General features: G+C 43.3%; 1 protein-coding gene, 1 long non-coding RNA gene and 1 other non-coding gene across 5 annotated transcripts; 1 reads left to right on the top strand and 2 right to left on the bottom strand.

Moving 5' to 3' along the window:
• Nucleotides 1-101,394: 101,394 nt before the first annotated feature.
• On the bottom strand, nucleotides 101,395-101,565 carry LOC137331411 (U1 spliceosomal RNA). Its single transcript, XR_010965468.1, has one exon. It is a non-coding gene; the product is annotated as a U1 spliceosomal RNA (small nuclear RNA).
• Nucleotides 101,566-110,550: 8,985 nt separating this feature from the next.
• pcdh7b (protocadherin 7b) lies at nucleotides 110,551-484,987 on the top strand. 3 transcript variants are annotated; one of them, XM_067988987.1, is made up of 3 exons: nucleotides 110,551-114,992; nucleotides 260,741-260,957; nucleotides 479,777-484,987. In XM_067988987.1, the coding sequence occupies exons 1-3, from the start codon at nucleotides 111,918-111,920 to the stop codon at nucleotides 480,154-480,156; spliced, it is 3,672 nt and encodes a 1,223-aa protein (XP_067845088.1). In that variant the 5' UTR covers nucleotides 110,551-111,917; the 3' UTR covers nucleotides 480,157-484,987. The 3 variants fall into 3 exon arrangements, with proteins under 3 accessions (XP_067845088.1, XP_067845097.1, XP_067845107.1); XM_067988996.1 differs by lacking the exons at nucleotides 260,741-260,957; nucleotides 479,777-484,987 and adding an exon at nucleotides 136,783-137,580; XM_067989006.1 differs by lacking the exons at nucleotides 260,741-260,957; nucleotides 479,777-484,987 and adding an exon at nucleotides 133,905-134,035.
• LOC137335257 (uncharacterized) lies at nucleotides 219,101-228,095 on the bottom strand. The gene is made up of 3 exons (XR_010966381.1): nucleotides 228,021-228,095; nucleotides 224,839-224,916; nucleotides 219,101-219,162 (listed from the first exon to the last, which is right to left on the bottom strand). It is a non-coding gene; the product is annotated as an uncharacterized lncRNA (long non-coding RNA).
• Nucleotides 484,988-576,716: the final 91,729 nt, after the last annotated feature.

The following is a 576,716-nucleotide window of genomic DNA, read 5'->3' as shown; positions in this document are numbered from 1 at the left end:
AAAGGTGTAGGTGCACATTTCAAATGACAGGTACACAGCTTACTTGGAGAAGGGAAAGATGGCCACAAGGATAGCAGGACCGGCACGAGAGAGGGCTCCACACTTCTCCGATGATGCTTTGGAAGCCCTGGTGGAAGGGGTGTACGAAAGGAGGGCCAACATGTACACGCAGGGTGCCCGGAGGCTCTCCAGACTTCAGCACCGCAGGCATTGGCAGGCTGTGGCGCAGGAAGTCAACGTTCGGATCATTGCACCACGTACGTGGGTGCAGTGCAAAAAGAAGTTCAATGATTTGACACGAGTGGTCAAGGTGAGTGAATGCAAGTGTCAAGTGGCACATCCGACCAACTGCACCACTTCTCCACGCATCACACTCCCCGTCACCCACCCTCCAACAAACACTGCCCATCCATAAACGATGCTGCACTCAGTATGCGACATCTCACCCGCACATAGTACCACACTTGCAGGCCACACAACCACCGCTCACAGATCACACAAACTGGAAGCTATTCAACCACGACAGGCACATCACCCACACACCTTACAGGGTACTCACTGACACACTGTCCTCTGTCTTGCAGGAGAAGGTGGCGTATAACAGCTGGCAGCAGGAGGGACCTGAGGGTGGACGGGCACATCGACACGTCCTCACCCACCTAGAGGAGACAGTGCTCCGGATCATTGGGTGGGCCGTCACTGCAGCCGTCACAACATGTCGCGCTGGATGTCCCGTGAAGGGGGTCTCTGCATATCTAATGCTCTTTCTCCTTTTCCACACCTCCATCTTCCCATAATCTTTTTTGACTCACGTGCTGCAGATGCTGTCAGTGCACACGTCTTACTTGCTCCTCTCCCCACTCCACAACTCAACCTGTTTCCCCTTTGTCATTGCAGATTCGCAAGAACACGTGGCGGCACCTTCTGAGGAGGAGGAGGAGGAGGAGGACACTGAAGCCACACCATCTCTCGATCCGACACTTGCTTCCACCAGCTCAGAGACTGACACTGCGCGTCCTTTAGAGGTTAGGTTGGAGGAGGGATCGGCACACGGTGAGACACCGAGCACAAGTGCGCAGGAGCCAGGGCGGAGGGAACGGATACCACAGGTGCCAACTCACCGGAGGGCGAGGTCGCTCACTAGTTCTGCTGCAGAGGAGTCAGATGAAGAGCTCGATGGGCCAGGCTACAGAAGACGGCTATTGGGCGTACACCACCAAATGCTTGAGGCACTGGAAAGCCTGCCAGAAAGCCTGCACGCAATGAGAAGGGGCATGGAGGAGTCCAGCTCCAACTTGGCACAGGGCTTTGTGCACACCTTGGAGCCCATCCTTTCCAACATGGAATGGGTGGTCACCTCCATCAGCACACCTGTGGAACTCACCATGATGCAGCGTCTGATGGCCGCTGTCACAGCTTCCATTACAGCACAAACATCTGCCATCCAAGGTCTGACTGCTGCATTTGCAGCTCAGACTGCTGCCTTGGAAGCTCTGACAGCTGCTAGCGTGGCTCTGGGAACCAATGTGGAACGGGGCTTCCAGGGCGTCACAGCACTCCAGCAATCCGTTCTCCAGCTGATCACCAGGATTGCCGAGGCGCCGCCCTGGGAAAGTGGCAGTGGCGCCATGGCAGTCGGACCTGCTGTCCTTTCTCAGGATGACAGTCTACCTGCTCCCACTCCTGCCACTCCCCCAGTGCCCCTGTTGTTGCCTATTGGCCAGCCAGGCCAGACTGCAGCAGCCCATGCTGAGATGGTGCAGTCTGAAGCCGGGCCCTCCCGGCCCAGAGCTGCTCAAGGTCATCCTCTAAGGCCATCTACACATTCCGCCATTGAAGACCAGCAGCTTCCCACAACCCATGCTCCAGCCACTGGGGAAGCACCTCGTAAGAGCACTAGGATAGGCAAAGGCATATGAACAAAAGGCACTAAGGGAATGCACAAGGGTGAATAGTCTCCTTTTGTTTGCATAATTTCATTTATTTATCCATAAATGAGAGTTTGATTTTGCATTTGGTGGTGGTTTTTATTTATGCAATGAGCTGAGAGGGACACTAATGTATAATCAGATGGAGGGCGATTTGATTGTCTTGTGGGAGCGGAAAGGTGGGGAGTGTAGGACTGTTGGTGAGCTGGGGGATGTCGTTCACATTATTGATAGTGGGCACGGATCAGGCGAGCACGCACAGCCCTTGCAGACAAGGCGTGTGGTTCTTGTTGCACCCTTGCGTCTTCCTCCACTTCATCTTTTGGCTCCACCCCCTCCTCTTCCTCCTCCTCCTCAGCCTCTTTCTCCTCCTCCTCCTCAGCCTCTTCCTCCTCAGCCTCTTCCTCCTCAGCCTCCTCCTCCTCCACTTCTGGCTCAGGGCCTTCTTCAATCATGATGGCGAGGTTGTGCAGCATGCACCATACCACCATGAATCTGCCCACCTGCTCAGGGGAGTACTGCAGGGCTCCTCCAGATCGGTCCAGGCAGCGGAAGCATTGTTTGAGGAGGCCTATGGTGTTCTCCATGATGTTGCGTGTGGCAGCATGGCTCTCATTATAGGCCTGCTGTGCACGTGTGCATGGGTTCCTGATCAGTGTCATGAGCCACAGCGTGAGGGGATAGCTCTTGCCGCCCAGTTGCCAGCCTTTGACTTGCCGAGGCGGGTGAAAGATAGCTGGCACATTGGACTGCCGCATGACAAAGGGGTCGTGACTGCTCCCAGGGTAGCGGGCATCGAACTCCATGTTTCGACGCATGTGGTCACATACCTGCTGCACGTTGAGGGAGTGGAAGCCCTTTCGGTTGACGAAGACGGCTGAGTTGATACGCAGGGCTATATGTGTGCAGTCAATGGCACTCTGCACCATGGGGAGGCCAGCAATGTGGGCGAACCCCCGTGCTCGCTCGTTCTGCTTGTCTCTGTCGAGAGGGAAGGTGATGAACCTGTTCCTCATCTGGTACAGTGTGTCTGTGACCTCCCTTATACAGCAGTGCACTGCATACTGCGAGATGTTGCACATGTCACCAGCAGAGGCCTGAAATGATCCTGAGTCGTAGAAATTCAGTGCCACGGTGACCTTCACAGCCACAGGCAATGCTGTCCTCGCTCTGCTCTGAGGCTGCAGTTGTGGCCGCACCAGTTGACAGATCTCGGTGACGGCTTCCTTGGTGAACGTCAGGCGTCGGATGCAATCCTCCTTGGTCATGTTGAGGTAAGAGAATTGATCCCGGAAGGCCCTCATTGGGTAGGGCCTCCTGCTCAGTGCCCTGCGCCTCCTCGTCCTCCCTCTCCTCACAGCTTGACCTGCTATGAGTGGCCTCTCTGCATGCTCCCAGTCATGCTCAATGCCCAGCGGGAGTCCTAGCAGACCGCCCATGGTTAGCAGGAATGTTGCTCAACCATGGTTGTAACTTTCCGACCCGTAAGGCAGTTCCTCCCAAAGCACTTTCAAATGTAGTCTAGGAACTCTTAATAAGAATAGGGCGGTTCAAAAAACACTTCCTACTCCACCAGCAGCTGGAAGCAATAATCCAGCAACTAACCTACAAAACCTGCATGGTCCCTTTAAATAGCGCTGGTGGGAGGGTCCTTCAGGCACTGTAAGAAACGTTCAGATGGTCGGGGTTAAGACTGTGCGTTGAGTTGAGCATTAAGGTCCAAAATGGTGTCTATCACTTTAAATCAGCGTTGCACACTGATTGCATGCATTTTCTCCCTACTTTACATGCTTCCAGCGTTCGGTATTTGTGCATGTGCTAACTCCTATACCAAGATGGCGTCTGGCGCACGTCACGTTGGAAACGTGGATGCACATCCAAGACGCCATCTTGGACATCAGAGAGGCCGTGTAGCTCTGAAACAATGGAAGCTACATGGCCCTATTTAGCGCCTAAAATGTTTAACATTTGTTTCAAATTCCTTTGTTCCCAATTTAGCAGAGGCATTAACACATTTATTTTAAACAGATTAATACTGCCAGTAAAACAACATACAAAAGAATTTTAGACATGTGTTTTAAGCATTGATTTGGCATTATTTCACAGAGGCATTTCAAGCTTGAAGTTTTCTAATAAAAAAATGATGGGAAAGTATGTGAAAGACAGAGTGAGAAAGAAAGAAGTTTTTGACACAGGCAGGCAGACTTTTGAACTTGTTCCAAACTAGTGGGCGGATCAATCACTGTTCACCACCAGAAGGGACCAGAATTCTACAGCACCCACCCTATTCAAAGTTTAATCTGTCATCCGATTTAAAATCTCAATGGGGCAGTATTTACTGTAGCCGGCGAATGAACGGCACCCGCCATTTGTTAGACTTGCCCTTGCCCATTTAATTTCCATGAGACTTTGCACGGCAAGTTGCTCTAAGTGAGATGCCCTCTACAGAGCATCTGGGACCTGTGTGAACAGGGCAAGCAACTGTGTGTCTCCTTAACCAATCAGATTGAAGCATTGTTAATGAGCTGCGCAGAGTCTGAACCAGGAAGTGTAAGTTAGAACAGTGAATGCAATGTCAAATCAGGTGCAGAGAGTGAAATAAAGAGAGGGAAAGAAAGATTGGATTAAAAGAGAGAGATACAAGAGGCAGAAAGAAAAAGATTTAATTTTTAAAAAAATCTCCGACAACAATTAAAACCTGAAGGAATGAGACTCCACACTTGTAAAAGTTAATTTTCAGTGCCAAAGAGGTTGTTTGGCAGTAATGGAGACTTATCACGGCATTAAAAAGTGTACTTAGACTGAAATGGACAAGCTCTAACTTTCTGTGGTGAGTTTAGTTCGTATCTACCATCCAAGTACAGAAACTTCACGCCGTTCAATGCGTGTGAATGGTGAGTCAGACAGCAAGACGTTGTTTTCGCGAATCTGCCCTCACCTGAAGATGCTGTGCGATTTGTGAAAAAAAAATGGTGAGCATCATTAGCCTCACTGTTATTTTGACAATAAATTCTGGTCCAGTATGTTTTATTGTTATATAAACTCTATACGTTGACAGATAATGGGGTGAATTTTCATCCTCATATGTCATTTTTTTCATGTGTGGAGTCTAGGTGTGCATCTACCATGAGTTTCCATCCATTAAAATTAAAGTTGAGACAAAAATATACCCCAATGCCAATAATTGTACTACTTTGCAGGAATAAACTTCCAAGTCATAGAACTTGTGCTGAAAACATCTATCAAGTTGATCTGATAAAGCTGCGTACTGTAATTCTGGAAACTGCATTTTGCTTATGATAATTACTTTGATGATTGTATTGTTACAGTATGTGGCAGATATAGTCACATAAAGTTGCTTGCTGGCAGTACAAAGTTTGCTTTGTCAAGCCTTTAATGTTTCTAAGATGAGCTAACGGTTAATTTGGAATTCTTAGCAATGCTGCAGTGTCATAGTATAAGCTGTTAGTTGTCATTCTCTAGTTAAGTATTTAGTTGTTTTTTTATGGCTTAGGAGCCAGGAATTACAATTGGCACAGAAATTGCTCGGAGTGGGGAACCAACAGTGCTCGCTACTCCATAGATTTATATTAACGCACTAGCTTATCGCGGTCTTTACTGGGTACAATTCTTCGAATAGAAAGCAGAGGAGAGCCCAGCATTAACTCCAGCAAGGCTAGGACCATAGGAGAAGCGAGAGGATCACTCTCTCTCTCTCCTCAATCAATCAGATTGCAGCATTTTTGACAAGCTGCAAACAGTTTCTACAGTCCACAGTCCACAGCATGTCCACAGACCTCTGAAGGTGGCAGGACAGGTAGATAAGGTGGTTAAGAAGGCATACAGGATACTTTCCTTTATTAGCCGATGGACAGAATATAAGAGCAGGGAGGTTATGCTAGAACTGTACAAAACACTAGTTAAGCCACAGCACGAGTGCTGCGTCCAGTTCTGGCCTCCACATTGAAGGAAAGATATGATTGCATTCGAGAGGGTACAGAGGAGATTTACGAGGATGTTGCCAGGACTGGAGAATTTTAGCTATGAAGCAAGATTGAATAGGCTGGTGTTGTTTTCTTTGGAACAGAGGAGGCTGAGGGGTGATTTAATTAACGTGAATAAAATTATGAGCAGCCTAGATAGAGTGGATAGGAAGGATCTATTTCCCTTAGCAGAGAGGTCATTAACCAGGGGGCATAGATTTAAATTTATTGGTAGAAAGATTAGAGGAAGTTGAGGAGAAATTATTTCACCCAGAGGGTGGTGGGGGTCTGGAACTCACTGCCTGAAAGGGCGGTAGAGGCAGAAACCCTCAACTCATTTAAAAAGTACTTGGATATGCATTTGAAGTGCCGTAACCTACAAGGCTACGGACTAAGAGCTGGAAAGTGGGATTAGGCTGGAGAGCTCTTTTTCAGCTGGCACAAACACGATGGGCTGAATGGCCTCCTTCCGTGCCGTAAATTTCTATGATTCTATGATAAGCTGGAACGTAAAATCCAGGAAGTGAAAGATACAACACTAAAATCACTTGTAAAAACAATTATAGATAGCGAAAAAAATAGGGTAAGAAATAATCGAATTAAATAAAAAAGAGACAGGAGGAAAACATTAAAAAAGAATTCTTTTAAATTTTTTAATTTTTAAAGAATTTTTTTTTAAGGACCAAAACTATTAAAATAAGACTCCACATTTTTAAAAATTAATTTTTAGTTGTTGACAGTCATTAAGGCTTACTGTGCTGCTAAAACTTAGTTTAGACCTGGTATTTTTAAGTGGACCTGTTCTGTGGTGACATTAATTACTTTCCAGCTGGACAAATGAGCAAGTTGGTGTTGGTCCATTGATTCCTGTGATTCCAGCTGGTGATATCTCTTTAATTTGAAGCTGTCATATCGCTGGTGAACCAGGAGGAGTAAGTTCCAGATTTCTGCGTTTGACTGCGCATGTGTGAAAGCCAGAACTTGCTCCTTGATTTCCCCACTAAGGGTGAGCGCTGATGAGCGCACCATTTTTTCAAAGCAATTTCCGGCCCAATAATTCACTAAAAGAAGTCCACTCTAGAGACACCAAGCTGGATGTTTCTAATTTTCATTCAGTTTTGTGGAGGTGAACAAAGGGAAATAGGGTGGTGAGATGTCCTGCCTCAAACCTGCTGCAAACAATTGCCACCTTACTATTCCTCCTAAGAAACCACCAGTCAGCTGCATTGCCTATCATGAGCCAACCAAATGCATCTGAATGGCAGTGGGTGGGTGCAACCATTGTGTCTCTATGATTCCCCTCAGTTACACCTCTAACCTACTCTCTCAGAAGCACTGGCCTCGATATTAACCTCCCCACGAGGTCTCTCAGACTTTGTTTTTTGGCCTTTTTTCACTGTAACATCGCTGAACAGATCACTAGCTATTTCAAGTTAGAACAAAATAGATTACAAATTTGGAAGTCAAAAACGCAGCCTACTTGGGCAAGGCAAGAGCTCAATCGATCTAATGATCTGCATGTGGACAAACTAAATAGTTCTAATTTAGTCCTGGAATCCCTGTGAAATGGTTCTGTTAAGGCTGTTCCACAAGGCATTGATTGAAGCAGTTGTAGTTGCAACTCTAGAAGGTACTACTGTCCTTAGAACCTTCTCCTGATGCCTTGTTGCTGCAGGTATCTCCTGAGCTGCCATACTCTCCAGGTTGCTTTGCATAGCCTGGAAGACTTTCTCACCGTGTTGCATATATCAGTAATGGGCTTTTCCACAGCACAGATATAGTCTCCACTGTCTGCACACAGGATCAATACTGCCGTATCACTGTTCTTTTGAAGACTGGATCCCCAGGCTCCTGAGCAGAGGGCAGTCATACCTCCACCCTCCATGGAATCAAGTTTGCTGTCCCTATTCCACTCCCAGCTCCTCCTACTCACTAGTGCTCGGTGCTTCACCCAGTGTTATTCCCTCTGACTCGCTAATTATATCCTCCTGAGTGGTAGTATCTCAGCTGATGTTCAACTATGTAAAATGCCATGACAGAGTTTGTGATACTTGGGAAGAGTTGTGGACCTTCATGTGCCAAGCTGCTCTTCTGAACTCACGTCACCGTGTTCATGATATTGCCCTAATAAGGTAAACAAAGAAAATTATTTTGAGAAGGGCTAACTCTCTGATGTTATTTTAAAGATATTATAGCTCAATAATATATCTGCTATAAACTTTGAGCATCTGAAGATAGCAATAACCCACTCTACTGTACTGTGTCCCTGCCTTTACTAACCTGATTTTGACTCTCACCTCTTACTTCCTCATCTCCCACTGCCTCTCCTGTGTGTCTCTTGAGGATTTGCAATGTCTTCTCTTAATATTCTGATTGTACCTTCCCCACAGAGCCATTCTTTGGTGCTGCTTGTGGACAACCCTTTCCTTTACAAGGAGAAACCACAAAAGGAAAATAAATCTAATTGGCAACAATACTTGGTTTCACTCAGGTGTCTGTATCCAAACCATGGTGTGCTGCTTTCAATTGCAGGCTAGCTTTAATCATCTCTCCTTTGACATTCATAGCTACCACCTTTGTGTCAGACACTGAAAGAATACACAGCCACAAAGTAGGAAGGGAGTGCATGAGGTGTTCCTGAGGCTTCTTGTAAATATTAAAGTTTGACACTCACCTATTTATTTTCTTTGTAAGGGGGTGATAGTATGAAGGTGAGTCATGCCTATCATTCAAGAGGACGTGCATGGGAACTTGTACCATCACTTACCTTGGCCAACTTTGTCACATCATATTCTAGCACTGTGTGCCAGTACTTGGGGTGCTGGAGGTAGCACTGATTGCCTCTACCACCGCCCTCCATAATACCTCCACTACTCTCTTATGGGGCTTCCTTCCCAGGAGATGGTTTCTCCCTGAATTTATTTCTATTAGCAGCATATCCACATCAGAAAACCTGGGGGCTCTTTCTGCTGCTGACCGCCTGAGGCTGCTCTTCCTTCTCTCATTTTTGCAGTCTTTCATCTCCTGAATTCCTAAAAATGTGTTCACCTGAAGCAGCTGCCACATTTTAAACACCGCAGCATTCCCCCTGCCCAGTGGCGGTTGCCTATTAGGAGTAGCGATACGTCTTTCTACCCACCTTGCAAAGCTTATTAGGTTCTTCCACCTCCTCCTCAAGAAAAAGTGGCAGGTTTCTGGCAGGGTCTTGTTGACGAGCAGAGGTCTTTTCCCACCACTTTTCTGTCGGTTTGAGGGAGATTCAGCCCACCAACTTTTCTTGAGTCTTTGTGCACAAGAGGCTGAAAATAGGGTCCCAAAAGTGATATACAACTATGTTAATACCTGAAATTGTTTAGACTGCTGGCAGTCAGAGGAGGAATTTTGCCTGTGGCAAAATTTGGGTTGGGTAACAAAAATGTTTTTTTTTCAATGCATGACTGGACATGAGCTGTGCATCACAGATATTTTTGTGTATATTTTCCTTCAATTTTTTCATTGTTTGAAGAAACAAAGCCCAGACATATTTATACAAGGAGATTAATGTCCTTTTTTCCTGGCATTCTCTCAGCAGATGCCAACTCAGCTCAGTGGATATCAACACATTCACATTTTTCTTTCACAGCAATATGGGAAAAATTAAATTTTGGGCAATGCTACATCTGTCACTGGCAAAAACACTAGTAAATCAGCTAGCATTATCTATGTGGAAAAAGATCCTATCCAATGTCACTAGCTATTGATGCTGGGCTATACCGAAATGATGAACTGAACGTATTTAATTGAAGCTTAAATGCTAAAGGGAAAAATACAGTTCAGCGTGCATTCTCATGTACCTAATCATGTTGTCACTGTTATAGCAATTGCAGCTCTACTTCAACTGTTTAATGATGAGTTTTCAAGAATCTCAATACTGATGCTTTCAATCGAACTCAGCTGCTCCTTTTATCTAATATTCCCATTATGCTATTTTAATGTCCCCTTGCTTCACCCCTTTCTTGTTAATTTGGACCTTCTGAAATGCAAAGGGTTTCCCTCGTCCTGAATATCCCAATTCTGTCAAAAGCAAAATAGTGCAGATGCTGGAAATCTGAAATAAAAACAGAAAATGCTGGAAATCCTCAGCAAATCAGGCAGCATCTGTGGAAAAAGAAACAGAGTTAACGTTTCAGGTCGATGGCCTTTCATCAGAACTGGAAGAAGTTAAAGATTTAACAATTTTTAAGCAAGTACAGAGCCAGGGAAAGGGGGAGGGGAGGGGAGGAAAGAACAAAAGGGAAGGTCTGTGATAGGATTGAGGGCAGAAGTGATTAAATGATAAAAGGGATGATGGTGCAAGGCAAGGAGGGTGGTAATGGGACAAGTAAAGATACAAAAGATAGTTCTAGAGGAGCTGTAAATGGCAACAGCAGAACCATTACCAGCACCTGCTGTCTGAAAAAATGGGAGCAGTGGTTATGATCTGAAGTTATTGAAATCAATGTTGAGCTTGGAAGGCTGTAAAGTGCCTTGTCCAAAGATGAGGTGCTGTTCCTCGAGCTTCCATTGCACTTCAATGGAACAGTGTAGGAGGACGAGGACAGAGAGGTCAGAGTGGGATGGAGAATTAAAATGGCAAGCGACCTGAAGCTCGGGGTCATGTTTGTGGACTGAATGGAGGTGTTCAGCAAAGCGATCGCCCAATCCCAATATAGAGGAAACCACATTGTGAGCAGCGAATACAGTATATTAAATTGAAAGAAGTACAAGTAAATCGCTGTTTCACCTGGAAGGTATGTTTGGGACCCTGGGCAATGGGAAGGGAGGAGGTGAAAGAGCAGGTGTTGTATCTTCTGCGTTCGCATGGGAAGGGGAACAGGTGTTGGGGGTGATTGAGGACTGGACCAGGGTGTCGCGGAGGGAATGGTCCCTTCAGAATGTTGAAAGGGGAGAGGAGAGGAAAATGTATTTAGAGGTGACATCGCCCTGGAGGTGGTGGAAATGGTAGAGGATGATACATTGAATGTGGAGGCTGGTGAAGTGGAAGATGAAGACCAGGGAGACACTATCGTGGTTCTGGGAGGGAGGGGAAGGGGTTAGGGCAAAAATGCGGGAAATGGGACGGACACGGTCAAGGGCCCTGTCAGCTACAGTGGAGGGGAGTCCTCAGTTGAGGAAAAGGAAGACATATCAGGAGCACTGGTGTGGAAGGTTGTATCATTGGAACTGATGTGATGGAGATAGAGAAACTGGGAGAATGGAATAGAATCCTTACAGGAGGCGTGGTGGGAGGAAGTGTAATCCTGGTAGTTGTGGGAGTCGGTGGGCTTATAGTGGCTATTGGTTGACAACCTATCCCCAGAAATGGAGATAGAGAAGTCGAGGAAAGGAAGGGGAGAGTCGGAGATGGATCATGTGAAGGCGAGGGAGGGGTGGAAATTGGAAGCAAAGTTGATGAAATTATCCTGTTCAGGGCAAGAGCAGGAAACGGCACAGATACAGCTATCAATGTCCCAGAAAAAGAGATGAGGGAGGGGATCTGAGCAGGGCTGGAACAAAGAATGTTCCATGTATCCCACAAAAAGGAAGGCATAGCTAGGACCCATACAGGTTCCTAAAGCGACACCTTTTATTTGGAACCAAAGGAGAAGTTGTTCAATGTAAGAACAAGTTCAGCCAGGTGTTGGAGGGTGGTGGTGGATGGGGATTGGTTTGGCCAAGGAAGAAGTGGAGGGCCCGCAGGCTGTCCTGGTGGGGGGTGGAGGTGTAGAGGGATTGGATGTTCATGGTGAAAAGGAGATGGTTAGGGTCAGGAAACTGGAAACTGTTAAAGTGGTGGAGGGCTTCGGAAGATGTAGGTCGGAAGAGACTGGACAAGGGGAGAAAAAAGAGTCGAGATAGGAAGAAATAAGTTCAGTGGGGCAAGAACAGGCTGAAACGATGGGTCTACCGGGGCAGTCCTGTTTGTGGATCTTGGGAAGGAGGTAGAAGCAGGCTGTGTGGATTTGGGGGACTATGTGGATGGAGGCCATTGGGGGGATGATCTCCAGTTCAGTGACAGTCTGGGAAACTATGGCTTGATTTTCGGCGGTGGGGTCATGGCCCAGGAGGAGGTAGGAGGAAGTATCGATGAGTTGGTGTTCAGCCTCCGCAAAGTAGAGGTCTGTTCGTCAAAAAATAACAACACCGCCCTTGTCAGCAGGTTTAATGACAATGCCAGGTTTGGACCAGAGAGAACGGAGTGCTGCAAGATCAGAGGGAGGTAGGTTAGAGTGAGTGAGGGGACCAGAGAAACTGAGACGGCCGATGTCATGCCAGCTGTTCGTAATGCAAAGATCAAGAGAGGGTAAGAGGCCAAAGGGAGGGGTCTAGGTGGAACAAGAATTCTGAAGACCGGAGAAAGGGTTTGCTGAGCGGGGAGAAGATGTCTGTGTTCTGTGTTTGAATTATACAATCCTAATTAGTTCTTTCCCCCATTGACATTCCTATGGTCCCAGAAGCACAAAAAACATTTTGCCCCACATATTTAATCAGTTGTGTGTGTAGTTAAGTTTAAATGTTCAACCCCCTTCTTGATCTGCTAGCATCTAATTCTTTTAAAACAGGTTAGGAGAAATTTCTTTACACAGAGGATTGTTGGAGCAGGGACTGCTTCACCATAAGGAATGGTTGTGGCAAAGACCATTGTATCTTTTAATGGAAATCTGTGCTGTGAACGTCTAATTGGACAACTTTAACTGCTTCTGATAGGAGCCTCTTCATATATCTGCTGATTTTTGCTGAGATTTGTTAATTTTCTTTTTATGACATGTAACTCGGTGATCATAGTTTAAGTTGAATAATACTTAGTGAGCACTTATTAGTTGCAGTGATCAATAAGTCGAACAATTTTAGCATTTGCTTAATATGGAAACCACAGACCTCCTATCCAACTGTGTGACCACAGTAACAGTTTTTCAAATGTTTAATCGAGCATTAGATACCATCACCGGGGCTAATGTTATGTAAGCAATTCGTCAGTTCAAACTGGAAAGAGCTCCAGACTGTTGCAGTATCACCTCAGATATGACCAAACTCAGCAGTCACCAAATGATGGATCAGTTACACCATTTGCTCAGTGTATTCTGGCAGAGACCAAATTCCTCCTGATTGGCAACAAGCAATAATTTTCTCTCTTTGGAAAAAGAAAGGAGATTGCTTCAGTTGTTCCACATATCGTGAGATCTTACTACTATCAGTTCCTGGTGAGATTTTCATATCAGTACTGATCAACAGAAACATATAATACCTCCAGTCTCAATGGCAGTTAAACTTTGTAGTAAAAGTGCCCTAAAAATGCCTAGAGGTGTCCCAAAAATAGTGTTTACAACAATCCTGCTGAATTCTGGAAAACAGAAAGAATTAATGTTATGAAGCATAGGTACTCTAAGACAGCACTGTGAGGACAAAGGACAAAGGAGCTTTCATTGCTAGCATCTAGTTTCTAACAGTGGCCAGAGATAGATATACTCAGGCTTTTCCAGGTTGAATGGAGGTTGATGTAGTCTGACCAAGATAAGAAGTGCTTAGGATGGCCTAAAAGAGAGTCATGCTTATCTTTTATTGTCTAGTACCATTATTTAAGGCCAGACAAAGTGAAAGGAATTTTTGCAACTAAACCTGGAAGTAACCTAATCCTTATCTAGATTGTTTTACCTCTATTATTTAAAGTTAGACAAAGTAAAACTTTTGAAACTAATGGGCAGATATGACTTTTCTAAGTAATTAAAAATGTGCATCTTATAAGTGCTTGACATATGCTTGTCTAAAATATTGTCACCAAATAAGGAAATCCTTGCAACAAGATTTATCTCACAGACTGGTTAAATGTAATTGAAGGAATTTGCTTTGAGAATCGAAAGTCTGAATGATTGTGGCCCTGAATTTTCATGGGGGTTCTCCTGCTGTAACTTCAGTGAGAAAACAACTGTTTACACCATTTCTCTGGGGGTTCGGCCAATCTCCCACCAAAGATGGTGAGGGATTGGAACAATTACTGCAGAAATTCAGGGTCTGTGGTTTCACCCAAAAGATCAGAGAAAAAGAGAGATCAGAGAGAACAGTCAAGAGAGAATTCAAATGAATAGAAGACTCTTGGTAGAGAGAAGGCTCTTGGCCACAGGAGTTCATAAAGACTTACGCCATGAATTTCATTGATGTTTCTCCTGATCAGCCACTGTAACTTCAGTGGAAGATCAGTGGAAACCCTGTTCACACATCTATCTGGGTTTTTTGCTGATCCTCTGTCGAAGTTATGGCAGCAGATCAGGAGAACCCCTAAGGAAATCCCTAGTGTTTGAGTTTAAGAACTGTACTAAGAGAGAACAAACATTGGAAGAAGGCCAAACTATTATGACAACAGGCAGAGATTCATCATGCTGAGATCCCAGAGGCGGAACCAAGCAGCCTAGAGGGAGGTGAGACCGCCAACTCTACTGCATCGATTCAGAAGGACAAGGTTATATAAGATCCAGGAATGTTTGCTAAAGTTGTGAGTTTATCAGCAATAAACTGAACTAGCTAGACTTTAATATATCTGATAAACTTGCTAGTCAAAGCTGTTAACTTGTCAACTATACATGGGGTATAGTCTAAATTAATTTTGCTGACCTTACGTCAATCTTGGACATTAAGTTTAATATCAACTTTTAATAAGTAGAGCCCAACTGATGCAGAATTACTGTTACACTTGAACTGCCTATTAACTCAGATATTAATTCTGTCAATTAATGATGTCAACCTAAGAACCTTGAGTACTCTCATTATTTGATATTAAGATGTTGCTAATTGTATTAAAGAAATGTTAGTTCATGATTTCATGCTCTGGCTTCCTCTTCGATAATTTTGGCGCACAGAGGTTAACTCATTCACTCAGTTGCTTGTATGTATCCTATAATTTGATGTAAGATGATTCAAGTGAACCAAGTTAAGGTATTTAGTACTTCCCTGCACATGGACAGTGGGTTCCCAAATGGTTCTTTAATGAGGATTTCAGGTGAAGGGATAAGGATTTGTCTGGTGCCCTTTGAGTAATATTCCTCACCAGATTTAATGACTTGCAATCCCAATGTTCATATAGCTTCATATTCATTTGTTCTACCATAACCACCTTGAATTTCGTTGATGTCAGTTATGCCATTGTTGCACAAGAAAGATTTGCTTTGGTGTCATCTGGTAGAGTAGATAGAAGAAGGTACGGCTGAGGTACTGCCACTGCAGTCAATCAGTTGTCCTGTAAAATCTGCCCTCTGATGCCTCATGTAGTGGCAAGTGAAGACACGATCTGGTTTGATCACAGATGACCTGGACACACTGCGAATTGAACCCCTTCCTATTCACATTTGTCAGTGACTGCTCGATTAATGTCTTCAGTGCCACATGCCATTGTGTCACCCTGCATCCTGGGGAATCCAGCCATCCTGCATCGGTTCCCGCTTCTATGCATATGCTGCCAGCGGTGATGCTGAAGTGGATCAATTCAGCTGCTCCATAAAAGAGGGGGCAGGGTAATTTTGACTTTGGGTGATAATGTAAAACAGGCGGCTGAATCAATATCACCCGTTTTACACTATCCCCCAAAGTCAAATTACCCTCAGGGAGTCAGTCACCTGCTGTAAATCTTCATGATGGAGATGGCAGAGGAAACTTGCATTTAATGCAATAGCATTGTAAATATACCCAAATGAGCTAAAACACAAATTTTCTCGATCTTTTCCATGGCCTAAAAGTGTAACGCCGTAAGTGCTTACGATCAGTGAGGAAATTCAGGACCAATAACCAGCAGATTGCTTTACACAGCCTTTATTGTTCTCAAAAAGATCTTTGATTCTATCAACTGGGAGACTTGGCCGAGAAATTCAACTTTCGCCCGAAACATGGTCGAAGTCTGCGGAGCGGCTGCTCTGCCCACCTGTTTGTGCCTCATTAAAATGCTGCCAGTGAACTGTGGGCAGATGCTCTCAGTTAGTCAATTACGGAGGGTGGGAAATTAGCTAGCTGGCATGGTGAGCCGGCCCTCAGGTCAAATCTGGGAGGTGGCAGAGGTGATTCCGGGGCGGGGGCCTTGAATGGGCTGCAACGGGCCGCAGTTTTTTTGTGGGCCCAGGAGGAGGACTCCTGCTTCTCCAGGGCCCTCAGAAAAAAACTGAAAATTTCCAAGGCTGTCCCTTTAAGGACCTCTAGTTAGGCCACTCAATGTCTGGTACAACTGGGCAGAGTGAGCGCGACGCACACTCAGCCCATTTGTATCAGATTTTTGCAATTGTGCTCTTACAATCACCGTCGGACCCCAATTTGCTTACCCCAATTTGCTTATTTAAGCTGCCTTATGCCAGCTTTAGGTGGGTGAGCTGCTTGTCCATTTAAACCCCTATCTGAATATTGCATTGGCCTCGGGCATCAAGGTGCGATGGTGCCCTCCTGATCTCTCGCCCCTTATGCTTACTACTGGCCAATTTGGCAAGTAAAGGATCTGTGAAAGTTTCTATTGTTGTACAATGACACCTATAACTGTAATAATGTAGAAAAACAACTAATTATTGCTTTTGGCACTATTTCAGGTATCTGTTAAAGAATGGCTATGACCCCAGAACACTTCAATACAGTTATGGACAGAGTTATGAAGGCAGCAATGATTGGATCACAGTCTGTGAATCAGATTGATGACACTGTGATCATCAATCTGTACTAATATGGTAATTTTTGCTGAAAATAAATAGCATCTGTCAGAAACCCTCATCCATCTACCCAAAGAAACTGACTAGTTTTCAATTAGAATCAACTGGCCCAAGTCAAAAGGAGTACATTTCCATTGGCAGGCACCATCAGCTAGTTGTTTGCAAGTTGTAAATAATACCATCAGCTACATTAGACTCTCTATCTACCTTGTCAGTAACATCTAGTATAACATCAGCATTACTGCAGAAGTGAACCAAAGAACTGGCCTTGTTGTATCTATCATTCCAGTCTTCAACAGCACCTGTGACGGAGTACAATGGTTAGCTTGTAGGAGCAGCTTTGAATCTTTTGTGTTGCCACTTTACTGAAACTACTACACAGTTCCTAACCTTGGAATCTGGTTAAGGCCCCACTGGAAAGATTATCAGCCTTTGCCAAGAATGTCAATGGTGGCTACTCTGTATCAACTGATAAAAACACATCACAAATGTCACTATTCATCAATCCATAGTAATACATGTTAATCCATATTGGTCAATTAATTTTCATGTTACTTCGGACATCATTTTTCCAAATAACCATGGAGGCAGTGGTTAACCAAATCTTCTTTGCCAGCCGGGACCAATGAGGTGGAAGTCTTGATTAGGATAACAACAGATTTACTGCGCAATAGCTCAAGATCACCAGAGTTTGACAAGACTTATTCCCTATGCCGGTTGATCAATATATCAATATCACACGGAGCAAAAGCAACTGAAGTCATCTTGCTTCCAAGTTCACCATAACCATAGCAGCCATGAGAATTTAATTGATTGAACCTGTTTAGATCTATATTATGTATGTTATTCAGGGTTTTAAGTACCTAAAAATCTGTTTTAATCAAATGCCTTCAAAACCATTGTGGTACTTAACTAACCATGTTGATAATGGTTTCATAATGACTGCATACTTCCAATAAGTAGTTAATAATCACATCCAAATCCTTTTCTTCTTACACCTTTGCTAATGAAGAACCTTGCATTATGTATAAATTTCATGTTGTCTTCTCAAATTTGTACAACCTTAGATTTTCACGTTAAAATCAATTAGCAATTTCTTAACCCATGCATGTAATTTCTGTAGATCTATTGTGACAGACCAGCAGATCTGTCCTGTTTCAGGTCATGAGAATTTCTATGTGATATATTTGTTTATGAATTTGTAGCTGCACCAGTATTGTATCAATTCTAAAATGGCTTCTGTAACCACTTTCTGGGAGAGATTTTCTGCTGTCGTTGTTTATCTGGGAGAAGGTAGGCAATGCATAATCTTGTCTGGTATGTAGGTGTCTGTTTTAAAAGGAGATGACTAGCCTTATTTATAATTTTTGTTCAATAAGTTAAGAGACATAAAATTCACTAAGATGTTAGAAATGATCACTATTGATCCCCACGCTAATTGTACAAACTTATAATCTATTTCATTTGTAATTGTCCCAGGTCCCCCAAGGTAAATTGCAGATATACGGACTACATGCATTTAAAGACACAGAGTGGCCCAGCTTTTACAGCTCTGCCCTTCCAGTTTGCTGACAGATGGAGGCAGAAATTAACTAAGGACATGACCTGCACATTTCCACATCTCTCTCCTTTTCCAGAGAGCAGTCATGGTGGCACAGAATGCATCCACTCATCAGTAGGCAGACATATTCAAACTCTGCTGCCCTTAACCTAACTCGCACCAAGTCCCATTCATCCATCACCCCCATACTCGGTGACCGACATCGGCTCCCGGTCCAGGAACGCCTCGATTTTAATATTCTCATCCTTGTTTTCAAACCCCTCCATAGTCTTGCCACTCTCTATCTCTGCAACTTCCTCCAGCCCTACAACCCTCCGAGATTTCTGCCCCTCTCCAATTCTTGCCTCTTGCACATCCCCAATTTTAATCGCTCCACCATTGGCAGCTGTGCCTTCAGCTGCCTAGGCCCTAAGCTCTGAAATTCCCTCCCTAAACCTCTCCATCTCTCCACCTCTCTCTCCTCCTTTAGGTAGCTCCTTAAAACCTACCTCTTTGACCAAGCTTTTGGTCACCTGTCATAATATCTCCTTATGTGGCTCGGTGTCAAATTTTGTTTGATAACGCTCCTGTAAAGCGCCTTGGGACTTTTTACTACATTAAAGACTCTATATAAGTGGAAGTTGTTGTTGTTGTACATTGCTGTGTTTCTCATCATTTGCCCATTCAATTGCATTAGCCAACTGTTTCACCCTGGCACTCAACATTCTAAGGTCAGCAGAGTGGGTCTGAAAGGTAAAACAAAAGACAGACCTTTGTAATTGTTCTCAGAATGATGTCATGCACAGGGCCCCAGAAGCAGCCTCAAAAATGTTAATAAAAAACATTTTTTAGTCAGCTCACTGGCTGCCTCTTCCTCCTCCTGAGGCAGGCCCCCAACACCTGCTCTAGCAAGTCTCTGGTGACAGGGACGGAATGTAAATTGCCTCAGTGCCAAAAATGTGACCAGAGAATGAGGGGTATCTCTGATGTGACTGGAAGTCTTGCTTTGCCAGAGATTCCCCCCATTTGGAAAACTTAGGCCAATATGACTGCAGTTCCAGCCAATACCATCCAGAGTGTCAATATGTCCATCCAATAAATGTCCTATGGACTTGTTTATGATTAGAATTGTGACTGAAATGTATTGTTAAAGCATCCTTCTCCCTATCATCTATGAACAGTACAAATAACAGAAGCCCCAGACAGAACCTTCTGGAACTCTGCATTTCACTGTTTCCAAGTCAGAAGTTTCTCTATTGATTGTCACCTTTTGCATTCCATTAACAAGCTGGTTTTCAAACTATAGCTAATATGTCATTAATGCTATGAATCTTCATCTTTGCAGGAAATCTCACATATTTTCTTGTACAATCAGATGCTGTAATGAGGGGAGGGGGAAATTTAAAATCTTACTGAATGGGTTGAATGTCCATTTTCATCCATAATTATTTTGTGATCTGGAACATCATCTTAAAACCTAATAGGTTACATCTACTAGACTGCTCTCATTCACTAATTTAGAACTATATGGGGGTAATTTTCAATTGCCACCTGCCCGATTTACACTGGAAAATGGGGTTATCGGCAATTGAAAATTAAAAGAAAAATAAGTTGGCCCCATGTCTGCCTGAGCACAGCCTGATGTGATTTTGATGCAAGTGGACAGACAGGTCTCCCACCCTGAAACTATTGCAATTGGGGTCTTATGCCGGTTGCAGGGCTCCTTTTGCAATTTTCAGCATTAACGGACAGAACATGTACGGCGCAGGCTCCGCAGACTAGTACTAAGTCTTGAGCGGCCTAACCAGCAATCTTGAAATGGGCCGCTGGAGCCTGCTCATATACCGGCCACTAAAAATATTTCTGTGTATTTTTGTGGTGCCAGGAATACCCCCTCCTGATCCCACAAAATTACCATGACCCAGGGCTGACTGCTCAATATGCAGCCTCACAATGCATACCCCCATTTACAATTCTCTTCTGGGTCAGCACCTCTAGGGAGCTTCCAGATTTCCCGTCCCTGGATTGACGAGCTGTCCTTCAGCTCTAATTGAATGCTCAGCAGCTCATCAACTAAATGTCAATGAGGCCCAAACTTGAAAAATGTTCAGGCTACTAGTGTTGAGCAGGTGGTACGATAGCTCTGTCCACTGCTCATCCGATATGAAAATCGGCACCCCCATTTCTCTTTTTGAAAACAAAGGCCAATACTTAAGAATCAAGCAGAGGTCTAGCATTCTGAGTGCCCTTTGTGAGCTCCCTCGGGGTATAGACCTTAAGTGGTCTTGCTTTCCAACAGATGATGTTACAACACATGCACTGTGTTGAACAAGTACTTGGCTCTGTACCCACAGCCATGCAAGTGCTCCATACCCACAGCAATGCACTGAGCATGTTCACAAACAATGTGTATAAGTACACAAATCTCATGGGGTAAATACTGAAGCAAATGTGACGACTGACTCCACATGCACTGATTCACCAAATAAAACTCGGTCATTTTAGAAATATTTTGTGGGCTGTTTTCAGAAAAAAAAGAGCCTTTCTTAAGCAAAAGTATCACAAATTGTACTTGTAGATCTGTATCCAAAAATGAACAGGTAAAGCAAGTAGCAGATCCCTGATTGTAACTACATTCCTTTGAACGTTGGAGTGGAGAAGAGCAGAGCTCACTAAAAGTTCCAGACAATGATACCCTCCTGTATCTGTCTCCCTCTCTCCAATGGCTCATCTGCTGCTAGCAGCTCCTGAACACCGTTATCCTTTAGGTGTTCAGGAGCTGCTAGCAGCAGATGAGCGGCGGGAGAGAGCGAGACCAGAGCGGAGATATAAACAGCGCGGAGAGAGCGAGAGTCCAGTCGGTGAGCGGCGGGAGAGAGCGAGACCAGAGCGGAGATATAAACAGCGCAGAGAGAGCGAGAGTTCAGTCGGTGAGCGGCGGGAGAGAGCGAGACCAGAGCGGGGATATAAACAGCGCGGAGAGAGCGAGACCAGAGCTTAATCTGAGAGCGAGACTCTGAGACCAGCGGCAGTTCGGGGTGACGTCACCAGTCAGAAAGTGACGCGGCACAGGGGAGACAGCTGATTGGTGAGTAGGTTCAGGTGAGTATTTCTACCATTTTACTGTAAGTAAAGTAATAAGAAAGGGAAGATCTGCAGGTTTTATAGCAGATAGTGTTTTTTTTAGTGAACCTAGGTCCCTAGTATAGTTAACAATTTCTAATTTCAACGTAATTTAAAAGGGGTAACTAAGCTAAGGCAAGTCATGGCAGCAGACCTCGCACCCGTGATATGCTCCTCCTGCAAGATGTGGGAAGTCATGGACACTACCAGTGTCCCTGCCGACCATGTGTGCGGGAAGTGTGTCCACCTGCAGCTACTGACCGATCGTATCTCGGAGCTGGAGCTGCGGGTGGACTCACTGTGGAGCATCCGCGATGCAGAGAAACTCGTGGATAGCACGTTTAGCGAGTTGGTCACACCGCAGGTAAAGGGTATACAGGCAGGAAGTGAATGGGTGACCACCAGGAAGAGTAAGAGATGCAGGCAGGTAGTGCAGGGGTCCCCTGTGGCCATCCCCCTCTCAAACAGATATGCCACTTTGGATGCTGTTGGGGGGGATGACTTATCAGGGGAAGGCAGCAGCAGCCAACTTCCTGGCACCACGGGTAGCTCTGCTGCACAGGCTGGGAGGAAAAAGAGTGGCAGAGCTATAGTGATAGGGGACTCAATTGTAAGGGGAATAGACAGGCGTTTCTGCGGCCGCAACCGAGACTCCAGGATGGTGTGTTGCCTCCCTGGTGCAAGGATCAAGGATGTCTCGGAGCGGCTACAGAACATTTTGGAGGGGGAGGGCGAACAGCCAGCTGTCGTGGTGCACATAGGCACCAACGATATAGGTAAAAAAGGGGATGAGGTCCTAAAAGCAGAATATAGGGAGTTAGGAGGTAAATTAAAAAATAGGACCTCAAAGGTAGTAATCTCAGGATTGCTGCCAGTGCCACGTGCTAGTCAGAGTAGAAATAGGAGGATATTTCAAATGAATACGTGGCTAGAGGAATGGTGCAAGGGGGAGGGATTCAAATTCCTGGGACACTGGAAACGGTTCTGGGGGAGGTGGGACCAGTACAAACCGGATGGTCTGCACCTGGGCAGGGCCGGGACCGCTGTCCTAGGAGGAGTGTTTGCTAGTGCTGTTGGGGAGGGTTTAAACTAAAGTGGCAGGGGGTTGGGAACCTGAGCAGGGAGAGAGAGGAAAGCGTAACAGGAAGGGACAGAAGCTATGGAGTAATAGGTAAAGTGTTAAAAAAGGAAAAAGCAGGAACTAAGCGTCACAAAACAGATTTGAAAGTTCTTTATCTGAATGCACGTAGCATTCGTAATAAAATGGACGAGTTAACGGCACAAATAACTACGTATGGGTATGATCTTGTGGCCATTACAGAAACATGGCTGCAGGGTGACAACGACTGGGAATTAAATATGCCAGGGTATTTAACAATCAGGAAGGACAGGCAGGAAGGAAGGGGAGGTGGGGTGGCTATGTTAATAAAGGAAGGAATCACTGTAATACAGAGAAATGATATTGGGACAAAGCATCAAGATAATGAAACAGTTTGGGTGGAGATAAGGAATAATAAGGGAAAAAAAACATTAGTGGGCGTAGTATATAGGCCTCCTAATAGTTGCAACTCTGCTGGAAGAAGTATTAATCAGGAAATAGTCGGGGCGTGTAATAAGGGAACAGCCATAATTATGGGGGATTTTAATTATCATATTAACTGGACAAATCAAATTGGGCAGAGCAGCCTTGAGGACGAGTTCATTGAGTGCATCAGGGATGGATTTCTTGAGCAGTATGTAACTGATCCTACAAGGGGGCAGGCAACCTGGGACCTGGTCCTGTGTAATGAGTCAGGATTAATTAATAATGTCCTAGTTAAGGATCCCCTTGGAACGAGCGACCACAACATGGTTGAATTCCATATCCAATTAGAGGGTGAGAAGGTTGATTCTCAAACAAGCGTACTGAGCTTGAATAAAGGAGACTATGATGGTATGAGAGCGGAATTGATTAAAGTGGACTGGGAAAATAGATTAAAGGGTAAGACGGTACATGAGCAGTGGTGTTCATTTAGGGAGTTATTTTACAACTTTCAAAATAAATATATTCCACTGAGGAAAAAAGGGTGTAAAAGAAATGACAGCCACCCATGGCTAAGTAAAGAAATCAAGGATAGTATCCGACTAAAAACAAGGACATATAAGGTAGCCAAACTTAGTGGGAGGATAGAAGATTGGGAATTCTTCAAAAGACAGCAAAAAGTAACTAAAGGATTGATTAAGAAAGGGAAGTTAGATTATGAAAAGAAATTAGCAAAAAATATAAAAACAGATAGCAAGAGTTTCTATAGTTATATAAAAAGAAAAAGGGTGGCTAAGGCAAACATAGGTCCCTTAGAGGATGAGACCGGGAAATTAATGGTGGGAAACATGGAGATGGCAAAAATGCTGAACAAATATTTTGTTTCAGTCTTTACAGTAGAGGACACTAAGAATATCCCAACACTGGACAAACAGGGGACTCTCGGGGGGGAGGAGCTAAATACGATTAAAATCACTCAGGAGATGGTACTCAGTAAAATAATGGGACTCAAGGCGGATAAATCCCCTGGACCTGATGGCTTCCATCCTAGGGTCTTGAGGGAAGTGACAGTAGGGATTGTGGATGCTTTGGTGATAGTTTTCCAAAATTCCCTGGACTCAGGAGAGGTCCCGGCAGATTGGAAAACTGCTAATGTAACACCGTTATTTCAAAAGGGTAGTAGGCAGAAGGCTGGAAATTATAGGCCAGTTAGCTTAACATCTGTGGTGGGTAAAATTTTGGAGTCTATTATTAAGGAGACAGTAACGGAACATTTAGATAAGCATAATTTAATAGGACAAAGTCAGCATGGCTTTATGAAGGGGAAGTCATGTCTGACAAATTTGCTTGAGTTCTTCGAGGATATAACGTATAGGGTGGATAAAGGGGAACCAGTGGACATAGTGTATTTAGACTTCCAGAAGGCATTCGACAAGGTGCCACATAAAAGATTATTACTTAAGATAAAAAATCACGGGATTGGGGTTAATATTCTGGCATGGGTGGAGGATTGGTTATCGAACAGGAAGCAGAGAGTTGGGATAAATGGTTCATTTTCGGACTGGCAACCAGTAACCAGTGGTGTTCCACAGGGGTCGGTGCTGGGTCCCCAACTCTTTACAATCTATATTAACGATTTGGAGGAGGGGACCGAGTGCAACATATCAAAATTTGCAGATGATACAAAGATGGGAGGGAAAGTAGAGAGTGAGGAGGACATAAAAAACCTGCAAGGGGATATAGACAGGCTGGGTGAGTGGGCGGAGATTTGGCAGATGCAATATAATATTGGAAAATGTGAGGTTATGCACTTTGGCAGGAAAAATCAGAGAGCAAGTTATTTTCTTAATGGCGAGAGACTGGAAAGTACTGCAGTACAAAGGGATCTGGGGGTCCTAGTGCAAGAAAATCAAAAAGTTGGTATGCAGGTGCAGCAGGTGATCAAGAAAGCCAACGGAATGTTGGCTTTTATTGCTAGGGGGATAGAATATAAAAACAAGGAGGTATTGCTGCAGTTATATAAGGTATTGGTGAGACCGCACCTGGAATACTGCATACAGTTTTGGTCTCCATACTTAAGAAAAGACATACTTGCTCTCGAGGCAGTACAAAGAAGGTTCACTCGGTTAATCCCGGGGATGAGGGGGTGGACATATGAGGAGAGGTTGAGTAGATTGGGACTCTACTCATTGGAGTTCAGAAGAATGAGAGGCGATCTTATTGAAACATATAAGATTGTGAAGGGTCTTGATCGGGTGGATGCAGTAAGGATGTTCCCAAAGATGGGTGAAACTAGAACTAGGGGGCATAATCTTAGAATAAGGGGCTGCTCTTTCAAAACTGAGATGAGGAGAAACTTCTTCACTCAGAGGGTGGTAGGTCTGTGGAATTTGCTGCCCCAGGAAGCTGTGGAAGCTACATCATTAGATAAATTTAAAACAGAAATAGACAGTTTCCTAGAAGTAAAGGGAATTAGGGGTTATGGGGAGCGGGCAGGAAATTGGACATGAAGCTGAGTTCGGATCGGTCAATGCCCTGTGGGTGGCGGAGAGGGCCCAGGGGCTGAGTGGCCGGGTCCTGCTCCGACTTCTTGTGTTCTTTAGATTTGTGGTTGGGATCAGATCAGCCATGATCTTATTGAATGGCGGAGCAGGCTCGAGGGGCCGATTGGCCTACTCCTGCTCCAATTTCTTATGTTCTTATGTTCTTATGTTTCACATGGCTTGCTGCTTCTCCTCATCGAAAACCATAAGTGAGCCTCTGTCCATGGCATCTCGCACACGATTTCTGACTTTCAATGGGGCATATTGTAAAACCCCTGTGACTGCTGCAAGGACCTGAAGCACTATTTTAGCTCCCCAAATGTTTAACCAACAAGAATCCTCATTTACCCATGTACATCGTTGTATCCGATCCTTGTTACGGTATTGGGGTTGGGCAGCGATGTCACCGGCCATGGTTGCACTAGCACATTTAAGCTGGAGCACTATAATGCACTAGTCCTTTGAGAAGTACCGGTACCTACATCACTGTGATAGAGCCTCTCTTAGGGTAGTTTGTTCTGTGAGTGGCACACCTCTTATACCATCTGTGCTCCCAGCCACTCTATCATCAAGCTCCCACTGCAGAATTTAATTAGAAACCCACATAGTTCAAACACATAACAATCTGGGACCAGTACCTTCAATTGTGCCCTAATATTCTAATTTATCTAATCCCAGCATTGAGTTATCAGGATACTGTTAATGTTCACTTAAAGAGTGCAAAGGCCATGAGAAATTATGGGCCCGATTTTACCAGGGGTGCGGGTTCCCGGCGGATGGGCAAGCGGGCGCGTTGTGAAATTAGTGGGTTTCCCGCGCGATCGTAGCAGGCAACCCACTAATTGGAGCCACTTACCTGCTCCTCCGGGTTCCCCACTGCTGGTCTGCGCGTCGGGCGGGCTGTGCACGCACAGTAAGATCTGTCAGCTGGAGGCGCTCTATTTAAAGGGGCAGTCCTCCACTGACAGATGCTGCAACAAATAGCAAAAATTACAGCATGGAGCAGCCCAGGGGGAAGGCTGCTCCCAGTTTAATGATGCCTCACCTCAGGTATCAATACATGGGGTGAGGAGGAGGGGGAGGACAGAGATCTTTGACCCGGTGGGCGGGAGGAAGCGGCCCGCCTCCGCCAGCAGGAAGGCCTGGCTCGAGGTGGCAGAGGGGGTCACCAGCGCCACCAACATATCGCCCACCTGCACACAGTGCAGGAGGCGGTCCAATGACCTCAGTAGGTCAGCCACAGTGAGTACACGTAGTCTTTCCCCTACACTCCGTCTGCCACATCACTGCCCCCACCCCACATCTCCTTCGGCACTGCCAACACTACTCTGTCACATCACCCCTCATGCCCACTCAAACCTCATCCTCATTTTACCTGCACCTACTCACCTCGCGAGTACTCACCCGGCCACTACCACGCAACCCAATCCTCATACAATCTCATGGCTCTATACCATACTCACCCTCTCGTGAATCTCTCTCACGGCCAGCCTCACTCAACCTGCCACCACCTGTGCTGCAGCCACAGGGCATGCATCACATATGTGCAGTAGGCAGCGTAAGGCAAACGTGTCGTGAGCATGAAGGGGATGCACAAGGGTGTTTGAGGGTTTGTCATGGTTGTTTCTTATATTGAATTTCAGAACAACTCACATCACACATTATATTGGCACCACTACTGCCATGTCTTCGCCAATCCTGTCCGGTTTGTGCAATAATGCCCGCTTCTGGGTATCACGATGAGGACCCACCACTGATGCCACCCATTGTGTCACTGCAGAGTGGTGTCGGTGTATTTTCAAGGCTCTTCTGCGCAGACGACTGAGAGACATTGGGGATGTCCCCGATTGCACCCTGGAAGGCTGCGGAGGAGAAGTTCGGGAGGGCAGTGGTGACTTTGACAGCGACAGGTAGGAAGATGGTGCACAGGCCAGTCAGGAGCAGCTCGGCATGAAAGAGGCTGCAGATGTCCACGGCTACATGTCGAGTGACTCTGAGCCTCCGTGTGCACTGCTGCTCAGAGAGGTCCAGGAGGCTGAGCCTCGGTCTGTGGAACGTGTGGCGAGGGTAGTGCCCTCTGCGACGCATCTCTCTCTGCGGTTGCCCTCCCTCCTGCTGTGCAGGTGGATGTGTCACAGCACTCTGTTGTGGAGCTCCACGTGTCAGAGGTGGATGGCATGGATGGCGAGGCTGGTAATGCTGTTCGCCCTCCGAGGAGGTCATGACTGCAGCTACGACGGCCCCCATCCGCAATATGTACATCTGAGGGGGTCCGCAAGGTAGGCACATGTCTCCGGACCCCGGGGTGAGTGTGCAGTTTGGTGACTTTGACCGTCAGGAGGAGTGTGGTGGAGGCCAAACTTTGTCCCAAGTGACAGAGTGGCCTCCTGCAATGGGTGAGGGTCTCCCCCCCCACCTGTCAAATGGGCCTTTGCAGCTGCCACAGGCTGACAGCTGCAACACATCCATTCAATCTGGGACTGTTCCCCCCAGTGTGGGAAACAGTCCCATGTTGTTCAAAAATCACACACAGTCCCTTAATCAGGTCAGTTAATGACCTGAAATAGGTAAATAAATATTGTCAAGTGGCATCCTGCTGGCTTTAATTGCCTGCGGGATTCCCACTAACGGGGGCTGCGCGCGCACACCGGCGCGACAGCGGGGAACCCGAAAGTGGGCGGGATCGAGGCGGGATCCGTTCGGGATCCTGGATTTTCCGATTTTCGAGGTCCCCCCCCCCCCCCCGCCGAGAACGCACCCGATAGCGGGTGCTAAAATCGGGCCCTATATAACTAACTAGTTCGAGGGATAGAATTGTAAAGCATAGAACTATGTCACACTTGTATGGAATCTTGGTTAGACCACACCTAGAGTACTGTGCACAGTTCTGGTCTCCATATTATAAAAAGGTTATAGAGGCACTGGAGAAGGTGCATAAAAGATTTACAAAGATGATACCAGAACTGAGAGGTTACACCTATCAGGAAAGATTCAACAGGCTGTGGCTCTTTTCTCTAGAAAAGAGAAGACTGATGGATGACCTGATTGAGGTCTTTAAGATTATAAAAGGATTTGATAGGGTAGGCGTAGAGAAGATGTTTCCACTTATGGGTGAGGCCAAAACTAGGGGCCATAAATATAAGATAGTCACTAATAAATCCAATGGGGAATTCAGGAGAAACTTCTTTACCCAGAGATTGGTTAGAACTCACTACCACAAGGAATAGTTGAGGCAAATAACATAGGTGCATTCAAGGGGAAGCTAAATAAACACATGAGGGAGAAAGGAATAGAGAGTTACATTGATAGGGTTAGATGAACAGTGGTGGGAGGAGGCTTTTGTGGAGCATAAACACTGGCATGGCCCAGTTGGGCCAAATGGACTGTTTCTGTGCTGTATATTCTATGTAATTCTATGTAACATATTCACACAAAGCAGGTGCATTGATGATGGAGGACATTTTGATAATGGCCAGTGTGTGAGGCTCCCTGCTGGCTGCATATAGTCAGGAAAAAAGGACTCATGTTCTCCCAATTTTCTGATTTCACACTTCTGACAGGGAACCTCACCCATCCACAGTGAGCATCAGAAATCTGGGTGCACAGTGTGAATGATTTTCTGACTGTTTAAATTAATGGTTATAAAGTAAGGCATGGCATCTGTCCAAGTTTCTAATATACCCTGTCGACAGGGAAGGTTCCCCGCTGAAAGTTCCAATTACCTTTTAAGGCATGAAATATACATCTCATTCTATTGTGTCACAGACTTGATAAGATGTATACATTTGCAAAATAATTATTTTTTAACATTCATAATGGTTGCTAATTAGCAGCCTGAGAATTAGTTTGCAGTTCTTTTAGGAGATGAAAATCACGAGGCCATGGTGCAACAAGTGTGTGATTAATGGAAAAAGCAGTTCTGAAAATAGCATATGAGGGAGGAGGTTCAGTAAAAATCAAGAAAATGCCTCTGGATATGTGACAACAATCTTGTTGCTTGGCTTCAACAATAAAAAAATTGAGACGTAAAATTTGTTGCAATCATGAACCTGCCGCAAATCATGATTAAAACACGAAATGCAAATGTATTTGTGTAACTACATTTGAATGGTCATTCACTATTGTACAGAGGAGATGCAAAGAACCATAAAATGATGAATATCAATTACTTTCTGTTAAATGAAATTGTGAATCATTGTACTCACAAGATAAATGACATGTTGTTTGAATCTCAGGAAAAGTGTAACAGCAGTCATAGAGATTAAAATGGAAACTAGTTAACAGGGCCAAATTCTTCTCTGAAGAATTTGGGGGTGTCAGGAAGTCCTTACCACAGAGATATGTGCAATTGTTAATATTCTTAGAAACAGACAGATGCATAAATACTTAAATTGGCAATTGACCCTCAGACTGCTGGAACCTCCAGGGAATTCCAGGCTTGCTGAGATGGCCATTTTTGTTTTCGCTTCATATACCATGAGTTAAAAACGCTTCTATTGCAGTAATCGTGTCTCGTGAATCATGTCTGGAGTAATTTTATTAATGTAATATTAAGGATGAATTTCCACAGGGGTTCTCCCAATCGTCCGCTGCAACTTCAGTGGAAAGAATGTGGAAACCCCAGAAAAAGGCGCAAATGCCATCTACATCATTTTTCCAGGGTTTCCACAGCTCTTTCATTGAAGTTACAGAAGACAATTGGAAGAACCTGTATGGAAAATCACCCCCATAAAGTTTTATAAACACTATTTCTGCTTGCCGTCTTTTTCCTCGTCTCACTTTTTATTTTTGTTATTTTAACTTAATTCTTATATTATCTCTAGTATCTTCTATTCTAATATTTTATACCTCTTTCAAGTTTAAATACTTTACTTATTTTTTTCTTCTCCGGTGCCTCTGGGTCGCCAACATTCATTCAACACTGTTTTTTTTTCAAAACCATCTCCTGAAAGAGTTACAATCAGCTCCATTCAAAGCCAACTTTCTAGCCAATCTGGATGCAGAATTTGAAAGATTTACATGACCATTTCAACTTTTGATGTGTTTTTTGGTGACCAAACTGAAAGCACTATCACTCAACAAGTTATCTAGTTACAGCCTGGCAATTCAATTGCACCCTGACAAGATAACTTGTCAGCAGCACTCTAATGGCTAAGAATAATGCTTAAATTATAATAACAGAGTGACTGTCAAACCTACTATTAAAGGCAAGATCAGATTTTATTTTAGCTGATTGAGCAAGAATGTCAGGAAGAACAGTGTACCAAGATTTCATAGAAGCTCTCAGAAAAGATATTCATTGACTATTATTAAAGGACAGTTTCAACAGAGCAGCAAAGGAGCATGTGGGTCACTGGTTCAATGCCACCAGATGAAGCCTGAACACAAAGACACTGGATGTCACAGTGGGTTAGACACTGGTCTGTCGTCTCTGGCACTGGGGATAAAATCCAGCCCACACTAATTGCATGAAGTCTCCTCTGTCATTTGCCTACAAGAATCTTATCTCAAATGAGTTTGGACATTCTGAACACAGCTCCTGGTGATCATGGTTACAATACAAATCTGGTGTGGGAAAATAAGAACATAAGAAATAGGTGCAGCAGTAGGCTATAAGGCCCCTCGAGCCTGCCCTGCACTTCAGTGAGATCATGGCTAATCTTCTACCTCAACTCCACTTTCCTATCTGATCCCCATATCCCTTGATTCCCTTAGAGTCCAAAAATCTATCGATCTCAGTCTTGAATATACTCAATGACTGAGCATCCACAGCCCTCTGGGGTAGAGAAATCCAAATATACACGACCCTTTGAGTGAAGAAATTTTTCCTCATCTCAGTCCTAAATGGCCAAACCCTTATCTTGAGACCATGACCCCCTAATTCTAGACTCTCCAGCCAGGGGAAACAGCCTCTCAGCATCTATCCTGTCAAGCCCTCTAAGAATTTTATATGCTTCAATGAGATCACCTCTCATTCTTCTAAACACCAGAGAACATAGGCCCATTGTACACAATCTCTCCTCATAGGACAACCCTCTCATCCCAGGAATCAATCTAGTGAACCTTGGGTGCACTCCCTCTAAGGCAAGTATATCCTTCTTTACATAAGACTTATAATAGGAGTTAATTATTTTGTGGTGAAACTGTAATTTTGGCTTTGAGTTGTTCCCTAACAAAAATTCTCAAACAAAGTCACAGCTATTAAAATCTCTGAACACATGTACACAGTACTCCAGGTGTCGTCTCATCAGAGCCCTATATAATTTCAGCAAGGCCTCCTTACTCTTATACTCCAAACCCCTTGCAATAAAGGCTAACATACCATTTGTCTTCCTAATTGCTTGCTGTACCTGCATGTTAACTTTCTGTGATTCATGTACAAGGACACCCATATCCCTCTGACTACCAACATTTCTTAGTCTCTCACCTTTTAACTAGAAAATGTCACATTGATTTAGTGGGGAGTGATCTTCTAATATTGGGGTTAAAGCACATTGTTGGTGCAGACTACGTGGATCTTTATTCTACATTTAACTGTGCTGTACCTTATCTGAGAGGGTTGAAATCAATGGAAAGGAAAATTGAGTGGGCAGTATAATGGGCAGCTGATCTGATATCATCCGTTTTACACCATGGCCGAAAATTAAAATTACTTCCTGGGTGTCTGAAATGGAAAAATGTTTCATTGCCATGTAGACATGCCCCACCTTGATGAGGAAAATATTCACCAAAGTAAAAAAGCAGCCAGAACGTTACCTTAGCTGGTTCAGTGCATCATTATTGTTAACAGTTTACGTTGCGTTACTGCTTCGAATACAAACAAAATGTTTGTTTTGTCCATATGGTCACGATAAATGGCTATTACAGTTCTGATTTATTAAGACTTATACCTACATAGCACTGATCAGGTCTCTCAGAAATGTCTCAAAGCATTTCACATATGATTTGAAGTGTAAATGTAGGCCAATAGTCTGCAAATAGTATCAAAAGAAGCTTTGTTTCACGTTGTACAATGTATCATCTAAGGGTTAACTGGGAACCCTTATTAGGGATACTGTGAGATTTTAATAGCTGTGACTTTGTTTGAGAATTTTTGTTAGGAAACAACTCAAAGCCAAAATTACAGTTTCACCACAAAATAATTAACTCCTATTATAAGTCTTATATATATTACAGACTATTTTCTGAGGTTTTCTAACTTGTGGACTTTCATTCTAATAAGCTGGAGTGGTGAATCCTAGAGTCATTACTATTGATTATCTATCCCTACAAAGGACATTTAAAAATTTAGTAGTTTTTTCTGTTTTCTACTTTATTATTGAAAAAATTATTGTTATTTACATTACAGTTATTGACACTTTTGTGGCTTTTATTTAGGTTAATTAAAGATTTGTAATCCTGGCACATTGCCATTTTGTCCGTTATGCAAATAGTCACATACATCCTCTCAACCATACTATGTTGGGGATCAAAGTACTGCCACGACTGCAAGGTCCTTTCTTATTGGCTCTTCTCAGAAGAATAATGGACAATTTGGCCTTAAAATTCCATGGGCTGCAATCCCAGCACTTACCAGTGCCCTCCAGCGCTAACTCCGCCAGAGCATGCAAGCCACAGGACAAGCACCTAATTTACATGGGGCCAGCAGACATCCGCACCACTAGGTGCCCGCCTTGCCTCACAGGCCAGAAACTCCAGCACAAGATGCATATTCCAAGAGGGTGCCAGCTCCCCTTTGTAAAACACTTTGCGTTGCCCCTACCAGTTAAATAAACAAATAAATAAAAAATGACTTTGAATCTTCAGAGTTCCAGGCCATCAACTTGGCTTGGACATTCCCCAAATGGGGCACACTTCCAGCCTTCATGAACACAGTCTTCTCACTCCTGCCCTCCAAAGTTACGCCAGGTTCCTGTGAGGACAAGGACTTCTCACCCTCCTCTTTATCCCCGCTGATATGAGTACCCTTGTAAGGGGTGGACAGATGTTCCACCCTCTACAAGGCCCTGCGTATACTGGCACCGTAAGCTAAGACCTAGCATATCAGGATCCAGGCCTGTTTACTGGCCCTTCTGCCCGAGTTTTGATAAGCGCACTAGAAGTGGGATTTCAGGCCCGATGATTTTGGGCAAAGGTTACCTCTGTTTGCTCTTTGAAGTGAGCTCACTAGCACAAGTGTAAGAACACATTTATGGTTTTGCTAGAAGTAGCTAACAGAGAAAATCATACTTCTTTGGGACACGGAACTCTTAGATATGAATATTGGCTCACAGAACTGAACTTGTTTACATTGGAAAAAAAGATTGAGAGAAAACATGACTAGTTTTTAGTATGCTAACAGCCATAGATAATGTATGTGTAAGCAGGTTATTTAACTTAAACTGTGACTGCAGGACTAGACGACATGAGTTTAAAATTAACAAGCCCCAAGCAAGAATAGGGATTAGAAGATTTTTGTGTGGGAACATCCATCAGAAGCAGCTAATGCTATGCCAATTAACTCCTTTCTAAAGTTAACTTGCTGAATATTCTGGTTAAGAATAGGATTTAAGGTTAGAAGGATAAATTTGGCGAGTTTCTTTGATACCTTTATTACGTGTAACTTAGAATACAAGGTGGAGATATTAGCTTTGCAACCCATGCAGGTCTCTTGAGCAGGTGAGTCTGAACTCTATGTTACTCTGAATATCAGTTTCTATGCTACAATTTTAGTTAGTCTTACTAAAAGGATCAAAGTAACCATTGTACTACGTTAATAACAGACTAACATGTCTCAAACTTTATAGATAAGTATGATGATCAAATATTCTGAAAAATACTATATTCCAGTCCTGCAGGGACCATAGAAATATCTTTTATAGAATGCAAACAACCAGGTTTAAATATATGGATCACAGTGTTAGATTGGTATCTTGGATTTTCACTCAATTATCGTTGGATGTCAGGGAGAAATTCCACACATCTTTATCCTCCAAGAATGTTACCTGTGGCTATTCACCCACCTGAGGTGATAATAAAGTTGTCTTGAGTCCATAATTGTATAAATTTTACAAGGCCCGTTGGAAATAGCAGTTTCAAAGGATCTCTCATTTTACAGTTTGGCCATGAATATCCATGTGCTGCAATTCTAGTGATTGGACCAGGGTCACATCCAGCGGTGCCCTCTAGCACTAATCTCACCAGAGTTTGTGGGTCAGAGGGAGGGCACCAAATTTGCATGCAGCTGGTGGGCTCATGTGGGACAAAGGATGCATCTCCAGATCCACCTGCTCCATGCAACCAGAAAATCCGGTGCTTGGCTGCCTTTGGCAGGGGGGCAGGGAGGGGGGAATTGTTGAAGAAACCCCCAGAACTCATGGAGCTCTCCTTGGTCACTGTTTAAGGGAGCCTCAACCAATTTTTATTTTAAATGTAGTATTTTATTTTTATTTTAAAATGCCCAGCCTTCGGTGGTCCAGGCTACTTCCTGGCCTGAACCATTCCACTCCTCCCCACTTCAAGGTAGAACTTACTGCTGCCCATCTGGAGGCCAGTATGTCTTGTCTCTCTTGGTGTATGAACCTCCAGGGCAACGCTGGATCCTGACTGAGCAATGGAAGCAGGAACTCACAGTGTAGGGAGTCCCCAGCGCCGCTGTGCCCCCGGTGCTGACCACTACCAAGGTTGCCCAGAAAATGCTGGAAACGGCAGGCACCCAGAAGGGTGCCTGCTGTTTTCTGGTGGATTCATCTGGACTTTCATCAAAGTTATGCCAGCAGTCTGACAGAGCCCCCTAGGAAATTTGGGGTCAACCTTGACTCAGTGGTAGCACTCTCACATCTGGGTTAGAAGGTTTTGGGTTCAAGTCCCTCTCCAGAGGCTTGAGCATATAATTTAGGCTGACACTTCAGGGCAGTACTGAGGGAGTGCTGCACTGTTGGTAGTGCTGTGTTTTGGATGAGATGTTAAACCAAAGCTCCTTCTGCCTTCTCAGGTGGAAATAAAAGGTCCCATAACATAAATCGAAGAGCAGGGGAGTTCCCCTGGTGTCCTGGTCAACATTTATCCCTCAAACAACATCACTAAAACAGATTATCTGATCAATTATCTCATTGCTGTTTGTGGGACCTTGCTGCATGCAAATTGTCCTTCCATATTTCCCTACATTACAACAGTGACAACACTTAAAAAGTTCTTCATTGACTATAGGGAGGTTGTGAAAGGTGCTATACAAATGCAAGTTCTTTCTTCATGTACTTATATGGCTCACTTATAAACACATATGGGCAGGATGTAACTCAAATTTGAAAGTAACATTATTTGAACAGTATTCAATATTGTATTTTATAGGAAGTTGCTTCACAGTGATAAATTTATGATAAGTGTTATGTTTGGATTGCTACACATGTAGATGAATCGACTAGTGCAAAATATACTCTTGCTCAACAGGCATATGATTTTTTTTTAAGATATGTAACTGAATCTAAAGTTATAACAAGACATAATTTCTAACTATGACACAAAAGTGAAATAGAAAGAGAAGGAAAAGCTCATCTATAAGCAGAAATATAAAATAAATTTAATGGTACTGAGTGAGTGGCTTTCTTATAGTGAATGCTTCACTCAAAAGCATGCTTAATGGCAACAAATGTATGTTCAGAAGACTTAAATGTATGATTTTAATGGAGGCATAATTTAAAGGCAGCAGAAGCAATGACAAAAAAAAACGGTTGAGACAGAAAGAGAAATCTATCTACAGTTTAAGCCTCCGGTAAAATGTAAAAATAATTATTGATTGCAGCACAACTAGATGAGAATTTTGAAACAAATTGACTATTGTTTCTTTTCAGTTTCTGATGCATGGACCTTTGGAGACCATCTTTCCATCTCAAGCTTTATATTTTTTATAGCCAACTGGTAATGTATTTGCATTAGCTCTAATCTGTAGTTCCTGCCTTGCTGCAGTCAGGAGGATATATATTGTTTAATGTAAGTGGCTGTGCTTATGGCACTCATCTTTTGCTGTTTAACTTATCATCATTTTTACAGTCAACAGCCAATAAAACTACATACAGTCTAGTTATAAAGAGACCGTATTATATCTTAACAGTTATTTCAACCTAGAAATTAATCCTATTTCTTGCTAGAGTCTCAAGACGAAATAACCTTTAACTTGCTGAAATATTTATGTTCTGCAACCCCTGGAAACCTTTAGACAAGACAAGTTTGCAATTGTTCCTATAGAAGCAGAATTTATTTGAAAACAATTCTATGTGATTTGAGCCAGTTTCAGGAGGATACAGTCAATTCCCCATCTATTTTGTTCTTCTATGTCTTCTAGAAATAATTAATAATCAAATAATTTTAAATTGAAGAGGCAAATGATGTTTTGCTTGGAAAGGCATATTCTTTCATTTTTACACTATTGCTATAATCATATTAATTCCAGATTACAATTAACTTAAAAAAGTGTGGAGATAACTTGTCAAAATGTTAATATCTCTCAACACATTAATCAAGCTTAATTTATTGCCTCTAAAATGGAAACTTTTGGAATTTTGCAGATTATCTGATTGGAAACATACTGAATAAGGACTTTGTTGCTTTTAAAAAGAAAGGCGTCTAGCATTAAATACAGATGGCATTCAGCTTTTTATGTTACAATTCCCATTTAAACTCTGGGATCCTAATCACTGCGTTGTGTGGGTGATGTGTGACTCTGTGGTTTGCCTGTGAATAAGTGAGGCATGTTTTTGCCTTTTGCCAGTTTGTTGACATACACTTTGATGGCTTAGTGTGCTGGAAACTCAATGGAAGGATTAGTGCTGACACTGCATAAGCAGAATAATTAGCTTTGCAATTAGCAAACTACCTCCTCTGGGTAAAAGAGCTTCTAAAACTTGCATTCAATAGGCATATAAATAAATGAATGATCATTAGCTTATATCAATTACTACCTTATGAATTTCAAAGCATCCAGTGCACATTTGATTTCTCTAAACTAAGTGGGAGGCTCGGTATCTATATGGGCCTTGTTCCAAATGGATCTGGTTCTTTAATTTAACAAGGGATGGAACCACATTTTTTCTGCTCTTAGAGAAGAAATTTTTGCACAATTTCACACTTGGAATTTACATTATCACAAGAAGGTAATCTTATGAGACTGCAGTCAATGTTGAAATCCTATAAAAGCAGGCAGTGAATCTGGACAGCAAATTATGGTGGACCCTAAGGACCAAAATAGGATACAAATCAGACTTTGGGATACAAGTGATTGTAGACACCAAATCAAGACCAGAATTAATCAATATTATGAATCAGGAACTGGAGCAATCTACAAATGAAGAAATGTAGCATTTAAAATTAATTATTTTGTTTGTAGGCACTAAGCTCTTAGATTTCAAATGGTCAAGTTGTAAAATATTGGTCCTAAGCCCTATAAAATGTTTTTCTGTACTAAGCGGCACAAAGAAATATTTTAGTATTTTTAGCCACCAAAATATTTACTTAAGATGCAGTAGGAAATGATGCAAATTAGGACTTGAATAGGAAATTAGCTGGATTGTAGGACCTGAATAAAATAGAGGTGAGGTGACCCAAGAGGTAGTTAGTAACAGGAGTTAGTACTGGTAAGTCTCTTGGAGGGAATAGTCCGAGTTGCTAACAGGCACTGTGAGGGTAGATTTTAAACTAGTTTTGAAACAAGGAAACTTTGCCCATTATTCCAGGCATATCCTAAAAATTAAATAGTTGCTTTCATCTGGATGATGAAGCAGGACACGTAAGGAACTTGAAGGTAGAGCAAAACTGGGGAATTAGTGACCATAACCTAATTAGGTTCACATTAAAATAAATAAATAACAGATGGAGTAAACGATCGAGCCATTAAACGCAAAACTAACTAATTTCGTAATACCATAAGTGTTTACAATACAGAAGGAGGTCATTTGCCTGCTCTCTGCTAGAGCAATCCCACTCTGCTCTCTTCCTATAGCCGTGTCATCCTCCTCTTCAAATAGTTATCCACTTTTCCCTTAAAAGAAGCAATGGTCTCTAACTCAACCATTCCCTATGGCAAAGCATTCTTTGTTTCAACTATCCTCTACATAAAGAAATTTCTCTGAAACTCTCTCTCCACTCTTTTAGTGACAATTTTAAATTGATCATCTTTTGTCACTGACTCACAAACCAGAGGAAATAGTCTTTCCCTATTATTTCTATCAAAGCCCTTCCTAATTTTCAAAACATCTACTAAATCTCATCTTAGCCTTCTCTGCTTCATTGAAAATAGTCCAAGTATCTCAAGTCTCTCCCCAGTACTATAATTTCTTTTCCCTGGCATCATCCTGGTGAATCTATGTTGTACGCTCTCTAGGACCTTCAGTTATGGAGTGCCCAAAATTGCATAAAGTACTGTAACTCTGGGCTAACCAATGTTTTATATAAATTCATCTGTACTTTTGTACTCTATGCCCCGATTTATTAAAACCCAAAATTCTATTGGCCTTTTTCATGGCTTTATTTCGCACTTGCAGGGAAATATGTGTATGAACATCTAGGTTATCGACACCCTTGAGTGTCTTTACATTAAGTGTATATTGCCATTCCTTGTTTTTTCTCCCAAATGTATTACCTTACAATTATCCACATTAAATTATATCTGCCACCTGTCTGCTCAATCCAGTAATCTCTTCATGTCTTCTTGAAGTCATTTGTGTCATCAGCAAATTTTGAGATTGTGATCTCTATACCCAAGAACAAATCATCTATGTATACCAAGAGCAAAAGTAGACCCAGCACTGATCCCTGCAATACACCATTTCCAACTCTTCTCCAGTCCGAGTAACACCCATTTACCCTAACTGTTTCCTGTTTATCAATCAACTTTCTATTTATGCTGCTACATTTTCTCTTATGTCATACGCATGAGTTTTTCTAACAATTCTCACATGAGACAGGTTATCAAATGCCTTCTGAAAATCCATATAGATTATAGCTACCGCATTCTCTTTATCTATCCAATTGGTCAGTTCTTAAAAAAACTCTATCAAACTTATCAAACATGACTTGACTTTACAAAATCTGTGCTGTCTGTCATTGATTAACCCATACATTTCCAAATGCTAACTAATTTTATCTTCAATTATGGATTCTAAGGGGGTAATTTTATACCCCCACGATAGGGGGGGTTAAAAATCTGGTAACCCGACCCCAACCCGCCACGAACATGCCTGCTTCCGTTTTAATTATGGTGGGTTTCGGGGCATCCAAGTAATCCGCTCTGGAGAGGTGGGTCCGTGATTATAATATGTAAATGAGGCTCCGGTCCTGATATTTTTGCAACCATTCGAATTTAACATTGGCCGGCCGTGTTTCCCATGGCTCGGGAAACCCGAGAGCCAAAGGCAGCTAGATCCAGCAGGTAAGTGCTTTTTATAGCACTGCTTGTGCGCCAGGGAGGAGCAGGAGTGCTCCTCCCAGCCCCTCAAGCAAATCTTCTGCCGCAATCAGTCGACCCCCCACACCCCCAACAAACCTACGATATTTCCCGGTTTCCCCTCCCTCCCGATTGCCGGTCCGACCCACCCTGCCAACCCGCGATGTTTTCCGTTTGCCTGGGACTGTCCCCAATAGACCCAGGCTGTGGCCTTCTACCACTAGCTTTCCCGCCCGGCAGCTGGCCAACCTTCAATCTGGCCGTCTGTCAGGCGGGAAACGGAGTAAAAAAAATGATAATGACGTCCTGCAGTTAAATACATCAGGACCTCCCGCTCCCGGCATTTCCGGATTTCCCCCCACACCACCCCCGCAAACACACTCCCCCGCTTCTTCTCTGACTCCCCGTAAATATCAGGGCCTAAGAATTTACCCACAACTAATTTTAGAGTAACTTGTCCATTATTAACTGGCTTAACCTTTTCTCCCTTCTTGAATAAGGGTGTTACATTGGCAGCTCTCCAGTCCCACGGCACAATTTTCATATTTAAATCGGAATGAAAAATTGCGGCCAGAGCCTCTGCTATGTTCTCTTTGACTTCTTTAAACAGCGTAGGGCATATGCCACCAGCGTCCAGTGACTTATCCACCTTGAATTATGTTGTTTTGGAACTAATTCTATTTCAGCAGTTGCTTCAATTAATTGTTCCATATCCTCCTCCAGTACACCTATGTTCTCATTTCCATCATCATTTGTAAAGAACAATATAAAACATTTATTTAATATCTCTGTCATATCATCTTACTCCACAATTAGATTCCCTCCTTCAGTTCCACCCTTCATTTAACTATTCTTTTACATTTTCTATGCTTATAAAAACCTTTAATATTTCCTTTTATATTATGTTTTTATACATATTTCCTATTAGCCCTTCTAATCTCATTTTTCATCTCTCTGCTACACTTTGTATATTTCATTTTCATATGATGAAAGGGGACCAAGCCAGGATTAATTGATTGGAAACAATGGCAGATCAAATAATGGACTAAAATTGAGAGATGTTTAAATACAAGATCGGTAAGGTATAGATTAAATCCATTCTGATCAGGAGCAAAGGGGTACATCAAAGGCTAGATTTCCACGGATAGAGAAGTTATAGCTAAGGTGAGATTTTAAAAAGTGGTATATGATAAATATATGGAGGATATACAGAAGAAAACTGTCCAAATATTTGGAAATAGCAAAAAGTAAGTGGTGGAAGGCTAAAAGAGAGTCTGGAGAGAAGATTGACAGGTTAAATAATGGAAAATAGCCAGGGCTTTATAAACATACCAGTTGATCTCTCACGGCATTGCACATGGGAACTTAAGACCAAGTGCAACCCTCAACTACAGCAGGATCAAAGGGTGGGGGATAAGTGGCCCACAGTGCACAGACGTAATTCAGACCCCATTTTAAAGCCATACATTCTGTCTGTGTTTTTATACTTCCAGTACAAATTCCTATATCCATATTTCTAATAGAAATTGTCTATTTAAATTGTAATTACACCCTCCTGTTAGTGATGGCACTGCAGTCCCTCCACTGGTGGGAGGATGTAGTTACAGCATGGCAAACTTATATAGCCAGTTTCCATTATAAATGTGCTGCCATGTTTCCTACATTACAACAGTGACAACACTTCAAAAAGTACTTAATTGGCTGTAAAGTGCTTTGGGACGTCCTGAGGTCATGAAGGCGCTAAATAAATGCAAGCTCTTTCTTACAAGAATTTATAATGGAAAAGCTGAAACGATATGCATTCAGGCAGAACATTATTAATATGTTACTGGTTGATCTCCCATGGCCTTCCACATGGTAAATTGGAAAATATGATCACTCTCTCACCTCAATTAGAAGTTCTGTCTCACAGGTGTAAGTGATTAGTATTGGACTTTTTTAATAGACAACAAAACAAAGGGTGAAATAATTATTTAGCTTCAAAATTCAACTTTTTTTTTGAAAACTGAAGTAACAATAAATTAATCGTCTCCATTTCTCTCCCTCTTTCTCTCTGTCCCTAGTTTTTTTCTCCCTCTCACCCTCTCTGATTTCAGTCTCTCTATCTTTATACTTAATACACTTTCTGAAGTTTATCAAACACAAAACAGTGTGTAATTAGTAAATTGTCATTGTTCTCTCTCTTCCTCTTGCTTTCTCTCTCTCCCTCTATCTTTCTGAGGTGAATGTGGAAAAGCCACTACTGGAGACAAATGTTGAAAAATACTGTATTAAAAAAATTAATAGAGACTTAGGTGAAATCCTGCCGAGAAGTGAGATACTTAATAATGGCAGGAGGGGATGTGAGAGGGCAGATCAACGACATTACTCTCAAGTACATTTTATCAGACAGTTCAAAACATACACTAGCAGATCCTTGTCTACCTAGTTGAGACATGGTTCATGCCATGAAGAAACCTGATAAGGTGATAGATTGCACCTTTCAAATTGGCAGGGAATAAATTATTTTTAAAAATCATCACATTACAAATAACAACAAGTGCGAGAAACTCATGATCTTCTTTGGCACTAAGATTAAGACCATCTATTCAGCTGTCTCTGATGCTTCCCTCCCTTCCCCTAGTCCACCAAGCCAAACTTCCCCTACAACTCCCCCGTACTCTAGACCTGAACTTGCATCTTTCTCTAGTTTCACTCCTATCTTCCCTCATGCCCACTCCGAACTCATCGTGTCCATGAGACCTACTCTTGCTCCCATGACCCTACTCCCACCCAACTTCCCTTCATGGCCCCCATGTTAGCTGATATTATTAATGGTTCCCTGTCCTCAGTTACTGTCCCCCTCCCCTTCAAATCTGCCATCATCATCCCCCTCCTCAAAAACTCACGTTTGACCTCTCTGTCCTTGCAAACTACCGCCCCATCTCCAACCTCCCTTTCCTCTGCAAAGTCCTTGAACTTGTTGTCGCCTCCCAAACCTGTGCCCATCTTTCCGCAACTCCAGGTTTGAACCCCTCCAATCAGGTTTCTGTCCCTGCCACAGATACTGAAACAGCACTTACCAAAGTCATAAATGACATCCTATGTGACTGTGACCATGGTAAACTATCCCTCCTCATCATTCTCGACCTGGCTGCAGCCTTTGACACAGTTGACCACACCATCCTCCTCCAACACCTCTCCTCCGACATCCAGCTGGGCGGGACTGCCCTCGACTGGTTCTATTCCTATTTATCCAGTCGTAGCTAGAGACTCACCTGCAATGGCTTCCCTTCCCGCTTACCACACCGTTGACTCTGGAGTCCCCGAAGCACCTATCCTGGCCCTCTCCTATTTCTCATCTACATGCTGTCCCTCGGCAAAATTATCTGAAAACACAACAGGGGTTAAATTGGTTAACCCCCGAAAACAGGCGCTGGGATCGCAGTATGTGATTATCCCCCGCCCAGTCATTGAGATTGCAGGCAGCACGCAACATTCATGCTACCTGGTGATTGCAGTGATTGCTGCGTGCAGCCAGCGCTACCTGCGCTGTTGAGTAACTGCATGCAGCAGCAGGGGGCCTAGTTATCGGCAGTGGCTAGCACCACTTGAAGCCAGCCTACACCTCTTAAAGGCGAGGTGCACGGTGGCTGGAGGAAGTAGTGGAGTTAATTGTGATATGAATCTTTGCTGCAATATAATGAAGCCTGGTGATGATGGGAAATCTGGAATTTTTAACGAGCAACAATGTGGCTGCTCAAAGTTTGTGGGACTCTGAACCGAGTCTGATCGGCGATCAGAAATAGTACAAGTGAAACACTCAAGAAGCTCAACACCATCCAGGACAAAGCAGCCCTCTTGATTGGCACACCATCCACCACCCTAAACACTCACTCCCTTCACCACCGCTCAATGTGGCTGCAGTTTGTACCTTCCACAGGATGCACTGCAGCAACTCGACAAGGCTTCTTCGACAGCACCTCCCAAACCCGCAACCTCTACCACCTAGAAGAACAAGAGCAGCAGGCACATGGGAACAACACCACCTGTACGTTCCCTTCCAAGTCACACACCATCCCGACTTGGAAATATATCGCCGTTCCTTCATCGTCCCTGGGTCAAAATCCTGGAACTCCCTTCCTAAAATCACTGTGGGAGAACCTTCACCACACGGACTGCAGCAGTTCAAGAATGCAGCTCACCACCACCTTCTCAAGGACAATTAGGGATGGGCAATAAATGCTGGCCTCGCCAGCGACGCCCACATCCCATGAATGAATAAAAAAGTCCCCTCCTTTTGTTTAAAAATTAGATTATTTTAAAACATTGAATAAAGGTTGCTCTCAACTACATCCCACATCCTCCAATCTGCACGCCAGACCAGGCTAATCCTCCAATCTGAGTTTGTACCGGGCCAGCAAGACAGCGTGCAACAAGGTTATCTGAAGATACACTAGAGGCCTTGGTGCAAGAGGTGGACAGAAGGAGGGGCATCCTATGTCTGCAAGGGGGGGGCAAGAGGCCCTCCAGATATATGCTCCCAAGGCAATGAGAGGCAGTAGGGGACGAGGTCAATGCCAGGAGCATAGCACCACGAACACGGATGCAGTTCAGTGCTTTGACATGAATGGTCAAGGTGAGTATTTTTTTATTCGTTCATGGGATGTGGGCATCGCTGGCAAGGCCAGCATTTATTGCCCATCCCTAATTGCCCTTGAGAAGGTGGTGGTGAGCTGCATTCTTGAACTGCTGCAGTCCGTGTGGTGAAGGTTCTCCCACAGTGCTGTTAGGAAGGGAGTGCCAGGATTTTGACCCAGCGACAATGAAGGAATGGTGATATATTTCCAAGTCAGGATGGTGTGTGACTTGGAGGGGAACGTGCAGGTGGTGCTTCCCTTGTCCTTCTAGGTGGTAGAGGTCGCGGGTTTGGGAGGTGCTGTCGAAGAAGCTTTGGCGAGTTGCTGCAGTGCATCCTGCAGCCATGGTGCGCCGGTGGTGAAGGGAGTGAACATTTAGGGTGGTGGATGGGGTGCCAATTAAGCAGGCTGCTTTGTCCTGGATGGTGCCGAGCTTCTTGAGTGTTGTTGGAGCTGCACTTATCCAGGCAAGTGTATTCCATCACTATCCTGACTTGTGCCTTGTAGATGGTGGAAAGGCTTTGGGGAGACAGGAGGTGAGTCACTCGCCGCAGAATATCCAGCTTCTGACCTGCTCTTGTAGCCACAGTACTTATGTGGCTGGTCCAGTTATGTTTCTGGTCAATGGTGACCCCATGGGTGTTGATGGTGGGGGATTCGATGATGGTAATGCCATTGAATGACAAGGGGAGGTGGTTAGACACTCTCTTGTTGGAGATGGTCATTGCCTGCGACTTGTCTGGCGCGAATGTTACTTGCCACTTATGAGCCCAAGCCAGGATGTTGTCCAGGTCTTGCTGCATATGGGCACTGGCTGCTTCATTATCTGAGGGGTTGCGAATGGAACTGAACACTGTGCAATCATCACCGAACATCCTTATTTCTGACCTTATGATGGAGGGAAGGCCATTGATGAAGCAGCTGAAGATGGTTGGGCCTAGGACACTGCCCTGAGGAACTCCTGCAGCAATGTCCTGGGGCTGAGATGATTGACCTCCAACAACCACTACCATCTTCCTTTGTGCTAGGTATGACTCCAGCCACTGGAGAGTTTTCCCCCTGATTCCCATTGACTTCAATTTTACTAGGGTTCCTTTGTGCCACACTCGGTCAAATGCTGCTATGGTGTCAAAGGCAGTCACTCTCACCTCACCTCTGGAATTCAGCTCTTTTGTCCATGTTTGGACCAAGGCTGGAGCCGAGTGGTCCTGGTGGAACCATACTGAGCATCGGTGAGCAGGTTATTGGTGATTAAGTGCCGCTTGATAGCACTGTTGACGGCACCTTCCATCACTTTGCTGATGATTGAGAGTAGACTGATGGGGCGGTAATTGGCCGGATTGGATTTGTCCTGCTTTTTGTGGACAGGATATACCTGGGCAATTTTACACATTGTCGGGTAGATGCCAGTGTTGTCGTTGTACTGGAACAGTTTGGCTAGAGGTGCGGCTAGTTCTGGAGCACAAGTCTTCAGCATTACAGCCGGGATGTTGTCGGGGCCCATAGCCTTTGTTGTATCCAGTGCACTCAGCTGTTTCTTGATATCACGTGCATTGAATCAAATTGGCTGAAGACTGGCTTCTGTGATGGTGGGGATATCGGGAGGAGGCTGAGATGGATCATCGACTCGGCACTTCTGGCTTACGATGGTGCAAATGCTTCAGCTTGTCTTTTGCACTCATGTGCTGGACTCCGCCACCAGTGAGGCTGGGGATGTTTACAGAGCCTCTTCCTCCTGTTAGTTGTTTAATTGTCCATCACCATTCACGACTGGATGTGGCAGGACTGCAGGGCTTTGATCTGATCCGTTGGTTGTGGAACCACTTAGCTCTGTCTATAGCATGTTGCTTCATTTTTAATGAGGTCAACTGTCAATTGGTGTCTCCTACCACCTGCACCACTAGCCACGTCCCCTACTCCACACACTACATCCCCCATCACCCACCTACCAACAAACTCTTTCAATCAGTACTCAACTCTTCCAATCAGATGCTTCATCTCACATTACCACAGTTGCAAGCTGCACACCCACAACTCACAGGCCACACCCACTGGCAGCTATTCAGCCGCAACAGCCACATCACCCTAACATCTTGCAGGACACTCACCGAAACACTTCCCACTTTCTTGAAGAAGAATGTGTTGCATAACAGAAGGCAGCAAGAGGCAGTGGCTCCATGGATCATGAACCTGCTCTCCTCTCTCAGGATGACATCAATTCCTGTCCCACCTCTGCCACTCCGCCAGTGCCCTTGCTGTTGCCTGTCAGCTAGCCAGTCCACTCCCTGTAGAGTATTGAAACTTTATTATAGGAACATAGGAAGATAGGAACAGGAGTAGGCCATTTAGCCCCTCGAGCCTGTTCCGCCTTTCAATGAGATCATGGCTGATCTGTGACCTAACTCCATATACCTGCCTTAGCCCCATAATCCTTGATACCTTTGGTTTACAAAAATCTACCAATCTCAGACAAAATTAACAATTGAGCTAACATCAACTGCCATTTGTGGAAGAGAGTTCCAAACTTCTACCACCCTTTGCATGTAGAAGTGTTTCCTAACTTCACTCCTGAAAATCCTGGCTCTAATTTTTAGGTTATGTCCCTTAGTCCTCGTATTCAAGTATAGGAGACCTCCAAAAACAGGTACAATTACATCAGCAGCCAGAAGCAATATTCCAGCAACTAACCTGCAACTCACGCATGATCCCTTTAAATAGCGCTGGTGGGGTGCGGGGGGGGCGGGGTGGTTTCTCCATGCTGTTTAAGACCTGTTCAGCTGTGCGAAGTTAAGACCATGCATTAGCTGGAGCGTGAAGTTCCAATATAGCAGTGGTCCCTTTAAATCAGCGTTGTACGCTGATTTAGGTTAGAATCTCCTTACTTTGGATACTGTCGGCGTTCGTTACGTGCATGTGCACAAACGCCTTTACCAATATAGCGTCCTGTGCATGTCACGCCAGAAATGTGCACGCGCATCTCGGTTGCCATTTTCAGGGCTTAGGAGTCTGAGTAAAGCCTAAACAATGGACGTTACGTGGCCCAATTTAGCCCCCAACATCAGGTTCCACATGTATGGTGACGACACCCAGCTCTACTTAACTACCACCTCTCTCAACCCCCCCACTGCCTCTGATTTGTCATGCCACTTGTCCGACATCCGGTATTGAATGAGCAGAAATTTCCTCCAACTAAATATTGGAAAGACTGAAGCCATTGTCTTCGGTCCCCACCATAAGCTCCATTCCCTAGCCACTTACTCCTTCCCAATCCCTGACCACTGTCTGAGGTTGAACCAGCCCGTTCACAACCTTGGCGTCCTATTGAACACTGAGATGAGCTTCCAATCCCATATCCACTCCATCACCAAGACCACCTACTTCCACCTCCATAACATAGCCCATCTCTGCCCCGCCTCAGCGCACCTGCTGCTGAAACTCATCTATGCCTTTGTTACCTTTAGACTCGATTATTCCAATGCTCTCCTTGCCAGCCTCCCACCTTGCACCCTCCGTAAACTTGAGCTCATGCAAAATTCTTCTGCCCTTATTCCAACTTGGACCAAGTCCTGTTCAACCATCACCCCCGTGCTCGCTGACCTACATTGGCTCCTAGTCCGGCAAAGCCTCAATTTTAAAATTCTCATCCGTGTTTTCAAATCCCTCCTTATCTCTGTAACCTCCTCCAGCCCTACAACCCTTTGAGATCTCAGCATTCTTCCAATTCTGGCCTCTTGCGCAGCCCCGATTTTAGTCACTCCACCATTGGCGACCTTGCCTTCAGTTGCATAAATCCTACCTCTTTGACCAAGCTTTTGGTCACCTGCCCTAATATCTCCTAATAATGGTTCGATGTCAAACTTTGTTTGATAACGCTCCTGTGAAGCGCTTTGGGACGTTTTACTACATGAAAGGTGCTATATAAATGCAAGTTGTTGTTGTTGTTGTCTTATTAAATGTTTGATATCTGTAATATTATCATACTGTACTGAGCCTGTAATGTTGCTGATTGGTTTGTGCTAAGCATGTGATAACATGGACAAATTAGATCCGTTAATTTAAAAAAAACATTGTCAGCTGCTATTATAGTTACCTGTTCACCCCAAGTATTTTAACTATTCTGCTGGGTGTCTGCTCTCTCCTGGACTCAATCCTGGGCCTGGTCTCAGACTCTGTTTCATTACTTCGTAGACCTGGCCGAGTGCTCCAGATCTGACTCCGTTCCTTTCCTCCCACCAAGGCCCTCTCATATGCTCCCATTCTGCTCCACTCATTCTCATTTAGGTCTGTCCATGTACTCCAGCTCTACATCTGCTCCTTCCCTCCCACCGAGGCTTGCATCCAGTGCTCTAGTTCTGCACACTCATGCCTCGCATCAACATTGGAATCAACTCTGCTCCTTCTCCAAAGCTCTTCACAGTTTCAAATCCTGTCCTATCATTCTCCCTATTTCCACGCGTTCCTCCCACCCCTCTCCTGGCTCCAACACCCACTCCCTAAGGACACAGCAGATAAGATTGCAGAATTGGAGTGTGAATTTTAAGAGAGCAGACTCCATGGGAAATATGGCAAGGAGAGATCAAGAGAGAGGAAGGGGAGACAATAATCTATATAATTAAAAATCTTGCATATACATTACATTAAATCTTTTCTCTTCACAGATGCTAACAGACCTGTTGTGTCTTTCCAGCATTTTGTATTTCTATTTCTGATTTGCAGTATTTGCAGTTTTTAATTTTTACTTGAACATTAAATCTGTCTGTAGCAGGAAAAAGAATCAAATATCATGCTCTGCTCAGTGACTTTAATATGCAATCTAACCATACTGATTCTACAGTAACATCTGAGGAGGAGACGCCTCATCATCCACGGCAGGCACGGTGTGTAGTTCTGGGAGTTGCAGCTCCACAAGACAGAGGTGCACCACAAGGACCTGCAGAGGAGCAGAGAGAGGACCAACAGAGGGGCCGAGGTTGCAGGAGGCACCACCCACGTGAGAGGGTGTACAGGCAGAGGCTGAGCTTCCTGGACCTCTCTGAGAAGCAGTGCCTACACAGATTGAAATCGAGTCGCCAGCTGGTCACAGACATCTGCAAGCTCCTTCATGCAGAGCTGCTTCTGGCTGGGCCTGATGACCATGCATTGCCCATCGCACTCAAAGTCACCACTGCCTTCAATTTCTTCGCCTCCAGATCCTTCCAGGGTGCCACCGGTGACATCACCAGGGTCTCTCAGTCATCTGTACATAAATGTATATGACAGGTCACGAATGGCTTATTTGCCAGGGCATCTGACTACGTCAATTTCCCCTGCGATAACATCAACCAGACTGAGAGGGCAGTGGGTTTCAACTCTGGCAGGTTTCTAAAGGGTACAGGCTGCAATTGACTGTACACACATAACAATCCGAGGACCTGCGCATGAGCCAGGACTGTTCATCAACCGAAAGGGATATCACTCCATCAATGCGGACCTAGTTTGTGACCACCGGAAGAGGTTTCTGCAGGTGTGTGCCAAATTCCCTGGCATCTGCCACGATTTCTTCATTTTGTGTGAGTCCAACATCCCGGCCCTCTTCCACGCACAAGACAGATTTAAGGGCTGACTCCTCGGAGATGAGGGATACTCCCTACAGACGTGGCTCATGACACCTGTGAGAAACCCCACCAACGAGGCACAGCAGCAGTACAACAACTGGCACATCACCACCAGGTCTGTCGTTGAACAAGCCATAGGAACACTAAAGATGCACTTCAGGTGCCTGGATCGATCTGGGGGATCCCTTCAGTCCTCACCGGCGAGGGTGAGTAGAATAATAGATGCATGATGCATCCTGCACAACATCACTCAACAGAGAGGGTTACAGGTGGAGGAACTCCAAAGCGCTCATGAAGCATCTGCATCTGCCGGCAACATTGAAGAAGACGATGAGAAGGAGGAGGAGATGGAGGGGGACGAGGAGGAGGAGGACGAATATGGACAACACATTGGCAGATCAGCGGCACACGTGGCCGCTCACGATGCCAGGGAGTCACTCATATCTGATAGATTCTCATGAGGAGATCGGCAAAATGAAGTTAGTGAACTACTCAGACCGCCTGGAACAACCACCACCAGCACCAGCACCCCTCCCCCCCCATTCCGCTTGCACAAAACAGAACTTCAACCACACATACACCCACTGTACACGTGCCCAATGGGTGGCATCAAGTCTTGGCGTTCATGATGAAGCACATGAAAGGGCACTTTCACAAAAGGGACTCAAGAATGGACAAGACGTGGCAGTGGTGGTGACAATTATAACATTTAATGTGCATGTAAGAAAAAACAAATATAAATTAAAAATATGACATTCTGTCAGACACCCTTATGCATCCCTTTGGTGATTACAAAACCTTTGCCTTCCTCTTCCCACCGCTTCTACATGGTGCATCCCCTGTGGCTTCAGCAGAGGTAGTGGCAGGTTGCTCAGGTCCCAGCCCTGACTGCTGAGATGCTCTCGACCTGTGCCCTCTGGATTTTGAGCCCATGAGGACCCTGCCAAAGACTTCTCCACCTGCACCTGTGCAGCGGCAGACACAGCCATCTGGAGAGGAGGTAGCATTGTGGGTCATGGTTGGGGGGGGGGCGGCAACGGGTGAGACATGGGAGCACGTTGAGTGTAGTCCCCACTTTCATGTCCACTTTCACCATCATCCCTCTCTTGGGCCACGGCCACATCACTCCTAACACTCTACTGGACAACAGCTTGGAGCGCATCTGTGACGCGTTCAAGGGCCACAGCTGAAGTATCTGTCTGCTGTTTAAGGGGGCAGAAAAGTTGGCACAGACGTTGTCATGGTATGAATGGACTCACGAATGGCCATGCTTGAAACTCAATGGATGCTGCCATTCTCTCCATCACAGACATTCCCACATTTACCTGCGCCACCATTCCACTAATGCTGGGGGTCGACTCCTCCATCCTCTCCACTATTGTGGGGAGTGTGCGTGACACATTTTCCAGTATCTCGCAAAGGTGCAGCTGTGCCTCTCAATCTCATCGGGGTTCAGCATCTGCGTCCAGCAGAGCAGAGCTTGGAGAGGAGTATGCCCCCTGATGCGGACTCTCCACAGCTGCCCTTGTCATCAGTGTCTGCTCGTGCTCACTTGTGGCTGGTGAATCACCAGGTAATAACTCCAACTATCTGCCTAACAGGACCCACTGAAGTGCCAGTATCTGCTCTGGCACATGGCTAGATATGGAGCTCCTCTGAGGAATCGCCCTCGTCAATGGTGCAAGCCTCCTCATCAATCCTTGAAGGCCCTGGAAGAGAACATAAAGCAATATTAAGAATCATTGCAGAAGTTAGTTTGCAATGAGCGTACTGAGGTGTGCAACAGGTCAATCATTGATAACATCAATTCATGATGTGTGTGAAGGATGTTAAAGTTCTGTCACCAACTGATTGCGGGCTGCCAGTCTCGCCATCCCTGATGGCCAGGCATTCAGCCATGCGGCTGAGCTCATGGCCTTCTCCTCTGCCTCTGTCAGGGGTACTATTTGTGGTAGATCCCCTCCCGTCCTACTCCTCTCTCGTGCATTTTGCGCTCTCTTCTCCGACAGATGTGTGAGTGAGGGTGACGGGGTCACCCGATAGATGCATTGTTTTAGGCGAGGCTGCCCATGGAAGAAATGCATCAGAGGGTGAATATCAGACAGATTCATCACATTGCATCAGGATTGGGGTGAGTGGGAGTGGGGATGTGAGGAAGTGAACAGAAAGTGAAAGTAAGTTGATAATAAGACTTAAGTGCATGTGAGAATTGACGTGATGGAGTAGGTTTGACAAGACAGAGTGAGAGGCGGCCATTATACACCACAGGATGTAGGTGAATCAGTAACTGTATTCACTTCTCCTGGTCTGGTTAGGTCATTAAAGAACTTCCTGCACTGCACCCACGTCCTTGCCACTGTGCTTCTACTACTCAGCTCCTCTGCCACCTCGAGCCATGCCTTCTTGATGGCAGAGGCAGGGCACTTCCTCTTATCACCCGGGTGCAGTGTGTCCCTCCTGCTCCTCACACCGGCCAGTAGCAGCTCAAGCAAAGAGTCCTTACACTGGGGTGCTGGCACTGTCCTTTGATGCTCCATCTCTTCAAATACTTTCTTTCTCCCTCAAAATCCCTGGATGCAATGGCCCTTTAAATACTCCAGTTCCCAGTACGTCATTCAGGTACGCAGTACGCCCACTGCACAACTTGGAGATGTGAAACCCGGAAGTTACATTAAGGCCTTCAATTGAGCTGCGATCGCTCGAGCCAAAGCATGCAAAATTTTTCGCGACTATTCACTGCTTTTGCTGAGTTCCCTCCGCCATGTTGAAATTTACCCCAGAAATTCTGAGGAAGTTGTGTTGGTTAGGATGAAAGGTTTTTTTTGCTTGACTAATGGAGAACTTATGTTTGCATCGGGGTTAGAGGAGAATGCTGATGCAGAGCTTTAATAGAAGGTTCACTAGGTTGATTCTGGGTATGGAAGGGTTTTCTTATGAGGAAAGATCGAGCAGGTTGGGCCTTTACTTGCTGGAGTTTAGAAGAGTGAGAGCAGATCTTATTGCTCACTTCTCACTGGGGAATCCAGAAGTAGGGGGCGTAGTCTCAGAATAAGGGGTTGCCCATTTAAGATGGAGATGAAGAGAAATTTCTTCTCTCAGAGGGTTGTGAACCTTTGGAATTCTTCACCCCAAAGAGCGGTGGAGGCTGAGTCATTGAATATAATCAAGGCTGAGTTCGACAAATTTTTGATCAGCAAGGGAGTCAAAGGATATGGGGAAAAAGCAGGAAAGCGGAGCTGAGGCCAGAATCAGATCAGCCATGATCTCATTGAATGGCAGAGCAGGCTTGAAGGGCCAAATGGCCTACTCCTGCTCCTATCTCTTATGTTCCAATGTTCTAATAGTGAGTTCGATATTACAGCTGGAGTCAGCTAGTCAGCCTGGCCTGAACCATAGTGAATGACCACCTCTTCAAGGTTGATGTAGTCAAGACTTGACAATGGAAAAGTCACTGTGCAGTGCTGCACCAACAATAGCTTCAGCAAGAAATACAAGTCGGCCGTAAGGGAGAGAAAAATATATTTTGTGATCATATAAATAACTGAGAACCAAAGGCTTCAGGGACGGAAAAATAAACAAGCTTAAGCAAAAACTGCAAATCCACTGTGGGAACTGAAGCAAAAAAATAAATATTGTACAAAACAATTTTGGATGAAGGCAAGAACAAATACCTTAATCAAAATTTTTATGTGGTCAGTAGATAGTGTTACAAATATGGGCCAAGAAATTGGATCAGGCCGCGCCTGTTTTACAAGCGTACAACCGGTGCGTAAAGGTCCAATATGGCAGGTGGCGTGTGTGCGCTTACTCCAATCTGGAAGTGCACCCCCCGCCAATTTGGTAAAGACTCCTGCATAGGCGTCCAGGGCACATGCCTGAAACAGACATTAAGCCCTTTGCATATGCAAATAGGGGGCCTAACATTTGTCTGCGGCTCCATTTGCAAAATTTGTTTGTGCATGACTGCAGGATGTTAGTATTCTCAGGCGCTTGGCAACCAAACCAGCGGTCCTTAAAGATAAGTTTTATTTTTATTTATTTACCTTGTTGTAGAGCTAGGAGGAACAGGAGTGCTCCCTCCTGGCTTGAGGCCAATTAATACTGACATCATAGTTTGACATTTATCTTTAGTTTTCAAAATACATCCTGGACTGGAAAAAAAATATGTTGCGTGAACTGCAATTCTTTGATTTTCAAAGTTTTGTTCTGGTGAAATTTTTCAAACCAACAGTGGCACAATGCAACTTTTGCACCAATGTACAAATCTGTTACTTTCTATTGATTTGTATATTTTAAAATGCGCTGACATAATAATTATTAACATTTGGGCAAATTTTGCACCAGTAAAAACTTTTTTTTTGGCCTTCAAAACAATTAATAGATTTCCCACACTTTTAGAGCCTTCATTGCCAATGAAAACACAGGTGACTTGTTGAGAAAATGTTCCTTTGCAGAGTAAGCAGATTACTTGCCATATGATCTTTGACTTGCTTGCAGACTGGGATATGCTGCATTGACACTATGGTAATAAATCAGCAGCCACAACCAACATCCTCATTCACTGCCAAATTTGCAATGCCTGTTAAATGTACAGTCCAGACCATAATTTTGCACCTGAAATTTGAGATAAAATGGTGTCGATTTTGCTATTGATGCTATTATTGTGGCCAGATTTAACAGTAACACTTTTTTTTACCGGTGGTGGAGTAATTATTACCAGTTTAGATTTTCTGCTCTTCATTGGTGACCGCAATTAATGGTTAGCACCAGAGTCATTGAGAGCAAATTAATCTTATAATTGAATGTGGGAAAACTGCCCAATTGTCTAAATTAGTGCTATTCACTGGCACTATTAGTCCAATTTGAAGTTTACCTTAACACAACCAGAACAGTATTAAAAATGGTTTCAGAAGCATATGCCAGTGAAATCATTCAATTAGCCACAATTTTTGAACACAACAGAGGTACTGCAGTCACCAATGTTCATAACTGAAGATTTACTGAGCAATGTCAAAGTTTTTATAGGCTCAGTAAGCAACTGAATGAAAATCCTGAGTTTGAGGAAGTGACAACCCAAGTGGATTGTGGAAGCCAAGTATGACTTGGTGCATCTTGACTTCCAAAAGGCTTTTGATAAAGTTCCACCTATTGGAAGGGCTATTGGATAAAACTCAAAGTTGTGGGGATTCAGGACAACCGCTGGGAATGGATAAGAAAGTGGTCAAAGGATAGGAAACAAGGGCTACTCGTTAGAAGACTAAAACAGCATTAGGCCTTTCATTCACAGCCAAATGCCTGTTTTGGGTTGTGTAGCGCCTGGAATTGAATACAAAACTCAAGATGTGACACTGAGCTTGTACAGGGCACTGATTCATCCCCATCTGGAGCACTATGGTCAGTTCTGATTGCCATATTACAGGAAGAATAATTCAGATGTTGGGTTAGACAAAGCCTGCCTCTTTGTCTATGTGCCAGGAATCAGAATCCTAGGCACTAGAGTTTACATTAACTTCCATTAGCTCAGCATTCCAGAGATTTGCAGTCTCTATGGTACCAGTGGGTGAGAGATCCATAGCCTTCACTCATTTATATCTGTGATGGGCTCAGGACATAACATATGCTAGCTGTCTGATTACATCTAGAGGAAAGGCAAAAGCAATTCCTTATAGTAGGTACAGCACAAGAGGAGGCCATTTGGCCCATTGTGTCTGTGCTGGCTCTTTGAAAGAGCTATCCATTTAGTCCCATTCCCCTGCTCTTTCCCCATAGCCCTGTAAATGTTTTCCCTTCAAGTATCTATCCAATTATCTTTTGAAAGTTACTATTGAATCTGCTGCCACCACCATTTCAGGCAGTGTATTCCAGATAATTACAACTCACTGCGTAAAAAATTGTTTCCTCATGTCGCCTCTGGCTCTTTTGCCGATCATCATAAATCTGTGTCCTCTGGTTACCACCCCTCTGCCACTGGAATCAGTTCCTCCGGCACCATCCACATATCTAAGGAGGATTAGAAGATTATGGCCAGAGCCTCCACAATTTCTACCCTTACTTCCTTCAGTAACCTAGGATGCATTCCATCTGGACCAGGTGACTTTTCTACTTTGAGTACTGCCAATCTTTTAAGTACCTCTTTATCTAATTTTATCCTATTCAATATTGCTACTACCTCATCCTTTACTGCTAAAATGGCAGCATTTTATTCTCTAGTGAAGACAGATGCAAAGTATTCACTTAGCACCTCACCCATGCCCCCTGCCTCCACAAGAAAATCTCCTTTTTTGTCTCTAATCAGTCCCACCATTCCTTTGACTACCCTTTTACTATTTATATGTTTAAAAAAGACTTTTGCGTTCCCTTTTATGTTAGCCACTAATCTATTCTCATACTCTCTCTTTGCCCCTCTTATTCCCTTTTTTAGATCTCCTCTGTACCTTCTGTATACAGCCTGGTTTTCTACTGTATTATGAACCTTACATTCATCATAAGCCTCCTGTTTCTGTTTTATTTTAATCTCTATATCTTTAGTCATCCAGGGAACTCTAGTTTTGGATGTCCTTCCATTCCATCTCGTAGGGATATGTTTACCCTGTACCCGAACCAACTCCTCCTTGACGGTCTCCCATTGTTCAATTACCGTTTTGCCTACCAATGTTTGATTCCAATCCACCCGGGCAAGATCCCTTTTTAACTCACTGAAATTTACCCTCCTCCAGTTAATTTTCACATTTGATTTTTCCTTATCCTTTTCCATAACTATTCTAAACCTAATGATATTATGATCATTCTTCCCCAAATGCTCCCCCACTGAAATATGCTCCACCTGCCCCACTTCATTCCCCAGAACTAAATCCAACACTGTTTCCTTCCCGGTTGGGCTGGGAACACACTGTTCCAGTAAGTTCTCTTGAACACATTTCAGGACTTCCTCCCCCTCTTTGCCCTTTACACTGTTACTGTCCCAGTCTATATTAGGATAATTGAAGTCCCCCATTATCATTACTCTATAGTTCTTGCCTCTTTCTGACAAATATATTCTGTCTTTGACCCCAAAACTACATTATTCCTCTCCAGTACTATGATAGTTTCTTTGATCAATATTGCCACCCCTTCCTTTCTTTCATTCCCTATCTTTCCTGAATACCTTGTAGCCAGGAATATTAAGTATGCAATCCACCCCTTCTTTGAGCCAGGTCTCTGTTATTGCCACTATATCATAGTTCCATGTGGCAACTTGAACCTGCAGCTCACCAGCCTTATTTACCACGCTACGTGCATTTACGCCCATGCACTCCAATCTCATCTTAGACTGACTCGTATTTGCCCCCTGTCTGATCCCTCCTATTTCCTTACTCTAGTGCTACTTGTCCCTCTCAGTCCTCTGTGCACCTTGTTTCTCCTCTCCAATGTTTCATCCAGGTGCCCATCCCCCTGCTAAATTAGTTTAAACCCTCCCCTACAGCATTAGTTAACCTCCCCGCGAGGACATTGGTCCCAGCTCTGTTGAGGTGCAACCTGTCCATCTCGAACAGATCCCTCCTGCCCCAGATCTGGTTCCAATGTGCCAGGAATCTGAAGCCCTCTCTCCTGCACCATTGCTCCAGCCACACATTAACCTGTGTTATCCCATTATTCCTATACTCACTAGCGTGTGGCACTGGGAGTACTCGAGAGATTACTACCTTTGAGGTCCTGCTTTTTAACTTCCTCCCTAGCTCCTGAAACACTGACTACAGGACCTCACCCTTTTCCTTCCTATTTCATTGCTTCCCACATGGAGGCTGTTCCTCTTCCCCTCTCAAAACATTCTGCACACTCTCAGTGATGTCCGTTACCCTGGCACCGGGGAGGCAAGACACCATGCAGGACTCAAGCCAGTGGTTGCAGAAACGCCTGTCTATCCCCCTGACGAATCCCCACAGTTGAATTAAACAATTAGCTCTAATTCCTTGGTCCCACAGCTCCTCACTCTGTACTCACTATGATGTCAGTTTTTTGAGTTTTCCCCTCGGTTTGTTTCCCCTCTGCCGCTCTGGGTCTCCCGATAGGCTCTGCTGCTGCTGCTCTTGCGGTCTGTTTAAATTTGTTGCTGTGGATCTCCCGATAGGCTCTACTGTTGCTTATATGGTTGTAAGACAGGTAGATTTATCTACCAGAAGGTCAGAACTACACAAAGAACATCAATACAACTGTCTTCCCGACCCCAGCCTGTACCAGCCGTGAAGGAGTCTTGAGGGTCTGGGCTAGTTTGGACATTTTCTAGACAAGGCTGCTGCTGCACTTTCCTGAAGGACATGTCTGATGCTACAAAATGGAGTCTTTAACATAAAATGGCTTTGTGAATACAACCTTTCTCGCCAGGGCTCCTAACATTGTGCTGGAAAAGGCCCATTCAACTGATATCTTGGGCTCGATTTTAATAAGGCGGTGGGATGGCAGCAGGGAGGGTTAATGGGCGTGCTGCAAATGGAAATAATAAAAACTTATCGTTCCGCACGCAATTGTGACTTAATTGGTGACCATCAATCTTGTTTCCAGGTTTGCCGTCCGAAAGCCGCGCAGTGGGCAGACTGCACACCCGCATGACAGGCTGTCAGCTGCAATATCTAGATTTAAAGGACCATAACTCCATTGGATTTTGCTGGAGAAAAGAGTAAGAAGACCCAATGGAGCAGCACAGGGGCAAGGCTGCTCCAAGATTCAGCAATGTCTCACTTGAGGTGCTACTGGTCAGGGTGAGGAGGAGGAGGGAACTATTTTACCCGGCCGACAGGAGGAAGTGCCCTGCCTCTGCCACCAAGAAGGCCTGGCTCGAGGTGACAGAGGAGGTCACCAGCAGCAGCAACATCTGCCGCACCTGGGTCCAGTGCAGGAAGCGCTTCAATTACCTGAAGTGTATTCACTTCAGCAAAAGTGAGTTCACTTATTGATTCTCCTACATTCCATGGTGCTCGTCACCCCACCCCCCTCCCAACTCATTCTGCATTGCCAAGACTACTCCATCACATCACTCCTCACACCCACTTAAGGCTCATCCTCAACTTACCTGCACTTCCTCAGCACTTCCTCACCTCCCCATTTGTAACCACTCCCACTCACCCCAATCTGATCCAATGTGATGTCTCTGACTCATACTCACCCTCTGATGCATCTTTCATGGTCAGCCTCACTCAAACCAATGCATTCATCAGCTGACCACTTCACCATCACTCACGCACACGTCTTTACTTTCTCCCCTTCTTGGAGGAGAGAGCACAAAATGCACGTGAGAGGGCGAGGACTGGAGGGGGGCCTCCACAAATAGTGATCCTCATAGACACGGAGGAGGAGGCCTTGGCGATCAGCCGCACCCTCGATTGGCATCCCACAAACATCTGGTGTACAACTTTAACATTCATCACACACATGAATTGATGTTAACAATGATTGGCATGTTCAACATCTCAATATGCTCATCACAACATAACACATCTGTGATGATGTTTAATATTGCCTTCTGTTCTCTTATAGGCCCTTCAACAATCGCAGTGAAGGCAGAGGGCGATTCCTCAGAGGAGCTCCAGGCCTCCGTGGGCGCACCGTCACATTTTAGCGAGCCATCCACCAGCGCAGATACTCACACCTCGGTGGGTCCTAGTAGTCAGTTAGTTGGTTTGGCACCTGGTGAGTCACAACACACAAGTGAGTACGAGCAGACACTGGTGGCAGGGGCAGCTGTGGAGAGTCCACCTAGGTGGGTGCACTCATCTTCAGGCTCTGCTCAGCTGGACATAGATGCTGAACCCCAGGGGCCATCCTTTAAAAGGAGAATGATCAAGGGACAGCAGCACATCTGCGAGGTACTGGATTAGGTGCCACACACACTCTCCACAACAGTTCAGAGGATGGAAGAGTCCAACTCCTGCATTGGTGGAATGGTGGCACAGGTACGTGAGGGAATCTCTGTGATACTGTCACAGGAACGTGAGGAATTGTGTGAGATAGTTTCGCACGTAACTGCTGAAATATCTGAGATAGTGTCACGAGTAAGTGTGGGAATGTTTGTGATGGAGGGAAGGCTAGCCTCAATTGAGCTTCAAGCACGGCTCACAGATGAGTCCATTCAGGCCCTGACAATGGCCATTCGGACTCATGGTGAAAAAATTCTGCCGCCTTAAACAGGCCGACAGAAACTTCACAACTGGGCTTCCAAGGCATCATACATGTCCTCCAAACTGTTCTCCAGCAGGGTGGTAGGAGAGATGTGGCCGTGGTCCAGGCGAGGGATGATGGTGAAAGGGGACATGGATGTGGGGACAGTGCTCAAAGCGCTCCCACGTCTCACCCATTGCCCCCCTCTCAACCAGAACCCACAATGCTGCCTCCTCTCCAGGTGGCCGAGTCTGCCCCTGCATAGGTGCAGGTGGAGCAGTCTTTGGAGGGGCCCTCAGAGATTCCAAAGCCCAGAGGGTGTAGGCCGAAAGCATCTAAGCAGTCCAGCCATGGATATAAGCAACCTGCCACTACCTCTGCTGCAGCCTCAGGTAATAGGAAGAGAAAGGTGAAGTTTTGTCTGACAGACTGTCATGTTTTTCATTTATATTTGTTTTTTGTTGAAGTTACATTAAATGTTATCATTCTCACCACTACTGCCACGTCTTGCCTATTCTTGACTGGCTTTTGTGATAGGGCCCTTTCATGTGCTTCATCTTGATGCCACCCAGTGGGTCACTTTACAGTGGGTGAATGTGTAATTGCAGGACTGTTTTGTGCAAGGGGGCGTTGCTGGTGTTGGCGCTGCTCTTTCCGGGTGGTGTGAGGACTGGACTCTTCTCATTTTCTGATCTTACGAGAACCGTTCACATATGAGTGACTCCCTGGCCTCATGAGCAGCCAGGTGAGCCACTGCTCTGCCCATAGGTTCGTCCTCCTCCTCCTCTTTTTCCTCCTTCTCCTGCTGCTCCCGCTCAACGTTCATTGCAGATGTGAACACTGGATTAGGGCACGTGGCCTCATCAACCGGTACCCCTCTCTGTTGCGCCATGTTATGCGGGACATAACATACTACTATAATGCGACCCACTCTCACTGGTGTGTATTGAAACACTCCCCCTGAATGATCGAGGCACCGAAATCGCATCTTCAGCAACCCTATCGCATGTTCAATTATAGACCTGGTGGCAATGTGGCTGTCGTTGTATCGACGCTGTTGCTTGGTGATGGGCTTCCTCAGGGGAGTCATGAGCCACGTGTGCAGGGGATATCCCTTGTTCCCGAAGAGCCAGTCCTTAAGGGTGTTCGGTGCGTGGAAGAGGAGCGGGATGTTGGATTCCCTCAGAATGAACGAATCATGGCAGCTGCCAGGAATCTTGCACACACGTGAAGAAATCTTTTGCAGCGGTCACAAATGAGCTGAGCACTGATGGAACGTTGATGAACCATCCTGACTCATGTGGAGGGGCTCGGATTGCTATATGCGTGCAATTGATCGCACCCTGTACCCATGGGAAGCCAGCTACAGAGTGGAATCTGGCTGAGGTCGTCCATGGGGTAATTGACGTATTGTGAGGCCCTGCAAAACAAACCGTTGGTGACCTGCCTTATGCACTTGTGAGACTGAGAGACCCCGGCGATGTCCCCGGTGGCATCCTGGAATGATCTGGAGGCGAAGAAGTTGAGGTCTGTGGTCACTTTAACTGCGACGGGTAATAAGATGCCACCAGGCCCAACCAGGAGCAGCTCAGCATGAAGGAGGCTGCAGATGTCTGTGACCATCTGGTGACTCACTCTCAGCCTCCATATGCACTGCTCCTCAGAGAGGTCCAGGAAGCTCAGCCTCGGTCTGTAGACCCTCTGATGAGGGTAGTGCCTCCTGCGACGTCGCTCCCTCTGTTGTTCCCCTCTGTGCTCTCGTGCAGGTCCCTGTGGCGCAGCACTGTGTTTGAAGCTACAAGTGACAGAAGTGCACGCCATGCCTGGCGAGGATGGTGATGTTCCTCGTCCTCAGATGTAGTGGTGAAGGCAGCCATCGTGCCCCCCCCGCATCCTGATGGTATCAGTTTGATGGGGTCCGAAAAGTTGGTAAATATGTGTAAACAGAACAATTCTGAGTGGAAACCAAGAATTTTCAGTCTAAACACAAAGATCTCCCAGCCAAAACTTTGTCTGAGAGAACGGAGTGCCCTGCTGCAATAACTCACCTTTCATCCACATTGGTCAAACAGGGATTTAAATGTCCAAATGGCTGCAGGCTGAAACACGATTCATTCCCCATGGTGTGTTTCACACAGCACGGGTAACATGTTGAGGCAGTGTTGAAATTGCTTGCCTTCATAGCTGATTGCGTTTTTGGATTTTTAAACTAGGTGAAATAGTTCAATTGTTGCTTTAAATATCGTCCTGTCGGCTTTAATTGGCGGCGGGTCCCCAATGCACGTGCACTTTCGTTTTAAAATCATGCCCCTTGTATTAGACACCTAAGCTATAAGGAGAGACTACAGAACATGAGCTTGTTTACACAAAGAGAAGCCTGAGAGGTGATCTTATTGAGATATTCAGAGTATCAACAAGTTGAATCCTTAGAAACCATTTGCCTTGGCCCCTGGAACAACAGTGAGGGAGGTGTGAGATGAAGCTGACAAGAGGGAAGATGAATACTCAGTTCAGATAAAACTGAGGCAGGAAGATGATCAAGGATGAGAACGTCAATAATTTTACGAGGGAGTTGGACAGGCTTTTGGTGAGAAAACCAATTGAGGGACACAGATAGTGCACTCTATATTCTGTGTTTCAGCTGTGGAACTAGCCAAATTGGCTCAATCGCCTTTGCCAGTCCTTATTATTCCTATTTCCAGGAGTAGAGCTTTAGACTTACAACCTTCTACCAAAACATGTTACCAAATGAGCCAAGCTGCCATCTTCATGGGCTATTAACTATCAGAAATTGGCATCCCTGTCATAATTTGCGTAAAATATTTTGTAATTGTTTGGGTTTAGATGGAATTTGATGACAAATTCTATCTATTGTACTTCTGCAAAAATGTATATGTGCACGAGTGCAAGAACTATTTTGTACAAGAAAAAGCACTTTGCTCCAGAGCAACTGTGATTTTATTCAGAAATCAATCAGAAATATCTTAAATGGCCACTACTAAAGTTTTAGGGAATCTTTTTTTTTGCAGTCCAGACTGAGAGTCCCAAATGCTTTGTTGCCTCCCAGGTGCTAGCATAAAGGATATTTAGGAAAGATTGGGAAACAATTATGGAAGGGGAGGAAGAGCAGCCAGTCATTGTGTTCCATATGGGAGCCAACTATATAGGAAAGGAAAGGCCTCAAGGAGATTAGGAAGCAGCTTTAGGAGCAGGATTTCAATGGTGGTAATCTCTGGATTACTTCGCTATTCATGTGCTAGGATAGGAAAATTTAGCAAAAGGGGTGGTGTCAGCTAAAGGGTTTCCATTTTGTGTGGTGTTGCCACCATTTCTGGGGGCAATTAGATCTCTTCCACATGGATGGGCTACATCTGAACTGGAAGAGAGTTAATGTACTGGCAAAACGGAGAAATAATGAACAGTCATTAAACTAGGAAGAGGACAGGGAAATATAAGTAATCAGAGAGAACAAGTAGACAAGGTAGAAAAAGATGAGGTGAATGTACAGATAAAAAAAAAGGATAGCATAGCATTTTTTTAATTCATTCATGGGATGTTGGTGTCGCTGGCAAGGCCAGCATTTATTGCCCATCCCTAATTGCCCTTGAGAAGGTGGTGGTGAGCCGCCTTCTTGAACCGCTGCAGTCCGTGTGGTGAAGGTTCTCCCACAATGCTGTTAGGTAGGGAGTTCCAGGATTTTGACCTAGCGACGATGAAGGAATGGCGATATATTTCCAAGTCTGGATGGTGTGTGACTTGGAGGGGAATGTGCAGGTGGTGTTGTTCCCATGTGCCTGCTGCCCTTGTCCTTCTAGGTGGTAGAGGTCACAGGTTTGAGAGGTGCTGTCGAAGAAGCCTTGGTGAGTTGCTGCAGTGCATGTAGAAGAAATAAAGGAGTAGAGGAAGAAAGTTGAGTCAACCAGTTATAAGACAGGGAAAAGACTGAGATAAAGGAATGAGGGGATAGCTTGGACAAAAAAATCAAAGGGCAAAGGACTCAACAACAATGACAATTTGTATTTATATAGCATTTTTAACGTAGAAAAATGTCCCAAAGCGCTTCACAAAGGCGTAATCAAAAAAAGTGGGCAAAAAACGCCTAAGAAAGAGATATTTGAAGGAGTGACCAAAGGCTTAATCAAACAGGTGTATTTTAAAGAGGGTCCTAAAGAAGGAAAAGGAGGTACAGAGGCAGAAGGCTTTAGGGAGAGCATTCGAGAGCGTGGGGCCAGGGTGGCTGAAGGAACGGCTGCCAATAATGAGGCAAAGGGTGGAGGAGTTGCAAGAGAGACCAGGGTCAAAAGATCCGAGAGTTCGAGGTGGGGGTTCTGGAGGAGGTGACAGAGGTACGGAACAGCGAAGACAGGAAGAGATTTAGACATGCAGATAGGAATTTGAAATTTGCATTAAATAGGAACAAAAAATACACTGTTGCTCAGTATCCCTTACAAATTCTGTTTATCCTCGACTAACTCACTATCCTCTCTTCTCAGGTGTCTTACCTCACAATGGAAATTAAAGGATTATGGAATTAGGGGAAGAGAAGCAAATTGGATTAAGAAATGGTTAGAAGGGAGGAAATAGTGAGTAGGAGTTCAGGGCAGTTTCTTAGAGTTATTGGAAGTGGGTATTGCTAGATCACAGGGTTCTGCTCTGGGACTGCTTCTGTACACTGTGCATATCAATGATTTAGATATAGGGCTAGAGAGAGCGATGTTTAAATTTGCAGACAATACTAGGAGTCATTGTAATATGTTTCTAGGACCCAAAGGAAGCTGCAGGGGGATATTGATAAGATGGTGGAATAGGCAAAGACATAGCAGATGAAATTCAAAGTTAGTGTGAGATGGTACATTTTGGTAAAAAATAAAAGTAACAATTATACTTTGAATGGGGAAAGCTGGGGGATGTAGAAAAGCAGAAGGATTTGGTATTTAAGTTCACAAGACCTCAAGTGGGAAAGGCCATAAAAAAAGCTAATGGAATACTGGATTTTATGCAAGAGATATAGAATATAAAAGTCAAGATCTAATGGTGAATCTATATATAATCTTAGTGAAACCACATTTGGAGTACTGTGTGCATTTTTGGACACTACACTATAGGAAGGATATTAAGACAATAGAGAAAGTACAGTGCAGATTCACTAGGTTACTGTCTAGTACGAGGAAATATAATTACAAAGAAAGGCTTGAAAACTTGCAGTTGTTTTCATTAGAAAAAAGGAGATTATGGGGTGACTTGATAGATGTGTTTAAAATCATGAAGACATGGGGAAGAATGGATAGAAACAGAGGGCGCTAAATTGGGCCGTGTAGCGCCCATTGTTGTGACAGCTGCAGTGACGGCCCACCCAATGATCCGGAGCACTGTCTCCTCTAGGGGGGTGAGGATGTGCAAACATGCCTGTCCAGCCTCAGGTCCCTCCTGCTGCCGGGTGTTATGTGCCACTTTCTCCTGCAAGACAGAGGACAGCGTGTCAGTGAGTGTCCTGCAAGGTGTGTGGGTGATGTGCCTGTCATGGTCAAATAGCTGCCAGTTTGTGTGACTTGTGAGTGGTGATTGTGTGGCCTGCAAGTGTGGTACTATATGTGGGTGAGACGTAGCATGCCGAGTGGAGCATTGCGTATGGATGGGCAGTGTTTGTTGGTGGGTGGGTGAGTGACGGGAGATGTCGTGCATGGAGCAGTGGTGCAGTTGGTAGGATGTGCCACTTGAAACATGTATTCACTCACCTTGACCATTCGTGTCAAATCATTGAACTTCTTCCGACACTGCACCCACATGCGTGGTGCAATGCTCCTAGCGTTGATTTCCTGCGCCACAGACTGCCAATGCCTACGGAGTTGGAGTCTGGAGGGTCTCTGGCCACTCTGTGGTTACATGCTGGCCCTTCTTTCGTCTACGCCTTCCACCAGGGCCTCGAGAGCGTTATCAGAGAAACGTGGAGCCCTCTCTTGTGGCCATCTTTCCCTCCTGCAGGTAAGCTGTGTACCTGCCATTTGATGACGTGCGCTGTGCACGCCCCATTTCCAACTTCCTCATTCTCTGTGTAACCTCTCAGCAGCGCGGGTTGTGTTGGCTGCACGGAGATTTCATGGTAAGTAGCAGGCAGCACAAAGTTCACGTGCTGCCTGCATAGGGTCCGTCGGGGGCGGGGTGGTAGCGTGCGCTACCACTGACCAAAACGGACCCTTATCGAATTTTACCCCCAAATTGTTTCCAATGGTTGAGAGGTCTAGAATGAGGTCACATTGATATAAAATTATTTGAAGAGATTTAGGACAGAAAGCAAGAGAAACTATTTTATACAGAAGGTTGTGGGATTGTGGAATGAATCACAAACCATTTCAACATTCAAAAATAGGTTAAAGGGAATGGGATAAAGGGATATGCATGGAGGATAAACACCAATACAGATTGGTTGGTCCAAACAGCCTATTTCAGTGTTGTAATTTCTATCTAACTCTATGTAAATTCAATCAGGCTAAATTCCTGGAATGGTCATTAAACGTTTGCCCTGAAATTTCTTTTTTAAATATTGTCATGCTAACCACTGAGATACATTTGTAATAACAGCTACCTCAATAAAAGGAAGAACTGTAATTGTTAAGGAATTAAGATATGTAAAGCAATTGTTTACTTGGATTTAATGGCCTGAAGAATAAAGACTACACCCTTATGTGGTCAAACTGGTGTAACGGGTGCGTCTGCATAACAAGCTGGTAGCGTGCAACTGCGAGTTCTAAGTGCATTAATGGTTCATTGAAGCCGACAGATGTGAAATCTCTATCCAGAATGCAGTCTTAATCCAATTTGAGTTTACACCAACTGCAGTATCTCTCAAGTCTAGTGTGAAACAATGGCCCAGATTTTAGACTGGAAGTGGGATGGCAGCGGTTGGGGGGGGAGGGCTGAATGGGCGCGCGGGTAACCCGCCTAATAAAAAAATATACGTTTTCCACACGATTGCAATTCAACTGGTGCCACTTAACGTGGCTTCCGGGTTCGCCGTCCGAAAGCTGCACAGCGGGCAGACTGCGCACCCGCATCACAGGCTGTCAGCTGGAGGAGCCCTATTTAAAGGGGCAGTCCTCCAATGGCTTTTCCTGGAGCAAACACTCACACACCACAAGGGAGCAGCACAGGAGAAAGGCCGCTACCTCTGCTGAAGCCACAGGAGATGCACCACGTAGAAGTAGTCGGAAGAGAAAGGCAAAGGCTTTGTAAGCAAGAAGGGTATGCACAAGGGTGTCTGACAGTTGTTCATGTTTTTCATTTATATTTGATTTTTGTTAAATTCACATTAAATATTATCATTCTCACCATTACTGCCACGTCTTGGCCATTCTTGACTGGCTTCTGTAATAGGGCCCTTTCATGAGGTTCACCATGAACGGCGACACTTGATGCCACCCATTGGGTCACTTTACAGTGGGTGTATGTGTAGTTGCAGGACTGTTTTGTGCAGGGAGGGTTGGCGGGGGGGTGGAGTGCTGGTGTTGGCGCTGCTCTTTCCAGGTGGTGTGAGGACTGGACTCTTCACACTTTCTGATGTTAGGAGAACTGTTCACATATCAGTGACTCCCTGGCCTCACGAGCGGCCAGGTGAGCCACTGCTTTGCCCAATGTTCCTCCTGCTCCTCCTCCTCCTTCTCCTCCACCTCCGTATCCTCCTCCTCAATGTGGTTAGCAGATGTGGATGGGGCCTCCTCAAACGGCACCCCTCTCTGTTGTGCCATGTGTGCAGGGCACAACACACGACTATAATACATCCCACTCTTTCTCATGCGTATTGAAGCGCTCCCCCAGAACGATCAAAGCACTTAAATCGCATCTTGAGCAGCCCTATAACATGCTCAATTGTAGACCTGGTGGCGATGTGGCTGTCGTTATATCGACGCTGTTGTTTGGTGATGGGGTTCCTCAGAGGTGACATGAGCCACGTGTGCACGGGGTATCCCTTGTCCCCGAGGAGCCAGCCCTTAAGGGTGTTTGGTGGGACAGGATGTTGGATTCCTGAGGATGAAGGAATCATGGCAGCTGCCAGGGAACCTGGTGCACACGTGAAGGAATCTTTTGCAGTTGTCACAAATGAGCTGAGTGTTGATGGAGTGATAGCCCTTCCTATTGATGAACAGTCCTGGCTCATGTGGAGGTGCTGGTATTGCTATATGGGTGCAATCGATTGCATCCTGCACCTGTGGGAAGCCAGCCACAGCGTGGAATCCCACTGCCCTCTTCGTCTGGCTGAGGTCATCCATGGGGAAGTTGACGTACTGCAAGGCCCTGCGAAACAAGCTGTCGGTGACCTGCCTTAGGCACTTGTGTGCAGACAATTGAGAAACCCCAGTTATGTCCCCCATGGCACCCTGGAATGATCCTGAGGTGAAGAAGTTGAGGGCAGTAGTGACTTTGACAGCGACGGGTAAGGAGATGCTGCTCGGCCCAGCCAAGAGCCATTCGGCAGGAATGAGGCTTCAGATGTCTACGACCACCTGGCGACTGATTCTGAGCCTCCGTATGCACTGCTCCTCAGAGATGTCCAGGAAACTGCGCCTCAGTCTGTAGACCCTGTGGCGAGGGTAGTGCCTCCTGCGCCGTCGCTCTCTCTGTTGTTGCCCTCTGTGCTCTTGTGCAGGTGCCTGTGGTGCAGCACTGTGTTGTGGAGCTCCAAGTGGCGGAGGTGGACGCCGTGTCTGGTGAGGCTGGTGATGTTGTTTGTCCTCGGAAGTAGTGGTGAATGCAGCCATGACGCCCCCCATCCTGACGGTATGAGTTTGAGGGGGTCTGCAAAGTAGTTAAATATGTGTGAACAAAAAAATTTTGAGTGGAAAGTAAGAATTTTCAGTGAAAACACAAAGATCTCACAGCCAAAACTTTGTCTGAAAGAACTGAGTGCCCTGCTGCAATATCTGTCAAATAAGCATTTGAATGTGCAACTGGCTGCTGGCTGAAACACGTCTGCTGCAACATGGAGTGTTTCCCACAGCACGGAAAACACGCTGAGGATGCTTCAAAATTGCACCCCTGCCTCAATGTGGAGAAAATTAAGTAGTTCAACCACTTACACTATCTAAACAACTGTGTCAAGTATCATCCAGCCGGCTTTAATTGCTGGTCGGACTTCCGCATTCAGGAGACGTGCGCGCACCCCGACGCATCAGTGGGGAACCCGGAAGTCTGCAGGTTGGAGCCGGACTCCGAGCCCGAACGGGATTTCCCTGATTTTCTGAGCCCCCTGGCCCCCAACGCACCCGCAATTTCCCAGGAAAGTTGAGCCCAATATGCTCAATATACCTAATGGTTTAAAAAACTTATTTTTCAATGTTTTAATGATGGAAGAAAGCAGATGCTTCAGCTTGCTCTCTCCTAATTTTAAAATTCTTGGGAACAGAACCTTGTTTGTTGTTAATCTCAGTGCAACCTGTAGTGTTATGACGATGGCAGCATAATTCCCATCTACACCTGTGTCTGAAAATCCACAGATACAGGTCGCTGCATGTGCAGAGTTGGCTTTTCTTTGATTTGAGAGCAGTGTGGAGCAGGCCATATAACTGGAAACTGCCACTTTGCGCCACTCTCTAAACCACACTGGGGGGAGATTGGTAGGTGGAGCATAACTGAACCATTAATGCACTCAGTACTCTCATCTGTACTGTATTCACTTCTTATTTTGGTCATTGCACTGGTTTGACCATGTAACAGAGAATAGCTGCTGTTCACTTCAGATTTTGAGTCAACTATGAAATTATTGAATATCTTAATCATTTAACATTCAAATATGGTGTGCTTATACATATACCTTTTATGACAAGCATTATTCTCAAACGGGCTCCTGGAATTTAAGAAAAAATCTGAACATCTCCTTTAAGAATTCCCTGTAGGCATGCCACTGGCAGCAGACTCTTACGTCAGGGGTTCCTTCACTTTGTTGCCAAAGCTCATTAAATAGAAAGGTTTTCTCTCATGTTCTTCATTGCCTTGGATTGTCCCACATTTATTCAGATTCTGGTGATCAGTAATTATCTTGAGGACTGTATCACTGTTAATAGTTTAATGTCCGCCCCTTCCCATTTTCATCTAGTTTGGAGCATGAGACCAGAATGGCCTCTGTCATCATTTATCATCATTATTTACTCTTGTAAATGTAAATAGCCAGAGTATAAACACTAATAAATATATGCCCCAAATAAGCTTGCTTGCAGACAAATAATTATTTATTATTTGCTTTCTAGCCTCTGGATTTTTTCAAATCTAATTGCAAGTATAACAATTCTAGGGGGAAGCTTGAGTCCAATTGAAAAGGCTGCCTGTTTTTCAACTGCTCGTCTTGGGAATTGTCACTATCTTTAAGTGGTCTGTTAATGGGTTTACATTGGGTTATAGGTTACACTGTTAGTGTCAACATATGCAAAAATAATTACCTCCACATCCTTATTTCAATGAAGCAAGCCTGAGGCAACCTACCATTTTCAGCTGTTACTAAAATATGTAATTTCATTCTTTACCTGACTCTTTTTATCACAAGGATTTTTCTGTCAGCTTATTTTTTGTTTTGAGTTTTGTTAGCTCCATACTAATTTTGTTTGAGTTACTTATATTATTGTGGTTGCAACAATGTTCCAACGATGTAATCCTAAAATCAGAAAACTTAAAAAGTAAATATAATGAATTGCAAGTTGCATTTTACTACATTAAACTTATCATATGAAGAACAATACTTATTTAACACTATCCATTAAAGTATTCTCATCCTTGTTTTCAAATCCCTCCATGGCATCTCCCTTCCCTATCTCTGTAATCTCCTTCAACCCTCTGAGATCTCTGCTCTCCTCCAATTCTTGCCTCTTGTGCATCTCCAATTTTAATTGCTCCACCATTGGTGGCTGAGCCTTCAGCTGCCTAGGCCCTAAGCTCTGGAATTTCCTCCCTAAACCTCTCCACCTCATGTCCTCTCTCTCCTCCTTTAAACCTACCTCTTTAACCTAGCTTTTGGTTGCCTGCCCTAATATCTCCTTATGTGGCTCAGTGTCAAATTTTATTTCATAATCTCTCCTGTGAAGCACCTTGGGATGTTTTACTATATTAAAGGTGCTATATAAATGCAAGTTGTTGTTACTGTTGTTAATAAGTTGTAAGGACTTGCATTTGTGTAGTACCTATCATGTGCCAAAGCACTTCACGGCCAATCAATTATTTTGAATTGAAATCACTGTTATTCCGTAGCAGCAACCAATTAGCACACAGAGGTGAGATACATGACCAATTAATCTGGTTTTGTTCAGGGATAAATGTTGGTCAAGAAACTAGGAATACTCCCGAGCTATTCTTCAAACAGTGACATCGAATGTTTTTTACATCCACCTGAACTGGCAGATGGTGCCTTGGTTTAACATCTCATTTCAAAGGCCGCACCTCCAACAATGCAGTAGTCCCTCAATACTGCACTGAAGTGTCAGCCTAAATCCTGGAGTGGGGCTTGAACCTACAACCTTCTGACTCAAAAGACAAGAGTGCTGTAACTGATCCAAGCTGACGCTTACAATGGGCGGAACTTTCAACTTTGGCATGGACGTTAAACAGGCAACACCGCCCGTTATACACCTCATCCAATTTTCCATTCCATTGAAGTCAATGGGAAGGAAAATTGTGCGAAAGCTGATCCGATAACACCATTTAATGGCCCCACTGAAGTTGAAAGATCTGGCGAATGTGCATCACGTAAGCTTTTATTTTTGCATCAGACTCCCATCCAATCCATTGATTGGATCTTGTTGATATTAATAGTATCAAAAAATATTTTGATTCATTATTTAATACTTCAGAAGGGTGTCCTCAACATTTGCTTCAGGATCAATAAGCTTTAGGATAGCCAATGTTATAACATGCAGGAGAAGATTTTCTTTTGCCTTTTTTCTAGTTTCGCAGCAGTAATGGAGAAGGTAAGGGCTGAATATTGGGCCGGTACCCCTTACGCCAGGATCCCTGCTAATATTTGTGCACATTCTGATTTTCTGGCATCACTTCCACTGGTTGCTGGATGCCGTTGTCCAAAAATGAGCAGACGCATTTAAATGAGGCAATAACAATGGAGCGACATCATGCCGCATGTTTACCATCATTATCAGCTCAGCAATACTGGATGCTAAAAACCCTGGAAAAGAAGTGTTAATAATTTACGTGGGGGCTCTCTTGATCTCCTATCATAACTTCAGCAGAAACCCCGGAGAAATGGCGCAAATGGTCATTTATGCTGTTTCTCCAAGCTTTCTGCTGATCTTCCGGTGGGTGGCCAAAGTTGTTAGGTGAGGTGTAATGCCAGCAATTATTTTAATTGCCAAAACAGGTACGGCAATTGGTGGAGAGAAAATGCATTACTAGGACAGCATTACTGGATTCCTGTGCACTTTATCATAGTTTACAAGTTGTTTTTCTTCCTCAAGCCTGCCTGCATTTAATTTCTATGGCAGCTGCCATTTCCTGCCTCCCTCCCCACCCCCCTAAGTGACAAGCTTCCAAGTGCAGGTGAGAATAACACCTGGTGCCTGTTCAAAAAACTTAAATAAGGTTAGCCCTGGAAACATCGCCAGGGTCAGCAGTGAGTCGGACAGGTGGAAGTCCCACCCATCACACATCCACCAGCAATCATGCCAAAGAGGACAATCTGGGCTGTGATGTTTAATGTTATGTTGCATTAGACATAACCGGAGATAGTATGGGACAGAAATTCCAGGGTAAAGCCTTTTGGGGGCAGATCTTGAGTGGGGTGAAAATTCTGCCTGTCCCATGGAGATACCCCAGATGCCACCCTAAATCGTGAGGTCAAGGACATTTGCAAATTGCAAGCACCGTACCATTTTCTGCGCCAATGGAGCACCTGCCTACTTGCCTCAGCTGAGGGAGAGTGATTTAGGAGCAGGGTCTAATTGCACTTTAAGAGGTCTGGCACTGCCAGCACAAGAAGAGACACATATCTAAAATGGCAGCACTTTCTCTGGGAAAACCAGCCTTTTAAAATTTAAATCATCCCTCCCTGTCCTTTAGCATTGCTGGATTCCAGGGTTGCACAGGCCTCCTTTGCATATTGTGTTTCTAAAACACAAATTAAGGGAAATGCATCAGATAATGTATTTTCCTCATTTGCATGGCCAACTGTTCGTAACTGGATCTTGCCTAAAATTTTGCCCCTATCTGCCCAAAAAATATTCCTTTAACTGCCTCAAAGCTTCAGAATTTTGGCTTTATGTCATGTCTGAGTGGGGGAGACACTTTAAAAAGAGTTATGTATTTGGTGACATTTTTCAAAGTCAATCTGTACTATTAAAATATTGCATCTATAGGAATGTGCAGATGAGATTATGACAAAAATAAAGCATGTCTGTATTGTTTTAGCTTTGTAGAGGTTCCTTTAATGTAGCAATAGTCATAAGGGTTTTTTTTAAATAAACTAACTTCAGTCAGAATCTTGGCCCAAGTTTGATTCAGTACAAATGTTTCAAGTTTTGTCAGTTTTCTGTAAAGTTGGAGGGAGGAGCCAGGCTACTTTCGAACAAACACAGACTGTGTGATGTATTCATTTGTGTGAATGGTAGCCAGTTATTTTCAAGTGTAATCAACAATTTCCTACAGAACCGCAGTGGCTATTTTTCCTTTCCTTCTCTCAATCCAGAGTCCTGGTAATTGTTTTTAGGGGTATTTAAGGAGCCGCAGTTATTCAAATAGGAGAATCAATTTGGAACTTTCAAGAAATAAAGTTCAAATTAACATAGCCACTGCAAACTTAAAATGAGATTTGATTTTGTGATGTGCAACCATTTTTCAAAGACAGGAGAGAGATGCTATGGAGACATAGGATAGCTTCGGTAACCAAAATAATGAATGGAAAGATTGTTCTGTTCGTTATGCTGGGCACATTGCTGAGAGCTTATCGAGGTGTCAAAGCAAATAAAGATGCTTTCAAAGGCATAAAGAATTGAAACTTACCTATGAGATTCATCTAAAATGTGGAGGCCAAAAATAAAATCTAGAGTAAGAAGGGTAGAAAAGACCAAAAAATATAACAATCCATAACCCACAGTCTGAACAGAAAGCAACATACTATAGATGCTGAGAATCTGAAACAAAAACACAAAAAAATGGAGACACTCAGCAGGTCAGGCAACATCTGTTGAGAGAACACAAATCAGTCAACATTTCAGGTATATATCTTTCCTCAGAACTGAAAGATATTACAGATTGAGTTGCTCTGTGGTGGAGGGGGGTTGGGATGAACGATGGACATGCAGCTCAGCTGGGGAGGGTCATGTGGGGGTCCGAATGCTGCTGAGTGGGAGGGGTTGGGCAGATAGTAGAAATGCTGCTCAGTGGAGGACAGGCATACTGCTTTCTGGAGGGTTGGGTGGTGGACGTGATGCGTTGTGGGTGTAGGGGTACTGTCAATGCTGTGCTGATTACAGTGGGAGGGGTGGGGACTGCTTTTCAAGGGGCGGGGTCAGTAAGCAATGTTGCTGGACTATGTCAGGGAGTAGAAATGCTTTTTTTAGGGGGGAGTTAAGATGATGCTCGTGAGGGAGGGGAGAACTGATGATTGCACTGAGAGTGTCCTCCATTCTGGGACCTGGGGATCTGAAAATTCAGTTACACAGCTTTTTCTGTGCATAATAAAGGATCAAAACAAATCGGATAGAATTAAATACTCATGAGCACTTGGTTCATGGGCCAGGTTTGAAACGGCGGCATGACTAATGTGGGGGCAGGGGAAGGGGAGGGATGCTGCAAACAAAGTCAGTTATGCAGGGGCTGTGGGTGCAAATATTCTGACGCTTACCTTCATTAAAAATAAATTGAAATCTTAACACACATTTTGATATTTCCCTTAGCAGGTAGTTACATTAACAAATCCAGCACAGCCAGTTACAGAGCAGGTGAAGCAAAGGCACAAAAAAGAGTCAGGCAAGGTTAAAGCATAGGAGGGAAAAATCCCAATTTTACTTTTAAATTTCATCATGGAGAGAACAGAGGACTCAAGAAAATATAAGAAATTAAAATTATGCGCTTAAAAAGCCACAAACATTAAGCTATAGCTACGAACTAAAATTTCCTGAGGAGTGAACAAAATGGTAGTTGAAGGCTTTGAAATTTTCCAGAGAGGGACTGTGAAGATGTTCAGAGACATAGCAGAGAGCCACCAAGCAGCCAGATTGTGTAATTACAGCATGGCAAGTTTACATAGGAGATTTCCATTATGGACATTGAATTTATAATGGAAAAGGTTGACACAAAAAGATTGACAAAAACATGATAACAGGAAGTCAAGTAATCCAGGCAGGAGGTACATATTAACATAATATTTCATATATATATATAAATATATATATTCTGTTTTTATGTAATGTCATATATTTTGCATTGTGCACATTTATTCTATTTCTAATCATGTCGTAAGGAGCACTAAAAGCAGATGAAACACGTAAGTCTATTTCTGAAACTATGATACATGAGTCTATGCTTAATTATTAAGTTTCATAACTAAAGCACGATACTTGCACATAATTATTTATTTATGTAGCCACAGTATGTGTCTACCTGCAGTATTTATGCACTGTGTTTTATCATTTTTTTTATATGAGCAATGGAAGAGAGATCATTATTTTATTTTTATTTCCCGTCAAGAATCTTGTGGCATTGTTTCTCAGCCACTCAATCCTACAGATCATTGCCACCACTATTTTATTTGAACCTTTTTTATGGTGCATCTAGTCTTTAAAATTTATTTTGAGCTCCTATTTGGAAGTGTCAGCCATCCACCTTTCAATTTTTTAAAGGCATCTACAGAGGAAGGAAACATACCAAACCACACGAGATAGAAAGAGAGAGAAAGTGAGAGGGAAAGATGCACACACAGACATACAGAAAGAGGTAGAGAATGAATTCTGTTGTCAGATTGAGAGGAGAAACTGTAACACACAGACTCTCACACACAAAGTTTAAGAGGCAAACAGAAAGATATAGAAACAATATGCAGAGAAGGCCTGTGAAAAAGAAAGGGACAGACAGAAAGAATGAAGAAGAAATAGAAAGGCAGAAAAGGATATAGAAATAATTAGAGTGGGTAACAAATAGAAAGACAGTTGCAGAGACTTTAGACTGAATTCTCCTCTCATTGGCAGGCTGATGGCGGAGTGGTAACATAACTTGCCCAAGTGAATCTACCGCTCACCCACTGCCATGTCTTGATAGCGCCCTCATTTGACTTGCGGGTTGGCTTTGGAGAAAGGGTTACCACCTGCTGAGAGGGAGGGAAATACAGTTCTGGTGCAGCCTTTCAAAGGATATAGTCAGTTAGAGAACAGCAACACTTTTCTGCAAGAATGGATGAAGCAGCAGCAGCCATAAGGATGTCTGCATCTGGAAGGGCTCCCAGATTCTTGTATGCATCCATGTAGGTCCTTTTGGGAGAAGTCAGGGCCTGAAAATTGTTGGGCACTGAGAGCAGGAAGCTGCACAACAGGTGCTTCAAGCTGTACGAAGGGAGATGGCAGATGTAGTCAGTGCTACCTCCACCATCTCAAGAACTGGCACGTAGTGCAGGATGAGCTTCAGTGATTTCCTGGGAGTAGCTTAGGTGCTGCTGCCAATATATATCATCTACCACTCATACTGCGTTCACTCAGCTTCCTACCCATCAATATCTTTCTCTCTCAACAACTGGATGTCTGGGCAGCTCATTACTGCAAAAGGAAGCATCTCCAAGTAGTCAATTTCCATCTTAACTAACAACCAATCTGTCAACTCACATAGCCTGCTATAAGGGCTTCTGCTACTCTGAAAGTGCACTTCATTTAAAGGGACAAAGCACCTCCATCACTTATCATCATGGCATGCAAATGCTCATATGGATCAAGTATCCATGCCATTCCTATGCCTTGAACATTCTCTTCTTACCTTATAGAAGAGAAGCTGGCCCATAACTATCAAATGAGACATGTAACCTTGGAAGGAGCACCATTTACTCAAAATTCAAAGTCCACAGAAAGAGAAGACCTTAGATATAACAGATAGAAAGACGTAAAGAGTTGTACAACACCAGGTTATAGTCCAACAGCTTTATTTGAAATCACAAGCTTTCGAAGCTTTCCTCCTTTGTCAGGTGACTCGCTGTTGGACTATAACCTGGTGTTGTACAACTCTTTACATTTGTCCACCCCAGTCCATCACCGGCATCGCCACATCATAGATAGAAAGAAAGGAGAGGCTTTGAGAGATGGCAAGGTTGGAGGCAAGTTGGCAACAAGAGGTTTTCAAAAGCTAGGAAATGCTCATCATGGCTAGTCTCAGCTTCATGTGCTTTCTCAAAGTACTGCAATGTCCTTTCAAGCAATTGTTATTTCCTCAAGGGCAAATGTCACTGTGTGCACTGCTAACAAGCTCTTCTGTATTTCACATCTGAGGAGGTGTACAAATATATCAGTCAATCAGATTACCATCCAGGCACGTCCAGGTCCACAACTCCTGCCACTTCATCACCAACTCTGTCACGGCATTTTACTCGTACAAGCATCAGCACAGAGACACCAACTCGGGAGGAAATAGCTAATGAGTTAGAAGAGCTGTCACTGGTTAGAGCACTGAGTACTATTGAGAATGAGGATCTGGGAGTGGAAGAGAGGGAGAATGCTACTCTCCACAGAAGATGGACAATTAAATACCCTCAGCTGAGGAGCCTAGTGATCCAGATCTCAGGGGCCCAGACTTCAAAACAGCAATGATTAGTGAGCATCAATCTCATGTGCAGGCAGTGGAGACAGTATCCACACATATGGTTGTGATGATGGATAAATGGGAGGAGTTTATTACTCACAATTTCAACACATTGCAGGAAGTTTCCCATAACCTGCAGAACAGCCACTCGAGGACAGGTGCTTCCCTGAGACAAGAATCACCACAGCCCTCAAAGGCTCTAGCATCTGGAAGCAGCAATCTTTACCACAGTATTGTATAGAATGCGGAAAACTACAGGAATTCGTGAGACACTTGCACTTGCACCTACATTGCAAGGCTTCACCAGATGTTAATAAGAACATAAGAAATAGGAGCAGACGTAGGCCACGTGGCCCATCAAGCCTGCTCCGCCTTTCAATAAGATCATGGCTGATCTTCTACCTCAACTCCACTCTCCTGGCCTATCCCCATATCCCGTGATTCCCTTATTATTTGGGATGGAAGGTGAGGGAAATGAGTTGATGCGGTTAGTCACACCTCTTTGACCCCATTTACATGACACAGATTGGGCTTCTGTCTGTACCAGTCAAGGTCACCACTGACTTGTACTTCTCGGTGACTGAATTCTTCCAGACAGCAGCAGGTGATCTTTGCCACATTAGTCAGGCAACATCTCAACATTGCATCAAGAAGGTCAATAATGCTTCTGGCTGGCCTTAAAGTGGACTGAAATATTTTTGGAAGGTTTTCAAATCTGTCCCAAAATGGCTGGTAATTCAGAGGAGAGTCCAGCTCTTTTTTTTCCCCTTTTGTCCATGAGCAACTCTATGAAATTAATGAACTTAGTAAGAAGGCGTTTTGTGTCTCTATGAATGTAAAGTAAAATAATTTCAAAGTGTAATGTGGATAAGATAAAAATACAAAATTTCCGAATCTAGAGATCATAGGGCCCGATTTTACCAGGGGTGCGGGTTCTCGGCGGGTGGGTGAAATTAGTGGGTTGCCAGCGCGATTGTAGCAGGCAACACACTAATTGGATTCACTTACATGCTCCAACGGGTTTTCCACTGCTGATCTGCGCGTCGGGCGGGCTGCGCATGCGCAGTAACATCTGTCAGCTGGAGGCGCTCTATTTAAAGGGGCAGTCCTCCACTAACAGATGCTGCAAGAAACAGCAAAAATTACAGCATGGAGCAGCCCAGGGGGAAGGCTGCTCCCAGTTTAATGATGCCTCACCCCAGGTATCATTAGATGGGGTGAGGAGGAGGGGGAGGACAGAGATCTTCCAGCCGGCGGGCAGGAGGAAGCGGCCCGTCTCTGCCACCAAGAAGGCCTGGCTCGAGGTGGCAGAGGAGGTCACCAGCGCCACCAACATATGGCCCACCTGCATACAGTGAAGGAGGCACTCCAATGACCTCAGTAGGTCAGCCACAGTGAGAACACGTAGTCTTTCCCCTACACTCCGTCTGCCACAACACTGCCCCCACCCCACATCTCCTTCGGCACTGCCAACACTACTCTGTCACATCACCCCTCATGCCCACTCAAACCTCATCCTCATCTTACCTGCACCTACTCACCTCGCGAGTACTCACCCGGCCACTACCACGCAACCCAATCCTCATACAATCTCATGGCTCTGTACCATACTCACCCTCTCGTGCATCTCTCTCACGGCCAGCCTCACTCAACCTGCCACCACCTGTGCTGCAGCCACAGGGCATGCATCACATCTGTACAGTAGGCAGCGTAAGGCAAACGTGTCGTGAGCATGAAGGGGATGCACAAGGGTGTTTGAGGGTTTGTCATGGTTGTTACTTATATTGAATTTCAGAACAACTCACATCACACATTATATTGGCACCACTACTGCCATGTCTTCGCCAATCCTGTCCGGTTTGTGCAATAATGCCCGCTCCTGGGTATCCCTATGAGGACCCACCACTGATGCCACCCAGTGTGTCACTGCAGATTGGGTGTAGGTGAATTTGCAGGGCTCTTCTGCGCAGACGACTGAGAGACATCGGGGATGTCCCCGGTTGCAGCCTGGAAGGCTGTGGAGCAGAAGTTCGGGAGGGCAGTGGTGACTTTGACAGCGACAGGTAGGAAGATGGTGCACGGGCCAGCCAGGAGCAGCTCGGCATGAAAGAGGCTGCAGATGTCCACGGCTACATGTCGAGTGACTCTGAGCCTCCGTGTGCACTGCTGCTCAGAGAGGTCCAGGAGGCTGAGCCTCGGTCTGTGGACCCTGTGGCGAGGGTAGTGCCCTCTGCGACGCATCTCTCTCTGCGGTAGCCCTCCCTCCTGCTGTACAGGTGGATGTGTCACAGCACTCTGTTTTGGAGCTCCACGTGTCAGAGGTGGACGGCGTGGATGGCGAGGCTGGTGAGGCTGGTGATGCTGTTCGCCCTCCGAGGAGGTCATGACTGCAGCTACGGCGGCCCCCTTCCGCAAGATGTACATCTGAGGGGGTCCGCAAGGTAGGTACATGTCTCCAGACCCCGGGGTAAGTGTGCAGGTTGGTGACTTCGACCGTCAGGAGGAGGGTGGTGGAGGCCAAATTTTGTCCCAAGTGACAGAGCGGCCTCCTGCAATGGCTGAGGGTCTCCCCCCACCCCACCTGTCAAATGGACCTTTGCAGCTGCCACAGGCTGACAGCTGCAACATGTCCATTTCAACTGGGAGTGTTTCCCCCAGTGTGTGAAACAGTCCCATGTTTATCCAAAATCACACACAGTCCCTTAATCAGGTCAGTTAATGACCTGAACAAGCAAAGTAAATACTCTCAAGTGGCATCCCGCTGGCTTTAATTGCCTGCGGGATTCCCACCAGCGGGGGCTGCGCGCGCACGCCGGCGCGTCATCGGGGAACCCGGAAGTGGGCGGGATCGAGGCGCGATCCGGTCCCGCACCTGGATTTCGGGATTTTCGGGGCCCCCCCACCGAGAACACACCCGGTAGAGGGTGCTAAAATCGGGCCCCATGAAAAAGGTTTTATTTGAAGGTAAATCTCTTCGAAACTGCTATGGAAGAAATGTTCAAATTATGGTGCTAACTATTCAGAAATGAATGCTGAATTATATATTTGGAAATTCTAAAAGATTACATTCCCAGTATAAGGATTAAGAAAATCTTATCAAGGCAAGGCTGAATATCTTTACTCTGATCATTTAGTCCTCCAGCAAACATTTTATTGACGTGATAATGAGAGCTGATGGAGTTGTAAATATAGACAGATGTCTAAATTTATCTGGTACAACACTTAATCAATAATTGGACCAAATGTTCTAATTATATAAGCATAACAATAACTAAAAACTGACATTAACAAAATCGTTGTCTCTCCCAGGGGGTTAAGAGTATCATGGAGTTATTTCAGTGTAAAAAGTAAGCATGGTACAATTCTATCACCTAACACACTCTAAGACAGTTATTGAAAGAATATTTATTATATTAAATACATTTATGGATATATAGAGCTGGATTTTTTGCCACTATTCCACCCAGAATTGAGTGGCATAATGGTGCATAGTGAGAAAATGGAATGGTGAGGCCTACTGCCACCTTCTTGCCCTGACCTAGATTTTCCTCCCCTAGGCCCCGCCAGGACTACCACCGGTTGTCATTCCTGGACCAGCACAAGTAAATTGGCTTTTGTCCCATCTCCCTCCCACCTGGGAAAGTCTGGTGGAAGCAGCAATAATGACCTCAATATCCACAAGTGAAGAGAAATTGCCTAGAAGAGGCCTCTGCTCCCTCCAACTTGGCCAGCAGCACCTACCTTTGTAGGCTTCGGTCTCTGATGAGGCATACCAAGGTTTCAGTTTCTTCCTGTTTCAGGGCTCTTCTGTCCCTTTAAGTCCCGTGTCATCTTTTCTGATGTTACAGTGGTACCCTTGATGCAGTAATACCTAATTTACCTCTTTGGTCCAGGCAGGCACCTTCTTGGTGTTGGCAGGAAACCCACCAGGAGCCCGGCCTCCATGACCAGTGACCCCTGATCCAGGAAAATGGTTTTGGGTCATGTCAGACTCAGGGGGTGGGCATAAGTTCTGCCCTAGAGCTACTCTGCCCCATTGAAGAAAATCCAGCTAATACTGTGCTAACAGAATTAATTAGATTTACCAGCATTTAAGTAAAGTAAAAGCAGACGTCTCCAATAGCTCAGTGAATCAATCCAGCAAGTAGCTGAACTACAGAGATCTGGAACATCCCAGGGTCAATTCCTGGTCTTGCTGGGGTAGCTGATCTCAGCCAGGCAACAGTAAGGGTGCAACAATTTCACTCAACATTATTGGGTGAAGGAGGGGGAGACAAGCTAGGTTTGCAATCAAGTGATATAGTCTAGGGGTCAGTGTTGGGTCCACTTTTGTTCTCAGTATATATGGATGATTAGACTTGGACATGAAGACTACAATCTTGAAACTTTTTGGCAACACAAAAGTAGGAAGCTCTGCAAACAGTAAAGATGACTGTAAAATACTTCAGAAAGACATAATGGAATGGACAAGTATGAAGTGATATATTTTGGGTGCAAAAACACAGAATGGGATTGAACACTCAATGAAAAGATGCTGAAGGGTGTGGATCAACAGAGAGATCAAGGAGTTCAAATATATAATTCCCTGAAAATGTGAGTGCAGGTAGATAAAGCCATAAAAACACCAATAGTATTTTGAATTTTATAAATAGGGATTTCAAGTACAAGAGTAAATAAGCAATGATAAATTTATAGAAAACATTGGTTGGGCCACAAATAGAGTACTGTGTGGAGTTTTGGATGCCCCATTATAAAAAGGACATTAAAGACAAAGATAGCGTACAATGTAGATTCATCAAGGAAATTATAGTTATCAGACTTAAGATACTGAGACTATTTCCATTGGAGCAGAGGAGGCTAGGAGAGATTTATTAGAGGTTTTTAAAATTATGAAGTGTTTTGATAAAATGAATAGGGAAAGATTATTTCCTCTGGTTGAGAAGTAAGTGACAATGGGTCATCGATACAAAATTCTTACTAAGAGAATGAAGAGAGAGGTAAGGAGAAATTTCTTTGTGCATAGAATTTTTGGAGCATGGAATCCTTTGCCACAGGGGATGGTTGAGGAGGTGAGCATTGGAATTTTTAAGGGAAAATTGGATAAATATTTGAAGTAGAGGAAGATTCAGAGCTATGGGAAGAGTGTAAGGCAATGGAATTAATTTTAGATTGCTCATGAAAGAGCTGGCACAGATACATTGGGCTGTAACCTTCTGTGGTAGGAAACTAGAGGGTATTGGAACTTGTGAAAACACAACCCAGCAAGCAATCACATCTTCAAGAGAGAAAATTGGTGAGAATAAAATTGCCCCGAAAATCCAGGGGCTGCAATCTCAGCGGTTATGCCAGAATCATGACTGCCAGTGCTCTCCAGCGCTAACCCTGCCATAGTTTGCGAAGTCAGTGGGAGGACATTAATTTGCATTGGTCCAGCGGGTACATCTCTAGCAGCTGCCTGCCCTATACAGCTAGAGTTACGGTGGGAGTCTGGTGGAACGTCCCTGGGAAGTTTTTTTAATTAACATCTGTTAAATACAAGTTTTCTCATATCTGATTTTATTACTTCAATTTCAAATGTAAGACGAGAATACTGAGAAACCAAAATATCGCATTCTCCACTTGTGCATCAGGTTTAACCATGAATTTTAATGTGTATCAAGAGTCTTTCAGAGACAGAATTTGCATATCTTTCGATAAGCATCAACCTCTCTGTGTCACAAAATAAGACTCTTCAGAAGGTAAGAATAAACACTGGACCAGCTGTGAAGATGGAAGATAGTTGATGAATTTTAAAGGATACATGCGTAAGAGCATTGAATGAATGGGAGATTGATTGCTCGTTGCAATGAGAAGAGGCTAAAATTGTAGCTGAACTGTTATTATGTTACACACTACTCATCTGTTTATGTTACACACCACTCATCTCTTAACAGCCTAAGCGGTTGTATATTTTCTTGTAGTGCTACTTTGATGGCAGATATTACATTCTGTTATTCTACCATTAATCATATTGAAAACTAAATCACTTTAATTATAATTATGGGAGTTGGGTATTGTTGTTTACACTAATGTTAGTAATATCTATAATTGTAGCATATCATAATATTCTATAAATAATGTTGAGTGTGTCAGGCCTATCTGCATACTCCAGGGATTATTGATGATTGACCAACTAGCCTGGTTCCCTAATGGAACCTGGAGGGGAAATCTGTTCTTGAGCTGCAATCATTCCCATGTACCCCCTGCAAGCCATTGCCCTTGCAAGTAGGGTAGCGTTGGCTAGACAAGCCAGCAGGATGCTCAACAATGTTTTGCATTGGTGAACTGCATTAAGCTGCAGCAGTACCTGTGGATAAACTTGGGAGACCTTGACTCTGTTAACATGTTTCTAAACTGTCCGGATTTAAGCCAATGGTGTTGCTACAGAAAGGGAGTACTCCATTTTATAGCTTGCTTTGGAGACTCAGATCACACACCTAGCTGAGCAAAGAAAAGTGTTGAGTAAATTATCTTTGTTTGGTAGTACATATCAGGCTGGTTTTTCAATGCAGTTCACCTTTGGGTAGTGGACTCGAATGGTCGTTTGATACAATTTCCAATTACTTCAGTTGTCGTGATTATCAGAAAGCATTCTTCTTTTAAAAGTTTCTGAGATCCAGATAGCGACATGAAATGGTTCTGCATAAACCAGCTTCCTGTTCCTCCTGTGCCACCACCATCTGCTCCTGCTCATTTGTATCACCCCGTGCACTCTTCTTAAATTCATTCTCCAAATCCCTCTGGGTAGATGTGCTATTGCATTGAAGGGTAGTGTGCTATGAGATGGAAGGCTCCACTGGGTCCCTGGCCCGGCCTCTGAAGGTATACCTACAGAAACATAATCCCGGGCATTTCCTCAGGACTTCTTGCACTCCACCACCAGAAATTGACAGAAATCCCATTCTCGTGCCTAAACAGGGTTTCTGCCGAACGTCCATGAAAATGACTGCGACAGAACATGAGAAGCCCTGAAGAAATTCACCTCCATTGTTTTAAAGTGCAACAGACAGCAATATATGCTTCATGTGTACGATGTTGCTAAACTGAATAAATAAGCTACAAGACTGATATGTACAGACAATAATAACTTACATTTGTATAGCACCTTTAACATAACAAAATATCCCATGGCACTTTGTAATTTGACAGGCCCAAGCATGAATAGGAGGGCAATTAGGGATGTGGGTTGAAAGCATGGTCAAAGGTAAACTTTGAGAAAGCTTTTGAAGGTGGAAAGGGATGTAACAAGGCAGAGGAGTTCAAGGAATGAGTTCCAGAGAGTAGAAGTGTCGCGACTGCTATAATTGATAGAGAGTGTGGAGACAGCTTTGGAGGAGCGGAGGATAAGTGATGGGACATAGGGCTGGAGGATATTGGAGAGATAGGGTGGATTGAGACTGGGGAGGGTTCGGAAGATGAGGATTTTCAAGTCGATGAATTAAGGGATGCAGGCTGGCAAGAATAAGCATGATAAATAAGTGGGACTTTGGCCCTGATTTTAACTCTAGGCGGGTTTTGGATGGGTGGATAGCGAGGTGAGTTGGAAACTTACTGCTGCTCCAAAAATAAGGCTACGGCAACTTTAAATCGGCGGGAAACAGAAGAAAATCACGTGGCCCAGAGTTCGCCCGCATGGAGGAGCATCCTGGCCCCACAAGGAAAGTAAAAAAAAAACTTCCTGGCCTCCTTTGGCCCCGGCTCCTTCTCCTGGCAGGAAAGCCACAGCAGCCTCCTGCTCAGGACATCCAGTTGATATTGCAGTCGGATGCTGATGGCATCATTGGGGCGCGATGGGAGGAGTCGTAAAGTATGAGCTGCTCTGACAAAAAGAGAGAGCAGGAGGAGTAATGGGATAGGTCAAGTTGGGACCTGCAAATGAGATCCATGCCATCACCACAGTGTTTAAAGTGGATTTTCTCCATCCTCAACCTCTTTATAGTGAGTGACCAGCAATTAAACAAGGTTCCAACAACAGTAGAAGGAGAAACCTGCTCTAAGTCCCTTCAAAAATGTTCCCCTTCCTTCCTAGGATGCAGTTGAGATCCTATAATTAGCCTTAGCATCTCCAGAGTAGGGAAGGGAAACCTCACCTGTGGCTCCTGATTGTGGATGTTAGGTAAGAACAAAAATGGTGCTAAGATGTGGAGCCCCATTGGATTAAATGCTGCCTTGATATCAAGGGCAGTCCCTGTCACCTCACCTCTGGAATTCAGTTTGTGTCCATGTTTGGACCAAGGCTGTGATGTGATCTGGAGCCGAGTGGTCCTGGCAGAACCCAAACTGAGCATCGATCAGCAGATTATTGGTAAGTGCCACTTGATAGCACTCCTTCCATCACTTTGCTGATGATTGAGCATAGACTGATAGGGAAGTAATTGGCTAGCTTGGATTTGGAATTACTGAGGAGCCCTAGTAAAACTGACATACCTGGCACAAAGGAAGATGATAGTGGTTGTTGGAGGCCAATCATCTCTGCTCCAGGATAACGCTGCAGGAGTTAATCAGGGCAGCATCCTAGGCCCAAATATCTTATGCTGCTTCATCAATGACCTTCCCTCCATCAGAAATGGGGCTGTTTGCTGATGATTGTACATTGTTCAGCTCCATTCGCAATTCATCAGAAAATAAAGCAGTCCATGCCAGCATGCACCAAGACCTGGACAACATCAAGGAACATAGGAACAGGAGTAAGCCAATCAGCCCCTCGTGGCTGATCTGTATCCTAACTCCATCTACCCGCCTTGGCTCCATATCCTTTAATACCCTTGGTTAGCAATCTATCACTCTCAGATTTTAAATTATTAATTGAGCTAGCATTTACTGCTTTTTGTGGAAGAGAGTTCCACATTTCTACCACCCTTTGCGCAAAGAAGTGTTTCCTAACTTCTCTCCTGAATGATCTTGCTCTGATTTTAAGGTTATATCCCCTTGTCCTAGACTCCCCCACCAGCGGAAAAGGTTTCCCTCTATCTACCCTATCAATTCCTTTCAAAATTCTAAAAACTTCAATCAAATCACCCCTTAACCCTCTATATTCCAGGGAATACAAGCCTAGTTTATGTAATCTCTCTTCATAATCTAACCCTTGGAGCCTTGGTAACATTCTGGTAAATCTGGCCTGCACTCCTTCCAAGGCCAATACATCCTTTGGATGGTTTGATAAGTAACAACTAACATTCGTGCCACACAAGAGTCAGGCAATAACCGTCTCCAACAAAAGAGCCTAACCACCTCCCCTTGACATTCAATGGCATTACCATAGCCAAATCTCCCACTATTAATATCCTGAGGATCACCATTGACCAAAACTCAACTGGACTAGCTGCATTATTGCCGTGGCTACTAGAGCAAGTCAGAGGCCAGGTATTCTGCACCAAGTGGCTCACCTTCTAACTCCCCAAAGCCTCTTCTCCATCTACTAGGCACAAGTCAGAAGTGTAATAGAATACTCTTCACTTGCTTGGATGGGTGTAGTTCCAACAACACTCAAGAAGCTCAACACCATCCAATATAAAGCAGTCCGCTTGATTGGCACTCCGTCCACCACCTTAAACATCCACTCCCTCCAACATCGGCGCACCGTGGCTGCAGTGTGTATTATCTATAGGTTGCTTTGCAGCAACTCACCAAGGCTTCTTCAAAAGCACCTCCCAAACCCGTGACCTCCACCACCTAGAAGGACAGGGGCAGTAAGCACAGTGGTTTAAGAAGAAGGACATTCACCGTCTTCTCAAGGGCAACTGGGGATGGGAAATAAATGCCGGTCTTGCCAGTGACGCCCATATCCTGAGAACGAAATATAAAAATAACTTTGTTGTCTTCAGATACTCCTCTTACTTTCTGGTATGGGTGATTGAGCTGTACTGTAGACATCTCTGTGGGCTGTCATCAGTCAAACTTCATGACTGGATTGCTGGCTCAGCTCCAACAAAATAATTACCAGCTCCGAGAGTTATTAGCCTCTTTCTATTCATAGTCAACAAGATTATTCCCAGTTAGTCACTGATCAGCTTTAGAAATGGAGTTAGCATATCAGAGTTGGCAAGTGCACATGCCTCAAGATAGGACTTGTTTCAGTCTTCTATTAGATTGATTACTATTTGCCTGAAGTTGTGGAGTAGGTTAGAAAGCAAGCCAAGTAAAGCTGCTGTCATTGGAAGTGGGAGATATAATGTTATTCTTGACCATAGTATTCTTACTGTCAGTGTTAATGCTGAAGTAAACAACATATATACATTTTTCCCTTGATTTGCAATCTTGGCATCCCTATTTGCAAAGTGATTTGATTAACAAGGTATTTGTGATATGGAAAGGACACTAAAGAGTTTGCTCTTAAAGGACCAGGGACTAAAACATGATCATATGCTGCAGTTAGACTGCAGCTACTGTTTGAAGGTGGTATCTGCTTTGAAGGTAGTGTAACTGCCAGTACCATTCTTAAATCGGGGAAAATAAAGTACCATTCATGTACATTTTAATACATGTGCAGAACATATCACTCGACATTTTTAATACAGATCACCTGGGAGCATGTGACACTTTCATTTTATAATTTAAATAGATCTTTTGGCACTGGTTATAGTTAGACTGCAGCTAGTCCAAAGCCCAAGCAGAGTGAGACTACCTCCTGGAGATGACCCCAATGTTAAGCCAAAACCTGAACTCCCACATGTTGTACTGCACATTCTGTAATGCTGTAAAGCCAAAATTGCTTCACAACAATGTAAAATGTGCAGTCCAACTGATCTATGAAATATTGATCTTAAACGATGCTTGCTTCATGGGGTTAATTATCACCCACCATTCTTCTTGCTCAGATGCAGTTGCTGCTTCTCAGCCATTTATATGAAAAAAGCCCTAGGTTTGTTTGCAAGTCTAATGTCTAAGTTAGCTGATCTCAGCTGGGCCAGCAGTACGGTACTACAATTTGCCACAGTGCCCCTAGGTCAGGGCAGGGAAAATTAGCCACAAATCCCACTCCTGGTCACTATACAAAAACTCCTACTGGAAGTACAAACTTGTGGACATCAAAGGCAGGATTGTCAATGTTTAATTTCACCCAATTCTGGGCGAGTCGGAGGTAGATTGGAAAATTGGCCATGGAGCCATTCTGCCACTCCCACCACCACACCACTTTCAGGCCTTTCCACCACAAGTGACAGCAGCCACTGAAAACATCCACCCAAATATGGCTGGGTGTATTTAAGTTACATATTAATTATGGTGTGATATTAAATGTTGCATTTTCCAACATAGCAACACAACATGAGGAACTTTGGGACAATCGGGTATAATGCTGCAGCCTGAGATTTTCAAAATTTTGAAGTATCCCTGAGCCGGCCTGAGTAGGCTTCTCAATGCAGAGGGAAATCCCACTGAAAGCCCACAAAAGTCATTAAAATTAGGCTGACCCCCCAGGAAATTGACCAGTGTAGGCGGCAGAGCGATGGGGTAGGCAGAACTCCCATCCCACCAAAGTTGCAATGAGATTCTGTCAGATCAGAAAATCCCACCCCAGGTGAGGACAAGATCAGATGTGGCTGTGAGGGGAGGGAGAAAAAAGATTATCACTAGTATATTTTATAATTCAGTGGCTGGAATTTTTTTTTCAGTAAATTCAAACCTGATTCAAGATTAGAATGAACTTAAATTCTGACTGCTCTTCACAGGGTTATATGTTGCCATACCAAAAGGCCAGGCTTCTTAAAGCAGTGATGGGCCCCAGACTCAACTATTCCAATTCTTTCCTGGTTGGCCTCCATTCTTCCATCCATCGCAATCTTAAACTCATCCAAAACTCTGCTGTCCGTATCCCAACTCGCACCAAATCCCATTCACCCATCACCCCTGTGCTTGCTGACTTACACTGGCTCCCGGTCCAGCAAAGGCTCAATTTTAAAATTCTCATTCACGTTTTCAAATCCATCCATGGCCTCACTCCTCTCTATCTCTGTAACCTCCTCCAGCTCTACAACCATCTTAGAACTCTGCATTCTTCCTCTCGCCTCTTGTGAATCCCCCACTTCCTTCACTCCACCATTGACGGCTGTACCTTCAGCCGTCTAGGCCCTAAGCTCTGGAATTTCCTCCCTAAACCTCTCCGCCTCTCCACCTCTCTCTCCCCTCCTTTAAGACTCTCCTTAAAACCTACCTCTTTGACAAAGCTTTTGGTCTCCTGTCTTAATGTCTCCTTCTTTGGCTTGGTGGCAATTTTTGTTTGATTGAGTTCCTGTGAAGCACCTTGGGACATTTTACTACATTAAAGGCACTATGTAAATGCAAGTTGTTGTCCTTGTTGTTATCCTGAGCTGAGTTTGGAGTAAAAATTCCCACTTTCACAAGCTGGTTTAATGCCAGCTGTGCATAATATGATTTGAATCAGGATGGTATAAATAGTTTCATACAAATCACTGGTTTCTTTCTAGCCTAAGGAAAACCACAATGCATGTGGTAATTTGATATTATCGAGCACGTAAACAAATGAGAATAAATGCTGTGAAATCAACTCAGTGTGAATCAACATGACTTTAACCATATGTAGATAGTGTAAATAAGACCTGTGACCTGAATTTTATTATGGTATTTTTATTTGATTTACTCAAGAGTTAGAAATGCCCAATTAACATATACAAACAATGAATTTCCATTTCATAATTTATTATTAAAAAGCTTTAATAGCAAAAGAAATATCAAGAGACAAATTTTCTGTGGTCACTAATATGAGCAAAAATGTTGGTGTGACTATAAAGTGGGGAAACCTATTTGATACTCTCTCCGACTTTTCGCTCACCTTACCAACTGAAAGAAAATATTCCCCAAATGCCTCCTGCAAGAGATTATAGGGCCAATTTTAACTTGGTCCATCAGGCAGGAATGTGGTGGTGGCAACTCTAATTTCATAATGCTGCACTTACCACCCCGTTTTCCCTCCAACCTCATGCACCGCCATTTTGACAGTACCCTTACAAGGGCTGCCCAGACACCTGCCTGAATCAAGCAGAAGTTTCATTCAATTATGCACATTAGGGTCCTTTGACGTACATAGAACACTGATTGCAATTTTGAGGTACAAATGGGCAGAGTATGCATCGTGCACGCTCTGCCTAATTGTACCAGGGAGTGAGCTGTCTAACCAGAAGTTCTTAAAGAGACCATTGGATGCCGCTCACAAAACAACCAGGAAATATCCATTCTTTTTTGTTGGGGTCAGGAGGACCGTCTCCAGCCCACCTGAGGGCACCCTCCCCCACAAGATCCCTTTCCCCCGATCAAGCTCTGATTGTCGGATGGTTCAGCCGATTTCCCATCCTCCCAGTACCAGTGAGCTGCAGCGGGTGCCCATAGCTGACATAGGAACAATAGACCATTCAATTCCTTGGGCCTGCTCCGCCATTCAATTAGATCATGGCTCCTTTAAGGCGCTCCTTAAAACCTACCTCTTTGACCATGCTTTTAGCCACAGGTCCTAATATCTCCTTCCTTGCTTTTTGTCAATGTGTAGGGCTATGAAGAAAGAGTGGGCAGCGGAACTTTCAATGAGCCCACACAGGCAATGATGGGCCAAATGGCCTCCTTCCACATTGTAAGATTCTATGATTCTATGATCTGGGCTGGTGCTTGCCAATGTTGGAGTGTGATGCAGTTTGTTATCAGATGCTGGGGAAAGGGCATACCTTGTCTGCGTGGTCTTCTTCTCATGGGTACCTATGGCATCGGAAGAACAGTACAAGTTAGAACGCTAGTGGTAAAATACCTCATAAAACAGGACATTCATAATAAGCTATCAGCCCTGAATATCCAGGGGGCCAATATGCCAGTGTAAGTACTGCAGAACGAGAATCCCACTACACTGCTGGCATCTGCTCCCGACTCTGTTGGAGTATCCAAGTTAGAGTGGGGTCACAGCATTTGAATATTTTTGGCAGGCACCCACACCAGTATGGGTGATTCTTGGGCACTCAATGGGGGAGCAGAGGTGCAAAATGCAGCACTGAAAATTCACTTGGGTGGCCAGCCAGTTTTTTTTTTAAAGGTACTATTCAGCCCCCCTCCATAAGGGAGCCAATATCTCGGAATGTTCCAGCAATATTCAAGGATGTCCAGGCTGGGACCCATGCCTGGAGATCCAGGTAGGTCCTACTTGCACACATGAAATGGTCTGAATGAATGGTTCTTTCAGGTGTCCAATTCATTGGATGGAAAGGAGGCAGGAGCAGCAGGAATTCCAGCAGCAGAAACTGCTCTAATGGCCCTGCCTCCTTGTGACTTCAGAGTCTATTTTTGGTGTGGAAAGGAAGTTCTCTCTTCCCCAGACCCCAATGGAAAATCGTTTTGCCTTGTTTTCTGCGTGAAGACCTAGTATTTCCAGATCCTGCCTGATTTATCGTTACATTATTCCTCAAGCCAGGAAATTAAGGGCCAGTGTGTATTATGCTGCTGAGGTACAATGAAATGCTTGTGAATCAGTGAATGAATTAACGAGTGAGTAGAGCAGATAAAATAAGAAGCAAAGGATGGTACTAGCACTGAGCTTGGTGAAGAATATGAAAAGCCTTCGCCTCATTGGGATTCAATGGCCAATGGTTGCAAAGTGCTGTCTGGTCTGCCTTTCATGTGTGGCCTTTTTCAGATGCAAAGAGTACATACATTAAAATTTGGAAGAGCAGAGACAGTGTCACCCAAGTGCCCAGTCTATATGCCACCATGTCCATGAACATGAAACATGGAAGTAACTTGTGCTGGCAGTGTGCCTGATTGTCCTAACTTGCAGGGTTTATCTGCAACATTAGAATCATATCTCTGTGCTAGCAAGGTGAGCCCTGTGACACCATGGAGAGAAGGCATTTCTACTTACCACTACAAAAATCGCCATTTCCATAGTATGTTCTGTGCCAGTGTTTCTATAGTTAATTTATTAGCTTGCTTTCTAGTACCCTGCCATGTCTCTTTCTCTAGATCAATTAGGTATATCTGCTAGATGTAATTAAAAGCAACACCCTTTATTCACCAAAAAAGTGGTTTCATCAAGGCTAGCCCAAAACTATAAGCAGACTGTTAGAAAAAAGTCAATTTCTCAGCAAACCAAAAATCAAAAATATCTAATAATATTCTGGCTTTCAATTCCTTTCATGCTTCTTGCATGACTAGAGGTGCAAAATATAATGCTGTAAGCAAAATTAATACAAATTACTTTAATACCTTTCAAAGCTTGCCAGGGAAGGAAATTTAATTCAGTAGGCTTAATGGCAAATACCAAATAAGCAGACTTTTCCATCAGGCCAGAAGGTAGGTTTTTATAATGAGGACCAAAAACTCAAACATAAGAAAAGATTAAACTAACTTGCATATTTCGTTCTTCAACAAACATCGCTACAACATGCTTAATGTTACCTAAGAGATCCTGTGTTTATGATACTTAAATTTGGGACTTTCTAATCTCTCTTTACTTGATAATAGTCCATCAGGATTTCCCACCTTTAAGTGAACACTTTTTCTCCTGTTTTTGGTTTACACAGAAACATAGAAAATAGGAGCAGAAGTAGGCCATTCGGCCCTTCAGGCCTGCTCCGCCATTCAAAATGATCATGGCTGATCATCTAACTCAGTACCCTGTTCCCGCTTTTTCCGCATATCCCTTGATCCCTTTAGCATTAAGAAATATATCTATCTCCTTCTTGAATACATCCAATGACTTGGCCTCCACTGCCTTCTGTTGTAGAGAATTCTACAGGTTCACCACCCTCTGAGTGAAGAAATTTCTCCTCATCTCGTTTCTAAATGGCATACCCCGTATCCTGAGAATGTAACCCCTGGTTCTGGACTCCCCAGCCATCGGGAACATCCTCCTTGCATCTAGTCTGTCTAGTCCTGTTAGAATTTTATATGTTTCGATGAGATCACCTCTCATTCTTCTAAACTCTAGTTTTTGTGTTGTATCTCTGGTTCAAATAGATTTAATTACTATAAACCACTCAGAATATATAATAAAATAAACAAGCACTGCAAAAGTCCTGCTCCTATCTCTCCTTGCTGTCATACTCAGGTGAAATTGGAAAATGTACAGCTCAGTTTTAATTGTCAGCATCAGCCTTTTAAGAGGTGCTGACTTGCCAGATATGCCACCCTGCAATCCCAGTGCACTCCCTGTGTGTCAGCCAATCTGTGCAGAGAACGTGTCACATTGGTTGCATTTTCTCATGAAATGACACAAGGTCTGCTGTACATGCTTTTTGTGCACCATGTGCATGATGTGTAGCTGGTACTGTGATGGGACTGCACAATAAGCCCCATAATTCTTTTTTCCAACTAAATAAATATTTGACAAGGAACTTATAAAACACAATGATTGCACTTCAAATACAGTGCCAGTCTATCATAAATTCCATTTACACATATTCTGCTTGCAAATCTGCGTGATAGCAGACAATCTTTACTCTCCCTTCTTTCCCAGTACAACTTCAATCACAGCCATTTGCACTTACTCTGCTCAGTGCCAAAACAGCTGTCTATCTTGGAGAAGAACAGAAAGTTCTCCTGGTGGCCTAGCCGACATTCTTCCCTCAATTAATAACACCAATAAACTGGTCATTTATCTTATTTGCTGTGTACAAGACCTTGCTATGTGCAAACTTGCTGTTGTATTTGCCTGTATAATAACAGTAACTATACTTCAAAAACTAATTTAATGGAGATGAAATGCTTTGGAATGACCATTAAATATGATAAGATGCTATATAAATACAAGTTCTTTCCTTTTATGAGGAAGGTTAGAAAACTTAAACTCGTCAGCCTTGAAATGAGACAAGTGAAAGGGGATCTTAAGATACTAAGTTGAATAGAAAAAGTTAACCCTGAGCACTACTTTGTTAAACCATGACTCAGGACAAGATGCCAGAAGTATAAACTGGTAAAAAAGATAATGTAAGAAAGTCCTTCTTTACACAAAGAGAGGTTAATATCTGGAATGAGCTTCTGTGTCGGGTAGTGGAGAAAAAAATTCTGGAGTTATTCAAGAGGCAGTTGAATGCTGTAATGGAGCCATTATAGGTTCCTATGGAAGAATGAGCTAGATAGGCCAAATGGACTCACTCATCTGTACTTATCTTTGTATATCCCATTGATGCCAGCAGCTTCTTGGTTCTTGCCAAGTAATCAATTTTTATGTGTGAGTCTAGGCAGGGAATGTTGATAGGCCATTTTACATCTGGGGCATTACAAATGAGCACAGTCTTGTTCTCACCCAATGTCCATGCTTACGTGCTTTCCAGCAGGGGTCACTAGATATCAATTAGCAGCAGCTAACTGATATCAGCTGGCTCATCACAGATCAGGAATTAAACCTGCACCTTCTAGCCTGTAAGGTTTTGCACTAGGAAATGCCTTTACCCATTTGCCGATCAAAGGACTTTCAATCCTTTCCTTTCACTGTATTTTTTTTCAAGCTATCAAACCAAAATCAGCAAAAAATATGAAAATTGTTTTCTCTCTGTATGTGAAGATTAACTCAAATTTGAGTGTTCTTAATTGACATCTAATAGCACATTATTCAAGAAATGATGGGTAGCCAATTGATTTTGTTTCTTCAAGTAAATAAAACTTTCTCAGTTACAACAAAAAGGGCTTCAAAGCAAATTTGTTACATTCCAGTGCAGATTTCCTTAGACTAATGTTGGAACAATCTTTGAACTGATTTTATTTCCAGTGCAATCTATTGCTTTTTTTATATGTAACCTTTTACATTGCAGCTTTGTTAATTATTCACCATACCTAATTTTAAAAGATTAAACACAAAATGCATGAGAAATATAATCAAACTGTTCAGAAGACACAGTGGTTTAGCTAGCTCTAACTAATAGAGTTTCTACAGTTTAATTATAGCTGTCAAACAACTTGATCAACATAGATTTTGTAGGATAGCAATATCTCCAATCTTTGACATAACTATGTGTTTGCTACAGTAATGTTTCCTTAAATCTTATCTAAACAAGGAAGCTTTTCCATGTAGGTTAAAAAGATAATCTATTTGGATAACAGGTTAAAATCATATGAAATGAAACAAATATTTGAAGCAACTTCTCCAGTGACAGCTGCAACAATATGAACAATTACTTCATTCAAATTTTACCTTTAAAACTATATTTTTCAAAAATCTAGGGTATAATTTATTATGAGTTCCAAAAGGAACATACTATCAGTGGTAAAAATTACATAATAATACAATCAGAAAGAAGATTCTGCTGATAGATTATATAAACACAGATTTAGGTTAAAATCCAATCTAACATTCTTATATTGAAAATGTGTAAGGAAACTATTCCAAAGAACAACCCTATCTGGTTTGTACCTAAAGCTGTTTTTACATTGTACTTTTGAAGTCAGTAGTATGTTCCTGAGTGGGAAACAAAAATTCAATAGAAAATTAACAAATGTACTTCAGCGTAGAAGAAGGGAGACTACCTGAAAGATGTGGTCTCATACTGGTAATATAGTGTATGAGCTGATTATAAAAGCATCTGTTGTGAATCCTTTCAAAAATGACAAATTGTTAAAGTGAAAACAAACTCTCGAGGCTCGTTGTGAAATCATTTAAATCTTAATTATTAAAAAGAAATGATGAAAAAGTCACCTTTTTTTATAATTAAAATTGCACCAGCAGTCAAAAACCAGAAAGTTGTGACCTGTATATATTCAGTTTGCATGCATGAAGCCCTGATCTCCCCAATTTCACAATGATGGAAGTCTTTGGTGAAAAACATGACTCTTCACTTATTCCACGATAATAATAGAGCCAATACTGCACCCCTTGGTGAAGTGTAAAAGTGATAAAAAATTGCTGCAGATTTTCATTGCCTAAACCTCTAGGTGGAGTTGTAGAGTTTATTTCGGACTTCTGTGTCTTTCTTTGCATTATTTCTGTTCATTTTTGCAAATTTACAATATCTTTGTATTGTGTATCCCTGTTTTTCCTTTTGTTCTCATATCTGCATCATTCTGACATTTTCTAAATATTGTTTCACTTTTCTCTCACAGCTTTCAAACATTACAAGTTCCTTTAATCATTCCTAGTTTTAAATGTCTATTATTCCATATACTTTTGCTTTTTCAATCTATCTTTGTCTCCAACTCATTCTACATTTTCTTTCAGTCTGATATTGTGTATCCTTCAATCATTCCAGGAAATATATTTCTCCTCAAAACTATGCATCGTGTTTTGAAAGGCCACTAAAATGTTATCCTTACAGAAATGCTGGAATGAACGTAAAAGTAGTGTATTAGTTATAGGTAAAAAAGCAATGATTATTGTGGTTCTGTTTTAAGAAAGAGATTATATTGGCATTACACTACAACGGTAATGTTACTTTCACACTTTGCTCTGGAATCACATCAAACCGTAACTTTGGATTAACACTACACAAGGTAAATCCCCCTACCACTCCCCGCCCCCCCATTGCTGGGTGGTCCTTGGGCATTCAATGGACGGAGCAATACTTCCGGCTGCTCATTCACATGGATGGGATGTCCGGCTAATTTTGCATTTCATTGGTGGGCTGTCCAGGCATTGGGGTTGTTGATGGGCAGCCTGTCCAATGGTGGGGGTGTGGGGGGATTTCCGCCTGAGATCTGCAGTATTTAAAAGGTGAATACATCTCCTAAAAAGAGCTGTCATGTCAGCCTAAGAAGAGTTTGACCTATTGAATTTTTGTGATTTCACAGTATTTGCTATTTATTCAGTGCCCGGGAGAGGAGTATGTTCTGCTGTTTCTACACTTGCTTGCAGCATTTGCAGAATGTTGAAGGCCTGAGCTCCAAGGTCTAGTGACGTGGCAGTGGAGGTCTTGGTGGAGTATGATGGGAGCAGATGCAGGTCCTCTTCCCCAGAGTTGGCATCAGGATCCCAAACCAGTCACAACAGCAATTCTGGAAGGGGGTTGATGAAGTTGTCAACGCCTGCAGCATCGCCCGAGAACCTAGTGCAGAAACAGGTTTAATGACTTGACCAGGACAGCAAAGTTGAGATGCAGGTCTTCCCGTCTCCACTTATATGTGCCATACCTTTTCACAGCAGTTTTGTGGCACCTCACTCCCCCTGCGCCCCCCCCCCCCCAAAGCACGCTGAACTCTTCTCGCCAAGTACTCTGTGAATGTCTTCTCCACTCACAACAGGTTACAGAAGCAGCTCTCCTTCTCATTGCAAACAAACACTCATCTGCTGCTCATGCCCTCACAACAGTCGCAAACAGCATAGGTACATAAGGCCAACAGTAGGCCATTCAGCCCCTCAAGCCTATTCTGCCATTCAATTAGATCATGGCTGATCTGTATCTCAATGCCAGTTACTCAGCTCTGCTCCATATTCTTTGATACCCTTACCTAAAAACTGGTTACACCTGGTCACAACTGGAAGGTCTTTTCTCAATGCAGCCACTCTCTTGCGCTAGAGCACCTCCCCATCTTCTTCAAACTTGCTGCTTTTTCCTTTCGGCATGCTCTCTAGGTGAAGAAGCCTGAATAGCAGTTTACTACAAAGAAATACTAACTATCTGCAACTCTTTCTGCAGACGAAGATAGCCCACATCAAGAGGAAGAGGGCCAAACAGGGGTGGGGAGGCTGCCTCCATCCGCCCCTTCACTTAGATGGAGTAGAAAGAATTGTAGACCTTGGGGCAAGGAACTGCCAGGAGCATTGGAGATAGCAAGGCTGGTGCAAGCCCATAGCAGAGTATCTGCCTTTATTATCACAGGCTCTCCTTCCTCTCACTATCCTGTACATAGACTGTCTGGTACCTTGGTGCTATCTTGCGCTGATAGTCATCCACTGCTTTGTTAACTGTTACCGCCATAATAAGCCTTGGCCTTCTCCCCTTCTCTAGCTTCTCCCCATCATTCCAAGGATGAAGCAGTAGCCTTGGAGGGAGAGAACCCTCCCAAAGAAGCAACGTCACTCGCTCTATGTCTTCCAAGCACCAGCTCGGAGGTCTGCAGGGATAATGTGAAGTAGTTGGTTCTGATTTCTCTTTTACTGGAAGTGCTTACCTATGAGTTGCTGACTAATAGCCCTGGCTGCTTGTTACGCAGGTCTTGCTGCAGTTTCTCCTGCATCCTCATCTGCCTGGATCTCTTCTTGCTCCGATGATGATGACTCCTCCTCAGCTGCTCCTGGCTTGATGTCTTGCCTCCATTGCAAGGCAAGTTTATGCAGAATGCAGCAGATGCCCATGATATGGAAGATGTGATGGGGTCGGTCTTGAAGGAAACCCCCAGATTTATCCAAGCACCTGAACCACTGTTAAAAACATCAATGTCTTACTCGATTACTGACCTGGTGGTTCCAGGGCTAACACTGTAACACCTCTCAGCTGGAGTTCATAGGTGCTAGACGGGTGTCATCAGCAATGGCACTAATGATTCGGCCTTGTCCCCTAATAACCATCCTTGGACCTGCTGCTATTGATCAAAAAGTGCAGAGATGTTGGACTGATGCAAGATGAATGCATCATGGCTGTTCCCTGTGTACTGTGCACACACCTGAATAATTCATAGACAATGGTCACACGCCAGCTTCACATTGAGAATGGTATCCCTTCCTGTTCATAAAAGATCCTGGCTCATGTGGCCACATGAAAATAGTCAATAACAGCCTGGACTTGTGGGAACCCGGAATTTGCTGCAAATCCAACTTCTTTGTCATGTTGACTGGCGGCCTTCATGGGGAACTTTATGAACTGGGTTGCCTTAGCGAATGGAGAATCCATCCCTTGTTTTATGATGGCATATGCAGCCAACTGGTGCCACGTCTCCTGCTTCAGCCTGGAAGGACCTTGAAGAAACAAAATTGAGGGCAACCACCACCTTGCCTGCCACTGACATAGAGTGTCAAGATGGCACAGAAGGCCACAGCTTCTCCAGCAGGAGGCTGCACAGGTTACCGTCTGCCGGAAGAACCTGCACCTCCTTACACTCTGTTCCTTGGTGAGCTCCTGGAAACTGACTCTGGGTCTGTAGACCCTATGAAGAGGTTAGGGCCATTCGAATGCAATCCCCTTCCTATGTGATGCTCTGATAGCACTTGCTGCTCTTGTTGCTGGTGCTGACACTGCTGCCCCACTTTCTCATCCTCCTCTGCCACAACTGGGTTGCTAGAATCACTCCTATTTCTCCTCACTCACTGTCCCTGAAAGCAAAGAATAAATTCTTCTAAAAGTTTTCAAAAAACCTCTCTTATATTCAGTATTGAAGAGTTGAAAATCCTTACATACTACCCAACTATGAATTTCAGAAGTATTCGCCATTTTTGTCTGCAGGTGTTTGGCCCTTTAGCTCAGACCCCTAATTGCCAATTCTGACCTTTATTGCCAAGGATTACTGAACAGTCCCCTCCTCGGTGCTACTTCCGTTTCAGCCACCAAAAATAGCATTGGGGTCCTATTCATGCCATAGGACCCCGATTTGCATAAGACTATTAGCCTACCCTTGTGCTCAGGTGGCTGTCCAGGCCACCTATACTGAGGACCCCGGGAAAATGGCACCGGCGGCACCGTCGATGGAAAGTCTTTCCCGCAATTTTCGGGGCACTACCATCCCGCCAAGCAGGAGGGCTCAAACTTCACCTCTACAACTTTAATGTTGGCATGAATGGAAGTCACTTTGCAGTGATTTCCAACCTGCAATGTAAATGCACCTTTAGTGATTTGTTATTAAATTTAACTGATTCCTTTAATATGGTGGTATTTGTTTTGTTTAAAATACATAACTAAATCTTGTCATTTTGCCTAAAGTTTACTTTACCCAGACAGTAACAATAAATAATCCTAGCTGAGTTTGCACAGAGTTCTGATGATGTACAAGTAGGCATCTTATTAATACTCAAAGGAGGCCGATTTTAACTCGGGCGGCCAACTGGTGGAGCATGACGACAGCCTACCCATTCCAGCAGCGAAGAGACTGGAGCCATTTTGAGGCCTAGACCTAATTTAAATAGAACTGGTGAGCTGCGGGTGCCAAACTGACGTCACGATGCAGCTCATCAGATTCAGGCCTGCAGCAAGGTTAGTCCGGGGGAGGGGTCACAATTACGGAGGTGAGGAGCCCAGGGCGGCAGCAGCATTCCAGATTATTTTTGTGGGGCCCAGAGGAGCACTCCTGGTCCCACAAAAGTCGTTTAAAGCTTAGCTTTTCAGGGCCTCTTCTTTTTTTTATATTTCAAAAATATACTTTATTCATAAAAATTGTAAAGGTAAACAGAACAATGCAACTTTCACATTACAACTACAGGTCATACATGATAAATACAGTTCATGACACTCCAGGGTGCCTCATTGCACTTGCAATCAGTACAGATTACAGTTACATTACATCAGTTACAGTCATTATACATTCATTACGAGGAGCTTCTTTTGGTTTCCAGTCCCTCGGCGTACGATGGCGAGAGCATCCTAAACTGTGGCCTTTCCCCATCGAGCTTTTGCGGCGGCTGCATCTCAGCACCCAGTCCTGGAAATAAGCCAAGGGAGATCGCGAACGCAGTCCCCCACTACCACAAATTTTGCAGTCGAGTATCCCGCATTTGGGGACATCGCAGGCGTCAGCACACCTGGAGTGCAATGGGCTAGCCTCGTCCTGGGAGATTTTTGTTTTATCACCAGTGACACTGGTCAGAGAGTGCCCAGTACTTGTTCTGATAAGTTCTATCCCAAAATGGCAATTGGGGTGCACTGTACGTTATAGTAACTCGATTTGCATATTAAAAGAGGCCTACCACTTAAAACACGCAGGCACTTCGGCGACCCAGCGGTAGGCACCTGTAAAAGTTGCAGCTGGCCGTTACCGCCCCATTAACGCTGATTTCAGCAAGTTAAAATTGACCACAAGGATCACATTAACATCTGAATCTGGCCCCAAACTCCCAAAATATCACTATATTTTGGGAGTTTGGGGCCAGATTCAGATGTTAATGTGATCCTTGTGTTGCACATTTTGTGCTGCTACCCTGCTGCTATTTTTGTGCACTGATGCCAAAAGGCCAGTGCAGAGCTGAAGATGTGGGGCAGGCAAGATGAATTCAAGAGGTGGTCTCACTTTGTTCCACTTCCTACCACTGGGCTGTGTAATTGCATTTGACCGTGAGGTCACTTTTAAACTTAAGTTTCTTAGAAATGCGATAAATGGTGATATAAGTTGTCGAGTCTCACTCTCTCCACCCCCCACCCCCCCATCCCCCTACCCCGCCACCCCGCCAAAAGTTTCCCTTCAGCAATTGCAACTTGCAGTGACAATGATGCCCATCACACATGCAGGGAAATGTGAAGTATTTTTTAAACTAACCATATCTTTAGGAAAGGAATAATTACTAAAGACATTTTGGGCTCTTTACATTTTTAGACAACCTCCTAGTGCTTTTAAGGCTAGACATTCATATAGTTGAGCCTTAGTTACCTTGTAATGGCCCTGCTCTTGGAATTTAGATTAGAGTTACAGCAGGTATCACTCAAAAGGACAGGCTGAAATAATTAACATCATGGCTATCCGTTAATGGTCATACCCTTTATATTTCTACTTCTCTTTTCCACATCCAACTATCTCTATTACAGTACTAAAATCCAAGTCTGCTTACCAAATCTGTGTACCATTTTACTGATATACTCCTACTAACTTCTGAGTTTGATATCACTTTATAATATTTCAATTATTTTGTTGTTTGCATTGTGGAACTCTGAGTTAGAATAACAGCATACATTTTGTTTAAAGCTTTTCTTACTCCATTTAATTATATAATCATATTTTAAGTACTGACGGTTTATAATTACACAAGAGAAGAAAAGGCGTGTTAGTGTTTACTAGGTTTCATATTTTGAAGAAAACTAGTGGAAACAAATTACAAATAGATGTTGATCTTTGCCTTCTTAAAGTTTTCTTAAAGAACTGCCACATTTTTTTTACATCTTTTATTTTTCACATTGAATAAGCTAATCATTGGTAAAGACCATCATCATGGCACAACAGTCAATTATTTTCTACATTTGCCCCTGTAACTTATCATGATATCGCTCTCAGTGCCTTTCTGGGTAGAATCTTGATGTTCATGCTTCTGTGCATATTCAACTGTTTTCTAATTATGAACAGATCTCCAGGAGTTCATAACTGTGTTGTTTTCAGAATTATAAAATTAAGCAAAAGCTGTGCTTTTACATAAAACTAACGTAACATGAAACAAAAAATTATTGTTTTCAATTACTGAAAAAATGAACACAAAAATCCTCATGCCTGTTAATTGCACTGATATGATTAATGAGAGTATCCAGGTGATAGCTTAAACTGCATTTGTGTAATCAGGTAGCAGGTGTTTCTGACATCATACTAAATCCACAAATACTGAGCTCAGTTGGCATGCTTTTCCAGATAATATACGCACTGATTCTTTTTAGGAATAGCAATTATCAGCTCCACACTTGCCATTGATTGTGAATCAGAGTCTTCAGGTTTCGCTAAGGAGTTGAAAACAAAAGAAGCAGTGTTTCTCTTATTAGCTTAATGCTGCAGTTATAGTCTATCTCTCATTCGTGTGAAGTGTTTTTTGGAACGCACTACACAGTATAACTACAGTATGACTGCGCTGAATTTTCATAAATTTACTGGGGTAGGAGACTAATAAAGGCATATTTATACTGCAAGTTTAGCAAAGCAGAAACCACATTGCACCAACACTACATTTACAGTGCAAATGATGAGTCAAGGTCCAGTCTAACTCCAGGTGGAAGTGGAGTGAGACCTCTTGGAGAAGGGAGCCTCACATCACTTTGAAAAGACCCTGAGCACTTTTTAAAATCTACCTGACTTTAATTTAAATGTTCACCACTCTAAATATTTACATTTTTAACTGGTGGGAGAGAGCTCTGCGCATGGCTGTATCCAGGGCAGGATGATTAGTTCCAGCCAAAAATGTAACATGGTTCTGCTTGTTTGAAGCCCAAACTTCAGCTGCTAGTTTAAGATTGATAACTGATGTGTAAATGCACACTTTGAAGAATTCCAATGCTCTCCTGGCCGGCCTCCCATCTTGCAACCTCTGTAAACTTGACCTCATCCAAAATTCTGCTGCCCATATCCTAACTCACACCAAGTCCTGTTTACCTATCACCCCGTGCTGGCTGACCTACATTGGCTTCAGGTCAGGCTACGCCTTGATTTTAAAATTATCATCCTTGTTTTCAAATCCCTCCAAGGCCACTCCCGTCCTTATCTCTGAAACCTCCTCCAGCCCTACAACCCTCCGAGATCTCTGCGCTCCTTCAATTCTAGCCTCTTGCACATTCCCGATTTTTATTGCTTCGCTATTGGCGGCCGTGCCTTCAGCTGCCTAGGCCCTAAGCTCTGGAATTCCCTCCCTAAACCTCTCCGCCTCTCTACCTTTCCTCATTTAAGACGTTCCTTAAATCTTACCTCTTTGACCAAGCTTTTGGTCGCCTGTCCTAATATCTCCTTATGTGACTCGGTGTCAAATTTTGTTTGATAATGCTCCTGTGAAGCATCTTGGGATGTTTTACCACGTTAACGGTGCTTCATAAATGCAAGTTGTTGTTGTTGTGGTCTCACACTACTTGTATTGTATACTGACTGCATCATTAATGGAAACAGTTCAAAGCCAATTGACAATTAAAGGTTAAAAAACTTTTAGCGGAAGTTGGAGACTGATAAGAATATCTGTCTGCTTGCACCATTCCAAAAATAATACTTGTGTCGTACCAGTATGAATAACATAACTCAGGTATTAATCTATATTTATAAAGACAAGAATCAAACAAAAAATCTTTTTGAAACTTTAGAACATTTTATATATTTTACATTTTTAAGAGACACATCATAGTTGCATGCGAATTCTAATTTGGAGGCAGTTATAAATCAGAATCATGAAATAAAAGCATTAGAACATGCGAACATATGAACAATGATGGACAGGAAAAGACCCTCTGGTCCATCCAGCCTGTCCTATACAATTGTGATACCTTGTGTATCAAAATATATACACTCCCCATCCCACCCAAAACCATGTGATCTCCTGGGAGAGGCGAAAAAACAGATAAAAATGCAGACCAATTTGCTGAAAAAAATATGGGAAATTGCTCTCCGATCCTTTTGGCAATCAAAACTAGTCCAAGAGATCACTCTGGCTCTGATAATTATACGCATTACATTACGTACCTTTTGTAAGAGGTGACCTCCACCCCAGCCAGAAACAGGTCCAGCTCTCGCTTGAAGGAATTCAACGAATCAGCATCCACCGCAGAGGTCTACTATTCTCTGGGAAAAGAAACACCTCCTGACATCTGTAAGGAATCTTACAACACCAGGTTATAGTCCAACAGTTTTTTTTGAAAATCACAAGCTTTCGGAGGCTTCCTCCTTCGTCTGGTGAGTGTGGGATTCCATGAAAGGTACCGCATATATAGTCAGAGAACAATGCCTGGTGATTACAGATAATCATTCCAACTGCCCGTTATCAAGGCAATCAAAGGAGTTGAATAGTGTTCAGACAGAGGGACATTACATACAAGACTACTGAATATACAAACGGTCAGAACCCAAAGACAGAGAGAGAGAGAGAGAGAGAGAGAAACATCCGAAAGGAAGAGAAAGAGAGAGAATGACCAGTTGTATTAAAAACAGATAACTTTTTTTCGCTGGTGGGGTTACATGTAGCGTGACATGAACCCAAGATCCCGGTTGAGGCCGTCCTCATGGGTGCGGAACTTGGCTATCAATTTCTGCTCGACGATTTTGCGGTTTGTGTGTCTCGAAGGCCGCCTTGGAGAACGCTTACCCGAAGATCGGTGGCTGAATGTCCTTGACTGCTGAAGTGTTCCCTGACTGGCCTTATACAACTTAAAATTGTTACCCCTGGTCCTCCCTAACCTATTCAATTGGAAAAAACTGTCAACTTGACACCACTGGGCTGGACTCATATAGATGTTGTTTCTCTCTCTTTGTCAGCTGTAAATTCTTAAGAAGTCTTTTTCCACTGAGTACAAGCTTACAGCAAAAACTGCTTATAATTTTGCATTCATTGGCACAAATTCGGCAGGTTCACTCAAAGAGGCCAAAAAGGATAGCTGGTACGGAGAATGGAAAATTCACACCAGTGCATTAGAGAGTGCTTGTCTGATGCACAGTATCCCGCAGCTAGCCTGTGTTATATCTGATCTGCTGCTGCAGCTGGGAGCAAAGAGCAGGAAAGTGCCTAATTGCACCAGATTACTCAGTAATTTCCTTGATTTACCCCCATTGTCAATTAAAGCTCAATATAAAATGTTAAAAATAAATGGTCATAGCTTTACTGGTTAATACTGTCAACAGTGATAAGAACATAAGAACATAAGAAATAGGAGCAGGAGTAGGCCAAGTGGCCTCTCAAGCCTGCTCCGCCATTCAATAAGATCATGGCTGATCTCCGACCTCAACTCCACTTTCCCACCCGATCCCCATATCCCATGATTCCCTTAAGAGTCCAAAAATCTAAAGATCTCAATCTTGAATACAATCAATGACTGAGCATCCACAGCCCTCTGGGGTAACGAATTCCAAATAGTCACGATCCCCTGAGTGAAGAAATTCCTCCTCATCTCAGTCCTAAATGTCCGTTACCTTATCCTGAGGCTATGTCCCCTAGTTTTAGACTCTCCAGCCCAGGGAAACAGCCTCTCAGCATCTATCCTGTCAAGCCCCCTCAGAATCTTATATGTTTCAATGAAATCACCTCTCATTCTTCTAAACTCCAGACAGTATGGGCCCATTCTACTCAATCTTTCCTCACAGGACAACCCTCTCATCCCAGGAATCAATCTAGTGAACCTTTGATGCACCGCCTCCAAGGCAAGTATATCCTTCCTTAGATAAGGAGACCAACACTGCATATAGTACTCCTGGTGTGGTCTGAGCAAAGCCCTTTCCAATTGCAGCAAGACTTCCTTACTCTTGTACTCCAACCCCGTTGCAATAAAGGCCAACATACCATATGCCTTCCTTTGATCATTTCAAAACTCAGCTGGGCTAATGAAAAACTAACCAAGTAACAACTCTAATCACCCTTTGCCTCAGGCAGATTTCTCCATTAAGCATGGCGATGTAAGATGTTTGGAAGCTGATGTACACATTTATCTGTAATGCAGTTCTAAGTTGTAGCACACCTTGATATTTTTTCTGCTATGTAAATGTTCAATCCTTTTTCTATATCTTCTTCTGTACTTTACTGACTGACATTCCTTACATTCCTCTTATTCTTGTATTGCTCATGAAGAAAAACAAATTAAGCAGATTAGAAAAAAAACAGAACCACGAAACAACACATTGCTAATCTAAAACATTCCTTTCCTATAAATAGTCTTCCTAAAGGTCAACTCCACCCTGTTTATAATTGCAGATAAGATACTTATAATTATGGGTAGGCTGAAATGTCACTTGTCAGGTTTCTATTTGTGCCTAACTGCAATGAAAAAAGCTAGTTGTGTCAGGAAAATGTGCATTTTACCTGGTATTTTAGAGACAAGGACAATTTAATTGCGTATTCCCCCTTAGCTCCTAACCCAAAAATGATATTAATTACTTATTATTTTAGGAAGAGTTAACTACAATCTCGATATTTTTCTGCAAATTTCTCTTCTGATGGCGCTGACTCTTGCTGGGGTACAGTTCCACAGAAGCTGGCAACCATGAGAATTCATCCAAATGGCTTTTGTTCAGGTGTCGGCCTAAATAGTTAGTGTTGATGATTATTCAACAATACAAGGTATCACAGTGGAGTCTGATTCTGTCTTCATCTGATGTTCAGACACACACACAAATACACTTTCAAGTTTGTGATCAGGAGTGGGAATGCTGGCTGATTTTCCCTTGCTAGCCTAGGGGTATTGAAGCCAACTGTGGTGCTCCAACTGCTGAAATCGGCTAATTTAACAAAAGCTGTGGATCAGCATTGGAGACTTCCTGGTAATACCAAGTAAGGTGCATTATTTTTCTGACACAATCAACCTCCTTTGCCCAGAAAATAAACAATTATAAGTGTGGAGTCTCATTCCTTTAGGTTGTGAATTGTTTTAGGAGACTTTAAAAATGTCATTTTTAAAAAAAAATTACTTTTCCTTTCCGTCTCTTTTTTTTCTCCCTTAATCCAATGTTTTCTTTCCCTCTCTTTATTTCTCTTTCTGTACCTGATTTGATATTGAATTCACCCACTCTAATTCACCCTCCTTTTCAGTCCTTCCTCTGTTTATTTCTCAATCCTTTAATCTCATTGGTTAAGGAGATAGACTGTTGGTCCCGTTATTCACCAAGGTCCCAGATGCCCCGTTGCTCTCGCTGCACCGTTCTCAGCTCGCACTTCCAACAAATTTATGGGCATTAAATTTTTAAAAATAAACATGCAATTGTAAATCTAACTAACGGGGCACACCGAAGATGCCCTGTTCCAGCAAAATCTGGTCCAATGTTCTTTCTTCTTGGTCTGTACTGCTCAGTATCACATGGCGATGCATTTACTTACTAAGCCATCAGATAATATCTAAGTTTTTAAAAATTAAATATTTTAATGATTACTTTTTGTTAATAAGTTGATATGTAAATTATTATATTTTTAAAATCTGAAGCATTATATCATATATTACATCTCTTACAGTAGAAATAGTACAAATTAATATTCTGTGCACCAATATTGAAAAGAATGGCACGAAGGTGCATACTAATATCCAAAACCCAAGAAACATTCTATACATCAGAGTGGAAAAATACAATTGCATACAGCAGAAGTAACTATACTATTACTAACTATGGGTATGAATTTTAAAACTGGTGCAAGGACTCAAGCAAGTTGTCAGATATGGGGCAGAAATTAATGTATTATTGCAAATATGTTATTGCCCTTGAAATTAAGAGCCCACTTGTGTACTTACAAAAATTTGCACATGGGCACTAACCACTTTATTTTGCAAGGCATATGCCAGGAACAGGAACCTTGCGCCCAGCTGTGAGGACACGACAATGAAAAAACGGAGCTCACTGTGAGCAGCTAAACTAGAACTTGGTTTCAATTTGCATATATCAGGACCTTACAGGATTTTGATCACATCCGGGATGTGTATGGTGTATGTTGATTTGACTGCATAATAATGTGAGCTTAATTGAGCTTAAACTCAATTATAAATAGAATGGAGTTGTCCACTCTTTATAAAAGACCGCAAAGTTGAAAGTATTATGTATTAGAACTCTGCTTGCTAAAGCTTTGTGTGGAACACTAACAGCTCAAAAAACCATTGGTGTGTATTTCTCAATGTAATTACAATTCTGATTCACTGATAGTGCCGCTTCCACATCCTGCTCAGAACTTTTCATGCATAAGAATGTAAATCGCACCTAAAAGTGTCTTTGATATGTAAATGAGGACGATGATCTTAAATAAATAGTTTCTTAAACCATTAGCAGCATCGGGAGCAACGTTGGTAGATTGCTTCACACAATAATCGACGTGCTTAAAGCTGCCTCTTTTTTCTGTTTTTTTTGACTCCGGCTATCTATCCTAAGCTGCAATTATCATAAGTCATAATTGAGGAGAGGGTAAAATAGGACACGCTGATTCCCAACCGGCTCGTCACCAGGTAGTTTTCTTCTTCCTATTTGTTCCACATTCTGTCCTCTCTCTCTGGTCAGCTCTTCTTGCCATCACCAGTTTTTTTTCTGTCTCTGTCATCACTTTTTCGCTGTCACCAGTCCTGCCCCACGCCTCCCCGCGCAGGCGCTGCTCATTGCTGCCGCAGACTCACTGCGCTCCAGCCGCTCTCGTGTTGCGGTCCGCACAGCTCTTGCAGCTCAGCCCGGGAAAAGAGCAGGGGGCGGGGGAGAGACCAGTCAACTTTCGTCCGGTAAATCCATCCCCTCACAGCCCCTCTCTCTCACTCTCTCTCTTAAAGAAGTCACGGCGGCGACGCGCCACTCACCGCTGCAAATACACCACATTTCCCCCCAAAAATGACGGGAGCTCCAGCTCAGTCAGTTTAACTGAAATCCGAAGGTTTCTCTTGTTAAAAGGTGTTTTTTAAAATATATATATATATATATTCCCAAGACGCTAACCTTGGCACTTGAGGAAAACGGGGAAACGCAACGGGAAGCACGCCCTTTATCAAGCTTACAAAGAAAATTAAACTGCTTATTAAAAAAATGACCATTTAACGATACCAAACTCGCATTCAACCTTGGTCTCACACACACACGAGCTTTTTCTACCCCCACTGCGTCTGAATAACAGACGAATTTTAAAACCACACCTTCCCTCAAAGCTACTGAGTAAAGTAGATATTTTAAAAATCGAACATATATATATACCTTTCTTCACAAATAGTAATTTACTTTCGTAATTTACTGAAAATGTGCTGGTTTAAAATGAAGAATACAATACACGTAACCAAATGCATACAGTAAGAGAATGTGGAAAGATTTAAAAATGTCAGTAACGTGTTTAATAGGAAAATAACGTTGTATTAAAATAAGTGCAACGGCAAAAAAAAGGAAGCGACAAACGTAAAAGGAAGCAAATGAGGGAAGAGATAGATGATGTAGAAAGAGGAATCTCTGCATTTCCTGACCGTGCTTCAGTTCCTTTTCACTCGTGTAGGTGACGCTACCTCAAATGAGTCAGAAAACTCTCACATTCACCCACAATCTGAGCGGGATGGCATACAAAAGAGGGAGGGAGAGAGAAATCGGAACTCTGCTGTTAACCTGAATTCACATCTAACAACGTGCAGATATAAAAGGGGAAGGAGCGGAATTACAGATCTCCAGCCTGAGGGAGAGAAGAGAACATTATTACATTCACTCTTTTATAGACTCCGATCCTCTGAGAAACATCGGCATTGGCGTCGGGCTTGCGCTATAATCCGCAGCTACTTTCTGAATACAGAAGGCTGAATTATACGGAGAAAGACAAACCCAACTTCAACTGCAGGAATAGCAATGAACTACTCAGCAGACCAAGACTAATCGAATAACAAGGAAGGACTTTTTTTTTCCTCTAAGAGAAGGATTCAGCACCACAGAAAGGACTGCGTCAGGGAACTGAGATATACTTCAGGGACTGGAATGAGAAAACTTGCTGTTGTCAAAGTACTGCAGCCTATTCACTCTTTAATTGGGGATTTTTTTGATTCGGCCCGATCCAGAAGCAATGCACTTGCAGACGTCGTTTGTTTAAAGATCCGCATAGTGAAATCAGTTTGCTCTCATTCGGATTCCCGTTTTATCAACTAGGATTTCCCAATCTACGTTCAATCCGGAGGAGTATCTGCATTTAGACGCATCTTGGCAGCTCACCCCCGAGTACCAGTTCTCTGGGTTGAATAGGAATAGGAAAGTCATTAACTGCAACCTTTATTCTGCGGGACTCTGCTCGTCTAATCTCCAACAAAGCGGGGAACCGGATCGCGTTCACAATAATCGTACAACCGCCCTTTCAACTTTCTGACCAGGTTCCAGACCTCTTTCCGCCACTCAGTGGCTGCCTCTTGAGTCAGTCGGGACGGACGGAGAGAAAAAAAAAAGATAGAAGAGTGTGAAGAGAAAGGGAAAGACTGCAATAGCAACATTGGGGCTCTCCGAGTGCTGCGCGCACACACACTTTACAGTAACCAGCACCATGCAGGTAAAGAAACACTAACTGCGGATGCAGGGCAAACTTGGAACAGCGTGACTCCAAAGGCACGTCCAAAGCACTAAAGGATTCAGGTGATCAATTTTACTAAATGCTTCTCTTTTTGTGGTCCTAAAAGCAGCAATCGCTTGACTGAAATACAGTGAGTCAGTTTGAAAAGGATGTTAAAGGGGGGCAAAACTAAAGCGCTGTGTGTGAGTCTGGATGCTGGTTATTTATTTTTTTGCAGATTACTTTATTGAGTGTTGACGGACTGTTCATACCGACAACCTGAACGGACACCGTTGCGATTAACCCGGGCGGAGGGAAGAGAGGGGAGGAAGGGAATCTCGGAGCGATGAGTTTCTGTTTCCCGCTGTTGGTTTTCCTGCGGACCGCAGTCTTTCTGGTGACCGCCAAGCAAGCTCTCAGGTACCGGATCACGGAGGAAGGACCGGCCGACGTCCGGATCGGCAATGTGGCCACGGACCTGGGCATCGCGGCGGGTTCGGGCGAGGTGACTTTCAGCTTGGAGTCGGGCTCCGAGTACTTCAAGATCGACAACATCACCGGGGAGTTGAGCACGACCGGCCGGCGCACCGACCGCGAGAAGCTGCCGCAGTGCCAGATGATCTTCGACGAGAACGAATGCTTCATCGACTTCGAGGTGTCGGTGATCGGGCCGGCTCAGAGCTGGGTCAACCTGTACGACGGCAGGGTCGTCATCCAGGACATCAACGACAACACGCCGACCTTCCCCTCGCCCGTGCTCACCCTGACGGTGGAGGAGAACCGGCCGGTCGGGACCCTCTACCTGCTGCCCACCGCCAACGACAGAGACTTCGGGCGCAACGGCATCGAGCGCTACGAGCTGCTGCAGGAGGAGCACGGAGAGGGCTCGGCGGGCGGCAGGAGGAGGTCGGGGTCCGGGGCTGAGTCTGAGTCCCGGGGAGGGGGAGAGGGAGCGGGAGCGGGCAGGAGCAGCGTCTTCGAGTTGCAAGTAGCCGACACCCCGGACGGGGACAAGCAGCCGCAGCTGATCGTCAAGGGAGCCCTGGACCGGGAGGCGAGGGACTCGTACGAGTTGACGCTGCGGGTGCGGGACGGGGGCCAGCCCCCCCGCTCCTCCTCCGCCCTGCTGCGGGTCCTCATCTCGGACGTCAACGACAACAGCCCCCGCTTCGAGAGGAGCGTCTACGAAGCGGAGCTGGCGGAGAACAGCCTGCCCGGGACCCCCATCCTGCAGCTGCGGGCAGCCGACCTGGACACGGGGGTCAACGGGCAGATCGAGTACGTGTTCGGCGCGGCCACCGAGTCGGTGCGGCGCCTGCTGCGGCTGGACGAGAGCAGCGGCTGGCTGAGCGTCCTGCACCGCATCGACCGGGAGGAGGTGAGCCAGCTCCGCTTCAGCGTGCTGGCCAAGGACAGGGGGCAGCCCCCCAAGGCGGACCGGGCCACCGTGCTCATCGGCATCAGGGACGAGAACGACAACGTGCCCCTGATCGACATCCGCAAGATCGGCCGCATCGTGCTGAGGGACGGGGTGGCGAGCGTGGCCGAGGACGTGCTGGTGGACACCCCCATCGCCCTGGTCCAAGTGTCGGACCGGGACCAAGGGGAGAACGGCGTGGTCACCTGCACCATCGTGGGCGACTTGCCGTTCCAGCTCAAGTCGGCCAGCGAGTCGGAGAGCGACCAGAAGAAGAAATACTTCCTGCACACTTCGGCCCCTCTGGACTACGAGTCGGTGAGGGAGTATTCGGTGGTGGTCGTGGCGGTGGACTCGGGCAGCCCCAGCCTCTCCAGCAACAACTCGCTGCTCGTCAAAGTCGCCGACATCAACGACAACCCACCCGTCTTCTCGCAAGCGGTCTTCCAAGTCGCCTTCCCCGAGAACAACTCGCCCGGAGACCAAGTGGCCACCGTGGTGGCCTCGGACGCAGATGACGGTAAAAACGCTGACATCGCGTACTCGTTGGACCCTTCTGCCGCCGGGGTCTTCTCCATCGACCCAGCCAAGGGAGCCATCGTGGCGAATCTGGTTCTGGACAGGGAGCAAACTGAACGGTACGAATTCAAAGTGGTGGCGAGAGACAAAGGTACCCCCAGCCTCCAGGGCAGTGCCACGGTGGTGGTCCAGGTGAAGGACACGAACGACAACGAGCCCAGGTTCATGCAAGATGTTTTTACTTTTTACGTTAAAGAAAACTTACCATCAAACAGCCCTGTTGGGATGGTCACTGTGATGGATGCTGATGAAGGGAAGAACGCGGAGCTGAGTCTCTTTATTGAAGAAGACAATAACATTTTCTCCATAGACAATGACACGGGCACCATTTACTCCACCATGGCCTTCGACAGGGAGCAGCAGACTACATACTCGTTCAAAGTGAAAGCCATCGATGGCGGAGAGCCCCCTAAATCTTCAACGGCTATGGTATCGCTCTATGTCATGGATGAAAATGACAATGCACCCATTATCACTTTCCCCAGAAATGCATCTTACACTCTGCTACCCCCTTCTAGTGACTTACGAACGGTAGTGGCTACAGTCCAAGCTACAGATAGAGACACTGGGATCAATGCTGACCTCAACTATAGCATTGTGGGAGGAAATCCCTTTAAACTTTTCGAGATTGATTCTGCCAGTGGTGTAATCTCTTTGGTGGGAAAGCTAACCCAGAAGCATTATGGACTACATCGGTTGGTCGTGCAGGTTAATGATAGTGGGCAACCTTCGCAGTATACCACGGCACTGGTTCATGTCTTTGTGAATGAAAGTGTTTCAAATGCTACAATAGTGGAAGCTCAGATAACTAGAAGTCTTCGCACTTCACTGAAGCAAGACATTGCAGGTGATCCAAATTATGAGATGAGCAAGCAACGACTTAGCATTGTGATTGGGGTTGTTGCTGGCGTCATGACAGTGATTTTAATCATCTTGGTTGTGGTTTTGGCAAGATACTGTAGACCTAAAAAATCCAAGAATGGATATGAGGCCGGCAAAAAGGATCCTGAAGACTTTTTCACCCCCCAGCAACACGACAAGTCTAAGAAACCCAAGAAGGACAAAAAGAACAAAAAGTCCAAACAACCTCTGTACAGTAGCATTGTGACTGTGGAAGCATTAAAACCAAATGGACAGAGATATGACAGTGTGAATGAAAAACTTACAGAGAGTCCTGGCATGGGACGCTATCGCTCCATGAATGGTGGACCAGGGAGTCCTGATCTAGCTAGGCATTACAAATCTAGCTCTCCATTGCCAACAGTTCAGCTTCACCCCCAGTCACCTACTGCAGGGAAAAAACATCAGGCAGTGCAAGAACTACCACCAGCCAATACCTTCGTAGGGACAGGAGACAACATCTCAATTGAATCAGACCATTGCTCTGAATACAGCTGTCAGACCAATAACAAGTACAGCAAGCAGGTAAGAAGCAATAATTACCAAAGTAGTGTCTAAATATAGCTCAGAAGGTATAACTCAGCTCGTTGAATGCAGAATATTGTTTGCATTTTTCCCACATACACACATGCTTGTGATGATGTATGTGCATTCAAAATTGACTTTCTGTAAAATTGTAATGTTGAATGTTACAAAATAGATAGAGAAATATGTGGACCCTCTGATGAAATAGTTTTGAATTATTTAAATTTTAAATGGAAATAAATATACTGTATCCACTTATCTAATTTTATTAAAAATTCATATAAATTGCAGAGTCAATGTACACAATCAGCCAGTTAGGAATGTGCAGTTTGAATACTTGAGCTTGTATGATGTCACTGCACTGAAAAGATACTAATGTTTAGTTTCCCCCCTCTTTCTCCTCTTCTATCTCTGAATCAGAAAGAATTACTTTGCAATATCATTTGATCACAGATCCAGTTCACAATGACAACTACATTGAGATACATTCATGTTCAGTTAGTGTTTGTATAATGCGAGATAAGCATATAAAAAGGAAAATCTATTGAGATTTCTTTTAAGTGTTGGTATTTGCAACATCAACATTTTGCCATATGTCATTCATTAGTGGTGAAATTCAGACATTGTAAATGCTGCTGTTGAAAAGAAATCTCCAGAGATTTTCTTTACATATATGCTTGGCTTTATGTCTTTATGTCTTTATCACTCTATAGATCACTAAAACAGCTACTTTTGCTGCTATGGGAGCTACACAGCAGCAGCTCAAACATTATCCTGGGACTGGAGACCATGCACAGTGGTAATCACATGTTAGACCCTGCATTTATTCCTATGCATAAAAATTTAGGGGAAGACGTTTATTTGTTTAAATTACTAAAAATAGCAAAGCTGTTTGTGACCATTGAAAAGAATTCAGCACATCAGGGGCTGACAATTTTCATTTACAGTCAGTTAATTTTCTACAAACTTCAGTAGTGTGGCTTCTTTCATCTAACATTAAATTCCTAAATATACAGTCTTGCAATGTTTTACTTTTGATATAGAAATATTACTGCAACTTTGAAAGTTTTCAAATGGCTGCATTATTACATTTCTTCGCAGCTTTTTGGGAACATTTTAAATCGGAATGACATAATGCTCTATGTGGTTAAAATTCTACACTATTCTAACAGTATCAAAGTTTTGAATACTATTTAAAGTAGAATTCTGATAGTATTCTGAGACTAGTACATTTATGATTCTTATTATCTTTGTCAGAAATTGAATTTTGGGTCACAAATGTACCTGTCACTTGTTGCGAATGTGTGTTGAATGATAAATTGTCCTCCAACTCTCCCTAAAATAATAAGAACAGGCTACAGCAAATTTCTGGGTTTTGTTATATTTTAAGTGTAGATGGAGAACCAGAAATAATATATATATATGTATATCACAGTGGCTACACATATTCTTCAATTAAGTTAGATCACTTATAGACTCTGATGCATTTGGAATTAATTAAATAGAAGACATACTTTATCAAAGTTTCCTGTACACAAACATTAAAGTACAGCTGCAGCAGTAACTTGCATTTTCTATCCATTAATTTAATTTGAGTAAGTACAATAAGAATTCAGCTAGGCCAAAACAACAAGATTTGCATTTTGTCATTTGATATAAATGATAGTTTTTCTCATTGTGCAATGCTGCTGTACATTATATATATTTAATTCTTCATTGTCATGATGCGAAATAAATATGCAGTGCTGTGCTTCAGATGACAGAGAAATTCAGTACCTAAAGAATGAAAATAGCTTCAAGTCAAGAGAGAGAAATTTTAATTACATAAATTACAACTTCAGGCTATTGATATTTATTTGTATTTTGAGTCCTATTGGGTCGTATAAAGCAATTCTTCATTCAGGTAACAAATCTGTGGATCACATTTTTGTTCATATTAGTGAGCATGTATGTATTTTTATGATAATTTCACAATGTAAAAAAAAGCTATACATACTACTTTATAAATTTTCTCAAGAGATGGAATTGAGGTACTTCAGTTAACCAATAATATTTATGTAGAAGCTTAACAATCCCAATCTATTCCAAATATCCACATGTAAAATTCTGAGTTTTCATAATCAAGCAGAAAGAGATCAGTATTTCAAATAAGTTATGAAAATATACAGAGAGCATTGTGAATTATTAATAGAAATTTCATTACAGTGAGATACTTAATGACATTCATATCTTTCTTAGACTAGGTGTGGAGGAAGTTGAAGGTAATTAGACAAATGAGACAATCTTAGGCAGCTGAGCATCTCTGTTGTTTGATACGAATTTCTTTGGATGTAAATCAAATGATACAACAAGTTGCAATTCTGCTATCTCACTGTAGAAAGAGCATCAATAAACCATTTGCTTTATTAATAATATCTTTAGCTTGATAGCCTTGATTCATTTTATGTACCTTTTCAATAGAACCAAAGTTGAATCATAGCTAATTGAGGTCTGAAAGGACTTTCGACTAAGCTGTCAATTATCTACCTATGTTTCACTATCTGTAACAGTGCTTGATAGTGGAAATAGCTGATGTAAAAAGTGATTTTATAGCTGCTGTGACATATTGTTTGTGTGACATGAGTGCACAAAGTGCAGTATAACTAGTTTCAGGGCACTGGTCTCAATGTAAATCAAACTGTGGAAAGCAATGTATGGCCACCTTGAGGAGCTGGTTCGATACTGTTTTTGCCCTCTACCCACTGAATTATAACTGATTCCAGTGCAATTTAAATTTAAGCTCCATACTTCTGGGCTTTGCTACTTCAAACTATGACCCTAAAAATCTGCCCAGCAGTAAATAAATTAAATTCAATATCTGTTAATGTTTTTAATCCACACCTAATTATTTACCTGCACTATCAGGAACTTGCACCTGGGAATTTAAGAATGTAGTATCAGAACGTTGTGAGCATGCAGTATAAATGCCTTGAAATCGTGTTAACACCCAGATTCTGTACATGTCTGGGAGCTGAAGAATGGTGTTTAATAAACTTTCAACTGAACGAGTGTGAGCAGACAGTATAACTCTGTTTTGTTTGTTCACACTGCTCTTTGAGTGCAGATATACTGCAGCTACTGGTCTGAGACTGGTATGTGTGGAATGCAGATTTCAGGCAACTGGACAACGCTATGGATCTCACTGGCGTCAGCAACAAAGTATTCTGTGCATGCGTTCTGGGACCCATGTGCAGAGCTCTGCTTCTTGGGTGATAGATTGCTTTCTCTTATCATTACACATGTCGAAGAGTAAGCAGTCACCTGGGCAACTTTTAAAAAGGTAGTTTTACAATCGTTTGGAGTTATACTGCACCCAATGCAAACTCAAGCCAGTGTGAGACAGCCTTCTGGAGGGAGTTTCACACCTTTCCATTTCAGTGCATTCAGGAGGCAGACCATGACTTAACTCCCAAATTAAACGGCCATTTTAAAACTGATGCATTTCCAGAACTGCATCTAACACACAAAAGTGTCAGTGTAACTGTACCTCGAGCAAAACTGAAGCAAGGTAGCATTTAGGTGCCTTGAGGGCATTAAGAGTCCATTATACAGCATGGGACTGCAGTTACATGCAGGCCAGACTGAGTCTAATTGGCAGATCCTCTACCCTGAAGGACAGTAGTGAACCAGTTGGGTTGTTATGACAATTCAGCAGCTTTCACAGGCATTTATTAATTCAAAAATTATCAGAATTTTTGAATTCACAACTTTTGGGATATTAGTCCAGTACCATAACCACGAGACTGCCGATCCTTTCACCTTCATCATTCTAATTTCAGTGACATCAGTAGAAACAAAATATCAAGCTTGAATTTTGGATTTTTACATTTTTGATAATTTGTATTTCATGAAGAGTCTAGATAATTTGTAAAAGTATTTGCACATATTGATTTTGACTCTAATTTGGTACAATAATTAAAAAATAATTCAAGTAAGGATTGAGTATAGCATAATTTCATTAGCAACATATAAAGAGCACTTATAGCATTATGTGCTTTCTTTTCCTTCATCAAAAAAAGTTATAAAATGAAGCATGTACATTTCTAAAGGTGTATCTAACAAAAAGCATTTCTCTCAGAAAATATATGGCACAATCATTTAATATACAAAAGAAAAGTTCCAGAAGATTAAAATAACTAATTAGTTAGATGTTACTTGGGTGTTTCTTGTATTGGTGCACTAGGATCATCTGATTTAAGAATAAAATTGCATATAATGGAGTCACATAATTTTTCCTTAAAAACAGCACAGTTAGAGTTCTCCTGACGGCTCAGCGGATAATTGCACCCTGTGATGCAAGAGTGAGCAGACAAGACGAGAAAAAACAGAACAACTTTGATCTATGGCCTATTTTAACTTAGTGACTCTCACCTAGATCACAGAAGTGGTAACCCAAGGCTCAAGAGAGATAAAATCCCATCTCATGATAGCTAGCCTTGTTGCAAGTGCACGTTTGTAGATATACTAGGTTCAGCTGTGATGGTCTCCACAGTGAAACAGCCTGCTGACTGCCCAAATGAATAGCCACTTGATTGATGTAGTGAAGTGATTGCATAAATAATTGGTGATGCAATTTGACAGTCTATCACTTCATTACATTGATATTCCTTCCGCCTTTGGTGTCAGTATTATTTTACTTATTTATTTTCTTTCCCTCTTGGTCTCCATTTATGCAGCACTTTTTGTGTTTGTGATTTGCAATTTATGTGTGTCTATTCTTTTTAACTCTCTCCATTTCTGTCCATTTGTTTGTGTTCCTCTCTTGTACCTTCATTCCTTGCTGAAATCACCTCTAGTTTTGTTCCCACTTGCTTCCATTATATATGATATCCAATTGTAGATTTGGGGAAGCTGCGTATAACTTTCCGATTGATTCTAGTCCAACTTAAAATCTTTATGTAGTCCACGTGTTCCTTTTATTTTACCACATTGAGTTGCCACCTCTTTTTAACAAGGCAGCAATTTACACAGTCCATGATATTTAAGAAAAATAAAGAACACTAATTTGACATTCCACACTATTTTAGAATCACTGTAATTATAAATAGACTTTGCATGTAAAGGATAAATTAACGATAGTTCTATTACAGAGCGAGAAGTGCAGTGGAATTTCTTCATTGTATTTGGCAATAAAATAATTAGTGGGATATGTATTTACAAAATATTTAAATTAACAAATTTGACCTTTAGTGTTTCAGTCATCAATAGGTAATCAATTTAAAAGATTTCTTAAAATTTTGTTGGTGCATTTCTTATCTGAAAAATTAAATTCATCAAGGCCATGCTCAAATAATATTATTTATGACATTATCAACCAAATGTTTTTTGGAAAGTGAGTCTTGTAAATTATATTTAATAGATCGTTATAAGGTTCATTTATAGCTTGTCTTCTAATTAATCAGAAACAAAATGTTGTGATCACACCAATTTTAGAGTAGAATGTTCTTCAATGAAGAATAATTTCGTTATTTTATATATTATATGGGAGAAAAGTTATGATTAAAGCCTCTAAAAATAATATATTTTAAATGAAATTATAACGACGTTTAAAATTATTTGAGTATGGTAAGATGATCTGGGAATAATGCTGCCAAAGGTATTACTGGTGATGTCTTCCACAATTAGGGGCAAAGAAACAATGAAAAGATGCTCTTGCAACTCAGTATGAGAGTAAGTAAGAACTTACCAACAGGTGGCGTCATATTGTTATAATTGCTACTAGCACAAAGATCTCCTTTTAACAAACTTGTTTCAAAAAGCTTTCTTTAAAAAAGTCTTTAGTGGCACAGTATCTGCTGATTTAAATAAGCTAACTTTCTTTTCAGGTCTTTTCATTTGGTAGAAACTGACCACAGTTAGAGTTCTGAAAGGAGCACTCCATTCATGCATTTGAGTGGCATGTGCAAGTCTGTCGTTCTGTACTCTACAGAGATGTTAACCGATACTGTAACGATGGCTCTCCACTTTCAGTACTGTCAGTACTGTATTAAAGGATGCAATGTAAAGCATAAACAACTACGTAAAGGTGCTATGCTCTCGGCATTCAATCTGATAACCACAAGTAGATTTTTCTATACTTACAATAATTCTATACTTACAATATTAGTCACTGTTTTTAGTCCCTGGTTCAAGGACTGTAATTAGGGATAGGGGAGTTAGGAATAGGGGAAGGGAGTCTAGCATGGAGGTCACTACCATAATAATATAAAATACTAATTTTTTCTTATTGATGTCTGTAAAAAACGTGGCTATCACAAGAGCAATGTGTTTAGAATGCAATTTGTTTTCCTCATGTAAGTTGCTTTACCTCTGCTGTAAGAAAATAATAATAATTATAGGAAAGCTGTAATCTTGAGGACAAATGTCTTTAAAGGCAATTATCAAGAACTGTCTTAAAAGTATAATTATTTGTATTTCCTTTTAAAAATGTGTCAATTAATATAAGTAGAAAATAACTTTAAATTGTCAAAATACAGCATCCTCTTCTGCATCTATCTCCCTGTATAGAAACGTAGAAAATAGGAGCGAGAGTAGGCCATTTGGCCCTTCGGGCCTGCTCCGTCATTCAAAATGATCATGGCTGATCGTCTAACTCAGTACCCTGTTCCCGCTTTTTCCCTATATCCCTTGATCCCTTTAGCATTAAGAAATATATCTATCTCCTTCTTGAATACATCTAATGGCTTAGCCTCCACTGCCTTCTGTGGCAGAGAATTCCACAGGTTCACCACCCGCTGAGTGAAGAAATTTCTCCTCATCTCGGTTCTAAATGGCATACCCCGTATCCTGAGACACTGACCCCTGGTTCTGGACCCCCCAGCCATCGGGAACATCCTCCCTGCATCTAGTCTGTCTAGTCCTGTTAGAATTTTATATGTTATATGTCTTGGCAGTATCCCTAGTCAGTATTTCTATGCCCAGTTATTCTCTTTTGCTTTTTCGCATGTCTTCCTCACAGTCATGTTCACACACGTGTGGGGCAGATTTTCCTCTTACTGCACTTGGGGTGTAAAGAATTCTCTGAGCACAATATAAGAGGCAGACTGTGTAGGGAAGACTGCAGGTGAATTGAGCCAGTCTGCCTTTCCGTCCTTTTAATTAACTTATACTCAATTGCAATGAGGAAAATCCTATGTTCATAACTCTCTTCATTCATCACTTTCACTCTCCCTCTCCTTCTATGTCTGTCTTTCTCACACACACACACACACACACACACACACACACACAGATAAAAATGAATAGAATAATACTTTACAAGATCATAAATATTAACTATTCTTAGTCAGGGCTCATTACTCTTCTCAGGTTAATATTTACTTAGCACAGGAGTTCCTGATGATTTTTCATAATTTTGAAAGTGATATGGATCTCATGCCTACTCCAAGTCTCCAATATTCTCTTCCCATCTGTATCACATTTCAGAGGTGGTGCTTGCTCCTCGTCCCCAGGATACCTTCTCTGTGTCTCTGAGATTCTTCTAACCTCTCTGTCTTTCGGATTCCCTTCTCCCGTCAGCTCTGACCTTTTTCCTGGCATGTTTCCATCTGCCCTGTCCTACGCCCTCAAAATGTCACTTCCTCTTCCTTTCCCCCTTCCCCTATGGCCAGTGGTACTACTTATTTTCTTCGCTGTTGCAATGCAAAAGGGCAGGTTATGACAGTGGAGCTCTATTGGCATTGGTAGTGTTAATGAATGCACTTTATTCTTTTCATTGGGTCTCAAAATACTGAGACATGCATGTCTCCCTTTGAAAATCAGGTATAGAGGGAATGGCAGAACAGTGGTCCTGGAGAAGAGGTAAAGGTGGGGGGGAGGTGAGAGTTTTAGGTACACTTTGGGTGGACAGGGATGGAGATGGACTTCAAGCATGCCGGTAGGGACTGAAAGGGGTTTTAAATAAAATAATATTAGCTAGGATGAAGAGCGGTCAAATATTTCCAGTTTTAATCAAACAATAGCATAAATTGCCTATTACTCCTTAGGAGCAGCTGATCATTTTTGGAACCTCTACAAAACAAATATTACATTGGAGAGGCTAGTGACCCATGACAAAGATGACTAAATATCAGTAACTTTGTTACAGCCTGTTCTATTCCTTCCCATCTATAAGCCTTTACATTTGTTAGAAGCAAATTAAGCATTTCACTTCAGATTTAACTGAGATAGTTAATAATTTGAGGCTTTGATAGGCATTAGTTCATGTGCTTTGATATTAATGTTGAACTCAAATACCTCAAAGAATAACTGAATTAATTGAAAGGCGATTTTAATTTGAGCAACGCTTGGTATTATTTGCTTAGCTGCAGAGAATGACCTGCTGTGACATTATCAAATAGCAATGAATGGACTGACTTCTACTATGACATCATTGGCTCAGCAAGCATTGCACACTGGCACTAGACCAATTTGCCTTAAGTATGGGTCAGATCATGTTCTTTAATAAATGTACCCAATTTAGTTTTTAAAAGCCATAGCAATGTCCTGTTTAGAATCAATTTGGTGGTGCAGCGGTAAAGCAATTCACAGAACTGTAGTTCCAGAAAAAAAGTCTAAGTTAGACTCAGATATGTAAATTGTAAACAATTTTACAACACCAAGTTATAGTCCAGCAATTTTATTTTAAATTCACAAGCTTTCGGAGGCTTCCTCCTTCGTCAGGTGAACGATTTTCACATCGTTCACCTGACGAAGGAGGAAGCCTCCGAAAGCTTGTGAATTTAAAATAAAATTGCTGGACTATAACTTGGTGTTGTAAAATTGTTTACAATTGTCAACCCCAGTCCATCACCGGCATCTCCACATCAGATATGTAACACACATACTGACTGTTATTGAGGGCTATTGTGGTAAACTATTGTACCGAAGATTTTAGAAGTGACTGAATATGGTTTAAAGCCTGAAGCCCATAGCATCAGGTGTTACTGTACCATTATGAAGGTTGCTGCGTAACTACTGGGGCAATAGTTTATCAATTGCAACACACAAATTATAGTCATGGTTAATTTTGTTGCAAACTCAGGCTAAGGTCATTTGAAAAAGCACCAGAAAAAATATGACCTCCATGTTATATATTCAAAAAGGTTATGGCCTGTGCTTTGTTGTACAGTATAAGTGGGCATTAGCTTCTGTTTTATTGTCCACTTTCATTAAAAAAAACTTGCATCTATTAATTTTGAAGTCAGGAGCAGAGGATATTAAAATTTCCACCAAAACATTGTGCAAGATTTAGTGTCCCAGTTTCCATACTGGAATGAACAGAAATTAACTTGTAATCAGAGGCCAGCAATTAACCTTCAAAAATGACGACTTGGTGAAATGATTAAAAGAAAGAGGCAGAAATGTAACGTAGAAAACTATAACTTAAGATGAATAACGGTGCCTTATCTTGGGGTACGTTATTTCTTTCAGAGAACATTTGCGTTCTATGCTTTTTTTAATAAAGAATCTTTCCAATATTAAAGTTATATATTGGGCTTGGAAGCTAAGATAGCTTCCCTGCCTCCTCCTAAATACAGGTTGTGACTAATTTTACTGGCAGAAGTAGGATTTATATAATTTGGCAGTTGTAGCTGAGCCTTCAGTAATGTTGTAACTTGTGCTCAACAGCACTGTTTTGAGTGCTTGGTAGTCAGGTTAGAAAACACAGAAACTATCCTGCCAAACACTGTGCACATTTATTATTATAGAAACAAGCAACAACCGGAGAAGGCAGGCATTTTGTTCTTAAATAATGCATACTTTGTTTCTTGCACATAACTGAGGCTGATTGTCTTAATTCATCCTTCAATAGCAAGATCCATTAAAATATTAAACTAATGTTTGTAACAAGTCCCCAGTACCATTTAAAACTATTATGCTAAAAAAAGTACATTGTAAATTTTAATACTTGTACTTTCTTATTGCTTACTAAGTGTCATAAGCATTACTAACATCCTTTAACACATATGTAATATTATAAACTGAAATGCAACAAAAATGTTTGCATTAGGAATTTCTATTTGGGAGAAATGTTAAGACAGTAGCCTGAATTATGGCTACACAAGAACCTGCTGTAATTTTTGCAATAATCATAAGTTTGATACTACTGAAATCTATTGGATGGAATTTGACAATATTTTGGATTCCCTTCCCCTCCTGGCATCCCCATGTATGAATGCAGGAATTTCTAGTCTTTTGACTAAAGATTCCTGATGACAGCACATCTTTAACTTATAGTTAGATCTTTTGGTTGCAATTACAAAGACATATTGGTGTAAGGACAATGATCCTTATTTTGATTGTAGGTTCCAAAACAGTTTGTGAGTCACTTTTCTTGAAGCTTTTAATTAGTAGTGTGTGTGGAGAGGAATCAGATTTCTCTCAAGCCACTGTAGTTTGGGAGAAAAATACCTGCAAGATATTTGCAGATGACTCCAGATGTCAAGTTTACTCATAGCTTTAGTAAGTTGACTTTCAAAATTAATTAGTTGGTCCATGCTTTCACACATCATAGGAATGTCAAAAGTTGTTTTGCCTGAAGTAGTCCTGTAAATGTTGACATTTCACAAAGATTGTTCCTCTAGTAACTTAATTTGTGAACATTGCCAAATTTTCCTTCCTGCAATTTTGTCTTCAGTTTGTTGTCTCCCGCTCATTCATGCTCTATTTCTCTCTCCTCCTTTTGCTTCCTTTCTTGTCCTCATTCTCATTTTTTCCTGACCTTTCTTGTTTCGCTCTGTATATCTATTTTTATTGCTTCCCTTCCTTCTCAGTATCAGATTCTCTCCTCTATTCCCTCCCTTTCTTTTGGTGCCATCTCATTATTTCTGTTTGTCCATTCGCTCCATCTACATTTGTTTTCCTTCTGTTGTCTCAATGTTTGTCTTCTCTCTGTCCTCCTTTCTGTTTTTCTGTTTGCCGCATTGGCTCTCTATTTCTTCCCCTTGCCATAAATCTATATATGCTTTCTATTATACATGATTTTACTTCTTAGGTGCTTCATATCTTAAGTGCCAAATTATCAATAACATTGAGGTCCCTGAGCTGATTCAGTCATTGTTGCTCACATTTTTGCACCATTGTCACCCACACTATTTACAAAAGTTCTGCGCTTTTGTGTGCATGGATCAGATGTTCCCTGGCAGCAGGTTATGGTGCTTATTTTGAACAACATGAGGAAATAAAAGAATGCATTACTTTGACACAAAAATGTGAAAATCCTGACCTATTCACATAAAAAAGGCACTGATGTTGGCTTGATACCTCTCCTTTGTAGGAACCTGTAAATTAAGATTAGTAACCAAATCAGCATCAACATGTGCATTGTTTGGTTTCATCAGATATCAATATCATGGTAAACACGGAGTGTAACATTATGCTGAGTCGTGGTGAGCATCAGAGACACACTATCAAGTAACAACACCAGGGTTTGTAATAGGAATATGAAATGAACTGCCCTTGTTGATAATGACTTTCGACCTGTCTCTATATCAGTTTGCGTGCTTGTCATGTTTCAACTGGTTTTCCTGTTTAGTAGGGTGAAAACACATCACATTTCATGTTCTTAAATCTCAGCATGCTTACTGCAGCATTTGTTGTAATAACTGCACACGCCCTCTTTTAGTTCAATCAAGTAAGGGTTAATTATGGCTTCATTTATAGAACACATTTAATGATTGTTGATATGATATATTATATAAATCAAGAATGCTTTGTGACAAAAGATACATGTGACCTGTATATACTATAAAGAAATCCTAAAACAAGTATTAAAAGGTGATATTCTCCCAGATAAGTTTTTGGATTAGAGTTAGTATTAAATGAATGTTGTATCATATTAAAGTCACAGTAAGAAACTGGACAGATTTTTTTTCTAGTAGCATCCACATAAGATCGATTGTGATAAGTGTGGGTCGTCTAAAGATCACTTTTGGGCTGTCATGATGTGTGTTTATCATTTTAGTGTAGTTTAGCTTTAATGAAACTTCATCATAGTTATCGGTGAATTTGTCTTCGGAAAAATCTTATCAGAGATCTACTGAAGATGTCTTCATCAATTTGTACGGTAAGTGTGAAATTGAGATTCATTGCATTGTTTCCTATGCTAACTCATTCTTTCCCAGTTCCTTGAAACAGTGGAGCTCTTTACCTCTCAATCTTCTTTTCTCCCTGCAATCCACAGGCTTTTAAAACCCAAACTTGGTGTCACCTCATCACTACTATTTGATATACTTTGCTTTCTCTCCTGCGCTCTTCATCCTTGGTAATGTCCTGCACCAGGGGCCCCTGCACTTTACTGAAGTTTCCCAGTTATAAAAAACATTTAGAATATAATCCAACAAAGAATAAAAGAATGCATCAGATTATTTTTTGTTCCGTTCAAAGTTTTTACGGTTTTGTAGTTAATTCCATGTTTGCTTGAGAGAAAATTTGTTTGAAAAAGCTACAATTAATATTCTAAAATGAACATTGTACATGAAAAACAAAATCAGTGCAGGCAGCCCAGAATGAGTTAGACAAAATGTGTAAGTGTGCAGAACAATGTCAGATGAAAATGAATACAGGCAAGTTTAAAGTACTGTACATAAGAAGCAAAAATAGATGACAAATATACTAATTGAATGCTGTTTAAATAGCTACAGATGAATTTAAAAGAGACCTAGAAATCTTAGTAGACTGAATACTCAATATGTCCAACCAATGTGGAGCAACAATCATCAAATCCAAGAGAATGTTGAACTACATAACAAAACAGTAAAATGTAAGTTCAAAGAAATTGTAAAGTGGTCTGGTGAGACAACACCTTGAGTATTGTGTCCACTTCTGGTCAACAAGATACAAAAGAGACATTCTACAACTGAGGATGGGTTGAGAATTCTTCCTTATCTATAATTATTTTGTGATGGTGCAATAACTGGGACACACAGAACCAGAAAGAAGATGGAAAAACATATGCAGAGTCATGAATAGGATGTGCAGGATTAGAAAAAGTGCAGAAAATAATACACAGAGACACAGCTAGAAAATAGACTAAAAAAAATAGAGGCAGGATTGTTGTACGAATGTATTGTGACAAGGTATGGTTAAATGTAGACCTTAGCCCATGTTTCTCCTAAAGGTGAGTTCCTGATCATACTTGCACCATTAGGGAGGCACTGAATGCAGGCTAGGTGCTTCCCTATAGGGAGAGAGGCAGAGCTGTCAGAGCTTTCATCAAGGTCCTGAATAGAATGTTTGTCCCTAGATATAACAATAAGAATACAAGAAAAGCATCGATGTAGTCTGTGTTTGAACCGCACAGTGAAGTGAAAAAAATAACAAAAAGTTTATCTTGTTCTGTTTTCATATTATTATGGAAAACTTTTGCTTGATTTTATGAGCTCTGTGCAGTTGTTCTACAGTAGCGCTGAGTCAGGTTCATTCTGTATTAGAGATTGATTTTCAACTTTCTAGCGTTTCATTTAGGTAGGATTTCCATTCCACTGAATGAAGTCACAGTTCTTAATTTAATATTGAATTATTTATCTGTATGAAGTTACAAGTAATGCAAATGTTCTAAATATTTGATTTCAAATGATTTATAGACTCCTTTATATTTTCAATTGAAGTTAATCAAAGTATGTCTAATAGTGTTAAAGTTATTTCCTGTACAGGAGAATTTTGCTGTGCAGTCAACTGCATATATTTTTACATTGAAGTTATATTGGAAGGGTGTCAACCTATAATTTGGAAAGACTAAAATTAGCCCATAGGCGGGGGCTCAGTATTTCAAACTGATTGTAAAATGAACATATAGTGATTATGCCAATGATTTGCAAAATGAAGATGTGTGGAATATGTGATAGTTTTAACACTTATTATTGTATGTGATGTAATTACTGACTAATCACAAGATACCAACAAGGTAATGTGACAAATGCTTATTCATTGGTATGTGTTGGCTAATATACACGTGTTATGGAATTTTGGCACTCCAGTAGAAATACTTCAGGTACTGCTGTGATCTCAGTAACCACTAGGATCAAGTTTGTTGGACAGTATTCCACAGTACAGTCGGCCCAATTATATAATTATTATTCAAAATACAACGCTCCTAAAATAATGCCCCATTATACTACAGATTTTGCAAAAACTGTAATGTAACTATAGAGTGAAGTTGTGGAACTGACGATGCATTGCTTTTTGGCATACATCTGAGACTACCTTGAGAAGATGGTTTCACACTGCTTCAGCTTGCCACTGAAGTATAACGTTCATTGTGGCAGAGCTATCTTTTTAAACGTAATTTTCAAACTTTGGTGTTAGCAACGAGTCAACTATCATACTAGCTCTTTGCTAAGATTAAAGATTTAACTGGTATTAGTATGTCTTTGGATGGGGCTATGCAAATAAGTGGAGCAAAAAATGTGAGCGCTGCTGCTTGCCTGTGGAGTGCTCTACCTGCATGACCTGAGAGCAGTGTGGATCCAGCAGTATAGCTCAATAGTGCCAGCTTAGCAGCAGTCTATGGAGGTACCAGTCTCAAACCTGCACTTGCAGTGATTCAGTGCCATAAATGAAGAAAATAATAGCTGGTGAGAACACAATAATTTTGTTACATAATTACTACTATTTTTAATACCAAAGGAACTCTTAATTTATTGTGACTTAAGAAAATACACCAGAAAAACTCCAATTATTCAGGAAAGGTAAAGTGGCGAAACACAGTTCCAAGGTGGCAAAATATAAAATATGATCATTTTTTGAGGTTGGTGGTCTATCATTGATTTTTATTAGCGCTCTATCTAGTTGATCACAGACTTCCAAATAATCAGTGTTCTATCAAACTGAAAACATATCTATTACTTCAAAAAGTTACCAACTTGTCTCCTTTTTTATATTATGGAATCACGGTCTTCTGAAAATTAACAAAAATATTTTGTATGCATGAAATATTAGGCAGTGGCTTATAATGCAGCACTGCTGACAACTATTACACAATATAACAATAATGTAAATTCACGATTGAAAACTCATCCTACATCTTTTTATTAAAATGTGACAGTCTCCATTTGTCAGGAGTGTCTTTGACGATAAATGTCACCTATGCTTTCATTAAAAAATCTTATCCTGTGATTTGATAATCAGCATAGAGGCCTAGAAATTCATTTAGGCCAGTACGCAGGTGCAATTTAAGTGCAGGGAATGATCCCTGCACCCAAAGACGGAGGCCTCAGGATCGTGAGAAATTGGCCATCGGGCCTCATCTAAATAATCGTGGCAAGTTGACAACACCCATCATGCCTCCATAGACAGCTCGCCTGACTGAATAAGCAAAGTTTGGGCTGCTTGTTTCGTTGGCAGAAGCCCTCCTGCTATGTCTTGGCTCAACATGCAGTTAAAAAGAAATTAAACTCACCTTTTCAGTGGCGGCCACTGGCTAGGCCACATCATGTTTGGAAAACCTGAGTGAAGCAAGTCCAGTACCTGCCCTGCACAGCGCAGCCCAATCCCCCTGAGTGATCCTTAAAACAGGCATTAGGCCGCTCATTAGCATATGCAAGGGCTCTAATGCCTGTTTTAGGTTGCTGCCCCGGATGCCTTAAAAAGTGCCCGACCCAATTTTCAGGTGCCTTGGGCCACATAACGTTGGTCCCCAAAATTGAGCCTTGTGCCCATTTTACACCTGTGAAATGGGCACAAAATGGTCCACTCTGTACCCTAAATGTTTTTTTTCAATTATATGCACTCCTGACAAATGAAAGTTACTACTTGGTTACACTGTCATACGTAAACTTGGGCCAATCACAACATTTGAATTGGGCCAAATGACCAGTAGTTATTTGATAATACACAATATAACTTTTGACCAATCACAATATGTGAACTGGACCATGCAGCCAGTACTTTAATATATGCCGGTTGATAATAATCAATCACAACGTAGAAATGAATTATTTGATGATTACATGATTAAAAGAAAAGAAAGAACTTGCATTTATATAGTGCCTTATCATATCCCCAGGATCTAGCCAATGAATTACTTTTGAAACATAAGCACTGCTTTTTTGTGAAACGTGGCAATCAATTTGTGCACATCAAGTTCCACAAATAGCAAATGAGATAAAAGACCTGTTAACCTGTTTTTAATGATGTTGGTTGAGGGAGTTAATGTGGGATAGGACACCAGGAGAACATGTTGCTCCTCTTTGAATTGTGGCACAGGATGTTATTATGTCCATCTTAACAGGCTGATAGGGCCTTTGTTTAACATCTCATCTGAAAGACAGTACAAATATTCATTTAACCTTACTCAAGGGGCTCGATTTTAGGGTCGGGTTTCCTGCGGGTTTCCAGCGGGGGCCCCCCGAAAATCCCGATATCCAGTCACGTGACCGGATCGCGCCGAGATCCCGGCCACTTCCGGGTGCCGCGCTGACATGCGGGGCTGCGTGCGCAGGCCCCGCTGGTGGGAATCCCGCAGGCAATTAAAGCCAGCGGGGTTCCACTTGAGTGTACTTACCTTGCTTGTTGAGGTCATTAAATGAGCTGAAGCAGCTGTCAAAACAGGAAGTGTGGGATTTTAGCTTCAAGGCAGTGAGTTTCCCACACTGGGGGAAACAGTCCCTCCTCAACCCGGTCGTGTTGCAGCCAGCAGCCTGTGGCAGGTGCCAAGGTGCACTCCACAGCGGGTGGGAGAGCCCTCACCCACGCAGGAGGCCACCGCGTCACATAGGGCAACCCCTGCCCTCCACCACCCCCCGCCAAGCCAGAGGACAGACCGACGTGAAACCGCAGCCCTAGTGCGAGGAACCACCTACCTACCCTGCACAACCCCTCAGACCAACACCTGCCAGATGGGTGGTGCGTTGACATCCTCGGAGGACAAACAGCATGACCAGCCCCAGCAGCCTCGCAGTCCACGCCGTCCGCCTCGGAGACGTGGAGCCCCCCAACACGGTGCTGTGGCACACCCACCTGCACAGCAGGAGGGAGGGCAACCGCAGAGAGAGATGCATCGCAGGAGGCACTACCCTCCGCACAGGGTGTACAGACCGAGGCTCAGCTTCATGGACCTCTCCGAGAAGCAGTGCATACGTCGGCTCAGATTCAATCGCCAGGTAGTCGCCGACATCTGCAGCCTCCTTAATGACGAGCTGCTCCCTGATGGACCAAGCAGCATCTTCTTACCTGTCGCCGTCAAAGTCACCACTGCCCTCAACTTCTTTGCATCCGGATCCTTCCAGGGTGCCACCGGGGATACCACCGGGGTCTGTCAGTCGTCTGCACACAAGTGCATAAGGCAGGTCACCGATGGGTTGTTCCGCAGGGCCTCGCACTACATCAACTTCGCCATGGGGCTGCTCAAGATGCGCTTCAGGTGCCTTGATCGCAGGGACATCACAGCCGTGCCTGATGTCATCCTCACCTGACGCCAACACATCTGCTCTTCCAGCAGGAATCTCTGGATAATGACCAAGAGCTGGGCCCCTGGCGGATGCTTCCCTTTTCCATTGAAGGCAGTGAGACAAATTATAGCTCCCTTATCATCTCCACAGCTGGGATCAGCTAAAGTCAGTTCAAACCTGGGATTGAACCTGGGACCCTCTTGGTCCACAAGGTTCAGCTGTCCTGTGGATATGTTTGTTGGGTTCTTGGCAAAGCCTTGGTAGGCATTTTTATTCCACGTGGCAGTCTTGGATTTTTAATTTAAAAGGAATAGCGACTCGCTGAATTTTGTAGCTATTTAAAACACTCTTCTACCTCCATATCCTATAGCTCTGCCACTATGGAATTGGTGAGAGAATTAAATTGAATTAAAATACCGCTTCGTGACAGATTAAATGCATGCTCACCAATTTTGTCTTAAAACAAACCCTGTTCTATTATGGATTTCTCAGTCCTGCAACATATGACAGCTGTGATGCAAGGATTTCTCTTGCACAACAGGCAGTTTTTGCACACATTTCACTCGATGTTACTGGCCTTCAAGAAGCATGTTGTATTAGCAGTCTACTCTATTACTCATTTAGTTGCTTCTTGCCTCCACTGGGTTAGTACAATGTTGCTGTCTGCATATCAGCCTAAAATGTGCTCAGAAGCTAAAGAGCTGAATAAAAACAGAAGCAGAGGTTTTATTTTTCTAGCCATGGCCATTCTATAATGATTTGAGTAGCAGATATGAGTACTTGGATATATTCATTCTTTATGTGTAAATTTTGCATTAGTTAGAAGAAAGGGTAATTGTGTGCAATGTGAAGTATTTGTACAAGCTGGACTAGGTTGAACAATATTCAATAAAAGCACACCTTAAATTCTAGAGCAATTAAAAAAAAATCATCATAATATTTTACTTTGGCATGTCATTAGTGACTATAGTACTTAGCCACAGAATTTAAAGAAACTTACTATATTACAGAATTCTCACTAACACCCTTTTATAGATAGAGACAAACCAACCTGAATACATTGACAGTATTTTAAAATCGGCTTGTGTCATTTACATTATTAAGTAACACAACTGCATTGCTTTGGTTCAACATATTAAGTGACAAAATGTATGTCATTTATTCATTTCCATATCATCCTGTAAGCTTGATTCAGAATACTGTAAACATATTTCATTTGCTGCTGACATAATTATATTGACTAAGGAAACACTATAGTTTAATTTTGATCTTTAGTTTCTCAGCTATATTGTTCTTACACATGGCTTTAGACATAATACACACATACAGCACACACACGCACGCACGCTGGATTTAGTCAGCATAAAACAATATTACCTTGCAAATTAAGGCATCTAATCAGGTAGCTTTATCATTTGCTATGGTTGCTTAAAGTATTCATGTTCTATTAATCATTTTAGTAACTGAAAAAATATTGATTGCCGATATAATTGTTTTGTCACAGGTCTATTTTGAGTTGCCCCAAATGGACAGCGCTAGATAAGAAAATCCCAATGATATAAAAATTACCTCTTGGATTTGCTTTTGCTGAAATATATTACATCACATTTCTGGATATTGGAGTATCAAAAAACATTTCCTCAGATTTGGCTTCTTTTTTGATCATGGATTTCTTTTCTCTGTATGCATATAAATTTTTGCCTTTAAGTAGATTGTGTGGATTAAGTATTTTACTGTCTGAATGGAACTTGTTCTTAGATAATCTGCAACTACTTACAACTGTCATAATAAAGCAACAGTTTATAACCATATTATCCTGTTATACTCTTTGTGATATTTTCCCCAAAAGTGATTGTAATCCCAAGGATCATATATTGGAGGAGATATGAAATATAATAATAAGGAATGATAAAGATGTAAGAACTGGCACAGGCACGATGGTCCGAATGGCCTCTTTCTGTGCTGTAAGATCCTATGATTCTATGTTTTTATTAACATAAAATGGACAGCAGCTCCACAGCTACTTTTTAATCTTTAAAATTTAAGATTTAAAGATCTTGATCAGGAAAAGGATTTGCGGGTATTTTGGAAATGCATTGAAACCATTATCAGTGTATGGCTGCAGTGTGAAAAATTAAAACAAGGTAGTATAATACATTAGCAGAGAGATAGATTAAAAAAAATATATTCATTTTTGAGATGTGGGCATTGTTGGCAAGGCCAGCATTTAATGCGGTGGTGGTGGGCCTTTTTCGTGAACCGCTGCAGTCCGTGTGTTGAAGGTGCTCCCACGTTGCTGTTAAGTAAGGAGTTCCAGGATTCTATCCAGGATGAAGGAACAGTGGTATATGTCCAAGTCAGGATGGTGTGTGACTTGGAGGGGAACTTTGAAGTGCTGGTGTTCCCACGCACCTGCTGCCCTTGTCCTACTTGGTGATGGAGCTCGCAGGTTTGGGAGGTGCTGCTGAAGAAGCCTTGACGACTGGCTGCATCGCATCCTATAGACAGTACACACTGCAGCCATGGTACGCCAATGGTGGAGAGGATGCATGTTTCGGCTAGTAGATGGACCAATTAGAATAAAAATACATGGTTCTGGTTTTATCCCACTTGGAATACTGTGTACAATACTGTTGAGTCCATAATCTTCCATCTCCCATCCATGGAAGGCAACAACTGCAGACAAAGTGCTTTTCAACAGAGAGAGCTGAAAACTGGTGAATGGCTGTTGGTGGGCCATTTTATAGTCATTTACTCTGAATCCAGTTGACAGCTTATGGTAGCAGAACTGAAAGAGGGAATAGTCTGTTAGGTGGCAGTATGAGAGCAGCAGAATTTAGGGAGTGTAAGAAAAAATTTGTTTACCATATTTAATTTATAAATCTGTGTTTTAACACTTTTAATGTTATTTTGATCACTTAATTTCTTCTGTATTTCCCTATCCTATGTAGCTTTTATTCTTTACCCTTTACTGTTTTTTGTCTATTTTCCTTTAGTCCTTTCCACTCAGCACTTATCTTGATGTTCTCCCCTTATACTTTCTCTCTTGAAGATGGCAAACCAATCTGGGGTTTAATTCGATGAGCAGTGGTGAGCTTATCCAGGTAACAGTTCTTCTTGTGTGAATCAGGCCTATTCAAACCTGATGGCTATCATGACCAAGATTGGCCCTATCCTCATCTGAGGGCCATACACAGGTGCTTCCAGATGATCAAGAATGGGAATCCTGACGACAGTTTCCCCTCCTTATCCGAAGGACACTGAAATACTCATTTATTTACTTCTCATAGTCTTGTCAGAGCTCACTGCATCAGGAGGGAGCTGAAGGACACACTACCAGCAATTGCTTCTCTCTGTGTACTAGCCAAAATATGGCTGAAATTTCAAAAGCTAGAAAACAGCAAACTCTTTTGTAAAACTTAAAATATTTCACATTTGTTGAAGCACATAGGCACAGTACTTCCATTTCAACAACCAATAATCAGGCACTTGACCTGTGCTAATGGATACAAATTGGAGTCTCGGACCGGGCTGACATTCCGAATGCGGAGCCTTGCCTGCTGGGACTGCATATCTGGAAGATGCAGGTGCATTCCCCATAATTTTCCACCCATTGAAGTGAATGGATAGAAAATCATGTGGACACACTTGCAACGTGTCAATATTTGCTCTCGGTCGGCAAGGCTGTGTACTGCAAGCTCTCATTTTGAAAACTATCCCCTCAGCACTAGAGTTATGCAGAGGTCAAGCCATTTAGTTTGGTGAAATAATTTATAAAATCCGTAGTTGGTTTCTTTGCAATTAAATCAATGTCGCTGACCAAACAAAGATACAAACCATTATTGACCATAATATCTCCTGAAGTCAATAAAGTATCAAAAGGTCCACAAATGTTAGAAGCTTGCTGTATATCATGTAATTACCTCAAATGAATGACAAAAAAGAAGGAGGAACACAATTAAAGCAAAATAGTTCCCAGGACAACAAAGAAGCCATCAAGCATTAAAACAAAAAAAAACTTAGTTGGCCTGAATACATGAACATCAAAAACAACCATCTACTCTATGAGGGAATTAGTATGTCATCAGAGTCGGAACAGTCTGGTAAGTTTGAAATACAGTGTCTCTTTTAAAAACAATTTCCCTGAGCAATACAAGTAGTTTGAAAGCATCATTCATAATGCCTACTTTAATCAGCTTGCTAAATTAAGTTTGTTAAGTAATTAATCCACATGAATAACATTTTCTGTCCATATTAATAAGTTGCAATTGAACTATTTAAATTATTCTGTGCCTCTCTGGCATCTGCTGCAGTCCTTCTGCATTTCAAATGCAAGTTGAATTTACATCATTAATGAAACAATATCTTTACTGTCTTCACAGATGAGTCAACTTCATCCAGATGTGCTGCATCTATCCATGAAGCTATAAGCACAGAAGGATATTGAAACAACAGGCAAGGGGAAACCAATATCAGTCTTCGATGTTATATTACCCAGGGTTACTGTATTGAAAATCATTGGAGAGATCCTTCATATGTTGCTCCATAGAGCATTCAGGACTCCACCTTATCCTCTACAGGGCCTTCTTTGGAGCACGCCATAAAAGTTGGGAATTATATCAGCCATTATCCCAGACATGCTGGAGGAGGGTATATGGCTACCATGTCTGTGTGCAGCCTGCTAAAATCCCAGTGCACACTGACTTGGTCACCAGCATAACATTATGCAATGGGGCTACTCACAGGTAAGCTTCTAGTCAGTTTGCTCAACAAATTGGTGCCAAAACACCAACCCTTCTCCAGGCTGCTCTAAGATATTACTTTTCACAGTTCAATGGAATTCTCTGAGAGCTTTCCATTAAGATTCTGGGGCCAACATTAGGTTCGCTGTAGCTGAGTTGGGTCCGATCCAGAGAATCACCCTCTGAGATAGTTTGAGTGCTAGATGCTCTGAAAGCTTGGCAGTCAGTACTTTGCACATCTGTGAACAGAAGAAAGTTGCATGGCTTTAATACACTGATTGTGCTCAGCTATCAAACAATCATAAATTATATTGTTTTCTGGTTGTTTTTTCACTATAGTAAATATTATTCTAGTAGTAGAGTTAGTATAGTTCTGCAAACATTGCACAGGAACTTCCACATTTTGTTACAATATTTTCTATTTATTTACAGTTACTATCTCAGGTTGTAATAAAGACAAGTGGACTGATATGTATATTGGTTTTACAGTTCAAATGGATATTTATTTCACATGTAATGCTTTTCTATTTCTTGAAGTAAAGACATTTATTTTTATATGCATCTCCAGTGTTATCCTTTCCTCAACCATGCAAGTTTGCAATCCCATTTTATGTGTAAAACGGGCCTTCTGCATATTGCTGGTTCATCTTCCTGGGTGTGTAACTGGAGTTTCCAGGAATGTTCAGTCACATGCGCCACTTTTATTCTGTGTGTTCCCCTGTCATTAATATATTCATGTCGACAGTGTTTTGACGTCTTCCAGTTATAACAAATACATTTTTTCCTCCACATAAATACTGCACTTGCGTCATTTCCCTTGTGTGCTTTCAACATGATGCACTAATCAAATATGATGCAAAGGGAGTTTGTTGCACATATTGTAATGCACACCAATGTGTCAAAACTTGGTATTAGCACATGGTGCCTCCACATGCATCAGTAGAGTATGTGCACTTATGTTAAGGGACTTATTCAGTGAGGTATTTAAAAATGAGGCTCTCTCCTAATGGTTCATATGTAGTACACTGTGGTACTGACCAGGCTGATTCCATCCTATGTCATTGTAAGTTAGCTAATCTCAGCCAGATCAGCAGTTTGGATACAAAAGTTGACTTCATTACCTACAGAACTGGGAGGGAATAATCAACCAGGGTCTCCTGATTGATATCCAGTAATCACCGCTGGAAAATGAACGTGTGTGGAAATCAGATGAGGATCAGGGTCAGCTCTGATGCCTTTCACGTAAAGGCCTAAACCTGAAGAATGGCTGCTCGGGCAAGATACCAGAGGATTTCAGCGGCTATGGACGTGTCTGCCAGCATGGATCACTGGCTTTTGGAAAGGAAGAGAAAAAGTGCAGAAAATTACAAGGGCAAAGACTTGAATCTTATTAACTTTAATCTGCTGGGGTAAATTAAACCCCAGTTCAAAGTGTGACTTGTAACACTGATTGAATATGCCAAGTAACTATTTGTAATTTGCAGCTTGACTTAATTGGATCTGCTTCCTCCCATAACTGATTTGTTGCTATTGCTGAAATTTGTGAAATCACATTAGTACTGCCCAAAGGAGCTTAGACAGCCATTTTTCACATGGCGATAAGTCAGTATAAAAACAACAGTTGGGATTTGCACTTTGGACCTGCGAACAAGACAATGATTCACACACTGCCATTTACAGACTGAATTGTTTCTCATTCACTCTATAACCACATAGTGCATTCATCCACAACTTTATGTAAAATAATAAACATCGTACAATTTCTATTATACCTTGGAAAGGTTTCGAACAAACGCATAATAATTTCTCATAATAAAATATTTGCCACTGTTGAACATATTGTTTGAAACAATAACCTTTTGAACAATTTCTTCTGCTTGATTATTAATTCTACTGATTGACCAGGGCTTCAAACCCTGCTTCATATTGTGGCATCCTATAATAGTATTTCAATTTAAAATGCATGAATCAGTATTCTGTTTTTATGGGTTTCCCCATGTTTTAATGTTGAAATGACTTACTTTGTTTCCTTACAATCTAAATATACTCAGTGTTTTAGCCCTAGGCAGAATTACCTTTCAAAACCATGAAATTGTACACCATAAGAAATAACAAGGGTGTTGTTTCCATAAAGAAGCAAATAATAACTGGATGCTTATGAGTGCCTGGGATTTCATGGCTATTAATTTTGAACTTTTGATTGCAATATTGTTTTACAAGCTCAGATGCTGCCAGGGCACTGGTGAGCTGTGACAGAGAGAGCTCCCTTAAGACAAGACACATTTATCACAGTGTGGTTTTTAAACACAGACTGGGAAATGTCAAGGAACCAGGATAATTTCATGCAGCTAGAGCAGCTTCACATATCAGGATTCAATGGCAGTAAAGTCATTACACAAGTACCTTTTCTTGTTATGCAAGACTCAAAAACAGAATTATTACATGTGGAAAAAATACTCACCCTTTTGCACTCTATATACTTTCTGTGCTTTGAAAATGAACTTAATATTCAAAGTACAATAACTCATGTGCCTCACGCTTTATATTTGAACATAGTAACTTATTTTTGAATCGCATTTTCATTCACCTTCACCACTTAGAAAAAACCGTAACCCCAATTTTAACCTAACCCGCCCAGCGGGAACAAGTTGGGTTAGAGTTGGACCCCCGTTTTACATCCTGCCCGATTTTACGCTCCATTGACTTCAGTGGAGGATAAAATCGAATGGGTGTAAAACGAGCATCTGGCTTGAACCCGCCCCGTTCTCACCGGGCAGGTTAGGTTAAAATCGAGGCTAAATTTACTTCTGTGCGACCAACTACCTTTTTTGTCTTTCTTTGTGAAAATCTTGTATACTCACCATTATATTCTGAATTTGTATGGATGTGTATGACAAATATGCTGCTGTCAATTTGGGTAGTGCAGAATGGTACAAATAAATTGGTACATTTTCGGGTTTGTTGCAATTCTAGTTTGATACCTAAGTGTAATACTGAGACAGCTGCTTTGTTGGAGGTGCTATCTTTCGGGAGACATTTTAAATTGTTTGCTAATGTGGACATAAACGTTCTATTATACTATTCGAAGAAGAGCAGAGAGTTCTCCTGGTGGCTTAGCGAACATTCTTCCCTCAACCAACACTACCAAAAAAAAAATTATCTGACCATTAATTTATTGTCTGTGGGACCTTGCTGTGTACAAATTGGTTTACCTACATAACAACAGTGACTGCACTTCAAAAGCAATCCATGCATTTTAAAGCACTTTGAGACATCCTGAGGCTAATATACAGTTTTACAAAAATGTAACTTCTTTATTTAAAAATGTAATGGCAGGAGGCTCTTTATTGATGTGTTTTCATGATAGGAATGCAAATTTTTATAAACCATTAGTCTTTTCCATATTTTTGAAATGTGCTGATTTACTTCAGATTATTTGTGGATCAGCAAGAGAAACAGCAATAGGGAAGAATTCCTCTGGTCACTATGGATTAGCAAGATCACGAATATAGCAACAAGATTTGCTTTGGTTGCAATTTCTAGCAAAATTGTAACCAAAGTAAATGATTTATTTTCGAATGCTTTCCTGATTTTACTAGAAATAGCGAACATAGGAAATCTTCTGGTATGTTCCCAATGGGATAAAAATTCTGATGCGCCCTCCGTACCATGCGGCATGTCCCTGGAGCACATATTTCAAAATTGTGCATTCCCTGTCTGCAAGTTTCCACCCATTAACTTAGAGGCGGAAAATTGCAGACTGTGAATGTGTAATTTTGCGATATGCACTCTCGGTACATGCCAGTGAGTGGTGCATCAGAAATTTTACCCTAACTTCACTAACTCATAGTGAACAGATTTTCGGCCATGGGTCTAATTTTATACTTGCAATTTACACAGTATAAAGTCAAGCACAGTATTAGACTATGCTGTGGCACCTCATGGCCCCAATACTTCTCTTGAACATTGTACCACTTTAAATTCATAAGTTATCATCATTTGTATTTTGTACGAAACTTTATCTGGAACAACTAGGATCTAATATCCTTAAGCATTGCTACAGATTGATTGCTTGCCCACTAGTTGATTACTCATGCATTCCAATCGGTAATGAAACTTGAAAATCTGGAGTCAAAAAGTAAATCAAGAAAATGGCAGGATGATGATTATTGTATGCCAAAGATTATTGTTTGAATTTAAATGCAAATACTCCTTGCAATTTTTGGAAAGCTACAATTCCAGTTTGATTTACGAAACTCCTGGGCTCCTGTCAATTACCTCACCCACTGCAACTTGACAGCAATTTTCATTTCAGAGAACGTTAGAAGCAATATCTTTAAATTTATCATAGCATAGGTGATCTATTAACCATGAAGTCAGATTTCCAAGACTCTGAATGTAAGCTAACTGGGGACGATATTGGGTGCCAGAGATCATCTAAGAGGTGTGTCATCTGATAGAGCATTGCATATTCACTCCAGACAAGTCATTGTGCTGTCTGTGAACGGTGTAACATTCGGAAAGGTTTTGTGTGACTCATGAAATGTTTGAGTGTGACTTTTTGGGATTTGGGGCAACGGTTTGAATATGTTACATGTGTTTTGGGACAGTGAGTCTGGCAATCCTTCATTCTCTTACCCTTTAATAACAATGAGAGAACTCAATTGATTTCTCCTGCAACAGGTCAGCAGTGTGCAGTGACACTGACACTATTCGAGCAAGATATACTTAAAAATTTATTTGCAGGGTAAGAATTTTGGTATGATTGACATATTCCAAAAAAGAATATAATTTTCATGTGTATATTATATTTTTTTCCTGTTAATTATTCTGCATGCAATTATTGAAATGTTGACAATCTGGAATAAAATATATTAATTGAAGCAATAAATTATGACTGATCTTTTGCATCAGTAATACTGCTAGCTTGTATGGAAATGACAATTTTACTTGCACCTTAAATACGCCATTTTGCAGTGTTACAATATTAAAAACACAGACCCTGGAATTATGTGGTGAAATACTAGCAGATGAACATTTAACATAGAATCATAGAATGATACAGCACAGAAGGAAGACATTCGGCTCATCGTGTCTGTGCCGGCTCTTTAAAAGAGCTGTCCAATTAGTCCCATTCCCCCGCTCTTTCCCCATAGCCCTGCAAATTTTTCCCTTTCAAGTATTTATCCAATTCCCTTTTGAAAGTTACTATTGAATCTGCTTCCACCACCCTTTCAAGCAGTGCATTCCAGATCATTACAACTCGCTGCGTAAAAAAAATTCTCTTGTCGCCTCTGGTTCTTTTTGCCAATTACTTTAAATCTGTGTCCTCTGGTTACTGACCCTTCTGCCACAGGAAACAGTTTCTCCTTATTTATTCTATCAAAACCCTTCATGATTTTGAACAGCTATCATTTCTCCCCTTAACCTTCTCTGCTCTAAGGAGAACAACTCCAGTTTCTCCAATCTCTCCACGTAAATGAAGTCTTTCATCCCTGGTATCATTCTACATGTTTGTCTGAAATTCTTCTTTCTGTTATTTTACTGGAGATGCTAATTCTTTTATTTTAAACAGGTTAACACTTCCAATAATGTGACAGTGAGAGAGGAATTTCTGACAAATGGATGAGTGTTGGAATTCAATGGTATAATTTCAAGGCCATAAACTTGGCATGTGATTTTCTTTGCTGACCTTTTTTCAATGAATGCTTAACTATTGGTAGCACCAACAAAAAATAGCTTATCAGGGAATGCTAACCCTTTCTCAAAAAGAGTAATTAAATGTTTGCAGGCTGTTATTGAATGCTAGCAACATATATGATTACTAGGATAAAAATAGCTTGCTTCAAAATTGAGTTGCATTTAGATTACAGCAACAGCTTATAAGAGTGCCCTGCCTAAAATCATCTGTTATTGTACAGAATTGTGTCATTGGAACTCTCTTGGTATCAATCAGCCCTCATTAACTATCTTAACTGCACCAGTTTGATCAAAACAGCTGGGCCATGCCTGAGAAAAGGCATCAAGCGTAGGTTACTATTACCCTTTACCACGGTTCATTAGCATATGTCCCAAAATTAGATTAACAGTATGCAAGACAGGCTGCCGAATATTCAAAATCCATCCATCAAACCACAGGGAAGATGACTGCCACACCAGCTGAAGTGGTGATGCAAGTAGAAAACTGAAACATATCACTTCATCATCTTTATTGTAAATAACAATAATATAAAAATGAGTGCCAGACTTGGTCCCAAAGGTTCCGAATTCAGAGTGTGTTGTATCTGCATGTTCTTGACAATTACGGGTCGAAGCAAAATGGATTTATGACATTTGAATTCCTTTCAGAGTTGGAAAAAAGTTATTAGTGTTAAATGATGTAAGAATCCTGTGTGTTTTATCAAGGGCATGGCATTTACGACTGTAATTAACATCACTTGGAATAATTTTCTCGGTACATACAGTTACAGTGCAATTACAGAAGATTTGGTAGGAGTTAACAGAACTGCAGTTGGCACATATAATTACAATGAATAGTTTGCATGTTCGGAATGATAGATTCTTGTTGATAGCCATGGTCATGCTTTATTGCATTTCTAAAACCAAGCTGTGTTTGCACAGAATGTGGCCAATTACATCCAATTTGCCTTAAAATAATATTACTGTGGGCACCACAACTATGGTTATTCTTAATTTAATGAAAATGAACATCCAGTTGATTTTTCTCCATAAGGACAATTGGAGCAGACCTTGGCCGTTGGCTGATTTTTAACAAAACCTGGCTAAAGTGGAAAGAGAGAGTTTTCCGTTTCCTGTAGGTTTTGATGAATCACTGTCATGTAAATTGGGATCTTAGCTGTGTTAGGCGAGGCCACCTGTTGGTTAACGCTTGCTATAGACACCTACAAAATGAATTGAATACTTAAGTCAGCTAGTATCGTTATAATGAGGCTGAATTTTCTCGGAGCTTCTCACACTCCGTCCCGCCGCATCTCCGCCGACGTTACGACGGCGAAGCGGGAGAAGATCAAAGGAAATTCACCCCCGGTGTTTTTTTTTAAAGATTTACGATCCTGATGTTGCTTTTTGTTTTAAACATTAACAAATTAGCTCCATTGGTTGTTGCTTTGAGTGAAGCCTGAAATATCTTACTGTAATGCTGGCTGTGTTAATCTGTTCTGTGACAACACAGAATACAGGATAATACATTCTAATAATTTATATATCAAATAAAAGGAAATTATGCCGGGGCACTGATCCGATATCATCTGTTTTACTCCCCCACCGAAGTTGAAGGTTCCGCCCACGATATACGGTTCAGGTCACAAGGGGGTGCTATCGTTACAGCCCTATCGTGTAATTAGATATTGGGCACTACGGACACACTCCTGAGTGTAAGACACTGAGACCACTTTGGTGGTGGGGTTTTGGGATGTAGTGGAAATAGGTAATTGATCAGAGATTTGCTTGTGCATTGTGCAGGGTCGGGTGAGGAACTGTCATGATCACTTTTGATTTTGCAATCTGACTGTTTGCTGTTTCAACAAGTAAAATGAAAGGAGGGATCCTGGAATGGTACAAGCAGGTGAATAATAAAGGGTTTCAGGGATAAACAGGAGAGTTGGTTTTAGGCATAGGAAGGGTAAAATTGGACTTGAGTAGTAGTGCAAAATGGGCCAAAGTGAATGGGCAGCCTTCCATTGAAGTCAACGGAAAATAACATTGTGTGGGTGTAAAACGGGCTGCGGATTTTCTAGCGTCAGTTTCACCCCCAATGACTCGTGGAAAAAAACAACAGCATGGACTTGATGGGCGCAATGGTCTATTTCTACTCTAACATTCTATGATTCTGCAACACATGACAAACATTTAATTATGTAGGTAAATGTGGAAAATATGTTTTTAACTGAAAGAAAAAATAGTTTAAAATTTGATCACTTTTGATTTTATGATTTGTGAACTAATCAAAACAAGACCTCATTTTAAACAGATCCTATTTTTCTTTAATTTTAAAATGAATGCAACTACCCCACATAAATATTTAAAATCACCACATTTTAGGTAATGAAAAACAGCAGCCAAACTAGTAGTTATGTTTTAATGATGTCAAGTTTGATGAGGTCGTCAGACATTCCATGATTTTCCAAATGGAGAATCCGAAAAGCGATGGATTTTATTACTGCCAACAAAGTTCACAATTACGTTTTTTATTGCTTTGCTTTGCTGAGTAGAACTGTGTCCAGATTAATTCATTAAAACTAGCAAGAGTTCAAGGAACACTGAGATGTATTGTGATGGTGTCCTAATGTTTCGTACGTTGTTAAACTAGATAAATTATTTCAGCGTGTGATTTTGTTTGCAAACACAGATAAAATTTTGATATTTTTCATAAAGGCAATAATGTCCTTGAATAATCCCGATTTTACCATTCCCTGAGAGTTGTCCTATGTACCGTCATGTATTGAATATGATGATATGGCGTACTAATTGAAATTCATCCATGAGATGTAGGTCTGACCAAGTCATCTGATAATTGGCACAACCTGCTGCTATAGCAATGAGGGTCCAACAAAAGTTTTAAAAAATATTTCTTTTTAATAACTGTTGGCAATACTTTTTCAGCATGAATGAAATATGTGGTAGGTGACCGAGGGATATGGAAAATATTCCAAGATCACCTGGACACTTTGCCATGCATTGGGCCATCATGGATATTCCACACCTCATCCCACTCTCCATAGATTGTCTATATTACCTATGTAAGAACAAACTGTTTCTCTTTCCTGAAAAATTACCAATGTTACATCAGTGAGTTTGTTACATAACTAAGCCAGCTCTTGCTGACAAAGAAGAGTAATATCACAGGTACAACATGGCAATCGATGGCGACCATGCAATATGCACACCTATAGGAAAAAAATGTGCCTGTTGTGGCATAAGAAATCACAACTAACAAGAAATTATCATTTGTAGAAAATAGTCACAATGGGGATAATTTTGGCTTTGTGCGATAGTGTAAAACAGGAGATAGTGAATCGGGAGCCCATTATACATCTCTCCCAATTTTTATTTCAGTTGAAGTCAGTGGAATTTTTGAATTCAGTTTGTAAATGAGAATAATATGTAAAGGTTAGATAAATGCATTTTGAAATCAGAAAGCCTGGCTTTGATTGCAGTCACCTTCTACAGAATGTCAGGGCTCAACTTTAAAACAGAACTTCGGGTGCGTTAGGGGCGGGGTTGGGGGGGGTGCAAAGAAAATCGAGATTTTCTGGAGCGGGCAGGAATCCCAGCTCCAACACACTGAAGAATGCGCACGACCCAGAGTCATCTGGTGTGTGCGCCGTTCCCGAACCTGGAAGTCCCGTCGGCAATTAAAGCTGGCGGGACGATTTTTAAACCAACAATTCAAGTATTAAAGTACTTGAAATGAGCCTGAATGTAATTAATTATGCTGGCAAGCGATTTCAATGCTGCCTCAGCGTGTTTCCCGTGCTGTGTGAAACATGCCATGGTGAAGGAGTCGTGTTTCAGCTGGCAGCCCATTTGGACATTTAAATACCTCTTTGATAGATGGGGATAAAAGGTGAGTTACTGCAGCATGGCACTCAGTTCTCTCAGACAAACGTTTGGCTGGGAGATCTTTGTGTTTAGACTGAAAATTCTTCGTTTCCACTCAGAATTGTTCTGTTTACACATATTTACCAACTTTTCGGACCCCCTCAAACTGACACCATCAGGATGGGGGGCGCGATGGCTGCATTCCCCAGTACATCCAAGGACGAGGAAAATCACCATCCTCACCAGGCACGGCGTGCATTTCCACCACTTGTAGCACCACGACACAGTGCTGCACTACAGGCACCTATGCAAGAGCACAGAGGGGAACAACAGAGGGAGAAATGTTTCAGGAGGCACTACCCTCATTAGAGGGTCTACAGACCAAGGCTCAGCTTCCTGGACCTCTCTGAGGAGCTGTGCATATGGAGACTGAGAGTGAGTCACCAGGTGATCGGAGACATCTGCAGCCTCCTTCCTGCCGAGCTGCTCCCAGCTGGGCCTGGTGCCATCTCATTATCCGTCGCAGTTAAAATCATCACTGCCCTCAACTTCTTCGCCACTGGGTCATTCCAGGGTGCCACCAGTGACATCGCCGGGGTTTCTCATTTGTCTGCACATAAGTGCATAAGGCAGGTCACCAACGGCTTGTTTCGCATGGCCTCGCAATATGTCAACTTCCCCATGGATGACCTCAACCAGACGGAGAGGGCAGTGGGATTCCACTCTGTGGCTGGCTTCCCACGGGTACAGGGTGCAATTGATTGCATGCATATAGCAATCCGAGCACTTCCACACAAGCCAGGACTGTTCAACAACAGAAGGGGGTATCATTCCATCAATGCTCAGCTCATTTGTGACCACCACAAAAGATTTCTTCACGTGTGCGCCAGATTCCCTGGCAGCTGCCACAATTTGTTCATTCTGAGGGAATCCAACATCCCGCTCCTCTTCCACGCATCGAACACCCTTAAGGGCTGGCTGTTCGGGGACAAGGGATACCCCCTGCACACGTGGCTCATGACACCTCTGAGGAACCCCTCAGCGAGCAACAGCGTCGATGCAATGACAGCCACATCGCCACGAGGTCTATAATTGAACATGCGATAGGGTTGCTGAAGATGCGATTTTGGTGCCTCAATTGTTCTAGGGGAGTGCTTCAATACGCACCAGTGAGAGTCGGCCGCATTATAGTAGTGTGTTGTGACCTGCACAACATGGCACAATAGAGAGGGGTACCGGTTGAGGAGGCCCCATCCCCTCATCCACCTTCCACATCTGCTATCCACAGCAGGAACAGGAGGAGGAGGAGGAGGATGAAACCATGGGCAGTGCAGCGACTCACCTGGCCGCTCGTGAGGCCAGGGAGTCACTGATATGTGAACGGTTCTCGTAAGATCAGAAAGTGAGAAGAGTCCAGTCCTCACACCACCTGGAAAGACCAGCACCAACACCAGCACCGCCACACCACCCCCCCCCCCCCCCCAACTCCTGCAACCACATATACACCCACTGTAAAGTGACCCACTGGGTGGCATCAAGTGTTGCCATTCATGGTGAAGCATATGAAAGGGCGCTATCACAAAAGCCAGTCAAGAATGGCCAAGACGTGGCAGTAGTGGTGGGAATAATAGTATTTAATGTGACTTTAACAGAAACCAAATATAAATGAAAAACATGACAGTCTGTCAGACAGCCTTGTGCATACCCTTCGTGATCACAAATCTTTAGCCTTTCCCTTCCTACCGTTTCTACGTGGTGCATCCCCTGTGGCTGCAGCAGAGGTAGTGGCAGGTTCCTCATGTCCATGGTCAGACTGCTTAGATGCTTTTGGCCCATGCCGTCTGGGATTTGGAGCCCGTGAGAGTCCCTCCAAAGACTGCTCCACCTGGACCCGTGCAGGCGCAGACTCGGCCATCTGGAGAGGAGGCAGCATTGCGGGTACTGGTTGAGGGGGGGCAATGGGTGAGACATGGGAGAGCTTTGTGTGGCGTCCCCATTTCCATGTCCCCTATCGCCATCATCCCTCTCCTGGGCCAGGCCCACATCACTCCTACCACCCTGCTGGACAACAGTTTGGTGGACATGTATGATGCCTTGTAAGGCCACTTCTAAACTATCTGTCAGTCTGTTTAAGGCAGCAGAATGCTGTTCACCTTGAGTCCGCATGGCCATTATCAGGGCCTGAATGGACTCATTTGTGAGCTGTGCTTGAAGCTCAATGGAGGCTGCCACTCTCTCCATCGCAGAAATCCCTGCACTTACCTGCGACACTGTCTCAGACATTTCAGCAGTTACGTGCGACACTATCTCAGACAGTTCCTCACGTCCCTGCGTCACTATCTCAGAGATTCCCTCACATCCCTGTGACAGTATCTCAGAGATTCCCTCAGATCCCTGTGACAGTATCTCAGAGATTCCCTCATGTACCTGTGCCACCATTCCACTGATGCAGAAGTTGGACTCCTTCATCCTCTGGGCTATTGTGGAGAGTGTGCATGGCACTTGTTTCAGTATCTCATAAATATGCTATTGTCCCTCGATCATTCTCCTTTTAAAGGATGGCCCAGGGGTTCAGCATCTGCATCCAGCCGAGCAGAGTCTGGAGAGGAGTGCGCCCACCGACGCAGACTCTCCACAGCTGCCCCCGCCACCAGTGTCTGCTCGTGCTCACTTGTGTGTGGTGACTCACCAGGTGCCAACCCAACTAACTGAGTACTAGGACCCACCGATGTGTGAGTATCTGTGCTGGTGGATGGCTCGCTAAGATGTGACGGAGCGCCCTCAGAGACCGGCAGGTCCTCTGAAGAATTGCCCTCTGATGTCACTGTGGTCGTTGAAGGGCCTGTAAGAGAACAGAAGGCAATATTAAGCATCATCACAGATTTGTCATTTTGCATTGAGCATACATGACACATCTGTGATGATGCTTAATATTGCCGTCTGTTGAACATGAGGTGTTCAACATGCCAAGCATTGTTAACATCAGTTCATGTTGTTTGTGATGAATGTTGAAGTTGTGTCACCAGACGTTTGCTGAGTGCCAGTCTTGGCTTCCCTGACGGACAGGCACTCGAGGGTGCGGCTGATCTCCAGGGCTTCCTCCTCCGCGTCTGTGAGGAACACCATTTATTGTGGCCCCCCTCCAGTCCTCATCCTCTCGCGTGCATTTTGGTCTCCCTTCTCCTAGAAGAGCAGTAAATACAGACGTGTGAGTGAGTGATGGTGAAGTGGTCAGCCGATGAATGCATTGCTTTGAGTGAGGCTGACCATGAAAGCGGTGCATCAGAGGGTGAGTATGAGACAGAGACATCACATTGGATCAGGATTGGGGAGAATGGTAGTGGTGAGGTGACAAATGGGGAGGTGAGGAATTGCTGAGGAAGTGCAGGTAAGTTGAGGATGAGCCTTAAGTGGGTGTGAGGAGTGATGTGATGGAGTAGTCATGGCAGTGCAGAATGAGTTGGGGGGTTGCAGGGGGGTTGATGTGCACCACGGAATGCAGGAGAATCAGTCAGTGTACTCACTTTTGCTGACCTAGTTCAGTCATTGAAACGCTTCCTGCACTGGACCCAGGTGCGGGATATTTTGCTGCTGCTGCTGGTGACCTCCTCTGCCACCTCGAGCCAAGCCTTCTTGGTGGCAGAGGCAGGACATTTCCTCTTATCGGCTGCGTAAAACATTTCCCTCCTCCTCCTCACCTCGGCCAGTAGCAGCTGAAGTGAGGCATCGTTGAACCTTGGAGCATCTTTGCCCACTGCGCAGCTTTCGGACGGCAAACCCGGAAACAAGATTAATGGCCACCAATTAAGTTGCGATCGTGTGGGGAAAGGTAAGGTTTTATTCGTCGGGTTTGCCGCGCACCCATTGACCTCCCGGCTGCCATCCCGCCGCCCTTTTAAAATTGAGCCCTCAGTCTTAGCTATGTTTAGATTTCAAATCAGTAACAGACTGTAATTTATCCATCAGTGAATCCCAAAGTACAAGCTTTGTGTCTGTTAAAATCTTGTAAGCATTTGTTCAACAGCTGCCAGAACAACCTTGTTTAACTGCATTGGTTATTTTCAACTGTTTGTACGCCTTTACTTCAAATAATTTCCTTCCGCTCCTCCCCCCTTCCCCCCCCCCGCCTTTTACTTGGTCTCCCCAGATTATGTAACATTGGGCTCGATATTAGGAGGGAGGCGGGTTGGCAGCGGGGGGTCGACTGGGCGTGTGGGTAATGCGCCCAGTGAATTCAGGGTGTTCCACACTTGATCGCAGCCTAATTGAAGGCACTTACCTTGGCTTCCGGGTTTCGCGCTGGAAAGCTGCGCAGCGGGCGGACTGCGCACCCGCATCATAGACTGTCAGCTGGAGGAGCCCTAATTAAAGGGGCAGTCCTGCACTGACTGATGCTGCAGAAAGGAGCCAAAATTACAGCATAGAGCAGCCCAGGGGGAAGGCTGCTCCCAGGTTTAATGATGCCTCACTCCAGGTCCTACTGGATGGGGTGAGGAGGAGGGGGAGGACAGAGATCATCTCCCCGGCGGGCGGGAGGAAGTGGCCTGCCTCTGCCAGCACAAAGGCCTGGCTCGAGGTAGCAGAGGAGGTCACCAGCACCACCAACATATCACGCACCTGCATACAGAGCAGGAGGCGCTTCAATGACATAAGTAGGTCAGCCGAAGTGAGTACACTTAATCATTCCTCTACACTCCGTCTGCCACATCACTGCCCCCACCCCACATCTCCTTCTGCACTGACAACACTACTCTATCACATCACTCCTCACACCCACTCAAAGCTCATCCTCATCTTACCTGCACTTAATCACCTCGCCAGTACTCATCCCGCCACTACCACTCAACCCAATCCTCATACAATCTCATGGCTCTGTCTCATACTCACCCTCTCATGCATCTCTTTCACGGTCAGCCTCACCCAACCTGCCACTACCTGTGCTGCAGCCACAGTACATGCATCACATATGTGTAGTAGGAAGTGTAAGGCAAATATGTCATGAGCGTGAAGGGGATGCACAAGGGTGTTTGAGGGTTTGTCATGGTTTTTACTTATATTTGATTTCTGATCAACTCACATTACATATTATATTGTCACCACTATTGCCACGTCTTTGCAAATCTTGTCTGGTTTGTGCAATAAAGCCCTTTCCAGAGGATCACCATGAAGACCCACAACTGATGCCACCCATTGTGTCACTGCAGAGTGGATGTAGGTGTATTTGCAGGGCTCTTTTGTGCAGACGACTGAGAGACGTCGGCGATGTCCCTGGTGGCACCCTGGAAGGATGCGGAGGAGAAGTTGTTGAGGGCAGTGGTGACATTGACAGCGACAGGTAAGAAGATGGTGCTCTGGCCAGCCGGGAGCAGCTTGGCATGAAGGAGGCTGCAGACGTCCACGACTACATGTCGAGTGACTCTGAGCCTCTGTGTGCACTGCTGCTCAGAGAGGTCCAGGAAGCTGAGCCTCGGTCTGTGGACCCTGTGGCGAGGGTAGTGCCTTCTGCGACGCATCTCTCTCTGCAGTTGCCCTCCCTTCTGCTGTACAGGTGGATGTGTCACAGCACTGTGTTGTGGAGCTCCACGTGTCAGAGGTGGACGGCGTGGCTGGCGAGGCTGGTGATGCTGTTCACCCTCCGAGGAGGTCATGACTGCAGCTGCGGCGGCCCCCATCCGGAAGATGTACGTTTGAGGGGGTCCACAAGGTAGGTAAATGTGTCTGCACATCAGGGTTGAGGTTCCAAGTTGGTGAATTTTCTTGTTAGGAGGAGGGTGGTGGAGCCAAACTTTGTCCAAAGTGACAGAGTGGCCTCCTGCAATGAGTGAGGGTCTCCCCCCTCACCTGTCAAATGGACCTTTGCAGCTGCCACAGGCTGGTGGCTGCAACTCGTCCATTTCAACTGGGAGTGTTTCCCCCAGTAGCAGAAACACGCTCAGTTGAGATGAAAATCCCACCCCTCCTAAAATATCCTACAAATCAGGTCTCCTAACGACCTGAACTATCACATTAATTGCCTTAAGTGGGATCCCGCCGGCTTTAATTGCTGGCGGGAGTCCCGCTTGCGGGGGCTGCGCGGGCATCAAAGCACGTCACTGGGGAGCCCGGACGTGGGCAGGTTGGAGCCGGGCTCCGGACCCGCCCCGGGAATCCCCGATTTTCGGAGCCCCCCCGCCACGAACCCGCCAGCTTGGACTTCCAAAAGTCGAGCCCATTGTGTCTGAAGGTGAGTTGGTTGATAGCTTTCTCCTCGGCTTCTGCCAATGCCTGTCTAATCTGACCATGAGGAATTTTGTGGTATACTGGTTAAGTGATGTCTCCCCCTCTGATTTATACTCCACTGTCCTCTGCTCACCACTTCCAACAGTGGTCAGACTGAGATTAAGAACTAAGCATTCTGACAAGCAAAAAAAAACATATTTCTCCTTTTTTTTGTTAATACTCCCTTGTGCAACTCTTAACACCTCATTTTCATCTTTTAACTGGCAAGAGCTTATCTTAAACTGGAGAGATGTTTAAGGTAGGTATTATGAGAGTGATTTTCCAAATTTGTGCTCTCACAAACATCTATTCTGAATTTCCAGTGCATGTTTAGATCAAAGCCTCATCTACCAGATGCAAATATTAGTAATTTGAGCGGTCATTCTGCCTGGTTTTCCGACCATTTATTTAAATGGTTTGAAAATCATGCAGAACCCAAATTTGTGATATGCAGTTCCAGCAGGGGTGGCTTCCCATTAGAAATGCAAAGTCAGAAAATTAACCCTTATAAGATGAGGTGGTAAGGCACATTGGAGCTCCAATATTTTTAGCCACAGGGTCATGAGATGTGGTTTAAATTCTTCAGAGTACTGAATTCCCAATTTGAGTCAGGTCACTGCATAAGTTCCAAGTGGAGGTCAGGCAGAGAAGAGAGACTATCAGAGGGAATCACTCAGGCCACTTTTGTCAAGATTGGCATATGTGGCAGCCCGCAAACTTGATCAGGGGTGCAGAGAAACAAGAGAAGAATAGAAGCTAACATAAGCTTAGAAATCAAAGAAAAAAGGAGTTAACATTTTCTGCAGTCAAATTTTCCATTAAGCATTTTTCATGCACATGCCTTCTATTTTATATAATGTTTTATATAATGACAAGTGAGGATGTCTTTCTTCTGCAAACGGCAGTTAATGCTAGGTCAATTGTTAATTTTAAATCTGAGATTGATAGATTTTTGTAACCAAAGGTATTAAGCGATATGGGGCTAAGGCGGGTATCTGGGGGATGATTTTGACCCCGAGCCAGGAAGGGGGCGGTTGGGTCAAATTGCGGAAAGGAAACCCAGAAGTACAGGTTCTCGGACGCCGTTACGATTTTGATGTAACGCCGTCTTTCATTTTTTTCTCGGTTTGCCGTCTGACTGGCCGGCCTGATTGACAGGCTGGTCTCAGTCGGACAGGAGAGCAGCCAGGGAGAGGACATGAAAAGGTAAGTCTTTAGGTAAGTCTTTGAATGTATGGATGGGGGGAGGCATGGGGGGCATGGGGACATGGGGGCACCAACGGGCATGGGTGGGCATGGGGGCACTGATGGGCATGGGGGTCATGGGGGAAGGGAAGGGGGTCAGTCACGAGGGGGGGAGTGTCGAGATCGGGGGTCATCGCGGGGGTCTGCGATCGTTATGGGGGTTTGGGGTCATTGTGGGAGTCCGCGATCATTGGGGGGGTGGAGATCGGGGGGAGGGTGTCCGTGACCGTTGTGGGGTGGATCGCAGATTGGGGGGGTCCGCGTTCGTTGGAGTGTCGCTGCAGGTTTTTTTTTATTCGTTCATGGGATGTGGGCGTCGCTGGCGAGGACAGCATTTAGTGGCCATCCATAATTGCCCTTGAGAAGGTGGTGGTGAGCCGCTTTCTTGAACCACTGCAGTCCGTGTGGTGAAGGTTCTCCCAAGTGCTGTTAGGAAGGGAGTTCCAGGATTTTGACCCAGCGATGACGTGAAGGAGAAGGCCTGGGAATCCCGGAACCCAGGGGTTGAAATTGCAAAATCTGTAAAAATGGAGGCCCGCAACCTCCTTGAAAGGTTTTAGTCACAAACTCCCCTCTTGGGAACGAGTTGGTTGCCCACACCTTGTCCCACCCTGTGAAAACCAGAAATGGGCGATTTTCAATGCTGCCCCGCCCCCAACTCACCCGTTTTTCAATGTTACTATCGTGCCCATGGAGTTAGGTCACAGATCAGCCATAATCTCATTGAATGGCGGAACAGGCTCGAGGGGCTAAATGACCTACTCCTGTTCTTATCTTCCTATGTTCCTAATATGAGGCAAGAAAGAATTAATGAAATACTGTACATGCTATGGCACAATTGGACACTGCTCAGCTTGCCTCTGCACTAGCTCCTAATCTTCTGTGCAATTAAGCTTGTTGAAATAGACACATTGGGAAAAGATGGTGTAAAATTCAAAATAATTTTGATGGGATTAATGAGTAGAAATAGGCTTGAAAGTATAATAGTCAAAATGATTACCTTCATTTCTACAATAACCATCGAGAATGTATACAAAAATAATCAACAAACATAAAAGCTGGGATTTTGCACTTTGTCAGTACCCCACGCGCACCTTGGCCGGGTCAGCAATTTTACCTGCCCCAATGGCCGGAAGCTGATCCTGGTCGATTTTCCAAGGTCAGGCTATTTTGCATATTTTAAGCATGGTCCCTGGCCTCTGATGGGAAGCCTATGGGAATGGGTGGAGAATGGTTGTAGCAAACTATGGGCCTTTGGACTGTCCTAAAATGTATTTTTAATTTTTTAAAAAAATGTTGCTCCATGCGATCAATGACTTGGGTGCAAATTATGATAAATACATGGGATGATGTATTTCCATCATTTGCATGTTATTACAATACTCCCACTCAGTGCACTTCAAAAGTAATTTATTGTGTGACAAGCTTTGAGATGTTTCGATTGGTTAAGTTGCTATATAAATGCAAATATTATTTATTTTAGTATAAATCCTTTTGACTTAGTTGCACTGTTCCGCATTGTTTCCACTGTGGCTAATTTTAGCATCATCAGCAAACTTCAAGACCCTGCTTTCAGTACCTTCATCCAAGTCATTTCATCTATATTATAAATAACAGGAGTCACAAGACTGATACTTGGGATTCCGAATTATAACCCCTTTCTGGCTTGAAAAGTTTCCATTTACGATTAACCTCTATTTTCTTTTATCAGCCAGCTGTAACAAAACCTTAGAAGAGCACCTTCTTGCTGTCACTGTGGCGTAACCATCAGGGTGTCTCTTTCCTATTTTCCCTACAGTGGCCTCACAATCACCAGCAATGACACTCAGAGTTTGTATGTCTCTGCTTAAATGCCACTTTCCTGGTGCTTTGAGATTACTATAAATTGCCTTTTAATTCCTTCTTTCTGGCCCAGAGCTGATCCACCTCACCACATAGTCTACAGGTAGCTTCCTGATTTAGCTAGGTGACAAAAAGTTGTTAATGATTTCTCCAAAGGATTACCATCAGTCTTCAATTACATGCAAAATGCTTGCTTTGAAATGTGTTTAAATGATAAAATGAGTAATCCTAAGAGCTAGTTGTTGGAAGACTGACATTTAATTAAATGTAAAGTTGTTTAGAATTTGGAATTTTGTATTATACATCATTAGAGACATTACTGTGTGTATCACTTCACCAATACATTAGGGACTAGACAAGACTGCAAAACTCACAGAATCCATTCTGCGTGGTATAACTGAAATTTAATTTATTTCTAGTTTTTCACAATACATTGTGCGCTTGAGTAACACCATGACATGGCCTAAAGTACAGACTGTATTTTATAACACTTTGTCAAGAATGTTTGCACTGCCTTTAACAGAATGGGTTCTTTTGAAGCAGATTTACTGGTAAGTGACAGGTTTGAAAAATTGACCACGACATTTACTGAGAACATTTTCAGGTTGTGGTCAATGTAAATATTGCAAGAATGCAGTGTAGAAAACATGAAATATTATTGTATTTTAGAACTGACGGTTTTGTCAAAGATTCCTGCTTCAACCTTTGGCTCAAAGCAGCTTGTGGAAATCAAATGCCATATGCGCTGGAAAAAATGTATTGATAGTAGTTGTAATACCTGCTGATTGTATGTTTTCTGATGTCATTGATAAGGGATAATGAATAAAGCTGAGATAGAACTTCAGCCAGAGTAATCATCCTTATCAGTAACACAATCAACCTTAACTTGTTCCTTAAATAGGTATTGGGTGGGGCAATGCGTTAGAACTCTGTTCTGAAGCTCTGTCCTTTCAAGAACTTAGTTCTGAAGCTCTGTCTTTTCACCTCATGACCCTGTTTTGAATTTGACCCAGAAAGAGAGAACGAGGGTATCCTCTCATTGAAGACTGTTAAATGGTTGCAAGTTTAATGTGCTCTGATAGTCTTAATCCAGTTCCCCGTGGATACAACCCTACAAAACAAATCTCCTATAAATCTACCTTAACCATTTCAATTGTAAACAATTTTACAACACCAAGTTATAGTCCAGCAATTTTATTTTAAATTCACAAGCTTTCGGAGGCTTCCTCCTTCCTCAGGTAAATGTTCAGGAGCTCCTCGAAGCCTACGCATTTATACGAGGCGCTTCGAGGAGCTCCTGAACATTTACCTGAGGAAGGAGGAAGCCTCCGAAAGCTTGTGAATTTAAAATAAAATTGCTGGACTATAACTTGGTGTTGTAAAATTGTTTACAATTGTCAACCCCAGTCCATCACCGGCATCTCCACATCATGATTAACCATTTCAGCAATGAAAGGCAAATGGATGTATTATAAGGGGAATGGCAATATCATTGCTGGTGAGATGGAGATGAAGGAGGACTTATTTTTAGACGGTTATAATATTGGGCAGTTTAGGAAAACCCAGCATTATAACTGCCTTGTCCTGTGCTGTGTGATATGTGATCTAGAGGTGCTTAATGTTATTACTACGTGAAAAGTGGAAAATATTCCATTCACCCACCACTGTTATCCATGGCTTTGATGGACAAAAAAATGGCCCTTGGTAAAAAAGTTTAGAATTTTTATCAAGTATTTATTCTGTAGGTATTTCCCCTTCTTGTGCCATCCAGTATTTTATGGATGAATTTCAGAAAGTCTTTACACACAAAATAAATAAATATAAATGGGAAAATATGCCTGGAAGAATTTTTTTTCCTAATTCTGAAGAACAGACATTGAAACACTGGACTAAGTTTTCATCGCATCACTTTGCTATGTTTCAAGATTCTGCTGGAGGCATAGAACTTTCCTGCAAGCGTGACATTCGGCAGTGTTTTTGATCTGTTTGTCATCTGTGTCTTTGGCTAATTATTCTTATATCTGTTGACGTTAGATATCCTATATGGATTTCCATTATTAATCATCATTGCATATTCAGCTATCTGAAGAGACACATTGCAATGCTCATAGCCTTTAGGTACTGTACACAAGTGTTTGCATAGCTTAATCTGACAGGGTGTTAATGCTCAAATATGCCACAGTCATATTTGATGTATGTTTTCTTCTATCACATTTTATGAGATTGTTTGAATTGTTTTTTAAATGGTGCAATCTATATAATTATGGTCGTCCATAGCACTGGCCTGATTGGCCCTAAAATCAAATGGCTGCACTCTATAGGATCCTGATAAAACAATAATTTAAAAGCAATGTAAGTAAATATATATATTTCTGTCAATCTTCTTTGAGAGTTTAAAATGTTTCATTTATTCCTTGAGCATATTGCAAAATGGATACAATGACCTTTTAACCATCTAGCAGAAATTATAAAAATGTGTTTTGCATACCAGTGTAATTACAGATTGAAACACTCTCTATAGTATTGCCTTGTCGAATGTATGTCCACTCAAGTAACTTAATTAAAAACTAAAGTCATGGAATATTACTGTTATTGTGTGCCTAGTAAAACAGTAAATGAATGTATTTGTTTCACCACAAATTAAACAGCTTTTTGAATAATATTCACTTACCTCTTGTTGCTGAAATGTGAATATGTGAAATTGACGGGCAGAAAAAGACCAGCGGGTCCATCAAGCCTGCCACACACCATGATGCCCAGAGCATCATGACTATGCACTTCTTCCCTCCCGCCCACCTCCCACACAGCCCCGCAGCTGTGTAATCTCCCGGGAGAGGTAAAGAAACAGAGAAAAAGCCCAGGGCCAATAAAGGAAAAAAATACTCTGGATAGTTCCTCTCTGACCCCCTCAAGACGATCGAAACCAATCCAGGAGATCACATGGACCATGGACCATCACATGAAATGGCAGAAACACCTGTTGCATTTGCTTTGAAACTCAGTTTCTTGAGTGTTTTAAGCAATTTTCTTTTCCTGTTGGCATTCTAGACCATTTTCTTGATAGTTTTCTGGCATCAACTATTAACATTTACAGTGTTCCTTTTACATCTTGATTATTTTATTTAATTCGTTTTGTAGCTATTTATCCATGCTCCCCATTGTTTAAGTACCTTGGGGCAATTTTTTTTGTGATGAATAAAAGAAAGAAAGAATTTGCATTGATATACCACCTTTCATGATCTCAGAACGTCCCAAAGTGCTTCACAGCCAATGAAGTACTTTGAAGTGTATTCACCTGTTATACAGGGAAATGCAGCAGCACACAACAAAGGCTCGCAAACAGCAATGAGATTAATGACCAGATAATCCTTTTTGTTGGTGTTGGATAAGGGATAAAAATTGGCCAGAATAACTCCCTTGCTCTTGTCCAAATGGTGCCATTGGATCTTTTACATCTACCTGAGAGGATATACAAGGCCTCAATCTAACCTGAAAGTCAGCACCTCCAACAGTGCAGCTCAGGAATGCTCTGTAGTGTCAGTCTGGGTTACGTGCTCAAGTCGCTGAAGTAGATCTTGAACTCACAACCTTCTACCTCAGTTGCAAGAGTGCCACCACTGAGCCAAGTCTGCCACTTAATAAGCAATGCTTGTACATTAGCCTAAAGATGATGCCACTTATCTGAGTTTAACCAACCAAAGTAAAAACAACTAGAGGTCCAGTTTTACACTCTACAAAGAGATTGCAATCTAAATTGAATTCCATTTGGCTATATTTTAGAAACTGAATTTAAACTCTGTTCAGATTAAAAGATTAAAACTGTAATGAATGATGGTCAATTCTTTTTGATTGACAAAAAAACCTACACCATAGGATCACTAATCTATATCGAAAGCCCAGATTTTAACCCCTTGTACCCGACTAGAACAGGGTGTGCAGGGGGTTAAAAGTGGGGCAGTTTGCTACTCATCATCGTCTGACAAACCTCACAGAATGCGCCATTTTAACATTTTGGACAGCATGTGAGGCTCCTGGCCCTGGCAGATGAGGGCCTCACTGAGATGCAAAAGTCATTCAGACCCCAACGCTATTTTAACATTGTGTCGTGAGTTCATTGCCAGGTGTTGGTCTCTCCAGGGAAACCTTTAGGAGCAGGACCAAGAAGGTAAATAAGTTTAAATTTATTGTTTCCTTGTGGGCCAGGAGGGGCAGAAGTGCTCCTTTGGACCCCAGAAGGAAATCTCGGGCCTCTCCTGCCCTGGACTTCTCCCTCACCCACCTGCACTCGCCTGCCAATGTCCCTCTGACCTACTTTTCTGACTGCTGAGGACCGTTCCCTTAGAACCCCGGTGACGTCCCAATTCCTGCTCCCGCCCGTTGGCTTTCACGTCATTCCAGTCGGATTTGGGCGGGAGTTGGACCTGGACTATGGTTACGAGGCCCAGGTGTTAAAATGGCCTGGGCCTTACATCGGCGAGTCACAGCGGGCCTGCCACTCACCCAGCTCCCCCCATGCTGAACTCTTTATCCGAGTTAAGATCGGGGCTTAAATCTGGTTTTGCCCTCCTAATCATTTAACAGAGTGAATATTGACACCACTGTGTCAGCCAGTGAGTTGGAGGCGGGGTGGAACTTGTGGTTTTAATTGACTGAGTCTCTGAACTCATGACCGAAACTACAGCAAACAGAGTCTCCCGAGTACAACAGGATTATTTCTCCAGCAAAATGCAAAGTGGAGGATAGTTATATAATATAAATTATATGCTGAAAATCAATCCCAGGTACTTAAAGCAATGCGGTCTCCAGGCCTGATTGACGGAGGAATTACCCAATCATCCTCATTCTGGCCGGGACTTGTGTTGTCATTATATGCAGCCATCATTTAAAGTTATTTGTGATGGTGTCCCACTTTTAGTTTTACTGTCACAGTAGAACCATCTGCTCAGGTATCATTCAATGTAATAAAGATTTTGAGCAGATCTTTTAACAGTGCAAAGTGACAGAAAGTGTAGGAAGAAAACCAACTGCCAATAGCCCTAATTCTGAAACATCCCCCATTGTTCAGGTAAAACAGTTTTTAATGTATACACGATATACCATATAAGATTTTTTAATTTTAAAAAATATGTGTATATGCAGACGTGTAGGGGCATGACTCTCCATGTATGGGTTGAAATATTTAGCCCTAGCAAGATCACAATTCAAAAAGTTTATGACATGAAGCAAAAAGCCCAATATGTATGGTGAAATGTTAACATTTGACATTGTTATAAAGTGATTACATTTTTAACCTTCAGATTTACTGTCGAGCTGGTTCCTTTTGCCCAAACTACATTTTCCTATTGACTTTATTGGAGATGAACACATAGTGATGTCTGCAGAAAGAAATATAGACATTGTTATTTGACTGAGTGCCTCTGATTGATCTCAGTGGAACCTTGGTTGCTAAAGCACTTCAAAATGTAGAGAAGTGCAAAAAAATGTATTCATCTGAAGTTGAAGCTCCTGAAGCATTTTCATTATCCAGAATTGTGAGCTTTCAGCAGCTACTTTGCAAAATCCTTCAAGCACTGGTTTGACTTTTGGCAGTTGCAACATGATTGAACAAATGGAAACATGGGAGAGAAAGTGTGGTAATGTGGGAAGGAAAGTGAAAATAAAACACAATTTCATGGGCTGGAGGAGTTTAAAAATGTACAAACTTTAAAATTATGTTGAATTTGAATTCTTTCAGTCTCCATGACGAATATCGGGCAGTGGATCACGCAGCTCAAAGTAGGCAGACTGATGAACAGGTTCTGTGCTGGTGTATTGCCAAGGGAGCAAGTAACAACAGCTTATCATGCATATCTGGGCACAAATCTCTGGTTCTTGATAATTTTGAGAATGTTCACACTTAGTACTACTAGATACTGAAAAATGGTGGAAAAGAACCGAAAAAAAAAAGTTATCATCTGAAGTTGAACTCCTAAAGCATTTCCATTATCCAGAATTATGAGCTTTCAGCTGCTATTTTGCAAAATCCTTCAGATGCTGGTTTGATCTTTGGTAACATGATGATCACATCAGGACGCACATTTGAACAATTGGGAAAGTCTTAACTGGATGGCTAACTTTCATTTTTCTGATTACTTCCTGGAGCAGCTTAAAAGAGAGCAGTGGTAGATAACAATATAAGTCACCTTTATTAATGGTGTGAGAGGAAGAGAGAGAGATTGAGAGAGGGAAATCCTTCCCCATTAACCTTTATTCAGACAAGAACATATTGGTTGCTTGCTTTCGTGCACCAAAGCACCTGCAGGGAGTGTAGTTATTTGAATAGATATGAATCCAGTTCTTCCAAATAACCACTTTGTTTTCTCCTATTCTTTTCTATTTGAGTGATTTGTATTGTTTGGAGCTATTGCTTTATTGAGTTAAAGTACTGGTTATTAATTTTTTGTCCTCTTGGTTGACCTCCATAGACTGTGTATAAAACAGACAGAAATCAAATCTACATAAAATATTTTTAAAGTTGTATTTTCATGAATTGCATCCGTGATTCATACTGTGGAGATAGCAAACTTTGTAATATCTATTCCACAAGATCCTTCATACTTAGGGATTTAATCTCTAAAACCTGTTCCAAACAAGGCAAACCAATTGAGACTTGGGCCCCAATATTCACAGAGAGGCAAGGAGGGAGTGGGGGGAGGCTTAGTGGCCGGGAAACCTGGAAATACAGGTTTCCCGAAAGTCCTGACGAATTTAATGGCAGGACCTGATTTAAATTTTTTGAACCAGTCTCCCGGCTGCAGCCAGCTAGATTGAGAGGCTGGCTGACTGTCAGGCAGTTAGGCCTGCGGCACCAGGCCACAGCCGGGAGCGGAAGGAGGGTGCAAGGTGAGTCGGACATCGGTGGGGGTGGGGAGTCGGAAATCGGGGGGGATGTCGGACACTGGAGGGGATCGCAAGACGGACATCAGGGGTGAATCGCGGGGGGGATTGGGGGTCGGACTTCGGGGAATCGGGGGTCGGACATCGGGGTTCGGCTAAGGGATTCTGGTCGTGGGGTATGGGGGGTTTGGGATCCGATCGTAGGGGGCGGTCGGCTAATCGAGGGGGTCGGATCGCAGGTTGATTTACAGGTTTGGCGGGTCGGGGGAAAGCACTCCTGCTCCTCCTGGCCCATAGGCAATGCTGAAAAGGCACTTACCTGTTCTATCCAGCCGATCTCGCCTTCCTTCAGCTGTCGGGTTTGCCAAGGCCCGGAAAACCCGGCCCCCAGGAATTAAACATGCAACAGATGTAAAATTTGAGGCAAGCAGCCTCATTAAAACATTTTAAGGATGGACTCGCCTCCAGAGAGCAGGTTAGTTACCCACCCCCAAAGCGCCTCCACTAAAACCATAAGTGAGCGCGTTGAAGATGGGTTGGGGTTCCTCCCCTCACCTCTCCCCCCCCCTCCGCTACCCATCCTCTGTGGTTAAAATTACCCTCTGGTTGGCTGTTGCTTTGCTGTTTTCAGACATAATTTGTGATATTTTGAGGTAGATATTAATTAAAGTAATACACCAATGATATTGCATGTTCATAAGAACAGAGTTACTAAACAACTTTATATTCTCATGGCATTCTGGGCTTCAGACTGAAGCTCATCTGTTTGGAGTGGATGTGTTTTTTGGGACAACCATGACAGCAAATCTAATTATGAAGACATATAAGATATGAGGGGGCTTGACAGGGTAGATATTGAGAGATTGTTTCCCCCGGCTGGAGAGTCTAGAACTAGGGGGCATAGTCGCAGGATAAGGGGTCGGCCATTCAAGACTGAGATGAGGAGGGCACGCAGAGGGCTCTGAATCTTTGGAATTCTCTACCCCAGAGGGCTGTGGATGCTGACTCATTGGATGTATTCAAGGTTGAGATGGATAGATTTTTGGACTCTATGGGAATCAAGGGATATGGGGATTGGGCGGAAAAGTGGAGTTGAAGTCGAAGATCAGCCATGATCTGATTGAATGGTGGAGCAGGCTCGAGGGGCCGTATGGCCTACACCTGCTCCTATTTCTTATGTTCTTACGATCTTAAATCACCTTGGTGTTCTCTGACGGATCAGTACAATTACAGTGTAAGGTTCCAACAGATTTCACCCACTGAAAGTGTCGGAGACCACACTATAATATTATTGGTTTTATCCATGCTGTGGGAATTACAGTTTGGTCACAGTACATTTGTACTACTTGAGTCTGAACCTATGTATGTATAATGATGCAGACCTTTGGAAAAGAGAACATTCACTACTTAGTTAAGAGCTGTTATTCAAAAATTTCTGAAATTGAAAACATACAATCCAGTTAAATTAAAAATGAAAGCTTTATTTACTGACTTTAGTATTGATTCTGACAGACTGTTACTACTATGAATCCTTTTTGTATGAGACTTGCAAAAACAGTTGCCTTGGAGTTAATAGCATATTACATTCTAAGTGATAGTCTCTGCAGTGGATGTCAGATCACATGGTTAAATAAAGACAGGTGATATTCAAACAATTTGCACACCTCTTTATAGTCTGTTTTTTTCACTGTGCAAAAAATCTCAGTCAGTTAAGTTATTATTTCAACTCGAAAGCTACATTCCTATTTTCACTACTTGTTTACTTGTTGCAGATGTCATCTCGTTCATTTTAAACACTGGCGTAAAATTAGTGCACACAGGAATGAAGTTTCTACATGAACTTTGCTAATCAGAGTTTTAACTAATGAAATAAGTTACTATGAAAGGCAATTGAAGTAAATAGTATAAAATATGTTAAGGTGACAATCAGATATCTTTTCGGCAGTGGTGATTTGGCTAATTCGGAGTGTGGGGGTGGTGTGGCGTTTGGTCGACTTAGCAGGAAGGGGGTCAAGCTGGGATCTGGGGAATGCCGATCTATCTAGTCTGAAGGTCGAGCCAGGAATTGTACAGACCTCCAGGCCGAACCTGAAAGCTGAAGACGGGTGACAGAGGTTCCTGGGAGTGAAAAGGAAGCGGTTCTTCAAACCCCATTGGCCAACCTCAAAATAATTGGGGGGGGGGGAGGTCATGATCCCCCACTGGCTCTGCCACTGCTTTCTGGGTAGTGGGTAGCATTCTTGCCTCTGAGTCAGAAGGTTGTGCGTTCAAGCCCCACTCCAGAGACTTGAACACAAAAGCTAGGGTGATACCCCAGTGAAGTACTGAGGGAGTGCTGCACTGTCGGAGGTGCCGTCTTTCGGATGAGATGTGAAACCGAGGCGCCGTCTGCCCTCTCAGGTGGATGTAAAAGATCCCACGGCACTATTCTGAAGAAGAACAGGGGAGTTCTCCCTGGTGTCTTGACTAATGTTTATCCCTCAACCAACATCACTAAAAAACAGATTATCTGGTCATTATCACATTGCTGTTTGTGGGACGTTGCTGTGTGCAAATTGGATACTGTGTTTCCTACATTACAACAGTGACTACACTTCAAAAGTACTTCATTGGCTGTAAAGCGCTTTGAGATGTCCTAAGGTCATGAAAGGTGCTATATAAATTCAAGTCTTTCTTTCTTCTTTCTTCTGGAAAAGATGGATCTACGAATTAATGGCTTTTTTCAGCTAAATGACCCCTTTATGTTCCTAAAATTTTATGGGTTCATATGGCTCTTTCCTTGGATGGGTTATTTTGCGGATTGGTTTCTCCTGGAGTCGGTCTCTAGCTGGTTGGGTCTCACCCATAACTGAGCACTCCTTGTACTACTAGCACCTCACACAGATGGGCCCCTCATGGCCTGTCCATGGACTGGTCTCTTTGTGAACTGGAATTTCTTCGGTGAGCTGCTTTTCTGCTAACTCAGGGCTTCACCTAATTTCTCTTTCATTTCCTTACTGTTAAATTTGATCTCTCCTCTCCTTTATATCAGTTAATACTACTCTTCTAGTGGATCTTGACTACTTTTTATTCACCTCTTGATTCTTATTGAAAGGTCCTGTATTCCTTACCTCACATTTCCCTCTTTATCTCCTAGTTCAAAACCTGCTCTTCTTTCTTTCCTGCCCTGTTCCACATTTCTCATTAATCTCTCAGCTTGTTGATCACTGATAACCTCAATTAATAGTTCTTTTAATTGGCTGTTGGCTTTGCCCCACAGTGCCAACCACCACCTTAGCTTTAGTTTACTTTTTTAAACAAATGTATACCCTGAATGTTTAAAAGGACAGTTTTCTGTTATCGTACTACATTTTAGCTATTTTGAAAATGCATTTTGACTAATTTTTGTCCCATTTGGTTTGCCTGACACATTTTAATTATAAAAATTTAAGCAGTTGAAAATGGACCCAGAAGCTACTTTTTAAAATCTTACCTTAATTATCTCAATGACCTGATGGCTAATTCTGGTCTACATAAAGATTCAATGCTTGCATTTAGTTTTATTCCTCTGCAAACATGATAAAACATCTGCAAATTATGCATCATTTTAAAAATCCCTTTTGTTAAGTATTTAAATATTAATAAGCACAATGACATGCCTTCACAAATTAGTGCAAGCATATGTTATCTGTACACACATCAAGCCATTGGAAACATTATCCAAGGAGTTTTCGGATAATAATGCAATTTAAGGGGCGAAAAGATTTCCTCAAGGATGTAACACTGCAGCTATACTTTATCTGTTGCTATTGAATAGATCCCAGGAGTAAATTAACAGGTTGTTATCTAGTCTTAAAAGTGCTGATGATGTAAAAAAGAACACTCAGGCAAAGATAGAGCAGTTTGCAGCTGTCACCTGATCCCACAGGCTAGATTACACCTTGAATTCTGCCCTGGTATCTGATTTTTTTTGAATGCTATATATGCTGTTTTATTTTGTATGCCCATATTTAGATGGTTGGCTTATACTAGCTGCATACTTGAGCCCTGAAAATTAAGCTTTATTTTAAATGGGTTAATACCTCTGCTAAAAGAGGGGAATTTCAGACAAATGTATGAAGTGTTCAAATGCTATTACCCAAGATGTAATTTTGGAGCCTTGATATCTTTGATATATAATGACATTTACAAAATGTTATTGTTTCCCTGTGATATAAAAAAAAGTGGTCTTGAGGGGCTTATTGCAAGGATTCAATAATCTGTATATATTATCCAGTGCTTCACATTTTGAAGGCTAAAGGAAGAAAAAAGAACTTACATTCATGACCTCTGGGTGTCCCAAAGTGCTTTACAGCCAATGAAGTACTTTTGAAGTGTAGTCACTGTTGTAAAGTAGGAACACAATGTTTAGGAGTTAGTAATTCTTATTACCACTGTAGTTTTTTAGGAGACAACTTGAATTGGAGTTACAATTCTATGATATGGAATGTTATAATTTTAAACAGGGTTGCAGAAACACAGTGTTGAAAGCAATGACATTGACACAGCATCAAGTGACAGAAAAATGACAAGGATATTTTCTGTACTCTGTTTTCAAGGGATTCACTATCTTGTGAATATCACATTACCATGATATGAATGGATGCTTGGCATTTGAGTGAGTAAGTTAAGCAATAATAAATGAGAAAGCATGTGCACCTTTGGGAGGGGCAGCATTAGCATGGCTTGTTGAAACAATGGATGGGGAGTTAAAATCCTTCACTTACGCCTTTGAGACAAATGTTGTCACTACATCATGTTCTCCACTGAATGAACAATCTATGAGAAAATATGAACCACAGTTTATATTTTTATAAACTGTTTAAACATCTCATTGCAAAGCCGAATAGTTTTCAACAGGAATTTAATTTTCGAATGACAGTTACACTGACAGTGGTCTGTGTCTCTACGCCGATTGGTATTGAGGACACAATTCTAAAATGGGATTCTGAGTTACCAGGAGATTTTACAATGCTGTGATGACCACTTACAGCATCAGTATTGTTTCCACAGTGATCAGATGGGGAATACTACAGACCAGTGAGGGGAATTTTTCAACTTTTAGATATGTAACGTTATGAGGAAAATTTATACAACCTTCTGATAGGATAAACATAGTACAAAGCTCCAATTTTAATATGGCATTATCCAAATAATTGGTCCACCACCAGTGTTAACTTGATTTTCCAGCCACCGATAGCATATTATACAGCGCCTGAAAGGTATCCAGTCTTCCTAGCTCAGAATCCAGCTTTCAGGAATTTCCGGTGGAAATCGAGCAGGGAGCAGTTAAAATGGAGAGGGAGAGTGACCTCCCTTCCCAATCCCACCGTCCGCAATTTTAGGAAACCCGCCCAAAGCCGGCGGGGTACTTGTTTAAATACATTATCGGGACCCAACCGCCATTTTAACATTGGCCTGATTGGGAAAGCAGCTGCAGCTTTATCGGCAGGCTGAAGCTAGCAGAAAGAGGATCAGCAGGAGGTCCTCCCAGATAAGTTTATTTGTTCCCTTTGTGGGGCCAGGAGGAGCAGGGGTGCTCCTGCGGCAGCACTGCTTAGATCTTCTGGGGGTCACTGGCAGGGTCCCATTTACTGGCAGGAATGCCCCTGGAAGCCCACCATGAATACATAATGACCCAGGGAACTGGACCAGAGTCAAGGCAGCAGGCGGAAGTCCTGCTCCAACCTGTGGGGGTAGGAAAAGGAAAATCCAGCCCTTAGTTCTCTCTTATCAAATTCTTTTCTCCATTAGTGGCGGCACTAACTCATTATGATCATCCCTATTAATAGAGCAGAAAGAAAAGCTTGATACAAATGCATTAAGCATTGTATCATAACATCACTCCCTAATTTCCAGACTATACCTTTTTTCATGAAAATTAACAACATTTATTTGACTCTTCAGTCCACAATGTGAATATAAAGGTCAGCCATGATCTATTGATGTCTTGTCTGAGGCTATATTAAACACAGAAACATTACCCATTTAGGAAACTGAAAAATGCCACTATAGCAAAATGAATGACATAAAATCTGTTTGGAAAAATATCATGTAAATCTCCAGAGAAATCATCAGGATCAAAAGCTAAAGGCATCCATATAATAATAAACTTTTTAAATTAAATATTGTTCCTCTGTGATGGGAACTAGGCATAATATTATAACAAGTACTGGGAGCAAGTTTACTGGTGAACAGTGAGGAGGTGGGGACAAGCGTGAGGCCCAAAGAGATTTTTGCTCCCTGGTCCCATTTCAATATCGGCTGGCTGTGGGAGTGGGATTTTGGGTGGCAGGAGGCCACAGCAGTTGTCCTGTGGAATGTCCCCAGCACTCAGATAAGTGGTCGTGGGAGGGGGGGGTTGGAATGGTCTGAAGGGATTGTTGTTGGTGGAGGAGGAGGGAAGCTTGAGGTGGGGGAGGCCTGAGGTTTCTTTGTGTTCTTCCTGGCCCACAAGGAAATTCAAAAAATTACAAAATATTAACCTTTCTGGGCCTGTTTTGGTCATGGATCCACTTCTTGACAGGATTGGCCTGGCATGGAAGCCACACAGGCCAGGGGTTGAGATTACATTCAGAGACCCTGTGTTTTTTAATCAATTACATTTATATTTATAAGTTCTAGGCATAGTTCAATAAAGCCACAACTCATTGCTTAATTTACACCTAATTATGCTTGGACTTAAAGTAAACATTCCTAAAAATGACAAACATGACAGCGTCACAGCCTTTTGTGCCTTAAGTTCACAGCACTTTGGGCATGATTTTAGCTTGGAGCTGCGAACCCAGAGCATCAATGGGTATTCGCTGGGGAACCCTGAAACCAAATGAGTGCATCGCAATCTGCGATCGCAGCTCAATTGTAGGTAAGTATTTGTGCTTCCGGATTTCCCACACGCCAGGCAGCCAGATTGATAGACTGATTGACTGTCGGAGGGAAAGGAGCTGTGAATCAGAGAGGGGGGAGGGAGGGAGAGGGAGATCATGGGACATGGAAGAAATCGAGGGGGGGGAGGTGAGGGGACGAGAACAACATCGGGTGGGCCTTGGAGTTGATCGGGGTGGGGGGGGGGGTGCGGGGGGTCCAGCATCGGTGGGAGGGGGGGGTCTAGCATCGGTGGGAGGGGGGGGTTGGCCAATCGTGGGGTCCTGTCGGCCAGGTGAGGTTGTTGGGCTTGGATGAAGCACTCCTGCTCCTCCGGGCTCACAAGCAGTGCAATAAAGGCACTCACCTCATGGATCTGACCCTTCATGCCTGCTTTCACCTGATGTGAATCGGAAGCGATGGGAAACCCGAACAGATAAGGTTAAATTTGTTTTACATTTGTAATACACAAAAAATTAAGTGCTTCAACTAACGCAATGAGGTACATTGCCCCTTTAAATATCAGCCCGCCGGCTTTAAGCGGGGACGGGACTTCTGGGTTCCTGCTCCAAAGGACCTCATCCAACTATTTTTACTGCCCACCCGGCCCCAAACCACCCATTCTTGGGGGTTAAAATTACCCCCTTTGTGTCACACAATCCTCTCAAACTCTTTTTGAAGAAAGCTGGAGGTTGTGGTACCAATTTAAAACAAGCTACTGAGGGTTTAATCTGCTGCGTACAACTGTGGGGTCCCTGCAAAACAAATTGAAAACAATATGCCTGATAAATAATTTCAAAATTTATATTTTGTTTTTCATTTGCAATAGCTGTTAAATATACACTGTGTATGTCCATTGGTTAAGAAGGACATTATAACATTAAAGCAGGCATTCCAAGTTCTGCCTTTTAGTGACTCCTGCCCGTCAGATAGTACATGCGTGGGAGATTGAAGCAAGTGTTTCAGCTGCATGGCAAATTAGCATATTACTAAAAGAAAGCTTGAATGCCAATCACTCTGCTAATGAATTAGAATGTGCTGAAATTGACCCGTGTTCGGGATGGCATGTTATAGCTGTGAAATGGGTACTCCTGTTTGTTAACCCTTCTGTAATTTCATCAGTTTCTCTCTAATTGTAAGTGAACTGGTCGACAATAGTGTTGATTATTATGGTACTTGGCAGGCTGAACACAGCAGTGTCACATAGCAAGAGACTATCATAAGCAACTAGATTAATTCCAATCCCCAAAGCACAAACTACTTGCTTAGAATAGCTGCTTGTATTTTTTTTGCTGGTCTGCATTGAAACAGACTGCCTCTTGCTTATTGCAGCAAAGCAAAAAGCCCATGCAATCAACCTCACTGTGGCAAAATCAAGAGAAATGGCAGAATAGCTCTTCACGTTAGGGCTTTACTTTATCGGATTTTGAGTGTGGGACATTTATCAATACAAGATGTGCACATTTTGTTATAATAAAAGGGTCATAATAACATAGTTGTAAGAAGAGGTTTCTAATAAAAAGTTTGATTTTAACAGTTTTAACCAGTGGATCTGCCAAACAAAGCATGCAGCTTTGAAGCTCGGGTTTATATTTAAATTGAACTGTATAAAACCAACTAAATGTAATATTATAACCCACCTGGAAAACAATGCTGAAGTGATGTCATTTAAGCATCCAGCTAGTGTACATGAAACATGAAGCCACTTGTCTTAAAACTCTCAAGTCAAGGATTTCTTAGCCTAGAAATTCCACTCCTTTTGGATGTGGCAATCCAGTGCAGTGCAAATGGAAGGGAAATAAATTGGGCAGGGTTTTTGCCTTTGTCTGTCTCCTGCCTGCCTGCCTCCATCCTGAAGTGATTTATAGTGTAGGACTAGCAAGACCTCAGGCTCGTCCGGAAATCCCACCAATTGTGCCTCTTGTATGGCCAGCGGTAACTACGTCTGTATGAAGTAGGCACAGTTGCTGCACCTCATATGTGGGCCCCATAATGCTGTATTCAAATTGCAATTGATCCAAGAGAGACGTTTTACGGTTTGCGAGGATGCAGCAGCAAAAAATAAAATGGTGTCCTTCGGATCCTTAGCCACGCTGATCTTTACGCCCCCCCCCCCCACCCCACCCCATCCCACCATCACAACACTCGATGGGGCCGTTAGGTGCCACTCTGAAATCCCAACAGGTCCATGGGTTAAGTGCCTGCCCCTAATTTTTAACTGACCCTGTACCCACGATTTAGGAACGGGGTTACAGTGAGGCTAGACAGTTGGGTAGAAGTCCCACCTCTCCGTACTTCTGACAACACAATGGCACTGCCAAAATTGCCAGGCTTCTAATTTCAAATTATTTGTTATATTTTACCACTCAGTACTGACCGTTCATAATCTGGGGATACAAATTATTGAGCAGAATAAAGAAAAAAATACATATAGGGAATGGGGAAAAAATAAACAATTAATTGTGGAAATTTTTGCCTTATCCATAGAAATGACATTGCTTCATCACTTTGTTTGAGTGACTTTGTCTTAGATAGTAAAATGTTAGATAATATAAAGTACATTAGATGAATGGTGAAAACAAATCATTAGCCCCAAAATTTCTGGCACAGGGAAAGATTGTTGCGCAGAGGACTGTCATCTGGGTATGAAATTCAGGACAAAATCTGGATCCTCTTTTTGACCCTGTTGAAAATCCCATCAGTTTTGGGGAGGGTCCGTAATACACCTGCCCAAGCATATTATAATAGGATGTAAATGAGGAAAATTTGTCGTATAACTTATTTTCCTCATTTTCACCCTGTGGAATGTTGGAAGCCAAGGACACCTGTAAGTTGCCAGCATTCAGCATTGCCAGGGCCATGTGGGGTGTGGAGGGAGTGAAGCAGAGTGATCCATTTGATTGCCTAAATCAACTGATGAGGAAAGTCACAGTTTCAGTGATTTCTTTGAAGACCATTCTTCAGCCCTGCAGTGCAAATTACACTGGTACCCTCCTAAGTTATGTAAATTAGCCTGACCCTGAGATTTCCACTGAGTCAGGGTCATCCACAGTGGGCGGCCAGAAGTTCCATTCCACCCTTCCCCAACCCCAATCCTCTCCAGGAATTTTAGAGGCATTGGCATCAGAAACAGTGTTTGTAACAATGGACACTCCACCCCCACTCTATCCAGTGGTCAGTCGTGGACTTTCCATTAGCTTGGCAGTAAATGTGTTTCTGTCTAAAAATGAACTATCCTATCAGCAATGCAAAAGAAACATCTGAATATATTAATATCCTCTCAGTGGACTTTTCATGCAGCTGTGACTGGTTCTACGCAAAAGATTACAGTGAAGAGCTGACGCTAATGTGTGACACTTATTTTGTTATAAATTGCTGCTTCCTGGACTCCCTTGGAGGCTGAGCAGATGGTATATGAATGTCTCTCTCCTTGGGGACTTGCAGTTCCTCACCCAGCTTCAGAAATGTTTGTTTTAATTTCTCGAGCTGAACACAGTTCAGCACTGAGACCTTAGCAATTCTGCTTTGGGAAAGTGCCAAGGCATTTTTATGTCGTAATATTGTGGCCTCTGCTTCCAACAAAAAAGAGACTTTGTCTTGCCGGAGGCAACTGGAAGAGTAAATCCATTGCTTGGAAATTGTTGTGATTGGGATGAATCAGACATCAAAGATGTTCTCTGCTCTTCAAAGTGCTGGAGAGAAGCTTCCTTTCCTGCAGTATTCTAATACCAAGCACATGCCCACCAATGCCCATTTTTAGAGATAACTGGGGACAATTTATGGGCAGAGCAGCAACATTTATATAGTGCAGTTATCACAGCAAACCACCCAAGGTGCTTCACAATAGACAGCCAAACCCAAGCAGATGTAGGAGGGGCACTAGGAGAGGTGGTTGAAGGTGCTGTTGATGAGGGAAGACTTTAAAAAGGATTTTGAAAGTGGAGAGAGATGTATCAGGAAAAAGGGTTTAGAGAGAGAGGAATAGGAGGAGGCCAACACGGGGCACATCCTTGGGACACATCAGAGGTGACCATACGAGGATACGAGGAGAATCCATTGCAGGGGATGTGCTGACAGCAATGGGACTGATAGGAATGGAACCATAAGTGGACAATACCATGGAAGTGACTGAGGAGAGGTGATGGAGGATGGTATGATTGACCATGTCAAAGTCCGCAGAGAGGCCAGGGAGGATAAGAATCGATAATCTATCACGATCACACAGAATGCCATTTTTGACTTTTACCAAGATGGTCTCAATTGTAGACTGGTTGAAAAAAATCAAACAAGAAGAAATGGCTCATTGTGTCGGATGTTTGTGAGACATTCCAAAAACCTTAGAGGGGCTAGAGAAGTTAGAGATGGAGATCACAGATTGAACAAGGGTAGGCTTTTTAAGGAGCAGGCTGATTATGACAGTTTTGAAGGTGGGCGATATAATGCCCGAAGAGAGGGAGCAGTTGATGATATCAACCTATGTCCTCAGAAGTAGCAAAGTAACAGTGCTTTTCTTCCAGTTAACCGAAGGAACAGCTGTTTCTATTCTAAAACAAACCAAATCCATATACTGTACTGGACTGTGCCTTCATGGACCTAGATTGTAGAGCATCAAACTTTATTTGGAATAGCAAACATCATTGTGTTGGTTGAAATCTCTTGCAATAGCCATTTGAATGGGGACAGTGGGACTATTCCAATTACTCGTTGCTGGTCAACACAACATGGCTGTACATCTTTGTTAATTGAACTCAAGCTTTGGATAGTTATCGTAGGTTTGGATTGGAGCAAGTGCTCTCAACTGCTATTCCAATTTTTCAAATGCCATTTGTAGCAGATTGCACAATGCCTGCCTTGACTAGCTGATATGGTATGTTGCCCAGAGACCCTGATACTGCAGTGAGGATAAATATTTCCAAATTATTGAAAGATTGTCTCATGATTGAACTTTTGAGTTATGGTCCTATTACCCATGTTGCGTTAGACCTTAAGGTATTACACTGAATGTTGGGTTTGCCAGCTGAAGTTCTGACCGCCTTGTTTGCAGATCAGAGATGTGTTCCAGATCTGTAACACCAAACATTGATCCTTCAACAAGCACAATCAGACATCTGTGGAAGATAGCATTGGCAGAGAAAATTATAGATTCGCTCCATGTTTAATGAAATAAAATTTTTGCAGGCATGCATCTAGGAATTACTAAGTAACACGTACTCATACAAACACCTAAAGCATCCATATCAAATTTCTCTGTTCTTGATTTTAATAGATCCATTAATCTGGATACAATAAACACTTTCATACCTCAATTAAAATATCAGAGAGAGAAATTTGATGCAAATACATTAAGTATCCTTATGGTAAATGACACATGGTAATTTCTAAGATACAGTTTGCTTTTCTATGCCATGGTATCCCTTGAAATGTCTAACTGGTTTCTCAGTGTGGCACTAGTCAGAAGAACTGGTTGGGTCTGGAATTTGGAAGATTTCTATTGCACATTTCTGCATTGTCACCTTCATTTGAGTGGCTTCATAGGAACATAGAAATGTACAGGCTCGAAAAGGACCATTGTGATCCATCTGGCTGGTCCCAAAGTTCAAAACAATGCCGGACTATGGGCAGAATTCTCCCCTTTAAGGTGGAGTAGCAGTAGGGCAGGACTTCTATTTGTCCCTTTATCTTCACCCTGAACTTGACCCATTCCCCGCTGTGAAGAGGGAGCTCACTGGTGCTGAAGGGAACAATGAGATGATGCTGCACAGGACCATCGTTACAGCATCCAAAGACGTGGTGAGGAATGTTAGAAGAGTGGAAGAGCCCCAAAAAGGAAGAAACATTCTGGTTTTGTAAGCCCAGTCAAGATCAAAGCCTACAAGCATGTATATGGGGGCGGTGAAGCCTCAACTAGGTCCCTTTCCTCCATTTACAAAATTCAGGGCCATACCAACGCTGAGACTATTGCTCCCTTTCACCAGGGAGTCCCAGAATGCAGCTGTAATCAGTTTGGCCCAGTGTATTCTGTTTCTACTTTAAATATCTCTCAGCATTTTACTGTTCATCATATAGTTTGGCAGGTAATTTTGGTGGTTTCAGTAACGTGAGGTGTTTCTTTTTGTATTTGTTGAAATTTATAAACAAATTGAAAAAAGAAACAAAAGAAGAAAACATTATAAAGCATGCCTCTAAAGAATGGTTGAAGTCCTGTCTCAATAAGGGTCGACCATTATGCTGTAACTGTAATTAATTTGGAGAGATTTTTTGGGTAGAGGCAGCAATAAGGGCAGCTTCTATCTGATGCAATGAACAGGGAGGCTGAAAATGTGTGGTGGGCTAACTGCACCCTTTACTGAGCCTTGCCAGTAGTTTCTTATCACCACTGCTCACAGATTAAGGAAAATCAAAAACCTGACATAGTTCAAATTTTAATTTTATTGTAGAGTAAAAGATACATTTTCCTCTAGTAATAATATCAATTCCAGCTGCCTGATGATGTAAATATCACACCCATTGTAATTCAGGGTTTCAAGGTTTTCCTTTACACTAAACAGGGGAGTGGAGATGAAGTCAGGTATCATCCTTTTCCTACGTCTCACCATTTCCCCCTCCCTGGATGCTTTTCACTTTCAAAGGCAATAGATCAATAGTCCTGAAATGTGGCAACATCACCATGTCATCATGTCACCCTTTTTGTAATAACCAAATGAATTTTTGTTTACACAATTTTCCTGAAAACAGGAATACTCTTGCATAGTAACTTGACATGGGGACTAAGTTTTGCAGTCTATTTGAACACTGACCTTTTGCCTCTGGGTCCTGGGTTCAAAACAAGCTCAGACTGTCGGGATGAAAACGTCTTCTCATCACCAAGCTGTAAGCATCCTAAGTGAAATTATTTCAGACATTCTGACCCAGCAACTATTAGGCACAGGTCCATGACACAAAACTGCCCATAACTCGTCAATAATTGGCACTAAATAGGCAATTTTACTCAGTAAACCACAAGGATGACTGGTCTGGGAAATAAAAACGTCATATTGCTTTAAAGTGAGATAAAAATATGAGTACAATGTACAGATTTTATAGTGGAAGTATTAAAATAGGAAAACAAACTACATTTGTGTTGGCTGAGACATACATTTTGCAAAAAAGGTCTTAACCTTTAGACTCTGCAATAATTCACACGGATTCCTGTTATAAAAGCCCATTGTGATTATTTTTATATTTCTTGCCACATCTTTTGAATTTGGGTTAGAACCAAGTTCTTGAGTTAAAAAGAAACTTGCTTGACTCAATGCATAACCTTTATCCTTGAATCACACCTTCATAATAACCATAGATTTTGCCAACCAAAGGGGAACGAAGGTCTGCAATTCTCCATTTTCTCCACTGCACTCATTGGGATAAATTTCCACCTTCAGTTCCCGGGCGGCAATCCGGTGGAGTGGATTGGCCACCTGTTATACAACTTGCCGGATCTTTATTTCATGGGATGAAAATCGGGCGGGTTCTACAACGAGCGGGCCATCTACTCCGCCAGATTATTGCCCAGGCATTGAAGGTGAAAACCAATGCCATTATTTCCCCTGAAAAGTTCACTGGATTTTTTAGTCCGATGAGCAGTGTGCTGAGTTCTCAGGCTGGCTTCCATTAAAAGGAGTGCCACAGCTCGAGTCATCACTATCATATTTGTTGGGCCACATGTGGAGTCAGTTTGCTCAGTCACAAGTTGCTGATGTGGAAGATATTTTTCCACTGATTTTGTTTACAGCTGACAGCCTGACACAGTGTGGGTTTACTGTGATTGGAATTGCAAAACTGTCATCTGTGTATGTCTTAATATTTCCATGGGTTGGACACCCCCTCTCTCATTGTCTATCAGACTCCCTACTTTTTTTCTTTGGATCTTCCAGTATGCAGTGTGCTTCAAAATTTCATTCTGTTAGCAAAGTGACAAAAATTATGAGCTTTGCATTTTATCCCACAGACATATTTTTCTCTGACACAACTAGAATGAACTCTCCACCCGCATTCTGCTGCAGTAGATTTTTTTGCAAGGGTGTCCCAAGGGAGGGGTCACAGGCCGTATTAAAGTGGTGCCTAGAGGCCGTGAACATAAAACAATTCATCTCCAGATGCCATTTTTATGGTAATTAATGTCCTGCACAATATACCATGCAATAGTTGCGTATTGGCATTCCATGTATTTTTAAACAGTGACAATCCAAAAACAAAGCTACTTTTCAAAAATTAGTTTTTTTTCCCCCAATAAAGATGACCAACTATTTTACATTATGAGGAGAAAGGTATCTCTGGGCTGATTGAGGCCACACATACAGAATATGCGCAGGCAATAAAATCCATGTAAATTCCCTAATACATTTTTATTCTGTGCTGTGAAGCAGTATGTTGTGCTGACAAACAGAAAATTTAATTCAGCGCATTGGTGCTCCAGTCGATGTGCTTCAAATTTAATTTAAATTTAATTTAGCCATATTAATGACCCAGAGTCTCCCTACCAAAACGTAGAAAGAGCTTTAAGTCTTATAGATGTTTTATTACTATTAGCACAATAGGGCTAATTTTATGGTTGTTGGCAGTTCAGCTGTTGCTCAGTGGTAGCACTCTCGTTTCTGAGTTAGAAGGTTGTGGATTCAACTCCATTTTTAAATCCCTCCAATCATGTTTCCGCCCCGCCACAATTTTTTTTATTATTCATTCATGGGATGTGGGCATCGCTGGCGAGGCCAGCATTTATTGCCCATCCCTAATTGCCCTTGAGAAGGTGGTGGTGAGCCGCCTTCTTGAACCGCTGCAGTCCGTGAGGTGAAGGTTCTCCCACAGTGCTGTTTGGAAGGAAGTTCCAGGATTTTGACCCAGCAACGATGAAGGAACGGCGATATATTTCCATGATGTGGAGATGCCGGTGATGGACTCGGGTGGACAAATGTAAGGAATCTTACAACACCAGGTTATAGTCCAACAGTTTTTTTTAAAATCACAAGCTTTCTCAGATTATCTCCTTCGTCACTCAACTGAAGAAGGAGATAATCTCCGAAAGCTTGTGATTTTAAAATAAAACTGTTGGATTATAACCTGGTGTTGTAAGATTCCTTAGATATATTTCCAAGTCGGGATGGTGTGTGACTTGGAGGGAAATGTGCAGGTGGTGTTGTTCCCATGTACCTGCTGCTCTTGTCCTTCTAGGTGGTAGAGGTCATGGGTTTGGGAGGTGCTGTCGAAGAAGCCTTGGAGAGTTGCTGCAGTGCATCCTGTGGATGGTACCCACTGCAGCCACAGTGCGTCGGTGGTGAAGGGAGTGAATGTTTAGGGTGGTGGATGGGGTGCCAATCAAGCAGGCTGCTTTGTACTGGATGGTGTTGAGCTTCTTGAGTGTTGTTGGAGCTGCACTCATCCAGGCAAGTGGAGAGTATTCCATCACACTCCTGACTTGTGCCCTGTAGATGGTGGAAAGGCTTTGGGGAGTCAGGAGGTGAGTCACTCGCCGCAGAATACCCAGCCTCTGAGCTGCTCCTGTAGCCACAGTATTTATGTGGCTGGTCCAGTTAAGTTTCTGGTCAATTGTGACCCCCAGGATGTTGATGGTGGGGGATTCCGCGATGGTAATGCCCTTGAATGTCAAGGGGAGGTGGTTAGACTCTCTCTTGTTGGAGATGGTCATTGCCTAGCACTTGTCTGGCGCGAATGTTACTTGCCACTTATGAGCCCAAGCCTGGATGCTGTCCAGGTCTTGCTGCATGCGGGCACGGACTGCTTCATTATATGAGGGGTTGCGAATGCAACTGAACACAGTGCAATCATCAGCGAACATCCCCATTTCTGACCTTATAATGGAGGGAAGGTCATTGATGAAGCAGCTGAAGATGGTTGGGCCTAGAACACTGCCCTGAGGAACTCCTGCAGCAATGTCCTGGAGCTGAGATGATTGGCCTCCAACAACCACTACCATCTTCCTTTGTGCTAGGTATGACTCCAGCCACTGGAGAGTTTTCCCCCTGATTCCCATTGACTTCAATTTTACTTGGCTGCTTGGTGCCACAATCGGTCAAATGCTGCCTTGATGTCAACGGCAGTCACTCTCACCTCACCTCTGAAATTCAGCTCTTTTGTCCATGTTTGGACCAAGGCTGTAATGAAATCTGGAGCCGAGTGGTCCTGGCGGAACCCAAACTGAGCATCGGTAAGCAGGTTATTGGCGAGTAAGTGTCGCTTGATAGCACTGTTGACAACACCTTCCATCATTTTGCCGATGATTGAGAATAGGCTGATGGGGCGGTAATTGGCCGGATTGGATTTGTCCTGCTTTTTGTACTGAAACGGCCCTTATCAAAGTCACAAATGACATCCTATGTGACTGTGACTGTGGTAAAATATCCCTCCTCTGCCACGGTTAACCACACCATTCTCCTCCAATGCCTCTCCTCCATTGTCCAGCTGGATGGGAATACGTTCGCCTGGTTCCATTCTTAGCTATCTCGTCGTAGCCAGAGAATCACCTGCAAGGAGTTCTCTTTCCGCTCCCACACCATTACCTCTGGAGTCCCCCAAGGATCTATCCTTGACTCCCTCCTATTTTTCATCTTCATGCTGCCCCTTGACGACATCATCTGAAAACACAACATTAAGTTTCACATATACGCTGATGACAGCCAAATCTGCCTCACCACCACCTCTCTCGACCCTTCTACTGTCTCTCATTTTTCACATTGCTTGTTCGACATCCAGTACTGGATGAGCAAATATTTCTTCCAACTAAATATTGGGAAGACCGAAGTCATTGTCTTTGGTCCCCGCCACAAACTCCGTTACCTAGCCACCGACTGCATCCTTCTCCCTGGCTGCTTTCTGAGGCTGAACCACTCCGTTCACAGCCTTGGCGTCCTATTTGAGCCTGAGATGAGCTTCCGACCACATAACCGCTCTATCACCAAGGCCACCTACTTCCACTTGCGTAACATTGCCCGTCTCCGCCCCTGCCTCAGCTCATCTGCTGCTGAAACCCTCACCCATGCCTTTGTTACCTCTCGACTTGACTATTTCAATGCTCTCTTGGCTGGCCTCCCAACACCCACCCTCCATAAACTTGAGCTCATCCAAAACTTGCTGCTTGTAACCCAACCCGCACCAAGCCCCATTCTCTCATATCCCTGTGCTCACTGACCGACATTGGAACCCGGTCCGGGAACGCCTCGATTTTAAAATTCTCATCCTTGTTTTCAAATCCCTCCATGGCCTCGCCCCTCCCTATCTCTGTAACCTCCTCCAGCCCTACAACCCTCCGAGATCTCTGCTCTCCTCCAATTCTTGCCTCTTGCGCATTCCCGATTTTAATCACTTCACCATTGGCGGCCGTGCCTTCAGCTGCCTAGGCCCTAAGCTTTGGAATTCCCTCCCTAAACCTTTCTGCCTCTCTACCTCTATCTCCTCCTTTAAGACACACCTTAAAACCTACCTCTTTGACCAGGCTTTTGGCCACCTGTCCTAATATCTCCTTATGCAGCTCGGTGTCAAAGTGTTTTCTAACACTCCTGTGAAGCACATTGGGACGTTTTAATACATTAAAGGTGCTATATAAATGAAAGTTGTTGTTGTTCAAGTTCCACTCTAGAGACTTGAGGACAAAATCTAGGTTGACACTGTAGTACAGTACTGAAAGTGCTGTACTGTCTGAGGTACCATCTTTCAGGTGACATATTAAACTGAAGCCCTCGCTGTCCTCTCGGGTGGACGTAAAAGCCCCAATGGCACTATTTCAAAGAAGAGCAGGGCTGTTCTCTCTGGTGTCCTAACCAATATTTATCCATCAATCAACATCACTAAATCATTACCACATTGCTGTTTGTGGGACCTTGTTGTGCATAACATTGGCTGCACCGTCTCCTACATTACAACTGTAACAACATTGCAAAAGTACTTCATTGGCTGTCAAGCACTTTGGGATGTCCTGAGGTCGTGAAAGGTGCTATATAAATGCAAGTTCTTTCTTTGTCCACTGAGAGCACATAATGGAAATTCCCCCTCACTCATTGCAATTGTGGCAATTTATCCCTCCTACTCCTTCTTGATCTCTGCAATGTTCGAGATTTTCGATCTTGCCATCCTCCTCCACTGCTTCTCTTCTATGGTCTACCTCAATGACACTAGCTTTTCTTGTTTCCACTCCTACCTTCCAATGCAGCCAGTGCATCTCCAGAAGTGGTGTTATCTACAAAACCCACTCATCCACCTCCAGAGTTCCCTCAGGATCCATCCTTGGTGTCTTTCATCTTCCTCATCTATATGCTGCCCCTTGGTGACATTGGGGGTGAAATTCCATTTTGGTGGGCACAAAACAGGCAGTAGTGGATCAGCCGCCTGTTATAGTGCCTGCCAGATTTTCTTATAGGTCGACTTCAATGGAAAGGAAAATCGGATATTGGATGGGGTATATAATGTTATTCGTTACTATCCATTTTGCGCCCCGCCAAAGTTGAATTTCATCCCCATGATCTTTAGACATGGGGGTCAACTTACCCATCTATGCTAATAACATCCAGCTCTACCTCTCCACCACATCTCTTGACCCCGAGACCACCTCAGTGCTGTGAATCTACCCAAGGGTAATTGTCAAATTCATTACCTGATCGATACCCTGGCAGAGTGGATTGCCCACCCATTGTAGAATCCATTCAATTTTCACCTTATTGATTTGAATGGAATGAAAACATGGCTGGTTCTACAATGGGTGGACAATTTGCTGCGTCAAGTTATTGCCCAGGTGAAGTTAAAAATTACCTCCCCACCCCACCCCCCGTCTAATAGTAAGTCGCCGATGAGCCAGAATTTCCTACAATTGGACAACAGGAAGACTGGGGATATCGTTGCTACTCCCTGCCAAAATCTCCATGCACATTTATTATCAACTTGATCCACTTCCCTGGCTGCTTTCTCAGGCTGAACCAGGCTGCATGCAATCTTGGCATTTTGTTTGACCCAGAGCTGAGATTCCAGCTCCATATCTTATCTATCACGTGCTTATTCCCACCTTCAGTAGCAATGCCCACCTTTGTCACACCTTATCTCCATTGCCATCTAAATCCTTATCTACACATTGTCACTTCTACACTTAACTTTTCTGATATCTTCCTTGCTACCCTCCATGAACACCAAATTGTTCAAAACTCCACTGCCCACATCTTGTCTCACATTAAGTCCTGATCATCCATTATCCTTTTCCTTGTTGAACTACAGTTGCTCCATGTCCCATAAATCCTCACCTACAAATACATCCACTACCTTCCCCATCCTAGTTCTAAAAAAATTTTAGCCTTGCATTCCCTCCCATGTTCACTGGTTCACTGGCTCTGGCCTGCTATGCATCCTTTCCTCTCCACATGACCTTCCAGAGCATTGCATGGTGCATTTAGAATTGTCCTCTTTTATTGTTTATGTAAAGTATGAAGTTTTGTGCATGAAATATATATTCCGTAAAAAAAAAATTGGGCTGTGTAGAGGACTAATAATGCTGCAGTGTTGGGTGGTTTCTATGAAAGCAGCGCAAATACGGATAGTTTCCTTACCCATCTGTGCTCCCATTATTTGTCAATAGGAGCATATTCACAGATATGGCAAGAAGCCCAGTATTGTCTGAATGAAATAGATGATGCTAAGCCTGAAAACGTGAGCATATCAACACTTCAGAGCATGAAGATAACAAATGAGAAATGTCACAACAATCCAACATTTCATAGAAAAAATCTTGTGTTAAAATGGTGTCAAACTGGAAAGTACTTCAAAGAAATTAAATAGCTGAAGTAAATGCAAAATACATTGATTCTTTTTCAAACTTAATTAAATATTTCTGCACTTTGTATTTTATTGCTGCTTGATTGACAGCTGTCATGGATGAAATGAGATGTAAAAATGATGCCGAGGAACTGGATCCCACATAATAAATGGGTTGCTTTCTTTCCCTTTCTTATTCTCCCTTATATGCATACTCATACACCCACACACAAAATCAGACTCAAGAGTGCTTCAGGAATTGATTTTTTTGTTCAGATTCGCACAGTACCTATTCTGTTAAATTGTCAGCAAATTGCTATTGTAATGCAAGGAGGAAATATACAATTTAACAATATAAGGCATTCATGAAAATGACTCCAAAGAGGTTATGTTCGCAAGAATGTACCCTGTGTCTACAAGTATCACCAAACAAAAGCCATTTTTAGCATCTAGGTACATGCTGCATCACAAAACATTAGTTACTGATACTGTGGTTTATTAGCACCATAAGGGTTATATTATACAGTAGTGCACATTTGAACTCAAAGTGTTGCTCTGAAATAGTTGCTTTTTCTACACATTATTGAAAATGTTACATCATTAAATAAATTTAAAACAGAAATAGACAGTTTCCTAGAAGTAAAGGGAATTAGGGGTTACGGGGAGCGGGCAGGAAATTGGACATGATTTTAGATTTGAGGTTAGGACCATGATCTTATTGAATGGCGGAGCAGGCTCGAGAGGCCAATTGGCCTACTCCTGCTCCTATTTCTCCTATTCTGTTGTACATTCCTGATTTTTATTGCTCCACCATTGATGGCTGTGCCTTCAGCTGTTTAGGCCCAAAGTCTGGAATTCCCTCCCTAAATCTTTCTGCCTCTCAACTTCTCTCTCCTCCTTTAAGACCTATCTCTTTGACCAACCTGTCCTAATACCTCCTTGTGTAGCTTGCTGTCAAATTTTTTTTGATAACACTCCTGTGAAGCGCCTTGGACGTTTTATTACATTAAAGGTGATATATAAATGCAAATTTTTGTTGTTATTGTTGTTGTATATACTGTGGCAGAGGTCAAGGAAGCTTTGAAAGGACGTTAGCAGGTGGGCTGGCATATCAGTAATAATAGCAGCATAGTGGTTATGTTACTGGACTAATAATCCAGAGGCCTGGACTAATAATCCAGAGTCATGAGTTCAAATCCCGCCACGGCAGCTGAGGAATTTAAATTCAATAAAAAATCTGGAATTAAAATACTAGTATCAGCAATGATGGCCATGAAACTACCGGATTGTTGTTACAATCTCTTCTGGTTCACTAATGCCCTTCTTTAGGGAAGGAAACCTGCCGTCCTTACCCGGTCTGGACGAAATGTGACTCCAGACCCACAGCAAGGTGGTTGATTCTTAATTGGCCTACCAAGCAAATGCAGTTGTAAAATCTCGCTAAAAAAAGTCATAATAAGAATAAAACCAGTCGGACCACTAGGCACCGGACACGAAAAGGAGCAAACCAAGCCCAGTCGACCCTGCAAAGTCCTCCTCATTAACATCTGGGGACTTGTGCCAAAATTGGGAGAGCTGTCCCACAGGCAACAGCCTGACATAACCATACTCACAGAATCATACCTTTCAGCCAATGTCCCAGACTCTTCCATCACCATCCCTGGGTATGTCCAGTCCCACCGGCAGGACAGACCGACCAGAGGTGGCGGTACAGTGCTATATAGTCATGAGAGCATGGCCCGGGGAGTCCTCAACATTGACTCTGGACCTCACGGCATTGGGTCAAACATGGGCAAGGAAACCTCCTGCTGATTACCACCTACTGCCCTCCCTCAGCTGATGAATCAGTCCTCCTCCATGTTGAACACCACTTGGAGGAAGCACTGAGGGTAGCAAGGGTACAAAATGTACTCTGGGTGGGGGACTTCAATGTCCATCACCGAAGAGTGGCTCGATAGCACCACTACTGACCGAGCTGGCCGAGTCCTGACGGACATAGCTGCCACATTGGGGCCTGCGGCAGGTGGTGAGCGAACCAACACGAGGGAAAAACTTACTTGACCTCGTCCTCACCAATCCACCTGTCGCAAATGCATCTGTCCATGACAGTATTGGTAGGAGTGACCACCGCACTGTCCTCGTGGAGACGAAGTCCCATCTTTGCACTGAGGACACCATCCAACGTGTTGTGTGGCACTACCACCGTGCTAAATGAGATAGATTCAGAACAGATCTAGCAGCTCAAAACTGGGCGTCACTGAGGCACTGTGGGCCATCAGCCAACCAACAGATCAGATCAAAGCTCTGCAGTCCTGCAACATCCAGTCGTGAATGGTGGTGGTCAATTAAACAACTAACGGGAGGGGGAGGCTCTGTAAACATCCCCATCCTTAATGATGGCAGAGTCCAGCACGTGAGTGCAAAAGACGAGGCTGAAGCATTTGCAACCATCTCCAGCCAGAACTGCCGAGTGGATGATCCATCTCTGCCTCCTCCTGATATCCCCACCATCACAGAAGCCAGTCTTCAGCCAATTCGATTCACCCCACGTGATATCAAGAAACGGCTGAGTGCACTGGATACAGCAAAGGCTATGGGCCCTGACAACATCCCGGCAGTAGTGCTGATGACTTGTGCTCCAGAACTAGCTGCGCCTCTAGCCAAGCTGTTCCAGTACAGCTGCAACACTGGCATCTACCCGACAATGTGGAAAATTGCCCAGCTATGTCCTGTCCACAAAAAGCAGGACAAATCCAATCCAGCCAATTACCGCCCCATCAGTCTACTCTCAATCATCAGCAAAGTGATGGAAGGTGTCGTCGACAGTGCTATCAAGCGGCACTTACTCACCAATAACCTGCTTACCGATGCTCAGTTTGGGTTCCGCCAGGACCACTCAGCTCCAGACCTCATTATAGACTTTCTCCAAACATAGACAAAAGAGCTGAATTCCAGAGGTGAGGTGAGAGTGACTGCCCTTGACATCAAGGCAGCATTTGACCGAGTGTGGCACCAAGGAGCCCTAGTAAAATTGAAGTCAATGGGAATCAGGAGGAAAACTCTCCAGTGGCTGGAGTCATACCTAGCACAAAGGAAGATGGTAATGGTTGTTGGAGGCCAATCATCTCAGCTCCAGGACATTGCTGCAGGAGTTCCTCAAGGCAGTGTCCTAGGCCCAACCATCTTCAGCTGCTTCATCAATGACCTTCCCTCCATCATAAGGTCAGAAATGGGGATGTTCGCTGATGATTGCACAGTGTTCAGTTCCATTCGCAACCCCTCAAATAATGAAGCAGTCCGAGCTCGCATGCAGCAAGACCTGGACAACATCCAGGCTTGGGTTCATAAGTGGCAAGTAACATTCGCGCAAGACAAGTGCCAGGCAATGTCCATCTCCAACAAGAGAGAGTCTAACCGCTTTCCCTTGACATTCAAGGGCATTCCCATCGCCGAATCCCCCACCATCAACATCCTGGGGGTCACAATTGACCAGAAACTTAACTGGACCAGCCATATAAATACTGTGGCTACAAGAGCAGCTCAGAGGCTGGGTATTCTGCGGCGAGTGACTCACCTCCTGACTCCCCAAAGCCTTTCCACCATCTACAAGTCACAAGTCAGGAGTGTGATGGAATACTCTCCACTTGCCTGGATGAGTGCAGCTCCAACAACACTCAAGAAGCTCGACACCATCCAAGACAAAGCAGCCTGCTTGATTGGCACCCCATCCACCACCCTAAACATTCACTCCCTTCACCACTGGAGCACAGTTTCTGCCGTGTGTACCATCCACAGGATGCACTGCAGCAAATCGCCAAGGCTTCTTCGACAGCACCTCCCAAACCTGTGACTTCTACCACCTAGACGGACAAGAGCAGCAGGTACATGGGAACACCACCTGCACGTTCCCCTCCAAGTCATACACCATCCCGACTTGGAAATATATCGTCGTTCCGTTGTCGTCGTTGGGTCAAAATCCTGGAACTCCCTACCTAACAGCACTGTGGGAGAACCTTCACCACACGGACTACAGCGGTTCAAGAAGTTGGCTCACCATCACCTTCTCAAGGGCAATTAGGGATGGGCAATAAATGCTGGCCTCGCCAGTGACGCCCACATCCCATGAACGAATAAAAAAAATACAAGGGAAGAGACACAGACAACACCATAATTTGTTTCACCACTATTGGCTTAGGTCAGAAATAACGATGATGATCAAGAAGTGTTCCGTATTTATGCATAATATATTAAAAACCTTATGTGTGCCCACACATCCTGACCACAAAGCCCTCTTCCTCGTGTGTTTTTGTTACATTTTTATGTTATTTTTCCATTATAAATTCCTATGTCTACAATTTTAAATGAAAATACATAGGTAAGATTGTCACACTGTAATTAAAGTCTTCAGCCACTGAGGGCAGTTTAACACCTTAGTTTAGCATCTCCCAGTTCTTCAGCCTTTCTCTCAGAAAGACTGCTATATTCCAAACATCTCTACTTTGCTTCCTAAATTGTCGTAAGTCTCGTTACTTAATTATAAAAAATAATCAAAATATTATATAAAAAGTAAGTACAGAGTATAAGACTTTAAAATGGGGGCTAAATTACATCTGTGCACTCTGGCCCAATTATCCCAGGATCTCCAATGCAATGTCACCTGAAGACTACACTTGGTCTTGACTCCCCATGTTCAACACCATGGGAGATTGACTAGTACAGTATTTTTTATTTTACTAGGCATTAATATATGACACATGGCTTAATGTGAAAAGTGCATGGATATTAATACAAAATACAAAAAGTGAACCAGCAATGAATTTGGCAATTGTTCATCTCCAGCCAATCCAGATGAACTTTCTTTAATGCAAATATTGTTACATTGACCTTTTGTATATTAATACAGTGCCAAGATGTGTTCAGATTTTTTTTAAAATCACATTTGCAAACCAGTGTTCTTTTGGGGCCCTGCCGTTCTGCCTGGCATGTTAAGAAGTGAAATATTTCAGTGGAGAACTACAGGAAATAATTTATATTTTGTTTAGAGGTAGATTGTTTGTCTAGTCAGGAGGTGAACTAGTCATCGCAAAGCACCCATCCTCTACCCTGCTCTGTAGCCAAATTATTGACATGACTGCTCCTTAAACTTTTGGTGATGCTCAGGATGTTGATAGGTTATTCAGCAATGGTGGTGCTGTTGAAAGTCAGGGCAAGTGCTTTGATCTATTCTGAATGGAGATAGTCTTTGACTGGTATATGCAATGCATGAATGTTACCAGTCACTTGTCAACCCAAACCTGGATGCTGCCAGATGTAGGTTGCCATGAGCTGTTTCATTATTGGAGCAGTTGTGAATAGAGCTGAACACTATCGAATTGTCAGTAAACAGCCCCGTTCCTGACCATATGATGGCGAGACTCTCATTGATGAAGTAGTTGAGGATGATTGGGCCAAGGTTTTTTCCCTAATGAATTTCTGCAGTGATATCCTGGGGCTGTGATGATTGGCCTCCAACATTCACAACCATTTTTGTTTGGGCCAGGTATGACTCCAGCCACATAAGATTTTTCCCCTTGATTCCCATTGATCTCAATGATGTCAAGGGCAGTTACTTTCACTTCTCTTCAGGCATTCTGCTCTTGCATCCAATCTGGATCAAGGCTGTGAAGAGGTCTGGGGTTGAGTGGTTCTGGCAGAATCTGAACTGAGAATCGATAAGCAGATTATTGGTGAGTAGGTATCGCTTGATGGCACTATAAATGACTCCTATCATCACTTTACTGATGGTGGGGAGAAGACGAATAGGCCGGGTTAGATTTATACTGATTCTTGTGCGTATGACGTACCTGGGCAATTTTCCATGCTCTTGGGTTGATGTGGTGTCATAGCTCCACTGGAATAGATTGGCTGCGGTGGTGGAGAGCTAGCTCTGGTGCACAGATGTTAGCACAACAGCAAGGATTTTGCCAGGGCCCATAGCCTTTGCTGTGTCCACTACACTCTGGCACTTCTTAACATCATGTGGTGTGAACCGATTTGGCAGGGCACTGACATCTGTGATGATAGCGACCTCAGAAGGAGGCCGAGTAGAACCATCCACTTGACACCATTAGCTGAAGACACTTGTGAGCACAAACTCAGCCTTGTCTCTCACACTCATATGTTGGTTCCCACCATGGTTGCTGATGGGGATGTTCATGGAGCTTCCTCCTCTTGATTGTTGCCTGGTTTTCCATCACCATGATTGGCTGGATGTGGAAGGACTAGAGAGCTTTGGTATGATCAATTGTTTGTTGGATTACTTAGCTCAGTCTATAACCTACTGCTTTTGGTGTTTTTCACCTGTGTAATAACTTCACCAGGTTTGTACCTCATTCTAAGGTATGACGGATGCTGCTCCTTACACGCCCTTCTACACTCCTGAATTGAACCAGGCTTGGTTTCCATGGCTTGAAGATGATGGAGGAGTGAGGGATATGTCAGGCCATAAGGTTACAGATTGGTAGTGGTAGGATGGAATTCTGCCACAGTTGATGGTCCACAGTACCTCATGGATGTCTGGTTTTGGGCTGCTAGATCTGTCTTTAGTCTGTCACACTTAGCACATTGGTCGTTCCACACTTCTTGATGGAGGATGTCATCACTGTAAAGATGTGACTTTGTCTTCACAAGTACAGTGTGATAGTCACTCCTGCTAAAGTTGTTGCGGACATACGTATCTGTGGCAGGTAGGTTATGAGGACGAGATCAATTAGGCTACCGGCTTATGTCGGTTCCTCACCACCTGACACATGCCAAGTCTGATGGCTTTGTCCTTCAAAGATTTGGCTAGCTAAGCACTACTGAACAACTATGGTGGTGGATATTGAAGTTCTTCACCCAAAGTACATTCTGTACCCTTGCTTGCCTGAGTGTTTCTTCAAAATGGTGTTGAACATGGAGAGTTACTTCTTGATGGTAGCAGGGATGGGAAACTACATTTCTGAGGAAGGGCTGGTGATATCGGGACTATTTCCATTGGAACAGAGAAGATTCAATAGAGGTTTTTAAAATAATGAAATGTTTTGACAGAAGGAATATGAAAAGGCTATTTTCTTTGGTGGGGAGTTATTGATGGGGTATCATTAATTCAAAATTGTCACTGAAAGTTGAAGTAGAAGTTAGGAGAAATTTCTTTACACAGAGAGTTGTTGGAGCTTGGAATGCTTTGCCATAGGGTATAATTGAGTCAGAGACCATTGCACTTTTTATGGGAAAATTGGATAAATATTTGAAGCAGAGGAAAATATAAAGTTATCGGGAATGGACAGGTTAGTGCATAACCTGATAGAGTTTTTTGATGAGGTAACAGAGAAGATAGATGAGGGCAATGTAGTTGATGTGGCGTATATGGACTTTCAAAAGGCATTTGATAAAGTGCTGCATTGTGAACTTATCATTAAGATTGAGGCCCATGGAATAAAGGGGGCAGTAGCAACATGGATACAGAATTGGCTAAGGGACAGGAAACAGAGAGTAGTGGTGAACGGTTGTTTTTCGGACTGGAGGGAGGTGTACAGTGGTGATCCGCAGGGGTTGGTGCGAGGACCACTGCTTTTCTTGATATATATTAATAACTTCGACTTGGGTGTACAGGGCAAAATTTCAAAATTTGCAGATGACACAAAACTTGGAAGGGTAGTAAACAGTGAGGAGGATAGTGATAGACTTCAAGAGGATATAGACAGGCTAGTGGCATGGGCAGACACGTGGCAGATGAAATTTAATGCAGAAAAATGCAAAGTGATACATTTCGGTAGGAAGAACAAGGAGAGGGAATATAAACTGGAGGGCACAACTCTAAAAGGGGTACAGGAATAGAGAGATCTGGGGGTATATGTGTACAGATCATTGAAGGTGGCAGGGCAGGTTGAGAAAGCCATTAAAAAAGCATATGGGATCCTGGGCTTTATAAATAGAGGCATAGAGTACAAAAGTATGGAAGTCATGATGAACTTTTGTAATATACTGGTTCGGCTACAACTGGAGTATTGTGTCCAGTTCTGGGCACTGCACTTTACTAAAGATATGGAGGCCTTAGAGAGGATGCATAAGAGATTTACTAGATTGATTCCAGGGATGAGGGACTTTAGTTACGTGGATAGACTGGAGAAGCTGGGGTTGTTCTCCTTGGAACAGACACAGCTGTGAGGAGATTTGATAGAGGTATTCAAAATCATGAAGGGTCTAGACAGAGCAGGTAGAGAGAAATTGTTCCCATTGGCAGAAGGGTCAAGAACCAGAGGACATAGATTTAAGGTGATTGGCAAATGAACCAAGGTGACCTGAGGAAAAACATTTTTACACAGCGAGTGGTTAAGATCTGGAATGCACTGCCCGAGGGGGTAGTGGAGGCAGATTCAATCATGGCCTTCAAAAGGGAACTGGATAAGAACTCTTTAGGAAAAGATTTGCAGGGCTACGGGGATAGGGCAGAGGAGTGGGACTAACTGGATTGCTCTTGCATAGACCCGGCGCGGACTCAATGGGCCAAATGGCCTCCTTCTGTGCTGTAACCTTTCTATGATTCTTTGATTCTAGTTTTTGATTGCTCTAGCAAAGAGACAGATGCGATGGGCTGAGTGACCTCCATCTAAAGTGTAAATGTTTAAGATTTAATGGTTCTAGCACTTCTTGATCACCATCATTATCTTTTGGCTTAAGCATCTGACATTGAGATAACTGACAGATAATGTGTATAATTGTATAGTATTATGAAACAGCCAGTTGTGTTGGCTTGTCTTACACATCAAAAAGGATGGAATTGTATATCAATAATGTTGTGATGAATGCCACATCTTGAGTGTGCAAGGATTATTTTTTAAAACTATCTTCCGAGACACCAAAGAGGATTTGGTGAACAATTTACTGATACAGTTCTTCAGTATTTTTTATTTTTGTCTCTTAACTTAAGTTTGGAGCAAGAAAAGGCCATCCAGCCCATCAAGTCTCTTTGTCTGAGTCCATCACGGACTCCCCATCTACACCACCTATCGAATCCCTACTTTAGGAAGACATAAATATATAGAAAAAGCAACCTTATATATTCCTCTTCACCATCAACCTGATATATAAAATCAAATTGTATTTGAAGCTAACGAAAATGAGTGAAGAGGCTTTTCAGTTTGCATATTGGAAGCAATTCCTGTGACCTGCTGGAGCGACCCCCCCATTTGTAGATTATTAAAGGTAACTGCAATAAAAGGGGCAGGAGCTTTTATTATGATGTTATGCAGGACATTAAAAAAAATTTGCATTTGTTTGCAAAAGTGGATTTCTTCCTGAACAATATTTTTCCGAGTTGTAGCAGCAAAACACAGGATTTAGCAAAGATTTGAAAAGTACTCAACCTATGCTTGACTTCCCTTTGGGATTACATTAATGTGTAGGCACTCTGTACAATTGTGCTTCTGGGATTTCTAAGGTGAATTCAGCATACATAATTTAAACGAAAACTCAGGGAAAAAAAGCTAACATTTTTCCATTAGGTTATTATAAATTATTTTGAAGATTCCAGAGTGTCTGTTTAGTGTAAACCTTGAAATAAGCTTTTCCCATAAAACATGCTACTCTGTCAGTATTTTAACCTATTGCTTCACAGTAAGACTTTTTTTCAGGATTAATGTTTCCACTGAGGGCTAAGTGCTAACAGTTTTCCTATGTGTGTGCTGAGTAAGGATTTGTGAATTTAATGCTAATTTCTGCAGCTAGGTACTACAACATTTACAAGGTCATCATAATTTGGTAAGCCACAGTTACCCACTTTGCAGCTGTCAGTTTGATTCCAAATCCATGTCTATATGTTTGACAATTTCACTGCGTAACAGACCACATTTACTTCAACGTAAGTGCTTTTTCTCTATTAAATTTTCCCCTCTGATATATTTCCCTTACCTCTCATCTCCTGATGGTGGCAACTCATGCTGAGAGATCAGTTCCATGCACTCTGGAATCCCTGTGGTACCCCATCCAAATGCCGTTCAGCGTGCATGAGCCTGAACAGTGAATGCTAGCAGACTCTTTGATCAATAAGCCCGGGTTGGACTTAATAAAATTGAAGATTCTCATTTTAGAATGAAAACTTGCAAAACTAGAGACTGGCTATAAACTAAAAACTTTGCAATGGGTTAATTTAAATGACCTACTAGAATTTAACTCACCCATACATGAGTCACTCCTTTCATTAAATCTTGGTTCAGTGGTAGCACTCACATCTCTGAGCCAGAAGGTAATGGGTTCAAGCCACAGTCCAAGATTAAACATGTTGTGGGTAATTAAGCTGACGGGACCAAGTTGGCCGCCTGTTTCACACCCCACCTGATTTTTCTCTACAACAGAGAGTAAAATCGGGTAGGGTGTAAAATGGACGGCCAGCCCAATCCTGTCAGTTTCCACCCCTGCGGGTTAGGTTAATATTATCCCCATAGGACCTGAATTTCCATAAGGTTTGTCCCAATCTCCCGCCGTAACCTCAGCTGAAAATGGGTATTGCTGCTGCATCTCCAAAGGTCCCATCGATCTCCCACCAAAGTTATGACAAGGGATCGGGAGAATTCCTGTGGAAAATCAGGACTGTAACCTAGGCTAACACTTCAGTGCAGCATTGAGTGAGTTCTGCACTGTGCAGTTAAAACCTCCAAGTGGGGATGTTTTTGGTCCTCTTGTTACTTGGTGTGCACTGAAGCCTTCCTGTTCCACAGTGGAGCTCTCAGCAAAAAGGGCTTAGGTGAGCCTGCTGTAGCGGAAAACCTGGAGAGGATCAAATTGAGATTTCCTTAGCCTCTTTATTGAGTACTGTCAAAAGCAGACCATGGATGGGGTTACATAGATGCCCAGGGTAATGTTGTGCCCTATTTTATTCTAAAAATATTGGCTTGTTGTTGCTTCAATGGCAGATTAGACCCTGGGCTGCTACTGCATAAACAAAAGAACTGGGACCTGATAGTTGATTTAATTTGTGAGCTGCTCCCTTTCTTTCCTGGTTTTTAATTCTTCTATCTTTGTACCTTTAGTCTGAAGTTAGCAGTAACATACTTAGATGATGCTCAGATAATTTTTTAAAATTGTTGCATTATATATCTGTGCCATATCCTTTATACTTGTTTTGTAAGCCTGATAATAATTAAATTGAAAATTTTAAAAGCTAAACAGTTATTAAAACTGGTTGAAATTACAGAGTCAAGAATTTTCTTTCTACTGTACAGTTGCCTTTCCCGTAAAAGATTATAAATAATGATCATTGTTTTGTAAAAATTATAACAGTAACTACAATTCAAAAGTACTTCATTGGTTGTAAAGCGCCATGGGAAGTCCTGAAGTCGTGAAAGGTGCTATTTAAGTGCAAGTTTGTTCTTTTCTTTTTCATGTATAATTTTCCCCTATTTTGGAGGATATATAAAAACACTCAGGAAGGTAAGACTTATGTGTAAGATTTCAAAGTTTTTTTATTATTTGCTCTCAGGATGAGGGCAATGCTGGCAAAGTTGCATTTTATTGCCCATCCCTACTTGCCCTGAGAAGGCGGTAGTGAGTTTTCTCCTTGAACCACTGCAATCTTTAATGGTGCTCCCATTATGGTGTTAGGTAAGGAATTCATGGATTTTGACCCGAATCCGACGAGGGAATTTTTTTTTTATTCGTTCATGGGATGTGGGTGTCGCTGGCAAGGCCAGCATTTATTGCCCTTTCCTAATTGCCCTTGAGAAGGTGGTGCTGAGCCGCCTTCTTGAACCGCTGCAGTCCGTGTGGTGAAGGTTCTCCCACAGTGCCGTTAGGAAGGGAGTTCCAGGATTTTGACCCAGCGACGATGATGGAACGGGATGGTGCGTGACTTGGAGGGGAATGTGCAGGTGGTGTTGTTCCCATGTACCTGCTGCTCTTGTCCTTCCAGGTGGTAGAGGTCGTGGGTTTGGGTGGTGCTGTCGAAGAAGCCTTGGCGAGTTGCTGCAGTGCATCCTGTGAATGGTACACACTGCAGCCACAGTGCGCCGGTGGTGAAGGGAGTGAATGTTTAGGGTGGTGGATGAGGTGCCAATCAAGCAGGCTGCTTTGTCCTGGATGGTGTCGAGCTTCTTGAGTGTTGTTGGAGCTGCACTCATCCAGGCAAGTGGAGAGTATTCCATCTCACTCCTGACTTGTGCCTTGTAGATGGTGGAAAGGCTTTGGGGAGTCGGAGGTGAGTCACTCACCTCTGACCTGCTCTTGTAGCCACAGTATTTATATGGCTGGTCCAGTTAAGTTTCTGGTCAATGTTGACCCCCAGGATGTTGATAGTGGGGGATTTGGCGATGGTAATGCCATTGAATGTCAAGGGAAGGTGGTTAGACTCTCTCTTGTTGGTGATGGTCATTGCCTGGCACTTGTCTGGCGCGAATGTTACTTGCCACTTATGAGCCCAAGCCTGGATGTTGTCCAGGTCTTGCTGCATGCGGGCTCGGACTGCTTCATTATCTGAGGGGTTGCGAATGGAACTGAACACTGTGCAATCATCAGCGAACATCCCCATTTCTGACCTTATGATGGAGGGAAGGTCATTGATGAAGCAGCTGAAGATGGTTGGGCCTAGGACACTGCCTTGAGGAACTCCTGCAGCAATGTCCTGGGGCTGAGATGATTGGCCTCCAACAACCACTACCATCTTCCTTTGTGCTAGGTTTGACTCCAGCCACTGGAGAGTTTTCCTCCTGATTCCCATTGATTTCAATTTTACTAGGGCTCCTTTGTGCCACACTCGGTCAAATTGCTGTGCATTATATAATCTTTCACTTTTTACTGGGCAAAGCTGAACAAGGGCACAAGATAGTTAAATGCAGCAGGAGTTTGAGTTCAGTTCAGTCTCAATGGAATGTAAACATGGCTTGCATCTGAGGTGTGACTTCAAGTTGAGCCCTGGCTCACAGGATCAGTAAACTCCAGCTTTAAATTAATAAAAGCCCTAAGCTCCTAGAAACTGGTGTTATCTTTCTTCTCCCCCTAGTGTTCTTGAACATGTGTGCATTGTTCCCATAACCAATTTCTTTTACTTTTTTCTGAATAATTTGCTCACCATATTTATTTTGCTGATTCTCAGCTAATTTTATTAATCTTTCATTCCATTATGTTCTTTTGTGTGTTTTTTTAAAATTGTGTTTTAACATAACTTGCTAATGTAGAGTGTTATCAGGATTTGAATCTTCTCTCCAGCTCCCACTAGGCTTCAGTCTTGATCTGATCTTTCTTGGTTGCTGCATGCTGAATCCTTGTTCGCGAAGCTTGAGTTACGCTTGGTCTGTTATCTGCCCAGACACAAGCCCACCCCATCATTGCACCAAACATCATAAAGCATTAAATTATTAAAATGAATTACTAAAAATGTTGAAGGGAGATGACTATGTCAATATTTTTTGAAATTAATATTAGATGTAGTAGAGATCATGGGGCCAATAATGCAATGACTGGATGCTTGCTCCCTGTATTGTCAGGCACAGAAGCTGGAAGCCTACTCCCTGCCTGATGTGACTAGTGCACCCTTATGTGGTTATCCAGTGCATAGTATGCTAGGAGCAGTGCACAAAATGTGCACAAGATGCATTAAGGTTACTTAAATTAGTCGACCTTCCTACGATGCAACTGGAGCACTTGAACAGTTGCTGAGTGCCTGTTTGGAATGGGCACTTTAGGGAAGGCCCATTCTAAAATTATAAACTTTTACATTCCTGAGTGGTCCTCTCTTTGTTAAAGGGCAATGCTTATTTTTAGACCCATCTACAACTTGGCGAAAAACGGAAAATTCTTCAATGGCGGCACCCTCTGGGCAGCTAACAACACTTCACTGGTCACAGGCAACTGACATTCTGGCCCTGACCCACATAGCATTCCCTGTACTCCATGTGCTATATGTCAGGAATACCACCAGAATATATAGGTGAGCTGACCTCACAGTATGGGCTGAAATCAGCTTATTCAGATACAGGTGTAGCCAATGCCTCATGAGCAGCAAACCCAGCACAGCACAGTGGGGTTTGCATTATCAGTGCTTGTGTGTTATTTTTGTTAGTGAGGTGAACGTAAATAGTGAAGTGAATAGCAAATATATTCAGTTTGAACCCTTTCTCCTCTGTAATGTATTTACTTGCCTCACATTTCTTCTTTATTATTTCAGTCTTTTTCTTCTCATTTAATTTTTTTCTTTAATAATTTCTCAAATATTTTCTCTCTCTCCTTCCCCCCGCCGCTTTCCAATAGAAAGAAATAGAGAATTAACTGTGATGGAAGCAATTAAATTGCAAGGGTTAAAACAAAGTCTATGGGCTAGAAATTCAGCTGTGTAGCGCCCATTGTTTTGGCGCTACGTGGCCTCTCAAAGTTCCAAAATGGTGTCCGGAATGCGTGCAGGCTTCCAGTTTGTGCAGGCGCATATAACGAATGCCGGCAGCATGTAAAGTAAGGAGAATATGCGTTAGGTCAGTGTGCAACGCAAATTTAAAGGCATAGATACCATTTTGGCACTTAACGTTGCAGCCAACGCACGGTCTTAACTACGACCAGCTAAACATGTCCTACGTGGCCTGGAGGACCCCCCCAACTGCACTATTTAAAGGGACCATGCAGGATTTACAGGTTAGTTGCTGGGTTATTGCTTCTGGCAGCTGATGCATTTGTACCTGTTTTTGGAGATCTCCTATACTTGAATATTAGGACTAGGGGATATAGCCTAACATTTAGAGCCAGGACTTGCAGGAGTGAAGTTAGGAAACGCTTCTAAGCGCAAAGGGTGGGAGAAGTTTGGAATGCTGTTCCGCAAACGGTAGATGATGCTAGATCAATTGTTAATTTTAAGTTTGACATTGATAGATGTTTGTTAACCAAAGGTATTAAGGGATATGGGGCTAAGGTGGGTATCTGGAGTTAGGTCACAGATCAGCCAGGATCTTACTGTATGGCGTAACAAGCTCAAGGGGCTGAATGCCACTGCCACTTGCTGCCTCCTGTTATGCAGCACCTTCTCCTGCAAGAAAGCGGGATCTGTGTCAGTGAGCATTGTGCAGGATGTTTGGGTGATGTGCCTGTCATGGTTGAATAGCTGCTAGTGTGTGTGACCTGTGACTTGTGGGTGTGCGGCTTGCAACAGTGGTAATGTGTGAGGGTGAGAGGAAGCATCTGATTGGCAGAGTTGAGTACTGATTGAAAGAGTTTGTTGGTATGTGGGTGCTGAGGGGTGTAGTGTGTGGAGCAGTGGATGCGGCTAGTGGTGCAGTTGGTAGGAGATGCCACTTGACAGTTGACCTCACTTGTATAAAACACTGGTTAGGCCACAGCTGGAGTACTGTGTGCAGTTCTGGTCGCCACACTACAGGAAGGATGTGATCGCTTTGGAGAGGGTGCAGAGGAGATTCACCAGGATGTTACCAGGGCTGGAGCGCTTCAGCTATGAAGAGAGACTGGGAAGATTGGGTTTGTTTTCTTGGAGCAGAGGAGGCTGAGGGGGGACATGATTGAGGTGTACAAAATTATGAGGGGCACAGATAGGATGGATACTAAGGAGCTTTTTCCCTTCGTTGAGGGTTCTATAACAAGGGGACATAGATTCAAGGTAAAAGGCGGGAGGTTTAGAGGGGATTTGAGAAAGAACTTTTTCACCCAGAGGGTGGTTGGAGTCTGGAACTCACTGCCTGAAAGGGTTGTGGAGGCAGGAACCCTCACAACATTCAAGAAGCATTTGGATGAGGACTTGAAATGCCATAGCATACAAGGCTACGGACCAAATGCTGGAATATGGGATTAGAGTAGACAGGGCTGATGGCCGGCGCGGACACGATGGGCCGAAGGGCCTCTATCCGTGCTGTATGACTCTATGACTCTATGACTCTATGACCTTGACCACTCGTATCAAAGCACTGACCTTCTTCTTGCTGTGCATCCATGTTCGTGGTGCTATGCGCCTGGCATTGACTTCATCCCCTACTGCCTCCCACTGCCTCGGGAGCATATGTCTGGAGGGCCTCTTGCCCCCCTGCAGATATAGGATGCCCCTCCTTCTGTCCACCTCTTGCACCAAAGCCTCTAGTGCATCATCAGAGAGACTTGGTGCACGCTCTATCATGGGCCTGGTACAAACTCAGATCGGCAGATTGGTTGGTGAGGTCTGGCGTGCAGATAGGAGGATGTGGGATTTAGTAGTGTGCAACCATTATTCAATATTTTAACATAACTCAACAGTTTATAAACATAGAGATGGGACCTGCATCTGCGTTTTACGTCTGTGATGTCTGATCTCCGTTCACACTCCGTGCGAACCCATATCTTATTTTTTGCAAATATGAGGTGCAGGCTGCCTTTAAGAGGTACAGTCTGCCTTTAAGAGGTGTGAGCAACTCACCCGAGATTTGGGCCCCCCCCCCCTTGCTGGTGAGAAGTGGAGAGATCGGAGAAAATGGAGAGACGAACACAGCTAGGGCTCCACGCTGAACATCAATCAGGTAAATTAAGTTGCAGCACCAATCTAACGTGCTGGCTGCGTAGGTACCACCAGGCATGGGCTAATTGCACACCGCGATGCCCATGCCTGGATTCAGGGGTTAACCAATTTAATCCCCTATCTCTGTTAGGGTAGCTGATATGATAAGGAATCCAGGAATATTTATATTGGAGAAAAGAAGGCTTGAGGAGATCTTATTAAAGTTAACAAGATTCTAAGGGATATAAATAAACTGAACCCTTATAAATTGATTGTAATAATCACAAGCTCTGCAACCACAGGCATGGATTCAAGCTTAGGAGATGGAAAGTGAATACCTATTTCACATGGAAGGTAGTGAATATAGGGTGCGGTCTACCCAGGGAGGTAGTGAAGGTGATAATGTGCGTATCTACACTCAAAGGTCCCACTGCTCCTTTATTCCATTTGAGATCTTACCATTTAAGGTATATTTCCCTTCCCTATTCTTGGTTCCAAAATGCATTTCTTCACATTTGTTTCTCTATTCAACTGCATCTGCCACATATCTACTCATTCTGCTAGCTCAGCTATGTCCTCCTGCAGTCTTTAATGATCCTCAAAACAATTTGCCATAACCCCTAATTTGGTGTTATCAGCAAATTTTGGTATTGTTTCCTTAATTCTTAAGTCCAGCACAACATCCTGCCAACACCCCTTCACTGGCTGCTGGCACCTGATAATGCAACCCAGATGTGCCAGTGTGGCAAAGAGGTGAAAGGTGCAATTTATTGTGGTCAAGTGGTGAGGCAATATCATTTTGGGAAGGAAAAACAAGCAAAGGGAGTAAGTACTCACTGGAAAGACACTGAAGGGTGCTGATGAACAGAGAGATCTAGGGGTTCAATTGCATAATTCTCTGAAAGTGTGAATGCAGGTCGACAAAGCTGTAATAAAGGCCAGTAGAAATTTGGGTTGTGTAAAGAGGGGCATAGAGTACAAGAGTAAAAAAAGTAACGATGAATTTATACAAAATGTTAGTTCGGCTACAGTTAGAGTACTATGTGCAGTTTTGGGCACCCCATTATAGAAAGGACATTAAAGCCACAGAGAGTATTCCATGTAAATTCACATGGATTATATCAGGGATGGGAAACTACAGTTATGAGGTGTGACAAGATACTGGGACCATTTATACTGGAGCAGAGAAGCTGAAGAGGAGATTTAATAGAGGTTTTTAAAGTTATGAGGAGCTTTGATAGTGAATAGGAAAAGATTATTTCCTTTAGTTGGGTAGCTAAAATTGTCATTATGAGAGTGAGCACCGAGGTTAGGAGAAATTTCTCTGCAGAGGGTTATTGGTGCATCATACACTTTTGTCACAGGGAATAGTTGAGGCAGAAACTAATGCATCTTTTAAGGGAAAATTGGATACATATTTGAAGCATTAGAACATACAGGAGGTTATAGGGAGAGAGGGTCTTTTCCTAAAAGGGCTGATTTTGTGAATGAAAGCTTTCAATAGAAGCCTCACCTGTTAGGAGCATATATTGGGAAGTTGTGGGTAGGCTGCACATGATTGTTGTCCATTTAAATTAATGGATGGGAAATTGTGCTGTGGGGGCAGCCATGAACTCCTGATATACGCTCCCAATGAGCAAGACACCTCACCAGCATCATAATCCCCTGAAATAAGCTCTGTAATGTTGTCTTTCCCAACCACGCAAATGTTTATTGTATTAACAGTCATTAAACAGACAGCAGGTGGGAAAATTTACAGCCCTTCTGACACACTCATGCCGCAACTCCATCCATCCCACACAATTGGGACCGGATGCAGGGACTCCCAACACCGGGAGTTCCCATATCCTTAGCTCCTCAGAAGCTGGGTGGATCATTATTACTGAATGGTATATGTAGGCCCCAAATGAGGGTCCAGGCCCACATCATAGCATGGAGCTTCGAAGAGGAGACAAATCTTTAAGACACATTTTGGACCCCTACAAGGTGTTACATCAAGTTACTTCAAAACCACAGCCCGGAGACAGGCCATTCGGTCTAACTGGTCTATGCCGGTGTTTATGCTCCACACGAGCCTCCTCCTTCCCTACTTCACTTAACCATATCAGGCTATGTTTCTATTCCTTTCTCCTTCATGTGCTTATCTAGCGTCCCCTTAAATGCATCTATGCTATTTGCCACAACTACTCCTTGGGGTAGCGCATTCCACATTCTTACCACTCTTCGGGTAAAGAAGTTTCTCCTGAATTCCCTACTGGATTTATTAGCGATTATTTTATATTTATGACCTCTAGTTTTGGACTCCCCCACAAATGGAAACATTTTCTCTACGTGTACACTATCAAACCCTATCATCTTAAAGACCTCTATCTGGTCATCCCTCAGTCTTCTCTTTTCTAGAGAGGTGGACTGAGGTGCCACGTCTCTTCATTCCAGGGGGTAAGTGGGGGGACCTGGCAACCTCCCCTCCTGGCAAAGGCAACCACTGCCACAGTTTGCAGCCTCCCTTGGTGGACGGTCACCCCAGATGCACCCCTAACGGACCAGGCGGTTACCATTTAGATGTAAATGAGCGAACCTCCCTGACCTAGAAAGCCTGCCATTGTTGGCAACAGAATTTCCTAGCAGGGACATCCTGGCACTATGTCAGGATACAGCTGCTGTGGATTTTCAGCCTGGTTGTGTATACCATGGTATATACCAAAGGATGGATCAGAGTACTTTCTAAATGGTGAAAAGCTCAAAAACAGTGGAGGTCCAAAGAGACTTAGGGGTCCATGTACATTGATCATTTAAAAAAGGACAGGTACAGAAAATAATCAAAAAGGCGAATGGAATGCAGGCCTTCATACCTAGAGGACTAGAATACAAGGGGGTAGAAGTTATGCTACAGCTATACAAAGCCCTGGTTAGACCATACCTGGAGTACTGTGTTCAGTTCTGGGCACTGCATCTTAGGAAGGATATATTGGCCTTGGAGTGAGTGCGGCGTAGATTTACTAGAATGATACCTGGACTCTAGAGGTTAAATTACGAGGAGAGATTACGTAAACTAAGGTTGTATTCCCTGGAATTTAGAAGATTAAGGGATGATTTGATCAGAATTTTCAAGATGTTAAGGGGAACTGATAGGGTATATGGAGAGAAACTATTTCCGCTGGTTGGGGAGTCTAGGACTAGGGGACATAGCCTAAAAATTAGAGCCAGGACTTCCAGGAGTGAAATTAGGAAACACTTCTATACGCAAAGGGTGGTAGAAGTTTGGAACTCTTCCGCAAATGGTAGCTGATGCTAATTCGAATGTTAATTTTAAATCTGAGATTGATAAATTTTTGCTAACCAAAGGTATTTAGGGATATGGAGCTAAGGTAGGTATATGGAGTTAGGTCACAGGTGAGCCATGATCTCATTGAATGGTGGAACAGGCTCGTGGGGCTAAATGGTCTACTCCTGTTCCTATGTTCCTATGTTTATTTATTTTAGGTGTGGGGGGGGTGTCAGATGGTTAATACACTGCAAGAATAAGGCTCAAGTAGGAGCACTTTATGACATAATTTAATCCCCTCAACCCAACTCAACCAGTGTTTATATACATAAATATAATTTACCCTTGGATCAATATTTGGTGAGCTTTTGGTGAACCAGGGCCTCTACAGCTGACATTTGACCAGTTGTTCCAGCCATAAGGATATTTTGCCAACCATGTCCCTTGACATCATGCCAGCTATGTCACCTGGCACTGTGCCAATGTTTTGCAGGCAGCCTGCCCACCATATCACAAGCATGTGCCAGCCTATCAGGCAGCATGCCAGCACTATGCAGGCTTCCTGTTCTGCCAATCATAAACCATCATTCTGCCAACTGTCCTTGTTTTGTGTGCCTCTTGCCAGTGCCAGTGCCTCCCTAACTGTGGTTCACTGGAAAAATTACTGCAAGAGATTGAAACATCCATTCACCAATGAATGATTACTGTGTAGGATCCAAAGTAGCCAAAAATAAAGAAGCCCTTTGTGAGCTGTGGAGTAGTTTAATTACCTTCTGTTGGAGTTTCAACTGTATCTGAGTTCACTGGAGAAACAACAAGAAAATATATTATTAAAGCAGTGATGTGTATAGTATTTAAATCTATCCATGATGTATTAAAAAACGCATCAAAATCTCAGGGATTCTATTTAAATGTGCTTAAAGCCTATCTGCAGATAGTTTAAGTTGTAATCTTGTATATTTGTAGGTTGCTATTTTGAAGACCCGTTACACAACTGCAATCAGCCAAAAGACTATGTCAGGATTTCAACAATGCTAATGGTTTGCAAACGCTCTTCGGTAACAAAAGTCAACTGCTTAGGTTGGTAATAGCACCCGAACTATGCAGGGGTGAAGTTGATTAGAAAAGCTAGTAGTAAAATGGGAAATCTTGTTTTCATTTGTCGTCCTTCAGTGTTCTGCAACTCTTACATCTTGTCTGTTGATGGAATATTGCAGCTCTCTTTGGCCTCCAGGTTCAGTATAACCCAAAGCAGACAAGGAGCCCTGATGGTCTAAGCCTTCTCTCGGAAAGATGCAAACAAGTTGTTAGCTCTCCGTATGATTATAAACAAAGCAGCATCACAAGAGTTTTTGGCAGTTAAGTCAGACATTCAAAAAAGCAATAAAAGTGGTGGGAGGATGTACCAAATGTAACCAATATGTCAGCCTTTCTGTCACTTTGGAACGCAATACCACTGCCTCTTTTCTACAAGTGATTTTGCTTTATTTGGTCTCTCATATCCCCTGACCTCAATGGGTTGCCAATCGTTTTCATACTTTCAAATATAACAATAAAACAGGAAGCATTATATTATTGAGAAAGAAATGGCCTCTTTAATCATTAAGTGGCGCATAAGTCTAATTTTATTCCAATCCTTAGACATAATTGCAGCACAATGACAGAAGAAATGCATGTAAATCAAATCATATGTATTTATTCATGGCATAAAATGGCAACTTGCACTTCTGAAAAATTGTCTGTTTCACAACAACAAGGCACAAAAGTACTCATTATGACATGCCATCAAAAAACAAAAAGGAATAAGCTTTTATCTGTGCTGCAGCTGATTATAATGTCATTTTCCCCACAAATCTGCATACTTTCCAACCTGATGTCAATGCCATTTTAAATTGGACTTCTGCCACCAAATTATATAAACATGTAAAACTGTAGCATCTTTTCTTCACTGTGCTAAATGTTAAAAATAAGTCTGTCTTTCTTTACATTTCTAACTGTGTTGTGCGGGTTTATTATTTGCACCATTCTTTATGGAAGCTGTCTGGTAAATTATAGCACATGATGCAATTACAATGAAAGGATAAAGATAGGGTCATATGATTGATGTAAAGTTTCTGAGATACGTCAGCGATATTAGTTCAGCGCACTAATACTCAGCCAAAGGACAGAAACGTCAAATAAGTACACTACATTATGCAATTATTGCAAGTCATTACAAGCCAACTGTATGATATCATCGCTCCAAAATGGCAGATTTATTTTTAAAATTGGCACCAACAGCCCAGAAATGATCTGAATAAAATCAGTATTGTCTTAATAATTTAATAAAATATAATTCAAGAGAAGTGCTGTGTGACATTCTGCAAGTTTGTTCAAGCTATGAAATTTGGGACTGCCTAACTTTCTGCAGAATTTTTGTTTCGTAGGAAAATGTAATGAGATGAGCAAAATTGTGAATGAAAGTGCACCTGTGCCCTGAGAGATGAAGAACAAGCAATGTTATGAGCAGAATATTTCCACAAAGTCTTCACAGCAGGAGGGCGTTGGACTGACATTCATCCTCTGCTCCTTGCAGGGCTCTCCTCCTTCGATCAGGACCTGCAGTGTTGTGCATTCCTGGAGCAGGTCCCACTTGATGGAGGAGAGCAAGAGGCACGTGTGAATCCAGTGCTGTGTGTGATGCTTTAAAAATTCCCAGGATCCTGATGGCAGATCAGCTGTTTCTGCTGGCGGGAATTATGAAAAGGTGGAAGCTGTGTGAACCAGATAAGATTGAAAAGTTGGGATGGATTTGGCCTGCAGGCTGCAGGTTGGACATGATTGGCTTAGATCACCTGTCAGAGGAGGTAGTTTGTGAATAAACTGCAAAAATGTGTTCTTTTAAAAACAAAGAATATAATTCCCTTTTTATGGCTCTCCTTGAATCCAAGCACAATATAGTTGCTGTCACAGAGAGGCGTAACATTCAACATTGGCAAAGGATAAAACTGGTGGTATCAGATCGGCCGCCTGTTGTAAATCTCATCCAATTTTTCTTTCCATTGAAGTCAATAGAAAATAAAATCAGGCGGGGTGTATAATGGGTGGCCGATCTGATACCACCAGTGTTATGCCCACGCTGAAGTTGAAAGTTCTACTCAGAATCACTACATGGATGTAATTTTCCTCAGATGCTTTCCGGACTGATGCTGATAACATCCATTTTACAAAATATTAATTTTCTTATAAATAAAACTCAAAGGGATGCACATTTTAACATTTTACATGTCTGCTTCAAAAATGCGTCAGGCAGGCCCCGGGCCTCAATGGGGTGACCGAAATGCACCCCCCGCCCCATCTTCCAGCTGCCCGCCGCCCATTCAGGTGAGAAGCGGATGACTATCAGTTGAAAAACACCCCCATAGTGATCATTGTATTGTCAGATTTCAGCTGCTGAGGTGAATTAATACTACTGATAATTTAACGTTAGAAGTTAATTTCAGGACAGCTAAATTTTCACGTAAGAGGACGATTTGGAGAACGTGCAATGGGGTTTATTGTTGGGTACAAATAACTGCAATACAGAAGGAAAATGCTGAAGGACACGGAAGCCTTGTTTTATCCTAAGGGGAAAGAAGAGAGGGTTCAAGACAAAGTGAAGCCTAAATAGCTAAATAGGGAAATCTAGAGAGAAATTAACCTAAAAATTATATTTCACGTTGTATAAAAGGTTCAATTATCAGGAAAGTAAGAACAAGTAGAAAAAAAAAGCTGAAGATAACTACATCCAGTATTAGGAATGTTAAGATAGTATTAGAAAAAAGAATAGTAGACAATTGCAGGAGTGATGGCAAGGCTGTTTTCAGTTATGTTAGAAGCCAGGTATCAATCAAGAACCCAATCAGTCCTTTGAGGGATTTTGTCAGGCGGATTATGTACGAAGATAAGGATCTGGCTGATAAGCTAAATCAATACATTGCATCAGTTTCACTTCTGAAGATATTGCCACAGTCCCAGTATTACAGGATAGGCGAGCAGCTAAATTGCTTCATTAGAAGTACCTGCAGAAATAGTATTAGCTAAGATTAATGTGTTTACGATTGATAGTGCAGGACCCAAAGTAATTTATCCCAGAGTGCTCAGGGAAATAGTATGTGAACCAACGAGTCATATATTCAAAAGTTCATTGAGGTCCAGGTTGGTTCCCATAATTGGAGAATGGCTCATGTAGTTGTATTATTTAACAAAGGAAAGAAATTTGAGTTTGACAGTTAATAAGAACTGCTGAAGTCATCTTCATCTGTAGACTTAGCTGTTTAGTCCATTTCTCTGGAGGTTCCACCGATCTCCCGCCAAAGTTATGGTGGGAATTGGGACAACCCACGCGGAAATTCAGGACTGGTGTGTCTTTTAGCTGGAATTGTTATAACAGGCTGACAGAGGTTACAGCATCACGTCTGGAGCAAGTAAGAATTACATGTGTCATCATTGTCAGCTAAAGGATAAATGCTTAAGTATTGTGATTGAATTAAATGGACCACTATCTAGCTTTATCAAGAGAAAAAATGTTTCATTTTTGTCACAGGCATAATTATCAAATCTGTAGACAAGGAGTTAGATTAGATGCCAGGAAGCATTTGCTTTTGCAGAGATTCATCACCTTCTGGAATAAAGGGCCGAACATGGAGTCGCTGCAGTCCTTTAAAAAGGAACTTAAATTCCTGAGAGAAGAGGACATTGCCAGTTATAGGGGTAAGCTGCTGTTTAGATGTGTTTTGATGCATGGGCAACTGCAGTCTCCTTGAATTTGTTTGATTGCCTTAGGGAGTCACAGAAGAATGTCCCAATTTCCTAGAATTGCCTGTATTTTTTTTCTTTTTTTTTTGCCTCTCCCAGGAGATAGCCTCGTTAGGGGATGGGTGAACAGTGTTCATGTTGTTGCACAGTTGATTGGATGGGGCACGCTTGATGAGCCTGACTGTCTTTTTGTGCTCTTTTTGTAGACATGCTTTCAGCCGTCTCAGTTCTTAGTTCTGGAATATTCTCCCCAAACCTCTTCATCTCTCTTCCTTTAAGACGCTGCTTAAAACCTACCTCTTTGACCAAGTATATGGCCACCTGTTGTAAAGTCTCCTTGTTTGGCTCGGTGTCAATTTTTGTTTATGCCTGTGTGAAGTGCCTTGGGCTGTTTTACTACATTAAAGGCGCTATATAAATGCAAGTTCTTGTTGTTGTTTGAATGTTGATTTGAATTGTAACAGTCTCAATGAATGTGAGTCCACAGCACAAAATGTCCTCTAAGTTGTCATTAATTGTGTACCAGTACTCATAGATGACAGGGAAAATTATTGTAAGGAATAGAAATATCACACATGTGGAGGACAAAGTTTTGACTCTGTGGGTATGGAACTTTATTTAGGGAATGCAGATGGAATTTTTATCTTGCATTTACCCCATGCTATACCAGACCTAAAAGTGCTTGATCCTAACAATGGATGCAAAAAAAAGGCAAAATATTCCATTTCTTATCTCTCCTTCATCACCTTGATAAGCACATTAGACATTTTTATGCTTTGAGCATACTTTCATCAGTTAATTTACAATATCACAACTGCAAAATATAATCATAACCAAAAGAATTAGATTTTATTCATTGTAAAGCTCCTCCATCAACGAGGGCATAGGTCCCATCATTTTCTTTTTTTCCAGCACATAGGGACCATTTATTGGCTCTGGGCCACCAACATTTATTGCTTAAAGAACAGATCAATCATCTATTGAGGTAATTCATACAGTGAGTCTTTTATGATGACTCATCACTACATGAAGGTGTAACTGATTTGCAATTGATTCCTGTGCCTTAATGCTTCTGCATTACCGAGCAGGTGGATGAACAAGTCTGCTGCAAAGCTACATGGTCGAGAGGTATGCTGCTGGAACCACCACTGCATACTGATGGCAAAGGATGAAAAGTCTAAATTAGATAAAGTATGTAGCCCTGGGGCATCGTTCAGATTCTACTGTGCTATGGCACGCTGCTCATTTCTTATTAACTGTCAAATTAAAGAGCAGATAAATTGATGATTAAAAAAAGTAATATTCCTGCAAACGGCAGGTGGTGATGCAAATGGAGAATTGTTTGAGATTACAAGATTATATCATTTTAGATTTGGTTTTACTTTAGTGGGCTCACACTGTTTTTTTTAAGAGTCAGAGGCCTGAAGTAATGCTTAAATAGCTTTTGCTCTATAGGTACCAGGTATAATCAATCAAAGCTTTAGTGATGAATCCTTGCAACACAGTAACAGTGTAAGGTGTCAGCAAACAACACATGATATAGCTACAGGATGTTTGTGCTTCAGTGTTATTTAAGTAAAATTAAGTGCATTTTATCATATCATTTAACTAACTGTGGGGTACGATAAATAAAAGATGCACAATAGGGGTGTAGTAAACAATGGAAAATAAATGATCGAGTGACACAGAGCAACATAACTCATCATCGTCTCTTGGATTGCAGCAAGAGTGGTTTATTGCTAAAAATCCATCAATCAGACAGCATGTATTCTGTTTACAGTTCAAGTTTTAAAGCTCCCTGCAAAATATTTCAATAATTAAATTAGTTTTAGAAAGATTATAGATGTTCCATGGCCATTTTGGGCACACCTATTGTGATACATCCTTTTGATTGTGTCTTCATCACTCCCCACTCAGAGGTGTAGCTGTCTCTCAGGAGGTATAAAGAATCTCTACTGTTGATGTTGCAACACATGTAGCATTATATTAGACACTGCAAATTAAGACAATTAAAAATTGTAGTGGAGCTGTGCAGATATGTACGGTAACTATTTTCTTGCTCTTACTTTAAAGAAAATGTTTATTAGAGTCATAATTATCGTAATATTGTTTTCATTATTTGACACATTGGGAGTGAATTTCCACGAAGCTTTTCCCGCTCGCCACACAACTTCAGCAGAAGAGCCATGGAACCCCAGAAATGGAGTTTATGCCATTTTTTCTGGCGTTTCCGCAGCTCTTCTAACTTACAGTGGATGAAGAGTACAATCGTCACAGAAATTGACCCCTGTTATATTTACTATACCGACAGTCTATTAATACTAAAAATGTTTGAGGCTATCTCTAGTCTGTCCAAGACTTGAATATTAACAGGTATACCTTATGTGAGGAACTCTGACTTACGCTAAATATATTCCAGTTACAGAAATTCTTATAATATTTCTTCTCTTTGAGACTTTTAATTGTATGTGTATATATATATATATACACATACAATTAAAATATATATATATATATATATATATCTATGGAGCTCCACCTACAGAGGAATTGATGTCCCTTGGACTCCATGAAGGAGTCCTTAAATTGTAGATTTCTCTGAAGAGAGTATTTTTTGATAGACAACAGTTAAAGCGATAAGTACTTTAAAAGTACTTAGCATTCCCCATTGAAGATCTGACATTAGTTTAGTGTAGTAAAGTAAAGTTTAACATTAGCATTAACAAAGCACAGTAGATAAGTTTGAATTATTTTAAAAGCTAATTAAGTTTGCATTTAAGGCTAGGGTCATAATTATTGGACCCATCTACAGGCCATATTGGAATTCATATTTTGTCAATCCTGCACAAAAACTTTGTGTGTGAGATTTACATTCTATGTAGGAATTCCAAAGATATCTGTATGTTTTTGTCAGCCTTGGCTCAGTGGTAGCATTCCTATCAGTCAGAAGGTTATGGATTTATGCCCCACTCCAGAGACTTGAGCACATAATCTTGGCTATCAGTCCAGTGCAGTACAGAGGGAGTGTTGCCCAAGTTGGAGGTGCCGTCTTTTGAATGAGTCAATAAACCTTGGTTCCGTCTGTGCTCTCAGGATAAAAGATCAAATGGCACTTTTCAGGGAAGAGTAGGGGAGTTCTCCTAGTGTCGTGGCCAACATTTATCCCTCAACTAACATTGTTAAAGCAGATCATCTGACCATTGATGTTTGTGGAACCTTGCTGTGCACAAATTGACTGCTGTGTTTCCCTACATTACAAGTGACTACACTTCAAAAGTACTTCATTGACTGTGAAGCTCTTTGCGACATCCTGAGGTTGTGAAAGGCACTATATCAATGCAAGTGCTTTCTTTTTTCTCAGAAATATATAATGACAAAGCAAGGGGGCATATTTTTTCTGCAATTTTACAAGTATAAAGCAGAGAAAATCACTTTATATTCATGCAAATATTTTTGCAAAGAATAGATGAAAATATATCTTAAGAATACTGGCAGATGAAAAAGATCTTGAGATGGCAGGTCAACTTTGTTTTGATTTCATCCCAGCATTGTAGTGTGAGGAAAATTAAATACAGTTGTTTATTGATAGTAATGATAGAAAAGTCAAAAAACTGCCAAAAAAGATTAACTGGTCATGTATCTCATTGCTGTTTGTGAGCAAATTGGCTACCACGTTTGCCTACATTACAACAGCAATAACATTTCAAAGTAATTCATTGGCTGTGAAACACTTTAGAAAATTCTGAGGATGTACAAGGAACTAAGTAAATGCAACTTCTTCCTTTCTTTCGTTAAAACTACTAGAGGTAGAAATTTATCTGGGCTCACCTTCTTCCCTCACGTAAGTGCTAGAGGGGTCTAATGGCCGTTTTAGGTCCCCTCCGAGAAATTGGGCTGAATTTCTCGGAGGGGACCTAAAATGGCCGTTAGATGCCTCATTAGCATATGCAAGGAGCCTAAGACCTGTTTTAGGCAGCTGCCCCGGACGCCTGAAAATCGTCCGAGGCCATTAAGGCGTTGGACATTTATCAGGCATCCGTGGGGGCGCAGGATATAACCCTGTGAAATTGTTTTTTTTTGCACCTGTTTTCCTTCTGGAAAATGGGAGTAACAATGACTAATTTCTACTTCCTAATGTATTAACATAGCTGGAATATTTCATGCATGCAGAAATTAGAGAGGCTGCAGTTGTTAAAATAGGAGGAGTCCATTCCAAAAATTTATTGATAAAATACTGTGCTTGGTCAACTTGTAATGAACCACCACTGTTTTTGTCAGTGTTTAAAATGTTTGATAATGATGTCAAGTTTTGGTATAGGTGGTGTGCTTGACCTTTACCGTAGCAACAATAATAGAAACAATTGAATTTTTATTATTACTTCCCCCTTTCCCAGATCTCCACGACTGTCCTTCACCACTGTCCATGTCTCCCACATATTGGCCTTTACCTCACCTTTTTCCTCAAATCAACAGTAGTATTCTTCACTCCTCAAATTCCAACCATTAGTCTTTAACTCCAAAAGCCTGCCCAGACAATTACTATTACCTTTCACTCTCTCAAGGCCACCAGTATTACAATTCTCTTCCCCTCAAGACCAGCACCTCTACAAGCTCTTCCCCAGACTACCATCACCATTTTCCTTTACTCCCCTTCAATGCCCTTCCACTAGCCTCCATCCCTGCTGGTCCCACTCCCCATCCCAATTACTGCCACTAATCTTCACACTTTACTTTCTCATATTTAGAAAGTTTTCATTATGAATGAATATAATTGACAAGGTTACAGATACAAGTGTAGTCTTTGTCCGCAACTCAATCGCATGACTCATATGAAGTTTTTGAAATCTTTAGCTTTGTTGATCCATTTTCTGATCTAATCTTAACCTCCCCATCATTCTCTATTCTGTGCGGTTTGAAGTCCTTCATTTTTTTTAAAAAAGCGATGAGGTAAAAATAAATTTAAAGGTGACTCTGTGGCACAATTCATTGATGTTCTAATATCACAGTAATTTCCCCAGATCCTACTTCTTTGATCTCAAACATGCTATGAGGGAAGTCACTGAAAGGAGGGCCAGTACACTCCCACAGATAGAGAGGAACATTCAGGGCATGTCCTCCCAGGCTGCTCTTGTATATGTTCTAGCATCTTGTTACAGAACACAATTGGCAGTGTCCTGGAAGTATATAACCTGCCTGCCCACATATGTCTGGAATGTTGCAAGTCACAGAGTGACCTGAAGGAAGTGTGATGGAGAATGTACAAATAACTTAATAGGAAAAAATAGGTTTTCTAGTGGCCCACACTTATTATTAAAAAGGGTGTGCTATTCCTGTTGAGAATGTACCCTGAGTATATGTGTGATTAATGGCACCAAGATATCATGAAATAAAATTTTATTTCACTGCTGTTAACTTCATATATAGAATATTTTATGGTGAATGACTATTTGATCACATAAATCTAACTTCATTATACTGCTACTGGAAGAAAATGGAATTATACCTCTAAAGTCTGGAGGAATATTTCTGCATTGTTGCAGTAAATCTATAAAAGTTATTGTTATCTAATTTGAAAAAAACTGATTACTTGGCATATATTCATTTATTCCTTTCAAGTGTTATTGTTGAATGTGTATATTCTGGTTTTGGATGCAACCTATTTTTTAATGGACTTTATAGTTTATAAAATAAATGAAGTTGTAGAAAGCTGGAGTGCAGTAGCCTTATCTTCATCCAATAGTCTAATTTAACCAGCAAGCACTTTCCTGCAGTGCCATACACATCTAATAGATTTTTTCCCCCCCTGACTATAATGCATATGTCCCATGGTATTTTTCATAGCCTGACATGTGCTAGTAATGGTTCTATTAGCCGCAGTGTATCTGCTGAGCTTGCTGTTTTCAGCAGCCTTGTCGTCATTACTGCTTTTCTGCAGTTTTCTTATTAGCATGCGCCCTTCACTGACTCTGCAGGAGCCATCACATAGAATTAGATGCTTTCCGCTAGACCTGTCCTTACTTTGTCCACTCTGCTCCTTTCACACTAACAAATATTGCTGATATTACAATAAAGTCACTTAGCATATGAATATGATACTTTTATGTTAAGAGACTCTAATGATGAAAAATGTGTAAAATATTCAACTGCAGAGAATTGCTGAGAATGCAGGATCCTGTAGCACTTAACAATAAGGGCCTGCATGTCATACCAGCTACTTAATAGCTATCAGCCTTAGAAAGCCCCTAATTAGGTTAAGTTTTCTTCTGAGGTTAGTAGTTCAACAGTAGATGCTTAATAGCTGATGCAGACATATCACTAAGACTATCTATTATGCAGAACACTAAAATTGAAATGTAACATTATAATCATAACCACAGGATAAAGCAAACAAGTCAATTCAGGCACGTCTAATACCTCCAAATCAATACTAATGAAAACGTTAGGTTCCAGGGCCTGGAATTTCCTGCGGGGACGCAACCCAGAGGTTACATCAGAAAAAACGTCTATTCCAGCGTTCATTCTCCGCATATATTCATTTTATGTCAAATTATGCTCAAATTTTGTGCCAATCTCATTAGCGTGTGCCCAAACATAAAAATAGACACAAATGGATGTAAATCAGTAGAAATTAGTGTTGACAATCAGGGACCCAGGAAAGTGCCGAACTCACATCATATATTCCTTCTTTAAGCTCGGGCAAGGGAGATCCATAAGGAAACCTAATATAACATTTTTCAAAATTACCTGCTGGGCCTCTTATGGCACACAATCTGGCTTCCGGCAGGTCTGGCCTGATGGGGCTCACCCGCTCAGACCTCTGACCCAAATTGCAGTTGGGTGCCGATTACATCATTGAGACCCGATCTGCATATTTAAAGAAGGACCCCACTTCCTTGCTGTGGGTGTTACTCCCACGTATAATAGTTTGCCTGCTCAAAAGAGCAGATTAAGGTCGGGACATGGCAGGAAGGCAGCAGGATCAGAGGGGTCTGTCCACATTTTAACTGCCCCCCCCCCCCCCCCCCCCCGCCCAGTTGCCACCAAGCGAGGGGAGTTAAAATCAGGGACAGCATTTTTAAGAAAATGGGAATTGAAGCCATCAGTGAGAAGCCAAGAAAGAAGCCATTAGTGTTAAAGAGGTTGATTTTGAGTTTTAGGCAGCTCAGCGGCAGAGCTCACCGGTGGGCTTTGACCGATTTTCAGTCCCTAGTGCCATATACATCAGACCGGGGAACTGTGGGGAGCCAAACAGGTGTCCCAATGCAGCTCATCAGATTAAGGCTGGAGTCACCCTGGCTGGCAGAAAGATCATTACAGGGGAGGGGGGTCGCGATTGCAGGGGAGGGGAGGCGGCCCCAGGATAGCAGTTGGCCAGATTGTTTTTGTGGCACCTCCTTCTCCTCCTTGTCCCACAAAAATAATTTGCAACTTGCTTTTGCTGGGCATTTTCTCCACTATCGCCTATGGAACTGATTGGCGATTACACAGTACACACTCCAATTAGTTCTCTCCTAAAATGGAAGTCGGGGTCCTATGTACCTCACTGGACCCCAATTCGCATATTCAAAGGGGCCTATCATTTGAAACAGGCAGGCACTTCTGCCGTCAAGCAGTAGACTCCTTTCAAATTGGCGGCAGGCTGATCATCGAGATTAATGGGTTGGTACGGCTACAGATCCTGATAATGCCAATTTTTGTGTTTGTGTATTACTTGGAAATCCTGAGTGTATGCAAATTTGAGGAGGCATGGCTTGTTCACACCTGGTTTTGGCTGAACATTGATTTTTAAGACAGTTAGGGCATCTACAGATATTCGCGTGGGGAACCCGGAAGCCAAATGAGTGCATCGCAATCTGCGATCGGAACTCAATTGAAGGTGAGTATTTGAGCTTCCAGGTTTCCCACGTGCCAGGCAGCCAGATTGATAGACTGGCTGCCTGTTGAAAGGGAAAGGAGCCGTGAATCAGAGAGGGGCCGGGAGGGAGGGACAGATCGTGGGTCCTGGAACAAATCGGAGTGGGGGAGGTGGGGGGACATGGATAAACATTGGGGTCCATCCAGCATCGACATTGGTGGGGAGGGGGGTTCCAGCATCAGAGTGGGGAGGTGGGTCAGCCGATCGCGGGGGTCCTGTCGGCGAGGTGAGCTTGTTGGTCCTGGATGAAGCACTCCTGCTCCTCCGGGCCCACAAGCTGTGCAATAAAGACACTCACCTCATGGATCCAGCTCTTCCCGCCTGGTTTCACCTGACGTGAATCGGAAGCAATGGGCAACCCGAACAGGTAAGGTTAAATTCATTTAAGTTTTTCAATACACAAAGAATTAAGTACCTCAACTATTTGAATGAGGTACTTTGCCCTTTTAAGTATCGGCCGACCGGCTTTAAGTGCGGGCGGGACTTCCAGGTGTCTATTGTGCACGCAAATCCTAACATGCCTGGGTTAAACCCGGAAGTGGGCGCGTTGGAGTCAGGCGCGGTCCCACTCCAAAAAGCTGTTATTTTAACCTCCCACCCGCCCCCAACCCACCTGCTCTTGGGGGTTTAAATTACCCCCTTAATGTTTCTCTTTTTTCCCTCCATGATCTCTCTGTACCACGCAGCATCCCAACAGAGAGCAGGAAGGTGCCTTGATCTCAGGCTTTTGCCTATGCTATTTTAAATGATGTGTGAGGGTGAATGAGCCTGACTCTTCGCCTAGCTCTATTTCCCTTCATCTGAGGAAACAACTGGCTTCCCCATGATAGTTGGGTTGAGATCAGGAACTTACCGTGTGGTTTACAAGGCGATCCCCTCCTGCCCCAAGGTGCAACATATTGGAACTCCAAAATGTTGTCTCACACAGCATTCTTGTACATTGATACTGATATTAAAATATCAGGAATTGACATGACAGACACAAATACAAAATAAATTTCCTGTACAGTGCAAAAAAAGTATTATTAGCATTTACACTATTACTACATATTAAATGAAACAGTGTATCTATACAGGTAACAGTTCAATGATTAAAAGCTATGATTTGTCACCCCCATTGCTTAGTGATGGGGTACTGATCATAAAAATCAGGAAAGTCCTGACTTGATCCCTGATTTGGACTGACTCAGCTGCCTTATTCTGGGCTGTTAATGAAAAATAAGTCACAAATTAAGTATGGGCAGCACTTTTACAGTGGTTATGTATTTTTGGCTGGTTTCTGGGTAACTGGAGAGATTACTCCAGCATAACATAAATTAGCATTATTACAGGGGATTATCACCTCAGAAATGATGAAGCTAGTATTTATACAAAGGAGGTGGAGGGTTGTCTTTGTACTGGACCTCTTAATCTTTCTCCAATGCAGTGGACTCAAAATGGCTCTTATTCTAATGGCAGTTCTCAGTTGATTTCTGGTTTAAGAACACAACAGCCAAAAATAATCAACACCGCACTCAGTAGGCATTTCTTGCCTAATGGAGACTGGCGTCTGTGAGTAATCTTCCAGTCCATTATCTGTTGCCTTCTCTATCTCTGGGTTGGGGAGAAGGGAATAAAAAAACAAGCATGGTTTCTGCCTCTGCTTGGTATCTTCTGCCCTCTGCATGAATAATGTGCGGGGCTGATTTGGCCTCTCTATTGCTCCATTTTTTGGCAGGAACAGGGCAGTAGCGAGATCGAAATCAATAAGTACCACATAATAGACGTTTTAGCAAAATTAAAGCCCATGGGATTAAAGGGACAGTGTCAGTGTGGATAGAAAAATGGCTAAGGAACAGAAAGCAGAGAGTAGTGGTGAACGGTTGTTTTTCAGACTGGAGGGAAGTATAATTTTTTTCCATTCAAGTATTTATTCAATTCACTTTTGAAAGTTATCTTCTAAATCTGCTTCCACCACTCTTGCAGGCAGTGCATTCCACATTGTTACAACTCGCTGCTTAAAAAAATGTTTCCTCATGACACCTCTGGCTCTTTTGGCGATCACCTTAAATCTGTGTCCTCTGGTTACCAACCCTTCTGCCACTGGAAACAGTTTCTCCTTATTTACTCTATCAAAACCTAATACTGACACGTAGTGTTCCCTTGGGGGTCAGTATTAGGACCACTGCTCTTTTTGATATATATTAACGACATGGACTTGGGTATAGAGGGTATAATTTTAAAGTTTGCAGATGACACGAAACTAGGAAATGTAGTAAACAATGTGGAGCATAGTAACAGACTTAAGGAGGACATAGTCAGACTGGTGAAATGGGCAGACGCATGGCAGATGAAATTTAATGTAGAGAAGTGTGAAGTGATACATTTTGGTAGGAAGAATGAGGAGAGGTAATATAAACTAAATGGTACAATTTTAAAGGGGTCGCAGGAACAGAGAGACCTCTGGGTGTAATCTTTGAAGATGGCAGGACAAGTTAAGAAGGCTGTTAAAAAGCATATGGGATCCTGGGCTTTATTAATAGTGGTGTAGAGTACAAAAACAAGGAAGTAATGCTAAACTGGCTAGGCATCAGCTGGAGTATTGTGATCAATTCTGGGCACCATATTTTAGGAAGATTGTCAAGGCCTTAGAGAGGGTGCAGAAGAGATTTACCAGAATGGTACCAGGGATGAGGGACTTCAGTTATAAGAAGAGATTGGAGAAGCTGGGGTTGTTCTCCTTCGAACAGAGAAGGTTCAGAACAGTTTTAATAGAGTAAATAAGGAGAATCTGTTTCCAGCGGCAGAAGGGTCTGTAACCAGAGGACACAGATTTAAGGTGATCGGCAAAAGAGCCAGAGGCGACATGAGGAAACATTTTTTTAAGCAGCGAGTTGTAACAATGTGGAATACACTGCCTGAAAGAGTGGTGGAAGCAGATTTAATAGTAACTTTCAAAATGGAATTGAATAAAAACTTGAAGGGAAAAAATTTACAGGGGAAAGAGCATAGGAATGGGACTAAATGGATAGCTCTATCAAAGAGCCGGCACAGGCATGATGGGCCGAATGGCCTCCTCCTGTGCTATACCGACGATGATACTTACCACCGTCTTTGCTTCCACTGCGATCCTGGAGCAGCCTGGGAAATAGCCATCCAGCGCTCCCACTGGAAAAAAATGGGATTCTCAATACGGGCATGCAAATAAGGGTCCTATGACATACGTAGAATCAGAGAAAGTATCGGCACAGAAGGAGGCTATTCTGCCCATCATGTCCGTGCCGGCTGAAAAAGAGCTATCCAGCTTAATCCCACTTTCCAGCACTTGGTCCGTAGCCCTGTAGGTTACGGCACTTCAAGTGCACATCCTAATACTTTTTAAATGAGTTGAGGGTTTCTGCCTCTACCATCCTTTCAGGCAGTGAGTTCCAGACCCCCACCACCCTCTGGGTGAAAAAAATTCTCCTCAGCCCACCTCTAATCCTTCTTCCAATCACTTTAAATCTATGTCCCCTGGTCACTGACCCCTTTGCTAAGGGAAATAGGTCCTCCCTATCCACTCTATCTAGTCCCATCATAATTTTATATACCTCAATTAAATCTCCCCTCAGCCTCCTCTGTTCCAAAGAAAACAACACCAGCCTATCCAATCTTTCCTCATAGCTAAAATTCTCCAGCGCGGATAACATCCTCATAAATCTCCTCTGTATCCTGTCTATTGCAATCACATCTTTCCAGTAATGTGGTGACCAGAACTCTCCCCCCCACTCTCAAACTCTATCCTCTCATTCTCCCCCCCCCCAATCTCTGTCCTCTCATTGTCCCCCCCTCAAACTCTGTTCACTCACTGTCCCCCTCCCTCTCACTGTCCCCCTCCCTCTCTCACTGTCCTCTCGCTGTTCCCCCCCCCTCTCACTGTCCCCCTCCCTCCCTCACTCAGTCTTCCCCTCCCTCCCTCACTCTTCCCCTCCCTCCCTCACTCACTCTTCCCCTCCCTCACTCACTCTTACCCTCCCTCACTCACTCTTACCCTCCCTCACTCACTCTTACCCTCCCTCCTTCCTTCACTCACTTTTCCCCTCCTTTCCCTCACTCACTCTTCCACTCCTTCCTTCCCTCACTCACTCTTCTCCTCCCTCTCATACATAGGACCCCAATGCAATTATAAAGTTAAAACCTGCTGCGCCCACGGTAGGCTTGCTCTGCAAAAGTTAGATTTTTAGTCTATTATATGCAAGCTAAATGACTGCACAGAAATATAAAGAAATTATATATTAGTGAACATGCTTAATACATTCATATGACATTCCTCTGCACTAACCCATTTAAAATATACAAATTAATGCTCTGTTAAATTAAAGGACAGAGAAATGTCATATAAATATGTTAATTCTCTTCTCTCCAAGAATGTTATTGGAGTCATTTTTGATGTAAAGAAGTATTTGGAAGCAGATAAATACTGAACATCTATTTTAACATGGGAGAAAACAAGATAATTTCTCATGCTGGAGATAGGAGTCCACACATTGATGATCTAAGTAATGATCTAAGTGATGATCTTAGTTGAGCAATGGACTTGGGACCAAACAGGTTCACATTTGAACATTAGTAGATTTCCCTCAGCCTTTCACTGCTCTCAGGTGGATAAATTGAGTACAGTGTCTCAGTGAAAGAAAATATGGGCTGAAGGGACAATACATTGCTTCAACCGTTGTTGCAATATCTCCTAGCTGTTTGGAAATGGAAACAGGGATCAGCACGGCACCTAGTAGGTCTTTCTTGTTTAACAGAGTCTGACTTCTGTGGATAATCTCACTCTGTCCATGCATTTTTCCACTAAAACACAATTATTTTTATTTTTGACTCTTGTGCTCTTATACCAGCAGTCAACTAAAAACTACTATAAAACACTTTATAAAATACTGGAATATTGTATCCAATTCTGGGCACCGCACTTTAGGAAGGATGTGAAGGCCTTCGAGAGGGTGCAGAAAAGATTTACTAGAATGGTTCTAGGGTTGAGGGACTTCAGTTACGTGGATAGACTGGAGAAGTTGGGGTTGTTCTCCTTAGAGCAGAGAAGGTTAAGAGGAGATTTGATAGAGGTGTTCAAAATCATGAAGGGTTTAGATAAAGTAAATAAAGAGAAACTGTTCCCATTGGCGGAAAGGTCGGTAACTAGAGGACACAGATTTAAGATGATTGGCAAAAGAACCAAAGGCGACATGAGGAAAAGCATTTTTACGTAGCGAGTAGTTATGATCTGGAATGCGCTACCTGAAAGGGTGGTGGAAGCAGATTCAGTTGTGGCTTTCAAAAAGGAATTGGATAAATACTTGAAGGGAAAAAATTTGCAGGGTTACGGGGAAAGAGCCAGTGAATGGGACTAACTGGATTGTTCTTACAAAGAGCTGGCACAGGCTCGATGGGATGAATGGCCTCTTTCTGTGCTGTAACCATTCTATGTTTCTATGATTCTAAGAATAAGAATTATCTTTGGTCCATTGCATTGGAGGACTATCAAGGGGCCCAGCATAAGGATGTCTCCCCTTCTCCTCCCCACTTAGCACAAATACTAGTTTCAGAACTTCCTGCTGCTAGGTAATAATCTGGTAATACCAATTTATGGTGTACTAAAGCAAACTTACTGGTTCCCCAGCACTGCAAAAATCTATGATTTATTTTCCATTGTTTATAATATTCCTGTACTTAGCTTGCATGACTCCACAACTTGCCAACTTGTTCGAAATTTAAGCCCATAGGATTAAAGGAACATTGGCAGCATAGATACAAAATTGGCGAAGGGACAGATAGGAGAGAGTAGTGGTGAACGGTTGTTTTTCACACTGGAGGGAAGTATAGAATGGTGTTCCTTAGGGGTCAGTATGATGACTACTGCTCTTTTTGATATATATTAATGACCTTGGGTATAGGGGGTATAATTTCAAAGTTTGCAGATGACACAAAACTAAGAAATGTAGTAAACAATTTGGAGGATAGTAACAAAGGGACATAGACAGATTCAGTAGTAACTTTCAAAGTGGAATTGGATAAATACTTGAAGAGAAGAAAATTACAGAGCTATGGGGAAAGAGCAAGGAAATGGGACTAATTGGATAGCTTTTTCAAAGAGCTGACACAGGCACAATGGGCCGAATGGCCTCCTCCTATGCTGTACCTCCTATGATACTATGAACTTAAGGGGCAATTTTACCTCCTCCTGCATTCCAAAAATGGAGTGATAGCGGAGTTAAAATCACATCGGGAGACTTACTGCCCCATTCCTTGATTCCCGCCTGCCGCCATCTTAACTGTACAGTTCTTTTAGGCGTCCGGGTTGCCCGCCAGGTGCTGGTGGAGGCTTCATGAATACATGCAAATCATAATCTTATGATGTCAGTAGGACCCTGATGCAATATTCACATGCAAAAACAGAAGTCCTGCAGAGGATTGAGCCCCCCCACCGAGTAAAAATTAGTAGAATTGTTTTCCAAAGGTAATTTAAGCACCTAGATCATAGGTATTTGTTTCCTATTGCATTTTTTGGATTTCCCCTGGAAAGTTTTTTTCTACATTTTTTCTTTTTCCACACTCTCAGTAAGCATGAGTTTCATTCCTGGTGGAACTTTAATTTGGTTGAAAAAAAGAGAAGGAAAAGGAGCAACAGAAGCAACAGCAGCATCAGACTGCCCCACCACAAGGAGCAGCAGTTTGGCCTGTTGGGAGGCAACATGAGAAAGGAGCTACTCGAAGAAGACCTTATCCAGCCATGGGGTGCCATGGGATGGATTTGTCTGAGGAGCAGTCCATGAAGAGGCTACACATCTCCAGACAGACTGTCGCACACCTCTGCAATCTCCTGTAAGAAGACCTTCTTCCTGCTGGCCCATGAGACTATGCTTTGCATGTGGCAGTGAAATTCACCACCATTCTTAACTTCATTGCCTCAGGCTCTTTCCAGGCTAGTCCAGGAGACATTTCTTGCATCCTCAGCTTGCAGTTCATGAATGCATCAGACAATTCACCAATGCTCTCTTTGCCAATGGACACCGGTCAAAAGGAAAGGGCTCTGGGATTTGCTGCAGTAGCTGGCTTCCCTCGTGTACAGGGGGTTATAGACTGTACACATGTAGCCATTAGAGCACTAGAAAACCAGCCAGGAGCATTCATTAACACAAAAGGATTTCATCCCATCACTGTGCAGCTAGTCAGTGATCACCACCACAGAATCACACAGATCCGTGCCAGGTTTCCAGGCAGCTGAGCTGCGCTATTTGACCTCTCCCGACTATTCCATTCATCATGGAATGTTAGAGGATGGCTGCTAGGGGACAAGAGCTACCCCCTCCACACATGGCTTATGACCACCCTTCCATAACTCCAGCACACCTGCAAAGATGAGGTACAACCAGATGCATGTGGCCACCAGGATGTTCATAGAGCATATAATTGGGCTCAGTTTAAGTGCCTGGTTAGGTCTGGGGGCTCACTTCAGTACAACCTGCAGAGTGTCGCACACAATGTGGTAGTGTGCTGCATATTGTACAACTTCACAATCTAAAGAGAATTTCACATGGAGGATGAACAGCAAGAGGACCTCCCCTCATTTAACGAGGAAGGCTCGGACGCAGGTAAGGAACCTTGCAGTCAGAATGCTAGGAATGAATTGATTGTACAGCATTTCTGTTGAGCTGCTCATTCCCCCTCAAATATTCTACAATCCCCCTCTGCATTAATGGTCCTTATCACCTCCTCTACCTGTCTTTCCACTCTACAAAAAAGAACACTGAAACCATTCTAACATTGCTATGAAACTCCACTGCAGACAAAAGTGTAAAATTAGGAAAGGTGAATTTTTTAAAGGCTAAAACAATAATAGCTTTAACATCAGTTGTCACCCACAGAGCCTTTCTTCAATTTTTTTCCCACCTCTACTACTCCTATGAGGTGCTCCCCCAGTAGCTTTACTCAAGTGAGGACCTTTGAAATGCTCGTGGTCAGCAGCCTCTGAGGTGTCTTAGGGCACATGACTGTAGACTGCAACACCTTGGCTGCTGCCAAGGCAGTCTAGCTCAGCTGGCTTTCTGGCACCCTTGCAAACGTTGGTTGAGGGAGTGGCAAAGGAGCAGACATGCTGTCATCCTAAAGGAGAGCAACATGTTAACTCCCATTGTGCAATTGCCACTCCCACAGGGCCACGGCTCATCACACCCACTGATCTACGAGAGAGTCGACTTCAGGAGATCAGAGATGTCTTTAAAGCCCCTTTCCATGTGGTCCAACAGCCCATCCAAGGTGGTGCAGACGAGCTCAGAGTCTGAATGGCAACAGTTTGAGTTCCCAACAAAGCTGCAAAGGCTGGTGATACAGCCTCCTGGTGTGAGGGCCCAGCTGCAGCATCCATAGAGGTAACTACTGCAGAGAATGCCACACAAACTGGTAGTGGACTCCTCCAAACTATCAGACATGGTATAGCAACTCCTCAGCAGGCTTTTCAATACATTATATAATTGCATCTTTGCTAAAAGGAGCTCTCTTTTGATGGCTGGTTCCCTAACTCAGCATCTCTGTCCTCCTCAGCAGAGCCACTATCTGAGTTTGCCCTTTGGCGAGCAGTGTCCTGTTGCCCTCTTTCAGGAAGACAGCATGTCTGCTCCTTTACCACTCACTTAACCAACGTTCGCCAGAAAGCCAGCTGAGCCAGACTGACCTGGCAGCAGCCAAGGTGTTGCAGTCTACAGTCGAGCCATCTCCTGGGCTGTCCTTTCCACTACTCCATGCTCCTGTTCATTCATGCTGGTGCTTCACCAAGCGCAGACTCATTTATTTCGCTCTCTAACCCACCTGTGCTGCTGCTTGGGAGGGATGCATTGCGTGATGATGTTTCTTCTGGAGAATTGTCCTCCTCCGAATCCTCTTCCACTGAGAAGGAAGAAAGGGACAAGAGTTAGCACAGCACTGACAGACTGGACGGTAGCTGATAATAAGTTTCACTATGCAGCAGTAGGTTGTCAAGCTGCTTGAATGTGTGATCCCTTGAGGTCAATGGAAGGGTACAAGTAATAGGCAGACACACTGCCCTTTGTCAACCTTAGCCTCACCATCTCCAGTGCTCTCTGCTCTGGATAGCCCTATGATTTCCAGGACTGCCTGATCCATCTGTGCAAGGGTCTGGATGTTCGCTGGTCCTCCCCCAGTCTTGCTCTCCTATGAGAGATTTTGTGCTGCAGAAAGAGAAGGAGTTAGTGAGTGAGTGGCTGTGTGAAAAAGGGTGTGCATACACTGTGTATGCTGTGAAGGAGTAGAAGCAAGTTGCAAGCAGGATCGGGGCAGAGGGGGGGTTGTTCAATGAAAAGAAAGTGGCTGGACTGTGAAGTGAGAAAGCAGTCATCAGCAGAGATCATTGTTTGACCTTTACTACCAGGTGAGAATGGAATGCTGTTAGTGCCGATTGTGAAGGTAGCAAGCAACAGGTGTGTGTGTGATTGGAATGAGAAAGGGAGGTGGTAGAGTGTCTCCTTGTGATTGGTGGAGAAGGGTGTGGTGCAGGGGAGGGAAGTGTTTGGAGTGCTAGAGGTGGGGGGGAAGTGCTATTGCCAGGTGTAATGCAGAGAAATGGAGATAAGAAGACCTGTACACATCCTTACTGGTCTGGTCAGGTCATTAAAGCGTTTCCTGTATTGAATACAGGTCCTGGGGATGATGATCTGAGAGTTCACGACCTCTGCCACCTCTCTCCAGGCCTGCTGTAAGATCATGTTTTGGCAGCTTTTTTGCATCAGATGGAAACAGGACGTCCCTCCATGCCCAAACCTCCTCAACAAGGACCTCCACAGATGTGTTTAAGAACCTGGAGGCCCTGCTTCCAACTCATCATCAATATGGAGCAACTTCCAGCAAAGCCACAGATAAATTTCACTGATGTGAACGCAGCCTCCCTTTAAGTGATGCACTCACACTTTAAATATCCACTGACGGGAATGGGTGGGCTGCCAGCCAATCAAATGCTAATAAGGCCCACTAGTTAAAATCCTTAAAGGGTCTCACACTGATGGTGTCGAACAGGTATGTTGTCTGCCCCACCCGAAAACCAGTTAAAATCCTCCCACTAATATTAGAGCTGCAGTCCATAGTGTACATTTGATATTAATTCATCAAGAGAATGGTCCAAATACTGGGTGGCATTTCTAAGTGAAATTCTTTAAAAAGTCAGATTTTCTCATTGATGGGAACATATGATTCTGCTGACATGAAAATGGATCCTTTTTATGTTTATTATTGACATTTTGCATTTCAAAAGCAGATTCTTGCTACATGTAGATGATATTCTGAAAACACAGTTTGCTTTTATAATGATCAAAAGCAGTGATGTTGCATTACGAAAGGGTATCAAAGGTACCAGTATTTTTAATGTTGTATTCAATTTTCCTGGAGGTGTGTATCACTACAGAGCCAGTCTTGAGCAACATCAAGCATTAGCTCATTTGTGTTACGGAAACAGAAGGTGTCTCTGTTACTACAGGCCAACCATCAAATAAAATGATGCCCGTATGGTTGCAATGAAGGGCATTGAGTCATTGACAGTAGCAGAAATACTTGTTATTATGGTGCCTTTTTTATGACATTTTGTGCTCATGAGATGAGACAGACTCACAATCGGGAAAAAAGAGATTGTAAGACAAGGCTTTTCAATCTACTTACATTGTTTCCTCGTGTAGTGTTGTTTGTATCTCAGAAACTCTCACATCTTTAAAGAATTTTGCTAATCACATTTTATATTAAGTTCAGTATCACACACTTCATTTGTTACATCAAAATTGTAAGTTTTTCATGATTCTCTGATTAATTGTATCCTTTAAATTCATTATTTTTCCATATCTATCAACCCCATGTTGTTTTTATGCTTCAGGATTTCATTTTCCCCCCTAATTTTCTGTGGTTTCTGCAGTGCGCAAGATTGCCTGTGCAGTAAATAGATTTTCAGTGATTTCTTTTCGAGATTGATGAATGTTTCATCACATTGCATTTTAAAAATACGTTATTGTGTTTTGTGCAAAACTACCTCAAAGATCAGGGATATCTTTCACCTTGCATATCAGTGGATTTGTCATCTTTGAAGAGAAAAAAAATCAAAAATTACTATGCCTTTTTATGTCTGAGAAATTTGTAGAGGTCTTACCACAATGCTGAAAAGCAACATTTAGACCAATTTTTCTGTTATCAGAAAGAAAGTAACAAAATAAATCCACCTTCTAATCACAGCAAATTAGCCTCACATAAAATCACAATAGTTCCACAATTCACATATGCAAAAAAAGACTTGACAAGTCACCTCACTTAATTCGCAGTTCTGCCTCCTTTACTCTCAACACTGAGCAACAGAGCAATTCATTATTTCTCATTCATAGTTTGTGGGATTAGAGAACTGAAGCATGATAATCCTGTGATTGAGACTGTCATGAGATTGCACAGATCAAACATGACCTAGTACTTTATAGGATGAAAGTCAATGGAAATAAAAATCGAGAGAGATGTAAAACAGGCTGCCAACTCGCTATCGCCCCATTTTACACTATTGCACAAAGTCAAGATCTACCGCTGTGACTCAAAACTTATCATTAACGTACTTGTGTATTTGTCCACTCAGAGTGCTAGAGATATGGAGCTTGATTTTAACTCCTGGATGGGAGCGTGGCAAAACGAGCAGCATGCCTGTCCGGGAGCAGTAGCAGTAATTTGAATGGCCAGGGCTCATTAACATGCCGCTAACCAAATTGCCGACTAAAACGGCTGGAAAATTGGTGGGAAGCGGCTGCCCTACTGTTAAAATTGTGTGGCTAGAGGTCACTGCCAGGGGCCCAGGGGAACGGGCCCAGGCGCAAGTTAATTGCTCTGGAAGAGGAATTCCGGGCAGGCAAGGGGAGGAAACCCAGGGCAGGGGAGGCCCAAGGTTTCCTTGAGGACCCGAAGGAGCACTCCTGCTCCTCCCGGCCCACAAGGAACCAAAAAGAAAATTAAAAACTTACCTCTTCTGGCCCTGGCTGCTGTTCCTGGCAGGTTTGGCCTGGCAGGGAAGCCACCACTGCTCCTCTGATCAGGTCTCAGGTTAATAAAGAACATTGGGTCCCGATGACGTAATCAGAGCTTGATCTGCATATTTAAAGAGGACTCTGCCAATTTCGGGCAGGTGTCTTTGTTGTCTGCAATTTAAAATTCAGATTGGGTCAGGCAAGGAGTGGGTAAGTCCCCAGCTCCATTTTAACTGCCCCCTCTTCTGGTTTCCGCCAGGTGAGGAGTTTTAAAATCGACCACCATGGATTTTTAAACTTAATATAGTCTCTGAAAAAATAAATCCAATGAACACAGTGCACTGAAAATCATTAATAGGGTAAGGCAAAAGCAAAATATTGCTGGAAATCTGAAATAAAAACAGAAAATGCCGGAAAGGTGATGTAGCATCTGTGGAGAAAGAAACAGAGTTTACAATTCCAGTCGGTGACCTTTCATCAGAACTGGGGAACCGATGAAAGGTCATCAACCTGAAACATTAACTCTCTCTCTCCCTCCACAGATACTGCCTGATCTGCTGAGTGTTTCCAGCATTTTCTGTTTTTATTAATAGTGGAAGGGCTTGGTTAAATTGGATATCCAGTTCAACATCGACATACAACAAAACCAAATCAATTTCTGCAGGTGAACCCAACTTCGAGCCTTGCTGATGCAAAGGAAACTTTCACAGAAAATTAAAATACCACTGAGATTATCGAACAAAAAGTGATTTATCTTTAAAGCTTTGTTCTTCATTGAGAAAGTGGTTAAGCCTTATCTGTATTGATGCTATGATGGGATTATTATTTATTTCTAATGGATATCTTCCATTTTGTGTTTGCTGTGGAGCAATGTTGGGCTGTGGCTGTGCACAACAGGTGATTTCTAGTATAAATCATTTCCGATTGAGTGGAATATATTCCCATTAAATATGGATAGAGATCTCCCCAAAATTTGGAAATTGCTATTGGCCGTGTTATCGTATGAAAGCATAATGCGCTCATATGAAAATCCTTTTTCTGCCATTTTAATGGAAGCATTAACCTGCTTAAAACTAACACCACCAGAGGGGGAGGAACTTGGTACAAGCACACTCAGCGTTGGAATGATAACATTAATAGTCACTTCAAGTCGCTAATGGCTTTGTGCGTGAATGCACATTGTGATGGGGCACTGAACCAAACACCAGGAAGGTCCCAGGTTTGATATATATATATATATATATTAAAAAAATACTGCAGATGCTGGAAATATAAACAAAAATAGAAAAATGCTGGAAACGCTGAGCAGGTCAGGCAGCATCTGTGGAAAAAGGTTAAAAAAATGTTCATGTTTCAGGGATCTAAACCTTCTTCAGACAAAGAGTTATATACCTGAAACATTAACTTTATTTTCCTTTTTCCAAAGATGCTGCTTGACCTGTTCAGTGTTTCCAGCATTTTTCTGTTTTTGTCCCAAGGTTGATCCCTGGCTCTGTGCCATCAGCTGATTTTAACTGTGTTGGCTGTAGGAGCACTGCAGCCGGCTTCAGCATTCCTGCACTGAGGAGAGGGAAAATCAGACAGAGCTCCCAATTCTGATCACTATCTATCAACCCGAAAAGCAAACGTGTATGAACCTCAATTTAGGATGGGTTTGGATGTGTTTTTGATATCCTTCACAATCGAATGGCCTGCTGACATTCATTGTCTGGGCTGACATGAAGGATCGCTTCTTGCATGAGGTACTCTCACTGTGACTGAGAATCAGTACAATGATATAATGCATCTGACCCTGGGATATCGGGCAAGGTCAGCAGGGGGCTGACGTTCTGCCCCATTTCAAATCTACCTGCAAAAAACCTCCTCCAGAATTTTTAGGCCATTCAGTACAAGTATTGTTTGGTTCACAGCTCGGTTATTGAATTTTGTATTAATTATATCTTAGGAAGTGATAACTTAACTGCTTTTGAAGTGTAAAAGTTGCATTATTACAGGTCTATAATGGTTGGCCAATGTTCTGCCATTCCAGAGAAATAATTTGAGGCCTGACCCTTGCACCCAGGAAAATACCAGTTTCCTAGGCGCAAAGATCAGGAAAAAGGGACAGAGACCCATATGATTGGGTTTCCACCCCTTTTACTTTTCCCAGGATTTCCTCGAATTTTGTGGGAGTCCGGAGCTTAGCCTGTGCCTTCGTTAGGTGCAGGGCAATTTCAATTATTCACGAGGTGCAGGTGGGGTCATTTCCAGTCTCCCATTTCAATTTCCAGATCCAGTGTTGGCTGCCCGCCCCAGCACAGGAGCTCCCAGGAAATATAGTGTTGTGGCCTGCTCCTGTATCCCCACTGACTAAAGAGTCTGTGGGGTACTGGGGCCAAGCCAAAGACTTCAGGTAATGTCTCTTTAGATAATTTTTAGCCCTTTCCCCCCATCGATCGATAGGAGGTCACAATATCTAGCGTCCGACATGCAGCTGCCTGAGGGGCCTGCAGCCGTGCCTCTCTTTCCTGCCTCTTAAGCTGGTGCTCGGCCTTGCAAGGGGGCAGACCTATTCCAGGGACTCCCGAGGACATTTAAATGGCAATTTGGGTATGTTGCTACTGTTCAGTGCCAAGATGAGGGGGAGACAGGAAAATCTATCCTTCTGTGTCATACAAAATATACAAAAATTAGGCTTAGCTGTCAATTTAATTGGTGTCCATTACAATCTGAAAAAAAAGGATTGCTTCCTCTTTTCTCTGTAAGAGCCTAAAATATGTCCCTAGATGTGTACTTTTTATAAATCCATATGATTAAGGTCAGTTGCAAGAGCAAAGGCAAACCTTTTTGCAGGAACAAAGAGTTTCAGAAACAACATAGCAGATTTTTTTTATCATCATTCTAATTCTCTCCTCTAGTTTCTGAGAAATGAAAGTTTTCCATTTTGAGCCTTAAAGCATCTAACGTTCAGCTTATTACAAGATCAGAGAGCAAGACTAATAACTGCAGAAAGCCTAGCTTTAACAGTAGTTTGCTGGAGTTGTGCTGATTGAAGCCTGTTGCATTGTTTCTGATCCAATAAGCTAAGTTCAAACTTATCACTGTCATCACTGAGTTTCTTTAGTATATAATGATGTGTTCAAAGCATAATGATTTGGACTCAAAGTACTGAGTAATGTGAAATCTGCTTATTACAGTATAGTTTTCTATCCAAATCTGCTTTTTCTTATGTTGAAAAACCAGGCTGAGAGGCCTAGGCCCATACTGCTGGCCCAGTACCAAAACTGCAAGTACTAAAAGAGATATGGGCTTGGAATTTCCTCGGAACTGTTCTTGCTGTGGGTGCTGTAACTTCGCTGGAAGTGCGGTGGAAACCCCAATATATACGCATCTTCCAATGAAGTTATGGCGGCGCAGCAGGAACTGCTCTGAGAAAATTCTGGGCCAAGATAAATCAGGAAATAGTGATTAAGGCTGAGTTTACATTACAACAGTAGCATAGTTGTTTTTTGTCTGATTATGCTCCTATGAAGCACCTTGGGATATTTTACTACGTTAAAAGCGCTACATCAATGCAAGTTGTTGTTGTTATTGCTAAGAAGTTGCAATATAAAGGCAGAGTCAGGGCTCAACAAACTCCAGAGTGGAGTGAGATTTTCACTACAATTTTATTGCTTTTCATCAACACTACTCGTAGTGCATGTGCAGTCTCAACTTTGCAGAACATGGGTTTTAAAAGCCTGAAAATTGTAGAAGGAAGGAAAGAATGAGGTAAGTAAGGAGTGCCACAGTTCTGAGGTCCTAGGGAAGGATGAGTTGGAGTTGGAGACCATGCAGTGAATCTGGATTTCAACACAGTGAGGATGTAAGGAGAAGGATGAGAATGGGATAGTGAGGTAAATTTCTAGGCTCCACAAGGAAAGTTTAGGTAGCCCCTACCCCAGACAAGCCCCGTTCTCTGATCGCGAGGCCAGCTCAAAGCCCCACCTGATGACTTACCTGAGTGCTGGGGACTGTTCCTTCAGTCTGCGGTGGCTGTTTTCCACTAGTTTTGGGCGGGAAACTGAGTAGGCATATGCAAATAAGGCCCAGGAGTTAAAATCTCCCGGGCCTCACGCCGCCGAAGTCAAGATGTTTGCCACCCACCTTATCCCCCATCTGCACATCTGCCATCCCGTGTTAAAATCAGGCCTATAATGATTGAGCAATGCACCTCAAGAGGATGGGGGGTTGTGTGCAGTGGGCGCTCATATTCTGAAGGAGTCGATAAATGTAGAGGGTACTCATTAGCAAAAGAGGGGAGAAGGTAGAATGATGAGCGGAGGAGGTTACTGATATGAAGAAAGAACAAATTGGAAGAGAGGACAGAGTCTTGAGAATATCTGCGTTAATGGAAAAAAAGAGTCAGAAGATGGCCAACCACCTGTAGATCAGATAGAACGACTTGAGAAGAAACTAGATAGCCATGAGCATAGTTTTGGGTGGGAGGCAATAACTTGTTTATTGTACATCGTGCCAAATCCTATTAAAAATATAAGAAATGTCCAAGGCTTATAATTTAGAATTCTATTTTCTATTGATAGACATCTATTGTTTAAATAATATTTTGTATTATAATTCAGCCTATTGAATTGAGAGTTGTTGATCTATGATAAGCATTCCCTATTTTTAAAATTTATTCCTTTTCTAAATGTCTTGTTTTTTGTTGATTCCTGGATTCTACCTTGGAAACCATGTAGAAATAAAGGATCAATTTTAAACTAACCCGCCCATCAGGAAACTGACGGGATTGGGTGGACCGCTGGTTGTACACCATTGAAATCAACGGAGAGTAATATTGGGCAGAGTGTAAAACCAGCATTCCACCCGATCCCCTGGGTCTCCGGCCCCGCGAGTTAGGTTAAAATTACCCTGAGTGGATTTATGGACGTGAAATTGATCTTCGGCGGCTGTACAAAACGGGCAATAATGAATTGGCAATCCATTTTACACCCCGTGCGATTTTTTTCCCATCGCCTATGTCTTAATATAAGATTTTACCAGTGTTATTAGCAACCTTACATGATGTCAGAACTAAACCAGGGAATTTCCTTGTCTGCCTTTCTGCTATCACTTTGAGCAAGGTAAGAGATTAGTGGACATGTGGAATAAACATCTAGAAATGGTTGTTGATGTGGGGTCAATTTCTACCTTTAAGAAGGAGCTAGATCGATAGCTGTTGAGAAATGGGATTGGGTGTTATAGAAATATTTAATAACATTGCTTGATTTTTTTTCAGGGGTGTTTGTGCATAAAATGATTGTTACCTGAAGTAAGGGATCAGCAGTTGTTGAAGAAAGGAAGTCCACGGTAGAACATTCATATATGGGCTCTAGAGGAATTGATTTGATCGGCAAACTGGTCTTTCATGCTTATTTTTTTGGTGTCTGAAGGCTCATAAGCAAAAAATCCAAAAATACAGTAAAAAGGCTGATGTTTTCATGAATCCACCAATTTGTGGCTAGAAAATCTGTGTACCTGGCTAGTTTATGAAAACTGCCAACTGTGGTGAAGAAGGTTCACAAAGTCGGACATTTCCCCTGATTTTTTTATGAGCCTTTTGTGGCAGGCATGATTGTTGATTTAAGTAATTGGCTCAAGTAATTTATTGCAACTAATACACATTCAGAAACTATCACCTGCAAATTACTGTCAGCCATGTTATCACATGATAGATTAATGTGCTTGTATCAAATTCCTTCCAATATTTTTACGATGTTTACCCATTTTAAACAGAGTAATGCCTCTGTGACAATAATGGGGATAGTAATTTGATATGAAAATGTTAAATGTGCGTATAACATCACTGAAGATAATTTTACTTACCAGGATCATATTACATAGGAACAAAGGAACAGGAGTAGGCCATTTAGCTCCATGAGCCTGTTTGGCCATTCAATGAGATCATGGCTAATCTGTGACCTAACTCCATATACCTGCCTTGTCCCAATCCCTTATTACCTTTGGTTAACAAAAATCTATCAATCTCAGATTTAAAGTTAACAATTGAGCTAGTATCAACTGCCGTTTGTAAAAGAGAGTTCCAATTTTCTACCTCCCTTTGCACGTTGAAGTGTTTCCTAACTTCACTGCCGAAACTCCTGGCTCTAATTTTTAGGCTATGTCCCCTTGTCCTAGACTCCTCAACTAGTGGAAATAGTTTCTCTCTATCTATCCTATCAGTTCCCCTTAATACCTTGAAGACTTCAATCAAATCACCCCTTAACCGTCTAAATTCCAGGGAATACAACCCTAGTTTGTGTAATCTCTCCTTGTAATTTAACCCTTGGGGTCCAGGTATCATTCTAGTAAATCTATACTGCACTCCCTCCAAGGTCAATATATCATTCCTAACGTGCAGTGCCCAGAACTGAACACAGTACTCCAGGTGTGGTCTAACCAGGGCTTTGTATAGCTGTAGCATAACTTTTACCCCCTTGTATTCCAGTCCTCTAGATATAAAGGCCAGCATTCGATTAGCCATTTTGATTATGTTCTGTACCTGTCCATGACATTTTAATGATCTATGTATTTGGACCCCTAAGTCTCTTTAGACCTCCACTGTTTCGAGCTTTTCACCATTTAGAAAGTACTCTGATCTATTCTTTTTAGTCCAAAGTGGATGACCCCACACTTGCCTATATTGAAATCCATTTGCCACAGTTTTGCCCATTCACTTAATCTATTAATATCTCTGTAATTTTATGCTTTCATCTACACTGCTTACAATGCTGCCTATCTTTGTGTCATCGGCATACTTGGATATATGGATCTCTATCCCCATCATATAATTCGTTAATAAATACAGTGAATAGTTGAGGCCCCAATTCAGATCCTTGTGGGACACCACTAGTCACACCCTGCCAATTTGAGTACCTGCCCATTATCCCTACTCTCTGCCTCCTGCCGTTCAGCCAATTTCCTAACCAGATCAATAATTTGCCCTCAATTCCATGAGCTTCGACTTTAGCTAACAGTCTCTTATGAGGGACTTTGTCGAATGCCTTCTGGAAGTCCATATAAACAACATCCATAGACATTCCCCTGTCCACTACTTTAGTCACCTCTTCAAAAAAATTAATCGAGTTCATCAGGAATGACCTACCCTTTACAAATTCCTGCTGGCTCTCTCTAATCAGCTGAAAATTTTCAAGGTGTTCAGTCACTCTATCCTTAATTATACATTCTAGTAATTTCCCAACGACAGATGTTAGGCTAACTGGTGTATAATTCCCTGGTTTCCCTCTCTCACCTTTCTTAAATGGTGGAGTGTCATGTGCAATTTTCCAATCTGAGATCAAAATATTATGCTGCAAATTTGGTTAAATAAATGCTAAAAAAATAGAATCATCATGAAGACTTGGCTGCTTTAATTTGAGTAGATTAACACTTTTAGGAGGCTAAGCATCATAGTGACTGTTATATTACTGTTGCCTCCATCTGATTCACATGTGAAGTTGAGTATCTCTGCATGCCATTTGCCTGCATATCTTGCTTAGGATCTGAAATTAAAGTATGAGTAAATATCTATATTTAGATCTCTTGCTTTTTCTAGAATTTCCAACTAGAAGTTCATCCAATTTAATAGAAAATTTTTGAATACAAGTACATGACTCACCAATCTTCCCTCCTATTTTCGTGGTGAAATTTATGGATTGCAAACAAGACTTAAAATGAAAGATGCAATATACTTACTTTCCTCTGTAGGCCACATTAAGATGTGCATCTCTGCAATAAAGAGGCAGTTAAGGAGACCTTTCAGACCTCTGCTGATTGTCCTTTTGTGGCAGGGGGTGGAGGGAGGAAGCTTCTGGGAGACATGTCATAGCAACCTAGTGCCAACAATCTTATGCAATTATTGTTCCCGGAGGGAAGATACCGTGGGCTCCATCTAATATTTCCTTGCTCGGTATGGCCCAAAACAGGAACTGTTGGATTGGAGGAATTGAACCGGTGTCGTCCTACTCCATACTCCTAGATCTTGTCATCCAATGCTTGTTGCAACCTTACCACTCATGAACATTCTAAATTACTTTGTGCATTTTAATATCCTGGCATGTCTAATAGAAATACATAGGCTATTAAATTGGTTAACCCCCGAAAACTGGCGGGGGGATCACGGTCCACAATTAACCCGTGCCCAATCGTTGAGATGCAGGCAGCACGTAACATTCATGCTGTCTAGTGATTTCTATGATTGCTGCGTGCAGCCAGCACTACCTGCACTGTTGAGTGGCTGCTCACCAGCAGGGGCCCCAATATCAGGAGTGGCTAGCATCACTTGAAGGCAGCCTGCACCTCTTAAAGGGAAGGTACACTGTGGCTGCAGGAAGCGTTGGAAGTCAATGGTGAAGTGAATCTGTGCTGCAATATAGTGAAGCATGGTGATGATGGGAACTCTCAAATTCTTAATGAGCAATAACTTGGCTGCTCAAAGTTTGTGGGGCTCTTATATTTTCAAAATATAAGATACAGGTCTGAACGGAGTCTGAATGGAGATCAGAAATCGCACACATAAAATACAAATGCAGGTCCCGTTCTTATGTTTACAAACTGTTGAGTTCCTTTAAAACATAGAATTAAGATTGTGCACTACACCTCCCATCACCCACCTACCAGCAAACTCTTACAATCAGATGATTCATCTCACCCTCACACATTAAGCTGGGGTTGTTCTCCTTGGAACAGAGACGGTTGCGAGCAGATTTGATAGAGGTATTCAAAATCATGAAGGGTCTAGACAGAGTAGATAGAGAGAAACTGTTTCCATTGGTGAAATGGTCAAGCACCAGAGGACATAGATTTAAGATGATTGGCAAAAGAACCAAAGGTGACATGAGGAAAAACTTTTTTACACAGCGAGTGGTTAGGATCTGGAATGCACTGCCTGAGGGGGTGGTGGAGGCAGATTCAATCATGGCCTTCAAAAGGGAACTGGATAAGTACTTGAAGGGAAAAATATTGTTGGGCTACGGGGAAAGGGCAGGGGAGTGGGACTACTGGATTGCTCTCGCATAGAGCCGGCGCGGACTCGATGGGCCAAATGGCCTCCTTCCATGCTTTAACCTTTCTATGATTCTATGATTCTATTACCACTGTTGCAAATTGCATACTCCAAATTCACAGGTCACACACACTGGCAGTTATTTAATCATGATAGCCATATCACCCAAACATCTTGCAGGACATTCACCTACACACTTCCCGCTTTCTTGCAGGAGAAGGTGACGCATAACAGAAGGCAGCAAGTGGCAGTGGCTCCATGGAACATGAACCTGCTGTCCTCTCACACAATGACAGCATTCCTGTCCCACCCCTGCCACTCCGCCAGTGCCTTTGATGTTGCCTGTCAGCTGGCCAGCCCACTCCCTGTAGAGTATTGAAACTTTATTATAGGAACATAGGAACATAGGAGCAGGAGTAGGCCATTTAGCCCCTCGAGCCTGTTCCGCCATTCAATGAGATCATAACTGATCTGTGACCTAACTCCATATACCCGCCTTAGCCCCATATCCCTTTATACCTTTGGTTAACAAAAATCTATCAATCTCAGATTTAAATTTAACAATTGAGCTAGCATCAACCACCGTTTGCGGAAGAGAGTTCCAAACTTCTACCACCCTTTACGTGTAGAAGTGTTTCCTAACTTCACTCCTAAAAGTCCTGGCTCTAATTTTTAGGCTATGTCCCCTTGTCCTTGTATTCAAGTATAGGAGACCTCCAAAAACAGGTCCAAACGTATCAGCACCCAGAAGCAATAATCCAGCAACTAACCTGTAACTCCTGTATGATCCCTTTAAATAACACTGGTGGGGGGGGTCCTCCATGCTGTCTATACCTGTTCAGGTGTGCATAGTTAAGACAATATGTTGGCTGAAGCATGGAGTTCCAAAATCGCATCTGTCCCTTTAAGTCAGCTTTGCACACTGACCTACCACATAATCTCCCTCCTTTACATGCTGCTGGCGTTCATTATGTGCGCATGCGCAAACGCCTTTACCAATATGGTAGTCGGACTTGTGCACGTTCATCTCAGACGCCATTTTGGGTCCTGAGGAGTCCACGTAACACCGACACAACGGGAGCTATACAGTCCAAATTAGGTCCCATTGAAGTTGCAACATGGAAACAGGCCATTCAGCCCAACCAGTCCGTGTCGGCATTTACCCTCCATGTGAGCAAATAGTTCTAATCACATTTACCCACTGTGTCCCCATATCCCTTCAACCTCTTTCCTACCATCCACCTATTTAATCTTGAATGTTGACAGTTTCTGCTGAAATGTTTTCAAAATTTGACAAAAAAATCATGTCACGTCACAATAGGCAGCATTTAGAGATTAACAAATTGTAACTATAGCATGAATCAACCCTTCTGCACGTTATTGATTCTTCTTTTCCCCTTATAATTCCTAATGTATCCTAACTAACACCATTAACAGCTCATTTCAGAGATATTCTAACTTATTTGTTCTATATTTCACTTGTAAAAGAGAACACTTCTCATTATTGAATGAACAATACACACGTTATCACTCCTTCCTGTCTTCTCATCTTCATCGGGCTTTAACAGTCTTCAGCTTAGGCCAGTCCTGATGTCAGCATTTGTTCTTGTGATTAAGGAGTGTAGAAAGAACACTGTTATATCTCAGGTCAGGCTATGTGGTAATTTATGTGCTGCTATGAGCATCCCATTGCCATTGCAGCTGTTAATATGCAGGCATCACACACACACAAATGTTCCCACTGAAATGCCATTTTCAAATTTTCAGTAGTGATGATTGAGAACTGTAGCAGACTAACCTTTTAGGTATTAACTCCCTAAGTAGCATTGAAGGATCTTAAAGGCAGACTGTCTTATATTTGGGAAAGCTTTTTTTTCCATTTGTTTACAAACAATAGAATGTAAATCACACTAATAATGATAATAATGTACAGCACTTCTACCTCCCCAAACAAGAAAGCAAAGGGGTTTCCCAAAGACATTTCTTCATGAAGATAGTACATCTTTAAACTTTCAGTCTTGGTAAATTTTTCAGTAATGGTTCTTCAAACATCTGCGAAATGCCACGGGGTTTCCTGCATTCAGGAAATGCCAAAGTGTATCTTCCATGGTAACAACAAACTGTATTAAGGATCTGGCCAGCTGCAGTTCTTTTACAGGCTCTACACAGTGCTCAGCTGTATTCTTTTCTATGATTTCATTATTCTTCAAAATATTTCCAGTAATGTTTATGAAAATTGAAGAGAATTTAAGTGTGCCTTACTGAAGTCACAAAAAAGATTTATCATTACATCATCAAAATAAAATGGACAGCTTAAATTCTAACTTTACTCAAATTAGCAGAGAATTCTAAAGGTTGCGAAGGGCAATACCTATATATTGCTGGTGTTTCTTAGTCCATTCTCGTTCCTATATTTCATGCCTTCAAATTGCTGGTCAGTGGCAACCTGGAAGAAAAATAAATGTGTAGACCCCCTGTTCTGTGATAACATGAAACTCTTCTCCAGTGGCATGAATTAATAGGGTATTTATATCGCCACATACACATCTACAGAGGAAGTAACGAACAGCACTATGCTTCCATGCCCTGCCTCCTGCGTCAAAGCATTGGTGCTGACAGATTTAAATGGTCACCGACAGTACTGCTTGTTACAGAGTCCCCATGAACCCTCGGCCATCAATGCATTTTCCAGTTGGCATATATATTCCAGTTTACTGTTATTCCAGATGGAATTAAAAATTATAACAATGAAACTGTGATTCAGAATAGCATGCGATTCCAACAGCTTAAGGTTCTAACTTCTTGACTGTTTTTGTTAAGCACAGATTGTATGGCTTTTTTTTAACCTTTTGTTTTCCTTACTTTGTGTATTCTTTTCTGAAGGTGTTTTAATTCTTCTGCTAAATATTGTTTTTTTTCTTGCCAATTGTCATCCTTCCCCTCCTGTCGTGAAGACGTTCTCTCCTCACCAAAGTGTGTTTCATGGGCACTGATAACCCTCTGGTACCTTGCCCAAGTGGCCATTACTCAAGTTTGGGTCTTGACAATGATTGTCAGCAGACATTTGACAGCGGGGGCATCACAGTTGATCGCAGTGCTATCCTCATGATGTCCACATATGACATTTTCCAGCAAGTCATCACAATTGGAAATCCTACCTGATTTTCCCCTCCCTAACCCAGAGGCACTGTGGTCATTTGTAATGAAGCTACTGCTGCCTGGCTAAGATCAGCTAACTCAGCAGAGACCAGAGATCGAACATGGAACTTTCCTAGTTTGTATGGCTCAGCAACTCATTAGATCTACTCTCTGAGCCATTGGGAAAACTCATGATCAATATCTTGAATATTCAAAATAGCTCAGGAGCATTTTTAAATCTGCATGGTGGATTTTGACTTCCAGTCGGCGGAACTTGCAAGCCGGTCATCTGAAAGCTGAGACAGAATCCCGGTTCCTTCTGAGGGCTGAACTTCATTAACATACATGTGGCGAGCTGCATGCCTCGAACAGGCATTGCGATGCAGCTCGACCACTCTGGCCACAAAATATCGGGCGGCCTGGAGGTCAACCTGGCCAGGAAAAAGGTAGATCTGGGGAGAGGGTTGTGATCGCGCGGGTGGGGAGTGGGAGCCCGGGGCAGCTGCACCCCTGTAGACAATTAAAATGCCATTGGTTCTCATGTACGTCATCAGACCTCAGGCAGAAAGAGTTAAAATCGACCCTTACATTTCACCAAAACACTCAAACCCCCATTGAGAGCTTTTTAATTTAATTGAAAAATAGATTGGCTTATAGTTGATTCTAAGAAAGTATTACAATGAAAACGAGAAGGATGGAATCAAGTTAACGGACATTTCAACGCAACCTTTAGGAATCATTTTTATGCGGACTTAGCAATAAGTGTTAGAAAAGGACAATTTTACTTTATGATAATATGTCATATTACCTTTGTTAGCTAACATCTTTGAAACAAGTCCCAAATTAAGTAAATCTTCAGCTGGGTTTTATAGTCTTTTGATCCACTTAAGCAAATTCCTGCCAAGGAAATATTTTCTGTTGCACTACAGAAATTGAAAATCTAAGGACATGTTCTATCTCTACTTATTGTACTCAGTCCCATTAACTGAATAATTGTATCTGTTAAAGTGAATTTTTTTTGCGCAAATGACATATTTTGCAATGTTTATAGCCTAAATTAGTCAATCACTTGTTGCATGATTTATATTAATTCAATAATCTACCAAATTACAAGTTAAAGATAATAATGTTATGGAAGGCTTTGTATTTTGGTCAATTTCTCATTAGAGTTACATACGTGCAAAGAACTGCAATGATAGATTCTAGCTAGTATTTCTCTTTGAATCTCTTCTAAGTGCATACTCCTGGTAGGTGTTATGTACAGGAGGTTATTCATTTAATATGAGTTGCCTGTAGTGCAATTTGAAAGTCATCACAAGTTTACAAATATCCATACTAAATAAAAATTCCAATATTTTCCGTTTTTGAAGCTGTAAATTTTTCATAACTGATTAACAGCCACCATTGTCCGAGATCCTTGAGGAGTGACAACAGCAAGTGCATATTACAAACCTTTGAGATATAAGCACGTGGACAATGTAGAGCACAACAAAAAGGTGGAAGGGGTACTGTCCAGTTAACTTTGCCGTGAGATTGCAGTATTCAGGATTAAAGAAACGAAGAGAGGAATGGTTAACAGGGGATTCTAGACATGACAGTTTGTTAAACTTAAAACAAAGGAAAAAGGGTGAATAAAACTTAACATTGTATTGAAGATGTGTTTCAGGGAAAAAAAGTGAACAATTTAATATGAATAGCTTCCCAGTTTGTTTTAAAAATCAGATTAGAAACATATAGAAGAAAAACAAATTTTTGTTCCTAAAGCAAATCAAGATTAAGTACAGAGCACATATGATGTAAAGGAATGAGTCTTATGAATGGATGTTGAGAAATTCCAAAATTTGTAAAAAGCTAAGTTTTTAATTTCTTTGAAATCCGTTTTCTTGTTATTATGTTAGTATTTTAAAGTTATTAATGATTTTGTTTCATAGAAGTATTCTTGCTTTACACAAAGTTTTTCTTAATATCTGATCACTTGTAATTAACCACTGCCTGTTTCCAGCAGAGAAAATTGAAAAGTTGAACTCAGTCAATTGGGAATTGGATATATATTTGAAAAGGCAAAATTTGCTGGGCTATGGGGAAAGAGCAGGGGAGTGGGACTAAGTGGATACCTCTTTCAAAGAGTTGGCACAGATACGATGGGACAAATAGTCTCCTTCTGTGCTGTTTGATTCTATGATTCTATGAATTGTTAATAAGTGAGTGAAGAAAGATGGTTGTAGGCACACCAAAAAGCTTGATGAATTAATCATGCTTCACTTTTAATAAGGAAAGCATTTTGACAGATGAGCGGTTCTAAGCTGATACTTAGAGCAGTGCTGTTTGGACAGGTCCTTCAATAACCAGATAACACGCTGATGAATGTTCGCATGGGTTCTCCCGTGTGTCCGCTGTAACTATGGCGGAAGAGCCGTGGAAAGCCCAGCAAAATGGCTTAAGCGGCATTTACGCCGTTTTTCAGGGGTCTCCACAGCTCTTCCATCAAAGTTGCAGTGAAGGAGTGACAGCACCCCCTGGCAATTCAGCCCCCCTCTCCACCTGTTTAAGTCCTAGATAATGATAAATAGTTAACTCTGTTCTTGATTTTCACATCGTTTGTAATAATGCAATAGTTTTTATTTCTTAGAAATTTCTAAAGCCTTGATAGTATCCTTGAGCTAGGGAATAGCTCAGTATCTCACTTTTCATTAGATCGTGGACAGATGAGAAGAAGAACTAAAAATAAGGGCAAGCAAAGGATTGGTAAATGAATTAAAAGTGAAAAGACATTTGGGTTCTCACGGAAGAAAGAACTGGATAATTGATTCCAGTGAACGAGTATTACAATAGTACAAGCGGGAATTTGTTTTGTAAGTAAATGAAGAGCATTCTGGGGTAGAAAGAACTTACATAGGAAAGTGTGGGCTAGAAATTGGGCCGTGTAGCACCCGTTGTTTCGGCACGAGGTGGCCTCCCAAAGTTGCAAAATGGCATCCGGAATGCCTGCGCACCCATCTAGCGTTACCTGCGCTGGACACCATCTTGGTAAAGGGTTTCGCACAGCACAGATAACAAACACCGGCGACATGTAAAATATGAAGAATATGCATTATATCAATGTGCAACACTGATTTAAAGTGATAGAAACCATTTTGGCACTTAACACTCCAATCAACGCATTGTCTTAACTAGAAACACCTGAAGACGTCTTAGAGTGCCCGGAAGACCCCCCCCCTCCCCCCCACCAGCGCTATTTAAAGGGATCATGCAGGTGATGCAGGTTAGTTGCTCGATTATTGCTTCTGGCTGCTGGTAGAATAGGACGTGTTGTTTGAAGCTTCCTATACTTACAGAAGTTGCTATAGTATATTTGAGGTACTGCCTTCCGGTTGGTGTAATTTACAACAGTGTTTGGACAAGATTCCTGGCAACGATGGGTGGTCTGCTAGGGTTCCCGCTGGGCATAGAACACGACTGGGAGCATGCAGAGAGTCCAAACAGAGCAGGTCAAGCTGTGAGGAAAGGGAGGAGGAAGGAGGCGCAGGGCACTGAGCAGGAGGCCATATCCCATGGGGGCCTTCAGGGAACACCACTCTTACCTCCAGATGAGTGCGGATCAGTGCATCCGACGACTAAGGTTCATCAAAGAGGTTGTGACAATGATCTATCACCTGCTGCAGCCACAACTACAGCCTCAGAGCAGGGCCAGAACATCATTGCCTGTGGCTGTCAAGATAACCGTGGCGCTGAAATTCTACAGCTCTGGATCCTTTCAGGCCTCTGCTGGTGAGCTGTGCAACATCTCTCAGTGTGCAGTGCATTGCTGCAAAGGGAGGTCACGGAGGCACTGTACGAGATGCGCAATAGGTTCATCATGTTCCCTCTTGATAGAGAGAAGCAGAACGGGCAAGCACGAGGGTTTGTTTTTGTTCATGGGATGTGGGCGTCGCTGGCGAAGCTGGCATTTATTGCCCATCCCTAATTGCCCTTGAGAAGGTGGTGGTGAGCCGCCTTCTTGAACCGCTGCAGTCCGTGTAGTTAAGGTTCTCCCACAGTGCTGTTAGGAAGGGAGTACCAGGATTTTGACCCAGCGACGATGAAGGAACGGCGATATATTTCCAAGTCGGGATGGCGTGTGACTTGGAGGGGAACGTGCAGATAGTGTTGTTCCCATGTGCCAGCTGCTCTTGTCCTTCTAGGTGGTAGAGGTCGCGGGTTTTGGAAGTGCTGTCGAAGAAGCCTTGGCGAGTTGCTGCATCCTGTGGATGGTACACACTGCAGCCACAGTGCGCTGGTGGTGAAGGGAGTGAATGTTTAGGGTGTTGGATGGGGTGCCAATCAAGCGGGCTGCTTTGTCCTGGATGGTGTCGAGCTTCTTGAGTGTTGTTGGAGCTGCACTCATCCAGGCAAGTGGAGAATATTCCATCACACTCCTGACTTGTCCCTTGTAGATGGTGGAAAGGCTTTGGGGAGTCAGGAGGTGAGTGCATTGCAGGCTTCCCCATGCTGCAGGGTGCCGTTGACTGCATGTATATTGCATTGCCTGCTCCACATGTCAACTCAGCCATCTTCATGAACAGAAAGGGGTTCCACTCCCTCAATGTGCAGCTGGTGTCCGACAACATGCAACGCATCATGCAGGACAATGCCCGCTACCCTGGCAGCAGTCATGATTCTTTCATCCTGTGGCAGTCCTCTGTTACACCTATATTTCTATCAGCACAGCAAGTCAAATGCTGGCTACTGGGTGACAAGGGTTATCCCCTCATGTAATGGCTCATGACCCTGGTCAGGAACACACGCAGGCCGGGCCTACAAGAAGAGCCATGCTGCCACACGCAACGTTATTGACGCCATAGGTGTCCTAAAGCAAAGCTTCCACTGCCTGGACTGTTCTGTTGGAGCCCTGCAGTACTCAGCTGAGCAGGCATCAAGAATCATCATGGTTTGCTACTTGCTGCACAGTCTCACCATAATGAGGGAACAGCCCTTACCACCGATTATCCGGCAAAACCCTAAGCCAGAGAAAGAGGAGGAAGAGGCTGAGGATGAGGGGGAGGAGATGGAGGGGGAAGTTGAGGAAGACACAAGGGGGCAACAAGGAACACTGCCCTGTCTGCCAGGGCTCTGCATGCTCACTTGATCCATGAGCAATATCAATTACGTGAACGACATCTCCCAGGTCACCAACAGTCCTACACTCCCCAATCGTCATCTTCCACATGACCATCAAATCGGCCTCCATGTGATTGCACGTTGCTTTCTCCCTCAGTTCATGCAGAAATAAAAACCCCACCAAATGCAAATTCAAATTTACATTTATAAGTTAACACATGAAATGATGCAAACAAAATGAGACTATTCACCCTTGGTCATTCTCTCAGTGCCTGTTGTTTGTGTCCCTTTACCTTCCCTAGTGCTCCTATGAGGTTCTTCCCCATTGGCTGGACCATGGATGGCGGGAGGTTGCTGACCTTCAACGGAAGAGCGTGTAGATGGGCTTGGAGGACAACCTCAAGCAGCTCTGGGCCAAGAGGTCTCGGCTTCAGAGTGCACCATCTCGGCCTGGGCTGCAGCAGTCTGGCCTGGCTGGCTGACAGGCAACAGCAAGGGCACTGGCAGAGTGGCAGGGGTGGGGGCAGGAATGCTGTCCTCTGGACAGAGGACAGCAAATTCGACTGCCATGGTGCCACTGCCACTCACATGGGGCGGTGCCTCAGCACTCCTGGTGATCAGCTGGAGAATGGATTACTGGAGTGCTGTGACGTCCTGGATACCCCTTTCTGCAGTGGTCCCCAGAGCCATGATAGCAGCAGTCTGAGCTTCATCCAAAGCTTGCAGACCTTTGATCACACCAGTTTGTGCTGCAATGGCAGCTGTTTGTGCTGCAATTGAAGCCGCAACATCGGCCATCAGACGCTGCCTCATGCTGAGTTCCTCAGGTGTACTGATGGTGGTGACCAATTAGTCCATGTGGGTAAGGATGGGCTCCAAGCTCTGCGCAAAGCCCCGTGCCAAGTTCGAGGTGGACTCCTCCATGCCCCTTGACATTGTGCACAGGCTGTCTGGCAGGCTTTCCAGTCTCCAAGCATTTGGGTGTGTACGCCCATCAGCCGTCTTCTGTAGCCTGGCCCATCGAAGTCCTCATCTGATACCTCGGCAGCAGAACCATTGTGTGACCTCGCCCTCCGGCGATCTGGCATCTGTGGTATCTGTTCCCCCCGCCCCGGCTCCTGCGCACTTGTGCTCGGTGTCTCACCACATGCAGATCCCTCCTCTACCCTAGCCTCTAAAGGACGCGCAGTGTCAGTCTCTGAGCTGGTGGATGCGAGTGTAAGATCAAATGATGGCGCGGCTGCAGTGTCAGTGTCCTCCTCCTCCTCCTCCTCCTCCTCTTCCTTGGACGGTGCCGGCTTCAGTTCTTGGGTATCTGCAATGACAAAGGGAAACAGTTTGATTTGTGGAGCAGGGAGAGGAGCAAGTAAGACGTGCGTGCTGACACCATCTGCAGCATGTGAGTCAGAAAAGATTGTGGGATGAGGGACATGTGGGAAACGAGAAGGAGCATTTGGTATGTAGAGATCCCCTTCGTCGGGACCTCCAATGCCGCCAGTGGTCACGGCTGCAGCGACGGCCCGTTCAATTATCCAAAGCACTATTTCCTGCAGGGGGTTGAGGACATGTAAGCGTGCCTGTCCTCCCTCAGGTCTCTCCTGCTGCCGACTGTTATGCGCTACCTTCTCCTGCAAGACAGAAGGAAGTGTGTCAGTGAGTATGCTGCAAGGTATCTGGGAGATGTGCTTGTCATAGTCGAATAGCTGTCAGTGTGTGTGACCTGTGAGTGGCGGTTGTGTGGCCTGCAAGTGTGGTACTATGAGGGTAAGATACAGCATCCGAAGTGCAGCGTTGAGTATGGGTGGGCAGCGTTTGTTGGTGGGTGGGTGATATGGGGAGGGCGTGCGAGGAGCTGTGGTGCAGTTGATAGGATGTGCCATTTGACACTTGTATTCACTCACCTTAACCACTCCTGTCAAATCATGGGACTGTTTTCGGCACTTCACTCACATGCGCAGTGCAGTGCTCCTGGCATTCATCTCCTGGGCCACTCCCTCCCACTGCCTGTGCAGCTGGTGCCTGGAAGGTCTCCTACTACCCTGCCGGTACAGGAAGGTCCTCCTTTCATCCACTCCCTCCACCAGGGCCTCCAGTGTGTCGTCCGAAACCCTTGGTACGTGCTCTCTTGACGGTCCAGCAATCCTGGCTGCCATCCTGCACTGCTCTCATTGACTGTGGACCTCCCCTTTAAGAGATGCAGGCTGCCTTTAAAAAGTGCTGGCCATGCCCCATTTCAAGCCTCCTGCTTGTGCATGCAGCCTCTCAACAGTGCGGGTAGCGCTGGCTGCACAAACATATCATGAAGCTCGTGCTGCCTGCATCGGATGTACCGGGTGTGGGTTAATCGTGCCCGGATTTGGGGGTTATCAAATTTAACCTCCACTGTGCGCAAAACTAGGTGAAGAGCTAAGTTGTTGATACAAATCATAAGGGCAAAAATTTGGATTAATTTAAATTAGATTTGGAGAGGGTCAAGGTAGTCTGTTGAAGAAGGTCAATGACCAAATTTTTATTACTGATCATTAAATTATTGGGCGGAATTTTCAACTTCAGCGGTGGGAAACTGGTGGGAATGAAGCCGCAGCCTGTTATACAACCCACACGATTTTCCTTTCCATTGAAGTCAAGAAAGTTGAAATAGGGATAACAATATTCAAAGAGATGCATTTGAATGTCTTTATTCTAACAAAGGAACACTGGGTAAAGTTGCAGAGTTCATAGCAAGCTGTAAAATCAGCAGGCCCTTTAAAGGATCTGCGGTGTGCAGGTCCACTGAGGCCTCCTTCCCAACAGGTTTCATTGGATGTGCTGAGGACTCAGCGTCTAGCATGCCCACAGGCTTTAAAATGGTGTGGCACTCTCCCCCGCCCCTTTTTACATATGTTAATGAATCTCCCATATTCTTCAGACAGAACCTTCAGATGTTCTCTCCAGGCCTAACCAAAAGACTCACTGGAGCCCAAAACCAGTGGGAACCTGGCAGAACTGATTTCCACTGGTTTTCCTGGCCCCTACTGCCCTGCCAGGACTATCAAATGATCCAGAAAGTTCCAGCAACACCACTGCTTGTGCCATATGAAACTTCACTTGAATCTGTCTGTTACCGACAACCAAGCGTCCGGCCCGATTGGCCATAATTCACTGGTGGGTACATATACAGCCAGACAGTCAGACCATATACAGGAAGTTTATTTCAATTTCAACCAACTGTGCTGCGTGCAAAATAAGTCAAATTACCAAATATGTGCTTGACTTTTTAGTTTATAATGGGCAAGAACTTGTGCAGATCGGTGTGGCAACGATCACTGCAGCTGCTGCAAATTAAATTAACGAAAGGACTTACTACGTGCTCTGTGGCGTCGACTTGTTTGATTTTGAACTTTAAAAAAGTTGTGCGCAATCAATTCAGCATCTGAGCAGCATAAGTTGAAGCGCATGGAACAGTCTGTGAGAATAGAAGACATGCCCACAAAATCTGTCAGGAAGAGAAGTCACGTCCACAAGCAGGCAAGCAGACTTCATTGTAAATAAAAATGTTAAATTTTTAAAATAAAATGCTAAAGAAATAATTGAATTAAATTAAAGAGACAGAAGGGAAAAGTAAAAAAATTTTTTAATTTTTTTAACTTTTTTTTAATGACCAAAAGCTATTAAAATAAGGAGTAATATGAGACTCCATATTTTTAAAATTTAATTTTTAGTTGTTTGGCAGTCATAAAGAGTTATTGTGCTTTTAAAACTTAGTTTAGACCTGGTATTTTTAAGCATAAATTTTGGTGGCGTAATTAGTTACTTTCCAGCTGGGCGGATGAGCAAATTTGCGATTTTTCAGTGATTTCAATGATTGTAGGATGTGGGATGCCCCTTTAATTCACAGCTGTTAAATTGCCGGTGAACCCATAGGAGCACGTTTATTATTTCCACGTGTTAGTGTGCATGTGGGAACGTGGGCTCCTTCAATTCGCCATAAAAAATGGAGAGCACTGTTGAACTCTCCGTTATTTTGGGAACAAGTTCTGCCCCAATACTATTTATAATTGACAACTTTGTCCAAGTCTTGTTGGCAGTGAATTTGCTCAAACTCATGACAGCAGTGCTGACATACTCGAAAGGCAATAGGAATGTCAGTTTTGTCAGCATTTTTCTTGGAAAATATTTAGATTGGACTGATTCCAAACTTATGCAGATGAACTGTTGTTATGTCAAAAGTTCTCTATTTACTGATATAGTTATAAAACACTTTACTGTTCCTTATGATGTTTTTTGAGTATTTTTCTCATACTCACTTTAGATTTCTTAATCCCACTCTTAACCTATTTTTTATTTTCTCAAATTATCCTTTAATTTTGTAATTATTATTATAAGTTTCTTCTTCAATTTTAAATGGATTCTAACCTCTTTATTTATTCATAGCATTATAAAACTACTGGTACTTTCCTTTTTTAATGAAATGTAATTATTCTGTACTTTTTCAATCTTTTTTTAAAAACATCCCACTGTTGCCCTACAGTCCTGTTCACCAGTTTCTCCTTCCACCTCATCTCAGCTAGCTCAATCCTCACTGTGCTAATATCTGCCCTAATTCAATCTGGTGGTCTAATTTTTGCACTGACTTTTTCCCTTCCTAGTTCAATCTAAAACCTTTTCATATTGTGGTCGCTACACCCAAAGTGTTTGTCCACATTTAGCTCATCTATTTATTTACTCATGACCAGATCTAGCACCACCTCTTCCCTTGTAGGCCTACTAACATACTGCTTGAGGAAGGAGTCGTGTACACCTTTAAGAATTCCATTCCCTTTTCTCCATTTACTTTCTCTCTGTCCTAATTGATAAGTGGATAATTAAAATCTTCAAGAACAATAATCTTGTTATTCCTACTCATCTCTCAAATCTCACTGCAGATTTCCTCTTCCATTTCTTTCCCACAATTCAAAGGTCTGTAATTCACCCCAATTAATGTGACAAGCCCTCTTTTTTAGGGGTCTATCCTTTCCTTCCTTGGATAGTTGCCTATCTTTTCATGTCCACTGCCAGCTCCCTATCTTTTATCAGTGTAACTACCCTGTTGCTGCAAAACTGCTCTCCCTCTCTCATGTGTTGGATTGTCTCCAGCTCCTTAAGTTCTGAGATTTTAAATCTGAGCAATGTGAGTTGATGACAGATTCCATAGATGTCTTTTAATTAATGTTATAATATTACTTTAAGGTTAGATTTAGCTTACAAGGGGTTAACTCCTAGGGACGTGCAGCATTTTTGATTAAAACAGTAGGAGAAAACTTGGTGATCTGAAGTGTTTATGAGTTGTCCAAAGTCACTCACCTGACGAAGGAGATAATCTCCGAAAGCTTGTGATTTTAAAATAAAATTGTTGGACTATAACCTGGTGGTGTAAGATTCCTTACAAAGTAATACAGGACAGCCATAAGACTGTTAACTTTCACACGTTACTGTAGCTTTGAGACAATGTGGTTATTAGGTAGAATTCTAACCATTTCTTGCCATTGTGATAGGATGTTTTCATTTAATGTGCCTGGCAGGGAGGCTTAGCTAAATAGATACGGGGTAATTTTAACCTAACCCTCCCGGCAGGAAACTGATGGAATTGGATTGGCCGCCTGTTTTATACCTTTCCCGATTTTACTTTCCATTGACTAAAACGGCGGCTGATCCATCCTGTCAGCTTCCTGCTGGGTGGTTTAGGTTAAAATTACCCCGACAGATGCTGTGAGCTTTTACATTTGGTGGAGGACATTTCTTTCAGAGTGACGGTTCGGCATGCCAATCTTTTGCACACAGAGTTGAGGGGGTTCAGAGCATTCTCCCTCTTTTGTTCTCTCTCTCTGGACAGAAACTCCAAGCTGGACATACAAACAAGTGCAGCCTATAACAGATGAAGACATGGCCAGTTGGCTTAGGAACATTTAGCTTGAAATTGAATTTTTGCTGAGAAGATTTATTACTTTTACGAGTCGATCTCCCATGGCATTGCACATGGAGATTCAAGACCAAGTGCAGTATTCAGATCAAGCAGGGTTAGAGGGCAGGGGGTAAACAAATTAGTCCATGCAAAGAAAGGGGTGAAGGAGGCAGATTGGAGAACAGAGGAGGTGGGCAGGGGAGGAGGGAGGAGGGGAGAGCAGGGGACAAAAGGAGGGCAAGAAAGGAGGAGGAAGGGCATAGGGAGAAGAGGGTGTGGAGAGAACAGGGGAGAGACCGATAGGGGATGAGTATCAGGAGAAGAGGGAAAGGAAAAGGGAGGGAAGAGTAGTCGAGAGGAAGAGAGAAAGAGATAGAGAGGAAAGGGGAGAGATGAGGAGGAGGATGGGCAAAAGTGGACTGGCTGCTGAATTTAAGAGGAAATTTAGGGAAGATCCTCCCTTAGGGTGCACTGATGAATAATGGAAGAGGATCAACCTGAGGTCCACACAAAGATCTAGATGCAGGCACACCACATCGACTATGCTTCAGATTAAAAGATGTGTGGAACAGGCCTGTTGGTTTCTCACCAGTTAGGTAAAGTTAGAGATTACTCTGTCAACTGGGCCTGCCAGTTGCTCATGCATATTCTCAGATTGCATAGTTGAATGCACATGTCACACTGTCTCATGCAACAGATGAATGAACTCCCCCAGCATGATTTGGAAATGAAGGAGAGGTGAAGAAAGACCTGTACATTCACTTAGGCAGCCCTCTGGCTAACATTGCAAAATCCACATGGTATTGTGCAAAATGGAGCATAAGATGATAGATGGTGATTTTCAACTTCCACCCGAAACAGGTACAAAGCCAGTGGAACAGTAATGTTGCCGCCCAAAGCCGACATCAGGTTAGGGCCTCATTTGAATGTAGCCAGCGAGTTCTGGGATCTAAACATGCACTCCACTGCAGCTCATCAATTATATGAGGGCAGGAAATCAGCACTTCTGCTCCTCCTGGCCTCACAAAACTTCCCTGCCCTAAAATCTCTGGATCTTTTTGGAATGGGCAGCAGAGATCCCTTTAAGGACCGCTGGTTAAGCCTCTCAATGCCTGGTACAAATGGATGGAGTGTGCGCGAAGCAGACTCCATCCGTTTGTATCTGAAAATTTCAATCTGGGTCCTACACCAATGTAGGATCGCAATGTGCCTACTTGAAATGGGTGGGCAGGCTGCTCGCCCACTTACAGACCCATCTGAAAATTGCTTCAAGCGGGCTTTGGGCATCCATGGAGCGGGCAAGGTGCCCAACCCACTCTCCCCGATTTTCAATTGCCAGACACGTGTGTTTCTGGTATGGCAGTTGGAAGTTGCCCCCATGTAATCTGACTGCTTGACAGCACAATCACTTGTCTTGACCCTGGACTTTATGTATGTTTGCAATCAGCTGTCCTTATCCTGACATATGTTGATATCTGCTGTATGTGTTGGAAATTCATTGTTTTCAAAAATTATGATGGGTTCTTGCATTGACTCAATAGTACATATAGTGAACTATGAAAGCATGAGACAGTCTACATAATGATATTTTGAGCACTGCATGGACTTTGATATGTCCACAGTAACACTACTGCCAAAGACACAAACAAGTGCTTAAATTGTTTAATTGAGATACAATGGGCCAGATTTTGCTGACAAAATAACAGTCAGGCCAATGGCACTCATGGTTATTTATGTGTAAATGGTACAGCAACTTCAGGCGAGGAGCAGATGCGCAGTTAAATGCGAATATCCAAAAGTTGCTGTCCGAGTTGCACCACTCCACCATTAGCTTCACGAAAGTGGCATCTCGCTGTCTGCCTCACCATTGAATGGTGTGAAGTTTTTTTAATAAGTGTCTCTTTGGACCACTGATCACCCTTTTAACTTGTCTCTGCATTTTGTTTCATTCATTCCAATGAATCTCTTCCTCTTTCTCCCTGCATGATCTTCTATGTAGTTTAAAGCATCAGAGAGATCTGTTACTGCAGTGCTGATTATGCACAGATGGCATAAGTAATGTGTTGTACTACAACCGTTCACCACTACTCTCTGCTTTCTGTCTTGTATCTTTTTAGGCACAACATGATACTAATGGGCCGGATTTTGCTGTGAGCAACGAACAAATGGCGCCACCCATTTGTTAGACTTGCACTTGCCCATAGACTTTCTATAAGCTTTTTGCACGGCAAGTTACTGTCAATGGGACAGCGATTCAGCACAGCGCCCTCTACAGGGCATCTGTGACCTGTGTGAACAGGGCAAGCTAGTGTACGTCTCCTTAACCGATCTGATTGAAGAATCGTTAATCACAGCATAGAGTCAGAACCAGGAAGTGTAAGTTAGAATAGTGAATTCAATGTCAGATCATGTACAGAAAGTGAAATAAAGAGAGAGAGTAAGAAAGATTGAATTAAGAGACACAGATAAAAGAGACAGAAAGAAAAAGTAAAAAAAAATGTATTTTTAATATCCAACAATAATAAAAAGCTGAAGGAATGAGACACCATATTTGTAAAAGTTAACTTTCGGTGCCAGATAGGTTGTTTGGCAGTAATTAAGACTTACCACATAATTAAAATGGTACTTAGACTTAAAATAACTTGACTTAACTTTCTTTGGCGAGCTTAGTCTGTATCTACGACGTCAGTACAGGAACTTCACACCTTTCGATACATTTGAACGGGGAGTCAGACAGCGAAAATGCCATTTTCGCACAGCTTTTGGAAGAGCGGGGCATCTCGGCCAGCAACTTCCGGATTTGCGCGTTTAACTGCGCAAGTGCGGTCACCGGAAAGTTGCTTTCCGATTTGCACATAAATAGCGGTGAGCGCTGTTAGCCTCAACGTTATTTTTACAGCAAAATCCGGCCCATTGTATTTAGGGAGTCAGAGTAACACATAGACTGCTATACAGTATTATTAAATTACTCATTTTTTTCTTCATAACTCAGTTATTGAAGTATGTGTGGCAACTTAATCATGCTGTGCTTTAGGCTCTAGACTCATTTCATCCAGCAAAAAAGTAGAATTAATTGCTTGGTTGTGTTTAAAACGTGTGTGCATGTTCGTGGAGGGCAAGTATTCAATTTGTCGTACATGCAAGAATAAAAATTGCCACAGTGGAAGGAAAGCATCAAATATAATTCTTACCTGTAACCAATGCTTAATACTTTGCATGGAAGTGACAATACTGCAGTTGCTACGGGAACAATTTAAAGTTTGACATCAGTATTGTTCGTGATGTTGTAGAAAAATATTGTATCAACAGATAATTTATGTCAACATAATCTAATCTCACTGATATGTTTGGTTATCATAATTAGAAAAAGGGCATTAACAGAGATTATAATAAAATAGTTAAACATGTATTTGCAAAAATTAATTTCCTAAAGACCCAGAAACAAATACAAATAAACAAATACATGCAACTTGTAAGTCTGAAGAAGTCTGTGGACCAGATAGATCCATCCTAGCAATGACAACAGCAGACCACATGGGGGTTGTTTAAAGGGAAATATGCAATAAAATTAAAACACATTGGGGTAAAAATTGATTATCACTGCGTGCATCTTCTGGATGAAAAACGGGGGCGAAAATGATCAATTTCACAGGGCCAAAGTTGGCCTCAGACAATTTTCAGATGTCCGGAGCAATCTCCAAAAACAAGCACTGGGCTCTTTGCCCATGCTAATGAGGGGCATAATGCCTGTTCTAGGGCCCCTCAGGGAAACTGGGCTGCCCTGAACGGAGCCGGCATCAAGCCTCACCACTCAAGTTTTGCTGGCGTGGATGCAGCCTGGCAAGCGGCGGCCATTAAATAGATAATTTAAAAATTTGAATGTGGATCCATGAGAAGCAGGAGTGCTCCTCCCGGCACCACAGCACTCCTGCTAGTCGTTGCCAGTCGTGATAGGCCTCCCTGATGCTGTCCTCCCCCCTCCCCCATAAAACCCATAATTAGAATAACAGAGAGTAAAATTTACATCTAGAGCATAATTTTGTAATAGTATGCAAGAGAAAATCAATAATTCAGATTCATGACTATACATCAGTTTTTCCATTTTTCTAGTCATGAACAGGGTCTGTGGAGAATATGACTATGCATCTTTCATGGATATCATAGAACTTTGGCCATTAACCATAACAACCAATTCTTAATCAAAGTCATTACAAACAATCAACATGAAATAGTACAATGGCCCCACTGGAAACGTTCCAATCTGTTTTGCCATGTAGGTAAATTTGACTCTTCATATTGTAATCCTTCTATGCTCCTTTGAACAGTGAAAACGTAGGAGAAAATGTTGCCGCCCTATGCAATATTTTCACATTCTCACTCATTCTTGCCACAAATCTTATCCTAACATCAAAAGGTTGCACACGACAATGTAAACTACCCATCCCAGCTAGAAAATAATAATATTTTAGATAGAAATGCATTACAAGTTGCATTTCGATTAATGCATATTTGAAATATAAGCAACATGTATTCATTTGAGTGACAAAGCAGCTTTAAGACAGAGTGAAATTACTTTTGAATTTATATGCAAAATAAATGCATTTTCATGTGAATGTTATGATATTAGCTCTTCAGACTGGAGTAACTGCATAATGATGCAAAATACTTCTGTTCTTATCTGTCATTCTTACTCTTAGAGATTCAATATTATTTTTTTGTGATACTGAAATCATTTTTGTTACTGACATAGGCAAAACTATTTTTAATTAAAGAAACATTATTTGCTGATGAAGGGTTAATGATAAGGAGCTATTACTATTCCATGTCATGATGTATCAGTAACAAGATAATCAATGCTATGAGGCCAAGTGCTTTAATGTAATTCCACTGATGACATTGAGGGATGTGATGCTAAAAATAAAATATGGTTGTGTTTTCTGTGCTTTATTAGAACATTATCTTCCTAAACAGAAGGTGTGTTGAACCTTTTATATAAATTATTCTGATGTCACCTTGGTTATCATAGTTTAAAGATGCGCAGTGCATGGTACCAGTTAACCTTTTCAATGTGTACATATAATCTCACTACAGAATACAAGGATTCGAGATTACTACAGACATACAAAGGACTGAACTTTTACCACCACTGTAATAGTGTTCACCATAGTTAAAGAAAAACAGTTTGTCAAGGGTTCACAAATATCATACTTGTGTCAGCCGTGGCTCAGTGGTAGCATATGCATCTTAGTCAGAAGGTTGGGGATTCACGTCCCACTCCAGAAACTTCAGTACAAAATCTAGGTTGACACTCCATTGTAGTACTAAGGGAACGCTGCACTGTTGGAGGTGCCGACTTTCGGATGAGATATTAAACTGAGGCCCCGTCTGCCCTCTGTGGTGGACTTAAATGATCCCGTAGCACTATTTCGAAGAAGAGTAGGGGTGTTCTCCCCGGTGACCTGGCCAACATTAATCCCTCCACCAACATCACTAAGAATACATTATCTGGTCATTATCACATTGCTGTTCGTGTGACCTTGGTGTGTGCAAATTAGCTGCCACGTTCCCTACATTACAGCAGTGACTATACTTCAAAAGTTCTTCATTGGCTATAAAGCGCTTTGGGACACCCTGAAGTTGTGAAAGGCGCTATATAAATGCAAGTCTTCCTTTCTCTTTTACTTTATTTGGTGGGGGTGAAATTGGTCTTGGGCAGTAGCATAAAATGGGTGATAGCGAATCGGCTGTCCATTTTACAGCCTGCTCAATTTTCTTTACCATTGACTTCAAGACCAATTTTACCCCCAGTGAATCCCAATTTCACCTTGGGGGTACTACATTAAGGGAGATGCTTTCCTACGGGACAGAAAATTGATCATTGTCTTGCAATCCTTAGCATCAAGTTATTCTAAAACACGTATTGGAGAAATAACTGTTAAGCACGCTTAGCTACGCTATACAGCATAAATGGAATCACTTTATAAGACCATTAAGGCTAGAAGTTACTAATTGTGAGAATAGCAGACAGATGCTTAACATGTTTATATGACATTCCTCTGTTGTCACTATTTCAACAGAGGCCTTAATCAGTTTTTAAAAATAAAGTAGAGGCTGAAGTTGATTGTTGGGCAAAGCAAAGGGTGGTCTACTCTCTATCCAATTATGTGTTCCCGAACCTGGGAGTGCTTGATGTTGATGTTGGATGCCCAGTGAGAAAGTTTTCCATTTCTCAAGACCAATTTCTTTCATTCTAAATGGCACAAAATTCATGAAAAAATTAAAACAGGTTGATGAAAATGAAGGGATAAAAAGACAGATTCGGAAGGAAAGGAAGAAAGATGCAAAGAATAAAAAAAAGGATTTGAGGATAAAAGGATGAAAAATTTAAATTATGAAAAATCCTGGAACTTTTACCAAATTGTATTAAAAAGCCACAGCTGATAGACAACAGGATAGACATGCAATGGTGCAGTAGGGTATATTGTATATAAATATTATAATTATATTCATTATAGTGTCCAAAATCTGCTTTAAGCAAGGCAGCTCATTGTAAGTGATTAATTTCCATTAAAGTGCAGCAGCAGTATGTTTTAATTTCGAATTCATAGAAAATAAATCATAATTGAGTCATTTGGATAACCTTGGCTTACTACGTCATCAGTGTAATAACAAGATAAAAGGAAGGTTCACTTATAATTCAGTTGTGTATGAATATTGAAGAAAGAAAAAAAATTGCAAGGCTACAGGGTTAGGGCAGGGGAGTGGGACTAGCTGGATTGCTCTTACATAGAGCTGGCATGGCTCGATGGACCGAATGGCCTCCTTCCATGCTGTAACCTTTCTATAATTCTATGATTCTATAATTCTATAAATTTCGGTGAAGATAATCACTCATTGAAATATAGCCTGTAACCCAAAAATCCGCAATGAAGAGGCAAGCGTGATCTTTCTGTAATCACTGTGTGTTCTTTGTGTTGCCCAAAACATGTGCATGTCTAAAGATCCATTCTGTGATGCTCATAAATGTGACTTATTGTCTGGCAAAGCTTCTTTATACAAGGATGTACCACTATGTACCAGCAAGTAACTCTTTCTGCAATACAGTTATTGGAAAACCAAGAAATGCAACCACTTTGTCCTCCAATTTCAAAGTACAGTGAATGTAAAAGAGAACAGGATGCCCATTCCTTTATTTAATTCTGGAACGAATTCATGTAACGGGGATCACTTGAATTAAAAATGTCATCCTGTTGTTTCTATACCTTCTTCAAAAGCTTAACATCTTAAATGTTTTTATCATTTTGCCCTGGAATAGACAAACCACATAGATATGCACATAGATTGTGTTACCAAACAAGGTTATTGTTACCCCTTGATCTAGATGGATTTTAAGGTTTCATAATATCTGCAGTAAATTTGCTTCCAATTTGCCAATGCGTTTGCTATTCATTAGTAATAATGTACTTGTCAGCAATCTGTGAAGATGTTAATTTAAAGCATTTTATGAACATTCAGTTCTTTAGGAAGGGGAAAATTGCAATTTTATGAGTTAGCCTCAAATGGGTCATTTATTAATGTGAGACACACATTTGATTCACACGACTGAGCATGATGGCACTGACAGAAATAGAAGGCATTGTCTTCAGTGAGAAACCTTTTGTTCAGAGCAGTAGCCACCTGATTGTTTAGATGGGAGGATAAATCATTCTTTCTACTTTGCTTCTGCTTGCTTTTAGTATATTTAGCAAATTAGATGCAGCAATGGGCGGAATGCATTCCATTGCAATAGTCAGAGAGACAGCAGTTTATATAGGTAGCGCTGTATTAAGCAAAACTATGCAGCAAGCATTTGCAATACAGGTGGCACTGTTGGTACAATTGTAAAACAGACATATGTGACACAGATGGCACAACTGAGAATTTTAGAACAGATGGGAAATTTGGCATGGTTGACATGCCTGGGAAAATTTCCACAGTCGGTATAGTTGGCACTAGAAGGATCAGATGGTACACGTGACACCATAGGGTCACAAAAGTATGCAGTCTCCTCCAAAAGACTGTTGCAATAATTGTAGTGAGCTTTGATGTATTCTTATCTTGTGTAGTGCTATGGCCTGCTTCAATAGATTATCACTATCCTCATTGATACAGTCTTCTCAAAATAAAAATAGTTTTACACATTACATACGTTTACACATGGGTGGTGAATTTCCGCAAGGATGCTCCCGCTCTTTCACCATAACTTTGATGGACGAGCCGAGGAACTCCTGGAAAAATGGTTTAAATGCTGTTTATGCCTTTTTTCCGAGGTTACTGTGGTTCTTCCACAAATGTTGCGGCGGAAGAATGGGAGAATCCCCACGGAAATTCACCCCCATAATTTCTATCAGATTGCAACCTATGACCATCTAATCTGGTCAGGAATCTAAGAAAAAATAAATCTAGCTACTTTGATTGGTTATCTACTGGTTCAATCAACTTTACTGATTTATAATGTTATCTGTATCGATTTATGATGTAAGATGATTGCATTTGACTGTACATCGGCACAGTAAGTAACAATATATTCACCAAAAGTACTGACAATTTGCACACTAGAAGGTCCATGCATGGCAGGTTTAGATCAATTTGTGAAATGAGACCAAAATGGACCATTGATCCAAATCCTAGTAGATTTGCTGCTTAGAAATCTAGGTTAAGGGCTAAGGTCCATTATTCAGTACACCAGCAAAGTTGAGAAAAGGTGGTGAGCCAAATCCTAAAATAGTGACTAGGGATGCTAAATTTGTAGAAGAAACGAAAAACAGAAGGAGAAAAGGAACTACACAGCTCATGATTAAAATACTATTATCATATGCCGTCTTGTCACATGACATTTATAGCTGAAATATCTGTAAGTTTTGTAATTTACTCTGAAATAACCGAAATTAGCGATCTACACAAATGCATATTTAAACCATATTAAAATATTTTATTCATTCTTCGATAAGAAGCACCACTGCACGTCATCAAACATTGCACTGATTTTTACTTTTATTGGTGGTGAGGAATATCCGACAGGCAGCTTTCCACCACTGCCCATTTACCGCCACTGCGGAAAGTTAAAATCAGTGTCATCTGAATCGAGAAGGTGGGGAGAAATAATTGAGAATTAAATGATGGGACTGGCTAGTAATGCACCAGAAAATATCATAGCTACAAAATGTACTGTTGTGATGTTGTCTTCAAAATATACAATAATTGAAGAGAAATTGCTAGAATATGAATGTAGCAGCATGCAAACAAAATAATCAAAATCAATTCTTGTGCCAGATTATGAATAGCTATACCCTGGCAATGTCTCTAGTGACTGAGGAATTTTTATATATGTTATAGATACAAATAGTGAAATTCACTGCTAGACTATAACAATTGATTGCTCATTCAAAGCTTCAGCAGGCTTCCTTTTTTTTCTCTATATTTCATAGGACAACATAGATTTGCATTGCAGATTTGATGACGTAAAAACAGCTGTGACACTTCTAATCATGTTTCTTCTAGCCTTTCCGTCGAGTGACTTTCTCTGTGGTGAGTCAGCCCCAGGATCCACATCAGGGGTCCCTACAGAGCTGTTATGACAGCGGCTTGGAGGAATCGGAAACGCCTAGCAGCAAGAGTTCATCAGGACCAAGACTAGGCTCACTCCCACTTCCGGAAGATAACTATGAAAGGACCACACCTGATGGCAGCGTTGGTGAGGCAGAGCATATGGAAAATGGTAAGGTCATACAAACCAATCACTTTTTCTCTAAACCACTAATTGCATTGATATTAATGCTTGAGCCTAGTTTTTACAGATAATAAGATGAGCACTTAATGCAGAATTCAAAGTACAGACACCATAACAAAATATTTAAGCTGTATGCATTTGTATTTCTTCATGAATAAAATAGAACTATTGCTTTAACATCTACTCAACAATTGCAAGACTGTAAACTTCATTCAAAATTCCACAATATTAGATTGTGGTGGCGCATTTATTCAAAGTGTTCTTTATCAAAAGACTTTTTATTATTTCCTCCTGAAAATTTATTATTGCAGAATCGTCTACATAGACATCATATATAGCTGTTGAACTGGAAACAATTTTATTTTAGGTTTATTTTTTCTCTCTCAACTTTTTCCCATCAATTTTCTCTCCTATTTCTCTCTGAAGGCATTGACTCTTTGGTGCAAAATGGTTCCAAGGACAATGGTTACTCTCTGCTCCCTTGCTCATGTGGTCATTATTTATGCGTGACTCTGGACAGTAAGAGGTGACTATCGGGCAGCTGACCGATAGAGTGTACCGGTCGACCGCCTAATCCTGCCGGCTGGAGGCCCCCTCTATGTTGAGGGCTGAGCCTCATGCCACCAGCAAGCTGTGGGAGCCCCACTGTAGCTTGCTAGCTCTGGGCTGGTGCAATATTGGGCAGCCCAGAGGCTGACCTGGCAGATAGGAGAATAGGTCGGGGGGTGGGGGCGTGGGGGAGAGGACGAATCCAGAGGGCGAGCCCAGGGCAGCAGAGGCCCACATTACTCTTGTGGAACCCAGAGGAGCACTCCTGCTCCTCCTGGCCCCACAAAAATAATTTAAATTTATCTCTTTGGAGCTTCTTCTGTTGTACTGCCTGGTAATACTGGGTGGAGCGTGAACGGCGCACGCTCCCTCTCAGTTGTCCATCAAAATAGCATTCGGGGCCCTATGTACGTCTTATGACCCTGATTTGCATATTAAAAGGGCCTACCTCCTGAAACAAGTGGGCGCTTCAGTTGCACAGTGGAAGGCCCCTTTGAGGAAGGCAGTAGCTTGAGTGCCATTATAAACAGGGTGATAAGTCATTTTCGGTTTGCTACCGCCCTGTTTACACTAGGCAGCCCAAGGTAAAAACTACCCCTGAATGTCGGCAGGTTATTTGGCCATGGTAGCTATCAAGGCTGAGCACAAATTCGTTCTCACCCGATGTATGCACAAGTGTACTTACAGCCAGGTTACCTTGATAGTCTTTACCTATTGTTTTAACTGCCCCTTCGATTGTGGTACTACCTTTTAACTTTCTCCTTTGTTTTTATTGTTCTGCGAATTGTGACATAAGCTGAGTTGTTAAATAAATATTTAAAGATTATTCACAGCAGAGGAAAATAATTCTCACATTAACAATTGACCTGCATTGGGGAACTACCTGAATATACTTTAGCTAGATTACCCAATGATTTCTGGGAAATGCATAGGATATGCTGCATTAACATTGGAAGTCCTTCCATCTGGCCTTCACAAGAAGCACTGCTGGTGAGATGAAGTTCAAGTCACTGTTTGATCAACAGGATATTTTTTACTGTGTGAGAGAACTGATCTGAGTAATCATTTGTGCCCTCGTTTAAAGATAAATTGACTTGAAAGAAAGTTAAATCAGTCAGTATGTCAGGAGACTGGCATCTATGCTGTGTATCAACAAGGCAGGTTGCATCTGTCAGCAATTGCTGAAACTCTGTGGTCAGAGCTTGCATTAAGATGAGCATTAGGATTAATTGTGTGAAATAAAAATGAATAATTCTGCTACTGTTGTTGTCTTGCACTCAGATACATATTTCATTATTATGGAAATACCAGATACTTTATTTTATTATGTACAAGCCAATTACTTTGTAGAGGGAAAATATCCTTCCCCTAAAAAGTAATTTTCCTTCATTTGCAGGTCTGCTCTACAAGCTGCGTATTATTCTTTTGGGGAAAAGGGTTATTTTCTAAACATAGAAAGCTGACACAGTCAATGCTATTTAAAATCCACTTCTACCTCTTTACCCCAGTGGCCTCTGCAGCAGATGTTCCAGTCACCTTAGCCTGGAACTTATGCTACGATAGTATAGAGACACTTAACTCATTTGTATCAAATTCCTTTGCCTGTTATTTTAAATTAAGGAGTTAACCCATTTAAGGGGTGAATGAAATGGGTTAACATCTCTTCGAGTGGACATAGGATTTTAATCTAAAAGTGTTAAGTGCTTGCATTGTAATATCACAAAGCATAATTTCCATGCTATTATTTTCTTTGCCATATCGTATTTTAGCTTTTGCCTAATGTTTTACTGGACTATTTTATATTATTTTATCAAATAAGCTGGCTGACACTTCAATTTGCTAGCCGTGACTGCAGTCAGTTTTGTTCGGTCTCAATCAGCCCAGTAAATGAAATACATTGCAATAGCGGAGAATTGCACCTCAGGGTAAAAAATAAACCGTGACTCTTAAAATTTAAATCTCATTTCCATCAAATAATACATAGAGGAAAAAGGACTGGGTTCATTGAGTGTATTCCATTGACCTTCACAATTTACTAATGACTAATTTAAGAAGGGTCTATAGAATTCTGAAACATTAAATTTTATATATTTGTTAATCTTTCAGTTCCTGCTAACTGTGCAGGCTGCATCAACTTTGCATATGTTTGTTGCAAATTTCCCAAGCTAGTTTACAGAATAACATTTCTCCCTATCAGCAAAACTAAGAACAAGATATTACTTGGAGTCTAGATATCTGAGTCCAAAGAAACATTGCTCTTTATATAGATGACGTTATATGACCGAGTACAGAATTTCATCTATTTTTGGGAGGCAAACAAAGTTGCTAAAATGACGGTGTTACCTTACAGCCTGTCACCTTGTGTATGCAAACAGCAGAATTGGAAGTGCTGAGACCTGCGTTTAAAGCACATAAGCTAAACTTTGTAATCATGTAAGTGACATTGCCTTTTGAGCCAGGCAACTAAGGTTGAAAATGAGACTTGATCTTACCACTTGCATATCTGCCTAAAACTGTTTGGTCCTTCTTGCTCCTGATCATCAGCAAAATTTCATTTTGGGCCATTTTGCTGCAGAATTTGTGTTGATTCAATGCAGTTTTGACATTGTACCAATACAGAATCTGTAGTAAATGTGTTGCGAGAAGTGATTTAATAGAGGTACTGCATGACTTCCTTGAGAAGCTTGTCTCATGACAATTCACCTTCACAACCAATGAAAAACAAAAACTCCCAGACAGTTTCTTTGACAACTTTTAAGTTTATAATGCCAGCAAAGATATAATATTGTAAAAATGCGTAAGCGCATGCAGAGTTCCTCTTTGTTTCAACGGACAACAGTGCAAACAGGGGAACTATTACTCGGTGCTACCGACTGTTCTCAAAGCACATAATGATATCAAACTGGTTCCTGCAATTTAACTGCAATATCAGTTGACTCCATGAAGAGAATAACATTATCTCCTCTGTAGCTCATGAGAGAACTAAATACGTAACTGATTACACTATAGAAGATAGTTATACGCTTCCTTCACCTGTACTGTAAGAAGCCGGTTACATCGAGTCTATAGCACAGAAAAAGGCCATTTGGCCCAACTGGTCTATGGTGTTTATGCTGCACACGACCCTCCTCCCTCTCTACCTCATCTAACACTATCAGGAAACCCTTTTATTCCTTTCTCCTACATGTGCTTATCTAGCTTCCCTTTAAAAGCATCTTTGCTATTTGTCTCAACTACTCCTTGTGGTAGCTCGTTCCACATTCTTTCCATTCTTTGGGTGAAGAAGTTTCTTCTGAATTCCGTATTGGATTTATTAATGACTATCTTATATTTATAACCTTTAGTTTTGGACTCCCCCACAAGTGGAAACATTTTCTCTACATCTAGCCTATCAAACCTTCCATTATCTTAAAGACCCCGATCAGGTCACCCCTCAGCCTTCTCTTTTCTAGAGAAAAAAGCCCCAGCCTGTTCAGCCTTTCCTGATGTGTATATCCTCTCAGTTCTGGTATCATCTTTGTGAATCTTTTTTGCACCTTCTCCAATGCCTCTGTATTCTTTTTTTATAATATGGGGACCAGAACTGTGCACAGGTAAGAGGTAGTATTATAGAATGATAATTCTTTCCTTACCAATCAAAAAGAGCTAAAATCAAAATCTATCTTCAAACATTAAGGTACCAAACAGAAAGTCTGTATTGAAGGTTTGAGTTTCTTGATAAAAGCAAGTGAGTGTTTAGGGCCAAATTATGCAAAATAATTTTTTAGAGGCAGTTATAATCTGGATAATCTAACAAAACAATTCTGGCTTTTGAAAGAAGAGCTGGAAGTTATAATGGAGATAATGCATCATACTCAACACATTGTGGGGGTAATTTTGACTTTGAATCATGGAATCATAGAATCATAGAACGGTTAGAGCACAGAAGGAGGCCATTCAGCCCATCGAGCCTGTGCCAGCTCTTTGTAAGAGCAATCCAGTCAGTCCCATTCTCCCGCTCTTTCACCTTAGCCCTGCAAATTTTTTACCCTTCAAGTATTTATCCCAATTCCTTTTTGAAAGCCACAATTGAATCTGCTTCCACCATCCTTTAAGGCAGCGCATACCAGATCACAGCTACTCGCTGTGTAAAAAAGCTTTTCCTCATGTCGCCTTTGGTTCTTTCGCCAATCACCTTAAATCTGTGTCCTCTGGTTCTCGATCCTTCTGCCAAATTACTTTGGCTAAATCTTTCATGATTTTGAACACTTCTATCAAATCTCCTCTTATCCTTCTCTGTTTTAAGGAGACCAACCCTAGCTTCTCCAGCCTATCCACGTAAGTGAAGTCCCTCATCCCTGGAACCATTCTAGTAAGTCTTTTCTGCACCCTCTCCAAGGCCTTCACATCCTTCCTAAAGTGCAGTACCCAGAGTTGGACACAATACTCCAGTTGTGGCTGAACCAGTGTTTTATAAACGTTCAACATAACTTCCTTGCTTTTGAACTCTATGCCTCTATTTATAAAACCCGGGATCCCGTGTTCTTTTTTATTGGCTTTCTCAACCTGTCCTGCCACCTTCAAAGATTTGTGCACATATACCCCCAGGTCTCTCTGTTCCTGCACCCCCTTTAGAATCGTACCATTTAGTTTATATTGCCTCTCCTCATTTTTCCTGCCAAAATGTATCACCTTGCACTTCTCTGCATTCAATTTCATCTGCCATGTGTCCGCCCATTCCACCAGCCTGTCTATGTCCTCTTGAAGTCTATCACTATCCTCCTCACTGTTTACTACACTTCCAAGTTTTGTGTCATCTGCAAATTTTGAAATTGTGCCCTTTACACCCAAGTCCAAGACATTAATGTATATCGAAAAAAGCAGTGGTCCTGGTACTGACCCCTGGGGAACACCACTGTATACCTTCCTCCAGTCCGAAAAACAACCGTTCACCACTACTCTCTGTTTCCTGTCACTTAGCCAATTTTGTATCCAGGCTGCCTCTGCCCCTTTTATTCCATGGGCTTCAATTTTGCTGACAAGTCTATTATGTGGCACTTTATTGAACGCCTTTTGAAAGTCCATATACACAACATCAGCCGCATTGCCCTCATCAACCCTCTCTGTTACCTCATCAAAAAACTCAATCAATTTAGTTAAACACGATTTGCCTTTAACAAATCCGTGCTGGCTTTCCTTTATTAATGCACACTCGTCCAAGTGACTGTTAATTTTGTCCAGAATTATTGGGCTCGATTTTAGGGTCGGGTTACCTGCGGGTTTCCAGCGGGGGGGCCCCGAAAATCCCGATCTCCGATCACGTGACCGGATTCGGACGAAATCCCGGCCACTTCCGGGTACCGCGCTGACGTGCGGGGCTGCGCGCGCAAGCCCCGCTGGTGGGAATCCCGCAGGCAATTAAAGCCAGCGGGGTTCCACTTGAGAGCACTTAACTTGCTCGTTGTGGTCAGTTAATGAGCTGAAGCAGCTGTCAAAAGAGGAAGTGTGGGATTTTACGTTCAAAGCAGTCAGTTTCCCACACTGGGGGAAACAGGACCCTTCAAACCAGGCGTGTTGCAGCCAGCAGCCTGTGGCAGGTGCCAAGGTGCGCTCCACGGGGGAGCGCCCTCACCCACGCAGGAGGCCACCGCGTCACATAGGGCAACCCCTGCCCCCCACCACCCCCCGGCCAAGCCAGAGGACAGACCGACACGAAACCGCAGCCCCAGTCCGAGGACCCACACACCTACCCTGCACAACCCCTCAGACCAACACCTGCCAGTTGGGTGGTGTGTGGACACCCTCGGAGGACGAACAGCATGACCACCACCAGCAGCCTCGCAGTCCACGCCGTCCGCCGCAGAGACGTGGATCCCCCCAACACGGTGTGGTTGCACGCCCACCTGCACAGCAGGAGGGAGGGCTACCGCAGAGAGAGACGCGTCGCAGAGGGCACTACCCTCGCCACAGGGTCCACAGACCGAGGCGCAGCTCCCCGGACCTCTCCCAGCAGCAGTGCACAGGGAGGCGCAGATTCGCTCGGCATGTAGTCGTGGAGATCTGCAGCCTCTTTCATGCCGAGCTGCTCCTGGCTGGCCCCAGTACCAACTGCTTACCTGTCGCTGGCAAAGTCACCACTGTCCTCCACACCTTCTCCTCCGCATCCTTCCAGGGTGCAGCCGGCAACACCGCCGATGTCTCTCAGTTGTCTGCGCAGACGAGCCCTGCAAATACACCTGCACCTACTCTGCAGTAACACGATGGGTGGCATCAGTGGTGGGTCCTCATAGTGATACCCAGGAACGGGCATTATTGGACACAATGGACAGGATTCGCGGAGACATGGCAGTGGTGGTGTCAATATAATGTGTGCTGTTTGTGGCTCTGAAATTCAATATGGGTAACACCCATGACAAACCCTCAGACACCCTTGTGCACCCCCTTCATGCTGACGAGACGTTTGCCTTTCCCTGCCTACTGCACATATGTGATGCATGCCCTGTGGCTGCAGCACAGGTGGTGGCAGGTTGAGTGAGGCTGGCCGTGAGGGAGATGCACGAGAGGGTGAGTATGGGATGGAGCCATGAGATTGTATGAGGATTGGGTCGCGTGTTAGTGGCAGGATGAGTACTGGCGAGGTGAGTAGGTGGAGGTAAGATGAGGATGGTGTGTGAGTGGGCATGAAGGGTGATGTGACAGAATAGTGTTGGCGGTGCTGAAGGAGATTTGGGGTGGGGGCAGTGTTGTGGCAGACGGAGTGTAGGGGAAAGACTTCGTGTTCTCACTGTGGCTGACCTACTGCGGTCATTGCAGCGCCTCCTGCACTGTATGCAGGTGGGCGATATGTTGGTGGTGCAGGTGACCCCCTCTGCCACCTCGAGCCAGGCCTTCTTGGTGGCAGAGGCAGGCCGCTTCCTCCCGCCCGCCGGGGGGAAGATCTGTGTCCTCCCCCTCCTCCTCACCCCATCTGATGATATCTGGGGTGAGGCATCATTAAACTGGGAGCAGCCTTCCCCCTGGGCTGCTCCATGCTGCAATTTGTCCCATTGGTTGCAGCATCTGTCAGTGGAGGACTGCCCCTTTAACTCGAGAGCCTCCAGCTGACAGATCGTACTGCGCATGCGCAGCCCGCCCGACGCGCAGGCCAGCGCCGTGGACCCCGGAGGAGCAGGTAATTGGATCCTATTAGTGGATTGCCTGCTACGATCGCGTGGGCAACCCACTAATTTCGCCGTTCGCGTTTTCGACGCTCCCGGAGGACCACCCGCTGGGAACCCGCAGGCCTGCTAAATTCGAGCCCATTGTTTCTAAAAGCTTCCCCAACACCGAGGTTAAACTGACTCTCCTGTAGTTGCCGGGTTTATCCTTACACCCTTTTTTGAACAAGGGTGTACCATTTGCAATTCTCCAGTCCTCTGGCACCACCCCCATATCTAAGGAGGATTGGAAGATTATGGCCAGCACCTCTGCAATTTCCACCCTTACTTCCCGCAGCAACCTAGGATGCATCCCATCCAGACCGGGTGACTTATCTACTTTAAGTACAGCCAGCCTTTCTAGTACTTCCTCTATCAATTTTTAGCCCATCCAGTATCTCAACTACCTTCTCTTTTACTGTGACTTTGGCAGCATCTTTTTCCTTGGTAAAGACAGATGCATAGTACTGATTTAATACCTCAGCTATGGCTTCTACTTCCATGCATAGATCTCCTTTTTGGTCCCTAAATCAGCCCCACCCCTCCTTTTATTTCCCGTTTACTATTAAATGCCTATAGAAGATTTTTGGATTCCCACTTATGTTAGCCGCCAGTCTATTCTCATACTCCCTCTTTGCTCTTATTTCCTTTTTCACTTCTCAGTACTTTCTATATTCAGCCAGGTCTCAACTTGTATTATCAACCTGGCATCTGTCATACACCCCCTTTTTCCGCTTCATCTTACTCTCTATCTCTGTTGTCATCCAGGGAGCTCTGGCTTTAGTTTCCCTACCTTTCCCCCTCGTGGGAATGTGTACCTAGACTGTACCCGAACCATCTCCTCTTTAAAGGCCGCTCACTGTTCGATTACAGTTTTGCCTGCCAGTATTTGATTGCAATTTACCCGGGCCAGATCCGTTCTCAACCCACTGAAATTGGCTCTCCTTCAATTAAGTATTTTTACTCTAGATTACCCCTTGTCCTTTCCATTAATTATTTCTAAACCTTATGATATTATGATCACTGTTCCCTAAATGTTCCCCTACTGACACTTGCTCCACTTGACCCACCTCATTCCCCAGAACCAGATCCAGCAATGTCTCTTTCCTCATTGGGTCGGAAACATACTGATTAAGAAAGTTCTCCTGAACACACTTCAGAAATTCCTCCCCCTCTTTGCCCTTTACACTATTACTATCCCAGTCTATATTAGGATAGTTGAAGTCCCCCATTATCACTGCTCTATAGTTCTCACACCTATCTGTAATTTCCCTGCAAATTTGCTCCTCTATATCCTTCCCACTAGTTGGTGGCCTATAGAATACACCCAGTAGTGTAATGGCACCTCTATTGTTTCTTAACTCTAACCAAATAGATTCTGTCCTTAACCCCTCCAGGACATCCTCACTCTCCAGCACTGCAATTTTCTCCTTAATCAATGCTGCCACCCCACCTCCTTTTTTTCCTTCCCTCTCTTTCCTGAACACCTTATATCCAAGAATATTTAGTACCCAACCCTCCCCTTTTTTGAGCCAGGTCTCCATTTTCGCCATATTCCCATGTGGCTATTTGCACCTGCAGCTAATCAACCTTGTTTACTATGCTTCGTACGTTTACACACATGCACTCTAAACCTATCTTAGAGCTTCTCGTATTCTCTCTTTGTTTGGTCCCACTTAATACAGTACTATTTCTTCCTCTAGTGCTTTATGTCTCTCCTAATCCTTTATGCACCTTGTTTCTTCTTTCTAATACTATAACCTGGTACCCCAAACCCCTGCCAAATTAATTTAGACCCTCCCCCACAGCACCAGTGAACCTCCCCACGAGGTCATTAGTCCCAGCTCTGTTGAGGTGCAACTCGTCCATCTTGAACAGGTCCCTCCTGCCCCGGAACTGGTCCCAATGCCCCAAGAATCTGAAGCCCTCCCTCTTGCACCATATCTCTAGCCATGCATTAACCAGCCTTATCTTCCTATTTCTATGCTCACTAGCGTTTGGCACTGGGAGTAATCCAGAGATTACTACCTTTGAGGTCCTGCTTTTTAACTTCCTCCCTAGCTCCTCAAACTCTGACCACAGGATCTCGTCCCTTTTCTTTCCTATGTTGGTGGTACCCACATGGACCAGGACATCTGGCTATTCCCCTTCCCCCCGCAGAATGTTCTGCACCCTCTCCGTGATGTCCTTTACCCTGGCGCCAGGGAGACAACACGCCATGTGGGACTCATGTTGGCAGTCTCAGAAACGCCTGTCTGTCCCCCGACTATCGAATCCCAATGACTACTGCATTTCTGCACTTCACTGTGCCCCCCCCCCCCACACCGTGCAGTCCTTTGCCCCGTGGTGCCATGCTCAGGACTCTACTCCTTCGAGGTGTCGTCACCCTTATTGGTTTTCAATGCTGAGAGTGCCACTCACCCAGAAGATTCCTGCACCATCTGCCTCTTCCTACCCTTCCAGGTGTCCCCCCACTTGCTACCCTGAACTCTCTGTGACTGTGGGGTGACCACCTCCTGGAACATACGATCCAGGAAACCTTCAGCCTCCCTTATGCTCTGCAGTGACTCCAGCCTCCCCTCAAGCTCAGAAACCCTCAGCTTGAGCTCGAGCAACTGGAGGCATTTCCTGTACCTGTCGCTCTCCAGGACACATGAAGCATCCTGAAGTTCCCACATGGCGTTGGAATTGCAGGAAATGGGTCAATGCAAATAAAAAAAATCAGAAGAAATGTAAAACAGGCTGCCAAATAGTTACCACCAATTTTACACTGTCACACAAAGTCAAAATTACCCCTTGAATGGCATATGTCATGGGGTTGGAGGGGAGGCACTTTCCACTACAAATAAGGATGGGTTCCAATGGATACTCTGTGTTGTGTTTAGGCATTTGTTTTATTACCTTCCCTTTATCTCAATAAAGCACAGGAGTCAGCTGAGTGTGGTTATAAACATCAACTTTTATTCACCACCAAAGCGATTTCATCCAGTCAATCAAAATATGAAGCTAACTTGCATCTTTCCTTCTTTCCCAAACATCTCTACAATAGTACTTATTGTGATCAAAGAGCTCCTGCATATATACTGTGCCTAAAGTCAGGACTTTTTAATCCCGATCTCCCTTCCTTGCTTGAATGATAGTACAGTCTTTCCAGGAATCCTTCCTTTAAGTTGCCCCTTTTCCTGCTGTTCTTGTATTCATATCCACAGGTACACTGAAATAAAAGGGTTCAATCCCCTAAAGTCCTCACAACATATTACAAAACAAACAAGCTGTAAAAAATTTTAGATACAAAATTTCACTTGTCATACCTAGTCACTGAGTCAAAGCTACTGACAGCTCCTCGTTGTTTGCTCCAGATAGTGGAGAATAAGAGAAAGGCAGCTATTTGAGCTTTAACCTGGCAAGAATATAGCGAGAAATAAAGAAAATCAGATCCAGCTAAGCACACTGCATAAATTACCATATAAGAAGCAAATTGGATTGGCTACTTTATACAGCTAGCGAAAGGAAATGGTTAATTTGCAGGATAATTGGTATAAATACCATAGGTATTATCCAAAGATTCTACCACTCCTCCATGGAGGTTTATTGCTGATTTCTGTAGAAAGAAAAGTCTACGTAATATTGTGGAAAAATCAATATGCTGGATAATGGAGGATTAGAAGAGAACAACAAAGCAAATATATTTTACTTTCAAGATCTTCACTATCCTTTTAGCAATAACCTAAAAGAGGTTGAAAAAAAGGAACACACGGGCTATCAGCTATCTAAGATGATGCTCTACAAAAATACAAGGAAAGTAACAGTGAACCGTGTCCTTAAAACAAGGCTGGGTCACAAACCATATGGTACAGAACACTGGCAATAACAACTGGTCTGTTGGAGACTCAATATTATATGCAAAATGAAACATTTGTAATCAGCATCATAAACAGTAAATTAAAAGTACAATAGCATAATACAATCTGCATAAAACCAATCACTAACGATATTGTTAAAACAAGATTGCTATTGCTTCATAATATCTTGGTACCACAACCACAAATTGCTTTATTTAAGTATAATTAATTTGGGCAGTGCAAATTGCATTCTTTCAAATAAGTCCAATGAGCAATTTGTCTCTTCAGTTGTTTATTTGTTGATGATATTTAATTAAGTACTAATTTGGATAAACCACATCACATTAATAATAAAAAAAGTTCTCTTAATCACCCGAGCATAACACTACATCATTCAAATATCATCACCAATTCATTGTTCACAAAATAAGGAAATAAATTCTACATCAGCAAGCTGTTAAAGCATTTTGTTAAATTTTGACCTTGCTTGAACCCATTCTACAATTATTATATCACAGTAGATGTAAACATAAGTTATGCTTTTGTATCCCAAAAAAGCAAGCTGAAATCTACAGATAATTGATGAGCAAATTTGCTTCAATTCATTTCAGGTTTGAACGGAACCAAACTCTCCAGTCCTCCTTAGGTTTTCAAACACACTACCTGGTTCATCCCCATTACAAATGTTCTTACAACTGAAACTTATTAACTTGATAGCACAATGATAGTCTCTGCTTTTAGTTTCCTGTTGGGGCCTATTGCAATGTTTTGCCAAAACAATATTCTGAGAAACTAGACTGTTTATTTTCTTTAATAGATTATTTTGCCCGAAGCAGCAAATATAAGAACATGTTTTGTACAAATGACAAGTTTTTAGTTCCTGCAGTACCTCATTTTGATGTTTTCTATCAAGCTACAAAATAATAGCTTTGCCAGCTGCCATTGGCAAACTAGTTTCTCCTGTTTCTAAGATCAGGTTAAAAATTGAGTTCCCATATTTAGCAGACCAAATTTAAAGTGATTGCAAGTGAATAGGTTTTTAACCCCTCACCATGATACTTGTATTTTCAGGAAAGTGAGGAGTGGTGAGCAACTCATACAAGTCATTCGAATGGCAAAAATAATGTTAACAGTTTAGATTGGAAATTTGATTGGTGTGGCTGACACTAAACATTAGCATATAGAACCAATCATTCTTTACCACTATTCTACCCATCATACACAGGTAAGGCAATTCATCCAGATGGGAAGTTACAGAGACATATGTCTTTTTAAAAGACTTTTACAGTCACACATTACTTCCCCTTCATGCACCATATAATAGCATGCCTGCATCTTCATTTCTTTTTGTTCCATCATTAGCAGTAATGCTTTTCATAGTACAGTTATGCGTATGACAAAAAAAACATTTTCATTCAGTACAGAAAATATGTAGTAGCCCATAGGTTTCTCATTTTATTGTTTAATAGAGTTTTGTAAGTTTTCATTCATACCTTTGATATTTTTCTGACATTATTGTATGTTTAGTTTTAAAATGTATCTAAATGTTTGGAAGACCATCCCTGTAACCATTAGTCATGACTCTGATGCCACAATGGACTAAGTTTTGCCAATAGTTCCAAGAGATGATTAAGGCCCCATTTCAAACAACAAGCCTTAAAGAAACGGCCAGTGTCACCATTTTGAAACCACAGTTTTAGACTTGAACTTGAAAAGTCAGTACATTTTTGGGACCAAACAATTAGAGATTTCATGAAATGTAATATAAGGCAAAAGCATGTAAGGCAAAGTATTGTGTGAAATGTTCTCTTGCAGGTTTCCTTTCAGGGTTTAGATATCTGCAATCTGCTCCCAGTCCTTAGCTGTGATGGAAGAAGGTAAAGTTTCCTCTTTCTCCCAAGCTACCCAGTAAACCCATGCTCTGTCCTCACTCAACTCCCTTTGCACTAAATGTTGTATGGTCCATTGGAAATTGTACATATGTTATTGGACGGACAAGGGTTGTTGAGGCAGTGGTCCTTTCTCATTCCATGCCATCTGAAATTCTTGCATTAACCTTGAAGGGTCCAGGCAGAGTGGATAGAGAGAAACTGTTCCCATTGGCAGAAGGGTCATGAACCAGAGGGCATAGATTTAAGCTGATTGGCAAAAGAACCAAAAGTGATATGAGGAAATTTTTTTTTTTACACAGCGAGTGGTTAGGATCTGGAATGCACTGCCTGAGGGCGTGGAGGAGGCAGATTCAATGATGGCCTTCAAAAGAGAACTGGATAAGTGTTTGAAACAAAAAAATGTGCAGGGCTACGGGGATAGGGCGGGGCAGTGGGACTAACTGGATTGCTCATGCAGAGAACCGGCACGGACTCGATGGGTCGAATGGCCTCCTTCCGTGCTGTAAACTTCTATGATTCTAACCAAGAACCTTGAGAATGTGCTGGAGAGGATTGCCTAAAATAATTTCTGAATTATTGGGTGAACATCACATCGTAAAGGAGACGGTGACAATACACAATATTTTAGATCCTCCAACTCCAAATACAAACACATAGCAACCAGTTACTTTATAGGGCAAGCATACTACACTCTCATAGTATAAAAGATATATTGTTCGTCACCTAAAAAGATAAGAAGGTTCAGTCCTATGCTAAATGTATAATTTCAAGAAAACAAGAACGAACCTTCCAAATTGATCACCCTTTTCAAAGTAAAAAAGGGGATGAGCCAAGGATTATAAAATTTATGATAATGTAATTGTGTACCTTATTTTTATATCATTATCAGAGATTGCTGTAGGTTGTTTTGCTTCTCTGTGGCTGCATGTTGGAATTGATATTGGGTTTAATCTAATTTCAGTGATTTTTATTGTCGTGAAATGTCTGTCGTAGCTGCTCACTTCAAGGGATTGCACAGCTAAAACCTATTGAGATCATTATTTAATGAAGATACACAATAAGGAAGAGGCAGGGAAACAAGCCATAGAAAAGGTCTGTAGTAGTAAAAAAGCATTGTTCAGAACAAGGGTGAGGAACTACTATATGTAATGCCCCTCACATTTTAGCATACCTATGATATGTTTTAGATGACAGATTCAAGCTAAGCTCAATCAAGGTTGCTGCTGCTACATCAGCCTTACAGTCACAGCTTACAGACAACATCAAGAAGCAATTTTGCTGCTCAAATTCAGTAAAGCGGCTTGATAGGTCAGACTATCTTTGAAATCCAAAACTCTAGCTTGGGACTTAAATTTAGTACTACATAAGCTGATATCACTTCCGTTTGACCCTAGGGCATGAAGCTCCTTATCTAAAAATCTAGCTTGTTCCCTTAGTATCTGCTAGAAGGAGAAGGGTGAGCATTCTGTATTCTTTGACCAATTCTACCTGATGTGGAATGGGGACAGGACAGTCCTTCCCCTGCATTCAAAATTTTTGATGGTTGTAATTTTTGCATTTATCTGACTCTTTGTAGAGGGGTCGAAGTCCATCCTAGTGTCGTCTTAAATAAAAACAGAAAATGCTGGAAATACTCAGCAGGTCAGGCAGCATCTGTAGAGAAAGAAACAGAGTTAATGGGCCCGATGTTAGCAGGGCTGCGGGTTCTCGGCGGGGGGGCTATCGGGCGCGTGGGTAACGCGCCAGGTGAAATTAGTCAGTTTCCCGCACGATCGTAGCAGACAATTGATTAATTGGATGCACTTACCTGCTCCTCCGGGTTCCCCACTGCTGATCTGCGCGTCGGGCGGGCTGCGCATGCGCAGTAAGATCTGTCAGCTGGAGGAGCTCTATTTAAAGGGGCAGTCCTCCACTGACGGATGCTGCAACAAATAGCAAAAATTACAGCATGGGCCAGCCCAGGGGGAAGGCTGCTCCCAGTTTAATGATGCCTCACTCCAGGTATCAATACATGGGGTGAGGAGGAGGGGGAGGACAGAGATCTTCCTCCCGGCGGGCGGGAGGAAGCGGCCTGCCTCTGCCACCGGGAAGGCCTGGCTCGAGGTGGCAGGGGAGGTCACCAGCGCCACCAACATATCGCCCACCTGCATACAGTGCAGGAGGCGCTCCAATGACCTCAGTAGGTCGGCCACAGTGAGTACACGTAGTCTTTCCCCTACACTCCGTCTGCCACATCACTGCCCCCACGCCACATCTCCTTCGGCACTGCCAACACTACTCTGTCACATCACCCCTCATACCCACTCAACCCTCATCCTCATCTTACCTGCACCTACTCACCTCGCCAGTACTCATTCCGCCACTACCACTCAACCCAATCCTCATACAATCTCATGGCTCTGTCTCATACTCACCCTCTCATGCATCTCTTTCACGGCCAGCCTCACTCAACCTGCCACTACCTGTGCTGCAGACACAGGGCATGCATCACATATGTGCAGTAGGCAGCGTAAGGCAAACGTATCGTGAGCGTGAAGGGGATGCACAAGGGTGTTTGAGGGTTTGTCATGGGTGTTACTTATATTGAATTTCCGAACAACTCACATTACATATTATATTGGCACCACTACTGCCATGTCTTCGCGAATCCTGTCTGGTTCGTGCAATAATGCCCGCTCCTGAGGATTACTATGAGGACCCACAACTGATGCCACCCATTGTGTCACTGCAGAGTGGGTGTAGGTGTATTTGCAGGGCTCTTTTGTGCAGACGACTGAGAGACGTCGGCGATGTCCCCGGTTGCACCCTGGAAGAATGCGGAGGAGAAGTTGTTGAGGGCAGTGGTGACTTTGACAGCGACAGGTAAGAAGATGGTGCTCGGGCCAGCCGGGAGCAGCTCGGCATGAAGGAAGCTGCAGATGTCCACGACTACATGTCGAGTGACTCTGAGCCTCCGTGTGCACTGCTGCTCAGAGAGGTCCAGGAGGCTGAGCCTCGGTCTCTGGACCCTGTGGTGAGGGTAGTGCCCTCTGCGACGCATCTTTCTCTGCGGTAGCCTTCCCTCCTGCTGTACAGGTGGATGTGTCACAGCACTCTGTTGTGGAGCTCCACATGTCAGAGGTGGACGGTGTGGATGGCGAGGCTGGTGAGGCTGGTGATGCTGTTTGCCCTCCGAGGAGGTCATGACTGCAGCTACGGCGGCCCCCATCCTCAAGATGTATATCTGAGGGGGTCCGCAAGGTAGGTACATGTCTCCGGACCCCGGGGTAAGTGTGCAGGTTGGTGACTTTGACTGTCAGGAGGAGGGTGGTGGAGGCCAAACTTTGTCCCAAGTGACGGAGTGGCCTCCTGCAATGAGTGAGGGTCTCCCCCCACACCTGTCAAATGGACCTTTGCAGCTGCCACAGGCTGACAGCTGCAACACGTCCATTTGACCTGGGAGTGTTTCTCCCAGTGTGGGAAACAGTCCCACTTTGTTCTAAAATCCCACATAATCCCTTAATCAGGTCAGTTAATGACCTGAAATACCTAAATAAATACTGTCAAGTGGCATCCACCTGGCTTTAATTGCCTGTGGGATTCCCACCAGCGGGGGCTGCGCGCGCATGCAGGCGCGTCAGCGGGGAACCCGGAAGTGCGCGGGTTCGGGGCGGGCTCCGGTCCCGTGCCGGGATTCTCCGATTTTCGGAGCCCCCCCCCCGCCAGGAACGCACCCGATAGCGGGTGCTAAAATAGAGCCCAATGTTTCAGGTCAATGACCCTTCGTCAGAACTAGTGTCTTCTTAGCTATTTGTGACTTTTAGTACCAGCACTTTGGTTAGTCAAGACTACGGTTAACAAAGAACACCTACTAACAAAACTTCTACCATTCTTTACTGCCAGTTGTTAGTTTGTAAGATGATTTCCCCTATGAGGAGCTGTTCCAACAGAGCAATGTGTACTAAGGCCCCGATTTTAACTCCGGGCTGGTTTTGGGAAAGTGAGTGGTGGAGTGAGTGCAAATCTCAGCTGTTGCTGAAAATTTGAGACCTGAGACGTCAGAAGAACGCCAAATCAGGCAGCTTGACTACAAGTTGCATTTTGATTCCTGTCATCTGCTACTGTCCAGTCTCTCAGTGACATCCTAAATCTTGTCCCTTTTCTCTTCCCTCGTGGTTCTTCACAAAAGCCACAACCTGCAGAAAAAAGATACCTCAGAGGAGGGGAATCCTTCTGAAAAGGCTCTATCAAGTGCATAAGCGCTCCCAAGCACCAGCACAGAAATTTGCACCCAGGCTGAGTTAGAGTGCGAGTTAGAGGGGTCTGCACTTGGTGAAGCATTTCATAGTAATGAACAGCGGCAGGTACTGGTTGCAGGGACAGCCCAGGATACAGCATGGCTTCTGCACTCTGCAGTTTATCTTGCAGAATGTGGCCACCTCCAGGGACTCTGCTACCCATCCCTCACAACAGGAGTGTATGTTCACAACCTTTTAAGCTTTGGTGAAAGCTCAACCATCTGCCATGCATACTCTGCATTCCACCTTGGAGAAATTACTGAAGCACATGGATTGGGGCTGTCAATGAGTCACTTATCTTCTGCAGTCTGCTCTCCTGCCCAGGCAGCAGCTGGGCTCACAGAGGCTGGGAGTTGCTGGCCATAAGCAGCTCATCTTTATGACATTTGGGACTTTGGTCTATAGCCTCTTTTCATTAGACCGCATGGTCAGAATTTTATTGATATAGTCAGTGTTACTGGCTGAATGGTTTCAGTGTTCTTTAATGCCGAATCAAGGGAGTGGTGAAGGGGGTAACAAGGACTGTAAGTGCAGAGGGGCTTCTCATTACCTTTCAGATAAGGGGATTGAGCAGGTCACCAGAAGTGCTGCTCTATGAACTGCTCCCTGGCCTCTCTAGCTACAGTGCATTGTGCTGGCCCTCTTCCTTGTGGTTCTCCCTTGCCTTCATTCATTTCTTCCTCATCTGATGATACCTCTTCAGGTTGCTGTACCTCCTCCAACTCCAGTCCTCTCTGCATTGCCAGGTTGTGCAGAATGCAGCAAACTACAGTGATGTAGCCCACTTTATCTGAGCCATAATGTAGGGAGGCCCCAGAGTGACCAAGGAACTGGAATCTTTGCTTCAGTATGCCAATAGCATGCTCTGTGATGTTCCTAGTGGCCCCATGGCTCTGATTGCACCAGAGCTGTCCAAGCATGCTGGGATTGCAGAGGGGTGTCATCGGCCATGTCTGTAGGCCATGTCTTGTTCCCTAGCAGCCATCCTCTGACATTCATGGATGGATGGAAAAGCGGGCGGATGGATGAGTATCGCAAGATGAAGGCGTTGCAGCAGTTGCCAGCGAAACTGGTACACCCTTGCATTATCCTTTTGCTGTGATCACACACCAATTGTGCATTGATGGAGTAGAAGCCCTTCCTGGTCACAAAAGCTCCAGGCTCTTCTTCTGGTGCCCTAATAGCTACATGGATGCAGTTTATTATGCCTGGACACAGGGGAAGCCAGCCACTGCAGCAAATACCAGAGATCTCTCATTCTGGCTTTTTGAGTCCATTCGATTGCTCTGGCAAGGAGGGCATTGGTGACCTGCTTGACACAGATGTGCATTGCCGACTGGGAGATGCGGGTGATGTCCCCTATAACAGCCTGGAAGGAACTTGAGGTGAAAATATTAAGGTTGATGGTGACTTGGACAGCCACTGGAAATGTATGGCCTCCTGGTCCAGCAGGCAGCAGATTCTTTTGCAGGATGCTGCATAGCTCAGCATTAGGCTGCTTGATGAAGCATGGCTCCTGATGCAGTGTGCCTCAGAGACATCCAGGAAAGTGATTCTTGGCCTTTAGACTCTGTTGGCTGAGTAAGCCCGTCTACGGATCCAACTCCTAACCTGCAATTTTCTAACAGGCCCACCTGCTGCTTGTCTTGATTGTTGAGTCTGCTGTTTCTGCTGCTGCTCCTCTTCCTCCAACTGCTCCTCCATCTAAAGCAATTAAGCAAAATTGGCTCCCATGAAAAGCTGTCAGAGCTTAATCAGGGTGAGTAAGGCAGGAAATAATCAGAAAGAAGCAATCTGCAAGCTCAAAAATGTCTAGGAAATCCACTATGTGGAGATGCCGGTGATGGACTGGGGTTGACAATTGTAATCAATTTTACAACACCAAGTTATAGTCCAACAATTTTATTTGAAATTCACAAGCTTTCGGAGGCTTCCTCCTTCCTCAGGTGAATGTTGTGGAAATGAAATTCTCGAACCCTTCGCATTTATAAATCACAGAACAATACCTGGTGATTACAGATAGTCTTTCCAACTGCCCGTTGCCACGGCAATCACAGTGTGCAGACAGAGAGGTGTTACCTAAAAGGCCACCGAATATACAAACCACCAAAAAAAAAACAGAGAGGCAGAAACATAGAAAAGACAGCAAATGACCCGTTATATTAAAAACAGATAACATTTGTTCGCTGGTGGGGTTACGTGTAACGTGACATGAACCCAAGATCCTGGTTAAGGCCGTCCTCATGGGTGCGGAACTTGGCTATCAATTTCTGCTCGACGATTTTGCGTTGTCGTGTGTCTCGAAGGCCGCCTTGGAGAACGCTTACCCGAAGGTCGGTGGCTGAATGTCCTTGACTGCTGAAGTGTTCCCCGACTGGGAGGGAACCCTCCTGTCTGGCGATTGTTGCGCGGTGTCCGTTCATCCGTTGTCGCAGCGTCTGCATGGTCTCGCCAATGTACCATGCTCTGAGGCATCCTTTCCTGCAAAGTATGAGGTAGACAACGTTGGCCGAGTCACAGGAGTATGAACCATGCACCTGGTGGGTGGTGTCCTCTCGTGTGATGGTGGTATCTGTGTCGATGATCTGGCATGTCTTGCAGAGGTTACCGTGGCAGGGTTGTGTGGTGTCGTGGACGCTGTTCTCTTGAAAGCTGGGTAATTTGCTGCGAACGATGGTCTGTTTGAGGTTGGGTGGCTGTTTAAAGGCGAGTAGTGGAGGTGTGGGGATGGCCATAGCGAGGTGTTCGTCGTCATTGATGACATGTTGAAGGCTGCGGAGAACATGGCGTAGTTTCTCCGCTCCGGGGAAGTACTGGACGACGAAGTGTACTCTGTTGGTTGCGTCCCGTGTTAGTCTTCTGAGGAGGTCTATGCGATTTTTCGTTGTGGCCCGTCGGAACTGTCGATCGACGAGTCGAGCGTCATATCCCGTTCTTACTAGGGCATCTTTCAGCGTCTGTAGGTGTCCATCGTGTTCCTCCTCGTCTGAGCAGACCCCGTGTATTCGCAGGGCCTGTCCATAGGGGATGGCCTCTTTGACATGGTTAGGGTGGAAGCTGGAAAAGTGGAGCATCGTGAGGTTGTCCGTGGGCTTGCGGTAGAGTGAGGTGCTGAGGTGCCCGTCTTTGATGGAGATTCGTGTGTCCAAGAAAGAAACTGATTCTGAGGAGTAGTCTATGGTGAGCTTGATGGTGGGATGGAACTTGTTGATGTTATCGTGTAGTCTCTTTAGTGATTCCTCGCTGTGGGTCCATAGAAAGAAAATGTCGTCGATGTATCTGGTGTATAGTGTTGGTTGGAGGTCCTGTGCAGTGAAGAAGTCCTGCTCGAACTTGTGCATGAAAATGTTGGCGTATTGGGGTGCGAATTTGGTCCCCATGGCTGTTCCGTGTGTTTGGGTAAAGAACTGGTTATCGAAGGTGAAGACATTGTGATCCAGGATGAAGCGGATGAGTTGTAGGATGGCGTCTGGAGATTGGCTGTTGTTGGTGTTGAGTATTGATGCTGTCGCAGCGATGCCGTCATCGTGGGGGATACTGGTGTAGAGTGCCGAGACGTCCATCGTGGTGAGAAGTGTTCCTGGTTCAACTGGTTCGTGGGTACTGAGTTTTTGTAGGAAGTCTGTAGTGTCGCGACAGAAGCTGGGGTTTCCCTGTACGATGGGTTTCAGGATGCCCTCGATGTATCCAGAGAGGTTCTCACACAGGGTTCCGTTGCCTGATACGATAGGACGTCCGGGTGTGTAGGAAATCCACTAAACACTATAATACACACATCCCTATGATCTGAGTGCCTGCATCTGAATGCCCCTTTAAATCCAGGTTCCAGTCATGTTAATTAGTTACAAAGCCAATCCTGCAAGGTTTTACTTAGCGGGTTGGTTGCTGGGTGGGATTTCTGACCCACCCGGTTAAAATCAAGTCAGATTCTTAATAACTTCATAGGACTCCGATTTGCTTTTAGTAATGAAGCACCCGTCTTTCCAGTGGGTGTGTTTGCCACCAGAGTAAGCTCCTGAGTTAAACTGGCAGTCGCTGGGTTTCTGGCAGGAACGGGGCAGTAAATCAATTTTTTTTTCCTATTTTAACCACTCACCCGTACCGTTCCCACTGGGTAGGTTGGGTTATCATTAGGGCCTAAGTATCCAAAATTACAATATAAAATATGCACAAATAGGAAAACTAGTCCTAGTTCTGCATCGCTGAACTTTATCTTCCTCCAGTCAAAGCAACCAAAAAGAAGGTGGCCGTCTAGATGAGTGCCCTTATATGGCACAGGAAGAGAAAGCCTTGTGATTCTAGTTGAAAAGTCTCCTACAAATAGGCTACCTTGTTGGATCATTTGTCGTATCCAAGATAGATGGTGAAATGTGATGGATATCTTAAGTTGAAGAATGAAGATTTTTAAAGGTTAGTAATCAACCTCTTGTTCCAGTGCTAGGAAAGTTTAATTGCATTTTTGGCTTTGTCTGGTACTTCTTGTGAGACAAATTTAGCTAGTCTTGCAGTATGATGTAGCTGGAGTGAAATTATAAGTAACTAAATCATTATTCAGATGAGTTTTGTCATAGCTTCCTAGGCTAGACCATGCAGCACAGTGACTAGGTTGAAAGTTTTGAGCGCTCTGTATGTCACATTTAATAATCATAGCTATTCTGGTGCATGGGGATGATATCTGTTATAATAGGGCAGTGTTGTCATCTTCTGTTATTTCATCTTATATTGGTGAGCCATTGACAGGTAAATTGATATTTAAATCTTGCATATAATAATTCATTTTAATAATTGTTATTTTAAACCAGTGCTTAATCAATTGTGCAACATAGTTATATTTGTCATCACTAATTTATTAGTTTCTATAATACAATTCCATAGTGAGGGCAGTGCTAATAGACTTGAAAATGGTCGGGTGATTGGCTTAAAAGGTACTGCAGCTTATTGTTTTACATAGTGACTTGACATGTGCACTTAAAATAAAATGGAAACATGCCAAAACCAAAATATTTGATTTAAAACAAATATGTACAAAATTTAAACCCCAAACACTAGATTTGTCAAAAGGGATATAGTCGTGATCTATAAGTGTTTCAATTAAATTAAAATAGGAGAATCAAATATCTTGAACATAAAATCCAGAAAAAGTAAAGAAAATAATCCTTATGTATTAATCATATTTGCAAGATAATTTGTTGGCAAACATTCCAAATGTAGTAAATAGATTTGATTTACTGTATTTGAATAAATGCATGCATACATGAATGGTAGTTGTAATGCCAAATATTTTTAGGCATGTATTGTATTAAATATGCAGCACACATATTACAAAAGCAGAAATGTTAACTCATTTGCATCAATAGCAGTGTGATCTCATATTGAGATCAAAAAGTCAACTGTGAAATGTAAGACAAAATAGTTCATATAAAAGGCCATTGAACAGATTGAAAGAAGATCGTGTTCATTTCGAGCAAGTTAGCTATGACAAAGCTCAACCTAAGAAGCCACGTCCATAACATTTTGTGAGTGTGACTCTTAAAAAAGCCTGTTTCCTGATAAGAATAGATAACAACCATAAGAAATGAAAAAAACCTGACTGTTAATAAGAGATTGTAGGGTTGATTTCTATTCCAGGCATTGAAGCAGTAGGACCAGAGAATAGCGAGCTTAGTGCTCGCCGACATAGTTCTCAGACCCTTGTCCACTTCAACATGTGGAGATGCCGGTGATGGACTGGGGTTGACAATTGTAAACAATTTTACAACACCAAGTTATAGTCCAGCAATTTTATTTTAAATTCACAAGCCTCCGAAAGCTTGTGAATTTAAAATAAAATTGCTGGACTATAACTTGGTGTTGTAAAATTGTTTACACTTCAACATACAGGGGACCAGAGAAGAAGAGCTGCTGGGCAGGGCTTCCTATTCTCATGTAGATCATTGCACATGTTGAGGGTGCTCAACTGTAATTTAGCATGGATGAAGCTGTTACCTCTCTGTCCCAACCATGCCCCTCCAAATGGCAAAAGATATGCTAAAAAGTGGGCAGGGCCTGCTGGCAGTGCTGAAGATGGGACTCTGGGTTTTCTGGGAAGACATGTTTGTCATCTGCCTTTGCCTTCAAATAGCCCCACGTCCCTGCAGTTTGTATAGAGCCTGTAGCCATCAGCGTTGGAAGTATGGGGTTCCGCTCCAGCACACTTGAACTGGAATTTCAAGGCTTTACTATCTATACTTAATCTCGGCAATACTACTAGGAAATGGAAAAAGTTATGTGATCTTACAAAATTTGGCTACTTTCTTTTCTCACTGGATGATATCTTGAATAATGTTCCAAACTTAATTTCCTTATAAAGGTAACAGCAAAAATAAATTCCACCTACTAGTGATGCTGAACCTTGAAAACATTGTTATATTTTGGAACACTAATTTGTTGAAATTTTTTTGTGCATTGTTTTTAACACAGTTAACGCATTTGCGTCAAATTCCTGCATATGCTATTTTAACAACGTTGTTAAGGTACTTTACAAGGACTCTCACAGACAACAGACTAAAGATTTTTATCCTTAAGTCTGGGCTGTATCGGACTAAGCCCCAGAGCTGTAAATGCGAATCTACTGCTCCATTCCACCTCCCCAGTGTTCTATAATTTGCAGAAGACTTGTTGTGGAGCAACCCAGTGGAAAATCAAACAGTGATCTTGCCACCCTCCCTCTGGTTAATGTTTTAGTCCTCACTTTTCTAGCTTGGGCCAATTTGGAAACTCATACGGACAATCACAGATATTAACCATGCCACTGTGCCATCAGACTGCTATAAAGAACATTTTTTAAAAAGCTGTTACACTCTATCTTGGCACAAGCATTTGGCACGCCTTAAGGAAATTCATTGTGCATACTTAGAGCTGGACAAAGTGAGAAAGTGCCTTTTTATGTTAGAGCATATCATGCTGTTAAAGTCAAATCTCTTTTTAAAAAATAAAATAGATTTTTTTTGGGGTGAAATTAAATTCCTTAAAGAGTAATTTCTGTACAAAAGGATCACCTAAATTGCCAGGTATGAAAGAAAATCCTCAATGATTGATGACAAAAATGTGGGTCATTTTTGTTTTCTTCAATGTCACTGAAGTTAGTGATGTGAGTTGTGGCTGACCTTAGTTAAAGTACAATATCTCTTCATTGTCACAGAATTGTTTTCCAGTCTCAAAAAAAGGAGTTAAGGAAAGGACAAGTGGATCCTCCAAAATATTTTCTTTCCAGAAGACCCAGTATTAAAGTTTTAATTGCCAAGTGCAATTTCCAGAATGTGTGATTGCTGTTCCTTGTCCCTGGCACCCTGCCAATTATAAAACTTGAACTTAATGACAAAGATCAGTGGTGTGAATACAAAAATTAACCAAAAGGGGTTACCAAGAAAAGTTTTTTCCCTAGAAGAATAGCTGTAAGCTCATATAACAGTTTACTTTTATGTAATCTAAATGGACAATGGCAATTGTTCTCAATACAGTATTCGCTTATATTATGTGAGATCAAATGATGAGATTTTTGTCCCAAAGGTTTGCTTTTGTGCACAAAGCTTTTGAATCACAATTGAATAGATGGTTATATATGCTCAAGACAAAATAAGGTTTATTCTCTCTCTAAAAAATTGTTGAAACTTTCTTCAGTAAAAAAAACAATCTCCTGTCCTTTTAGATATTGCCAGTTTCTCATCTGCTGATAAAATAAACTCCTCCTAGGGAAATGTAAGTAAGCAGCCCTGAGAAGCCAAAAATCTTATCTCCAATTATATTCTACAGCATAGCAATACATTTTGTAGAGACTATTGAACAATTCTAGAGAATGTGGAAGACGAAGAGTTCTAGTAGGAAAAGAGATTGGCAGGACAAATAACAATGCACTTTATTGGCTTGTCCAGCCTTAGATGTTACAGCATGCTTGGGATAAGCAAATCGGTTATTTTGTTTTCTATAGAGTTTAATGACAAATCTGTTAAGTGTATGGATTTTTATTCTGGATATTTCTCTCAGGTTCAGTATCTGAGACCACTCTTTTACTCCCTTTGATCCGATGTGCCTTTATTTGCCTAAAAGATAATTTGTAGTGAGTCCGGGGATCAAATATAAAATCCTCTTCCTTGTTTTTCAGCTTAGGTTATAGCATCTACCTTCATATGATCTTCTTCAACTTTAGAAGGCAGTAGAGTAAACATTCCACTAGACTATAACTTCAACTATAAATTGCTGAACGTATTTATAAACAGAAAATGGATAAAGGGACAGAAGCAATGGCACAGTATCGATTTACAGTAGTTACAGACTTAACTATCCTCTTCAGAGGATAGAAAATAACAAACAGACTTATCCACAGTGCAAAACAGCAAAGTCAGCTGGACTAGACACAGTGGATCAAATATCCATGATCTCACTGGTGAGCTGGGAGCCTGAATCCCATGGAGTTCCTGGAGTTAGGCCATTCGCATAAAACAGGCAGACACCCATGCCAGTATTGGTGCATTTTGGGCACTCTCTGGAAGGGGGAGAGAAATGCAGTGTTTGCTATCTGCATATAGACAAAACCAGCAGAACCAGTTTAAAACACCTGGTGACATTTGAAATTGGGTCCCTTTTATAAGACAGTTGATTTCACCCAGGCAACTCTTTATCTTCTGGGGTGTTTCAGGCCATGACCCTAGCCTGGAACACTCCTGTGGACTTACTTATGCTACTGCCCTTAACTGCATGCTAGTATCTTGTCAGCATCTAGTTCATTCAGGGTAGAAGAGGTTAGAGTTGCTGGAATTCTTGCCATGCTGCCAAGTCTGCGTCCTTTTCAAACACCAGGCTTCCAGGGAGTGGATGAAATGACTACCCGCCTCAGGTCCCAAAGTCTCACAGCCTGGTCTTTGGAGCAGAGACCCGTGATACTATGCTCCACCCCAGCATGTCCTCTCTTCCCGCGACTACTCCACAGGTACGCTGCAGGCACTGAGAAAATTCAAGGCAAAAATCCCTGAATATCAACCTTTTGTTGCTGACCATTCATGGAGTGTCTCTCTGGCCCATATATCTCTCTCTGATTGTTTCAGAGGGACTACCAAATTTTTAAAAATTACTGCAGCAAAGGAAATTGAAATATGTGCTTGTTAAGCTCAAAAAGAACTGCCAATCAAATGTATGTATAAACAAAATCCACAAGATGTTTATATTTTAATGAATAGCCCAGTCCCTCTCTCCGATACCTGACCAAATAAATAATCTATTCTAGGGCTATAGTGCATCATCATCATCATCAACAACAACAACAACTTGCATTTATATAGCATCTTTAATGTAGTAAAATGTCCCAAGGCACTTCACAGGAGCGTTATGAAACAAAATTTGACACCGAGCCACATAAGGAGACATTAGGACAGGTGATCAAAGGATTAGTCAAAGAGGTAGGTTTTAAGGAGCATCTTAAAGGAGGGGAGAGAGGTAGAGAGGTGGAGAGGTTTAGGGAGGGAATTCCAGAGCTTAGGGCCTAGGCAGCTGAAGGCACAGCCGCCAGTGGTGAAGCGATTAAAATCAGGGATTTTCGAAACAAGCTGGGTCATTTTCTGGCGTGAGCCTTTTTTTTAAACACTGTATGTACAGTAACAGGAAAAAAAAAGCAACCAGTGCCATGACGCATCACAGAAAAAATGCTTCCTTTTTTGTCACACAGCCCCATTCTATTGTGTTTATTGTTCTCCCCCTGAAGTCTCAGCAGATTTATTTTTTTCTTATTCAACAGCATTTCATGGACCTTCAAATGTAGCACAAAATGCATCTGCTTTTGGGTCTTCAATATCAGGTGAATAACTTTCCTTGTAATCAACAATTCAGAAAGGAACATCTTTGAGAATCAGCCAGTATTTAGGATTTGTCTAAAAGAAATTAGCATTGTCATTCTATTTTATGGACTCATAGACATTGACCCAATAGGGAACTCTAGTAGAGATGTTCATTAATCTACCACCAGCATAGCTTAGATCAGGCAATAGTCAGTATAATGTAAAAGTATATAAAGACCTTGTTTATAGGAGCCCAAGGTATGTGCTTTAAAGTACACTCGGGCATTAGTAGAAAGCCAAATGAGATATTAACTTTTTAAACAATCCACGGGAGTCACTGGTGCTTTTCATTTTCTTTTTATTTGCGATTCATAATTGAGAATTGAACTGAATACATCTTGAGTGAAAGGAACTGCTTGGGAATAAACACTGTAGATCTGTTGCCATGTAAATAGTCATCAGTTTTTTTCTTTCTGTTTAAATTTACCAATTGGCAGAGAAAATTGTATTGTATATTTTGAAATGCATTTTCTAATGAAATAATAAATAAATGAGCATTGTTTATTTCTTCAATGTTTCAAGCACAATTATACTTATCTAGCTAGAGATATTTGTAGCAGATGTAGATGTTGACGAAGTCAATTCTGTGATTTGCACTGCAGGATCAGTTCTCTCCTTAGTTTCAGGCTTGGCTATTTGCAGTCACTGAGGCTCTGTTCAGAAGGCCACATAATAGACAGCAAGCTCTTTTACAGAGGTTTCCTCTCATGGTCCATTTATTTAGTCTATTGTTCTGTGTTACTGAACAATTTAAAGCATGAAATTAACGTTTCTAACTGAAAGACATTAAGTGAGACCCAAGGCTGTGATTAGCTCAAGCTATACTTTAATGCATTCATTGATTATTCTTTCTAAAGTCTCCTTGTTGCTTTTGTGTTCAAGGTGAACAAAGGGCAACTTAATTCCACAGAATGGGGGTGTGCCTTTGTACAATGAAAGAGAGATGTGTATTAAACTACATGGTCAGAATCATCTTGATATGTTAGTATTTCTCAAGAGAATCAATTGTTTTGTCTATATTCTTTTTGAAACATAAAGTTCTTGGGATGGCCATAAGCAATTTCCTTGGATGTGTGCGTATTTAAGAAAAAAAAACTTTTGTACAGGAGTAAATGAAAGTTAATGAATTTAGATAATGACATAATTAGTAAACCATATTAACTCAAACTAATTATACTTGAGATTACCATGAATGTTATAATGACTCTGAAACATTAAGAATATGACATTTAATGTTTATACAATTAGGCAGCAGTTCAGTGTCCACAGAAACACTTTTGCAACTTAGAACAACAGAACAAAAGAAGTTTATAGCACAGAAGGAGTCCATTCGACCCATCATGTCTGTGCCGATTCTTTGCTAATCTCACTGCCTTGATTTTTTGACAATAGCCTGGCATCTCTTGAAATGTGTCAGGAAACTCCATTTGTTTTGCTTTTTTCAGAAAGTACAGTTTAATTTGCAGAACGAGTCATTGGTCAAAAAATAATATTTTCATCAGTGGCATTATTGCCATCTTGATTTGATGAGCACAATTATATTATTGTAGCTTACAGGTGAAACGGATTTATTTGCAGTACTTTTACAGTTATTAAGTTAACCAGCTATGTTAAAGTCTCTTTATATGTTAAGCTGCATAGTTAATTTAAATTTCCAAAGCATCCATAACAAACTCATCCAAGCATTACTTATTCTCCTGATGCTAACTGACAGGAGAATGTAAATGAAACTCATTTTTGCAAAACTAGTCTTGCACAATCTTCCATGAAAGTCAAAACAAATTAAAATTTGCAGAAGAAAGTGAAAACCAACAAAAAAAGGCAAAAATAGTGTTGATTTCAAAGTGGATTTTTCTGCCAGCTTTTTGCCCTCCGCCTCTCCTGATGATGTCAACTCCTTGGTGGGGGTTGGACATGTGGTTTCATTCACCTTTCAGTAGCGTGTTGAACTGGCTGTTCTTCACGTGTAGCAGGCTGTGCATCCAACGGAGCATCAAAGCTGAGCCTGATCCTTTTCTTGCCTCACATCTGCACACGTACCATTCCAGCAGGAATCCCTGATAGCAACTAGGAAAGAGAATCCTGGCTGACTTTTCCCTCTCTAGCCCTGAGACACCGAGGCCAATTATAGCACCACTATTGCTCCACTATTTGAGATCAGCTAACTCAGTACAGGCCAGGAATCAAACTCGGGGATCATATGGTCCTTACAACTCAGCTACATGCTGCCTTTCCAAACTAAGCTATTGAGGATCAAAGAAGACAAATTCCAACGCTAAGAATTTTCCTGCAAAGATAAATTTAATGTTCCCAAATTTCAAGCTTGAACAACAATGACATAAGATATCCATGAGAGTTTGACCAATATCAATAGAATGACCAAAAGTCCACAAAATACATTCAATGTTTAAGGGATCTGTCAAGATTAAAAGTGAAATTGAAAAGAAACGCCTTATTTTGTTTCCTTTGCTATTTTTAGTTTAAAAAAAAGTAGACAGAAGTAAAAAGTGGAGCAATGTCAATAGAAAATGCTAACCGACTATTTGCTTGTGTATAGCATTCCTTTGAATGATTCCTACCCATCCAAAATTGGATTAATGAACATGAGTTAAAAGGTCAGCAAATCGGTCCATTTTTGCTTATGAGGCCATGTTAAGGTCATCAATGAGGAAGTCATGCTCTGTTCCTCAGTCGCACAATCAAATCAAGAAACAAATATTTTACACCAAGCCAGACTTTGCATTAATAAGATTAATAAAGGGAAATATTTTAAAGTATCAGTGGAAGAGTGAAGAAACAAATAGCTCATGGACTTTTGTCAAACAGCAATTGGAACAAGAGAAGGAAAGGCAACCTGGGTGCATGGAAGTTATAGGAGGAACACAGCTCATAAGAACATAAGAACTTAAGAAATAGGAGCAGGAGTAGGCCATATGGTCCCTCGAGCCTGCTGCGCCATTCAATCAGATCATGACTGATCTTCAACCTCAACTCCACTTTCCTGCCCGATCCCTATATCCTTTGATTCCCCTTGAGTCCAAAAATCTATCCCTTTCAGCCTTGAATGTACTCAATGACTCAGCATCCACAGCCCTCTGGGGTAGAGAATTCCAAAGATTCACAACCCTCTGTGTGAAGAAATTCCTCCTCATCTCAGTCTTAAATGGCTGACCCCTCATCCTGCGACTATGCCCTCTAGTTCTAGACTCGACAGCCAGGGGAAACAACCACTCGGCATCTACCCTGTCAAGCCCCCTCATAATCTTATATATTTCAATGAGTATAGGCCCATTCTACTCAATATCTCCTTATCGGACAACCCTCTCGTCCCAGGAATTAATCTAGTGAACTTTTGTGGCACCGTCTCTAACGCAAGTATATCCTTCCTTAGATAAGGAGACCAAATCTGTTCGCAGTACTCCAGGTGAGGTCTCACAAAAGCTCTGTACAATTGTAGTAAGACTTCCTTACTCTTGTACTCCAACCCCCTTGCAATAAAAGCCAACATGCCATTTGCTTTCCTAATTGCCTGCTGTACCTGCATGCTAACTTTTTGTGTTTCTTGTACCAGGACACCCAAGTCTCTCTGGACACCAACATTTAATAGTTTCTCACCATTTAAAAAAATATTCTGTTTCTCGATTCTTCCTACCAAAGCGAATAACCTCACATTTCCCCACATTATACTCCATCTGCCACCTCCTTGTCCACTCACTTAACCTGTATATATCCCTTTGCAGACTCTTTGTGTCCTCCCCACTGCTTACTTTCCCACCTAGCTTTGTATCGTCAGTAAACTTGGACACATTACATTCGGGCCCTTCATCCAAGTCATTAATATGGATTGTAAATAGCTGAGGCCCAAGCATCGATCCTTGTGGTACCCCTCTAGTTACAGCCTGCCAACCTGAAAATGACCCGTTTATCCCTACTCTCTTTTCTGTCCATTAACCAATCCTCCATCCATACTTATATCTTACCCCCAACTCCATGAGCCGAAAGCCTTTTGAAAATCCAAATATACTACATCCACTTGTTCCTCTTTATCTACCCTGCTAGTTACATCCTCAAAAACTCTAATAAATTTGTCAAACACAATTTCCCTTTCATAAAACCATGTTGACTCTGCCTAATCATATTATGATGTTCCAAGTGCCCTGTTACCACTTCTTCAATAATGGATTCCAACATTTTCCCAATGACTGATGTCAGGCTAACTGGCCTGTAGTTCCCTGTTTTTTCTCTCTCTCCTTTCTTTAATAGCGGGGTTACATTTGCTACCTTCCAATCCACTGGGACGGTTCTACAATCTAGGGAATTTTGGAAGATCACAACCAACGCATCCACTATCTCTGTAGCCACCTCTTTGAGAACCCTCAGATATAGGCCATCAGGGCCAGGGGATTTAGCGGCTTTTAGTCCCATTAGTTTCTCAAGTACTTTTTAACTAACTTATGGAAACTTACGGTACTTAACGGTAACTAGCTTACTAAATTACTAATGGGATCATGTTGTGTACATGCCCTACCAGTAAATGCTCCCTTATTTGAAAGAGTACAAAAGACTTTCGATCTGTATCTGCGACTATCCCTGCACTAGGGATCTTCTGTGATGCAGTCACTGTGAATTCATTGGCCTTCAGAGGCAGCACCTACTATCATTGCAAACGTCTGTGTGGTTTTGGAACCTTCCCCTCATGTTGCCTATAGCCATTCTTCACAGACTTACTAACCTAAACAGTTGGTCCACCGCAACAGTCAGCTACCTGAACGTGGCGAAGGAGCAGAGCATGAGGCAACTTGGGCTCAGCAAGGAAATTGTGATTGAAGTGTGTCACGACGACCTACAAGGACAGTGAAGGTCACCACTGCCTTCAACTTTAATGCTATAGTGCCCTTCCAGGCATTTACAGAGGACATTATAGGAGCCAGCCAGTTCATTTGTTTGTCTTTTGAACAACTGATACTTTTTTAACATACAATGAAAAAAGTAAAGACTGTAAGATCAGATGAAAGTGAACAAACTTTATTTAATTGTGCAATGGCTATAGTGTATGTTTGTAATGTGTTTTGATAGTTCACGTGCCTCTTGTGTCAGCCTTGGCTCAGTTGGTAGCACTCTCACCTCTGAATCAGAGGTTGTGGGTTCAAGCCCCAGTCCAGAGGCTTGAGCACATAATCTTGGCTGACAGTTCAGTACTGTACAGAGGGAGTGCTGCACTGTCAGAGGTGCTGTCTTTCAAATGAGATGCTAAACCAATCCCTCTCAGGTGGACGAAAATGATCCTCATGGCACTATTTGAAGATCAGAGGAGTTCTGTCAGTGTCCTGGCCAATATTTATCCCTCAAACAACGTCACTAAAACAGATTATCTGATCATTTATCTCATTGCAGAATTTGACTGCCGCGTTTTCTACATTACAATCGTGACTATAAATCAAAAGTACTTCTTTGGCTGCAAAGCACCTTGGGATATCTAGAGGTTGTGAAAGGCACTATATAAATGCAAGTTTTCTTTCTCGGGCATTGTCAACTTCTCCATTTTTGTTGTGTATCTGCCCTACTAGTAAATGCTCCCCTATTTGAAAGAGTACGAAAGACCTTCGATCTGTATCTGTGACTATCCCTGCATCAGTACAAGGAATCTTCTGTGGTGCAGTCACCATGGATTCATTGGCCTTCAGAAGCAGCACCAACTGTCATTGCAAACATCTATCTGGTTTTGGGACCTTCCCCTCATGTTGCCCACAGCCATTCTTCAAGCAAGTTGAAGCTGGTCATGATTATATTTTGGAGTTTGGATTCTAAAGCCTCTAAACAGCAGTGGCAATATTCATGAGATATGCTCTTGCTCTGCCTATCTTGCATACCTGAGGTCTCTAGTGTAGATTTCACTGGTGAGTTTCTATCCCAAAAGACTCAGAGAGACTACGTAGAAAGCTGGGCCTTCATGCACTGGTTGACTCCTCTTCAACCCCCACAACTGTTACCCCTTCACATGTGCATTTTGACTCACCCTATGCTTATTCCTCAGCAGCACCAGCCATTTCTCCCTTAGAGTGTGCTGCAAATGGGGATTGTGATGGTTCAGAGCTCTGGTGACTGATATTCAGATTCAGGTGGAATGTGACCGCAATTTCCTTGCTCTGTGAAGAGAGCAGATGGCATATTATCAGTAAGTAATGCCATGCTTGTTGCCTCCTTTTGTATATTTGAGGGTTATTTCCCACCTCCAAAAATCTGCTCATGTTATTCCATAATTCCACAGTCCAATGCTGGATTAGCAAACTTTCAACACCTGTTAAGTAGCTTGTTAACCATTCAATAGAATTAAAGGATAATTATTACAATTATGTCACAATTGTGGCTTCAAATATTTAATTACCAATAATGAAATCGCATACTATTTTTCAAAACAGCTTGTTTCCCGCAATTTCATTGTAAAGTATGAAGGAAAGTGGGCATTTTTGCCTGTTTTTTGAGCAACAGAGGTTAAACTGACAGACCTATAGTTGCTGGGTTTATCCTTACACCCTTTTTTGAACAAGGGTGTAACATTTGCAATTCTCCAGTCCTCTGGCACCACCCCCGCATCTAAGGATGTTTGGAAGATTATGGCCAGTACCTCCGCAATTTCCACCCTTACTTCCCTCACCCTAGGATGCATCCCCTTCGGACCAGATGACTTATCTATTTCAAGTACAGCTAGCCTTTCTTGTATCTCTTCTTTATCAATTTTTAGCCCATCCGGTATCTCAACTATATCTTCCTTTACTGAGACTCTGGCAACATCTTCTTCTTTGGTAAAGACAGATGCAAAGTACTCATTTGGTACCTCAGCCATGCCCTCTGCCTCCATGAGTTGATTTACTTTATGGTCCCTAATCGGCCCCAACCCTTCTCTTACTACCCGTTTACTGTTTACATGCTGTAGAAGACTTTTGAATTCCTTTTTATATTAGCCGCCAGCCTATTCTCATACTCTCTCTTTGCCCCTCTTATTTCCTTTTTCACTTCCCCTCTGAACTTCCTATATTCAGCCTGGTTCTCACTTGTGTTATCAACCTGACATCTGTCATATGCCCCTTTTTTCTGCTTTATCTTACTCTCTATCTTTTTTGTCATCCAGGGAGCTCTAGCTTTAGTTGCCCTACCTTTCTCCCTCGTGGGAATGTGCCTAGACTGTACCCAAACCATCTCCCCTTTAAAGGCCGCCCACTGTTCATTTACAGTTTTGCCTGCCAATCTTTGATTCCAATTTACCCAGGCCAGATCTGTTCTCATCCCACTGAAATTGGCCCTCCCCCAATTGAGTAGTTTTACTTTAGAGTTGTCCGTGTCCTTTTCCATAGCTATTCCAATCCTTATGATACTATGATCACTGCTCCCTAAATGCTCCCCCACTGACACTTGCTCCACTTGGCGCGCCTCATTCCCTACAACCAAATCCAGCAATGCCTCCTTCCTCGTTGGGCCAGAAACGTACTGGTCAAGAAAGTTCTCCTGAACACATTTCAAAAATCCCTCCCCCCTCTTTGCCCTTTATATTATTATTATTATTATTATTATTATCCCAGTCTATATTAGGATGGTTGAAGTTCCCTGTTATTACTACTGTATAGCCTTTGCACCTCTCTGTAATTTCCCTGCAAATTTGCACCTCTATACTCTTCCCACTAGTTGGTGGCATATAGAATATAACCAGCAGTGTAAAGGTGCCTCTATTTTTTCTGAACTCTAACCAAATAGATTCTGTCCTTGATCCCTCCAGGACATCTTCTCTCTCTCTCAAGCACTGCAATATTTTCCTCAATCAATACTGCCACCTCACCTCCTTTCTTTCCTTCGCTATCTTTCTTGAACATCTTGTATCCAGGAATATTTAGCACCCAATCCTGCCCTTTTTTGAGCCAGGCCTCTGTTATCGCCACGACATCGTATTCCCATGTGGCTATTTAAGCCTGCAATTCACCAACCTTGTTTACTACGCTTCGTGCATTTACACACATGCACTGTAAACCAGTCTTTGACTTTCTTGTACTCTCTCTTAGTTTGCTCCCACCTAATACCATATTATTTCTTGCTCTCCCGATCCTTTGTTTCTCCTTTCCAATGCTACATCCTGGTGCCCAAACCCTCTGCCAAATTAGTTTAAACCCCCCCCCCCCACACCCGCCATAGCACTAGCGAACCTCCCCACGAGGACATTGGTCCCAGCTCTGTTGAGGTGCAACCCGTCCGCCTGTGCAAGTACCACCTCCCCCAGATCTGATCCCACATTCACTCTCTTCACCACCAGCGCACTGTGGCTGCAGTGTGTACCATCCACAGGATGCACTGCAGCAACTCGCCAAGGTTTCTTTGACAGCACTTCCCAAACCCGCGACCTCTACCACCTAGAAGGACAAGAGCAGCTGGCACATGGGAACAACACCACCTGCACATTCACCTCCAAGTCACACACCATCCCGACTTGGAAATATATCGCCGTTCCTTTATCGTCGCTGAGTCAAAATCCTGGAACTCCCTTCCTAACAGCACTGTGGGAGAACCTTCACCACACGGACTGCAGCGGTTCAAGAAGGCGGCTCACCACCACCTTCTCAAGGGCAATTAGGGATGGGCAATAAATGCCGGCCTCGCCAGCAATGCCCACATCCTATGAATGAATAAAAAAACAAATGCCCCAGGAATCTACAACCCTCCCTCCTGCACCATCTCTCCAGCCATGCATTCATCTGCTCTATCCTACTATTTCTATAGTCACTAGCACATGGAACTGGGAGTAATCTCAAGATTACTACCTTTGAGGTCCTGCTTCTTAATCTCTTTCCTAACTCCTTAAAATCTGCCTGTAGGACCTCATCCCTCTTTCTACCTATGTCGTTGGTACTGATATGGACCATGAGCTCTGGCTGTTCACCCTCCCCCTCCAGAATGTTCTGCAGCCGCTCAGTGACATCCTTGACCCAGGCATCAGGGAGGCAACGTACCATCCTGGAATCATGTCTGTGGCCGCAGAAATGCCTATCTGCTCCCCTAAATATAGAATCCCCTAACACTACTGCTCTCCTGACCCTTCCCCGCCCCCCCCGTACAGCTGAGCCACCCCTGGTGCTATGGTCATGGCTCTGGCTGCACTCTGAAGAGGAATTCCGTCCCTCACCAGTATTCAGAACTGAGATACCCTCAGGGAACTCCTGCACTGCTGCCTGGTCCTCCTTGCCTGCCTGGTGGTCACCCAGTCCCTCTTTGCCTGCACTCTCTTAAGTTGTGGGATGACCACCTCCTGAAACATGCTATCCACATTGCTCTCAGCCTCAAGGATGCACTGCAGTGATGCCAGCTTCTTCCGAAATCCGGAGCTCAACCTCCACCAGCTGATGACACTTGCTGCACATTTGGTTGTCCAAGACACGGGAAGCGTCCTGGAGCTCCCACATGGCACACGATGTGCATTCAACGGGACTGAGGTTCCCTGCCATGCTTCTATTTATTAGATTACTAACTCACTTAACAGAAATAAACTAAAGACTTAAAATACTCTTATTAATTCACTTACTGTTTAGTTACATATTTACACATTTATGGTCTGTTGGAGATGTAACATGAACACCAAAACTGGTGGTTAATTAACAGAGAATGAAAAAAATGCAAAGACCATGATAATTAAAATTCATCTTGAATTATATTGTACTTAAGATTGAACCACTTTATGCAAACAATGCAGAATGAATTAATGCAGACTAGAGGAACAGCACAGGGGTGAATTTCTATGCCTTTATATCATTTTTTCAGGGCTTTCTTGGCTCTTGCACTGAGGTAAAATTGGACAAGCAGGAGAACTCCTGTGGAAATTCACCCCTCCATGTATTCTGCAAGAATCTATGAACAATATGTACATAAAAGGTTATTGTACTGAAAAGTGCAGTGCTACATAAAAAACCGTGGCCTATATTCAGATAATTAAACATTATTTTTCAGAATGGATATGATGAAGACTATAACCTAGAAGTTGATGTTGGTGAGGTCAGTGGGTGAATGCCATAACACATTCATATAACATTCTCCTGTCCACTATTTTAATTATGTGGAGAGTGTGACATGACACCAGATCAAAATTGATTCCATTTAGTTTTTAGCAGTGTGGAATTACTGAGGTGAATACAATATAGCAGGCTGGTTCTTTTTCTGCAGGAGCTGTGCCTCTGAAGCTATTTTGAAATTAAATCTTTGCAAATGATTGAGAAAATTTAATTTAAGTAGTATCAAGATGTGTAGAATCGAAGAACATATTATTACAATAATGATTTATTGCATAAGAGTGCACCTTCTTCCATTCCAACTGAGTATTAATTGCTCTTTAGAGTATCTTTCTGTCAAAACTGGCTTCACGCATAGATTCTGAAGTAGTGCGTATCGTCTGAACAGTCGAGATATGTAAGTGTTTCATGATTCTAAAGACCACAGCATACAAATTGTGCAATTTTTGACTTTTGGTTATCATAAGTAATATTTAAATTCCTGGAGAATAACCATCAATCTCTCCAGTGATTTTTGTTATGCTGCTGCAAACCTAATCATTCTTAGCATTTCTACTCCCAGGTGAATACTCTGCACTGGGCAGATCTTGATTCTTGATTCCAACGTCATAAAATAGGAGCAGCTCACTCACATTATTTGAAAATAACAACAATAAAAGCAATAGAATTTTAAATTGCAGGTTATTTAAAAAAAAGCCACTGGTTAAACTCCTACTCCCCTATGCAGGTCAGTATTAGAATGTAATGGGATGGTTTTTCCACTCAGTAGCTGAAGGCAGGTTTTCTACTGTGGGCACTAAGAGAACCATTGGGCCCTAGTGGTATCTCACAATCGCCAAAGCCGGAGTATTAGAAATCTGCCAGCAGCTCTGTTTTTAGTGTTTTCACTAAATGAAAAATTCTGAATCCACTGATGATGGTGCTGTTCTTATTCATCACCAACAATAAAGTCCAGCCAGCAATATGTACGGGTGGATTAAATCTAGGAAAACAAGATTTATCTTCCTTATCTTGACCGAAAGGTACAATTAATTTCATATTAAATCCAGCAAAGCCAGAAATATGATGTTGAGAATAATAATCTTTCTATTTGCTCTACAATGATTGACACCCACAGGGAAGAACTCTGCAAAAGGACTTCATTTTCACAGCTTTTGTTGACTTGTCCTACTCATTCACAAATTAAAAGCAATGATCGCATCTACATTACATCTAAATTTTGTACCTTATTTTTACCTTTTTGTCATAAGAAGCTGAGCTGAAGATAGGCAACAACCTTTAAATTTAAAATAATAAAAAAAAATCATCGGCAAATGAAGCTATAGGTCCATTTGTCAATAGACACTTGTTGATGTGGGAGTCCCAAAGGTAGTTAAACGGGATGATTGCAGGCACTTATGTTACCAAAGGATGCGAAGAAGGGAACAATCAAAATCCTCTCCTGATTGGACACTAATCAGATTGATAAGGCTCAGAGCAACTCACCACTTCCATCTCCTTTGGATCACTGCCTAAAACTTGTCATTCAAAGATTGAACCTAATAACTGACAAACATCCTACCAGATGTTGTACAAGTTTAGGTTACCAGGGTGAAGGACATAATAAGTAGGAGTTCTGAATTCAAAATAGAAACTTATGCCTGTATAATCATATGTGTGACATTGCTACAGTAGTGATCATCTGAATAGCACAAATATTTTTTTTAAAGTGCAATCAAGTCTTATTCTGAGGATAATATATGTCTAAGCTCAGCATTAAATGATTCAATGGCCTCCATTTTAGCACCCACTATCGGGTGCGTTCCTGGCGGGGGGCTCCGAAAATCGGGGAATCCCGGAGCGGGTCAGCAGCCCGGCTCCAACCCGCCCACTTCCGGGTTCCCCACAGACGCGCCGACGTGCACACGCAGCCCCCGCATGTGGGACTCCCGCAGGCAATTAAAGCCAGCGGGGTGCCACTTGAGACTATTTACATTGCTATTTCTGGTCATTAACAGACCTGATTAAGGGAATATGTCTGGAGGGGTGGGATTTTAGAAACAACTGGGACTGTTTCCCATACTGGGGGAAACACTCCCAGTTGAAATGGACATGTTGCAGCTATCAGCCTGTGGCAGCTGCAAAGGTCCATTCGACAGGTGGTGGGGGGAGACCCTCACTCATTGCAGGAGGCCACTCTGTCACTTGGGACAAAGTTTGGCCTCCCCAACCCTCCTCCTGACAATCAAATTCACCAACTTGCACACTTACCCCGGGGTCCAGAGACATGTACCTACCTTGCGGACCCCCTCAGATGTACATCTTCTGGATGGGGGCCGCCGTAGCTGCAGTCATGAGCTCCTCGGAGGGCGAACAGCATCAACAGCCTCGCCATCCACCTCTGACACATGGAGCTCCACAACACAATGCTGTGACACATCCACCTGCACAGCAGGAGGGAGGGCAACCGCAGAAAGAGATGCGTCGCAGGGGGCACTACCCTCGCCACAGGGTCCACAGACCGAGGCTCAGCTTCCTGGACCTCTCTGAGCAGCAGTGCACATGGAGGCTCAGAGTCACTCGACATGTAGTCGTGGACATCTGCAGCTTCCTTCATGCCGAGCTGCTCCCGGCTGGCCCGAGCACCATCTTCTTACCTGTCTCTGTCAACGTCACCACTGCCCTCAACAACTTCTCCTCCGCATTCTTCCAGGGTGCAACCGGGGACATCGCCGACGTCTCTCAGTCGTCTGCACAAAAGAGCCCTGCAAATACACCTACACCCACTCTGCAGTGACACAATGGGTGGCATCAGTTGTGGGTCTTCATAGTGATCCTCAGGAAAGGGCATTATTGCACAAACCAGACAAGATTCGCAAAGACGTGGCAGTAGTGGTACCAATATAATATGTGATGTGAGTTGGTCAGAAATTAAATAGCAGTAAAAACCATGACAAACCCTCAAACACCCTTGTTCATCCCCTTCATGCTCACAACGTGTTTGCCTTACTCTTCCTACTGCACATATGTGATGCATGCCTTGTGGCTGCAGCACAGGTAGTGGCAGGTTGGGTGAGGCTGACCGTCAAAGAGATGCATGAGAGGGTGAGTATGAGAAAGAGCCATGAGATTGTATGAGGATTGGGTTGAGTGGTAGTGGCGGGATGAGTACTGGCGAGGTGAGTAAGTGCAGGTAAGATGAGGATGAGCTTTGAGTGGGAATGAGGGATGATGTGACAGAGTAGTGTTGGCAGTGCAGAAGGAGATGTGGGGTTGGGGCGGTGATGTGGCAGACGGAGTGTAGGGGAATGAGTAAGTGTACTCACTTTGGCTGACCTACTTAGGTCATTGCAGCGCCTCCTGCACTGTATGCATGTGGGCGATATGTTGGTGGTGCAGGTGACCCCCTATGCCACCTCGAGCCAGGCCTTCCCGGTGCCAGAGGCAGGCCGCTTCCTCCTGCCCGCCGGGAGGATGATCTCTGTCCTCCCCCTCCTCTTCACCCCATCTAATGATACCTGGAGTGAGGCATCATTAAACTGGGAGCAGCCTTCCCCCTGGGCTGCTCCATGCTGTAATTTTTCCTTTTTCTTGCAGCATCTGTCAGTGGTGGACTGCCCCTTTAAATAGAGCTCCTCCAGCTGACAGAGCTTACTGCACATGTGCAGTCCGCCCGACGCGCAGATCAGCAGTGGGGAACCCGGAAGACCAGGTAAGTGGATCCAATTAGGCTGTGATCGGGCGGGCAGTGGGGGGACTGATTTCGCCGGGCGCGCCCCCCCGCCGCGAACCCACAGCCCTGGTAACATCGAGCCCAATGTGTTAGTACTAGTTCCCTTCTGGAAATTGTACATGCATATTACATCATAAGTGTAATGTAGCTGTCCATGTTAACAGTATCACTTTTACTAACTTTCCACAACAGAATGACAACGTGTGATCCTTATCCAAATTTGCTTCATGTTTTTATTATAATAAATACAAAAAAAAATTCTAGCTGTCAACAATCTATGTGGTTGAATTTCCTCTGGGAGGGTCTCCCGGATGTCCACCATAATTTTGGTGGAAGATGGCAGAATCCCTGGAGAAGTGGCATGTACAGCATTTATTTATATTTCTCTGGGGTTTCTGTGGAATGGAAGTTACAGCGGTCAGTCAGGAGAGCCCCTGCAAAAGTTAGTGACATGTACCTTTTGAACCTTCAAATGTTCTCATCTTGGTGCAGTGCAATTTAAAATTGTATTATTTTACACTTATCCTGATTCTTTAGGCAAATGTGGTTAAGCTCATGACTTGATGGATCCAAAATGAGAAACCTGATATAGCATAAGAATTGCACATAGATGAAAATCACCTAGTTATAGAAAATAACTGCACTGTACTCATAGAAGCATTTAAGGGGAAGCTGGTTAAGTACATGAGGAAGAAAGGAATAGAAAGATATGTTGATAGGGTAAGATGAAGTAAGGTGGGAGGAGGCTTGTGTGGAGTATAAACACAGTCATTGACCTGTTGGGCCAAATGGCTTGTTTCTGTGCTGTAAAATTCTATGTAATTCTATGTACCTTGAAGAAATGCGTACCATTGTGTTGCCATTTTAGTCAAATGATATTCCTACACTCCAACTGTATTAAGATCATATTCTGAACTATGTCTTGGCCTGTTTTTTCTCCTGTTAGCATCTGACTGGTTTTCAGGCACAAAAGAGAAAATTAATCTTTTACCATTTGTTGGCATTATATTTGTTGTGAACAGGTAGAGTGTATTGTAAACAGTTCTTGTTTTTAAAAGTTTATCATATTTTGAAAAGCTTTGACAAAGTTGCACTTTTGCTTAATCATCCCTACCATTTACTTTAGTTGATGCTTTGCTGACTTTTAGTATTGACTCACTGGGCCCGATATTACCAGGGCGGCGGGTTCGCGGCGGGGGTGTCCATTGGGCACGTGGGTAATGCGCCCGGTGAAATCAGTTTGCCCCGCGCGCAATCACAAGCTAATTGGATCCACTTACCTCTTGTTCCGGGTTCCCCGCTGCGGAGCTGCGCGGCGGGCGGACTGCGCATGTGCAGTAAAGTCTGTCAGCTGGAGGAGCTCTATTTAAAGGGGCAGTCCTCCACTGACTGATGCTGCAAGAAATTGGAAAAATTACTGCATGGAGCAGCCCAGGGGGAAGGGGCTGCTCCCAAGTTTAATGATGCCTCACTCCAGGATGGGGTGAGGAGGAGGGGGAGGACACAGATCTTCCCCCCGACGGGCGGGAGGAAGCGGCCTGTCTCTGCCACCAAGAAGGCCTGGCTCGAGGTGGCAGAGGAGGTCACCTGCACCACCAACATATCGCCCACCTGCATACAGTGCAGGAGGTGCTGCAATGACCTAAGTAGGTCAGCCAAAGTGAGTACACTTACTCATTCCCCTACACTCCGTCTGCCACATCACCGCCCCCACCCCACATCTCCTTCTGCACTGCCAACACTACTATGTCACATCACCCCTCACACCCACTCAAACCTCATCCTCATCTTACCTGCACTTGCTCACCTCGCCAGTACTCATCCCGCCACTACCACTCAACCCAATCCTCATACAATCTCATGGCTCTATCTCATACTCACCCTCTCATGCATCTCTTTCACAGTCAGCCTCACTCAACCTGCCACTACCTGTGCTGCAGCCACAAGGCATGCATCACATATGTGCAGTAGGCAGCGTAAGGCAAACGTGTCGTGAGCATGAAGGGAATGCACAAGGGTGTTTGAGGGTTTCTCATGGTTTTTACTTATATTTAATTTCTGAGCAACTCACATTACATATTATATTGGCACCACTACTGTCACGTCTTTGCGAATCTTGTCTGATTTGTGCAATAATGCCCTTTCCTGAGGATCACAATGAAGACCCACAACTGATGCCACCTATTGTGTCACTGCAGAGTGGGTGTAGGTGTATTTGCAGGGCTCTTTTCTGCAGACGACTGAGAGACATCGGCGGTGTACCCGAAGGCACCCTGGAAGGATGCGGAGGAGAAGTTGTTGAGGGCAGTGGTGACTTTGACAGAGACAGGTAAGAAGATGGTGCTCGGGCCAGCCGGGAGCAGCTCGGCATGAAAGAGGCTGCAGAAGTTCACGACTACATTTCGAGTGACTCTGAGCCTCCGTGTGCACTGCTGCTTAGAGGGGTCCAGGAAGCTGAGCCTCGGTCTGTGGACCCTGTGGCGAGGGTAGTGCCCCCTGCAACGCATCTCTCTCTGCGGTTGCCCTCCCTCCTGCTGTGCAGGTGGATGTGTCACAGCACTGTTTTGTGGAGCTCCACGTGTCAGAGGTGGACGGCGTGGCCGGCAAGGATGGTGATGCTGTTCGCCCTCCGAGGAAATCATGACTGCAGCTACGACGGCCCCCATCCGGAAGGTACACCTACCTTGCGGACCCCCTCAGATGTACATGTGTCTGGACACCGGGGTAAGTGTGCAAGTTGGTGAATTTTGTTGTTAGGAGGAGGGTGGTGGAGGCCAAGCTTTGTCCAAAGTGACAGAGCAGCCTCCTGCAATGAGTGAGGGTCTTCCCCCCACAACCTGTCAAATGGACCTTTGCAGCTGCCACAGGCTGATAGCTGCAACACATCCATTTGAACTGGGAGTGTTTCCCCCAGTACGGGAAACAGTCCCAGTTGTTTGTAAAATCCCAACCCTCCTGAAATATCTCCTGAATCAGGTCTGTAAACGACCTGAAATACCTGAATAAATGGCTTAAGTGGCACCCCGCCGGCTTTAATTGCCTGCGGGAGTCCCACATGCGGGAGCTGCGCGCGCATGTCAGCGCGTCTGTGGGAAACCCTGAAGTGGGCGGGTTGGAGCCGGGCTCCCGCCCCGCCCCAGGAATCCCCGATTTTCGGAGCCCCCCCCGCCAGGAATGCACCCGATTGCGAGTACTAAAATCGACCCCACTGTTACTTACTTCAGTCCGTTTGTTTCTTTTTTTGATGCCAACAGCTGGTTTTACAATTTGTGTTGACTGCCATGGATTCTCCCAGTGACTGAAACCTGCATAACAGTTTAAATTGTTTTTAGACATCATCTGACTTCAAAAGTTTGAAGTCTCCTGCAGACTCAACAAAAGACCGCAAAGTCAGGAATTTCCTTGGAGCTGCTCCCACTTCATCGCTGTAATTTCACTGGATGTCCAGTGGAAACCCTGTTTACAGGCTTAAATGGGGTTTCCGTCATACTTTCGGCAAAGTTACAGAGATGGAGCGGGAGCAACTCTGTGGAAATTTATGGTCCATATATTTCTCTGGGAGGCTAATGTGATGTGAATATCTGAGCTCCGTTCCTCTCTACAAATAGATCACAGGATCACACAATAAAAATAGAAAAGGAAGGCCGTTCAGCTAATCTTAGCTTCGAAAGACCATGCAGTTTCCACCCCCCACCCCCCCGCACCGGCCACCTTCCATCATGGCATCCAGTTGTTGCTCAAATTATCCAAGGATTTCACCTCATCTGAAAGCACATTTCATGTATTGATCACTCTATGTGTGGAAAGCTTCCTGGTATCAGCCGTAAATTTGCCTTTTACTAGTTTGATCCTGTGTCCACTTTTCCTACTGTTATCATTTAGTTTGAAGTAATTTTTGAGATCTACCTTTTCCATACTATTTACTATCTTATATATTATACCTCTATGAGATCACCTCTCAGTCACCTCTTTTCGAAGCCCAAGTCTCCAGCCCTTTCTCATACTTCTATCCTTTAATGCTGGGGATAAACACACAGCTCTTCCTTGAACTGCCTCCAGCACTTTGTCACTTATATCTTGGTGACCAGAACTGGACACAGTACTGACCAGAGCACTATACAGATTTTCTCTGCCTTGTACGCTACTACTTTGGTTATATTTTCTTTGATGTTTACTACTCTGCAATGGCTGGACATGTTGAGTGCCAAGTCTAATCAGAACCTTAGATCACTTACAGCATTTCGACACCATTCATGGAGTACTTACGTTGCCCATGTTTCCTTCCTATGTGCAGTACTTTACACTTGTGCTTGTTAAATTTCATCAATCATTGTCCTGCCCATTTACATAATTTGTTCAATTCAATTTGTGGTTCCTGAGCTACCCCCTCAGATATAATTGTTCTTCTTAGTTTGATATCATCTGCAAATTTGACCATTTGCATTGAGTCTCTGAAATCAAGTTGTTGATGTAAACTAGAAACAGTAGGATCCCCAACACCATCTCTGAGATACCCCATCCTGTACCTCTCCCCAGCTGACATAAGTTCTCCAACAAGCACTTTCTACCCTTCAGACAATTTCTTATCCATTCCCAAGTTTACCCTGAATCCCCACCACTTTGAGCTCAGCTTGTAGTCTATCAAAAATCTTGATACGCTACATTCTACACTCCAGTTAGGATATCACTTAGTCAAAAAGGTCAAGAAGCTTGGTCAGATGGGATATTCTTTTCTGAATCTATATTGATTGTTGTTTACTAGGTTATTATTGTACAAGTAACCCTTGAATTTATTTCTGCTAATCATTCCCATTATTTTACCCATATTGATGTAAGACTAATGGGCCGGAAGTTGCCTGATGTTGCTTTGTCACCCTTTTTGAAAATAAGCATCATGTAAATCAATCTACTGGAATTTTATGGTTGCCTCTTTTCTGATTGCCCACTCACTATTGTAGTACTGAAAATAATATTTTTACTATTACGTTTTACATCTTTCTTCATGTTTCACTTTGCCTCTTTGACCACCCTTTTAACACGTTTCCATGGCTCGGAAATTGCGCTGAGAGGTGAACCAACGTCGCCCGCTGCTCATAAGTAACTAAATCACCCACAAACTTTTTGCGGGTTTCTGGGCACCAACTTGCTTCAGTGGAGACCGGCAAGAAGTACAGCATCCCAGGCTGAGCTGTGACAGCGGAGAAAGGATCTCTCTCTCCCCTCAACCAATCAGCTCGAAGCATCATTGACAAATGACACAGTCCAAACCAGGAAGTGGCAGGTAGATTAGTAAATTCTCTATAAAATTAGGTAGAGAAAGCAAAATAAAGAGAGTGTAAGATTAAAAGACAGAGGTAAAAGAGAAAGAAAATTAGTAAAAAATAACAATAATAATTTTTTTTAAAAATGTCCCCAACAACGATTAATATCGGGAGGAATGTGACTCTACATTTTTAAAAGTTAATTTTCAGCGTAGGAGAGGTTATTTGGCAGTTATTAATAATTACCACATTGTTAAAAGTTAGTTTAGACCCCAAAAAAAACCCATCATAACTTTTTTATGGTGTGATTTTTTTAAATTCGTTCATGGGATGTGGGCGTCGCTGGCGAGGCCGGAATTTAGTGCCCATCCCTAATTGCCCTCGAGAAGGTGGTGGTGAGCCGCCTCCTTGAACCGCTGCAGTCCGTGTGGTGACGGTTCTCCCACAATGCTGTTAGGAAGGGAGTTCCAGGATTTTGACCCAGCGACAATGAAGGAACGGCGATATATTTCCAAGTCGGGATGGTGTGTGACTTGGAGGGGAACGTGCAGGTGGTGTTGTTCCCATGTGCCTGCTGCACTTGTCCTTCTAGGTGGTAGAGGTCGCGGGTTTGGGAGGTGCTGTCGAAGAAGCCTTGGCGAGTTGCTGCAGTGCATCCTGTGGATGGTACACACTGCAGCCACAGTGCGCCGGTGGTGAAGGGAGTGAATGTTTAGGGTGGTGGATGGGGTGCCAATCAAGCGGGCTGCTTTATCTTGGATGGTGTCGAGCTTCTTGAGTGTTGTTGGAGCTGCACTCATCCAAGCAAGTGGAGAATATTCCATCACACTCCTGACTTGTGCCTTGTAGATGGTGGAAAGGATTTGGGGAGTCAGGAGGTGAGTCACTCGCCGCAGAATACCCAGCCTCTGACCTGCTCTCGTAGCCACAGTATTTATATGGCTGGTCCAGTTCAGTTTCTGGTCAATGGTGACCCCCAGGATGTTGATGGTGGGGGATTCAGCGATGGTAATGCCGTTGAATGTCAAGGGGAGGCGGTTAGACTCTCTCTTGTTGGAGATGGTCATTGCCTGGCACTTATCTGGCGCGAATGTTACTTGCCACTTATGAGCCCAAGCCTGGATGTTATCCAGGTCTTGCTGCATGCGGGCTCGGACTGCTTCATTATTTGAGGGGTTGCGAATGGAACTGAACACTGTGCAATCATCAGCGAACATCCCCATTTCTGACCTTATGGTGGAGGGAAGGTCATTGATGAAGCAGCTGAAGATGGTTGGGCCTACGACACGGCCTTGAGGAACTCCTGCAGCAATGTCCTGGGGCTGAGATGACTAGCCTCCAACAATCACTACCATCTTGCTTTGTGCTAGGTATGACTCCAGCCACTGGAGAGTTTTCCCCCTGATTCCCATTGACTTCAATTTTACTAGGGCTCCTTGGTGCCACACTCGGTCAAATGCTGCCTTGATGTCAAGGGCAGTCACTCTCACCTCACCTCTGGAATTCAGCTCTTTTGTCCATGATTTGGACCAAGGCTGTAATGAGGTCTGGAGCCGAGTGGTCCTGGCGGAACCCAAACTGAGCATCGGTGAACAGGTTATTGGTGAGTAAGTGCCGCTTGATAGCGCTTTCGACGACACCTTCCATCACTTTGCTGATGATTGAGAGTAGACTGATGGGGCGGTAATTGGCCGGATTGGATTTGTCCTGCTTTTTGTGGACAGGACATACCTGGGCAATTTTCCACATTGTCGGGTAGATGCCAGTGTTGTAGCTGTACTGGAACAGCTTGGCTAGAGGCGCAGCTAGTTCTGGAGCACAAGTCTCCAGCACTACAGCTGGGATGTTGTCAGGGCCCATAGCCTTTGCTGTATCCAGTGCACTCAGCCGTTTCTTGATATCACGTGGAGTGAATCGAATTGGCTGAAGACTGGCTTCTGTGATGGTGGGGATATCGGGAGGAGGCCGAGAAGGATCATCCACTCAGCACTTCTGGCTGAAGATGGTTGCAAACGCTTCAGCCTTGTCTTTTGCACTCACGTGCTGGACTCCGCCATCATTGAGGATGGGGATGTTTGCAGAGCCTCCTCCTCCCGTTAGTTGTTTAATTGTCCACCACCATTCACGACTGGATGTGGCAGGACTGCAGAGCTTTGATCTGATCCGTTGGTTGTGGAATCGCTTAGCTCTGTCTATAGCATGTTGCTTCTGCTGTTTAGCACACATGTAGTCCTGAGTTATAGCTTCACCAGGTTGTCACCTCATTTTTAGGTACGCCTGGTGCTGCTCCTGGCATGCTCTTCTACACTCCTCATTGAACCAGGGTTGATCCCATGGCTTGTTGGTAATAGTAGAGTGAGGAATATGCCGGGCCATGAGGTTACAGATTGTGCTGGAATACAATTCTGCTGCTGCTGATGGCCCACAGCGCCTCATGGATGCCCAGTTTTGGGCTGCTAGATCTGTTCTGAATCTATCCCATTTAGCACGGTGGTAGTGCCACACAACACGTTGGATGGTGTCCTCAGTGCGAAGACGGGACTTCATCTCCACGAGGACTGTGCGGTGGTCACTCCTACCAATACTGTCATGGGCAGATGCATTTGCGACAGGTAGATTGGTGAGGACGAGGTCAAGTAAGTTTTTCCCTCGTGTTGGTTCGCTCACCACCTGCCGCAGGCCCAGTCTGGCAGCTATGTCCTTCAGGACAGTAGTGGTGCTACCGAGCCACTCTTGGTGATGGACGTTGAAGTCCCCACCCAGCGTACGTTTTGTGCCCTTGCTACCCTCAGTGCTTCCTCCAAGTGGTATTCAACATGGAGGAGGACTGATTCATCAGCTGAGAGAGGGCAGTTGGTGGTAATCAGCAGGAGGTTTCCTTGCCCATGTTTGACCTGATGCCATGAGATTTCATGGGGTCCAGAGTCAATGTTGAGGACTCCCAGGGCCACTCCCTCCTGTACTGCCACCTCTGGTGGGTCTGTCCTGCCGGTGGGACAGGACATACCCAGGGATGGTGATGGAAGAGTCTGGGACATTGGCTGAAAGGTATGATTCTGTGAGTATGGCTATGTCAGGCTGTTGCTTGACTAGTCTGTGGGACAGCTCTCCCAATTTTGGCACAAGTCCCCAGATGTTAGTAAGGAGGACCTTGCAGGGTCGACTGGGCTTGGTTTGCCGTTTTCGTGTCCGGTGCCTAGTGGTCTGATGCCGGGTGGTCCGTCCGGTTTTATTCTTATTATGACTTTTCATAGCGAGATTTTACAACTGAGTGGCTTGCTGGGCCATTTCAGAGGGCAATTAAGAATCAATCACATTGCTGTGGGTCTGGAGTCACATTTCGGCCAGACCGGGTAAGGACGGCAGGTTTCCTTCCCTAAAGGACATTAGTGAACCAGATAGGTTTTTACGACAATCCGATAGTTTCATGGCCACCATTACTGATACTGGTATTTTAATTCCAGATTTTTTATTTAATTAATTGAATTTAAATTCGCCAGCTGCCGTGGCGGGATTTGAACTCATGACTCTGGATTTTCGTCCAGGCCTTCAGATTACTAGTTAGTTTCCAGCTCTTCATTTGCCCTGAAATAACTGTGAGCTCTGTTAGCCTCGCCTTTATTTCATGACCAATTTCCGGGCCTATGTGTTCCTTTATTTATTCAGTGAACTCTCACCTTTCACTCTTGCAGGATATGTAAAGGTTATTCTGCCTCCTTATTTTGCTTAGGTTTCAGTTTTGCCAAGCAGCGCATCTCGATCTCAAAGTCAGACAGATGTGGAATTCAATTCAGAATGTTCTAAAAATAAATTGTTGGCCAAGCAACCTTCTATGCCAAATTATGTGGCCAGGCTAAGCAGAAAACATTGATGTTCTTTGGGGCTTCTATAACCTCCTTCAGCACAAATCCAATTTCTATTCAATCTTAAGGTTCTGCAATTTGCTTGATGCAACCGAACACCAATTCTGTTTGTATGGCTAAAAGACTGATATACAGATAGGGCGGACAGTAGGGGGCCTGGAAGATGTCCGGTGCTTCCTCTTCTACTGCTGCCAGTTGCATGTGGCAGACAGGGAAAAAATGGCCAACAATAGTCCAAACGAAGGCAAGGCAAGGAAATCCCGGCAGGCTGGTGATGCGGCAGCAGGCCTCACCATCAAACTTTCTGTCATTCTTTACCGCCTCCTGTTTGTTATTGGGTAACAATGCAAAGGAGAATTCCACCCTCATCTCATCTTATAAATACACAGTTATAGAAATTGCCAAGAAACGTTAAGCCTTTGGCTTGATGTGGTCTACATCAAAATTTAGAGGAGTAATTTTATTCGAACAGTCAGAATGTGCAGAAAGCGCTCTTCACAATGGACATTAAACCAGTACTATCAGATCAGGAAGGCTCAGGGTTGTACTCCCATTACTTCACAGTTCCAAAAAAAAGCACAGGAGAATTTCAGTCCATATCAAATCTGAGGATCTTGAATTCCTTTATTTTAAATGGAAAAATAAAGACAGAAACCATCTCATGGATCATCCAAGCAATGTGCTCAGGATGCTAACACACAGCAATAGACCTTAAGGATGTATATTTTATATAGGAATTATAGATTCTCACAGAAAATAATTGAGTTTCAAATGGAAACAGTGCTTTACCAGTATAGAGTACATCCGTTTGGTTTCACCTCAGATCCCAGATGATCATCAAATGCCTGCTGGTGGCAGTATAGTTTTGAGGATGCAGTTTTTCTAATTTCACCCTATCTGAAAAATGGGCTGAGAAGAGTTCTCTCCTGGCATTTCTAGTGTGTGACTGAAAGATTTTCATGAATCCTTTTGCACAGTGATGACTGACAATAACAAGGCATCTTGATCATCAACAAGATGGCCTATACCCTAAAGTGGTGGCTTCAAGGAACAAGTATACGCCCTAAGTTGTGCCTCCTCCATCCTTTGTTGCAGTGATCGATGCCTTCTGGAAGGTGTGGTGCCCATCTAAAGAGACTATTCTAATTTTGTGGTGGTCATCTTTTGAGCCAACAGTTGGAGGGTCCCTTTCAAAAACGCTAGCTGGAACAGTTTGCAAGCTTTCACCAAGAAAAACTGTCTTGATCTAACAGTTCAGGATAACAACTGCTTCAGTGCTGCAATGTTCCAAGCCAGCCTGAACATACAGATTTTAAAAGTCCCACTACCATTTTCAGCACTATTTTGGTAGATTCCATAGGTATGTGAGGTTTGAATGAATGAGAAAGAATGTTAGCCTTTCTACCACATGTATGACATTCCTCATACAACTTCTACACATCCATACATCATTAGGACTTGGTCCCTAACTCCAACTACATGAACAACTGCAATGATTCTCTGCAGCATCAAACATGAAGCTTTTTAAGTCCTCCCTCCCCCATTTCATTCATATCAGTGGTTTTGAAATTTCAGCAACTAACATTTGTTTGCCATTGAATAAATAAGATACTGAATGAACTCTGGCAACATTCAAACTAGTCTTGGAATTCAATGGACAAAACAAATTGATGACTTTGCGCTTATCTATTAGATGGTTGATACCATTCATTCCTATGTGTTATTTTGTACTGTGGTTACTAACACATTTTCTATTATCACAAGAGCTTAGAAATGAAAATAGTTGCCATTATGTGTGGATAAATGCTATTTTAACACAGACATTAATGTAATTATTTTAAATGAATTAATGCCGCCATTAAAATACTGGGTAAAGGAATGTCATGTGACGGTGTTAAATGTTCAACAGCTAATATTACTAACAGTATATTTCTAGGCTAATGACACAGCTAAGCTGGAGGCCTCAGGGGATAAATATTCTGTGTGACTATGACTGCTAACATTTGCAAGTTGACAGCTATCTATGAATCAAGCAGACAAACATTCATTTAGAACTTTTACCACACATAATCATATGCACCGTAATAGTGCTTTGAAACTTCATTATTTTGTTAGCAGATTTTTCTGGTCCTTATTAACAGAACAATATGTGGTGGATTTTCCCCACGAGCAGACTTTGGGAAGCTGGTCAGCAGAATGCACCGACCAGCCACTCAGTAGTCCCGGTGGAAGGCCCAGTCCATTTTGAGGGCCCGGGCTCATTAGCGTTCGGGACGATGGGCAGTGGCCTGAGATCGAGTGCCCCTGGGCAGCCCACCAGCTCTGGGCCGTCACAATATCGGGCAGCCCAGCCGGCCTCAAGGACTGTGGGTGTGGGGGGGGGGAGGGGTCTGATGTCTGAAGAGGGGGAGCTGGAGCAGCAGTGGCCCAGGCTGGTTTTGTGGAGCTCTCCTGCTCCCCCGGCCCCATAAAATAAAGAGGAACTTTCCTCTTCACCCGGGCCGCCAGCTGATACTGGTCAGAGTGTGCATGGTGCATGCGCTGCCCAGTTCAATCTAAAAATGGCAAGCATAGGACCCCCAATTTGCATCTTAAATGGCCTTACCGCCAGGCTGAGTGGGTCACTATGACCATCCAGCTGTAAGTATGGGAATCATTGCTATAGGCGCAGTAGATCATTGCCCACCAATTTTGGGGTGTTACCACCCCATTTCCATCAAGCCAGAGGTCTGAAAATTCACCCCTCTATGTCAAAAATTTGATACAGTATGAAGAAATACTAGGAAGGCTAGGCCTTCCCTCAAGAAACAGCAAAACACATGAATTTTGACAAAAAAAAATGTACATTTCCCCATTATTCTAAAAATGTACCTTTGATTATGTTGGAATGTTTGACATTAACTCAAACCAGACCTTAAGGAGTCAATCATTTATTTTCTTCCATAATGATGGAGACCTGTTCCATTTGGATAATTTTCTTGCTAGAAGCAATGTCAGACATGACTAAACACTATGGTTTCATCCAAATTTTTAAAAAGAGGATATCTACTTCAGGATGCAGAAAGCAGACGATAATGTTATTTCAACCTGTTATTTCACTTCAGGCATGTTCACAGCACATTTTAATGAGCCTGTAGCCTTTTTTAGTCTTCCAGGTACCTTTTGATTTATTGGAATTTGCTGTGGAACCGGAGAGCATTAACCTTAACTAGTTCCTACAAGCGTGAACAGTGTCACTCAACACTGCAAATGACAGATTAAAAAATGTAATTGTCAGAAATTGTAAGCCAGTGTTATTCAATTAGGTTATATCACAGTAGAAGTTCAATTCAAGATCATGGTTACAATTATTACATCATAACATAGCTAATACTTTCTTCACTCATTGTTCTCCACATAACATAGACAAGTTAGACTGGCAATGGGTGTAAAAAACAATAACTAAGGGTGCATCAGGCCCTGAAATTCTGAGGGCTGGAGAGGTCGGAGAAAGGAATTTGGATTGAACCTGGTTCGGCTCAAATTCCGCCCTGTGTTACCAGTGAGGAAAATTTCAGTCAGGAGTTAGGGTGTGGGCAAGTTTTCTGTTACTGTTTCCTGTTAAGAGGGCATGTTTGGGGGAGTTACCGAGCTATCCTGAGAATTCCGCCCATTACACCAATGTAAAGTTCAGTATAACTCTTGCCAGCAAAGAGCTGGCATGAGTTCTGTAGATGGCCTTATTAGGCCTCTAAGACTGCCAGGGAAAGGTAGTTGATTCAAAGTGGATTGATTACCATAAAAAAAGGCTTGCTTTCTCCCTTAGGAACAGACGAAAAGGTGAGAAGAAACCCTCCTCAGTTCTTCCCAGCCCTCACTCCTGTCCTCAGAGCAGCATGCCACTACTCTGATTTTCCTCTCGATGAAACAGAATGGGTGCCTTTTTAGCACCCTGACAGGTGCTGGTGCCGGCCTCAAATATTTTAATGACCCCATCCCTACATTTTGAGATGGGGTCTGCATCTAACTCCATGGGCAGCCAGGTGTTCCCTCAATCGTTAAAGGATTTTCACTTTGCAGATAGTCTTCATTTTTCTTTCTTTTTGTGGTTAACACATATTTTGGTACAATCTTAACAAAGGGAGAGCAAATTTTCCTCTTGACATTACATCACAGGCTTTTTCTTAACCATGACTCAAAGATCATTTTCAAAATAGTGAGTTGAGTTCTTATTCAATGGGGTAGATTTTGAATGTGTATTTGTGTAAAATGGGTATTAGCGAATCAGGAGCCTGTTTAACATCTCTCCTGATTTCTATGTCCATTGACTTCAATTCACTATCACCCATTCTACACTACCGCATAAAGTCAAAACCTACCCCAATTCTTTTTTACAAATTGGATTTATAATAAGTCCTTCATTCAAAATTCATATTAGACCACTATCATTTGCAATGGGGTTCTTCTAATTTCCTACACAAACTTTGCTGTAACTTTGGTGGACATCCCGGAGAAAAGGCAACCATTTACTCTGTTTCCCGGGGTTTCTGCCAATCTTCTGCCGAAGTTACAGTGGGAGATTGGGGAACCCCTGCAGAAATTCTACCCCCTTAAACTGTAATTGATGATCATGGCCAGTACCTCTCGCAGCATTTTACAAATCATGTCTCCTGTTGCCTGAGTTCTGTCAAAACTTTCCAAGGAGATCTATACATGAGTTTCTCCAGTGACTTGGAGAGCTGGTAAAATCAAAGTTGCTGAAACTATAAATACTTTGTGATCAAGTGCAAGAAGCATTGAAAGTTGACACATAATTCATCATGATCCCATAATCATTCTCCAGAGACAAAAGTCATTGAAGAAGCCTCAGAAAAGAGATGGCTCAGGTTTGACATATTAACAAAGTTTACATTGAGCCGGATATTGCTGTGAGCAGCGAATGAATGGCACTGGCATGGATTGAGAATTGGTTGACAGACAGGAAACAGAAAGTAAGAATAAAGGGGTCTTTTTCCGGGTGGCAGGCAGTGCCTATTGGGGTACTGCAGGGATCAGTGCTTGGGCCCCAGCTATTCACAATATATATCAATGATTTGGATGAGGGAACTAAATGTAACATTTCCAAGTTTGCAGACGACACAAAGCTGGGGTGGAATGTGAGCTGTGAGGAGGATGCAAAGAGGCTCCAATGTGATTTAGACAAGTTGGGTGAGTGGGCAAGAACATGGCAGATGCAGTATAATGTGGATAAATGTGAGGTTATCCACTTTGGTTATAAAAACAGAAAGGCAGATTATTATCTGAATGGTGATAGATTGGGAAAAGGGGAGGTACAACGAGACCTGGGTGTCCTTGTACACCAGTCGCTGAAAGCGAGCATTCAGGTGCAGCAAGCAGTTCGGAATTCAAATGGTATGTTAGCCTTCATTGCAAGAGGACTTGAGTACAGGAGCAGGGATGTCTTATTGCAGTTATACAGGGCCTTGGTGAGACCACATCAGGAGTATTGTGTTCAGTTTTGGTCTCCTTACCTGAGGAAGGATGTCCTTGCCATGGAGGGAGTGCAACGAAGGTTTACCAGACTGATTCCTGGGATGGCAGGACTGACGTATGAGGAGAGATTGGGTCGACTAGTCCTATATTCACTAGAGTTTAGAAGAATGAGAGGTGATCTCATCGAAACATATAAAATTCTAACATGACTAGACAGACTAGATACAGGGAGGATGTTCCCGATGGCTGGGGAGTCCAGAACCAGGGGCTCGATTTTACCGGCGGGTTTCCTGTGCGTTTCCAGCGGGGGGGCCCCGAAAATCCCGATATCCAGGCACGTGACCGGATCGCGCCACGATCCCGTCCACTTCCGGGTTCCCCGATGACGTGCGGGGGTGCATGTGTAGCCCCCGCTGGTGGGAATCCCGCAGGCAATTAAAGCCAGCGGGATGCCACTTGAGTGTATTTATTTTGCTTGTTCAGGTCATTAACTGACCTGATTAAGGGACTGTGTGTGATTTTGGAGAAACATGGGACTGTTTCACACACTGGGGGAAACAGTCCTAGTTGAACTGGACGTGTTGCAGCCGTCAGCCTGAGGCAGCTGCAAAGGTCCATTTGACAGGTGGTGGGGGGAGACCCTCACCCATTTCAGGAGGCCGCTCTGTCACTTGGGACAAAGTGTGGCCTCCACCACCCCCCTCCTGACGGTCAAAGTCACCAACCTGCACACTCACCCCGGGGTCCGGAGACATGTGCCTACCTTGCGGACCCCCTCAGATGTACATATTGCGGATGGGGGCCGTCGTAGCTGCAGTCATGACCCCCTCGGAGGGTGAACAGCATCACCAGCCTCGCCATCCACGCCATCCACCTCTGACACATGGAGCTCCACAACAGAGTGCTGTGACACATCCACCTGTACAGCAGGAGGGAGGGCTACCGCAGAGAGAGACGCGTCGCAGAGGGCACTACCCTCGCCACAGGGTCCACAGACCGAGGCGCAGCTCCCCGGACCTCTCCGAGCAGCAGTGCACACGGAGGCGCAGATTCACTCGACATGTAGTCGTGGACATCTGCAGCCTCTTTCATGCCGAGCTGCTCCTGGCTGGCCCCAGCACCATCTGCTTACCTGACGCTGCCAAAGTCACCACTGCCCTCCACAACTTCTCCTCCGCATCCTTCCAGGGTGCAGCCGGGTACACCGCCGATGTCTCTCAATCGTCTGCGCGGAAGATCCCTGCAAATACACCTGCACCTACTCTGCAGTGACACAATGGGTGGCATCAGTGGTGGGTCCTCATAGTGATACCCAGGAGCGGGCATTATTGCACAAAACAGACAGGATTCGCGGAGACATGGCAGTGGTGGTGCCAATATAATGTGTGATGTGAGTTGTTCTGAAATTCAATATAGGTAACACCCATGACAAACCCTCAAACACCCTTGTGCATCCCCTTCATGCTCACGACACGTTTGCCTTACGCTGCCTACTGCACATATGTGATGCATGCCCTGTGGCTGCAGCACAGGTGGTGGCAGGTTGAGTGAGGCTGGCTGTGAGGGAGATGCACGAGAGGGTGCGTATGGGATAGAGCCATGAGATTATATGAGGATTGGGCTGCGTGTTAGTGGCGGGGTGAGTACTCGCGAGGTGAGTAGGTGCAGATAAGATGAGGATGGGGTTTGAGTGGGTATGAGGGGTGATGTGACAGAGTGGTGTTGGCGGTGCCGAAGGAGATGTGGGGTGGGGGCAGTGTTGTGGCAGACAGAGTGTAGGGGAAAGACTACGTGTTCTCACTGTGGCTGACCTACTGCGGTCATTGGAGCGCCTCCTGCACTGTATGCAGGTGGGCGATATGTTGGTGGTGCAGGTGACCTCCTCTGCCACCTCGAGCCAGGCCTTCTTGGTGGCAGAGGCAGGCCGCTTCCTCCCGCCCGCCGGGTGGAAGATCTCTGTCCTCCCCCTCCTCCTCACCCCATCTGGTGATACCTGGGGTGAGGCATCATTAAACTGGGAGCAGCCTTCCCCCTGGGCTGCTCCATGCTGTAATGTGTTCTATTGGTTGCAGCATCTGTCAGTGGAGGACTGCCCCTTTAACTAGAGAGGCTCCAGCTGACAGATCGTACTGCGCATGCGCAGCCCGCCCGACGCGCAGACCAGCAGCGCGGAGCCCGGAGGAGCAGGTAATTGGATCCAATTAGTGGATTGCCTGATACGATCGCGCGGGCAACCCACTAATTTCACCGAGCGTGTTGACCACGCTCCCGAAACCCAACCCGCCGGAAACCCGCCGGCCTGGTAAAATCGGGCCCCAGGGGTCACAGTCTCAGGATACGCGGTATGCTATTTAGAACCTAGATAAGGAGGGTGGTGAACTTGTGGAATTCTCTACCACAGAAGGCAGTGGAGGCCAAGTCATTAGATGTATTCAAGATGGGGATAGATATATTTCTTAATGCTAAAGGGATCATGGGATATGGGGAAAAAGCGGGAACAGGGTACTGAGTTAGACGATCAGCCATGATCATTTTGAATGGCGGACCAGGCCCGAAGGGCTAAATGGCCTGCTCTTGCTCCTATTTTCTATGTTTCTATGTTGGACTTGCACTTGCCAGTAGACTTTCTATGAGCTTTTGCACCGCAAGTTACTGTAAGTTATGGAGCCATTCAACGCAGCGCCCTCTACAGGGCATCTGGGACCTGTGTGAACAGGGCAAGCTACTGTGTGTCACCTTAACCAATCAGATTGAAGAATCGTTAATGAGCAGTGAAGAGACTAAACCAGGAAGTGTAAGTTGGAATAGTGAATTCAATGTCAAATCAGGTACAGAAAGCGAAATAAAGAGAGGGAAAGAAAGATTGGAGTAAGGGTCAGAGATAAAAGAGACAGAAAGTGAAAGTAAAAAAATGTTACTTAAATTTCTTTTTTAAATGTCTAACAATAATTAAAACCTGAAGAAATGAGACTCTACACTTATTAAAGTTAATTTTCAGTGCCAGAGAGGTTGTTTGACAATAATTAAGACTTACCACGCCGTTAAAAGGTTACTTACACTGGAATAGACAAGCCTTTCTTTTTCTGGTGAGTTTAGTCAGTATCTATGATGTCAGTGCAGGAACTTCATGCTGTTCCATTCATTTGAATCGGGAGCCAGAGGGCGCGATGCCGTTTTCATGCAGCTTACAGAGGGAGAACGCATCTCGGTCAGCAACTTCCAGATTTCCACGTTTAACTACATATGTGCACTTGCAGGAAATCGTTGTTCGATTCGCACATAAATATTATTTAGCCTCGCCGTTATTTTCACAGCAACATCCGGCCCGTATACTTGTGTTTCCTTTGGCACCAAAGACTGAATCCCAGAAGGATAGGAATAAATCTAAACAATGTGAGAAAAAAGCACATTTTGGATTCAACTTAAGACCCCTCATTCACCTAGTACATCAATATAAAGAATCAGACTTGATGGTTTTGGAACTGACTCTTAGCAATGTAATTATAACCTAATCTGCCCGGCAGGAAACTGACGGAATTGGATTGGCCGCCCGTTTTACAATCCATCTGATCTTACTTTCCATTGTAAGGAATCTTACAACACCAGGTTATAGTCCAACAGTTTTTTGGACTATAACCTGGTGTTGTAAGATTCCTTACATTTGTACACCCCAGTCCATCACCGGCATCTCCACATCATGGTTACTTTCCATTGACACCAATGGAGAGTAAAATCGGGCAGGGTATAAAACAGCCAGCGGATCCGATTCTGTCAGTTTCCCACCAGGCGGGTTAGGTTAAAGTCATTCCTTTACTATAACATCAATAAAGCTGCCAGCAAATAAAAGATGGCTGGTGGAATGCAAAATGGCACGTGGCTGAAATGAACAACTCAAAAGAGTAGGGTTTACAGGCACTCTGTGGCATTCCAACAAATGCTGGGAATTTCCTCAAGACTGCTCCTGCTCTGCCGCCTTAACATCTCTAGAACTGGATTTCACCGCACTTCTGGCAACTTAGAGGGAGCGGCTACAAAGAAATTCCCAGCCACAGTGTCCTAATTAAGAAACATTCTACAAGGGTAAAAGGCACAATGTTGGTCTATATTTCAATTATGTCACATTGGAAGATATGTACAAATTGACAAGCTGAAGTAACCTTCTGCTTTCAAGATATGGGGCCACTTTTCTGACCCTCTTTGTCCCAGCACAAGACAGAAACAGCACAGCAAAAGTGCACTGCTCCTGTGCAGGCCCACTGTGCTGCTATTTCCTGTCCTCAACCATTAACATAGCCCAGCGGTAACCCTGATGCAGACCCCCCATCAGGGCCTAATGCCAGCAAAAAGAGAAGGAAATTTGAGCACAGTTCTGCAGCTGTGCTCCTAACTGCTGATATTAAGGCCTTTGTTCTCTGGTCTCACTGATCAGTGGGATGGCTGGTCTAATGGCAGTTATTACATCTTGAATACTCTGAGACACCACAGTCACCAAGGTCTGAATGCTTTATGTAGATTTGTACAAATTGATACTCGGTCATTGGTTTGACTGATAATTGTATCTTGTTATTTATTAAACACTGACAAAGTTATGATCATGTATTATCTATGGTGAATAATTGAATAGAGTCTGCAGAAACTGAATTAATCAGCAAAGAATTTGTAGTTTATTGAAAAAATGTACAAGAAGCTTCAAGACAGATTAAAATCCTGTTAGTGTGAGGAAAATAAAGTCATACGGGTGTAAAAATGGGGAGTAAAATCTCTTTATACGTTGGCAGGAATGAAAAATGGAAGTACATGGAATTCAGTGCCAATGTTAATGGTGATGATCACTGGAAAATTGAGAACGCTGCAAATCTTGTGACCTCTGCACTTGATCCTCTGATATTCTGCTTCCATTAAGCAATGCTGTGCAACATTTACTTCACTGAATATTGGGAACTTGTGTTTCTGTAAGGATTGGGCTAGGCATCCATCCAAGTTCAATGAATGTATGGAAAATTGTGCGGACTACACTTGGGATTTTCCAATGCATGTTCCCACTTTGTGACTCTCCCCGTTGGGTTCACATTTTTAAAATAGGCCCTTACATGTAATCTGACTATTCAACTACAGGGATATAAGAGCCAAACCTGCTCTCACCCCACACACACAGATATTTCCAGCAAAGGTCACTAGATAGCATTCAAAAGAAGAAATCCTAGTTCATTTCCAGCCTTTCCTAGGCATTTTCACCAATTGCAGTGCCCCTACCGGTGACCTGGCTAAGATCAGTTAATACAAACTGGGTATTGAAACTGGTCTGAATGGCTCAGCTACTCACTGCTTAAACTTGCTGAGCCATCGGAGGAGCATTTGAAACTTTCTATATCTTTCAGCAGCTGTGTTACTTGCACTTAAAGAAAATGATTCATGCAGAATCCACAATAAAATATTCCACTTGAAAAATTTGCCTTCCCCCTTCCCTGTTTTGTTTATTCGATCAACTATTGTGATCATCCATAGCAATGATTTTTGTTGCGATCGGTCATCGAATACATACATGATTTCTGTCAGTGAGCTGTCTCCATGATTTACAAATGGAAGATTCTGCAGTGTTTTCACTGAAGAGCCTTAATACATTTTTGTGATTACATAAGTCATTTACAATGTTTTCAGGAGGGGTGGTACAGATTTTCATAGAGGGGAAGATCATACATTAATCTGGAGCCTGCCAGATTTAACTAATGGGTGGAAAATTAGATGGGTTTCCTTACCATTGTGCTATCCTCCCAACCCAATTTTTCTCTACGTGCTGTGCCCAGGCAATTCAATACACCCAGATGCAATAACAGGAAAACCTGCCCCGGTGAATAAGAATGAGTGTCTAAATTGAATTGTGCTTTGAATTGATTTTCAATACTAGTTTACTAGTAATACTACAATAGAATCAAATAGGAGATTTTTTTTTAAGATATGTATTAGAAATTCAACTTTAGGCCATCTTTGATTTACCAATCTGGAATGACCCTCAAATTAGCCCCTGGAGGCAGGAAAGATGAAATTAAAAGTGGTATAATGTGTAACCAGTGTTAAAGTTTAATAAGATGGAGCTTGTATTTAACTACAATCAAATGATAGAGAGGAAAAAATCAGAGGAAGAAGGTTTGAGCTTAGTAGACTAATTTATTACAGGCTTTACTGGGTTGAAATCAGATTGTTTGGTAATAGTTTTGGGGTGTTAATTTGTCCATTAATAATATTGTATAAGGGGGTTTATTTTAAAGGGGAAAAACTTAGTTTCAATAGAGACCAGAGGAATTTGATAAAAATACAATTATTTCTTATATATATTTTGTAGCTAATTTCCCACCATAAATTACTAGAAATGATGGGGTAAATATTAAATTTAATGGTCCCAGTGAGAGCTTTGTCCAATGGGAGCACCTATATGGAATTCAGGTGTAAAGATCAGAGCACCCTTCTATATCTAAGAAGATAAAAATACTTATAGTGGCGTAGTGACCTCTGTGTCTTAATTTCTGATAATCCTCCCACTGCACAAACTTCTACGCTGGGAGTGCTAAATCATAAAATTCACCCCATTACCCCTCTGAGGTCTAGAGAAGCATTTTGTATCATCAGTAATAAAAACATTCATCTTTTCAGCATATTGATAATTTAAGCATTGCAGTTGTAATAGAAAAATATAACAAGATCAATATTTTTCTTCAGATTGTTTGAAGAAACAATGTCTGAGGGTGAATCAGACTATTTGCAACTTCTGCATCCTGTTTAACCCTGAGCTGAGCTTCTGACCCCATCTCCTCTCCATCATTAAGACTGCCTACTTCCACCTCTGCAATATCATCTGTCTCCGCCCCTGCCTTAGCCCATCTGCTGCTGAAACCCTCATCTATGCTTTGTTACTTCCAGACTCACCAACTCCAATGCTCTCCTGACCGGCCTCCCATCTTCCACCCTCCATACACTTGAGCTCATCCAAAACTCTGCTGCCCATATCCTAACTCACCCCAACTCCCATTCACCCATCACCACTGTGTTCGCTGACCTACATTGGCTCCCAGTCCACCAACACCTCAAATTTAAAATTCTCATGCTAGTGTTCAAATCCCTTCATGGCCTCGTCCCTCCTTATATCTGTAATCTCCTCCAGCCATACAACCCTCCGAGCACTCTGCATTCCTCCAATTTTGGCCTCTAGTGTATCCCCAACTTCCTTCGTGCCACCATTGGCAGCCGTGCCTTCAGTTGACTAGGCCCTAAGCTCTGCAATTCCCTCCCTAAACCTCTCTCCTCCTTTAAGACATTCCTTAAAACTTACCTCTTTGACCAAGCATTTTGTCACCTATCCTAATTTTTTTTTTATTCGTTCATGGGATGTGGGCATCACTGGCGCGGCCAGCATTTATTGCCTATCCCTAATTGCCCTTGAGAAGGTGGTGGTGAGCCGCCTTGAACCTCAGCAGTCTGTGTAGTGAAGGTTCTCCCACAGTGCTGTTAGGTAGGGAGTTCCAGAATTTTCACCCAGCGACGATGAAGGAACGGTGATATCTCTCCAAGTCGGGATGTTGTGTAACTTGGAGGGGAACGTGCAGTAGGTGTTGTTCCCATGTACCTGCTGCTCTTGTCCTTCTAGATGGTAGCGATCGAAGGTTTGGGAGGTGCAGTCGAAGAAGCCTTGGCGAGTTGATGCAGTGCATCCTGTGAATGGTACACACTGCAGCCTCTGTGCGCCGGTGGTGGAGGGAGTGAATGTTTAGGGTGGTGGGTGGGGTGCCAATCAAGCGGGCTGCTTTGTCCTGGATGGTATCGAGCCTCTTGAGTGTTGTTGGAGCTGCACTCATCCAGGCAAGTGGAGAATATTCCATCACACTCCTGACTTGTGCCTTGTAGATGGTGGAAAGGCTTTGGGGAGTCACTCGCCGCAGAAAACCCAGCCTCTGACCTGCTCTTGTAGCCACAGTATTTATATGGCTGGTCCAGTTAAGTTTCTGGTCAATGATGACCCCCAGGATGTTGATGGTGGGGGATTTGGCGATGGTAATGCTGTTGAATGTCAAGGGGAGGTGGTTAGATTCTCTCTTGTTGGAGATGGTCATTGCCTGGCACTTGTCTGGTGCGAATGTTACTTGCCACTTATCAGCCCAAGCCTGGATGCTGTCCAGGTCTTGCTGCATGCGGGCACGGACTGCTTCATTATCTGAGGGGTTGCGAATGGAACTGAACACTGTGCAATCATGAACGAACATCCCCATGTGTGACCTTATGACGGAGGGAAGGTCATCGATGAAGCAGCTAAAGATGGTTGGGCCTAGGACACTGCCCTGAGGAACTCCTGTAGCAATGTCCTTGGGCTGAGATGATTGGCCTCCAACAACCACTACCATCTTCCTTTGTGCTAGGTATGACTCCAGCCACTGGAGAGATTTCCCCCTGATTCCCATTGGCTTCAATTTTACTAGGGCTCCTTGGTGTCACACTCTGTCAAATGCTGCCTTGATGTCAAGGGCAGTTACTCTCACCTCACCTCTGGAATTCAGCACTTTTGTCCCTGTTTGGACCAAGGCTATAATGAGGTCTGGAGCTGAGTGGTCCTGGCAGAACCTAAACTGAGCATCATTGAGCAGGTTATTGGTGAGTAAGGGCCGCTTGATAGCACTGTCGACGACACCTTCCATCACTGATGATTGAGAGTAGACTGATGGGGTGGTAATTGGCCAGATTGGATTTGTCCCTTATGTGGCTCAGTGTCAATTTTTGTCCAATTACATCCCTGTGAAGCACCTTGGGATGTTTTACTACATTAAAGACTCTATATGAATGCAAGTTGTTGTTGTTGAAAGCTTTAAATTGAGAAACATTGCAGACGCTTATGGGGCAAAATCAGGCTGCACATATTAGTAATGAATGGATTAATGAATTTCTCCAATTCTGCTCTAATATGCAGCATTAAAATAATTACATTAGAAAATGGGCATCAAAGCAACTGAAGTGCATATTTGAAAAATAATTAGTTAACATTTTGAAGCTAAAGATAATCATAGCAAGCTTATTGTGCTGGTCTTCCTGATTTCCGAGAATGTAACTAATAGTTTTATACCAATTCAGTTTATTTAACAAGCTGCATTTACTGTTCCTGGTTTACATCAGTTTGGAAACATAGCAAGAGGCCACTCATTCCATCATGCCTGGACAAGTCCTTGGTATACATCAAACTTTCTACTCCAATCCTGTTTATAGCTACTCTGATATTTTCCACTTCATGTCTTCATCTAATTACCTCTTAAATGCCATGATTGACTTGCTTCAACAGCACCTACAGTAGCATATTCCATACTGTGTAAAAATCATTCTTCTAACCTTTTAGGAATGGTTTGGAATTTTCCTAAATTCATGCCCTCTCTTAATTTTTCACTGACCACTGAGAAAATCTTTCATTATTAATCCGCTCAGACGCTTTCAAAACTTTAGGGCATAAAAATTTGATTGTGCCGTTTTTCAGGTGTGAGTCAGGCAGCCAAGGGTCCAATATGGCACATGTGGCCATCCCTCACTAGAAATCCCTCCCACAATTTTGGATCAGGCACCTCGTGGACGTCCAGGGCACATATCTCATTATAATATTTAAATAAGAGTCCAGAGTGCATGAGTGATGTGACATGCTGGAAGCCACTATCAACACTGGATCACAGAGCCAAGATGGCAGCAGTATAAGTTTCCATCCAGCAGTGTGAGCCGGCCGATTTTCGGAAAAGCTGGACTGGCGAGCTGCATCAGGATGCCCGATTGACTTCTGCAGCTTGCCTGAATTATGGAGATGAGGCCCAAGGCCCAATTTGAGGCTAGCCTCAGGCCTCCATCTTCAGGTAAGTGTTTTCACCACTTGCCGATTGTGCGCTGCTTCCTCGTTGGAATCCAATTTCTCATCCAGTGATATGTACAAAGCACTGGTACGGTCATTCCACAATCTAGGTTACATTTACATCTAATGTAAATAGGTACTTAGGTTTACAACTTCCTATAGTTGCAGGTACCAATTCCTCTGTCTTTTACATCATGCTCAGCTCTGTTGATGCTTTAACTGTTGCCAGCTCCTTTATATAAAATCATTTTTAACAGTTTAAGGATAGTTAAAATCATCCATCAAAATAATGGATTTGCTTAAATTAAATCGTCTAGGTCTGGTACCTGGAAGGTGCAAGCCGTGCTCAGACATTTGTGTGGGAGCTTTGATGGGCTCCCACACAACTTACACCAAGCGTCGACAGAATTGTGCTCCAGCTGTCTTTTTAAAGAGTCATCAAATGTTTTTCTCCCTTAAGAATTGGCCAAGTGTTGCTCAATGTTGAATGTTTAGTTACCCTTAACAGTTAGGATGATATGGTGGGGTGTGTGTGTGTGTGTGAGAGAGAGAGAGAGCGCGTGCACATGCTAATGCATACACGCATTGGGGGAGTGGTTCAAGGATGGGATGTGAAGCACAGTGGACTATGTGATCATGAAGACTTGAATTTCTTTTGTGGAATGATGGTAACCAAAGATCTGAAACCCAGTGGAAAAAAGGTCCCATAAAATACATTAGGTTAACACTCCTATGTTTTTGATTCTAATGGTTTATATCCCATACTAGGAACATTTGAGGAAGGGAACATGTACTGTGAAGGTAACTGTGTGTCACCTTTTCTACACATCTTAGCCCTGTGTCTGTCAGCTCTTTACCACTTCTGTGGAAATGGTCTGTTCATTAATGTTAACGCAATCATTATTCTGGAAAGTAGAGAACTTTTTCAAATGAAAGAATAAACAAATATAGCATGCTCTAGGAGACAAGCGGGGATAAATTTGATAGGGGCCGTTTTTGGGTGTAGGTAGCGTGATGTGCTATTACCCCGCGCCCAATGGCCCCTGCGCAGGCAGGACGCAAGTTTAGAACCACCCGAGGATTTACCTGCAATCAGCGTTCCTTTCCAGGCGTTGCACATGGAATCAATGCAATTCGCACTTTCCACCACCAGAGGGAGCTCAATCTCTTAAAGGGAGGATGTTTCTTAGAAATCTCTTAAAGGTAGCTGGTACCTGTTATTTGCTGAAAATAACAGTCTACAGTCTGCATGGAGTCTGAACAGAGATCAGACATCACACACGTAAAACACAGATGCTGATTCCATCCCTATGTTTACACACTGATGAGTTATGTTAAAACATTGAATAAAGGGTGCGCACTACTAAATCCCACATCCTCCAATCTTCACGCCAAACCTCACCAATCTGCCAATCTGAATTAGTAACAGGCCTACGAGAGTGCATGCACCAAGGTTCTCTGCTGACGCACTAGGGACCTTGGATGCAAGAGGTGGACAGAAGGAGGGGCATCCTATATCCCCGGGGGTGGGGGGGGGCAAGAGACCCTCTAGTCATATAGTCAAAAGGCAGTGGGAGGCAGCGAGGGATGAAGTCAATGCCAGGCGCACAGCATCATGAACATGGATGCAGTGCAGGAACAAGTTCAATGCTTTGACATGAGTGGTCAAGGTGAGTGAGGTCAACTGTCAAGTGGCATCTCCTACCAACTGCACCAAACACTACACCCCCCATCCGCCACATACCAACATACGCTTTCCATCAGTACTCAACTCTGCCAATCAGATGCTTCCTTTCACCCTTACACATTACCATTGTTTCAAGCCACCCACCCACAACTCACAGGCCACACACACTGGCAGCTATTCATCCATGACAGGCACATCACCCAGATACACGTCCCGCTTTCTTGCAGGAGAAGGTGGCGCATATCAAGAGGCAGCAAGTGGCAGTGGCATTTAGCCCCTTGAGCCTGTTCCAACGTTCAATGAGATCATGGTTAGTCTGTGACCTAATTCCATATACCCGCCTTAGCCCCATATCCCTTAATACCCTTGGTTCACAGAAATCTATCAGTCTCAGATTTAACATCCGCAAGTGAGCTAGCACCAACTGCCGTCTGCAGAAGAGCGTTCTAAACGTCTCCGACCCTTTGTGTGTAGAAGCATTTCCTAACTTCACTCCTGCACATCCTGGCTGTAAATGCTAGGCTGTGTCCCCGCGTCCTAGTATTCAAGTGTAGGAGACATCCAAAAACAAATGTCTCCACAGCCAGAAGCAATAATCCAGCCACCAACATGTAAATCCTGCATGGTCCCTTTAAATAGAGATGGTGGGGGGGGTCCTCCAGGCGCTCTAAGACATGTTCAGATGGTCGGGGTTAAGACTGTGCGTTGAGTTGAGCGTTAAGTCCCAAAATGGTATCTATCACTTTAAATTAACGTTGCACACTGATTAAAGCCATTTTCTTCCTACTTTACACGATTCCATGGTTCATTATCTGCACCTGCGCTAACTCCTATACCAAGATGGCATCTGGCACACATCACGCTGGAAACGTGCTTGCGCATCCAAGCCGCCATCTTGGATGTCAGAGACGCCATGTAGCACCGAAACAACATGCGCTACACAGCCCAATTTAGTGCCCAAGGATCTCGCTGCTGGGTTCAGAGGGTAGAGAATGGGGATATTCTTAATACTCTATAATTTCAAAAATAGAGAATAGGTAATCCTTTTCTGAAAATACTTAGTAGTCACTTATTAGGCTCCTACTGTGCGGTAGTATGGTTAATTCTATCTTGTTATGTGGAGGATTCTTTTTGTAGTTTTGCTTTGTGAAAGATTATGGTGCAGAGATTGAATCGTGGTGATTTATATTCTGAATCACTCATTGATGTGCAATCTATATTATTTCCAACATACTTCCTGGTGTTTTTGATTTTGAAAATAAAACTATTTTCATCTTTTTTGTTGTCATTACATAAAGTGTCCTATGTTGTGTGGGGGTGGCAAAGTGGCAAATTGACAGCTTAGTTACTGTGTTCTATCGGAGGTCAATGTCACTGGGAATCCAATCCGTCATTAAAAGTCCCACTGTTCATACCAGGAAAGTTTATAAGTTGAAAATGGAATGGGAATGGAGGATAGCTGGAAAAGGAGCTGAGGTATGAGAATGACAGGGAAAGCCCATTAGACCCAACAAGCCCATTTACTTTTGACTGATCTTAACATTCCCTCCGGGCCTGGCTTCTCATTCTATCTCTCAATCCCTTCTCCTTCCAGGAACACCTACAATGGCCAATTCCATGCTCCTGTGCTTCCAGTGGGGGTGGATCAGCAGGAAATTACGTGGACAGAGTCTCTGATTTTCCAACCATTCATTTTAATGGACAGAAATCATGGGCTGTGTGTCCATGATTTCCCACAGTATACTCCCTCTGTGTGCGGTTTACAGTTGGGAGCAAGTGGTTGCCTCTTGAACCCATCAATAATATTTGTTTCAGTAGTCATTACTAGCAACTTACTCCACAAACCTATCATGCTTTGGGAGTGAAATTCATCTGTGCATTAGAGCTAAGTGTGTGTTAATGCTCGTTAGCATTAATGGAGCATTCAGTAACTTTTGTCCGTTGCTAGCATTCTTCCCATTTTAATGTTTGTTAATGCACAGACCTAGCATTAATGTATTTACACTTATTAAGCACTAATTAAAGGTGAATGTGCACATTTCCTCATGAATGCCTTACAGCTCACATTGCAGAACTGGTAGCCACTATAAAGATGCCGTTAAGATAGCAAAGTGATTTGACAGAGGCCCAGCATGGAACATAGCAAAGGAAATTGAAAGGAGCAATTGTGCTACAGTTTTGTTAATATTAATAATCTTCAAAGGTTAAATTGGGTCTTGGCTGAGTAAGTTGATTTCAGCTAGGGCAGTGTTAGGGGTAGTACAATTGGCTTCAGTGTCTTCAGGATATGGGGAGGTGGAAGGGGAAGAATCAGTTAGGGTACCCACTGCTGATATTGTAGAACTGTTTATAATTTTAAAAATCACATTTTTCTTGGGATGACCCACAAAAATACAGCATATGCAGATGGAGGATATAGCTTGATTTTTTTTTCCTTTAAATATTCATGCTCCCCATCTTCATGAAATTTTCCTTATGCAAGTATTAATAGTTCTAGAGTAATTGTCCAGGGATTCCTGCTGAGAAGTGCGTATGTGTGGACAGTGAATTAATTTCAGGACTGAGCACAGCTGTGATCCCTCTGCTTCGCTCCTCACCTGTTACAGTGAATAGCATGCTGACACATTGTTCAGGCTCCAGCGGACCTGGAGGTCCCCTAATGTCCATGCTGCTATACATCGGCATAAGTCACAACCTTCAAGAGAGAGGTAATGAGAAAATTGGGTGAAAAAAGCAATACATCTACAAACATGACTCTTCAATAAAGGGACAGCTCATCTTTCACTTCTTGACTGATAGGAACAAAGAAATATTAAATACACCATTCAAACTGGAAACAACCCAAATGCCCTTCAGAAAATTATTGGGAAAAGATGGATATACCATAGAGCTCAATAGTAGAAATATAATAATCTGTTTTTCCTAGATATTTATAAAAATATGCATGTAGGAATAAAGGCATAATGGCATTGTGTAATTTCCTTGATGCACAAACATCTGGCATCAAAACACATGAGGAAATGCACAAGTTGTGAGATAATCTCTTTCCTCTTGGTTCCTGAAAAAAAGACACTTTCAAATAGACTATGCCCATTTCTTTTCTGATTAGAATACACTGACAAGTTTGGTTTCATATATCAAGATAATACTAGGAATCTCACATCTAAAACACTTGACATTCTATCTTGATGTAGCAACCACAGCAATATCTATTGACATATAAAAAAAACTTGACTGGGCATAATAGAAGTTTTTGATATATGTTCTGTGCAGGTAGGGCTAAGGTATATCTCAGTTGTCCATAATAGGTTTTCTTCTGTGGTTCCGGCACTAATAGGTAATCTGCCTTTCTGTATTCTGGAAGACACATCAAGGAGGTTGGCTAAATGTTTGTATTGAAAGGAAACATTGAATGAATTATCCTAAACAAGTACGGACATAAGATTATGCACAATGTTAATGCTTTGATGTTTGCCAAGGGCACGCATAGACTGATCACCCTACTCTACCTTTTATGTTTCTCGGGCTACAAAATCAATTTGACAAAAACAAGGATTATGTCACTGAATTGTTGATGTGATGTTGCATTGGTTCAGTTTGACCAAATCTCTATATTCATATATTGCACTCTCCACTGTCCTAAATAAGAAAGTTGCAATTAAAATAGAGACTCATATTGAAGTGAAGCTCAAGATATTATCATCATTACCAGTCTATAAAGAATGTATTGCATTCTTAGTATATCCTTAAATTAATTATGTAATAAGCATAATCCCTCATATAATTGTCAACATTTGTTTCAGTAGAATCAATAATAACCTACTCTATGTATTTGCATGAATAGCCAAAAGCTCAATAATAAGTCTATCCACACTAAAACTGCATAAAGTCTGACAGATCTATTATACTACGCAGCATATTTGGGGTACTGGATAATTCACTGAAGATTCCCAACTCTCACTGTATTGCTGTGGCTGGAGTTCAATTGGAAAGCTCTACAACATTGCCTGGCTACCACCAGTAGCCAAATTTAACAGAGAGTTCCAATATTTTGGTCAAGTGGCACTTTCTTCGATACATGAAAAAAAAACTTTTTACCTATCTCCAGTTATTGTCAGGAGCATAACTGCAGCGTAATCCTTTCCAGGCTGTATATTATTTGGACTTAAACAATTTAGAAAACATTCAGTTGATCCTAGGATAGGATACAAACTTGAAGAAGTGGGGCCACCCAGACATCAAGGGAAGCACATACTACATTCATCCAATTGAAAATAATTTGTTGGGACAATTAGGCAGTAGCCAAGCTTTATTTTACAGGGACCTGAAAGGAAAAACACTGTTGCAGTTCTAAATAAGTCATAGTAACATTGACACACATACTGTGATAATGCTCAGAGCTCAGGGGTTTGAGTATTAGTTTGTAGATAATTATTCAAAAAAGATTGAATTATGTGGAAAGACCTGCAATTGATGTTATTAGATGATCCAGAAAAATGTTGTCACCTATCTTGGTTTCAAAACATTACTATTATGGCTATGAGAAAAGTATAATCAAGCACTTAAAATACATCAATTCATTCCATTTTACACTCTCCCTCAGCCTCACAACATAAAGGAATGTGACTATACTATCGGACAATGGGGGTGAAATTCATCTTGGAAAAGAAAATCGGGCATCGTGTAAAATGGGCCGCTGATGCGCTATTGCCCGTTTTGCAGTATTGCCTGTTTTGCGGTATTGCCTGTTTTGCGGTATTGCCCAAGTCTAATTTAACCTACAACGAACTATGAAAAGGCACTGATTGGTTTAGAGGAAACATCAAACATTTAGAAATGAATGGCATCCTCTGCTTGAATACTTGCAAAAAACAGTCATAATTATAAACAATCAATCACTTCAGTTATTGAGGGCTATAAATTGGGCCAAGTAGTGCCCGTTGTATAGGTAGTACATGGCCTCCTAAGGACCCAAAATGGCATCCGGAATGCGCGCACACTTCTAACGTGACATGCGCCGGTCGCCATCTTGGTAAAGGCGTTTGCACACACACAGATAACGACCCTGTTTTTGGAGATCTCCTATACTTGAATACTAGGACTAGGGCTCATAGCCTTGAAATAAGAGCAAGGACTTGCAGAAGTGAAGTTAGGAAACACTCCTACATGCAAAGGGTGTTGGAAGTTTGGAACTCTCTTCCACAAACAGCGGTTGATGCTAGCTCAATTGCTAATTTTAAATCTGAGATTGATAGATTTTTGTTAACCAAAGGTATTAATGGATATGGGACTAAGGCGGGTATATGGAGTTAGGTCACAGATCAACCATAATCTCATTGAATGGCGGAACAGGCTCGAGGGGCTAAATGGCCTACTCCTGTTCCTATCTTCCTATGTTCCTATAATAAAGTTTCAATACCCCAATAGAAGTGGGCTGGCTAGCTGACAGACAACAGCAAGGGCACTCACACTGTGGCAGGGGTGGGACAGGAATGCTGTCATCACGAGAGAGGAGAGCAGGTTCATGTTCCATGGAGCTACTGCCACTTGCTCCCTCCTGTTATGCACCATCTTCTCCTGCAAGAAAGCGGGATGTGTGTCGGTGAGTGTCCTGCAAGATGTTTGGGTGATGTGGCTATCATGGTTGAGTAGCTGCCAGTATGTGTGGCCTGTGAGTTGTGGGTTTGTAGCTTGCAACAGTGGTAATGTGTGCGGGTAAGTGGAAGCATCTGATTGGAAGAGTTGAGTACTGATTGAAAGAGTTTGTTGGTAGGTGTGTGGAGCATTGGATGCGGCTAGTGGTGCAATTGGTAGGAGACGCCACTTGACAGTTGACCTCACTCACCTTGACCACTCGTATCAAAGCATTGACCTTCCTGCATTGCATCCATGTTTGTGGTGCTATGCGCCTGGCTTTGACTTCGTCCCCTACTGCCTCCCACAGCCTCAGGAGCATATGTCTGGAGGGCCTCTTGCCCCCCTGCGGATGCAGGATGCCCCTCCTTCTGTCCACCTCGTGCACCAAGACCTCTAGTGCATCAGCAGAGAACTTTGGTGCACGCTCTCTCGCAGGCCCAGTACAAACTCAGATCGGCAGATTGGTGAGGTCTGGCGTGCAGATTGGAGGATGTGGGATTTAGTAGTGCGCAATCTTTATTCAATGTTTTAAAATAACTCAACAGTTTGTAAACATAGGATGGGACCTGCATCTGCATTTTACGTGTGCGATATCTGATCTCTGTTCAGACTCCGTGTGGACCCGTATCTTATATTTTGCAAATAAAAGGTGCAGGCTGCTTTTAAGAGGTGCAAGCTGCCTTTACGTGATGCTAGCCACCTGCGTGATATCGGGGCCCCAATGCTGGTGAGGAGCCACTCAACAGTGCACCTAAGCCTGGCTGTTCACAGGTAGCAGGTAAATGACCAGGCAGCATGAATGTTACGTGCTGCCTGCATGTCAACGACCGGGCCTGGGTTAATCGCGCACCGTGACCCTCGCGCCCACTTTCGGGGGTTATCCAATTTAACCCTCTGAAATTTTAAATGGTAACAGTATAGTGCAGGAATTATTTAAGTGTAGGCTATTCCCTTAATACAGATAATTGTTTTGTTATTGTAAACATTTATTATTTAATTATTAATCCAAACTGTTGGAGAAATTTCAAATTGTTACAGTTGGAGATCAACCTTCCTGGAGACCTGCCGTATTGCTCCCCCACCTCCACCCTGTAGGAAGATACCCACTCCACTGATATGCACAGTGTTTTTGCCTTTTAATATGATGTATAGATGTAAACTGATAAAGACAAAATATGAATGGTTCTGAAACACTTGATTATGTGAATTTAACAAGAGATGGATTACACTGCCAGTATTTCACTGTGATTTATTATTATTGCATGGTTCTCTGAAATGTTAGGCTATTGCAGATGGAATCGTTGATGTAATTGTCCAGAATGCACCCAGAATGGCTTTGTTTTTCTCATCGCTGATAATAACAAAAGTAAATACTGTAATGATAAAACAGAACACTTTCAAAACAGTGGTAGAAGCTTTGTGTGCTATAACTGACAAGTCTTTTATTCACCAAATTTGCATCCATTATCCAACACTGTTTTAAAGGCACAGTGATACAAATTTTGAGATTGTTGATATTTTGCTAAAATAGAAGAATGAAGCCAAGCACAGGAAGGAAAGTAATCAGGTTTAAGAGTATGTTAAAGTGGTGCACAAAACACATTTTATGTAAACTAGTTAACCACTACAATAGCAGAACTATTTAAATTCAAAGAAACAAACTTAAAAATGAAGATGATAAAGGAGAATAAACAATCTACAATAAAATTAATATAAGGATCACATTGATAAAGTTGAGCAAACTTAATTCAAACATTCAGTTAGTTTAATTGCAACTGACTCAAAGCCCAAACTGACTCCATCAAGTTCTACTCTTCTTTGCCTGAGTGTCAGGTTGGGCCCTGACTTTGGATTCAGATTGCATTAGCATTATAACTGCAGTGTTGTTATTTAGCAGAACTGTTTTGCACTGATGCTAGTTATAATGTGAATGCATCCTTAAGTTCCTGATAATAGACTCATATTGGTTCCTCACCTCAGAACTTTAGTCCAAATTATCCAGAATCGTATTCTTCCAAGCACTTCCAGCTCTGTGTGATATCAAGAGCATAACTGATTTCTACTGGTTAGATGCAGCAAAGTGATAACTGTTGCTTAAATTGTCTCTTAACTGCTAACCCCTCACAAGATTCACGGTATTTAAAGATATAATTAGAATTAGTCAAATAGCACAATGCTTATTTTTTGTATAGCTTGACTGAGTCAAATTGCTCAGTTTTCATCCTCAGCTACAATTAATATAAAACCAGAACAATAGGACTTGCATAGATATTGACTGATTATTGCTTTGACTTGAAATGTGGAATGGCATATATACAAAGACTGGAATAATGTGAAGTCATAGCACAGAGAGTGGGACAGACTACAGACAGAATTGAAAGATAAAAGTAGCTTGCTATTTGTATTCTAGGCCTAGAACCAATTTTAAAATCTAATTTGGTCTTGGATTAGATGGGTTTGGGTTTGGTTGGATTGAACCAAAATAGAGTCTGATTCATTTATCTGCCACATTTCATGTAGAGTAGGCAGGGTTGTTTATAAATCAGTTCCTGTCCTTTCCTTGACTTGTGATCTAGTGTCTAATTGAAACTGTGCTCTTTACATATTTAGAAAATGTGACCACAGTGGTTAATAGAATGTCACTGTTATGAATTCTTTGTGTGTGTTTTATTAGACACAGTTATCAGAACAAACAAATGAATAATGTTTTCTCTTCACAAAGCAAACACGGCCGGAGGATCGATGTTTGTACTTCATGTGTTATTTTTTTAATATACTGCTGGTTTACGGAGTAGTAGAATTAAAAAAATGGTTCTGAAAAGCAGGAAGTTAATTTTGAAATGTTAAGCAACTATTGGTGGGGGTGTAAGTAACAGAGTTTAATCTGAAATTTGATCAGTTTTATGGTTGAGAGATATGGGGCATGATCTTGACTCCGAGCCGAGAAGGGGGCGGGGGGGTCAAACTGCAGATGGGAAACCTGGAAGTACGGGTTTCCGGGACATCCCAACGATTTTGATGTAAGGATTTTTTTTTGTCGGTTTTTTGTCCAACTGACTGGCCTGATTGACAGGCTGGCCTCAGTCGAACGGGAAACCAGCCAGGGAGAGGACATGTTCAAGTAAGTCTTTGGGTAAGTCTTTGTTTGAAAGGATGAGGGGGGGCATGGGTGGGCACCGGCGGGCATGGGGGCATGTGGGGAACAGGGTCTTCGGGGCACATGGAGGTATGGGTTGGCACAGGGTAAGTCAGTCATGGGAGGAGGGATTGGGGGTCAGTCACGGGGGGGTGTTGGGATCAGGGGTCATTGCGGGGGTCTGCGATCATTGGGGGGTCATTGCACGTAGGCTTGTTGGGCCTGGGGGAAGCACTCCGCTCCTCCGGGTCCACAAGCTGTGCCAGAAAGGCTCCTACCTGTTAGTCTCGGGTCTTCTCGCCTCCTTTCACGTGGCATGAAAGAGAAGGCCCAGGAAACTCGATCCCCTGGGGTTGAAATTGGAAACTGTGGGAAAATGGCAGCCCGACCCATCACCTGGGAGCGGGTTGGTTGCCTGCCCCCCATCCCACCCTGGTAAAAACCGGAAATGGGAAAAATGTAGGCAGGTTGGGGGCGTGTCTGAAATGGTTGTGATTTTGAATGCCCCCCTGCCTCCAACCCACCCGTTTTTCACTTTTAAAATTGTGCCCATAGAGACTGATAATGTGGTCAAATGTGAGAGGATTCAGAACTAATTATGTGACATTTTAGTTGATGTCCTTTGACCTCCAGACTTAGATTAATACTGAACTAGATAGTAAAGTAATTATCAGAAAAAAGATTTATTTTCTGAGGCCTATGGTATTGTCAAAACGTGAATAACATTTCAATTGAGCACCTAATTTAATCAATGCTCTGAGGCTAAGCTCAGTTTTTCATTTGACACGTTTCTAATCATTGACTTTCTGGTAATTAAGGTTATGTGACTCTCCAGTCACTGAAATATAAAGTTAAAACAGAAAATGCTGGAAATACTCAGCAAGTCAGGCAGCATCTGTGGAGAAAGAAACAGAGTTGACTACGGGCAGAGAATAGTTTCAACCTGATCACTGCAGACAGAATTCATAGAGAAAAGTAGGTTCTATTCTAGGAAAAGAAATAGTTTTAAAATCTGATCTAGTCTGGTCTTGGATTAGGTGGAGTTCTCGATTGAACCAAAATAAAGGCTGAATCATTTATCTGCCACATTTCATGCAAAATAAGGAGGATTGTTTATAAATGAGCTCCTGTCCCAACCCATGGGGCTGTAGTAGCATAAGAAAAAAAAGTTAAACTGAGCACTTCTAGGTTTTGCCAGCTTTGGAAATGTAATTGATTGTTTTGCGATTGACTGCATTGCTAAAAGTGGCCATTTAAATTTGAAATCCCCCCCCAGTGGATCTTAGCAATGCAGGGCATTAAAGATGCACAGGCGCAGATGGAGGAAAATACATTGTGTGATATATTCCCCTCATTTGTATGGTGTTAGCTAAGATAGAAGCCCATGGAATCGAGGGAAAAGTACGGACTTGGTTAGGAAGTTGGCTGAGCGAAAGGCGACAGAGAGTAGGGATAATGGGTAGGTACTCACATTGGCAGGATGTGACTAGTGGAGTCCCACAGGGATCTGTCTTGGGGCCTCAATTAGTCACAATATTTATTAACTACTGAGATGAAGGCATAGAAAGTCTCATATCTAAGTTTGCTGATGACACAAAGATTGGTGGCATTGTAAGCAGTGTAGATGAAAACATAAAATTACAAAGCGATATTGATAGATTAGGTGAATGGGCAAAACTGTGGCAAATGGAATTCAGTGTAGACAAATGTGAGGCCATCCATTTTGGATCAAAAAAGGATAGAACAGGGTACTTTCTAAATGGTAAAAAGTTAAAAACAGTGGATGTCCAAAGGGACTTAGGGGTTCAGGTACATAGATCATTGAAATGTCATGAACAGGTGTGGAAAATAATCAATAAGGCTAATGGAATGCTGGCCTTTATATCTAGAGGACTAGAGTACAAGGGGGCAGAAGTTATGCTGCAGCTATACAAAACCCTGGTTAGAACGCATCTGGAGTACTGTGAGCAGTTCTGAGCACCGCACCTTCGGAAGGACATATTGGCCTTGGAGGGAGTGCAGCGTAGGTTTACTAGAATGATACCCGGACTTCAAGGGTTAAGTTACGAGGAGAGATTACACAAATTGGAGTTGTATTCTCTAGAGTTTAGAAGGTTGAGGGGTGATCTGATCGAAGCTTATAAGATATTAAGGGGAACAGATAGGGTGGATAGAGAGAAACTATTTCCGCTGATTGGGGATTCTAAGAGTAGGGGGCACAGTCTAAAAATTAGAGCCAGACCTTTCAGGAGCGAGATTAGAAAACATTTCTGCACACAAAGGGTGGTAGAAGTTTGGAATTCTCTTCCGCAAACGGCAATTGATACTAGCTCAATGGATAAGCTGGGGCTGTTCTCCTTAGAACAAAGAACGTTAAGGGGAGATTTGATAGAGGTGTTCAAAATCATGAACAATTTTGACAGAGTTAATAAGGAGAAACTGTTTCCAGTGGCAGAAGGGGCAGTAACCAAAGGTCATTGATTTAAAGTGATCAGCAAAAGAGCCAGAGGCGACATGAGGAAACATCTTTTTAAGAGTTGTAATGATCTGAAATGTACTGCCTGAAAGGGTAGTGGAAGCAGATTCAATAGTAACTTTCAAAAGTGAATTGGATAAATATTTGAAGGGAAAAAAATTACAAAGCTATGGGGAAAGAGCAGGGGAATGGACTAATTGGATAGCTCTTTCAAAGAACTGGCACAGGCACGATGGCACTAACCCGTGGCCTTCCTCCCTTCCTTCCTTCTCTTTGCTGTTTGGCCACTCCAAATATGGTATCAATGCACTAAACAAGGTAGCATAGGTATCTTGGTGTTGGTGTGCATCTGGAAGAATATTGCTTCCGTCGGTGGTGGGGAAACTTTTAAAGATAATAATCTGGGCCAAAATTAATTGGCACTTGGAAAAGTATAGGCTAATAAATGAAAGTCAGCACGGATTTGTTAAAGGAAAATTATGTTTGACTAACTTGATTGTGTTCTTTGATGAAGTAATGGAGAGAGTTGATGAGGGTTGTGCAGTTGATGTTGTGTATATGGACTTGCAAAAGGCATTTGATAAAGTACCACATAATAGACTTGTTAGCAAAATTAAAGCCCATGGGATTAAACGGACAGTGGCAGTGTGGATACAAAATTGGCTAAGCGACAGAAAGCAGAGAGTAGTGGTGAATGCTTGTTTTTCAGACTGGAGGGAAGTATACAGTGGTGTTCTCCAGGGGTCAGTATTAGGACCATTGCTCTTTTTGATATATATTAATGACTTGGGTATACAGGGTATAATTTCAAAGTTTGCAGTTGACATGATACTCGGAAATGCAGTAAACAATGTGGAGGATAGAAACAGACATCAGGAGGACATATCCAAACTGGTGAAATGGGCAGACTCATGGCAGATGAAATTTAAGGCAGAGAACTGTGAAGTGATACATTTTGGTAGGAAGAATGAGGGGAGGCAATATAAGCTAAATCGTACAATTTTAAAGGGAGTTCAGGAACAGAGAGACCTGGGGGTGTATGTACACAAATCTTTGAAGGTGGCAGGACAAGTTGAGAAGGCTGTTAAAAAGCATATGGGGGATCCTTGGCTTTATTAATCGGGACATAGAGTACAAAAGCAAGGAAGTTATACTAAACCTTTATAAAACGCTAATTAGGCATCAGCTGAAGTATTGTATTCAATTCCAGGCACGACACTGTAGGAAGGATGTCAAGGCCTTAGAGAGGGTGCTGAAGAGATTTACTGTAATGGTATCAGGAATGAGGGACTTCAGTTATGTGGAGAGACTGGAGAAGCTGTAGTTGTTCTCCTTAAACAGAGAAGGTTAAGGGGAGATTTGATAGAGGTGTTTAATATCATGAACGGTTTTGACAGAATAAATAAGGAGCAACTTTTTCCAGCGGCAGAAAGGTCGGTTATCAGAGGACACAGATTTAAGGTGATTGGCAAAAGAGCCAGAGGCGACATGAGGAAACATTTTTTTATGTAGCGAGTTGTTATGATCTGGAATGCACTGCATGAAAGGGTGGTGGAAGCAGATTCAATAATATCTTTCAAAGGGGAATTGGATAAATACTTTAAGGGAAAAAATGACGGGGTTATGGGGAAAGAGCAGGGGAATGAGACTAGTTGGATAGCTGTTTTGAGCTGGCACAGGCCTCCTTCTGTGCTGTATCATACTATGATACTATGGGCTAGAAGTAATACTATGGCCCGAAGTGCCAAGATGATGTCTTGGCTGCGCACCCACGTTTCCAGCATGATGTGCGCGGATGCCATCCTCATAGAATCATAGAATCATAGAAGTTACAACATGGAAACAGGCCCTTCGGCCCAACATGTCCATGTCGCCCAGTTTATACCACTAAGCTAGTCCCAATTGCCTGCACTTGGCCCATATCCCTCTATACCCATCTTACCCATGTAACTGTCCAAATGCTTTTTAAAAGACAAAATTGTACCCGCCTCTACTACTGCCTCTGGCAGCTCGTTCCAGACACTCACCACCCTTTGAGTGAAAAAATTGCCCCTCTGGACCCTTTTGTATCTCTCCCCTCTCACCTTAAATCTATGCCCCCTCGTTATAGACTCCCCTACCTTTGGGAAAAGATTTTGACTATCGACCTTATCTATGCCCCTCATTATTTTATAGACTTCAATAAGATCACCCCTTAACCTCCTACTCTCCAGGGGAAAAAGTCCCAGTCTGTCTAACCTCTCCCTGTAAGTCAAACCATCAAGTCCCGGTAGCATCCTAGTAAATCTTTTCTGCACTCTTTCTAGTTTAATAATATCCTTTCTATAATAGGGTGACCAGAACTGTACACAGTACTCCAAGTGTGGCCTCACCAATGCCCTGTACAACTTCAACAAGACATCCCAACTCCTGCATTCAATGTTCTGACCAATGAAACCAAGCATGCCGAATGCCTTCTTCACCACCCTATCCACCTGTGACTCCACTTTCAAGGAGCTATGAATCTGTACTCCTAGATCTCTTTGTTCTATAACTCTCCCCAACGCCCTACCATTAACGGAGTAGGTCCTGGCCCGATTCGATCTACCAAAATCCATCACCTCACATTTATCTAAATTAAACTCCATCTGCCATTCATCGGCCCACTGGCCCAATTGATCAAGATCCCGTTGCAATCCCAAATAACCTTCTTCACTGTCCACAATGCCACCAATCTTGCTGTCATCTTCAAACTTACTAACCATGCCTCCTAAATTCTCATCCAAATCATTAATATAAATAACAAATAACAGCGGACCCAGCACCGATCCCTGAGGCACACCGCTGGACACAGGCATCCAGTTTGAAAAACAACCCTCTACAACCACCCTCTGTCTTCTGTCGTCAAGCCAATTTTGTATCCAATTGGCTACCTCACCTTGGATCCCATGAGATTTAACCTTATGTAACAACCTACCATGCGGTACCTTGTCAAATGCTTTGCTGAAGTCCATGTAGACCACGTCTACTGCACAGCCCTCATCTATCTTCTTGGTTACCCCTTCAAAAAACTCAATCAAATTCGTGAGACATGATTTTCCTCTCACAAAACCATGCTGACTGTTCCTAATTAGTCCCTGCCTCTCCAAATGCCTGTAGATCCTGTCCCTCAGAATACCCTCTAACAACTTACCCACTACAGATGTCAGGCTCACTGGTCTGTAGTTCCCAGGCTTTTCCCTGCCGCCCTTCTTAAACAAAGGCACAACATTTGCCACCCTCCAATCTTCAGGCACCTCACCTGTAGCGGTGGATGATTCAAATATCTCTGCTAGGGGACCCGCAATTTCCTCCCTAACCTCCCATAACGTCCTGGGATACATTTCATCAGGTCCCTGAGATTTATCTACCTTGATGCGCGTCAAGACTTCCAGCACCTCCCTCTCTGTAATATGTACACTCCTCAAGACATCACTATTTATTTCCCCAAGTTCCCTAACATCCATGCCTTTCTCAACCGTAAATACCGATGTGAAATATTCATTCAGGATCTCACCCATTTCTTGTGGTTCCGCACATAGATGACCTTGTTGATCCTTAAGAGGTCCTACTCTCTCCCTAGTTACCCTTTTGCCCTTTATGTATTTGTAGAAGCTCTTTGGATTCACCTTTGCCTGATCTGCCAAAGCAATCTCATATCCCCTTTTTGCCCTCCTGATTTCTCTCTTAACTCTACTCCGGCAATCTCTATACTCTTCAAGGGATCCACTTGATCCCAGCTGCCTATGCATGTCATATGCCTCCTTCTTCTTTTTGACTAGTGCCTCAATCTCCCGAGTCATCCAAGGTTCCCTACTTCTACCAGCCTTGCCCTTCACTTTATAAGGAATGTGCTTACCCTGAACCCTGGTTAACACACTTTTGAAAGCCTCCCACTTACCAGACGTCCCTTTGCCTGCCAACAGACTCTCCCAATCAACTTCTGAAAGTTCCTGTCTAATACCATCAAAATTGGCCTTTCCCCAATTTAGAATTTTAACTTTTGGGCCAGACCTATCCTTCTCCATAGCTATCTTAAAACTAATGGAATTATGATCACTTGTCCCAAAGTGATCCCTCACCAACACTTCTGTCACCTGCCCTTCCTTATTTCCCAAGAGGAGGTCAAGTTTTGCCCCCTCTCTAGTCGGGCCATCCACATACTGAATGAGAAATTCCTCCTGAATACACTCAACAAATTTCTCTCCATCCAAGCCCCTAATGCTATGGCTGTCCCAGTCAATGTTGGGAAAGTTAAAGTCCCCTACTATTACCACCCTATTTTTCTTGCAGCTGTCTGTAATCTCCTTACATATTTGCTCCTCAATTTCCCGTTGACAATTTGGGGGTCTGTAGTACAATCCTATCAAAGTGATCTCTCCCTTCTTATTTTTCAGTTCTACCCATATAGACTCAGTGGGCGAACCCTCGGATATATCCCCTCTCACTACTGCCGTGATGTTCTCCCTAATCAAGAACGCAACTCCCCCTCCTCTCTTACCTCCTGCTCTATCTTTCCTATAGCATCTGTACCCTGGAACATTGAGCTGCCAGTCCTGCCCCTCCCTTATCCATGTTTCAGTAATAGCTATAACATCCCAGTCCCATGTACCCATCCATGCCCTGAGTTCATCTGCCTTGCCCATCAGACTTCTTGCATTGAAATAAATGCAGTTTAATCTAGACTTCCCTTGGTCTTTGCCCTGCTTTCTCAGACCATCTGTCCGGTCATGTTCTGTACACTCTCCCTTACTGCCTTTTGTTTCTGTCACCATTTTATTTCCCACTGACTTCCTGCATCGGTTCCCATCCCCCTGCCACATTAGTTTAAACCCTCCCCAACAGCACTGGCAAACACTCCCCCTAGGACATTGGTTCCAGTCCTGCCCAGATGCAGACCGTCCAATTTGTACTGGTCCCACCTCCCCCAGAACCGGTTCCAATGGCACAGGAATTTGAATCCCTCCCTCTTGCACCATCTCTCAAGCCACGTATTCATCTTAGCTATCCTGTCATTCCTACTCTGACTTGCCCGTGGCACTGGTAGCAATCCTGAGATTACTACCTTTGAGGTCCTACTCTTTAGTTTAACTCCTAACTCCCTAAATTCAGCTTGTAGGACCTCATCCTGTTTTTTACCTATATCGTTGGTGCCTATATGCACCACGACAACTGTCTGTTCACCCTCCCCCTCCAGAATGTCCTGCAGCCGCTCCGAGACATCCTTGACCCTTGCACCAGGGAGGCAACATACCATCCTGGAGTCTCGGTTGCGTCCGCAGAAACGCCTGTCTATTCCCCTTACAATCGAGTCCCCTATCACTATAGCTCTGCCACTCTTTTTCCTGCCCTCCTGTGCAGCAGAGCCAGCCACGGTGCCATGAACCTGGCCACTGCCACCTTCCCCTGGTGAGCCATCTCCCCCAACAATATCCAAAACGGTATACCTGTTTTGGAGGGAGATGACCGCAGGGGACCCCTGCACTGCCTTCCTACACTTCCTCTGTCTGTTGGTCACCCATTCACTATCTCCCTCAGTAATTTTTATCTGCGGTGTGACCAACTCATTGAACGTGCTATCCACGACTTTCTCAGCATCGCGGATGCTCCAAAGTGAGTCCATCTGCAGCTCCAGAGCCGTCAAGCGGTCAAACAATAGCTGCAGCTGGACACACTTCCCGCAGGTGAAGGAATCAGGGATACAGGAAGGAGCCCTGAATTCCCACATCTCACAAGAGGAACATGACACGGCTCTGGGATCTCCTGCCATGACTTAACCCTTAAGTTAGCTTAACAACAACTGCAATGTCAAGAGAAAAAAAAGGAAAGAAAAACTACTTACCACTCCCTTTAAGGAGTTTACTCCTTTAAATTGTTCTCAATTTAGAGAATGTTAACTACACTAGGGACCTTGATTCACTAAAAAATAAACGCTACTTCCTATAAGACCAGCAGACCTTCCCTTTCCTTTTACTTCAGTTACTGTCGATAAGTAGAAATACTCACCTGAACCTACTCACCAATCAGGTGCCTCCCCTGTGTCGCGTCCCGATCTGATTCCTGACGTCACTTCGAACTCGGTCGCAGCTCCGCTCGGCTCGGCTCCTCTCAGCTGTTCTCAGCGCTCTGAAATCCCGCCTTTTATCGGACGCTCCCTCAAATTAAATGAATCCCACCAATTTCACTTCAATTAAAAAGGTATACTCAAGGGCCCTTGCTGAACAGCAGTCCCCCACTACACAACAGAGACCAGAGAATCCACAAACTCTAACCTTAGACAAATTCAGCAGGAAAATACTCACCAGCCAATCACTTACCTCTTCCTTGGTATCGGTATTAGCACATGTGCAAATACTGAAAGCCGGCAGCATGTAAAATAAGGAGAAAATGGATGCAATCAGTGTGCAACGTTGATTTAAAGTGATAGGCAACATGTTGGGACTTAACGCTCAGTTCAAAGCACAGTCTTAACCACGACCATCTGAAAATGTCTTTGAGTGCCTGGCAGACCCACCCCACCAGTGCTATTTAAAGCGACCATGCAGGATTTACAGGTTAGTGGCTGGATTATTGCTTCTGGCTGCTGATGCATTTGTAACTGTTTTTGGAGGTCTCCTATACTTGACTACACAGACATGGGGACATAGCCTAACATTTGGAGCCAGGACATGCAGGAGTGAATTTAGGAAATGCTTCTACACGCAAAGGGTGGGAGAAGTTTGGAACGCTCTTCTGCAAATGGCAGCTGATGCTAGCTCAATTGTGAATTCTAAATCTGAGATTGATAGATTTCTGTGAACCAAGGATATTAAGGGATATGGGGCTAAGGTGGGTATATGGAGTTCGGTCATAGATCAATCATGATCTCATTGAATGGCGGAACAGGCTTGAGGGGCTAAATGCCACAGCCACTTGCTGCCTCCTGATATGCGCCACCTTCTCCTGCAAGAAAGCGGGACGTGTGTCTGGGTCATGTGCCTGCCATGGTTGAATAGCTATTAAGGCTATTATTGGGCGTAGGTAGCGCGACCCGCTTTTAACCCATGCCTGATGGTCCCTCTTCAGGCAGGACAAGAACTTCGTCCAGCCAGTGGACTTACCTTCAAGCAGCATTGAAAAGTGGGCCTGCAAATGGCAGCTAATGTGTGTGGCCTGTGAGTTGTGAGTGTAAGGCTTTTAACAGTGGTAATTTGTAAGGGTGAGAGGAAGCATCTGATTGAAAGAGTTGAGTACTGATTGAAAGAGTTTGTTGGTAGGTGGGTGATGGGGGGTGTGGTGCGTGAAGCAGTGGATGCGGTTAGTGGTGCAGTTGGTCGGAGACACCACTTGACAGCTGACCTCACTCACTTTGACCACCCGTGTCAAAGCATTGACCTTCTTCCTGCACTGCATCCATGTTCGTGGTGTTGTGCGCCTGGCATTGATTTTATCCCCAGTTGCCTCCCACTTCCTTTTGGCCATATGTCTGGAAGGCCTCTTGCCCCCCCCACCACCACCACCCCCCCCCTCCCCCCACCGCAAATGTAGGATGTCCATCCTTCTGTCCAGCTCTCGCACCAAGGCCTCTAGTGCATCAGCGGAGAACCTTGGTGCACACATTCTCGCAGGCCTGGTACAAACTCAGATCGGCAGATTGGTGAGGTCTGGCATGCAGATTGGAGGCTGTGGGATTTAGTGGTGTGCAACCTTTATTCAATGTTTTAACATAACTCATCAGTTTTTAAAAATAGTTATGGGACCTGCATCTGTGTTTTATGTGTGCGATGCCTGATCTCCATTCAGACAACGTGCAGACAGCAGATTGTTATTTTTAGCAAATAACAGGTACCAGATATCTTTAAGAGTTTTTAAGAGACATCCTCCCTTTAAGAGATTGGGGCTCCCCCTTCTGGTGGAAAGTGGGCATTTACTTCAATCGTCATGTAAAGCCCACTTTTCAATGCTGCTTGATGGTAAGTCCACTGGCTAGACAAAGTTCTTGTCCTGCCTACGCCGGGACCATCGAGCGCAGGTTAATAGCGGGTCACGCTGCCCGCACCCAATAATAGCCTTATCCAATTTTTTTTCCCTTTATGATACTATGAGACTGTGAACAGCATGGTAAATGCTTGCTAACAGGTGTTCGCCACGTTTTTGGTTGCAGTAGGCTTAGTGTCTAAACCACTCACACCTGCCCTATACATGTCAGAGAAGCAGCTTTTCATTCGCTGACTGCTAAGCTAACTTTCCCAGCCCAGTAAAAATAGTCATACACATGGGCAAGACTGTACATTGCGAGTTGTTTAATGCTGATCTGGCATTGTAGAAACTACCCATAATATGAACAGAATAGTTTTTACAGCACCACAATGGAAAGGAAAACCAGAATGGGTTTTTAATGGGTGGTCGATCTGATCTAATAAAATTTCCCCCCATTGATTCTAAGAACTCTTTATTCTAGGTGGCTTAGAAATCCAAACACAGAGAAACGATCCTGCCTGAAATATAGAGAACCAGAGCACAAGTTAGTTCACAATAAAAAAGTGTCATGACCCTCAAAATGGTTGAGTTCGCCAAGATGATAGAAGTACAGAACAGAACAGAGTGACAGAATGGGGGCAGAATCATGTGACTGAGCCAATAATGGAAATTAATAACAAAAGGAGATAGAACTAGTCAAAAGAGCATAAGAATTAGGAGCAGGAGTAGGCCATATGGCCCCTCGAGCCACATCTCATTTTCTTACCTAGCATGTTTCACCTAGGTTAATACCTATCATACGAGGTATATGTGATATCATTTATGTGAAAAGGGGTTGAACAAATATATCTAGTGCTATTGACCATACTAGTTCTATCGACTAGTACTGATACACAGTCACTGTTCTGCTGACTGATCTTGTCTTTTTGTTCTGATGCCTTGCTCTATCGCCTGGTCTATCATCGTGTTCTGTCACCTACCTCTGTTACATAGTTTGATTATCGACTTCTGTCACCTCGTTTTTTCATCATCTTCTGTTCATTAGGTACTGTTACATATTTCTGTTTCATCGTACTATCAGCTAATCCTTTTACCTCATTCAGTCACTTAGTTATGTTGCATGTTTCTATCATTTAATTCTATCACCTTGTTCTGTCAGCTGGTTCAGCCATTTTGTGGGGAATTATGTTATTTCTGTTCTGAACTGGCTTCTGCAGTAGTTCACGGTATTTCATGTACATTGACTGACATTCCATTCAGACTTACAGATATTTTATGCTGAGCAACTAGGATTTCATTCAGACTTACTGGAGATTTCATGCAGCCTTGGTGGTTTGTATTATAGAATTGTGGTTATGTGTGGTACATTTGGGTCTTGAAATGGCATCTTGTGAAGACTTACCATATTCATATTTAATTCCTTCAGGCATTAGCTTGTTTATTTGTCTTTGTTAAAATAGTAGACTCAAAAAATGAAGAAATCAAGCATCTGTACACTAATCTTTGCACAGAGTAATTTCAAAGCCTTGTTTTTTTTACATAGAATTACATAGAATTACAGCACAGAAACAGGCCATTTCACCCAACAGGTCCATGCCGGTGTTTATGCTCCACAGGAGCCTCCTCCCTCCCTACTTCCTCTAACTCTATCAGCATATCCTTCTATTCCTTTCTCCCTCATGTGTTTATCTGGCTTCCCCTTAAATGCATCTTTGCTAGTCTCCTCAACTACTCCTTGTGGTAGCGAGTTCCACATTCTAACCACTCTCTGGCTAAGGAAGTTTCTCCTGAATTCCCTATCGGATTTATTATTGACTATCATATATTTATAGCCCCTAGTTCTGGCCTCCCCCACAAATGGAAACATCTTCTCTATTCTACCCCATCAAAACCTTTCATAATCTTAAAGACCTCTATCAGGTCACCTCTCAACCTTCTCTTTTCTAGAGAAAAGAGCCCCAGCTTGCTCAGTCTTTCCGGATAGGTATAACCTCTCAGTCCTGATATCATCCTAGTAAATCTTTTTTGCACCTTCTCCAGTACCTATATATCCTTTTTTTATAATATGGAGACCAGAACTGTTCTTGTATGTGTGTTTTATACTTCAAGGCCACCTAATACCATGGTGGTCCCAGATTGCTTTTACTTTAATGTTAAAATAAGTATCACATTTTTTCACCATTTCATTAATGTGTGCAATTCATTCTGTGTTAAACAGCTATACATACAAAATCTCTTTTCATCCAGTTTGGCTTCAACTTGTATGTACAGGTAATATTGTTCAACAGAGTAGCAGAAACCTTGAAACTATTTTGAGGTTCGAAAGTGAGAATAAGAGAAAAATAAAATTAAAATAAAGCAGTAAAGAGAAGAAGGCTCTATCGATAGCTCAACTACTTAAGGCAGGGAGTAGCTGAGACTTAAAGGCAAAAGGCCCAAAGTTCCTCGGCTGTTCCGGTGCACTCACACTGTAGCTCTGGGATATGCCATGTCCTGGCCTTGTGCTCCAGCTTAATTTAAAAAAAAACACATTCCTATAGAGCTAGGAGGAACAGGATTGTTCCTCTGACTCCACCGAAGTCACGTTCATCCCCCCCGCTCCATCCCCTGCCTCCCCCCCACAACTCGGGACTTACCTGAGGACTGCTGTCGGTAAGGCAGGAGGCCTGAAATTGGTGTCTCTCTTGGGGCGAGCTGCCTGTGGAGGAAATAGTATCGCAAAGGCATTAGTGTTATGACCATTGCTGCTCTTTCTCTATATAAATGATCTTTACTCCAATACAATAAGCACAATATCAAAATTTACAGGTGACATAAAAATAGGGAGTATGGTTAAGTGTGAAGAAAACTGTAAGTGACTTTGGGAGGACATAAACGGATGGGCATATAGATGCTGGCTGGAATTAATGCAAAGGAATATGAGTTGATAGATTTTGGGAGGAAACATAAGGAGAGACTATACATTAAATGGTAGAATTTTAAAAGTAGAGGAGCAGAGAGGCTTAGGAGTTCAAATACATAAGCCATTAACAGTGGGAGGACAAGTTGATAAAATTATTTTTTAAAAAGCACATGAGGACATAATCTAGGCTGTCACTTCAGTCTAGTACTGAGGGAGTGCTGCATTGTCAGAGGTGCGGTCTCTGGGATGAGACATTCAGGTGGACATAAAAAATCCTCCCTAATCAAAGAAGAGGAGGGAACTCTTTGTGTCTTGGCCAACATCAGTCCATCAACCAACACCATCAAAACAGAGTATTTGTTTTATTTACTCTTTGTGGGACTTTGCTGTATACAAATTGGGGCCACAATTGCCTACAAGCAATGACTGCAAAAGTAATTAATTGGCTGTGAAGCACCTTAGGACATCCTGAGGATATAAAAGGCAATATAACACTATATATAGAGTTTTATATATATTCTTCCTCGCTCTTTTATTTCTTTATCTTTTTCTTTCTGGAGTTCAAAAGCAAAGAGGTAATTCTAAACCTTTATGTAAATCATTGGTTGGGCTGTATTTAGAATATTGTGGCCATTTTTGGTGACCCTAATTTAGGAATGATGTCAAGGTACTGGAGAAGGTACAGAAGAGATTTACTAAAATTATATAGGGATGAGAGGCTTTAGTTATGAGGAGAGTCTAAAGAAACTGTGGTTATTTTCATTAGAACAGCAAAGGTTAAGAAGAGTCCTGAGCGTGGTGTTCAAAGTTATGATAAATTTAATTAGAAAAATGATTTCCACTGGTTGGTGAGCTCGTAAATAGGGGTCTTAAATTAAGATCATCATCAAAAGAATGAAGGGAGAGATTTGAGGAATTATTTTTTCTGTCGAATGTTGTTAGGGCATTCCATGTCCTATCAGAAACAGTGGTGGAAGCAGAATCTATGATAGCTCTTAAAATGGATAGTGGATAAATATTTGAAAATTAAAAAATTAAAGGAGCATGGGAAAGAGTAGGGAATGGGTGTAAGTGGATAGCTGTTTCAGTGAGCTAGCATAGGCGCAATGGGCCAAATGGCCGCCTTCTATGTTGTATAGTTCCACGATTCTATGATTTCCTCTACAATGAGACACAATAGCATTCTGGAAAAAGGCTTTTCAATTAAGATCAATTATTTAAAGGATTGAATTGTTAGCGGATAAGTATACTTAAAGCTTGCTGCTGTTGTCCATGTAAAATTGTCATTATTTTTATATTAACAGTTAGAAATGAGCAGATTTCTACATGATTCTGCTCCTAGGATAGCAATTGTCATGTTCATCATCTATGGTTAATTTGAATATGAATAATTTTCTTTATGAAAAACAGCTCTTTGGAGAGCAATCCATCTCTTTTACATGCTGGCTGGCCCCGTTGGTGAATTTTGTTGTATTTTTCCAGTGGAGCATTTTTTTTGTCTATAGTTTTAGTAATTCATTACATACTTGGCATCAGACCAAGACCTGATTTTAGAAGCAGCGTCTTTGCGTTAAAAATCCATGGTACAGAATTCAGTTCATGATTGTTGTTACTTCACTTCAGAGGTTACCTATTACAAAACATAAAAGTGCCTTGAATACCAAGTTACAATATGAATACTAATTAGAATACATTTTGGGTTTGCAGATGACTGTTTAAATGTTTGTTACAGATAACCAATGACTACAACAAACCATTCCACTAATGCCCGTTAAGGACGTTTCCTGCTCGTGGTTCACAGGTTCTTTGCTGGAATAGACAACCGATTTCATCAGTTTATATATATATTTTTAGGTGTGTTATGAATGTGAGGTTAATAGTAGATGTTTAGGAAGGTATTAATAAATAAAATCCCAAATTGCTTGAGGAAGTTATTGGACCTATCTAAAGCTGTGGTCATACTATAGCAGCTGATCTCAGATTGATAGTTACAGTATTGATTCACAATGGCAACACCTGATTTACATTGCCTGGCTGCAAATCCAATTCTTGTGGCCAAGTGGGAGGTCTGTGGATGCATGCTCCATTTCTAACCGGTAAATGTTAAACATAGTGTGAGCGTAGGCAGCGGCATTATCTTTCTCAAAGCAGTTAAATAAGTTCTGCTTAAGTTGATAAAATGGCCAGGAGGTACTTAAATACAGCTTGATGCCACATTGCAGTTCTACTGCACCTGCTGTCAAACCAAAGTGATGTGAGACAACTTTCCTGAGGCACTGTCACACCGTGGCATCCCAGAGTCAGATAAAACTCGACTGTCATTTTCGCTGTGAAGCTGAAACGACGCCTGATGTCAGACATTTGAGAGAAAATATAGTAAGTCTGGTCTGGAAGTTACATTCGCATGCGTTATTCCCATGATTTGATGATTGCTGTTTTACTTATAGAAATTAATAATTTCAGTTGAAGATGCAAAAATGTTTGTTTCTGTGAGGATTTGCCCTGCCCGCTAGATATGCAGCACTAAAAGGTCCTACATATCTTGCTTTTGAGAAAAGAATACAGACATGAGCTGGCAGTGATAATTATTCTGAACAACATAGAGAAGGGATTAACTTCAATCTTTATTTTCAAATTCTTTCTGCGTTTACTGTAATCTTATTTCAGATTCTTTCTTGTTTCTACCTTGCAGCAATCATTATTTCTAGAATCTTCCACACTGCTGCCTCAGTACGATCAGTGACCTTCAATTCCTCAGTGTTGGTGTCAAAATGATTTTAATTTTAAGCTTTCCTCTCTCATACTCTGACAGAGATCTTTATTTCCATCCATTCTCAGTTGTTCTTTCTCTGTAGAGTACAGTCTTTGGCCTCGGCCAATTTGCCTATTCTTGTTGCTTATTGCTACCTCCTGTACTGCTGTCCCTGATCATGGTGTTCCCACCCCAGAGCCATGCACCTGTGTCAAGGCATGGAAGGAGCAGTAAAGCACAGCACTAAAATTAGCACTAGTAACCTTGGGTCATAATGAATAACTTACATTAGTGCACAAGCTACTTTCCTATGCTTATGAGGCATAAATGGGTACGAAGCTGCCGCACATTAGGTTCTATAATATGCCAAGTAAATACCTTTGCTCTGATGCTTCATTTTCAGAACTAACAGTTTATTATCTCCAAGACAATACATACAACATCCTTGTGATCTGCCCAGTTACTTCAGCCCAAATTTCTAAAATGCTGTTACATGTTTATTCAAATCCCGAAGAAATACAGAAAAAGTGCATAATGACTAGATATTGCATTGAGCAGCACTTCCCATAGAACTCATTTGTCTTCTGCGTGTCCATCTATTTCCAGTTCTGGCCTGTTCCGAGAGCTCAACTTTTAACCCTTTTGTTCTGATGAGGAACTGGACATGTTTGAGTTGCTTGGTATTCTACATTTCTTTCCTGCCATTTACTATACTTCCCAGTTTGAAATATATATTCCACATTGAACCTTGATACCTTTTTAATGTGCTTTGTATTGAACCTGATCACGGCCACTTTTGTTTATTAGTGAACAGTGATAGTTCCCAGTAACTATGATTTAAATGAAAACTGTATAATGTTTTGTGTGCATTCTTGCAATCATACTTCAATCACAAAAGTACAGTATCAGCCAAGGAATATGAGGGCTCTAACTGGAACCAAGTAGTAGCCTTAAGCAGAGCTTCCATCTCTCGAGTTTTTTTTAAATTCGTTCACGGGATGTGGGCATCGTTGGCGAGGCCAGCATTTATTGCCCATCCCTAATTGCCCTTGAGAAGGTGGTGGTGAGCCGCCTTCTTGAACCGCTGCAGTCCGTGTGGTGACGGTTCTCCCACAGTGCTGTTAGGAAGGGAGTTCCAGGATTTTGACCCAGCGACAATGAAGGAACGGCGATATATTTCCAAGTCGGGATGGTGTGTGACTTGGAGGGGAACGTGCAGGTGGTGGTGTTCCCATGTGCCTGCTGCTCTTATCCTTCTAGATGGTAGAGGTCGCGGGTTTGGGAGGTGCTGTCGAAGAAGCCTTGGCGAGTTGCTGCAGTGCATCCTGTGGATGGTACACACTGCAGCCACAGTGCGCCGGTGGTGAAGAGAGTGAATGTTTAGGGTCGTGGATGGGGTGCCAATCAAGCGGGCTGCTTTATCTTGGATGGTGTCGAGCTTCTTGAGTGTTGTTGGAGCAGCACTCATCCAAGCAAGTGGAGAGTATTCCATCACACTCCTGACTTGAGCCTTGTAGATTGTGGAAAGGCTTTGAGTGACCACTATAAGGAGCTAATGGAGGAGTGAGGTGGTAGATAAGGGGTGGGGGGGGGGCCTGGCATCAGGCAGAGCATCCTAGAACGGGGTAGTGGGGAATTCAATGGTACTACCACCCTGCTGTTTGAATGAACTTGTGTGTAATGGAGTAACTGGTGGTGGATGTCAGACAGCACCTCCCAAACTCGCGTCCTCTACCACCTAGAAGGACAAGGGCAGCAGGCGCTGGGGAACACCATCACCTGCATGTTCCCCTCCAAGTCACACACCATCCTGACTTGGGAAACATATCACCGTTCTTTCATTGTCACTGGGTCAAAATCCTGGAACTCCCTATCTAACAGCAGTTTGGGAGAACCTTCACACACAGACTGCAGCGGTTCAAGAAGGCGGCTCACCACCACCTTCTCAAGGGCAATTAGGGATGGGCAATAAATGCTGGCCTTGCCAGAGACGCCCACATCCCATGAATGTATAAAAAAAGATTAGCTGGAGGCTGCTCTTATCTTTGCATGGTATTTTACTTTCGTCACATGGGACTGTTCAAAGTTTACACAGCTAGTGTTCTGTCCTCAGTGGAAACTGAATCCAGTCTTCTATCTTAAATGGCATTTGGTTATGAAGCTAGAAAGACTGAAAAAGAGTTACATGAACTTATGACTGTGGTAGGCTCCACCCACTGTAGTCTGATGGATTAAAAAAAACGAAAGCCCCCAACAAAAAACACTGTTCACTAGTCGGACTTTTATTATATATTTACATTTGGTAGGTAGCTGGCAGATTTTAGGTAGGAGCAGAGTTCTTTTTTTCTATCTGTATGGCAGCAGGAATCCCTTCAGTGGAAAATCCAGTCCATGATATATGGTGAGCCGTATACAATAGATCACAATATTGGCATTTCCTTGAGCCGTAGACTTGGTTTCACCGAGTATATGTTCAGGGAACTGCCTGTTTGAGGCCTACATCAAGATTTGAATACATAACCTAGGCTGCTACCTAGTGCAGTATTGAAGGAGTGCTGCATTGTCAGATGCGCTCTCCTTTGGATGCGGTGTTAGACAGATGTCCCATCTAGCTATTCCGAAGGATGGAAAGGATTCAATGGCACTATTCAAAGAAGAGTAGGTACTTCTCACAGTTTCCTGACCAACATTTTTCCCTCAGCCAATATTACCAAAAAAACAGATTAACTATTCAGTCATCTTTGGGGTAATTCTGACCCCAAAGAATGGATGGGTTACGGGCAGGTGGGAGGTAAAAATAACAGCTTTTTCAACCGCAACCGAAACCCAGCTCCTATGCACCCGCTTCTGGGTTTAACGTGGGCGTGGGCAAAACCCAGAAGTCGTGTCCCCAATTAATGCCGGTTGGCAGATTGTTAACGGGGCAATTTACCTACTTGAAAGACTTGAGGTAGGTAAGTTTTTGTTGATTCTGAACCTGAAACGAATTTTACTTCACCTGTACAGGTTTCCCATGGCTTCTGAATCTCACCATTGAAACGGAGGCAAGATGCAACTGAAGTTGGTTTATCCCTTTAAATGTCTGGTTGACACATCTGAATAAAAGCTCAGGCATTGCAGCTCGTCTCTCAGTTCTCTCAGGCAAACGTTTGGCTGAGAGTTCTTGTTTTAGGACTGAGAGTTCTTTGTTGCGACTGAGAGTTCTTTGTTGAGACAGCTTTAGGAAAACTTTGGAGCCTCTCAAACTGACAAGATCAGGATTGATGTATTCCAGAGTACATTTGAAGAGGAGGAAGAAAATGACCATCCACAGCAGCCACATCGTGATGTGTTGGGACCTGCTGGTGCAGAGGACCTGGAGAAGAGCAGAGAGGGGACCAATAGAGGGGACGAGGTCGCAGGAGGCACTACCCACATTGAGAGGGTATACAGGCAGAGCTGAAATTTCTGGACCTCTATGAGGAGCAGTGCTTATGCAGGCTCAGATTGAGCGGGTGGGTGGTCACAGACATCTGCAGCCTCCTTCAGGAAGAGCTGCTCCCTGCTGGACCTGGTGGTCGCAGTAAAAATAACCACTGCCCTCAATTTCTTTGCCTCTGGGTCCTTCCAGGGCGCCACTGGTGACAACTCCAGGATGTGTCAATCGTCTGCACATAAATGTATAAGGCAGGTGATGGGTGGGTTGTCTGCCAGGGCATCCAATTACGTGAACTTCCCCCGCGATGATATCAGCCAGAATGAGCAGGCAGTGGGTTTTGTTTCACTGGCTGGCTTCCCATGGGTGCAGGGCGCAATCAATTGCACACACTTGGCAATCCGAGGACCACCACATGAGCCAGGAGTTTTCATAAACTGGAAGGGCTATCACTCCATCAATGCACAGCTGGTGTGGAACCACAGGAAGAGATTTCTACAGGTGTGCGCCAGATTCCCTGACAGCTGTCATGATGCGTTCATTGTGCGCTAGTCCAACATTCCAGACCTCTTCCAGACAGGAGACAGACTTAATGGCTGGCTCATTGGAGACAAAGGATACCCCCTGCAAACATGGCTCATGACACCTGTGGGGAACCCCACCAATGAGGCACAACAGCGATACAACCAGAGCCACATAACCACCTTGTGTGTCATTGAGCAAGTCCATAGGAATGTTGAAAATGCGCTTCAGGTGCGTGGATTGGTCTGGAGGTGCCCTTCAGTACTCGCCAGCGAGGGTCTTCAGAATAATCATGGTATCTTGCGTCCTGCACAAGATAGTGCAGCAGAGTGGTTTACAGGTGGAGGAGGACAAAGGTACTCATCCATCATTCTCTGTTGGTGACAACATTGAAGAAGACAAGGAAGATGAGGTGGAGGAGGAAGTTGAAGATGGGGCACCCATCGCAGACCATCCACGCAAATCGCTGCCCGTGATGCCACAGATGTACTCATCTCTCACAGCTTCTCATAATAAAAGTGTCAAAATAAACACATAGAAATATTCAGACCGCCTGGCGCAACCACCAGCACCAACTTCCCTCTCTCCCTTTGCACAAAACAGTCCTTCAACCACACAGACACCCACTGCACATCCACCCAACGGGTAGCATCATGTATTAGCATTCAACATGAAGCAAATGAAAGGGCAACTTCACACTCGGGACACAATAATGGTCAAGATGGGGAAGTGGTGCTAATCAATAAATTTCATGTGCCAATATTAAAAAAAGCAGTCTTCACAACATGACATTTTTTCAAACACCCTTGTGCATAACCTTGGTGAACTAAAATTGCTTAAACTTACACTTCCTACCACTTCTGCGTGGTGTATCTCCTGTGGCCCTAGCAGAGGTAGAGGCAGGCTGCTCAGACCCCTGCCCTGATTGCTGAGATGCTTTTGGCCTACGACCTCTGAGTTTTGGAGCCCATGAGGGTCCCGCCAAAGACTGCTCCACCTGCACCTATGTAGGGGCAGACTCAGCCATCGGGAGAGGAGGCAACATTTCAGGTACTGGTTGAGGGGGGGACAATGGTTGAGAAGTGTGAGCGCTTTGAATGGAGCTTCCACTTCCGTGTCCCCTTTCGCCATCATCACTCTCCCAGGCCAGTGCCACTTCACTCCCATCACTTTGCTGGACAACAGGCTGGTGAACATTTTGTGCCACGTTGTAAGGCCATGGATAAGGTATTTGTCATCCCGTTTAAAATGTCAGACAATGCTGGCTTCCATAGTATGCATGGCAGTGGTCATGGCCTGCATAGACTTATTTGTAAGCTTCATTGAAGTGGCCACTCCATCCTTGGCAGCCATTCTCGCAATTACCTGTGACATCAATCCACTAATGTTGCAGTCGAACTCCTCCATCCTCTCCGCTATTGTGGAGAGTTTACGTGGCACGTTTTCCAGTACCTCACAAAGGTGCAGCTGTACCTCAATCATTCTCATTCTCAACAATAACCCCCGGGGTTCAGCATCTGTGTCCAGTTAAGCAGAGCTTGGAGAGGGGTGCACCCTCCGACATGGACTCTCCATAGCTGCCCCTGTCACCAGTGTCTGCTCGTGCTCATTTGTGAGTTATGAATCACCAAATAACAACCCAACCATCTGGCTAATAGGAGCCGTTGAAGTGCGAGTATCTGCGCTGGTGCATGGCTGTATGTCCTGTGACGGTGCACCCTCAGAAGAAATGAGGTCCTCTGAGGAATCGATGTCTTCCATCTTGCCACATTCTTCTTGTGCACGTGAAGGCCCTGGAAGACAACAGAAAGCGATATTAATTATTCATCAGCAAAGTGGCAATCTTGCCAATCCCCATACTCAGGTCTGTCAGAACTCAAGAGATTGATGAAATAAAGTCATCATGTGTGTGAAAGATGCTTAAGTTCTGTCATCAGGCACCCAATCTCTCCATTGCTGATGGATAAGGATGAAGCTGTCCCAGTTATCTCCATGGCCTTTTCTTCGAATTGGTGAGTTGGACTATCTGTGGTGGTCCACCTCCAGTCCTCTTCCTCTCCCTTGCATTTTGCGCTCACTTCTTCTGCAAGGGGAGAAAGAAGAGACCTTAGTGACTGAAGGTGCCGTATTCACCCAATGGAGGCAGAGCATTGGGTGAGGTTGATTATCAGACAGATGCACCAGAGGGTAATTATCAGACAGATGCATCACATTGCATCAGGATTTTTTTTATTCGTTCATGGGATGTGGGCGTCGCTGGCAAGGCCAGCATTTATTGCCCATCCCTAATTGCCCTTGAGAAGGTGGTGGTGAGCCGCCTTCTTGAACCGCTGCAGTCCGTTTGGTAAAGGTTCTCCCACAGTGAACATAGGAATATAGGAACAGGAGTAGACCATTCAGCCCCTCGAGCCTGCTCCGCCATTTGATAAGATCATGGCTGATCTGTGATCTAACTCCATATACCTGCCTTTGGCCCATATCCCTTAATACCTTTGGTTGTCAAAAAGCTATCTATCTCACATTTAAATTTAGCAATTGAGCGAGTATCAATTGCCATTTGCGGAAGAGAATTCCAAACTTCTACTACCCTTTGTGTGTAGAAATGTTTTCTAAGCTCGCTCCTGAAAGGTCTGGCTCTAATTTTTAGACTGTGCCCCCTACTCCTAAAATCCCCAACCAGCAGAAATAGTTTCTCTCTATCCACCCTATCTGTTCCCCTTAATATCTTATAAACTTCGATCAGATCACCCCTTAACCTTCGAAACTCTAGAGAATACAACCCCAATTTGTGTAATCTCTCCTCGTAACTTAACCCTTGAAGTCCGGGTATCATTCTAGTAAACCTACGCTGCACTCCCTCCAAGGCCAATATGTCCTTCCGAAGGTGCGGTGCCCAGAACTGCTCACAGTACTCCAGGTGCGGTCCAACCAGGGTTTTGTATAGCTCAGTATAAAGGCCAGCATTCCATTAGCCTTATTGATTATTTTCTGCACCTGTTCATGACACTTCAATGATCCATGTACCTGAACCCCTAAGTCCCTTTGGACATCCACTGTTTTTAATTTTTTACCATTTAGAAAGTACCCTGTTCTATCCTTTTTGATCCAAAGTGGATGACCTCACATTTGTCTACATTGAATTCCATTTGCCACAGTTTTGCCCATTCACCTAATCTATCAATATTGCTTTGTAATTTTATGTTTTCATCTACACTGCTTACAATGCCACCAATCTTTGTGTCATCGGCAAACTTAAATATGAGACTTTCTATGCCTTCATCTAAGTTGTTAATAAATATTGTGAATGATTGAGGCCCCAAGGCAGATCTCTGCGGGACTCCACTAGTCACATCATGCCAATGTGAGTACCTACCCATTATCCTTACTCTCTGTCGCCTTTCGCTCAGCCAACTTCCTAACCAAGTCCATACTTTTCCCTCGATTCCATGGGCTTCTATCTTAGCTAACAGTCTCTTATATGGGACCTTATCAAATGCCTTCTGGAAGTCCATATAAATAACATCCATTGACATTCCCCTGTCCACTACTTTGGTCACCTCTTCAAAAAATTCAATCAGGTTTGTCAGGCACGACCTACCTTTGACAAATCCATGCTGGCTCTCTCTGATTAACTGAAAATTCTCGAGGTGTTCAGTCACCTTATCCTTAATTATAGACTCCAGCAATTTCCCCACAACAGATGTTAGGCTCACTGGTCGATAATTCCCCGGTTTCCCTCTCTCTCCTTTCTGTTAGGTAGGGAGTTCCAGGATTTTGACCCAGCAACGATGAAGGAACGGCGATATATTTCCAACTCTGGATGGTGTGTGACCTGGAGGGGAACTTGCAGGTGGTGTTGTTGCCATGTGCCTGCTGCCCTTGTCCTTCTAGGTGGTAGAGGTCGCGGGTTTGGGAGGTGCTGTCAAAGAAACCTTGGTGAGTTGTTGCAGTGCATCCTGTGGATGGTACACACTGCAGCCATGGTGCGCAGGTGGTGAAGGGAGTGAATGTTTAGGGTGGTAGATGGGGTGCCAATCAAGTGGGCAGCTTTGTCCTGGATGGTGTTGAGCTTCTTGAGTGTTGTTGGAGCTGCACTCATCCAGGCACATGCAGAGTATTCCATCACAATCCTGACTTGTGCCTCGTTGATGGTGGAGTCAGAAGATGGGTCACTCACCACAGAATGCCCAGCCTCTGACCTGCTCTTGTAGCCACAGTATTTATGTGGCTGGTCCAGTTCAGTTTCTGGTCAATGTTGACCCCCAGGATGTTGATGGTGGGGGATTCGGTGATGGTAATGCTGTTGAATGTCAAGGGGAAGTGGTTAGATTCTCTCTTGTTCAGATGGTCATTGCCTGGCACTTGTCTGGTGCGAATGTTACTTGCCACTTATCAGCCCAAGCCTGGATGTTGTCCAGGTCTTGCTGCATGCGGGCTCGGACTGCTTCATTATCTGAGGGGTTGCGAATGGGATTGGGGTGAGTGGCAATGGTGGGTGCATAAATGGGGAGATGAGGAAGTGCATAGAAAATGAAGGATGCTTGCTGCTGAAACTTAAGTGGGTGTGAGGGATGATATGAAGGATTAGGCTTGCCAGCACAGAGTGAGAAGTGGAGTGTTGTACAACACAAGATGTGGGTAAATCAGCAAATGTACTCACTTTTCCTGACCTGGTTAGGTCATTAAAGCACTTCCTGCACTGCAGCCAAGACCTGGGCACTGCTGCTCACCTCTTCTGCCACCTCCAGTGATGCCTTCTTTGTGGCTGAACCAGGTTTCTTTCTCCCATCGCTTGGGTAAATGACATCCCTCCTGCTTCTCACAGCATGCAGCAGTATTTCAAGTGACATATCTGAGAACCTGGGTGCTGCCTTTGCTGTATGTGAATCCATCACTTCACTTCCTCCTTTCTCCTCCAAACTCTATTTTTACATTTGCCCTTTAAATAGTGGACTTCAGATCACCTTTTGCAGGTACGCAGTACGCCCGCTGCACAGCTTGGAGATGCAAAACCCGGAAGTAAAATTGTGTGCCTTCAATTTAGTTGTGATCGCAGATTTCGATGGCTCACTTTACTTCCGGGTTTCCCACAAAATTATCTACCGACCAGCTGAGTTACCAGCTCCAGGTAAAAATCATTGCCCTTTTTGCTGTTTGGGAGTCATTGCTGACATGGCATAATTGCTCTGTCGTCCTACAACAATCTTTCTAAATGTAATTAATTGTATGTATTTAGATGTTTTAGGATACTGTATAAATGCCAGTATAAGTATAAACACCAATATGCTGCTATTATAATGAGACGCGTACTCTTGGCAAACATTTTAGTTTTAAAATGCAGGCCTGGGAATTCCTCGGGCTCTGCTCCACCAGTGTGAAGTGAGGGAAAGCAAAACTCCCACCTGCCCTTGCCAAGGCCAGAGACCTCACTTAAATTTGCATAGCTGGTGAAAGCCGCCCTGCAAGGGCAGATCAGTCACCCCACCCTGGCTGATCCACCCTTTGAAACATGCACAGAATCCTCTAGAAGCCCAGAAGGGGCATTGGGTTGTCTGCATAGCCAGAGTGAGCCACTAGGATCAACTTCCTTATTTTAGTAAAGGGTCGGGGCCTTCAAAACACCTGAAAGGTACTCATGCGTGGTCTCAACTCATGTGAGTTCCACTGAGGCCTTTCAAGGATATTAAGGGATGAATTTCTCAAGGACACCCGGAAACTCCCCCGACATGCCTTCTTGGCATGGGGGAGGGGCGAGTGGAAGACCTGCCCATGGCACCTGGACCAAAATTTAAAGGTCTGGTCCAAATGGAGTGGAATCCCGATGGAGCAAGAATTGGCCCATATTCCCAGAGCACCTCGGGTGTAAATGCAACTTATGCCCTCTCCAGGAATTTCAGGGCTTTAAATATAAATGTAGGAAGATAGGAATTCACAGGACTAGAAAAGTCTTTTCCAGTGTATTTGCCTGTCCTAATTTTATGTTCCCCTTCCTTCTACTCCAACTACGTGAATTTCATCTCATACCCATCTGTTCATTTTTCTCCAAGTATTTATCTTCAATTTGTTGATATAATTAGCCTTTGGTGCCTCCCTCGCCAGTCCTTTCCATACATTCACTATGTTCTGTGCAAAGTAGTTAAACTTAAACTATCTTTTCATCCTCCCTCTTCTAAATTGGAGGCGGTGTGTACGTAATTAATGCATTGCATGCTACTAATGGCTATTATTTAGTTGCTGGTAGCCCAAAAGAAAGATGGAAACATTTAAAAGTCAGTGAAAGTCCTCTGATGCATAATTCAAAAACATGTGGAGGAACAGATAAAATATTAAAACAGTTTGGTATCCACCGCAAGTTCAGTTTGTAAGGTCCTATTGGTTTACTTTCTTTTCGGCATCTCCTGATACTCTACGACCCTCAGTTTTTAGTCTCCCAATTATATCCATTTCAGTTCCCCTGTTCCTTCATTATGAAGTAACATTGTGTCTCCTTGCTCTTTTCTGTTCAGCTCTGACATATCTCCTAACTTTCTCCTCATAGCTAGTTATCAGTCCTGACCTGCAACTCCAGGCCTGATTAGCATCTCAGGTGCTTCCCTTGCAACTGTGCATTTGCTGCAATTAAAAAATAAAATATATTCTAAAAATTGAACATGAAGGAATAAAACTTGAGGGAATCGGTGAAACATAAATGGAGACCAATAAAGCAAGTCATTTAAACAAATGAGAATCGGAACAAAGTAGAATGAAGTTAGAGAATCAGAAAGAATGAGAAGGACGAGTAAAGAAATGGAAAAACAGAAATATTACAGAAAGAAAAGAGGAAGTATAGAGAACAAGTGAAGAAGAAAAAAAGGGAGAAGGGAAAACTGACGCTTTTTTATTACAAAGAAATACAGTGAATGGGACCCTCAGTAACAGGCTGCACTATGGACAGCCATTGGAAGTAGTCCAATATATATGTTCTATCATGTGTATTTTGCATTTACACTTCCTCGCACGTTTACTGTATAGAGGCTACCTCCCTCCCAAATTATAATTTGACCGGCCAGATGCATTGGCATCTACATTCGCTGTTCTATATTTAGTAATAAGGCTTTTTCTCTACTGTTTTTCTGTTACTTTTTACTTTATAACTGCCGCTGAAATGCTTGTCCACACTTTTGTTACTTCTAGACTTGACTTTCTAACGCCCTCCTCTTTGTCCTTCTGAGCTCCCCCTACATAAACTGCAAATCATCCAGACTTCCACCACCCACTATTGTCCCACACACTTATCATCCCATCCCTTGCCAACCTCGATTTTAAAATCTTCATTCTAGTCTTCAAATCCTTCCTTAACTCTAAACCACCTCCAGCTCTATCTTCTTGCCCACATCTTCTGCTCTTCCAACTCTGGTCTATTGCATGGCCCCCATTTCCTCTGCTGTACGATTGGTGGTGAAACCTTCAGACATCTTATCCCCCACACACTGAAACTCCCCACACTTTGAAATTCCTTTGCTAAACCCCTTCATCTTGCTACATCTCTTCGATATTCAAAAGCCTCTTTAAAATCTACCTCTTTGACTACACTTTCGGTCACCTCCATTAATCTCCTTTTACTCCGGCACAGGCCTGGTGTGCGATAGGAAGCACCTTGTGATATTTTGTTATGATAAAGCTGCTGTGTAATTATAAGTTGTTACTGTAATTGTAAACCTAGATCACACCAAATCGTACACTTGAAATGATAACTATTCATTACCACACATAAACTACAGGAGCTTTGGTGTGAAAAGGAAGAGCTGGTAGAAATCTCAATGATTTGTCCACAGAAGGGCAATGCTTCTTCTGTCTTATTTACCACTTGATGTACAAGAATCTCCAAAGAAAGTACTAATCAAATGCAACCAGCCTATGTCTCCCTTTTAAAGACGCAGACTTGTTTTTGTCCCGTGGCGTAATAAAACATAATAAATGTTTTTAAAAGGATCAGCTGTCTTGCCGATCCATGTTATGATCTCTTTGGTCAGTACACATTCAGCAGATATGGGATTGCCCAGGTCAGTAACTTCACTTTTATGTATGTTAAATTGTGACATGTCTAATCGTATTTGACAGAATCCCTACAAGCATTTCTTGCTTCCTATGATTGGAGAGAAGGTTTTTCCTCCTCTTGACATGAAAATACTGTTTGCTCGTGAATTCTTAAGAATTATCAGCCTGTTTGCTGACTTCCGCAGTCAGCAGTCTTTGAACTAGTATGCAACATGCTTGTGATATGTCAGCTTCTTAATCAGCTGGCTTCAATCACTATGATAACTGAGTGGAGAATTTCCTGAGTTAGTTTGCCTGGGAAGCAAACATTTGCACAAGCGTTGCTTCATAATTCCTCTCTCTATTTAAAAAAATAATCTGCTCTAGCTGATAAACTTAAATACATCAACAAAGAGTAACTTACTAAAAGGAAGTAAACAAACTGTTGAAGTTAGTAGAGTTTACAGAGAGAAGCACAGAGAGCCTAGAAAGGGGGCAGAGTAAATGAGCCAATGCCAGAGTACAGACATTAGGAATAGTACTCGGACCACCGGTGCTGGGCACAGTGATGTACTGTTACTGGGGTGACTAGAAATATTGGTTCCTGTTGTTAGTCAGAAAGCATTACGTTTGAATCCTGATTGAAGACATTAGTATAGGATTCTTGAAGCATAGAGTAATCTGCTTATTCTCAATTCATGCACTTTTTTGTGGCAACTTTGCTTTATTGTTTTTGACTAAGCGGGTGTGAACATTACGGAAGTTACTGTTTTGTGAATATGCATTCCCAGGCTCATGGTGAGGTGAGAAGCAGCAAACTCGCCAGGATTCTGACCGAATCAGTGGTCATGAAATAACTAATATTATCAGCGACCTTCTACAACCCCATCCGCGATTGCCATTAAATGTGCCCCAGTTTAAACAAAGGAAACAAGACCCACTTAACACCGAGAGTGATTTAACACCAATCTGTCATAGAAGTTTCTTTCAGCTCAGTAAATTCAAAAGCTGAAGTTGCATTATTGTCTGCGGATTCTTTTGTCAGCCTTCTTGTTCACTTAGGAGAACTGCAGACCTGTTATTTCCAACTCATAAAATCTGAATGGAAATAAAAGTGTGACTGCACTCAGCTCACCAGAAGGCAAAACTGTTGGTTGTTACTATAGCCCAGCAAGGAATTGACATGTGTACTCAGTGAGGATAAAGCAGGTATGTCAGAGAAAACAAAAAACTGCTAAAATGCCAGACGCATCAATCACATGCATAAATACTATTAAATTGAGTGAATTATAAGAACCTACCAACTACATATAGGTATAATGTTTTATTGTACCAGGAAAGGCTCTCAAAGTACACAAATTAATAAGTGCATAATCTGGACCTTCTAGATTTAAATATCCTTTACTGGGGTGAAACTATGCTTGTTCTGTTTAGTAAGGTATAAATGTAGTATGATGTCTGCACAATAAAATAGTGTTTATAGTCTGCACCTGCAGTAGAATTTAATGTGGCAACACTTCTGAAGAGGCAGAACTAGCTGAATTCTGCCTGTGGTGAGGTTTTCAGAAGACACATTAGGTTCAGGTTCTGGTGTCCTATTCACCCGTTTACATCGCTAGTGAATTATTTACCCAACAACAAAGAAACAGCTACAGAAAGGACTCACCTCCTGGATGGGACAGAAATCTAAACAAGAAAGAAAATCATTAAAGGCTTTACAAATGGGGCCAGCGACGTGAGATATAAAATGCAAAGTTAGATCAAGACAGTAAACATGCTCACACAAAATAAAGCAGTTTGAGAATATGGATAATGATAGAAACTGGATTTTGCTTTTATATATGAACATTTTTTGTTGGTGAACCCTAAAATTCATGACAGACTTTCTATGGCGATTTATGGTTACAGCATTATCAGAGGTTGTAGACACACCAACCTCTAGGCCAGCATTAGATTTTAAGGCAGGCACTTAACCCTGGTGTTGTGTTTCGGACTGTCCATAGTTGCTCTTTCATTGACTTGTTATGTACCGCAGGTGTGTCACAGCTTGTTGTGGGTGCCATTAGCTAATTCATGGATTAGCTCATTTGCCTTTTGATGGCATTTCCTCCATCAAGGGTCCCACTGCCCTCCGCCAGGCGCTTATCCACCCGAAGCCATTGGCACTTTTTGGAGGTGACCATATTACTTAACTACCGCCCGACACTCGCCGTTGACCAGTCACAGATAGTGTTGCTCACTGGCATTACAATAGCAGGTTTTAACATCACCAATGAGATAATATATGGAGACTTAGACAGAATAACAACACTAATAAAGCATGGAAGGCTGAAACTTGCTGACAATTCAGACAATTGAGAGCATTGGGAGTGTGCGGAACACCACGGGAGCGGCCCCAAGCACTTAAACAACAGCACGGCAAAGCAGGGAAAACAAACTCTGAGAAAATTTGCAAGAGTGTTGCCACAGTCGATGTAGCGGAGGAGTCTGTGAAAGCTAAGGTAAGTCAATTTAGGTTACATTCTTTAACATTAATTGTAGTTGATTATCATTGATTGAGAAATAATTATCTTAAAAAAGGGTAAATAAATAAAGAAATAATTAAGTAATAATCAGATAAATTAATTAATTACGAACTGATTTGAAGTCAAGCTAAATCCATTTACTAATTATAATCTAGGCTTCTAGAGATTTTATTATTTCTAGAAATAATGTATTGCAAACTAATAAACAAATAAGCATTTAGGATAAGTATTTCGGTTTATTATCTAAGGGGATAAAATATACTAAGTAGTGGATACTAACACTAAAGGGATCCGAAATTGTATTAAATAAAAATCTGGTATATTAAATAAAGAAATAATAAATAGGAGTTAAAGGGGTACTAAGATAAAACATTATATATATATATATATTAAAGTAGACTCTAAATAGAATGGTGGTACAGCTGAAACCCGTTGCCTGCAATTCCTGCGCCAGGCGGTGTTCTGGGTGACCATGTGTGCAGGAACTGCCTCCGGCTGGAATCACTGCAGGGCATAAGGGAGGCTGAGAATTTCCTGGATCGTATGTTCCAGGAGGTGTTCACCCCACAGCCACAGAGAGCTCAAGACAGTAAGTGGGTGGCCATCCGGCAGGGTAGGAAGAAGCAGCCAGTGCAGAAATCCTCCGGGAGTGTGGTACTCACTTACCGTTTTTCAGTATTGAATGCCAGTGAGGGGAACGTCACCTCGAAGGAGATGCTGTCCCTTGGATGAGACAATAAATTGTGGCCCTGTCAGCCCTCTCAAATGGATGTAAAAGATCCCCATGGCACTATTCCGAGAGCAGGGAACTTCTCATGGTGTCCTGCCCAGCATTTATCCCTCAACCAACACTACCAAAACTGATCATTTGATAATTTATCTCATTGCTGTTTGTGGGAACGTGCTGTGTGCAAATTGACTGCGGCACTTATTTATATTACAACAGTGACTACACTTGCAACCTTGCCTCCATCCTCGCTGTCTCCCACAACCTCTCTTGTCTGTCTACCTGTTATTTGCAGAGCTTCCTGTTTGTGTGGACTCAGGGTTTTAGGTGCTAATGTTCCTCCTCTAGCTGCAGTTCTCTTTCTGAGGTCATGCAACGCCTTTTCCTTTGTGGGGAGAGAAGACAATGTCAAAGGAATATGCATAGCATGGAGACTTGTTTTTGCCTCATATGAGTACAGGTATGCCATAATGATGACGAGAGGTCTAGGTGTATTGTTCCTTTAAACAAAGTGTCCTTGAAGACTAGCAGAATCCCTTGTGGCAGGCAATGTGAGTGAACAGAGTGGTTGTGAGCTCTGCTCATGCTTGAGTGTTTGCTGAGGTTGCTCTTTGCATAAATGTATTTCTCTGACTCCCAGGTGATGACAGCAAAAGAGTATGATGGGCAAGGTGGTGAGTGAAGGCTATATCAGTGCTATAGGATATGGACTGGCAAAAGTGCCTGTACTTATTTTGTCCCCCTGTGAGAGGTCATTGAACCACTTCCTGTATTGCGTGACAGCTCTTGGAATGATGAAGCGACACTAACAGCTTCTGCCACCTCCTTCCATATAGCCTGAACCACCATCTTATGAAGTTACCTGCCCGTAGTACCCAACAGACAATCCTTTCTCACTCTGACTTCAAAGTTAAAAAAGGAAAACAATTAATTTTGACTCCATGTATATTTGACATAAAGGAGAAATAAATACAGTATACTACATAAAGGCAGTCTTAGCCAATCAGAACTATGTAAGATTATCAGCTGACTGATCTGAAATGAGCTGATTAATAAAACTTCAAACCAACTAATTACTTGATACATATTACCTAGTCAAACAAATCAAAGATTCTGTCAGCTCTTAAAACAGAGATTTACTTCTAAGGATTTAATACAAAATTCTCCAATTAACAAAAGCTGTTTCTGTCTGAAGGCAAGCTCTCATTAATTATGCAAATGTACTCAATGCTATCTTGTCATTTGTCATATTATGCACAGAAAACTGCAGCATCTCATAGTAGGAATCCATTTGTATAACTCTTTTACTTGTCTTATGCTGCAGTTTCAATTATGTAAATTGAACCACAAAAAAAATCACAAAGTATTTCAGCTATACATGTCACAAGTTGCCAAGTTTCAGTCTCACCAATTCTTTAATGCCTGTGAGCTGTTTATTTCCTCACAAACTTGGCAGCACCCATATACATTTCTTAAGGTTATTTAGACAATCCTAGGGTACATGAATAGTTATTTTAGTGGAGAATTTCTGCAGGGTTCTTCCGATTTCTCGCCGTAACTTCTCTGAAGTTGCAGCAGTCGATCAGGAGAAATCCCATGAACATTCCAGGCGTTTGTTTTTGATGTTTGGCAAAACACTGTCACACTTATTCGAGGTAGTATGGTGGGTTAGAACTCTGTCCTTCCAGCTTTGGGACTTGAATTTAAATACAGACTGGAACCGATTGCATGAAATGTCTCTTATCCTTTTGTTGAATACAGAATTATTTGGAAATCTCAACTTTAATCCATAATATAATCAATACTCATACTCAGCACTGATTGACACTAAATTGACATTTGCTGGTATGACAAAAAATTGTTATGATATTATTTCTGATGATTAACATGAATTTTTTTTTAAACATGTATTACACCAGAATGAGAAATCTCAGCGTGTGTTGGTTACTTTGTCCAGAAGATTGAAGTGTTTTACTTCTTCTTTTTGTACCAGTAGGTTTTTTTGGAGGGGGCAAGGCAAATGACTGCATTTAAAAGAATTAATTTTATTGTGTGCTGTTTTAATTTAGCCATGTTTGAAGTCATTGATACATTTCCTACTGTTTCCTGCATTTTTCAATGCATCAGAAAATCTGTTGACTTTGCAAACAGTGATGGTTCAGATCATTTGGCAGCCCTCTGTGTAGGTAATGCTGATTTGGTGCCAAAAAAAAGGCTTTTTTAAATATCATGTAAAATTATTTACTAAAACAGGTAGTTGTACTTCTCTAAAAGATCTGCACCTTCACTCTGTTACTATTTTCTACCTTTTTTCTATCTTTTTACTAGTAGAGCACTTTAAGTCATGCGCTTTTGTAATGACCATCTGTCTCATTTATAGTACACATTGGAATAATCTCAACTAACATCTGCTGATATCTTCATTTACTGACAGTGGGAATTTGCAGTTACTGCCAGGAAACTGTCTGAAATCCCTTTACTTTTGGCACTGAGGCCGAGAAATTGGTTGACGCCACGCTGGTTTTACAGTCGTAAAACGGGTGACAACGCATCCAATATAGCGCACTAGGAGTGTGCCGTCCACCACATTGGTAAAGGTAGAAAAGGAGGCAACTAGGGCCGGCACCTGAAATCGGCATTAGGCCCTCTGCATATGCAAATAAGGGTTGTAAAACCTGTTTGAGGCCCTGTTTGCAAAATTAGTCAGCTTTGAACGCAGCCGGCACCGGGCCTGCTGCATTCAGGAAAACATGGTCTGCATGCGGCCTAACAAAGTGGTCCTTAAAGGAACAGATGGAGGCCACGACCAAAAAGGTATGTTTGTTAAAAATACTTAGCTAAATGTGGGGCTGGGAGGAGCACCCATGTTTCCCCTGGCTCCAATACCATGCTGAGCACCATTGCTGGCTCCTGCTCGGCCCCCTACTGATCGTCTCTACCCCTCTCGTTCGTCCCCCCTCCTTCCCGATCGCCTTCCTCCCTCCTGATCACTTCAACTTCTCCAGATCCCTTCCCCTTCTCCTGATCGCTTCCGCCTCCTCCTAATCGCTTTCCATCCCATCCCACTCCCAGGAACCTACTTGAGGTCCTCTGCGTCATCGGAAGCAGCCTGAAATTCAATGCTGATTCATCGGCAAGCTGCCTGGGGATGCCTAGCATGCATCCGCAGCTCGCCGGTTTAATTTAAATGAGGTCCGAGGCCCAATATTGAGTGTGCCTCAGGCCCACCCATTTTGGTGCAGGGATCATTCCCTGCAGCTAGTTTGCACCAACAGGCCGGTGCTATCCAACTTGTAGGACTGAATATTTATACTATTGTTTGGACAGAGCTAATCAATGATGTGGCCCAAGGGTGATTTATAGCTCGCCTTCTCCTCACCTTGATGCTGATACGATGTGGAGATGCCGGTGGTGGACTGGGGTTGACAATTGTAAACAATTTTACAACACCAAGTTATAGTCCAGCAATTTTATTTTAAATTCACAAGCTTTCGGAGGCTACCTCCTTCCTCAGGTGAACGATGTGGAAATGAAATCCTCGAAATGAAATCGCATTTATAATTCACAGAACAATGCTTGGTGATTACAGACAGTTTTTTCAACTGCCCGTTGCCAAGGCAATCAGTGTGCAGACAGACAGGTGTTACCTGCAAGGTCTCAGAATATACAAATCACCAAAAAAAGCAACAAACAAAAAAAAAACAGAGATAGAGAGGTAGAAACATAGAAAAGACAGCAACTGACCCGTTATATTAAAAACAGATAACATTTGTTCGCTGGTGGGGTAACGTGTAGTATATTTTACATATCTCTGCTCCTGGGGAAGAGCTTTGCATGTCAGCAGTGCATATTGTGAATTTGGGTGCGGATGTGAGTTAGCCCCAGAGGATTATCCATCCAGGCCTGCTCCTGAATTCCCAATATGTGCTCCCAGCACATGAAGCTCCTCATCGGGAACAGAAATTTGGAAAATTTACCCTAGGATCGAAAAATGTTTTGTTCTCAGGTACTGGGCGGTGGTAAATGAAATTCAATATTTTATATTGAAAGTAAAAATACAAGGTACATGTGCTGCATGGTATAGAATTTGCCAAGGGAAAAGGATACAGTAGCTTACTGGTTATGATACTGGGCTAACAATCCCGAGGTTGTAAGTTCAAATCCCACTGTGGTAATTTGTGAAATTCAATTTAATAAATCTGGTAATTTATGGGTTAAAATAGTTTTTACAACTATTGTAAAAAAAAAATAACCAGTTTACTAATGTTCTTCACCTGTCACTCCGACTTGGTCTGGCCTAAATTTGACTCCAGTCCCATATTATGTATTTGACTCATGACTCCCTCAGGGCAACTAGAGATGGGAAATAAATGCTGTTTTGCCAGCATCACCTACATCCAGAAAACAAATTAGCAAAAAAATAATTGAAAGAGACGACTTCTTCATCACGTCCAAACAGTGTGATGTGGCAATAAATAAAGCAAGTAGAATGCTAGGTTATATTGCTAAATCAGTTACGTTCAACTCCCCAGAAGCCACACTGAATCCAGGCCGCACCTGGAGTACTGAAAACAAGAAAGCTAATTCCTGGTGTCAAAGGAAAGGGCTCTGAGGAACACTTGATAAGGTAGGGCTTTTCAACCTCGAAAATAGATATCTCAGAGGCGACCTTATGGACTAAAGGGGCCCAAAATTCTACCCTGGTACTTACTCAGCTGAGTTAGCCAACCTCTGCTAAGGTGCTACAGTTGGCCTAAACAATGCTCAATGTAATGGTGCCACGGCAAGGAGTCAACATCTTCATAAAGGAGAATATTGGTGAGGGTAAATGACATATTGGTAAAATGTCTACTTGAAAACTGCTTACATATGTATGTACCTGAATGAAGTGAGTAAAACAAGTCCATGAAAGTACAAATTGTATGTAGTTTATTGAATGAAGTGGGACTAATGGCCCAAATGACCTCTCTCACATAATGCACTTTCTATGTTCTTCTGTGGATATATGGATAAATATATTTTACCTGTTGATCTAAATAATTTAGCTAAAAATTAGCAGAATGGTAAGGCGAAAGTGAGAGGCCAAAATTAATCTATTAATTATTTCAGCATCTATAAGGGCTCAACTAAATCAAAAATAAAAATTCACAAAGTATTCAAAACACACCTTTGCTTCTCGCCAAGTGTATTTCAGCACATTATTTTCTACCAGTATGTTGAAGTGGTTTGTGGAGTGTATGGGGCAGAAATTGCTCAGTCCCACACTGCCGCTGGAAGTGCAGTGGAGTAGGACTTCCAACCACTCAGCATCAATGTTGACACGGTCCGAAATCCTGGGAACTGGGTCATTAACGTAAAAGGGGCAGGCGCTTGTGCCCAATACATGGAATGTCGAGGCGACTCTTTGTTGCTGTACCATGAGGGAAGGAGAGAGAGAACTCACCATTTCAGCTGAAGAGTTATGCTGGCCATTTCTGTGGAGCTGATTAGGAAAGCAGCATTACGCTCCCACTCCCAAATTTGTACGATCACGCAGGCGTACTTTCCGCTGGCTACAAGAAAGACCAAATAGCTGGGATTTCTAGCCGTGGACATTATTCCACTAGATCTGCCTCTTTGAGTGATGCCAGGACCGAAGACTTGTTCACAAAGTGGCCACCTGCTTCCACCCAGAAATGACCAAAGTTGAAAGAGAAAGGTGTAGATCTGTCGGAACCAGGTCCCACCCCAAATTTCAGCCAAACTTATGTCTTTGTTCTGTCTTCCCAAGCCCAGGAGTTTCAGGGCCTAGGAGTTGATAGATGTAGTTTATTTCTTATTTGACAATTCAAATGAACAAATTCAGGTAAAAATTCTACAAACATTCAAGTTTTGGATATCATGTGTGGATTTTCATCTTCATCAGCTGGGTAGTAATCTGGTGAGGCTCGTAGCACACCCTTTATACAATCTCCTGATTTTCATTCTACTGAAATCAGTATAAAGTGTGGGCGATGCACCCCACCAGATTACTGCCCAATTGGTGAAGAGGATATTCTACCTCCATGATTCTATAAATTAAGCAATATAAATATAAATTTCATATTTATTAATACAGCTCTACTGATTGAATGCAAACGTTGAAATAGGAGAGAGAGCTAATAAAAGCATGAAGTAACAGCAGATTTTTTTTAGCTTGAGATTCCCTATTTAAGAGCACAACCTATCCAACAACCATTAGTAAATTGCATGCTGCACGTACAGAAGCTATTTTTAAATGTTCACAAATGTCAGCGTATGTAACTCATGTCTGCAACTAATCCGGGTGCAATGAAAGTGGAAAATCTTCGAAATACATAGCAGGTCAGTTGGCATCTGAAAGAGAAAATGGGTTTGGATATGATCTTTCATCTGAACTGGCACAATTCAAAACATTAATCTTGACGAATTTGTTGTGCATACTGTGCATTTCCAGCACTTTGAATTTTTTAAAAAATTGCTATTAGTCCCTTGTTTGTTTTGATACACTAGATACAGATTTTTACTTATTACAGCAAAATGCAGCTTCCGCTGAGTGCCTGCCACATCTTGTTATACTGACAGGACTGTGAGAGTGCAGGATCTACCACATACATCACTGCAAATGAAATTACCCCAACTCAGGATCTACCACAGCAGTATAAATAATGCTGTTCCAATTTAAGAATTACAACATTAGTATAAATGTCCCAGTACAGATGAGAGAATTGTTCGTTTAGGATTTGCAATACTGCTATAAATAAGATTGCTCCAATTAAGGTTTTACCACATTAATGTAGATGAGACTATCTCATCTGAAGTCTTAGACAGTTGAGACTGTTTGAACTTAGGACCTATATTGCCATAGGTATGACCTTGCTAGCTCTGGACCTACCGTAATGATTTGTTTCAGCCAGAGCTGCTTTGGATTCAGGGCACAAAACACACTTCAACACAGTAACATGTTTTCAGAATTCAACAGCTGTCATGGGTATCAATAAAGCAAATGGTTGCCAAGACCTAGCATTTTCTCTTGATACAAAGATATTTTCAAAATTAAAGGACTACACATTCTACAGTGTAAGAAAAGCCATTAATCTTGTCGGGGGGTGGGGGGGGGAAGAATTCTAAATGTATTGTACATGAAGTAAATCAATCATGGATTAAAAGATTGAGGAGCTGGAGTGATATCATTACACAAAACTGGATTCCAAACTGTGACACATACGTCAACATTGACCTAGGAAAAAATATAATATAGAAGACAAATAAGTTGATTGTGTGCTTGCTGCTGTACTTTAAACAGTCCCATCTTGCAGTGAAATGGAATGAAAAATGACAGAGCTGTAATATGGCTCAGGTGTCTTAGCAGCTTCAGCCATTGATTCTCACCACTGTAACTCAGGTTTAAATTGCTGCTTACCCACACAAAGTGAAGCTAACACAAGTGTCACACTGGAAAAAAAAATCCATTTTTTTTTTCACAGCTGGTAGGAAATATTTGAAATGGTAATTAAAATTAATAAAATGATTTATAGATGAATTATTTAACTGCATAAAATTATTATCCCCAGAGCTGCTTGGGTCTGCAATTCCAGCAGTTTTATCGGGATTGTGCCCGCTGGTCCCCTTCAGCGCTGACTCCACCAGAGTATTTTGGAGTCAGAGAGATGGCATTTAATAATCAACGGGCACCTCTACAGCTATAGCTCAGGATACTAGGAAGTCCAGCCTCAGGCTGAGAGATGTTGCCACCCTTCCCCTGGAAACCATCCAAATGTGATTACTCACAAAAATGAACTTACTCACTTGTGAAATATTTGCCTTATCACATTGTGAAATTTGAATTCTGTGTATTTAACTTAGAGTCCATCCTGAAGAATACTGTCTGCCTCCATATATTGCAGTGGAGTGCTGGAGTGCTTAGAGTCAGCTTGCCCACTGCCAATGATCCGGAGAGGTCAGACTTCTCACACTGCCGTGGCAAGTGATGCCCGCAGAGGAAACAGTGTTTTAAGTGATATTGATAAAACGGCCTGTGTTAATATTTACAGTGAATTTTTTAATGGTTATATTGTATGGGGTAGAATGTCCCCACGATGCAGATAGGAAGCTCTACTCCTTAATAATGCAGGTCAGCTCTTTTTCTTTTCAACACCCAATCATGACTGAAACTTTCTAGAATTCATTTAATATGGCAAAATAGAGATGAGGGTAGATATTACTGTTGGCAATCTTATCTCATGAAAGCCGAATGTTCTTGTACCAATTGACCCTCTTTGCTATTTTAACAGAGGGGTTAAGACATTAAATTTATGTGTTAAATTTATATTAAATGGGTTAATGCCCCCATTAACATAGTGGCTGATAAATTTGGTGCACATACATTGGGGTAATTTTGACTTTGGGTGATAGTATAAAACAGGCAATATCGGATCAGCTGCCTGTTATACATCTCTCCCGATTTTCATTTCCATTTACTTCAATGAAAATCAGGAGAGATGTACAAAGGTGGCTGATCCGATATCACCCATCTTACACTCGCCCAAAGTCAAAATTATCTCCATTAAGTGGTCATACGATAATGACACCAACAGTAATTTCTACCTTAAGAATGGTTGATCCCAATCAGACCAGACTTTATTATCGTGTAACTGATTCCAGGATGTGGGAAATTGATTGTTAGCCGTTATCCGAGGAAGTTATCAAATGCTGCTGATAAGTTCTTAGAAATCTGCACACCAAAAAAACACACATGGAATGAGAATTTGTAGAACTAATGGTTAAATTTCATACCAAAAATAATCAGAAGAAAATTCCAACTATAAAGAAGAACTTCAATTGTGTGTGTGCCTGTGCCATGTGTTCAAAAACAATAATGACTGCTTTTTCTTTATTTTGAGATGAATAGGAAAGGGTTCACTACATGATTTATTTGTATTATCCCAATAAAGAATACTATGACTTTAATCTTTATTTTTTCCAGTTATTATTTAGCTATTCAACTATCCCTAGCACAGTTTGGTCAATATTAAGTGAGCGATTGTATTTATTAATGTAAGCCTTCATGTTATGAGCTTTACTGTGATGAAAAAAATCAATATAAATGATTTCCATCTGTATACATTAGCCTCAGCTGACATTTTTCTTTAATATTTTTCTGAACTGTATTTTATTACCAGCCAATATTGGTTCCACATGTGCATGCTTTTGAGATCAAATTTGGAATAGCACTGAAACATAAATGTTGATTACAATTGGTATCAGCTGTGGCCTAGAGGGTAGCACCTCTGAATTAGAAAGTTGTGGATTCTAGTCCCATTCCAAGAGACTTGAACACAAAGTCCAGGTTGATACTCCAATGTAGTACTGAGGGAACAGTCTTACAGATGAGATGTTAAACTGAGGCCCTGTCTGCCCTCTCAGGTGGATGTAAAAAATCCCATGGCACTATTTGGAAGGAGAGCAGGGGATTTTTCCTTGGGTCCTGGTCAACATTTATCCCTCAACCAACACCACGAAAACAGATTACCTGGTCATAATCACATTGCTGTTTGTGGGAGCTTGCTTTGCACAAATTGGCTGCCGCGTTTCCTACATTACAACAACGAAAGGCACTATATAAATGCAAGTCTTTCTTTTACAATTACTTATCAAAGAAAAATAAAGATAATATAATTAGATATACTTAATTAAAGTAATCAACAGAAATTTCTAGCTCAATGTAATCAATTTGAAATGTTATTTTTAAAACAGAACCTGTCTTATATTGGATACACGCTCAGATCCAGTTTTTCAGATTTAATACCCCTCTCATTTTTGTTGGTTTATATCCCTTGCCGGATTTCCCTGTGCCATATTTCATTCTCTGCCAAAATAAACAGGCAGATGACATGCTCCCAAGTTCTGTCAATGCCACTCTAGAACCAACTAATAGATCATGACTCATTCTCTGATTTACTCTTCCCCTTTGTGAGAAAGTACAAAAGAAAATATATGTAAGAAATTACAAGAATATAATAAAGAGTGACATTTAAAAATCAGCCCATCAAACTGCTCTTTCTGTAGATCATCTACAAGTGACCTTGTCATCATGATCTCTACCCCACCTATTTAATCACCTTAGAGAATGTTCTGCAGAATTCCTCCCTGACTCATGGAGGTAATCAAGTAAAACATCACAATGTCTATCTTCACTTCCACCTCTGTTATTCACAGCTACTTTCCACAGGTGAATTTTCTATGCTCCCTGCAGCATCATGTTCCATGTTCATCTCAATCTGATGGCATGAGTGAGGTAAAAGTAGTATCTGTGGAATTACAAGAACAAATATGTGTCCCATGGGATCGTACGTCTGGTTGTATTTGCCAAGAATTTCCTCATGGGTTCTCTTGATCAGTTGCCGTAACTTTGGCAGAAGAGTGGCTGATCTTTCACTGAAGTTTTGATGGCCGATTAGGAGACGTCCCAAGGAAATTCTGGCTATTGTTTGTAGTAGAATCTCTCTCTGACACAAATCAGAAGCTAACGATGCAGGTCAGTTGTTTGCTTCAATATCTCAGTCATATTTAGAACTCTGATTTATTTATCATTAATAAAATATACAGCAATTTTATCATGTTAAAATGTCTTAAACTGCTTCACACAATTCATTATTGTTGGAATACAGTGATTGTTGCTATGCGGCGATAACGGTAACCTGGCTCAAAAAAGGGCAGGATTCGGTACTAAATATTCCTGGATACAAGGTGTTCAGGAAAAATAGGGAAGGAAAAAGTGGAGGGGAGGTGGGGGTGGCAGTATTGATTAAGGAAAATATTGCAGTGCTGGAGAGAGAGGATATCCTGGAGGGGATAAGGACAGAATCTATTTGGTTAGAGTTAAGAAACACTACTGGGTGTATTTTATAGGCCACCAACTAGTGGGAAGGATGTAGAAGGGCAAATTTGCAGGGAAATTACAGAGAGGTGCAAGAACTATAGAGTAGTGATAATGGGGGACTTCAAACATCCTAATATAGACTGGGATAATAAAAGTGTAAAGGGCAAAGGGGGGAGAAATTTCTGAAGTGTTTTTAGGAGAACTTTCTTGATCAGTATGTTTCTGGCCCAACGAGGAAGGAGACATTGCTGGATCTGGTTCTGGGGACTGAAGTGGGTCAAGTGAAGCAAGTGTCAGTGGGGGAATATTTAGGAAACAGTGATCATAGTATCATAAGGATTAGATTAGTTATGAAAAAGGACAAGGAGCAATCTAGAGTAAAAATACTTAACCAGAGGAGGGCCAATTTCAGTGGGTTGAGAACAGATCTGGCCTGGGTAAATTGGAGTCAAAGATTGGCAGGCAAAACTGTAATCGAACAATGGGCGGCCTTTACAGAGGAGATGGTTCAGGTACTGTCTAGTTACATTCCCCTGAGGGGGAAAGGTAGGGCAACCAGAGCCAGAGCGCCCTGGATGACGAAAGAAATAGCGAGTAAGATGAAGCAGAAAAAGGTGGCATACGACAGATGTCAGGTTGATAATACAAGTGAGAACCAGGCTGAATATAGAAAGTACAGAGGAGAAGTGAAAAAGGAAATCAGAGGAGCAAAGAGAGAGTATGAGAATAGACTGGCGGCTAACATAAAAAGGAATCCAAAATATTCTATTGGTATATAAATAGTAAACAGGTAGTAAGAGGGGGGAAGAGGCCAATTAGGGATCGAAAAGGAGATCTACGCAGGCAGAAGGCATGGCCGAGGTACTAAATGAATACTTTGCATCTGTCTTTACCAAGGAAGAAGATGCTGCCAAAGTCACAGTAAAAGAGGAGGTAGTTGAGATACTGGATGTGCTAAAAATTGATAAAGTGGAGGTACTAGAAAGGCTGGCTGTACTTAAAGTAGATAAGTCACCAGGTCCCGATGGGATGCATCCTAGATTGCTGAGGGAAGTAAGGGTAGAAATTGCAGAGGTATTGGCCATAATCTTCCAATCCTCCTTAGGATTAGGATATGGCAAAGCCAGCACAGATTTGTTAAAGGCAAATCGTGTTTAACTAACTTGTTTGACTTTTTTGATGAGGTAACAGAAAGGATTGATGAAGGCACTGCAGTTAATGTTGTGTATATGGACTTTCAAAAGGCGCTTGATAAAGTGCCACACAATAGGCTTGTCAGCAAAATTGAAGCCTATGCAATAAAAGGGGCAGTGGCAGCATGAATACGAAATTGACTAAGTGACAAGAAACAGAGTAGTGGTGAACGGTTGTTATTCAGACTGGAGGAAGGTATACAGTGGTGTTCCTCAGTGGTTGTACTAGGGCCGCTGCTTTTTTTGATAAATATTAGTGACTTGGACTTGAGTGTACAGGGCACAATTTCAAAATTTGCAGATGGCACAAAACTTGGAAGTGCATTAAACAGTGAGGAGAATAGTAATAGACTTCAAGAGGAAATATGGCTCAATTTTCAAACGGAGCCGGGAAGGGGGCGGTGGGGTCAAATTGAGGTCAGGAAACCCATTAATAAGGATTTTTTTTTGTCGGTTTCCCATCTGACTGACCGGCTGATTGACAGGCTGGTCTCAGTTGGACGGGAGACCAGTCAGGGAGAGGACATCTGCAGGTAAATCTGCAGGTAAGTCTTTGTTTGCATGGAGCGGGGGGGCATGGGTGGGCAATGAGCATAGGTGGGCATAGGTGGGCACAGGGGTCGAGAGTCATCGGGATGGGATCGGGGGTCAGTCACGCGGAGGCGGGATTGGGGGTCATCACGGGGGTCTGCGATCGTTGAGGGGGAAGGTTGGAGGATCGGGGTCGGAGGATCAGGGTTGGGATTGGGGGTCCACTATCGCCGGGGGGGGGGGGGTCTGCGATCGGGGGCAGGGGTGTCGGTGCAGGTAAACTTGTTGGGCCTGGGGGAAGCACTCCTGCTCCTCTGGGTCCACAAGCTGTGCCTTTCTAGGCACTTACCTGCAGTCTTGGGCCTTCTCACCTCCTTTCACAAGGCGTAAAACAGATGGCCCGGGAACCCACTGGGGTTGAAATGGGGAATTAGTTAAAAATGGAGGCCTGAAGCCTCCTTGAGAGGTTTTAAGGCCCGACCCGCCTCCTGGGAGCGTGTTGACCGCCTGCCCCTCGTCCCGCCCCCGTGAAAACCGGAAATGGACAGGTTGGGAGCGGGTCTGAAATGGTGGCAATTTTCAATGACCTCCCGCCCCAACCCACCCGTTTTTTACTTTGAAAATCGAGCCCATAGACAGGCTAGTGGAATGGGTGGACACATGGCAGATGAAATTTGATGCAGAGAAGTGCGAAGTGATACATTTCAGTAGGAAGAAGTAGGAGAGGCAATATAAACTAAGTGGTACAATTCTAAGGGGGGGTGCAAGAACAGAGAGACCTGGAGGTATATGTGCACAAATCTTTGAACATGGCAGAACAGGTTGAGAAAGCAGTTAAAAAAGCATATGGGATCCCGGGTTTTATAAATAGAGGCATAGAGTGCAAAAGCAAGGAAGTTATGTTGAACCTTTATAAAGCACAGGTTCAGCCACAACAGGAGTATTGTGTCCAATTCTAGGCACTGCACTTTAGGAAGGATGTGAAGGCCTTAGAGAGGGTGCAGAAAAGATTTACTAGAATGGGTCCATGGATAAATACTTGAAGGGAAAAAATTTGCAGGGCTACAGGGAAAGAGCAGGGGAATGGGACTAACTGGAATGCTCTTACAAAGAGCCGGCACAGGCTTGATGGGCTGAATGGCCTCCTTCTGTGCTGGAACCATTCTATGATTCTGTGTAGGCAAAACAAAGCTAACAATGGCTGAATCTAATCAGACCAAACTTTTTTTTTCATCTAGCTGATTCTACTGTGTGGATCCATGCAACCTCACCTTTTTTGCACTTGATAGGGGGGGCGTTTTCATGGGTCTGTGCCCTGGGTCGCCTGGGCACAACGAATATCAGAAACCCGAGCAGGTTGGAGTGCCGCCTGTAAAGGAATGCGGCCACTCTTTCTCCATTCATTTATTTGGAGGAAAATCGAGTGGGTTCCTTTTCAGGCCTTTCCTTTCCAAGCCGATGTTCTGTTATTAGCCCAGGCAATTTAGTGTGTGCTTTGGGGCAGACCCAGGAAAATCTCTCCTGATAGGTTTTGTAACACAGAAGCAAATTGAGGTTTCCTAAATTTAGCGTTAAGAATATCTCATACTTTGTAAAAATTGAACCTTTGGAGCTGAGTCAGGTTTTGAACTGAAGGAGAAAAGATTTGTGATTATAGTGGTCTACTTTTCAGTTGGAGGGAATTCACTAGACTTTGTCTTATGTTGTTGATAATAGTCTCTAAAGCAACCTGGCACTGTAGAACATTTGTACGATTCTCCATTCTTGGTGACTTGTAAACACTTCCAAAATGATAGTCAATGCAACACAATGTTAAACTGCAGTGGACTTGCACCTCAGTGCAACGAAAAACTAAATTAAAATAAAGTAGAACATTTAGTGTGATAAAATAATCATATTTAGTCGTGAATCTGTAGGACTCAGATTAACAAAACCATTACTTCTGTGTCAAAGAAATAGGTGCACTCTCCCCTTGGGCCACATTGATGTTTCGTCTAATGCCCCTCTTGATTTTTCAGCTCAGTCCTACTCTGGAGGATTGTAGGTCCCACCACTATATGATATTCCTGCATGATTTAGGAAGGCAAAAAGAGTGAATACATCAATTGTAGATTTTGGATTAAAAGGGGGGCTTAGAGAGACCTTTACTTTGGTATGGTTTTACTAGAATTTGATTGGATCCATGAATATTCTGCCCCCCCTTAGCAAGCAAAATAAAAAAAACACATATGTGCAGCATGAGTCAAATATCGAGGAAAGATTTTGTATAATCTCCAAACCCAACACCAGATAAACAGGTTGCTCTGCTACTGGAAGCATTTGATGGCTTTGACTAGCTTTCAGGCTTTCCATAGTGCTGAAATGTGACATCATTGCCAGTGTGGTGAGCCACCAATTTAGTTTGGTTAACAAATGACTCAGTGTAGTAATATTTGTAGCGTTTCACTTAAGTAAAACGGCTTTCGGTATATAGAAAAACAACTGACAATTTATGCTTTTTTTTAGTAGATCTGAAACATTTGCAGCTTTCATTGATCCAGCAGGGTCGAATACCCAGTGTGCATTTCAGATGGAATTAGGAGTCGGTGCAGAATGTTCTGGTACATTAGCGACAGAGTAATGCTTGAGCTGAATAGGAATTTTATTTCAAGGGCAAAGCATTGTGCGCCCACTCATGATGTGAACTCGATTATTGCACAATATAATCGTGATGGCAAACATATAGATTACTAATAACTGCATAAAATATGTTTTTTTGAAATAGACATTCTATAAAAAGGCCTACAATGCTGCATATTGAAACACCTTAGTGCATAAAAAGTGATTAGTAAAACATGGATCAAGGTGAGACCTCTGATCAACACCCAGACTCTTATTCTGTGCATCTCCCAGCATCAGCCTTGCTTTGTAATTACTAGCCGGGCCCAGGAAATGGTCATGTGATTTTATGAACTTGCTTCTAAATCAGAGCACTGTGCTCTTTGCAATTGATGGCTAACTGATCAATTTATTAGTGGAGAGAAGGGAATGATGGAACTCCAGGGAGTTATTGAATTTGTTTTGGCTGTCGCTGCTGCTGTTTTGTCCAGCATTCTGGCAAGGCAGCAACATGTTAATGATGTATGCTTCCATTAACCTCTTCAATTAAAAAAACTCCCCCAAAAGGAATTTGCTTGTTACTCATTCAGTCTGTTCGTTCTGTAAAATTGCCATTACATAGGGATTTCTCGCTTCCATGCCAGAAATTCCTGATGACAGTGTCCCAGTAAATTAGATAACTTTGAGGAGGTGTGCTGCTGCACTGCCTTTAGTTCTGTGACATGGATTGATGGAATGCAATTCAAGGAGACTGCATGCTTCCCCACAGGAAGGAAGGGAATTTTGCAGTAAGTCACCCTGAGCCACTCTCAGGCACCTCTTCATCTCCGATTCTCAGCCAAGGAATGGCACAGAAAAATATAAGAAACGGGGCGACAACGTATGTAAGAAAAATAACTGAAGGTAGCAATACATAACTGATCAATAAATCATCTGAGGGGTAATTTAATACATTTACTCTCCCAGCAAGGAATCTCAGGCTGAGAGTGCACATCGAGAAATTGGACAAATGCTCACCACGCTTTTCTCACCATTAAAATTCCTGAAATGCGCACCTGGCAAACATAGCTCCACGTCGCAAGCATAAAGTTCACTAAGTTACCCCTATTATTGCTGCCAAATCCCAACTCCAGGAAATTTGATAGAAATCTAATTTTCCTAGAAAAATCTCATATCATTTTCAAAAGGGTACATTGACTTGCCAAACGCCCTAAGTCCAGGTAACATCTTTGCAGCAGTTTAGAAACATTGTTATTATGAAATCAAAATCTGACTGTGTGATGAAGCCCATTTTGGAAACCTCTGAACTCTCTCTGTACAGTTTTGGTTTCACACTGCCCAGCATTGTAGCTGATAGAGGGAGGCTGCCAATTTACTGCAATTAACGCTGATTTCAAGATAGTTTTTGGCTGTTGATTCATGGCCACATGTACCAGGGTTGAGACTGACCAAACTCATTTCAATTAGAGTCCTTTACAATCAGCACATGGAGGAAATGGCCTGTTATAATGGAGGGAACATGTCAGCGATAGTGGGGGTGAAATTGGTCTTGGGCAGTGGCACAAAACAGGCGCTGGCGAATCGGCCACCCGTTTTACACACCAAGATCAATGGAAAAGAAAACCAGACGGGGTGTAAAACATGCGGCCGATTCGCCATTGCCCATTCTGCGCTACTGCCCAAGACCAATTTCACCCCCAGTTTATCCTTGTTAAAATATTTCTAGTTTTAGCTTAAAAGCGAATTGTGCCATAGTCATTGTAAAATACCTAATAAGTTTAAATGTTACTTAATCCATATATTTTTGATCAGACTTTTACTTAAGACGATTTTGGCATTCATTGGAAAATTAAAATATTTCTCCTCACTTTCAAAGATATTAAACCTTGATTTCATGCTCCAATTGACTGTCAATGCAGTAATTTACAGAAGTGCTTATTGATGCATTTCAGGCCAATCTCATTGCTTTTGCTTTAGGCTGATGTGAGCATTTTCAGCAGGATGCTGAGATCTACCTTTCAAAGGCAACCAGAAATACCAATGAATAATTTGTTAAATTGTAATTGCGCATTAAAATTTACTATGTCAGATTGATGTAAATTTACAAACAGCGATAGTCTCTGTTCAGCCACATTTGAATGTAGCCTTGAGTGCAGAAATGAACTTGAGTGTTTATGACTGATGTTTTTGTGCACTAACTCACAACTACTACCACAACTACACCAAAAAAATATTCTCATACATGTGGAAGCCAATTTTTCAGATTTCAGTAAAAAAAGGAAACTAAAGTGGGACTGCAGATTCATACATAATATATATGTACAGCGTTCCTTTTATATTTTTATTTATAGTGGAAAAATCGCCCAGTTGTTCTTTACTTTTTTAATGTATTATCAAGAAAGCTAAACCCACCTATTATTAGTCTACATCAAATGAAAACAAATTGAATAATCCAATTCTGGAGTGATTTGATGCCCAGAAAAATTAAAAGTGAGTTTTGTGGCAGCTTCAGTTCTTAACTTTAGATATTAGTTGCTTATCCACCACCAAAACAATCTTTTGTGATGATATTGTGATTTTACTTAAAAGGGTTGATATTTTCCCAGTGGATTGTGGTATACCACTGAGCCATTCAGGCTGCTGTTTGGTCAATACTCAATCCATTGATCTCAATAAGGGAGCATTGGAAGGCAACAGTAAACCTCAGCTCCCTGGGCTCAGAAAGGTGAAAACTCAGTGAGGGATCCCATTCTTGGTTGCTGTCCAGTGACTCCTGCTGGAAATGCATGGGTGAGGAAAAGGCTGATCCCATGGTCAAATAGCTGGCTGACATTCACCGTGCTCAAAACCAATTCCAGCCTTTCTCTCTCTTGACCTAGAACAAAGTGGTAAATTAAAAAGTAAACTTAATTATCAAACAGTTTTTGACTCCAGCTAAACTATTTTACAACTGAACTAGATCTGCTAAATGATTGCTGTAACTACAATATATTCAACAGCATAAAATACCTACTTGTCTTCAGTTATAACATATGTACACCTGAATCATGCAATGTTTTTAGCTTTTTAGTAACTTTAAGGTAATTGGGGCAAAAGAACCAGAGACGAGATGAGGAGACATTTTTTTACGCAGCGAATTGTTATGATCTGGAATGCGCTGCCTGAAAGGATAGTGGAAGCAGATTCAATAATAACTTTCAAAAGGGAATTGGATACATACTTGAAGGGGAAAAAATTGCAGTGCTATGAGGAAAGGGTAGGGGAATGGGACTGATTGGATAGCTCTTTCAAAGAGCCGGCACAGGCACGATGGGCCAAATGGCCTCCTTCTGTGCTGTATCATTCTATGATTCTGAGAGGATATTAAATAATCGAGGGATTCATCACAGACTCTTTACACATTTTTTCCATTAATGACTATAGTAGTGATCCCTTTAACAGAGAGTGTGCATTATTGCAAGGCAAAAGCTTGGATTAATGAAAAAAAAGAACAATCTCAATCATTATGTCACAATTTAATTTGATCTATTTACGGTCATAACAAATGCTATCTGTACCTCATACTTAATGAGCTCATAATCCTCTATTCCAGCATATAGCACGTTGGAGTATTCATTATGCACAGCAAAGCAGATAGCTGGGGGAATTTCAAGGATGTATTGGAATCAAATAATTCTCATAGCATTCATAAACTACTTAGTTTTACTTGAAAGCTTATGGCGTTATCTGCCCCCTTGATTACATTCTAGTCAAGTAAACAACTTGTGCTGTCAATTATTCTCTATTATATTGCATATCATCCGTTGGATTCATAGTATGTGTTTTGGGCTACTTAAGTTCTTTTTCAACTCATTAGCTCACTCACAGGCAGATTCTATTTATTTTCCAGCTTCATGTTGTCTTTTTGTTCCTCACCACCCTAATATATAAATAAAATTTGAGGCAAAATCTTTGCTATTCCCATTGCCACTAATGTCAGGAAGTGTGAATACATGGGCTGCATAATCTTTACCAAAACTAGTTAGCTAGTTAGAATTCACTAAATGCTTCAGTGTTGGAAACATGCTATTGTTTGGACATTTTGGCACATGGTTGCAATTACTTCTTAACAGCTTGAGGGAGAAAAATTAAAAATTATACTGTTTTCCTTTGAGTATATCACAATACTATCACTGCCAGTGCAGACTAGGTACACTGACTGTTCGTGTGTGCTTCAGAAACATTTCACGTCAATCTGACTATTATTATCTTGCTCCATTTCCCTGAACTACGTTTAATTATATGAAGTATAATGATAATGGGCTCCCCTTACAAAAAACAAATTGCAGGGCTGCTGATGTTTTCCGTGCCTTTTTTAGTACAAAAGATGTTTACAGCATCATTTCTATTTTTACACGTTCAAATTGTAGGTCCATAAAGCTTTCCAACTGTCTTCACACTGAGGGGGTGGACTGGTGGAGCAGCTGCTGGTTAGTTTAGTTTCAAGTGGACTGTGAACCTGCAACCTTTTTTCGCATGCAGTTTTCATTATGTTTTGGTTTGTTTTATTTGTTTTAAAACCATAGATTGGTTTTATTTCATTCCTCCCATGCTTGGGATTCCACAGGCCACATGTAGTTCTCCAGTTAAGAGGGCAAGAAGGTGGTTTGCTCCTGGGGGAGGAGGCAGGGAATGGAATGGTACCTGGCCGCTGACTTTTCCTTCCTCCTGTGAGGATATTCCTGGCCTGAACTCACTGCCAGCCCTTGAGGGAGTGCTGAGATATTTACCAGCAAGAATCGATATAGCCGGGAATTTCCTCACAACTGCTCCCGCTCCACCGCTGTAACTTAACCAGACGTGTAGCGGAAAGCCCATTTATGCGGTTATTACCGCACTTCCATCAAAGTCACGGTAGCGGAGCGGGAGCAGCTCTGAGATAATTCCCGGCCCATGTCTTACCATTTCATGGCATAATAGGCACCAATGCTCCATATTGCCTCAACGTCCTATGTTATACCTCTTTTTGTAATCTGGTATTAAAATAGTGCAAAAAATGTTTAAAAATTCAGAATTTCTGCAAATTAAAAACAATTGGCAACTGCTCAGTGGCCCAATAGCCTGTCCGTTGTGGTTCCCAAGGGGGATATGTTTAAAAAATAAATTCCACATTTAACAAATTGTAAAGTGTACAACTTGGATTTTATTTTCAATTTCTCTGGTGGTGGTTCGCTCTTTTGTGACGGGATAATTTTCACCTTTACTACCTGGGCAGTGATCTGACAGAGCGGATCACTGCCTAGTGTAGAACCTGCCCAATTATCGTCCCATTGAAATCAGTGGAATGAAGATCTACAATGAACGGATGATCCGTTCTACCAGATTACTGCCCGGGTGGTGAAGGTTAGGGTTACCCCCAGAATTTCTCAAAATCAGGCTCCATGTTTATGAATACGTTTCGGGGTAGTCATACGAGAAATAATATGTTCTGAAGTAAACTACACATGAGTTCTTCAAAGAAATACATATGTGTGATATGCCACTATTCTTTGTCTAGAAATTTCAGAAATTTGAGTTTGGGTTTGTACAGAAAGGTTTAATATTTATTATTAACCTAATACAGAAGGGACCCATTTAGGTTTCCAAGGCCTATCTTTGTAGAACAGAAGCTAAGATGTTACACTAATTAAAAAAAATTGGAAGTTATCACATAGAATTACGTAGAATGTACAGCACAGAAACAGGTCCATGCCAGTGTTTATGCTCCACACAAGCCTCCTTCCTCCCTGCTTCATCTAGCTCCATCAGCATATCCTTCTATTCTTTTCATGTGTTTATCTAGCTTCCCCTTAAATGCATCTATGCTCGCCGCCTCAACTATTCCTTGTGGCAGCGAGTTCCACATTCCAGCATCTCTCTGGGTAAAGAAATTTCTCCTGAATTCCCTATTTATTCGTAACTATCTTATATTTATGGCCCCTAGTTCTGGTCTACCCCGCCATTGAAACAGCTTCCCTACGTATACCCAATCAAACCCTTTCATAATCATAAAAACCTCTATTAAGTCTTCTCTTTTTGAGAGAAAAGAGCCCCAGCCTGCTCTTTCTTTCCTGATGGGTATAACCTCTCAGTTCTAGTATCATCCTAGTAAATCTTTTTTGCACCTTCTCCAGGGCCTCTATATCCTTTTTATAATATGGAGACCAGAACTATTCACAGTACTCCAAGTGTGGTCTAAACAAGGTTCTATACAAGTTTAATATAACTTCTCTGCTTTTCAATTCTTTCCCTCTAAAAATGAACCCCAGTGCTTGGTTTGCTTTTTTTATGGCCTTATTAACCTGCGTCACTACTTTTAGTGACTTGTGTATCTGTATCCTCAGATACCTCTGCTTCTCTACCCCATTTAGACCAAGGAGTATATGCCCCCCCCTTATTCTCCCTACCAAAATGCAATACCTCACACTTGTCTATATTGAAATTAATTTGCCAATTACACGCCCATTCTGCAAGTTTATTAATGTCTTCCTGGTATTTTGTCGCAGTCCTCCTCGGTATTAACTACACCCCCCAATTTGGTGTTGTCTGCAAATTTTGAAATTGTACTTCCGATTCCTGAGTCCAAATTGTTTATATAAATGATGAACAACAGTGCTCTCAGCACCGATCCTTATGGAACACCACTTCCCACCTTTTGCCAGTCTGAGTAACTACCTTTAATCCCTACTCTCTGTTTTCTGTTTTGTAGCCAGCTTATTATCCATTCTGCTACTTGTCCCCTGACTTCACATGCTCTGACCTTAGTCATGAGTTTACCAAGCAGTACCTTATCAAAGGCCTTTTGAAAATCCAAATATATTACATCTACTACATTATCCATGTTTACCCTTTCTGATAATTCTTGAAAGAATTCAATAAGTTTGGTCAAGCATGACCTTCCCCTTTGAAATCCGTGCTGACTATTCTTTATTATATTTTCGGTTTCTAGGTATTTTTCTATTACATCTTTGAGTAAAGATTCCATTATCTTTCCTACCACCAACATTAAGCTAATTATTCCATAGTTCCCTGGACTGGTTCTGTCTTCCTTTTCATACATAGGAATCACATTAACTGTCCGCCAGTCATCTGGCACTATTTCCTTTTCTATTGAATTTTTATATATATGTAATAGTGCCTCTGCTATCTCTTCCCTAACTTCTTTTAATTTGCGCGGAGATGCAATCCATCTGGACTAAGGTTTTTATCCTCTCTAAGTTTGATTAGTTTATCAATTATCACCCCCTCCCTTTCTATCTTAAATGACTTTATATCTTTTTTGACCTCTTCTTCTAATTTCATGTCCACCATGTTATTCTCCCTGGTAAATACTGAGACAAAGTAATTATTTAATATTTCTGCCATTTCGCTGTCATTACTTGTGAGTTTATCATGTGTATCCCTGAGTGGCCCTATCCTTATCCTGATTTTTCTTTTGTTATTTATGTGTCTGAAGAATACTTTACTATTTCTTTTTATATTCCTTGATAATTTAATTTCGCAGTTTGTTTTTGCTTTCCTAATTGTTTTTTTTAGTTCTTTCCTAACCTCTTCATATTTCCTTTTGGCATCCTCTCACTTATTGTCTATGAACTTAGTGTATGCCTTTTTCTTTAGTTTCAATGTTGCCCTTATTTCTTTATTCATCCATGGTGTGTCATTACTGGCTAGTTTGTTCTTGCTTTTTAGTGGGATATCTTTCTCCTGGACTCTTGATCACTATTTTAAATGTTGCCCACTGCTGTTCTATTTATTTGTTAATCAGTAATTTTTTCCAGTTTACTTTCCCTAGTTCCATTCTCATCCACTGAAAATCAACTTTTTTCCAATTTACCAATTTAGTTTTTTTCTTACTTATTTCCTTCTCAATCTTTATCTTAAACCTCATTATGTTATGATCAATATTACCTGGATGTTCCCCTGTTTTATTTCTCTCATCTGTTCTAATTCATTTCCCATTATTAGATCCAGCAATGCTTCATCTCTTGTTGGGCTTTTTACATGCTGAGTAAGAAAGTAGTCCTGCACACATTGTAAAAACTCTAGATTATTACACCTATAAATGAAAATGAATGATTGCTGCATGATTCTACTTTCTGTAGTCACTTTCTTCCTATATCGTGTTTGTTGAGAATAAGAACATAAGAAATAGGAGCAGGAGTAGGCCAATCGGCCCCTCGAGCCTGCTCCGCCATTCAATAATATCATGGCTGATCTGATCCTAACCTCAAATCTAAAGAACACAAGAAGTAGGAGCAGGACCCGGCCACTCAGCCCCTGGGCCCGCTCCGCCACCCACAGGGCCTTGACCGATCCGAACTCAGCTTCATGTCCAATTTCCTGCCCGCTCCCCGTAACCCCTAATTCCCTTTACTTCTAGGAAACTGTCTATTTCTGTTTTAAATTTATTTAATGATGTAGCTTCCACAGCTTCCTGGGGCAGCAAATTCCACAGACCTACTACCCTCTGAATGAAGAAGTTTCTCCTCATCTCAGTTTTTTATTCTAAGATTATGCCCCCTAGTTCTAGTTTCACCCATCCTTGGGAACATCCTTACCGCATCCACCCGATGAAGCCCCTTCACGATCTTATATGTTTCAATAAGATTGCCTCTCGTTCTTCTGATAATCTGTATGATTTCCAAATATTTTTATGTCTGAATTTATTCAAACCTTTTTTATAGTTAACATGTAATAAACACATTCCATCTTAAATTGAAGTGATTGCTTACAGACATTTGATTTACATTGAAAATATGCAAAATAGAAAAGATATCCATATTAAGCAAAGCTTCTGAGTACTAAGCAAAACCCAGAAAACCAATGTTGTTTTTCAGTACATTGTGACGCATGAAACTATATTTTAAGGCAGATTATGCATCAATGTTTAGAATTTAATAAAGGTTTGCACATTGGGGTAGAAATTGGTATCCATTGCGCCTGTTGTGGACTAATTTCCATTGATCCTCAGGCCTTTGGGTTCGGGAGTATGCTCGCCTGCATTGCCAAGTCTGGGCCCAAAATAATTTCTAGGCCATTGAGTCTGTTATTACCTTTAGTACTTACAATTTACTGTGTTTATTACCCTTATTAGGGAGTGTTAATAAAGACAGAATTAGCTCGTTTCTTGCAGCTGAAGCACACATTTAATACTTATCTGATCTCCTCAGTCATTATTTGCTAAATATATCATGCTTTGGGCCTGCATTTTACTGTCTCCTTATTGTTCCCCCTAGTACGGCTCCCATCTTTGCTCCCTCAAGTTGAAGGCATGCACACTTGAGTATTTCATGTACAACTGGCTTAGCCATCCATCCATTAGATCTAGCTAGATGAAAGCAAGCATTATTGGGCCTCTCTGTCCTCTGCCAAAACCACTCACTTCTCCAAGATCATCCTGGAGAGCAAAGATAACCTTAAGCTTCTTTTCTCTACTACCAACCATCTTCTTAAATGCCTCTCCCCTGCCTCCTCAACCCTTGCCTCTAACAAAAGGTGCGACGGCTTCTTTGTCATAAAAATTGAGACCATCTATTGAGTTGCCTCTGTGGCTTACCCCTCTTATCTTTGTTCACCAAGCCATACCTTCCCCCAGGCTATCCTCTGCCCAACCCTGAATCCACATCTCTCTGTAGCTTCTCTTCCATCTCCCCATGCCCTTTCTGAGCTCATCTTATCCGTGAGAGCCACCTCCTGCTCTTTTGGCTACATTCCTACTAAACTGCTGACTATCCAACTCCCCTCCTGGCCCCCATGCTAGCAGACGTGCATCCTACTCTGCAGGTAATGTCCTCTTCCTTTCAAAACTGCCATTATAAACCTCTCCTTAAAAAAACCTTAGCTCCTCTGTCCTTGCAAACTAGAACCCCATCTCCAACCTCCCTTTCCTCTCCAAACTCTTAAATGTGTTATTCTGGCCCAAATTCATGCCCATCTTTCCTATAACTCCCTGTTTGAATCTCTCCAATCAGGTTTCTGCCTCTGTTACAACACAGCCCTAATCAAAGTCACAAACAACATTCTCTGGGACTGTGACCATGGTGCATTATCCCTCCTTGACTTCACTGCAGGTTTTGACATGATTGACCACACCATACTCATCCAATGCCTCTCCTCTGTTGCCCAGCTCGGTGGAAATGCCTTCACTTCATTCCAATCTTACCCATCCGATTGTAGCCATAGCATCGCCAGCAATGACTTAACTTACAGTCCCCACACCGTTATCTCCACAGTCCCCCAGGGATCTGTCCTTGGTCCCTTCCTCTTCCTCATCAACATTCTGCCCTTGGTGACATCACCTGCAGACATGGGGTCAACTTCCACATGTAGCCGATGATATCCAGCTCTACCTCTCCACCACCTGTTTTGACGACTCTGTTGTTCGACTGTTTGTTCAACATCCAGTCTTGGATGAGCTGCAATTTCCACCAGCTAAATATTGGGAAGACCAAATCCATCATCTTTGTCCCTGCCACAAGCGACTTACCTTTGCCACGAATTCTGACCCCTCCCTGGCCACTGTCTCAGACTAGACCAGAGTGTTTGCAATCTTGGGATATAAAGTAACGATTACCTCTTATAAATTAATCATTCCATGAGCCAGAGTTGAAGTCCAACAACTCAAACAATTCATCGCTGTGATGGGTGACCATTTGTAGGCAGGATCCTGCACACATGTGGAACTTCACTCACCCACAGTCATGCTCTTTATGGATTCAGTGCAATTTTAGATGATGTTTATCCTTTTTTTGGCTTTAAATGTTATTAGTACATTCCTCCCAAGCTTTTTAAACTCCCACCAATAGCCAACTCATGGTCCATCTCATGCGCCATTTACCTAACAGCTCATTTCCCATCTGTTACACTGCCCCTGTGTGCACCATATCCCTTTTTCCCCCTTTGCTTGACCATACTGCCTTATATAAAATGGGTGATCAATACCAACAATGCCAGAAATCATTTGGCGCTCTTTTAGGGAAACGGTTGATCTCCGACATCTATACAGATCAATAGTGACGGTGTACACTGTATTTCTGAAGCTTAGGAAATATTTTAACACAACATTTTTGTTCAGGACATTTCAATTCCCCTTCTTTTAAAAGTTAACCTTCTCTTTTGAATAATAAGCAACAGAAGTAGAAAAAAAAATTGGCTGATGATGAACAAGACAGTTTGAGTTAGTAGTTAATCATTGTTTTCTGGGAATTCTATGTGACAATCATCTTAATAGTCACCACTGTAGCCAGGGGTCCTAAACTGTTGAGTGTTTTAATAATGTCTCATTTAGGACTTTAAAAGAGCAACAGTGGCAGGAATTAGCGGCTGAAGAACTGCTTGATTGCACCCAACAGTCTTTTCAATTTATCTACCCTTTGAAAAATGTAAACAGTGCAGTCTATATACAATAGCTTACCTGTGAAGGGACAAATGAACTGTTTTAAAGAACAAATGCTTCATTTCTGGAAAAAAAATTCTTCTTGCACACTTCTGAAATTATTTTAACATTTTTTAAAAGAGGTTTCTAATTCCAGCTGGGCATTGAGACATAATGGTGTACAATCTTTTGATTCTGTGTGCCCTGAAAGTGTGGTGAAAAATGGTTCCGCAGGCTGCTTTCAAACTGGAACCTATAATCCCAGTCACTTCAATGGATTTATTAACACCCCCAGAATTCAACAGGAACAACAAATTTAACACTGCTATAATATGGACAGATAATCATTTTGTGTCCCCACTTTCATGCTTACACTATCCTTCCCCATCCCAAAAATCTGGATGTAACAACAAAAGAGAGCAGTTTATTCCAAATACAAGAGGGATGACTTTCACAAGGAAATCGGCATTAACGGTAAGGGCCTCAAAATGGGGTTGGTAGACTCTTTGCTCCGTTGACACCGAAGCGTCAGCCACCGCCATTTTGTAAGGTGCCTATCATTGGGTAGCCTGCCTGAAACAGATGATAGGCCTCTTTCCCACGCTAATCGGGGTCCAAATGATATGTTCCGGCCATGTGTACTGGAGTTCTGATCAGGGAATGGCTGGACATTATTTTTCAAATGTTTTTTTATGGCGCTGGAAAGAGCAGGCATGCTCCTCCCGGCTCCACAAAAATACTTTGGGCTGCTGTCGGCTCGGCCCCGCTTTGGCATCATCCACCCCCCCTGAGGATCTAGCTACGGGCCTCTGCCACCGTCCCAGCCAGCCAACATTCTTGAGGCCGAGGACGAGCAAGCTGCTGGGGAAACCTGTTTGGCCTCCGCAGCTCACCTGTCAAATTCAACTGGGGCTGGGGCCGGGGCAGGGGCCTCAAAATTGAGGGGAAGATCTTCAATGCCGAAACGGGAAAAAACGTCCCAACGGAAAGCACGTTATGTACTTGGCGTGCAGCGAAATCCTCATTTTGTGATGCCAGTTGAACTTAGAAACACCAAGCTGAACATAGCTTTAACAATACACATTCTCAGGCCTGTTTTATCAGGCTCCATTTTGATATACATAACTAAAGGTATGGCAAGTAGGCACATCACTACCTGACCACAACCTACAGCACATTGCTACATATGGTTTGACCTTATATTTGCAACTTAGGTACCATAGGCGGGAATATCTCTGCCTGGCTATATATCTAATACATGACTTAATACAATCTCTTTTTACAGATATTTACTTGGCCATGTCTGACACAGCATTACACCAAAATGTAGTACATTGCTATCCCATTAATATATTTGTAAAACATATTTTAAATATCCCTTTTTCTAGTTGCTTAGCCAGATTTCCGGCCTGCATCCCAGCCTGTAGGACTTCGCCATAAAAGGCTGTACTTGTCCATTCACCAGAATAAAGCAAGAGAAAATTTAGAAATGGATACTCCAGACATTGCATTCTCCGTTTATCCCAGAGGCTTTTGCCTGAAGAATGACAACCTCACCCAATAAATCTCATCCGCCAATCAAAATTTGCCAGACAAACCGTTCTGAACTGCATTCCCCACACTTTTAACTTTTCAAAAGTCCCATCACTATGGTTACCATTAAAAGTTGAGTCATTTCCAGGAATAGCCAGGCACCTTGACCGGAAAGCAATTATGGCTTCATTATTTCCCCATTAGCAATTGGGAAGCTTCTCTCTTATCTTCACACTGCCTACAATCAAGTGCCATTAGTAAAATATCATATTTAACACCTCCATTTCTGTAATTTTAAGGATAAGAGCCTTATACCATATAATGCTCACTATTATTCTGCTGCTAAGGTAAAGTTATGTCCCTTTAAGGCCACATAGCTTAATTCCCATTAAGTGAGCACTGGGTGAAGTCAGAGTTTGATTATTCTTCAGACTGCAGGTTAGAAGCTGCCTTTCTTTCTCTTTTTTTTTAAATGAGATTGGTAAAATCGTTTGGGGGTTACAGATAATCTGACTCCTTTGTCAATTAAGACGCTGGGCGATTTTGTGCATTGCAAATTACTGCCTTTGTTTCTATATTTTTTTAAGTGTGAAGACATACAATGGACTGCAAATGGATTCCAGAAGTATTGCTTTTATTATGTTCTAGGCTATTTAGTAATTGGACTGCAACAACAAAATAGACAGAAAATCAACATCAGATCACCCTTTTGTTTGATTTCTGAGGTACTTGGCTAAAAGTGACGAGTCCTGGAATTATGTTGTGAGATGCTAATGTGCAAACACTTAACAAATTCATCTGAAATTCTTCTCTTTACTATTTTAGTGAAAGCATTGACACGTTTATTTTAAAGAGAGAAATTTCAGGTGAAATTGTACATGAGCATCCCACAGCATAATTGCAGATCATATTTCTAACTGTAAATAATATGTGTTCAAAACAAAACAGGAATTTCTTAATTCAAGCTACTCGGCTTCCCCAGCCCCCTCCCCTTCGGCATTCGACTATCAGTGTTCCTTACTTCACCATTTTTTTAAATGCTGAGACAACCATAAACATAAATAAACAATTAATCAGGCTTTTCAACTGATTATATGTTTGGAGACATTCTAGACAAATTAGTTTTTCAGGCAAAGTCACCAGTAATGGAAAAGTTGCCAGTGAATATATAAAAACTGTTGTAAAAATCATTAGTGCCATTATTAGCAACTACAATCATTGTTTTTGTTCATTAGCAACTTGGCATACCACCATCCAACTCTAATTTACCCATCCAGCACATAACTGATGTGGCCTGCACCATCTTGACACAAACATTCAGCAGCCGGCTCGTCAGGATCATTGCCAAGAAACAGACCTCTCTTTCATTAAATTCTTGGTACAGAGATCCTTCATCACAAACACAAGAGATAATTACCTAAGTTAAAGCTGCCTGTTTTTGTTCTGCTGAAGTAATACCCGTGCAGCCATTCTTACAAGCTACTTCCTATTTTTTTTTTTTGCTTTGTTTTTGATGAATTTGCGCTGATAAATGTACAGAATGTCACTTCTGGAGAATGTGAGTACAGGGGAGGAAGGGAATTACATCTACCGTAACCTTAATTTCAGATGATCACTCCTACTGTACCTGCATGACATTTATATTTCCTATGCCAGTTATCATTGTTGCTTCTTGTATAAGGTTGGTAAGTTAGCACCATATAATAGGAAGTTTGTTGTGTGTGCTTAATGACCACTGAGAACTGAGCAGAAACGGCCTATAATATATATTATAGAAAAAGAAAAAGGGTGGCGAAGGCAAACGTAGGTCCCTTAGAGGATGAGACCGGGAAATTAATGGTGGGAAACATGGAGATGGCAAAAATGCTGAACAAATATTTTGTTTCAGTCTTTACGGTAGAGGACACTAAGAATATCCCAACACTGGACAAACAGGGGACTCTCGGGGGGGAGGAGCTAAATACGATTAAAATCACTCAGGAGATGGTACTCAGTAAAATAATGGGACTCAAGGCGGATAAATCCCCTGGACCTCATAGCTTACATCCTAGGGTCTTGAGGGAAGTGGCAGTGGGGATTGTGGATGCTTTGGTAATAATTTTCCAAAATTCTCTGGACTCGGCAAAGGTCCTGGCAGATTGGAAAACTGCTAATGTAACACCCTTTTTTAAAAAGGGTAGTAGACAGAAGGCTGGAAATTATAGACCAGTTAGCCTAACATCTGTGGTGGGTAAAATTTTGGAGTCTATTATTAAGGAGACAGTAGCAGAACATTTGGACAAACATAATTTAATAGGACAAAGTCAGCATGGCTTTACGAAGGGGAAGTCATGTCTGACAAATTTGCTTGAGTTCTTTGAGGACATAACGTACAGGGTGGATAAAGGGGAACCAGTGGACATAGTGTATTTAGACTTCCAGAAGGCATTCGACAAGGTGCCACATAAAATATTATTGCTCAAGATAAAGAATCACTGGATTGGGGGTAATATTCTGGCATGGGTGGAGGATTGGTTATCTAACAGGAAGCAGAGAGTTGGGATAAATGGTTCATTCTCGGACTGGCAACCAGTGGCCAGTGGTGTTCCGCAGGGGTCGGTGCTGGGTCCCCAACTCTTTACGATCTATATTAACGATTTGGAGGAGGGGACCGAGTGCAACATATCGAAGTTTGTAGATGATACAAAGATGGGAGGGAAAGTAGAGAGTGAGGAGGACATAAAAAACCTGCAGGGGGATATAGACAGGCTGGGTTAGTGGGCGGAGATTTGGCAGATGAAATACAATATTGGAAAATGTGAGGTTATGCACTCTGGCAGGAAAAACCAGAGAGCAAGTTATTTTCTTGATGGCAAGAGACTGGAAAGTACTGCAGTACAAAGGGATCTGGGGGTCCTAGTGCAAGAAAATCAAAAAGTTAGTATGCAGGTGCAGCAGGTGATCAAGAAAGCCAACGGAATGTTGGCGTTTATCGCTAGGGGGATAGAATATAAAAACAGGGAGGTATTGCTGCAGTTATATAAGGTATTGGTGAGACCGCACCTGGAATACTGCATACAGTTTTGGTCTCCATACTTAAGAAAAGACATACTTGCTCTCGAGGCAGTACAAAGAAGGTTCACTCGGTTAATCCCGGGGATGAGGGGGCGGACATATGAGGAGAGGTTGAGTAGATTGGGACTCTACTCATTGGAGTTCAGAAGAATGAGAGGCGATCTTATTGAAACATATAAGATTGTGAAGGGGCTTGATCGGGTGGATGCAGTGAGGAGTTCTAGTTTCACCCAAGGTTGGGTGAAACTAGAACTAGGGGGCATAATCTTAGAATAAGGGGCTGCTCCTTCAAAACTGAGTTGAGGGGAAACTTCTTCACTCAGAGGGTGGTAGGTCTGTGGAATTTGCTGCCCCAGGAAGCTGTGGAAGCTACATCATTGAATAAATTCAAAGCAGAAATAGACAGTTTTCTAGAAGTAAAGGGAATTAGGGGTTACGGGGAGCGGGCAGGAAAGTGGACATGAATTTAGATTTGAGGTTAGGATCGGATCAGCCATGATCTTATTAAATGGCGGAGCAGGCTCGAAGGGCCGATTGGCCTACTCCTGCTCCTATTTCTTATGTTCTTATGTTCTTATAATTATTTCACTCAAGTTACACATAGTCAATGGTGAAAGTCTTTATTTTCAACAATTTGGACTGGGTTTGAACCCAGGACAAAGAGAGTTCTAGCCCACTGTGCTACCCAGCCTTCCTATGTCTCATATTTGAATATAAAATGGCTCTCTGAAATCCAACAGACAACATTTTAATCACTTTTCAATAATATAACTTAATAAGAGAGTGCATTTTCTTTATTATTTGAAAGATGCCTAAAAATATCAGCAATGTTTCAATTTGTACTTGGTTGAAGGCCTTCATCAGTTGAAAGAAGAGTAATTCTTACTGTTATGTTCATTTTGTAAATTATACATGAGAAATTCACTTAAGATTCTAGGCTGTTCACTTTATTCTCATGGGGAATCTACAAAATATCCTGTACATATTGGTTTGAATTACAGTTTTACAGGTTTGCCAGAAAATTGAGCTGTGCCATGGTTATTTTTCAAGAAGTCTTGTGGAAGGAAATTATCTCCCAGTTTAGTATCACTAAGCATCTAAACTGCACTCAAAGTGCCCTTGGGAATTTCATTGGCAAAAATGTGCACGAACAGCTTAAATGTAACTAAGTTTTAGCTGATCTACTATCATGAAGTGAATATAAATGGGTTTAGCTGCTTAGACCATGCCTTTGAAATGGTATGAAATTGTCTGGAATTTAAGCTTTTGAGTCCCCATGAGTAATTTGGAATTGAACATAAGATTGCTGATAGCAAAGTCAGGTGCACCAATTATAATATTGGCAAAAAAAAAGCAAAATTACTATTTATTGATTTTATTTGGAAATGAAATGTCTAAAAATATGGATCAATATTCCTGAACATGCAGACAGTTCAAATTCTAAAATTTTAGGTAGCTTTGATCAACATGGCCATCATCAAGTACATAAATGTAGATCTTCTTCAGAGATAACACAATTTTGGGTAGACAGGTGTTTGATTTCCTAAACTTCTAATATAAAAATAATGATTGAGATCTCTAAAGCTTCCCAAGTTTTGTAGACTTGACATGCCGCTGTTGTTGCGCTGGATCAAATCACACTTTGTCCATCGCCGCTTAATGGCTTGTAGTTCCATTTCATTAAAGCTTTCTTTGATCTGCAACAACGTTTATGAGATTATATATATTTTTATATGAGTCTTCAAGTATGCAAATATTCTGCAACATTCGTGTCGATGCAAAGAAGTGTGAGTGTGCATCAACTTGAAATTGGGAATTAGGTCAGTAAAAGAAAGAAAGAACTTACATTTAATCTGATTTCCCTAGAGCAGTGAAGCCAGAGATAGTCTGAAACTAGTCTGATTTTGCAGTGGGTGCAGTATATTACCAGCCCAGTGCAAATCCACATATTAAATTTACTCAGACGTCCATTAACTTTTCCTGGAACTATATTTGCCAGATTTTCTGATGTTAGTAGAAAGCAGGTAATTCTACCTGCTCAGTCCGAACATTAAAAATTAGCTGGCCACATATATCCTAGCATGTATGCACAGTGTTTCTATGTCAGTGAACTGAATGCGACTTGCAGAAGGGCATTTCTGGAAGTAAAGCTGAGGGTGAAATCAGTCTGAATAGCGTAGCTGCAGCCAACAATAGGTGCACTGCTTTGTTGCCTGCCATATAAATGCTCTGTCTATAGTATCCTTATTCAAACTGATATTCCTACCAATGTCACAGTCAAGCGTGAACAACCAAAGTATTGCCTCAACTTTTCTTGATTAATAATTGTCAATACAATTAAGAGGAGCAAAGTAATAATTAGCAAGTGCTGTTGATCACCAACTCAAAATGAACAGGTAAACAGAGATATGTTCAGGAAAGTAAAAGAAACTGAAAAATAATCATGTCATAGTTGTGGGGGTAAAGTGACCAGACTGGAAGCCTCTTGAAAGGAGAGTAGTCTACAAATGGTTTGATAAAGATAATCAATGACTGTTTCTAAACTCGAAATGTGAAACCAAACTCTAAGTCAGATGTTATATTGCATTTAGTATTTAGCAATCCACCACACCAGCTTAGTAAACTGAAGGTAGGTGAACACGGATTTACTGCCTGGACCATTTAAATCTCCCAAGGGCACTCCTGACATAGGCCCACCCTTGGAAAGGCCTAGCATTGGAAGAAGGGGCAAGAAAAATTAGTCACAGGCCTCTCACACATACACACACTATGTCCTGGACTTCGGATATCAAAACCCACTAGCTGCCGATGAAGACCAGCAGCAACAAGCTTCTGATTCAGTCTTCTACATCCTGGAATGTTCTTGAAATTTCAATAAACTTTAGCCATGCTCCAGACCCACGTAGACACAATAGTCAGCTGGGAGCCTGGGGAGAGGCCACAGCACCATATTCTTCAGTTCCGCCATGATCTAATTGAATGGAGGAGGAGGCTTGAAGGGCTGAATGGCCTACTCCTGTTCCTAATATTCTTATGATTCTTCTGCCCTTGAATGCCTAGTCACTGTTAATGCAGAAGAATGTGATTGGAGGCTGGGAACACCCCTTTCTGCCATATTGACATGCCCCAATCTGATCTATGTCTTCTGCATTGGCCAAGCTCCACTCCCGCACCATCCCTCTCCACAAGAAAAAACACAGAAATCCATTGTTCTGGGTCTGTGTTCCTCTTTCCTGATGTTAATACCCATGGAACTTGGCATTCCCCAGTGCAAGGGTCAGGAAAATCCACCCTCAGAAAAGGAGAGCTCCAAGAATAGGTAGAAAGCATAACTGGAAAATAGAATAACAGAAGAAAATAGAACGCTTAGAATATAATGTTAAGAAACTTGAAAAGGAGGGCTAGCCCTTTGAGTAGAAAGAGAAACATAACAAGGCTTAGTCTGAAATCGTTGAAAAGGGTTACAATATTCCAAAAGGCCAAGCATAAATATTTTAAAAGGTAAAAGGAAAGAAATAGTAGTAATGACAAGGATAAATAAAATTATAGGCCCCGATTTTAACCCAACCCACCCAACAGGAATGGGGTGGGTGAACAGAGAGAATTGTGAAAATCGACCTTATCGCATTGTTTCCACCAGAAATTCGCTGACAGCTGTTTTTACCCTGCAGCTGACTGAAGTCACAAATGCACCTGCCAGAAAAAGACAGCTGCCTCATGAAGACATACAAATAGAGGTCCGATGACATTTATTTAGATCCCAATGTGATTCAAATTGGGCGGGTCAGAAGTCCCGCCTAGCAGTCAACCCGCTGAGTAAACCTTAGCGGCATTGGCTTCACAAATTGACTGACCTGACTGGAAGCTGAGTTTAAAGGAGCACTCATCTGCAAGTACTTCGGTCATTAGGATCTGTGTGCTATTGCAAGACATTTCCAAAGTAGTTCTGAGCTTCCAGTTTGTTCCTTTTGGTTTTTTTTTCTCTTACCTACCCTCATGAAGAACTCATTGCTTATCATGGGTGCTGTTTTTGCTGCACTCCTTTGGATGGACAAACAGTTGGAGGAAGGGGAACAGCAGCAGCTGCCTGAAGAACCAGGACAGTGATTCCTGCCGGTTACGAGCAGGAGCCGTTTTTGCAAATGTAAAAGAGGCCCATGAGCTAAATTCTCTCTGGGATTCAGCATGCAAGCTTATCACCCTGCCACCCTTCCACACACCCCCGCCCCACACACACACACACACACACACACACGCACACACATACCAATCCTGCCCCGAGTTAAATCGAGGCTTATTTTATGTTTTCTTAACTTTTACTTTTTCATGTGTACAGTTGTTGAATTATAAAGAGACGTTAATGTTATAAAATTCTGATTTGGTTTCATTAAGAAACTTATTAATAATTGTGGTTACATGTGAAAATCTATACAATAAGAAGTTGAATAATGAGTCGTAGCTTGTATTTTGAATGCTGTGACTACCTTTTGGCAGCTGGTATAGTTAATGTGGAAATGCATTGATCAATTAATGTACATTTAAATAGAAACAAGGCATTCATATATATAGACAGTTAAGCTAAATGAAGTGCTATGAATATATATAGAATATACACACACACACACACACACACACACATATGCAAAATTGACCACAGTTGAATGTCACAGAATCATTTGAGTGATTGACTGTCATAACTACAGCTTAGAGTAACGATCCGCTCTACTTCACAGCTTAAATAACATATTAAATGCAGAAAGTCAAAGTAACAAAATATTACTGCAGCATAATGCCAGATTTAGCTGCAACTTTAACTCTTGTATAATATATGAAAGAAGAAAGGTTGTTTTGTTGTTGAAGTGTATTTACAGTAACAAAGGTTTGAATGTGGTTGGCAGAGTGCTGACCATATAGTGCTCCATAGAATAGCTGGACAATAGCTAGGCATGTAACCTAGCCAGTTTTTAAAATTTTATTTTTGAAGTTAGTTACAATCACGAGGAAATCCGAAGGTTTGAAGTTTTGGCTACCGTTAGGAATGGACAAAGCAAGTTTAGAACTGGGAGGGGGCAAGATAAGTAGGCCAACAAAACATATTAATTGGATGAAGTAGAAACAGAGGATTAAGGTGAGGAGAAGTAAAAATTAACTGTAACAATGCATCAAAGCTAACATTTTTATTCGAAGCCCAGAAAAATCAACAAAGCCACGTCAACTTGTTAATGTCTTAAAACAACATACCGATTATGTACTGGTATTGTAGCAACATATTTTGCACATGGAGGTTTTAGTACAGGGCTACAAATAAGAAGCCAAGTATTTGTATTCCCTGAAAATGTTGCTGTGTTTGCAAACAGAGCAATCTAATTATCAGCATGCAGGTTTATGTGCCACTTAACCAGTGGGAGTAAATACTACTGGGAGATCTCCTGTATGGAACACATGAAGATCGCAGCTTAGGACTGCACAGTTAAGGTATGGGGATTCCCTTTGCAGATGCTGATTAAGACTGCTCTGTTTGTATCCCAACAGCAGATGGGAAGAGAGCCCCTGAAGAAATGTGCCATTGTTACAGCCTTCTGAGACTATGATCTGAAAATCAAATGATCCTTTATTACCTTTTAATAAATTAATTCTTTTTAAGATGTACTTTGCTGTTAAAATGCTTTCAAATGTCATTGAGAATTATTACAATCACATAAATATATATGTTTTTATTACTTTTGACTTTATTTATTACTGGAACTTGAAGTTTCTGAAAAAGCTAAGATAGAAAGGGATATTTTAAGCAGTGTCCCTGTTAAAGGGTAAATCAGCTGTATGTAAAGTACTTTCAGCCTTTTATCTGTTCCAATCTTAATTTTCAAAAGTAGTTCTCTTCTAAGGGTCCAGCTGTGCAGTCCATTTGACTCAGATTTCAAGGAATTGGACATGTTTCTCTTACCAAGTTAAAGGAGTCCAATGGAGGAAATCCATTTGGATACATTCATTTCAATATAATCTGCATGATTGAAGTGTTTTTTTGTTTTAATTTTTGCATCAGAGTTGAATAGCAAAAGTCAATGGGGACAGCATTAGAAATAAAATCAATGATGGGGGACTGGATGGTTAGATGGTGGCTTTTCACCTCTGGCTCCTAGATTCAAATTTAACTCTGACGGATGAAAACTTTCCTCTGATTGCTGGCTGTAAAGGTTCTATGTATAATGAGTTTGGTGACTCCATTTTCTACTTGGCATGGGTCCAAAGCACAAAAAGCCTTTCATTTAGTAGTAGTTGGCATGCCTTAGTGAAGGAAGCAATGGAGTAGGGATGCTCTTTTGAGGTTAGGATTGAGGCATGTTGTTGGGTAGATTTGAGCTGCTGACACTTTCTATGATTTCCCATGGCTAACATCTAGTGATGAGCACAAAAAAAATCATTAAAGAAAATAAAAACATTGATCTTGATTGAATAACTCCTTGTGAATACCCACTATTGGGTTCCACCCATAACTTATCAATGAAGGATATTCTCTTTCATGAAATTCCAGTCAGTCAAACTCTTGAAGTTTGAGCTTCATGGTTAGAACTTGGCTTGAAAGAAATGTTGGGTACAAGTATGAACAAATCCTTCATACAACTTACTTATTACTAGAGTTACCATCCCAGAAAGTAAAGAATTTGCTTAGATGTTACTGACCCATATTTAAATTTACAATGGCTGTCATATTGCAGAAATATAACTTGCTTAGCAGGAAGGTGGAAAATAGACAAGTATCCCAAAGTAAAGACTCTGCTATACTATAAATTAATTGGAGTCAATAAATTGAATAAATGAGCTGTTTGCAAATTGGCTTGGCAGAACAAATATCTTTAAACTTCCTAAATAGTAATGACAGTAAAATAACAAACTGATAATATGTATGGTTGTTAATATAAACTGCATTTTCCTCATAATGTATTAGAGTCAAATCCACCAGCTAACATGGTGCCTGTATTCAAAAAGGGCAACAAATCAGACATGGGAAACTGTAGACCCATTAGTCTTACTTCAATCCTGTGTAAAATAATGGAATTAATTATCAGGAGTAAGGTTGAGGATAGTCTGTAAATTAATAACTTACTAAACAACAGTAATATGGATTCAGAGGGAGATAATTTGTCCTGACCAACATCCTTGAGTTCTCTGAAGAGTTAACATCCCAAGTGGACTTCGGTAAATTATACCCAGACTTCCAAAAAGTATTTCTAAAATCTCCACATGAAAGGCAATTAGATAATCTCAAACCTGTGGGGATTCAGGGTAATTCCTAGGACTGAATAAGAAACTGGCTGAAAGGTAGAAAACAAGTGCTTGTTAGAGGAGTTATGTCACGGTGGGGAGAAATGTAGAGTGAGAAGAGCAGGGATTGGCATTGGGAACACTAATGTTTCTAATTTACATCAGTGACTTCGGGGGGTAATTTTAACCCCCAATAGAAGGGGTGGTTTGGGATGGGTGGGAGGTCAAAATTGCAGCTTTTTCCAGCGTGACCGCAACCCGGCTCCAAATGCGCCCACTTGCGGGTGTAACGTGGGCGTGTTTGGATGTGTGTGCACAGCTGAAACCCGGGAGTCGCATCCCCCATTACTGCCGATGGGCAGGTCATTCAATTAACCTCATTGAAATAGTTAATGTAGGTTCTTTATTATTTAATGTTACACGCCTTTAAATTGAACAGCTCCAGGACGGCTTTCCCGGGGCTTGTGAAGGTCGCCAGGTGAAAGGAGGCAAGAAGGACTGGATCCATGAGTGCCTTTATTGCACTGCTTGTGGGCCAGGAGGAGCAGGAGTGTTTCATCCAGGCCCAAAAAGCTTACCTGCTGCAATCGGACCCCCGCGATCGGTCACCCCCCCAAGGTGGGAGACCCCCCCTCGATGGGAGACCCCCCTGAAGGGAGAACCCCCCCCCATGGGAGAACCCCCAGATAGGAGAATTCCCACCTGACAGGAGACGCTCCCCGATGGTCGACCCACCCCCCCACTACCTCCGTCTCCTCCTGACTTCCGACCCTCTGCAGGCCACCGATCTTTTGCCCTGCCGATCTTATGCCCTGCCAGTCACCTTCCAGCCCGCGATCTTCTCCACGGCACCCCCCGATCACCTCCGGGAATCAGCCCCCTGATATCCTCCCGGCATGGGACCCATCTCCTCCCGATGCCCTCCCAGCCTCAGACCAATCTCATTCACAGTCCTCCCCCCCCACTCCCAATATCCTCCATGGCCCACGATCCCTCCCATCCTCCCTCCTCTCTGATTCTTGGCCTTTCCGCCCGATAGCCAGCCAGCCTGTCAACCTGGTTGGCTGTCGCGCGGGAAACTCCGGAGCAAAATTAATTGCCTTCAATTGCGTTATGATTGCAGATTCCAACGCGCTCAATTCACTTCCAGAGATGTTCCAACCGAAAATCTACCTACCCACTATCTCCCGGCTCCAAGTAAAAATCATACCCTTGAACTCAGAATCCCAATGCAAATTGGTCAAATGTTCAGATGATATCAAACTAGGAGGAGCAGTGGAATTGCAAGGGATGGCTCAGAAATTACAGAATGAGTTGGACAAAATATGTAAATGAACAAAATAATGGCAGATGAAATTAAATTCAGCTAAGTGTAAAGTGCTGCACGTAGGAAGGAAAAACGGGCCACATGCGTATTCTGCAAATGGTGTTGAAATAGCTAAGGATGAAGCTGAGAGAGACCTAGCTGAGGATGAAGTTGAAAGTGCCTTATTAGATGTTCAACAGGTCCAACTAATGCAGGGCAGCAATCAACCAAGCCAATAAAAGTTTCAACTACATAGCTAAACCCAGCAACTATAGGCCAGTCAGTTTAACCTCAGTGGTGGGGAAACTTTTAGAAATGATAATCCGGGACAGAATTAACAGTCACTTGGACGAGAGTGGATTGATTAGGGAAAGCCAGCACGGATTTGTTAAAGGCAAATCGTGTTTAACTAACCTGATAGAGTTTTTTGATGAGTTAACTGAGAGGGTAGATGAAGGCAATGCACTTGATGTGGTGTATATGGACTTTTAAAAGGCGTTTGATAAAGTGCTGCATGGTAGGCTTATCATCAAGATTGCGGCCCATAGAATAAAGAGGGCAGTAGCAACATGGATACAGAATTGGCTAAGGGACAGGAAACAGAGAGTAGTGGTGAACGGTTGTTTTTCGGACTGGAGGGAGATGGACAGTGGTGTTCCCCAGGGGTTAGTGCTGGGACCACTGCTTTTCTTGAAATATATATTAATGACTTGGACTTGGGTGTACAGTGCACAATTTCAAAATTTGCAGATGATACAAAACTTGGAAGAGTTGTAAACAGTGAGGAGGATAGTGATAGACTTCAAGAGGATATAGACAGGCTGGTGGCATGGGCGGACACGTGGCAGATGAAATTTAACGCATAAAAATGCGAAGTGATACATTTCAGTAGGAAGAACGAGGAGAGGCAATATAAACTAGAGGGCCCAACTCTAAAAGGGGTACAGGAACCTTGAGATCTGGGGATATACGTGCACAAATTGTTGAAGGTGGCAGTGTAGTTGAGAAAGCAGTTAAAAAAGCATACCGGATCCTGGGCTTTATAAATAGAGGCATAGAGTACAAAAGTATGGAAGTCATGATGAACCTTTATAAAACACTGGTTCGGCCACAATTGGAGTATTGTGTCCAGTTCTGGGCACCACACTTCAGGAAAGATGTGAAGGCCTTAGAAAGGGTACAGAAGAGATTTACTAGAACGATTCCAGGGATGAGGAACTTTAGTTACGTGGATAGACTGGAGAAGCTGGGGTCGTTCTCCTTGGAACAGAGACAGTTGCGAGGAAATCTGATATCGAGGTATTCAAAATCATGAAGGGTCTAGTCAGAGTAGATAGAGAGAAACTGTTCCCATTGGTGGAAGTGTCAAGGATCGGAGGACATAAATTTAAGGTGATTGGCAAAAGAACCAAAGGTGACATGAGAAAAAACTTTTTTACATCGCGAGCGGTTAGGATCTAGAATGCACTGCCCGAGAGGGTGGTGGAGCAGATTCAATAATGGCCTTCAAAAGGGAACTGGATAAGTACTTGAAAGGAAAAATTTGCAGGGCCAGCGGGAAAGGGCGGGGGAGTGGGACTAGCTGGATTGCTCTTGCATAGAGCCGGCGCAGACTCGATGGGCCAAATGGCCTCCTTCCGTGCTGTGTTCTTTCTACGATTCTATGATTCTATGAAAACAGTAGAATATAAGTTAGAGGAAGTCATGATCAAATTAAATAGTGCTCTGGTCAAACCACACGTTAAATATCGTATCCAGTTCGTGTCACCGAGATACAAGAGAGACATTCAAGCACTGGAAGCACTGAGAAGAGCCAAAGGGCTCATCCCTAGTGTTAGAGATCTGAATTATGGAGAAAGACTGAAGAAGCTCAGGCTTTTCAACCTTGAAAGGAGGCAACCTTATAGACCCATCAAAGAGAGTAAATGGTATAGAAAAGGTCAGTCGGGAAAATTCTTTTAAATGAAATTGAAAGAGTAGGACAATGGGACACAGCTTCAAAGTAATAAAAGGCAAATTTAGGACTAATATCAGGAAGAATGATGGGGAAACTACAATGGATACATGGGGCATCAGATTGGTCTTCAGCAGTAGCGCAAAATGAGCAATAACAAATTGACAGCCTGTTTTACTCCCCACCCGATTTTCTTTTCCATTGCCTTCAGTGGAAAAGAAAATCGGGTAGGATATAAAACGGACGGCTGATTCGCTATCACCTGTTTTGCGTTACTGCTAAAGACCAATTTCACCCATACATTTCATTAGCAATACCGTATAAAGAAGATCTGATCAAATGCTTGTAACTACACATAGCAATAAGGAAATTTCTCTCATTACGTATGTTTGTACTTGTAAATAGATTTTCAGGTGCCACCCTGCTCAGGATTTGAATTTTATGTCTAGGTTTGGTGTTTGTAATTTAGTTATCCTGTTAGATGTGTAGATGATAATGCTGCTGAAAAGGAGAGAATGCATTGTATTTACTTGCATTTACTAATAAGTATTAAAGTGAATATTTTGGAACAACTAATTTTGCATTTTTATTAATACATTTTACATGTTAGTAATCAAAAAATTGTTTTTCTGTCATTTCATCTCAGCTTTCCACAATGACTCAGATTGCTGGTGCAATAAATAATGCATTTCATTACGCGTTATTCTCTTTCCAGTGAGAGCTTATTGTGTGCCAGTGATATCGAGAAGAACTCATATCAGAAAATACAATATTGACTTCTTCAGTAATGTATTTATGCTTTCGTCTCAGTCAGTTTTTTGATCACAGCATCAATTCATAACTGCTTCTTCCCCATCCAAACGAAAATAAGTACAAACACCCTGGGGGTAAGTTTCGACTTTGCCGAATGGGCAGTAACATGGAGGAGCCGATCGCTAGCCCTTTATAGAACCCGTCTGATTTTCATACCATTGATTTCAATGGAACAAATATCAGGTGGGTTTTACAACGGGTGAGCAATCCGCTCTGCCAGGTTACAGTCCAGACGGCAAAGTTGAAAATGATCCCCCTTAAGTATTGTAATCGGGCAAATGAATTGAATTATCAAGTGCATTAGATATTTGATCACATATCACACAGTATCATCAGAGGGGCGATTTGGCACATTTGCTTAACTCATTTGTAAACATCAAATATGTATTTGGCATTTTATAAAGAAACAGGTGGATTGGGATGCTTCTATAGCAACTGAAGCAATTGTCTCCATCAAACGTTTGGCAACCAAGCTGGAAATCCAACTTACAAGCCTTCCCCAAAGTCAACAGAGTGCTACTGTCCCACCAGTACTTACCTCGATGAAGCTTGAGGCGCACTTGTATTGCTATAGTTATTGAACAATTACATGAGAATGGCAGGGAGCTGTGATAAAACCATCCTTCATGTAAGGTCTATTAGGCAGTGTATAGCCTCTTGTATGAATAGTACAATATCATTATGAGACAAATAGCATATGATGACATTTGGAAAACACCTTATGTAATTAGAATGAACAATAATAGTAGTGGCAGGAAGCAATCTCCAAAGTGTCCGAGATATAGATGAGTAGGGGAACAATGGTCATTACTATTTCAGGATATCAGACAATGTGACAGGCAGAGTCGATAAGACACTTCGTAAGGGCAGCAACCATGGAGCTGACTAGCTGTGAAATTCTTTCCTGTAGGACTGAATTGAATTTGCATTTTCCAGCTTGTGAGCATATATTTCTACTCTGGAAATGTATTTGACACAACATAACAGCTTTAGTTTGCTCGGAGAATATGTGTGACCTACGTAGGTGAAAGTCAAGGAAAATGCCATTTTTTTAAAACATATTTTTGGTTCCACTTTGTTAGTACATGGGTCAGCTGTGGAATGTGAACTGTAGATGTGACTTGAAGAACTTCTGCCAAGCATGTGCACAACAAAGGCACAACTCCTTTACTTTGTGTTACATACAAAACATACAAACTTCTTACAGGGCTCGACAGGGTAGGTGCAGGGAGGATGTTTCCCCTGGCTGGGGAATCTAGAACCAGGGGTCACAGTCTGAGAATAAGGGCTAGGCCATTTAGGGTTGAGACGAGGGGAAATTTCTTCACTCAGAGGGTGGTGAATCTTTGGAATTCTCTACCCCAGAGGGCTATGGAGGCTCAGTCATTGAGTACATTCAAAACAGAGATCGATAGATTTCTAGATATTAAAGGCATCATGGGATATGGGGATAGTGCAAGAAAATGGCGTTGAGGTAGAAGATCAGCCAAGATCTTGTTGAATGCCGGAGCAGGCTCGAGGGGCCGGATGGCCTTCTCCTGCTCCTATTTCTTATATTCTTATGAGTACATTCAGAAATTAAACAAATATAGAACCTAGCTGTTGAAAGCTGAGTAAGTCATGGATGTTGAAGTGTGAGGGAATACTTGATTTAAATGCTAACATGAATTGTGTTGGGCTGACAAAGAAGTGAATTTCACTGTAGCATTTAAGAAAAATTGTACAATAGACTGTCAGCTGTCATTGTCACTGGTGCGTACAACTCAGCACTCTAACTATAACTCACATTTTATCTTTTATGAAAGTGAAATTGTGTTTGACACTCCATTTGAGTTTTTTGAGGCTATAACTAACAGTGTAGATAAAGGGGAACCAGTGGAGGTAGTGTATTTAGATTTTTAAAAGGCATTCGATAAGGTAACACATAAAAGGCTGTTATGCAAAATAAGGGCTCATGGGGTTGGGGGTGAGCAGGAATAGAGGATTGGTTAACGGACAGAAAACAGAGAGTAGGGATAAACGGGTCATTTTCAGGTTGGCAGGCTGTAACTAGAGGGGTACCGCAAGGATCGGTGCTTGGGCCTCAGCTATTTACAATCTATATTGTCGAAAACTTAATTGCCTATTATACACAATGCATTAACTCCAAACACTTATTTTCAGAAAAGTAAGAATTTTAATTAAAAGAAACTTGAGCTCAAGGGAAGGGGGTTCTAAGCAATGGTTAGAACGACCTCTTCGCTGTACATAGGAATACAGTTCATATTTATACAGTTAAATTAGTAATGTCTGTCTATCATAGAATATGGGCGTACATGTACATTCTTATTGGTTCAAGTGGTTAGTCAATCAAAGATAGGGAACCCACCCTCTGGTTCCTCATGACCGCCTCATGATTCTTAAGCAAAGTCTGGGAAAACACATTTCCTTAGTAACAGTTTTTCTTATCAGTGGTTCTGTACCTAGTCTCAAGGCTATATGGTCATTCATTTCTGTTAGTCAGACAGTTATCTCATAAGCAGACAATAGCTCTTCTGTGTGTCTTTGGTGGGAACTAGAACATAAGCTTTCTATTATAATCAGCTGGTCAGCTAACATGGTCAACTTATCCATCATGCTTTTCAGCTTTATGGTTTAGGTGTATTAGAAAGTTAATTTGGTCAGGCATTTCTTGATGGTTTTCCACATTCCCCCCTTTTGTCCTATATATATATATATATATATATATATATAAATAAAAGGACAAGACTCTAATAGAGCATTATTCCACCCAGACGTTCAAACTCCTCCTGCACCTCATCCTGTGTCACCCCTACTTGCACCATCAAATTTGTGGGCGCTATATGTGTACCCAGATTGGACATCATAACACAGCAGCATTTGACAAAGCAATAGGCTATAAGAATTATAACAACAAATATGACTAGTCCCTGAACTAGAGAAGTCCCAATAGAACCCAGCCATCCTGTTGCTCAGCCCCAAAGAGTGAATGAAGGGGGCTGCTTGAATTTCTCAACTTCCCTTTGAATGTGATCGGCCAAATCAGTAATATTCTCTGAACTATCAGGTATGTAGGTACAACATTCAGATCCAATTAGTGCGCATGTTCCTCCTTTCTCTGCCAATAGGTAATCAAGGGCCATACGGTTTTGTAAGGTGACCGTACAAATGGCTATTATTTCTGCGCTTATTTCCTTTAAGGCTTCTGCCGTATCATTAGCAACTATTTAATAATTTCTCTGGTGGCCATGCTCGCTCCCCACCTAGGGAAAGCAATGGCCCAGAATCAGTCAGCCTCAGTAATTACCCTCTTTACTCGTTGCCCAGCAGGATATTGATCCTGTCCATTTTTGAGGCAACCATGGGTATGCCTTGTGGCCACAAATAAAGTCGGTTTCATTATACGCAGTAATTGCAGGGGAATTCTTTATGTTTATTCTATCTATGTAAATTTGGCCACCTGTGCAAGGCTTCCATCTGATGGTACTACTGATGCTGGTTTCCGTCATATTTATATACTGAGTGCAATTACTCCATCCCATTACATCACCCCCTACTGAATTCTTACTCAAACATATTACTCCATTAGTCCTTGATGTATTTGTAAGGATTAGAAAAGGAGGTTTATGGGTCTGATCGTAATTAGGTTGGTACCATCCCCGAAATTTGGTTTCACATTTTGTTGTGATTGTGTACTCCTTCCATTGCTTTCTCACAAACATTGTCTTACTTGTTCTCGCACTCATCCAGCCACTATCTCGCATTCTGTTCCCATTAATTTCAATTTGATTTATTACCCACTCTGCTATTTCTTGGGAAGTTAGGGGGACTGGTCTGAGTGGAATGCCTCCCTTGGATTGAATTGGGATATGTGAGCACACCCAGCAACTAGAGATACCCTGACGCTTTGCATACATATATGACATGTATAAAAAGTATTGACATGCAGTTCCCTTGAAACACGATTGAGTCTACTTGCAGCAGGGGTTGTAGCATGTTTTAAGCCAGTTCCCACCCACACAATCAGGCATGCCGAGCCAATTATTCTCATATGATTTAAAAGTTTAGGACATGCCATGCTGCAACAGTCTCTTATAACAGTTTAATTAATCAGTCAGTATTTTTTTTCTGGTACGCCACTGCCGGGGTCCTTGTATGGGGATTTATGGGTTAATTAATCAACTACTAGGCCTGACCTTTGAACTCGAGATTGGGACCTACTCTTTTTTTTCTTAATCCAAATTTTTATCCCTATAATATCCTCTTAGATGCTGTACCTCATCTTAACCAGGTTCCCTTCGTGTTGGCCACCAGTCCGGGTGGAAGAGAGGCAGAGCATCTGATAATCCTATCAAACTATGATTGTCTTCCCTTTTACATGCACCTTACCCCAGCGGGTGCTACTCCCGGTACCATTAAGATGTGTTCTTAGTTGAAATCACAGAGACAATGGGGACATTCTCACCCAGGCTCTGTTTTACTATCTTTGTCAAACCCTTCATCCTCTGCTTACATTTATTACATGCCATGAAAACCAAGAATCATATTGCAACAAACTGCACTACGACTAGTACATGTGAAATTAATCTAATCTGAGGATGGATCTGTATATTCAGTCCCCAATTCCAAAGGTCATCTCACCAAGTGGTGACTTTAATTTGGTCAATGTCATGCTTAATATTTTTATTGTCCTGTTGTAGGTTATAATAAACCTTCTGGGAGAGGCGTATCTCCATTCGCAATGCTTTCAAGTATTTAGGCAACAGGGGTGTCAGATACCCAAATGTGTCCTGATATTCTTTTAAGTCCTTTTTGATATCCTCAGAAACTTGTAAGGTGGTGAGGTTTTGCCAGTGTATCTCTACCAGTTCCTCGGGTCCAATCCGAACCGGGACTTCAGGAATGAAGCAGAACTCTGGACTTAAAATATCACAAGTTAGATTGGCATATTTAAATGTTTTCAAATTAGTTGTAACACAGTATTCGCCCTCTCCGGCATATGCCACTTGAGTGGTTTTTAGATCCGCCCCAAGGGCCTCCATGGTACAGTTAATATCCTGATTGGTACCGGTATTGTTAAACCCACACTGTGCTTCTGGGCTGTGTCCAAAACTATGTGGACATACAGTGACAGCATGTCTAGTAACACATCCCTTTAATTTTGTTCCAGCCAAATTCCCTTTAATTTTTTTTTCAGCATATGGTAACATATTGTGATGGGATATGTGCATTCTGTCCTTCACTACCCCAATATTCTGTACTTGTTACACCTCTCGTCCCTGGTTTCGGGTGCCATCACCGGTATTACTAGTACCAACCCTAGGAGCCCTCCTCCTTCAGGTTTACACTCCACTTGAGTGGGGTACACCCGCACCATTGCCCTGAATTGGCAAGGGGTGATGTTCTTGTTTGCTAACAGCCGCTTTTAGGTACCACCTCCATCATGCCCACAGGTCAGGTTCACCCTCAGTTTGTTGATTCGTTATTCACAAGGGTACTTCCCCTGCCTGTATCTGGGCTAGGTTCTCTCGTGTCTGTTCCACAATCCAGTTACCATATGTACTGCAGATGTCATTAGCAGCCGCCTGCTAAGATACGTTATTTTATTAATTTATTAATGGTTTGGGCATGTGTTTCTAGCACTGTAGTTATCTTTTGCAAATGTATGGTCAGCATTTGATCCTCAGACAATTCCTTATCTGTATTTTCATTTATTTTTTAATATATCTTTAATGCGAGACCCTAAATCTCTGACCTTTTGATCTAATGTTGCCAAATCAATGGTGTTAACAACTGAGGCACCCGTATTAAAGGCAGTTGCTAAATCACTTATCACAGATCTTTACGTCTCCATATTTGCCTATCTCTTTTACGATGTCCACCTCCATTCCATGTCGCGCTTTGTTTTAACACTTGAGTTAGGAGGTGTTGATATAATTGTTGAGTTTTCTCAGCATTCTCAATGCGAGTTATATAATTTGTCAGGGAAGGTCTTCCCTCTTTGGTCAGATCTTGTATTGGAGCTACTATTTGTGAATAGTTTCAAATAAAATTGAATAGCCCCAGAACTTGTCGAACTTCCTTATCATCCTGTGGCGGGGTAAAACTGATAGGCGTTTAGTACCCTGTGTCAATACATAGCTCAAGTAATGGACTTCCAATTGTCCAACCTATGCTTTCTCTTCATACGATTTGTTTTACATTCCTTTCTTATCAATTTATTTCACTGTAGCATTGTCTGTGTGGAAACTTATATCTCAGTCAATTGTAGCCTTTGGCATTTCCGAGTAATTGGGTCAATTTTAATAATATAACCTATACCAATTGTTACCTCATGTTCACTTGTGTTCTGGGCAAGCCTCAGACAGTTCTCAACCGACTGGGTCATTTCTATCTGTTTGAACTGCTCTTGGCATGACAGTCTGGCTTCTTGGGATGGAAGGGGTTAACATTAACTGGCTCTCATGGTAGCAGTAATTTGATACTTCTCCCTCTGAGATTAAGTTTCCACATTCCACCTTCAAAATTTCTCTTCACACAGGTTTGACTGATTTTTTTTTCACATTTGTGGATTGCTTTACACTATATATTTTGCACACTATTTTTGAGATTTATTTTAATCATCGTGTTTTCTCCAATGTTTCTTATTAACCAACTTGTTTGCTTGCAGCTTCTTTACTTTCTTTTCAGACTCTGCTTTAGCTTTGCAAACAGCCTTTTCTCTAATCTTATCATTCAGACGCCAATTAAAATCCAATATGATCATTATCGCCGTCTCTTTTTTTGTTAAAAACCTTAAGGGGTAGGGGGAGAATCAATCACAACAGCACAAAATGCTTCAAAGATCAAATTAATTTATAACCAGAGATCATCCTGCTTGTAACTTGTAATTCTTAAAATCTGCACTTTATCTTTTCTTTTACAATTAAACCTCATTTTGTCTTGGTGAATTGAAAACAGATGTCGGTGTCCTTGGAAGGGGTTAACTTTTTTTTTCAGTAACAAAACGACGGAGCCAGATATCAGATTCATGCAGCGTTCTCAGCATACGTCAACGTAATTTTCACATAAATTCTTTTTTTTAAAAATTCATACCGGGAAACAACATCTCCCAGGGTACACTTCAGCCCACAGCTAGTCCAGCACCTCCAGACTGCTGCAACCAACTCCTGTCCAGGCTCCCCGCAACCCTCACACCTCTCCGCAAGCTCCACAACTTGCTGTCCAATTCACTTTCTTTTCACATACTTTTAGTGGGTATGATTATAACCAACTCTCCAAGCTGTTCCAGCTTTCCGACTTTTCCTATCACGGTGATACCAGATAGCTTTTTTTCTTTATCTGTCCGTTAATTTTTTTTAACCTCTTTTTTTTAACCACAGCCAATCACAAGATAAAAATTCAAAATGCCAATTTTTTTTTTGAAGATCCCATGTCTGGAATTTAACATGCTCACATTTTATAAGAACCAGAATTTAATAGGTCACTTAACCTCAATAATTCCAATTTTAATTCAGCAATATCAGAATTAAACACAAGACAAAAAAGATACATTACACAAAAGAAGAAAACACGTAAGGCGCAGTAAGAAGGGGGCGTGGCCCACAACACCGACAGAAAACACTCACAATCAGGACAGGCTTTTTAAAGAGACAGTACACTGAAAACAAAAGAACCTTTCTTTTTCGGGTCTCTGTCTTTTAAACATTTTCTAGTCACTTAATTCTATCCATATTAAATGTACTGTCTTCGGGAAAAGGATATTTCTTAGTTTTGGTCCATTTTGACCAAACTATCAACTCGTCAGTTGTTTCTTTCCCAAAGTTTCTGTACATGTAAGCAGCAGGTGTTCCCTTTGGAGGGATTTTGCTAGCGTTGGCGCCCATGGCTTATAGTTTATACAATCCTCCACACTGTAATTACACAACAATCAAGACCTATCTTAACTATCACAATTCTATACTTGATAATTCAGCTGATTGGACAAGACTTCATGTGTTCTCTACACCTACTTTAGGGTCCTGGCCTTCACGTGTGGTTAAAACCCTGTTAATAACAAGCTCAGGCTAGGTGTGTGAGAGAAACGTCTGCACTTAGTTGAATCAGCTGACTTACGCAAGATTTTTTCATAAGTGCTTCTCCCCTTGAGCAGGGGGAACACTGTTTCCTATAAGTATTTCTCCTTTTGAGAAGGGGGAACACTGCTTCTTTTAAGTGTTTCTCCTTTTGAGAAGGGGGAACACTGCTTCTTTTAAGTGCTTCTCCTTTTGAGAAGGGGAACACTATTAGTGTTTCTATCTAAACACTTAATTTAGGTAAACCAGAATTTCACACTTTTCCCAATCCGCGACATCCACACCAGTCTGCGTTTGTCGCCACTACAGACTTGTAATTTCACACTTTTCCAAATTACGCAACATCGAGTCTGCGCTTGTCCAAATTACAACTTCACACTTAAAAATTTTTAAACAAGTCTGTAACCTGGTTACCTTTTTATTTCTCTTTTCCTGGCGCCTCTTTATTTTTTAGTATCACCGGTATCACAGATCTACTCCGTTATTGCTCTCTCTCAGCCCGTTACTACAACACCATAGCTGACAATATCGAGTAATCTGTCGCGCGTCTCTTTTTTTTTTCTTTCCCCTTTTTTTTTCTCCTTGTCTATACGAAACACATTTCCTATGATCGCCTTCCAATTCCTAAAGGCAAACAGAAGAATTAGTCATGTCAGTTAATGCATACACTTATTCAATCGCTGTGTGTCTGGATTCGTACAGACAACTTGTGTCCGTACTTACCGGGGATCACAAGCGATCTCGGTGGGACCTCCAAGAAACTGTCGAAAACTTAATTACCTATTACACACAATGCATTCACTCCAAACACTTATTTTCAGAAAAGTAAGAATTTTAATTAAAAGAAACTTGAGCTCAAGGGAAGGGGATTCTAAGCAATGGTTAGAACGACCTCTTCACTGTACATAGGAAGACAGTTCATATTTATACAGTTAAATTAGTAATGTCTGTCTATCATAGAATATGGGCGTACATGTACATTCTTATTGGTTCAAGTGGTTAGTCAATCAAAGATAGGGAACCCACCCTCTGGTTCCTCATGACTGCCTCATGATTCTTAAACAAAGTCTGGGAAAACACATTTCCTTAGTAACAGTTTTTCTTATCAGTGGTTCTGTACCTAGTCTCAAGGCTATATGGTCATTCATTTCTGTTAGTCAGACAGTTATCTTATAAGCAGACAATAGCTCTTCTGTGTGTCTTTGGTGGGAACTAGAACATAAGCTTTCTATTATATTCAGCTGGTCAGCTAACATGGTCAACTTATCCATCATGCTTTTCAGCTTTATGGTTTAGGTGTATTAGGAAGTTAATTTGGTCAGGCATTTCTTTATGGTTTTCCACAATATTAATAACTTGGATGAAGGGACCTAGTGTATTGTATCCAAGTTTGCTGACGATACAAAGCTAGGTGGGAAAGTAAGCTGTGAGGAGGACACAAAGGGCTCAATTTTCGCACCCCCGAGAGGGTGCGTTCGTGGCAGGGGGGCTGCGAAAATCGGGGATTCCCAGGGCGGGTCCGGAGCCCGGCTCCAACCCGCCCACTTCCGGGTTCCCCTGTGACGCGCTGACATGTGCGCGCAGCCCCCGCATGTGGGACTCCCGCCGGCAATTAAAGCCAGCAGGATGCCACTTGAAATAATTAACCAGGTACTTCAGGTCGTTTACAGACCTGATTGACCTGATATTTTAGGAGGGGTGGGATTTTCAGATCAACTGGGACTGTTTCCCGTACTGGGGGAAACACTCCCAGTTGAAATGGACGTGTTGCAGCCATCAGCCTGTGGCAGCTGCAAAGGTCCATTTGACAGGTGGCGGGGGGAAACCCTCACTCATTGCAGGAGTCCACTCTGTCACTTTAAACAAAGTTTGGCCTCCACCACCCTCCTCCTAACAATAAAATTCACCAACTTGCACACTTACTCCGGTGTCCAGACACATTTACCTACCTTGCTGACCCCCTCAAATGTACATCTTCCGGATGGGGGCCACTTTAGCTGCAGTCATGACCTCCTCGGAGGACAAACAGCATCACCAGCCTCGCCGGCCACGCCGTCCACCTCTGACACGTGGAGCTCGACAACATAGTGCTGTGACACTTCCACCTGCACAGCAGGAGGGAGGGCAATGGCAGAGAGAGATGCATCGCAGAAGGCACTACCCTCGCAACAGGGTCCACAGACTGAGGCTCAGCTTCCTGGACCTCTCTGAGCAGCAGTGCACACGGAGGCTCAGAGTCACTCGACTTGTAGCCTCCTTCAGGCCGAGCTGCTCCCGGCTGGCCCGAGCACCATCTTCTTACTTATCGCTGTCAAAGTCACCCCTGCCCTCAACAACTTCTCCTTCGCATCCTTCCAGGGTGCCACCGGGGACATCGCTGGCGTCTCTCAGTCGTCTGCACAAAAGAGCCCTGCAAATACACCTACACCCACTCTGCAGTGACACAATGGGTGGCATCAGATGTGGGTCTTCATTGTGATCCTCAGGAAAGGGCATTATTGCACAAACCAGACAAGATTCGCAAAGACGTGGCAGTATTGGTGCCAATATAATATGTAATGTGAGTTGATCAGAAATTAAATATAAGTAAAAACCATGGGAAACCCTCAAACACCCTTGTGCATCCCCTTCATGCTCACGACACATTTGCCTTACGCTTCCTACTACACATATGTGATGCATGCCCTGCGGCTGCAGCACAGGTCGTGGCAGGTTGAGTGAGGCTGACTGTGAAAGAGATGCACGAGAGGGTGAGTATGAGATAGAGCCATGAGATTGTATGAGGATTGGGTTGAGTGGTAGTGGTGGGATGAGTACTGGCGAGGTGAGTAGGTACAGGTAAGATGAGGATGAGCTTTGAGTAGGTGTGAGGAGTGATGTGATAGAGTAGTATTGGCAGTGCAGAAGGAGATGTGGGGTGGGAGCGGTGATGTGGCAGATGGAGGGTAGGAGAATGAGTAAGTGTACTCACTTCGGCTGATCTACTTAGGTCATTGAAGCGCCTCCTGCACTGTATGCAGGTGCGCGATATGTTGGTGGTGCAGGTGACCTCCTCTGCCACCTCGAGCCATGCCTTCTTGGTGGCAGAGGCAGGCCACTTCCTCCCGCCCACCGGGGAGAAGATCTCTGTCCTCCCCCTCCTCCTCACCCCATCCAATGATACCTGGAGTGAGGCATCATTAAACCTGGGAGCAGCCTTCCCCCTGGGCTGCTCCATGCTGTAATTTTGCCTATTTTCAGCAGCATCAGTCAGTGGAGGACAGCCCCTTTAAATAGGGCTCCTCCAGCTGACAGCCTCTGCTGCGCCTGCGCAGTCCGCCCGCTGCGCAACTTTCCAGCGCGAAACCCGGAAGCAAAGGTAAGTGGCTTCAATTAGCCTGCGATTGCGTGCGGAGCACCCCGATTTCACCGGGCGCATTACCCACGCGCCCAGTCGACCCCCCCGCTACGAACCCGCCACCCTCCTAATATCGGGCCTAAAGAGTCTGCAATGGGATATAAACAGGTTAAGTGAGTGGGCAAGAAGATGGCAGATGACGTATAATGTGGGGAAATGTGAGGCAACTAACTTTGGTAGGAAAAATAGAAAAACTGAATATTTTTTAAATGGTGAGAACCTATTAAATGTTTGTGTTCAGAGAGAATTGGGTGTCCTTGTACACGAAACACAGAAAGTTAACATGCAGGTACAGCAAGCAATTAGGAAGAAAAATGGTATGTTGGCGTTTATTGCAAATGGGTTGGAGTGGAAGTCTTACTACAATTGTACCGGGCTTTGGTGAGACCACACTTGTGCACAGTTTTGGTCTCCTTGCTTAAGGAACGATATACATGCTTTAGAGGCGGTGCACCGAAGGTTCACTAGATTAATTCCTGGGACAAGAGGGTTATCCTACGAGGAGAGATTGAGTAGAATGGGTCTATATTCTCTGGAGTTTAGAAGAATGAGAGATGATCTCTTTAAAACATATAAAATTCTTAGAGGTCTTTACAGGGCAGATGAGGAGAGGCTGTTTCCCCGGGCTGGAGAGTCTAGAACTAGTGGCATAGTCTCAGGATATGGGGTGGGCGATTTAGGACTGAAATGAGGAGGAATTTCTTCACTCAGAGGATGGTGAATCTTTGGAATTCTTTACCCCCGAGGGCTGTGGATGCTTAGTCGTTGAGTATATTCAAGACTGAGATCGATAGATTTTTTAACTCTGAGGGAATCAAGGGATATGGGAAAGTGGAGTTGAGGTTTAAGATCAGCCATGATCTTATTGAATGGCGGAGCAGGCTTGAGGGGCCATATGGCCTACTCCTGCTCCTATTTATTATGTTCTCATGTAGAAGACTACAAGTGTACTTCACAAGGCTGGTAGGGGAATATTGCACTAAAGATTATACATGTGCTAAACAGCAAAGTACCTGGAGTCAAGCTACAAAGAGCCTGGAGATACAGTGATTAGTGTGAAATTACCCAGAGGTATTGAAGGATTTATCGGAAAAGTTAAGTGAACAAACACAATTTTATATTTTGTTTGGCATAGGAACAATCTCAGCACTGACTGTGCCAAGATTACACTTTAACTCCAAAAATATATCTTATTATATTTTGGTGTAGTTTATGGCTGAGTTTAACAAGCGCTGCCTGTAATTACATGCAAACATGAGATGCCAAATGGCATTTTAAGTGGTATGCTATGGAAGAATGGTTGAAGACATCAGAGGTAAGATCATTTCCTTTCCACATTTTGTTTTGAAAATATCTATTCAAACAGTTTGAAGAAGGCAAGATAGCACTTGTGGGGACAGAAGTCCTTTTTTCCTACTATTTCAGTGTGTCTCCCTTTATTTTAGCGTTCGTTGCTGCATTCATAATTCGCAGAACACAGTGGTGATGTTGATACGCTGTCCCACCCTCTCTCTGTTTGTTGTAGAGCCCCTTCTGACAAAATCTGGGGGAGCAATTTTAACTTTGGGTGATAGTGTAATACGGGCAATATCGATTAAGCCGGGAGAGATATATAACGGGCGTCTGAATTGATATCATCCGTTTTACACTATCACCCAAAGTCAAAATTACCCCCTAGGTCTCTGATCACTACATATGATTACCCAACTGAAAAAGTGAACAGATGAACAATTTGCAGACAGCTGCCGGTACAACTGCTAGAGGATGCACAAGGACAAAATAAATTGACTGACTCTCTGACTTACCTTCCCTACTTCTGGGGCACTGCCTCACCTCCAACTGGCATGTCACCTAACAGGCTAGTCTGAGATTGGCAACTCATTTTATGCAGAATCCTAGACATCCTGACAGTATACCATCACGCACCCACCATTTTATTTATTTTAGATAAATGTGTTTTAATGTCATCCAATACTGTCGCACCTTGTTATAGATCTTAGAGGCACTGCTGCATTAGTAAAATGACTTGCATGTTATTTCACCAGATTTCTAATTCATAATGATGTGATCAGTGAGTTGATGATCTCATTGCATCACTGACTATTTCAGCATAAATAAGTACTACTGCATTGTAAACATTCTAAGATGGTGGCTCCATAGCAACATTTTGGATCAGCTTTTTCTTGGCTAATCTTGGAACCTAACACAATGATTTCTCTTTGACAAAGGCAGCACAAAAACCCTTTTGCTGCAATGTAAAATTGTATTTCTTGGTGCCATAATACTGAAATCCCCCCTTCTCACTCAAAACAGGAAGGTACAAGGGCTACTTACAAAAGATCTTTTAAATTACTTCTATCAGTAATATCAGTTGAGTGCATCATTAACTGTTGTAAAATTCAGCTTGGTGCTTGAATGCCAGATGTGAAAAATAATTGTTTTCATTTATACCCAGTAATAGCTTTTCTGCATTAAATTGTATTTGTCTCAGCAAATGCGTGTTTCTTCTATTGCTTTTCAAACAGCTGTTCAAGTTAGAAACCTTTATTATAACCCATTCAATAGCATTTAGATTTTATGAGAGTACTATAAATAGTACTAATGTTAGTGCTATAAACCTTATTTAATAAATAGCACTGTCATCTTTACTTCATGGTAAATTAAATTATTAACTCTTTGGAAAATATGTTCAGTATGATTTATATTTTACATTGAATTGTTTGCCCTATTTCTACCCTCCAATTGGATTTTGACACTGTTAGATCTGTGCAGATGAGCTCAGTATGAGAGTGTTGAGTCTGGAGAGGTTTCATGTTATTATATATTACTTCTGATTCTTCAGGAATAATGTGAGCATTTGTAATGGACTTCTCCAGCTAGTACACCAAGAATTATGTCATTGATGCTTGGTCAAATTTTTTTGATAATGGCTATAGTTCCAGGCAAATGTTCCTTGCACTCTATTTTTAAATCATTTTATCTTCTCCAGCTCTTCAGAATCTCATTCGTTACACATTATTTCCCAGCTCAAAAAGATCACCAGTCAAATTGTTCCCAGGCGCACTTAGGAAACATGTGACATTGGCATAGGATAACCTGTTTCAAATCTCTCCTTCTTGCTCCCCGCTCCATCCCCTGTGGGAAGTACCTGTTCCTGTTTTGTGAGTACCAGCTCTCAGTTATTCCTGTAAAGGCTGAGATATGGAACTCACATTTTAGAGAATTACACAATCCTATCCTCTACCATTCTGTGTGACTTTGAAAATGGTATCATGTATGTACAAACACAAATTAACAAAAGGCCCTTTTACGCTCAAAAGCCATTCCAAATTAAAATTGACAAGTTTTGGATTGACAAATGACACTCTGCATTAACTGGCCACATTATGTTTATATTCACTGCACCTGATGGTAATCAGTGACTAAATACTGTAACTTAAATTTGCTGATCAGGACAGCATTTGTAATAATATTGATCAGTGTAAGTGTATACTTCTAAACTAATGTCAAGCAAAAGTGTATGGTCCTCCAGCTGTACTACCAATGTTATTATTTTCAGGTCAGTATTCATGTAGTGGATGTTATTCATTGTTTAAGGATTTCTGTATTCGCTTTCAAAGTGTCTTGTAGCAGTATTGTAATCTATTATTTATTATTCTTTCTTAATTAATATTGCTGCTGCTGTTCATATAGTGACTTTGCTTAATTACCTAGATGAAGATGCTGCCTGTAAAATCCAGCCAGTTAAGTTAACGACTAACTTTATGTTTTCAGTAGACCACATATTAGAGATATATGCTTCACATAATCCTATTTGAATGCAGCTAAAAGCGTAGGAATAGCTTCAACATAAAATAATTGTTCTTTTGATTATAATCAAAGCACAGTGAGTGCATCTTTAAGAATAAGTAAGTTGTTCTGGTAACTGTTTTGTGTAATAGCTATTATCAGGGCTTCACCTTTCCAACACACTTGTACTACTTACTGAACCTAAATTGAGGTTGGTTCCTTTTATGACATATGCTTGTAATTGAAGTCATTTGTAAAACACAGAAATGTAAAATTGCTTTAAAACTAAAGCTACCTTTATTTGCTAGCTGACAAATACCTCATTATGAAAATTGCTGGTATAACAGTGTGTGCCACAGAAGAAAGCTTGTACATCAGCTAATTCTCATCTTTCATGATTAGACTGCTAACACAATCTGGGATTTTTGTTATATAAACATATGTGTTAAATGGGCGACTGGACAAAATGATACCAAGACTTATTTTCTGAATTTACCTGGGCATTGGGTTTTCTGGCAATGTGTTTGTAGCCCAGAACTAGGGAAAAGGTTCTGTTTTTTTATCCTCTAGATTTGATGCTCTGGGTTCTGTATGTTACTACAGACACAAATTTCGGGAAGCAGCACTAATGTCTTGCACATGCAGAGCACTGAGATTCTTCCCCGCCCTTTCTCTCTATTTGGTACATTGCCCCTTCCTCCTCCATAATTTTTGTCACATAAATGTTCTTAACTGTGGGGTATGAAATCACCTCAGTGAACCAGGATTGAATAAATGGATTTATAATTGAAGTAGCATGCACTTCAGTGACATTTATTGCTATGGAAAAAGATTGTAGAGGGATAAGTTGTGCTGTTAATGTTGCACTGCCCCTCAATTTTTTTTGTATTTTTATAAAGCTCAAGATTGAAGGCTTTCACTTCCAAACTTATTCTTTTACCTCTCCAAGTAGGAACTCTTGGTTTCCCGCTGGAAGAAAATGGTGGTACATGCTCAGAGGGTCACATGAATGGCTCTACTGTGTGACAATGTAGTTATATGGGGTAAGTAGTAGCTTTTCATTGGTTGAATAACATCAAAATTTCCCATGTGACCATGTGGACTCTGGCATTTGGGAAGAGACCGAGATTAGACACAGAGGTGCTATAGACTGCTGATGCATGCTACAGAAACATGTTAGAGAGAAAATTAAAAGTCTTCATCACAAAGCACTTTCAGTGTTGAAACTCAGCAGTAAAACACTTTTCTCTGCTGCTAGTGTGCTTTTACTTCATAGTACTGGGGACATTTTTGAAATATATCATTCAATAACATTTTCAATTTTTTTAAGCAAAAGATTGGATGAGAATGGGTGGGAGCAGCACTGTCTTTAGAGGCACATTGGGCAACTGAGGTAGGCTCTTATGCACATTGAGTAGGAGCAAGGACCAAGAGACAACACGAGGCAGGCAGGAGAGAGTAAATTAGCTTAACAGTTGGGAAACTTCCTCTAGTATTCCAGATGTGTGCCAACACTAGCAACTGCCAAGCCTTGTAGAGTAATTAAAAAAATACTTCTATCCCAAACTTATAGAGATGAGAACAGAATTCTGAATTTCAAACGCTGAATTTATCGTGACAAGAACCTACACACCATAGTGGTACATTTGAATTATAATAGAACCAAATAATAATCAGCATTAGAAATTCACAGAAAATCATTTTGCTGATTGAAAAAAACATGTTATAGTTTGAAGGCTGCAAGTGACATTCAGTATTGAATGGGTTAATCTGTTTACAGATTTTTGTAGCTGAGAGATCACTTGACTGTCAATAAAAGTATATACTGTTCCAGAAAATAATATCTATTTTAAGGAACCATTTCCCAAAATCCCTTTATGCAGCCATTCTATAGATTGTATATAGGACCCTAAATTGCATTTACCTGAGATCTTTCTTCATTCTCTTTTTGTATTAGATTCAATGCTCAGATCAATATCGGGAGTTGTATTTGTTATCCTTAGTCATTGTCTTAAATCGGGCACATTTCATTTCAGTGCTATCAAAAATCAATCTTCATTGTATTAATCCCTAACTTTGAAAAGCAATGCAGGATTTAACCAAAATATTACAATTTTCAATTTGTTGCAACATAATATATAAGAAAGAATTATCATAACTGTCTTATATTTAAATCTTATCCTACTTTATGTTATTAAGCTTTTAAATCTCATAATATCGTTATTAAAGGTATGTGGTAGAGGGCATGTTTATAGCAGCAAGCTGCCATGTAAATTTAATACTTATAGCTACATTTTTTGTAATCTGGCCTTGTATCCAAGCTTAAAATAGTTTCACATTCACCTGACGAAGGAGAAAGCCTCCGAAAGCTTGTGATTTTCAAATAAAATTGTTGGACTATAACCTGGTGTTGTAAGATTCTGTACATTTGTCAACCCCAGTCCATCACTGGAATCTCCACATCATAAAATAGTTTTGAAATACTTACTAAAAAAATGTTGCACAGAGGTATCTGGATAAACATAGAGTAGGAAAAATGCATTGTAGTTTTTTTAGAGAACACTACTCAGAAATTTCTAAAAGTTAAAGTATGTTTTGGAGGATACTAAATATGTTCTAATGTCTCTGAAATCTAGGATATATAACCTAATTAAATAAGGTATTAGAATTGCTGGGATCCTAAAGAAATACAGTACCATTGGTGACAATATAATATATAGGCTCAAAAACTCTTAGACCTAGTGACAAGACAGCAGGAGAAGTTAGGAGTAACTAACCCAGTTCGTATGTAAATTCAAAGAGGACCCAGAAACACTGAGGGCACTTGTAACTTTGGGTGATGGTGTAATACAGGTGATATTGAATTAACCACCCATTATACACCACACCCGATTTTCCATTCCATGGTGTATAATGCACGGCTCATTCAATATCGCCCATATTACACCATCGGCCAAACCCCCACTGTGTTTCTTCTCAGAAAATTAATGGCAGGCGATTTGTGCAGAGGTCTGGGGTGGAAGGAAAATCCATCTGGCCCAAACATGATCCCTGACATCAGAGGAGGTAGGCCAGCTGGGAACAATCCAGTGTACAGATTGGCCTAGGGTGGAAAGTGGGGCCCTTCTGGACACCCAGGACTAGATCCTGGCCTGGACCACCCTGAAAACTATGAAATATTAAGTAATACTGCCCCTGATTGGCCAAAAGTTGAAAATCTTTCAGAGTCGGTGGCACCAACTGACCTATGAGTGACTTCTTGAGCAGGCACCCAAGATGTGTATATATTGGCCCAGGTGCCTGCTGAAGATACATTAATGCAGGGGCCTGCCCTGAGCCTAGATGGCGGTCTCACGAGCAGAGGTCAGCAGTCCCTTCCCCATTGCACTTATACTGATGGAGTGGTGCCAAGGATTCAGGCCCTACATTGCAGGATGTGACTTTTTTTATTTGTTCATGGGATGTGGGCGTCGCTGGCGAGGCCAGCATTTATTGCCCATCCCTAAAATTATTCTTTTAATATTTTAAAAGGTGATGCAAGTGATATATTTTAGACTCCGGTGAACATTAGGGCCCAGTATTTTATTCTCTATTTGAAAGTAAAACTTTAATCCTGGGCAGCAAGTATCTATAAATGACTCAATTGTGGTTTAAATTCACCTTGGCTGAGTTCAAGCTTCAGCTAGGTTTAGCGCTCTGTGACAATCAAATACTCACATATTGGGGCTTCACATTATTACTGCTGAGGGAGAGAGGAGACTTTAATTTGCTACATCTGTACTGGGTTTAAATTCAGTCCCAGATTTTAAGACGGTAGCCCTGAAATTTCTGGGTTGGGAGGCTAGGGAATGATTTCCTACCAAGGAGCAGGAATTTGAGTTGGTACCCGGTTCCATCGGGATTCCATCCCATCGCACCTTTAAATTCAGGTGGTGGTGGAAAGGAAGGTGAATCTTGCAGCGTCTCACCCTGTATCGGGTGGAGTTTCTGGGCTGCCCCAGGAATTCTGCCCAGTACACCATCCGCAGGCCTTAGCTGAGCAGTTGTCATGGAGAGCTGGTGTGAGTCCTGCTGAGGCCCTAGGAATGGGCCCAAACCCTCATCAGCCAAAGGTGATTGATCCCTGTCCTTTTGGGAGCCAAAGATGAAAAATACTCCCCTCTTCATTGGGCCCTTCTCAGGCCTCCTCTTCTGCTCCCAGAACAGCATGGCTGATGTCACGGTGGGTGCTACTGATGCACCATTCCAGGCACCAGCAGCACGCCCTATCCTTGCAATGATCCAGTCCCCAGGATTTGGGACGGGGTTTGCGCCTCTGCGTTTGGATGGTTGAGAGTTCCACTGCACTGTACCTCCACTGGTGAAGCAGGATGCCTGGAAATTCAGGGCCAGTGTTCTAATCCAATGTGTCACACCGTCCCCAAAATATCCCTGTTTTGAAAGTTGAAAGAGGTTAATGGATTACATTTTGTGATTAAAATTCATGTAGTGCATGTGAACAGTTTGTTGCAGGCCTATTTTACCTGGAAAGGGTTGATAATGAAAGCTGAATCAAAAAATAGAGTCAAACAACCATTAATTGTCTCTCACTTTAAGTTCAATAGTGTTAGTTAGTCAGGTATTGATTCACATTATGAGACTGGTGCTGAAAGGGTAGTATATGTCACACAGGAAGGGGAGAGTTGACAAATTTGCACTAGCACATTGCCAGTATCAATCACATCTCTTCACCTTTGATGAGGGAGGTGAATTAGTTGCCCACTGCCCTGTATGTGAACTGTTAGCCTACCAATTTATTGGCTAATAGGCAAAAGTAAAGGCAAATCAAAGAGTGGGTACTTTAGATGCAAGGCTTTGCTGAAAATCTGGTAGATGACTGGTTGCTAATTTTTTTTGCTGACACTTGCAATCTTGGAGAAAGAGAATTGCACGCATTCGTTTTTGTAACAGAGTTATGGAAAGTATCATCCATTAGGAGCAGTATAAAGACTGACTTCCTTCTTATCTTTTAAGCTAATAAATTATAATCAGCTCCTAAAAGAAGCAGTGACCTAACACATGAAAAGACAAGTTGCTGTTTAATTATTGATAGAAGGCTAGTACTTTAAAATAACTTATTATATATATAAAAAAGCAACACATCTATCCCAGCTCAACCAATTTAGAGCAAGGGCTCTGAGGTCTATACAAGTTTAGAGAAATGTCTTCATATGGAAAGTCCATCTCTTCAGCGTTAAAATTAATGCTTTATGTACGATCGCCAATACAGATATAGATATTGTGATTGGATATCGGAATCACATATTTGTTCACAAATTAGGTTACAATTTACACTTATGTACATACTACTAGATAGTTCCTTTAATAATATAGACTGAATATTATAAAACAATACAATAATACCTTATATATAAGGGAATAGCCCAGAATATACAGAAAAAGCTAGTTGTACAAAATTATTTTTGATTGTCAGGTAGAAATTCTGCTACAGTTCTCTAAGTTGGTATGTGTGGAAATTATCCCAAATTTAACCGTACTCCTCCAACTAGTTCCTTTTAAAGTTTTGATTTGATCTCATCAGGTGAAGAAATATTACCAGAAATCAAATGGTAGTGAAAGCCTGGCAGTGTTGCCATGAAGTGAATGTGTTTTTTGTGACGCAGTTGTGGAAGAAAGTGTTGGGGAATGTTCTGAGCTGTTGTTCAAAAACTTGGAGTAATCAATTTGCAGTGGGGGTGGGGGATGGGTGGAGGAGATGTGAAGGTGCTTACATATCAATTTGAGAAGTTTGTTGAATCTGGTGGGAGAAGCCCAAACCATTGTCTAAGACCTTGAGCACTCAGTAAGAGGAGGGGTGCAAGGAGCTTCTCTTATGAGTGGAAACCATTAATTTTTTGATAGATATTTGGGTAAGTTAGGACCACAAAGAAGACGCTCCTGAAAATCTATATTGGATGGATCCTGACAGAACTGCCAAGATGTGTCTGCCTGGGACTTTTTCCACTGACCCCAACAAAGTTGGCTTGATAAGGAGGAAGTTCCTTCATTTTCTGCCAATCATGTACATCTAGATTACCATGGATGCGTCTATAATACTTGCCTGCTGAAAAGACTGGAAAATCCAGAAGAAAAGTGTCTGGCTGGAGGAGGTGCCAGGTTTCCACCCCAGAAACAATGTACAAGTGCCCCCAATGGCACCTTTACAAGGAAGCTGTTTTAGATTTTTTTTTAAAATTGCCTCTTCTATTTGAGGGTCTAGGCCACAATCCCGGCCAGGACCCCCAGGTGGTTCCCACAACCACCAATCATCGGCAAGTTACAGCTGGTCTCACTGAGCACCTGGAAAACAGGAACTCTCAACGCTGGGAATCCCTGCCCCCCAACCCCCAACCCCCACCCCCTGCCAACGACGATAGCCATTTCTATTCCATAGAATGTGAACAGCACAGGATCATGCTGGAGAGCAAAGATAACCCTTTGTCTCCACTACCAGCTGCCTACTTAAACCTCTCTCCCACCCACTTCACCACCACCTCTAACAACAAATGCGAGGAGCGTATGGACTTGCTTGTCACCAGATAGAGACCAAGGTACTTGCTCTGTTGCTTCCCCCTTCCCCTTGCCCACCAAGCCAAATGCCCATTCCCACTTAAGTGCTGACCACCCAACTTCCATTCTTGGCCCCCATGCTAGCTGACATTGTAAGTGGCTCGCTCTCCTCAGGCACCGTCCCCCTCCCTTTCAAAGCCACCATCATCACCTCCCAACAAAAAGCTCATCCTTGACTCCCTTACTACCATCCTGTCTTTAACCTCCCTGTCCCCTCCAAAGACCTTGAATGTGTTATCGCCTCCCAGATCCACATCCATCAGGTTTCCACCCCTCCCACAGCATTGAAATGACCCCAACCAAAGTGCCGAACAACATTCTCTGTGACTGTGGTATATTATCCTCCTTTTCCTCCACGATCTCCGTGCAGCCTTTGAAAAGGTCGATCACGTTATCTTCTTCCAAAGCCTCTTCTCCTTTGCCGAGTTCAGTAGGACTGTCCTTATTTGGTTCCAGCCTCACCTTTCCAATTGTAAACAATTTTACAACACCAAGTTATAGTCCAGCAATTTTATTTTAAATTCACAAGCTTTCGGAGGCTACCTCCTTCCTCAGGTGAACGATGTGGAAATTGTAGCGAGAGCATCTCTACTATTGGCTTGTCTTTCCATCCTTGCACCACCACTAAGGGAATCCCTGAAGGATCCATCCATTGCTCCCTCATCTTCCTCACCTAAATGCTCCCCCTGGGGCCATCCAGAGACATGGCATCAGCTTTTACATGTACACTGATGACACCCAGCTCTACCTCTCCTCCACCATTCTCGACCTCTCCAACACCTCTGTCCTGCCATGCTGCTTGCCCAACATCCAATCTTGGATGAGCCTCATTTTCCTCCAGCTAAACATTGGGAAGACTGAAGTCATCGTCTTTGACCCCCACCAGAAACTCTGTGCCCTTGCCACTGATTCCATTCACCTCCCTGGCCACTGTCTCAGACTGAACCAAATTGTTCACAATCTCAGTATTCTGTTCAACCCAGAGCTGAGCTTCTGAGCGCAAATCCTCTCCATCATAAAGACTGTCTGCCTCCACCTCTGTGACATCAACTGTCTCCACCTTACCTCAGCCCATCTGCTGCTGAAATCCTAATCCATTCCTTTGTCACCTCCAGATTCAATTATTCCAGTGCTCTCCAGGCCGGCCTCCCATCCTTCAACCTCCATAAGCTTGCAACTCATCCAAATTCCTGCTGCCTGTATCCTATTCTGTACCAAGCCCCACCACTGCCAGCTTTGCCTTCAGTCACATAGGCCCTATGCACTAAAATACCCTCCCTAAACACCTCTGACCCTTTACCTTCATGTGCTCCTTTAAGATCATCCTAAAATCTCACCTCTTTGACCTAACTTTTGGAACAACCCTCCTAATATCTTCTTTCGCTTAACATCCACTTTTTTCTTACGTATCTGTGAAGCACCTCAGGATGTTTTTCTACGTTAAAAGTGTTATATAAATACAAGTTGTTGTCTTTTGGAGCAAGTGAAAGCTCCAGTCATGAAAGGCCATCCAGAAGTGCTGCAGATTTTTGGGACCCAGATGTCTGTTGTTAATGGGCAACAGTTAGAAGTCATAGAAGTCATAGAAGTCATAGAAGTTTACAACATGGAAACAGGCCCTTCGGCCCAACATGTCCATGTCGCCCAGTTTATACCACTAAGCTAGTCCCAATTGCCTGCACTTGGCCCATATCCCTCTATACCCATCTTACCCATGTAACTGTCCAAATGCTTTTTAAAAGACAAAATTGTACCCGCCTCTACTACTGCCTCTGGCAGCTCGTTCCAGATACTCACCACCCTTTGAGTGAAAAAATTGCCCCTCTGGACCCTTTTGTATCTCTCCCCTCTCACCTTAAATCTATGTCCCCTCGTTATAGACTCCCCTACCTTTGGGAAAAGATTTTGACTATCTACCTTATCTATGCCCCTCATTATTTTATAGACTTCTATAAGATCACCCCTCAACCTCCTACTCTCCAGGGAAAAAGTCCCAGTCTATCTAACCTCTCCCTATAAGTCAAACCATCAAGTCCCGGCAGCATCCTAGTAAATCTTTTCTGCACTCTTTCTAGTTTAATAATATCCTTTCTATAATAGGGTGACCAGAACTGTACACAGTATTCCAAGTGTGGCCTAACTAATGTCTTGTACAACTTCAACAAGACATCCCAACTCCTGTATTCAATGTTCTGACCAATGAAACCAAGCAAGCTGAATGCCTTCTTCACCACCCTATCCACCTGTGACTCCACTTTCAAGGAGCTATGAACCTGTACTCCTAGATCTCTTTGTTCTCTAACTCTCCCCAACGCCCTACCATTAACGGAGTAGGTCCTGGCCCGATTCGATCTCCCAAAATGCATCACCTCACATTTATCTAAATTAAACTCCATCTGCCATTCATCGGCCCACTGGCCCAATTTATCAAGATCCCGTTGCAATCCTAGATAACCTTCTTCACTGTCCACGATGCCACCAATCTTGGTGTCATCTGCAAACTTACTAACCATGCCTCCTAAATTCTCATCCAAATCATTAATATAAATAACAAATAACAGCGGACCCAGCACCGATCCCTGAGGCACACCGCTGGACACAGGCCTCCAATTTGAAAAACAACCCTCTACACCCACCCTCTGTCTTCTGTCGTCAAGCCAATGTTGTATCCAATTGGCTACCTCACCTTGGATTCCGTGAGAATTAACCTTATGTAACAACCTACCATGCGGTACCTTGTCAAAGGCTTTGCTAAAGTCCATGTAGACCACGTCTACTGCACAGCCCTCATCTATCTTCTTGGTTACCCCTTCAAAAAACTCAATCAAATTCGTGAGACATGATTTTCCTCTCACAAAACCATGCTGACTGTTCCTAATCAGTCCCTGCCTCTCCAAATGCCCGTAGATCCTGTCTCTCAGAATACCCTCTAACAACTTACCCACTACAGATGTCAGGCTCACCGGTCTGTAGTTCCCAGGCTTTTCCCTGCCGCCCTTCTTAAACAAAGGCACAACATTTGCTACCCTCCAATCTTCAGGCACCTCACCTGTAGCGGTGGATGATTCAAATATCTCTGCTAGGGGACCCGCAATTTCCTCCCTAACCTCCCATAATGTCCTGGGATATATTTCATCAGGTCCCGGAGATTTATCTACCTTGATGCGCGTTAAGACTTCCAGCACCTCCCTCTCTGTAATATGTACACTCCTCAAGACATCACTATTTATTTCCCCAAGTTCCCTAACATACATGCCTTTCTCAACCGTAAATACCGATGTGAAATATTCATTTAGGATCTCACCCATCTCTTGTGGTTCCGCACATAGATGACCTTGTTGATCCTTCAGAGGCCCTACTCTCTCCCTAGTTACTCTTTTGCCCTTTATGTATTTGTAGAAGCTCTTTGGATTCACCTTTGCCTTATCTGCCAAAGCAATCTCATGTCCCCTTTTTGCCCTCCTGATTTCTCTCTTAACTCTACTCCGGCAATCTCTATACTCTTCAAGGGATCCACTTGATCCCAGCTGCCTATGCATGTCATATGCCTCCTGCTTCTTTCTGACCAGGGCCTCAATCTCCCGAGTCATCCAAGGTTCCCGACTTCTACTAGCCTTGCCCTTTACTTTATAAGGAATGTGCTTACCCTGAACCCTGGTTAACACATTTTTGAAGGACTCCCACTTACCAGACGTCCCTTTGCCTGCCAACAGACTCTCCCAATCAACTTCTGAAAGTTCCTGTCTAATACCATCAAAATTGGCCTTTCCCCAATTTAGAATTTTAACTTTTGGGCCAGACCTATCCTTCTCCATAGCTATCTTAAAACTAATGGAATTATGATCACTGGTCCCAAAGTGATCCCTCACGAACACTTCTGTCACCTGCCCTTCCTTATTTCCCAATAGGAGGTCAAGTTTTGCCCCCTCTCTGGTCGGGCCATCCACATACTGAATGAGAAATTCCTCCTGAATACACTCAACAAATTTCTCTCCATCCAAGCCCCTAATGCTATGGCTGTCCCAGTCAATGTTGGGAAAGTTAAAGTCCCCTACTATTACCACCCTATTTTTCTTGCAGCTGTCTGTAATCTCCTTACATATTTGCTCCTCAATTTCCCGTTGACAATTTGGGGGTCTGGAGTACAATCCTATCAACGTGATCTCTCCCTTCTTATTTTTCAGTTCTACCCATATCGACTCCGTGGGCGAACCCTCGGATATATCCTCTCTCACTACTGCCGTGATGTTCTCCCTACAAGAACGCAATTCCCCCTCCTCTCTTACCTCCTGATCTATCTTTCCTATAGCATCTGTACCCTGGAATATTTAGCTGCCAGTCCTGCCCCTCCCTTAGCCATGTTTCAGTAATAGCTATAACATCCCAGTCCCATGTACCCATCCATGCCCTGAGTTCATCTGCCTTGCCCATCAGACTTCTTGCATTGAAATAAATGCAGTTTAATCTAGACTTCCCTTGGCCTTTGCCGTGCTTTCTCAGACCATTTGTCCGGTCATGTTTTGTACACTCTCCCTTACTGCCTTTTGTTTCTGTCACCACTTTACTTCCCACTGACTTCCTGCATCGATTCCCATCCCCCTGCCACTTTAGTTTAAACCCTCCCCAACAGCACTCGCAAACACTCCCCCTCGGACATTGGTTCCAGTCCTGCCAAGATGCAGACCGTCCAATTTGTACTGGTCCCACCTCCCCCAGAACCGTTTCCAATGTCCCAGGAATTTGAATCCCTCCCTCTTGCACCATCTCTCAAGCCATGTATTCATCCTAGCTATCCTGTCATTCCTACTCTGACTAGCCCGTGGCCCTGGTAGCAATCCTGAGATTACTACCTTTGAGGTCCTACTTTTTAGTTTAACTCCTAACTCCCTAAATTCAGCTTGTAGGACCTCATCCCGTTTTTTACCTATATCGTTGGTACCTATATGCACCACGACAACTGGCTGTTCACCCTCCCCCTCCAGAATGTTCTGCAGCCGCTCCGAGACATCCCTGACCCTTGCACCAGGGAGGCAACATACCATCCTGGAGTCTCGGTTGCGTCCGCAGAAATGCCTGTCTATTCCCCTTACAATCGAGTCCCCTATCACTATAGCTCTGCCACTCTTTTTCCTGCCCTCCTGTGCAGCAGAGCCAGCCACGGTGCCATGAACCTGGCCGCTGCCACCTTCCCCTGGTGAGCCATCTCCCACAACAGTATCCAAAACGGTATACCTGTTTGAGAGGGGGATGGCCACAGGGGACCCCTGCACTACCTGCCTGCACCTCTTACTCTTCCTGGTGGTCACCCATTCACTTCCTGCCTGTACTGCCCTTACCTGCGTTGTGACCAACTCGCTAAACGTGCTATCCACGAGTTTCTCTGCATCTCAGATGCTCCACAGTGAGTCCACCCGCAGCTCCAGCTCCGAGATACGATCGGTCAGTAGCTGCAGGTGGACACACTTCCTGCACATATGGTCGACAGGGACACTGGTAGTGTCCATGACTTCCCACATCTTGCAGGAGGGGCATATCACGGGTGCGAGGTCTGCTGCCATGATTTGCCTTAGCTTAGTTACCCCTTTTAAATTACGTTGAAATTTGAAAATGTTAACTGTACCAGGGACCTAGGTTCACTAAAAAAAAAACTACCTGCTATAAAAGCTGCTTAGTTTCCCAGCTCTTAGTTTAAACCAATGCCCTAATTAAGAGAAGAAAAAAAAAACAGTAATACTCACCAACCAATCACTTACCTGCTGTCCTGTGACGTCACTCCTTGGTTTTCTGTTGTTGTTTTTGATCCGTTCAGGTCCGCCGCCGCTCTGGTCTCGGGCCTGGGTCCGCCGCTCTTTTATCCCCGCTCTCGGTCTCTCTCCTCTGCTCCCGATCAGGTCCGCCGCCTCTCTGGTCTCGGGCCTCGGTCCGCCGCTCTTTTATCCCCGCTCTCGGTCTCTCTCCTCTGCTCCCGATCAGGTCCGCCGCCTCTCTGGTCTCGGGCCTCGGTCCGCCGCTCTTTTATCCCCGCTCTCGGTCTCTCTCCTCTGCTCCCGATCAGGTCCGCCGCCTCTCTGGTCTCAGGCCTCGGTCCGCCGCTCTTTTATCCCCGCTCTCGGTCTCTCTCCTCTGCTCCCGATCAGGTCCGCCACCGCTCTGGTCTCGGGCCTCGGTCCGCCGCTCTTTTATCCCCGCTCTCGGTCTCTCTCCTCTGCTCCCGATCAGGTCCGCCGCCTCTCTGGTCTCAGGCCTCGGTCCGCCGCTCTTTTATCCCCGCTCTCGGTCTCTCTCCTCTGCTCCCGATCAGGTCCGCCGCCGCTCTGGTCTCGGGCCTCGGTCCGCCGCTCTTTTATCCCCGCTCTCGGTCTCTCTCCTCTGCTCCCGATCAGGTCCGCCGCCTCTCTGGTCTCAGGCCTCGGTCCGCCGCTCTTTTATCCCCGCTCTCGGTCTCTCTCCTCTGCTCCCGATCAGGTCCGCCGCCGCTCTGGTCTCGGGCCTCGGTCCGCCGCTCTTTTATCCCCGCTCTCGGTCTCTCTCCTCTGCTCCCGATCAGGTCCGCCGCCTCTCTGGTCTCGGGCCTCGGTCCGCCGCTCTTTTATCCCCGCTCTCGGTCTCTCTCCTCTGCTCCCGATCAGGTCCGCCGCCTCTCTGGTCTCGGGCCTCGGTCCGCCGCTCTTTTATCCCCGCTCTCGGTCTCTCTCCTCTGCTCCCGATCAGGTCCGCCGCCGCTCTGGTCTCGGGCCTCGGTCCGCCGCTCTTTTATCCCCGCTCTCGGTCTCTCTCCTCTGCTTCCGATCAGGTCCGCCGCCTCTCTGGTCTCGGGCCTCGGTCCGCCGCTCTTTTATCCCCGCTCTCGGTCTCTCTCCTCTGCTCCCGATCAGGTCCGCCGCCGCTCTGGTCTCGGGCCTGGGTCCGCCGCTCTTTTATCCCCGCTCTCGGTCTCTCTCCTCTGCTCCCGATCAGGTCCGCCGCCTCTCTGGTCTCGGGCCTCGGTCCGCCGCTCTTTTATCCCCGCTCTCGGTCTCTCTCCTCTGCTCCCGATCAGGTCCGCCGCCGCTCTGGTCTCGGGCCTCGGTCCGCCGCTCTTTTATCCCCGCTCTCGATCTCTCTCCTCTGCTCACGATCAGGTCCGCCGCCGCTCTGGTCTCGGGCCTCGGTCCGCCGCTCTTTTATCCCCGCTCTCGGTCTCTCTCCTCTGCTCCCGATCAGGTCCGCCGCCGCTCTGGTCTCGGGCCTCGGTCCGCCGCTCTTTTATCCCCGCTCTCGGTCTCTCTCCTCTACTCCCGATCAGTTAAGCTAATTTAGAGACAGTTTTGTTGGGAATGGGGGAATTAATGGATTTTAGCCAGATTGTTTCAACTACACCAACCTTTGAACCTAAGCCAATTCACTTGTTCCTAACTCAATGGTTAACAATAGGAATTCTTTGCTTTAATGATTTTGGAGGGTCATCCAAGTAACTCAAACTTAAATATGCACAATTGTACTTAAAAGACAAATTAGCTCAATGCAGAGAGTGACAAATGAACATTGGCTTTATAGTGTGTAGCCGTTACTCAATTAGCTGACTACATTTTTAATTTTCAAAATGTATTTGACAGAAGAACCATTAGAAAATGAAAACTGTGTACTGACAGCTCATATAAATATGTAAGTCACTCATCTTTTAAATTGCAGTAGATGATTGCAATGTAAAATTCTTAAATGGGTTGGTAAAGTGGGAGCTACACTAATCCCATTGTGTAGATGTTTAGAGTGTGTTGAAGAGTTGTTAAAGCAATTATCTAACTTTGTACCTCAGTTAAAGCACAGGCATTAGATTTAGTTTGGCATATATTTGTGAACTCTACTTATATCCAGAGGAGTGGGTTTACTAGCTATCTAATGCTGCAGGTGTACTGCATGTCAATGCAAGACAGAGTGGGTTCGATTTTCAACTTACTGTCCAGGCGTACAACGAGCATTGCAGATTGGCCACTTGTTATAGAAGTCTTCCAATTTGGACAGTTTCTATAACGGATGGCTGATCTGCATCACCAGTTTTATGTCTGGATGGCAAGGTGAAGAGCTGTCTGCTCACACCGTTTCAAACATTGCACCAGCATTGTATCAGTACCCATGTCTAACTTAGGTGTATATAGGAGAGGAGGAAGGAATGGGTGAGTTTTCATTTCAGATAATTTAAAACAAATTTTTCACCTTGCAAAGTAAGTACAACTTTCCTTTAATACAAAATCTATCGCTTTGATTTTCAGTACATTTTTAAGGAAAAGTATTACACAGTAGACTTAGAGTAATCTACTGGACAGCAGACCATTCTATAACTGATTGTATTCTTGAATACATCCTATAATCTTGTGCTTTGACTTTTAGTCCTGAAATTACTGTCACCACATAAAATTCCATACTGCATTTGAATACTAAATGTGATGGTGTTTTTATTTGTATTTATCCTGACCTGCCCCTATCTGTAATGTCAACATTTTCCCCTTTCCCAGTGACGGCTCAGGCTGCTAGTAATAAACCTTGCAAGCATGATATGAATAATAAACCTTGAGTTGATGTGGACTGAGGAATGACCACAAGCAGCTGAGAATAGAAACTCAATGGTGTTTTCTCACTGCTCATTCACATTCTGCCAGCTATTCGTGCTCATTAGCCTTTTGTAGGAGAGCGTTGTATCCCTTTCTGGTTCACTGGTGTATAGATGTGCTGAATCAGCAGCACTGTCAGCTCCGCACTGCCTTCCACTATTCAGTGACAGAAATATCTGAGTAAAGTGAAAGAAAGCATCAGAACACATTACATTAACACTAGAGAACGGGAATTTGAACCAGCTGAATATCACTTAGTATTTTCTATGGCAAACAGTTACATATTTTTTTCATTTTTAATGCACATTTTTAAGAAAGCACCACTATACTGTGAAACATAATCTTCTTGAGATCAAAAATCTATGGTGTCCACATCTTGGCCTCAGGACTGGGATGTTCCTGCCAGGAACTTCCACCGCTAACCCTGATGGACTTTACAGAGTCAGGGGAAGGCACTCTCGTCTTCACTCCAATGGCAAGGACTTGCATCACTTGAGACACATTTAGGGTGCTCTCACCTGTCCTTAAGGACAGAAAGGTGGCCTATTGCTACCGGGTCCAGAGGGAGGGAAAGAAAGCCGAAGTGCCCCCATTGGTACCCTTTAGTAAAGGTGCCAATTTTTTTTTTTAAATTCAACTGATTAACCCTTTTCTTCAGGGTTGGGCCACGACCCAGGCCTTGTCTCCCAGGTGGGACCCGCATTCACCACCTATGTTCCGCCAAGCTACTGAGAGACTGGGGACACAGGTGCACCTGCTGGTGGATGGTGTCGTGACCTAATTTCCTACATCCTTCTGGTGTACTCACCGGAGTTACAGTCAGATGCATCAGAAAGGCAATGGATTTTTGGTCCCATTGTGAATGAGTTACACATTGAATCATAGAGGTAGAAATTTGTCTTTGATGGTAGCGGAAAACAGGTGGTATCACGTTGACCACCTGTTATACACTCCGACAGATATTCAGCTCCATTGAAGTAAAAAAAAAATTTCTGTATCCAATTTATTCTCCTGAACGTACTGACTCATCCTGGTGTATGGTTCCATGGACAGCGGGCATTCTCCAGAAGCTATTTTTTATATGCTTTTTCACTACTCATTCACAAACAGCGAGTGTTGGCCGCCTCTTTTCCATGGCCATCACAACTTAGCTGAGCTTTTTCATGTACAAGGGCAAATCTTTATGCACCTTACACAGGAATTGTCCTTGTTTGGTCTAGCTAATATATTGGCACATTATTTTGATTTTTGGCTCAAATCACACATATATGTCCATGTAGTTATTTCCAAATGCGAAGAATCGTTATTATAGATTTTTTTTATAGCTTGACTTTTATTTAGTAAAGAATGTTCAGAATTGAGAGACAAAGTGTGCTAGAAAGATTTATGAGACCTCCCTAACCATTGATCTATTTGCAATGTCAATATATCAGTCAGAATAACTGATGTGATTTCCCCAGTTAGTGTGGTCTGCAGCTTCATAAATGAGTATGTCACTTTATTACACCCAGTGGGGTAAATTTTTCTGTTTTGTGCTAATGGCGCAGAGCCTCACACGGCGTGTTTCAGGAATTCGAGCATGCACCTGAATTCTCAATATGCTCTCCCATTGCGCAAAGCTCTGCAGTGAGAGTGCTCAAAACAAAAATTTACCCAAGGGTTCCATTAGTGCCCAAATTCTTTCTTGCATCCAAATGATTGGATTTTTCATGGGGGTTCTCCTGATTGTTTGCTGTAACTGCAGTGGAAGATCGGCGGAAAATCCTGGAGGATCAAAATAAACAGTGCTATACTTCTGGGAATTTCTATGATGTTATGGTGGGAGATCGGGGCACCCAACATAAATTCTACCCCAATCAATCTAAATTAAATCAAGCAATCCAGTTGTAATCCTTCAAACACTCGCAGCACCAGGGAATTCCAAGCTCCCTGAATGAACCAGGTTTTAAATTCGTCAGCTCACACACTCTAATGCTGAAAGAAACCCTAATATCACAGTAATAAAGTTAGTCAGTTGTCAAAAATAACTTTACTAATCTATTACTAAACTTATTCAACTATAGCGAATAATGTGACGTGACCAATTCAACTTTTGACTTAATTTTTCAATGTCAACACTTGAGCGCCATTGCTTGAGGACTATGTCATTCATGTTAGTTTGATCATGCCTGGATAATGTAACCTATCTGTCGTACAATACTTTGAATTACCTTTATTTAAAGTGCAGCAATTGTTACGTAGGTAAACTACTTTTGTAATTAACTCATAAGTTAATGATGAAGCTGATGATGTAGTTTTATAAAGAGGCCATGGGGGTAATTGCTAGGGGGATAGAATATAAAAACAAGGAGGTATTGCTGCAGTTATATAAGGTATTGGTGAGACCGCACCTGGAATACTGCATACAGTTTTGGTCTCCATACTTAAGAAAAGACATACTTGCTCTCGAGGCAGTACAAAGAAGGTTCACTCGGTTAATCCCGGGGATGAGGGGGCGGACATATGAGGAGAGGTTGAGTAGATTGGGACTCTACTCATTGGAGTTCAGAAGAATGAGAGGCGATCTTATTGAAACATATAAGATTGTGAAGGGTCTTGATCGGGTGGATGCAGTAAGGATGTTCCCAAAGATGGGTGAAACTAGAACTAGGGGGCATAATCTTAGAATAAGGGGCTGCTCTTTCAAAACTGAGATGAGGAGAAACTTCTTCACTCAGAGGGTGGTAGGTCTGTGGAATTTGCTGCCCCAGGAAGCTGTGGAAGCTACATCATTAGATAAATTTAAAACAGAAATAGACAGTTTCCTAGAAGTAAAGGGAATTAGGGGTTATGGGGAGCGGGCAGGAAATTGGACATGAAGCTGAGTTCGGATCGGTCAATGCCCTGTGGGTGGCGGAGAGGGCCCAGGGGCTATGTGGCCGGGTCCTGCTCCGACTTCTTGTGTTCTTTAGATTTGTGGTTGGGATCAGGTCAGCCATGATCTTATTGAATGGCGGAGCAGGCTCGAGGGGCCGATTGGCCTACTCCTGCTCCAATTTCTTATGTTCTTATGTTCTTATGTAATTTTAACCCTCAAGAATGGGTATGTTGGGGGCGGGTGGGAGATTAAAATAATAACTTTTTGGAGCAGGACCGCATCCTGGCTCCATCACGCCCATTTCCGGTTTAACCCAGGCGCGTTAGGATGTGTGTACACAACAGACACCAAGAAGTCCCGCCCCTATTTAAAGCCGGCGGGCCAATACTTAAAGGAGTAATGTACCTCCTTGAAATTAATGTACCTCCTTGAACTTAAGTTTTTGTGTATTACAAAGGTAAAATGAATTTAACCTTACCTGTTCGGGTTTCCCATGGTTTCCGATTCACGTCAGGTGAAAACAGGTGAGAATTGCCGGATCCAAGAGGTGAGTGCCTTTATTGCATTGCTTTTGGGCCCAAAGGAGCAGGTGTGCTTCACCCAGGCCCAATAAGCTCAATTAGCCGACAGGACCCTAGCGACCGGCCGCCCCACCCCCCGATGGTGGACCCCACCTCCGATGCTGGACCCTCCCCCCTGATGCTATCTGACACTCCCAATTCCTGATACTGGCTGACAGCTGCCCACCCCATCCCCCCCCCACCGATCCCGATGCTGGCTGGACCCCTCGATGTCGTCTGCGTCCTCTTACCCACCCACCCCGATTTTTTCCAGGGTCATTGATCACCCTTTTCCTCCCACCCCCCTCTCTGATTTGCAGCTCCTTTCATTTCCGACAGGCAGCCAGCACAAATACTCACCTTTAATTGAGTAGTGATCACAGATTGCGATGCACTGAATTCGCTTCTGGGTTCCCCAGGCAAATATCTATGGAAGCGCGGGGTACCCGGCTCGAAGATAAGATCATGTCTGTGTGAAAAATAGTGTCTCGGCAACCTTTTTTGAGTGAGAGTGAGAGGAGAGCCACATGTCATTTGATCACATGGGCAACTGACATGATCCTGCATTTAAGCACGCTTAATATCATTCTATCTTGTGTTTGTTTATAAGCAGGTTGGCAAACACATCTTCATGAAAACGTTCCCCTCTAGAGTTAATTTTCATTATCCCACTGCATTTAACATGGGAATTTTCTTCAATCAGGTTTCTGCCATTTTCAAATCACCAAAACAACATTAATCAAAATCTCAAATGATATTCTCTATCGCTGTAACCCTGGTGGATTATCCCTTCTTGTCTTCCTCGGCCTTTGACACAGTTGACCATGCTATCCTTTTCTACCACCCCTCCTCCACTGTCCATCGGTGTAGGAGACCCCTCAATTGTTTCACTCTTACCTGTCCAGTTGTAGCCAAAGCATCTCTCGCAATGGCTTCTCTTCCCATCCCCACACAACATCACCTCCAAAGTCCCCCAAGGATCTCTCCTTGGCCTCTCCTCTTCCTCACCTAGATATTGCTCCTTAGTGACATCATCCAAAGCCATGGGATCAGCTTCCACATGTACACCGAACTCCAGCTAAACATTGGGAAGATCAAAGCTATTGTCTTCCGCCACTGCCATAAATATTGATTCCATCCCCCTAAGGTCTCAGGCTGAAACAGATTATTCATAACCTCATGATCATGTTTAACCCCAAGCCAAGCTTCTGACCTCATTTTTACTCCATCACAAAGACTTCCTACTTTCATCTCTATAACATCACCCAAGTCCATTCCTGCCTCAGCCAATCGGCCACTAAAACCCTTATTTATGTCTTTGTCATCTGCAGACTCGATTACTCCAATGCTCTTCTGAGCAGCCTCCAGTTTTCCACCCTCCGTAAAATTCAGCTCATTCAAAACTGCTGGCCTCATCCTGCCCCACACTAAGTTACACTTGCCGATCACACCCATGCTAGTTGCCTTCTGTCTCCCAATGCCTCAAATTTAAAATTTTCATCCTTGCATTTAAATTCCTCCATGGCCTCACCCCTTCTGATTCCTGTCTCTGTAACCTCTTCCAACCCTACAATCCTCCCTGTGCTGTTCATTCCTTGGATCTGGCCTCTTGCGCATCCCCATACCTCTTGCCTTATCATTCGTGGCCATGCCTTTAGCTTTCTAGGCTCCATGCACTGGAATCCCCCCCTAACACTCCCCTACCCACCTCGTCACGTTCCTTCAGCTCCTTCCAGACCCTCCTTAAAACCCACCTCTTTGACCAAGCTTTGGCTTGCAGTCGATTTTCCTTACACATCTATGGAGCACCTTGAGATATTTATCTACCTTAAAGGAGCTAAATAAATGTTAATGTTGTAAATTGTTTCCCATTGAAAATAATTGAAATGTCTGGTAAAACATTAAGTACCTACAAATTTCATGTTTTAAGTGACAATATAATTATTGCACATTTTATCATTAATCTTTTTGATTATATCAGAATATCTAACAATGAAATAATCCTAGATTCAACTGGAATAAAATCATTTGTTGAGAATGTTCATCATTGTAGCATTTTAGCAAACTGGAACTGTTTGAAGTGTCTTGACACTTTCATTGTCACAGTCAAGAATTTATTCCAGACTTTTGACAGTCTTTGTGCTTTGTCAGCTACTGATTGTAATAACTGTTTAATGGTATTGAATATGGCAAAAGCCAAAATCAACGAAAATACTGGGTTATAATCTCTAAGTGCTTGAAAAGGAGTGGTGGAAAGGTTCAGGTTCAAGATTCAAGTTTCATGTGAAGCAGTGTTATATGATAAGATGAAAATGATACCATCGATAAATTATTCAGTTGGAGAATGCATTGTTTCCTGAAACATAAGAAAATATTGTTGGATAATGTAGGTTAAGAATAATGTGTTAACACTCATTTGTTATTGCATTTGCTCCAGGATTTTCAAATCATGGACGTGCATGAATTGTCTGTAAATGCAGCCTGCATATTTAAGCTTCTTCCATAATGTGGCAGCTAATCTAGTTCACATTTAATATTTAATATCTTTGTTTTTTGAGGATTTCTAGTGTACAAGTCATGGTATCATAGTAAGTACAGCACAGGAGGAGGCCAATGCAAAGTATTCATTTAGTACCTCAACCATGCCCTCAGTCTCAACAAGAAGATCTTTTGTCCCTAATCGGTCCCACCATTCCTTTGACTACCTTTTTACTACTTATATGTTTATAAAAGACTTTTGGATTCCCTTTTATGTTAGCCGCTAATCTGTTCTCATACTCTCTTTTTGCCAATCTTATTAAGATCTCCTCTGTACTTTCTGTATTCAGATTGGTTCTCTATTGTATTATGGACCCTGCATTTGGCTTAAGCCTCCTTTTCTGTTTCATTTTAATCTCTATATCTTTAGTCATCCAGGGAGCTCTAGCTTTGGATGCCCCTCCTTTCCCCCTCACAGGGATGTGTCTACTCTGTACATGAACCATCTCCTCCTTGAAGGTCTCCCATTGTTCACGTTCTGTTTTGCCTACCAATTTTTGATTCCAATCCACCAGAGCAAGATCCATTTTTAACTCACTGAAATTAGCCCTCCTTCAGTTAAGAATTTTCACATTTGATTGTTCCTTGTCCTTTTCCATAACTATTCTAAACCCAATGATATTATGATCATTGTTCCCCAAATGCTCCCCCACTGAAACATGCTCCAATTGCCCCACCTCATTCCCCAGAACTACATCCAGCACTGCGTCCCTCCTCGCTGGGCTGGAAACACACTGATCAAGAAAGTTCTCTTGTACACATTTCAGGAATTCCTCCCCCTCTTTGCCCTTTACATTGTTGCTGTCCCAGTCTATATGGGGATAATTGAAGTCCCCCATTATCACTGCCCTATAGTTCTTGCATCTTTCTGTAATTTGCCTGCAAATTTGCTCCTCTATCTCCCTCCCACTATATAGTGGCCTATAGTATACACCCAGCAGCATAATAGCTCCTCTATTGTTCCTTAATTCTAATCAAATAGATTCTGCCTTTGACCCCTCAACTGCATCATCCCTTTCCAATGCGATAATAGTTTCTTTGATCAATACTGCCAATCCCCCCCCCCCCCTCTTTCTTTCCTTCCCTTCCCTATCTTTCCTGAATACCTTGTAGCCAGGAATATTAAGTACACAATCCTCCGCTTCTTTGACCAGGTCTTTGTTATTGCCACTGTATCATCGTCCCATGTGGTGACTTGAGCCTGCAGCTCACCAGTCTTATTTACCACATTATGTGCATTTACGCACATGCATTCCAAACCCATCTTAGAATACCTCAGATTTGCTCCCTGTCTGATCCCTCCTATTTCTGAACTATTCTATACTGTAGTTCTATTTGTCCCATCCAGTCCTTCTGTGCGCCTGGTTTCTCCTCTCTAATGTTTCATCCTGTTGCCCATCCCCCTGCCAAATTAGCTTGGCACAAACTAGTTAACCTCCTGCGAGGACATTTTTCCCAGCTCTGTTGAGGTGCAACCTATCCGTCTTGAACAGATCCCTCCTGCCCCAGAACTGCTCCCGATGACCCAGGAATCTGAAGCCCTCCCTCCTGCACCATTGCTCTAGCCACGCATTAAGCTGTCATATCCTACTATTCCTATAATCACTAGCATTTGACACTGGGAGGAATCCAGAGATTGCTACCTTTTGACGTCATGCTTTTTAACTTCCTCCCTAGCTCCTGAAACTCTGACTGCAGGACCTCAACCCTTTTCCTTCCTATGTCATTGGTTCCCACTTGGACCACGACCTCTAGCTGTTCCCCTTCCCCCCTCAAAATGTTCTGCACCAGTGATATCCTTTACCCTGGCACCAGGGAGGCAACACACATGTAGGACTCACGTCAGCGGTTGCAGAAATGCCTGTCTATCCCCCTGACTATCAAATCCCCTATAACAACTACATTTCTTGTGCACCCCCCCCCCAACCCCGTGCAGCCGAATCTCTCACGGTGCCGTGGATTTGCTCCTGACTGCATTCCCCTGAGGTGTCATCACCCTCACTGATATTCAACCGGTTTGTGAATGGCACACTCCCAGGGGATTCCTGCACTGCCTGCCTGTTCCTCCTAGTCTGTCTGGTGGTCGCCCACTCCCTCTCCGCCTGAACTCTTTGTAGCTGCAGAGTGACTACCTCCTGAAACTTGCTATCCAAAAAACTCTCAGCTTCCCGTATGCACTGTAGTAATTCCAGCTGTCCCTCAAGCTCAGAAACCCTCAGCTCAAGCTCGAGCAGTTGGCGGCGCTTTTTGTTCACGTGTTTTTCCACGACACTCAAAGTATTCTGGAGTTCCCACATGGCACAGGATGTGCAGGCGACGGGCCCCAGCTGTCCTGCCATGTTAGCTAAGAGTTATTTAAAACTGTTTGATTTGCATTAGAGCAATTTACTGTTTGGCTAACACTAAAACATTAAGCACTAAAAACACTAACCAACCGCTAAAGACACTAAGATCAATAACCGCGAAAATAAATAATCAATAAACGAAATACTTACTGACTTACCCTCGGCGCGCCTCCTTGTGCTGTGACGTCACTTTTTGACTTTTTCTTGATTTTTTGATTCCGTTCCCGTTCTTCTCCGTCAGTTTCACAGCTCTCTTTATACTCACCAGGTCTCCTGCCCTATTCTCTCCCAGGTCAGATTCATAGCTCTAAGAACATAAGAACATAAGAAATAGGAGCAGGAGTAGGCCCTACGGCCCCTCGAGCCTGCTCCGCCATTCAATAAGATCATGGCTGACCTTCGACCTCAACTCCACTTTCCTGCCCGATCCCCATATCCCTTGATTCTCTTAGAGTCCAAAAATCTATCGATCTCAGTCTTGAATATACTCAACGACTGAGCATCCACAGCCCTCTGGGGTAGAGAATTCCAAATATTCACAACTCTCTGAGAGAAGAAATTTCTCCTCATCTCAGTCCTAAATGGCCAACCCCTATCCTGAAACTATGCCCCTGACTTTCCAGCCAGGGGAAACAGCCTCTCTCCGGGTCTCCCACTATGTCAGTTTCACAGCTCTCTTTACACTCACCAAGTCTCCCGCTCCGTTTTCTCCCCAGTCAGATTCACAGCTCTCCTTATACTCCAATTCAAATTCAACACTGTCCCAAAAAGTCAATGGGGATGAAGTTGGTCATTGAAGCCAATGGAAAAGTAAATTGAGCAGGGTGTAGAACGGGCAGCCCATTCGCTGTTGCCAATTTTGTGCTATCATCTAAGACCAATTTCACCCCCCATGTGAGTGCTGCTCCAGGGTGATGATGTGATCAATGTGTTAGAAGGATGGTAATATGGACATTGGACATTACTATCCATGGGATAGTAATGTGGCCCCTGTACTAGAAGTAGGCAGAATGGCACAGCTGCATTCAGAGAGCATTCCAAGCTGCTGGAATATTTTCATCTTTAATTCAGTGCTTGCATGTGATTACTAATTTCATAACAGTCTTAACAATCGTGTCAATTAAATCTTAAGTATAGAGAATGGTACAGCAGAATCATTATTCAATCCAGATATGAAGTATTGTCTTAATGACAATCATTTCAAAAAGAAAACTTCACTCCAAATCGTTTCTGCTTGCCAGTTTATTTATTTGTACACTACAGATTGTTGCTTATTTTTCCTGCCATTAACACCAAGCTACTTTATTCTGGATCCTACTTCTCACCAGCACTGATAATATCTCATCATACCATCTTTGTGTTTAAATTAAGTCTCCCACCCACCCTAGCCTCCCACTCTTTGACAATCTGTTATACAATGTTGTGGCAACTGACACAGAATTCTCAATTTTAACAGCAGGCGTTTCTGTAAAATCTTTTAGGTTTCATGCAAATAGGAGTGTGCCTTTGCAAACAGTGATTTGAGATTCTCAAGCAGGAAGATGCTAAGCAATAAAATTAAAAAAGGAAAATATTAAGTCTAAAAATGTCAGCAACTCCAGTGCAAAACTCAGATGGTGCAATAAACTTGGATGTACAGTTGTTCAAGATCAACATACAAATCAATAATATCAGCACATAACATTCTAAACAGTCTAGCAGCAGTTTAGGTAGGTGGACCTAGGCTATGAAATCTTCTTCCTCCATTGTACCTGGACACTAGTTAGGTGCAGTGCACCTTAAGGGTGCTATCCCTGACCTGACCTGACCTGTCCCTACCTGGATTTGTGAGTTTAACTCATTTGTATGGCCTTGATGTCTCCCTATTAGGAGTCCACTGCTATAGGCCTGAGAAGCCTGCCCAAGGGCTGACCAAAGCCAAAGTTCCCACAAGCATGGGGTAGGCAAGCAGCTGATATGTTTCCATAATGGCACTTGCGCCTACCAGCCCCATGCCAATTAGATGATCTCCCACTGACCCCACAAACTCAAGGTAAATCAACGCTGCCTTCAGTACATAAGATTCTAAACAGTTTCACAGCAGTTTATGTAAACAGTGTCTTCATAATAAGCATTTGCACTTATTTTCTTTGGATACAGAGAATAACCAGAAAAGCCATATGGGTCATTGTGTCACAAAAGTGTCAAAGGATAATGTGCAAGTGACAATTGGATCTTTATTTATATATTAGAAGCAAAGTAAAAGTGCACATTTTGTGCTTTAATATTAACAGCATTACATTAGACAGACAAGAGAATCTGGTTGGGATACAGCACTTTGTATTCTTTGGCCTAGAAAGTTAGACTGTAACTGAATCGGAATTTAGCACAACATAGCAGTGTATGTCTCAAGGAAATGCTAACTGTCAGTTTAAAAGAAATCCAATATTCCCAAGAGAAAATAATGTACTGCTGCGTTTGGTAACTACTACCAATCTGGAACAAATCCTTAGCGAGCCCATTGTTGTTGCTTTACCTTTCCATTCTCTTGTCATTAAAAGTTAACTCACCGCATGCTGATTCTTCACTGAAATCCCTGTTGAAGAGTGTGTTAAACTTTTTCAGTTCTCACTTCAGTATGTGGTGACTTTTCAAAATAAGTACTTAGCCTCAGGTGCTATTTTTCTCCCTGATGAGTCCTTGTACATCCTGAATCAGTAAGGCATTTCAGGCTTCTGACTTGAACATATTTTATAAGTGCCAAAATGTTATTAAACTGCATTGCTTAAGAAAGGATTTCAAGTGAATTGTGGAGTATGCTGTTCAATTTTATTGAGTGTAATAAAGTGCAGTAGCAAGACTACCCATGCAAGTTAGTTCAGTATTCTTGAAATATATTGAAATATGTTAAAGGGACATTACCGGCTAAACTGATGGAATGAAAGTTTTGCCCATGATAGTTGCACAAGTCTAAGTGAAGTGAGATTGAGCAGCCTCAATCTAGATCCTGATTAGTGTAGGACAATGCCATAAAACTGCTCAACATTTTACACTTTTTGACATCAAATTGGCTGATGTGGAAAATGGATGAACCTAACTGGTGAAGCTTGTTCTTGTGTGGTTGAGTTAAGATGTATTTTTAGAGCAGTGTAGAAGTACTATGCATTTAACCTGCATTATGTGGAACATGATAATAGTTGATGTTTGGTTCAAAAAGTGGAAAAGTAATCAATTTTCCAGAGCTGACATTTGTCATCTTAATGAAACAATGTCTTCCTGTTATGTTTATAGATCAATATTGGCAGCGGCTGGGGAATAGATCATCCCCCCAACTCCACACCCAAAGTATGATGTGTGATATTGAGAGGCTTCAGGTTGAAGCAAAATAAGAAAAAAATTAAAATTGTAGAGAAAAACAGTTGCAAAAATCGAAGTAGTGTAATTGTATTGTAAAGTTCACCCTTCCTGTTACAGGTGAACTGTTATTCTTTTTGTATTTCCAAGTGTGTCTCCTGCTTTTCTTTTTTTCCGTTTGTTGTTGGGCTCAATATCTTAATTAGGTGCCGGGGCAGATTCTGCCCGTGTAAATTGGGAAGGAAATTCCAGTGGGAGAGGGAGATCTTCTATCCACCTCCCCTGTGGGAAGATAGCATGTCTGGTGTTTCCTGGGCTACCCTGCAAATTTCACCTATTAAACTTTTAAAGGACTTCAACAAAACTCTCACTCACAGTGAGTTCGTGTGTGTACTGTTTTGGTCCTTGTAAAGAGCCTAAGTCTTGCCCAGAATAAGGGGCTCAATGGGGTTGATTACCTTAATAAAACTCCCTTTCAGCTCCTTTAGAAGCTGAAGACTTATGCTTGCATTTTTATTCAGCTCCTGCATGAGCCTCTGAGACCCCTTATCAGAGTGAGAGATTGGGGCAGGCATATTTGAAGCGCCTTACAGCCACAGGCTGTCATCCCTGACTATACAAATGGTCCCATTCCTGGGAGTTAGGACAGGAGTCTGCAACATTCGATTAATGGAAGTTCCACTCTACCGTACTTACACCAACAGAGCAGGCCCATTGGAATTTTGTCCCTGTTGTCTTCTCTAAATCTTTGATATCCTTTTCTTCTCCTTTGTTGTTTGCATTGGATTTTTCCTTTACATTTTTTCTTGTTTTTGGATGATTTATTTTTACTTCTACTTTTTATCTTAACATTTGTTCCAGTTACTTTTTCACTTCCCTAATTTGTTGCTTGGGTTTCTTATTATTTTAATTAATGCTCTTGTTTTGCATCAATATTTTCACTCCCTTTATTTCCTAAGGTGATCAATACTGCTTGAATCACCTCTGCTCAGGAAATGTGGTTCCTAATTCAGTTTGTCATCTAATGTTTCATGTACTTGATTTATTTCCAGACATAAGAATAATCCAAGATAATGAAAGTTCCAAAAATATCCTTGTCAATACTTCACTCAAACCAGTGCTTCTCAAACTTTTGCCACCAAGAAAATCTCAGAGCCTCTCACACCACATTCAGTAGAGGATTTAGAGGTTTAGAAATTTCCAGACGAGGTTATGGTCACTGAAGGCATTTACTTATCTTTTAGGGGAGTCTTGGGACATGCCCATATAAAAGTTTCATTTTTGACAATTTATTTGGTCTATTTTCCTGGACATTGGAGCCTTTTCAGAGATATTTTAAAAAAGAAAGAACTTGCCACCTTTTATATCCTCAGGACATCTGAAAAGTGCTTCAAAGGCAATGAGTTGTTTTGTAGGGGGGTCAGTTTGCCCACAGTAAGGTCTAACAAGAGAGGAAGCACTGCTACACCTAGTAATGGGAAATGAACTGGAGCAGGTAAGAGAAGTAAGCATGGGAGAACACTAAGGGAGTAGTGATCATATAATATGGTTTAACATAATGATTAAGATATATATAGATAGTAAAAATATCAAAGAAATAGACTGGAAAAAGGCAACTATGAAGGAATGGGGAGGGAGCTATGGGAGGTAAACTAGAGAAAAATATCGACAAAGAGGTAGAGGTATAATTGAATCTAAAGAAAAAGACTAAAGCAAGGTACATAAAAGGGAGAGAGAGGATAGCAAAAGGGAATACGAGGAGCACAGGAAATAAGGAAGAAAGACAATTAGGAAGGTAAAGAAGAAATATGAAATGAAAACATCAAAGAATGTAAAAATAAATTCTAGAAGCATGAATAACAAAAGGAGAATTAAAATAGGGCCACTAAGGGATGATCAATATAAACTCACAAAAGATGATACTGAAATGGCAGGGATACTGAGTAGATACTTTGCCTCAATTTTCACTGAAGAAACTGACAAAGGGGAAATGACAATAGTAGAAAAGGTCAATAAGGATGTTACAACTGTTAAAATAGAAAGAAAGGAGATACGAGACAAATTAGCCAAACTTAAGGCGGACAAAAGCCTGGGTTCAGATGGATCGCACCCGTGATACTCAAAGAAACTAGGGAGAAGATAGCAGAGGCATTAGTATCCATATATAAAAATGTAATAGAAAAAGGAATAGTGCCAGAGGACTGGTGAACAGCAAATATAATTCCCGTCTTCAAAAAGGGAGATTGAACTAATAATAGGGAATAATAGACCAGATAGCTTAATGCCAGTGATAGGAAAGATATTAGAATCTTTGTTAAAAGATCAGACAACAAAACATCAAGATACGGACAATATAATTAAAATAGCATGAATTTGTGAAAAGGAAAGTGATGTTTAATCAACATTATTGAATTCTTTGAAGAAGTAACAGAACGAGTAGAAAAGGATAATGCAGTGCATGTGGTATACAGGGACTTTCAGAGGCCTTTGTTAAGGTGCCGTGTAAGAGACTCATGACAAAGGTCAGGGTATGTAGACTCAGGAGACAGGTAGCAAAATGGATTGAGAAATGGCTACAAAACAGAAAACAGAGGGTAGGAGTTAAGGGAAGTTTCTCGCACTTGCAGAAAGTGGAAGTGGTGTCCCGCAGGGCATTGGGACCACTGTTGTTCATCATAGACATAAATAATTTGGACTCAGGAATTGGAGGTATGGGGTTAGGAATTTGCAGATGATACCAAATTGGAGAGTCTAGCTAATAATGTGGAAGATTGCATCAAAATACAGGGAGACATAAACAGGTTTGCAGAGTGGGTGGATAAATGACAAATGAAATTCAATATAACAAAGTTAGAGGTAGTTCATTTTGGTAAGAGGAATAAGAACGCCACTTATTTCTTGGAAGGTAAGAAACTAAATGGGCTAAAGGGGCAAAGAGATGCTGGAATACAGTTACATAAATCACTAAAAGTATAACATAAGATGACAAGCCTGTAAAGAGTGCAAACATTTATATAGAACCTTGGTTAGAACATGAAGTATTATGCGCAGTTCTGGTCTGCATACTACAAAAAGGATATTGAAGCACTGCAGAAAGTACAGAAAGATTTAAGAGGTTCGGGTACAGTCTAGGCACATTCCTACAAGGCAGAAAGGTAGGGCAACTAAAGCCAGAGCTCCCTGGATGAAAAAAGAGATAGTGAGTAAGATGAAACAGAAAAAAGGGGCAAATGACAGATGTCAGGTTGATAACACAAGTGAGAACCAGGCAGAATATAGAAATTTCAGAGGGGAAGTGAAAAAGGAAATAAGAGGGACAAAGAGAGAGTATGAGAATAGACTGGTGGCTAACAAGTCTTCTATAGGCACATAAATAGTAAACAGGTAGTAAGAGGTGGGGTGGGGCCGATTAGGGACCAAAAAAGGAGATCTATTCATGCAGGCAGAGGGCATGGCCGAGGTACTAAATGAGTACTATGCATCTGTCTTTACCAAGGAAGAAGATGCTGCCAGAGTCTCAGTAAAGGAAGATATAGTTAAGATACTGGATGGGTTAAAAATTGATAAAGAAGAAGTACTTGAAAGACCAACTGTACTTAAAGTAGATAAGTCACCTGTTCCTGATGGGATGTATTCTAGGTTGCTGAGGGAAGTAAGGGTGGAAATTGTGGAGGTACTGGCCATAATCTTCCAAACATCCGTAGATATAGGGGTGTGCCAGAGGAGTCATGGCAGCAGAGCTCGCACCCGTGATATGCTCCTCCTGCGCTATGTGGGAAGTCATGGACGCTACCGGTGTCCCTGGCGACTACGTGCGCAGGAAGTGTGTCCACCTGCAGCTACTGACAACCGTATTTCGGAGCTGGAGCTGCAGGTGGATTCACTGGAGCATCCGCGATGCTGAGATTATCGTGGATAGCACGTTCAGTGAGGTGGTCACACCGCAGGTAAAGATTATGCAGGAAGAAAAGAAATGGGTGACCGCCAGGAAGAGTAAAAGGACTAGGCAGGTAGAGCAGGAGTCCCCTGGGGCCATCTCCCTCTCAAACAGATATTCTGCTTTGGACACTGTTGGGGGAGATGCCTTATCAGGGGAAAGCAGCAAGAGCTAAGTTTGAGGCACCACGGGTGGCTCTGCTGCACAGGAGGGGAGGAATAAGAGTGGCAGGGCTATAGTGATAGGGGATTCAATTGTAAGGGGAACAGATAGGCGTTTCTGCGGCTGCAAATGTGACTCCAGGGTGGTATGTTGCCTCCATGTTGCTAGGGTCAAGGATGTCACGGAGCGGCTGCAGGGCATTCTGGAGGGGGAGGGTGAACAGCCAGTGGTCGTGGTCCTTATCGCTACCAACGACATAGGTAAAAAAAGGGATGAGGTCCTGCAAGGTGAATTTAAGAAGTTAGGAGATAAATTAAAAAGCAGGACCTCAAAGGTAGTGATCTCAGGATTACTACCAGTGCCACGTGCCAGTGAGTATAGGAACAGGAGAATAGACCAGATGAATGCGTGGCTGCAGGGATGGTGTAAGAGGGAGGGATTTAGATTCCTGGGACATTGGGACTGGTTCTGGGGAAGGTGGGACCTGTACAAGCGTGACGGGTTACACCCGAGCAGGACCGGGACCGATGTCCTTGCGATGGTGTTTGCTAGTGCTGTTGGGGAAGGTTTAAACTAGAATGACGGGGATGGGAACCTGTGCAGGGAGATGGAGGAGGGGGAAACAAGGATAGAAACAAAAGACAGAAAGGGAAGAAGCAATAGTGGAAGGCAGAGAAAAAAAGGGCGAAAAACAAATAGGGCCACAGTGCAAAATAAAACTAAGATGACTAGCAATCTTAAAAAGACAAGTCTAAAGGCATTGTGTCTTAATGCGCAGAGCATTCGCAATAAGGTAGATGAATTAACAGCGCAGATAGATATTAACAGTTATGATATAGTTGCGATTACGGAGTCATGGCTGCAGGGTGAGCAAGGATGGGAACTGAACATCCAGGGGTATTCAATATTTAGGAAGGGCAGGCAAAAAGGGAAAGGAGGTGGGATAGAGTTGTTAGTAAAGGAGGAAATCAATGCAATAGTGAGGAAGGATATTGGCTCGGAAAATCACGATGTGGAATCTGTATGGGTGGAGCTAAGAAACACCAAGGGGAAGAAAGCATTGGTGGGGGTTATCTATAGACCCCCAAAAAGTAGTGGAGATGTAGGGGAGGGCATTAAACAGGAAATTAGAGACGCATGCAAGAACGGTACAACTATAAGCATGGGTGACTTTAATATACATATAGATTGGTCAAACCAAATTAGCAATAATACTGTGGGGGGAGGAATTTCTGGAGTGTGTATGTGATGGGTTTCTAGACCAATACTTCGAGGAATCAACGAGAGAATAGGTGATCCTAGACTGGGTATTGTGCAAAGAGAAAGGATTAATTAACAATCTTGTTGTGTGGGGTTCCTGAGGGAAGAGTGACCATAATATGATAGAATTCCTCATTAAGATGGAAAGTGAAATAGTTGAATCTGAAACTTGGGTCCTGAATCTAAATAAAGGAAATTATGAAAAACAGAAAGGCAGATTATTATCTGAATGGTGATAGATTCGGAAAAGGGGAGGTGCAACGAGATCTGGGTGTTCTTGTACACCAGTCGCTGAAAGCGAGCATTCAGGTGCAGCAAGCAGTTAGGAAGGCGAATGATATGTTGGCCTTCATTGCAAGAGGATTTGAGTACAGGAGCAGGGATGTTTTATTGCAGTTGTATGGGGCCTTGATGAGACCACATCTGGAGTATTGTGTGCAGTTTTGGTCTCCTTATCTGAGGAAGGATGTCCTTGCCATGGAGGGAGTGCAACGAAGGTTTACCAGACTGATTCCTGGGATGGCAGGACTGACGTATGAGGAGAGTTTGGGTCGACTAGGTCTATATTCACTAGAGTTTAGAAGAATGAGAGGTGATCTCATCGAAACATATAAAATTCTAACAGGAGTAGACAGACTAGATGCAGGGATGATATTCCCAATGGCTGGGGAGTCCAGAACCAGGGGTCATAGACTCAGATGCCATTTAGAACCGAGATGAGGAGAAATTTCTTCACTCAGAGGGTGGTTAACCTGTGGAATTATCTATCACAGAAGGCAGTGGAGGCTAAGTCATTAAATATATTCAAGAAAGGGATAGATATATTTCTTAATGCTAAAGGGATCAAGGGATATGGGGAAAAAGCAGGAACAGGGTACTGAGTTAGACGATCAGCCATGATTATTTTGAATGGCGGAGCAGGCCCGAAGGGCCAAATGGCCTACTCTTGCTCCTATTTTCTATGATTGGAGAATTGCAAATGTTACACCCTTGTTCAAAAAAGGGTGTAAGGATTAATCCAGCAACTATAGGCCAGTCAGTTTAACCTCAGTGGGGAAACTTTTAGAAACGATAATCTGGGACAGAATTAACAGTCACTTGGATGAGGGTGGATTGATTAGGGAAACCCAGCACGGATTTGTTAAAGGCAAATCATGTTTAACTAACCTGATAGTGTTTTTTGATGAGGTAACAGATAGGGTAGATGAAGACAACACACTTGATGTGGTGTATATGAAATTTCAAAAGCCGTTTTTTTTTATTCGTTCATGGGATGTGGGCATCGCTGGTGAGGCCGGCATTTATTGCCCATCCCTAATTGCCCTCGAGAAGGTGGTGGTGAGCCGCCTTCTTGAACTGCTGCAGTCCGTGTGGTGACAGTTCTCCCACAGTGCTGTTAGGAAGGGAGTTCCAGGATTTTGACCCAGCGACAATGAAGGAACGGCGATATATTTCCAAGTCGGGTTGGTGTGTGACTTGGAGGGGAACGTGCAGGTGGTGTTGTTCCCATGTGCCTGCTGCTCTTGTCCTTCTAGGTGGTAGAGGTCACGGGGTTGGGAGGTGCTGTCGAAGAAGCCTTGGCGAGTTGCTGCAGTGCATCCTGTGGATGGTACACACAGCAGCCACAGTGCGCCGGTGGTGAAGGGAGTGAATGTTTAGGGTGGTGAATGGGGTGTCAATCAAGCGGGCTGCTTTATCTTGGATGGTGTCAAGCTTCTTGAGTGTTGTTGGAGCTGCACTCGTCCAACCAAGTGGATAGTATTCCATCACACTCCTGACTTGTGCCTTGTAGATGGTGGAAAGGCTATGGGGAGTCAGGAGGTGAGTCACTCGCCACAGAATACCCAGCCTCTGACCTGCTCTCGTAGCCACGGTATTTATATGGCTGGTCCAGTTAACTTTCTGGTCAATGGTGACCCCCAGGATGTTGATGGTGGGGGATTCGGTGATGGTAATGCCGTTGAATGTCAAGGGGAGGTGGTTAGACTCTCTCTTGTTGGAGATGGTCATTGCCTGGCACTTATCTGGCGCGAATGTTACTTGCCACTTACGAGCCCAAGCCTGGAAGTGCCGCATGGTAGGCTTATCATCAAGATTGCAGCCCATGGAATAAAGGGGGCAGTAGCAACATGGATACAGAATTGGCTAAGGGACAGGAAACAGAGTGTAGTGGTGAACGGTTGTTTTTCGAACTGGAAGGAGGTCTACAGTGGTGTTCCCCAGAGATCAGTGCTGGGACCACTGCTTTTCTTGATACATATTAATGACTTGGACTTGGGTGTACAGGGCACAATTTCAAAATTTGCAGATGACACAAAACTTGGAAGGGTAGTAAACAGTGAGGAGGATAGTGATAGACTTCAAGAGGATATAGACAGGCTGGTGGCATGGGCGGACATGTGGCAGATGAAATTTAACGCAGAAAAATGCTAAGTGTCACATCTCGGTAGGAAGAACGAGGAAAGGCAATATAATCTGGAGGGCACAACTCTAAAAGGGTGATAGGAACAGAGAGATCTGGGGGTATATGTGCACAAATTGTTGAAGGTGGCAGGGCAGGTTGAGAAAGCAGTTAAAAAACCATACGGGATCCTGGGCTTTATAAATTGAGGCATACAGTTCAAACGTAAGGAAGTCATGATGAACCTTTGTAAGGAAGCCATGATAAAACACTGGTTCAGCCACAACTGGAATATTGTGTCCAGTTCTGGGCACCACACTTTAGGAAAGATGTGAACGCCTTAGAAAGGGTACAGAAGAGATTTACTAGAATAATTCCAGGGATGAGGAACTTTAATTACGTGGATAGACTGGAGAAGCTGGGGTTGTTCTCCTTGGAACAGAGATGATCATGAGGAGATTTGATAGGGGTATTTAAAATCATGAAGGGTCTAGACAGAGTAGATAGAGGGAAACTGTTCCCATTGGCAGAAGGGTCAAGAACCAGAGGACATAGATTTAAGGTGATTGGCAAAAGAACCAAAGGTGACATGAGGGAAACCTTTTTTACACAACGAGTGGTTAGTGCCTGGATTGCTGTGCCTGAGGGGATGGTGGAGGCAGATTCAATCATGGCCTTCAAAAGTGAACTGGATAAGTACTTGAAAAGAAAAAATTTGCAGGGCTACGGGGATAGGGCGGGGGAGTGGGACTAGCTGGATTGCTCTCGCATAGAGCCGGCGCGGACTCGATGGGCCGAGTGGCCTCCTTCTATGATTCTATGAAATCCAGAATTGAAAGAAAGCAACTATGAGGAAAGATTGAGCAGACTGGGGCACTTTTCTCTTGAAAAGAGAAGATAAAAATAGACCTGAGAGAGTTGTTTAAAATTCTGATGGATGTACGTGGAGAAACTGTTTTGTAGCCATCTTTCAATCCATTTGCGGGTGAGTTCTGAACAAGAGAACATAAATATAAGATAGCCAGTAACAGATCAAATAAAAATTTTAGCAGGAATTTCTTTACATAGAGCGTGGTGAGAATGTGGAATTTGCTGCTATATGGAGTGGTTGAAGCAGTTTGTATTGACACATATAAGGGGAGGCTTGATGCATACACGAGAGAGAAGGGAATAGAGGGAGATGGGGGCAGGGTGGGAAGTGTTAGTTAGAAAATAAGGAGGCTCGTCAGGAGTATAAACACCAGCATCGACCAGTTAGTCCGAATGGCCTATTTGTGTGCTTTCGATTCTATGTAATTCTATGTAACCCAAAAAGCAAATGAAACAAATGACCAGTTAATCTATTTTCGTTGAGGGATTAATGTTGGCCAGGACACCAGGAGAACTATGTTCTGCTTTGAATAGTGCTACTAGATCTTTTGCATCCACTTGACATTGCAGAAAGGGGTCAAGTCCTGGAGTTGAGTTTAAACCCACAACTTTCCAGCTACGAGGTGAGAATGCTATAACTGAGCTAAACTGACACTAGGTAAATATTTTATGATGTTCTGTGTTCCAGTAACATTTGTATTTTATTCCTTTGAGCCTGTCTCCCATGTTTTTCTGTCTCTATAATGCCAATTACTTCTTACCTCTTGTTTGGCAAAGTGTTGAGTGCTCTCAGATCATGCTACTGAGTATGTGGGTTTAGTTTGCACAGGATCTACAAATTCTGGTGGTGAGAGAGGTAAACATATGCCTGAGGAGGCACTAATGAATGGTCACCAGCTGTAGTGCCTTGGTAAGTTCAAAATGGAGTTTTCAGTAACAGCTCTCATTGTAGCTGATAGCAGCACTGCTTCAGTCCCTCAGAGCTGAGTCAGAATCTAGTGGGACTTCTTGTGTAGGGATTGTCCAAACCACGTGTCAGTATTTGAGCAGCAGCTCAAATTGTAAGTGATACTGGCAACGCTTCAGTCCCGAAAGAATTGCAGTGATAATCGACTGGAATGCAATTCGGAGGATCCCTTCATGAAAAGTCCCAGTGGATTTTCACTGCAGCTCTGTTTAGACTGGAGTGCTGCCGGTATCAGTTTCAGTGCAAGCTGCTGCATAAAACTTTGCTTTGTACTAATCCCAACAATGTAGTGCGGTGGAGCTAGTGATCATCATTTGTTCAGATTTTCTTCTTTTGTCAAACTATACCTGGGCAGGACTTGCTCCCAAATGGTGAGGCACACTCCATTGTTTGAAAATCAAGGCTGTGTTATATTTTGCTTCACAGAGACTAAGCATTGGAAAATGCGTTGTGGAATATATGTAATGCAACTGTTAGTGCATTCATCTCAAATCTATCTGTCTGCTGTTTTAACAAAGATATGTTTGTTGATCATCAAAGTAACGTTGTCAATGCCAGGAAATGAAACAGTTTTTGACACTGGAAATCCAGTGTACCTAGTAAGTTCTTACAGCATGCACAGCACGATAGAGTGTAAAGCTTTCCTGATTCTACCCAACAATGTGCCTTAACTGCAATATTAGATGAGCGCTCCCTATTTCACTTCCCACACTGCCCACTTTCATGGCCTGTTCGTGGGATTATCGAATTAGTTTCAATCTGTGCTGAACTGTGTGTAGTTTTTTTTCCTGTGGATTAATGCCTAATAGGTAGTGAGTTGAAACTGCTCAATTCCATTTCACTTACTGTTCACAGACTTCCATCCCATCAGCTTATTCAAACCCAGGTCCCAGAGATGAAAGACCATTTGCTAATACACTGTCAACTCTATGTCTTGGGAATTATCGTGTTTTTTTGCAATCCTGAATGTGATTCAGAGGGCATGGCAATCACAATGTGAAAAACTGCCACCAATTAGGAAGTAAACAACATTAGAGGCAAGTAGTGAGGAGGGCGAAGGGAACATTTGCCCTGAATCCATTTTGCTACATCACAAGATCACAGATAGTTATGGATGAGGAAGGCCATTCGGCCCACCTTGATTCATCCATCCAGAGAGATCCTAATGTCCCAGTCTCCCATTGTAATATCTAATTGTTTCTTAATGGTTCCAGAGTTTTAGCCTGTACTACCCTATCTGGAAGTTTATACCACATGTTGATCATTCTTTGTGTGAAGAAAAATTTCCTGATATCTGTCCTAAAATAACCCTTGTCTGGTTTTAAACCTGTGTTTGAACCTTCTCTAGTTTGAACCTATTTCAGTCTCACAGTTTAATTTAAGTAATATTCTGTGTTAAATTTGTCTATACCTTAAACAATCTTATATACCTCTATATGATCATCTCTCAGTAGCATCTCAGGCTGAAAAACTTACAATTCTCCTGTCTTTTTTTATAACTCAGACCCTGACACTGGGGATCAGCTTTGTGGCTCTTCTCTTCTCTGCACTGCCCGCAATGCTTGAATATCTCGCTTATTTCTTGGCGACCAGAACTGGACGCAGTATTCAAGATGCAGTCTGACTAGAGCACCATAGAGTTTGATTATTAGTTTATCTAACTTATATTCTAATGTTCTGGCTATGTAGTTCAACAGACTACTAGGATTCCTAGATCTCTTTCAACTTCATCCTTAGCTTTTTCAACACCATTCATGGAATGCATGTTTTGTCTATTTTTTTCTTCCTCAGCATCTGACATTTGGCTACATTTCATCTGCCATTGTTTTGACCACTAATATATTTTGTCCAGCTCATTCTATAATTTCTGAGCTGCCTCTTCCAATTCCACTGCCCCTCATAGTTTGATATCATCTGCAAATTTGACAACTTTGCATTGAGTTTCTGAAACTAGGTCATTTATGTAAATTAGAAACAAGAGTGGTCCCAACACCCAGCCCTGGGGCACTCCATTCAATACTTCCCCCCCCACACTGATGTAACTCCTCTAACAGATACTTTATGGGGCATAAATTTGTCTTGGACGGTAGGGCAAAACTGGCGATAGCGAATCGGCCACCCGTTTTCCATGACTTCAACGGAAAAGAAAATGGGCCACCCATGCAAAACGGGCGGCTGATTCGCTACACTCATTTTGCACTACCGGCCAAGATGACTTTATACTCCCTTTGTTTCCTACCCTTCAACCAATTACTTATCCATTTCCTGGGCTTACCCTGAATCCCCACTGCTGGGAGTTAATTCATAGCCTTTCATGTGGAATTTTGACAAAGGCCTAATGGAAGTCGAGTTATACCACGTCATAGGGTTTACCACAGTCCACTTAGGTTGTCACTTCCTCAAAAATGTTGAGAAGGTTGGTCAGGCAGGATCTTCCCCTTCTGCATCCATGCTGACTGCCATAAATGACCTAGTTTCAGAAACTCAATGCAAACTCAATGCAATGACAAGGTTATTCTTGTATGATCCTCAAGTTTGCTCCTGATAATTGATTCCATTATTTTACATGGAAGTAAGACTAATGGGTTTATAGTTGCCTGAGTCTGTTTTCCACCTTTTTTTGAATATGGGCACCATATTAGCCTTATTTCAATCTTCTGGTACTTCCACACTATCCAATGACTCCCTCCTAATGATATGTGTTTGATAGTGATTACTTAATAGACAATGACATTGTCACCAAAAAGCGAAATAGCCAGAAATGCTATTCAGAGATTTTCATCATGATAAACATGCAAATTTCACAATGCAGTGATCTATTTGTTGAAACAATTTTTATCACTGTATTGAATATTTGACAAACAAACAGAATAGGTGTGCTGAAGATCTACATGTAAAAGTGATAATGTTGGCATCGAGCAACCTGACCCAATTCCCGTCCATTTAAATTTTTACAAAGCCAAATCAGGCCATCGCGAGGCTCCCACAAAAGGCAGGCAGGGGTCTAATTAACATTTAAAAGCTGCGGCCCCCTGACATCACAGGCGCCGCAACTTAAACTTAACTGTAGGTCCGGGGAGGCCCACACTGTCGACTGCCCGGCTGCCTGGCAGCAAGAGGCACAGTCTGCCTAAGTTAAGTACTAAAAATTAGCTCCTTTTCGCACTCCTTGTGGTTCAGGAAGAGTAGGAGTTCTTCCCCCAGGCCTCACAAGGAAGCCTTCAGCACCCCACCAGCCTCAATCATGGTCTGGAACTTCTGCCTATGGGTCAAATGATTTGAGTCACTTACCAGGGCTTTGAGTGCAGACTACAGTGTAACACTGAGAGGTCAACATTACCCCCTCAACTAATAACATCAAGAAAAACAGGATAAGTGGTGATTCATCTCACTGTTGTGTGTGGAACATAGCTCTTGTAGAATAACTCCCATATTTGCCTAAGTAACATCAACTTGCACTGATATAACATCTTTAACGTAACAAAACATTCCAAGGTGCTTCACAAATAGGCTTAATGAAACAAACAACACGTCCAGCACAGATTAGGCAACTGTCGCTGTCCTCCAGAAATAAGTCATTACATTTTGATGACATGACAAGGTATGATATAAATGCAAGTATTTTGTCATCATTTATTATAAAATTAGCATGGCAAATACTGATTTCTGATACATAGCCGGTGAGGCCACAAACACGGCTGCAGAATCAATACTTGATGATGGGGATAACTTTTAACTTTGGTGTGGCAGAGAACGTCCCACCCCATTTTCCTTGCCATGGAGGGGTAAATAGGGTGGGACATATAACAGCCAGTCGACTTGATACCACCAGTTTTACGCTCCCCCGGCGAAGCTGAAAGTTATCCACGATGTTAAAGGGGATTCATTATTTCCTTAAGAAATACTGGTACTGATTTTCTGGTGTGTCAGGGAAGAATTAAAACGATCATCTCCCCCTGAAAGTGCAACCACTTCCTTCTTCAAAAAAAGCCTAAATCTGATGATGGAACAAAGGTTATCTATATAAACAAGCCCACCATGATCAAACATATTTATCCTATATTTTATAATTGCAATATATAACAATGAAAAATGTAACTGGGACAGAGGTGGACTGGTGGAATCTAAATTTGAATCTATGGTTTTCCACGCATTGGGCTCTTGGTCTCAGTCAGGCCACCACAGAGAAGTGCTGAATGGAGGCCTAAACCTCAACAACAAAGAGGGACACAAAATGGGATGGAGGGAGAGTGGCATTGGCAGAACCCAAGATGCAGGTCACCCATATGTCCACTCAGCCAATGATAGTGGGTGACACAGGAAGGCCCAAAATGGAGGAAGGCAAGAAAACATCTTGAAGAGAGAAATGTGACACTAAACAAAAAGATAAAAGCAGCATAGCCTTTCTTTGCAATTAGCTATTTAGCTGGGTAAAATCTGCTGCTGGTAATGGCTGCATCACATACAATATATTTGCCTCTTTCTGCTCCTTAATTGCATGCTACTAAATCCCTGTGCCCAATGCTGATAGAGAGGGAAGGGCTGGGGGCAGCGGAATCAAAGATGGCACTTTTTGGATGTCACTACATGCTATTAGTGTAGCCTTTGCACTTTTTGGCACTAACATGTAGTGCTAACACACTAGTAAAGCTACATTGCCTGTTAGTTGCACTAGTAGAGTGTAGTAAACTCTCGGGGGGGAAAAAAATTCGATAGGGCCTATTATTGGGCGTAGGTAGCGTGATCCGCTATTAACCTGCACCCAATGGCTCCTGCGCAGGCAGGACGAGAACTTCATCCGGCCTCAGTACTCACCGTCAAGCTACGTTCAGATCCAGGCCTTGCACGTCGATTCAATGCAATTCGCACTTTTCACCAGCAGAGGAGCCCCAATCTCTCAAAGGGAGGATCTCTCTTAAAATCTCTTAAAGGTAGACGGTACCTGTTATTTGCTCGAAATGACAGTCTGCTGTCTGCACGGTGTCTGAATGAAGATCAGTCATCACACACATAAAACACAGATGTATGTTCCATCCCTATGTTTACACACGGATGAGTTATGTTAAAACATTGAGTAAAGGTTGCACACTACTAAATCCCACATCCTCCACTCTGCATGCCAGACCTCACCAATCTGCCGATTTGAGTTTGTAGCAGCTTGTGAGAGTATGTGCACCAAGATTCTCTGATGATACACTAGAGGCCTTGGTGCAAGAGGTAGACAGAAGGAGGGACATCCTATATCCACGGGGGGTGGGGGGGAGAAGAGCAAGAGACCCTCCAGACTTATGCCCAAAAGGCAGTGGGAGGCAGTAGAGGATGAAGTCAATGCCAGGCGCATAGCACCACAAACATGGATGCAGTGCAGGAGAAACCAGCAGGGGTATGGTAGCATAGTGGTTATGTTACTGGAATACTAATCCAGAGGCCTGGACTAATAATCTGAAGTTATGTAGTTCAGAATCCCGCCATGGTAGCTGGGGAATTTAAATTCAATCCATTAAATAAAATCTGGAATTTAAAAAAAGCTAGTATCAGTAATGGTGGCCATGAAAACTACTGGATTGTCGTAAAAACCCATCTGGTTCACTAATGTCGTTTAGGGAAGGCAATCAGTTACCCGGTCTGGCCTATATGTGACTCCAGACCCACAGCAATGTGGTTGATTCTTAGTCGCCCTCTGAAATGGCCCAGCAAGCCACTCAGTTGTACAATCTCGCTACAAAAAGTCATAATAAGAATAAAACCGGACGGATCACTATGCACCGGACACGACAAAGGCAAACCAAGCACAATCGACCCTGCAAAGTCCTCCTCACTAACATCTGGGGACTTGTGCCAAAATTGGGAGAGCTGTCTCACAGACTAGCCAAACAACAGCCTGACAGAGCCATACTCACAGAATTATACCTTTCAGCCAACTGTCCCATACACTTCCATCACCATCCCTGGGTATGTCCTGTCCCACCGGCAGGACAGACCCATCAGAGGGTGGCGGTACGGTGATATACAGTCAGTAGAGAGTGGCCCTGGGAGTCCTCAACATTGACTCTGGATCTCATGGCATCAGGTCAAACATGGGCAAGAGAAACCTTCTGCTGATTACCACCTACCGCCCTCCCTCAGCTGATGAATCAGGCCTCCTCCATGCTGAGCACCTTTGGAGGAAGCACTGAGGGTAGCAAGGGCACAGAAAGTACTCTGGGTGGGGGACTTCGATGTCCATCACCAAGAGTAGCTCAGTAGCACCACTACTGACCGAGCTGGCCGAGTCCTGAAGGACATAGCTGCCAGAATGGGCCTGCGGCAGGTGGTGAGTGAACCAACACGAGGGAAAAACCTACTTGACCTCGTCCTCACCAATCTACCTGTCGCAGATGCATCTGTCCATGACAGTGTTGGTAGGAGTGACCACCGCACAGTCCTCGTGGAGATGAAGTCCGGTCTTCACACTGAGGACACCATCCAACGTGTTGTGTGGCACTACCACCATGCTAAATGGGTTAGATTAAGAACTGATCTAGCAGCTCAAAACTGGGCATCCATGAGGTGCTGTGGGCCATCAGCTGCAGCAGAACTGTATTCCAGCACAATCTATAACCTCATGGCCCGGCATAATCTTCACTCTACCATTACCAACAAGTCAGGGGATCGACCCTGGTACAATGAGAAGTGTAGAAGAGTATGCCAGGAGCAACACCAGGCATACCTAAAAATGAGGTGCCAACCTGGTGAAGCTGCAACACAGGACTACATGCATGCTAAACAGTGGAAGCAACATGCTATAGGCTGAACTAAGTGATTCCACAACCAACGGATCAGATCAAAGCTCTGCAGTCCTGCCACATCCAGTCATGAATGGAGGTGGAAAATTAAACAACTTATGGGAGGAGGAGGCACTGTGAACGTCCCCATCCTCATTGATGGCAGAGTACAGCACATGAGTGCAAAAGGCAAGGCTGAAACATTTGTAACCATCTTCAGCCAGAAGTGCCGAGTGGATGATCCAGCTCGGCTTCCTCCCGATATCCCAATTATCACAGAAGCCAGTCTTCTGCCAATTCGATTCACTCCACGTGATATCAAGAAACGGCTGAGTGCACTGGATACAACAAAGGCTACGGGCCCCGACAACATCCCGGCTGTAGTGCTGAAGACTTGTGCTCCAGAACTAGCCCGCGCCTCTAGCCAAACTGTTCCAGTACAGCTACAACACTGGCATCTACCCGAAAATGTGGAAAATTGCCCAGGTATGACCTGTCCACAAAAAGCAGGACAAATCCAATCCGGCCAAATACCACCCCATCAGCAAAGTGATGGAAGGTGTCGTCGACAATGCTATCAAGCGGCACTTACTCACCAATAACCTGCTCACCGATGCTCAGTTTGGGTTCCGCCAGGACCACGCAGCTCCAGACCTCATTACAGCCTTGGTCCAAACGTGGACAAAAGAGCTGAATTCCAGAGGTGAGGTGAGAGTGACTGCCCTTGACATCAAGACAGCATTTGACCGAGTGTGGCACTGAGGAATCCTAGTAAAATTGAAGTCAATGGGAATCAGGGGGAAAACTTTCCAGTGGCTGGAGTCATACCTAGCACAAAGGAAGATGGTAGCGGTTGTTGGAGGCCAATCATCTCAGCCCCAGGACATTGCTGTAGGTGTTCCTCAGGGCAGTGTCCGAGGCACAACCATCTTCAGCTACTTCATCAATGACCTTCCCTCCATCGTAAGGTCAGAAATGGGGATGTTCACTGATGATTGCACAGTGTTCAGTTCCATTCGCAACCCCTCAAATAATGAAGCAGTCCGTGCCCGCATGCAGCAAGACCTGGACAACATCAAGGCTTGGGCTGATAAATGGCAAGTAACATTCACGCCAGACAAGTGTCAGGCAACAACCATCTCCAGCAAGAGAGAGTCTAACCACCTCCCCTTGACATTCAAAGGCATTACCATCGCCACATCCCCCACCATCAACATCCTGGGGGTCAGCATTGACCAGAAACTTAACTGGACCAGCCATTTAAATACTGTGGCTACAAGAGCAGGACAGAGGCTGGGTATTCTGTGGCGAGTGACTTACCTCCTGACTCCCCAAAGCCTTTCCACCATTTACAAGATACAAGTCAGGAGTGTGATGGAATACTCTCCACTTGCCTGGATGAGTGCAGCTCCAACAACACTCAAGAAGCTCAACACCATCCAGGACAACGCAGCCCGCTTGATTGGCACCCCATCCACCACCCTAAAGATTCACTCCCTTTACCATCGGTGCACCGTGGTTGCAGTGTGTACTATCCACAGGATGCACTGCAGCAACTCGCCAAGGCTTCTTCGACAGCACCTCCCAAACCCGCGACCTCTACCACCTAGAAGGACAAGGGCAGAAGTCATATGGGAACAACACCACCTGCATGTTCCCCTCCAAGTTACACACCATCCCGACTTGGAAATATATCGCTGTCCTTCATCGTTGCTGGGTCAAAATCCTGGAACTCCCTACCTAACAGCACTGTGGGAGAACCTTCACCACACGGTCTGCAGCGGTTCAAGAAGGCAGTTCACCACCACCTTCTCAAGGGCAATTAGGGATGGGCAATAAATGCTGGCCTTGCCAGTGACGCCCACATCCCATGAACGAAAAAAAGAAGTTTAATGCTTTGACACGAGTGGTCAAGGTGAGTGAGGTCAACTGTCAAGTGGTGTTTCCTACCAACTGCACCACTAGCCGCATCCACTGGTCCACGCACTAAACCCCCCATCACCCACATACCTACAAATTCTTTCCATCAGTACTCAATTCAGATGCTTCCTTTCACCCTTACACATTACCACTGTTGCAAGCCGCCCACCCACAGCTCACAGGCTACACTGGCAGCTATTCAATCATGACAGGCACATCACTCAGACACACATCCTGCTTTCTTGCAGAAGAAGGTGGCATATATCAGGTGGCAGCAAATGGCAGAGGCATTTAGCCCCTCAAGCCTGTTCTGTCATTCAATGAGATCATGGTGGACCTGTGACCTAACTCCATATATCCGCCTTAGCCCCATACCCCTTAATACCCTTGGTTCACAGAAATCTATCAATCTCAGATTTAGAATTCACAATTGAGCTAGCATCAACTGTCATTTGCAGAAGAATGTTCCAAACTTCTCCCACCCTTTGCGTGTAGAAGCGTTTCCTAAATTCACTCCTGCACGTCCTGGCTCTAAATGTTCGACTTTGTCCCCGCGTCCTAGTATTCAAGTACAGGAGACCTCCAAAAACAGTTACAAATGTCTCGGCAGCCAGAAGCAACAATCCAGCCACTAACCTGTAAATCCTGCATGGTCCGTTTAAATAGTGCTGGTGGGGGTCCTCCAGGCCATCTAAGACATGTTCAGATGCTTGGGGTTTAGACTGTGCGTTGAGTTGAGCGTTAAGTGCCAAAATGACGTCTATCACTTTAAACCAGCGTTGCACACTGATTGTATCCATTTTCTTCTTACATGCAGCCGCGCTCGGTATTTGCGCATGCGCTAAGTCCTATACCAAGATGGCATTCGCGCACCCCACGCTGGAAATATGCGTGTGCAGCCAAGACGCCACCTTGACACCTCGAGAGGCCGCGTAGCGTCAAAACAACGGGCGCTACACGGCCCAATTTAGCATCCTTGATCTCTTAAACATTCAGCTAGTTTTAGTATTTTGCATCTAAATTTGCTGTTATTATTAATTTATTTTGTCCATACACTGTCCCCGAATGTTAATACGGCTGGTGTAACAAAAGATAAGGAAGCACACTTTTATAGGACTAATTAATTGATAATATAAATTTATCTTTTGAAACTCAAGCCATACAGCAACTGCCATTTTTGAAATCACTCTAGTGGGAGAAGGTGGGGAATTAATTACAGAGTGCCCTTTCAGTCAACATAGAATTATGAAAGGATTGAGTCACAAATCTACAGTGATGTTTTAGTGCCATGACTCAGTATGGAAACCAAAAAAATAAATTATCATACTTGCTAAAATTGGAAAATTCGACACAGTTTGGAATTAAAGAGCATTTTCACTGCTCCAAGGACACATTACAATTCTTGATGGCACAGTAGTCAAACTGGATCAGTAAAAATGCTTTTCAATTTCATGCTCTAACTAAACATCAATTTTAACAAGTATTTTAACTTTTTCCAGCCCGATAGTTAGACACAGCCTCGGTCTCCACAATTGTGAGGAAGAGTGTTCCTGTTGTGTGTACAGATAGCTATATGATTTTCATTTTTCATTTTTCTTTGAGAATTGAAGTAATAAGCTGTTGAAGGATGGAGTACTGACTTTATGGGCAATAATAATGGAATGTGGTACATCTTGTTTTATTTCTAATACAATACATATTTAGAACAAAAGGATGCAGCACAATCTTTACACACATACCTGCACACATGCACAATTGCAGTTTAAGCATAATTTCACAGAGGGATAATGCCTTGCCTCAAAATCATGTGGTTGCTCAGAAATCTAGTCCATACTGAGTCTTCTGCAATCAAGATTGCTATGAAATAAAAAGAAGCGTGTTTGTCACTTTTATTTGGTCTTATCCTCTTCCGCAACTTAAGTACTCCATTAGCGATTGACAAATAAACCCTGTGGCATTGATTACATGTCTCAAATGTTGGATATGTATTTGATTTGATTTCAGCAAATCTGCCCCACAGATGCTATGTACCATTGCTGCTATACACTGTAAAGCCCTATTCAGAATGACAGGATTTCAGGCCTCCGGGCTGTAGAACTGCCAGAGCATTCTTAAGTTGCTGCTTAGCTACTTCTATCCTTAGGTGTATGAAAAGATGCTGACTCTTTCAAACATGAGGCACATATTACAATAATGGCACAGAGCCCAGATCCACTGTAAGACTCTGCAAAAGATTCTTTATCAGCATTTCAGAAAATGACATTTTCATGATTGTGCTTGTTCTTCTCTTTTGTTATTTTTTTACCCTATATGTGATATGAAGTTTTGTAAGATGTAATTTTGAAATCACATACAAAAGATATAATTGTTGCCTGCATTAAAGCATAGGTACATTCACAAATGTCAGAGTGTGATGAGGTCAGCAGAGTGCACTAACGGTTTCAACAGATCAGATTTAGTCAGTAGAGTTTATATTACTTTCACCTTGAATTTTATTCAATTTTTAAAAAAATAGAATTCATAGTGAAGTGAAGATATGTTTGAAATGCAATTAATCTTCATGGCTCCCTAAACTGCTAAAAGATTGGAAGTACTTTTTTTAAATGAAATCTCATCTGATGGAAATGAAAGAATAAAAACACAGGGTCTCCCCAATGGTTCAGGTAATAACTGCACTGTCTAGTATGTCTATGAGCCATACAGACCTGGTTTGGTTGCCAGAATGTGCTAAGATAGCTGATCTTGACTGTGTTGGCAGTAAGGGCATTGCAATTGGCCTAATATCATTGGGCTAGGAAGGAGGAATATCAGCCAATTCCCCACTTCTGATAGCAATCCAATGACTCCCACTGGAAAATACATATGTGGATATTGGGAGAGGATAATGTGATGGTCAAATCACCTGCGGGGACACACTGTCCAAGCTTAGGCATAAAGAATGGCCACTTGAACAAGGTACTGAAGGATAGCTGACACCGATGGAACCATACCTCAGTATGAGCTAGGGCCTTCAGGAGAGATGGGAGGGGAATTGGAAACAAATTAGGTGTTGTTCAGTTGAAGGAGCATCAAATATTTAACCTGAGGATTCAAGGTTGAAGTCCTTATTTTGGTGGTTGTTCACTTTTCAGTGTCAGCTTGGCTCAGTTGGCAGCACTCTTGCCTCTAGGTAAGAAAGTTGTGCCTTAAAGCCCCAAAGTAAGATGCTGCACTCCAGTACCAAAGGAGTGCTGCATTGTTTGAGGTTCTATCTTTCAGATGAGGACTGTGGTCCCTCCTGCCCGTTCAAGTGGATATTCAAGCTGTAATGGGAAGATGGTAGGGTAGGAATTCTGGAAGAAAGAGATCAAATGAACATGGTCCTTTTACATCTGAACCAATTTTGTGTAAGGGAAAAAGAAAATATTACACTTTTAGTGTGATGTATCGCAGGTATATTTGGCCAAAAACCCACATTTTGTGCTGGAATCTTTTATGTTCCTGAGCATTTCTGCCATGTATCACTGAATAAAATTATCCCTCCCCTGATTTGAAATCCAATGAAAAGACACAACCGTTTCAAGTTTCCTTTTCCCCCAGTTCTGAGGCTATAATAAATTGTTATTGTAGCCCAGTATCTTAGAGAGTAGAAACTGAATCAAGATTTGGTTTAATGAGCAGGAAACATTTTGAATCTTACTGTACTATGTGGAATTCACAAGCCAAACAGTTGATTCAAGGACTGATGGGCTGACAGTCTTCAATAATTTTGTTATCTATCACTGGCAGAAAGAAGCAACAGGAATTGCAGTTAAATCAGAATTTATAGGTGTTTTTGAAGCAAGTCAGAAATGCTTTCCACAAGTGAGAATCAGTTTTCACATAGGTCAATATCACTGGGCTTCATTTTCTGTCTCTCTTTGCAAGCACAAACTTTCACACAATTGCACAGAAGCAGAGTTTTCTATTAGTGTGGAAAGTGCTGCTATAGCTGCATTTTTTAGGAGGAAGCCAGGTCTGTGAGAGGGGAACACTTTTTGTTCAAAGTATTTCTCTAATTTATAGTGAAACATACTAAAGTTATAAAGATTTAGTTTCACTTAATTTTCTTAGCTGCACTGAAACTCTAAAGCTTAGACTACTCAGTGATGTCAATGGCAGGGAGCAGCCCTATGTGTCCAAGAGTGGCTTCAGTGGGATCTGAAGTTGTGGTTGATTCCACCAACTCCGCTGTGAAGTCACCCAAATCAAATTTACGCAAGCAGTGAAAGACCACCTCAAATCACTTTGGCCTTGTGCCTGCTGCAATATAACTGTTATGATTTAGCTGGTATAATTGCAATATGATTTGCAAAATGTCTCAGTGTAAAGGTAGTTTTATTATTTTAGGGCTGCACTGTGTTATCATGGCACAATTTGGAAAGCTGTGACTATATGAACAAAAAGATTTTTATTTAACAACAACATCCTGCATTTATATATCACCTTTAATATAGTAAAACGTCTCAAGTTTTGAACAAGTTCATACGAACAGACGAATTAAGAGCAGGAGTAGGCCATTCGGCCCCTCGATCCTGCTCTGCCATTTGATAAGATCATGGCTGATCTGATTGTGACCTCAACCCTACTTTCCCGTCTACCTACTATAACCTTTGACTCTCTTATTAATCAGGAATCTATCCAACTCAGCCTTAAAAATATTCAATGACCCTGCCCCCACCGCACTTTGGGGAAGGGAGTTCCACAGACTCACGACCCTCTGAGAGAAAAAAATTCTCCTCATCTCCATCTTAAATGGGAGACTCCTTATTTTTAAACTGTGGCCCCTAGTTCTAGTCTCTCCCACAAGGGGAAACATCCCCTCAGCATCTACCCCTTCTAGTCCCCTCAGGATTTTATATGTTTCAGTAAGATCACCTCTCATTCTTCTAAACCCCAGTGTATACAAGCCCAACTTGTCTAACTTGTCCTCATAAGATAACCCCCTCATCCCAGGAATCAGTCGAGTGAACCTTCTCTGAACCGCCTCCAAAGCAATTATGTCCTTTCTTAAATAAGGAGACCAAAACTGCACACAGTATTCCAGATGTGGTCTCACCAATGCCCTGTACAACTGTAGCAAAACATCTCCACTTTTATATTTCATTCCCCTTGCAATAAATGACAACATTCCATTTGCCTTTCTAATCACTTGCTGTACCTGCATACTAACTTTTTGTGATTCATGTACTAGGACATCCAGATCCCTCTGTACCTCAGAGTTCTGCAATCTCTCTCCATTTAAATAATATACTGCTTTTCTATTCCTCCTGCCAAAGTGGACAAGTTCACATTTTCCCACATTATACTCCATCAGCCAAATTTTTGCCCACTCACTTAACCTATCTATATCCCTTTGCAGACTCCTTGGGCTCGATTTTCGCGTCGGGTTACCTGCGGGTTTCCAGCGGGGGGGCCCCGAAAATCCTGATATCCGGTCACGTGACCGGATCGCGCCGAAATCCCGGCCACTTCCGGGTACCGCGCTGACGTGCGGGGCTGCGCGCGCAAGCCCCGCTGGTGGGAATCCCGCAGGCAATTAAAGCCAGCGGGGTTCCACTTGAGAGTACTTACCTTCCTTGTTGAGGTCAGTTAATGAGCTGAATCAGCTGTCAAAAGAGGAAGTGTGGGATTTTAGGTTCAAGGCAGTGAGTTTCCCACACTGGGGGAAACAGTCTCTCTCCAACCAGGCGTATTGCAGCCAGCAGCCTGTGGCAGGTGCCAAGGTGCACACCACGGGGGAGAGCCCTCACCCACGCAGGAGGCCACCGCGTCACATAGGGCAACCCCTGTCCTCCACCACCCCCCGCCAAGCCAGAGGACAGACCGACACGAAACCGCAGCCCCAGTCCGAGGAACCACCCACCTACCCTGCACAACCCCTCAGACCAACACCTGCCAGTTGGGTGGTGCGTGGACACCCTCGGAGGACGAACAGCATGACCAGCCCCAGCAGCCTCGCAGTCCACGCCGTCCGCCGCAGAGACGTGGAGCCCCCCAACACGGTGTTGTTGCACGCCCACCTGCACAGCAGGAGGGAGGGCTACCGCAGGGAGAGACGCATCGCAGAGGGCACTACCCTTGCCACAGGGTCCACAGACCGAGGCGCAGCTCCCCGGACCTCTCCGAGCAGCAGTGCACAGGGAGGCGCAGATTCGCTCGACATGTAGTCGTGGAGATCTGCAGGCTCTTTCATGCCGAGCTGCTCCTGGCTGGCCCCAGCACCAACTGCTTACCTGTCACTGTCAAAGTCACCACTGCCCTCCACACCTTCTCCTCCGCATCCTTCCAGGGTGCAGCCGGCTACACCGCCGATGTCTCTCAGTCGTCTGCGCGGAAGAGCCCTGCAAATGCACCTGCACCTACTCTGCAGTAACACGATGGGTGGCATCAGTGGTGGGTCCTCATAGTGATACCCAGGAGCGGGCATTATTGGACACAACGGACAGGATTCGCGGAGACATGGCAGTGGTGGTGTCAATATAATGTGTGCTGTTTGTTGCTCTGAAATTCAATATAGGTAACACCCAGGACAAACCCTCAGACACCCTTGTGCACCCCCTTCATGCTCACGACACGTTTGCCTTATGCTGCCTACTGCACATATGTGATGCATGCCCTGTGGCTGCAGCACAGGTGGTGGCAGGTTGAGTGAGGCTGGCCATGAGGGAGATGCACGAGAGGGTGAGTATGGGATGGAGCAATGAGATTGTATGAGGATTGGGTTGCGTGTTAGTGGCAGGATGAGTACTGGCGAGGTGAGTAGGTGGAGGTAAGATGAGGATGGGGTTTGAGTGGGTATGAAGGGTGATGTGACAGAGTAGTGTTGGCGGTGCCGAAGGAGATGTGGAGTGGGGGCAGTGTTGTGGCAGACGGAGTGTAGGGGAAAGACTTCGTGTTCTCACTGTGGCTGACCTACTGCGGTCATTGCAGCGCCTCCTGCACTGTATGCAGGTGGGCGATATGTTGGTGGCGCAGGTGACCCCCTCTGCCACCTCGAGCCAGGCCTTCTTGGTGGCAGAGGCAGGCCGCTTCCTCCCGCCCGCCGGGGGGAAGATCTGTGTCCTCCCCCTCCTCCTCACCCCATCTGATGATAGCTGGGGTGAGGCATCATTAAACTGGGAGCAGCCTTCCCCCTGGGCTGCTCCATGCTGCAATTTGTTCCATTGGTTGCAGCATCTGTCAATGGAGGACTGCCCCTTTAACTAGAGAGCCTCCAGCTGACAGATCGTACTGCGCATGCGCAGCCGGCCCGACGCGCAGACCAGCAGCGCGGACCCCGGAGGAGCAGGTAATTGATTCCTATTAGTGTGTTGCCTGCTACGATCGCGCGGGCAACCCACTAATTTCACCAAGCGTGTTGACCACGCTCCCGGAGGACCACCCGCTGGGAACCCGCAGGCCTGCTAAATTCGAGCCCCGTATGTCCACTTCACAACTTACTTTCCTACCTACCTTTGTGTCATCAGCAAATTTAGCAACCATATATTCGGTCCCTTCATCCAAGTCATTGATATAAATTGTAAATAGTTGAGGCCCAAGCACTGATTCCTGTGGCACTCCACTCGTTACATCTTGCCAACCTGAAAATGACCCATTTATGCCTACTCTCTGTTTCCTCTTAGCTAACCAATCCTTTATCCATGCTAATATGTTACTCCCTACACCATGAGCTCTTATTTTGTGTAGTAAACATGATCAGATTGAAAACATTTATTTTCATTTAATGTGTGATTATGCCGCTGATATAAAACATTCTACAATTACTTCAATTGTTTTTTAAGTAGCTTTTAAAATTCTGTAAGCTTTGTGCAAAAGTCGGTGGTGATCATTTTAACTTCCAATGATAATGATAAACGGGTGGTATCAGATCGGCCGCCCATTATACACCCTGCCCGATTGACTTTGATAGAAAGGAAAATTGGACGGGCTGTATAATAGGCGGCCGATCTCATATCGTTCATTTTGCACCATTGCCAAAATTTAAAATTACCGCCAGTAAGTCATAATAATACAACACACCATTTTTATGGTGCCATTTTTTATTTAGAGGAATTTGAAGCAACAGTATTTTAATTTCAAGTAATTTTAGGAAAGTCATGAAATCCTACAAGAGTAACTAGAGTGAAGTAACAAGGCACCCGGTGATATGGCGTTTTACAAGTTGCACACTCATAGACTGGGAATTTAGTAAGAAATTCCTAGCCTAGATACTTGAGCATCTAAAGGAATAATGTACAAACCTCAACTTTGTATCTGATGTACTGATAGAATGTGCATTGTTCATTAACATGATTTTATTTTCTCCACAGATTCAAGGCCTTTGCCCGATGTAGCTTTGACAGGGAAATGTACACGGGAATGTGATGAGTTTGGCCACTCTGACTCCTGTTGGATGCCAGTGCGCACCTCACCAGAGAGAAGAAAAAAGAACCAACCCAAGCTTTCCACATTCATGCCTGTCACAGACCAAAGCAGTCAAGAGAAACTGGCCAATGGTACCCCTCAGATTATAGGCGATCGCAACCGAAACCTCCTTAACAAGAGGCTGACTTCATCATATGAGACCTTCAACACAGCTAGTTATGGTAAAAATGAGGAAGGCAATCCTGAAGATATTCCTCTGACACAGACAGCAGATTTCAAGCCATCTTCTGTTTCTCAACTCACTAGAAGAGAAGTCTACCTGTGAGAAGTCTGAGCATGATATTTTAAAAAGCAGCAAATTAGATACACAAATCAAAGAGAATTAAAACATCATGCAGGATATCCCATAAAGGGGGCAACCAAAGAGATATGCTAATGTCTGCTGTTCCTGACTCCACATCTGGCATTTGACCATGTACTGCCCGACAGTTCTGTAAATTGTAGAAATAATTCCGGCTAGCCAATTACATGCATGCTGTAACCCCCCCCCGCCCCCCCCCCCAAGACGCACGCACATCAACAAACACACATACACACACACACACACACACACACACGTGCACACACTGAATTTTATACATTAAATGGTTGCAAATGTATATAAGGGGGAATATGTAATTAAAGGAGCACAGCACAGTAGTACAGTGTCAAGTCTGTTATCTAATGTAACTGTCTCATCGTTTTGAAGCATGATTTCAACTTCCAGGGTGTGGATTGCAATGTGTTTTGTGAGATTTTCACTCAGAAACTAATGCTCGATTTGGATGATGGGTCAGTGTAGAATTTTCAGAAATGTGATACAATCAGAATACACTCAGATGGGGATGTTCCTGTTAACATTTGCTGAACTACTGCTGCTTCAAGTAGCCTGATGTATCTATTTAAATGACATTAGTTCTGGCATCTTACAAGCCTTTTGGAGACATTGCTGAAACAAGTTTACCCAAGGTTGAAGACACAGAGAATGTACATTTTTTTTCCAGTCTCAAGACTCTGATAAAATTCATAGACCTGGCCAATAGCCACTATAACATTTTGTACCAGGCTGAAATAAAAAATCTAAAATGATTGGCCCCACTGTATAATAATAAAAAGAAATCATTGTGCTCATCTACAACACCATTACACTATTGGAGATGTCAAGATTAAAGACACAAACATAATAATCGCAGAGAAAGATGCTGATTCGTGGGCCACGTAGAAGAAGCAATTGATATATTAATCAGGAGCATCGCTCTGTGAACCTAAACACAGACACAACTGTGATATAAAACGTGAAACTACAGCTTGTGTGAACATAAGTCAAAGACCCAAACAAGACCCAGGAGAAAACCTGCTGTAGGATGTTGCTCTAGGGTTCTACTGTGAAAGCCAACACGATGCCAGTCCCAGGGAACACTGTCATGACCATTTGATTCACGCAAGAGAAAGCACTGCAATACTGGATTGTTGGTTCAAAACTGCTGTTGTATAAGAAACAGGATGATTCAAGTTCTTGTACGAATAGATGATTCTGTACTTTTGCGACAAGCTGTACAACATACCAGCCTAGGAATCCCATTATACTGTTATATTAGTCTGGGATGTTTAAAAACTGATAACTTGCTCAGGAAAAAACAGTATTGTTGGAAAACTCCTCTGTTTTTCATATTTGGTTATGAAAACATGCTAGAAAACATCAGTAGAGTGCATGTTATAGCTTTAGCAGAGGTGTAGCATTATCTAGGCCATGACCACCCTAAAACACTACTACAGCACATTGTTGTGGTTAGTATAGTTTATACAGTTCACTGAAATGTTTAGTGATGTTATTTGCTTTGGAGTTTTCCCAAACAGGAATGCAGCTTTGACTAGCTAAGAATCCAGACTGTAACACACAATGTGGATTTTCACTAGAGATTTGTGTTCTTTGGGCTACAAGATAATGAGTGGAAGTGGTGTACTGAATTGACTTAAAAGATATACATCAGGGGACTGAAAGTGTTGAAAAATCTTCACAGTGGTATTACAGTGAGTTATCTAAAGATCAACTGTTCTCTGAGATACAGCAAACTAATATGGACACATCCTGCTTATTCACAAAATATCATTATTTAAAGAGAAGATAATATTAAAAAGAAACAAAGTTCAAAGATATGAACTTCAAAGTGGCATGCAAGGTGAAACTTGATGTTGCTTTGGTAAATTTTGGACAAAATACAGCTTTTGGTAGAATACAATGCTTTTCATAATATGCATAGAGTTATTTAAAGTTGTAGCAGCTTAAATATTGGTCAATTAATCAATAAATACTTGTTGCACCCTTTGTTTACCTGGTACCTGCTGTCTTTCACTGTTTTACTGCATCCCTTTCCATGATGTCTAAGCCACTGGTTGGAATATTTCTTATAATACTTGGCACATGAATGATCTGATGTAATCCTGTGTATTCATGGTGAAAGCAGTTTTAAACAGTGGACAGCTGTGGTGTAAATACGATGCGAGGCCAGCTATTTTTGAACAGTCAATTATAATGAAAGATGTTTGTATTTGATTATTATTTGAATGTTCAAATTTCTGTTGCACTTCTATTCAATAGTGAGGTACAAGGCTGCTCCTAGCAGTGCTGCTGTGTAGATACAGTAAGTACTTGTTGTTAATGGATGTTCTCATAAATTGCAAATATATACATATGTATTTTTATTGCACGTTACAAAAAAATAGCATTCACTAAATGCAAAGAAAGTTCCTTTAATGATAACAACTGTAGCATTTTGTTTTTTTTTAACTGCAAATATGAAGTTAACCAATTCAGTTAGATTTATGTCCCTTCTGCAGTATTTTGGCTCCATATTCCCAGACAACGCAAGTCACCCTGGCTGATTGGATTAATTCAGTCATGCAACTTAGCCTCTCATTGCATACGACGTAAATAATGGTCACCATTCACACAGAGTGGAAGCCACTCCATAGTAATGACTTTCACATGTGTTTGACATAAAATGTGAACATGTGCAAATGATTCATGATTTATTCTGGTTTAAGTATTTACATGAAGCAAGAGCATTCAGATTGAAGCACCATTTTCAAAATGTTTTGATGGGGCATGATGCTAGATTAAAAATCTTTCTTTGTGATATAATTCAAATGTTGGCAGAGTGCTCCTATAAGCAGAATGAATGCAATCCATGAAACTGTGCCTTTTATACCTAAAGGTATAAATAACATTTGGTTTGGTTTGGGGAGAGAAGGGATAATAATGTTGAAATTTTATGCAAGGCAGATTTGTGTTGTCATTAGGAGTGCATTGGCTTTTCATATATATAAGAAATGTGATATATAAAATTTAATATTTTCTAATATCAGATACAAGGCCATACAAAAATATCATTATATGCATAAAGAAAAATTGGAGTGGTGAATGAATTTGTTTTCTCCTAGTCTATAGAGTGTTACTTTAATGCTTAAATCAAAATCAACTGTACATTCAGTTGGATAATTGCCTTTTTCAAACCAGTGAAACTGTCAGTATCAACTTACAAAATTATGTTGAATTTGATTAAAATGTTGTATGTTTACACAGGAAAAATCTCATTGAAAATGTGTTTTTATTTACGTGCAAATGCACAAACTACAGTAATGTTTCTGAGATTCATTTCTAAGCAATGGCCTCATCCATACTGACGCATTCCAAATCAAAGCAAGTCAATGTTTTGGTAAGTGCATCTGCTGTTTGTAGGTGAAGCTTCAACGAGTTTACAGTGAAGAAAAGAAAATCATTCTAGCCAATATGTTTTTATGATCTGACGTAATGTCTGAATTTCTGAATGACAGTGGGACCATTTTCATTGGGAAAAAAGCTGACTGCAAGATTACTCCAGGAAATACAAGACCATTAATACAGTTTTTAGGTAGTACTGAGGAACACAATAACTTTTGAATGTTCCTTCCTCAGCACGGCAACATATTGGATTATAATATTAACAAACGTTAGTACAGTTTCCCAGTCGAACTTTTATGAAATAATGATTGCCACTACTGCCTATTATGATACTTCCAAAAAAAAATTACAGCTGCGAAACTTAACTTGTCCCTGAGTAAATGATTTGAAAAAACCCAAACAACAATTACTTACCATCTTGGCAAGGAAATATAAACAGGGGATAGTTCTAAGCAAAAAATGGGTTTCATTTTATTCTATCAAAAATTCAGATGTACAAATGATTTTCTAATTAAAAATAAAACAGTCATATAATGAAATACATCCAGTGGACCCTGCTGTTAAAAAAAATTGAATACCCTTCTAATATTACTTGTGAGACTGTAAATATTTAAAGCAATACATTACCTTAGGCAACACTTGAAGAGAACTATCATTTTAAACACCTTGGGTATGCTTGCAGTCAGCATTCCATGAGATTAAAGCACTTCTATTCAATGTGTTTCTGATCTGCTTGTAATAATAATCATGAACTATTGTGCTGTGACTTGGGTGTTGATAGCAAAGTGGAGAACAATTTATCATTGTTTACTTATTATGAGCCACTATGCATGGAGCTCTGTTTGGACATGATTAAATATATTGAACGCCAGTCCAAAATGTGATTTAATCACCATTGTACAGTTTACTGTAAATAAAAGACTTGCCTTTTGTTATCTGCAAATTAACTCATAAAGTGTTGGAATTTCCTTGTAACCTTTTCATTTTTTTTGCATTTTTTTGCAAATTGGTGTGAATTTTTCCTTTCTTCCTCCCACTCAGCAGACTTTTGTACATCTTGTAATTAAAGCCTTTTAAGACTGGCATTAGTGGCTCTACAACATGTCGTTAATTAGAGCAAGTTAAGCTTTCTGGGTTTTTCTTAAAACAGAATGTTGTTATGCAAGAAATGTTCTGTGAGTGCTTGTCATTACCTTGCTCCTCCTCCACCTCCATGATATTTTTATTGTTGATTTACAGAGTACATTTTGAAGGCTGTTAATGTAGTAGATAATTTGCTGTCATGCTGCACACTGCAGCAGAAAATCAGGATCTGGAAGGTTAAAGCTAAGTTTTGGCTGCAGTTAAACACTGTCTCATTTCTCTCTGGTGCTTTGCAATAAAAAAGTGAATCTGATTCAGCGACTGTATTTTAGTTTGTGCAACCCTTTCTTATTTTTTTCTACTTAACATTCGAAGGAAAGCTGTTGTAAGAACAGAACAAAACAGCCTATTTTGTTAAAGCAAGGTATCACATGTGCAAAAATACTTCACTGCTGTAAAGCTGCAGTACATCTCTAATGACAATGTGTTTGCTCAATCAAGGTTAATTTTATTAATTCACAAACATTCAAAAGGTGACATCTATGCAGCAATTCTTTAATGAAACCATCAGTTGAGGATGAGAAAACAAACTCTCAATTAAACTGAGTTCCCAATACCCATCAGTAGAAAAGTCAAAGTGTATCTCAGTAGCATATTTCTATTTGGCTATTGAACAAAAAAAGAATTAAGAGCTCAAACGTAGCATAGTTTTGGCCTAATGCAGATTGGGGCCTGCATTGTTTTTATCCTTACATCATTAAGCAGATCACTGCAATTAAATTTAAGTAACTAGTTGATCCCCCATGTCATTGTTAATGGACATAAATAAAAGTCACATTTGTGTCTGTTTCTGTATGCTCTTAAACTCTCATTGGGAGTAATTCTGATTTTGTGCGATAGTGTAAAACTGGTGATAGCGAGTCGGCAACCCGTTTTACATTGAAGTCAGTGGAAATAAAAATAGGGAGAGATGTATAATGGGCTGCCAATTCGCTATCACCTGTTCTACACTATCGCACAAAGTCAAAAATACCCCCACTGTCTACGGTAAGCCAATAATGTGGTCAGATGCACCTGAACACCAGAATGGCACAGTATCAACACGGAAGCCTAAAGCCTACCCTCCAGCTATTGTGTACTTCATATGCTAGTGCAACACTGAAGCAATTGGAGCTTGTGCATAGATTGTGTGCAAGGCTTATTAATGGGATAATTTTAATGTAAATGAAGGAAGCTCCTCATGATGGTCCCAAAATCTGAACAATGCCAATAACATGAACATCAATATAAAATCTATGCTGCAGAAGGGGCCTATTCCTTTCAGTTGAGTCACTGTTATCAAAAGGTACATGCAATATTTTTGTCTTGCTGGACAAGGAGAACTTTTTTGAACTCTGCTGATAACTGTAAACAGTGACTACGTGCATCTGAAGCTGTTAGTGAACTCATTTGTATGCAGCTATATTCCTATGGGCATACCTCTCCATTTGCATCTGGAGGAGGAGGATCAGTGGAGGCAGGCCAAATATTGCATCTTAGACACTTCATTGTAACACATCCTTGCACCGCCCCTTGTGTACACAGCCAAGCTCTCAGATCTGGACCTGTCCGAAGACACCTGCGTGCACAGACTAAGATTTCTGAAGGAGACCATGACAGAATTATGCACACTCCAGCATTCAGATTTGCAAACCAATTTAAGCACTGGGTTGGCTCAGTTGGGGGCTGTGAAGTTTACATTTGTGTTGAACTTTTTTACAGCAGTAAAATCATGGTGCTGGATTAGGAACCTAGAGGTTGTGAGTTCAAATCCCATCTACGGTAGTTGTAAAACTGAATTCAATAAATCTGGTAAAATATGGGCTGTTATCAGAAAAATGATCAAGATTGCTTTAAAATCCCAATTAGTTCATCACCTTCCTCAGGGAAAAGAAACTGTGAGTCTAAAATACTCTTAATGTATTAACTGAAGTGACCTTGTAAAAGTTGTAAAAGCAAACACTATCAGTAGTTTAAGAAGGCCCACAAAATAGATGATTTAAAAAAAAGCCACACAGGGACATGTGGGAGATCTCTGTCACATTTCCCAACTATAAGCATACACTTTCATGAAGCAGGTCACTGATGGATTGTTTGTCAGGCCAAGTGATTTAATCAATTTTCCTCGACAAAGCAGCCAGTTTTACCATGTGGCAGGTTTCCCACAAGTGTAAGGGATAATTGATTGCACTTGTCAATTGACTATATTCTCATCCTGTGTTTAAATCCCTCCATGGGCTAACCTCTCCCTACCTCTATAACCTTCCCCAGCCCTATAAAGCCCTCACCTCCCACCCCCCCCCCACCCCCCGCAAATTCCCTATTCCTCTGGCTCCAGCCTTATCTGCATCCCCCTCTCCTTTTGCTCTACCAGTGACTGCCATGTCTTCAGCAACCAAGGTCCCACTCTCTGGAATTCCTTTCCTACACCTCTCCACCTCTCCTGCTTTAAGACCTTCCTTCAAACCTACCTCTTTGACCAAGCTTTTGGTCACCCCTCATAAATCCTGCATCCCTTCTTCACACCTTTGTGAATTGCTTTGGAACTCTTTTCTATGTTAAAGGTGTTATATAAATACAAGTTGATGTTGCAGTTGCACTCTTGTGGTCAAATGTGCCTCTGCCTCCAATGCAACTACATTCCTGAACAGAAAGGACTACCAGTCCATGAATGTGCAGCGAGTCTGCGACCAAATGAACAAAATTATGCACATCAATGATTGTTACCCGGGCAGCTCCTATGATTTCTTCATCCTGCAGCATTCAGCACTGCCAGCAACATTGAATGGCCAAGAGGACTGCAGGGTATGTCCTTTAACTTATGACACCACTGTATCACCAGAGGAGAAAATCTGAAGGAAAGCACAATGAGGCACACGTTTCCACCAGGGTTATGATGGATCACAGCTTTGAGTTATGTTGCTTGGGCAGATCATGGGATGTGCTACAGTACAGCTCAGCCAAGGTCAACAAGATTATTGTTGCCTGCTGAGTCCTGCACAACTTTGCTCTGAACACAGGGCATAATAATAGGGAAGTGAAATGGATATCACTGTTTGTCTCTAGGGATGGACTGCCTTATGCTGAGTCAGAAGATACTCTGCAATTGGAGTAATCACCACAAATGATGCAGAAGCCGCTTGAGCCTGTATATGTGAGCACACATATGTAATCATTTCAGTGGGGTGGTAGGAAGGTTCAAATGTGATGTCATTTTTAGAAACATCTTCATCATCTGTGCCAGATCCCGTCATTACCCTGCTGCTGGGTCCTCCCTTAGCTGGCTACATGTCTGTGACAGAACATAGCATTGCACAGTAATGAAAGTGTTGAAGCCCTGTGATATGGCTGTCTCAAGCTGATTACCCAACATGATATATCGAGATAAAACAGACTGCTGTAGATTGGAATCCAGGGTCTGTAGCATTTGTGATGGTACCTACAGTTAAGCTGATGACCTCAGCTAATGGGGATATAGCAATATAGCAATGAAGCTGTAACTAATAGATGAACTCATATCTTTTCACTGAAGCTTAGAAGGTTAAATCACTGTGCTCAGTTTGGGTTCCGCCAGGACCACTCGGCTCCAGACCTCATTACAGCCTTGGTCAAAACATGGACAAAAGAGCTGAATTCCAGAGGTGAGGTGAGAGTGACTGCCCTTGACATCAAGGCAGCATTCGACCGAGTGTGGCACCAAGCAGCCCTAGTAAAATTGAAGTCAATGGGAATCAAGGGGAAAACTCTCCAGTGGCTGGAGTCAAACCGAGCACAAAGGAAGATGGTAGTGGTTGTTGGAGGCCAATCATCTCAGCCCCAGGACACTGCTGCAGGAGTTCCTCAGGGCAGTGTCCTAGGCCCAACCATCTTCAGCTGCTTCATCAATGACCTTCCCTCCATTATAAGGTCAAAATGGGGATGTTCGCTGATGATTGCACAGTGTTCAGTTCCATTCGCAACCCCTCAGATAACGAAGCAGTCCGTGCCCGCATGCAGCAAGACCTGGACAACATCCAGGCTTGGGCTGATAAGTGGCAAGTAACATTAGTGCCAGACAAGTGCCAGGCAATGACCATCTCCAACAAGAGAGAGTCGAACCACCTCCCCTTGACATTCAACGGCATTACCATCGCCGAATCCCCCACCATCAACATCCTGGGGGTCACCATGGTCCAGAAACTTAACGGGACCAGCCATATAAATACTGTGGCTACAAGAGCAGGTCAGAGGCTGGGTATTCTGCAGTGAGTAACTCACCTCCTGACTCCCCAAAGCTTTTCCACCATCAACAAGGCACAAGTCAGGATTGTGATGGAATACTCTCCACTTGCCTGGATGAGTGCAGCTCCAACAACACTCAAGAAGTTTGCCAACATCCAGGAAAAAGCAGCCCGCTTGATTGGCACCCCATCCACCACCCTAAACATTCACTCCCTTCACCACCGGCGCACAGTGGCTGCAGTGTGTACCATCCACAGGATGCATGGTAGCAACTCGCCAAGGCTTCTTTGACAGTACCTCCCAAACCCGCAACCTCTACCACCTAGAAGGACAAGGGCAGCAGGCACATGGGAACAACACCACCTGCACATTCCCCTGCAAGTCATACACCATCCCGACTTGGAAATATATCGTCGTTCCTTCATCGTTGCTGGGTCAAAATCCTGGAACCCCCTTCCTAACAGCACTATGGGAGAACCTTCACCACACGTACTGCAGTGGTTCTAGAAGGCGGCTCACCATCACCTTCTCAAGGGCAATTAGGGATGGGCAATAAATGCTGGCCTTGCCAGTGACGCCCACATCCCATGAACGAATAAAAAAAATCGTGAGGACAGGTTGCAGCTTGAGTATTGAAGATTGAGGGGTGATCTGATCGAGGTGGTTAAAATGTTAAAAGGATTTGATAGAGTGGAAACAGAGAAACTATTTCTTCTGGTGGAGGAATCAAAAACAAGGGAACATAATCTTAAAATTAGAGCTAGACCATTCAGAAGTAAAATCAGGGAACACTTTTTCACACAAATGGTAGTAGAAATATGGAACTCTCTCCCCAAAAGGCTGTGGATGCTGGGACACTTGGAACTTTCAAGACTGAGATAGATAGACTTTTGCTAAGCAAGGGAATCAAGGCAAAGGTGGGAAAATGAAGCTGAGGTGCAGATCAGCCACGATCTAGTTAAGTGATAGAGTAGGCCCGCAGGGCTAAATGGCCTACTCCTGATCCTATAAAGCAAAGTGAACAAGAGCATATGTTCAGAGAAAGTAGACATCCTTTGATTATTCATTCCATATCATTTCTAAAGACTGGGTATTGCTTCTGCCTCATACATTACATCATTGGTTCAGAATTTATTCAGGCACTTTGGTCAGTTTTCTTTAAAAAAAACAAGAATAGTCAATTGGTGAAGAGAGCCAAAGCAGATCCTCAGAAGGATTTGACTCCAATACCGAGTACCTGGAAAAGAAACTACTTGGATTTGTAGGACTCTATTTTTAAAATTCACATTTTGAACCGAAGTAAAGCTGTGGCTACAACTCCAGGAGACAAAAGGATCCATAAAACAAAAGATAGTACATTTCACAAATCAATGCATGCAAATCACTACAGATGTATCATTGGGAGTGAGAATTGTAAAATGGTATTCCACTCGCTTCTGCTTTTTCTCTGAAATCAGAGACTGTACCACCAGTCTTCCTGTGGAGTTCTCCCAAGGTGACATATCAATCTAAATGTTTGCTGTATTATATTTTCAATACACAGAAGTGGTTTTGCAGGTTCAATTATTACTATTTTCAGTCCAAAAAAAGATTTGCTGCAGGTCAACCTAAGAAAATTGAACTGGTTTCTCAAAAATCACATGGCTATGTTAAGGCCATTCACTGGGACCTGTAGTCAAAAAAAGAGAGGTCATTTTGACTTTAGGTGATAATGTAAAACAGACGATATTGATTCAGCCACCTGTTATACATCTCTCCTGATTTGAAATGAAAACCGTGAGAGATGTATTACGGGCGGCTGAATCAATATCACCCATTTTACATTATCACGCAATGTCGAAATTACTCCCAGAGACTTGCACTTATTTCTTAATTGTATTTCAAAGCACTTCATATGCAATGAATTACTTTTCAGTGATCAACAACTGTAATAACATATGCAAACACAGCACCCATTTTAAGTTAATCTGCTTTATCATGTTAGTTAAGAGAGGATGGGAGAGAGGGTAGATGAGGGCAATGCAGTTGATGTGGTGTATATGGACTTTCAAAAGGCGTTTGATAAAGTGCCGCATGGTAGGCATATCATCAAGATTGCAGCTCATGGAATAAAGGGGGCAGTAGCAACATGCATACAGAATTAGCTAAGTGACAGGAAACAGAGAATAGTGGTGAACGGTTGTTTTTCGGACTGGAGGGAGGTGTACAGTGGTGTTCCCTAGGGGACAGTGCTGGGACCACTGCTTTTCTCGATATATATTAATGACTTGGGCTTGGGTGTACAGGGTACAATTTCAAAATTTGCAGATGACACAAATCTTGGAAGAGTAGTAAACAGTGAGGAGAATAATGATAGACATCAAGAGGATATAGACAGGCTGGTGGAATGGGCAGATACGTGGCAGATGAAATTTAACGCAGAAAAATGCAAAGTGATACATTTCGGTAGGTAGAACGAGGAGAGGCAATATAAACTAAAGGGCACAACTCTAAAAGGGGTACAGGAACAGAGAGATCTGGGGGTATATGTACACAAATCATTGAAGGTGGCAGGGCAGGTTGAGAAAGCGGTTAAAAAAGCAGATGGGCTTTATAAATAGAAGCATACAGTACAAAAGTATGGAAGTCATGATGAACCTTTATAAAACACTCATTTGACCACAACTGGAGTATTGTGTCCAGTTCTGGGCACCGCACTTTAGGAAAGATGTGAAGGCCTTAGAGAGGGTGCAGACTAGATTTACTAGAATGATTCCGGGGATGAAGGGATTTAATTATGTGGAGAGACTGGAGAAGCTGGGAAACAGAGACTGTTGCGAGAAGATTTGATAGAGGTATTCAAAATCATGAAGGGTCTACACAGAGTAGATAGAGAGAAACTGTTCCCATTGACGAAAGGGTCAAGAACCAGAGGACATAGATTTAAGGTGATTGGGAAAAGAACCAAAGGTGACATGAGGAAAACCTTTTTACACAGCGAGTGGTTAGGATCTGGAATGCACTGCCTGAGGGGGTGGTGGAGGCAGATTCAATCATGGCCTTCAAAAGGGAACTGGATAAGTACTTGAAAGGAAAATATTTGCAGGACTACGGGAACAGGGCGGGGGAGTGGGACTAGCTGGATTGCTCTTTCATAGAGCCAACACGGACTCGATGGGCCGAATGGCCTCCTTCCATGCTGTAACCTTTCTATGATTCTGTGATTCTATGATTCTAACTCTTTGCTGTTCTTCAAAGAGCTGCCATGGGATGTTTCTCATCCACCTGAACAGCAGACTGGACATTGGTTAAACATCTCATCCTAAAGATAACGGGGTAGAGTTTCCGCTTTCACAATCAGGAAATTGCACCCAAAATGCACTCTAAATTGCCCCCAAAATATGCAGGTTAGTTTACAGTTCAAGTTTCTAATAAAATTCATTTGCATAATTACAAATTTAAAATCTTCCATGAACCAGCGCAATCGGGCAGCGTAACTGTTTCTTTTTTCTTCCATTAAAAAGTATTTCTTGATGTATTTAAGAGTGGTAACCAGGTGCGGTTTTATTAATACAGCTGAAAATGGGTTTATCACAAAAAATATGCATTTTTATTAAGGGTGTCCAGTCCTCCACCCATGAGTAACCTGATTTAAGATCACTGAAAATGACTTAAAAAAACCCTACGTTCAACCATTTAATAGTTTCATTGGTGTACGCTAGTTAGTTTCTGAGTAAATTAAAAAATTAAACTTTTTTGATATGTAAAAACTTTTAAAATGTGCCTACTACTGCCTGTGCGCTTAAGAAAATGAATGTAAGTTGAAGAGCTTTCTCAAACCAGTGCAATCGGTGGAAGCTCCCAATGTTGACCTGGGAGTGTGGCCAGTTTTGTGGGTGGGGCCTGACCGGGCCAAATTGAATCTTAAACCACCTTAAAAGCTCGCGGAAAACACGAGAGTGAGTGTTTTTGGGCGCAACTCACTTGCAGTTAAAATTCCCTGATCGTTAGCGCTGGTTTGGCCGATTTAGTTCGGATTGCGCTGATATTACTAACGTAAATGAGAGGAAACTCTACCCCTGCATCTTGGTTACTGCAGCACTCCTTCGGTACTGCACTGGGTTATCAGCATAGATCCTGTGCTCAAATTCTGGAGAGGAATTTGAAGCCACAGTCTTCTGACTCTAAAGCCATCAACTGAGTTAACCTGACACCTTAAAGATGTTAGCCCTAAGCTTCCACAGGGGTTGATCTGATCTCTGTTTTCAGCCATTAACGCCATTTCTCTGGGGATTTCCAAAATTACAGCAGACGGTTGGGACAACTCTTGCAGAAATTCATGGCTGTGCATTTTATATAACTATCATAAATAGCTGCAGAAAATTGCACTAATAAAGGATTGCACATCTGAGCTGGTTTCAGCTCACAGTATCTTCACTAAATACTTATTAGTAATAGTTGCCTGCTTGCACTTATCTGATGACTGGTATGAACACATTATCAGAGAACAGCCAGAAGAACTGAAGAAATCTTTGCTCAACTCTGTAAGTGAGTAGAAATTCTAATTATAGAAACATAGAAAATAGGAGCAGGAGTAAGCCATTCGGCCCTTCGAGCCTGCTCCGCCATTCAATATGATCATGGCTGATCCTCTATCTCAATACCATATTCCCATTCTCTCCCCATGCCCCTTGATGCCTTTTGTGTCTAGAAATCTAGCTCCTTCTCAAATATATTCAGTGACTTGGCCTCCACAGCCTTCTGTGGTAGAGAATTCCACAGGTTCACCACCCTCTGAAGAAATTTCTCCTCATCTCAGTCCTAAATGTCCTACCCAGTATCCTGAGACTGTGACCCCTTGTTCTGGACCCCCAGCCAGGGGAAACATCCTCCCTGCATCCAGTTTGTCTAGCCCTGTCTGAATTTTATATGTTTTAATGAGATCCCCTCTCATTCTTCTAAATTTGAGTGAATATAAGCCGAGTCGACCCAATCTCTCCTCATACGACAGTCCTGCCATCCCAGGAATCAGTCTGGTGAACCTTTGCTGCACTCCCTTTATGGCAAATGTATCCTTTCTTAGGTAAGGAGACCAAAACAGCACACAGTACTCCAGGTGTGGTCTCACCAAGGCCCTGTATAACTGCAGTAAGACATCCTTGCTCCTGTACTCAAATCCTCTTGCAATGAAGGCCAATACACCATTTGCCTTCCTAACTGCTTGCTGCACCTGCATATTTGCTTTCAGTGACTGGTGTACAAGGATACCCAGGTCCCTTTGTACATCAACATTTCCCAATCTATCACCATTTAAATAATACTCTGCCTTTCTGTTTTTCCTTCTGAAGTGGATAACTTCAAATTTATCCACTTTATACAGCATCTGCCATGTATTTGCCCACTCACTCAACTTGTCTAAATCGCCTTGAAGCCTCTTTGCATCCTCCTCCCAACTCATGATTCCACCTAGTTTTGTGTCATCAGCAAACTTGAAATTATTGAGGCTACCATTGGGGACAGATTCCAGACTGTTTCAGTCAAATATATTCCTTTCAAAGGAACTTTTTCTGAACATTTAGAAACAGATAGCACTGTAGGTCAAGCCAGCATCATGGCCAAACCTTCCTTCAACTCCTTGGCACTGGTCAGGACTATGTAGTCCAAGAGGCTATACTTCTGGAGATCCTTGTGATTGTATCTTTTGGCATAGTAGTCCCTAAAATGCTTTTATAGATTTCAGATGGTACAGGCGAATTGTGTTTGACCAGAAGTCTCAAAGTGATCAATGAACAGGACCAATACTGTTCACTAGAGCAACTCTGACAGTTACAACAATGCTCCTTAGAGCTCCACAAATAGCACAAACTGTGGTGGACTAGTGGGCCTCGTCACTTACAGTATGGTTCATTGCCAACAGCCAGACACTCTATCAAGAGGAGACCATCATGATAATTTCCAAGATAGACATTTCCTTTGCAAACAATAGGGATGATTTGGACTTTTGGATGACCAACCGGTGGAGCATGCTGGCTGGTCGCCTGCACCTGTGGAGAAGAGGCAGCCTCATTTACATGAGGCCGGTAAGCTGTGGGTTGCCAAACGGGCATTCAGATGCTGCTTGCTGTATTAAGACTGGCCAATATTAGGCCACCTCAGCCAGCATCGGAGTTGGGGGAGGGGTCTAGGGCTGGCAGCAGCCCAGACTATTTTGTGTGACCCGGAGAAGCAGGAGTGCTTCTCTGGGCCCGACAAAAATATTTGCGAACTTACCTTTGCCGGGCCTTCGGCTTTAACGCCCGTGGAAATGATCAGAGCGTGCACGATGCTCGCTCTGACCATTTCTAACTTAAAATAGTAGTCGGGTTCCTAGGACCCCGATTTGCATATTGGAATAGGTCAACCGCCTGTAACAGGCAGAGAGGTGCTTCGAGCGCCCAGCAGTAGGCCCCTTTAAAATTGGTGCTGGCCGCATTACCAACTTTTGAGCCCGTTACTACCCAATTAATGCCAGGCAAAACAAGTTAAAATCAACTACAATATCTTCTAGTTTAAGATTTAGGCCCTTGGAGAAAGAATCAGAGTCCTGTTGCTTAAGAAACAATGAATCCTTACAAAAGAAACTCTGCTATGCCTTCATTCCAGTTTCAATAATTTCAAAGTCCACATGAAGACAAAGGAAACAGAGCCCAATTCATATCAATTGTTTGGCATTGTACACAAAAACTGTGATTCTTAATCTCCTCCTCCATCTGAAGACATATCCTGGATTTCTCACACATGCACGAATAGGAGAATTCTGTAAATTTGACCTGACCAACCTTGAGCTGATAAGCTAGCTATTGAAAGTGACAGTGCTTTTTCATGAGCTACTACTACAGGTGATTGAAACTATTACCATTTCAATGTAGTATATTCATCAGACGCTCTATCAATACAAATGAATAGCTTACAATCTAAAAATTTGTGGCACCCCTAGGCTCGCATCATACTAGCAAAACCTTTTAGTTAATTCAATTCCATCCTGTAAGTGTTCAAGTGTCCCTCATGTAAAGCAGAATAGGGACATATTCTTAGTATTTAGACTCTTGAAAGCGTCCTGAAAGACTAGACTGGCTCTTAAGCACATAGCTCCAACATGGGCTCGCCATTTAGTATAACACAAATTCATGCACTTTCCTTTTGAAGCATGCTTATAATCACAATTAATTCCATTGTCAGCATTAATTTCCACTGTGAGGGTGTGTTTTATTAGATTACTGTTGATTTCTCCCTCAACTCCATTTACCCGCATTTGCTCCCTATCTCTTGATACCCTTAGCCAACAAAAATCCATCAATCTCAGTCTTGAAAGCTTCAATTGACTCAACATCCACAATATTTTGGGTGAAAGAGTTCCATATTTCCTCTACCCTTTGCATGAAAGAAATACTTCCTGATTTCACTCCTAAATGGCCTAGCTCTAATGTTAAGATTATGCCCCCATGTGTGAAGGTTTCAGTAGAGGATGGGCTGAGGATCAAATTAAAAAATAAAAGATTTTTCTTTTAGCTTTACAAACAAAGGTAAATATAGCCCTTGGTCAGCTATACTTCCTACTTGTAAATTAGCATCAGCTCAGACTGGATGAGAATATCACCTTCTTTAAATTGTTTGTAAATTAAGGATAACAACTGTTTCTATGCAAAATTATTCAACACATTCCTGACATCAATGAGCAGTCAACAAGACCTTAACAAGATTTTTTTCTCTTTCTATATTTGTTACTTACACCAGCACTTTACAAATGGGAGGAAATCACCTTTAGCTGATAATAGAAAACCGATTTCCTAACTCATATACACTACGAAGAAAATATTTTCCATTGTATTATATACTCTCTTCCCATCAGACCTTAATTTGTGAGAAAATTGAATTCTTCAATTTGGGGTTTTGCAATTATTATCCTTCTGTTCTTGAATCATATTGTCAGATTAGAAATATAGTAATGTGCAGGACTGAAGCACATCATTCAGGTCTCATGCAATCCTAATGTTCAAAAAGTACCAACTATACGCCCTCCCCTCATGTTCCTTCACTAAAAAACTATACAGCTCTCTCTTGAATTTGTTGACTCTATTTACCTTCACTGTCTCCATGGGCACATATTCACTGTTGCCTTTTGGATGAAATGTTAAACCAAGGCCCCATCTGCCCCCTCAAGTGGACATAAAAAATCCCATGACACGATTTCAAAGAAGAGCAATGGAATTCTCCCCAGTGTCCCGGCCAATATTTATCTCTCAACAAACATCACTAAAACAGATTATCTGTTCATTATCGCATGGCTATTTGTGGGACTTTGTGCACAAATTGGCTGCCATGTTTCCTACATTACAACGGTGACTACACTTCAAAAGTATTTAATTGGCTGTAAAGCATTTTCGGGTGTCCTGAGACCGTGAAAGGCACTACATAAATGTAAGTCCTTTTTTTAATCCTATATGTGAAGCAGTTAAATTTAAATTGTTTACTTTTTCTGAGCTTTAGTGCGTATTTATACCATTTGTGGCATTATTAATCTATTTATTGGCATTCAGCTGATCCATACCCCTTAGATTTTTGAAAACCTCAGCAAGATCCCCCCATAGCCTTCTTTTCTTCAAAATAAATAGTGTCTCCTCATGGCTCAAGTGTTTAATCCTAGGTGTCAGTTTAGTTGATCTCCTATGTATTTTCACTAATGCCTGGGTCTAGAAATTCGATCGCACCCAAAAACGGGCACACATGCGCATGTCTGTTCACGTGGGCACAGGGACCATCTAAAATTGATACTGGGACCTCATTATAATGGGTTAGGCCTGCAACCAGCTTTGCTTATTGGCTGTGCATCACTTGGTGGGGGTGGGAAATCGGGTGTCTCTGTTACCACTTAAAGGCAGCCGGCACCTTTTAAAGGGGATTTGCACTGTGGCTGCAGACAGGAGGGAATGCTTGTGATAAAAATGACTGCCAGTGCTGTAGATCATGCCCCCATGTTCTCCGATGTTGCTTTGAAGGCCCTAGTCCAGGTGATGGACAGGAGGAGTGAGATCCTGTTCCCCCAGGAGGAAGAAAGCCCTTCAGGCAACACCTCCAATACCATTGGGAAGAGGTGGCTGAGGATGTCAACACCAGGAGCTTTGCTCCCAGGACATGGCTGCAATACTGAAAAATGTTTAATGAACTCAGCAGAGTTGTCACGGTAAGAATTCTACCTCTGACCTTAATTACTTTCTCCTCACACCTGCACCACCTCCAACCCCACTACTCACAACACTCCCCTCCCTACTTCCCTTCACTGTCCTACAATCACTGCACCACACTTCACTCCATCTCCTTCTCCTCCTACTCATACGTTCTGCACTTTCTATTTTAACCATTATTACAACCCTCACTTCCCCACACTTTACATCTTGCACACAACAGCTGCTCTATTCAACCATGATAGGCACATTCTCAAAACAGTTCACAAGGCTGACGCTAACACTCCTCACTCCTGCTGGCAAAGGTCGCACACTGTTATAATGTAGGAAACACAGCAGACAATTTGTGCACAGCAAGGTCCCTCAAACAGCAATGATATAAGTGACCAGATAATCTGTTTTAGTGATGTTGGTTGAGGGATAAGTAATGGCCAAGACACTGGGGAGAATTCCCCTGCTCTTCTTCAAATACTCTTCCATCACCATCCCTGGGTATGTCCTGTCCCACCGGCAGGACAGACCCACCAGAGGTGGCAGTACAGTGATATACAGTCAGGAGGGAGTGGCCCTGGGAGTCCTCAACATTGACTCTGGACCCCATGAAATCTCATGGCATCAAGTCAAACATGGGCAAGGAAACCTCCTGCTGATTACCACCTACCGTCCTCCCATAGCTGATGAATCAGTCCTCCTCCATGTTGAACACCACTTGGAGGAAGCACTGAGGGTAGCAAGGGCACAAAACGTACTCTGGGTGGGGGACTTCAATGTCCATCAACAAGAGTGGCTCGGTAGCACCGCTACTGACCGAGCTGGCCGAGTCCTGAAGGACATAGCTGCCAGAATGGGCCTGCGGCAGGTGGTGAGCGAACTAACACGAGGGAAAAACTTACTTGACCTCGTCCTCACCAATCTACCTGTCGCAAATGCATCTGTCCATGACAGTATTGGTAGGAGTGACGACCGCACAGTCCTCGTGGAGATGAAGTCCCGTCTTCGCACTGAGGACACCATCCAACGTGTTGTGTGGCACTACCACCATGCTAAATGGGATAGAATCAGAACAGATCTAGCAGCTTAAAACTGTGCATCCATGAGGCATTGTGGGCCATCAGCAGCAGCAGAATTGCATTCCAGCACAATCTGTAAACTCATGGCCCGGCATAGTCCTCACTCTACCATTACCAACAAGCCAGGAGATCAACCCTGGTTCAATGAGGAGTGTAGAAGAGCATGCCAGGAGCAGCACCAGACGTACCTAAAAATGAGGGGCCAACCTGGTGAAGCTACAACTCAGGACAACATGCATGCTAAACAGCGGACGCAACATGCTATAGACAGAGCTAAGCGATTTCACAACCAACAGATCAAATCAAAGCTCTGCAGTCCTGCCACATCCAGTCGTGAATGGTGGTGGACAATTAAACAACTAAAGGGAGGAGGAGGCTCTGCAAACATCCCCATCCTCAATGATGGCGGAGTCCAGCACGTGAATGCAAAAGACAAGGCTGAAGCATTTGCAACTATCTTCAGCCAGAAGTGCCGAGTGCATGATCCATCTCGGCCTCCTCCCGATATCCCCACCATCACAGAAGCCAGTCTGCAGCCAATTCGATTCACTCCACGTGATATCAAGAAACGGCTGAGTGCACTGGATACAGCAAAGGCTATGGGCCCCGACAACATCCCGGCTGTAGTGCTGAAGACTTGTGCTCCAGAACTAACTGCGCCTCTAGACAAGCTGTTCCAGTACAGCTACAACACTGACATCTACCCGACAATGTGGAAAATTGCCCAGGTATGTCCTGTCCACAAAAAGCAGGACAAATCCAATCCGGCCAATTACCGCCCCATCAGTCTACTCTCAATCATCAGCAAAGTGATGGAAGGTGTCGTCGACAGTGCTATCAAGTGGCACTTACTCAACAATAACCTGCTCACCGATGCTCAGTTTGGATTCCGCCAGGACCACTCGGCTCCAGACCTCATTACAGCCTTGGTCCAAACATGGACAAAAGAGCTGAATTCCAGAGGTGAGGTGAGAGTGACTGCCCTTGACATCAAGGCAGCATTTGACCGAGTGTGGCACCAAAGAGCCCTCGTAAAATTGAAGTCAATGGGAATCAGGGAGAAAACTCTCCAATGGCTGGAGTCATACCTAGCGCAATGGAAGATGGTAGTGGTTGTTGGAGGCTAATCATCTCAACCCCAGGACATTGCTGCAAGAGCTCCTCAAGGCAGTGTCCTAGGCCCAACCATCTTCAGCTGCTTCATCAATGACCTTCCCTCCATCATAAGGTCAGAAATGGGGATGTTCGCTGATGATTGCACAGTGTTCAGTTCCATTTGCAACCCCTCAAATAATGAAGCAGTCCGAGCCCGCATGCAGCAAGACCTGGACAACATCCAGGCTTGGGCTTATATGTGGCAAGTAACATTCGCACCAGATAAGTGCCAGGCAATGACCATCTCCAACAAGAGAGAGTCTAACCACCTCCCCTTGACATTCAACGGCATTACCATTGCCGAATCCCCCACCATCAACATCCTGGGGATCACCATTGACCAGAAACTTAACTGGACCAGCCATATAAATACTGTGGCTACAAGAGCAGGTCAGAGGCTGGGTATTCTGCGGTGAGTGACTCACCTCCTGACTCCCCAAAGCTTTTCCACCATCTACAAGTCAGGAGTGTGATGGAATACTCTCCACTTGCCTGGATGAGTGCAGCTCCAACAACACTCAAGAAGCTTGACACCATCCAAGATAAAGCAGCCCGCTTGATTGGCACCCCATCCACCACCCTAAACATTCACTCCCTTCACCACCGGCGCACTGTGGCTGCAGTGTGTACCATCCACAGGATGCACTGCAGCAACTCGCCAAGGCTTCTTCGACAGCACCTCCCAAACCCGCGACCTCTACCACCTAGAAGGACAAGAGCAGCAGGCACATAGGAACAACACCACCTGCACATTCCCCTCCAAGTCACACACCATCCCAACTTGGAAATATATCGCCGTTCCTTCATCGTCGCTGGGTCAAAATCCTGGAACTCCCTTCCTAACAACACTGTGGGAGAACTGTCACCACACGGACTGCAGCGATTCAAGAAGGCGGCTCACCACCACCTTCTCAAGGGCAATTAGGAATAGGCAATAAATGCCGGCCTCGCCAGCGACGCCCACATCCCATGAACGAATAAAAATAAAAGTAATGTCATGGGATCTTTCACTTCCACCCAAGAGGGAAGACAGAGCCTCAGTTTAACATCTCAGCCAAAAGACACCTCCTCCAACAGTGGAGCACTCCCTCAGTACTGCACTGCCAGCCTGGATTGTGGGCTCAAGCCTCTGGAGTGGGACTCGAACCCATGACCTTCTAACTCAAAGGCAAGAGAGCTACCACTGAACCAAAGCTGATACCTTGGGGCAAGCAATTTGCTAAATGAGGAGGGGCAGCCAATCTGAACACACCTTCTCGTTGACCTATCCTGTTACAGATTTTACGAGTCGCACAGTGACTGTTTCCCCGGGGAGTTATAGGTTTCTTTGGAGGCGGGGGGCTGGAAGGAGAGGTCCTTCACAGTCTGTCTCTTGACACAATCATATTTCATGACCATGGGGGGGCATCCAGTCACGACGCTTCCTGAAGATGCAGTGTCACTCGATCTGACCATTGCAAGCACCAGCTAGAGGCTGCCACCATACCTACTTTAGAGGGCAGGCTAGAGGAGGGATTTTCATGTGGTGAATCAACGGCCACATGATTGGCGGAGCTAAGGCAGGGGGTAGTATGCCACAGGTGCCAGCTCGCCGGAGGGCGAGATCACACACTTGCTCGGCTGCAGAGGACTCAGATGCTGACTACGAAGGCCCGGGCTACCAGGAAAAGCGAGATGCACTGGGCAGCCTTCCAGTGCGCTTAGGTACAATGGCTGAGAGCATGGAGGACTCCAGCACCAACTTGTGTCAGGGCTTCGCGCAGAGCATGGAAACCATTCTGTCAAGCATGGAGCCAGTGGCCAGCTCCATGAACATGACAGAGGTACCCACCATGATGGAACCTCTGCTGACAGCTCTGACAGGTTCCACGGCAGTTCACAACTGCTGCCATAAAAGTTCAGTCTGAAAGCTGAGAGCCATAGGAGCGCTGAGCTGCAGTCTAAGAATAGTGTCCTTGGTTCCATGGGAGAAGCAGCTGCTGTCCTCTCTCAGGATGACAGCATGCCTGCGCCCCTGCCACCCACTCCATCAGTGCCCGGTTTTGTGCCCCACTACCAGCTGGGCCAGACTGCCCCGGCACTCGCCGAGATGCTTCAATCTGTAGCTTGGCCCTCAAGTGCCAGAGCTGCTCGAGGTTGCCCACCACGAACATCTGAAGTGTCCTCCATGGAAGCTCAGCAGCTTTCCACCTCCCAAGCTGTAGCCACTGGGGAAACACATCGTATCACTACAGTAGGTAAAGGAGCACAGAAACCAGTCACTTGGGATTGCACACGAGTGATTCTTAACTATTCCAGTTAACTTATTCAAAACTCAAGTGAGTTGTAGAAGATTTCTGGAAATTCTGTTAGTGTCCATATTTGTAGGCAGTTGAGGCCTGCTCCAAACCCCCTCCAGGGACTTATCTGAGGGCCACTGCCAGCGAGGAAAGCAGTCCGAAACTGGTTTCTCCCATGAGCAAGCTGTTTGTCGAGGCGCGACCAGCAATGGCAGCTTGCCCACGAGTATGCAGATAAGGCCCGAGGAACAATTTCTATTGATCCTTGGGCCTCTTGCTTCGGGCGAGCATGGCTTCTGTAGTAAAACAGACCCAGACTCATTTTTACCCCATCATGTTCTAAAATACAGGGCTTAGAATTCAGCTGTGTTTGCATTCTATTTTTTGCAGTGCTGGTATAATAGACATTCACTCGATAAATAACATTTGGCTAAACGCGTTCTTCTATTAGCTGTTGCAAAGGGGTAAGCAATTCAAATTCTCTAGAAACTCAACCAGCAGGTTGCACATTTTAAAAGTCCCTATAAGCTGTAACTTGTGGTTATGCTTCAGCCCTGTGCTTTGGTGACATTCAAGCACAACACTTCACTAGAAGGCTTTCAATTCTAAATGTTAATTGTACATCAGCAATTCCTAAAGGAGAAATCTGCTGGAGGCTGTACCATGCCATTGTTTTATAATGAATACGTCACTTAGTGACTGAGCCAAGAAAGAAATGTAATTTCTGCGGATTTCAATTAAGTGGTAATAATCTTGAAAGTGCACATTATTTCACAGCTGACACAACCAAGCATTCTGGAAATAATTTTAGACAGTGCTACTGAAATCCCTGCATGTCATCCTTTCACATTTTAGTTTTCCTATTAGCTCTCACTTCTGTCGTGGAATGTTGTTGGTAGTGTGGTGCAATCATTTACACAACTGGCGATTGAGTGCATGGAATTTAAAATCCTCTCACAACTTATGGTTCTGCTTAGTTGGAATCTTAGTTGCATCTTATTATCTATGAACTAGTGATGATAATTATACAGAGGTTTTGAACTTACTACCAATTTGTAGAACCTATAGCAATACTAATTATAATAAAATGATTCCACTTAAACTATAATATGTCAATTTCTTTTAATTAAAATTATCTTTAATTGTATATTAAAATACTCCTTGTGCATAATGAAAAGTTCTCCTATTCTACCTTTTATTTAATCTATTCTGTTATATAATTTAATTATTATTTTATTACAATTTAATGCCCTGAATGACTTATTAACACCACTAATAACTTACCCGTCCTCAAAACCTATAAGCTTACACATCATCACACTTTAAGAAAAGAGTATATAGGTATTTTAAGAATCACGCGTAATCTTGTTCACAAGAATGTTTTCTGTCAGGTACTATCTTTAATCCAAAAAGAAAAAATATATTACTAAAATCTACCTATGTAATCCAGTTATGCATCACAATGATGTAATCCTTTACCTTTGCTAAATATTTATATTGTATGGTGCTTTTTTTGAGCTTTGAGGTGAGTGATGTCATGTTAAGCAAAAGACCATTTTCCGACTTTGTACTTGTTGGGTGTTGATGCCAAGCACTGTCTAGTCAGGTAAAGTATTTACCAGATACGGAGTTAACAATGGGGTAGATTTTCCTCTCTACCACCACAGGTGACAGAATAAAGCACGTTTCACAAAGATGCTGACTTTATTCAATCGATGCCTGACTTATGAGAAGCCTGAGTGCGGAGATTGGCAAGATTGCTATTGTCCAAGATTAAGTCGTTGCTCTTTCTTTTGTCTTCCAGGGACTTCACGCCTACAAGAAGATTCTGCTAATATGGATGGTGTCAATTCCTCAGAGGACTTCATTCCTTCTGAGGGTGCACTGTCACAGGATATACAGCCATGCACCAGCGTAGATACTCGCACTTCGGTGGCTCCGGCGAGACAGTTAATTGGGTTTTCACCTGGCAAATCACAAGTCACAAGTGAACAGAAGTAGACACTGGTGGCAGGGGCAGCTGTGGAGTGTCCGTGTCGGAGGGTGTACTCCTCTCCAAGCTCTGCTCAGCTGGACATAGATGCTGAACATTGGGGGACATTGTTGAGGAGAATGATTGAGGTACAGCTGCAACTTTGCGAGGTACTGGAAAATGTGTCACACACACTCTCCATAATAGCGGAGAGGATGGAGGAGTCCAAATCCAGCATCAGTGGAGTGATGCCACAGGCAAGTGCTAGAACATCTGTGATGGAGAGAGTGGCCACCTCCATTGAGTTTCAAGTTCGGCTCGCAAATGAATCTATGTAGGCCGTGACCACGACCGTGCTGTGTCTGCCTCCTTCAAGAGGATAACAGATGCCTTATCAGTGGCCTTACAATGCGTCACTGATCCTCACCAAGCTGCTGTCCAGCAGAGTGGTGGGATTGATGGGGTGCTGGCCCAGGAGAGGGAGGATGGCAAAAGGGGACACTGGTGGCAGGGGCAGCTGTGGAGAGTCCGCCTTGGAGGGCGCACTCCTTTCCAAGCTTTGCTCAGCTGGACACAGATGCTGAACCGTGGGGGCTATCATTGAGAAGGAGAATGATTGAGGTACAGTTACACCTTTGCTGAGAGCCTGGAGGAGTCCAAATCCATCATTAGTGGAGTGATATTACAGGCAAGTGCTAGAAAGTCTGCACTGGAGATAATGGCCACCTCCATTGAGTTTCAAGCACGGCTCTCAAATGAGTCTGTGCAGGTTGTGACCACGGCCATGCAGGCGATGTCCGCTTCCTTCAACACGATGACAGATACCTTAACAGTGGCCTTACAACATGTCACTGATCCTCACCAAGCTGCTTTCCAGCAGAGTGGTGGGAATGATGTGGCGCTGGCCCAGGAGAGGGATGATGGTGAAAAGCGAGAAGGAATTTGGAACTCCACTCAAAGAGCTCCCACATCTTACAAGTTGCCACCCCCTCAACCAATAATCGCAATGCTGCCTCCTCTCCCGATGGCTGAATCTGCCCCTGCACAGGTGCAGGTGGAGCATTCTTTGGCGGGGCCCTCACGGGCTCCAAAACCCAGAGGTCGTAAGCTAAGAGCATCTCAGCAGCCAGGGCAGGGATCTGAGCAGCCTGCCTCTACCTCTGCAGAAGTCACAAAGGATGTACCACGTAGAAGCGGTAGGAAGCATAAGTTTAAGTAATTGTAGTTCACCAAGGATATGTACAACGGTGTTAGAAGAAATGTTATGTTGTTATTTATATTTCTTTTTATGTTGGCACATAAAATTTATTCATTATCACCACTTCCAAGTCTTCCACATAACTGATTCCAGACTTTCAAGTGGACCTTTCATTTGCTTCATGATCAATGCCAATACATGGCGACACCCATTGGGTGTATGTGTGGCTGAAGGACTGTTTTGTGCAAAGGGAGGGGCTTTGGTGGTCGTGGTGATGATTTTGCCAGAGTATGCCACCGATCTTTAATTTTGGAATGTCACATTTAGATTACTTTTTTCAACTTTAGGCACCCTATTATCAACAGGAAATTGATACATTTCAGGATTTAGGTCTCTTAGTTGCGAAGGGAGGATCACAAAACTAAGCTTGGAAAAAAAAATGAAAGGGGACATAATCCTGAAAGAGAGATGGATATGGTAATATAAATACTAGCAGTTTATTTAAGCTGAACTGTTATCACTGAACTAAAAGATACAAATTAGGCAGCTTCAGGAACAAAGGGTGCAATTCTTCAGGAACAAAGGGTGCAATTTTGGGTTCCTCACCAAGAAAGGATACAATAGCCTCGGAGAAAGTGCAACACAAATTTACCAGAATAATACCAGGGTTGAGGGATCTGAATTATGAGGAAAGGCTGCCACTGTAGGGTTTCATTCAAATATCATTGGAGGCCAAAGAAAAATTTAGTAATGTGTTCCCTTAGGAGAATAAATGGATGTATGCTCCCTGATAAGGCAGTTTGTAGATGGTCGATGGAAGCAGTAAGTCTGATGTCAATGATCTTTTCCTGTTCCTTGCATTCTAATGTTTCAAATCCATTAACCATCTTCCTGCACCTATGCGGCACAATTAAATCAAAAAAAAGCTTATTCCAATAAAAATAGGGGCCATAATTGTTTCGCTATTCTGATGAGCTCCTGACTAGGACTTGGAATTGCTCTGGAGTTTCCTGTGGCCTTGTTTGAAAGAGGATTCTGCGCACCCCCCAAACAAAGCTACTGACACGGAGGTGACGGAACTGAGGCCAGGGACTCCCTAAGCTCCAACTCAGTGAAAGATACCAGTATAATACAATTGTAAACAATTTTACAACACCAAATTATAGTCCAGCAATTTTATTTTAAATTCACAAGCTTTCGGAGGCTTCCTCCTTCCTCAGGTAAATGTTCAGGAGCTCCTGAACATTTACCTGAGGAAGGAGGAAGCCTCCGAAAGCTTGTGAATTTAAAATAAAATTGCTGGACTATAACTTGGTGTTGTAAAATTGTTTACAATTGTCAACCCCAGTCCATCATCAGTATAATACAAGTTCTCCATGGTATGTTTGGCATAAAAACAGAAAATGCTGGAAACGTTCAGCAGGTCAGGCAGCATCTGTGGAGAGAGAAACAGAGTTAACGTTTCAGGTCGATGGCCTTTCATCAGTACTGGATGATTGGCATATTGAGCTTATAGGATGGAGTGCAGCATATAGCACATTTTAAAAAGTTTTAAATGTGCATCGATTTTGCTTTATGTTTGTAAGAAAAAAGAGTACCTTTGCTGTAATATGTAGAGAAAATGCTGGCAATACACAGCTGGTACATCAGCATCTGAAAAGAGAAAAAAAGTAGATGATTGTTCTGGGTGTAGGCCTGTCAGAGCTGGATGCTGGTAGATGTGAAGCATTAACCGGCCCATTTTTCCCTTTAAGATGCTGATGTGCTGATGTGTATTGCCAGCATTTTCTGGTTTTTCATATTTCATATTTCCAGCATTTGCAGCTTTTTCATTTTTTACTTTTTCTTTAAAATGCCAAGCAAATCTGCTGCAAATATTTAACATGAAAACATGTCAGAGCTACTAAAGATAATAGACAGGCTCCTAGATCTTTTTTTTAAATGCCTTATCGTCTACCTATTTGACAGGACAAACTAATTTTCAGTCAGCAGGAGAGGCTGAAAATTGGATAAGACAATATCTCCCCTCATTTTGAAAGACAAGAGCTGTTAGTTTAATCTCGTGAATATTTTGAGCTCTGATGCAATTCTAGATAGAAGTAGGTTGGGAGTTGGCATGTGGCTATCAAGATTCAGTTTGACTCAATCTGAGGTTAATTCTTTTAATGCAATGTCAGAAAAATCAGCCCATCAGAAAAAAGGTGCAGATGATACGGTATTGACTGGCAAACCTGTTTTAGAACATAACCTTGATGTTTTTGCTACATGTTCCATCATCGCCTGCAAACATAAACCAAACACAACCTTTAGAGGCAAAAACTGCAGTTATGTGAACAGTGTCAACAAATCAGCCAAATTTAAGTTTGCTGCTTTTTGGAAAAAGAAAAGACAGACTTGCATTTAAATAGCGCCTTTCACGACCTCAGAATGTCCCAAAACACTTTACATCAAATGAAGTACTTTTGAAGTGTCGTCACTGTTGTGATGTAGGAAACACAGCAGCCAATTTGCACACTGGAAGGTCCCACAAATAACAATGTGATAACGACCCGATAATCTGTTTTAGGTGGTATTTTTATTCGTTCATGGGATGTGGGCGTCGCTGGCAAGGCCGGCATTTATTGCCCATCACTAATTGCCCTTGAGAAGGTGGTGGTGAGTCGCCTTCTTGAACCGCTGCAGTCTGTGTGGTGAAGGTTCTCCCACAGTGCTGTTAGGTAGGGAGTTCCAGGATTTTGACCCATGCAGGTGGAGTTTTTCCTATGTGCCTGCTGCCATTGTCCTTCTAGGTGGTAGAGGTCGTGGGTTTGGGAGGTGCTGTTGAAGAAGCCTTGGCGAGCTGCTGCCGTGCATCCTGAGAATGGTACACACTGCAGCCACATTGCACCGGTGGTGAAGGGAGTGATGGGTGGTGGATGGGGTGCCAATGAAGCGGGCTGCTTTGTCCTGGATGGTGTTGAGCTTTTTGAGTGTTGTTGGAGCTGCACTCATCCTGGCAAGTGGAAACCAAAGCATCACACTTCTGACTTGTGCCTTGTAGATGGTGGAAAGGCTTTGGGGAGTCAGGAGGTGAGTCACTCGCTGCAGAATACCCAGCCTCTGACCTGCTCTTGTAGCCACAGTATTTATATGGCTGGTCCAGTTAAGTTTCTGGTCAATGGTGACCCCCAGGATGTAGATGGTGGGGGATTCGGTGATGGTAATGCCATTGAATGTCAAGGGGTGGTGGTTAGACTCTCTCTTGTTGGAGATGGTCATTGCCTGGCACTTGTCTGGTGCGAATGTTACTTGCCACTTATCAGCCCAAGCCTGGATGATGTCCAGGTCTTGCTGCATGCGGGCTCGGACTGCTTCATTATCTGAGGGGTTACGAATGGAACTGAACACTATGCAATCATCATCGAACATCCCCATTTCTGACCTTATGATGGAGGGAAGGTCATTGATGAAGCAGCTGAAGATGTTTGGGCCTAGGACACTGCCCTGAGGAACACCTGGAGCAATGTCCTGGGGCTGAGATGATTGGCCCCCAACAACCGCTGCCATCTTCCTTTGTCCTAGATTTGACTCCAGCCACTGGAGAGATTTCTCCCTGATTCCCATTGACTTCAATTTTACGAGGGCTCCTTGGTGCCACATTCACTCAAATGCTGCCCTGATGTCAAGGGCAGTCGCTCTCACCTCACCTCTGGAATTCAGCTCTTTTGTCTATGTTTGGACCAAGGCTGTAATGAGGTCTGGAGCTGAGTGGTCCTGGCAGAACCCAAACTGAGCATCGGTGAGCAGGTTATTGGTGAGTAAGTGCCGCTTGGTAGCACTGTCGACGACACCTTCCATCACTTTGCTGATGATTGAGAGTAGACTGATGGGGCGGTAATTGGCCAGATTGGCTATGTCCTGCTTTTTGTGGACAGGACATACCTCGGCAATTTTCCATATTGTCGGGTAGATGCCAGTGTTGTAGCTGTACTGGAACAGCTTGGCTAGAGGCGCGGCCGGTTCAGGAGCACAAGTCTTCAGCACTGCAGCTGAGATGTTGTCGGGGCCCATAGCCTTTGCTGTATCCAGTGCACTCAGCCATTTCTTGATATCACGTGGAGTGAATCGAATTGGCTGAAGACTGGCTTCTGTGATGGTGGGGATATCGGGAGGAGGCCGAGAAGGATCATCTACTCGGCACTTCTGGCTGAAGATGGTTGCAAATGCTTCAGCCTTGTCTTTTGCATTCACGTGCTGGACTCTGCCATCATTGAGGATTTTTTTTTTATTCATTCATGGGATGTGGACATCGCTGGTGAGGCCAGCATTTTTGCCCATCCCTAATTGCCCTCGAGAAGGTGGTGGTGAGCCGCCTTCTTGAATCGCTGCAGTCCGTGTGGTGAAGGTTCTCCCACAGTGCTGTTAGGAAGGGAGTTCCAGGATTTTGACCCAACGGCGATGTGTATCTGAGTGATGTGCCTGTCATGATTGAATAGCTGCCAGTGTAGCCTGTGAGCTGTGGGTGGGCGGCTTGCAACAGTGGTAATGTGTAAGGGTGAAAGGAAGCATCTGAATTGAGTACTGATGGAAAGAGTTTGTTGGTATGTGGGTGATGGGGGGTTTAGTGCGTGGACCAGTGGATGCGGCTAGTGGTGCAGTTGGTAGGAAACACCACTTGACAGTTGACCTCACTCACCTTGAACACTCGTGTCAAAACATTGAACTTCTTTTTTTCGTTCATGGGATGTGGGTGTCACTGGCGAGGCCAGCATTTATTGCCCATCCCTAATTGCCCTTGAGAAGGTGGTGGTGAGCCGTCTTCTTGAACCGCTGCAGACCGTGTGGTGAAAGTTCTCCCACAGTGTTGTTAGGTAGGGAGTTCCAGGATTTTGACCCAGCAACGATGGAGGGGAACATGCAGGTGGTGTTGTTCCCATGTGCCTGCTGCTCTTGTCCTTCTAGGTGGTGGAGGTCGCAGGTTTGGGAGGTGCTGTCGAAGAAGCCTTGGCGAGTTGCTGCAGTGCATCCTGTGGATGGTATGCACTGCAGCCACAGTGCGCCAGTCGTGAAGGGAATGAATGTTTAGGGTGGTGGATGAGGTGCCAATCAAGCGGGCTGCTTTGTCCTGGATGCTATCGAGCTTCTTGAGTGTTGTTGGAGCTGCACTCATCCCAGGCAAGTGGGGATGTTTACAGAGCCTCCTCCTCCCATTAGTTGTTTAACTGTCCACCACCATTCATGACTGAATGTGGCAGGACTACAGAGCTTTGATCTGATCCATTGGTTGTGGAATCGCTTAGCTCTGGCTATAGCATGTTGCTTCTGCTGTTTATCATGAATGTAGTCCTGTGTTGTAGCTTCACCAGTTTGGCACCTCATTTTTAGGTACGCCTGGTGCTGCTCCTGGCATGCTCTTCTACACTCCTCATTAAACCAGGGTTGATCCTCTGGCTTGTTGTTAATGGTAGTGTGAGGAATATGCCGGGCCATGAGATTACAGATTGTGCTGGAATACAATTCTGCTGCTGCTGATGGCCCACAGCGCCTCATGGATGCTCAGTTTTGAGCTGCTGGATCTGTTCTGAATCTATCCCATTTAGCATGGTGGTGGTGGTAGTGCCATACAACACGTTGGATGGTGTCCTCAGTGCGAAGAGAGGACTTCGTCTCCACGAGGACTGTGCAATGGTCACTCCTACCAATACTTTCATGGACAAATGCATCTGCGACAGGTAGATTGGTGGCTAAGAGGTCAAGTAGGTTTTTCCCTCTTGTTGGTTCGCTCACCACCTGCCTCAGTCCCAGTCTAGCAGCTATGTCCTTTAGGACTCGGCCAGCTTGGTCAGTAGTTGTGCCATCAAGCCACTCTTGGTGATGGACAATGAAGTCCCCCACCCAGAGTACATTCTGTGCCCTTGCTGCCCTCAGTGCTTCCGCCAAGTGGTGCTCAACATGGAGGAGGACTGATTCATCAGCTGAGGGAAGGTGGTAGATGGTAATCAGGCAGGAGGGACAGGGCATACCCAGGAATGGTGATGGAAGAGTCTGGGACGTTGGCTGAAAGGTATGATTCTGTGAGTGTGGCTGTGTCAGGCTGTTGCTTGACTAGTCTGTGGGACAGCTCTCCCAATTTTAGTACAAGTCCCCAGATGTTAGTGAGGAGGACTTTGCAAGGTTGACTGGGCTTGGTTTGCTTTTGTCGTGTCTGGTGCCCAGTCCGGTTTTATTCTTATTATGACTTTCCGTAGATGAGATTTTGCAACTGAGTGGCTTGCTAGGCCATTTCAGAGGGCGATTAACAATCAACCACATTGCTGTGGGTCTGCAGTCACATATCGGCCAGACCGGGTAAGGACTTCAGGTTTCCTTCCCTTAAGGGCATTAGTGAACCAGATGGGTTTTTATGACAATCCGGTAGTTTCACGGCCACCATTACTGATACTAGTTTTTTTTAATTCCAGATTTTTATTTAATTAATTGAATTTAAATTCCCTAGCTGCCATGGTGGGATTTGCACACATGACTCTGGATTATTTGTCCATGCTTTTCGGATTACTAGTCCAATCACATAACCACTATGCTACCATACCCATGTTGGTTAAGTAATTAATGTTGGCCAGGACAATGGGGAGGACTCCCCTGCTCTTCTTCGAAATAGTGCTATGGGATCTTTTACGTCCTTTTACGAAAGGGCCTCTGTTTAATGTCCCATCCGAAAGGCGGCACGCTTTCTCGAAAATCCCAGTCAATTTTTGTAATACAAATTTCAAAATGTAAAAATGTGAACGGTACTATGACGCCCACTTTTTTAAATAAACCGATCTAAACAAATGAAAAATCATCTCCGACAGTAGGTGTGGAAATCAGATAGGGAGCTGCAATTACAGGAGGCGATTCCATGAAGCGATTAGATAAAGACATGAGAGACAATAGGTAGCTGAGTAGTGTAAGATCAATAGTTGTTCATTTAATTAAGCAACCAGTAATTAATTACTAAAGATGATTATCCATTGATGAACTGGTTTGATTTTGCACTTCATGTGCAAAATGACTGAAGAATTGAAGAATTACTGAAAAGGGTGTATTTAATGTACATAGTCATAGTGAAGTGATGGCAAACATATTTAACATAAACTACTCCATTTTTGGTAGCAGAAATTATAAATCACATATAAATTCTATTTAACTAATCAAAGAATATCTGTCTGGAGTCCTAAATTCATTATGGAACTTTCTTCAAATATTGCTTATGGGAAGACTCATTTCACTAATGTTGTTGTCTCTGTAGGTGGTTTCTTACTGATGATATTTCCAGTTGTGCTGCATACACTCATTGCCCTAAGTCCCAAAAGAATGATCATCAAGCTAGCTGCATGTGCTGAATACCTGCTGAAATTATTAAAATGTGTTGTCTTTCTACCATAGGCAAAATGAAATACAGAATGCTGATGATCCTCTGCATATTGTGTTCATTAAGAAACGGAAGCTAATCTTTGCTTTGTTTTGCTTCTTTGTGTTCATTGTAATCAGTAGTAACTGGGGCTAAGTTGTCCACTGCTTTTTTTTGGGTCTTATGCACTGCCATAGTCACTAAACCCAGTAGAGTGGAGCAAAAACTGAGCTGGCAGATGGAATATAATGTCTCCCTTGGCTCCAAACTGAACCTAAAATATTGATTTTTTTTTTGCAGATATCTAGCTTATTAAGGCCAATTAAAGATTCTTTATTGCATTACTGGTTCCACCAGCAACACCTTCTGTTCATTTCTACTTATTTCAGTCATTGTTGTCCTTCCTTGGAACTGGAGTTGAAATATTGGGAGTGTGGTAAATGCTGCACATTTTAAACAATTAGCAGCTTTGCCAGTGTTTGTATTCAGCTCATAGGCACAGAAGGCAGACAGCTGAAAGAGAGTGCAGACAGCATTGAATCCTCACAGCCCATGTCATCTGACACCCTCAGGAGTGCATCTCCCACCTCAACAGCAACCACCTGATTATGATCACACAACAGTATATACAACACCTGCAGTTACCCAGGGAGATGGCTGGAGTCGCGCAACTTCATGGCAACCCAGCTGGAGGGGAATTCACGATGAGCAAAGCTCTTCTAATGACCGCCGCCCTGAACTTTAATACTCCAGGGTCTTTTCAAGCTGCCACATGAGATTTGACAGGAGTGGGCCATTCCTCTGTGCAGAAATGCATCCAAAATATCACTGAAACTCAAGGCGCACATTTTACTATGTGCATTTTGGCCCTGGACCGCCACAGTACCAGAGATACAGTTAGCAAGTCTTCTTTGATACTGACAGTTTCTTGAGGACGGGGCATATTGATTGCACAAAAAACTGCAAACAACTCTGTAGTGCCAGGAATGGCCAAGAATGTTGATGCCCCTCCTTGCAAGGAATGGGAGTTGTGCCATCCAAATAATGCCTCAGATCTGTGTGGCTCTATCAGATCTCACCAGTAGGAGTACCAATTGTACATGGGCACTATTCTGCAAACTAGAAGACTGGGGCTATGGTAGGCTTGAACGCAAGACAAATGAGGCTGTACCAACTCTTGCATTTTCTCCCCGAGTTTATCTACTTTTTCCCAAAGGATTGGAGCTTGACAGTAGCCATAATCTAACACTCAACACATCAAAAGTAGCTGTGTGTACAGGTACAAAGTTCACACATGCTGAAGCTATGCCGCCAGAAATTGTGGTTACAATGTGGACCATGCCAGCAGGCATCTAGGAGAAGACTTGTTCCATGGTTTTAGGCAATTAGCTCAGGCAAGTGGACACTCCTGTATAGTACCCAAACATTCACTCAAACTGTGCTCCATTGAGCTAAGTGACCTTTCCTCACCCACAATTAACTCGAGAATTCTCTGTCCCAAGGAATCTGCACAGACAGCACCATTCCTCGGCAACACAGAAGTAACAGTAGGTGATATGAACGTCTGCAAGGAATTAATTGCAAGACAGCTCTAGATGCACTCCCTGACCTTGTGTTGTACCGTCATCACTGGATGAAGTCTGCTCCTGCTGAGAAAGTAAAGTGCTTGCGCTGCTGTAACTAGATGTGTTGCGTGAAAGTGACAATGGAGGCAACTGTGCTGTGTGGATATATTTACCTTCTTACTCTTGGCCCCCTGTTACACTAGGGCTCTGCCTTCATCTGTTGAGAAAACACAGAAGAAAATAATTGGAGCATGCAGGCTGCAATGCACTCACAGTCATAGCAATACAAATGATGTCGGAGTGGAATCTACATGAACTTGAAGGCTGAGTAGACCTTCCATCCTCTTAACAGACACCATTGCAGAACAGATACCTGCTGATGACCTTCCCATCTTTGGGAGTCGGGGTGGGGTCTTCAATGAGTATTACATGCGCAGTAATGGTTAAGATCAGCCATTTGTTCATCCTAAGCATTCAGGGTTTTCCCAAAGTCTAAGTCACAGCAAGATGATTGCCACCTTGGTCAGTAACAAATAGAATGATGGTGAAATCATTATTATATAAGCTACTGCACATAGGTTACATATATGTACATAGATTTGATTACACGCTTTGGTTAACTATCCTTCAACTTCTCACCTAGCTTCATTTTACCACTTATAATTCTGCACAAGCCACACTGGAGTGAAAAGATTAGTTGGCCTTCCCATGTTTTATCATCACAATTCCCACACATGCACAAAGTGCGGAACTGTTTCCAGCTGCTGGTTTCCACAGCTTATCTGCTCATTCATTCATGATTGCAGAACCCATATCTTTATATGGTATGCCTTTGAGATGACAGTTTTACTCACTTTGTTTTCTACTCAAAGCCTACCAACAGTGTTTACAGCAACAGAACTCTTCTATCTCTATTAGCTGAACAATAAAGAGATCTCTCTGCATGATGTTCTGTTTTCATTGCCATCGCTTACTTTGGTGATTTTCTTGATGTTACAAAATTTCTTCCCCACCTCTGTTATTGTCTGCCTTGTGTCTGACACAGTATTAACATTTCAATACAAGTCCAACTGAAAAATGGACACCTCACGAATCGCACAGGCCTGACGTATAGAGCACTGACCCTGCATGAATTCCTAAGGTTAGTCTAATTATAATGGGCCTGAAATTGCTTTAAAAATAACGGTGAGCCCAATAGGACTCACCGTTACGAGTGACGAAATAGAAGAGCAAGTTCCAGCGACCGCATGTACGCAGTCAAATGCGGAAATCTGGAGTTTGCTCTTTCTGGTTTGCCGGTGATCTGACAGCTTCGCCTTAAAGGGAAATTGCAGCTTGCAAGCAATAGAATCAACGGACCAGTGCTAACTTGCCCTCCTGCCCAGCTGGAAACTAATTAATCTCGCCACAAAACAGTTTTTTAAGTCTAAACTAAGCTTTAACACCATGGTAAGTCTTAATGACTGCCAAAGTCTTAATGACTCTTGTACTAAAAGTTAACTTTTAAAAATGTGGACTCTTATTACTCCTGATTTTTACTTTTTCCTTCTGTCTCTTTTATTTCAGTCTTTTAATCATATCCTCTCTTTATTTCATTTTCTCTATATCATTTTATAATTCCTTATCGGGCACATCCAGGTTTTTAGTCTGCGCTGTTTGTCTATGAACTGCACTTCCTGGTTCTCACAGTGTGGCTTGCTTCTAGTTGATTGGTTGAGGGGCCTTAGAGATCCCCTTAGAGTGGGCAAGATGGTGACAAATGGAGTATAAAGTGGGGAAATGTGAAGGTATTCACTTTGGTCGGAAGAATAGAAAATGATGAGAAACTATTAAATGTTGGTGTTCAGAGAGACTTGGGTATCCTCATACAAGAAACTCATAAAGTTAGCATGCAAGTGCAGCAAGCAATTAGGAAAGCAAATGGAATGTTGGCCTTTATTGCAAGAGGGTTGGAGTACAAGAACATAAGAAATAGGAGCAGGAGTAGGCCATCCGGGCCCTCGAGCCTGCTCCGCCATTCAATAAGATCATGGCTGATCTTCTACCTCAACGCCATTTTCCTGCACTATCCCCATATCCCTTGATGCCTTTAATATCTAGAAATCTATCGATCTCTGTTTTGAACGTACTCAATGACTGAGTCTCCACAGCCCTCGGGGGTGGAGAATTCCAAAGATTCACCGCCCTCTGAGTGAAGAAACTTCTCCTCTTCTCAGTCCTAAATGGCCTACCCCTTATTCTAAACTATGACCCCTGGTTCTAGACTCCCCAGCCAGGGGAAACACCCTCCCTGCACCTACCCTGTCGAGCCCTGTAAGAATTTTGTATGTTTAAATGAGATCACCTCTCATTTTTCTAAATTCTAGAGAATACAGGCCTAGTCTACTCAATCTCTCCTCATACGACAATCCCGCCATCCCAGGAATCAGTCTGGTGAACCTTCCTTGCACTCCCTCTATGGCAAATATATCCTTTCTTAGGTAAGGAGACCAACATTGTACACAATACTCCAGGTGCGGTGTCAACAAGGCCCGATATAATTGCAGTAAGACATCTTTACCCCTGTACTCAAATCCTCTTGTAATAAAGGCCAACATACCATTTGCCTTCCTAACTGCTAGCTGCACCTGCATGTTAGCTTTCAGTGACTCATGTACAAGGACACCCAGGTCCTTTTGAACATCAACATTCCCCAATCTCTCACTATTTAAAAAATATTCTGCATTTCTGTTTTTCCTACCAAAGCGGATAACTTCACATTTTTCCACATTATATTCCATTGGCCATGTTCTTGCCCACTCACTTAGCCTGTCTACATCCCCTTGAAGCCTCTTTGCATCCTCCTCATAATTCACATTCCCACCTAGTTTTGTGTCATCAGCAAACTGGGAAATATTACATTTGGTCCCCTCATCTAAATCATTGATATAGATTGTGAATAGCTGGGGCCCAAGCACCGATCTCTGCAGTATCCCACTAGTCACAGTCTGCCAACCTGAAAAAGACCCGTTTATTCCCACTCTCTGTTTTCTGTCTGTTAACCAATTCTTAATCCATGCCAGTATATTACCCCCAATTCCATGTGCTCTAACTTTGTTCACCAACGTCCTGTGTGGGACCTTATCGAAAGCCTTCTGAAAATCCAAATACACCTCATCCACTGGTTCCCCCTTATCTATTCTACTAGTTACATCTTCAAAGAACTCCATGGGTTTGTCAAACTTGATTTTCCTTTCATAAATCCATGTTGACTCTGCCAAATCCTATTATTATTTTCTACGTGTCCTCTTATCACATCCTTTATAATAGATTCTAGCATTTTCCCTACTACTGATATCAGGCTAACAGGTCTGTAGTTCCCTATTTTCTCTCTCCCTCCTTTCTTAAATAGTGGGGTTACATTTGCTACCCTCCAATCTGCAGGAACTGTTCCAGAATCTATCGAATTTTGGATGATGACAACCAATGCATCCACTATCTCAAGAGCCACCTCTTTCAAAACCCTGGGATGTAGATCATCAGGTCCTGGGGATTTATCAACTTTCAGTCCCATTAATTTCGCTAGTACTATTTTTTTACTAACACTAATTTCTTTCAGTTCCTCATTCTCGCCAGACCCTCGGTTCTCTAATATTTCTGGGAGGTTTTTTGTGTCTTCTTCCATGAAGACAGATGCAAAGTATTTGTTTAATTTTCTGCCATTTCCTTATTTCCCATTATAAATTCTCCCGTCTCTGTCTGTAAGGGACCCACATTTGCCTTCGCCAGTCTTTTCCTTTTTACATACCTATAGAAGCTTTTACAGTCCGTTTTTATGTTTCTCGCTAGTTTACTCTCATATTCTATTTTCTCTTTCTTTATCAATTTTGAGTAAGGAAGTCTTGTACAATTGTACAGGGCTTTGGTGAGACTTCGCCTGGTGTACTGTGTTCAGTTTTGGTCTCCTTATCTAAGGAAGGATATACTTGCCTTAGAGGTGTTGCAACGAAAATTCACTAGATCAATTCCTGGGATGAGAGGTTGTCCTATGATGCAAGGTTGAGTAGAATGGGCCTATACTCTCTGGAGTTTAGAAGAATGAGAGATGCTCTAATTGAAACATATAAGATTATGAGGGGGCTTGACAGGGTAGATGCTGAGAGGTTGTTTCCCATGGCTGGAGAGTCTAGAACTAGGGGGCATAGTCGCCGGATAAGGGGTCGGCCATTTAAGACTGAGATGAGGAGGAATTTCTTCACTCAGAGGGTTGTGAATCATTGGAATTCTCTACCCCATTGGGCTGTGGATGCTGAGTCATTGAATATATTCAAGGCTGAGATAGACAGATTTCTGGACTCTAGGGGAATCAAGGGATATGGGGATCGGGCAGGAAAGTGGATTTGAGGTGGAAGATCAGCCATGGTCTTACTGAATGGCGGAGCAGGCTCGAGGGGCCATGTGGCCTATGCCTGCTCCAATTTCTTATGTTCTTATGTTCTTTCACCACTCACACAGCCCGGGAAAGAAGGCCGATATTATTTGAACTCGCAGTTCAAGGAAGTTGCCACCAAATAGAACGCAGTAACTTAGTGGGTGAATTTAAATCTAATGAGCGGTGACCACTGCTGGTTCGCTGCTTGGTACAATTTACAGGCCAAAATGAGCTTCAGGCTTGAGAACCCCCTCTGACATTGGCTCACTTGTTGGGGGCCATGGGAAATTGAGTAATACTGCGAGATTTAAATGCTGGGAATTTCCTCTGAGCTGTTCCCACTTCACCACCGTACATTTGCGGAAGTGCAACATAAATAGAGTTTCCGCTGCACTGCTAGCGACGTTATGGCAGCACAGCAGGAGCAGCTCTGAGGAAATTCCCAGCTCAAGGCTATGCTTATGTTGCACTTCGGTTTAATTTTAGGGATCTGGATCTCACTGGTCATATGTTATTCAAGGTATTGGGGGTCACATGTGCTGCAGATGATCGCTTGGTTGGAGAGTTCCACTAATTTTATGTGCAGTACCTCACAGAACAGTTTCAGAACACTGTAGTAGACCATGGAGTATGTGGCAGCTCTGGAGACATCTGCACCAGAACATGCATGTCACAAGCCCGAAGTGCATTCAGAGCTTCTCCAACAGATGCTCATGCTGCAGCCATTACATCTGGGGTGCCAGATCAAGACAGGTTATCTCTTCCGGCCTTGAAAGGATTGGTGATCTATTATAGAGATAAAGAGAAAAATTGCATTTATATAGCGCATATCATGACCTTGGGACATCCTAAAGTGCTTCACAGCCAATTAAATACTTTTGAAGTGCAGTCACTGTTGAAATGTAGGAAATGCAGCAGTCAATTTACACACAGCAATGTCCTACAAAAAGCAATGAGATAACCTGTTTTAGAGATGTTGGTTGAGGGATAACAATTGGCCAGGGTGAACTCCCCTGCTCTTCCTCGAAATTGTGCCATGGGATCTTTTACATCCACCTGAGAGGGCAGACAGGGCTTTGGTTTAATGTCTCATCCAAAAAACAACATTTCTGACAGTGGAACACTCCCTCAGTACTACACTGGAGTATCAGCCTGGATTTTGTGCTTAAATCTCTGGAGTGGGGCTTGAACCTATGACCTTCATAAGGCAGAAGATATGAGTGCTACCACTGAGCCACAACTGCACCTAGGCTTCAGTGATCTCATTGGGACAATTGAGTCTACGATCATGCAGATCAGTGGCAATAGCGAAGCAATGCTTGGCAGCAGCAAGGCTGGAATGGGCATAGATAATAGTGCTGCCTCTTAGGACACCAGAATATCCATACCCTCCGCCACCACCATCTAATGCCTGAAAAGGTGGAGGAAAGCACGCACGGCTAGGCTGCCTAAATAGTCACTGGACAGATGCATTCTGCAGCATGTCCATATCAGGAACCAGTTGCAGGTGAGAACCATTGTGGTCCCAAGATGTTCTTATTAACACAAAGCAGCAGGCACCTCACACACTATTACCACTGAGGTAGCACCTAGAAAAAACACCAGATTCAGGTTATAAGCACCTATGCCACACACTTTCACAAGGCAAAGCACTGTGTTAGTAATCAGTAAGCCGAACACACAATGTTTGGATATTAAAAATATAGTTGCACTACAATTGCCTGTGCAGCGGGTTCTTGGCAAGATTTGGGAGCAGGTTTTATTAGCTGGCATGAATGGAACATTTGTAAGCTGTGTTGAAAAGGGAAGTACTCATTCATCGTTAGATTAGTTAGGGAAAAGGACAAAGATCAATCTAGAGTAAAAATACTTAATTGGAGAAGGGCCAATTTCAGTGGGTTGAGAACGGTTTTGGCCCGGGTAAATTGGAATCAAAGATTGGCAGGCAAAACTGTAATTGAACAATGGGCGGCCTTTAAAGAGGAGATGGTTTGGATACAGTCTAGGTACATTCCCACGAGGGAGAAAGGCAGGGCAACGAAAGCCAGAGCTCCCTGGATGACGAAAGAGATAGAGAGTAAGATGAAGCAGAAAAAGAGGGCATATGACAGATGTCAGGTTGATAACGCAAATGAGAACCAGGCTGAATATAGAAAGTGCAGAGGAGAAGTGAAAAAGGAAATAAGAGGGACAAAGAGAGAGTATGAGAATAGACTGGCGGCTAACATAAAAAGGAATCCAAAAGTCTTCTATAGGTACATAAATAGTAAACGGGTAGTAAAAGGAGGGGTGGGGCTGATTAGGGACCAAAATGGAGATCTATGCATGGAGGCAGAGGGCAAGGCTGAGGTATTAAATGAATACTTTGCATCTGTCTTTACCAAGGAAGAAGATGCTGCCGAAATCACAGTATAAGAGGAGATAGTTGAGATACTAGATGGGGTAAAAATTGATAAAGAGGAAGTACTGGAAAGACTGACTGTACATAAAGCAGATAGGTCACCCGGTCCGGATGGGATGCATCCTAGGTTGCTGAGGGAAGTAAGGGTGGAAATTGTAGAGGAACTGGCCATAATCTTGCAATCATCCTTAGATAAGGGCGTGGTGTCAGTGGACTGGAGAATTACAAATGTTACACCCTTATTCAAAAAAGGATGTAAGGATAAACCCAGCAACTACAGGCCAGTCAGTTTAACCTCAGTGGTGGGGAAGCTTTTAGAAATGATAATCCGGGACAAAATTAATGGTCACTTAAAGGAAAGCCAGCACGAATTTGTTAAAGGCAAATCGTGTTTAACTAACTTGATTGACTTTTTTGATGAGGTAACAGAAAGGTTTGATGAAGTCAATGTGGTTGATGTCATAGAGTCATAGAGTCATAGAGTTATACAGCACGGATAGAGGCCCTTCGGCCCATCGTGTCCGCGCCGGCCATCAAGCCCAGTCTAATCTAATCCCATATTCCAGCATTTGGTCCGTAGCCTTGTATGCTATGGCATTTCAAGTGCTCATCCAAATGCTTCTTGAATGTTGTGAGGGTTCCTGCCTCCACAACCCTCTCAGGCAGTGAGTTCCAGACTCCAACCACCCTCTGGGTGAAAAAGTTCTTTCTCAAATCCCCTCTAAACCTCCCGCCTTTTACCTTGAATCTATGCCCCCTTGTTATAGAACCCTCAACGAAGGGAAAAAGCTCCTGAGTATCCATCCTATCTGTGCCCCTCATAATTTTGTACACCTCAATCATGTCCCCCCTCAGCCTCCTCTGCTCCAAGGAAAACAAACCCAATCTTCCCAGTCTCTCTTCATAGCTGAAGCGCTCCAGCCCTGGTAACATCCTGGTGAATCTCCTCTGCACCCTCTCCAAAGCGATCACATCCTTCCTGTAGTGCGGTGACCAGAACTGCACACAGTACTCCAGCTGTGGCCTAACCAGTGTTTTATACAGCTCCATCATAACCTCCTTGCTCTTATATTCTATGCCTCGGCTAATAAAGGCAAGTATCCCATATGCCTTCTTTACCACCTTATCTACCTGTTCCTCCGCCTTCAGGGATCTGTGAACTTGCACACCAAGATCCCTCTGACCCTCTGTCTTGCCTAGGGTCCTCCCATTCATTGTGTAGTCCCTTGCCTTGTTAGTCCCTCCAAAGTGCATCACCTCGCACTTTTCCGGGTTAAATTCCATTTGCCACTGTTCCGCCCATCTGACCAACCCATCTATATCGTCCCGCAGACTGAGGCTATCCTCCTCGCTATTTACCACCCTACCAATTTTTGTATCATCAGCGAACTTACTGATCATACCTTTTACATTCATATCCAAGTCGTTAATGTAGACCACAAACAGCAAGGGCCCCAGCACAGATCCCTGTGGTACCCCACTGGCCACAGGTTTCCAGTCACAAAAACAACCTTCGACCATCACCCTCTGCCTTCTGCCACTAAGCCAATTTTGTATCCAAAGTGCCAAGGCACCCTGGACTCCATGGGCTCGTACCTTCTTGACCAGTCTCCTGTGCGGGACTTTATCGAAGGCCTTACTGAAATCCATGTATACCACATCCACTGCGTTACCCTCATCCACACGCCTAGTCACCCCCTCAAAAAATTCAATCAAATTAGTCAGACATGATCTTCCCTTGACAAAGCCATGTTGACTATCCCTGATTAATCCTTGCTTCTCCAAGTGGAGACTAATTTTGTCCTTCAGAATTTTTTCCAATAATTTTCCTACCACTGATGTTAGGCTCACTGGCCTGTAGTTCCCCGGTTTTTCCCTACTCCCCTTCTTGAATAATGGTACTACATTAGCGGTTCTCCAGTCCTCTGGCACATCCCCTGTGGCCAGAGAGGTTCTGAATATATGTGTTAGAGCCCCCGCAATCTCCTCCTTTGCCTCACACAGTAGCCTGGGATACATTTCGTCCGGGCCTGGGGATTTATCCATTTTTAGGCCTGCTAAAACCGCCAATACCTCCTCCCGCTCGATGTTAATATGTTCGAGTATATCACAGTCCCCCTGTCGTATTTCTCTGTCTACGTCGTCCTTCTCCATAGTGAAAACAGATGCAAAAAATTCATTTAAAACCCCTCCTACATCTTCCGGCTCCACACACAGATTGCCATTTTTGTCCCTAATGGGCCCTATTTTTTCCCTAGTTATCCTCTTACCCTTAATATACTTATAAAATATCTTAGGATTTTCCTTTATTTTGCTCGCCAGAGTTTTTTCATGGCCCCTCCTTGATCTCCTAATTTCCTTTTTAAGTATCCCCCTGCACTTTTTGTACTCCTCTAGGGCTTCCTCCGTCCTTAGCCTTTTGTATCTGCCAAAAGCCCTCCTTTTTTTCCTAATCCATTCTCGTATATCCCCTGACATCCAAGGTTCCCTGGAGTTCTTGGAACCACCCTTGACCTTTACGGGAACATGTTGCCATTGTATGGTCTCAATCTCCCTTCTGAAAGACTCCCATTGCTCCGATGCGGATTTTCCTACAAGCAGCTGATCCCAGTTCATTTTGGCCAGATCCTGCCTTATCCTATTAAAATCGGCCTTCCCCCAATTTAGAACCTTTATTTCCGGCCCCTCCCTGTCCTTTTCCATGACCACCTTAAATCTCACTGAATTATGGTCACTGTCACCAAAGTGCTCACCTACTAGCACTTCTTCCACTTGGCCGGACTCATTCCCTAGAATTAGGTCCAGTACCGCCCCCTCTCTTGTAGGACTTTCTACATGCTGGCTCAAAAAGCTCTCCTGGATGCACGTTAAGAATTTTGTACCCTCTAAGCCTTTTACACTCTGAGTATCCCAGTTAATATTGGGGAAGTTGAAATCCCCCACTATTATTACCCTATTATTTGCACAATTTTCTGAGATTTGCCTACATATCTGTTCCTCTATCTCCCCCTGACTGTTTGGGGGTCTATAGTACACTCCCATCAAAGTGCTTGCCCCCTTTTTGTTTTTAAGCTCCACCCATATGGCCTCATTTGAGGAACCTGCTAATATATCATCCCTCCTTATGGCAGTAATTGATTCTATAATTAATATTGCGACCCCCCCTCCTCTTATACCTCCCCCTCTGTCTCGCCTGAAGATTCTGTACCCCGGAATATTGAGCTGCCAGTCTTGCCCCTCCCTCAACCATGTCTCTGTGACAGCAACAATGTCATACTCCCATGTGTTTATCAACACCTTCAGTTCATCCACCTTATTTGCAAGACTCCTTGCATTAAAATAGATGCCATCCAGCCTTGCTCTTACATATTTGCCCTGTCTTCCAAGCTGACTTGTTTTTTTCTCAATATTTGGCTGCACATCACCCCCTATTGTAGCTCCACTCTGTATCCCATCCCCCTGCCAAGTTAGTTTAAACCCCCCCCAACAGTGCTAGCAAACCTCCCCGCAAGGATATTTGTCCCGCTCTGGTTCAGATGCAACCCGTCCAACTTGTACAAGTCCCACCTTCCCCAGAGCAGGCCCAGTGATCCAGGAAACTGAAACCCTCCCTCCTGCACCAACTCTTTAGCCACGCATTCATCTGTTCTATCCTCCTATTTCTATATTCACTAGCCCATGGCACTGGGAGTAATCCAGAGATTACAACCTTTGAGGTCCTGCTCTTTAATCTGCTACCTAGCTCCCTAAATTCTTGATGCAGGACCTCATTTCCCTTCCTACCTATGTCGTTGGTCCCAATGTGGATCACGACCTCTGCCTGCTCACCCTCCCCCTTGAGAATGCCCTGAAGCCGCTCAGTGACATCCATGACCCTGGCACCAGGGAGGCAACAAACCATCCTGGAGTCACGTTTACGGCCACAGAAACGCCTGTCTGATCCCCTTACGATAGAATCCCCTACCACTATAGCTCTTCCACTCTTTTTCCTCCCAGCCTGTGCAGCAGAGCTACCCCTGGTGCCAGGAAGTTGGGTGCTGCTGCCTTCCTGGCACCATATGTATATATGGACTTTCAAAAAGTGTTTGATAAAGGCCACAGAATAGGCTCATCAGCAAAATTGAAGCCCATGGAATAAAAGGGGCAGTGGCAGCATGAATACGAAATTGGCTCAGTGACAGGAAACAGAGAGTCGTGGTGAACAGTTGTTTTTCGGATTGGAGGAAGGTATGCAGTGATGATCCCCAAGGGTTAGTACTAGGACCACTGCTTTTTTTGATAAATATTAATGACTTGGACTTGGGTGTACAGAGTACAATTTCAAAATTTGCAGATGGCACCAAACTTGGAAGTGTAATAAACAGTGAGGAGGATAGTAATAGACTTCAAGAGGACATAGACAGGCTGATGGAATGGGCAGACAAGTGGCAGATGAAATTTAACACAGGAAATACGAAGTGATACATTTTGGCGGGAAGAATGACGAGAGGCAATATAAACTAAATGGTGCAATTCTAAAGGGGGTGCAGGAACAGAGAGACCTGAGAGTATTTGTGCACAAATCTTTGCAGGCGGTGGGACAGGTTGAGAAAGCAGTTAAAAAAGCATATGGTATCTGGGCTTTATAAATAGATGCATAGAGTACAAAAACAAGGAAGTTATGTTGAACACTGGTTCGGCTACAACTGGCGTGTTGTGTCCAATTCTGGGCACCGCACTTTAGGAAGGATGTGAAGGCCTTAGAGAGGGTGCAGAAAAGATTTACTAGAATGGTTCCAGGAATGAAGGACTTCAGTTACGTCGATGGACTGGAGAAGCTGGGGTTGTTCTCCTTAGAGCAGAGACGGTTAAAAGGAAATTTGATAGAGGTGTTCAAAATCATGACAGGTTTAGATAAAGTAAATGAAGAGAGACAGTTCCAATTGTTGGAAAGGTTGATAACCAGAAGACACAAATTTGAGGTGATTGTCAAAAGAACCAAAGACGATGTGAGGAAAATCTTTTTTACGCAGTGAGTAGTCATGATCTGGAATGCGCTACCTGAAAGGGTGGAGGAAGCAGATTCAATCGTGGCTTTCAAAATGGAATTGTACGAATACTTGAAGGAAAACTATTTGCAGGGCTATAGGGAAAGAATGGGGGAATGAGACTAACTGGATTGCTCTTAGAAAGAGCCAACATGGGCTCAATGGGCCGAATGGCCTCCTTCTGTGCTGTAACCATTCTGTGATTCCATGATCATGCCAGTGGTGTGCTCATTATGGTGGATGGTTGCATCTCATTATACCTGTGTTCAGTAAGTTTTCTTGCAATCCCCAGAGATGCCAAGCAAAGTACTGCTTCATTTTTGCTTTAACATCGGGATCTTCCTTCACAATCTCATCATTTATTTTCAAAGTGATAGCATGAGGCACTGTGATCTTCAATTCTCAATACATGATGGAGCTAAATTGCTGCAGTTGCTTCATGTGTGGTGAGTGATACATAGCACAATAGTTACCCAGCCGTGTTAAAGTTGTTGCTTCTAAAATAAACCCTCCAACCAATAGTTCTCATGAATCTTTCCGCCTCAGAATCTGCAGTTGCCTATTATGCTTTGGTTCGAAGCTGGTGAAATCCAAGCTGTTCGGCAAACGGCTAGAATTTTGAAGTTTAGAATGGAGACCTTGGGGGTAATTTTAACCCCCCAGGGTGGGTGGGGTGGGGAGGTGGGTGGGGGGTTAGAAATTTTAAAAATTGGCAACCCCACCCCATCTTGCGGAGGCAGGTCGGGGGGGTGGGCAACCAACACACTCTCAGGAGGCGGGTCAGTCACTAAAAGATTTTAAAGAGGCTGCATGCCTCCAGTTTAACTAATGTTTTATTTTTAACACTTGCAGGCCGAGTTTGCCGGGCTGCAGGAAACCCAGCGGATGAAAGGAGGCGAGAAGGGCCGGATCCATGAGGTAAGAGTCTTTATTACACTGCTTGTGGGCCAGGAGGAGCAGGAGTGTTTCCCCCCAGCCCACCAAGCCTACCTTTTAAACACCCAACAATTGGCCGACCCACCCTCGCCCTCCTGATTGGCCGATCCCCCTGCCTCCGCGATGGGCCGACCCCCCCCACGATGTTCGATTCCCTGTGATGTTCGATTCCCTGTGATGTTCGATTCTCCCGTGATGTTCGATCCCCCGTGATGTTCGACCCCCCGTGATGTTCGATCCCCCGTGATGTTCGACCCCCCGTGATGTTCGACCCCCCGTGATGTTCGATCCCCCGTGATGTTCGATTCCCCCCCCCGTGATGTTCGATCCCCCGTGATGTTCCATCCCCCGTGATGTTCGATCCCCCGTGATGTTCGACCCCCCGTGATGTTCGATTCCCCCGTGATGTTCGATTCCCCCCCCGTGATGTTCGATCCCCCGTGATGTTCGATTCCCCCCCCGTGATGTTCGACCCCCCGTGATGTTCGACCCCCCGTGATGTTCGGCCCCCCGTGATGTTCGATTCCCCCCCCCGTGATGTTCGACCCCCCGTGATGTTCGATTCCCCCCCCCGTGATGTTCGACCCCCCGTGATGTTCGACCCCCCGTGATGTTCGGCCCCCCGTGATGTTCGATTCCCCCCCCCGTGATGTTCGACCCCCCATGATGTTCGATTCCCCCGTGATATTCGATCCCCCGTGATGTTCGATTCCCCCACCCGTGATGTTCGACCCCCCGTGATGTTCAATCCCCGTGATGTTCGACCCCCCGTGATGTTCGACCCCCCGTGATGTTCGACCCCCCGTGATGTTCGACCCCCCGTGATGTTCGATTCCACCCCCCGTGATGTTCGACCCCCCGTGATGTTCAATCCCCGTGATGTTCGATCCCCGTGATGTTCGACCCCCCGTGATGTTCAATCCCCGTGATGTTCGACCCCCCGTGATGTTCAATCCCCGTGATGTTCGATCCCCGTGATGTTCGACCCCCGATGATGTTCAATCCCCGTGATGTTCGATCCCCGTGATGTTCGACCCCCCGTGATGTTCGACCCCCCGTGATGTTCGATTCCACCCCCCGTGATGTTCGACCCCCCGTGATGTTCGATTCCACCCCCCGTGATTTTCGACCCCCCGTGATGTTCGATTCCCCCCCCGTGATGTTCGGCCCCCCGTGATGTTCGATTCCCCGTGATGTTCGATTCCACCCCCCGTGATGTTCGACCCCCCCCGTGATGTTCGATTCCACCCCCCGTGATGTTCGATTCCCCGTGATGTTCGATTCCCCGTGATGTTCGATTCCCCCCCCCCGTGATGTTCGACTCCCCCCCCCCGTGATGTTCGATCCCCGTGATGTTCGACCCCCCGTGATGTTCGATTCCCCCCCCGTGATGTTCGATCCCCCGTGATGTTCGATTCCCCCGTGATGTTCGACCCCCCGTGATGTTCGATCCCCCGTGATGTTCGATTCCCCGTGATGTTCGATTCCCCCCCCCCGTGATGTTCGACCCCCCGTGATGTTCGATTCCCCGTGATGTTCGATTCCCCCCCCCGTGATGTTCGATCCCCCGTGATGTTCGACCCCCCGTGATGTTCGACCCCCCGTGATGTTCGACCCCCCGTGATGTTCAATCCCCGTGATGTTCGACCCCCCGTGATGTTCAATCCCCGTGATGTTCGATCCACGTGATGTTCGACCCCCCGTGATGTTCGATTCCCCCCCCCCGTGATGTTCGACCCCCCGTGATGTTCAATCCCCGTGATGTTCGACCCCCCGTGATGTTCAATCCCCGTGATGTTCGATCCACGTGATGTTCGGCCCCCCGTGATGTTCGATTCCCCGTGATGTTCGATTCCCCCCCCGTGATGTTCGACTCCCCGTGATGTTCGACCCCCCCGTGATGTTCGATTCCCCCCCCCCGTGATGTTCGATTCCCCCCCCCCGTGATGTTCGATTCCCCGTGATGTTCGATTCCCCCCCCCCGTGATGTTCGATTCCCCGTGATGTTCGATTCCCCCCCCGTGATGTTCGACCCCCCGTGATGTTCGATTCCCCCCACGTGATGTTCGATCCCCCGTGATTTTCGATTCCCCCCCCGTGATGTTCGACCCCCCGTGATGTTCGATTCCCCCCACGTGATGTTCGATCCCCCGTGATTTTCGATTCCCCCCCCCGGTGATGTTCGATTCCCCGTGATGTTCGATTCCCCCCCCCCCGTGATGTTCGACCCCCCGTGATGTTCGATTCCCCGTGATGTTCGATTCCCCCCCCCCGTGATGTTCGACTCCCCCCCCCCCCCGTGATGTTCGACCCCCCGTGATGTTCGATCCCCCGTGATGTTCGATTCCCCCCCCCCCGTGATGTTCGATCCCCCCGTGATGTTCGACCCCCCGTGATGTTCGACTCCCCCCCCCCCGTGATGTTCGATCCCCCGTGATGTTCGATTCCCCCCCCCCGTGATGTTCGACCCCCCCGTGATGTTCGATTCCCCCCCCCCGTGATGTTCGACCCCCCGTGATGTTCGATCCCCCGTGATGTTCGATTCCCCCCCCCCGTGATGTTCGATCCCCCGTGATGTTCGATCCCCCGTGATGTTCGACCCCCCGTGATGTTCGACTCCCCCCCCCGTGATGTTCGATTCCCCCCGTGATGTTCGATTCCCCCCCCCGTGATGTTCGACCCCCCGTGATGTTCGACCCCCCCGTGATGTTCGATTCCCCGTGATGTTCGACTCCCCCCCCCGTGATGTTCGATTCCCCGTGATGTTCGACTCCCCCCCCCGTGATGTTCGATTCCCCCCGTGATGTTCGATTCCCCCCCCCGTGATGTTCGACCCCCCGTGATGTTCGACCCCCCGTGATGTTCGACTCCCCCCCCCGTGATGTTCGACTCCCCCCCCCGTGATGTTCGACCCCCCGTGATGTTCGATTCCCCGTGATGTTCGACTCCCCCCCCCGTGATGTTCGATTCCCCCCCCCGTGATGTTCGACTCCCCCCCCCGTGATGTTCGACTCCCCCCCCCGTGATGTTCGACCCCCCGTGATGTTCGATTCCCCGTGATGTTCGACTCCCCCCCCCGTGATGTTCGATTCCCCCCGTGATGTTCGATTCCCCCCCCCGTGATGTTCGACCCCCCGTGATGTTCGATCCCCCGTGATGTTCGATTCCCCCCCCCCCCCGTGATGTTCGACCCCCCCGTGATGTTCGATTCCCCGTGATGTTCGACCCCCCGTGATGTTCGACTCCCCCCCCCGTGATGTTCGATCCCCCGTGATGTTCGATTCCCCCCCCCCGTGATGTTCGATCCCCCGTGATGTTCGATTCCCCCCCCCCGTGATGTTCGACCCCCCCGTGATGTTCGATTCCCCGTGATGTTCGATCCCCCGTGATGTTTGATTCCCCCCCCCCCGTGATGTTCGATTCCCCCCGTGATGTTCGATTCCCCCCCCCCGTGATGTTCGACCCCCCGTGATGTTCGATTCCCCGTGATGTTCGATTCCCCGTGATGTTCGATTCCCCCGTGATGTTCGATTCCCCGTGATGTTCGATCCCCGTGATGTTCGATCCCCCCGTGATGTTCGATTCCCCCGTGATGTTCGATCCCCCCGTGATGTTCGATTCCCCGTGATGTTCGATTCCCCCGTGATGTTCGATTCCCCGTGATGTTCGATTCCCGTGATGTTCGACCCCCCGTGATGTTCGACCCCCCGTGATGTTCGACTCCCCCCCCCGTGATGTTCGACCCCCCCAGATGTTCGACCCCCCGTGATGTTCGATTCCCCCCGTGATGTTCGACTCCCCCCCCCGTGATGTTCGACCCCCCGTGATGTTCGACCCCCCGTGATGTTCGATCCCCCGTGATGTTCGACCCCCCCAGATGTTCGACCCCCCGTGATGTTCGATTCCCCCCGTGATGTTCGATTCCCCCCCCCGTGATGTTCGACCCCCCGTGATGTTCGACCCCCCGTGATGTTCGACCCCCCGTGATGTTCGATTCCCCGTGATGTTCGATTCCCCGTGATGTTCGACCCCCCCCCGTGATGTTCGATTCCCCGTGATGTTCGACCCCCCCCCGTGATGTTCGACCCCCCGTGATGTTCGACCCCCCGTGATGTTCGACCCCCCGTGATGTTCGATTCCCCGTGATGTTCGATTCCCCGTGATGTTCGACCCCCCCCGTGATGTTCGATTCCCCGTGATGTTCGACCCCCCCCCGTGATGTTCGATTCCCCGTGATGTTCGACCCCCCCCGTGATGTTCGATTCCCCGTGATGTTCGACCCCCCCCGTGATGTTCGATTCCCCGTGATGTTCGACCCCCCCCCGTGATGTTCGATCCCCGTGATGTTCGACCCCCCGTGATGTTCGACTCCCCCCGTGATGTTCGATCCCCCGTGATGTTCGATTCCCCGTGATGTTCGATTCCCCCCCCCCGTGATGTTCGATCCCCCGTGATGTTCAATCCCCCGTGATGTTCGATCCCCCCGTGATGTGCGATCCCCCGTGATGTTCGATTCCCCCCCCCCGTGATGTTCGATTCCCCGTGATGTTCGATTCCCCCCCCGGTGATGTTCGATTCCCCCCCCCCCGTGATGTTCGACTCCCCCCCCCCCGTGATGTTCGACCCCCCGTGATGTTCGACCCCCCGTGATGTTCGACCCCCCGTGATGTTCGATCCCCCGTGATGTTCGATTCCCCCCCCGTGATGTTCGATCCCCCCGTGATGTTCGATCCCCCGTGATGTTCGATTCCCCCCCCCGTGATGTTCGATTCCCCCCCCCCGTGATGTTCGATCCCCCGTGATGTTCGATTCCCCCCCCGTGATGTTCGATCCCCCGTGATGTTCGATTCCCCCCCCGTGATGTTCGACCCCCCGTGATGTTCGATTCCCCCCCCCGTGATGTTCGACCCCCCGTGATGTTCGATTCCCCCCCCCGTGATGTTCGACCCCCCGTGATGTTCGACCCCCCGTGATGTTCGGCCCCCCGTGATGTTCGATTCCCCCCCCCGTGATGTTCGACCCCCCATGATGTTCGATTCCCCCGTGATGTTCGATCCCCCGTGATGTTCGATTCCCCCACCCGTGATGTTCGACCCCCCGTGATGTTCAATCCCCGTGATGTTCGACCCCCCGTGATGTTCGACCCCCCGTGATGTTCGACCCCCCGTGATGTTCGACCCCCCGTGATGTTCAATCCCCGTGATGTTCGATCCCCGTGATGTTCAATCCCCGTGATGTTCGACCCCCCGTGATGTTCGATTCCCCGTGATGTTCGACCCCCCGTGATGTTCGATTCCCCCCCCGTGATGTTCGGCCCCCCGTGATGTTCGACCCCCCGTGATGTTCGATTCCCCCCCCGTGATGTTCGGCCCCCCGTGATGTTCGATTCCCCGTGATGTTCGATTCCCCCCCCGTGATGTTCAACTCCCCGTGATGTTCGATCCCCCGTGATGTTCGATTCCACCCCCCGTGATGTTCGACCCCCCGTGATGTTCGATTCCCCGTGATGTTCGATTCCCCGTGATGTTCGATTCCCCCCCCCCGTGATGTTCGACTCCCCCCCCCCGTGATGTTCGATCCCCGTGATGTTCGACCCCCCGTGATGTTCGATTCCCCCCCCGTGATGTTCGACCCCCCGTGATGTTCGATCCCCCGTGATGTTCGACCCCCCGTGATGTTCGATTCCCCGTGATGTTCGATTCCCCCCCCCGTGATGTTCGATCCCCCGTGATGTTCGACCCCCCGTGATGTTCGACCCCCCGTGATGTTCGACCCCCCGTGATGTTCAATCCCCGTGATGTTCGACCCCCCGTGATGTTCGATTCCACCCCCCGTGATGTTCGGCCCCCCGTGATGTTCGATTCCCCGTGATGTTCGATTCCCCCCCCGTGATGTTCGATTCCCCGTGATGTTCGATTCCACCCCCCGTGATGTTCGGCCCCCCGTGATGTTCGATTCCCCCCCCTGTGATGTTCGATCCCCCGTGATGTTCGATTCCCCCCCCTGTGATGTTCGATCCCCCGTGATTTTCGATTCCCCCCCCCCGTGATGTTCGACCCCCCGTGATGTTCGATTCCCCGTGATGTTCGATTCCCCCCCCCCCGTGATGTTCGACCCCCCGTGATGTTCGATCCCCCGTGATGTTCGACTCCCCCCCCCCCGTGATGTTCGACCCCCCGTGATGTTCGATTCCCCGTGATGTTCGATTCCCCCCCCCCCGTGATGTTCGACTCCCCCCCCCCCCGTGATGTTCGACCCCACGTGATGTTCGATCCCCCGTGATGTTCGACTCCCCCCCCCCCGTGATGTTCGATCCCCCCGTGATGTTCGACTCCCCCCCCCCCGTGATGTTCGACCCCCCGTGATGTTCGACTCCCCCCCCCCCGTGATGTTCGATCCCCCGTGATGTTCGATTCCCCCCCCCGTGATGTTCGATTCCCCCCGTGATGTTCGACCCCCCGTGATGTTCGATCCCCCGTGATGTTCGATTCCCCCCCCCCGTGATGTTCGATTCCCCGTGATGTTCGACCCCCCGTGATGTTCGACCCCCCGTGATGTTCGACTCCCCCCCCCGTGATGTTCGACCCCCCCAGATGTTCGACCCCCCGTGATGTTCGACTCCCCCCCCCGTGATGTTCGACCCCCCGTGATGTTCGACCCCCCGTGATGTTCGATTCCCCGTGATGTTCGACTCCCCCCCCCCCGTGATGTTCGATTCCCCGTGATGTTCGACTCCCCCCCCCGTGATGTTCGATTCCCCCCGTGATGTTCGATTCCCCCCCCCGTGATGTTCGACCCCCCGTGATGTTCGATCCCCCGTGATGTTCGATTCCCCCCCCCCCCCGTGATGTTCGACCCCCCCGTGATGTTCGATTCCCCGTGATGTTCGACCCCCCGTGATGTTCGACCCCCCGTGATGTTCGACTCCCCCCCCCGTGATGTTCGATCCCCCGTGATGTTCGATTACCCCCCCCCGTGATGTTCGATCCCCCGTGATGTTCGATTCCCCCCCCCCGTGATGTTCGACCCCCCCGTGATGTTCGATTCCCCGTGATGTTCGATCCCCCGTGATGTTTGATTCCCCCCCCCCCGTGATGTTCGATTCCCCCCGTGATGTTCGATTCCCCCCCCCCGTGATGTTCGATCCCCCGTGATGTTCGATTCCCCCCCCCCGTGATGTTCGATTCCCGTGATGTTCGACCCCCCGTGATGTTCGACCCCCCGTGATGTTCGACTCCCCCCCCCGTGATGTTCGACCCCCCCAGATGTTCGACCCCCCGTGATGTTCGATCCCCCGTGATGTTCGACCCCCCCAGATGTTCGACCCCCCGTGATGTTCGATTCCCCCCGTGATGTTCGATTCCCCCCCCCGTGATGTTCGACCCCCCGTGATGTTCGACCCCCCGTGATGTTCGACCCCCCGTGATGTTCGATTCCCCGTGATGTTCGACCCCCCCCCGTGATGTTCGATTCCCCGTGATGTTCGACCCCCCCCCGTGATGTTCGACCCCCCGTGATGTTCGACCCCCCGTGATGTTCGATTCCCCGTGATGTTCGACCCCCCCCCGTGATGTTCGATTCCCCGTGATGTTCGACCCCCCCCGTGATGTTCGATTCCCCGTGATGTTCGACCCCCCCCCGTGATGTTCGATCCCCGTGATGTTCGACCCCCCGTGATGTTCGACTCCCCCCGTGATGTTCGATCCCCCGTGATGTTCGATCCCCCGTGATGTTCGATTCCCCGTGATGTTCGATTCCCCCCCCCCGTGATGTTCGATCCCCCGTGATGTTCGATCCCCCGTGATGTTCGACCCCCCGTGATGTTCGACCCCCCGTGATGTTCGATCCCCCCGTGATGTGCGATCCCCCGTGATGTTCGATTCCCCCCCCCCGTGATGTTCGACCCCCCGTGATGTTCGATTCCCCGTGATGTTCGATTCCCCCCCCGGTGATGTTCGATTCCCCCCCCCCCGTGATGTTCGACCCCCCGTGATGTTCGACCCCCCGTGATGTTCGACCCCCCGTGATGTTCGATTCCCGTGATGTTCGATTCCCCGTGATGTTCGATCCCCCGTGATGTTCGACCCCCCCGTGATGTTCGATTCCCCCCCCGTGATGTTCGATCCCCCCGTGATGTTCGATCCCCCGTGATGTTCGATTCCCCCCCCCCGTGATGTTCGATCCCCCGTGATGTTCGATTCCCCCCCCCCCGTGATGTTCGATTCCCCCGTGATGTTCGACCCCCCGTGATGTTCGACCCCCCGTGATGTTCGACTCCCCCCCCCGTGATGTTCGACCCCCCGTGATGTTCGACCCCCCGTGATGTTCGACCCCCCCGTGATGTTCGATTCCCCGTGATGTTCGATCCCCCGTGATGTTCGATTCCCCGTGATGTTCGATTCCCCCGTGATGTTCGACCCCCCGTGATGTTCGACCCCCCGTGATGTTCGACTCCCCCCCCCGTGATGTTCGACCCCCCCAGATGTTCGACCCCCCGTGATGTTCGATTCCCCCCGTGATGTTCGACTCCCCCCCCCGTGATGTTCGACCCCCCGTGATGTTCGACCCCCCGTGATGTTCGATCCCCCGTGATGTTCGACCCCCCCAGATGTTCGACCCCCCGTGATGTTCGATTCCCCCCGTGATGTTCGATTCCCCCCCCCGTGATGTTCGACCCCCCGTGATGTTCGACCCCCCGTGATGTTCGACCCCCCGTGATGTTCGATTCCCCGTGATGTTCGATTCCCCGTGATGTTCGACCCCCCCCCGTGATGTTCGATTCCCCGTGATGTTCGACCCCCCCCCGTGATGTTCGACCCCCCGTGATGTTCGACCCCCCGTGATGTTCGATTCCCCGTGATGTTCGATTCCCCGTGATGTTCGACCCCCCCCGTGATGTTCGATTCCCCGTGATGTTCGACCCCCCCCCCGTGATGTTCGATTCCTCCCCCCCGTGATGTTCGATCCCCCGTGATGTTCGATCCCCGTGATGTTCGACCCCCCGTGATATTCGACTCCCCCCGTGATGTTCGATCCCCCGTGATGTTCGATTCCCCGTGATGTTCGATTCCCCCCCCCCGTGATGTTCGATCCCCCCGTGATGTTCGATCCCCCGTGATGTTCGATCCCCCCGTGATGTTCAATCCCCCGTGATGTTCGATCCCCCCGTGATGTGCGATCCCCCGTGATGTTCGATCCCCCGTGATGTTCGCTCCCCCCGTGATGTTCAATCCCCCGTGATGTTCGATCCCCCCGTGATGTTCAATCCCCCGTGATGTTCGATCCCCCCGTGATGTGCGATCCCCCGTGATGTTCGATCCCCCCGTGATGTGCGATCCCCCGTGATGTTCGATCCCCCCGTGATGTGCGATCCCCCGTGATGTTCGATCCCCCTGTGATGTTCGATTCCCCGTGATGTTCGACCCCCCGTGATGTTCGACCCCCCGTGATGTTCGACCCCCCGTGATGTTCGATTCCCCGTGATGTTCGATCCTCCCGTGATGTTCGACCCCCCGTGATGTTCGACCCCCCGTGATGTTCGACCCCCCGTGATGTTCGACCCCCCGTGATGTTCGATTCCCCGTGATGTTCGATCCTCCCGTGATGTTCGACCCCCCGTGATGTTCGACCCCCCGTGATGTTCGATCCCCCGTGATGTTCGATTCCCCGTGATGTTCGATCCTCCCGTGATGTTCGACCCCCCGTGATGTTCGACCCCCCGTGATGTTCGACCCCCCGTGATGTTCGATCCTCCCGTGATGTTCGACCCCCCGTGATGTTCGATCCTCCCGTGATGTTCGATCATCCCCAATGTTCAATCCTCCTCCCCGCAAAGTTCGATTCCCCCCATCCCCACCTCCCAATGTCCTATTCCCCCCTACCCCCACAATGTCCAACTCCTCCATCCTACCAAATTAATGATCTCCTCAGCTCTCTATGACTCGTGACAGCATCCGGTTGTGGGTGTCATGATATAGTCAACAGGCTTATCAGCTCCAGGCTGATAGTTAATGATCACATTGTAAGATTGGACTTTCTGCAACCAGCACTGCATCCTAGAAGAAGATTCAGACTGTGGCTTGCAGAATATGTCTTGAGATCTGTAAACACTGAAAATTGCCAGCTATGGATATATACCAGGAAGCACTGCATGGTCCATATAATTGCCAATTTTCAATCTAGCTGTAGTGTTGCGTTGTGAAATTAAATGAATGATTGACATCTATGATAGGTCTAGTTACATAAAGATGATCTTTTCTTCATTAGTATGGTTCCTAAGCCTAGCCGGCTGGGATAAACATAGATCTTTATTAGTATTAAAATAAGCCATCACTGTATGACTAGATAGCAATTGTTTGATCTGAAGTTGGGCGTGGTCATGTTTGTCTTCCCACTTGAAGTATTTAGCTGCATTTAGTTGCTCTTGCAATAGCTCCATAATTGTAGCTAAATTTGAATAAAGTAAGAACAGTAAATAATCATGCCTAGAAGACTTATTCTGGCGCATCACTTGGGGCTGCGGCCTTGTGGATTGCATTGACCTTCTTGGGGTCTGGTGGACTAAAATATTCTAGTTGTTACTTACCACATTCAAACTTATTGTCCTATTGCAAGGTAATTTTCTTGCAGCCTGTGAAGAATGCTGCAAAGGCATGCCATCATGTTTTGCTGGGTTGGGTGTGTGTATCAGAACATAATCACATACATTCAAGCTGCCTGGAATTCCTCCAGTAACATGTCAGATGGTACATTTAAATATCTCTACTGCTGTAAATGTACCAAATGTTAGCTTTTGGACACCAGACCAACTTGTGTTGCAACTAGTTCACTAATGCCTGCCATCCCTATTCAATCCGGCCTCCAGTCCCATACTATGTTTTTTTTTATTCGTTCACGGGATGTGGGCGTCGCTGGCAAGGCCGGCATTTATTGCCCATCCCTAATTGCCCTCGAGAAGGTGGTGGTGAGCCGCCTTCTTGAACCGCTGCAGTCCATGTGGTGACGGTTCTCCCACAGTGCTGTTAGGAAGGGAGTTCCAGGATTTTGACCCAGCGACAATGAAGGAACGGCGATATATTTCCAAGTCGGGATGGTGTGTGACTTGGAGGGGAACGTGCAGGTGGTGTTGTTCCCATGCACCTGCTGCCCTTGTCCTTCTAGGTGGTAGAGGTCGCGGGTTTGGGAGGTGCTGTCGAAGAAGCCTTGGCGAGTTGCTGCAGTGCATCCTGTGGATGGTGCACACTGCAGCCACAGTGCGCCGGTGGTGAAGGGAGTGAATGTTTAGGGTGGTGGATGGGGTGCCAATCAAGCGGGCTGCTTTATCTTGGATGGTGTCGAGCTTCTTGAGTGTTGTTGGAGCTGCACTCATCCAGGCAAGTGGAGAGTATTCCATCACACTCCTGACTTGTGCCTTGTAGATGGTGGAAAGGCTTTGGGGAGTCAGGAGGTGAGTCACTCGCCGCAGAATACCCAGCCTCTGACCTGCTCTCGTAGCCACGGTATTTATATGGCTGGTCCAGTTAAGTTTCTGGTCAATGGTGACCCCCAGGATGTTGATGGTGGGGGATTCGGCGATGGTAAAGCCGTTGAATGTCAAGGGGAGGTGGTTAGACTCTCTCTTGTTGGAGATGGTCATTGCCTGGCACTTATCTGGCGTGAATGTTACTTGCCACTTATCAGCCCAAGCCTGGATGTTGTCCAGGTCTTGCTGCATGCAAGCTCGGACTGCTTCATTGTCTGAGGGGTTGCGAATGGAACTGAACACTGTGCAGTCATCAGCGAACATCCCCATTTCTGACCTTATGATGGAGGGAAGGTCATTGATGAAGCAGCTGAAGATGGTTGGGCCTAGGACACTGCCCTGGGGCTGAGATGATTGGCCTCCAACAACCACTACCATCTTACTTTGTGCAAGGTATGACTCCAGCCACTGGAGAGTTTTCCCCCTGATTCCCATTGACTTCAATTTTACCAGGGCTCCTTGGTGCCACACTCGGTCAAATGCTGCCTTGATGTCAAGGGCAGTCACTCTCACCTCACCTCTGGAATTCAGCTCTTTTGTCCATGTTTGGACCAAGGCTGTAATGAGGTCTGGAGCCGAGTGGTCCTGGCGGAACCCAAAGTGAGCATCGGTGAGCAGGTTATTGGTGAGTAAGTGCCGCTTGATAGCACTGTCGACGACACCTTCCATCACTTTGCTGATGATTGAGAGTAGACTGATGGGGCGGTAATTGGCCGGATTGGATTTGTCCTGCTTTTTGTGGACAGGACATACCTGGGCAATTTTCCACATTGTCGGGTGGATGCCAGTGTTGTAGCTGTACTGGAACAGCTTGGCTAGAGGCGCAGCTAGTTCTGGAGCACAAGCCTTCAGCACTACAGCTGGGATGCTGTCGGGGCCCATAGCCTTTGCTGTATCCAGTGCACTCAGCCGTTTCTTGATATCACGTGGAGTGAATCGAATTGGCCGAAGACTGGCTTCCGTGATGGTGGGGATATCGGGAGGAGGCTGAGATGGATTATCCACTCGGCACTTCTGGCTGAAGATGGTTGCAAACGTTTCAGCCTTGTCTTTTGCACTCACGTGCTGGACTCCGCCATCATTGAGAATGGGGATGTTTGCAGAGCCTCCTCCTCCCGTTAGTTGTTTAATTGTCCACCACCATTCACGACTGGATGTGGCAGGACTGCAGAGCTTTGATCTGATCTGTTGGTTGTGGAATCGCTTAGCTCTGTCTATAGCATGTTGCTTCCGCTGTTTAGCATGCATGTAGTCCTGAGTTGTAGCTTCACCAGGTTGGCACCTCATTTTTCGGTACGCCTGGTGCTGCTCCTGGCATGCTCTTCTGCACTCCTCATTGAACCAGGGTTGATCCCCTGGCTTGTTGGTAATGGTAGAGTGAGGAATATGCCGGGCCATGAGGTTACAGATTGTGCTGGAATACAATTCTGCTGCTGCTGATGGCCCACAATGCCTCATGGATGCCCAGTTTTGAGCTGCTAGATCTGTTCTGAATCTATCCCATTTAGCACGGTGGTAGTGCCACACAACACGTTGGATGGTGTCCTCAGTGCGAAGACGGGATTTCATCTCCACGAGGACTGTGCGGTGGTCACTCCTACCAATACTGTCATGGACAGATGCATTTGCGACAGGTAGATTGGTGAGGACGAGGTCAAGTAAGTTTTTCCCTCGTGTTGGTTCGCTCACCACCTGCCGCAGGCCCAGTCTAGCAGCTATGTCCTTCAGGACTCGGCCAGCTCGGTCAGTAGTGGTGCTACCGAGCCACTCTTGGTGATGGACATTGAAGTCCCCCACCCAGAGTACATTTTGTGCCCTTGCTGCCCTCAGTGCTTCCTCCAAGTGGTGTTCAACATGGAGGAGGACTGATTCATCAGCTGAGGGAGGACGGTAGGTGGTAATCAGCAGGAGGTTTCCTTGCCCCTGATGCCATGAGATTTCATGGGGTCCAGAGTCAATGTTGAGGACTCCCAGGGCCACTCCCTCCTGACTGTATATCACTGTACCGCCACCTCTGGTGGGTCTGTCCCGGCGGCAGGACAGGACATACCCAGGGATGGTGATGGAAGAGTCTGGGACGTTGGCTGAAAGATATGATTCTGTGAGTATGGCTATGTCAGGCTGTTGCTTGACTAGTCTGTGGGACAGCTCTCCCAATTTTGGCACAAGTCCCCAGATGTTAGTAAGGAGGACCTTGCAGGGTCGACTGGGGCTTGGTGTTTTGCCGTTGTCGTGTCCGGTGCCTAGTGGTCCGATGCCGGGTGGTCCGTCCGGTTTTATTCTTATTATGACTTTTCGTAGCGAGATTTTGCAACTGAGTGGCTTGCTGGGCCATTTCAGAGGGCAATTAAGAATCAACCACATTGCTGTGGGTCTGGAGTCACATATAGGCCAGACCGGGTCAGGGCGGCAGGCTTCCTTCCCTGAAGGACATTAGTGAACCAGATGGGTTTTTACGACAATCCGGTAGTTTCATGGCTATCATTGCTGATACTGGTATTTTAATTCCAGATTTTATTTTAAATAATTGAATTTAATTAATTAATTGAATTTAAATTCGCCAGCTGCCGTGGCGGGATTTGAACTCATGACTCTGGATTTTAGTCCAGGCCTCTGGATTACTAGCCCAGTAACATAACCACTATGCTACCGTACCGTAACTCTAAATGCCCTTTCTAGCAAACAATTGCTTCAGAGTTAAAAAAAATAAGAATTTAAATCAGATGGGCCTATCAGCAACAATTCAATATCAGGACAAGACTTAGGCCCCTCTAAGTCACACAACAACCTGACTGAACATGTAACAATGTTCCTTCATCATTGCTGAATCAGTATCCTACAATTACCTATCTAACACCATCATGGGAGAACTATCAGCACAATGACTGTAGCCGCTAAAGGAGAAGGCCCACCACCACCTTCTCAGGGCAACTAAGAATGAACAATAAATACAGCCTTGCCAGCATCGCCCACATCCTGAGAACAAATTTAAAAATATATAATCGAGATAATTGGTAGGAAAAATAGTAATTGAACAATGGGAGGCCTTCACAGTGGCGTTGATTCGGATACAGAGTAGACACATTCCTACTTCTTGCGCACTACTAAATCCCACATCTTCCAATCTGCACACCAGATCCCACCAATCTGGCGATCTGAGTTTGTACCGGGCCTCCACCAAGGTTCTCTGATGATGCACTAGAGGCCTTGGTGCAAGAGGTGGACAGAAGGAGGGACATCCCATATCCGCAGGGGGGTGCAAGAGGTCATCCAGACATATGCTCCCAAGGCAGTGGGAGGCAGTAGGGGACGAAGTCAATGCTAGGCGCATAGCACCACGAACATGGATGCAGTGCAGAAAGAAGTTCAATGCTTTGACATGAGTGGTCAAGCTGAGTGAGGCCAACTGTCAAGTGGCATTTCCTACCAGCTGCACCACTAACTGCATCCACTGCTCCACGCACTACAACCCCATCACCCACCTAGCAACAAACTCTTTCAATCAGTACTCAACTCTTCCAACCAGATGCTTCCTCTCACCCTCACACATTACCACTGTTGCAAGCCGCACACCCACAACGCACAGGTCACACACACTGGCAGATTTTCAATCATGACAGCCACATCACCCAAACATCTTGCAGAACCTCCCCGACACACTTCCTGCTTTCTTGCAGGAGAAAGTTGGCGCAAAACAGGAGACAGCAAGTGGCAGTGGTTCCATGGAACATGAACCTGCTGACTTCTCTCAGGATGACAACATTCCTGTCCCACCCCTGCCACTCCACAAGTGCCCTTCCTGTTGCCTGTCAGCTAACCAGCCCACTCCCTGTACAGTATTGAAACTTTATTATGGGAACATAGGAAGATAGGAACAGGAGTCAGCATTTAGCCCCTTAAGCCTATTTTGCCATTCAATGAGATCATGGTTGATCTATGACCTATCTCCATATGCCCACCTTAGCCCCATATCCCTTAATACCTTAATACCTTTGATTAACAAAAATCTATTAATCTCAGATTTAAAATGAACAATTGAGCTAGCATCAACTGTCATTTGCAGAAGAACATTCCAAATTTCTACCACCCTTTGTTCCTAACTTCAGTCCTGCAAGTCCTGGCTCTAATTTCTAGGCTATGTCCCCTAGTCGTTGTATTCAAGTATAGGAGATCTCCAAAAACATGTATAATTGCATCAGCAGCCAGAAACAATAATCCAGCGACTAATCTGTAACTCCTGCATGATGATCCCTTTAAAAAGCACTGGTGGGGGTGGGGTGGGGGGGGGATCCTCCATGATGTTTACGACCTGTTCAGTTGTGCGAGGTTAAGACAATGCTTTGGCTGGAACGTTGAGTTCCAAAGTCGCACCTGTCCCTTTAAATCAGCGTTGCACACTAATCTACTATATATTCTCCCTACTTTACATGGTGCCGGGGTTCGTTATCTGCACGTGTGCAAACACCTTTACCAATATGGCGTCCGGCGCACGTCAGGCTAGAAGTGTGCGCACACATTCCGGATGCCATTTTGGGTCCTTTGGAGTCCACATAGCGCCTACCCAACAGGCGCTACGTGGGAATATAGAGCCCACTGAGATTAAAATGGAACAGAGAAAGGAGGCTCATGATGAATGTAAAGTTTCTAATACAGTAGAGAACCAGGCTGAATACGGAAAGTACAGAGGGCATCTAAAAAAGGGAATAAGAGGGGCAAAGAGAGAATATGAGAATAGATTAGTGGCTAACATAAAAGGAAACCCAAAAGTCTTTTATAAACATTTAAATAGTAAAAGGGGAGTCAAAGGAAGGGTGGGACTAATTAGGGACAAAAAAGGAGATCTTCTTGTGGAGGCAGAGGGTATGGCTGAGGTACTAAATGAATACTTCGCATTGGTCTTCACTAGGGAAGAGGATGCTTCCATTGTAGCAGTAAAGGAGGAGGTAGTAAAGATATTGGATAGGATAAAAATAGGTAAAGAGGAGGTACTTAAAAGATTGACAGCACTGAAAGTAGAAAAGTCACCAAGTCCAGATGGGATGCATCCTAGGTTACTGAGGGAAGTAAGGGTGGAAATTGCAGAGGGTCTGGCCACAATCTTCCAATCCTCCTAAGATATGGAGACGGTGCTGGAGGACTGGAGGATTGCAAATGTTACACCCCTGTTTAAAAAGGGGGAGAGGGATAAACCCAGCAATTACAGACTAGTCAGCCTAATGTCGGTGGTGGGGAAACTTTTAGAGACAATAACCTGGGACAAAATTAATTGGCACTTCGAAAAGTATGGGCTAATATACGAAAGTCGGCACGGATTTGTTAAAGGAAAATCGTGTTTGACTAACTTGATTGAGTTCTTTGATGAAGTAATGCAGAGGGTTGATGAGGGTAATGCAGTTGATGTTGTGCATATGGACTTTCAAAAGACATTTGATAAAGTACCACATAATAGACTTGTTAGCAAAATTAAAACCCAATGGATAAGGGACAGAAAGCTGAGAGTAGTGGTGAATGGTTGTTTTTCAGACCGGAGGGAAGTATACAGTGATGTTCCCCAGGGGTTAATATTGAGAGCATTGCTCTTTTTGATATTTTTAATGACCTGGACTTGGCTACATAGGGTATAATTTCAAAGCTTGCAGATGACACGAAATTCGGAAATGTAAACAATGTGGAGGATACTAACAGACTTCAGGAGGATATAGACAGACTGGTGAAATGGACAGAATCATGACAGATGACATTTAATGACCACAAGACTGTTTCCAGTGGGGTCCCGCAAGGCTCAGTACTGGGTCCCTTGCTTTTTGTGGCATATATTAATGATTTGGACTTGAATGTGGGGGGCTTGATCAAGAAGTTTGCAGATGATACAAAAATTGGCCGTGTGGTTGATAATGAGGAGGAAAGCTGTAGACTGCAGGAAGATATCAATGGACTGGTCAGGTGGGCAGAAAAATGGCAAATGGAATTCAATCCAGAGAAGTGTAAGATAATGCATTTGGGGAGGGCAAACAACGCAAGGGAGTACACAATAAATGGGAGGATACTGAGAGGTGTAGAGGAACAGAGTGACCTTGGAGTGCACGTCCACAGATCCCTGAAGGTAACAGGGCAGGTAGATAAGGTGGTTAAAAAGGCATATGGGATACTTTCCTTTATTAGCCTAGGTATAGCATATAAGACAGAGAGGTTAAGCTAGAACTGTATAAAACATTGGTTAGGCCACAGCTTGAGTACTGCGTATAATTCTGGTCACCACATTACAGGAAAGATGGGATTGCACTAGAGAGGGTACAGAGGAGATTTACGAGGATGTTACCAGGGTTTGATAATTTTAGCTCAGAGAAAAGATTGGATAGGCTGGGGTTGTTTTCTTTGGAACAAAGGAGGCTGAGGGGAGATTTAATTGAGGTATATAAAATTATAATGGGACTAGATAGAATGGAAAGGGAGGACGTATTTCCTTAAGCAGAGGGGTCAGTGACCAGTGGGCATAGATTTAAAGTAATTGGTACAAGGATCAGAGGGGAGCTGAGGAGAAATTTTTTCACCCAAAGGGTGGTGGGGTCTGGAACTCACTGCCTGAAAGGGTGGCAGAGGCAGAAACCCTCAACTCATTTAAAAAGTACTTGGATATGCACTTGAAGTGCCGTAACCTACAGGGCTAGGACCAAGTGCTGGAAAGTGAGATTAAGCTGGATAGCTCTTTTTTGACCAGCACGGACCAAGTGGGCTGAATGGCCTCTTCTGTGCCTTAACTTTCTATGATTCTGATTCTATAATTAATGCAGAGAAGTGTAAAGTGATACATTTTGGTAGGAAGAATGAGGAGAGGCAATATAAGCTACATGATACAGTTTTAAAGGGGTAGCAGCAACAGAGAGACCTGGGGGTGCACATACACAAATCGTTGAACATGGCAGGACAAGTTGAGAACCTGTTAAAGACGCATATGGGATCCTGGCCTTTATTAATAGAGGCATAGAATACAAAAGTAAGGAAGTTATGCTAAACCTTTATAAAACACTGGTTAGGCCTCAGCTGGCGTATTGTGTTGAATTCTGGGCACCACACTTTAGGATGGATGTCAAGGCCTTAGAGAGGGTGCAGAAAAGATTTACTAGAATGGTACCATGGATGAGGGACTTCAGTTATGTGGAGAGACTGGAGAAGCTGAGATTGTTTTCCTTAGAACAGAGAAGGTGAAGAGGAGATTTGATAGAGGTGTTCAAAATTATGAACGGTTTTGATAGAGTAAATAAGGAGAAACTGTTTCCAGTGGCAGAGGACACAGCTTGCCTGCACCAAGGTACCACACACTCTGCAAATGAGGTACCGTGTGCACTATAAGGGATCACACACGATGTGAGCTATCTCACCATGGATGTGGACTCAGAAAATCTTCCCCACTGAGTACTACTTTGTGGAAGTGACAACACTAAAGAAATGGAAGTTATAATTACCTTTCATTTTACTGACTCTGAGTGCTCTAAGAGTAAATTAAACTCCATAATACCTGCGTCTGATTACATTACTGAGTGACCTAGTTTTGGAAAACCATATAATGAAGCTATTCTAAGGAAAGATTTGTAACTCTAAGTCTCTTACACATTGTGATATGTAGTGGTGGCCAGCACACATTACACTAATTCATGGCTCCAGAACAGCTTATTGACCACACAAACAGAGCTAGACATTGGCCTGCTGATTTTGGGAATAATTAGTTCGTGAATTCCTTCAAATTTATCCAGTAAGTAGCTGAGCCACTGATCAGAAAGCCTCCAATTCAATCCCTGTTTTTTGCTGAGTTAGCTGATCTTATGAGGGGTATCCATATTGGGTACATAATTAACCTCAGAACTCTTGGCATTTTTAAAATTCTTTCATGGGATGTGGACGTCGCTGGCGAGGCTGGCATTTATTGCCCATCCCTAATTGCCCTTGAGAAGGTGGTGGTGAGCCGCCTTCTTGAACCGCTGCAGTCCGTGTGGTGACGGTTCTCCCACAGTGCTGTTAGGAAGGGAGTTCCAGGATTTTGACCCAGCGATGATGAAGGAACGGCGATATATTTCCAAACCATTATTTCCCGAGAACATGTTGGAGTAGATTTTGACTTTGTGCGATATTGTGAAACGGGTGATAGCAAATCAGCAGCCCGTTTTACATCTCTTCCAATTTTTATTTCCAATGGAAATAAGAATCAGGAGAGATGTAAAACAGGCTGCCGATTAGTTATCACCCGTTTTACACTATGGCACAAAGTCAAAATCTACCCCATTACCTATTAGTTAGGGTGCTTAATACAATATGATAACAGATCAAAATCACACCTTATTTATATTGAGATAGCTTTATGTGTCTTGTCTACTCAAGAGGTGGAATATTGGGTGGACTCCGTTAAAGTTATGTGAACCTACTTGTCCAATTTTTCTCTATGTGCTCCAGTTGGGATTATTTACTCCAAGTGCAAAAGAGGAAAGTATGCTCCTGCATCACTTTATGGCAAAGGACAATTAACCTCTGGGACAATCGATTTGTTGTATAAGTAATGACTTCTTTTTTAGAATCATATAGGATAGATTTTGCAAGTGTCAATCAACGGAAGCATGGACTGGACAATCATGCATTCAGGTCAACACATCCAATTTGTGGAGCTTCCAATTTTCTAGTCATTAACATTAATTGCTAGAAAATTGGAAGCCCCACAAATCGGGTGCAACCCCCTCAACACCTCATTCTCCGATTTGCACCCTGGTTACTGAGATGCTAGGAGCAGAATCTGACAAAACTCACTCTTATATTTCATCATTTTGCATCAAGCTTCCATTATGTCCCAATGGATGGATGCTGTCTGTATATCATAGTAAATGGAAACTATGGTTCCAGACAGTTGCCCTATTGCACCTGAAACCAGTTGTATGCCAAAAGGCAAGTCAATGTGTTCCATACAGTGGATTTTAGATAAATATTATTGATCATCTGTCTGTCTTCACTGGTTACACATCACAGTTATTAATATTCGATTGAAACATTTAAAAGACTGCACAGTTATTAAAGTATTCCCAGTACTATCAATGGCATGTTATTACAGAGCTTATTACATTTTCTTTTGGGAAAAAATACTGTTTTATTCAGTCTGCTTAATTAGTTTTTAAAATTATTTATTAAAATGATTTTTAATATTCTAATAAGAAGAAAACACGGCCTTATTTCATATAACTATAACAATTTTAATTCTCACCTGACGCAATTTTGCTAGAATTTCGCTTGATTAGCCTATAATAGGGCCTTAATAAGCAATTTTTTTGAAAGCTAATTTCTGTAAATACATTTTAGCATCAGAGCAAGACTCTAAGCAACTGTGAACATGGAAGAAAATTCCATTACCACTTCCAGACATGACCAAAGAAGGTGCAGTTGTAGCTTTCTTTGTTTGAGTATTTTTTTTAAGTTGGTCTTAACAAATTGACAGGCTTTTCAACTATGGTACACTTGAGGAATTTTAAATTGCCACCAATTATTTATTCCATTGGCTTGAAATTGATGGAATATGTTTGTTCCACTAGGCGCTTTGGCATTCGAAATATGCAGGGCCGTCTGGTGCTAATGTCCTGTATTAGATAATCTGGTGGCAATATGGAATACTTTTGGAAGTGTGCTTTTTAGTAAATTTTAAAAAAACATGCACAGTATTTCTGAAAACAGTAGTGACATTGGCTACTGATTCAGGTTCTGTAAAATATTATATAGTGCAAAATGAGGTGTGTGTTCATGAGGTAATATGGGGTAAATTTACGATTTAGCACTCTGGTGCAGAGCTTCACATGACAGGAGCACATTTCAGACTTTTGGGTGGAAAAGTCAAAATGGCTGATTTGAAACCAGAAAACTCCGCAGGTTGCAAATGGGTTTCATTGACCTCTGCACCCAAACTCCCACTACATGCTCCCATCATGTGAAGCTCTATGCCAAGAGCACTAAATTATAAAAACCTTTTGAGGTAATTTTATGAATTTGTGCCTGCTCTGTGCACATATCAAAAAATCAGATGTGTGCTCCCTACAACTTTTTGTCCAATTGTTTACAATGGGAGCGTGAATATATGTTACCGTAAACACTGTCCTCAATAACTTTCAACATGCTTGAGCCACTGGAGTAAATTTTTTGGAAAACTCATTCCTGGTTTGGAGTCTTTCCCAACAAGAGCACAGATTGGAGCATCGACTGTTGAGGTCACTGTGACTGATCCATGGTGATCTCAATTTTACAGTCATTAATTTGATAACCTCTGTGCCCCATTCTCCAAACTGCACTCCTGTCAAGAGAGACTCCACATTGGAGAGTGAAATCTCAGAAAATTTACCCAATAAATGCAATAATCATCACTAATGTGAAGTTATTGGGGTGGATTCACTCACCTAACAGTGAACAACAGTAATCCTACCAAGTCTGTAGTAGACCAACAGGCTGATTTTATACAATGTTAAATCAGTGATAACCATCAGTGAAGTGTTGAATGGCTCAATGCCTAGCAACAAGAAATCTGAGATATTTGCATGTTTTTATTTTTTACTTGTGTTTATACCAAATGTGAAAAAGGATTAAATCTAAATCCAGAAGTAGTAACACTGTTAATGCTGAAAATGTAGCAGATCTGGCTTAAACATTACCTGTACGGAACGACTACAGAACTATCTTTGGATTATTGGTAATTTATACACTGATTTACCACCATGCAATAAATAGCAGTCCAGGCATCAAGTCTATTTAAGCATTAATAATACCAATTCATACATTTAACACAGGGTTTAAAGCAATTTTACAGCAGTTGACTTGAGTCAGTTATTGGGGGAGCGATTCAATTGACTGAAGAAACACTTTACAATTAAAATTTTAAAATGGAGCTCTCTACCACAGCTCTGTAGTTGCAGCCTCGTATTCTGTATCATTGCAAAGTGTGCACAGAATATAAGCAATGAAGTTGCATGCTGTACGTCTGCTGTTTGTGAGACTCACTTAAAGAGAGTGGGGTTAATTTTGACTTTAGGCAATAGTGTAAAACAAGTGGTAGCAGCTTGCCCACCCTTTAAACACATCTCCCAATTTACATTTCAATTGAGATCAATGGAAACAAAAACCGGGAAAGATGGTTAACAGGTGGCCGAGCCCTTATCGCATGTTTTACACAGTCGGCTAAAGTCAAAGCTACCCCCTGCGTCAATACATGCAACACTGTCCCTTGAATGCAGAAGATCAAACACAGAATTAATCATAGAATCATAGAAAGTTACTGCTCATCGTGTCCATGCCGGCCGAAAAAGAGCTATCCAGCTTAATCACACTTTCCAGCACTTGGTCCGTAGCCCTGTAGGTTACGGCACTTCAAGTGCACATCCAAGTACTTTTTAAATGTGATGAGGGTTTCTGCCTCTACCACCCTTTCAGGCAGTGAGCTCCAGATCCCAACACCCTCTGGGTGAAAAAATTTCTCCTCAGCTCCCCTCTAATCCTTCTACCAATTACTTTAAATCTATGCCCCCTGGTCACTGACCCCTCTGCTAAGGGAATTACATCTCCCGTCATAATTTTATATGCCTCAATTAAATCTCCCCTCAGCCTCCTTTGTTCCAAAGAAAACAACCCCAGCCTATCCAATCTCTTCTCATAGCTAAAATTCTCCAGCCCTGTCAACATCCTCGTAAATCACTTGCTGAACCAGGGTTGCTGGAGTATGCATTAACTTGTGGGAAATCTGTAACTTGCCCATGGTTACCCTGCCCATCATAATCTTTCCAGGTCTTTCTGAGCTCTCAGTTACCACTAGTGTTTGTGAGACACCAGCCCTCATTACTACTGTCTCTCGATGTATGCTGCTGTCATGCCACCTAATACAGCAAAAACAACAAAAAGAAAAATAACATTCTTGGTGAAAACCTCTTACAGCATCGTCACAAGATTTTCCGTTACCAGCACTAGCTATCACGATGATTGCAAAATTAATGCAAGCTGGTAGCGAATTATTGTCTGTTTTGTGCTCTGGAGTTTTAGAGTCTAGATTGTGACTGTCAAATTCAATTCACTTAGGGTCTGACAGATATCAGAGAGAGGAAACTTTGATCGCATCATTCAGACTGGATTGAAGCCTGGGCCCAACAGTTGGAAAGACATTCAGGTAAATTTATTGCACTGGGAAGCCCTAGGCAACATAGGTCAGAGAAGCAACACTAGTGTTATATAGCTTTATTTCTGACCCATGCTCCCTTTGATCGTGGCTCCCCATTGGGATCATGAGTGCATTGTATTTACCCTATTGTTGTCCACCTGATGACTTAATCTGTCTTATGTGCCTGTGCTGAAATGCATCTTTTTTGATATGAATCATAGAATCATAGCAAGGTTACAGCACGGAAGGAGGCCACTCGGCCCATCGAGTCTGCGCCGGCTCTATGCAAGAGGAATCCAGCTAATCATACTCCCTCGCCCTATCCCCGTAGCCCTGCAAATTTTTTCCTTTCAAGTACTTAGCCAATTCACTTTTGAAGGCCGTGATTGAATCTGCCTCCACCACCCCTTCGGGCAGTGCATGCCAGATCCTAACCACTCGCTGTGTAAAAAAGTTTTTCCTCATGTTCCCTTTGGTTCTTTTGCCAATTACATTAAATCTAAACCCTTTGGTTCTTGATCCTTCCGCCAATAGGACCAGTTTCTCACTATCTACTCTGTCCAGGCCCCTTCATGATTTTGAATATCTCTATCAAATCTCCTCGCAACTGTCTCTGTTCCAAGGAGAACAATCCCAGCTTCTCTAGTCTATCCATGTAACTAAAGTCCCTCATCCCTGGAATCATTACAGTAAATCTCTTCTGCACCCTCTCTAAGGCCTTCACATCTTTCCTAAAGTGCGATGCCCAGAACTGGATACAATACTCCAGTTGTGGCCGAACCAGTGTTTTATAAAGGTTCATCATGACTTCCATATTTTTGTAGTCTATGCCTCTATTTATAAAGCCCAGGATCCTGTATGCTGTTTTAACCGCTTTCTCAACCTGCCCTGCCACCTTCAATGATTTGTGCACACATACCCCCACATCTCTCTGTTCCTGTACCACTTTTAGAGTTGTACCCTTTAGTTTATATTGCCTCTCCTCATTCTTCCAACTAAAATGTATCATTTTGCAATTTTCTGCATTAAATTTCATCTGCCACTTGTCCAGCCATGCCACCAGCCTGTCTATATCCTCTTGAAGTCTATCACTATACTCCTCACTGTTTACTACCCGTCCAAGTTTTGTGTCATCTGCAAATTTTGAAATTGTGCCCTGTACACCCAAGTCCAAGTCATTAATATATATCAAGAAAAGCAGTGGTCCCAGCACTGACCCCTGGGGATTAGTACTGTACACCTTCCTCCAGTACGAATAACAATTGTTCACCACCGTTCTCTGTTTCCTGTCCCTTAGCCAATTCTGTATCCATGTTGCTATTGCCCCCTTTATTCCTTGGGCCGCAATTTTGATGATAAGCCTACCATGTGGCACGTTACTGAACGCCTTTTGAAAGTCTATCTACACCACATCAACTGCATTGCCCTCATCTACCCTTTCTGTTACCTCATCAAAAAACTCTATCAGGTTAGTTAAACAAGATTTGCCTTTAATAAATCTGTGCTGGCTTTCCCTAATCAATCTGCACTCATCCAAGTGACTTTAATTCTGTCTCAGATTATCATTTCTAAAAGTTTCCCCACCACCGAGGTTAAACTGACTGGCCTATAGTTGCCGGGTTTATCCTTACACCCTTTTTTGAACAAGGGTGTAACATTTGCAATTCTCCAGTCCTCTGGCACCACCCCCGAATCTACGGATGTTTGGAAAATTATGGCCAGTACCTCTGCAATTTCCACCTTTATTTCCCTCAGCAACCTAGGATGCATCCCATCCGGACGAGGTGACTTATTTACTTTAAGCACAGCTATCCTTTTAGTACCTCTTCTTTATCAATTTATAGCTCATCCAGTATCTCAACTATATCTTCCTTTATTGAAACTCTGGCAGCATCTTCTTCCTTGGTAAAAACAGATGCAAAGAGCTCATTTAGTACCTCAGCCATCCCCTCTGCCTCCATGAGCAGATCTCCTTTATGGTCCCTAATCGGCCCCACCCCTCCTCTTACTACCTGTTTACTGTTTACATGCCGGTAGAAGACTTTTGGGTTCCCTTTTTTCTTGTTCACCAGTCTATTCTCATACTCTCTCTTTGCCCCTCTTATTTTCTTTTTCACTTCCCCTCTGAACTTTCTATATTCTGCCTGGTTCTCACTTGTGTTTTCAACCTGACATCTGTCATACGCCCCTTTCTCAGTTTCATCTTACTCACTATCTCTTTTGTCATCCAGGGAGTTCTGGCTTTAGTTGTCATATCTTTCTGCCTCATGGGAATGTGCCTAGACTGTACCTGAACCATCTCCTCTTTAAAGGCCGCCCACTATTCAATTAAAGTTTTGCCTGCCAATCTTTGATTCCAATTTACCCGGGCCAGATCTGTTCTCATCCCATTGAAATTGGCCCTCCTCCAATTGAATATTTTTACTTTAGACTGGTCCATGTCTTTTTCCATAGCTTTTCTAAACCTTATGATATTATGATCGCTATTCCCTAAATGCTCCCCCACTGACACTTGCTCTACTTGGCCCATTTCATTCCCTAGAACCAAGTCCAGCAATGCCTCCTTCCATGTTGGGCTGGAAATTTACTGTTCAAGAAAGTTCTCCTGAATATTTTTCAAAAATTCCTCTCCCTCTTTGCCCCTTATATTATTATTATTATTATTATTATCCCAGCCTATATTAGTGTAGTTGAAATCCACAGTTATTATTACTCTATAGCTTTTGCACCTCTCTGTAATTTCCCTGCAAATTTGCTCCTCTATATCCTTCCCACTAGTTGGTGGCCTATAGAATACACCCAGTAGTGTAATGGCACCTCTTTTATTTCTTAACTCTAACTAAATAGACTCCAACCATCCTCTTTCTCCAGTACTGCAATGGTCTGCTTAATCAACACTGCCACCCCCCCTCCTTTCTTTCCTTCCCTATCTTTCCTGAACACCTTATATCCAGGAATACTTAGTACCCAATCCTGCCCTTTTCTGAGCCAGGTCTCCGTTATCGCCACAACTTCGTATTCTCATGTGGCTATTTGTGCCTGCAGCTCACCAACCTTGTTTACCACGCTTCGTGCATTTCACACATGCACTGCAAACCAGTCCTAGACTTTCTTGTACCCTCTCTTAGTCTGATCCTACCTAATTCTGTACTATTACTTGCTCTGGTGCTATCTTTCTCTCCCGATCCTTTGTGCCCTTTGTTTCTCCTCTCCAATGCTACATCCTGGTGCCCATGCCCCTGCCAAATTAGTTTATGCCCTCGCTCCCCACCTCCCCACAGCATTAGCGAACCTCCCCGTGAGGACCTTGGTCCCAGCTCCATTGTGGTGCAACCAGTCCGGCCTGTACAGGTCCCATCTCCCCCAGAACTGTTCCCAATGCCCCAGGAATCTAAAGCCCTCCCTCCTGCACCATCTCTCCAGCTATGCATTCACCTCATCCATCCTTTTATTTCTATACTCACTAGTGCATGGCACTGGGAGTAATCTGGAGATTACTACCTTTGAGGTCCTAAGGTGATAATGAAGTGACTCTATTAAGTGTAATGAAGTAGAAACTTAATGATCAAAGACCCATGCTTTGCTTAGATTGGCAAACCATAAGCAACTTGATTACGATTAAGATCTGTAAAGAGGTAAATTACATGTGGAGGTCAATAAAGTAAAATTTATTTGTCTTGATGCATTTTTCTATGTCTTAGTGAGGCAATATTTGACACTATAGAGTAAACATAATGACTTGTCGGTAATGATGTGATCCAGCGTGTGCAAAAAATTACTCTGAGACAATTTTGCTAAAGTCAGTAAACATGATCTTCACAACAAATGTAATTAAAAATTCTAGAGATCTGACTCTGATGAAACGTGGAACAGTTCTGCTCCCACTCTTTTAACTTCTTGGGCCAATGAACATCTGATGTTACATAATATAATCTGGCAGCCAAGTTAATTATATTATAGCTTAATGCATTGGTTTAGAGGGGAAAGTAAAAGAAATATCAGAGAAATAACTGTAATCAGGACTGTCAGCCTAATTCTAATATTATTCAACAAGCATAAATAATGTTCTCAAAATAAGTATTAACATACAAACATATTAAATTGACTGGCAGGAAAAGACCTGCTGGTCCATTAAGCCTGCTCCACACTCATAATGGCTGGAGCATCATGACTGGACACTTCCAACCCCTTCGCAGCCTCTCCTGAGAGAGGCAAAAAACTAGAGAAAAACCCAAGGCCAATAAGGGGGAAAAAACTCTGGAAAATTCCTCTCTGTAACATAACTTTCACCCTTTTAAAGCATACGTTTCTTTCGTATCATCTATTGTGATCACCAGTGTCATGGCATCACTTATGTTTTCAAGGTCCATTGGATGGCGTTTTTAACCGCATTCTGAGTGGGGCACCCACTGCGGCTGCACAGCTCAGTGAAAGCTGCTCTGAAGACTTAAGAAGCCACACAGATAGTTGTTAAACTTTCCTTTGTGGGGCAAGGTGGAGGAGGAAAGTCTCGGCCTCTGCTACCCCAGAGTCCCCCTCAACTTCCTATTTGTGAGACCTTGCTGAAACCTTTTCCCTGTCACTTACCTTCTGGCTGGTGGGTGGCCTCCTTGGGGTAATCCTTGGGGGACACAATTACCTCTGGTGACCCCCAAGGATCTATCCTTCGCCCCCTCCCATTTCTCATCTACATGCTGCCTGTCGGCGACATCATCCGAAAACGCATCAGGTTCCACATGTACGCTGACGACACCCAGCTTTACCTCATCACCACCTCTCTCGACCCCTTCACTATCTCTCATCTGTCACACTGCTTGTCCGACATCCAGTACTGGATGAGCAGAAAATTCCTCCAATTAAATATAAGAACATAAGAACACAAGAAATAGGAGCAGGAGTAGGCCAATCGGCCCCTCGAGCCTGCTCCGCCATTCAATAAGATCATGGCTGATCTGATCCTAACCTCAAATTTAAATTCATGTCCAATTTCCTGCCCTCTCCCCGTAACCCCGAATTCCCTTTACTTCTAGGAAACTGTCTATTTCTGTTTTAAATTTATTTAATGATGTAGCTTCCACAGCTTCCTGGGGCAGCAAGTTCCACAGACCTACTACCCTCTGAGTGAAGAAGTTTCTCCTCATCTCAGTTTTGAAAGAGCAGCCCCTTATTCTAAGATTATGCCCCCTAGTTCTAGTTTCACCCACCCTTGGGAAGACCGAAGCCATTGTCTTCGTTCCTGGCCACAAACTCTGTTCTCTAGCCACCAACTCCATCTCTCTCTCCTTGGCTACTGCCTGAGGTTGAACCAGACTGTTCACAACCTTGGCGTCCTATTTGACCCTAAGCTGAGCTTCCGACCCCATATCCTCTCCATCACCAAGACTGCCTACTTCCACCTCACTAACAGTGCCCGTCTTTGCCCCTGCCTCAGCTCATCTGCTGCTAAAACCCTCATCCTTACCTTTGTTATCTGTAGACATGATTATTCCAATGCTCTCCTGGTTGGCCTCCCACCTTGCACCCTCCGTAAACTTGAGCTCATCCAAAACTCTGCTGTCCATATCCTAACTTGCACCAAGTCCTGTTCAACCATCACCCCTGTGCTCGCTGATGTCCAATAATGCCTCAATTTTAAAATTCTCATCCTTGTCTTCATGGCTTTGCTCCTCCCTATCTCTGTAACCTTCTCCAGCCTTACAAACATTTCCGAGATCTCTGCGCTCCTCCAATTCTGGCTTCTTGTGCATCCCCAATTTTCATCGCTCCACCATTGGCGGCTGTGCCTTCAGCTGTCTAGGTCCTAAGCTCTGGAATTCCCTCCACATAAGGAGATTATCGCTCCTGTGAAGTCCCTCAGGACATTTTAGTACGTTAAAGGTGCTATTTAAATGAAAGTTGTTGTTGCATGATTTTAACTAGTCGGCTGCGAGTGGGATGTCAACGATGCCTGGGAGTTAAAATAACTTAGTCCTCAAACTGATGATGTTGGGTGGGTTTAATGCTCGCACCAACTGTGCCTGTCCAAAACCTCCTCTCAGTGAAGATCCTCCCCATATCTCTGGATAATTGTAAACAATTTTACAACACCAAGTTATAGTCCAGCAATTTTATTTTAAATTCACAAGCTTTCGGAGATTTTCTCCTTCCTCAGGCAAATGTTTCAAGAGCTCCTTGAAGCCTACGCATTTATACATATAGAACAATACATGGTGTTTACAGACTGCCCCTGCAACTGCCCGTTGCCAAGGCAATCACCGTGTTCAGACAGAGAGGTGTCACCTGCAGAACCCCCGAATACACATTCAACAAAAAAACAAACAGGGAAAAAAAACAGAGAAAAAAAAACACAGAGAGAGGCAGAAACATCCGGAAGGCAGAGAGAGCCAGCAAATGACCCATTATATTAAAAACAGATAACATTTGTTCGCTGGTGGGGTAACGTGTAGCGTGACATGAACCCAAGATCCCGGTTGAGGCCGTCCTCATGGGTGCGGAACTTGGCTATCAATTTCTGCTCGACGATTTTGCGTTGTCGTGTGTCTCGAAGGCCGCCTTGGAGTATGCTTACCCGAAGGTCGGTGGATGAATGTCCATGACTGCTGAAGTGTTCCCCGACTGGGAGGGAACCCTCCTGTTTGGCGATTGTTGCGCGGTGTCCGTTCAACCGTTGTCGCAGCGTCTGCATGGTCTCGCCAATGTACCATGCTCTGGGGCATCCTTTCCTGCAACGTATGAGGTAGACAACGTTGGCCGAGTCACAGGAGTATGAACCATGCACCTGGTGGGTGGTGTCCTCTCGTGTGATGGTGGTATCTGTGTCGATGATCTGGCATGTCTTGCAGAGGTTACCGTGGCAGGGTTGTGTGGCATCGTGGACGCTGTTCTCTTGAAAGCTAGGTAGTTTGCTGCGAACGATGATTCGCAGCAAACTACCTAGCTTTCAAGAGAACAGCGTCCATGATGCCACACAACCCTGCCACGGTAACCTCTGCAAGACATGCCAGATCATCGACACAGATACCACCATCACACGAGAGGACACCACCCACCAGGTGCATGGTTCATACTCCTGTGACTCGGCCAACGTTGTCTACCTCATCCGTTGCAGGAAAGGATGCCCCAGAGCATGGTACATTGGCGAGACCATGCAGACGCTGCGACAACGGATGAACGGACACCGCGCAACAATCGCCAAACAGGAGGGTTCCCTCCCAGTCGGGGAACACTTCAGCAGTCATGGACATTCATCCACCGACCTTCGGGTAAGCGTACTCCAAGGCGGCCTTCGAGACACACGACAACGCAAAATCGTCGAGCAGAAATTGATAGCCAAGTTCCGCACCCATGAAGACGGCCTCAACCGGGATCTTGGGTTCATGTCACGCTACACGTTACCCCACCAGCGAACAAATGTTATCTGTTTTTAATATAATGGGTCATTTGCTGGCTTTCTCTGCCTTCCGGATGTCTCTGCCTCTCTCTGTTTTTTTTTCTGTTTGTTTTTTTTGTTGAATGTGTATTCGGGGGTTCTGCAGGTGACACCTCTCTGTCTGAACACGGTGATTGCCTTGGCAACGGGCAGTTGCAGGGGCAGTCTGTAAACACCATGTATTGTTCTATATGTATAAATGCGTAGGCTTCAAGGAGCTCTTGAAACATTTGCCTGAGGAAGGAGAAAATCTCTGAAAGCTTGTGAATTTAAAATAAAATTGCTGGACTATAACTTGGTGTTGTAAAATTGTTTACAATTGTCAACCCCAGTCCATCACCGGCATCTCCACATCATATCTCTGGATAACCAAGGATTCCGTTTGTCTTTTTGTAGCCTTGCTCTCTTTCACTATCACCTTTAATCACTTGTATATTGACACATCAAGGTCCTTCTGCTCCTCTAATGCATTTGAAACATTAGCATTCAAAGTGTACTTACTTCCTTATTCTTACTTCAAGGTATATTACTTCACATTTCTCTACCTACAACTGTCTCTTTCACCTTTCAGCCCAACCTTCTAGCCTATCTATATCCTCCTACACTCTTTTACAGTCTTCATCATAACTTGCCATAAACCCAATTTGCTGTCATTGGCAAGGTTCAAAATTGTTCCCTCAGTTCCTAACTGCAGATCATTTATGTGAGAAGGACTGAGCGCAATGCCCTGGTATTGGTGTTGGAGCCATTACTGTTTCTAAATTACATCAATATTTTGGATTCAGAAACTCAATGCAAATTTGCAGATGATACTAAACCAGGAGAGGTAACAGAATTGGAGGCGGCAGCTCAGAAATTACAAAATGAATTGGACAAAACATGTAAGTAGGTAGAAAAATTGCAGATGAAATTTAATGTAGACAAGTGTGAAGTACAGCACATTGGAAAGAAAAATGGGCATTGTGCATACTCCATGAATGATGTTCAAATCATTAAGGTTGAAGTTGAAAGATACCTCGGTGTCTTAGTAGACTTGATGCTCAATCTGTCCAACCAATGCAGAGCAGCAATCCACAAAGCTAATAAATGTTCAACAATGTAGCCAAAACAGTATAATACAAGTCAGTGGAAGTCATGGTTAAACAGTACAGTGCTCTGGTCAGATTGTACCTTGTGCACTGTGTCCAGTTCTGGTCACTGAAACACAAGGGAGACCTTCAAGTGCTGGAGGCAATACAGAAAACAGCCCCAAGGATGAAGTGTCAGGGATCTGAGTAATGAGCAAAGACTGAAGAGAATTGAGATTTTTAGACTAGCAAGGATGCATTTGAGAGGTATATAAAATAGTAAATGGAAAAGGTCGATTCAGAAAATGATTTTAAACTAAAATACAAGAGTAAAAAAATGAGGACATATGTTCAAACTGGTAAAAGGTAAAGTTAAGACTGATACCAGGAAGTTCTTCATCCAATAAGTTGTTCAACACTTGGAATAGACTCCCAGATAAAACAGTGGAGATGAAAAATCTGGAATCATCATTTGGAGACTGTAAAGTTCTCCTGAAGGTATATACTATGATGGGCTGAATGGCCTTCCTCCTCTGTACTGAGAATACAGTCCTGTAAACATATCTGTTGGTTTTCACCACATTTTCCATTCCTCAGTCTATTTCTGGATATTAACACATGTCTACAATTATAAATTGATTCACTTTGTAGAAAAGATACGTTACAGAGTGAATAAAAAAAAAGAAAAATATTCTGTGTAGCCTTATTTGTTTTATGGTTATAATTTCTAGGCATTTCAATGTCCCAAGAAAACAGACTGGATACTTTTCAGCGGTACGTATAAGCAGAATGTTAGGATTCAATTAAAGGGTTGCTAATGAGAACACAAGATGAAATACACAACAGTATACGCTGACTATTAGATGTTACACAGAGGACTAGCAGGAGGTGAAATAACTGTGTCGCTGGTGCTAGAGCACACCATCTGTTCACCCTTGGGATCAAAGTGTATCAATACAAGTCAGGCCAATCGTCTTGACAATCCTCTAGCCCGACTTATATTTATATGTAAACAATTTTACAACACCAAGTTATAGTCCAGCAATTTTATTTTAAATTCACAAGCTTGCGGAGGCTTCCTCCTTCCTCAGGTGAACGAAATGAAATCCTCGAAATGAAATCGCATTTATAATTCACAGAACAATGCTTGGTGATTACAGACAGTTTTTTCAACTGCCCGTTGCCAAGGCAATCAGTGTGCAGACAGACAGGTGTTACCTGCCAGGTCTCACAGAATATACAAATCACCAAAAAAAACAACAAACAAAAACAAAAACAGAGATAGAGAGGTAGAAACATAGAAAAGACAGCAACTGACCCGTTATATTAAAAACAGATAACATTTGTTCGCTGGTGGGGTAACGTGTAGCGTGACATGAACCCAAGATCCCGGTTGAGGCCGTCCTCATGGGTGCGGAACTTGGCTATCAATTTCTGCTCGACGATTTTGCGTTGTCGTGTGTCTCGAAGGCCGCCTTGGAGTACGCTTACCCGAAGGTCGGTGGATGAATGTCCATGACCGCTGAAGTGTTCCCCGAATGGGAGGGGAACACTTCATGAACGGACACCGCGCAACAATCGCCAGACAGGAGGGTTCCCTCCCAGTCGGGGAACACTTCAGCAGTCATGGACATTCATCCACCGACCTTCGGGTAAGCGTACTCCAAGGCGGCCTTCGAGACACACGACAACGCAAAATCGTCGAGCAGAAATTGATAGCCAAGTTCCGCACCCATGAGGACGGCCTCAACCGGGATCTTGGGTTCATGTCACGCTACACGTTACCCCACCAGCGAACAAATGTTATCTGTTTTTAATATAACGGGTCAGTTGCTGTCTTTTCTATGTTTCTACCTCACTATCTCTGTTTTTTTTTTGTTTGTTGTTTTTTTTGGTGATTTGTATATTCTGAGACCTTGCAGGTAACACCTGTCTGTCTGCACACTGATCGCCTTGGCAACGGGCAGTTGAAAAAACTGTCTGTAATCACCAAGCATTGTTCTGTGAATTATAAATGCGATTTCATTTCGAGGATTTCATTTAGTTCACCTGAGGAAGGAGGAAGCCTCCGCAAGCTTGTGAATTTAAAATAAAATTGCTGGACTATAACTTGGTGTTGTAAAATTGTTTACAATTGTCAACCCCAGTCCATCACCGGCATCTCCACATCATTATATTTATATGTTTCTTATCAAACAAGAACAAAAATACCTTAACGACCTTTGAACACAAAGAGCTTACGTTTCTATAGTGCTCCTCATGTAAAGAAAATAGCCGAGACTTTCTGCTGGAGTTTCATTGAGGTGCCGGTATAATTCCAACAGAATGCCTTTGGAAATGCAATGGGAGCAGATCTGCCAGCTTCTCGATTGCTCTAGTCAGTTCCAGGATTTCTCACTGGAAATGGAAGGCAGCATACAATATGCCCGACCATATGTCGGCACGTGTATTGAAATACTGTATTTCCGACGCTTTGTTTGGCAGACAGTCGATACTAGGAAATCCTCAGAATCATCACGGGGATCAGTATAACTCATCACAAATTGTGTGAGTGCATTAACACCATCGTCCTGACAACACCATGGACATACACCATATCCCATCAAACGATGGCCCCACCAGTTGGAGCTGCATCTCGATCACGATAGGTACGTAACCCTGGGTATATGAGCGAACATCCCTATACTCAGCCTCAGGTTAACACCTTCCAGTGGCTGTCGTTTTAAGTCTCAAAGTTCCTTCATAGGGAAATGACGGGCATCTGCCTTAAATGTAGTAGAAAGACCTGTTGTAATTCAGGCGTTCTTCGGATATTTTTCTTGTGACCAGCAGAAAAGCTTCACTTTCACAGACAACCCCACATTTCCTATGAATTGGAAGCTGATTTCTGGGCTGTAGCATGCCCTCAATAAACAATAACCCCGTTTACAATCACTGGAAATAATATGGACAAGTACATTAAGTGCCTGGCCACTCCAAATTACAGACAATTAACAGTCTAACTGATCATAAATTTTAGGTTACAAGCTACAAATCAGGTTTTTAGAAAGTAATATTAAACAGAAGCAATAGCTAACACAGCAGAATTCCTTAGATTACAAAATAATCTTGAATTCTCACCAGTTCTTTAAACTCATTTCAAAATAATTAAAGCTCAAAACATTAATCATTCTTTTAACTTGGAGTACCTGTCTGTAAGGAAAAGCTATGTGTGAAATTAGATATTCACAGAATGATCTGGATTCTCCCTTCTCGACCAAGAAGGGTTCGGGCGAGACTTCGACCAATTGCCTTGACCCTGACATGAAACTGATCCATGGAATCTCTACCACCAGAATGTAGCTGGCCACTGCAAGGGCAAATAATTCTGCTGGTGCCACAGTGGAACAACCGTTGCAACATCAGAAGAGAGGAGGATCACTAAAAAGGCCCTGAAAATTATTTTTTTACTGAAGGCTTTAACTGAAACTGAAGCCATCAACAAGTGAGAGATTGGGGTGAAATGGTTGGGAAGAAAGTCCCTACTTTTTTTTATTCGTTCATGGGATGTGGGCATCACTGGCAAGGCCAGCATTTATTACCCATCCCTAATTGCTCTTGAGAAGATGGTGGTGAGCCGTCTTCTTGAACCGCTGCAGTCCGTGTGGTGACGGTTCTCCCACAGTGCTGTTAGGTAGCGAGTTCCAGGATTTTGACCCAGTGACGATGAAGGAACAGCGATATATTTCCAAGACGGGATGGTGTGTGACTTGGAGGGGAACGTGCAGGTGGTGTTGTTCCCATGTGTCTGCTGCCCTTGTCCTTCTAGGTGGTAGAGGTCGTGGGTTTGGGAGGTGCTGTCGAGGAAGCCTTGGCGAGTTGCTGCAGTGCATCCTGTGGATGGTACATACTGCAGCCACTGTGTGCCAGTGGTGGAGGGAGTGAATGTTTAGGGTGTTGGATGGGGTGCCAATCAAGCAGGCTGCTTTGTCCTGGATGGTGTCGAGCTTCTTGAGTGTTGTTGGAGATACACTCATCCAGGCAAATGGAGAGTATTCCATCACACTCCTGACTTGTGCCTTGTAGATGGTGGAAAGGCTTTGGGGAGTCAGGAGGTGAGTCACTCGCCGCAGAATACCCAGCCTCTGACCTGCTCTTGTAGCCACAGTATTTATGTGGCTGGTCCAGTTAAGTTTCTGGTCAATGGAGATCCCCAGGATGTTGATAGTGGTGGATTCGGCGATGGTAATGCCATTGAATATCAAAGGGAGATGGTTAGATTCTCTCTTGTTGGAGATGGTCATTGCCTGGCACTTGTCTGGCGCAAATGTTACTTGTCACTTATCAGCCCAAGCCTGGATGTTGTCCAGATCTTGCTGCATGCGGGCACGGACTGCTTCATTATCACTTATACTAAACCCTCTTCTTCCATCCAGGAACTTCAGAGCTGTCATGCCTCTACCCAGGGACTGCTACTAGGCTTTTCCTGGTGATTCCACAGAGCGGTGGTAAGAGGAGCAGAAAAGAGAAAAATGGGTCTGGGAATCCAGTCCCTATCTTTCTGCCATCATTTGCATGCAGTGGGTAGGGAAATGTTCATTAGCAGAGGTCCCAGCAGGGGTGGGCAGATGGAAATTAAGGTTGGGACAATAGACCTCAGTGTCTGATTTTCTCCACTGGCTTCTGCCACTAGCTCACTCAATCTGGGGTGGGATAGTGGAGGAATTTCCACAAGCTCCAGCTCATTCAACTGTTTGACTCCAGTGCCTAGATACAGGGCAACCCATTCTTCACTTTGAGGTCCAAATGGAACAAAGGAATATCAAAAATTATCTTTCAAAATAAACCAATTTGAATCAAAACTGATCCAATGTAAAGCTGCTATGTTACCTGTTGGACAAGGTCAAGGGCTGAGGCACCACCATCACTGCATTCTGGGTCCCCATACCTGCCTTTCTTGCAATCACACCTTCCTGTCCTTGACCACTGACTAACTCTAAAATACTACTTAACCTTGGGGGTTTGACTGCCTCCTGGAACAAAGTGTCCAGAACTCTCCCCCTCCCTGATGCATCGCAATGTCCGCAGCTCAGACTCCAGCTCAACAACTCTGAGCCGAAGTTCCTCGAGCTGCAGACATTTACTGCAGATGTGGTCGCTTGGGACCTGACTGGTCTCCACCAACTCTTACACGCTGCAGTTACGACACACCACCTGCCCTGCCATCTCTAACTAACCTTGTTTTATTTAATTAGTTTTTTAAAAGATTTTATTCAACTGGTTATTTATAGTTTTATTATTCTAGTTAATAATCTAGTTTAAGTTATTAATTTAATAAAGTAATAGCAGTTTTATTCTCCCAGCTCTTAATTTAACCCGCTACCCTAACTTAAAGAGGAAAAAATTGCTGTAAGGATGCATTAGTTGTGATCATCCAAAATTCCCTAGATTCTAGAACAATCCCAGTGGATTGGAAGGCAGCAAATGTTACACCGCTATTCAAGAAAGGAAGGAGAGAGAAAACATTATTCGGCTGACATCAGTCGTCGAGAAAATGCTGGAAATCATTATTAAGGAAGTTGTAACAGGGCACTTAGAAAATCATAATATGATTAGGCAGAGTCAACATGGTTTTATGAAAGGGAAATCGTGTTTAACAAATTTATTAGAGTTCTTTGAGGATGTAACTACCAGGATAGATAAAGGGGAACCAGTGGATGTAATATATTTAGATTTCCAAAAGGCATTTGATAAAGTGCTGCATACAAGGTTGCTATGCAAGATAAGAGCTCATGGGGTTGGGGGTAACATATTAGCATGGATAGAGGATTGGTTAATGGACAGAAAACAGAGAGTAGGCATAAACGGGTCATTTTCAGGTTGGCAGGCTGTAACTAATGGGGTGCTGCAAGGACCATTGCTTGGGCATCAGCTATTTACAATCTATATTAATGACTTAGATGAAGGGACTGAGTGTGTTGTTTCCAAGTTTGCTGACAATACAAAGGTAGGTGGGAAAGTAAGCTGTGAGGAAGACAAAAAGAGGCTGCAAAGCGATATAGACAGGTTAAGTGAGTGTGCAAGAAGGTGGCAGATGGAGTATAATGTGGGGAAATGTGAGATTATTCATTTTGGTAGGAAGAATAGAAAAGCAGAATATTTTTTAAATGGTGAAAAACTATTAAATGTTGGTGTTCAGAGAGATCGGGGTGTTGTCGTACAAGAAACACAGAAAGTTAGCATGCAGGTACAGCAAGCAATTAGGAAAGCAAATGGCATGTTGGCCTTTATTGTAAGGTGGTTGGAGCACAAGAGTAAGGAAGTCTTGCTACAATTGTACAGGGCTTTGGTGAGGCCACACCTGGAGTACTGCACACAGTTTTGGTCTCCTTATCCAAGGAAGGATACACTTGCCTTGCAGGCGGCGCAGTGAAGGTTCACTAGATTGATTCCTGGGACGAGAGGGTTGTCCCATGAGGAGAGATTAAGTAGAATGCTCTCTAGAGTTTAGAAGAATGAGAGGTGATCTAATTGAAACATATAAGATTCTGAGGGAGCTTGACAGGGTAGAGGCTGAGAGGTTGTTTCTCCTGGCTGGTGAATCTAGAACAAGGGGGCATAGTTTCAGGATAAGGGTTCGGCCTTTTAAGACTGAGATGAGGAGGAATTTCTTCACACAGAGGATTGTAAATCTTTGCCATTCTCTACCCCAAAGTGCTGTGGATGCTGACTCATTGAATATGTTCAAGACTGAGATAGATAGATTTTTGGACTCAAGGGGAATCAAGGGATATGGGGATTGGGCGGGAATGTGGAGTTGAGGCCAAAAATCAGCCATGATCTTATTGAATGGCAGAGCAGGCTCAAAGGGCCGTATGGCCGACTCCTGCTCCTATTTCTTATCTTCTTATGTATATTGGTTTCCATGGGGCATTTTTTAAAAATTGTAAAGTACTTGTTGTCAGCCTAAGCTCATCTGGCAGGTCCACTTTGGAGTTGCCGCAGGCTGCTCGAGACCCATGTTTTTGGAACTGGCAGCACAATCCCAATATAAAAGCAATTTACAACACGTCTTTTAGTGACAGACCTGCCAATCAATTTAGGTTTCACAGGCATCAAGATAGTTCCTTAAGGAGCAGACTCAGATCATTCATTGTTTTCAAGATAAAGCAAAGCCTTACAGTCTATCTCATGTACTATAGTGCTAGGTCTTCAAAGTGCAATTAATTGTGATTCTCTGTCCCAACAGAATGCCTGATAAACAGGCATTCGATTGGGACAGGGAATCACATTTAATGGCACTTTGAAGACCTGGCAGTATAGTACATGAGGTAGACTGTAAGGCTCCGAAGTACCTGGCAGGCAGCTGTTCTGCCTGAGGTGCGGGGGAGTGGAACTTTTACCCACCAACTAGCCTCCTGTGCTGATCACATCTGAAATTCATGGTTCAGCCTAATTTCCATATTTTAGTTGGGTCCCTGTGTGTGTGTGTGTGTGTGTGTGTGTTAGGTGGGGGGAGGTTGCAGAGGGTGGATTTTGATGAGGTATTTTGTTGCAGTGCCCTAGTTGAAAGAAGAAAGGCTGAAAGGCCCAGAATTTAAATTTTCCACTTTCCCAGCAGCAATTAACCTCTTTGTAACCGATTCCTGCAGGGAATATCGCTTTTTAGACAGTTGCTGGGCCCTACTTCTACCAACATTTATTCCAGGCACACACTGTACTCCTGCTTTTTTTTTGAATATGTCTCTGTGACTGAGGTATTTTGAGATGTTTTTCCTGTGTTAAAGACACTACATAAGCAAGTTGCTGCTGTTTTTTACATAGGCAAACATTGAAAGGGGCAAATGAGATGGAACTAGTGGAATTTATTGACACCTGGAGGGTTAAATTGGGACACATAGTCCCCGTTTTTTAGGCACTACGCGGCCACCTAAGGTGAGGTCCGAGATGTACGTATACATTTCCGACGGGAAGTGCGCAGGGCGCCATCTTGGTAAAGGGGTATGCACATGTCTAATGAATGCCGGCAGCATGTGGAGTAGGGAGATCATGACTCGAATCAGTGTACAATGCTGATTTGAAGCCACCACTGATATTTTGGATCTCCACACTCCAGCCAACTTCGGCTTAACCGCGCACTTCTGAACACAACGTTAAATGGCATGAAGAGCCCCCCACCAGCGCATTTTAAAAGGATCATGAAATGCACACAAGTTAGTTGCTGGATTATTTCTTTTGGCTGCTGGTGCAATTGAAGGCGTTTTTGGTGATTTTACATATTTGACTAAAGTTCCAATACTGTACATGTTGTTAAAATTTCATTGGGGTCCTGTGTACATCAAAGAATACTGATTTGCATGAACTCATGAGGCTCCTGCCTGATTCAGGCGAGGGAAGTCCATAGCTGAGATATTAACTTCGGTACTGCCCTATTTCTTCCGTGCGGAGGGAGTAAAAATCGCCATGTTAGTAAGGTATATTTAACTATGGAAAGCAGATTTTTGTCCCTGTTGAATCTGGGGAATGCTCACCTCCCAGGTGCAGCAAAAAGGAAATGGGGAGAGAGATCCATTGCATTCATTCTCTGCCCCCACACTGCTGCCCAGGGCTTCTCCAAATTCTCATAACTGGGCCTGCACCTGGGATACACATGGCTCAACATTAGCATTTTAATAAGGTTTGAGGGTGTTCCCAGCCTCCCACCTCACTTTTCTCTTACTGCACCCGCAGGCTACCCAAATGGAGGAGTGCCTGAAGAAACCTGGCAGTGGGGCTTTATGCTGGGACCTCCATGGACTAACTGGTTTATGGGACAATTTGAAGATTTTAAGTTACCTCATCCTTCTGCGTTATCTTTGGGCCATGGGGTCTTCTGACTGATGCTCTCCAATGTCGGCCTGGACTCCAGTTGGCCCCACATCTGCCCCTGTCAGCGAGGTACACCCAGTCTCTTCAGACTTACCTCCACTGACTACACACCCAGTCTCAGGGGTAGCCTGAGAAGTGGGAACATGGACATTCTGAGTTCCTGCCCCGCGCCCGGCCCCCTTCCACATAGGTGGCCGCGTTTCAGGCAGACGGAGACTCCCCCACTAACAGGCCGTGCAGAAAACTTCAGTGCAAGGCTGGAACCCACTATATGTGGGTCTTGGCCTAGTTTCCAGCCATTCTGGTTCACTCCTTTTGAAGTTACAACGGAATGGCCACATATTTTTGGGATCATGTTTTACATGCCACAAGCTTAACCCACATTATGACTTTGCTACTGTTGAAGAACGATGAGAAATCTAAAGTCCCTTTCACCACTTCTCAACACACTCCAAAAGACAGTGTCCAGACTGAAGGTGGTATCCACAAGGACCACTAGGTACTGATATGGTTCAATAACTGGGACCGATGCTGCTTATATTTTCCAATCTATATATTTGAGATCCCATCTTGAGCCTTATGAAGTCATCATGGTTGAAATGCCACGAATGTTCTCCCAATCGTCCTCCGTAACTTCAGCAGAAGATCAGCAGAAACCCCAGAGAAATAGCGTTTATGCTGTTTCTCTGGGGCTTCCACGGACAATTCCGAAGTTACAACAGACCATCAGGAGAACCCTCATGAAAATCCAACCTCATAATACCATTCATAATGACTGAAGATGGCCACTGATGATGGAGATTTCTGTGATGAACACACAGACAGTTTTGCAGATTTTAGTTGGGTAAAATTTGAAGTGGTTTGTGCTATCACTGCTGACTGCAGCCCAATACAAAATGTCATATTAGGTTAGATATTACAGTTTCTGATAAAAAGGAAAACATTGCAATGCACTAAACATAGTTCCTTAACTTAGATGCTACATCCTTACAGAAGCTTTTTGTAGAATAAAAGGGAGCCAGAACTCTTTTTATGTTGTTATAGTACCTGTAGTACCTGGGGCAGTTTGTATAAATTGTATTTATTGTTCTTAGCTTTGTAGGCACTGAGCCCATTTTCTGCTGTAGCAAAGGAAACAGAAAATGTTTTTTTTAATATATATATTTTTTTGACATCTTCTCAGGCCACATACCTGATCCAATTTTCAATAATGTTGCTATGCAACGGGCTGTTTGGAGGCCTGTGAAAATAGTTTGGAAAGACTTGATTGAGGGAATGGCTGCGCCATCTGCCTGAAGCCAGGGTTGGGAGGCCTGAACAATTTTCGGCATCCAGCAGTGGGCACCAAATGGGCACTCTGCTGCATCCCACTAGATGTGGGAAGGTGGAAAATCATCTGGCTCCTCTGCTGAGCCAGACAGCAGGCCGGGCCTGGGGTGGGAGGGGATCCCATCCCGAAGTGGGGTGAGCATAGGCCAGCAGTGGGCTGCATTATTTTTATGGAGTCAGGAGAAGCACAAAAGGGCTTTGGGGCCTTTTGTGGAGCAGCCACCAGCAGTCCCTTTAAGGACTACTGGTTAGGCCTCTCACTGCCTAGTACAAATGGGTGGAGCAGTGCACACTCCGCCCAATTGTACTTCAAAACTGCGATCGGGGCATAGGACCTCACACCTGAAATAGGGGTGGGGGTGTTGTGTGTCCATTTACAGGCCTGCCTGAAAATTGCATCAGGTAGGCCTTTGGCATCCAAGGGGTAGTCGAGGTTTCCTCCCAATTCTCCTCCATCGGCTACCCATTTTTCAGGCAAGTAACGGGCAGACGGCAGTTGAAAATCTTTTCCATTGATTGTCGTTCAGCAATGTCAGCAGCTCTTCAATGCCTCACCCAAGTGACCATTCTTCATCTGCAGGACTAACCAGTGAGCAGCGGTGCAGCCAAAAAAATCAAATTTCTCACACCAGTTGTCCTGATGTCCCATTACTCCTCATTGGGGTATTGTGGTTTACTACATCTACAGTGGCTGCTACACTGTTACTTACTTGGGCTCGATTTTAGGGTCGGGTTTCCGGCGGGTTCCCAGCGGGGTGGCCCCGAAAATCCCGATCTCCGGTCACGTGACCTGATCGCGACGAAATCCCGGCCACTTCCGGGTACCGCGCTGACGTGCGGGGCTGCGCGCGCAAGCCCCGCTGGTGGGAATCCCGCAGGCAATTAAAGCCAGCGGGGTTCCACTTGAGAGTACTTACCTTGCTTGTTGAGGTCAGTTAATGAGCTGAAGCAGCTGTCAAAAGAGGAAGTGTGGGATTTTAGGTTCAAGGCAGTCAGTTTCCCACACTGGGGGAAATAGTACCTTTCAAACCAGGCGTGTTGCAGCCAGCAGCCTGTGGCAGGTGCCAAGGTGCGCTCCACGGGGGAGAGCCCTCACCCACGCAGGAGGCCACCGCGTCACATAGGGCAACCCCTGCCCCCCACCACCCCCCGCCAAGCCAGAGGACAGACCGACACGAAACCGCAGCCCCAGTCCGAGGACCCACACACCTACCCTGCACAACCCCTCAGACCAACACCTGCCAGTTGGGTGGTGTGTGGACACCCTCGGAGGACGAAGAGCATGACCACCACCAGCAGCCTCGCAGTCCACGCCGTCCGCTGCAGAGACGTGGAGCCTCCCAACACGGTGTTGTTGCACGCCCACCTGCACAGCAGGAGGGAGGGCTACCGCAGAGAGAGACGCGTCGCAGAGGGCACTACCCTCGCCACAGGGTCCACAGACCGAGGCGCAGCTCCCCGGACCTCTCCGAGCAGCAGTGCACAGGGAGGCGCAGATTCGCTCGACATGTAGTCGTGGAGATCTGCAGCCTCTTTCATGCCGAGCTGCTCCTGGCTGGCCCCAGCACCAACTGCTTACCTGTCGCTGGCAAAGTCACCACTGCCCTCCACACCTTCTCCTCCGCATCCTTCCAGGGTGCAGCCGGCTACACCGCCGATGTCTCTCAGTCGTCTGCGCGGACGAGCCCTGCAAATACACCTGCACCTACTCTGCAGTAACACGATGGGTCGCATCAGTGGTGGGTCCTCATAGTGATACCCAGGAGCGGGCATTATTGGACGCAACGGACAGGATTCGCGGAGACATGGCAGTGGTGGTGTCAATATAATGTGTGCTGTTTGTTGCTCTGAAATTCAATATGGGTAACACCCATGACAAACCCTCAGACACCCTTGTGCACGCCCTTCATGCTGACGAGACGTTTGCCTTATGCTGCCTACTGCACATATGTGATGCATGCCCTGTGGCTGCAGCACAGGTGGTGGCAGGTTGAGTGAGGCTGGCCGTGAGGGAGATGCACGAGAGGGTGAGTATGGGATGGAGCCATGAGATTGTATGAGGATTGGGTCGCGTGTTAGTGGCAGGATGAGTACTGGCGAGGTGAGTAGGTGGAGGTAAGGTGAGGATGGGCTGTGAGTGGGCATGAAGGGTGATGTGACAGAATAGTGTTGGCGGTGCCGAAGGAGATTTGGGGTGGGGGCAGTGTTGTGGCAGACGGAGTGTAGGGGAAAGACTTCGTGTTCTCACTGTGGCGGACCTACTGCGGTCATTGCAGCGCCTCCTGCACTGTATGCAGGTGGGCCATATGTTGGTGGCGCAGGTGACCCCCTCTGCCACCTCGAGCCAGGCCTTCTTGGTGGCAGAGGCAGGCCGCTTCCTCCCGCCCGCCGGGGGGAAGATCTGTGTCCTCCCCCTCCTCCTCACCCCATCTGATGATAGCTGGGGTGAGGCATCATTAAACTGGGAGCAGCCTTCCCCCTGGGCTGCTCCATGCTGCAATTTGTCACATTGGTTGCAGCATCTGTCAGTGGAGGACTGCCCCTTTAACTAGAGAGCCTCCAGCTGACAGATCGTACTGCGCATGCGCAGCCCGACCGACGCGCAGGCCAGCGCCGTGGACCCCGGAGGAGCAGGTAATTGATTCCTATTAGTGGGTTGCCTGCTACGATCACGTGGGCAACCCACTAATTTCGCCGTTCGCATTTTCGACGCTCCCGGAGGACCACCCGCTGGGAACCCGCAGGCCTGCTAAATTTGAGCCCCTTGTCTCTAGTTTAATATTATATACCCAGTATGGAGCTAAACTAATTTCACAAGTGGGATAATAAATTTATAGAAAAATTTCCCCGAGGCTGAGGATTATTTGAAGTCTTAGATTCCATGTACTGACTGCCCAGTTTAGCAGGACTTCAAATTACAAACAAGCTGCCTAGGTGGGATGAATAAAAGAATAAAAACTGACTGGGGCTAATTAGTTCTACTTGTGCTTGGTCAGTAATCCCACTGGCAGATTTGTGAAAACTGTTAATGGTCTGCAATAGGTGCTTAATCTTTCCTAATCCTTCCCATTTACCGTACAAACTATCTGTTTTCATCCCGGCAGAGATGCAACATGGATTATACAGGAATCTACCAGATGGAACTTGGATCATCAAATTTCCGATCATCAACTATTAAAAGCTTGAGTCCTTCGATTTGGGGAACAGAACAATCTGCGGTGAGGCTTGGCACTGTCTGCTTACTGGTAGAACAGCTGATTATAATGTGGGAGACCAGAGATTTACGGAAGACAGCAGTCAACTGCGATACTCGACTCTCTTCCATTTCCCTCCTCTCCGCTCTCCCACTATTTCAGTCTCCCGGGCATTTCGGAGAATTGTAAAGCTCAACTGTTCTACCAGCCTGCAAACAGACTTGAGGCTGACAGCTGGCTTTTCTGTTCCTCAATTCTACAATTTTCTGGCTCTCGATCAGTTGTGTAATGGAGTTAGACATTAATGCTGAATGCCTGTAAAATTGTATACCATGGAGCCTGACAATGCCCATGCCAGTGACTGTCAGCCGGCAATTTGACTATTGGGCCTCATCAAAGCCAAGCCTGATCTTGTCCTCATTTGAACTTCACATACATGCACTTTCCAGCAGGGATTATCGGTCAGCAATCATGAGTGGGAACTCGTGAAGATTTCTTACCTCCCTAGTCCACAGACACCGAGGCTCACTGTAGTGCCTCACTGCTACCCAGGTTGACTTCAGCATATTCAGGACAGCACTGTTCCCTGACATGTTCTGGGACATTGTAAGGAGGTCTTGCTGCAATTATATAGGACTCTGTGAGACTACACCTGGAGTACTGTGTGCAGTTTTGATCTCCTTAACTAAGGAAGGATATACTTGCCTTAGAGGGGGTGCAACAAAGGTTCATTAGATTGATTCCTGGGATGAGAGGGTTGTCCTATGCGGAGAGATTGAGTAGAATGGGCCTATATTCTCTGGAGTTTAGAAGAATGAGAGTTGATCTAATTGAAATATGTAACGTTCTTAGAGGGCTTGACAGGGTAGATGCTGAGAGGCTGCTTCCCCTGGCTGGAGTGTCAAGAACTAGGGGGCATAGACTCAAGATAAGGGGTCAGTCATTTAGGACCGAGATAAGGAAAAATTACTTCACTCAGAGGGTTGTGAACCTTTGGAATTCTCTACCCGAGGGCTGTGGATGCTCAGTCATTGAGTATATTCAAGATTGAGATCGATAGATTTTTGGACGCTAAGGGAATCAAGGAATATGGGGTACAGGGCGGGAAAGTGGAGTTGAGTTCGAAGATCAGCCATGATCTTATTGAATGGCAGAGCAGCCTTGAGGGGCCATATGGCCTTCTCCTGCTCCTATTTCTTATGTTCTTATGTTCTTACAATGCCTCTGCTCAGCTTCTTTCTCTGCGATTAGGATCCACCCTGTGGTAAATTATTAATTAAACACAAATCCTATTACACTACAACACATAGGGGTACCTATATACTGTACTAGCATGTCAGTCCCAGAGTACTTGTATCATTGCATTTCATAGTAGGATCTGAGCTTTCTTTAGTAAAATTTCCTTCATAACGTGCACCATTGTAAAATCCTAATCAAGTTCAGGTTTGTATGGGTTCTGATCAAGCTTTTGGATGGCTTATGGTCATCAGCTAAGGTATGAATGAAGCTTGTCACATAACCGGAGTTTAGGAGATATTGATATCATGTGTTAGATTTTCCTCTTCAGCATCCGGATGTAATAGTATGATGGGGCAGAAGCGCTTATTACAAAATCATAGAAACATAGACATGGAAACATAGAAAATAGGAGCAGGAGTAGGCCAATCGGCTCTTCAAGCCTGCTTCACCATTCAATATGATCATGGATGATCCTCTATCTCAATACCATATTCCCGCTCTCTCCCCATACCCCTTGATGACTTTTGTGACTAGAAATCTATCTAGCTCCTTCTGAAATATATTCAGTGACTTGGCCTCCACAGCCTTCGGTGGTAGAGAATTCCACAGGTTCACCACCCTCTGAGTGAAGAAATTTCTCCTCATCTCAGTCCTAAATGTCCTACTCTGTATCCTGAGACTATGACCCCTCGTTCTGGACCCCCCAGCCAGAGGAAACATCCTCCCTGCATCCAGTCTGTCTAGCCCTGTTGAAATTTTATATGTTTCAATGAGATCCCCTCTCATTCTTCTAGACTCGAGTGAATAATGGCCGAGTCGATCCAATCTCTCCTCATACGACAGTCCTGCCATCCCAGGAATCACTCTGGTGAACCTTCACTGCACTCCCTCTATGGCAAGTATATCCTTTCTTAGGTAAGGAGACCAAAACTGCACACAGTACTCCAGGTGTGGTCTCAACAAGGCCCTGTATAACTGCAGTAAGACATCCTTGCTCCTGTACTCAAATCCTCTTGCAATGAAGGCTAGCATACAATTTGCCTTCCTAACTGCTTGCTGCACCTGCATGTTTGCTTTCAATGACTAGTGTACACCCAGGTCCCTTTGTACATCAACATTTCCCAATCTATCACCATTTAAATAATACTTTGCCTTCCGAAGTGGATAACTTCACATTTATCCACATTATACTGCATCTGCCATGAATTTGCCCACTCACTCAACTTGTCTAAATCACCTTGAAGCCTCTTTGCATCCTCCTCACAACTCACGATCCCACCTAGTTTTGTGTCGTCAGCAAACTTGGAAATATTACATTTGGTTCGCTCATCCAAATCATTGATATATATTGTGAATAGTTGGGGCCCAAGCACTGATCCCTGTGGTATCCCACTAGTCACCGCCTGCCACCCCGAAAAAGACCCATTTATTCCCACTCTCTGTTTCCTGTCTGTTAACCAATTTTCAATCCATGCCAATATATTACCACCAATCCCATGTGCTTTAATTTGTACACGGACCTCTTATGTGGGACTTTATCAAAGGCCTTCTGAAAATGCAAATAAACCACATCCACTGGTTCTCCCTTATCTATTCTACCAGTTACATCCTCAAAAAACTCCATTAGGTTTGTCAAACATGATTTCCCTTTCATAAATCGATGTTGACTTTGTCTAATCCCGTTGCTATTTTCTAAGTGTTCTGTTATCACATCCTTTATAATAGACTCTAGTACTGATGTTAGGCTAACCAGTCTGTAGTTCCCTGTTTTCTCTCTCCCTCCTTTTTTAAATAGTGGGGTTGCATTTGCCACCCTCCAATCTGCAGGAACTGTTCCATAATCAATAGAATTTTGGAAGATGACAACTAATACATCCACAATTTCCATGGCCAACTCTTTTAGTACTCTGGGGTGCAGATTATCAGACCCTGAGGATTTAAAATTGTGAGCATCTTTTGCCCGAGTTTGTGATAAGTGATTTCCCCCACCAAACAATTTTCCCGGGCAACAAAGAGGAAAATCTGCCCTCATATGTTATAGCTTTTTCTAATATTTGTGATGGGAAACAGACTCATCAATGGTATATTGGCCTAGAAATTCGAGCTGTCCAAAAATGTGCGCACAACCCCTGTGCCTGAACGAATAGACCAAGGCACATGTAATATTGGGTCTCAGACCTCATTATCACCGAGCCAGCGAGCTGCAGACACCTAATGGACATTGGAGAAAAGGACTCAAAGAGAGGGTCGCTGTGAGGCCAGTAAAGGCCCTCAGGTAAGTCCATAAAGGGGACTAGGAAGGGGGAACGATTGGGAGAGGGGGCTATCAGGAATGAGGCTATCGGGAGGGAGGTTATTGGTGATAAGAAGGGAGGGTAGCGGTCGGAGGCGATCAGGAAGGGTATCAGTT

Source organism: Heptranchias perlo, chromosome 1 (genome assembly GCF_035084215.1).
Source record: "Heptranchias perlo isolate sHepPer1 chromosome 1, sHepPer1.hap1, whole genome shotgun sequence".
NCBI lineage: Eukaryota > Metazoa > Chordata > Chondrichthyes > Hexanchiformes > Hexanchidae > Heptranchias > Heptranchias perlo.
This window is presented reverse-complemented; position numbering and strand designations above follow the sequence as displayed.

What these genes read in the sequence shown, in the direction of transcription:
- pcdh7b (XM_067988987.1), top strand. Translation starts at nt 111,918, where the DNA reads ATGAGTTTCTGTTTCCCGCTGTTGGTTTTCCTGCGGACCGCAGTCTTT. An exon ending in ATAACAAGTACAGCAAGCAG is followed by an intron (nt 114,993 to 260,740) that starts GTAAGAAGCAAT and finishes TGTTTCTTCTAG; the next exon opens with CCTTTCCGTCGAGTGACTTT. An exon ending in GGCAGAGCATATGGAAAATG is followed by an intron (nt 260,958 to 479,776) that starts GTAAGGTCATAC and finishes TTTTCTCCACAG; the next exon opens with ATTCAAGGCCTTTGCCCGAT.